General features: G+C 46.4%; 1 protein-coding gene across 2 annotated transcripts; it reads left to right on the top strand.

Annotated features, from left to right (window-relative positions):
* Positions 1-94,683: 94,683 nt before the first annotated feature.
* On the top strand, positions 94,684-521,172 carry EPHB1 (EPH receptor B1; the record flags this gene model as incomplete). Of its 2 annotated transcripts, XM_079922006.1 has the most annotated exons (16): positions 94,684-95,153; positions 230,861-230,925; positions 253,914-254,595; positions 380,485-380,640; positions 405,799-406,134; positions 429,086-429,210; positions 437,149-437,311; positions 441,124-441,232; positions 442,056-442,120; positions 454,231-454,353; positions 467,862-468,109; positions 475,660-475,875; positions 508,803-508,952; positions 515,436-515,629; positions 517,505-517,660; positions 521,064-521,172. In XM_079922006.1, the coding sequence occupies exons 1-16, from the start codon at positions 95,096-95,098 to the stop codon at positions 521,170-521,172; spliced, it is 2,955 nt and encodes a 984-aa protein (XP_079778132.1). In that variant the 5' UTR covers positions 94,684-95,095. The 2 variants fall into 2 exon arrangements, with proteins under 2 accessions (XP_079778132.1, XP_079778133.1); XM_079922007.1 differs by lacking the exon at positions 454,231-454,353.
* Positions 521,173-576,716: the final 55,544 nt, after the last annotated feature.

Here is a 576,716-nt window from a genome sequence, read left to right as displayed (position 1 = left end):
TGCTTGAATGCCTCCAGAGGTGAGGAGCCCTCTCCCTCTGTCCTGCAGCCTCTAATCTGCAGGCAGTTTGTGGAAATCTGTTGGTTTCCCTGACAGACTTCTATTCTCCCTTCTGCAGGGAGCACTCAGGCTATTTTTCCTTTGGAGAACCACCCCTCCTCGAGTTTCAGTCCTTGTGGTTTGGGCAGGACTTAGCCCAGCTCTCAGTGTTAGTGGTGGGCAAATGATCCAAGCCTGGTGAATCATCCTGTTTCACACTATGACCATAATGTTTGTTTCAGAAATGAGCATGTGACCCAAGCTATCCGATGAACGTCAGCCCTGAGAGTTTTGATGGAGCCTTCAGGAAGGAGCTATATTCATTCTCTTGGTTGTTAAACTGATAGGATCTAAGTATGGTGCTTCTAGTGACCAATTTTGCCACCATTGAAAGAGAATATGTCCAAAAATTAAGCCAACATAGAGAAAAACAGTGTGGAATGATGGAGTGCCTGAAACCTATTTCTAGACTTTACGTTACATGAAAAATATACTTTCCATTTGGCTTAAGCCAATTTGTGTTTGGTTTCTGAGTCCTGAATGATATAGAAAGCTTTTAATTACTAGAATTTTATTACTTTTTAAATTTATTGGAGTGACTTCCCTACACTCTTCCTTTCTTAACCTTTGTTCTGCCCTCTGCATTACATAGAAAACATCCATTTCCTCTTTTAAACTAGCTCTTATTTAAAGATACTATAACTTGCCTGAATCTTTACTTCTGGAGTATAAACCTCATCAATCATTTTATCTATTGTCCTTATGACAAGTTTTTTAATCCCCTCGCTATGCAGGTTACCTTTCTCTAGACCAACTATGGCTTTCCAATGATCCTCTTAAATGTGGCTATCACATCTGAACCTGGGATTCCTGAGGTGGTCTGCCCTTTCCCTACTGGGATGGACCCTCTACTTCAATTAATTCAGTTTAAGACTCTGATCAGATTTTCAGTGGCTAGTTGTGGTTATAAAGCCTCTGACGGTATCTTACAACAGTTGGTGAGAAGCTGGGCCTAACCCACTCTTCACTTAACTACTAGTTATGGACTCTGCTCTCACACAAACTTGAATCCTGGCTTTCCCCATTTACTAGCTGTCTAACCCTGAGAAAACTTTTTTAACTACCTTAGGGTCTTGCTCTTCAAGGTGTGTTACAGGAAGCTTTTAGAAACATCGAATCTGAAGCTCTTTTCTAGACCTATGATTCAGAACCTGTATCTTGACAAATCCCCAGGGGAATTACATACACATTAAAGTATAAGAAGCACTTTTCTAGGATACAGATTTTTTTTCACCTGTGCAGTCAATTTTTTCAAAAAGAGCTTTATTGTGATATGTTACATATCACATAATTCACCCATCTGAGTGCACAATTCACTGCTTTTTAGTATATTCACAGGGTTGTGCAACAATTACCACAACATAATTTTAGACAACTTTTGTCCCCCCTTAATAAAAAAAGCCCCACACCTATTAACAGTCAATTTGCATTCCCCTCCTACGCCCAAGCCCTAGACCTGAGCAATGACTAACCTACTTTCTATGTATTTGCTTATTCTGGACATTTCCTATAAGTAGAATCATACAATATGTGGTCTTCTGTGTCTGACTTCTTTCACTTAGTGTAATGTTTTCAAAGTTCATCATGTTTTAGCACGTGTCAGCACTCCGTTCCTTCTTATTGCCAAATAATATTCCATTGTATGGAAGTATCATTCTTGTGTATCCATTCATCAGTTGACAAACATTTGGGTTGTTCTCATTTTTTAGGTATTATGAATAATGCTGCTATGAACATTTGTGTATGTCTTTTACATTTTATATTCTCACCAACAGTGTATGAGAGTTCCACTTTCTTCAGTTCCTCACAAACACAAATTGTCTGTCTTTTTAAATTATACCTTCTTAGTGGGTGTGACGTAGTATCTCACTATAGTTTTGATTTGCATTTTCCTAATGATTAATGATTTTGAACATCTTTTCATGTACCTATTGGCCATGTATCTTCTGTGGAGAAATGTCTATTCAAATCCTTGCCCATGTTTAAATTGGGTTATTTTTACTTATCTTTTTACCATTGAGTTCTAAGAACTCATTATTGATACAAGTCTCATATCAGATATATGATTTGAAAATATTTTCTTCCATTGTGCATTGTATTTTTACTTTATTGATAATATCCTTGAAAGGACAAAAGTTTTTAATTTTGCTAAAATCTGACTTATCTGTTTTCTCTTTTGTTGCTCATGCTTTTGGTATCATAGCTAAGAGTCTGTTGCCAAATCTTAGGTCATGAAGATTTACTCTTATGCTTTATTTTAAGAGTTTTATAGTTTTTGCTCATACATTTAAGCCTATGATCCATTTTTAATTAATTTCTGTCTGTGGAGTGAGGTGAGGTATGGGTATTCGTTGGTCCTAGCACTATTTATTGAAGAGACTCTTCTTTTCCCATTGAATGGACTTGGCACCCTTGTTAAAAATAAAAATCAACTGACCATAACCTAAGAGTTTATTTCTGGACTCTCAATTCTATTCCATTGATCTATATGTCTGTACTTATGCCAGTACCGCACAATATTTATTACTGTAGTATTGTAGTCAGTTTTGAAATTGGGAAGTGTGGGTCTTTCAACTTTGTTCTTTGTTTTTAAGATTGTTTTGACTATTCTGGATCTCTTAAATTTCTACATGATTTTTAGGATCAGTTCTTCAATTTATGCAGAAACTGGCAGCTGGCAATTTAATAGGGATTGCATCGAATCTGTAGATTAATTTGGGGGGTATTGCCATCTTAACAATATTAAGTCTTCCAAAAAATGAACATGATATGTCTTTCCATTTATTTAGCTCTTCTTTACTTTCTTTCAACAAGTTAAGTCTTGTATTTCTTTTGTTAAATTTATAACTATTTATTTTTTGATGCTATTGTAAATGGAATTGTTTTCTTAATTCCAGTTTTAAAATGTTTAATTTTGAATTGCTGGAGTATAAAAATACAGCTGATTTTTTTTTGTGTGTGTGTGGTATGTGGGCCTCTCACTGTTGTGGCCTCTCCCGTTGCGGAGCACAGGCTCTGGACGCACAGGCTCAGCGGCCATGGCTCACGGGCCCAGCTGCTACGCGGCATATGGGATCCTCAGGGACCGGGGCTCGAACACGCGTCCCCTGCATCGGCAGGTGGACCCTCAACCACCGTGCCACCAGGGAAGCCCACAGCTGATTTTTATATATTGATATTGTATCCTGCCACATTGCTGAATTCATTTATTAGTTCTAACAGTATTTTAGTGGATTCTTTAGCATTTCTGTAAACAAGACCATGGCTTCTGAAAATAGACTTTTACTTCTTCCCTTCCAATCTTCATGCCTTTTCTTTCTTCCTCTTATCTAATTGTCTTGACTAGAACCTCCTGTACATGTTTTAAAAAATTGGTGAGAATGGACACCCTTATCTTGTTCTTAATCTTAGGGGAAAGCATTTAGTCTTTCACCCTTTAGTATGATGCTAGTTGTGGGTTTTCCATAGATGCCCTTTAGCAGACAGAAAAAGTTCCCTTCTGTTCCTAGTTTGTTCAGTGCTTTTATCATGAAAGTGTAATGATTTTTGTCAGGTGCTTTTTCTGCATTTGTTGAAATGATCTTATGTTTTCTGTCTATATTCCATTAATATAGTATATTGTATTAATTGATTTTTGAAGGTTAAACCAACTTGGCATTCTTGGGACAATGCATTTTTTAATGGCATGTGCTTCTTTTTATATGTTGCTGGTTTTTGTTTGCTAGTATCTTGAGGATTTTTGTATCTTTAGTCATGAAATTCTGTAGGGATTTTGTGTGTGTGTGAGTGTGATGTCCTTATCTGGTTTTGATATCAGGGTAATACTGGCTTAATAAAATGAGTTGAGAAATATTTCCTCTCTTCTAATTTTCCTAAGAATTTGTGAAGGATTGGTATTAATTCTTTAATGTTTAGTACAATTCACCAGTGAATTCCTCTGGGCCTGATTTGCTTATCTTTACGGGAAAAATTCTTTAAAATATTTATTTATTTATTTGGCTGCGCCGGGTCTTAGTTGTGGCACGTGGGATCTTTTTGTTGTGGCATGCGGGATCTAGTTCCCTCACCAGAGATCAAACCTGGGCCCCCTGCATTGGGGGCTCAGAGTCTTAACCACTGGACCACCAGGGATGTCCCCTGGGAAATTTTTAAATTACTAGTTTGATCTTTTTATTTGTTATAGGCTTATTCAGATTTTCTGTTTCTTCTTGAGACAATTTTAGTAATTTTTGTCTTTCTAGAAATTTGTCCATTTCACCTAAGTTATCTAACTTGTTGATGTAAAGTTGTTTATAGTGTTCCCTTATAATACTTTTTATTTCTGTAAAGTCAGTAGTAATGTCCTCTCATTCATGATTTTAATGACTTAAGTCTTCTCCCTTTTTTCTTTGACCAGCCTAGCTAAACTTTTGTCAGTTTTGTTGATGTTTTAAAGAACCAACTTTGGTTTTGTTGATTTTTCTCTATTGTTTTTCTATTCTCTGTTTTATTAATTTCCATACTACTTTTTATTTCCTTCTTTTTGCTTGATTTGGATGTAGTTTGTTCTTCTTTTTCTAGGATATAGTTTTTTAATCTAAAAAAAAGCATAATATTTGCTTCAAAGTGTTGTTGAAGGATTAAATAAAACATGTGCCTGGCATACAGTAAGTGTTCAATAAATGTTAGTTCCCTTTTTTTAATTCATCCTTCTTGTTTTGGACCCATAAATCCAGCCTGTTAATACAAATTTGAATTTTGAAATTGCCATCAAAACATATTAGTCATGCTACTCAGCTGGATATCACTGGCAAATCTGGTAAAACACGATTCCAATGCCTATATCCAAGATGTAGATGAAAACAGTGGAGCAGGGCAGAAGCTAATGGTATGCCACTGCAAACCTCTTCCAGATGGACATCAATCCATTAGTCAATGCTCTTTGGGCACAGTGGTTCAGCAGTAAATCTACCCAGCTGTCCACGTTGGCCCCTGCCAAATGCCCTGCTAAAGCTGTGTTGCCTGTGGCACTCCCCGATTCTCTCATCTCTGCAGTGGGCTGCTGGCCTTGCCCATCTGTCATCTGTGCTCCTTTCTAGGTGTGGTGGATTGAATTATTGGCCCCAGTTTTCACCCCTCCCTGCATTCACACCCTTGCCTCAGCCTTAGGAGTTGAGTACCCTTTACATCCTGCACTTTGACTTTGACCATAGGATTTGCTTTGGCCAATGGCATGTGGATGAAAGCCACAGTGTGCCAGTTCCAAGCCTAAGTCTTAAGAGGCCTCACATGTTTCTGCTCATCATCTTTTACCTCTGCCATCACCTTGAGAAGAACATGCCTAGGCTAGTCCTCTGGCCCAAGGAGGATAAGAAATGTGTGGGACAAACCGAGGCTCACAATCCTATGGCAGGAAGCAGAGCCTCTCCAGCCAACCCACAGATCTCTGAGAATACATGATGGTTGTTTCAAGGCATAGGGTTTTGAGGTGGATGGTTACACAACATTGGCACAGTACCTGTCCAATACACTAAGAAAAATCCATCCGTGCGTGTAGTGCTTCAGCAGGTGTGACGAGGGATGGTAGAGCTACCTTAAAGCTGAGTCTCAGTGGAAAGAGCTTTGGGCTAAGGATGGTTCTGGAGGCATCTCATCCTAGTCCCAGCACCCTCGGGCAGCTTTTACGTCTGTCTACCTGCAACATAGGCCTCCCACCAGCACAGCAGTCCTCTGCCATTTTTCAGTCCCATTTTTCTATGGTGGGCAAGGCCATCTGTAAGATTTTGATAAAACTCTAAAAGATAGTTTTGGAGAAGTAAGTCACTTCAACGATTGACAAGCATCATGACAACTCATGGGAAGGCAGTAAATGGCACTCACACAAGGTTCTGGCTCAGGTCCCAGGGGCTGTGGGTGAAGCAAAAGTCCAGTGTCTCTACAGGTTACTTAACCTCTTTGTTTTCCATTGAAGAAAGTGGGAGAGTGAGGTTGTTATTATCCACCAGAGACCAATTTGCCTGTAAATGAGTGAAGCTTCGGACTTCAGGGCCCTCACTTTCCAGGCCCCTTTCAAGAATCCTGGGAGGGGCCTTCACAATGTATGTATATGGTTCTACATTTTTGTAAAATTTGCAAAGCTGAAGGGTTTGAACTGCAATAGTGAAACCACTATCACTGTCCATTCTCTCTTCTGCTCTGTTAAGCTTCTCTTTGTATCATTGGTGGCATTGAAGTGGCCAAGGACCTTTCTGGTATCTGTTACAGGGGTTTGAATTGGGATGTATTGAGTTTGGGTTTAGTGGAATGTACTTCTGTGGTTTGCATCAGTCTCATTGTTGACCATGCTGGTACAGGAATGACTTCCAAGAATGTGCCTACTGCCCATTCTGCAAACTCTCTCAGCATCATGACATGAATACACCCCAGGTATCCAGCTCCTAAAATATGTGAGTGATGCAGGAGACATGAGGCTTGAAATGTACAGAGGCTACGGTAGGATAATCTTCTGATTATTAGGCATATAAAATTGTAAGCAATGGATTCAATTCTCATCAATGCCTAGTCAAAACGGAAGTCCACTTATGCAAGAATGTACTCAATGAGGCAGAACAGACAAATATAGTTGTACTATATATCCTTTTTCCTTTTTTCAATGGGAATCATGTAAAATAGAACTGATTAGAATTGCTATGTTACGGGCACAGGCCTATAGCAGTAATTCACACCTCAAGTACAATTGCAGCAGCTCATATGTGAAAGAAATTTGATAAAAGTTTGCTTAAATTTGACAACAATCCTAAAATTTCATGCGACATTACCAATAACAAGTGGTGAAGCTAGAAGAAACTCTTCTAAACCATCAATAACTTAAACCAAATTTCAACAAACTGATCTAAGGGAAAGAGTAAATTTCTACTTATTGTCTCTAGAGAAAAAATTATACAATCATTTTCATATGGAGGCTTAATCAAAGAGTATGCAGCCAAAAACTATATAAAAAAGAGTATTATAGAGGTATGTCATGCTGTGAAGTATTACTTTTTAAAATTATATCATTTTTCTGGATCTTGTGGTGTGTGTGTATTGTCGTCACTGTGTAAGTTGTAATTGTCATCACTGATATTTGTCATCAAATTTGTAATTTGCTATCATTTCTTTTCTCATTCTAAATAAATATTTGTTTTGCATTTAACTTTGTATCTGTAATTTTGTATGTTTTTCTTAAAATACGCCCCCCAAATTTTACATGTTTTGGCCCCCAGGAAACCTGTTTGCACTCCTAGCTTCCAGAGGTCACACCCCAAATGCCTGCAAGGGACCAACAGTACTTTCACTGGGGAAGTGGTGTGCACACTCAGGAACTCACAGTGTCAGTTGAAGAGAGAGCCCTGCCCCCTGCTGAAGGGATGAGGACACTCAGCTCCCATTGAGGGCTGACACCAGCCCTGGGTTTTCCAAGAGAAGCTGATAATATGAATTTTTATGTGAATTCTTTAAAGTTAACACATACATACTATGTGAGCTGCTATTTTTCACCCTCTCCTGAGATAACTTTGCCCTTCTCTAATTTGCTTTTTAAAAAGTAAACCACTTGTAAATGCCAGAGCTTTACTCTTGCAACAATAACTTGCCATGGGCCTTGTGGTGGCACGGGTAGGTCAGGACACTGCAGCGGGCACAGGGCCTAGGGACTCTCTAGGGTCTTGCCGGTTCTGATGCTCCGGCGTCTCCCTCCAGCAGGTTCCCCACTACCTGGCATCGGTGCAGATGAGGAAAGACTGTGAACTGTGGTGGCCAGGATGCTCTCCAAGGCCCGGGCTGGCCAGGGGGCTCAGAGGAGCCAGGGCAGCAGAGACCACATCTACAGAGCTGGGGCTGTGTCCTCTGTGGCCCTGAAGGACAGGAGTTTGTGGAAGGGCAGGGGGAATCTAAGAGTTAATGTGATAATGTCTGTCGATTATTTTAAGCCACATGGAGGAAAAATAAATTATAAATAGCAAGGGCCATAACAGATTCAAAGGGTAAGTGTATTGATAGCTTTTTTCTCTTCCTAAGATTTCTGAGGTTTCAAAACAAGATTATTTTGGGACTGCATCTATTTTAATTCAAAAGATTTTTCTTTAAACACGTTTCAGTGTGAGAGAGCCTGTCTCCTCCCGTTCTCCCCTCGCTTTTTCCACGGAAAGCCAAAGCTCTGGTTTCACACACCTCGTGCCGGCCTCCAGCCTTTAGAAACCTTTCTGGGCACCACCCGGCCACCGTGCATGTTAGCAAAGACCTGGCTTTGGGTCGGGCTTGACATTCTAATCCCCAGAATCTGCCTTGTTTACCACTTGAAAGCAGGCTTCATTTTGAGGGCGGTGCTTTGTAACTTCCAGCTCCTGAAGCAAGAGCAACACACAGGCACACACACACGCACACACACACACACACACACACACACACACACACGCCTGCACACACTCATGCACATGCACAAGCATGTGCATACATACACAAGCACGTGCACACACAGCAAGAATGTTCCCTGATCTTGGGGGCAGGCTCCTCTCCCTACAGCACACCAGGCCAGGAGATGCGAAAGGGCTGGCACAGAACGAAATCTTGAGCCACATGCAAGCGCTGGTTTATAAAGGGCATTTAGACTTCTATGGAGCAGCCTCGGGATCCCGGCCATGGTGGGTCCGGCCTTGACAAGCTGGGATTTCTTCACTCCCACAGCATAACTTCCCCAGATCTACAGTCCCGGCCTCCAGCGCCAGATGCTGAAGTCAGGCTGGCGGCTCAGATTCCAGCGGCTCCTGTTGCTGTCACCGGGATTAGCACAGGGAACGGCAGGCCGGAGCACGGGGGTGAGTGGCCTTCTCCTCTTCCAGCCTGGCTGCAGTTCTGTCTTTGCAAGCACTTATTTTTTAAAAACGACTGTTGCTGTCTTGCAGCCATGCTCTCATGCTCTCTCTCCCTCTCCCCTTCCACCCTGCACACCTATAGTCCTCACATGTGAGGCAGCTTCCTTGGACTCTGATTTCTACAGATTTTTGCAGTTGGATAAAATGCTTCCAACAGAGGAAATAAAGATACTGCCACCATCTTGAGTTCTCCTTAAAACAGGAAGCCCAGTCTGCAGAGGGATTTGTTGCTTCCAGCCTGGCAAAGAAGCCGCCGTTTAGTGGGGAGGGGAGGGGATGAAACCGTGCACCTCAGACTGGGACTTGAACCCACGCAGCTGGGACTTGAACCCGGTCAAAACCCACAGTCTTCCAACCGAGATCACACACATGATTTCAGGACTTTATGAAGCTCAGGTTCTTGAGGTCTCATCGCAGAAAGAATTCGGTGAGAGACAAAGTGATAGGTAAAAAGTGGATTTATTTAGAGAGAAACACACTCCACAGACAGAGTGTGGGCCATCTCAGAAGGTGAGAAAGGCACCAGGGTATGGGGTTGTCAGTTTTTATAGGGGTGGGTAATTTCATAGACTAATGAGTGGGAGGAGTATTCCAGCTATTTCAGGAAGGGGTGGGGATTTCCAGGAATTGGGCCACTGCCCACTTTTTGATCCTTATTGTCGCCTTAGAACTGTCATGGCGCCTGTGGGTGTGTCATTTAGCTTGCCGATGTGTTACAGTGAACACATACTGAGGCTCAGTGTCTAGTGAAAGTCGACTTGTCCACCATCTTGGACCCATTTAGTTCTAATCCATTTATGTCATGTCCTCAGGCTATGTCATTCTTTCAAAGGTTGTGCCCTGCCCACTTCCCTCCTGTTTCAGGGAGAGGAATCAACCCATTTCCCCTCTCAACATGAGCTACTATTTAATGAAGATGAATTAAGATTTAACAGTGTTAATGCTGTTGAATTATGAGTTTGATTAAGGTGGGTGATTAGTTAGCAAACACTGAAGACGAGTTGTTTACATGCTCAGCAAATGCAAATCGATGGTTCTCTTCTCCTGCGGACCTGTGTGACTTTGACCTTGGCCATTCATTTGGCTAAGTGTGTGGCTGCAATATTTCATGATCTCCCATGGAGTACGTGCAGGTAGGCTGAAGAAGGACAAAGGCCATATTTTATGTAAAGAAAGAGTCAGTGAATTTGGAGAAACAACAGAGGGCAGGATTCTGAACTGTTATAAATAAATTCCTTACTGTGGAAGTCAATACGTGTACTTCTGAAATAGAAATACTCATATGGCAGCTTAAAAATGCTTTGGCTATTTATGGGTAAAATGCTGTGATGTCTAGGATTTGTCTAAAATACTCTAGGAAAAAAATGTTTTTCAAATGTCTGTATGTGTGTGTTGGCGAAGAAACATATAAACAGATAAAATTGTCAAAGTATTTAGAATTGTTGAAGTTGGGTGATGGGGACATGGGAGTTTATTGCACTGTTCTCTCTACTGTATGTATGTTGGAAATTTTCCACAATATAAATCTCCCCTAAACCCCTAAAAAATTCCCTGGAAACAATTAGGTAAACTTTGAGGCAAGAGACAAGCAGAGAGATTCACAATTTAAGAAGAGAAGATATAGAAGAAAAACATGAAGGCCCAAGCAGATAGATGGACAAAGTGTATGAGCCGGCAACTGGTTAAAAAAAAATCATGTCTAAGGAAATTTGAAAACCTTTTCAAACTCACTAAAACAATTGAAGAAATTTAAATGCAAGCAATAGGATGCCTTTTCTCTTCCCTTGCAATGAGCAAAGATTTCAGGAGTAGGAGCCTCTAATTTCAGTGAATGTCAGGGCCAGCTGCAGAGAGTGCATACTGGGACAACTCTTTGGAGGCAAATTAGCAGTGTGATTTCAACAACCTTAAGTTTTTCCTATCCATTGAGCCAGTAATTCCATTTCTAGGAATTCTGCCTAAGGAAACAAGTAAAGATATGCACAGTGATCTGTGATTCATGTATGCAGATGACTGTGCTAGCATTATTTAGAGGAGTGAAAACAATTGGTAATGACCCAAACATCCAACAATAAGTGACTCCTTAGATAACTTTGGATAATTAATTTCTGCATTTATTCAACAGATACTTATCAACATCCCTCTACAAGTCACACCGAGGGGACACAAAGATGAATAAGATACAGCCCTTGTCTTCAGGGAGTTGATAGGGCCATGGGAACATGGAAAAGTAAACAGGTGACAAAGGCCATTTATATAATGGACTATACTGCAGGTATTAAAAACAGAAGTTGCAGGCTTCCCTGGTGGCGCAGTGGTTGAGAGTCCGCCTGCCAATGCAGGGGACACGGCTTTGTGCCCCGGTCCGGGAAGGTCACACGTGCCGTGGAGCGGCTGGGCCCGTGAGCCATGGCTGCTGAGCCTGCGCGTCCGGAGCCTGTGCTCCGCAATGGGAGAGACCACAGCAGTGAGAGGCCTGCGTACCGCAAAAAAAAAAAAAAAAAAAAAAAAATTGTACATACTGCCCTATGTAAAAATATTTAAATAACAATATAAATATTGATAAACAATATGCAAAATATTAACAGATTTATCTCTGAGCATTGGGATAATGCATGATTATTTTTTCCTTAGACTTTTCTCTAACTTGCAAAATTTTCTCTATCAAAATACATAAGTCTATAATTAGAAAAAATAACAATAAAAAAGGAAGCATGCTACATTTAATGAATGCCTATTATATGCCATGTAAATTTCTGGGCACTACACACACACACACACATACATGCTACATACATGGTTTCATTTAACTGACAACTTTTAGTGGTAGACTTTATTTTTAATTTTTAAAAATGTTCAACTTCCTGTTTTTATTTTTGAATAAGTTCCAAATACAAATCACATGGTTCCAAAATGCAAAAAATATAAAATGATATATAGTGAAAAAATATCCCTGCCCTGAACCACTGTGTTTTGCACCACCGTTTTCATACCGGATTTAACTGGTGTGAAGATGGGTCTTCACACCGGATTTAACCACTTTTACTAAGTTCTGTGTATTATTTATGTAAAATAAGCAAATACAATAAACATATTTTTATATTCCTCCTTTCTTATACAAAACACAGCACGTTATACATACTATTTCCCATCTTGCTTTTCTCGCTAAAATAAAGTCTACCTGTTATTGTTGTGAGGATTAAAGAACTTCCTCATTTTTAATGCCTGCAAAATATTCCACTGTGTGGATACATTGAAATCTGACTAATTAGTTCTGCTGCAAATGAAGTTTGCATTTTTTCCTATTAATCTGTGTGCTTCTAAAAGGATAAGATCTAGTTCAAATGAGGAGTTTGCAAAATTTTCTTCCCTTATGAGTCTGAATGGTGTCTAATTTTGGGTTGGTCAAAAAGTGCCTTCAGTTTTTAAGTAAAAATAAAAGACACATTTTTCATTTTCACCCAGAACTTTATTGAACAACATATTCACCCTGTTGTTCCACTACCTTCTGCCATTTTTCAGGGAACTTCATAATTCCATCTTTCCAAAACTTTTTTTTTTAAAGATTTAATTTTGTTTTATTTTTGGATCCACTGGGTCTTCATTGCTGCGTGTGGGGTTTCTCTAGTTGTGGCGAGTGAGGGCTACTCTTCATTGAGGTGCATGGGCTTCTCATTGTGGTGGCTTCTCTGCGGGGGCTACTCTTGTTGCAGAGCATGGGCTGTAGGTGTGCAGGCTTCAGTAGTTGTGGCACATGGGCTCAGCAGTTGTGTCACGTGGGCTCTAGAGAGCAGATTCAGTAGTTATGGCACATGCGCTGAGTTGCTCCGAGACATGTGGGATCTTCCTGGACCAGGGATTGAACCTGTGTCCCCTGCACTGGCAGGTGGATTCCCAACCACTGTGCCACCAGGGAAGTCCCTTCCCAAAACTTTTTATCTTTTTGAGCAAAGAACTGTTCCAGGTGCCTTTTACAGTCTTCCAGGGAATTGAAATTTCTTCCATTAAAAGAATTAAAAGAATTTTAAGACCTAAATAAATGGAAATCCAAAGGTGCAATGTCTGGTGAATACGGCAGATGAATCAGAACTTACCAGCCAAGCTGTAACAGTTTTTGCCTGGTCATCAAAGTCTTGCGTTATCTTGATGGAAGATTATGCATTTTCTGTTGACAAATTCTGGATGCTTTTCATTGAGTGCTGCTTTCAGTTGGTCTAATTGGGAGCAGTACTTGTTGGAATTAATTGTTTGGTTTTTCAGAAGGAGCTCATAACAGAGGACTCCCTTCCAGTCTTACCATATACACAACATCACCTTTTTTGGATGAAGACTGACCTTTGGTGTGGTTGGTGGTGGTTCATTTTGCTTGCCCCACGATCTCTTCTGTTCCGCATTATTGTACATTATTCACTTTTCAGCGCCTGTCACAATTTGTTTTAAAAATGGAACGTTTTCATTACGTTTAAGTAGAGAATCGCATGTGGAAATACGGTCAAGAAGGTTTTTTTATCTTAACTTATGTGGAACCCAAGTATCAAAGCGATTAACATAACCAAGCTGGTGCAAATGATTTTCAGTGCTTGATTTGGATATTTTGAGTGTGTCGGCTATCTCCCACGTGGTATAATGTTGATTGTTCTCAATTAATGTCTCAATTTGATCGCTATCAACTTCAACTGTTCTACCCAACTGTGGAGCATCGTCCAGCGAGAAATCTCCAGCATGAAACTTCGCAAACCACTTTTGACACGTTTGATCAGTCACAGCACCTTCTCCTTACACGGCACAAATCTTTTTTTTTTTTTTTTTTGCGTTTTTACCTTTCTTGAAATAATGAAACATAATATGACAAAAATGTTGCTTTTTTCTTGCATCTTCAATAGTAAAATGTCCACACAAAAATTCACCAATTTTGATGTCTTTTTTTTAAATGCACGCTGATAGGACAGCTGTCACATACAATCTAACAGAATTGTTTCAAATGAAGTTAAAGACAACTAAGTGCTACTAGAGCCATCTTACAGAACAAGAAAACAAATGAACATTTTGGCCAACTCAACAGAGTAAGATTTTGTTCAGAGTCACTTGTCCTAGTCCCATTTTATAGATGAGGAATAGAAGCCTCAAAGAGGCTCAGTGAATTGGCCAAAGTTACAAGCTAGTAAATGAGTGATCTAGGCCTCAAACTCAAGCCTGTCAGGGTCAGAGCCCATGCTTTTTCAGTCAGAGCTGGACTGAGAACTAACCATCACAGATTTATTATAAGAATATACAGGGAACTTAGAATTTTGTATAAAAGGTCAATGATTAGCTTATTATAATTATTTAGGCATAGCAGAAGAAAGAGTGGAAACTTCTGAATAATTGTGAGCAGGAAAACTCATGGGTAAGGATTGGGGAGGGGATGATCAAAAGATCCAGGAGGACTTTGCAGTGATTTTGAGGGATCCATACCCATTGGAATCAAGAAATTTGTTGGTTTTCAATAAAGGAAGTTCTGAGTGGGCAATTGGTTAGTAGTCTTTGCTCGAGCTCGGGAGGATGCAGTGCCTGGCCATAATCCTTCAATGTGGGGTTTCCCTGGTCTGTTCTAGCTTCTGAGGTCTGACCTTGGCAAAAAGCTTGTGTGTGTGTATGTGTGTGGTGGGGCGGGTGTTGGAGTTGTTGGCGAGGGGTGAGATGGGAGTTCTAGCAAGCTGAAAACTAATGTTAGTAGTGTCCTTATTCCTTAGATTAAGTGCTAAAGGGGCCCCTGAAAGACTGCTAGCAAATAAGAGACAATGAGTCTGGGTGTCCGAATAGAGAGCAGACATTTCTAACTCTTCTTAGCTCTGTTCAGCAGAGACAGGTCATGGGCTTACAAAGAAGAGCCGTCTCGCTTTCCTCCACTCCCCAGTGTAATACATGGGTGAGGGTGACCCATAGGGTAGGGTTGCCAGATAAAATATAGGACACCTTGTTATATCTGACTATCAGATAAACATTGTGTAAATTTTTAGTATAAGTACATCCCATGTAAGGTTTTTATTTGCTAAATCTGGTAACCCCACCATAGGGGCTCAGCTCACACCTTTCTGACAGCATCCATTCTTTTTCTGCAGGTATTTACTAATCTCAGGTGAGACTATTTAGGGCAGGCAGTGTTGAAGAGATTCTGCCTTCAGATGACTTCCATTTTATGGCTGTTGATAAGTCTACCTGGTTGTAACAACACCATTTCCCTATAAAACAGACAAACAAACAAACAAATATTTTATTTATCTATCCATTTATGTATTAAGCTATACCTAAATAATTTTTGGATTACAAAAACAAGATATATTCATTGTAGGAAAATAGATATAAATAGATATGTGTGTATGTATACATATACACAAGTATGTAACAATACATTTAATTTTACTTGAATTTGACAGAAGAATATGAAGGTGTAAATGATAGAATTACTAAACTCTAGATAAATACGTTTTTTACAGAAAGATAAATCAGTTCCTTATAAAAACTCTAAATTAAAAAAAAAAGTAAAAGCAGGGTAAATATAAAAAATGAAATAACATAGGAAAATTATTTTACATGTCTATAATCATGATATAAATGTACCAGACTCTCTAGTTAAAATATAGAATTATCAGATTAAATTGAAAAATCCAAACATATTCTGCTTGCAAGAGCCACATGAAAGCAAAGGGACATGAAAAGGCTGAAAATAAAGGGATGGAAAATATATATTTGCCAAAACAAAGCTTGCATAGCTATATTAATATCAGATTTTTTAAAAAGATGAAGAGGGCCAGTCAAGGTATGCTGATTAAATCTTCAATTCATTATAAACTTAAATATACTTAATAACATAGTCTCAAAATATATAAAGCAAAATTTGACAGACCAATAAGGATGCATTGATAAGCACACATCACACTGGGAAATTTTTGATATACTTCTCTCAGTAATTAGTAGATCAAGCAGAAAACAAATCTTTCATGGTATTTGAACAATATAATTAACAAAATTGATCCGATGAATATATATATGTATATATATACCCCTATAGAAAGAAATTGGAGCATATACATTGTTCTCAAGAACATAAGGATCATGTATAATAACTAACCCAAAAGTAGGCTGTTAATTAGGTCTCTGTACATTTTAAAGAATTAATAACATAGAGACCACGTATCTAATTCCAGTGCAATTAAGGAAGAAACAAATAGATAAAAATAATTTAAAAATCCATACATTATGAAATTTAAAAACAAACTCTAAATAACTATAGATCAAAAGAGAAATAAAAGCAGACATTTACAATACTTGGAATGGTCTGAAAAATAATGGCAGCTTCCTGCATCTATTTAGTTCTATACATCATTTCCAAAATCAATTAAGTCAAGAGGAAGAGCAATAAAATCACCCCTGATCCACACCTTCACATCACTAGGATACAGAGACCACCACAAACTTTAAACTAACTACAAGTTGAGAAATAAACACCATGTTTCAACAGAGCTTCTGCTGCTGTTGCTGGTAGGAGAGTAGAGGCTTATGAGAATCTGTGAAAAAGGAAATTAGGAGAAGAGGGCATAGACAAAACCCGTACAAAATCACACCCAGTAAAAGAAAGTGCAACAGTAAGCGTCAAAATACTGAACACAGGTCTGGGACGTGGTAGCTCACAGCATCAACCAAAGGGAAAATGGCTTGAAAGTGAACAGGACTGGAATTGGCAGCCTCAGAAAAGCATAGCTTCTAGGAGATAATAAAATAAATAGAGATAAATTATGTCCTTTGTGGACTGACAGTGAAGGGAAAGTTGTAAGTAAGAGAGGAAAAATATTGATTCTGCAGAAATGAAAAAGGGATAAGATATGCCAATGCTTTTCATTCCCCTCATTGTCATCCATAAAAAAACTGCAGAAGAGGGTACTCTTAAACTATGAACTCTGTGCACACAGTGCTCAGGAATAGGAAAAATAAAAAATAAATCAAACCAAGTCCATATAAGACTAGTAGCTAATCAAAACTCTCCCCTAGCAAACATCCCCAAAATGGAAGAAACTGATAACACATGTTGCGATATGAATTGAATACACTTAAAAAAGCATTTGGAGATTAAAAAATTAGAATCAGAAATTAAAAATCTAAAAACAAAAATGAACAAAACATTTTGTTTTGAAATGCAGTGAGAAGAAATGCAATGAGAGTTGACCAAACTCAGGAAGGAAATTGAAGAAAAAGGCAAAACAATTTCAGAAATACAGAATAAATAACAAGCTGTACAAGGAGGAATATATTGAAGTGAAAATTTGAAAAGGAACACTGAAGAAAGACAGAAAACAATGAAACCAACAAAAGTAATAAAAATGAAAGAAGTAAAATGGTTCTGAAAATGGTTGAAATGGAAGATGGGCAAAGAAGGTTCAGCCTACATGTCCTTTTCATGTTGATTCTCTCAGCCCCAATATTCACGGGGGATGTGCAGAGGACTAGACAATATCTGCACCTACAGCGTAACAGGAGAGGTACTCTGAGTTTAGGGAACCTGAGTGTTTCATAATGGGTAGATAACATCCCTTCCTTTTGCTTTATTATGCTGAACACCAAGCATGTCTTCTTTTTGTCCTGGAGGACAAAACTATCTCTATCTTCTATCTCTATCTTCTGAGACTGTTTGCTATATAAGCTCCCTTAAAAATATAGTCTGGAACCAGACAATGAGTGTATATTCTGTATATACTGCATATACTAATATATATATATGTATATACTGTATACATATTCTGTATATATTTGCAATATATACAGAAATATGAGTGACTCAGAGAGTTGTCTCCCAACACATATACTTTGAAAATTGTCCCAGAATGCTCAAATCTGAGATGTAAACTACTAGACTTTAAAGACAAGAAAAATCCTCAGGGATTCCAAGCACAACTATGAAATTACTTAAATGCATAAGAAAATTAAGCTTGCATCAGTCTTCTCCAGAACAACATACAAAGGAAGGTAGCAATGGAATGATTTTTTTGCATGCAGGGGTGGAGAAAGAGTCATTGCAGATATAATTAGTAAAGTTAAGAAGATGTAATACTGGAGTACTATGACCAGTGTCCCTATAAGAAGACACACAGACACAGGAGGGAAGACCATCATGTGACAATGGAGGCAAATATTGAAGTGCTGCAGCTGTCAGCCGAGGAATGTCAAGGATTGTGAGCAAAGCACCAGAAGCTATCAAGAGGCAAGGACGTGTTCTCGCCTACAGGTTTCAGAGGGAGAGTGGCCCTGCTAACAATTTGATTTCAGGCTTCTAGCCTCCAGAACAAATTCTGTTGCTTGAAGCCAGCCAGTTTGTGGTACTTTGTCATAGCAGCCCTAGGAAACTAATACAGATGGATACGTCCTTAACATGACAAAATATATAAACCTCAAATCCTAAAGCCAGAGTCCTACCTGATGGGGAAACACTAGAGCTATTCTGACTAAGGCAAAGATGCTCATTATCTTTAGTATGCTTTAACGTTGCCTTTGAGGTATTAACCAATGCAATTGGATAAGAATAGACATTTAAAGGTATAAGAATTGGAAAAGAGGTAAAACTATCTCTATGTACACTTACCACAAGACTTAGCAATCACACTCCTGGACATTTATCTCAGAGAAATGAAAACTTATGTTCACGCAAAAACCTACATGTGGCTATTCATAGCAGCTTTATTTGTAATAGCCCCAAACTGGGAATGACCAAAACGTCCTTCAACAGGTGAATGATTGGACAATCACACTCAGGAAAATAGATTAAGCATTTAAACAAAATACTAGAAATTTGAATCCAACAGCAAGTAGGGAAAAAAACATATAATCAGGTTGTTGTTACCCTAGGAGTGCATGACTGACTTAATGTTATAAAACTATTTACAAAATCACTACATTAACAGATTAAGGGGGGAGCATATGATCATCATCCTCATATTACAAAAACCTATAAATATCTAATGCTTAGCTCTCCAAGTTACTCTCTAGGGGTCTCTAATCTCTTCGACCTTCTGGGCGCTGAGGGTGCACAGCCCAATGCCCCCTTGCAGAGACCAGTGTTTACCTTGCTTTCCCCTCTCTCCTGTATCTGTTTTCTTGAGAGGTCAGTGTGGATTACGCATTCTTACTCCCCTTTCCTGCCTTACATCTGGACCTTAGATCCTTACTACTCAACATGTGGTGTGTCGACCAGCAGCAGCCTGGAAGCCTGTGAGAAATGCAGAGGCTCAGCTCTACCCCAGAGCTACCAAACCAGAATCTTCCTTTTAACAAGACCCTAGGTAATTCCTTTGCACATGCAAGTTGAGTAACGGTGTCCTAGAGCACAAGCTGACACTTTGTCTCCTTTGTCCTCTGGTCCCTCCAAGCTAGCTCCCCTCAAGAGCTGATGGTTGGCCTTAGGGAAGAGGCCCAGCGGGTAGACCAGAGAACGGAAGGGGTGCATACATAATTTAACATTTGACATCACCTTCGTGGCACTTTTCATACCTTTCACCCAGGTTTTGGAGGACTCTGCTGAGGACCCACACTGGTTCCTATTTGGGTGTTACTCATCAACCGTCTCTGCTGGCTGGGGAAGAATGGTGGGGGGGCGTTGAATTGTGACTGGTTTCTTGAACACATTTTAATTCTGCAACATTGTTTACCTTGGTTCTGTAATCTGAAGTTTACCTTATTCCCCGGAGAAATGAGTGCATGATTACTATTGAATGACTTGTTTGGGAGGGGATGGGATGTTGGCAGAGTGGAGGGGAAACTCATTAAATGAACACCCTCATCACTCCCTTCTTGCTTCCCCACTTAGCCAGCCCTAAGCTCTTTCATCTCTCTGGCTGTTCAGCCACTGTCTCCACCACCAAGCTCACAAACTTTATATGCCTCTCCACCTACTCCTTTGAGAATATCTGTAAGATAAATTTGTGGGATAAAAGGCTGCGTCTGTTGAGAGCATTGGGTACCTGCTGTATACAGGCTACCAGAGCCCGGGTAATACAATGCTTTGCAAAAAAAAAAAAAAAAAAAAGAAAGGAGGTCAGTTCCCAGTTTCAGTTCACATATTGTAACATCAAAGACCTCTCAACTGATGTGTGGTAGCTGTGTGCTCCTGTGTCTCCCCTCAGTTTTAGAGGTCTCCACTTCTGCCCCCTGCCCTCCTTCACCCTCTCTGCCCTGCAGGTCAAGACTTTCTGTATCTCTAACCCAGAGGAAACAGGCCCTCAGTCTGGCCTGAAGATGTGTGCGGACAGTGTGTCCTACACATTGTTTCCTTCCCTCTCTGAAAATATAAAACAGGAGGTTTAATACTCAGTTCTGAGCCTCTGAAGATCTGACAGCTGGGTCCTCCTTTTCTCCCAGCCTCAGTTCACAGTGCTTGGGGAGGCAGGGGTACTCTGTCCCCTTTGGCTGGGACATTATCTCACCCCTTCTCCAGGGTGCTCCCTCACACACCTACACACGGCCCCTTCTCCTGCTTCCCTCCTTGCAGCCTAGCCTGGTGGACACTGGCACTGAGACTCTGATCCAATGGCCTTGGAAGACTTTCATCTCTTAGGAAAATGTGTCTCAGGTGTTGGTGGCTGTCACCATCCACACTTGCTAGTCCTCTGATTTTTTTAGGCCTCAGCTTCTTTGTCTGCAAAATGGGGATTAGAATCACTTTTCACTTAGTCAAATCTGACAATCATTTCCTTTATGGTTTCTGCCTTTGCTTGGAAAGCCTTCATCACCAAATGATTTTTTAAAAACATGTTTATTTTTTCCAGTTGTATCATGGTTTTTGTTTCCACTAAACCCATCTGGATGGGTTTTGGTGTGTCATGTGAGTATCTTTTTTCTAATTGTTTCAAGGCAGTTTATTAAATAGCCTATTATTTCCTCTATTGTTTTGGAACACAAACTTCATCATAAACTAAATACTTATGAGTGTTTGTGTCTATTTCTGGGACTGTTTGCTCCCTTCTGCCATGCATTCCCTAGACCCTTGGGGGCTTGGCCTCGCCTCTCTGAAGGGACCCTCAGGAAATCTGTGCTTCTGCCCAAGCATTTGGCTTGTAATGGGGACAAGCCAAATACTCCCAGGAGGGGTGGGGGACAGTGAGCACGTTGCCCGTGGAGAGTGCGTGTGTATGTGTGCCTGTGTGTGTGTGTATGTGTGCCTATGTGTGTGTTCTGAGGAGCTGTGGCCCATTGGGTTGCAGTTGCAGTTTTAACTTGATTCCATGTCCTACTTAACTTAGATCATGGGGCTTAAGACATGACCTCCTTCAACTTCCATCCTCTCCCTTCTCACCCATGAGCATGTCTCTCTCTGGCCGGTCAGTACCATGCTCTGTCCCCCACCTCCTCACCTCTCATCACCCGCTGGGTCTCCTTCTGTCTGCCATTGTCCCTCTCTCCTGCATCTCCACCTTCTCCCTGTCGCTTTGAATCCTGTCCTCCAAAGAAGATGGAAGGGTCAAGTACATAGGGTGGATGGCTACAAGTCCAGAGTGGCAGACATGTGGGGCTGGGTGGGTGGGAGATACCAGGAGATGCAACCAAGAGGTGGATGGGAGCCAGCAGGGACCAGTGAGCAGAGGGAAATGTGGGCACAATTGTTTTAGAAAATCCTCCCCGGGTAGCGTAGTGGAAAAGGCTGGCTGGGAGGGCCCAGGACTGGAGACAGAAATCTTGCTGCAGGAAACCAAGTGAGAGATGGGGTTGGGCCAGGCCATTGGACAGAGATAAGGGAGATGCTGGAGCTCCTAGAACGATCTGAGTTAGGATTCTCTCCACTGTGAGCACTATATACTGCTGGGCTTACTTCCTTGAGCCCCTGGGGAGGACCTGAGACTTCGCGTCCCACCTGGAGTGTCACAGGATGTGACAGCAGTTGGCAACAGGGTGCCAGCTATGACATTAGACCAGACCTCTTCCTTTACTCGCTCCTGACACACATCTCAAAAGCTGGGCATATCTGCCTCAGTAGGAACCTGGCGAAGGCTGCTTTCCCCATTACAACCTTGTCCTCCCAAACTCTCCTTTCCTCCTGACACACTTGCATCAACAATGCCAGCCGTAACGCAGCACGTTCTCCTTTTCCAGGGTCTAAGACTTTCTAAGATAAGCCCCTGCAGAGTCCTCTTGCAGAGCTTTATGTGGGCCATCCTGGGGGTCCTCGGGGAGTGTGATGGTCACCCCAGCTACCTGGGCTGACTTTACCTGGGCTTAGCATCCCAATGGGAAACAACCAGAGCCCTGTCCACATTGGAGATTCAGTTGCATACAGCTTGATGGCAGGTTGGGTGTGTGGAAGAGGAATGTATTGTGTAGACTGACACCAGGTTGTCAAGAAGGACCACAGGACCGAAGGGAAAAAAAAGATCACATTAATACAGATTGGTCTGGTGCAGTGTCCAGACTTAGCCTCAGGTCCCAAAGAGAAAGGGGAACCCTTTGAATACACCCCAGCATAGTCCCCTGGGGACACCCTTCCATTCTTGGGAGGAGGTGCTTATGAGCTCAAAGTGAAAGCACTGTGTCTTTAAGAACTGAAGCTATTCTGCTAGGGAAATGGGTGGTGAATGGAGAGGGAGGAATCATTCTGCAGGCCCCCTTCTCCTCACCCAGAGCAGAGCAGTGGGAAGGAAGAGGGGTGGGGAGTGGTCAGTGGAGGAGCCAGCAGGTCCAGCCTCCAGCTGGGAGCCTGAGAGGTCTGGAGCCAGACCTCTGAGGATGTGCTCTGAGCAGGATAGTGGGCAAGTGCAGAGGGCATCAAAGGATAGGGCTCTCAAAGGTGGTGACAGTGATCCAGGTGTGTCAGGGAAGCTTCAGGAGGGAGCCACCTGGGGCTTCTCTGGTGGAAGCAGTGGAATGTGGGGGACAAGTTTGAATCCCCCAGAGGAAACAGCCTGGCGTATGGCCTAGTGAACTAGGCATGCCCCTCCCATGACAACTGGCTCTGATCTGGATGGGAGAAGCGACTCATGTGAAATTTAGAAATCTGTTTTCAATCTGTGTTCCTGCTGGACAAAATTCTGAACACCCACTGGAAACTGGATTCAGATTTTAGACAAAGATTATTTGTCAAAAGGCAGAGAGATAAGGATCTTACCAGAAAGATACTGACTACTTATACACACTTTAATGAGTTTCTGCATGTGTTTTCCTAATGTAGATTATTCTCTATTACCTAGCAGAAATACTAGTCCTCTCATTTATTTTTTTTTTAAAAAACAGCTTTATCCAAGTATATAATTACATGCAATAAAATGGCATAAAGTGTACAATTTGTTAGGTTTTGGTATGTTTTCTATACACCTGTGAGATCGTCTCTGCAATCAAGATAGCGAACCTATCATCACCCCAACATACTTTCTCGTGCCCCTTTGTAATCTGTCCCTCCATCCTGTACCCCCCGACCCCTGCTTCCCAAGGCTGCTGGAAACTGTCTCTCAGCATTAAGCTGGGGCAGTCATAGGCTCACCTCATTCATTTCCTGTCTCTCAGGGATGAGCCTTCTCTTTTGCCCCATGCCCAATGTCTTGAGCACCATTGTTTAGTATGTTTTGTCTGGGCCTGTAGTAGTTTCAGGTCAGAGGGTAGACCTGGTCTCTGTTATTCCATCTTGAATAGAAAGGAATTCCAACCCACTCATATTGGATGATTCTCTGCAATTTGGTCAGAAAGCAGTGCATTCTCTCCCTCAGTTCAGAAGTCTGAGCAGTGCCATGGTGGATGGTCCTGAGTACCCATTATGTGAGGGGTGCTTCCGTTCATCCAGTCACTCAACAAATATTACTGAGGATGTGCTCTGTGCAGTGCTCTCACTTTGGCACTGGGGGTACAGTGATGGGCGAGACAGACATCATCCCTGCCCTCCAGGAAACCCTTGTCAAGGGAGGGACACAGACGGCTAAACAGGCCATCTCAGTTCAGAGCAACAGGGCCGCGTGAGAGACAGTCTCTGCAGATGGGGCAGGTGTGTTCACAGACCGGATCGAATGCTCTCAGGGCCCCTTGCGCATCCCCTTGGCCTACCTCTGCCTTCACCGGCAGCCGTGGTAGAAAGTTCCACATGAGCCAGTCCCACCTCTGTGCTTCTCTGCCTCCCGCCTTCCCTCAAGCTTCATAACCCACACAGCTGCAGACAGGATCACCTCAGCAACAGTATGGAAGAGGGAGGGCCTTGTCAGCCCTGAACCGTGGGACATGAGAGCTTTGCTAAATGACCCACTTCCTGTCCTCTGGATGGACTGTTCTGGGGGCACATTCTGTGTGCTCCTCAGAGGTCCCGACAGGATGAAGCCTCTCACCACCTGTGGCAATAGTTACATAGTGTTTCCTCTTTCCTTGCTCTTCCTAAATTTTCAAGCTCACTCTCTGGGATCACTTCCTAAATAAATTCCCTGCATCCAAGGCTTTGTCTCATACTCTGCTTTCACAGGGACTCAGATTTGGACATAGCGTGTCTAATTTTAATACAACAATCCCATTTTACAGATGAGAAGAATGAGTCTTGGAGCTTTTCCTGAGGTCATAGGGCTGGAAAGTGGCAGAGCCAGGGTACAAGCACAGCTTACTAGACCCCAGCTCCCTTGTTCTTCCCACACACTCTAGGTACCTCCAGAAGCTATGTTTCAAGAGCAGGGGGTCTGGGAGAGCTGCAGGGGGCTTGCTGTGCATCCTCCAGGAGCCCACCAACCCCTCTGTAGTTAATAGTAAACTCAATAGTAAATGAAATAACCATGACTCTGTGCCAACGTGTGTCCAGGGATCTTGTGACGACCCAGGGGACAGTACTTAAGTCGTGGCTTTGAATCAGGTGCCACATATGTGCAGGGTGCTGGGGTTCACGTGTGCCAAGGCATGGCCGTGCCCTCCAAGAGTTCCTAGTCTACGGAGGGTGACAGCAACAGGCTGTCAGCTAACGACAAGAGGGACGTAGGCTAGTCAGGGCCAGAGGGGACACCCCAAGAGGGAGTGGCAGTGTGCTCTGAGGGGAGGAGCCTACAGCACAGAGGCCTGGGACAGCGCTGCTCAGGGCACCATTGGCAGGCGAGAGGAGTTGAAGCAGGTGTGTCGGGAGGAGGCTGGACGCGGGAGAGGCAGAGAGCAGGTCCCAGAGGTCCTGCAGGCCGAGCCGAGGAATCCAGGCCCGGCAGCCGGAGCCACGGAGGGCTCTTAAGTAGGTCAGTGGTTTTCAGCTTTAGCAGGCATCATAATCACTTGGAGAGCTTGTTAAAACACAAATATATGAAAAAAAAAAAGGTCATAAAGAACCTAGGGGCAAGACGGGAATAAAGACACAGACCTACTAGAGAATGGACTTGAGGATATGGGGAGGGGGAAGGGTAAGCTGGGACGAAGTGAGAGAGTGGCATGGACATATATACACTACCAAACGTAAAATAGACAGCTAGTGGGAAGCAGCCGCATAGCACAGGGAGATCAGCTCGGTGCTTTGTGACCACCTAGAGGGGTGGGATAGGGAGGGTGGGAGGGAGATGCAAGAGGGAGGGGATATGGGGACATGTGTGTGCATATGGCTGATTCACTTTGTTGTAAAGCAGAAACTAACACACCTTTGTAAAGCAATTATACTCCAATAAAGATGTTAAAAAAAAAAACAACCCACAAAACGTTGGGCCCTGCACCGGAGTTGCTGAATCAGTGGGTCTGGGATGTGTCCTAAGAATTTGCATTTTTATCTAGTTCCCAGGGGATGCTGATGCTGGTGGTCTGGGAGCCACACTTTGAGAAGCACTGAAGTAGGGAAGTGAAGTGCTCAGATTTTCACTGAGATGGACTGCAGAGGGACTAGTTGGGCGAAGTGGGTTAGAAGGCTGTTGGCTGCTGCAGTGATTCAACAGGGAGCTGAAAGGGCCTGAGCCAGGCGTGTGGGGATGGAGACAGCAGGATGGGAAGCAGAAATGTTAAGAAGAATCAACAGAACTTCTGTGGTTTGGGGAAAGGATAATATAAAATCCAAGTGGATCTTATCACCATTTCAAAATCTCCAGACCAGGAGTCAGGGTGTCCAGCTGGGAAACTGTATAGAGAGGCAGACAGACCCTCCGTTCCCTTTATTTCTTCCACCTCCTTCCCCTCCTAGTTAGAAGAGCAACAGAAACTGTACAAAGAAAGGAAAAAAATGCCACAAGGAAGATAAAGTGGGATGATAAAACAAAAGGAGAGATGAGCAGCGAATCGATTGCCAGCTGCAAGCCAGAGACCAGGAGAGCCAGGCAGACGGAGGGGTGGAAGGGAGAGGATGGACAGACAGACCAGAGCTTCCAGCCCTGGGCCCCGCTGGAGGAGGGGTGTGTGCCCCGAGATACTAAGGTCAAGGTGCTCTGTGGCAGGTCCAGTCTCCCAGTGGTTCATTAAGCCCTTGCTCCCATTAGCTGCAGGACGCTAGCTTGGCATTGGAGGGAGGGGACACATAAGCAAGGGCTCCACTCAGCCAGATAACACTTTACTATCTCACCTGCTTTAGCTGGGTTGCTCTCCCCAGATCCTGCAGCTTGCAAGGCTCTGGAGACTAAATCACCATTAGCAGCCCCTGGATAGCAGTCCCACTGTGAGCTCTTCCGGGCACCTTCAAGCACAGCATTCTTATCCAAGACCAGGCCAGATATTGACCAAGGCTGTATGATGTGATGGGGTGGGGCCTCTGCTGTGGTTTTGGACAGAGCCCCTCCCTCTCTGCTAATAAATGTCCCCGCCCGTGTAGGCACCTCCTGGAGGAGTGGCCACACAGAGTCCATCCTTCCTGCTCCTGACCTGGGAACTTCCAGAGCAGGGCTACCCAGCAGTCCGGGTAGATGCTCCTGAGTCCAGGGCAGCAGGATTCCCCTGTTCCTGGCACAGAGCTCCTAAAACTTTTGGAATTTCCTTAGTGATGAGAGTGATAAACGTGTCTTTTGTTATATTAATGAGATGACTTTTGGAAAGCTCCTAGGTTACCTAAGGACCAGGGGACCCAACCACAGGATCAGAAGGTTGGAACTTTCAGTCTCACCCCCACCCCCCCACCTCTGGGGAGGGGAAAGGGACTAGAGGTTGAGTTCAATCACCAATGGCTAATAATTTAATCACTCATGCCTATATAAAGTAGCCTCCATAAAAACCCAAAACGAAGGGGTTCAGAGAGCTTCCAGGCTGGTGAATCAGAACTCTTCCACATGCCACTTTGCAAGACCCCAAACTCCATGGGGACAGAAGCTCCTTTGTTCGGGACCTCACCATATGTATCTCTTCCTCTGGCTATTGATTTTCACCCTTTGGTATCCTTTGGAATAAACTGTTAATCTAGTGAGTAAATTGGTTTCCTGAATTCCATGAGCCACCCTAGCAAATTAATCCAACCCAAGGAGGGAGTCATGGGAACATCTAATTTATAGCCAGTCGGTCAGAAGTACAAGTAACCCCCTGGACTTGCGATTGACATCTGAAGTGGAGGGCAGTCTGGTGGGACTGAGCCTTTAACCTGTGGAATCTGATCCTATCTCTGGGTAGATAGCATTAGAATTGATTTGAATTCTAGGACACCCAGCTGATGTCAGAGTATTGCACAGTGGAACAGGGGGAAAAACCCTCACATGTTGGAACTGAGTTAGAATCAGAGGAATCACACAATATATGACCTTCTGCGTCTGGTTTCTTTTACTTAGCATAGCTATTTCAAGGTTCATCCACATGGATCAGTACTTCTATGTTATGGCTGATTAGTTTTGCATTGTGTGGATATACCACATTTCATTTATCTATTCATCCATCGATGGACTTCTGGGTTGTTACCACATTTTGGCTATTGTGAATAGTGCTGCAACAAATATTTGGGTACAAAGACTTGTTTGAGTACCTGTTTTCAATTATTTGGGTATGTACCTATGAGTTGGATTGACTTATATGGGAATGGGTTATGTGATAATTCGTTGTTTAACTTTTGAGGAGCCGTATTTGTAGTTCAGGGGTTTTCCTACCTCATCTGGACCCATACCTCACAGTTCCTAGGATACTGGGATTGTTGTGGTGTGGGTGGGAGGTGGCTCCCAGGGTCTAGCTCGGGCAACTGGACCAATGGGTGAATGGTGGTGCCATCATTATGGGGAGCGCATTGTTGGAGGAGGTCATCAAGAGAACATGACTATTGCTGGTTGACCAGAGAGCTGGACCCAGACAACAAGAGGCTCCTTCTCCTTCCCCTGTCCTTGGGATGTATGTTCTGTCCACTGTTCCTACACTAGGGTGTGTTTCAAGGACACAACCCTCAGAGAGCAATGTGATGCTGAGACCATCTGGACTGAATACCCTTAGGGCCTCTACATAAACTTTTAAGATTCTGGCTGGAGGGTATGGTGATCTACTTGTCTACTGTCCAAGACAAGCCTCTTATGTGAGTTCCCTTGCTGGTTAAACCTGCTGCCTACAAAACTGGAGTGGCTGCCTCTTTCCTCTGTTTCTCCTTGCACTCCATGTATGGGGGCCAGTTTCAGATTTCACCTGGGGAACTCCTGAGATTGTGAACCAATGGTGGGAGATGAGTTCCACTGAGACCTGTTGGATTTGAACTGCCTGTTGGATGCCCACGTGGACATGCCTGGGGGAAGGGCTAAGTGTTCTCACCTGTATCCACAGGGAAAGGTCTAGGCTAGAGGCTGAAGCAGGCCTCATCAGCGTCTCAGGCCATCACATGCATCTTAACTTAACTTGTCATCTCCCTGGACACTGTTCTGAGCACTTTCCACTATTCCATCATCCCAACAACCCTCTGAGGTTCTATGAAAATCCTCATTATCCATATAAGGAAAAATGTGCTGGGCTCCCTTGACACATCTATATCCCCTAGGCACAAGGCTCCTTGATATTGTTGTTGCTTGTTTCTGGCCACTGTCCTGGAAGACTGGGCTCCTGAGGGCAGCGGTTGCTCTTCCTGCTCTGTTTCCCTGGGCCTGGCACAGGGCTTGGCACACTTGTCCAGTGGGTCCTGAGGGTGACAGACTCTGTGAGTGAGATGAGAAGAGGGCCCAGAGTGGTACCTGGGGAACATGACAATTAAGGGCAGGTGGAAAAATGGTAATCAAGAAAATAGATGAAGAAAATCGCTGAGAGGTAGGGAGGAACCAAAGGGAACCCACAAGGGAGGTATTTTAAGATGAGGCAATTCATCCCAAGAACACCTTGCCTGTGGACATTTGAGCACAAGTCCCTAGGGCAGAGGCCATATCAGATGTAACCATCACTGCAACCAGCCCTATGCTCAAGGTAAGTGCTCAACACATGGGGGGAGCAGAGTCAAGATGGCAGTGTGGAAAGACACAGAGTTCCCATCCCCCCACAACTAGGGCCCCTGCCGGATGCTGGTGGGGGTCCTCGATGCCCAAGGAGATGGGAGGAACCCCCAAGTAAACCGGTAGGACATGGGGGGACTGAGGCAGGAGGAGAAATAGAGGCCAGACAGGACTGGTGCATCTGAGGGGTGGCTTAGAGGGGGGAGGAGTTCCCATGCCTGGAGGGACCCTTGGGGGCTTGGATCAGAGGATAGCTTGCCCAGTGTTTCCCCTGACCAATCGGCTGGGGAAGTCTGCTAGGTCCTACACCCTCAGAGGCCCCCTCTGGGCCATGTTGGTCCTGGGGGCCTAGAAGGGAGGTGGAGGGAGAACAGGAGAGGCAAGCAAGAGGGGCTGTCCAGGACCGGAGGACCAGGAGAAGGAACGGAGAGCATTGGTCCCACCCACTTGGGCCCAGGAAGCCTGCTGAGCTCCCAATGGGGTCCCCTGTCTTCTGAGACCAGAGGCTGGAAGCATGCCTGGACCCCTTCTGTTCCATTGAGCTTAAGTCCCACTCCCCCACACCTCCCAGGGCCTTTTCCAGCCCTGTCCTAAGCATAGGTCCCACCCACCGCCCAAACCGTGCCCCTGCTTAGGGCCCACCCTCCACAGCCAAGGCCTTTTCCACTGTTTTTTTTTTTTCTCCTCCTCTTTTTTACTATTGTGGTTCTGTTTTACCTTCTAGTTGTTGTTTCATCTATATTTTAATTTTTATATTCTTTCTAACATACCTGTTAGTTTCCTAGTCTAATTTTATATTTTACGTTGTTATTGTTCTTTTCTTTTTTCCACCCCACATGGCTTGCAAGATCTTGGTTCATGAGCTGGAGGTCAGGCCACAGCTCCTGTGGTGGGAGCTCTGAGTCTGAACCACTGGACTAACAGAAACCCTCAGACCCCAGGGAATATTCATTGCAGTGAGGTCTCCTGGAAGTCCTCATCTCAGCACCAAGACCCAGGACTACCCAACAGCCTACCGGCTCCAGTATTGGAAGCCTCAGACCAAACAACGAGTAAGACAGGAACACAGTCCCACTCATTAAAATAAAATAAAATATATATATATATATATATATATATATATATATATATATGTCACAGATGAAGGAGAAAGGTAAAATCCTACAAAACCAAATAAATGAAGAGGAAATAGGCAATCTACTTGAAAAAGAATTCAGAGTAATGATAGTAAAGATGATCCAGAATCTCAGAAACAGAATGGAGGAACAGATTGAGAAAATTCAAGGAATGTTTAACAAAGATCTAGAAGAACTAAAGAACAAACAGAGATGAACAACACAATAACTGAAATGAAAAATATACTAGAAAGAATATATAACAGAATAACTGAGGCAGAAGAGTGAATAAGTGAGCTGGAAGACAGAATGGTGGAAATAACTGCTGAGGAGCAGAATAAAGAAAAAAGAATGAATATAATTGAAGACAATCTCAGAGACATCTGAGACAACACTAAATACACCAACATTTGAATTATAGGGGTCCCAGAAGAAGAAGAGAAAAAGAAAGGGTCTGAGAAAATATTTGAAGAGATTAGAGTGGAAAACTTCCCTAACATGGGAAAGGAAATAGTCACCCAAGTCCAGGAAACACAGAGAGTCCCATACACGATAAACCCTAGAAGAAACACACCAAGACACATATTAATGAAACTAACAAAAATTAAATTCAAAGAAAAAATATTAAAAGCAGCAAGGGAAAAAGAAAAAATAACATACAAAGGAATCCCCATAAGGTTATCAGCTGATTTTTCAGTAGAAACTCTTCAGGCCAGAAGGCAATGGCAAGATATACTTAAAGTGATGAAAGAGAAAAACCAGATTGCTCTATCCAGTAAGGATCTCATTCAGATTCGCTAGAGAAATCAAAAGTTTTTCAGACAAACAAAAGCCAAGAGAATTCAGCACCACCAAACCACCTTTGCAACAAATGCGAAAGAAGCTTCTTTAGGCAGGACACACAAGAGAAGAAAATGACCCACAAAAACAATCCCAAAACAATTAAGAAAATGGTAATAGGAACATACATATTGAAAATAACCTTGAATGTAAATGGATTAAATGCCCCAACCAAAAGACACAGACTGGCTGAATGGATTAAAAAACAAGGCCCATATATATGCTGTCTGCAAGAGACCATTTCAGAACAAGGGACACATACAGACTGAAAGTGAAGGGATGGAAAAAGATATTCCATGCAAATGGAAATCTAAAGAACGCTGGAGTAACAATACTCGTATCAGATAAAGTAGACTTTAAAATAAAGAATGTTAAAAGAGATAAGAAAGGACACTACATAATGATCAAGGGATCAATCCAAGAAGAAGATATAACAATTATAAATGTTTATGCACCCAACATAGGAGCACCTCAATACATAAGGCAAATGCTAACAACCATGAAAGGGGAAATCAACAACAACACAATAATAGTAGGGGACTTTAACATCCCACTTACACCAATGGACAGATCATCCAAACAGAAAATAAATAAGGAAACACAAGCTTTAAGTGACACAATAGACCATATAGATTTAACTCATATTTATAGAACATTCTACCTGAAAGTGTCAGCATACATTTTCTTCTCAAGTGCACACAGAACATTCTCCAGAATAGATCACATCTTGGGTCACAAATCAAACCTCAGAAAATTTAAGAAAATTGAAATTGCATCAAGCATCTTTTCTGACCACAATGCTGTGAGATTGGAAATCAATTACAGGAAAAAAAAAACTGAGAAAAACACAAATACATGGAGGCTAAACAGTGTGCTGCTAAATAACCAAGAGATCACTGAAGAAATCAAAGAAGAAATTAAAAAATACATAGAAACAAATGACAACGAAAATACAATGACCCAAATCCTATGGGATGCAGCAAAACCAGTTCTAAGAGGGAAGCCTACAGCAATTCAATTGCACCTCAAGAAACAAGAAAAATCTCAAATAAACAATCTAACCCTACACCTAAAGCAACTAGAGAAAGAAGAGCAAAGAAAACACAAAGTAAGCAGAAGGAAAGAAATCATAAAGATCAGAGCAGAAATAAATGAAATAGAAATGAAGAAATCAATAGCAACCAACTAAAAGCTGGTTCTTTGAGAAGATAAACAAAATTGGTAAACCTTTAACCAGACTCATCAAGAAAAAAAAGGGAGAAGACGCAAATCAATAAATTTAGAAATGAAAAAGGATAAATCACAACTGACACCACAGAAATACAAAGGATTATAAGAGACTACTACAAACAACTATACACCAATAAAATGGACAACCATGAAGAAATGGACAAATTCTTGGGAAGGTACAATTTTCCAAGACTGAATCAGGAAGAATTAGAAAATATAAACAGACCTATCACAAGAAATGAAATTGAAACTGTGATTAAAAATCTTCCAACAGGGCTTCCTTGGTGGCGCAGTAGTTGAGGGTCTGCCTACCAATGCAAGGGACACAGGTTCGTGTCCCGGTCCGGAAAGATCCCACATGCCACAGAGCGGCTGGGCCTGTGAGCATGGCTGCTGAGCCTGCATGTCCAGAGCCTGTGCTCCGCAACGGGAGAGGCCACAACAGTGATAGGCCCGTGTACCATAAAATAAAAATAAATAAAAAAAAAATCTTCCAACAAACAAAGGTCCAGGACCAGATGGCTTCACAGGTGAATTCTACGAAACATTTCGAGACAAGCTAACACCAATGCTTCTCAAACTCTTCCAAAAAACTGCAGAAGGAGGAACACTCCCAAATTCATTCTACAAAGCCACCAAAACCAGAAAAAGATATCACAAAAAAAGAAAATTATAGACCAATATCACTGAAGAACATAGATGCCAAAATCCCAAACAAAATACTAGCAAACAGAATCCAACAACATATTAAAAGGATCATACATCATGATCAAGTGGGATTTATCGCAGGGATGCAAAGATTCTTCAATATACACAAAAAAGTCAATGTGATACACCATATTAACAAACTGAAGGAGAAAAACCATATGATCATCTCAATAGATGCAGAAAAAGCTTTTGACAAAATTCAACACCAACTTATGATAAAAACTCTCCAGAAAATGGGCATAGAGGGAACCTACCCCAACATAATAAAGGTCATATATGACAAACCCACAGCAAACATCATACTCAATGGTGAAAAACTGAAAGCATTTCCTCTAAGATCAGGAACAAGACAAGGATGTCCACTCTTGCCACTCTTATTCAACATAGTTTTGGAAGTCCTAGCCATGACAATCAGACAAGAAAAAGAAATAAAATGAATACAAATTGGAAAAGAAGAAATAAAACAGTTACTGTTTGCAGCTGACATGATACTACATGATACTATACACAGAAGATCTTAAAGATGCCACCAGAAAACTACTAGAACTAATCAGTGAATTTGGTAAGGTTTCATATATGAAATTAATGCACAGAAATCTCTGGCATTCCTATACACTAACAATGAAAAATCAAAAAGAGAAATTAAGGAAACAATCCCATTTACCACAGCAACAAAAAATACCTAGGAATTAACCTACCTAATGAGGTGAAAGACTCAGAAAACTATAAAACACTGATGAAAGAATTCAAAGATGACATAATCAGATGGAGAGATATATCAGGTTCTTGGATTGGAAGAATCAATATTGTGAAAATGACAATACTACTCAAAGCGATCTACAGATTCAGTGCAATCCCTTTCGAACTACCAATGGCATTCTTCACAGAATTAGAACAAAAATTTTGACAATTCATATGGAAACACAAAAGTACCCAAATAGCCAAAGCAATCTTAAGAAAGAAAAACAGAGCTGGAGGAATCAGGCTCCCCAACTTCAAACTGCACTACAAAGCTACAGTAATCAAGACAGTATGGTACTGGAACAAAAACAGAAATATAGATCAATGGTACAGTATAGAAAGCCCAGAAATAGACCCACACACATATGGTCACCTAATTTACGACAAAAGAGGCAAGAACACACAATAGAGAAAAGACAGCCTCTACAATAAGTGGTGCTGGGAAAACTGGACAGCTACATATAAAAGAATGAAATTAGAACACTACATAACACCATACACAGAAACAAACTCCAAATGGATTAATGACCTAAATGTAAGACCAGACACTATAAAACTCTTAGAGGAAAACATAGGAAAACACTCTTTGACATAAACCACAGCAAGATCTTTTTTGACCCACCTCTTGAGGAATGAAAATAAAAACAAAAATAAACAAATGGCCAGTACCATAGTGTCTTGATTATTGTAGCTTTGTAGTATAGTCTGAAGTCAGGGAGCCTGATTCCTCCAGCTCCATTTTTCGTTCTCAAGATTGCTTTGGCTATTCAGGGTCTTTTGTGTTTCCATACAAATTGTGAATTTTTTTATTCTAGTTCGGTGAAAAATGCCAGTGGTAGTTTGATATGGATTGCATTGAATCTGTAGATTGCTTTGGGTAGTAGAGTCATTTTCACAATGTTGATTCTTCCAATCCAAGAACATGGTATATCTCTCCATCTATTTGTATCATCTTTAATTTCTTTCATCAGTGTCTTATAGTTTTCTGCATACAGGTCTTTTGTCTCCTTAGGTAGGTTTATTCCTAGATATTTTATTCTTTTTGTTGCAATGGTAAATGGGAGTGTTTTCTTGATTTCACTTTGATTTTTCATCATTAGTGTATAGGAATGCCAGAGATTTCTGTGCATTAATTTTGTATCCTGCTACTTTACCAAATTCATTGATTAGCTCTAGTAGTTTTCTGGTAGCATCTTTAGGATTCTCTATGTATAGTATCATGTCATCTGCAAACAGTGACAGCTTTACTTCTTCTTTTCTGATTAGGATTTCCTTTATTTCTTTTCCTTCTCTGATTGCTGTGGCTAAAACTTCCAAAACTCTGTTGAATAAGAGTGGTGAGAGTGGGCAACCTTGTCTTGTTCCTGATCTTAGTGGAAATGGTTTCAGCTTTTCACCATTTAAGACGATGTTGGCTGTGGATTTGTCATATATGGCCTTCATTATGTTGAGGAAAGTTCCCTCTATGCCTACTTTCTGCAGGGTTTTTATCATATATGGGTGTTGGATTTTGTCAAAAGCTTTCTCTGCATCTATTGAGATGATCATATGGTTCTTCTCCTTCATTTTGTTAATATGGTGATCTAGAAACACTAAATGCTGGAGAGGGTGTGGAGAAAAGGGAACACTCTTGCACTGTTGGTGGGAATGTAAATTGATACAGCCACTATGGAGAACAGTATGGAGGTTCCTTAAAAAACCAAAAATAGAACTACCATATGACCCAGCAATCCCACTACTGGGTATATACCCTGAGAAAACTGTAATTCAAAAAGAGTTATGTACCAAAATGTTCATTGCAGCTCTATTTACAATAGCCAGGACATGGAAGCAACCTAAGTGTCCATCGACAGGTGAATGGATAAAGAAGATGTGGCACATATATACAATGGAATATTACTCAGCCATAAAAAGAAACGAAATTGAGTTATTTGTAGTGAGGTGGATGGACCTAGAGTCTGTCATACAGAGTGAAGTAAGTCAGAAAGAGAAAAACAAATACCATATGCTGACACATATATATGGAATCTAAGAAAAAAAAAAAGGTCATGAAGTACCTAGGGGTAAGAGGGGAATAACGGGAATAAAGACAGAGACCTACTAGAGCATGGACTTGAGGATATGGGGCGGGGAAAGGGTAAGCTGTGACAAAGTGAGAGAGTGGCATGGATATATATACACTACAAAACGTAAAATAGATAGCTAGTGGGAAGCAGCTGCATAGCACAGGGAAATCAGCTCCATGCTTTGTGACCACCTAGAGGGGTGGGATAGGGAGGGTGGGAGGGAGGCTCAAGAGGGAGGGGATATGGGGACATGTGTATGCATATGGCTGATTCACTTTGTTATACAACAGAAACTAGCACAGTATTGTGAAGCAATTATGCTCCAATGAAGATCTATTACAAAAAACAAAACACATAGGGGCTGTAAGCCTGAGATGTGACCCATGTCCTCCCATCAAGGGGAGGGAAGCCTGAAGAAGGAAGGTGGATCCTGCCCAGCACCCTCTAACCTGGGATCTCCTGCTCTGCCCCGCAGGCATGGCCCGGCCCCTCCCTCCCCCCACATTCCATAGTGGTGGGACAGCAGCCACCTCCCCTTCTGGGCAAACTACTGGAGGGATGACAGATGATTAGGTACATGGACAGCATGTTCATTTATTTCCCTTGGAAAGAATTAATTACAGTCATAAAAAGAAGACAGAATTTCTGCCACACTCCTCCACAGAGTGGGTGAAGCTAGGACAGGGGAGAGGGGCAGCTTCACAGGGCCAGAACACATAGAAGGACGGCACCTTCTCAGGAGAGAAAATTGCAGGAGGTTTCATTAATGCCATTAAAATGCAGGACTGACAGTGAAGGTCCTTGGCGATTGCCTGTGGCTGCAGGAGCTGTTTCCTCCTGCTGCCTGGGCTCACCGGTGACCTGCGCTGCCCCCCTGCCGCCCGCCCCACAGGCTCTACCGCTGCCCAGGCACGACACGGGCCTGGTGGCCAGCGGCCTGGCAGGGACTCAGCTGCTGGGAGGGAAGGGCCTCTGGGGAGTCCAGGCACGAACTGGGCGCCAAGGTCACCAGCAGACAGGGCTCTGTGTTCCATCCTTTGTCCTCAGTCCTCAGCGGTGGGGTCTGGGCATACGTGATTACTGAAGCCTGTGATCCTAGATATCGGTCCTTCTGTCTGTCTGTCCTTCTGTCGGTGGGTCTCTGGCTGGCTGTCTCTGTGTGGTCTTCCTAAGCTGAGCTCTGTATACAGGCCCTCTCTGCTCGTTCCCTTTGCATCTGTCACTGCTCTATTTACAGTTTCTCTTTCTCTATATTTATCCCAGCTCTCTTTCCCCTCATTGTCTCCCTGCGGTCCGAGCTTCCCTCCATGGGGACTTATTAACAGCTGGGTCTTCCAGAAAAGCAGCTAGCAGGCTGAAAGTCCCCAAACTCCACCCCTCCGACAGTCCACAGGCTGTAAGTCTTCTGATGCTGGCTAGGGACCCTCATTCCCCATGGACCACAGGAGATGGAAAACTGCCCTAAAGCCAGTGATACCCGGTGGGCAGGGAGCCAGTCCTCTTGGCTTTGAGAGCACCCACTCAGCACTGTCATCCTGGATTCCCACACACAGCCGGCATCTCAGGGTTACGGGACGGATCTCAGGCCAGGGCTCTGTGGGCCAGTTCCCCATTCTGCCCGCAGAGTGAGCCCTGGGGGCAGATGGTTCTGACACATGTGCTTTTACAAATGAGAAAACAAAGGCTCAGAGAGGTAGGGTAACTGACCTGTGGACACAGAGCTAGACAGCAGCGCTCTTGGCCCAGGGTCCTCTCTCCCAACCACTTTGCAATACTGCCTCGGGGCACTGTGGTGTGAGCCACAAACGTGTGCAAACCTCACACTGGTGTGCACGCTCAGAGCTGAGTATCTGCAAGGTTGTATGTGCACACGTGTGGGGGGTGTTTTTATGTGTGCTGCTCATGCACCCCTTTTAGGCTTAACTGAAAATGTGACAAAATAGCACCTCTGAGCCCAAAGGACTTGCCAGGAGCAAGGCCCCTTCCGGGCTGGATCACACCCCTGCCTGCCTTGGCGTTCCGCACCACACTGCATGGAGACCGGGGCCGGGCCGGGTGGGCAACGTTGTGTCTTAGCCTCAAGGACTCCTCGAGGCCTGGTCCTCTGGTGTCCCGGGGCTGCCCCTGCTGGGCCTGTGACCCTGTGACCGCCACGGGAGAAGCGGGGCTCATGCGCAGAGACCCGGGGCCACCCATTTGGCCCATCGGGAATGTACTCAGAAGGTCAGAGTTTTCTTCCAGGGTTTTGGTGAAGGACACAGCTCATCTTGTCAACGGAAGGGCTGCCCCAGCGTGAGGAGGGTCTCCTCCTGCGTCCTAGCCCTTCCCCTCTATCTGGTCGCTCTCCCAGGTGCACCGACCTGGGGCTTCTGGCCATCCCGAGGCCTCGTGATGCCTAGCTTGGCCATTTTCAAACTGTATCCTCGAGACTTTTAGCCTCTGCATGAGGTGCTTCAGTGACTACTCAACTCGGGGGTGGAGGGTGGGGGATACTCAGGGGATGGGAGTCTGTTTATCCTCCTCTGCAGGGCAGCCCTGGTTTTATGTTCTGCAAACTGGGTTTCCTTCTAAGAGCTTGGCTAGGCAGCACACATTTTTATTTGTCTTCTTAAAAAAGGCTATAGGCCACCCTCCCCCTTGACTCTTAACTAGGGACAGGCAAGCTTTCAGCCCCTCAAATCCTCCCTGCCTGCCCTGTGGGTCTGGGGAAAGCAGACCTCGAGCGGGTTGTATGTGTGACTCTGACACTCCTCCCCAGATCTCCGCTGCACCCTGGCTCCCTCTTCACCGCGGGTATCATGGCCAGGACACACGGGGCCTGTTGGGCAGCTGGGTGTGAGGTCAGCTTATTCTGAGCTCAGAGGAAGGGTACTGGGCCATGTGGCCTGTGAGAGCTGATTTATGGAGGACCCAGCAGGTACAAAGGGGGAGGGGAGGGGAGTGCCTCATCCTCTACCAGCTGGGACCTCTGGTCAGCCCTGAGCCCAGGAGGCCCGACAGCTCCCAGAAAGGGCAGAGTCTAGCCCTCACCCAGGGCTGCCCTCTAGTGGAGAGTCTGTGAATGGAGGCCCTCAGGTGGTCAGCATCTCAGCTCCCAGAGGGCATCTCTAGGAGGCTGGAGACGAAGGGTAGTGTCCTCCGTAGTGTATGCACAGAACAATCTGGCTTGAGGGCAGCTGCAGGGCTGCTCCAAGCTGACTCGGCCTCTAAGCGGAGAGAGATTGCCCCTTTCTTCAGTCTCTGGTGCAGGCTGCTTGGGGCTGGGACCTCTCCACACGGCAGAGTTTCCCCCAGCCCCACTCGAGGTGCCTCTTCGGTGGCTGGGGCCACATCTCAGCTTCTGCCCCCTCCCCTCCTTCATCCTGGCTCCCTTTGTGGAGAAGATCCTGAGAGGAACCCCAGCTTTGGTAACTTCCCCGTACAGCCGATACTTGTGGCTAAGGAGATGTATGTTGAAAGCTCACCTGGCTGTCTGAGTTTTAGATGAGAACGGGGTTGGTGCTTCGCGTGTCCCCAAATGCAACGTTTAGAGAAATAGCACAAAGTGAGTTCCCGCTTTGCCTCTGAGGGACAGTGCAGGGGCAATTGCCCCTGCTCTGGAGGAAGGCTTGCACGTGTAGTCCACGGGTGGCCTGAGCCCCGTGCAGGGGCAGGATGGTCACCGAGCCCTTTGTGCTGGGGCACTTGCCTAGCCCAGTGGGACAGTCTCCACTTGGCAACCCTAGGACAGTTTCAAGTGTTCCTGGTCTGGGTGGCATCTCTTAGCAGTACTTTCTCACTTATACATTCCAGCTTTCCTGAGTTCAGGTTCAGATCAGAGGAGAAGAAGGCCCATTCTTCTGTGTGGAGAGCATTCCCAAGGGGACCATCCATGGACAGCTGGGGAATCCTCATCCCAGCACTGAACATATGGCAAAGTGTCGGGAGGCCCCTTATCAAGAGCCTTGCAAGGGAAGTCAAGTCCAACTGTGTGCAGGATGGAGGGCTGTGATGTCTGGTGCATTTCAGGGACCAGTATGGTGTGGGGTTTAGAAACCAGTCCTGTTCAGTTTCTGTTTATTTCCCAGGTTCTGAGCCTCTAACATAGGCCACTTTATTCCCATGGAGACATCAGCAAGAAGATGCCTTTCCTTTTGCATCTCTTGTATGGAGGACTGATTGCTTACTTGGCTGGTGAAAAGTCTGAGACTGGGAGGACCCCCAGGATGCAGCAGATGTCAGCGTAGGCCAGAACTGGCCACCCACAGAGAAGCTGGGTTTGTGGCCGAACATATCACCACCCAGGACAGGAGAGGTGCCCCTGGAGGGGAGCCGATGCAGTCTGCGGGACACCCGGAGTGGGTGCTGAGGACATGAAGACCCCTGGGGAGGGAAGGGAAGGAGGGAAGCAGGATGGTGACGTGAGCTGCAGGAGGGTCAGGGAAGGACCAGTTTCCAAGGCTGAGGAGAACTCGATAGAACTGTGGGCTTTGGTGGAGGAGTGAGAGGAAGCAGGGATTTGGGGTGCAAAAGTGAGCAGGGGGGGGGGCTTCCCTGGTGACGCAGTGGTTGAGAGTCCGCCTGCTGACACAGGGGATGTGGGTTCGTGCCCCGGTTTGGGAAGATTCCACATGCTGTGGAGCGGCTGGGCCTGTGAGCCATGGCCGCTGAGCCTGCGTGTCCGGAGCCTGTGCTCCACAACGGGAGAGGCCACAGCAGGGAGAGGCCCGCGTACCGCAAAAAAAAAAAAAAAAAAAGTGAGCAGAGGGACTGGGCGGGGGTAGGGGTGGCTCCGGTGGCCCCAACACTGGTGGGGGGAGGAGTTGGTGTGGTGGCTCCAGCCCTGGGCCCAGGTGAGGGGCCAGGAGAGTGGGGACTCAGTGCGCTGGGTCTGGGGGTGAACCTGGTTGTGAGCACCTGTGTGCCCCTCGTGTGTGACCGTGAGCTGGCAGAGGCTAAGCCTAAATGGGGTTGGCCAGGGGCATTGTGCAGAGATGAGATGAGAAATGGAAAAGCAATTCAAATCACACCTTGTTTGAGACAAAGTTTCCCCTGATCACAGCTGTTATGACGATTATCGACCATTTATGGACTGCTATAAAAAGATGTAACCCAAGGGTCAGCTGGGTGAGATGGGCTCAAGCCCACCCCACCTGCAAGGTCTGTGGGAGTCCAAAGGCTCTCCCGTCTGTCTGCAGACGTACGGACATGGGCTGTTCACGCCTTCTCTGCTCCCGACACTGCTGGTCTCTGCAACCACACAAAATAAGCCTCCCCGTGGGGCTCCTCAGAGACACCCCACGCCCCCTTCATCCACCCCCAGGCAGTGCAGGCTTCTCTGAAGGGTCGTAGAGGAGACGGGCTGGGCTGGGCATGCATCAGGGCAGCCAGCGGTCACCTCTTCTCTCACAGCATTCGTTGTCCCCCGAGGGCGTGTCACGCCCACCCGCTCCGTCTCTGGCCCCTCCTCAGCTCCTCCACTGGCCCCTACCTCTCCCCTCTTCCTCCTTTTCTGCCTTTTACAGTCTCCCCAGGCAGGTCCCCCTGCTCTGAAGCCTTGGCTCCGACAGACATGCAGCAAGCAACCTTTCCCCGAAAAGGGCAGCCTGTTCCATCAGAAGGTTACACGGAATACGTTTTTCACCACCCACTTATTATTCACGTTTTAGGTTTGCTTTAGTTTAGGCGGCCCTCCAGCTCTGCACTGAACTCCGATCACGTCTGTTCTCTACCATCACGGGCCTGACAACTCTCTGGGTGGTCACGTGGGCTCGACTCCCCAGACAGGACATAGCCATGCTTTCTAGCTGTCTACACAGAGGAGAGGCACCGGGCCAGGAGCCAAGCCCGGGCTTTAGCTGTGGCTGTACCACTGATCATCACGGGGGAGGTTCCTTTTCCCGGGGCCTTGTTTCCTCGCCTGTAAGGTGAAGCTGGTCCAGGAACCCTGACAGGGTATTTCTCCCCAGTGGCCGATCTGAACAGCAGCTCTAGGGGATGCCGACTGCCCCTTCCTGTCCTCGCTTCCTGGGCCTATCTCTGCCTGACTCTGGCCCCATCTCTGCCTGGCTCTGGCCCCGTTTGTCCCAGTGTAACCACACCCTAGTCCCCTAGGCACGGCCACCCTAGCCTCCCTGGTCGCTGTGAGCCAGCTCCCAAGGCTGGGACACTCCCTCAGCATTATTCTCTTACTGCTTTTTGTCACCCAAACTTTGGGCTGCCCCAGTCAATGGCAGCTCCATTTCCCTTGAATTGTCACCCACACCCAAACCCAGGGCTTTCCATGGTTTGTGTTCTTTTGACAGCGAAGGGATCACCCATTCCTCTGGGAGCTCAGCTTCAACTTTAGGACTGAGCTGGGGATGCCCTGGGGTCCCTCAGGCCCAAGGACCATCCCTGTACATACCTCCCCACAGAATGGGATTCTGGTAATTAAGGATCAGGCAAGTACCCCATTCATTAATTCATTTATCCAACACTTCCTTCCACAGTGGGTTAGTGATCTCCCAAAAGAGAGGGGGTCCTAACCCCCAGTATCTGTGATAGTGACCTTATTTATTAAAAGGGTTTTTGCAGATGTAATTGTTATGAATCTTGAGATGAGATCATTCTGGATTAACCAGGTAGGCCCTAAATCCAACGACAAATGTCCTCCTAAGAGACAGAAGAGGAAAGGACACAGGGAGAAGAAGGGAAGGCCATGTGAAGGTGAGTCAGAGGTTGGAGAGATTCTGCCACAAGCCAAGCAATGCCTGGAGCCACTAGCAGCTGGAAGAGGCAAGGGAAGAGACTCTTTCCTAGAACTTCCAGAAGGAATGCAGCCCTGCTGACACCTTCGTTGTAGACTTCTGACCTGCAGAACCATAAGATATAATCAATTTGTGTGCTTTTAAGCCGCTAAGTTTGTGGCCATTATTTACAGCAGCCATAGCAAACAAATACAGTCTGTGGCCAAATGGGTCTTTCTCCCCCTATATAGGAGCAGCCTGTCATGGCCACGGCCCAGGACTCCTAGGAATCAGGCCTTTACTTGCCTGCTCGTTGTCGTTTCCCACAAACTGGTCCTGTACAGAGGCCACAACTTCGCCTCTGGCATCATCACCCCCTGGATTTTCCTGACAAGGGAAACCTTCCCCTCCTTCCAGGCTGCCTACAGCAGACCATCCAGCAACCCCACAGCAGGAAATCAATCCAAATGAGCCGGAAACAGGTGGGTGCTGACTTTGACTCACAGCACCTGGATTTTAAAACTGGAAACCAGTAAAGCCTGACTTGTAGGGCTGTGGGTGGAAAGAACCTAGTTACAGAGGTGTCTGATAGGAAGAATGGAGACCAAGCCACTTTCCCCATAGGATAATTGGAAGGGTTAACAGTTATTGAGCAATTACTACATGCCTGCCAGGAATGGTGTTAATCCATTATCATGTGCACATTCAATCTCATAATAGTCCCATGAGGTAGAGACCAGAGAGGTTAAGGAACTTGTTTGAGGTCACACAGCTAATAGTCAGTGGTCACACAGCTAATAGCCAGTGGTCAAGCTAGAAACGCTCACATGCTCTTGCTGTGAGGGGAGCTCAGAGTCCAATGCAAACAGCTTCCTCACCATTACTTACAGAACTCGATGGGTCCCGGGTCCCGGGGTCTTTCTCATTGGAGGGCACTTCTGCAAGGTAACAAGGGATCATGCCTGCTTCGTTTCTCAGTGCCCACAGAATGCTTTCTCTGCACCGCTCCACTGAATTCTCGTACCGGGACCCTTCCAGGTATTTGGAGTTTTAATTCTTTGGAATGACTAAGCCCGTTGCTCAGAAGGCTGTTGTAAGATAAGGCTGAGGGGGGCTTTCCTGGTGGCGCAGTGGTTAAGAATCCACCTACCAATGCAGGGGACACTGGTTTGAGCCCTGGCCCGAGCCCTGGTCCGGGAAGATCCCACATGCCGCGGAGCAACTAAGCCCATGAGCCACAACTACTGAGCCTGGATGCCACAACTACTGAAGCCCACGCACCTAGAGCCTGTGCTCCACAACAAGAGAAGCCACCGCAATGAGAAGCCCGTGCACTGCAACAGAGTAACCCCCGCTCGTCGCGACTAGAGAAAGCCCGCACGCAACAAGGAAGATCCAACACAGCCCAAAATAAATAAGTAAAATAAATAAATTAAAAAAAAAAAGGCTGAGGGGTCTTTTTTGCTCTTAAAGTGCTTCAGATTTTTGCTGGGGTGACTCCTCAGCTCATCCACTGAGCTCTTTTGTTTAAATGCTCAGACAGACCCCGCCCAGAGCCTGCCAGCTTCCTTCGGCTGCCCACCAAGCTCTGCCATTCGTTCTCCAAATTGGCCCCCTAATCAAATCTTCAGGACTTTTAATTTCCATAAACGTGAATATGGAAAATGAAGGGGGCCGGGAGAGTTATGGAGAGAGGCCCACTGCTGCCCAGACGGGGAAGGTCAGGGCTCTTCCAGGTGAAAAGTGCCTGCCAGGGGGCCCCTGGACACCCCCTGGGCACCGGGCAGCCCTTGAGCTGAGCCTTCAGAGAGGATGGCTCTGAGGAGGTGTCCCCTGGATTCATTTTAAAGCTGAGCCAAGAAAAATTCATTTTGTCCAAAAAGGCCAAGGGGAAACTTCCTGCTGTGGCTGAGATGGCCTTTGGCGGAAGCAGCGTCTCCACCCTGGGCAGCAAGGTGGTGAGATGCTCGGGGCAGGGATCTGGCAGCCTTCTGGGCGTGCTGTCCACCCGGCCCTGATATTAGTGCTTCAGATTTGCCTAGGAGACTCAGAGCAGAATTTGCAATTCATGACTCTTTAGCTTTCTTATTTTCTCTATGTGTAACCCTTGAACGCACCTGAGCCCCTCACTTCTCCTCCTCTTCTATCCCTCATGTGGAGGGGCTCCCGGGGAGGCTCCTCCGAAGCTTCCAGTCACCCAACCTGAAAGCAAGCGGAAGGAGCCTGGGGATCCTCTCTCCACATTCTACATATGACGCTGAATTTCCTTTACCTCTCCAGCTGCTCCCGATTCCTCCTGCAGGAGGAGAACCTTCCAGCAGTTCTTCTCCTGAGATTTAACGGAGTTGCCACATTTTGTAGCTAGCTGAGCAGGAGGAGCGGTGAGAAACCTTGATACTGACCCCTTGGTTATATAGAGTTTCCCACATGTAAGGCCCGCAGATGCATGGCTGACACTGCAGCGAAGGTCCTTGTCTGAGGATGCCATGAAAATAGGCCTAGCCTATAGGTCCAGACTCTGAAAAGACTGGCAGGCCTACAGGAAGTCAGCCTGAGCCAGGCCCAGTGCACATCTGGCTGGTTACCTACCCCGGGTGGGCTCTGCGGAGGGTGATTATTATCAATACATCGATTTCTCCCCTGCACTGTGGAAACATGTCATGTTCTGGGGAACTGGACCAGGTGACTTTGCACTCACATCCCCCATTTGGCACAAGTGCATGTAAGCGGGGTTGTGGGTTGAACTGTGTCCCCCAACCAAATTCCTATGTTGAGTTTTACCCCCTAGTTCTCCAGAATGTGACCTTATTTGGAGACAGGGATTCATGGAGGTCATCAAGTGAACGTGAAGTGATCAGGGTGGTTCCTGATGCAACAGGACTGGCATCCTGAAAAGAGGAAGACAGCGTGAAAGCGCAGGGAGAAAATGGCCGACGACAGGCCGCGGAGCGAGGCCTGGGCAGATCCTTTCCTCACAGCCCCCAGCTGCATGTGAGATCCCGCCAGCACCTGGATTTCAGAGAACAGTGAGAACACATTCCCATTGATTAAGCACCCGGTTTGCTGTGGGCAGCTCTCGCAGTCTTGTACAGGGGGCTTTCCCAGCCAAAACAAAGCAGACATAAACAAAAAACACCTCTAGCTACAAATGCAGGACTTAGGGAATAAGAGGGTAAAAGAAGTTCCCCCATGGGGTCCCAGAAACTCACTATGCAACTTCTAGGGTCTGTGCTGGCGAATCTTCTCACTGTGAATAAGAAGGGAGAGACAGTTTGCAGAACCAAACGGAGACGGGTGTGCAGAGGTGGGGGGGAGGGGTAGGGCAGCAGCAGCTTCATCATGAATTTTTGAAAGTAATTTACAAGGCTCATTAAAAATCACGGCTTTTCTATAGTTCAGGGCTGTGTTATGGAGTCCCTTATCTGCTTTCCTTTGATGAACCAGGAGTCAGACAGACCAGGACTCCAAAATCTAGAAGTCTGAGATCAGTACCTCTAACATTTATTAGGTGTGTATGAGAGAAACTGTGAGATCTTGTTTTATTCTCCAAACAATCCTGCCTAGTAGATATTTTCATCCCTGTTTTTTTTAATTAAAGTATAGTTGACTTACAATGATTCAGGTGTTCAACAAATTGATTCAGTTCTACATAATATATGTGTGTATATATATATATATATTTTTTTCTTCAGATTCTTTTCCATTATAGATTGTTATAAGATGTTGGATGTAGTTCCCTGTGCTGTACCCCTGTTTTGAGATAACACTAAGAATCAGAAGGACTAAGTTACTTGCTCAAGCTCACACAGTTAGCTGTGTATTGGAGGAGTATTTACCTCCAAAACACATATTCTTTTCAAAACAATCAATTTCTTGTGGATCAAGTGTCTCCCTTAGGTTTTCTGAGATGATGACCTTGGTGTCCTTAGCCCTGAAATAATGCCCCATTCTTAGTAACCCAGTGAATGCTTTTCTAGCTCCATGTGGCAAATCTGGGGTCTCCACCACTCACTCCTCATTTCTTAGGGTCCCATGTCACAGGGTACTAGGTAGAGTGACAAGGGCTGCAGATTGAGAACCCCCCTTTGTATTCTCTGGATCATCAGGGTGGCCCAAGACCAGTTTCATTACTGTGTAGATTATATTCTGCACGCATGTGAAGACCATCTGAGAGCATACTGCACAGAGACGGGCCATCTAGAAGCATATGGTAGGACTTCAGCCTGCCGCAGGCACAGTTCAACAAGCAAGTCAGCTCTATTTCCAGTGACTTCAATGCCAAGTTTAAGTTGGCTTCAATGCATGAGTTCCCACATTCCTAGTCTTTAAAGGAAAATGAGCTCTTTCTGGTGGGCCTTCAGGGACAAGTTCAGGGACCCGAGATCTGGTTCCTCTTTCCAAAGCCTTCTGAGCCACCTTGGTCTGCTCTCCTCTTGAGCACAGCCCTGGCTCCTTTCACTTGCCCTTATAGTGAGTACATGATGATACCTGCATCACTGCATAGTACTAACTTACTTCTTTGGTCCAGGCTCTCTTCACCTCCCTGACCTCTGTTATGATCCCATTCCTGTCCTGGAGCCTCCTCCTGAGCCCCAAGGTGCCCACAGCCACCTGGTTGTCACTTCTGTGGCATTTGCCTTTTGCACCCGGGCTGTGTTTCATTTCTCACAAAGGGGCAGCACGTGGATTTGGAAAGGGCTTCCTCCCTGGAACCTGCCATGAATGGAACACCTCCCCCATCCCAATGCTCCTTACTTCAGCCACGAAATTAGCTTTCAGCTCTCCGGATATTCCTTGTTGTCACTTTTCTATTTAGCCTCCAAATTAGTCACCCGACAGAGAAACGATCTCCCCTCCAAACTCTTTTCATCTGCAGTGACACCTCCAACCCTGGAGTTATTGCTTCATACAGACCAATAACTTGGAGAATAAACTGACCTTGGCTGCTCCAAGGGTATAGCTCTGCTGACTGCAAACCACTCCCAAGCCTTGTGTCCAGCATCCTCTAAGCAGTGTTCACATACGGCTGACTTCATCGTACCTGAGAGTGCTACCACCTTCAGAATACTCTAGTGTTTCTACTCCTTTGAGGACTCATTATGTGATGGCAGTGGCTCTCAAACTTGAGGGAGCCACTTGGAGGCTTATTAAAACCAAATGACTGGGCCCCACCGCCAGATCTTCTGATGAACAGGTCTGGGGTGGGGCCTGAGAATTTATGCTTCTTTTTTTTTTTTTTTACATCTTTATTTGGGTATAATTGCTTTACAATGTTGTGTTAGTTTCTGCAGTACATCAAAGTGAATCAGCTATATATATACATATATCCCCCATCCCCTCCCTCTTGAGCCTCCCTCCCACCCTCCCTATCCCACCCCTCTAGGTCATCACAAAGCACCGAGCTGATCTCCCTGTGCCATGCAGCAGCTTCCCACTAGCTATCTAGTTTACATTTGGTAGTGTATATATGTCAATGCTACTCCCTCACTTCGTCCCAGCTTCCCCTTCCTCCCATGTGTCCTCAAGTCTGATCTCTACCTCTGCATCTTTATTCCTGCCCTGCCACTAGGTTCATCAGTACCACTTTTCTAGATTCCATATATATACATTAGCATACAGTATTTGTTTTTCTCTTTCTGACTTACTTCACTCTAGTTGACAGACCCTAGGTCCATCCACCTCACTACAAATTACTCAATTTTGTTTCTTTTTATGGCTGAGTAGTATTCCACTGTATATATGTGCCACATCTTCTTTATCCATTCATCTGTCGATGGACACTTAGGTTGCTTCCATGTCCTGGCTATTGTATATAGTGCTGCAATGAACATTGTGGTACATGTATTTTTTGAATTATGGTTTTCTCAGGGTATATACCCAGGACTGGGATTGCTGGGTCATACGGTAGTTCTATTTTTAGATTTTTAAGGAACCTCCGTACCATTCTCCATAGGGGCTGTATCAGTTTACATTCCCACTAACAGTGCAGGAGTGTTCCTTTTCTCCACACCCTCTCCAGCATTCTTGTTTCTAGATTTTTTGATGAATGGCCATTCTGACTGGCGTGAGGTGATGTCTCATTGTGGTTTTGATTTGTATTTCTCTAATGATTAGAGATGTTGAGCATATTTTCATGTGTTTGTTGGCAATCTGTATGTCTTCTTTGGAGAAATTACATTTCTTTTTTATTTTTCTTATTAAGGTATAGTTGATGTACAATATCGTATAAGTTTCAGATGTACAACATAGTAATTCACAGTTTTTAAAGGTTGTACCCCATTTATAGTTATTATAAAATACTGGCTGTATTCCTTGTGCTATACAATATATCCTTGTAGCTTATTTATTTTATACATAGTAGTTTATTCCTCTTAATCCCCTGCCCCTACTTGCCCCTCCTCCTTCCCTCTCCCCACTAATAACCACTAGTTTGTTCTCTATGTCTGTGAGTCTGCTTCTTTTTTCACTAGTTTGTTGTAGTTTTTAGATTCCACCTATAAGTAATATCATATGGTATTTGTCTTTCTCCATCTGACTTATTTCACTTACCATAATGCCCTCCAAGACCATCCATGTTGCTGCAAATGGCAAAATTTCATTCTTTGTATGACTGAGTAATATTCCATTGTGTGTGTGTGTGTGTGTGTGTGCGCGTATATATATATATATATATCTATCTATATATATATCTCACATCTTTATCCATTCATCTGTTGATGGACACTGGGGTTGCTTCTATATCTTGGCTGTTATAAATAATGCATCAGAACTGGTGTGTCTCATCCTTTGTGAGGACAGGAGTCAGAGCCATCCTAGTCACCATGTCATCCTCAAGGCCTGGCTAGTGACCAGTAGCCGCTCAGAAAATATTTGCTGAATGAATGAATGAACAACATGAACTTGATCATTGTCTTATTAGGATATTATCCTACATTTAAATCAGGCATGAGTTTAGTACCTTATGCATACACTACCACAGTGGTTCTCAAGGTATGATTCTTGGACTAGTAACACCAGCATCACCTGGGAACATCTTAGAAATGCAAAGTCTCTTTGCAGACCAGCTCTGATGATATGGTGGGCTCAGAATGACAGGAGGGGAGGTACAGGCTTCTCCTGAAGCTCGGAGCAGGAGTCCCAGACCAGTCTGATGTGTGAATGAGAGAATAAGGGAGAAGGGAGAACTCTTGTAAGGCTTCCTGAAAGAAGTGGCATCTAAGCTGGATCTTCAAACAGAAATAGGAGTGAGCCAGAGGAAGTCAGGAATGGGCTGTGTTCCAGGTAAAGGAGAGAGCAGGTATAAAGATCTGGGGAGAGTTATGGCATGGCATGATGTGGAACCTGAAAGTTCAGGTAGCGGGGAGGGTGTCTGTATGTGAGAGGAGGATGGGGAGTAGAGAGAGGGACTGGAGGCTGGAGCTGACCATGGTAACAGGTGATACTGGGGCAGGCGCTCTTCAAGTAGTCCTTGGACCAGCAGCATCTGCATCACTTGGGAACTTCTTGGAAATGCCAGTACTTGGGCCCCATATAGACCTACTGAGTCAGAAACTCTGGGCGTGGGGCCCAGCCATCTATGTTTCCACAAGCCCTCCAGGGAATCTGATGCAGCTCAAGTTTGAGAGTTACTTGACTAGAGAAGTGGGCAGAGGCTGGAGAGAGGCCATGCAGGTCCTAGTAGGGCATCTGGATTTGATCCCACAGCAACCACAGCGCAGAATCATTTCTCAGTAACACATATTTGCTGCTTGATTGAACAAGTGAAAGATTTTAAACAAAATGGTAACGTGGCTTACTTGCATTTTCAAGGGATCTCTTTGGCCAGTGTGGAGATTGTCTACCACATCATTTCTGTGCACACCTTTATTCTCAGGGTTAGTTATCTCTTCACTGAAGTAAGGCCTTGGGGTTATATTCACAGGGGTCAAAAGGTGGAGGTATTGGCTGAGCCTGGCTCCCCACAACTTTCAAATATATTTATTAATGTACCATACATCTACAATAGAATCAACTCAATCATTGTGTGGGAAGAAAGGATGTTCTGGTTTGTGAAATGTTCCTGAGAGCTGAGGTTGGACAGGCTCATACTATGAAAGTCCGTGGGCTCAGGGCCCTGCTCTGTGTGTGTGTGTGTGTGTGTGTGTGTGTGTGGTGTTAGGATCTGCCTCTCCCATGGTTTTCTGCTGTTGACTGCTCTCATGGTGGAGGCTCAGAGATGCAGATCTGAGCAGCCTCCGGGATCCAGCAGTGTCTCTGTGGCTCTGAGCCAGGTGTTGCTCTACCTTGTCCTGTACCCACTTCTGGTGCCTGCCTCCTGATTTGGGGACCCAGATTCTTAGGACCCTGCCTTCTCAGCACAAATGCCAGCCCAGTGCCCCCCTGTGCCCCTTGCCTGTCTGCCTGGATCTTTTACCACCAAGGCTACCCTCCAGGGAATGCTCTAACTAGAAAGGGCCCTTCCCACCTGCCCTGACCACACTCCCCCAGTGGAGGCTAAGTGGGCTAGTTGGAGGCTGTACCACAAGACCTGTAACCAGAGCCTCACCAGCTGGACCAAGGGTGATCGTCTGACCATCATTGCCTGCCTGGTCATCTGAGACTGTGCCTGGGCTAATGTCAGGCCAATTCAGACTCCTCCCTGTAGAATGCGGAAAATAGACCGGATCGAGCCGTGAGCATAGGGGCTAAAGGAGCAGAACCATGGTGCAGGGGGGATAAGACCAGGACAGGCTCGGGGGCTTGAACAGTCCAAGTCACGTGGGGACAGAAACCACCTGTTAACAGGTGCTGGTCGGAGGAGAGGGGAGTCCTGACAGTGCAGGGACGGGAAAGCAGAGGCACCCAGGGAGAAACTCATCCTCACAGCTTCCTTGCTCCCTGCCGCCTTTAAGTTCTAGTTTGTCCATGGCCTGGTGTCCCCCAGTTTCACTCCATGAGATCCAGCAAGAGCTCTGCTCCACGCCACCCAATGGCATTTTAAAAACTGGCTTGAAAGGTCTGTATTCTTTGTGGCTCTTTGACCTTCAGTGGGCCTCCCTGTCCCTGGCGGTGTGCCTGGGACTGACTGGTTCTGTCCAGAGGTTGCCCTCCCACGTGGATGCCCAGCACGCTCACTTACACTGTGCTGTGCTCTGGAGGACCATCTGATCTGCAGCCCAGTCCTCCCATTCGGCTTCAGCTTGCTACCCGGAGCCCTCTGGGCCCAGCGGTGGGAAGAGGCTGGCTGCGGACATGTGTGCATTGGTGTGACTTGGCCTTTGCAACTACTACGTGGAGAAATGGGCTGCAGGGTACTCAGGTCCCAGGCAGAGACACAGCCGTGCTTTATACCACATGGCCAGTGGTATCATGCAGGCGGTATCTCCCTCTTAGACAAAGAGGTCTCAACTGGAGGCTGAACCACAGCCCCCCTTCATAAGGACAAGTTCAGTAGGTTAACTTCATAGACACTTCGACTCAGGCCTGAGGATTTGGGGAAATGGAAGGTGAGTGTTCTGGCCTTGCTGCTTCCACACTTTTAGCCCATGTCAAGATTCCAGACTGGCAGACCTGACTAACAGGCATGTGAACTGTGAAGTCGCACAGGGCTCCATGCTCAGGAACATCCCATGCTCAGTTTAATGCTCTGTCATCTTGAGTTTCTTAATAACTGATTAACAAGGAACCCTGCATTTTCATTTCGCAAAGGGCCCTGTAGGTAAGAAGCAAGTCTGGTGGAATGGGCCCTCTTCTGGCCCTTTCCTGACTCCACACTGATTTTTTCTTCACATGCACAAATCTGGCTCTGATTGCTCTAAGTTCTTGCCACAGGTGTTGGTCTTGTTGCTTGTAAGCAAATATTTTTGAAAGCCCGTGCTGTGCCAGGCACCATGCATTGTTCAGGGAGCTCGCCATTCAGGCAGGAGATAGATGCATAGCTGGAAAATCGACATGCAGGGACAACTAATCTAACCTAGCCATGGAGAGGGAAGAGCCTTCCTGAAAGAGTAGTGAGTGATGGGGGATTAGAGATTAGTCAAACACTCTAGGCAGTTCAGTCTGAGCAAAGATCTGGAGAAGTGAAGGTCACACTATGTTCAGGGAGCTTGAAACACTTAGGGAGGACTCAGTGTGAGGCCAGGAGTGACAGGAGAAGAGGCTGAGGGACAGACAGGAACAAGACCAGAGGGCTTTTTATATACTCAAGGAACTTGGAATCTTTGGCATCAAATGGGGAGCCATGGAAGGATCAGGAACAGGCAGGAACACAATCAGATTTGCATGTGGGACAACCTTCAGGTGGCTGTGCTGTGGCCAGTGGATTAGACGAAGTGAGCCTGGAGGGTGTCTGAAACAAGCTGCCCCATTACCGAAGGTTATCTTTAGCTGGTCAGACTTGAGCTTCCTAGGAACAGGAATTCATTTGGCCCACTGCAGACTTTGCCTACAGATCTGAATTTTGCAAGCCCTGCTTAAAAGTTACTGGAGCTCTAATTAAGGCCATGAAAGGCTTTAACAGTGACCAGAGACATTTTTCCTTCTCTTCCTCTTCACACATGGTGCCAGAAGGAGCTGAGAACCCTTCTCTCTTCTCAGTTGGCACGGGCATCCCTTCCTAACTGTGGGCCAGCCCAGGTGCTGGAAACCCAGGGATTCTGGATGTCCAGGTGCCGACTATTTACATGGCTGAAACTAGGAAGTCATAGCTTCTCCAAGTGCCTGCTCATTGGAAAGCACTGCTAAACAGGTGGGGTGCTGTGGTGGGCAGGAGTCTAAAGATGTCTCTCAAAATCCCTGTCCCGGATTATTCAATCAAACACTAACTTAAGTGCTGCTGTGAGGGAACTTTGAGAGGCATTAAGGTTGCTACTCAGCTGGCTTTACGATGGCGTGGTTATCCCAGGTTATCCAGGCAGGCCCGTGGAATCACATGAGCTTTTAAAAGCAGAAGAGGGTCCCAGGAGAGATTCCCAGCAGGAGAAGGGTTTGATGTGCTGTTTCTGGCTCTAAGATATAGGGGCCAGGAGCAAGGACCAGAGAAGTTACGAGGCACTAGAGGAGCACCAGCTGACAGCCAGCAAAGGCACGGGGAGATCAGTCCTACAGCCTCAAGGAACTGGATTCTGGTAACACCCTGACTAAGCTTAGAAGCAGGTGTCCACCCCCCCACCCCAGCCTCCAATAGGAATGCAGCTGTCTGTGCCTTTCTAATCAAAACAGGCCCTAAAGGCAGGCCAGGGGCTTGGGCTTGGAGATGCACAGGTAGAAGAGTTTTGGGTGGCTCTGTGGTGAGGGAGGTATTACTTTAGGTGGGCTCTGAGGCTGGCTAAGAAACAGGCATGAGAACCTAGTTTCAATTGACTGGAAGTTTCATGCGATGCAGGCACTAAGTACCTCAGTAGCTCTTGAGTGCGGTCCTGGACTGGCAGGATCAGCATTACCTGGGAACTCAGAGAAAAGCAAATTCTTGGGCCCCACCTCAGACTTGCTGAATCAGAAAGTCTTGGGGTGAAGGTGGAAGTCTGTGTTGCACCAAGTGCTCCAGGTGGTCCTGATTCTGGCTCTTGTTTGAGGACCACAGGAGTAATGCTAGTACAGTGAGTCTGAAACTTGGCTGTGCATTAGGAACAGCTGGGATGCTCTCAGACTTACAGCTGCCTAGACCCTATGTCAAACCAATTTACTAAAAATTTCTGGGCTGGACATTTGTAATTAAGTTTCCCCTGCAACTCTAATGTACATTAAGAATTGCTACCCAGATGCCTGGCACATAATTGAAGCCTGGTAAATATTTCCTGACTGGATGGTTGGTTAATAATATACTTTGAAAAATCCTTGGTATTAGTGATTGTTTCACCAGAGAAGTAACCCCAAAGCCGGACTCTAAGTGCCTTGGGAGCTGTGGGGGAGGAAGTGACCAACAAGCCTCGGTCCTGGTTGCCATCTTCACTGAGCACTTTCCTGACTTCTAATCCATCCTACTTAAGTTTATCCAAAAAGAATAGAGATGAGATGCAGGTGTAGGATGTAGGATGAGAGCGTAGTTATTTCTATTCCCTCTTACATCCTCAGTCCTAGGCTGTGGAGTGTAAATGGGCTCATTTCTGAGCCATGGGGGAACCGTATTATGCCAGCTCCTCATAGCTTCCTCCCCGTCCATTCACTGATGTGGAGCCGGCAGATCAAGGCTACTTTTCTTCTCATGGAATTGCTTTCTCCATCAAGGTAAGCAAGTGTGCTTGCTTTTCAGTCCAAATAGTTAGTCTTCTCCAGCAGGTGGATAGCAGAAATACCAGATCATTCTCAAATCTGGTTGCCCATCAACATCTCCTGGAAAGTGATGATTCATACTGCTAGGTCCCATGTAGACCCACTGGATCACAAAGTTCAATAGTTGAGCTTTCATTAGAACCCCCAGGAGAGTCTGATGTTGTCAGGCCATGAGAGTTGGGGAATCACTGCATCCTAACATACTCTTTTCACAAAGCTATGTTCCTTCTATAAGAAGGTCTCAACATTGTTAAATATAAACTAACTTTAGGAAAAACATTGCATCGATAAAAGTATCAATACATTAGAGTAAAATTTTAAGAATTGCCAATATTTTGCAACAGTTACAATTCTTTCTACATATCTTCCTTTTCTTTTTCACCAACCTGATTCTTTTCTTGGGATTTACAGGTACTTCTCATTCTAACCTGATTTCTGAATTTCATCTTCCTCTTGTGATATTTTTTTTTGTTGTGCTATAATTGCTTTACAATGTTGTGTTAGTTTCTGCCACACAGCGAAGTGAATCAGCCATATGCATACACACATCCCCTCCCTCTTGGACCTCCCTCCCTCCCATCCCACCCAACTAGGCCATCACAGAGCTGAGCTCCCCGTGCCATCAAACTAGTTTGTCATCAAACACCATTCAGGATGCTTTTACTTCTCCCCCTTCCCAGCTGCAATCATTGGTTAACTGTATCATAATTGATCAGGGGTGATAGAATTTATCTCCCTAGCCACGGGGTCTTTGCCATTTTCCCTCTTAGCTTCCACCTTATTTTTGTCAAGCAGCAAAGGAAAACTATAAATAGTTAATAGCATCATCAGGCCCACTCCTGAGTTCTCCTCTTGTGTCTGTTTTGTCTTAATCATTAGTACATGGGCTAATTAGCTTCCAAGTCTTTCAAAGTTACAGATTGTATGGATGCTAATTTGGAAAACGGTGATAAGATTTACATACCAAACACTTTTCTCCTGATTCCCTTAGCAACCATCCCCAAACTCGGTGCAAAATTATCAACCCGTGTTGGCCAGAAGTTAACCATAAGAATGCATTGGAGAGATGCTAACAAGGGGAGTCCACATCCTCACTTCCACTCCTGGATGCTGACCCTCACAGAGGTGTCAGGTGCTGAAGTCAGAGTAACCCAGCCTCCCACTTCCACACCATCAACTCTGCCAGCTTCCTGAGTCCAGCCAAGAGAGGCTTTACTGTCCTTTCTCCAGGCTGAGTGAGGCGGGCAGACTGAAGGACCAGCGCAGAGCAATCTATGCCCATTTCCACCCTCAGAAGGCACCAGATCCAGGAGACCTCTTTTCTCTTCTAGTTCTTGTCCACTGACACTTGAGAAATAGCCAGAATGTTCTTAAAGCCATGAGCACTCTGGATCCCTGACTTAGGGGGAAGGATTTCAGGGATGAGGGGTTATTTGCAAAGGTGCTGGTGAGATTGAGTTGCAGATATCTTCACGGGGAAAGTGGATCCAGCCATCCAGGGTGGATGGGGCGGAAGCAGACATGGGGGCACAGTGCAGAGGCATCGCATCCTGACTAGCCCTGTCTGAAACGTCAGTCTTGGCCACCTGTTGCCTTCTCCCCAGAGGTGCTGCGGGCATTGTGCTCTTTTAGTGCCAGGAGAGGAGGTGGATGGGAGAAACCTGACCCTCTGATGCTAAACGCCCGGTGCTGGATCCTCTTGCCAGACTTGGCTAGCCTCCCTCTCTGTTTGAGGCAGCATTAAGAAGATTGATTTCTGTTAGCCAGCCATAATGGGAGACTGTAATGGCTGAGAGGGAGACACTTGGCTTCTGGACATCTTGTATGGATGCCAGTCGCTTCGGGAGAGAGCACTTGACCGAGAGCCAGACAAGGCTCCTCTTCAGCTTCTTGCTGTTCTGTTTTCTCCCCTCCCCCCTCCTCTTTTACCCTCCATTTCTTCCCCCTGTCCATTCCCCATGCTCTCCCTTGTGGTCTGGAAATGTTCCATGTGGGAAGGACTCAGAGCCACTCTTGGCTTTGCTTGCAGGGGGCTCGCCCACCTAGATTCGACAAGGGTACACCTGGGGTGGGGCCCCTGCGTTGTCACAGTGGCGGGCTCCCACCATTGCCCCATGATGTTCCCAGACAGCCCTCGGTCTCATCGGCAGAGTGTAAGCATTGCCTTGTGAAGTCTGACCGCTCCCAAGAGGGAACGGAGAGCTAGACCATCTCAGGCGCTGAAGGGTCATTTCCAGGACCTCAGCTTGCCTGTGACTCAGTTTATGCTCCTTGCAGCCTTCTGGGGTGAGGGGAAGGGAATTTGGCTTCTGGTGGGTGGAGACAGCTATCCAGGCTGGTGCTGCCAAGGCCCTGTGGTCAGTGAACCTCTCCTGGGAAGGGATCTCCAGATTCCAAAGCATGGGTGGCAGCTACTGCCTCCTCTTTCATATACCCTAGGGTCTGCCCAGAGGTGCCCAGAGCCCCTTGGAGTGTGATTACCAGTCCCAGTCTCCCACCAGTACCCATGCACTCGTAGAGACAGCAGGGCTTCAGGAAGCCATGGGCTGGCCGGGTGGAGAGACACTGTGCAGCTTCCTCGCTCTCCTCCCTGGCTGCAAGATCCTGTTCCTGTTTACTGCCACCTACACTCAGCGGTGAGACCAAGGCCTCAGAAAAGACAGGGGACCCAGACATCCCAGACAGATGGGCAGTCCGGGGGGCTCCCTTCCTGCAGGAGACAGTTACTCTTAGAGCAGGCAGAGCCCTCTCTACATGGCGTGGCTGGGAGCGACCTTTGGAGGCCACTTAAGCCACTCCCTTAGCCTAGGCAGCGGCACCCATAGAGTCCAAGTCTATTTTGATCATTAAATTCCAGGTGCTGCTGTTATCAGCCGGTAGGGGTGGGAGAAAAGCCAAGTGCACCCTGGTACCCCTGGTCGCAGGTGTATCCCTCAGCACACATCTCCATGAACGTGATACTTAAAATCGTAACTCAGAACAAACAGGGCTCCACATAAATGAACCCTGCCCATCTTCCCAACCTCATGCCCTACACTTTCAGCTATTGGGTCCTCTCCAGGCTTCAGCCCCACTGCCCTCCCTTGTCCCTGACATTTCTGTTTCCTTCCCCTAATTAAGTGTTATGTGCTCACAGATGCCCTTCCAAATGGCCCTGGGTGAAGCATGGTCCTCATCCCACCAAGAGTCACCCTCTGTCACAAGGTGTTTTACTTTCTACATGGTTCTTGGTTGACACCCTCTGAGATGATCTTATTGTATTTGCTTAGTTTTTTGAGGGGAGGGCCTGTCTCTTTTATAATTCCACACCCATGAGAACAGGGACTTTCTGTCCTGTCATTGTTTCCCCGGCACCCAGCCTGGTGCCCAGGATGCAACAGGTGCTCAGAAAATACATGCTGAGTACATCACTGACTGACAGCAGGAACAGAGAGCCTTGCCCTGCTGCTGCAGAGGCTTCCTGGGTCCAGGCGAGTAAACACTGTCCTCTGGGCACCAGAAGGAAGGAAACAGTTCCCACTGGCATAGCCTGGGGTATCATTTCCTGATTGACACCTCCTCCCTGCCATGTGGGTGTGTTGGTTCACAAACACCGGAGGGTAACACACTGCTGTCTCAAGACTGCATTCTTGAATGGCTGCTAGTGTGGGAACAGTGGGCAGAGCATACATTCCAAGGGCAGGGGATGAGGATGAGTAGCCTCTGACTGCCGGGGTCAGCTCAGGGGTCAGCCGGTGGTCACATCCTCTCGAGGACCTCCTACAACAGGCTGATGTTGTCTTCCTCACCTTTACTCTTGTTCTATTCTGCAGGCTGTCTGGGAGATGCCGGTATATGCGTTCCTGTTTCTTCCCTTGTGCTAGGTCACATAACCAAGAAATGACCGTAACAATTCACTCTCCAGTTTAGCACACAAACTTAAAACTTAATCCTTAACTTGAGGCAGTGTAATAACATGCCACAATACCAATGCAATAGAGAGGAAAATTACTGTATTAATCTACAAATACCTTGTCAGGAGAGTGAGTCCTATAAAATGAATAACTCTTTTGTTCCACTGAATCCCCTAAGAGGCTCTTGTCCACATGGATAGCCTAGAGCCAAGGCAGCAGTGAGGGTCCTGTGGGTGGGGCAGCTGAAGGACTTTGAAGAACAGGAATGTGTAATGTTGTCTGAGTCCATGTGCATTTCTGCAAAGTAAACATCCCCGTCAGTCCTCAGTGAAGTCTACCTCACACACACAAGCTGTGTGAGAGTGGTGAGTGTGTGTTTGAGTCAGTTTGGTGCCTGGTGGAGAGGCTGAGGACGTCCATGCATTGAACTCAGGAAGCAGAGACAAGTTTGGGACTAGTGTTGAAAACTCTTATGCCCAGACCACATTCCCTCAGCCCTAGCACTTCAGTCACAGTGGCCTGACTTCCAGCTACCAGCTTTGGGGCCCAAGGCCTTTCTCTGGAACTTGGAGGGCTGCCTGCCTGTATTGACACAGCTGGAAGCGCTGTGGAGTCGATGCTCTCCACCTTGGCAGCCTGAACAAATGTCTGCTGAGAATTGGTGTATAAATACCCCCACTTCCTTGCCCTTGGGTGGGATAACTCGTAGGCCTGTGTTCTATGCTGGCATCCAGAATTTCCCCACAGGGTTACTCTCCAGGCGCCCACTGGTAGTGCTGGCTTGGTAATACACCGTATGTCTGCTTCTCCTCTGTTATCTCACTTCCCCACTCACCTCTCCATGTTTCCTTCCCCTCGTCTCTAAATGAGGTCCCTAGAAGCAGAGCCTGAAGCAGGACTTAGGAGGAGGTGCTCTCAGGGAAGAGGCAAGAAGGCTGTCATGGGCCAGGGAAAAGAGCTGAGCAAAGCTGTGGTCTTGGCTGGAGACTGGCTTCAGCCTGATCCCTTGGGGAGCTCTGGAGCACAGACTCTACTGCAGAGTTCGTCCCTCCATGGAGTCAAGGGAACTGGCCTTTTGAACCTCCACTTCAGTTAGTTACTTCCTGAAGATCGCCCTGAATGGTGAGGGTGGGTAGGCATATCCTCCTAGCTGAGGCGGTGCCCATTTGGCCAAAGGCAATGCTCCAGAAAAGGGCCCACCCGTGAGCTGTTAGCAGCCAGTGATCACAGCTGGAGGAGGGGTGCACCGGCCAGTGGAGGGGAGCAGCCAGGGCACCTCCGTATAGGCTGGCGTTCTAATCTGTCTCAGGGTCTGATTCTGGGTATGGAATGAGAGACAGATTTACTGTGATCTCCAGAAGGGAGGCATCAAATCTCTTGATAGTGTATTCAAGTACCCATCAGTCCATCTGGTTCTGGAGGATACTTTGGATAATTTGTGGAGTTAATTAGACAGTGACCTCTTCTCTCTCCATCTTCATTCTGTGTGGAATTGTACCTCTCCTCCTGGAGTGACCTGGCCCCTCTTTTTCAGTCTTCTTCCTGTCATTCAGCTGTGAATGTGGGGCTTTCTGACTGCCCAAACCCCTCTTCTCTGCATCAGATCTACACCATGAGCACTAACAGCTGAAATGGCAAAAATACCAGGGATTACGGACGTGGCCAGCTGCTCAGCAAACCACCTCCCTGTCCATTTGTCTGTGGGTAGAGATATCTGTGGGTTGTAGGACTCCTCCCCTGTGTGGTAGCCTAGTCCCTCTGGATGCCCTGTACCACAACCCACCTCTGGGTGGCCTTGACACCCACCTAATCCTTGCTAACCTCTGGCCCTAGAGAGCCAGGTTCCATTTCCCATAGTTCCAGTCATCAGCTGGTTAAGATAGAAATATAATATAAGCTATGCATTTTCTAATAAACACATTAAAATGGTAAAAGGAACAGGTGAAATTCATTTTAATATAATTTAAGACAATATATCAAACAATTATTTCAACATGTAATTGATATAAAATTATGAGACATTTTACATTTTTTTATCCTTAATCCTTGAAAGATGGTATAAATTACAGTATATTTTATGCTGAAAGTACATTCAATTTGGACTAGCCACATACCAAGTGCTCAATAGCCACTTGTGGCTAATGGGTACCATACTGGAGAGACTGATTCTAGAGTGTCTCGTAGTAAGCCTGGCTTTGCTGAAATGGCCAAACTATGGTGTCTAGGCTGGACTAGGGGGCAAGTGAAGCCAGGAGGGCCTGATGCTCTTGATGGTGTGGTGCGGCTGGTTTGGGTTTGAGGTCTGAGATTCACGACGAAGATGAAGGGTAATGATGAGTGGGGGAAGAGGAGAGATGGTTCTGGAAGCCTGGGAAGTCCTGGTCTAAGAGGGGAATTTCCAGAGTTGGAGATGATGGAGGTGGGGCAGTGGCCAATGCTGATGGCTGTAAAGAGGAGGTGGAGATAGGGACCACTTGCTTGAGGTGCTGGAGGAACTTTCAGGCCAATGCTTTTAAGGTCTTTGAAACTATCCATAGCACTGCTAGCAAGAGGAGCAGATGGACAGGCTATGATGTCGATGCTGATGTTATTTGGGGCACCAGGACCACCTCATTCAGATGGGCTGAGGTCAGAGCCAACTGTGTGAATCTGAGGCTCATCTATTTCATGAGAAAAGTCAACTGTTCTTAGTTCTAATTTTTCAAAAGGAAGATTTCCAAAGGCGAGAAGTGACAAACACAAATTTAACCAGCTTGTTTTCTATTGCATTAGTGAGTCCTTGGTGTAGGTGTTAAAAAAGGCACACGTTTCACATTGACCTCCTTGAAAAATATGTGTGGATTTTATCATTAATAAGTTCCCTTTGGTTCTCACTCTCCAATTAATTGTGAGATCACCTAACAGTATTTTGATCTGGACTGTATTTCTTGTTATAATGATTAGCATTTCATACCTTAGACTCTGTGAAGAGCAGGATAAATTGCCTTCATTTCTTCTTCTTGATCAACCACAGAGAATGATCAGATTTTACACTCTCAAGTGTCTTTTAATTGACTTTTGAGCAGGATATATACTCACCTCAGTTTTTAGATGGGTAAACCGAGGCTTTGAACAATTACTGGACTTGTCCAATTGACTCACTTTAAAAAAAAAATTAAACCTGGAGAGTTTGCTTAATGAAAATACATGGAAATGATTAGTAATTGGGGTCTCTAAGTTTTACTTTTGGTGAGATTCAATCCTTCAAATGATTGAATTTTGCAAAGAAGGGACTTTGTAATTCACTGCTGTAGCCCAGATTCTGATGCACTGCGTGCACTCAATAAATATTTTTGAATGAATGGATGAGTTGCATCATCTCTTCACTTAGTTTTGTTTAGATGGTCAAGAATCTTTTATTGGTTTTAAAACATTTTTTAAACTTAATATTTTCAAATAGTTACTCATTCAGGCTTTTTATAAACAGCAAATTCTTTCTGGAGATAATTCAGAACAAATAAAAAATACATATACACACCCTTTTGGGAGATATAATACTGTTTTCTCTCACTTGTTTTGCAACTTGCCTTTTCACAAACACTGGGTCTTGAAGATCTATGTACATTAAGCACAGATAGCTCCACATCACTCTTTTAACTCTGGCATTAGTAGTATGACTGGATCATAGTCTACTTGGTCATTTCCTTAATTAACGGCATTTAGGTTATTCTTAATTTTTTCCTATTTTAAAATTTGATGCATCAAACATTTCAGCACATTGAGTCCTTATGTTCCTCCATGACTATTTCTCTACGTTAGTGTTGAGTAGTGAAACTGGAGTTCATAGAAACGCCCAGTTTAAGGCTTTTAGATACTGCCAAAATGCCCTAAAGAGTAAAACTTCAATTTATACTTTTACTGTCTATCTGCTCACACACCCTTGCCTACATTCAGTATAAACAAACACTGGTTTGTACCAGCCAGTGTTGGTAATATCTAGTTCATTTTGAGGAAGTAACTTTGTTATTATAAATACATACATATATACTTATATGTAATGAGTTATTATAAATACACACATATATACTTACATGTAATGAGTATATGTACATATGTGTGTATATGTGTATGCATACACATACAATTTAAATATTAATGCCTACCACTCAGCTGAATATTAATATTGCCTTTAGGAGCATCTTTTTAATTATGCAGCAGTAATTCATTCCTTTTTGCTCCTGTATATGAGTATACATAACTTTATCTTTCTGTGCTACAATGATGGACATTTGGGCTATTTCCTGATTTTTCCTACAGTGAATTGTGCATCTCTGAGCTTTCTTGCGTATGTCTCCTGGCTTATATGTGCGCCAGCTTTGCTAAGATATACCTAGCTATGAACTTGCTGAGTCCTAGGGTACAGTGGAGACTACCAGTTGTCCACCCAAATCCATTCTCCTCACTTTCACACAAGGTATCCAGCTAGACATCTTTCCCAGCTTCCCTTTTAGTTGGATGTAGCTATATGACTAAGTTTTCATGAATGCACTCTAAGCAACTTTCTATTTTGCTACTTTGGGGTCAAAGATTTAAGGCAATGGGTACACCTCTTCCATGCTCTTATCTCTCTTCCCAGTAGCCAAAATCCAAATGTGGTGATAACCCAACTTCAACTTTGTGGAAAAGGGCAGAATCCTAGAGGATGGAAGAGCAATGACCTGAAAAGGACCAAGGACCTAAATGATCATGAGATTCAGAGTTGTCCCACTGATCAGGACTGTAAACTCCAGGAACTATATGTGTGAGAAATATAAACTTATTTACCTTTAAGCCATTTTACTATTACTATTTTATTGTTAGTGTCTTTATTATGGCAGCCTGTATTTTAATTAATACATAAGGAAGCACATGTTAAACCTCACTGATGCCATACCCCTACCCAAAGGGTTTGAACCAATTGGTACTCCCATTAGCAATGTATGAAAGTTCCTGTTGCTCCACATCAAACCAACCCTGCTATTGTCTGACTGTATTATTTTTGCCTATTGGTGTGTGAGGAGTATTATCTTGGTGTTGTTTCACTTGCAAATGAGGTTGTTCATCTTTTTAGATATTGCTAGCTCATTCATATTTCCTTTTACCTGAAATGTTTATTCGAATTTTTTGCCCTCTTTAATATTGAGGGTTTTAAATATTATGGTCAGATATATATATAATTTGCATTTTAATCATTTTAAGTGTACAATTCAGTGGTGTTAATTACATTCACAATGTTGTGCAACCATCACCACTATTTCCAAAACCCTTTCATCACCTCAAACAGAAACTCTACCCATTAAACAATAACTCCCCACACCTCCTTCCTGTAGCCCCTGTTAGCCTTTAATTTACTTGCTGTCCTTATGAATTTGCCATTCTAGATATTTCATATAAATGGAATCATACAATATTTGCCCTTTTGTGTCTGGCTGAAAAATATGGAACAATTCATGAATTTTTGTTTCAAGGGCTATGCTAATTTCTGTTATCATTCCAATTTTAGTTCCAATATGCTGTCAAAGCAAGCACTTGGGCACTTTTAAATGTTTATTTTTGGTTTGTAGAAGTTCCTTATCTACTCTAGATATGAACACTTTCTTTCTTAATTAAATGGGTTGCAAATATTTTCTTCCAGTGTTGGCTTAACTATGTTTATGATGTCTTTTGCACTAATGTGTCTCATTTTATGTAGTCAAATGCATCTATATTCTCTTCTGTAATTAGTGGATTTTGTGTCTTGTTTATGAAACCCTACTCCACCCACTGTTCCTCATTAAGCTATTCTCCTATATTTTCTTCAAAAACATTTTTAGAGTTTTACCTTTCATATTTATTTATTTATTTTAACATCTTTATTGGAGTATAATTGCTTTACAATGGTGTGTTAGTTTCTGCTTTATAACAAAGTGAATCAGTTATATATATACATATATCCCCATTTCTCCTCCCTCTTGCATCTCCCTCCCATCCTCCCTATCCCACCCCTCTAGGTGGTCACAAAGCACCGAGCTGATCTCCCTGTGCTATGCGGCTGCTTCCCACTAGCTATCTATTTCACATTTGGAAGTGTATATATGTCCATGCCATTCTCTCACTTCGTTCCAGCTTATCCTTCCCCTTCTCCGTGTCCTCAAGTCCATTTTCTACAACTGCATCTTTATTCCTGTTCTGCCCTGAGGTTCTTCACAATGATTTTTTTTAAATTTCCATATATATGTGTTAGCATACGGTATTTATTTTTCTCTTTCTGACTTACTTCACTCTGGTTGACAGACCCTAGGTCCATCCACCTCACTACAAATAACTCAATTTCATTTCTTTTATGGCTGAGTAATATTCCATTGTATATATGTGCCACATCTTCTTTATCCATTCATCTGTCTATGGACACTTAGGTTACTTCCATGTCCTGGCTATTGTAAAGAGTGCTGCAACGAACATTGTGGTAGATGTCTCTTTTTGAATTATGATTTTCTCGGGGTATATGCCCAGTAGTGGGATTGCTGGGTCATATGGTAGTTCTATTTTTAGTTTTTTAAGGAACCTCCATACTGTTCTCCATAGTGGCTGTATCAATTTACATTCCTACCAACAGTGCAAGAGGGTTCCCTTTTCTCCACACCCTCTCCAGCATTTATTGTTTCTAGATTTTTGATGATGGCCATTCTGACTGGTGTGAGGTGATATCTCATTGTACTTTTCATTTGCATTTCTCTAATGATTAGTGATGTTGAGCATCCTTTCATGTGTTTGTTGTCAATCTGAATATCTTCTTTGGAGAAATGTCTATTTAGGTCTTCTGCCAATTTTGGATTGAGTTGTTTGTTTTTCTGATATTGAGCTTCATGAGATGTTTGTAAATTTTGGAGATTAGTCCTTTGTTAGTTGCTTCACTTGCAAATATTTTCTCCCTTTCTGAGGGTTGTATTTCATCTTGTTTATGGTTTCATTTGCTGTGCAAAGGCTTTTAAGTTTCATTAGATCACATTTGTTTACTTTTGTTTATATTACCATTTCTCTAGGAGGTGGGTCAAAAAGGATCCTGCTGTGATTTATGTCATAGAGTGTTCTGTCTATATTTTCCTCCAAGAGTTTTATAGTGTCTGGCCTTACATTTAGGTCTTTAATCCATTTTGAGTTTATTTTTGTGTATGGTGTTAGGGAGTGTTCTAATTTCATTCTTTCATATGTAGCTGTCCAGTTTTCCCAGCACCACTTATTGAAAAGGCTGTCTTTTCTCCATTATATATTCTTGCCTCCTTTATCAAAGATAAGGTGACCATATGTGCATGGGTTTATATCTGGGCTTTCTATCCTGTTCCATTGATCTATATTTCTGTTTTTGTGCCAGTACCATACTGTCTTGATTACTGTAGCTTTGTAATATAGTCTGAAGTTCAGGAACCTGATTCCTCCCACTCCATTTTTCTTTCTCAAGACTGATATGGCTATACAGGGTTTTTTGTGTTTCCATACAAATTGTGAAATTTTTTGTTCTAGTTCTGTGAAAAATGCCATTGGTACTTTGAGAGAGATTGCACCGAATCTGTAGATCGCTTTGGGAAGTATAGTCATTTTCACATTGTTGATTCTTCCAATCCAAGAACATGGTATATCTCTCCATTTGTTGGTATCATCTTTAATTTCTTTCATCAGTGTCTTATAGTTTTCTGCATACAGGTCGTTTGTCTCCTTAGGCAGGTATATTCCTAGGTATTTTATTCTTTTGTTGCAATGTTTAATGGGAGGGTTTCCTTAATTTCTCTTTCAGATTTTTCATCATTAGTGTGTAGGAACGCAAGAGATTTCTGTGCATTAATTTTGTATCCTGCTACTTTACCAAATTCATTGATTCACTCTAGTAGTTTTCTGGTAGCATCTTAAGGATTATCTCTATATAGTATCATATCGTCTGCAAACAGCGACAACTTTACTTCTTCTTTTCTGATTAGGATTCCCTTTATTTCTTTTCCTTCTCTGATTGCTGTGGCTAAAACTTCCAAAACTATGTTGAATAATAGTGGTGAGAGTGGAGACCCTTGTCTTGTTCCTGATCTTAGTGGAAATGGTTTCACTTATTCACCATTGAAAATGATCTTGGCTGTGAGTTTGTCATACATGGCTTTTATTATGTTGAGGTAAGTTCCCTCTATGCCTACTTTCTGAAGGATTATTTTTTTTATCATAAATGGATGTTGAATTGTGTTAAAAACTTTTTCTGCATCTATTGAGATGATCATATGGTTTTTCTCCTTCAATTTGTTAATATGGTTTATCACATTGATTAATTTGCGTATATTGAAGAATCCTTGCATTGCTGGGATAAACCCTACTTGATCATGGTGTATGATCCTTTTAATGTGCTTTTGAATTCCTTTTGCTGGGATTTTGTTGAGGATTTTTGCATCTATGTTCATCAGTGATATTGGTCTGTATTTTTCTTTTTTTGTGGCATCTTTGTCTGGTTTTGGTATCAGGATGATGCTGGCCTCGTAGAATGAGTTTGGGAGTGTTCCTCCCTCTGGTATATTTTGGAAGAGTTTTAGAAGGATAGGTGTTAGCTCTTCTCTAAATGTTTGATAGAAATCTCCTGTGAAGCCATCTGGTCCTGGGCCTTTGCTTGTTGGAAGATTTTTAATCACAGTCTCAGTTTCAGTGCTTGTAATTGGTCTGTTTATATTTTCTATTTCTTCTTGGTTCAGTCTCAGAAGGTTGTGCATTTCTAAGAATTTGTCCATTTCTTCCAGGTTGTCCATTTTATTGGCATAGAGTTGCTTGTAGTAATCCCTCAAGATCCTTTGTATTTCATCAGTGTCAGTTGTTACTTCTCCTTTTTCATTTCTAATTCTATTGATTTGAGTCTTCTCCCTTTTTTCTTAATGAGTCTGGCTAATGGTTTATCAATTTTGTTTATCTTCCCAAAGAACCAGCTTTTAGTTTTGTTGATCTTGCTACTGTTTCCTTCATTTCTTTTTCATTTATTTCTTATCTGATTTTTATGATTTCTTTCCTTCTGCTAACTTTAGGGTTTTGTGGGGTTTTTTTGGTTCTTTTTCTCTAATTGCTTTAGGTGTAAGGTTAGGTTGTTTCTTTGAGATGTTTCTTGTTTCTTGAGGTACAATTGTATTGCTATAAACTTCCCTCTTAGAACTGCTTTTGCTGCATCCCATAGGTTTTGGGACATCGAGTTTTCATTGTCATTTGTTTCTAGGTATTTTTTGATTTCCTCTTTGATTTCTTCAGTGATCTCCTGGTTATTAAGTAGTGTATTGTTTAGCTTCCATGTGTTTGTATTTTTTACAGATTTTTTCCGTAATTGATATCTAGTCTCATCATGTTGTGGTCAGAAAAGATACTTGATATGATTTCAAGGTCCTTAAATTTACCAAGGCTAGATTTGTGACCCAAGATATGATCTATCCTGGAGAATGTTCCATGAGCACTTGAGAAGAAAGTGTATTCTGTTGGCTTTGGATGGAATATCCTACAAATATCAATTAAGTCCATCTTGTTTAATGTATCATTTAAAGCGTGTGTTTCCTTATTTATTTTCATTTTGGATGATCTGTCCATTGGTGAAAATGGGGTGTTAAAGTCCCCTACTCTGGTAGTGTTACTGTCATTTTCCCCTTTTATGGCTGTTAGCATTTGCCTTATGTATTGAGGTGCTCATGTTGGGTGCATAAATATTTACAATTGTTATATCTTCTTCTTGGATTGATTCCTTGATCATTATGTACTGTCCTTCTTTGTCTCTCATAATAGCCTTTATTTTAAAGTCTATTTTGTCTGATGTGAGAATTGCTACTCCAGCTTTCTTTTGGTTTCCATTTGCATGGAATATATTTTTCCATTCCCTCCCTTTCAGTCTGTATGTGTCCCTAGGTCTGAAATTGGTCTCTTGTAGACAGCATATATACAGGTCTTGTTTTTGTATCCATTCAGCCAGTATATGGCTTTTGGTGGGAGCATTTAATCCATTTACATTGAAGGTAATTATCGATATGTATGTTCCTATTCCCATTTTATTAATTGTTTTGGGTTTGTTATTGTAGGTCTTTTCCTTCTCTTGTGTTTCCTGCCTAGAGGAGTTCCTTTAGCATTTGTTGTAAAGCTGGTTTGGTGGTGCTGAATTCTCTTAGCTGTTGCTTGTCTGTAAAGGTTTTAATTTCTCCATCGAATCTGCATAAGATCCTCACGGGGTAGAGTAATCTTGGTGGTAGGTTTTTCCCTTTCATCATTTTAAATATGTCCTGCAACTCCCTTCTGGATGCAGAGTTTCTGCTGAAAGATCAGCTGTTAACATTATGGGGATTCCCTTGTATGTTATTTGCTGTCTTTCCCTTGCTGCTTTTAATATTTTTACATTGTATTTAATTTTTGATAGTTTGATTAATATGTGTCTTGTCATGTTTCTCCTTGGATTTATCCTGTATGGGACTCTCTGTTGTTGCTGGACTTGATTCACTATTTCCTTTCCCTTATTAGGGAAGTTTTCAACTTTAATATCTTCAAATATTTTCTCAGTCCTTTGTTTTTCTCTTCTTCTTCTGGGACCACTATAATTTGAATGTTGGTTCGTTTTTTCTTTTTTAGTTTAATTTTATTGATTTTTTATACAGCAGGTTCTTATTAGTCATCCATTTTATATACATCAGCGTGTACATGTCAATCCCAATCCCTCAATTCATCACAGAACCACCACCACCACCCGCTGTTTTCCCCACTTGGTGTCCACATTTGTTTTCTACATCTGTGTCTCTGTTTCTGCCCTGCAAACCAGTTCATCTGTACAATTTTTCTAGGTTCCACATATACGCGTTAATATACAATATTTGTTTTTCTCTTTCTGACTTTCTTCACTCTGTATTACAGTCTCTAGTTTCATCCACATCTCTACAAATGACCCAGTTTCATTCCTTTTTATGGCTGAGTAATATTCCATTGTATATATGTACCACATCTTCTTTATCCATTGGTCTGTCGATGGGCATTTCGTTTGCTTCCATGACCTGGCTATTGTAAATAGTGCAGCAATGAACATTGGGGTGCATGTGTCTCTTTGAATTATGGTTTTCTCTGGGTATATGCCCAGTAGTGGGATTGCTGAGTCATATGGCAATTCTATTTTTAGTTTTTTAAGGGGCCTCCATACTGTTATCCATAGTGGCTGTATCAATTTACATTCCCACCAACAGTGCAAGAGAGTTCCCTTTTCTCCATACCCTCCCCAGCATTTGTTGTTTGTAGATTTTCTGATGATGCCCATTCTAACTGGTGTGAGGTGATACCTCATTGTAGTTTTGATTTGCTTTTCTCTAATAATTAGTGATGTTGAGCAGCTTTTCATGTGCATCTTGGCCATCTGTATGTCCCCTTTAGAGCAATGTCTATTTAGGTCTTCTGCCCATTTTTTGATTGGGTTCTGTATTCTTCTAATATTGAGCTGAATGAGCTGTTTATATATTTTGGAGATTAATCCTTTGTCCATTGATTCATTTGCAAATATTTTTTCCCATTCTGAGGGTTGTCTTTTCGTCTTGTTTGTAGTTTCCTTTGCTTTGCAAAAGCTTTTAAGTTTCATTCGGTTCCATTTGTTTATTTTTGTTTTTATTTCCATTACTCTAGGAGGTAGATCAAAAAAGATCTTGCTGTGATTTATGTCAAAGAGTGATCTTCCTAAGTTTTCTTCTAAGAGTTTTATAGTGCCCAGTCTTACATTTAGGTCTCTAATCCATTTTGAGTTTATTTTTCTTTATGGTGTTAGGGAGTGTTCTAATTTCATTCTTTTACATGTAGCTATCCAGTTTTCCCAGCACCACTTATTGAAGAGACTGTCTTTTCTCCATTGTATATCCTTGCCTCCTTTGTCATAGATTACTTGACCATATGTGCGTGTGTTTATCTCTGGGCTTTCTATCCTGTTCCATTGATCTATATTTCTGTTTTTGTGCCAGTATCATGTTGTCTTGATTACTGTAGCTTTGTAGTATATCTGAAGTCAGGGAGTATGATTCCTCCAGCTCCATTTTTTCCCTCAAGACTGCTTTGGCTATTCTGAGTCTTTTGTGTTTCCATACAAATTTTAAGACTTTTTTGTTCTAGTTCTGTAAAAAAATGCCATTGGTAATTTGATAGGGATTGCATTGAGTCTGTAGATTGCTTTGGGTAGTATAGTCATTTAAACAATATTGCTTATTCCAATCGAAGAAGATGGTATATCTCTCCATTTGTTGGTAACATCTTTAATTTCTTTCATCAGTGTCTTATAGTTTTCTGCATACAGGTCTTTTGTCTCCTGAGGTAGGTTTATTCCTAGGTATTTTATTCTTTTTGTTGCAATGGTAAATGGGAGTGTTTCCTTAATTTCCCTTTCAGATTTTTCATCATTAGTGTATAGGAATGCAAGAGATTTCTGTGCATTAATTTTGTATCCTGCAACTTTACCAAATTCATTGGTTAGCTCTAGCAGTTTTCTGGTAGTATCTTTAGGATTCTCTATGTATAGTATCATGTCAGCTGCAAACAGTGACAGCTTTAATTCTTCTTTTCCAATTTGTATTCCTTTTATTTCTTTTTCTTCTCTGATTGCCATGGCTAAGACTCCCAAAACTATGTTGAATAACAGTGGTGAGAGTGGACATGCTTTTCTTGTTCCTGATCTTAGAGGAAATGCTTTTAGTTTTTCACCATACAGTATGATGTTTGCTGTGGGTTTGTCATATATGGTGTTTATTATGTTATGGTAGGTTCCCTCTATGCCCACTTTCTGGTGAGTTTTATTATAAATCGGTGTTGAATTTTGTCAAAAGCTGTTTCTGCATCTATTGAGATGGTCATATAGTTTTTATTCTTCAATTTGTTAATATGGTGTATCACATTGATTGATTTGTGTATATTGAAAAATCTTTGCATCCCTGGGATAAATCCCACTTGATCATGGTGTATGATCCTTTTAATGTGTTGTTGGATTCTGTTTGCTAGTATTTTGTTGAGGATTTTTGCATCCATATTCATCAGTGATATTGGTCTGTAATTTTCTTTTCTTGTAGTATCTTTGTCTGGTTTTGGTATTAGTGTGATGGTGGCCCCATAGAATGAGCTTGGAATTGTTCCTTCCTCTGCAACTTTTTGGAAGAGTTTGAGAATGATGAGTGTTAGCTCTTCTTTAAATGTTTCATAGAATTCACCTGTGAAGGCATCTGGTCCTGGACTTTTGTTTCTTGGAAGATTTTTAACCACAGTTTCAATTTCATTACTTGTGAGTGGTCTGTTCATATTTTATATTTCTTCCTGGTTCAGTCTTGGAAGGTTATACCTTTCTGTGAATTTGTCCATTTCTTCCAGGTTGTCCATTTTATTGGCATATTGTTGTTTGTAGTAATGTTTTATAATCCTTTGTATTTCTGCAGTGTCAGTTGTGATTTCTTCTTTTTCACTTTTAATTTTATTGATTTGAGTCCTCTCCCTCTTTTTCTTGATGGGTCTGGCTAATGGTTTATCAATTTTGTTTATCTTCTCAAAGAACCACCTTTTAGTTTTATTGCTCTTTGCTATTGCTTTCTTTGCTACTATTTCATTTATTTCTGCTCTGAAGTTTATCATTTCTTTCCTTCTGCTAACTATAGGTTTTGTTTGTTTTTCTTTCTCTACTTCCCTTAGGTGTAACATTAGATTGTTTATTTGAGATTTTTCTTGTTTGTTGAGGTATGCTTGTATAGCTATAAACTTCCCTCTAAGAACTGCTTTTGCTGCATCCCATAGGTTTTTTTTTTTTTTTTTTTTTTTTTTTTTGCGGTACGCGGGCCTCTCCCTGCCGTGGCCCCTCCCGTCGCGGAGCACAGGCTCCGGACGCGCAGGCCCAGCGGCCATGGCCCACGGGCCCAGCCGCTCCGCGGCATGTGGGATCCTCCCAGACCCGGGCACGATCCCACGTCCCCTGCATTAGCAGGCGGACTCTCAACCACTGCGCCACCAGGGAAGCCCATCCCATAGGTTTTTGATCTTCGTATTTTCATTGTCATTTGTCTCTCAGTATTTTTTGATTTCCTCTTTGATGTCTGCAGTGATCTCTTGGTTATTTAGTAACGTATTGTTTAGCCTCCATATGTTTGTGCTTTTTACGTTTTTTTCCCTGTAATTGATTTCTAATCTCATAGCATTGTGGTCAGAAAAGATGCTTGATATGATTTCAATTTTCTTAAATTTACTGAGGCTTGATTTGTGACCCAGGATGTGCTCTATCCTTGAGTATGTTCTGTGCGCACTTGAGAAGAAAGTGTAATCTGTGGTGTTTGTGTGGAATGTCCCATAAATATCAATTAAATCTACCTGGTCTATTGTGTCATTTAAAGCTTGTGTTTCCTTATTAATTTTCTGGTTGAATGATCTGTCCATTGGTGTGGGTGAGGTGTTAAAGTCCCTCACTATTATTGTGTTACTGTTGATTTCCTCTTTTAGAGCTGTTAGCAGTTGCCTTTTGTATTGAGGTGCTCCTATGTTGGGTGCATATATATTTATAATTGTTATATCTTCTTCTTGGATTGATCCCTTGATCATTATGTAGTGTCTTCCTTGTCTCTTGTAACATTCTTTATTTTAAAGTCTATTTTATCTGATATGAGTATTGCTACTCCAGCTTTCTTTCTATTTCCATTTGCATGGAATATCTTTTTCTATTCTCTCACTTTCAGTCTGAATGATCTGAAGGTCTTAAGTGGTTCTCCTGTAGAGAGCATATATATGAGTCTTGTTTTTGTATCCATTCAGCATGCCTGTGTCTTTTGATTGGAGCATTTAATCCATTCATGTTTAAGGTAATTATGTATATGTATTTTCCTATGACTATTTTATTAATTGTTTTGGGTTTGTTTTTGCAGATCCTTTTCTTCTCTTGTGTTTCCCACTTAGAGAAGTTCCTTTAGCATTTGTTATAGAGCTGGCTTTGTGGAGCTGGTGCTGAATTCTCTTAGCTTTTGCTTGTCTGTAAAGCTTTTGATTTCTCCATTGAATCTGAATGAGATCCTTGCTGGGTAGGGTAGTCTTTGTTGTAGGTTCTTCCTTTTCATCACTTTAAGTATATCATGCCACTCCCTTCTGGCTTGTAGAGTTTCTGCAGAGACATCAGCTGTTAACTTTATGGGAGTTCCCTTGTATGTTATTTGCTGTTTTCCCCTTGCTGCTTTCAATAATTTTTCCTTGTCTTTAATTTTTGCCATTTTGCTTACTATGTGTCTCAGCGTGTTTCTCCTTGAGTTTATCCTTTGAGGGACTCTCTGCCCTTCCCGGACTTGGGTGTCTATTTCCTTTCCCATGTTAGGGAAGTTTTCGATTATAATCTCTTCAAATATTTTCTCTAGGCCTTCCTCTGTCTCTTCTCCTTCTGGGACCCCTATAATGTGAATGTTGCTGAATCTAATGTTGTCCCAGAGGTCTCTTAGGCTGTCTTCATTTCTTTTCATTCTTTTCTCTTTATTCTGTTCCTCAGCAGTGAATTCCACCATTCTGTCTTCCAGGACACTTATCCGTTCTACTGCCTCAGTTATGTGCTATTGATTCCTTCTAGTGTAGTTTTCATTTTAGTTATTTTGTTGTTCATCTCTGTTTGTTTGTTCTTTAATTCTTCTAGGTCTTTGTTAAACATTTCTTGCATCTTCTCAGTCCTTGCCTCCATTCTTTTTCTGAGGTCCTGGATCATCTTCACTATCATTCTGAATTCTTTTTCTGGGAGGTTGCCTATCTCCACTTCATTTAGTTGTTTTTCTGGGGGTTTATCTTGCTCCTTCATCTGGTACATAGATCTCTGCCTTTTCATCTTGTCTCTCTTTCTGTGAATGTGGTTTTTGTTCTACAGGCTGCAGGATTGTAGTTCTTCTTGCTTCTGCTGTCTGCCCTCTGGTGGATGAGGCTATCTAAGAGGCTTGTGCACATTTCCTGATGGAAGGGACTGGTCTGTTGGTGCATTTAATGTTGTCCCAGAGGTCTCTAAGACTGTCCTCAATTGTTTTCATTCTTTTTTCTTTATTCTGCTCTGTAGTAGTTATTTCTACTATTTTATCATCCAGGTCACTTATCCGTTCTTCTGCCTCAGTTATTCTGCTATTGATTCCTTCTAGAGAATTTTTAATTTCATTTATTTTGTTGTTCATCTTTGTTTGTTTGTTCTTTACTTCTTCTAGGTCATTGTTAAACTTTTCTTGTATTTTCTCCATTCTATTTCCAAGATTTGGGATCATGTTTACTATCATTACTCTGAATTCTTTTTCAGGTAGACTGCCTATTTCTTCTTCATTTGTTTGTTCTGGTGGGTTTTTACCTTGCCCCTTCATGTTCTGTGTGTTTCTCTGTCTTCTCATTTTGCTTAACTTACTGTGTTTGGAGTCTCTTTTTCGCAGGCTACAGGTTTGTAGTTTCCGTTGTTTTTGGTGTCTGCCCCCAGTGGCTAAGGTTGGTTCAGTGGGTTGTGTAGGCTTCCTGGTGGAGGGGACTGCTGCCTGTGTTCTGGTGAATGAGGCTAGATCTTGTCTTTCTGGTGGGCAGGACCACGTCTGGTGGTATGTTTTGGGGTGTCTGTGACCTTATTAAGATTTTAGGGACCCTCTCTTCTAATCGGTGGGGTTGTGTTCCTGTCTTGCTATTTGTTTGTCATAGGGTGTCCAGCACTGTATCTTGCTGGATTTTGAGTGAAGCTGGGTCTTGGCTTTGAGATGGAGATCTCTTGGAGAGTTTTTGCTGTTTCATATGTGGAGCTAGGAGGTCTCTGGTGGACCAATGTCCTGAACTCGGCTCTCCCACATCAGAGGCACAGGTCTGACACCTGACCAGAGCACCAAGACCCTGTCAGCCACACAGCCAGGTACATGGGGAGTTTCTTGCCTTTTGAGAGGTCTGAGGTCTCCTGCCAGCTTCCAGTAGGTGTTCTGTAGGAGTTGTTCCATATTTAGATGTATTTCTGATGTATTTGTGGGGAGGAAGGTGATCTCCACGTCTTACTCCTCTGCCATCTTGAAGGTCTCTCTCATATTTATTTTTAATCTACTTGGAATTGATTATATTTGGTGTGAGAAAAATATCTAATTTTATTTTTTTCAAATTGTCTCAGCAACATTTATTGCTTGATTTATCCCTTCCCAGTACTTTGTAATTCTTTTTTTGACATGGATTTTCCATCTATACATTGGTCCTAAACCACTACATCAATTCCATATTGTTTTATTTATGATAGCTTTATAATACGTATGGATAGCTGATCAGGCAAGGTCCTCCATTCTATTTGTTTTAAAAATTGTCTTGGTTGTTTTTGTCTTTGCCTGAATTCGGGGTCAAATTGTCAAATTCTTCAAAAATATTGTGGATACTTTTATTGTGTTTGTATTAAATTTATAGTTAAAATTGGGGATAATTGCCATCACTTTTCTCACCAATTAACGTGGTATATCTCCCCTGTTATTTAGGTTTTCTTTAATAGAGTTTTATACTTTTTTCCATACAGGCCTTTTAAAACTTTCTTTAGATTAGTTCCAAGATACTTCAATATTTGCTGCTATTAAAATGCTATACTATTAAAAATTACTTATTATTTTTTTGTTGATGTTTAGGAAAGCAGTAGAGTTTTATATATTGACTTTGTAACCAGCAAACTTGCTTATCTCGCATGTTTGGTCTAATGACTTGTCTGTACAGTCTCTTGGGTTTTCTGGATAGATAATCTTACTATTTATGACTCAATATGGTTTTCTTTCTTCCTTTCCATTCTTTATAGCTTTTATTTCTTTTTCATGTCTTATGAGTACTGGCTAGGACCTCCAGTAAAATGTCTATTAGAAACAAAGACAGCAGGCATCCTTTTCCCCACCTTCAAAGGGAATGCTTCTGATGTTTGACCATCTGATGTCTTATCGGCTCTGGGGTTTTGGTATATACCATGTCTCAAGCTTAGAAAGTTTCTTCCTATCCTCTTATTAAATACTTTTTAAATTGTGAAAAAGTTATGAATTTTTATCAAATATTTTATGTGTCTATGGAGATGAGTATGTACATTTTTCCTTTAATCAGTTAATGAAGTGAATAGATTTCTCTAAAATTAGACTATCCTTACAATCCTAGTACAATCCCAAATTGGTCCCCTTAAAAAAAAGGAAGGTATACAGTACATTGCTGGGTTCAGTTTGAATATATTTTGTTATATATTTGTGCATTTATTTGGTCCTTTATTTTCTTGTAAAGTTTCTCTCAGGTTTTGATATCAAGGTTAAATTAGCTTTCTAACATGATTTGGGAAACATATCCTTGAATGTTTGGAAGAGAACTCACTGGCAAAACCATCTGGACTTAATGTTGTTTCCTTTTTGGTGCATAGATTGTTAATTACTGATTCAAATTATTTCATGGTAATGAGTCTATTCAAATATTCTAATTTTTTATGAATTAGATTGTTTATGTTATATTTTTCTATTTCATTCAAGTGGTTCATAGTATTCTCTAAACTTTCAGAGTTTTATTCTATACCTATGTCCCTCTTTTCATCCCTAACACTTTGTCTCATTACAGATTTCTTGCAAACCAACTCAATCTTGTTAGAAGCTTTTTCCATTTTATTAGTTTCTTTTTTTCAGACAGTGAGTTTTGAGATGAGGTCTTGTTAATAATTTCTGTATTTTCCATTCCTGTATTTTTATGTATTTATCTTTATATTATATTGCTTTCCTTTGAATTATTCTCAGTTTTATTGCTCTTTTTAACTTAGTGATTTCTTCTATTCTTATAAACTTTCTAATATTCCAGTATAAGACACAAAATTACCTTTAAATATCATTTTAGCTGCATGTCAAAATTCTGAGAGGTTGAGTTTTAATTATTGTTCTATTTGAAATTTTTTTCATTTCCCATTAAGATTTTTTATTTAAAGGTTGTTAAAGTGTGTTTCAAAGTTTCTTTTGTTATTGATTTCTAATTGAATTACTTTGAGGTTAGATGCTGTGATTTGTATGACCAATTATTTGGACTTTGTTGAGACTTACTTTGTGGCCTGGTAAGTAGTCAATTTTTGCAATTGTTCTACATATACTTGAGAATAATAGGCAATCACTAGTGATTGGATAGGGCTCTGCATATACCTCTTAAATTAAGTAGGGTAGTTATGTTGTTACAGTCTTCCAGTACCAATTTTCATCTGCTTGATCTATAATAAACAAATGAGATATGTTAAAATCTCTCTCTATAATGGTAGATTTGTCAACTTCTGTTTGAAATTCTGCCCTTTTTTTTTTTCTTTATACATTTGAGTCCATGCCTTAGGTGCATAGAAATTCAGAATCCATGTGTCTTCCTAAAAACATTATTCATTTTATTATTGTGTATTGATTCTTTCAGTACTAATAATGCCTTTTCCTTAATTTTTTGTGTTAATCTAGCTATAACAGATTTCTAAAATCAATATTTTCCTGGCATTTTCTGGAATATATTTTTCGTGTCCATTTACTTTGAACATTTTTGAATCCTTATTTTTAAGTGTGTTTCTTCCAACAATATATAACTGGATTTTCTTCTTAACCAGTATGATGTTCACCTTTTAAAAAAAAAATATTTCGAAGTGAGGGGGAAGATGCAGGAAGAGTAAGACGCAGAGATCACCTTCCTCCCCACAGATACACCAGAAATACATCTACACGTGGAACAACTCCTACAGAACACCTACTGAATGCTGGCAGAAGACCTCAGACCTCCCAAAAGGCAAGAAACTCCCCACGTACCTGGGTACGGCAAAACAAAAAAGAATAAACAGAGACAAAGTATAAGGATGGGACCTGCACCGGTGGAAGGGAGCCGTGAGGAGGAAAGATTTCCACACACTAGAAGCCCCTTCGCGGGCAGAGACTGCAGGTGGTGGAGGGGGGAGCTTCAGAGCCGTGGAGGAGACCACAGCAAAAGGGGTGTGGAGGGCAAAGCGCACAGAGGATCGGTGCCGACCGGCACTCACCAGACCGAAAGGCTTGTCTGCTCACCCGCTGAGGCGGGCAGAGCTGGGAGCTGAGGCTTGGGCTTCGGTTGGAGCACAGGGAGAGGACTGGGGTTGGCGGTGTGAACACAGCCTGCAGGGGGTTAGTGCACCATGGCTAGCCAGGAGGGAGTCCGGGGAAAAGTTTGGACCTGCCGAAGAGGCAAGAGACTTTTTCTTCCCTCTTTGTTTCCTGGTGTGCGAGGAGAGGGGATTAAGAGCGCTGCTTAAAGGAGCTCCAGAGACGGGTGCGAGCCGTGGCTAACAGCGTGAAACTCAGAGACAGGCATGAGACGCTAAGGCTGCTGCTGTGGCCACCAAGAAGCCTGTGTGCAAGCACAGGTCACTATCCACACCTCCCTTCCGGGGAGCCTGTGCAGCCCACCACTGCCATGGTCCCAGGATCCAGGAACAACTTCCATGGGAGAACGCACGGCGCGTCTCAGGCTGGTGCAACGTCGCGCCGACCTCTGCCACCACAGGCTTGCCCCGAATCTGCACCCCTCCCTCCCCCAGACCTGAGTGAGCCAGAGCCCCCAAAGCAGCTGCTCCTTTAGCCCCGTCCTGTCTGAGCGAAGAGCAGAGACCCTCCGGTGACCTAAACGCAGAGGCGGGGAATCCAAAGCTGAACCCCGGGAGCTGTGCGAGCAAAGAAGAGAAAGGGAAATCTCTCCCAGCAGCCTCAGAAGCAGCGGATTAAAGCTCCACAATCAACTTGATGTACCCTGCATCTGTGGAATACCTGAATATACAACGAATCATCCCAAATTGAGGAGGTGGTCTTTGAGAGCAAGATTTATTATTTTTTCCCCGTTTCCTCTTTTTGTGAGTGTGTATGTGGATGCTTCTGTGAAAGATTTGTCTGTATAGCTTTGATTTCACCATTTGCTCTAGGGTTCTATCTATCCTTTTTTTTTTTTCTTAATAATTATTTTTTATTTTAATAACTTTTAAATAACTTTTATTTTAAGAATTATTTAAAAAATTTAATAATCCTTTTTTTTCTTAAAACAATTTTTTTCTTAATAATTATTTTTTATTTTAATAACTTTTAAATAACTTTTATTTTAATAACTTTTAAATAATTTTAATAATGGTGAAAATCTCACAGAGATCTCCATGTCAGCAGCAGCATCCAGCTTCACTCAACGACCAGCAAGTTTCAGTGGTAGACACCCTATGCCAAACAACTAGCAGAACAGGAACACAACCCCACACATTAACAGAGAGGCTGCCTAAATTTGTAATAAGTCCACAGACACCTCAAAACACACCACCAGACGTGGACCTGCTCACCAGAAAGACAAGATCCAGCCTCATCCACCAGAACACAGGCACTAGTCCCCTCTACCAGGAAGCCTACACAACCCACTGAACCAACTTTAGCCACTGGGGACAGACACCAAAAACAATGGGAACTATGAACCTGAAGCCTGCAAAAAGGAGACCCTGAAAACAGTAAGATAAGCAAAATGAGAAGACAGAAAAACACACAACAGATGAAGGAGCAAGATAAAAACCCACCAGACCTAACAAATGAAGAGGATATAGGCAGTCTACCTGAAAAAGAATTCAGAATAATGATAGTAAAGATGATCCAAAATCTTGGAAATAGAATAGAGAAAATGCAAGAAACATTTAACAAGAACCTAGAAGAACTAAAGATGAAACAAGCAATGATGAACAACACAATAAATGAAATTAAAAATACTCTAGATGGGATCAATAGCAGAATAACTGAGGCAAAAGGACAGATAAGTGACCTGGAAGATAAAATAGTGGAAATAACTACTGCAGAGCAGAATAAAGAAAAAAGAATGAAAAGAACTGAGGACAGTCTCAGACCTCTGGGACAACATTAAATGCACCAACATTTGAATTATAGGGGCTCCAGAAGAAGAAGAGAAAAAGAAAGGGACTGAGAAAATATTTGAAGAGATTATAGTTGAAAACTTCCCTAATATGGGAAAGGAAATAGTTAATCAAGTCCAGGAAGCACAGAGAGTCCCATACAGGATAAAGCCAAGGAGAAACATGCCAAGACACATGTTAATCAAACTGTCAAAAATTAAATACAAAGAAAACATATTAAAAGACGCAACAGGGAAGACATATGGGAACATATGTTTATGTATGACTGATTCACTTTGTTATAAAGCAGAAACTAACACACCATTGTAAAGCAATTATACCCCAATAAAGATGTTTAAAAAAAAAAAAAAAAAGAAGACCTAAAAAAAAAAAAAAAAGCAGCAAGGGAAAAACAACAAATAGCACACAAGGGAATCCTCATAAGGTTAACAGCTGATCTTTCAGCAGAAACTCTGCAAGCCAGAAGGGATTGGCAGGACATATTAAAGTGATGAAGGACAGAAACCTACAACCAAGAGTACTCTACCCAGCAAGGATCTCATTCAGATTTGGTGGAGAACTTAAAACCTTTACAGACAGGCAAAAGCTGAAAGAGTTCAGCACCACCAAACCAGCTTTACAACAAATGCTAAAGGAACTTCTCTAGGCAAGAAACACAAGAGAAGGAAAAGACCTACAATAACAAACCCAAAACAAGAAAATGGGAATAGGAACATACATATCGATAATTACCTTAAATGTAAATGGATTAAATGCTCTCACCAAAAGACACAGACTGGCTGAATGGATACAAAACAAGACACATATATATGCTGTCTACAAGAGACCCACGTCAGACCTAGAGACACATACAGACTGAAAGTAAGGCGATGGAAAAAGATTTTCCATGCAAATGGAAACCAAAAGAAAGCTGGAGTAGCAATTCTCATATCAGATAAAATAGACTTTAAAATAAAGACTATTACAAGAGACAAAGAAGGACACTATAATGATCAAGAGATTGATCCAAGAAGAAGATATAACAATTGTAAATATTTATGCACCCAAAATAGGAGCACCTCAATACATCAGGCAAATACTAACAGCCATAAAAGGGGAAATCGACAGTAACACATTCATAGTAGGGGACTTTAACATCCCACTTTCACCAATGGACAGATTACCCAAAATGAAAATAAATAAGGAAACACAAGCTTTAAATGATACATTAAACAAGATGGACTTAATTGATATTTATAGGACATTCCATCCAAAAACAACAGAATACACATTTTTCTCAAGTTCTCATGGAACATTCTCCAGGAGAGATCATATCTTGGGTCACAGGACAAGCCTTGCTAAATTTAAGAAAATTGAAATCGTATTAAGTATCTTTTCTGACCACAATGCTATGAGACTAGATATTAATTGCAGGAAAAGATCTGTAAAAAATATAAACACTTGGAGGCTAAACAATACAATACTTAATAACAAAGTGATCACTGAAGAAATAAAAGAGGAAATCAAAAAATACCTAGAAACAAATGACAATGGAGACATGACGACCCAAAACCTATGATATGCAGCAAAAGCAGTTCTAAGAGGGAAGTTTATAGCAATACAATCCTACCGTAAGAAACAGGAAACATCTCGAATAAACAACCTAACCTTGCACCTAAACCAATTAGAGAAAGAAGAACAAAAACACCCTAAAGTTAGCAGAAGGAAAGAAATCATAAAGATCAGATCAGAAATAAATGAAAAATAAATGAAGAAAACGATAGCAAAGATCAATAAAACTAAAATCCGGTTCTTTGAGAAGTTAAACAAAATTTATAAACCATTAGCCAGACACATCAAGAAAATAAGAGAGAAGACTCAAATCAATAGAATTAGAAATGAAAAAGGAGAAGTAACAACTGACACTACAGAAATACAAAAGATCATGAGTGATTACTAAAACAACTCTATGCCAATAAAATGGACAACTTGGAAGAAATGGACAAATTCTTAGAAATGCACAACCTGCCAAGACTGAGTCAGGAAGAAATAGAAAATATGAACAGACCAATCACAAGCACTGAAATTGAAAATGTGATTAAAAATCTTCCACCAAACAAAAGCCGAGGACCAGATGGTTTCACAGGTGAATTCTATCAAACATTTAGAGAACATCTAACACCTATCCTTCTCAAACTCTTCCAAAATATAGCAGAGGGAGGAACACTCTCAAACTCATTCTACGAGGCCACCATCACCCCGATACCAAAACCAAACAAGAATGTCACAAAGAAATAAAACTATAGGCCAATATCACTGATGAACATAGATGCAAAAATCCTCAACAAAATGCTAGCAGACAGAATCCACCAGCATATTAAAAGGATCATACATTATGGTTAAGTGGGGTTTATTCCAGGAATACAAGGATTCTTCAATATACGCAAATCAATCAACGTGATACACCATATTAACAAATTGAAGGAGAAAAACCACAGGATCTTCTCAATAGATGCAGAGAAAACTTTCGTAAAAATTCAACACCCATTTATGATAAAAACCCTGCAGAAAGTAGGCATAGAGGGACATTTCCTAAACATAATAAAGGCCATATATGACAAATCCACAGCAAACATCATCCTCAATGATGAAAAACTGAATGCATTTCCACTAAGGTCAGGAACGAGACAAGGTTGCCCACTCTCACCACTCTTATTCAATATAGTTTAGGAAGTTTTAGCCACAGCAATCAGAGAAGAAAAGGGAATAAAAGGAATACAAATCGGAAAAGAAGAAATAAACTGTCACTCTTTGCAGATGATATGATACTATACATAGAGAATCCTAAAGATACTACCAGAAAACTACTAGAGCTAGTCAATGAATTTGGTTAAGTAGCAGGATACAAAATTAATGCACAGAAATCTCTGGCATTCCTATACACTAATGATGAAAAATCTCAAAGTGAAATCAAGAAAACACTCCCATTTACCATTGCAACAAAAAGAATAAAATATCTAGGAATAAACCTACCTAAGGAGACAAAAGACCTGTATGTAGAAAATTATAAGACACTGATGAAAGAAATTAAAGATGATACAAATAGATGGAAAGATATACCATGTTCTTGGAATGGAAGAATCTACATTGTGAAAATGACTCTACAACCCAAAGCAATCTACAGATTCAATGCAATCCCTATCAAACTACCACTGGCATTTTTTACAGAACTAGATCAAAAATTTTCACAATTTGTATGGAAAACACAAAAGACCCTGAAGAAATAAAAGAGGAAATCAAAAAATACCTAAGCAAATAGCCAAAGCAATCTTGAGAACAAAAAGTGGAGCTGGAGGAATCAGGTTCCTGGACTTCAGACTATATTACAAAGCTACAGTAATCAAGACAGTATGGTACTGGCACAAAAACAGAAATATAGATCAATGGAACAGGATAGAAAGCCCAGATATAAACCCATGCACATATGGTCATCTTATCTTTGATAAAGGAGGCAAGAATATATAATGGAGAAAAGACAGCCTTTTCAATAAGTGGTACTGGGAAAACTGGACAGGTACATGCAAAAGTATGAGATTAGATCATGCCCTAACACCATACACCAAAATATGCTCAAAATGGATTAAATACGTAAATGTATGGCCAGAAACTATCAAACTCTTAGAGGAAAACATAGGCAGGACACTCTATGACATAAATCTCAGCAAGATCCTTTTTGACCCACCTCCTAGAGAAATGGAAATAAAAACAAAAATAAACAAATGGGACCTAATGAAACTTCAAAGCTTTTGCACAGCAAAGGAAACCATAAACAAGACCAAAAGACAACCCTCAGAATGGGAGAAAATATTTGCAAATGAAGCAACTGACAAAGGATTAATCTCCAAAATTTATAAGCAGCTCATGCAGCTCAATAACAAAAAGACAAACAACCTAATCGAAAAATGGGCAGAAGACCTAAATAGACATTTGTCCAAAGAAGATAAACAGACTGCCAACAAACACATGAAAGAATGCTCAACATCATTAATCATTAGAGAAATGCAAATCAAAACTACAATGACATATCATCTCACACCAGTCAGAATGGCCATCATCAAAAAACGTAGAAACAATAAATGCTGGAGAGGGTGTGGAGAAAAGGGAACACTCTTGCACTGCTGGTGGGAATGTGAATTGGTACAGCCACTATAGAGAACAGTGAAGGTTCCTTAAAAAACTAAAAATAAAACTACCATATGACCCAGCAATCCCACTACTGGGCATATACCCTGAGAAAGCCATAATCCAAAAAGAGTCATGTACCAAAATGTTAATTGCAGTTCTATTTACAATAGCCAGGACATGGAAGCAAAGTAAGTGTCCATCGACAAATGAGTGGATAACGATGTGGCACATATATACAATGGAATATTACTCAGCCATAAAAGAAATGAAATTGAGTTATTTGTAGTGAGGTGGGTGGACCTAGAGTCTGTCATACAGAGTGAAGTAAGTCAGAAAGAGAAAGACAAATACCATATGCTAACACATATATATGGAATATAAGAAAAGAAAATGTCATGAAGAACCTAGGGGTAAGACGGGAATGAAGACACAGACCTACTAGAGAATGGACTTGAGGATATGGGGATGGGGAAGGGTAAGCTGTGACAAAGTGAGAGAGTGGCATGGACATATATACACTACCAAACATAAAATAGCTAGTGGGAAGCAGCCGCATAGCACAGGGAGATGAGCTCGGTGCTTTGTGACCACCTGGATGGGTGGGATAGGGAGGGTGGGAGGGAGGGAGATGCAAGAGGGAGGAGATATGGGAACATATGTATATGTATAACTGATTCAGTTTGTTATAAAGCAGAAACTAACACACCATTGTAAAGCAATTATACTCCAATAAAGATCTAAGTAAAATAAAATAAAATTAAAAAAAATAATAACTTTATTTCGTTTATATTTACTATGTTGCAGATACATTTATTGTGATATCTAATATACTTGGATTTATTTCCATCGTCTTATTTTGTGCTTTGTGTATGTATGCTGTGCTTTTCTTTTCTTAGTGTTACTCCTTTCCTACTTACCATTGTATTGATAAAGTTTCATTATTCTCCTTTTCCCCCACTGCTTATCTGGGAAGTGGTTACCCTTAACATTTTAAAGCATGACTGACTAGATAGATAAGATCTAAATTTTTTCAATACCTCTGCCTTCCTCCAGAATGGCACCAGCATTTTTAAAAACATTTAGCTTTTTAACTCCTATCTTAGATGCTGTTCATATTCAGTATTTTATTGTTATTTAGTATTTAGTGCTTTTACAAATGCCAAAGATTTGCCCACATTATTGCCTCTTTCATCTTACTTTGTTCTTTTGATTTCATTTCTCTTATTCATGAATGATTTCTCTTAGTAGATCTCAGAGATAGTATCTTGGTGGTAAATGCCCTAAGTCTTCCTTGATAAAGCCTTTATTTTGCACTCAGTCCTGAATACAAATTTAGCTGGATATAGGATTTTAGGTTATACAAAATTTTAGATTCATAGTTATTTTCCTTCTGCACTTAACATTTTGCTGCTGGGAAGACTAATTTTCATTTCTTAAAAGTAACCATCATTTCTTTTCTTTCTATTTTTCTTTTTTTGAGTTTCATAGATTTTTAATATTTAATATTTTCCCCTTTTTACTTTTTATTTTATATTGGAGTATAGCTGATTAACAATGTTGTGATAGTCTCAGGTGCACAGCAAAGGGACTCAGCCATACATACACATGTATCCATTCTCCCCCAAACTCCCCTCCCATCCAGGCTGCCACATAACATTGAGCAGAGTTCCCTGTGCTACTGTCATTTATTTCTGATCACTTTTAAGGTTTTTTCTGTTTTTGGTGTCCTGAAGTTTCATTATGATTTGTCTAGGCATGAATATTTTTTGTTTATTCTGCTCAGGACTTCCTAAATCTGTGCTTCCTAAACCTGAACAATCCATTTCTTCCATCAGTTCTGGAAAACTTTCTGCTATTGTCTCTTAATATTGCTTAACCACCCCCAACTCCAATTACCTCAATTATTTCCTCTTAAGTATTTAAAAAAATTATGATAGCCTTCTCTTTGCATCACCCATATACCTCAATCTCTTTTAATGTTTTACATATCTATACTTTTCTGTGTTGCATTATAGCCAATTTTCTCAGATTTAACGTGAAATTCAGTAAACTTCTCTTTAAGCATATTTAATGTCTTAAGACTATCCATTTAGTTTTTAGTTTCAGTGTCTTTAAGTTTTTTCCTATTTTATGTTGTTCTCTCATAAATATTTAACTTTTTGTAGTGTCTTATTTTAAATATTGATATTTAAGTCTTTCTCTGATAGTTCTATTATAATGTGTCTACTCTGTTTAGTCTGCTGAATTTTGCTTATGGTGGATTTATTCATGTGTTCTGTGATTTTGGATTGTGAGTTCATATTTGGCAGGGCTTTATCTGTGGGAATCTTATGGGGGTGTGTGTCCTTTTTGCATTTCCTTCTACCAACCCATTTACAACAAATTATTTTCAATTGAGTTCTTGGCTTTGGAGATTTGAGATTAGTATAAATCTGAACTCAAGCCCGTGGTAAGTGAAGGCCTATCACAGGAGTTCTTTGGGGAGGTTACTGTCTCTCACACCCAAGTCAAGCCCAGGTTGAGATGCAAGCTTCCTAGTCCTCCTCTCTGACAGTGGGTAAACGTTTTTCTCAGTCCAGTATTTCAATGAAGATGTTGCAGTTTGAGGCCTCAACTTTATGCAGTGGTCTCAGTTCCAACTTTCTGTCTTGCATTCATTCAAAGCCTTGTTTCCAAGTGATATACATTAAAATTCAAGCCATTAGATTTCCGGACCAGGGACTAGTCCCTGCCCACACTGCAGCATAAGCTCCCACATTTATCATTCTGGATTTTAGTACTTTCTTTCTAGACTCTTAGGGATAATTATGGGCCCTGCAATGTATTGAAAAGAAGATACTTTACATATTATTGAGTTTTTCTCTGGATATGTTTAGCAAGAGTTTTGTGGCTTAACCTATAGTATTACCATGAATGAAAGTTATTCTTTTACTATTTATTTTCCCCTTTGTTTTAGGTATGATATGTAAAACGATAATACTTTTTAGCCAAAAAGTCTTCTTTATCAATATTCTGTTTATTCATTTTGTTATTGGAAGTGATTTCTGTCATTTCTTATGCATTCTTTTTGTTTAACAATGATTTATCTTCTGTTTAATAATTTTTCAATTCCTTTTAAAAAAATATACAAGTTATATTTTATTTTTATCTTCTCCAGTGTTTTCAACGGTATATATACTTCTTTAAATTGTATTTGTGGAAAGCTTCAACTATTTAAAACTGTTTTTAAACTAATTTTAACTATTTTAAACCAATTTCAGTATTTGTAAGAAAGAAGCATTTAAGAAAAAAAGCTTCTGAATCCCTCCTATGTGAACAAGGAATTTCACAAAGCTTTGTTCCTCCACCTAACATCCCCCTCCTCTTTGGTCTTAAAATAATTTGAGCTATTAGATTTAGGTTTTTGTAATATGAATTTTAACAACATGTATATTCTTTATTGAGACTACTTTTGATATTTTTATTCAATTTAAAAGTGGTTTACAAACATTTAGACTTCTATTTTAATTGATTTTACTCTTGTCACCAAACTTCATCTCTATCATTTGGATATATTTTCAAGTAACTTTATTTTTAAAACTGCTGCAAATTTTCTGAGACTGGAAAATTTAACTGAAAATGTCTGTTGCTTTTTAGCCTGCTCAAATATATTATTTGTGTCACAAATTTTTCACTCATCAAAGTCTACAGCTTGGGCTCCATTTTCTTTTGGAATTTAGTGTTATGAAGTTAATGATATTTAGTCTAACTGTAGGTAATCTAATATGTTTTTCTATGTGTCTGTTTGTGTGTGCCCTTGGGTAGATGTAAGATTTCTTTAAAATATCTTCAAAAACATCACCAAGATGGGACTATTAGGCCTTTACTCAGCTAAGTAAAGTGTTTTTTTTTTTTTTTTTAATATTGATAGCTTTGCCATTATTTCATGACATTTATACTGCTGCCTCTTTTAGGAACTCTAAACTCTTTCAGGAATGCTTCTGGGAATTCTTTGGAGTCCCCAGCCCCTGGCAAGCATGAACACAATTTTACGTATGTTGGTCCTCCATCTTGTGTCTTCCACATGTTCGTATTCTCTCTCAATGTTTTTCCTTTTCTGTCCATTTTGCATGCATTTTTGGAAAGATTCCCCAGCTTGTCTTCAACACCACTCATTCAATGCTCAGCAGCAACAAATCTGCTCTTTCCTGCCACACCAGTGTAGAGTTTAATTCTGCCCTGCATTTTTATTTCCTTAAAACCCTCTCTCTCTCTCTTTCTCCTCCCTTCTCTCATTCTGTTGCCTTTTCCTCTTAGCCTGTTTTCTTGTCAGCTTCTTCCTTTGTCATGGAATTTGTCTTTATGCATACCAAGAAGCTTGTTGAAAATGTCTCTTGACTGGGCACAGCATCATTTTTAAAGGGATGCTCCCCCTCAGGGTCTTGGAGGTACTGTCCCTGCTCTTTGTCTTGCAGTATTTCCAACAGGTCCCTGGACTCTCTTGACCCCTTTTCACTCCTTCTTGAGAAGGGAGGGACTCCTCATAGTCCTGTTTTATGCTAGGCAGGAGGAGTGGATTGGCCTTGGGCCCCCCATCTCCCTGCTTGCTTGATAGCTGAATCATCTTTTTAGATCTACAGCTGGAGGACCAGCCAGTGTAGCCTTCATCTAGTATATCTGCTCCACTGAGGTGGCGTCTTTCTCCAACTACCATGTTGATTCTCTGGTGCTCTGACCTGATGTGTCACAGGAAAAACTACACTCCGCAGTTGTACTGCTCCCACAATTATTACCATATCTGCTCCAGCCTCTTGACCTTTCTTCCCCTCCAGAATGCATTGTGTCTCCATTAGCCCATCATCTGTCCAGTTGTCTTGCTCATTTTCAGGCTCTTCTGGGTATAAGAAGACCTTGGGGAAGGGAGGAAGTTGACTTGGGGAAACTGTTCTTCATTTGGTTCAGAGTTGAAGCAATAATGGTGATGGATATTTACTCCATTCTCTGGTTAGTAGAGATCCTGGGTGTCTGAGTCAAGTATTGACAGAGTGGGAATTACCATGTATCTTCCTATTTCTTTAAAGCAAGTTCTCTTTATGGAAGAGAACTTGGCATATGTCACACATGTGTTTGATAGGATTTTCTCCATCCAGCTTCATCTGCCTTATAAGGGTTGTTAGTTCCTTCCACATCCTGGCAATTAGGTTGTCTGTCAGTGTTCATTCACCTTGTTACTCTGAGCCTTCATATTTGTCTGTATTTGCTGGGGTGTTTTCCTGAGAAATAGGGAGAGGCTTTGTTAGAAGCCTCTAGCCAGAAACCATTTTGTACAGAAAGTCCCACAATGCATTTCAGTGTCTGTCTTCCCAAGAAGACCTTGAGATCCTTAAAGGGAGGGTTTGGGTCACAGACATCACTGGGTCCCCAGTATTTTGCAGGCAACCAACACTGAATTTCTGATCAATAAACATTGAAAGAACAAAAGAGGGAGAGGAAGCTTTTGTTATTTGTCTATTATCCATTGTTAAAATGTTTTAAATAACTCATAAATGATCCACCTGCCTCTCCAAAAAGAACTGATGAAAATGTGTCTTGCAGCTTAAGAATCTAATTAAAGGTAGCTTGGGCCATGGAGTGTATGACTAAACCTTTCATTTATGCAGTTAAATAATGTTTAGAAAGAAAAAAGATGGGATAAGAGAGCAACTTAATATCTCAGGTACAAGACACCCATATGATCATCCTCAGGGTGGTTACTATTTGTCTATGCTCCCACTACTAAGTAGAATGAAGAAAACAGGCTTACACTACAACAAAAGGGATGCAGGTTAGCGGTGAGCAGGAACTTTCTAATAGAGTAGCTTCATAATGTGTAGAATGGAAGCTGGGCAATTGCTTTCACTAGAAATGCTTTTCAATCTTTTAGACACAAAACTGTTTAGAGGTGGGGGTGACCTGGTTAGCTGCCCCCAAACCTTCCAGCCAGAAGGGCCTCTGAGACCTAGAAAAAGGGTCAAGTCACCCTTGGGTGCCTGAGGGCCCTCAGGTGGTGGCTTGGAGGTAAGCATCTGTCACTTTGAAGGAATGATTTAGTGATATCCAATAGCTGGGTGATTAATCAAGAAAACAAGTGAGCATTTGACTTCAGAGAGAAGAAAAAGCAGCCAAGGAGTTGCTTTGGGGAAAATGGGCACCCAGGCTTGGAATCCCAAACCAATGGTGCTTTCAGGGATCTTTACAGAGCATAGATCATTGCAAGACAGAGATCAATCTGCTGCACGGCTAAATTAATATTTAACTTGCTCAGGATAAGTCAATCCCCTGGGTTATTAGAGAAATTAACAAAAGCCCTAAACTGATGCTATTCTTACCTGAGCCATCAGCATGGGCTAAAAGTCATCAGTGCCGTTCCCTCATACCCTTTCAAGCTGTTGTGCCCCGTCCCCAACCCGATCCAACTCCCTCCTCTAACCCCTCTAATTTTTTCCCTACCTCTTTCTCTTCTTGCCACAGAACACTTCCTTCAAACAAAACCTGATATAGTCAATAGAGTAAAATGAAAAGCTGACGGAACAGAAGTGAGGTCTGCAGCCCCATCCACTGACCACTTCCCTATCTGCATGTCCCCTGAGAGGACCTCAGAGAACAGTTTGAAACTCCTAGGCAGTGGCTCCAGAGCCTCACTGTGCAGCAGAATCCACTGGCGTGAGGACTATAAAACACAACTGTGGCCCTACCACATCCTTACCAACTTAAAATCCTCATGAGCCTTGGGTGAGCCTTGCAGGTCAGAAGATACTAAGTGGCTGATTCTTGTGTAATTTTCCTGGCACAGGTTCAGAGACCCTGGCAGAGCTCTTGGGACCCCTGTAATTGTGGTGTCCCAGGGTCCTCCCAGGAGTGAGGTTTGCAGTTGGATAATGCCTTCAGCCAAGTCTGGAACTGCTGCTCTGTACCCACACAAGGAGCTGTAGCACAAGACTGTGGGTGAGAGGGACCAGTTAAGGGACACCAAGGCTTCCTGGGAGAGATGGGCTATGGGTAGAAGTTGAGGGCAAGAAATTCAATTCATTTCATTTCAGTTTGCATGAAAACATCTGGTGCAGTGCTTGTATGCAGCAGGTGCGCAATAAACAGAAGTCATTCCCCTCGTGTCTCACTACCCACCATCATCCTTTAGCTGTTAACCTTGCTTATTTTCCAGTCCTTCCCATCACCTGACACCTATTTCCTGGTTATTGTCATCCTTCTCCACTACACCGTAAGCTGCCTCAGAGCAGGGTCTGTGTCTGCGTCTCCCCAGCCTCGAGCAAGCCCTGCCTGGCTCATAGTAGGTACCCCATAAATATTTGTGGAATAAATGGGTGAATGCATGGCTAGCCGGGTGCAAGGGAAGGAGAGCCTGGGTTGGGTGTGGGGATGGTGAGGGGATCAAGCTGGTTGAGCAGCCCAGCACAGAGGGAGGCTGGCAAAGTCTGGGTTGAGAAGGCATGTTCCAGGGAGCTTGTAGAGGAATCTGGATGCCACGCTGAAGTGGTTGGTCTTTCTTTAGCACACAATGAGGAGCCATTAGGTTTCTGTGCTGGGAAGAGATAAGATCAAGCTTGGCTTGAGGAGGATTGGTTTGGCAGCAGAGTGCCGAAGGATTGGAGACGGGAGGGGATGGAAGCTGGGTGACCCAAGCAGCGGGCTGGCACTGGGACAGGCTCACGGTCATGGGTCAAGGGCATCAGAAGCAAGCTGTGGCACAGGGGACTCTGCCTAATGTACCTCTCAAACGACTATGATGTTCATACAGTGGATTTTGTGTTTTGTATTCAATATGCATCAAAAACAGGACCACAGTCCTTCCTCCTTGTAAAGTAAGAAAATTTTATTTATGATGTGTGTAGTTTACTTACCCTGCCTCAAAAAAAAAGCAGGTTAAATATTACATTTTTTCCTTTAGGAAATGTAATTTGGGACAATTACCAACACCATTTTTTTGGTCCTTATTCCTATGGAAACTGTATACATTTTCTTCTTGGGTGCTCTTTATGACTTTTAAAAATATTTTAAAAAAGTAATTTAGAAGTAAGTTTTTCAAATAAAGCAATATTTCTTAAAAAAGAAAAAAGACTGTGATATAGCAAAGGACAGAAAGGAGTCTGAGACTCATCCATCTATCCATCCATGGGGGAAGGGCTGGAGGCAGAAGAGCAGGTGAAGCTGCTGAGGAATTGTCCATGGACCCAGTAAGAGTTGAAGAGGGAACAGTAAGAAGTGCTAAGATAGGTAGGAGGAGAGCGGGCACCATGGAAACTGAGGCAAGAGCTCCCTGATGTCAAGGGTGCTGAGGGCTTAGGAGGACTGTGGGTAACTGGGTCATCCCCGGGGTGATGGCTCCAGAGATGTTGGGATGTAGTTGGTGGGGTGAGGCAGGACAGAGGGCAGCTGGCATGCCGTAAAGAAGGAGGATGAGGGAATGAAGGCTGGTGCCGAGGCAGGGTGGGATGGAAGGTAGTGGGGAGGGAGGCAGCCTGAGTCAGAGTGCGGGAAGCAAAACAGTGTCAGGATGGGGAGAGGAGTCTGGCTATGACTGAGGCAAAGGAGAGACTAAACATTCAGGGTGGGAAGCTGATTTGGCAAAGCTGGAAGAGGAGGACGTAGAGCATGGGAGGGGTCATCACATCTGCCCACAGTTAAATCATTGACAAATCTGGGAAAGGCTTGGTGGGGAAGAGGTGACTGTTGGGGGGTTGACCTAACAGGTCCTCCCTGACCCTGTAGGACCAGACCATCATCAGGTCTGGGGTGGGAGTGATGGGATGAGGACATTTCTCCAGCATAGCTTTACAGACTCAAGGCAGATCTTGAATGCTCCGGCTATCCCTAGAGACAGGAAAAGAAAGCAGAGCTGGGGGTGCTGAGCCCGGGAGAATCGCTCCTGCCTCCAATGCCCTGTCCTCCTGTTGCTGTCTCTGCAAGTCCTTCCAGCCCCTCCCCCACAGTTTTGGTGCCTTCCCCCACCTGCCACCTTGCAGAGCTCTCGCTGCCCCTATTGCATTCTGCCCCTCTAAGGGGCTATGTGACCACTGGTCCCTCCCGCCTGACCTGTCCTCTGGGGTTGGGGCCCTCGGTGGATGGTCACAGAACACATGGGGAAGTGAAAATTAAAGGCAGCCAGAGATTTCTGGGGGACAAGAGCAGCAGGGAGCTGGACAGGAAGCATATCCAGTGCCCTGCACCCTGGGGCTACTGCCCCCAGATTCTCTGAACCTCATTCATTCAGTCAGCGGATACATGCCATCACCTTCTACGGGCCAGGCATTGTTCTAGGCACTGGCCATTCCGTAGTGAACAAAACACACACGAATCCCGTTCTGGTAAGGAGAGACCCACAATAAACAAAATTGATTAGTAAAAACCACAGTGTGTTAGGTGAAGTGCTACGGACAGGAGGGATAGGGTGTGCCATGGGGGCTGCACTAAATAGAGTAGTCAGGGTAGTCTCGCTGAGAAGATGAAAGAAGACAAATTTGATTATTTATAGTTCACCTAGTCCTGGTGGGCTGTAAGCGGAAGGGTCTTAGTCAGCCCCTTCCCTAGGCCCCCTAGGTTAGGGCATGGAGAGCTGGGGCTGGCCGGTGCGGTTCTCCGAGAGCACCACCAGGGGGAGCCCGGACCCCTCCTAGCGCCTTCCCAGCCCTCCCGCACAGCCTTGCAAGCAAAAGTTTTTCTTAAACTAACAATGCCAGTGTAAGGAGGTGCTCGCGCCTGATTGGACGGGGGAATTTTGCAGGTTTGATTCCTTGATTGGACAGGAGGTGTTAGGGGTGGGGAGAGAGCTGATGGTGGGGGATCCCGCACCCTCCCCCGTCAGTCTGGCCGGCTCAGTCCTCCAGTAGGCTCGGCTGTAGCTCGCAATGTGACACCAGGACGAACACGCACTCGCGCGCTCTCCCCGGCTCGCACTCCCTCGCCCGCTCTCTCACACACGCACGCACACACCCACCTCTCCCATAAACACACACACACACATGCACACCCACACCCACGCGCGCCCGCACCGCCCCACGCGCGCACAATCCCGCCCACGCCCACGCCGCGCTCCGGGGAGTCCGGTCCCAGCCAGAGCGCGAAAGGATACGGAGAAGCCACCGGCGGGGAGCGCAGCGGCACCCCGAGACGCGGTGCCCTCCCCCCGCGGCCGCCTCGGCTCGGGCTCGGCCTGGGGACCGCCGGCCGGCGATGGCCCTGGACTGCCTGCTGCTGCTCCTCCTGGCATCCGCAGTGGCCGCGATGGAAGGTAACGTACCCACCGCGGAGCAAGTTGGCGGCTGTATCCCCGGGGCTTCCGTGGCTGCTACGCGTCGCCTGCATCCCGCGACCCGAGAGCCAGGTTGTTGGGGAGCATCGGCCGCGGCCGAGCGCGGGGCTGGGGCGGCACCCACCCGCGCGCCCCCGGCTGGCTTTCGGCGCCCGCAGCTGGTTCGCGGAGCCCTCTGGCTTCCGCGCCCGGGCGCTCCTTAGCAGCCCCGGTCTCCCGCAGCTCGGCTCAGAGAGCACGGAGCCCGCTGCATTGCGGTGCAGGCTCCTTAGCTCCGGGGAGACCGGCGTTGGGGAGGAAGGGGCGTCTCGGGCGGTCCGGCCCCTGGAGTACGGGCGTCAGTCTGCTCGCTTCCTATCCCGGGCAAGGATGCTCTTAGGCAGCCGCGCGCCACCTCTCCTTTTCCTTCGCTCGGGATCCGCGGGCTCCAGGACTCGGCCCGGCGGGCTAGCGCTGCGCGCCGGGACCGGAGAAGCTCTGCCCCGGTACCTCGCAAGTGGCTGCCGAATGAGAGGAGCTGAGTTCATTGGCCCGACCCTCGGGGGACAGCTGGTGGTACCGGAGCCTGCGGGCTGCATCTTTCCCGGGTCGGTCGGGGCGGGGTGGACACGTTTGTCGCCTCTTGCTCCTGAAAACGGGGGTGGGGTGGGGTGCGTGATCAGTTCTGACGAAACTCGCCCAGTATCCCTCCGGCCTGGGAAGGTAGCCGACGCGCAGCGACGCTCTCCTTGCTACTTCAGCCTCGGCTGTGCCTCTGCCGCCGTGGCCCGGAAAGCGCGCTCCGCGGGCACAGCGCCTGGCGCAGCAGGGAGACCCGCGCTCGGCGGCGCCCGCGAATCCCTGTGGGAAATCCCTGCCCCTCTCCCGCCTCCCGCCCCCTTCCCCCGCCCCCTTCCCCGAAGCACAGCGGCGGCCGCAGCCCCCTCCCGAAACGCAGCCGGCCTAGAGCGGAGTTTAGTGTCGGGATGGAAGCAATTCTGGGGGGAGATACGCGCCTCAGCCCCGCAGCCCTGGTGTCCGGCGTGGGTGAAACTCCACCGAGGGACTCCGCACGCAGCCCCCGGCACCTGCGCCGCCTTCCGAGCTGGGAGCTCGCTCCGCTGGGCCGCCCAGGTCCTCGTCCAACTGCTACTGGTTGCCCAGTGGAACCCTCCGCCCGGCCCCAAACCCCGTGATTCAGCGCCCCGACCCCTCCGGAAAGTGCTGCCCTTCTCGAAGCGAAGCTGGGGCCTTGTGGCCCCGAGGCGGGGCTGAGATTACCCGGCCTGGTAGCGAAGACCACCATATCCCGCGTTCGTTCTGGTGGCGGCGCGGGGGTGCGGCGATTAATGCCTAGAAAGCTCGCTTTTGCTTTTCTGAAGGTGGCTTTTTGTCTGCCCTCCGCCTGCCGCTGCCCTCTCTGGCTGCTGGGTCTTTGTGCCGAGGGGGTTGCTTTTGGGAACGTACAGGGACTGGAACGTTGGGGAGCGCGATCAACACCCCGCAGAAGGGATGCTTGGATTTGGCTTATTGAGAGACAAGCGCGGGAGCGGTTGAATTAGGACAAGCCAGGCGAGGCACACCTCCAAACCAGTCGGGACGACCTGGGAGAGCGGGCATTTGCAATGGGCGAGGCCACACGGGACTTTCTAACGCTGGGGCGGAGCGTCCTGCCCGCCGATCTTCGCGCCCCTTGGAGAGTCAGCGGCTCGGTCTCGGAGAGCAGATAGGTGCCTACTTGGGAAGCCTGGTCTCGGCGTTGGGTCTCCATCGTTGAAGGAGGGCATATGCATTCGAGCGAAATTGGAGAGCAAATGTGTGGGAACTCACTGGGCGTCTGGCGGCGCGCGGTTTCTACCCTAGATCCCCTCTTGGCTAGCCCTCCCTGTCTTCTGGGCTGGAGAGGCCCCAGGGAGGGTGCCGTGGTGCGGGCGCCCAGCCGCGCGCGTACCGGTCCTGTCACCCAGGTCGTCCGGAGCCCTTCCCTCCTCGCAGCTCGGAAACTTTCCCGTTAGCCTGGCCAGAAGAGCCCGGCTTTCTGGGCTGAACTTCTGTCTCTCCAGTAAGGGTTAAAAGAAATGCCACGTTCAGCAGAATATTAAAGCAGCCCTGGCGTCCCTGCTCAGTGCACAGGGATAGTACACACCATTCACTCCTTCCTCTCCCCGATGAACACAGGCAGGCTCATTTTCTCCTCCTCACACGCGGAGCTGCCTTCCCGCCTGCCTGGCTGGGCTGGGGCCAGCGTCATTCGGTTTGCGATGAGTGAGGAATAATTATCAGAAAAGTGGATCAATGAGCTGCCTACACAGAGAGCAGATCCCTCTTACACTGCCGTGGCCAGGCGGCGCCTTCCCTTGCTGGTTTGGCCACTTTTGTGTCTGTCTGTCTTCTTTCTCTCGTGGGTCTCTGTTGGAATTTCAGAGGGCCCTTGTCACCCAGGGCAAGCAGCTCTAAGAGCAGTCAGGTCCTCAGCCCAGGCCAGGGCAGGGACAGAGGGATAACGGCAGCCGCGGGCCAGGTGGTGGGGACACTTAGCCAGAAGCAGGAGGGGCCCTAGGAGACCCTCTGCCTGGGTGGAAGGAGGGAAGGGGCTGGCTGACCTGGGGAGTGAGAGGCCCACACTGAAGGAGACGGCCCCTTCCCTCCCCGCTTACAGCCCACTCTGCTGTGTGGGGAGAGAGATGGCATGCAGGGCAGAGGCATGGGCTTTTAAAGGCTATTTTCAGAGGGGAGCAGGCAGGCTGGGAGGCAGGGATGCTGACATACTCTGGACTTCTATACACAGAACCAGGGCTCTTTTCTCTGTCTCCAGAAAAACAACTGCCTCTTCAAGTCCATGTCTTTTCACACTGGGCCTGAGAGCTTGTTGAGAACAGGCTGCTGGTGTCTGCGGGCTGCATTCTCTGAGCTGCCCTTTGGCCCATACCCTTTGTGTTGGGGTCTGGAGACCTGGGCTTCTCTTGAGGTGCTTCTCAGGTGTTGGGCTGGCCGCAGACAGTTCTCCCTCAGAGTGGAGTATTCCTGAGCTAAGAGTATTGGTCCTTCTGGGAGGCAGTGCCCTGGAATCACTGGCAGCTCATAGCATCCTTCCAGCCCGAGCACTCATGGGCGTCCACGAATGACCCTAGACATGCAGGTGGCCTCCGTGTTCCGCGCTCGCTGACCAGAGCACTCCCGGGAGAACTGCTCTTTGATGTGGCCCAGAGTGAAATCCTGGGCTTGCCACCCTTGTACGTGCACACGTTTGATTTGGTGGTAGGGCTTAACAAATAGTGAGTTCTCGAAGGAATGGCTGATGTATGAGTACATACACCCCTGAGTTACTGCACCCCTTCGTGGGGTGCCCCACCTGGACATGCAAGGGCACTGAATCTCACCGTTCACAGATTGTGGCGAAAAACCCCAACCTCAGCCTGTGTGCCTACAACAGGCCACCAGGCCAGGGGGTAATTGGCAGTTTCTGCATTTTCTGTTAATATTCGTTTGCTACATGTGCCTCTGTTTTGGGTACCCATGAGCGTGCATGAGCCGGCAAGCGGTAGCAGGCGCCAAAGATTGAAAAAAATGTCTGGGAGAGAAAAGTAAATTTGAGAGAATTCTATCCATTAGTTGATTATATTTTCTGTGTGTTATGAAACAGTTACCATTACTCAGTGTTTGTGGAGGGACCCCGAAGCCAGTGAGTGGAATGCTGGCGAGGAAAGGTAACTCAGCCCTAGGCCATTGCTTGAGAAAAGTCTTGGCAGTGTAGACAGCTACAGAGGTAGGACGCAGGCCTGAACCTTCTGGGTTGGTAAAGCAGAGCTGCCAGTAGCTGGTGATGCCCACCCATCCCAGCCTTAGAAGCTGGACAGGTAACATACGTTATGAGGATATCCCTGTACTGGTTTAAAAATAAAGTTGCTATTAAAGTCAAAGATGCATTCATATTATTAAACTAAAACAATCATCTTAGCTAATCCTCAAGAGTTCTTAGAAACCCTAAGGTTCAGGAGTGTAGGGTTTCCAGCGTGGGCAAAGGGTGGAGGCAGTTTTGGAAGTCAGTCATCTCAGGCAGGGATTTTTAGGCTTTAGGCAGCCTCATGGCACCTGGGCAATTTGCTATAGACTCCTGGACTCTTCCCACAAAAGTTCAGCAGGTCTGGATAGATCCTGAGAGTCTGCCTCCCAGAAAATCCTGTTGTAGGTGCTTCCTGAAATTCTGCCCAGGGGAATGGTTCTAAAATAGGCTGCGGTCACAAATCCTGGGCAGGTCTTGCTCCACTTTGCACTTACTGAAGGGCCTGGGATCTTCATTTTTAATAAAGGACCCCAGTGATTCAGATGCAGGCAGTCTGGCACCGGTATATTTGGGAACTGCTGATAATAGCTAACACTTAACGCTAGGTGCTTTACGTAAATTAATTCATTTAATCTTTAGACAACCCTATCAGGTAGGTATTATTATTAACCCTCCTCTCCCATTTTTCAGATGAGAAGACTGAGGTACAGGGTGGTTCAGTAATTTGATAAGGCCACATAGCTAGTGAGGGGCTTGCACTGGAACCTAGGCAGTCAGGTTCTGGGGTTTGTGTTCTTAACCACTCCACCTCACTGCAGCACTTTTGTAGGCTTTGCATGAAGAAAGGTTCAGATCCACCTGAATCCATGGGCGGGAAGAATTCTAATGCTGATTCAGCCACTGGCCGATGGGTACTCCATTGATTACTGGGGAATCCATGTTTTCTTGGTCATGGGAGAAGAGATGAGTGAAAGTTTCGGGTAATCCCAGCACTTCAGCTGAAGCAGCAGTTTCCTACCCCTTCTTTCCCACCTCCCACTCTAGTCCCATCTTGTGCACAGGCAGACGCAGGGCTAGGGACCTGTACCGTGGTGAGGCTTCTGATAAGGAATCTAGTAGAAAGACTGGGAGCATCTTTGTTCCTCTTCTTGCCCTGGCTGCTCTCCCAAGGAAGAAATGATTGCAGACAAAGGTCCCTAAAGGAGGTGGGCCTGGGCACGCTGTGCATCCTGGGGGCAGTGGAGGGAGCACACTGGATCCTTACCTGTTCCACCCCCCCCTCACCAATAGTCTAGAGCACATCCCTGTACCTGGATTCTAGGAGTCCACATTCCTTGGAAGAACTGCCTTTATGTCTCCCTCTTCGGCATTAACCACTTAAGCAACCTGAATATTTCCATCAGATTTCCATGTCACCACAGGTGGTGGAGAAACAGCATTGGATGCCTGCCCTTCTGAGGAAATTACTATAATAATAAAGTAATGCCCTGGGAGAGATTCCATATTTAAAAGCACAATTTTGCATGAGAAATTTCTCAGCCCCTTCTGTGGATTGCATTTCAATGGCAACAATAGTCAGGGTCCCCAGGTGTGTGTTTGTGCTCAGAAGGGAGGCATTGAGTGGCCAGGTCAGGGCCACCTGCTCCATCAAAGGCCCTCAAGCCTGACGTCTGAGTCACCTCACTGGCTTTTGTTGATCACTCCTCTGGGGGTTAGAGAGATGGGAACACACTGTGCAGGGAGGCCTGGAGGGTGGTGGGCTTCATTCTTCTTTGCTAATGGAACACTGCTTTCCACCTGACCTAAGACACAGGAAGCAACGGATGTACAGTTTGCTCTCTCCCTCCCTGTGCCCCAGGTTCCTCATTGTTGAAAGGCTAACGGAGGGGCCGTTATGATGGAGAGGGTAGCAGGGGCTTGGGCTGGGCGCAAACCCCAGGGTAGAAGCAGTGGTAGAAGTAGGAGGTTTGGGGGTGACAGCTGTGGGTAAAATGCAGTCTGGGGCATGGTGACCCTCTGACTAGTTGTGGGTGAGGTGTGGATCCTCTTCGGCTGGCAGGGGTTCTGCAGCAGCACCTCAGAGGTGAGTGAGGGTGAGCTGGGCCGACGTTAAGAAGGGTCTTAGCCTGGTGCGCTCCACGAGGAGACCTTGCTCCCGGGACCTCTTGTTGCCGACCTGGTCCAGCACTGGGGCCACAGTCTTCCCTGGTCTCACGCAGAATCATCCGCGAGGTGTCTCTCGGTGCAATTGGCTTTTACGTTTGCCACTAACTTTGTGAAAGAGAAGATTTCACTTCCACAGCCTAGGAAGAATATCTTAGCCACCTGCTCCCTCATTCCCCGGGCAGCATGGGAGCCGAACATCTGGGACCCTTCACGACATCATAACGACCCCCTTAATGGGGTCTTCAGGATGCTCATCTGCTAGAGAGGCTGAAAAAGTGATGAAAAAGGCCGTCTCCCACTCTGCCCCCAGCAGAGGTGTTCCTCCAGGGCAGGGAAACCCCAGCGCCTGCAGACAAACCATTAGCAGCTTCTGAAGGAGGCTGCTCTGTCCCCTCATGGAAGGCTCCCAGAACTCTCTGGAGCAGATCTGGGCCAACGTGGAAACATATAGGAAATTTCCTGAGAATTACCAGGACTCATTTCTGCCCACACGTTGCACCTGAGGCCTGGAGTCTCTCCTCTCGTCCCTCCCCGTTTCCTGGCAGCAAGTGACAAAATGACTGATTTGAATTTAACCTCCTTGTTCTGCTTCTCCATCCCCCCAGTGGAGGTGATAATGAACAGAGAAATGGGCAGAGGCAGGTGGCCAGGAGGGGAGGGGCAAGTGAGGGAACAGGGGCCCCAGGCTGCAGCCTAGCACTAGCTTCTGAAGTCCCTGGGACTGATCCTGGGGCCGCTTCAGCTCGTGGGGGCCAACAGGGAGTCAGGCTTGTTCCCGGGGCCCCGACATGTCAGGAGAAGGACTGGAGACAAGTTGTAGGGAAGGGAAGAGACTTTGCAGAGATCTTACAGCCTAGCAGCACTAGAGCCAGGACTAGACTAAGCTTCTCTTGCCCATTTACCATGTGCTGATCCCATGCCCTTAATATCCAAGCATGTGTTCTCCCGTTTTACAGGTGAGGAAGCTGAGGCACTACTGGCACAAGAGCTAAGATTCAAAGCCAAGTCTTGACAAATTGAAGTTGGACAGCTCCTCAGCCTCTGCCTCCCAGTTCAGTGCCTTTTCTATTGAACATTGCTTACTCATGAATGAAATCAGGGAGCACTTATTAAGCACCAGCTGTTTATTCACTGTTCTGCCAGGTGCTGTCAAAGGTACCAGACAATATCCTGGCCTCTGAGCCCAAGTCCCTGTGGCCAGGCTCCTGCTCTCTGGAACTGCCCCACCTGTGCCCCCAGCTGGAGGAAGAGCTTTTTCCTTCTCCGTTTGCATCTTCCTGTTTGCACGTGGCCTTTCCCATGTTGTCCCACCAGTCAGACCCCCACTGTGGTCATTAGTGGTTTTCTTTCTGCCACGTGTCCGTCTGGCTCTTGTCTTTGATGTGTTGCTTAGACGGTGGTGGCTCGGCATCGGGGCCGGGCTCGTGATGGTGGGGGTGTGTGGGGAGCAGGTTGCTGTGGGCCTCCTAGAGCTCCCACCACAGGCCCGCCTTCCAGAGGGAGGGCCAGTTGCCCGTGTTCTCCTTTGGGGACCGCCCTGACTTCTGCCGTGTGCACCCTGCCCTGCCCGGGGCCATGTTACTCCCAGAGCTCTGGCAGCTCCTGTCCGTTGGGACAGGTACAGACCCACAACATCAGGGGAGGACCCGGGGATTTAGCATCAGGTTTGAGTGTGGAAGGGCCCGTAGGAAGAGGGGGGAGAGAACCTCCCCAGCATCCTAGTGTCATTGGACAGTGCCCGGTCCCCCTGGGGCCGTGCCTGTGGACGGTGCTGAGCAGAAGGGCCCGCAATAAGGGCAGGCAGCTTCATCGACAGGGGCGGCAGAGAAAACGCCTTATCTGTGAGAAGCAGATGGGGCCTGCAGTTCATTGTTCTGTTGTTTTCCTCTTGCTATTTTTTCAGTACGTCAAGGTGGGACCTTTGCCCTTGGCTTTCTCATTGATGCTGAGGCTTGAGCTGTGTGGTAAGCTTGGAAGGGGCAAAAGAAGGGAGGACCCTCGCTCAGGAGGGCTGGGAAGGGAGCCCAAAGAGGGATGCTCTCAGGCCCTTCGGCAATGCATCAAAGAGGTCTGGATGCGTTGGGGATGGGGTGGAGTGCAGGTTGTACGCTTCAGGGTAAGGAAGAGGGTCTTAGTATCAGACCATCCACGGAGCTGTAGGTGGGTGCCCAGGGGCCTGTGTTGGGCACTGGTCAGACCATACTTTAGGTGTCAGACCACACTGTGCTACTTAGGTTTATCCTGGCTGGGGCGTGTGTGAATCTCTTCCAGCACCTTCAGGACTGATGCGAGACCCTTCACAATCTGGGTCCCCCTTTCCCCAACTCTGGTCCTGCCAGCAGCACCTTCTGCTGCTCCATCTTCCCCTGCTCCGCACGGGCACGGATGCACACACGCTGCACAGGTACACACCCCCCGGGCATCCCCTTTTCTTTTTCCCCATCTGTGCAGGGGCCCAACTGAGTGTTCTGTTGCCACGTGCCTCCGGGTCTGCACCTGCTTGCTCTGCCTGTGTTGCATTTGTCACTGAGCTTTCCTTGGCTAGCTCTAACTTAGTCTTTAGGATTTGCTATAGTGGTTGCCTCCTCTTGGAAGCCTTCCTCCTAGCCCCAGGCTGGACCAAGTGGCCTGCTGGTCCCCACCACAGCTGCTTCTGCCTCCCTCTGTGGGAGCACAGTCCACACTGGTCTGTAATTGTGTGTTTATTTCACTGGAGACTCCACAGCTCTGTGAGCGCTTGAAGGGTGGGGCTCTGTCTTAATTGTCATGGTATCCCCAGCATGTGACATATAGGTAGCGGCAATGTGTATGTTGTATTAATGAATACAAAGAAAGAAAAGGTCAGTAGAACACACAAAAACCTGAAATCATTTCTTCTGTGGTAGTTTAAAACATGTCTGCAAATTTTTTGATATTCTTTTCATCAAAATATGAAAGCTAGCTCTTCTCCATTTAAATATGGGCTGGCCTTCTGCTCACTCTGATGAATAGAACATGGCAGAAGTGATCTTGCCTAACTTTGGAGGTGAGATCAGAGAAGATACTACAGCTTCTGCCTGGCTCTCTCTCACAAGGGATGTGAGACCTTGTGACCCTGCCACCATATTGTGAGGAAGCCCGAGCAACTTGGAGAGACCACGTGGAGATGTTCTAGCCACAGCCCTAGCTTCAATCCCAGCCCACTGCCAGCACCAAATGCCAGACATCTGAGTGAGCCTTCAGATGGCTGCAGCCTCCATCTTTCCAGCCATGTCTGCTGACTCTAAGTGGGAAGAGACAGGATTTCCTCCCTGAGCCCTGTCCAAATTATAGATTTGTGAACAAAATAAATCTTGTCATAGTTGAAAACCACTAGGTTTTGGATTGGTCTGTTATGTAGCAATTGATAACCAAAATATCCTAGGAGAAGTAGTAGAAGTAAAATGGTTTAGAGAAGATTAGAGAGGACTTAAGGAGAGGCTGGGGAGAGGGAAGAGAAATGGTATCTCATTCATTCAACATCTAACAAATATTTGTCAACCTCCTACTGTGTGCCGGGCAGTATGTGCAAAACAGGGAGTGGTGGAAAGGGAGCTCAGCCTTTGGGAGCATCTTAGTGGTAGGACAGACAGTTATTAAGCAGACAAATAACGTAGAACATAATTTTAGGAAAGTACTATAAACGGAGTAAACAGGGTGATGTGATTGAGGGTGATGGGTGCAGGCTTGGGCACCTGAAAATGAGGGGAGAATGTGGGGAAGGGAACACCTCTCTCTGTGAATACATGAAGGGTCATTTTGCCAAGCAGGCTTAGCTTTACTCAGCATGGGAGATGGATTTTGGCATGATTATTAAATTCTTTCCAGACAAACTGAACCAAGCTGGGATAGGCTGCCTTGAGGGATGATACAGCCCCATTCCGGGGTATCCAAGGAGGGCTGAGTCACTCCCAGAGGTGAGAGCCCAAATTCTACAAAAGGCAAATGGGGAGTGGGAACAGAGGGGCAGAACTGACAGCTTGGCCTGGGAGCCGTCAGGTTCATGAATACTCATACAGAGCACATTTATTGAGCATCTACATGAGAAACTTTGTACTTGAAGCTGAAAACATGAAGGTCAGGAAGACACAGGCTTTCCTTCCAGGAGCTCACCGATTAACAGACTGGTGGGGGAGACAGAGCCATGCAAACTACAAGCTGTAACAGGATGTATGATGGCATATGCTAGCTGTGGGGTATAACAGTTACACATCAGCTGCTAGGAGAAACCAAAGGAGAGGGTCATACTTCCAGTGGGAAGGATTTGAAGCAAGAGTGTGTGTGCAAGAGAGAAAAACAGAGATAGAGACATGGGGAAAGCTCCTTGGAGGGTGGGTAGAAATTTGTCAGACAGAGATAGGAGTGGGTAGGGATGAGAAACCAAGACTGATAGTCATTCCTATTCTCTGTCTTATGAAGGTGGACTTCAGGAGCTCTCCATGAAGGGCTTTACCTATTTTATTAGCCATATCTTTGGTTGTAGGGACAGATGTACAGCTCAAGCTGGAGAAAAGCAAAGTGTAAGGAGTGATTACTGGCCCTTGTTGTTCCTGGACAGTTTGGGCCTTAGGTTGTGATTATATTTGGGGCACCAAGGCTGTCTTAGGACTCTGTCTCCCTTTCTTCATTCCTTAGCTTTATGTCTGTGTCAACCCATGTCCTGGCAGAAAACCTGTGGCATTCTCAAAGGGTTAATAGAGGAGAGTTTAGTGAAGAGACACTTTCCAGAGGTATGAACAGGGTTAAGGGAACCAAAAAGTGTGGGATGCACCCAGGGTCTGGCAATAGTGGGAAGCCATAGCTCCCCAAGGCCAGAAAGGGGAAGGGGAGGAACTGGTGCCACCAGGACCTGGCAAGAGCTGTACTTGGAGAGGGCTCCCTGATGGGAGCTGTAGACGTAGATAGAGGAATGCAGCTGCTGCCCAAACCGTGCATGGGGATGGGGGGAGGGGCATCATATTCTCTGAACTCTTTCTCCTCCACTATTTCATCACCTGCCAGTACCTCCTGTTGGGTGAACCCAACAGGAAGGCGGTGGACGTGGAAACCTGGTCCATGGAAGTCAGTTTCCTGAGGCTCAGAAGAGGGCAAAGATATGGGTCTGGAGGGACAACGGAGAATAATCAGCCCAGTCATTTACGTTGACTTCATCCCCCAGCAGGTTCTCCTGCCAGATCGGTCATGTGGCCAGTGACAGCTCAAACTCACATCCTCTTGAAATTTCATCAGAGAGATGAATTCTCACTCCCAGTGGCTCCAGCAAAAGCCCTGGAAGTTTTGTCTCCTTGGTTCCCTTGGGTTCTAAGCCTCTCCATGAGCCAGGCTCTGTCACCAGCATGTTGAGATGCACTCATTGGCCAGGCTTGGGACGCATGACTACCCATCCCCAGAGCTGGGAGAGGGGGGGTGAGAGTTAGCCCAGACCCACCTGAACCACCAGGCCTGAGATGGGGGATGGCTGACTCTCCACAGAAATATCAGGATGCTGTTACCGGAAGAAGCAGGAGTGGGTGCTGGACAGGGCAACAGTCTTCCACACCCATTCAACCTTCCTGCATCACTGGAACATTACAGAGGGCTAGTGTGCAGGAAAGGAAAGAACATGGACTCTGGGGGCAGCAGTAGGAGGCTGCGGCTGTGATGGTCCTGGATGAAGATGTGGGAAAAGCAGGGGAAAGTGAAGGTGATAGAAAAGTGAAAATCCAGGAAGGGAGACCTAGAGATGGCTGGGCAAACAGCTTCTTTCTTGAGAAAGATATTTTCTATATTCCTGAGCAGCATGATCAAACTCAAAGTGATGAACAGCAAGACAGCAGGGGTGTTTGGCTGAAGGCAAAATGATTTTAAGACTAGGGTATCTCAACTAGACTCTGAAAAAGGGAGGGTTCCTATTTGGGACAAGATGAAAAAACAATGAGTGAGGGGCTATGCTTCTCACTGTAACTCTCTCCAACACAGATACCACAACATCTTAACCTAACCATTGCATTTAAATTGGATGCTCAGAGGAGAGCAAGAATGAAAGAAATGCAAACTCATAGGTACAATGAGATGGCTTATTTCCTCTTATTGTCCCCCATTCTCAATCATGGCTTAGTCTCACCAGGAATTTCCATTGTGTGTCAGCAGAATATTTAGTCAGTTTTCTGTGTACTTTTTGTCTAGGTTTTGAGACTTGTATAAAGATGGCAGGTCTTCAATGTCCTCTGCAGACTTCTTTCTTCACACCTTAGATGTCTCTTTCTCTTTTGAGAGAGAGGCATCTAAAATCTGCTAACGTTCATCAGAGGAAGACTCCATTTGCCCTTTCAAGTTCCCTGCCCTTGGCTCCAACTTTCCTCTACTCCCAGCCAAGCAGAAAAAGAACAATTTTTTTTTTTAACACAGTAACACAATGCTGCCATTCTGCATGAAAACCCGTGGTTTTCTTTTTCCAATCAGAAGAAAGTTATTTTCCTTTCACTCACCTGACTAACTTGTTTAAAGCATCCCCTCCCCACCCTTGTCTGATATCTTGCTGCTAAGTATTTGCCAATTCATTTGCATCTCAATGGTTCCTTAGCAACTATCATACCCTCAGGATTAGGTACAAAGCTGCTCTCTGACACAGACTGCTGGGGCTACATCGCCCTCTTTTATGGTACCTGAGTTGCCAAACCGAGCCCTGCCCAGACACAAGGCACACTCACTGACAACGTCACACAGGTTCTGAATTACAATGCGGTTCCTCCTTACCCTATCTGAGCATGCAGACTTCTCAGAAAACCCTTGTTTTTGAAATGCTCCCAATAGCCTATTGGTGCCTGCAAACTGCCCTCTGATAATACATCTTCAGGAAGAGAATCACAGATCTCAGCATTGGAGGTGAGTCCTGTCTTCAGATGGGCAGTGGATTTGGTCCATTTTATAGATCTGGCAGCTGAGGCTTAGAGAAGTGAAATGGCAAGGTGGGGCCGGTACCATGACATGCCGAGGTAGGATGGGAGCTCAGGGCTCTGCTGTTTCCTAGTGCTTGCTCCACTCACATGCTGCATCCTGTTAAGAGTGACTTCCATCTGCCAACTATTGTGAATTTCAGGAATAAACTTAAAGAAAGGTGTTTTTGTTTTTTTTTTTTTAAACATAGGTATGCTACTCTTCTTCTGAGATCCTAGGAGATTTCTCTTCTCACCTAACCAGAGAGAGTAATTGCCCAAATGAATATGCCAAATATGTACATCACCTCGTTTCTCTGCTCTTGGTGGTTGGTATTCTTTCCATCCTTGGGCTTGTAGCTGTGGGTAGCACTGGAGGAGTGAGGGGAAGCCCGGTGTGTGCGTGTGTCTGTGAGTGTGTGCGCTCGTGTGTGTATTTATGCAGATGGTGAGGATAGACAGTGGCACAGAGACTGGTTAGGAAATTAGAATATTCCGCCCAGGGTAGGTGGTGCTACTTTTGTAGCAGCGCCAGGCCTCCACCACCAAGGCTCACTGACATGCAACAGCTGGCAAAGGGAAGACGCTATTCAGAAAAGGACAATAAGAACAAAGCTCGTTCTACAGTAGGGCTGACCTTCGCGACTCCCACTTCACGTTGTTATTAAATATCCAGAAGGGACTGAAAGAACAATTATAGTATTGTCATAACGTATAAGTGCACGAAGCAAGCCTTGCGCAGGGAGGCTGGGACTCGGCTGAGCTTGACAAAGCAGGGGACTCAGCGACAGCGCTTAATTTCTTCTCACTGGGAGGTTGTTTTCATTATTTCACACGGGCGGAAAACCACCAATGTGCTGCATGCGGTTCTACCATCAGGAGCTCCGGAAGCACAGGCGTCCAGAGGAGAGGGGTGGAAATCCTTGGATTTGTACTTGGCTCCCTGTAGAACTCCATGTGGAGCCCTGATTGTAGCCGTCCTGATGGCCTGGGCTTCAATGGGTGCTGGCCGCTGGGGTTCTAGTGACAGTTTGCTGAGTTGAGTTGGTTTAAAGCCTTTCATAGGATGGAGAGTGAGTGACTGGCTTTGCCATGACGGGGCGTCCTGTAAAGAAGGATCACAGGGGCTCATGTGGTCACTCCCTCCTTCACACATCCTCCGGCTCATGACGCCACCTCACTGTGGTAAGGATGGGGACCCATATCACAGGGAAAACGATCAGGTGGGAGTTGCACACGTGCACTGGGGGCTGGCTCTGCGGTGTCACGTCTCTCTCTGTTCTGCATCTAAACCAGTGTCTCTCAACCTTATTCTCATTGCCCCTCACCCCACCCCCCCACCTCCCAGGAGCCTTTGTAGACATTTTTCCTGACCACCCCCTACCACACCCTATGAAATGTTAATACCTGGATATACTGTACATCTCTTTATGGACTGAGGCCCTTTGGGGCCATAAACCATTGTAATATCTAAGATTTTTCACTCCCCACCTTCCCCCAAGAATCACCTTGCACCCCTGTGCAGAAAGCATGATCTAAATCAAATAAGTCTGGCAGCAAATTAGCACAGCTTGGCATCTTCTGTTTTTCCGTATAAGTTTTGCTAAGAGTGGCACCGGCTGGTTGAAAGGATGTCCACCTTAGCTAGTCCAGGATGTCCCCTGCAGGCTGGTACTAACCTTTAGTTGTCAGGTCCTGGGGTGGTCCAGGGAGTGGTGTCCATTGAAGGCCTGGGGCACAGGGGTGACCAGAAGCCTTGGGCAGCGGTGATTTACCAGTAAGTGCGGAAGGATTTCAGTATTTGAACAGCATGGCTGTGCCAGCCCATACTTAGTCAATGTCAGTCCTGAGTTCCCCAGATTTGGAAATAGTTTCTTGAGTCTGGGTCCATTTTTTAAATAAATAAGCTTTCTTGAGGTATACTTTCCATACAGTAACGTTCACCAAGTTTAACTGTACAATTCCATGAGACTTGACCAACGAATGTGGGTGTGTAGCCCCCATACAACATGATACAGAACGTTTTCATCACTCCCATGTCCCTTTGCTGCCACCCCCTGCCTCTATCCCTCTCCCCTTGACGTTTGGCAACCACTGATCTGATTTCTGCCTCTACAGTTTTGCCTTTTCTAGAAGTTCGTACAAATAGACTCACAGAGCATGTAGTCTTTCTGTTTGGCTCCTTTCACTCAGCACAATGCATTTCAGATTCATCCATGTCGTCCCACAATTGTGGATCCCTCCTTTTATTGCTGAGTAGTGTTCCATTGCATAGGCATACGCACGTGGTTTATCCATTCAACAGTTGATGGCCATTTCCTTCTAGTTTCTAGTTTTGGGCTTTCATGAATAAAGCTACTGTGAACATTTGAGTTATGTTTCTTCGTGAAGACACAGAACGAAAAATAGGTTTTTCTTAGGTACTGGGTAAATACCTAAGCGTGGCGTTGCTGGGTAATACGGTTAGTGTGAAGTTGTCTTTATAAGCAACTGCCAATTTGTTTTTCAAACATTTTGCATTCCCGTCAGCTGTGTGGGAGAGTCCCTGTGGCCCCACATCCTCACCAGCAATTGTTATCTTCAGTCTTTTTAGTTTTAGCCATTCTGGGGTGTGTATAAGGGCATCCCATGGTTTTCATTTGCATTAACAGTGTTGTCCTTATCATGTGCTTCTTAGCCATTCATACATAGTCTTTGATGAAATGGATGTTCAGATCTTTTGTCCAATTTTTTTTTAATTGGATTGTCTGTTCTGGGTCCATTTCCACTTGTACGGTTGTTTGGAGGTAACAGGGAAACCTCACCCCCACTCCTGCCTGTCTGTTGGGGTTGCTGTGTTGTGCTGAGAAGACCATAGGTTGGTACCTGCTGGGTCTCATTCCTGGAGGTGGGGTAGGGATGGGCCATGATCTCCTCAACAAGGATGGTTGTCAGTTATCAGGTAAGAAGTGCATCCCCAGATCGGAGCCAGAACCTTGGAAAGTGGGCTCTTGCTGTGGGAATGTGTGAGCCTCCGCAGGAAGCCATAATTCAGGTGATCCAGCATCGTGTCACCCTGTGTTTACTTCCCATGTGTTATCCCTAAGTTCCAAGCTCGTCTCCACCATACTCCTGGGTATGAAGGGAGGGCCTGTGCCCTGCCCCGGCCCAGCATTATGGGGGGAGCTGGGCCTCCATGGTGGTGGCAACAGAAATCAGGCAGAGATCCCCACATATCCTGCTTCTCCAGGTGGTCTTATTACAGGTATCTTTTGGTTTGGGGTTTCCTTCTTAAGGAGAAAAGTGATTCCTCTTCACAGGCTGCCCTCTGAAGGTTGGTCTGGCACTGCTCGGGATGCCTGGTCTCAGGCTGGGCCCATTTGATAGGGCGCCCAGGTGGCTTATCACCTTCCTGCTGCTCCGACTCCTGAGGGGTTTCCCAGCCCCACCAGTTTCTGCTGCATTGAAGCCGTGGAGAATGACTTTGGCTCATTTCTGAACTTCAGGTGACAGATGCAGGATTCCACAGGCTTCTCAACACCAGGGATGATGTAGGTGCTTCGACCACGTTTGCTGTTATTTGCACGATGATGATCAGTGATCATAGTGATCATGGGGGAGGTGACACATAACAAGCACGTGGAGGCCTGCCATGGTGTCATCAAGGATTGATGGGCTCAGCTGGGCCCTGCGTCACAGCTCACAAGGACTTCTTGTGCCCACAAGCAAAGATGCAGCTGACTCTGCATCACTTCTGGCTCTGGGCAGGGCAGGGCAGACACCCTAGCCAGAATCCACCCTGGCCCTAACCTGGACACAGAGGAGGTACTTGGTAAGTGATGGGTGCCCGGATGGATGGACTGGATCCCTATCACACTGCACAGGGTCACCCAGGGAGAAGCTGGCGCTGGGGCCACCATGGCATAAAACCAGGGACTCATATCAAACAAAACAGCAGCAGCATAGGAAACCCAGATCGAACTGTGAAGACAAGACCAACACACCTGGAGCTGGATGGAGAGACCTGAAGATGGTTCAGACCAGGAGACACCATTGAAAGGACCTGTTTTATGGGGAAGCTTAGGGGTAAACTGTACCTTGAACATGTGGAGATGGAGAGTGGCGGGGCACGTGTCATGGGAGAAGTAGCAGAAGCGGAAGTATGGCAATGGGAAAGGAAAGGCAAGCACGTGGAATAGCAATACAGTCAAGTGAGTGCTCAGTGGCTCAGCCAGGTGGCCGGGGCTGTAGGAGGTCAGAGGACGGAGAGACGGAATGGCCAGGGTATCCAGGATGGCTTCCTGAAGGAGGGGTACCTCTTGCACGAAATAGAGGGTTCTTGCTGGTAGAAGAGGCAGAGCATAGGATTCTCTTCCAGCGAAGCTTGCCCTGCCCTGGGCCAGAATCATCGGGGGTGGAGAACCTGCAGAGAAGCTTGTTTCTGTGACCTCTGCCCCTCTGTCTTGGATCTCCTGGCTCCGGAAAGCCCGGGAGGTGTTCCTGTGGGGCAGGGCTCGGCAGCACTGTTGCATCCTGAGTCCCAGGGTGCAGCTGACACTGCCAACATGGGTTCACCTAGAGGAAAGCAAGATGCTTTTTGCAATGGTCTGGACCAGCTCTCACAGCTGTTTTCTCTGGTCTCACACTCGGGGTGTGGTATGTGAGCCAGGGCCTGGGCTTTACCTGGGAGCTCGCCCAAAATGCAGAATCTCAGGCCCTGCCTCGCAATGACCGGATTCAGATCTGCCTTGATCAGGAGTCCCAGGCTCTAAAACTTTTGCATCAGGGACGTACCCTTTTTAAACAATTTAACAAACGTTTTTTGAGCATTTTTTTTAAAAAAGGAATTGCTCCAGATTAATGAAGACCAAAGAGACATGACAAGTAAATGTAACACATGCTCCTTTACTAGATCTTGTACTGGAAAAAAATTTGTTCTAAAGGACAGTATTTGGACAATTGACAATAAACACCCCCAATTAAGGGAAAGGGTCTCATTAGATGAAAGTATCATCACAATGTTAAAATTTCCAAATTTAACAACTTGTGGTCAAGTAAGAGAATCTCCTTGTTCTCTTAATGTATGCACTCTGTTCTCAGAGGTCTTGGGGAGGAAAAGAAGCGAACAAGTGTGTGCATATCCTATAATAAATGTATACATAATACACAAATGTATATGTATATTCTCTTATACGCTAAAATATACTTGTAGAAAGAGAGAATAAAAAAGCAAATGTGGCAAAATGTGAAAAATTGGTGACTCAGTGTAAGGGTATATGGTGTTTGTTTTGTTCTATTCACGCAACTTTCTTGTGTGATTGCTATTATTTTGAAAATAAAAAGTTTTAAAAAATGCGTCGTGTTTAAAAGTTTGATGGATGTTGTTACCATCCAAAAGTGGTGAACCAATTTATATTCTCACAACACTGTGGGAGGGTTGGTGCAGCTGTTTGATGTAGCTATTTTTATCTGGCTATTTTCATGCCAGGGACTTTTTTTGGATGGGGTCATAGATCAGTTTTGACCTGGGGATATTTTGCTTTTCCCCAATTTATTATGAATATTTCTAAAAGTAAAGAAAAATCATAGTGCCGCGAACATCCATAGCTGACCACCCAGATTCAAGAATTGTTCATATTTCACCCTGTTTATTTATCAGTATGCATTTTTCAGGGAAGGTTGGGAATTGAGGCACAGCAAAATTCAGTAACGGCCAGAGGTAAGTGATGGAGCCCACCACCATATCCTCTGTACCTGGTGCTTTATCTCCTGTCTCCCGGATTTTCCCGAATTGCTTCCTGAACAGATAGAATTGTATTTTTTTTTTTTCTGAAGCACTTTAGGAGAGTGTTGGAGTCAGATAAGCCTGAATTGGAACTCCATCTCTGACCTTGGGCTCCTTAACCTCTCTATGCCTCAGTTTATTCACCTGATAAGTGGGGATGGCACTACTTACCTCTTCAGATTGTAGTAAAAGATAAATGGGATAACCTGCTTAGCCATTATTCTTGTCATTTCTTCTGAATGTCTCTTTTCATTTAGCACAGACCTCCAGGCCATCTCCTCCAGGAAGGCTGATCCCCAAGTCTTTACCCTGCCTACCAAGACCTTGTCCAGACCTTACGTTGCTGGTGTGTGGTTCTGTTTTGTCTGCTCCAGTAGTCTCTGGAAAGTTGATACTCAGGCGTGTGTGCTGGGGTGACGCTTGGTAGCTGGACAGCATGACCAGGAATCCCAGACCGTGGGCCTCCCATGTCACTAACCCCCAGCTGTGCAGGTCAGGGTGAAGTCCCCACAGCCCTAGCAGAGTAAGGAGAGGGCCTGTGGCCCACTGCTCCCTTTCCCACCGTGTCTCCGGATTCTTCTCACTAGTCCAGGATTTAAGTTTGTGGGGACAGGGAAGCACAGGGCTGGGGCTAGGGTCAGAGGACTGAGGCACGCAAAATTTAAGGGGGCACCCCAAAACTCAGTAACCAAGATAAATATTTGAATGGAATATTAAAAAAAAATTCTTCAAACTCTAGCCTGTGGGCTGGCTGCCTGTTTTTGTAAACAGAAAATAGAGTTTTAAAATAAAGTTTGAGGGCCTCCATCTGCCCACACGCCCCTCTGCGGCCCCAGGAACTCTCCTGCACTTGCCGTCCTCAATGTGGAATATCCATCAGACCCATGACTCTGGAGTTTACACAGCTCTGTCATGCCCTAAAGGCCGGACGCCCTGATGCTCTTAGCACCTGTGTCCCCAGGCCCATGGCCAGCGGGGCTCAAGGCTCGGCTGGAGGAAACACTGGGCTGGAGGTGGATGTGTGTGGTGGGTTCACATGGTGCGGGTGGCACTGGTTTCCTTGTCGTGGTGGAGGGGTCCCCATGGGGCCCCTCCTTGGCCTTAAGCGGAAGGAGTGCCTCCATGGCAGAGGTGCAGTGCTGGGGTCAGAAGACTGGCTGCCGTGATCTTGGAAAGTCACCTGTCACCTATGTAATGGAGGTGATGGGGTCCAATCCCCTCCCCTCTGGGCTCTCCAGTAAGAGGTTGTTAAGTAGGAATTAGAGCTGCGGTGTGTGAGATGTCCCAGAGCTGGCCCTTGCTCTGGAGCTGTCAAGCCTCCTCTCCCGTAACGGTGAGTGCAGTTGATTCTGGTGGCTAAGTGGTCATCCCCATAGAGGATCCCCATAGAGGGGATCAAGTCTAAGACCCCACCACCCAGCCCAGAGTGGTGTTCAGCTCTGGGGTAACGAGATCGGAAGTCCCTGGCACCCTAAGAGTCTGACAGGCGACAGCCGGGTGGGGGGTAAGGTGCCTTTGGTTTCCGATATTTGACCTGGCTCTGGTGTGTCCCTACTCCTGGGGACAATAATATGCTCCCCTGGGAGCCTTCTGCACAGCTGGCCTCTCCTCTCACAGGACTGTGTTTTAGGGTGAACAGGTAGCCTGGCTGGCTGTCAGCTAATTGCCGTAACAACAGACTTCAAATCTGTTACCCGACGAGATAAAAGTTTATTTCCTCCTCATATCACAGTCCACGGAGGCCAGTGGCGATGACCCGTGCTGATGGAGAAGGCCGGCACTGCTACCTACCCCACCCTGGAGATGACACCCCACTTCCTCTCCTCTCGCGGTCCCGGCTAGACATGAGCTGGGAAATGGAGTGAGCATCCGTCTGGGAAGAGGGCGCAGGTTTAGAGAGCGGCTGGCAATGTCCCTGCTGCTGCACCACGGCCTCTCTGAGTCTGGGAACGGGGCAAATGCCTCCCTGTGGCCCAGGGAGGCCTGTCCGCCAGGAGGGCTCAGAACATTCCTCCCTCCCTTCCTGCCTTCCCCCCTTCCCCCTTCCTTTCCTTCCCTCCCTCCGTCTTTCCACGTTTACAGAGCAGCCCCTTAGACGAGAAACTGGCTGCCTTCATGCAGTGGAGGAAGAGATGCTTAGGGTAACTTTTCAGTTCATGAGGGCTGGGCTCTCGATCACAGGTAAATAATGATCCAGGTTATTCCACTTACCAAACGCTTCCTCAACAGCAAGTTCTTGGTAGTTGCTTTTTATTTATTTGGGTTTGTCTGACCACCTGCAGTGCGTGCTCCAGCTTCTCTCCCTTCGTGCTCCTGGCACTCCCCACGCTGCTGCCTTGGCTGGGAAAAAGGAGCAAAGGTCACATAAGCTTTAAGAGGGACAACTGCTTTTTAAAATGAAGAAAAAGTATTAGAATTAAGAGGATACGGACATTTAAAAATGCTAATAAAGTCATACAACCAGGGAACTAATTGCTTGAAAGAATTAGTGGAAGTGAAAAAGGTTTGAGTAAAGATAAAAGACAGGGACACAAGTTATGGTGAAAAGAGGGTGAAAGTCCAAAAGGGCAAGATGAAATGTGAAATCCAAACACCTAAAATACTGGAAGGCTAGATTACGTACCCCAAGAAGACTAAATTTGGAAGAAAGCAGACAGTCCCAAACCATAGGTGATGGGCGCACAGCCTGGCTCCGGGACCGTTTCTGTGCCTCTTTCTCTGAGGGTTCTTGGGTGTGAGAAGTTCTAACGTAAGTAGAAAGAAACAATGCTTCTCTTTATGAGAAAGAGGCTGGAGGCGGGGAGGGATGGTGGGGCTGGGGGCCTGGGGCGGCTGGTGCCATTTGTCTTGCCCACTGCCCACAGAAGACACCTCCCTTCTGGGAGCGTCCTCTTGCCCTTTTCTCCCTGTGTTTGGGACAGCTGGAGGCAAGGAGGTTGGGAGGTCAGAATTGGGGGCCACACGCGAAGAGCAGAGCGGCCCTTCCCAGGCAGCAACTCCAGGAGAACATTGGCTAAATGGAAAGGTAAAGACAGTGTTAAAATGGGGCAGGTAGGGGCTTAGAGGGTGTCACCAGGGGCCTTGTGCTGTCTGGGAACTGGTGTAGGAGCTGGGAGGTCTTCTGCTTTGCTGGGGAGTTGGGTCCCGGTATAAAGGATTGCTTCAGCTGGCAGAGACATCCCCTTTCCCTCCCACTGCCCTCCGGCCTAGAACCCAGCCTCTGGGCTCCACAGCTCTTCATCCCCACTGGCCGCATCACCACACAGGCGGCTTCAGGGCTGTCCCCAGACATGGGCAGACCCCACAGACACCCTCTAGCCGAGGCTTCCCAGACCACTGGCATCTCTGACCGCTGATGCTGGCCATCCTTCACTCCCACCTGGTTGCAGGTGAGCTGCGATGTCGCAGGCTGATGGTGTGTGCAGGCCGGTGAGGGTGGGGCGCTAACCAGCATGTGTGTTTTCCTTTCTCATTCCTCTTGCAAAAGAATTGGCCCCCTAAAGTCAGGGCCTTGCCCTGACACTCCAGGAATGCCCATGATTCTTATTTAAAATCGTAGGATATTATCCTGTACTGCCACCCTCTCCCGCCTTGCTCTAGTGAGCCATCCCTTGCCAAAGCACATTCCTTTTCCATTTTGTCTCATTTTGCAAAGGTGACAGGTCTAAGTTACATCAGGGACCCTTCTGCTTTTAAATAGCATACTTTTGCTGTTAAAAGATCTTTTTCCAATCACCTTGGAAGAAATTTGTGTCCTTCTCAGAAGCGTTGGCATAGTTTCTGGGAGTTGGCGTGCTGATAGGAGGGTTGGCTTGGCAAACATGCACCCAGACCGTCCAGCCTGGGATCAGACTCAGCAAGACGTGCACCCTGCACCCTGGCCTCAGATCCAGCCAAGGGGGAAGCAGAAGTGCCCTTGATGGGGTGCCCTGGACCGCCCCTCACCTGCAGCGGGACCACCCAGCTTACCAGTTCCCTGCACCCCCAAGCACCCAGCACTGGGTTGAAAGTCTCCACTGGCTTGCCCCTGGGCCTGTGGCCTCTCAGATAATTGCATTTGCCATTAAATCTCTCAGGAGAAGGTGTGGACTGTTGTAAGTGACTCACCTGCCTTCTGTTTTTTGTTCATGTATGTACTTTTTATTTTTATCCTACCTTATTCTGAAAAAGATTTGTAGAAGAAAAAGGAAAGAAACAGGAAATGTTCATTCTCTTTAGTAATCAAATAATTGAATTAAATTACAATTTTAATCACATTAAATTATAAAAAATCTTTTCTTAAAAAAACCTGGTATGAAGTACATATCCAGTTTGCAATTAATGGATATAATTTACAGTGCTAATGGTATTATAGTTGACAATCTTTTGGAAAGCAATATAATAGATAGCATGAACCATAAACGTAGGCATAACTACTGAATGAGTAGTAATTCTAACCATTATTAATATCATTTTAAAAAAGCAAAATAATATTTGATGGATTTTCATTGCAGTACAATCTTTAATTTCAACGAAGAGAACACTTCTTAATTTCTTATTTCTATTTAACTGTTTTTTAATCCAAAATAGTAGAAATGAGTTGGTAAATTTGAATAAATGAAATAATATTCTGAAGCTCCTCATAAAATAATTATTGAAACTATGGAAAAACATAAAAAATTATGAAACTACATCAAATATAACAGTATAAATTAGGATGTCTGCCTATTGCATTTCTTGAAAAATTATTCATTGCAAACATCACCTGCCTTCTTAATGGAGGAAGTAAATTCAGAGAGAGGCTTCCAGAAAACAACTACAGGCCAAGCTCTCCCAGAAGGGAGGTGTCTTCTGTGGGCAGTGGGTTTGATGAAGGGAGTGGGGCGGAGCTTGCACAGTGGAGAATCAAAAGGGAGCCGGAGGTCACCCTGGACTTGGGGCTTGGAAGGAGCACGGTGTCCTGGGGAAGAGCAAGCCGTTACTGCTGGCGCGCGAAGGAAGCCCCGTGCAAGAGCCTGCACCTCCATTCAGAGCCGCCAGCCGGTGGATTCTTCCCATGGGGCTACCCAGGCTGACAGATGAGTGCCCTGGGATGGTGGGAGGGAGATCTTTCTGGACGAACGGAGGGTCAGATCTTGGATTATGGAGTGTGGGAAGGAAGAAAGTGGGGAGCAAGGAAGAAAGTAGAGAGGAAGGGGAGCAGGTAGGTGGGGCTCAGGTTAAGTTTCTCCTGCTTCACTTGGCCCCTTCTGTGCAGAACCACCTGCAGAACCCAGGGGAAGCGGAGAGTGAGGACAGAGAAAGAACGGAGAGAGAGTGGGAGGGAACAAAGGGGCAGTGGGGTTGGTGGCATCCTGGTCCTCTGAGTAGCTCAGAATTTCCAGCTCCCATGGCCAGCCCCCTACCTCTGCCAGGTTCCCCACTGAATCAGGCTGCACAGGCTCTTTAAGTCAGAACTCTGGGGGTCTTGTTGCCTGTTGAGTGCCTGCCTTCCCGCAGGCTCTGTGACAGGTAACCCCAAAGGCCTTTCCATTTTACAGATAGGGAAACTAAGGCTCAGCTTGGCCCAGGTAACACCAGAGCTGCTTCTGGGCCCCAGACAGGGTTCTTTCTCCTATTCCCCTGAGGGAATCTGATGAATATTCTGGAAGTTGATGAATATTCTGGAAGCTGATGTTTCCCATCGACCATCAAGCTGAGGTCCTCTCAGGAAACTGTAAATACAAAGACATTTTATTGTCGACTCAGAAGTTGGTGATAGCATCAGTTTTCGTGACAACAGGCTATGATGTCACAGACAGTTGCCTGGCACAGCAGAGACACAAGCAGGCAGGAACATGGGGAACCATGGCAGAGAGGGTGTAAGACACAATACATTAGCATAGATGCTGAAAGCCTTCCACCCACCCTGTCCCAGCATCGGCTGCTGCTTTCTCAAAGGGAGACACACTGACATTTCGGAGCAAATACATGGGCTTGATGAACCATTGAATGCTTCTGCTTGCAAACTCACACAATTAATCAAAAACAAATATGATTTCCCTAAAAGTTTTCTTTGACTATTTCCTAAAAGGACAATACTTTTTTCTACTTTTTTCTTTCTTTTCTTTTCTTATTTTTTGTTTTGTTTTTGTACCCCTGGGATCTTGCAGTTGGCTAAGTGGTAGTTGGTTTCTTGTGTGCCCAGCAGGGGAAGCTATTAATTCCTGTCGACATGGCAGAGCAGGATGAGGATGACAGTGAGAAAGGGCCAGTAGGGGGTCAAGTACTGGGAAGCAAGTGAGTTTCTGGAAGGAGACTGGGAGGTTGAGCCCAGATGCTGAATATGCTGGGGCTGAAAGGCACTAGTTCTGGGGTTCTCACCGTGTGACATGGCAGCACTGGGTCCTCTTGCCAGTTGGAATCATTCTCATTGAAGTGCTCCATGTTGTTAAAAGCTGTGACTGATTATGTCGTTCAAAGAGGGCTACAACAACATCTTCCATCCCACACGCTCTTTGGCAAAGGGACTGTGCCAGCGTAGAATTGAATTCCCCTTCCTTGGAGCCTGGACTGGTCTTGGTGAATTGCTCCACCAATAAAATGTGGCAGAAGTGATGGGCCTTCCAAAGTTAGGTAATCAGTATCTCGCAGCTTCCACCTGGATGTCTGGGAACTCAGCTGTTAGGATGCTCATGCTGGGAACCCAGAGGCCATGTTGTAAGATGCCCAGGCCACGTGGAGATGCCACGTGGAGGGGCTCCAGGGACAACCCCTGGTGTGCTCCCAGCCATTTGGGCATCAAGCTTGCTAGAGGTTCCAGTGACTGCAGCCCCTGCCAACATCTGACTGCAGCCTCCTGAGTGACCCTCAGTGAGAACTACCCAGCTGAGCCCAGCCGACCGGCAGAACTGTGACATAAAATGAGACATCATCATCTCAAGCCGCTACATGTCCAGGGCGACTAACGGTAACAGGAACACAAGCAATGACTTGAAGTTGTTGTGTGAAACGAAACCCAGACAGGCCCAAGGTCAGAGACCACAGTCATGGCGGATTACTGACCGTGTGGTGGGCCCTGAGGTCCAAGGCCTCTGACCTTCAGAACCAGGAGACAGTCAGTGGCCTGCCTGTGGGTGAATCCTGCCGTAAGGAGGGCGTGTGGGAAGCGTGGGGATCAGCTGTCTGTCCGCTCCAGGAGCCTGGCTGTTGGTCTGCAGTTTGGCAACATAAATGCCAATCAGGCCAGATCTGCTCCAGCTCTGATGGGGTGGTTTGGAACCTCAGCGTGCAGGACCGTTCATTTTATCTGGTTGGTTTTGGCCGAGTCTCCCAGCAATTGAGATTGGATGAATGTCCCTTTGCAGAGTTTCATCCAAGCGGTTGATAAAAATGCCGGAGAGCGCCGAGCCTGTGAAATCTTACAGAAGATGCTGCTTCCACGGGGCCCTCTTTGGGTACTGTTATTCTGCCAGCTGTGAATCCACCAATTTGTACTTATCTCGGCCTATGCTCTTCCATCTGATCCACCATTTCATGAAGTGCTTTACTGAAATCTAGTACAGAATGATTTAGTGGCCTAGGAAAACTTCCAAGCAGGAAAGGAGTTCGAGTTGGTGGTTATTACTAACCCGTCATCCTCCCGGAGACTTCCGTGTTTCCTCTGTGTGTAAGTATCCTCTGGTCCCCGCCTTCCCCCATGGGTTGGCTCATGGGATACAGTGTTCACCATTTACACTTTTTTCCTTAAAGAAATATTACATTTGCCCTCTCAGCTTTCTCCCACTTTATCCATCCTCTCATTTCCTGAAGATGCCTTTCTTTGACCGTATCTGCATTGTCTTTCTATATTGTATTTCCCACCAGATAGTATTATACCATAAAAGGCAATGAAAACATTTTTAGATGTAGAGCTTAGAACCAGTATACATTTAGGAAGTTCTTCCTGTTGTCATCTTCCAATTTTTTTTTTATTGAAGTATAGTTGATTTACAATGTTGTGTTAATTTCTGCTGTACAGCAAAGCGAATCAGTTATACATACATATATACCTTCTGTTTTTATAGTCTTTTCCATTATGGTTTATCATAGGATACTGAATATAGTTCTCTGTGCTTTACAGTAGGACCTGTTGTTTATCCATTCTCTATATAAAAGCTTACATCTGCTGACCCCAACCTCCCACTCCATCCCTCCCCCAACCCCCTCCCCCTTGACAACCACCAGTCTGTTCTCTATGTCTATGAGTCTGTTTCTATTTCATAGATAAGTTCATTTGCATCATATTTTATTTTACTTATTTAATTTTTTAAAGATTTATTTATTATTTATTTATTTATATTTATTTTTTGGCTGTGTCAGGTCTTTAGTTGCAGCACGCAGGATCTTTGTTGAGGCATGTGGGATCTCATCTGTGGCACACGAGCTTCTCTCTAGTTGTGGCGTGTGAGCTTCAGGGCTCATGGGCTCTGTAGTTTGAGGCATGCGGGCTCTCTAGTTGGGACATGTGAGCTCAGTAGTTGGGGCGCGTGGGCTTAGTTGCCCCGTGGCAGGTGGGGTCTTAGCTCGCTGACCAGGGATTGAACCCGTGTCCCCTGCATTGTAAAGGCAGACTCTTTACCACTGGACCACCAGGGAAGTCCCTGCATCATATTTTAGACCCCACATACAAGCGATATCATATGGCATTTGTCTTTCTCTTTCTGACTTCACTTAGTATGATAATCTCTAGTTGCATCCATGTTTCTGCAAATGGTATTATTTCATTCTTTTTTATGGCTGAGTAGTATTCCACTGTATATATGTGCCACATCTTCTTTATCCATTCATCTGTCGATGGACATTTAGGTTGTTTCCATGTCTTGGCTATTGTGAACAATGCTGCTATGAACATAGGGTACACATATCTTTTTGAATTAAAGTTTTGTCTGGATATATGCCCAGGAGTGGGATTGCTGGATCATATGGTAATTCTAGTTTTAGTTTTCTGAGGAACCTCCATACTGTTCTCCATAGTGGCTGCACCAATATACATTCCCACCAATAGTATAGGAGGATTCCCTTTTCTCCACACCCTCTCAGCCTCCTGTAGTCACCTTGATGTCTAGCCCATGTCAGCTGGGGTGCAGTGCCATCTCTCTTCCCATTTCTTTCCCCCTCATCATGTAAGGGGAAGAATCAGGCCTCTCCTCAGCAGACCTGCTCTCCATATAATTGACGGTTCTTGCTGTGCCCCTCATCTGCCTTCTCTGCTTCTGGATAAATAATCCCCACTTCCTGTGTGTTTCTTCACTACCCCTGTTCTTCAGGGCCCTAATCATTTTTATTTCATTCTCCACTATAAATGATTTTAAAGTCCCTTGGAAATATAAAGGTTCTCTAAATAATGCATCATCATTTTGGCAAATGATACTGAGACATTCAGAGAGAGAAAATTAATCACCCCCTTAGAGCCACAGAGTGGCTTTCCACAGGGCGTACCAAGTAGTTTGTAGAGCTCATCGTTAATCCTCGACCCCTTCCTGGAGAAAGTGGGTAGGGACCATTTATTTTACTGGGAGAAAGGCCATGGAGGTGCAGGCGACTTCTTTGTTGGCACCTCTAGCCAGTGCAGTCCATGTGTAAAGAGGCCTCTGCTCTCAGCATCCGACACTGCACCTGTGGGTTGTGCTGTCTCTGCTCCACCATCACACGGTGGGCTTCCTGGGCCCATTCCCTCTGTACATCAGCCTGTACAGAGCCCAGGATAATGACCATAAAGCACTTTTTCCTTAGAGCAAATTCTCTGTCCAGACTGCTGCAGTGTCTCCCACTGCATCTAGTACAAACACCACAGATTCTACCAATATTCAAGGAGCATGCACTTTCACATACATCAGCTCATGAATTATTATGTCCATTTTGTAGATGAGGAAACTGTGGCTTGTGGACCCTCAGTGGCTTATTCAAACCCACACAGCTAGCATGTGGCAGTGCTGGGATCTGAGGCCAGGTTAATCTAACACCCTAGTCTGGTACTTTCTCCTCTCTAGCCTGAGCTTATGGCTACATCCATTCTAGTTATTTAGGTTTTGAGTGACAGTAAGCAAAATCTATACACGTGAACACACATACATACACCTTATTGGCCCATGTAATCCAAAGTACAGTGTGATGCTGGTTTCAGGCTTGGCTGGATGCAGTATGCTGTCGTGACTCAGTTTCTGTCTTGTGGCCCCACTTCCTGTGAGTTGGTCTGACGCTCTCCCATCATGGTCAGCAGGTCCGTTGTCCTGATACAATACAAACAGGGAGATTCACTTCTTGGCAGTTCCTGCACAAGGCCTGGGAGTCATGCTGGTTGATGCCAACCTAGGTCATGTGCTCATCCCTGAACCAGTCACCACGCCCAGGGGCTGGAATTCGCTGATGGGCCTAGATTACTGTTTCTTTTGGGCAACTGAGGGGGTGGGGGTTTGGGTACTCTAAAGGGTGGGTGAAATTGCAAACCAAGACCGTGGACAGTTATGATAAGGAGGATGAGTGGGCGCCGGCTGGCAGAAAATAGGTGCCTTCCCTGGGCACCCCCCCTGAGACCTCGTGCTCTGGCTGGGCTGCTCCTCAGATGGACATTGCCTGTCCCACCAGCATCTCTTTGCTAATTTTTGTTTCCTGGTCCTATTTTTCACCCTTCCCATGTGAATCCCCCGTACCCTTTGGTCTGTTTCATGCCTCCCTGGACCGAGGAAACCTTCTTGTCTGCTTGGCACCTGAAAGCTTCCTCCCTTGAGGACCTGTGATCTGGATTCCTGCTTTCTTTTCCTTGGTACCCCATTGAGGAAAGACATCTGCTCGCCACCTTGGACGGTTTGCGAGAAATAGATTATGTCCAAGTTGGAATAAATGTGCAAAATTCACATCTCCGTGCTATTTGGGACTTTTGGTGAATAGTTGGTGAAAATCACTACAGCCAAGGATGGAGGCAAAACCAAGTGTGTATGAATGGGAACAAAAAAGATCCTGGGGTCTTAATAGACCGAAGAAGACTCTGACTCTGAATACAGTGCCATAATGAAAAGTCTGGCAGGATCCTCCTGGGCACCAAATGGGATTCAAACAAATGGGGCATTTTGGCCCGGAAGGTCACGTCATCCTCTTGCTCTGTTCCTGGTCAGTTAGAACCTTCTCCGAGCCTCATCCCAAGTCGGGCCCATTATACCTGAAAACGTGTTAATTCCAAGCATCTGACTCAATCTGATCATTTTCTAGATCAGGAATCTGAGATCCTGAGAGGCTGAATTAATTCCCTAGGGTCATGCAGTGGGTTAGGGCATAGCTAGAAGTGGAGATTATTTCTGATGCCCCCTCTAGTGCTGTTTCCAGTCTCTGTGGTTTTCCAGGGTGGCTCAGCAAAGCATTTACGCTGGGGAATGACTCTGTGCGGGAGGCTTGGGGACTGCAGGCTGTGCCCAGACAGAAGGAGGCTGAGGGCCATGGACGGGGTCTGATGGTGCTTCCTGGAGACTGGTCAGCATAGTCCTGGGCACACATGGACACTGAGCCAGTGTGTGGGCACCGAATTGGCCGATTATACTTTTCAGGGTTGGGAAGATTCTGGTTAGGAAGGTACTGCCCCAATATTTTCTATACTGCAGAGGAATGTGCCTGTCAGGGCGACAGAATGCTGGGGTGGGCCACACAGGATGGCCACTGGGTCCCGTCTCTGGAGGTATTAGAGCAGGAGGTCTGAGTGGCTCAGACAGGAGCTGCCTGAGGCTGGCAAGGTGGGACCCTCCATCACCCAGCTTGTACTCTGTTTGGGGAGCACCTACCATCTCCCTTTCCTTCCCACAGTCAGCGAAGTATTGCAGTGGAGATGTGCCTTCTTAGACATGATTTGGATAAATGGAAAACTCTCATATGGGACGGTGCTATTTTTAAGAGATACTAGCTACGGAATAAAATTCTGTGAAACACACAATTATTTAGCTGTCTTCTGTTCAGCAACATTCTTCTAATTAACGGCCACTAGCATCTATTGAGATGTTGGGCAAGCATGCCTGCTATGTGCTTGTTTCGACGGGGAAAAAAATTAGTTTGTATCCTTGACCCCAGTCCTGAATGAGCCTCCCCTCCAAGGACCTGAGACAGTCACCTTGGGGGTGAGTAGTAGGGGGACACTGGGACTTGGGGAGATTGCCTCCCCAGGTGCCTCTTGGCAGTGGCCTCCCTGGGGGGCTGTTAGAACCCTGCGGCTCTGAGAGGGCCACTCAGTAATGCTGCCCTCCCCGGCCACACCCTCCCTTCAGTCCTTCTCAGAGCTCCTTTTCATTTATCTTAAAAAAAAAGAACTTATTTTGAAATGATTTCAGACCTATGGAAAAAATTTTTAGTACAAAGAATTCTATTATACTCTTGTATGGGTTGAACTATGTCCCCCACCCTCGCTGAAATCCTAACCCCCAATACCCCAGAGTGTGACCTTATTTGGAAATGGGTAGTTGCAGATATAATTAGTCAAATTATATATATGATGAGGTCATATTGGAGTAGGGTGGGGCTCTACTCCAATATGACTGGTGTCCTTATCAAGAGGGGAAATTTGTATGATACATGTGCACAGAGAGAGTGTCATGTGAACACAAGGGCAGGGATCAGGGTGACGCATCCATGAACCAAGCAATGCCAAAGATTGCCAGCAAACCACCAGAAGCTAGGAGAAAGGTATGGAAATACATCCTTTCTCCCTACTCACAGAAGTCAGCAAGGACTCAGCAAGAAGGCAGAGGCCGGGGGTGGGGGGGGCAGGGGCATAGATCCTCATAACGTCCATTAGCTCTCCCTGCTTTCTTGAAATGGAGAGTGATTTCCTGCTCTCATGTCAACTGCATGGCATCCCCAACCAGAGTATTGCTCTTAAACCCTTCTAATCGAGAAATTCCAGAGTGGCCTCTGGGGAGGAGACGTGTCATAAGAGGGCTCCTCATTGGGGTAATTGAGATCCAGTGTCCTGTCCAGGCAGATAGCTTTGCAGAGCTCTGAAAACACTGGCCAGCATGGCCTCCAATCTTCCTTGGAGCTTTCAAGAGCAGCTGGGAGGCCAAGAGTGGGCCCGCAGAGTTTTAGGCTCTAATGAGGGAAGCTCTGGCCTGTGGAGCTGGACCCTCGCCCCACAGTTCTAGACCAGCTGCCTGCCCCATAGCTGAGCAGATTCAGGATCCAGCAGACGCTCTGGGACCATGTCTTCCCACCGTGTCACGCCCTCCTTTTCTCCAGTTTTCCTTCCCCAAGTTTACAGACTTGCTCAGGTCCCTCCAAACAAGGAACAGAAGTTTGCTTCTGGCCTATCCTACCCCTCTGATGCTTCCACTTTCCCTTCCAGTGTCTCCAAAGTAGTTCCCACGGGCTGCTTCCACCTCTGTAAAGACTTTTCCCCTGCAGTTGAATTGACTCTTCATTCCTGTGCTTTCCTAAATGTTGCCTTTACACAAATGGAAAATCATCTCCCACCTTCCCCACCTTCAGGCCGCTGTGACTTGGCCCAGCGCTTTTTCACACTTTGTAACATTTATTGGCTTTTCCCCGATTTCAAAAGAAATGCATGCTCTGAGCTCTCCTCATTTTCCAAAGAGGACTTCCTGTAGTCTTCCTTGGTTCAACTGCATTGTGGGAGAACTTACCTCTTTGAATGCTCGTGCGATCTGCTTGGGAGAATTCGGGGCTGTTACTCTGAAAAGGAAAATGTCAAGTGATGCTTTGTGAAATTGTCCAATGTGCCAACATACTGTGAGGGCAGCATGCTGGCTGGGTAGGGTCACCAGATAAAATACAGGATGCCCAGTTAAATTTGGAGTCCAGAGAAACAGTACACCATTTTTAGTAATAATGTGTCCCAAATACTGTGGGACGTGCACTGACATATTGCATGTGACATTGGGGATATACTTAATACTAAAAATGATTTATTATTTATCTGGAATTCACGTTTAACTGGGTATCCTGCTGTTTGTTGGTTTGCTGAGGCTGGAACCCTATATGGACAGGTGGGATGGAGCTAGGCAACCTGTGGACGGCCTTCATCTGAGGTAAACAAGGACATTCGTGAATATAACATAAAACCCAGGCTGGGAGCAAACCAAGACAGAATGAAGCTGAAAGGAAATCTGGGACAGGTCGTGAGACAACTGAACTTCAGACCTTCAAGTGAAGTGTGAGTCATCGTAGCTCCCGAGAATTTGCCCTGTTAATCTGAGGCCCTCTTCTGTCCCCAGCTCCATACCTCTGAGATCACTGCCATGACTCCCCCCTCACGCCCTATGTGCTAGTAGAGACCTAATGTTTTCCCCTAAATCAATTCACTTAAAACTTTGAATGAATGTATTTCAAAAAGGAATACCATCGTTCTCAGGGGAAAAGCAGTCTCACTTTTCACCAAGTGCAGGTGACTTTCAATGTAAGGACAATGACATTGATGTTATTGAACTCTAACCTTTGACTCTGAGTCTGAAGCCTGCTCTTGATTCCTTAAGTGAACTTAGGGCTTCCCTGGTGGCGCAGTGGTTGAGAGTCCACCTGCCGATGCGGGGGACGCAGGTTCGTGGCCTGGTCCGGGAGGATCCCACGTGCTGCAGAGTGGCTGGGCCCGTGAAACGTGGCCGCTGGGCCTGCGTGTCCAGAGCCTGTGCTCTGCAATGGGAGAGGCCACAACAGTGAGAGGCCTGCGTACCACAAAAAAAAAAAAAAAAAATAGTGAACTTAGTAAGTGGTGGAGAGGTGCTAATGACACACCAGTCCCTGCTTGAAATTTTCTTCTTGACATAATCACAAGGGCCAAAGAAGAATTGCAGGGGACACAACTTTCTAACCCTGCAGGCCAGCATATTTAATGGTTAATGTGACTCTTGTTTCTAGAAAGTACTGGTGTTGGGTATGTCTTAGTAATGGCTGGTAATGCTAGTTTGCTTTGTTTTTTTAAAAAGTCCTTTATAAATGAATTTCTTCTTTCTGTGGAGAGAAGTTTGAATTTTTGCAAGTGGGAGTCAAGTTTCCACAGTGCATGCTTGTGGTGACCTGATCCCACATCCTCTGTGCTGGGGCCACCAGCCAACATCCAGCAGAAATCACCTTGGGGTCCTTTGGGGCTCTCATTCCATCGTGAGTGAGGCTACAGAGGTAAACACAACTAGACTCTCCAGCTTTGATCTGAAGAGGTCCCACTCTGCCCCTGTGACCCCCAGGCCCTCTGGTTTGATGGCAAGGCCAGGACAAGATAGAGTGTGCTGAATGGACCGATATCCTTGTCGTTGGGACTGTGAGTGGGCAAGCCTCGTCCCCGACAGGCCAGGCAGGACTTGGAACACAATTTTTCCATGGAAACAATGTACTAAAGGGTGGTTAGGTTTTATGGTATGATTGGTTCAGGATAGTAAATTTTCTTTGAGCTTCTAATATATTCCAGACACTGTGCTGGGACTACAAAATGTAGAAAGCACTGTTTTGGGCTAAATGGAGTTCAGTCCTGTGGGAGAGATGGGCAGAGAACAGACCAACGGGCATTGGCTGCTTGGGGCAATGGGTGCCACAGGACGGATGGAGGCCCAGTGTGCTGTCGGAGTCCAGCAATGGGCCCGGCTAAACCTGAGAGTGTCAGGAGGAGCTGCCCTGAAGCTGAGTCTTGAAGGGGGAGGAGGTATTTGATGGTGACGAGCAGGGATGTGGGGAATGCCCAACAGGGTGGACAGCTAGCAGTGGGGCCAGGGGGCTGACCTGCATGGTGTGTGCTGAGCTTCTCCCATCCGCTCATATTTCTAAAGTAAGTTGAGTTTGGAGGGATAAGCAGAGAGGTTTTATGGAGGCCCCCCCAGAGCCTGATAAGAAGTGTGGACTCTCAGTTTTAGTCAGGGGAGCCACTAAAGGATTTTGGTCAAGTTCACATTTAAGGAAGTTGCTCTGGCGGTTGTGTGGGTGATGGATGAGAGGATGCTAAGACAGAGGGAAAAGACCAATAGAATGCTTCTGTGTCATTCTAGGCAGGGATGAGAAGGCCTGGGCCGGGGGCTCGCTAGGCTCCCTAGAATGCAAGGCCCAGGAAGGCAGGGATCTTAATCTGTTTTGTTCAGACATATCCCAAACGCCTAGACGAGAGCCCGCTACATAGTAAGTGATAAATAAGTATGTGTTGAGTGAGAGGTTCAGAGTGAGGGGAGATTTAGGGGGTCCAGTTTCGTGGAGATGAAATGGGCATTTGATGTTTCAACCTGGATTCCTAAGTGTCCCCTCTAGCAGACCTCCAGAGACAAGGAGGTCTTTTTGTTTTTCTTACACAAAGCAAACTCCTGACCTATGGATGGTCTTTTGGGATGCGAGTTGTTTGGGAATCTCTGGGTGAGGTCATCTCTGGGGTCTTTTCTGCTGGACTCAGTTTGGCCAGCCCAGGCCTCTCTAGCTTGGTCCTTAGTGGAGACGGAATAATGCTTTGCCCTCGTTTTATGTTCAGAACATGTCACCTTCTAGCTTCTTCTTAGGGATAACCCTACCCTTTGAGCCTTTTTACTATGTAAACATCAAGTGGTCTTTCCAAATTCTCCCATTTGGAGGTTGCCTTATAATCTGTGAGCTGAGGACACCAGGGGAAGGTCTCCTGGCCATTGGGACAGTTTGGGATGTCACCTGGTGGAGGGACATGAACAGCCACACCATCAAAATCCGTGATTAATGGACATAATCTCCACCAGAGCATTAATTTGGGGCATAATCAAAGGCCGCTGAATTACTTCAGTGTCAGACCTTGACAGAGAAGTCAGCTTGGGATTAGCATTTTGATTTAAAGTTCAGGGGGTGGTATTTATCTTTATTTCTGTCACATACGACTGATTGACTGTCTGTCCTAGAAAATAAAAACAAATGCTACTTCCTCAGTCAAGTGAGCAGGGGGCAATTTAGAGGTGCTTTCTCACGGTTGGCTGGACACATACGGAATGGGTCGGCAGCCTCCCGTCTTGGCTTCCACAGGGTGTCTGGGCTTCAGGTTCTCGATTCTGTGAGAGGCCAGATGACTGTGGGAGAAGTCGTGCTAACATCTGTGCAGGGGTGTCGCTCCTGATGGCAGTGCCTTGGCAGAGCCCTTGCCTGAGCTGAGAGGAGCTGGCATGTGGTGTTGGGGACCCTGGAGAAACTAGGTCCATCCCCGTGGGACTGGGTTCAGAACATTGGAGACCCCTCCCCTTCCCCGGGCTGAACAGCACTGAATGGTGGTAGATTTCAGATTCCAGGCCCTGTGATTGCCGCTTGCAGCCCTGCAGAGGGGTTGCTCGGAGAACACCTGAATGTGTGCGTGAACTTGACATTATTGATGCAGACAGTGCAGACAGGCACTGGGCTGGTGTCTTTACCTTCATTGCCTTGAATCTTGACCACAACTCTTTATAGATGAGGACCTAGAGGCCCAGAGAGGTGAGACAACATGCCCAAGGTGAGTAGAAATGGCAGGAGCTGAGTCCAGCCCTGGACAGTCTGGCTTCAAAGCCTGGGTTCTTCCTGTCCCTGCACCTGATTCATCTAGCCAGGTGGGGCAGACCACGGGGCCAGAGGTGACGGGCCCCTGAGCCTTGAGCGTGGCTCTGTAAAGGGAAGGGCCCGACTGCGGAAGAAGGACGGCAAAGGTGCATCAGGGTTTCCCGGGCTCCTCAGGGCTCCACCCATTCTTAGCCCCACATCTTCACCCTTCTCATAAGAACCCTGAGGTTCCTGTCGCCTGTCCTGTGGGCTCTTTGGCCGCAAGTTGGAGGCTGTTGCCTGGTAGCTGTTTTGGTCCAAACTCAGAAGTGATCGGCACTCTGCCAAGAGTCAGCAAGCTCCTTTGCAAATAGGGTTTAGTGAAAGGTTGGGTCAGAGTCAGCAGTTTGGAGCTTCTGTGGACGTTTCATCTGAAGGCAGAAGCTGATGCAGAGGCTGTCTGGAGATGGGGAGGGTGCGTCCCCCCTCAGGGAGAGTGGTCCACGAGGCACCTGCCCTGCACAGCCATCCCAGTCCTTCTGGCCACACCAAGCACCCCCTAAAGCACAGACTCCCTTCATTCTCAGGGTTATCTGACAGCAATGGTCAATGCAAAGTATGATTTCGACATCTATTATACTCACTTTTTCAATTAAAAAGTAAATTTTAATAATGGATTTTAGCTCCTTATCTCTCATAACTCAGATGCAGTTTTTTCAAAACATGCATTTAAAGAATTACTTCATTTGTCTATTTTTAATTTTGCATCTGAAAATGTAGTCATCTTTCAGGAATTTCATCGAACACAAATCGAAGCAGATCTTTGTAAATTAAGAGGCAAACCATCTGCAATCTAACAGAGGTATGATATGTATTTGGTGAATTTTTTTAAATTATACTTTATTAGGCAAATAAAGTACAACTGAAATAACAGGCAGTGAAACTATTTTCTTTGATTAAAACTGTATATTTATATATTATGAATATTTATTTACATTCGACAAAAGCACATTTTAACAAAAACATGTACCATGCATTGTTCGTATTTTGGTTATAAATATGAAACATGGACTTTAAAAAAAAACTGTAAATATGAATCAGCCTAAGTTTAATCAAGATAAGAAAGTTAATGTCTTCATTATGCAGCCGCTTACCTTCTTCCTGTTAATTCATTGACCGAAAAAGAAATAGGAGCTCGCCTGCTTTTCCAATTCCCAAGTGACTAATCTCAAATAGATTTGTCTAAAGAAAGAAGACATTGTTTCTTCATCTGTGGAAGACGGTACGGTTATTAAAAGCTTGGTTTATCATTTTAATAGTCTGCTGAATGTAGGTAAACAACTTTATTTGAAATTACTCATCGGCAAATCTCTCTCTTAACGTGTCCACCCTTAGCTCCGTCTCATAAAGCTGATATTGCAAAAGGATGGTAGCTAGTTGTCCATGTGGCTGGATGCCAAGGTGTCCCTGCAAAGAAAGAGTGACCCCAGCCCACCTATGGGAATACTAGCAACCGGTGTGTCAGGGGCACATTGGGATTTATTTGTAAAATGTTTCTTTAAAAGATTAAAATAATCTATTCTCTCAAATACCCCATAACTAAAAGGTACATTATCTATTCCATGATTATGTCTTTGAGCTTTAGTATATCTTTTTGGCTATGGAAAGCAAATGACTGGGGTTAATTTCTTTCAAAAATAGATGTTTTAAACATCTGATTTACTTCTAAAGGATCTCTGATTCTCATCCTTCTTGGTTCACACGGATGCAGATGTTGTTGATAGAAACTCAAGGATGAACACCAAATGGTTCCCATGGCCTCAGGCTGCTTTGCAAAATGACTCCTGCTGTCCTGGGGCATGACAGGGGAGAGGGCAACCAGTCCTCTCCTGCAGACCTTGCCAGAGCTGGGAAGAGGTGGGGCTGGTGGGATGTGATGCCCACAGGGCTGGACCCTCATGGGGAACAGAGAGGGTATTTTGGCCTGGGGTTGCTTTAGGCCTTGCCAGCTTAAATCTATAAAAGCATGACTTTATCAAAGGAACAAAATACCAAAGAAAGCTCTCCTCTGGCCCCCAAAGGTTGAGAATTAGCCAATATGACTTAAGTATTTAGGGGTATTTGGTGGAATTTTTAAGTTTCCATACAAGGAAAATTTAGAAAATGGGGAACATGAGAGTAGCTCATTCACGCAATGGGGAGCACAGAATAGGGGCTTTGATTGACTGGGATTTCCCTTCAGGCTTTAGGGAATCTTTGGTCCTGGACCGTGCTTCTGCTCTGCTCTTTCTCCCAGAATCCTCATGCCTGATGGTCAGGTTTCTTATACCTTGGGAATGCCACTGGCCTCCTGACATTCTGGTCTGAGCTCTGTCTTCAGGTGGTGGGGGAATTGTTATCACCTTGGAGGCCCAGGCTTGGAACAGGGAGATGCTGCACAAAAAGGTGGAAGATTCATGGGGCCTGAGGTCCAGGGAGCCATAGGAGGTCATTTACTTGCTCATTTCCAGAGTTTTGAGAGAGTTAGAAGCAGACCCAAAAGGAAACTGTGGCTTCCTTCCTGCCCCAGCCTTTTTGCCCTCTCACAGTTCTCCTGGGCTTCTTTCAGCTCTGGGGAAGCCTCCTGGATGCCTCCTCCTCAGAGTCTCCTAGAAGTTTATGCTGAAATGTTGTTGCCCTGTTGGTCAATCAGTTCTTCCTAGTGTCTGTCATCTGTGTTGCCCAAAGTTAAAACCTTATCCTCTCATTGCTATACTTGAAATCATAAGAAAATAATTGCTTAGCGCTCTCCTCTAAAAGAAAATTCTTCACTTAATAGAATCTTCTAGGGGGTTGGCGGCGTGAACACAGCCTGCAGGGGGTTAGTGCACCACGGCTAGCCAGGAGGGAGTCCGGGGAAAAGTCTGGACCTGCCGAAGAGGCAAGAGACTTTTTCTTCCCTCTTTGTTTCCTGGTGCGCGAGGAGAGGGGATTAAGAGCGCTGCTTAAAGGAGCTCCAGAGACGGGGGCGAGCCGCGGCTAACAGCGCGGACCCCAGATACGGGCATGAGATGCTAAGGCTGCTGCTGCCGCCACCAAGAAGCCTGTGTGCGAGCACAGGTCACTATCCACATCTCCCCTCCGGGGAGCCTGTGCAGCCCACCACTGCCAGGGTCCCAGGATCCAGGGACAACTTCCCCAGGAGAATGCACGGTGCGCCTCAGGCTGGTGCAACGTCATGCCGGCCTCTGCCGCAGCAGGCTCGCCCCGAACTCCGTGCCCCTCCCTCCCCCCGGCCTGAGGGAGCCAGAGTCCCCGAATCAGCGGCTCCTTTAACCCCGTCCTGTCTGAGCAAAGAACAGACGCCCTCAGGCGACGTACACGCAGAGGCGGGGCCAAATCCAAAGCTGAACCCCTGGGAGCTGTGAGAACAAAGAAGAGAAAGGGAAACCTCTCCCAGCAGCCTCAGAAGCAGCGGATTAAAACTCCACAATCAACTTGATGTACCCTGCATCTGTGGAACACATGAATAGACAACGAATCATCCCAAATTGAGGAGGTGGACTTTGAGAGCAAGATTTATTATTTTTTCCCCTTTTCCTGTTTTTGTGAGTGTGTATGTGTATGTTTCTGTGTGAGATTTTGTCTGTATAGCTTTGCTTTCACCATTTGTCCTAGGGTTCTATCCGTACGTTTTTTTTTTGTTTGTTTTGTTTTTTTTTTCCTTTTTAAAAACATTTTATTCTGAATAATTATTTTTTATTTTAATAACTTTATTTTATTTTTCCTTACTTTATTTTATTTTTTTTTATCCTCTTTCTTTTTTTCTTTCTACTTTTTCTCCCTTTTATTCTGAGCCATGCAGATGAAAGGCTCTTGGTGCTGCAGCCAGGAGTCAGTGCTGTGCCTCTGAGGTGGGAGAGCCAATTTCAGGACACTGGTCCACAAGAGACCTCCAAGCTCCATGGACTATCAAACGGCAAAAATCTCCCAGAGATCTCCATCTCAACACCAACACCCAGCTTCACTCAATGACCAGCAAGCTACAGTGTTGGACACCCTATGCCAAACAACTAGCAAGACAGGAACACAACCCCACCCATTAGCAGAGAGGCTGCCTGAAATCATAAAAAGTCCACAGACACCCCAAAACACACCACCAGACGTGAACCTGCCCACCAGAAAGACAAGATCCAGCCTCATCCACCAGAACACAGGCACTAGTCCCCTCCACCAGGAAGCCTACATAACCCACTGAACCAACTTTAGCCACTGGGGACTGACACCAGAAACAATGGGAACTACGAACCTGAAGCCTGCAAAAACAAGACCCCAAACACAGTAAGATAAGCAAAATGAGAAGACAGAAAAACACACAGCAGATGAAGGAGCAAGATAAAAACCCACCAGACCTAACAAATGAAGAGGAAATAGGCAGTCTACCTGAAAAGAATTCAGAATAATGATAGTAAAGATGATCCAAAATCTTGGAAATAGAATAGAGAAAATGCAAGAAACATTTAACAGGGACCTAGAAGAACTAAAGAGGAAACAAGCAACGATGAACAACACAATAAATGAAATTAAAAATACTCTAGATGGGATCAATAGCAGAATAACTGAGGCAGAAGGACGGATAAGTGACCTGGAAGATAAAAGAGTGGAAATAACTACTGCAGAGCAGAATAAAGAAAAAAGAATGTAAAGAACTGAGGACAGTCTCAGAGACCTCTGGGACAACATTAAACGCACCAACATTCGAATTATAGGGGCTCCAGAAGAAGAAGAGAAAAAGAAAGGGACTGAGAAAATATTTGAAGAGATTATAGTTGAAAACTTCCCTAATATGGGAAAGGAAATAGTTAATCAAGTCCAGGAAGCACAGAGAGTCCCATACAGGATAAATCCAAGGAGAAACATGCCAAGACACATATTAATCAAACTGTCAAAAATTAAATACAAAGAAAACATATTAAAAGCAGCAAGGGAAAAACAACAAATAACACAAGGGAATGCCCATAAGATTAACCGCTGATCTTTCAGCAGAAACTCTGCAAGCCAGAAGGGACTGGCAGGACATATTTAAAGTGATGAAGGAGACAAACCTGCAACCAAGATTACTCTACCCAGCAAGGATCTCATTCAGATTTGATGGAGAAATTAAAACCTTTACAGACAAGCAAAAGCTGAAAGAGTTCAGCACCACCAAACCAGCTTTACAACAAATGCTAAAGGACCTTCTCTAGGCAAGAAACACAAGAGAAGGAAAAGACCTACAATAACAAACCCAAAACAATTAATAAAATGGGAATAGGAACATACATATCGATAATTACCTTAAATGTAAATGGATTAAGTGCTCCCACCAAAAGACACAGACTGGCTGAATGGATACAAAAACAAGACCCGTATATATGCTGTCTACAAGAGACCCACTTCAGACCTAGGGACACATACAGACTGAAAGTGAGGGGATGGAAAAAGATATTCCATGCAAGTGGAAATCAGAAGAAAGCTGGAGTAGCAATTCTCATATCAGACAAAATAGACTTTAAAATAAAGACTATTATAAGAGACAAAGAAGGACACTACATAATGATCAAGGCATCAATCCAAGAAGAAGATATAACAACTGTAAATATTTATGCACCCAACCTAGGAGCACCTCAATACATCAGGCAAATACTAACAGCCATAAAAGGGGAAATCGACAGTAACATATTCATAGCAGGGGACATTAACACCCCACTTTCACCAATGTACAGATCATCCAAAATGAAAATAAATAAGGAAACGCAAGCTTTAAATGATACATTAAACAAGATGGACTTAATTGATATTTATAGGACATTCCATCCAAAAACAACAGAATACACATTTTTCTCAAGTGCTCATGGAACATTCTCCAGGATAGATCATATCTTGGGTCACAAAACAAGCCTTGCTAAATTTAAGAAAATTGAAATTGTATCAAGTATCTTTTCTGACCACAACGCTATGAAACTAGATATCAATTATAGGAAAAGATCTGTAAAAAATACAGACACATGCAGGATAAACAATACACTACTTAATAACGAAGTGATCACTGAACAAATCAAAGAGGAAATAAAAAAAAAAACTAGAAACAAATGACAATGGAGACACGATGACCCAACACCTATGGGATGCAGCAAAAGCAGTTCTAAGAGGGAAGTTTATAGGCATACCATCCTACCTTAAGAAACAGGAAACATCTCAAAGAAACAACCTAACGTTGCACCTAAAGCAATTAGAGAAAGAAGAACAAAAAAACCCCCCAAAGTTAGCAAAACAAAAGAAATAATAAAGATCAGATCAGAAATAAATGAAAAAGAAATAAAGGAAATGATAGCAAAGATCAATAAAACTAAAAGCTGGTTCTTTGAGAAGTTAAACAAAATTGATAAACCATTAGCCAGACTCATCAAGAAAAAAAGGGAGAAGACCCAAATCAATAGAATTAGAAATGTAAAAGGAGAAGTAACAACTGACACTGCAGAAATACAAAAGATCATGAGAGATTACTGCAAGCAACTCTATGGCAATAAAATGGACAACCTGGAAGAAATGGACAAATTCTTAAAAATGCACAACCTGCCAAGACTGAGTCAGGAAGAAATAGAAAATACGAACAGACCAATCACAAGCACTGAAATTGAAACTGTGATTAAAAATCTTCCAACAAACAAAAGCCCAGGAACAGATGGCTGCACAGGAGAATTCTATCAAACATTTAGGGAAGAGCTAACACCTATCCCTCTCAAACTGTTCCAAAATATAGCAGAGGGAGAACACTCCCAAATTCATTCTACGAGGCCACCATCACCCTGATACAAAAACCACACAAGGGTGTCACAAAAAAGAAAACTACAGGCCAATATCACTGATGAACATAGATGCAAAAATCCTCAACAAAATACTAGCAAACAGAATCCAACAGCACATTAAGAGGATGATACACCATGATCAAGTGGGGTTTATTCCAGGCATGCAAGGATTCTTCAACATATGCAAATCAATCAACGTGATACACCATATTAACAAATTGATGGAGAAAAACTATATAGTCATCTCAATAGATGCAGAGAAAGCTTTTGACAAAATTCACCACCCATTTATGATAAAAATCCTGCAGAAAGTAGGCATAGAGGGAACTTTCCTCAACATAATAAAGGCCATATATGAAAAAATCAGCCAACATCGTCCTAATGGTGAAAAACTGAAAACATTTCCACTAAGATCAGGAACGAGACAAGGTTGCCCACTCTCACCACTCTTATTCAACATAGTTTTGGAAATTTTAGCCACAGCAATCAGAGAAGAAAAGGGAATAAAAGGAATCCAAACTGGAAAAGAAGAGGTAAAGCTGTCACTGTTTGCAGATGACATGATACTATGCATAGAGAATCCTAAAGATGCTACCAGAAAACTACTAGAGCTAATCAATGAATTTGATTAGGTAGCAGGATACAAAATTAATGCACAGAAATCTCTGGCATTCCTATACACTAATAATGAAGAATTTGAAAGGGAAATCAAGAAAACACTCCCATTTACCACTGCAGCAAAAAGAATAAAATATCTAGAAATAAACCTACCTAAGGAGACCAAAGACCTGTATGCAGAAAATTATAACACACTGATGAAAGAAATTAAAGATGATACAAATAGATGGAGAGATATACCATGTTCTTGGATTGGAAGATCAACATTATGAAAATGACTCTACTACCCAAAGCAATCTACAGATTCAATGCAATCCCTGTCAAACTACCACTGGCATTTTTCTCCGATCTAGAATAAAAAAATTCACAATTTGTATGGAAACACAAAAGACCCCGAATCACCAAAGCAATCTTGAGAACAAAAAACGGAGCTGGAGGAATCAGGCTCCCTGCCTTCAGACTATACTACAAAGCTACAGTAATCAAGACAGTATGGTACTGGCACAAAAACAGAAATATAGATCAATGGAACAGGATAGAAAGCCCAGAGATAAACCCACGCACATATGGTAACCTTATCTTTGATAAAGGAGGCAGGAATGTATAGTGGAGAAAGGACAGCCTCTTCAATAAGTGGTGCTGGGAAATCTGGACAGGTACATGTAAAAGTATGAGATTAGAACACTCCCTAACACCATACACAAAAATAAGCTCAAAATGGATTAAAGACCTAAATTTAAGGTCAGACACTATCAAACTCTTAGAGGAAAACATAGGCAGAACACTCTATGAGATAAATCACAGCAAGATCCTTTTTGATCCACCTTCTAGAGAAATGGAAATAAAAACAAAAATAAACAAATGAGACCTAATGAAACTTCAAAGATTTTGCACAGCAAAGGAAGCCATAAACAAGACCAAAAGACAACCCTCAGAATGGGAGAAAATATTTGCAAATGAAGCAATAAAAGATTAATCTCCAAATTTTACAAGCAGCTCATGCAGCTCAATAACAAAAAATAAACAACCCAATCCAAAAATGGACAGAAGACCTAAATAGACATTTCTCCAAAGAAGATATACAGACTGCCAACAAACACATGAAAGAATGCTCAACATCATTAAACATTAGAGAAATGCAAATCAAAACTACAATGAGATATCATCTCACACCAGTCAGAATGGCCATCATCAAAAAATCTAGGAACAATAAATGCTGGAGAGGGTGTGGAGAAAAGGGAACCCTCTTGCACTGTTGGTGGGAATGTAAATTGATACAGCCACTATGGAGAACAATATGGAGGTTCCTTAAAAAACTACAAATAGAACTACCATATGACCCAGCAATCCCACTACTGGGCATATACCCTGATAAAGCCATAATTCAAAAAGAGTCATGTAGCAAAATGTTCGTTGCAGCTCTATTTACAATAGCCAGGAGATGGAAACTACCTAAGTGTCCAACATCGGATGAATGGATAAAGAAGATGCAGCACATATATACAATGGAATATTACTCAGCCATAAAAAGAAACGAAATTGAGTTATTTGTAGTGCGGTGGATGGACCTAGAGTCTGTCATACAGAGTGAAGTAAGTCAGAAAGAGAAAGACAAATACCGTATGCTAACACATATATATGGAATCTAAGAAAAATAAAAATGTAATGTAGAACCCAGGGGTAAGACAGAAATAAAGACACAGACCTACTAGAGAATGGACTTGAGGATATGGGGAAGGGGAAGGGTAAGCTGTGACAAAGTGAGAGAGTGGCATGGACATATATACAATACCAAACGTAAAATAGATAGCTAGTGGGAAGCAGCCGCCTGGCATGGGGAGATCAGCTCGGTGCTTTGTGACCACCAGAGGGGTGGGATAGGGAGGGTGTGAGGGAGGGAGATGCGACGGGGAAAGGATATGGGAATATACGTGTGTGTGTGTGGCTGATTCACTTTGTTATGAAGCAGAAACTCGCACACCACTGTAAAGCAATTATACTCCACTAAAGATGTAAAAAAATAGAATCTACTAATCTATCATATGTAGCCTTTCTTGTTCTTTGAAAATTAATATATGGAAAATTCATGGTTGTAGCTGGATCTAAGGCAAATCAGGTGTCTTTCAGCTTGATGAGGAGCTCTGAGCAACCACTGCCACCTGGTGGCAATGTTGCCTAATTACAAGAGAAGTATATAAAAAGAGGGCAGCTTTCTTGTGTGGGACTTTGAAGCTAGAAAAAAAGCGAACATTGTACCCCTAGGCAGGCAGATTCTATTAAAAACAATAAGAGCAAAATAATTAGATGCAGTCTGGAACATGTTCAAGTAAATGAGTTCTTTTTTTTTTTTTTTTTTACTGCATATTCATCCATTAATTCATCAATTAATGTTTGGGTGAAAGAGAAGAAATATTTATGTAGTGCCTACTGTATGCCAGGCACTGTATTAAGTGCTTTACATATGTTACCTCATTTGCTTCTCAATATAAAACCCCAAAATATTATTCTTTTTTAATAGATGCCTTGAAGTTAACAGGCAAATCCACACACTCTGGAACTCACAGGGTTACGATGTGAACTCGATTTTTCAGGCCCAAGACCATACTTGTGTTCCTTGCCTCACTGATTCCTGATTCTGCAGCCTGCTGTGTGCTGATGGCATCAATGCTCAGTGGGCACATTCCTGCCCTCACCGTGTTGCTATTGGCTAGTGACTATTTCCCTGTTGTAGATATAATTACTGATTTGAGTTTCACCTAGCATTCTAGAGTCTGTTCCTTTGTTGTTGGCTGTTCTGGCTGTGTTACCAGCTTCTGCTGCTATGAGGCAGAAGTGGATGGGACTGAGTTCTGGGGATGTGACAGGTTCTAAGTTGTGCTAGGTTACAAGGCAGAGGGGCGGGGCGTGTCGTGAAAACGGCTCAGCCCGTGGACACCCAGGCACAAGTCTCAGGGCGCTTAATCCTGGGCCCCTGACTGAATTGTGACCTTATGCCAGGCTGGCCTGAGTAGGATGACCAATGCAGTGGGCAGCCCCAGAGGGAGAGGCTGTATCCTGGGATGGGGCCTGGCATAGGTGGGATGGTGATGAGTAATGGGATCCATCCGGTATTTTTCCATGTGGCGATGACCAGACACCACCCAAAAAGGGAGCTCAACTCCACCGATGGTGGGGCCTGTTTGCATGGGGGTGAAGAAGCTTCTAGATGAGTCTGCTGTATGTCTTGGGCCACCCTTTGGTGACCAAATAAGTGAAAGGTTGAATGTGCTTCTGCTTTGTTGAGGATTCACTTGGGGTGGGTTTGGACTGACAGCTCATTGGGGACCCCAGGGCATCCCACCAGGAGGTCCTGGGGCAATGGCAAGGAGTTCTATTTCTTTCTTTATTACTCCTCTGTCTCTCCCTAAGAAATCTCTTTATCTCCACTTGGTGCCTCCCTTATTGCTTGAAACTCATTCTTTTCTGTATCAGTTATTTCTGTGCGTCTGTGTGTCTGTCTCCCAGGCAGCATGAGTCACTAGGGCACAGGGACCAGGTCTTACTGTTTCCCCATGGTGCCTGGAACAGGGCTTTGCCTATCGTAGACTATGCCGTGAGTGTTTGTGGTTCATCTAAAATCAGGGACCCCAAATCCAGAAGCCAGCCGGGGACTTGCAGGGTTCAGAGCCAGCTGAGGTTGCCTGGTGGGGGCCATGTGAACAGAGGAGCCACGACCCATCTGACTATATGGCCATTGCCTTGTCTTCTGGATTTTCATGGGATAATCCCCAATTTTTAAATGTTGGCAAAAATGTACTTTTTTCTTTCTACATTGGTGTGCAGGCCAAATAAAATCAGTCTGGCTCTCAGAAGCGTTAAAAACCTCTAAATTAAAGCACCACAAAAAGACCTTGTCCTTTAAAAACTAGTTTCTCAGTGCTCATGCCTAATTAAATGGGCCTTGGCAATTGAACTTCTTTCTTTCAGGTGAGTGTGTAAGGGCATCCACTTCATGAGAAGGAAAAACTTTATGAAGTTGTTTGGGTCAGAACCATAACAATACCAATAAAATGTATTTTATGAAGTTGGTGAGAAAGTTGTAATCTGGATACTCTTTTACAGTGTGTAGAACTGATACACGTTGTAAATACCAGTTCCCTGACCGCCCCCTCGGCCACTCCTTTGGTGACAGATGTGAAGCCCCCTCCCTCCCTTTAAGAGCCCCCCTCAAAACTTCCGGCACAGGTATGGGCTTTAATGGCCCTGGTAGCTTACGGCCCTCAGGCCCACTTCTGATCAACTCATTGTGGTGACAGTCACCAGACTGGTGACTGCAGGTGTTATTAGGAAGACTGGGGGGTGGAGTTCAAACTGCAATGAGCTGCCCCATCTTGGGGCTCCCTCCAGGGCACAGGCCCCCTCCCTGATCTCCCATGCTCTCAGAGCCCCCTCCTCTGGCTGCATCTCCCTTCTCCTGGCCAGGAGAGGACGTGTGTGCCAAGAAGGGGCAGAACTCACCGGTGCTGCGGTGTGACTGGGGTTTCGGCCCCTCCTGGGGCCTTTTCATGGTTTCTGGGAAGATTTCTGATGCGAGCAGGGATCAGGATGTCTCTAAAACCCCATTAGGTGCTCTGCCACCTTGGCTGTGTTCAGATCCAGCCTGGCCACCTTGGAAGAGTGGGCGGCCCATCCCAGCAGCCTTCTCCTACTTGCTCCTATCACTGCTGGTCCCTCGGGCTGCCTTTTGATGGAGGCTGCTTTTTAGGCATATGTCAATGTGTGGGGGTGTGGCTGGGGGCGTGGCTGGGGGCAATGCTGAGCCCAGGTGTTTTACTTCCTAGGGAACCTGGACAGGCTTGCAGGCAGTGGGAGGAGATATTCCTGAAAGGAGGCAGGGGCAACTCTAGCTTAAAGAGCTCTCCTCTCCTTATTTCTCCATTTGATTCATTGAAGAAGCTGACTCTTTGGAGTGGGCACCTCCTCACTGGAAATAGTGACTGCGTCTGGGAGGAGCGTGTGTGGGGTGTTGGGCACTCGTGCATCTGAATCCTGCTCTGCTGCAAGCTTTCTGTGTGGCCTTGGGCCAATGAGTCCTCAGTCTCCTCCTCTATAACATGGGCTTAATAAAATCTTCTTTTTAGGCTTAAATGAGGGAATTTGAGATGCTTATCAGAGTGTCTGGCATTGTGTATGGATTGATTTAAATTCTCTTATTTGCGTATTTATTTGGGCTGTCCACCTCTCAGGGTCTCCTTCATTCTTTATACCTTACTGAGCTTATCTGCAGGGATTTTGAGACCTGGGGCGAGAATAAAATAAGAGGATGTCATGGACATCACCACATACCATTAGGGTGGGCTCCTAAGTGACCTCTGTGATCTGAGCCTCACTCTCCCACACCACACCATCCCGAGCCCACCCCATCATGGCTCACTCCATCCAGGACCCGCGCCACCTCTGTGCCAGAAGACCCTTCTGAAGGCACTGATTGGAAAGATCAGTTATTCTAATTTAAAAACAAAATCTGGGAGTTCCCTGGCAGTCCAGTGGTTAGGAATGGATACTTTTACTGCCGTGGCCTGAGTTCAATCCCCAGTCAGGGAACTAAGATCCCGCAAGCTGCTTGCTTTTCATGGGACTCCTTAGTTGTTACCTGCAGCTGACTCTTCCAACCTCACCCTCTAGGTCCTCCAGTCAGACAGCTGACTCTTCCTTAGACATGGCTTTCCTGGCTGCACACTTTTGGATGTTCAGTTCTCTCTGCCTGTAGGGCCTTCCTCACTGTCTCCACCTTTTACTATCCCACACACCCTTAACAGCCTGCTTGAAGTGGTGCCCTGATCCTCTCCTTTATGCTAATGTTGTATCTGTTATAGCTATAGATGTTATAAACTCAACAACACAGTGTTACAATGATTATATAATCTTATGCTTTTTAAAGATGCTAAGAGAAGACACAAGGAAAATATATTTATAGAGTCTTTTATATTAACCCACATATTTACCATTTCCAGTACTTTCTATGTTTTCTTCTGTTTCCATGTTACTTCTGGTGCCATTTCCTTCAATCCTGAATGACATCCTTTACTATTTTTTTGTGAGTCAGATTTTCCAGCAATGAATTCTCTCTGTCTTTGTCTGGGAATGTCTTTATTTTGCCTTTGATTTTTGTAGGATAGTTTGGCTGGATATAGAATTCTTACTTGACATTTTTTTTTTTTTTTTTTTTGGCCGGAGTGTGGGATCTTAGTTCCCCAACCAGGAATTAAACCCACAACCCCTGTTTTGGAAACACAGAGTCTTAACCCCTGGACCGCCAGGGAAGTCTGACAGTTTTTTTTTTTCCTTTTGACGCTTTGAATATATCATTCCACTGCCTTTGGGACTCCATTGTTTCAGAAAAGAATCAGGAGTTAACCATATCGATGTTCCTCTGTACGTGATAAATAATTTTTCTTTTGCTATATTCAAAATGTTCTTTTTGCCTTTTAAATGTTTGACTATGATGTATCTATATGTGTCTCTTTTTTTTTTTTTTTGCGGTATGCGGGCCTCTCACTGCTGCAGCCTCTCCCGTTGCGGAGCACAGGCTCCGGACATGCAGGCTCTGAAGCCATGGCTCACGGGCCCAGCCACTCCGCGGCATGTGGGATCTTCCCAGACCGGGGCACAAACCCGTGTCCCCTGCATCAGCAGGCGGACTCCCAACCACTGTGCCACCAGGGAAGTCCAATATATGTGAGTCTCTATACTTATCCTACTTTGGGTTCATTGAGCTTCCTGACTGTGTATAGATCGATGTTTTGCTTCAAATTCAAAAAGTTTTAAGCCATTATTTTTCAAATTTTTTCTGTTCTTTTTTCTCCTCTTCCTCTGGAATGCTCATCAAATGCATATTTGTGTGCTTGATGTTATCTAACAGATTTCTGAGGTTTTGTTGCTTTTTTACTTTAATCTTCTTTCTGTGTTCTTCAGATATTATAATTTCCACTGATCTATCTTCAAGTTCACTGATTTTCTTCCTTTTTCCAACTTGAAGAATCTTCTGTCAAGCTCCTCTAGGAAGTTTCTCATTTCAGTTATTACATTTTTCATCTCCAGAATTTCCATTTGATTCATTCTTTATAATTTCTGTCTCCTTAGTGAAAATACCTGTTTGTTGGTTCATTGTTTTCACACTTCTCTAAATGTTTAAACATGATTTCCTTTATTTTTGAACATATTTATAATAACTACTTTGAAGTCTTTGTCTGCTGAAGCCATTGGGGGACTACTTTTTTCTTGACTCTGGGTTACACTTTCCTATTTTTTTGGGATGTGTCATAATTTTTTTATTGAAAACTGGACATTTAAGATAATATATTGTAGTATCTCTGGTTCTTCTTTCTTTTCCCCTAAAGGCTGTTTTTGATTTTGTATTTGTTTTGTAACTTGCCTGGGTTAAATCTGTGAAATCTGTCTCCCCTGGGATGTGTGGCCACTGATGTGTTAGTTTAGTTTTTATTTTTAAATTTTTGTTTTTATGTTTATGTCTTGCTTCCTAGGCATAACCCCTCTGTCTGTGTAGCTTCGTGGTCTTCCAGTGATTAGACAGAAGTTGTGCTCAAATGCGTTGAGCCAGTCCGTCTTCCATTCTCTGCTGACTGATCTGTGTGTGGATAAAAATGCTCAAAGTTCAGGCCATTTTGAAACCTACTCCAGCTTTGAATTTTCAGTGGGACCTTTTGTTTCTCCTCTGAACAAGCACAGTCTTAGGGCTAGTGTGTAGATATCTTGGGTTCTCTCTGATCTCCACTGGACATGTGTGCAACCTAAGCCAGGGGTATGCTTGCCTCAACCATGACCACAGCCTTGCCTGCTGAGATCCTCACTTCTACTGACAATGGTGCTGGACCTGGGCATCACCAATCACCCCAAATCACAAGTCCTCTTTGACCCCACAGCTCTGCTCTTCTCATGTCATTTCCTCCCCTGGCAGAACCTCCTTATGAACCCAGCTGGGGGGAGGGTGGGAGAGGAGGGCGCAGCTCCAGGCAAGAATACCACCAAGTTCTTATCCAAAGTTCAGCCTCTGAGACATAAACACTTCTCAGGTTGTCTTTGGTAAATTTTCAGAGTGCTGAGATTGTTGTTTTTGTCACTTTTGCCCAGCTTTATAGTTTCTTTTTAAAAAAGAGGTTTTGCTGACCTCCTTTCTCTGCTCAGCCATGAGTCTCTACTGGGTTGCATATTTTTTAAAATGTAATCAGCTTTTTCCTGGCTTCAGAGTCACTGGAGAGCTTGGGTCACCTTCCCTGCTTACCCAAGAGCTCCATCTGAATCCACTTTGGATTCGTCTGTGGCTCCTCAATGGGTGGCATCATACCTGGCACACAGCAGGTGCCCGGCACATGTTTGTTGCTCTTACGATCCTAAAGATGGCTGATAGACGGGATGATCCATGTGAACGTTGGATGTGGACTCAGACAGACCTGGCTTTGGTTCTCAAGTAAGAAACTGAGAACTTTACTGCTCCTTAGTTTCTCATCTGTAAAATGTCAAAAATAAAACACTTCTTGTGGTAGTTGTGTGAATTAAATAAGAGAGAGTGTAGAAGTCATCTAGAACAATCCCAGCCTGGAGTAGTGCTTTGTGACTATTAATTTCATTTCTTCTCCTAAGATATGGGGTTGATGAAGATAATATGCCTTCAGTAATCTGGCTTATTCATCTATCCATCCATCCATTCATCCATCCAGCTGTCCATCCATCTTTCTACAGATGCAGAGATAAATGAGACAGGGGATGTGCTCTGGAGAAACACCTCTAATGGAGAAGACAGACACATAAATAGATAATCTACAATCCTGTGGACAAGAGCTAAGGCAGGTATGAGTGAAGAGCTTCAGGTAAAGAGGCCAAAGGAGTGACATTGGGGTGGCAGTCTCGTGTCCATGCCCTTTTGCTGTGGCTTTGAGGCTCTCTGGTTAGGGGCAGGGAGCTGAGGTGGGTAGAGACAAGACCACCTAGCACTTTCTTCATCCCATACCATCCCAAGGGAGATAACCCAGCAGACCTCAGGCTGCAGCAGTCTTATATATGCTCACACTGCCTCTGTAGGAGGTACAATTTTACTTTTCCTGCCAAGACACTCATCATTTCTATCCACTGTTTTACTGCAAACCACTAATGTATCATGGTTTTTCATGGAGTCCAGGAGTGCCTAGCAAGCTCTTACTCTTTTTGTCACAGAGGAGGCACCCTCGCCTCTGTTAGGTGAATGGGACTATTTCCCCCTCCCCCCCCCACCACAAGCATGCCCATACTTAGGAGATGGAGGCTTTTGTGCACAGGTCGGAGAGAAGACTGGTCATTTCACATCTGCAGAGGGTCTTCTGAGGTGGCCACATCCTTGGGGAAGTGGGACTGCCAACCTGTGCCCCAGACTAGCATTTCCTTCTCTGCTTCAGGCATTGCCTCTTCTCGGGGGCCCACAGGCAGGACGGCAAGGAGCAGTGGACAGGTTTTCCCTGGGTCTGTTCGCCAGGCACTGTGGCCCCTGCCATGTTAAGCCAGCAACAGTTTTTCTCTGCAAACACAGACCCGTTTTAGAAGCTCAGTGCTGAGTATTGCGTCTGAATAGAAGGCCATTATGAAGTGGTTCACTGCTTGCATGTCGCGACCTGCCAGGGCAGGGCTCCGGGGCCCCGTTCAGGGGAATGTTAGTGCAGCCCAGCGCTGCTCCGCCTGCCCATCACACTGCCTTTGAGAGCCCTCCCGAGCCCTGCACTGCTGCCTGCACGCACGGCATCGGGAGCATCGCCCCAGCGCTCCTTGCCGGCCCTGGGAACTTTATAGCCCATGTTTACTATTCATTCTTGTTTCCACAGTACATCTTGTGTGATGCGTGTTCAGTGAAAAATGGTTCTTTCCCTGTCTTCTCCATGTAGTTACTTCAAAACCTGCTCCTGGCTGAGGGCAGGGGCTTTCCTGTTTGTGGAGAGGATGCTTACCTTTGCGGGCGGTGTTTGGGGAAGGAAAGGTTAAGGGCAGACAGGGGAGGCAGGCTGAGGGCTCTGGGGGGCCACTCCCCAGTCCGTTTTGGAAGTTGAAACTGAAACCTCTGGGTATTTACCCAGCCAAGTCACCTGGATGAGGAATGGGCCAGGAGGGTCATGTGACGGGAGTTGAGGCGAGCACAAAAGAATCCATTTATTATCCTGGCAGGAAATTTGTTCTTTTGGATTCTGGAGCTGCAGACATAATGATTTCATTTCCTTCAGGGGAGGGAGATTAATGGCCCTTCCCGGGCCCGTGTGGATTGCTGTTTCCTGCATTTCCCCGGGTGTTGTCAGCTCCAGTTTGCTGGGGTCAGGGGGCATGTGCCAGTTCACGCTGATTAAGGGAACGTGGCCTTCCCTGTGGAAGGCTCCAGGATACCCGGAGGTGACCCAGGTTAAAACACACACATCATGGAAAAACACATACCAGACAGAGAGAGGCTGTCCCTGGAGCCTCTGTGAGCTGCCACCAGAAGTGGCAGGAGGCTGGGTCCCGTCCTGCTTTGGATGTAGCCACTCATCCTACGAGCGGGCTAGAGTGGTAACTGCCCAGGAGACAGCTGGGACCAGGACCCCACCAGCGCTGCCACTCGCCCGTTAGCTGTGTGACTGGGAGCAAGGTACCCAACCTCACCGAGCCCGGCTTCCTCATCTGTAAAATGTGGAGATTACACTTACATCACCAGGCCTTGCTTGGGAGGTTAAATGAGAGCTGTGCCAAAGTGCTTTAAAACCAGAGTCCTTTGCGGGAGGGGTGGCCTCCTGGGGCCCCTCTGGACTCCCGATGGCTGCAGGGAGGACCACTCCTGATGCCGAATCTGCCTTATCTAGAGGACGAGATGAGGTGGGTGGACCGAGGCTGGTGGTCTGCCCTGAGACGAGGAGGTTGAGTAGAAGGCAGGACGAGGGAACCAGAAGGACCTCGCCTGGGCGCTCCTCCCAGAGGTGTCCCCGGGTGACCCAGGTGGCCATTGCAACCTGGCCCCAGTGTTTCATATTGTGTGTAGCAGATATCCCATATGGGGAGTCAGATTCTGTGTCTGGATAAGGATCAGTGTTGTGTTTAAAAAAAAACAAACATTTTCCACTGTGGCCTGGAGACATCGTACCACACTGAGCAAAGATTGCTGTCAGGCTCTGACTTGTGAGGCATTGGGGCCCCTCCCACTGAGCTTAGCTGTTTGCTCGTTAAGTACCTTTCATTAAACGAAACTTTTGCTTTCCGGAGAGATGCAGAGGTGATTTATTTGGAGAAATTTGTGTTTTTTCCTTCCCTCAGTTTCCCATCTATGTCTGCACTCAACCCCAGTAGCACACCTGTCATGGAGAATAGTGAGTTTCTTCGTCTCTGCATAAAGAGATGTCAGATTGAATGACATGAAATTAAGCTGAGTTAAATTGACAGAGCTGTTGAACACAAGAATGTGTGACCAGGACGAGGGGTTGTCTGTTCCCAGGGGGCCTTGGGAACAGGATGAGTCTCCCAGCAGCGGGTGGTTCCTGGAAGTCTTCCTGAAGGCAGGGGCGTGTCTCGACAAAGCATTACTAAACGTAAGTTAAATATGGATAACAGAGCAAGTTTAATAAACATTTTCCTTTTTCTTGTAATATGTTTACACTGTTGTTAATTATCTCTCTAAGTGGAGAAAATAGAAACTGTAGCATATTGAACAAAGATTGCTGATTAGGATAATAAAGTGGAAATTTTAATCAAGACAATAACTTTAAGTCAAAGGAGGTTTTCTCCTAGGCTGCTGGAGCTTCCATCTTTATTAAACTCCCCATTTATCATCACCACTCCATTCATCACCAGCATTAGATTAATATTGACAATTTAAAACAGAAATAACTTTTTCTTGCCATTATGATGCTGATACGATAATGGTGCTGGAGACTTTGAGGAAAACGTCACAAGCTGTCATGCTTCCCCTCCCTGCTGCAGTCAGCTGCCACTCTCCAACCCAAACCTCAAGGCACCAGCCACTCGGCAGGGAGGCTTTTCTCGTGGAAAACTCCTCCACGATCCGTGACCCCCCAAGTCTTTTGAGTTCTTCCTTGAGAAAGCAGAAAGCCTTTGGTGGCTTGAGGTTGTCTCTTCATGGTAGAAGCGTGTCCAGGAGTCACAGGCCTCAATTTTTCAATCCAATGCGAGAGGTAGCTGTTGAATATCTATCTGCAAGGTACTGGGCAGAGGCCAAAAGAGGCGAGACTCAGCCCTGCCCTGTGGAGGCCACAACACGCACAAGGCTGGAAACGTGAGTCTCAGATGAACGGTGCAGACAGAAGCACCCAGAGGGTAAACAGAGCTGGCCTGATGACCACACTTGGAGAACCACTGATTTAGACTAAGACTGCTATGAACAAACCAGGAGGGCTTCATGGAGAAGGATCCTTTTGGCTTTTGCTGGAGGCCTAGAACCTCACCAAGCAGAAAGGAAGAGAAGTCCCGGAAGGTGACAGGGCCAGAGTCGGAGGTGGGAAGTTCGAGGGCAGCCGGCCCAGGAAGAAAGCTGTAGAGCCTTTGCAGTTGACATGGAGGTGGACAGCAGGTGCATCTGGGGGTTGGAGATGGAGAACTCTCTCTCTCCATCTCTGCAGAGGGGTAAGTGGTGCAGGGAGAGCTGTGAGAATGCAGGAGGACCATGAGGGCAGAGCTAGGAGATCTGGGGTCAGAAGCCATTCACGCCAGCTGGACAGCTCCCTCCTGCGATGCAGCCCAGCCAGACCACACCAAAGAGACCTGTGGTTCATGGCCCATCACCCCAGGCCTCCTGGTGGAGTTATTATTGCTGCCTTTGCTGGGTGGGGGAGGGGAAAGGGAGGGATGTGCCCCTGGAGCTCTGCTCCACGGAGCCCCTATTGTGGGGAAAAGGACCACCACCTTGGGAAGAGGCTGGCCACCTGCTGCATTAGGTCTGCTGGGCCCGGTTTTGGGCATCGCCCAGCAGCAGGGTGGCCTTGGCCTCTGGGGAGGCTGCTCCTGGTGGACTGTGCCCTGGGGTGCTGGGGAGGGGACAGGGCCGAGGACGCCAGTGTGGAGCCTCCCCTGTGGAACCACTTCATTCTTCCACCTTCCCAATCCTCTAGGGCTTCTTAAATGTGCTACATATTTCTTAAAAGGCCTCTTTCTTTGCCTTGATCGTAAAATTGCCAGGGAACAATGATGCTTATTTAAAACAGCAGCATTAAATCTCCTTCTCCCTAGTTGCCGTTGTCACCTCTGTTCCACATCAAAGTAGCGTGGAGCTCCCGGGAGAGCAGCAACGAGAGCCTGGCTTCCAGGGCCTCGGGGACCAGCTCTCTGGCTGAGACCTTCTTTTTAAGAGGGGTGCCCTCCACTTTGGCCCCTGGGGAGACCACCCCAGTTTGGGGCCTGGAGAAACGAGGCTGGGAGACCTCCAAGGGTGAGGGCTCCTCAATCCTCTTGGGGGTCCTCTGGGCTTGCCCTCACTGACCACTCTCCAGGGGTGGGAAGAGGGGAGTGTGGGGCAGGGAAAGGCTTGTGTCCCAGGCACAGAGGTGAGAAGGGCGATGGGGTCTGGAGGCTGACTGAGGAGTCAAGGAGTTGTGCCTGAGCAGGGAAGGGCCGCCCACATTGCTGTGCTCACACAGCTGGGATTCTTGACTTGTCTAATGGCGTTGGGGGTCATGATCCATCCCACTTCCCATTCCCTAGGTGCTCCCATGGCTGCCCTGTGGGCATGAGGGTGGCGCAGACAGTCTCCCTGTGGATGCAGCAGACCCTCTGGCTGGTTGGTGCAGAGCTAGGAGGGTGTTTGTGCCCTTCCTCCTGGGAAAGCCCAGCAGAAGCAGCTGGGAGGGAAATTGCATCACAGTGGAAGGATGGGCCTTGGCCTGTGCCTGGATCAGGAATCGTCTTTCTCCCTTCTTCCCTGTTGGATCATTGCCCTGTTTCCTCACGGTCAAAGGCCCAAATGTGTTTGTGAAGAAAGGTGCTGGTTCTGTGTCCTTCCACGGTCAGGCTGCGTCCAGCGAAGAGAGAAGTGGGTGCTGGGGCCCCCAGGGCTGGGCAGGCCTTGTCTGGAAGGGAGAATCCAGGCTTCAGGGAGACGGCCCAGCAGGGGCCACACATGGCTTCTTAAAGCAGCTTCTCAACGACAGGTTTCCAAGGGTGGTTAAGGTCTCTGGAGACACTCCCCTCCACTGTCCAGTCCTCACACCTGTTTCCCACAGGTCCCTGGTACCCTGCGTTCCTGCTTCTCCTCCTGGCACCCCCTTTCCTCTCCCTACTGCCCCTTTGCTCCCCTGAGCTTCCTTCTTCCCCCCACATTGGTTATTTCCTCTTCTCTCATTTCCCTTCCCTTTCTCTGCCCCTCCACCTTCTTCAGTCCCTCGGCACCTTCTCCTGTAAACCCCCTTTCTCCTGCCGACCGCATGCTCCCCTCCCTGCTGGAAGAACTCTGTGTACATTTGTTTGCATGGCAAGTTACACACCTGGTGACCCATGGGCACTGTGGTCACTTTTCCCTGCCTGACAAACGGTAGTTTGTTACGAATCTGATGTTTATTTACATGTTAAGCCTTACAAAGGAAGGTATAAATATTGAATCCCTTTGTTACACATTTAATGAATTATGTTGGCTGAAAATCATAAAATAGTGAAAATCTTGACAGTCTGAAAAACAAATTGTCGCCTTGTTTGCCTTTTGGTAGCTATGTCCATGCTCGGAGCTGAGCCATCGTCCTTTGCCAGGCTCTGGAGGCCTGACGTGCTTCTGTGGACCTCAGGATGAGCCTGAATCTTAACCATCTTTCTCTGTCCAATGTTTGTCTTGAAATTCTGCCGCAGGGTGGATTTTCAATAGAACCCCAGGGCTACAAGGGTCTGTCCAAGTTCAGATTATGCGCACGGCCTCCATGCTGCACGGGTGGCTGTGTACTTAACCTGCCTCGGGGGTGTTTTCCTACCCATTTTAAGGGCAGTGCACTGCCGTCTGGTGTCATCCACCTCCCCCCACCTCTTACCACTGTCCGCCTCAGCGGTCCCCTTGTTTTGGTGACCCCACCCCTCTGGCAGTCTGCCTCCACCCTAAATCTGCAGCCGTAGCGTGCACCCTGCCACTCCCACCCTGGCGAGCAGCATTTTCGCAGATGGCTCTGTTAAACCCGGATGGGCTCCGAAGACGTTATTTGACTTCTGCAGCCCTCTTGTGCGAGACCATGTGGGGCTACAGGAGAAGAGGGCAGAGGGTCAGAGGCACTTAATCTCCCACCCCCATCCCCTGTATGTCCTTTGGGCACCTTCTTCATGGCACTTTAGTCAGTCCTTTGTGGTGAAATGGTGGGATTTTGAAGAGGATTTTTGTAGGTACCTCCAAGTGCAACAGAACGCATCAGCCTCATCAGGAGGAGAACTGAAGGCCTGAAAAGCCACAGAGTAACATGTGGGGAGGCGGAAACCAGTCTCCTCGGAGACTGTGGGTGCAGGTGTCAGGATGTGCGGTAAATACGGAGAGAGAGACATACAAAGAGACATACCCAAGCACCCTGGTTATTGTTTTGTGTTGTGCAAAGGATGACCAGCCCTGTCTTTAGCCAGAGTCCTAGGCAAAGGGACAGGGACCAGGGGAATCAGTGAAATAGGGAGTGTGAGTGGGGCAGAGAGCTGGACTGGAGCCAGGACATCCGAGTCCTATAGGGCTGACCCTGTTGCCAGCCGCTCTGAAGATGTGGGCATGTGGCTCTACCATCTGAGCCCCACGTTCCCCCCCCATAAAGTGGGGAGGGCCAGTGAGGTCACTGCCACCTCTGATTTCCTATGACTGTCCCATCTGAAAAGGGGAAGAGAGTAGGGCTGGGGTGGGGTGGAGAGCGAGAGGGATGGAGAAGGAGGAAAGAGGGAGAGAAAGGAAAGAAATAGACAAAGCCAAGGAGTGGACGTGGATGAAGCAGAATCGAAGGTAACAGAGGCAAGAGGAGAGAAGGGGAGAGAAAGAACAGGTGAGCACTTACCTGAAAGCTGGCATTGTCAGAGGAAGAGAGAGGAAGGAAGCACATCACAGACCCCAGAGGCAGTGTGTTCTCGAGTCCCCATGTGACTCATGGCGCCAGCCTGAAAAAAACCGGGGGGGCCATAGTGCCCCTGAAGGACCCCCTGGACCTGTGATGGGCTTGGGCAGTCTCTCACAATGGAGCTAGACAAGAGAAGAAATGGCAGACATGTTTTGGTGATAAAATCACAGATTTTAGTGATGAGTTGGCTGTGGGAATTAGTGGGGGGAGACGTGGCCAAAGGCGGCATCCAGGTTTCTGGCTTTCACAGTCAACGGATGATGGGGCCACTTGTTGAGATGGGAAAGATGGGAAGCCGACCACATTTGGGGGACTTGGCTGTGCTGACTTGGAGATGCCCATAAGAATTCCAAGTGGACGTGGTGAAGGAGATTGGATGGATCTGGAGCTCCAAGGAGAGGTCGGTGGGCTGAGATGGAGGTAGAAAGTTGGTAGCCATGCGTATACAGGTGGTTAATTCCCCACCAGAAGCATCGTGGCCCAGCAGTGTTCTTGGACTCTTTTCGTAGGAGTAGAGAAAGAGAAGGCTTCGGGGAGGAAGAGAAGGCTTTGGACCCATGCCCCGCTCAGAGCTCAAGCAGGGTGGAGAGTATAAGACATGGGTTCCATGGAAAATATGAGACATGGATGGGTTCCTTACAAGAACGACAACACACCTCAGCAAAGCCTGTTCCCCTCGACCAGGACCCAGAACCCATCCATCACAGAGTTCTTCCTATGAGCCCATGCTCAGCCTCAGGATCCTTTCCTCCGGCGGCTCCTACCCGCTCTGAATCCTCTCCATATACAAGCGGGCACACCTGTTCCTCTCCTGCCCTGGAGGTTTACCCAAGGCTCCTGTTCACAGAAATGGTGCTTGTCTTGCTGCAAGCCCGGAGCTGATGTCAGGTGGGGCTGGCTTGGGGCTCCGGGTGTGTGATGGATCTGGGATTATTGGGAGGAATCGTGCAGTAGGAGTGCCCAGTAGGTGCTCAGTGAAGACGTGTGGGATAAACAAACGTCCAGCTGAGTGGGTGCCTGAAGCCTCCTGGGGGCAGAGGCGTAAGGAATCTGTCTGATGACCTCAGGACTGAGCTGAGCTAAGCCGAGTCTGGGAGGTGTTCCATGAACGGTGATCTGTGTACTCACTGTGATCTACTGACGTCTCCCTCCGTTCTCAGACCTACCATGAACCTGGCCTCTTGGTTCCTGCTCCTCGAGGAAGTGCCTTTACTGCAGTGCACTTTGGCGCGATGCTATCCGTCTGCACCGAGAGGCTTTGGAAGAACAGCCCTGGGAAGTCTTGGTGGTGTTTATCACGAGGGTGTCATTGGCAGTGTTCCTTGCGTTACACTGTGTCCTTGTGGGGGCCAGTGGGAGGCATTGGCTTCAGGCTTCCATATCCAAAACAGTGGGCTTTTCTGAGCAATCATTTTGTTTATGTCCTATGAACCCCATGACCCGTGTAACTGGTCAGGTTTTCGTCATCCATCTACTGCTAGAAAATCCAGCTTTAATGTGTGGCTTGGCCAAAGAAAATGAGTTGTTTCAGCCTCACCGTGGGCTCCAATTTATGCCTTTACTCTTGGTTTGGCTTTTTCTTCTCACCTATTTTTCTTTAGAGATTTTCTATTGCTTTTTTCTTAATATAAAACAAATATAGCTGCTCTACAAAAGTTAAGAAAACATAAAAAACTATGAAGAAGGAAACCAAGTCAGTTGTAATCCCAACCCGCTCTTTGTGGCAATCTGTTAAATTTTGTGTTCAGCTTACCTGTCTCTGTTTTATACACACATGAGCACATGACACATAGGTGCACAATATTCAGACAATTTCACCATATTATACCTAGTGTTTGGTAACTTTAAAAATAGTAATACATAATATGTAATACATAATATGTTTTTTACTTGGTTACTTATATATCTTAGAGTATTTTACATAATCCTTGTAAGCCATCTTAAAGCTTCTAAAATAGAGTGCGTTATAAATAAAATAAATGTAAGAGTTAAGGCAGAGACTTCCAGGGAAGCTTAGGCCTGAGGCAAGTCAAGTGCTCGGGGTGGAGGTGCTCCCCAGCAGCCGGAGGCTCTGGATGGGGGTGCGAGAGCTGCCCTGTGGGTGGAATTGCTCTGGGAAGGTTGCCTGAGTTCTTGATAGAATTTTGAACATACTGGAAGAAATTCACGTGTGCCCATTGGATCCCACAGTCAGACTGGAAGAAACTTACCTATGGAACCTGCAGACAGAATACTGGGGCTGCTATGAAGTGTTGGAATGGGGGGAAGGCACACCATCTGAATGCCCTACCACTCATCTGAGCAGAGACAGCAGACCTCACCTTAAAGCAACAGGATGTCTCCTGGTTACAGACTGGGCTGTAACCTGAGTGTACAGACTATGATGGTGCTGATATGTGGAGATAGCTCCTGATACGTTTTTCTGTATCAGCAGGCTGCTTTATTTCCCTGTAGCCTTTCCACCAGTGATGCTGGGGGAAGGAGAGAGGGAATATACCACAGAGTAGGGAAGAAGGAAGCCAGGACCTAGAGATGTTTCTGCTCCACTGGAATAACTCTTATTATTGAGCCCTGACCCGGTACCGGGCACTCTTCTGAGTGTTTTATGTGTGTTCGGCATTGAATCCACAAAGCAACTCGATGAGATGGTAGTAGTAGGATTATACCCATTTTACAGATGATGAAATAAGAGGAAGAGAGGAGTCAAGCAACTTACTCAAGGTCATGTAGCTACTAAGGGGTGGAGCCAGGTCCAAAGTCAAGGGGCCTGACTACGGATGTCACACTTAATGCACGAGGCTCCAGGGTCCACACAGGAATACATATAAGAACACCCTTCTGGTTCCTGGAGGAAGACAGAAAGCAGGAGAGGAAGGTGAGGGTGGAACTGAGAGCTGGTGCCCCAGCGCCCCACTTTGGGGTGAGGGTGCTGGTGGGGGGCACTGTGGGCTTGGAGACCCTTAGGCAGGTTTGGAGGAGGGGTGGATGTGTGGAGAGGACAAGCAGATGGGAGCAGGCCTGGAGAGGGGCTGCAGCACCATGGGAGTGACCCATGCAGGCACCCAGGGCCTCCACGATAAGCCAGGCAGTTCTGCCTTCCATCGGGGGACAGGCCGGGCGCTCGGTGTGGGTGGGGACAGGAGCAGATGGCCACATCTCATGCCCCTGTATGTGAGGATAGCTGAGCTTCCTGGCACCGCACCCCATTGTGGGATGGGGCAGATGAGCCTGAGTATATCTGAAAAGAGATTCTTTTAAGCTGGAAGAAGTGGAGTTTTCTTTAAGTTTACAGTGCATTTTTGTCTGCTGTCATCAGCACTTGGGGCTGATGAGCAAGAGATCAAATTTTAGACCTGTTTTGTTCGGTATGGTAGCTACTAACCACCTGTGGCTACTGAGCAGATGGAATGTGGCCAGTCCTTCCTGAGAGGTGCTATCAATCTCAAAGATACCCTGGATTTTGAAGACTTTGTATGACAGAAAGAATAAACTGTCTCACGAATTTGTGTATTGATAAGTTTAATGGTACTATTTTGGACATATTAGGGATAAGTAAATTATTAAAGTTAATTCTACTTTTATTAATGTGAAATTTAAAATTACATGTGTGACTTATTATATTTCTGCTGGATAGCACTGTTTTAGACAAGGTGGAAAATCGTAAAAAAAAAAAAAGGAAGGAAGTTTGTGATTTTTTGCACATTTTATGACACTGTGTACTTCTGTGGCATAAGATGCATCTGAAGAAGGAATGTACCCTTTCAGAGGTAGCGTTAGGTCAGGTTCCTGGGCAGAGTGCCTTAGTGGGATCTGATGACAGGAAACCAGGGGAAGCCCAGGGAGCCAGCCCTGGGAGGGTGGCAGAGGGGTGGTGAGCTCCAAGAGGGGGGCGGCTCCTGGGAGAGCCAGCAGCGGCTCTGAGTTTCCGGGCACCCGTCCCCTTGTCTGCTCCCTGCCGGCATATGTTCTCCCTCTTCTATCGGTACTTTGCCCTGCTTCCTCCGGGCTTGCCCAGACCTGCCTCCTGTCCGCCTCTCAGCCCCGGCTCCTCCTGATGCAGGCATTCTGGTCAGTGAGATTCACCTTTTCACACCAGGCCATGTCCTGGCCACTGACCACCTGAGGTTGTCAGTCCTGGGCTGGGTGCCGACCTCGATCCACTCAATGACTGCCTCTGTGTGGATGCCAACTTGACGTGTGTCCCTGAGCACAGGGCAGGGAAGTTGGGCCTGACAGGCACTATGACAACGGGGGTCAGTCAGGAGAACAGAAGCAAAGACCGGCAGTGTCCATCCCAGCACCACGCTTAGGGGCAGTGTCGGCCCCAAGCACCTGTCCAGGAGCAATGTCTGTACCTCCCCAGGTGGAGGTGAAGGCAGAGCCTGTGAGCTTGATGCTACTGAGTATTTAAGATCTATTATCAGTTCCTCTGTGCCTGTTGGATCATGTGACTCTCCATGTAGCTTGTCCACAGGCAGGAGTGCACTGGTGAACCATAATAGGTGCCCTGGCTACCTGGAGAGGTACTTATTTCATCTGAAAGCGACACATTGACATCCTGGTTATGCATTCCTCTCTGTGAAGCTGGTTGCATGAGTCAGCCCCCTGTTATCACAGTTATGGGTCTGACCTGGTGTGCCGTGATTTCACGAAAGATGGTACCACTTAGACAAACTTCCTGGAAGCCATCTAGGGGGCCTTAGCTTGTGCCATCCCTCCACCTAACTTTTACAGAATGGCTTCAGGCTGACAACTTTCTCTTGCTCTCAATGGCAAGCATTTGGTCCCATCAAAATTGTCATCATTGTTGGGCTCCCCTGGTGGCGCAGTGGTTGAGAATCTGCCTGCTAATACAGGGGACACGGGTTTGAGCCCTGGTCTGGGAAGATCCCACATGCCACGGAGCAACTAGGCCCGTGAGCCACAACTACTGAGCCTGCGCATCTGGAGCCTGTGCTCCGCAACAAGAGAGGCCGCGATAGTGAGAGGCCCGTGCACCGCGATGAAGAGTGGCCCCCACTCGCCACAACTAGAGAAAGCCCTCGCACAGAAACAAAGACCCAACACAGCCAAAATAAATAAATTAATTAATAATTAAAAAAAAATTGCATCATTGTTGTCATCACCAGGTCTCACTGTAGATGGGGTGACATGTTCTCCTTGCTTGGGACCCCTGAAACCTGTCCTGTTACCTTCCCAAATGCTTATTAGGTCCCCTGATGGGCCAGAATCAAAGACGATGCTTTGAGTGTGTTTATGTGAGCACTTGGGGTGGCATGTGGGAGGGCGACTGGGGCTCTCATAGCCGAGTAATTAAACAGGAGAATGTGTCTGATGTCCAGGTAATTACTGCTGAGCATCTGCTAAATACAGAGTTTCATTGATGGCTGGCGTTGTTAGGCACAAGAGGGCTGGTGTGTTTGCACTCCACATGGCAAAGGGATGATTTAAAATCTGTTCCCATCAGCGGCCCCTGAGCAGGCCCAACATAAATTAAGGAAGCCTGGAGCTTATGTAACCTGACCCAAAAATCACTTCCAGAAAGGGGCACAGGAAAGCTCCTCTGCTCCGGAAAGGCTGCTAGAAATAACAGCATGAAATGATCGACTCTTGACTGAGAAAGGACCCCTGGGAGTTGGTCAAGCTCACGCGTCTGACTGTTGAGGAAACTGAGGCAGCACAGGGAAGGGAAGGGACCACAGGGTCGGTGACAGAGCCAGGACCGGCTGGCCACCCCTTCCGCCCAGGACATCCCCCCATGGGGACCCCAAAGCCCAGCCTGCCCTGACAGATCCCTCGGAGGCACTTAATGGAAACCCTGGGCCCCTGCCCACCGGGCGAGTGGCAATCCTGGGGTGGCCTTCAGCTCATCCTGCCGCCTGGCCACGTAGGGGGCACGCTGCTCACCCCACGTCCTCCCTGCCGAATGGTCACATGGGCTGAGACCCACAGACGAAGGGCAAGAGGAATCTGGGGAGGTCTCCCGTCTGTTTTGGAGGGCTTTTTCTTTTTCCCGTCCACGCCTGAGGGCAGATCACCCTGGATCTCCTGGCTCTGGGGCCTCACTCTTCATTGACCACTAGTTAACTGTTTTAGGCTCTGCCCTGGGATGTGTGGTATAACATCTTCTCTCCACCCTCGCTCCCTAATCGCCCCTCCGTAGGCCTCATCAAACGGTGGGTGGTCGCCAACCAGCAGAGAAAATTCTATTCCAACACAGCCTCGCAGTGGTGGCAACTGGAAGGCGTAGCGGAAGCTCACCTTGGGCTGCACTCTCCACCCAGTCTTCCTGTGGGGAGTTAACTTGGAGGGTGGGAGGAGGTGTCCAGCCCATTCTAGGCCATTCTGGTCAAGGTGTATGGCAGGTCTGGGCCCTGATCTGGTCCAGTGGTCCCAGACTTGGGATCTCTAGAGGACCCATCCCAGGGTGCTGCTCTGGGAAGCCTGGTGCCCCCACCCCCCTGGCGGAGCCCCCACGGAGCCTTCTGCTAGAGGCTGCAGTGGCCATCACAGCTTTTAAAGCATCTTCCTCTGACCGTCAAGACCCTGACTTCGGTCTCCGTGGAGCCTGCCACCATTAGGACTTTAAATTTCTGCTACCCAAATGCAATCATTCATTCAATTAACAAGCATTTATTTGCAAACTTTCCCGTTTTTGAAATAATGCTTTATGTTACCAAAACACTGAGTACATTTTTTTTTTGGTGATACCTCTTCCAATCTGTGTCCAGAAGCATACAAATTTACTGTTTATCTTCCCTGCTTTACATAATCTCTATAATTGTCACTTTTCAATGGCTTTGTAAGAGTCTGTCAAATGGCTGTATAGTGTTTAATCATTCCCCTGCTTTGTGAAACTGGGAATAAGTAAGTCATGTATTTGTATTTTTAAATTTTTATTTTATATGGGAGTATAGTTGATTTACACTGTTGTGTTATTTTCAGGTGTACAGCAAAAGTATATTGTGTGTTTAGCTTTTTTATACTGCTTTTTTTTCCCCTTTGGTAAATTCTGAGGAGGGGATTATTTTGAACACTTTTAGCTGTTTAAAGTGCAGAGTTGAATCATATGCACATTTAAGTGACCAGACTTGAGCTCTAACAAAAGAGAAGGGGTGGAGACACACACACACACACACACACACACACACACACACAGCTCTGCTGACCCCTAAGCCAGCTTCCCTCCCTCAAGCCACCCATTCTGGTAGCCACACCCTCATTAAAGACTCTGATGTTAAAGATGCGTGGCTTTCGTGTTCTCTGGCACCTTAGGGTCCACCAACTGCTTCGTCTGGTACCCAGCCAGAGGAAGGGCCATCTGTTCCCGGGAAAGACGACGTGGCAGCGTCCAGCGTGGTGCCTTCCCTAGGGACTCTCAAGGGCAGTTTTGACTATATAGACTTTCAAACTCACCCTGGTGTAAGAAGCAAGCCCACTTAATACTTTCCAAAAGGTTGCTTGGCAGTGTCACTGTGAGTGACACTAGATCCTCTCACCAGTCATTGCACACCCCATGCATCCCAGCTCATTCCCAGATTAAATAAGTGAAAAGCAGTACTTCAGGGCTCGCTGCCCAATTTGCCTGTGTTTGCTCCGTGTTTCTTTTTACTTTTTGTGTTTCCCCAAGAGGCACTTCCCTGGCTATGGACAGGATGAGTAGGACAGTGCATGGAGGAAATTGGTGGCTTGGAAGGCCATGAGAGGGCCGGGCCAGGTTTGCAGATGTTGGAATTTTGGGGCTACAGGGAGTGAATGCGGTGGGGAATGGGGCAGAAGTGGGGGAGACACATACATGCAGAACCCATTAGGGTCCCAGGAGCAGAGGGAGCCCCTGAGACCAGGAAAAAGAAATAGAACAGAAGGATGATAATGTCATGCTAGACTTGTCGAGGGCCAGGGCGTTTAAGAAGAAAGCAGTCAAGTGGAGTGCGTGGGATGTGGCCAAGACAGCCAGCCAAGGGCATGGATAGAAGAGCAGACCTTGGCAAGCTTGCTTTCTGGCATAGTGGGAGGAACTCACGTGGGGGGGTAAGGAGGGGATGGGAGGTAGTGAGCCTCCAGGTATAGACCACTTACCTGAGAGTTTCAGCAACCAAGATTAGAGAACCTGTAATACCAGCTGGAAGAGGCAAGGAGATTTCAGAGTAAGGAGAGTCATGGCAGCTTCCAGAAAGGGAAGCTGCCCTGGAAAGAAGGTTTGTGAAAGAGTTAGGGAAGGGACGGGGGTGGAGGGAAATAAGAGGAGAAACCATCCTCCCAGAGGTAGGAAAGATGTATGCAAACCCTGTTGGGCTAAAAGAATAGCCCGTGTGTAATATAGTCCCTGGGCTCCTGCCCTGTGTGTAACTTGGGTGTTCGTTTTGGAGGAGTGAAGAAATATGAACTTGGCAGCCTCCCAGCCAGTCCTGGGGTGGGAGCTCCACTCTGCGGGGATTCTTTGGAGCGTCCATCGCGGCCTCACTGCTGCCCCGGCGCAGAGTCCATTCCCAGATTCTCAGCTTCCTCTGAGCAGCCTGGGTGAGGATGAGATGCTGCGGAGAGCAAGGAATCACGGGCCTTGCCCTGGGCCTTCCCTGCCTGCTGGGAGCATGAGGTCTAGTGCAGAAGGTGGTGGGGCTCATGGGCAAAGCCACCCTGGTGTCTAGCTTGGGGCTGATGTCCGGGAGAGGCACCTGGCTCTCTGGGGGAGGAGGGGTTGGTTCTGGATTGCAGGTGGGGGCAGCAGCGGGGGAGGGTTTTAAGTTGGGCCCAAAGAGGTCAGAGGTGTGTACTCCATGGATGTCCTTAGTCTGTCCCCCTGGAACCCTAAAACAGACTTAAACCTGTCTTGACCACAGTTCTTCCCCTGGGGATACTGGCCTGTTTGGTCTTAGATTTATTTTTGTGGACAAGCTCTTATTCTTTCTTTTGTTCAAACCTTGTGAACTCGAAAAAAAGACACCCAATTAGAATAAAACTTAAATTGAAACACCAATGAAAACATATCATCAATTAAAATAGAGCACTAATTAAAGTGCTTCCAACAGGCAGCAGCCAATAATGGCCCTGTGGCCTGGGAGCCCCAGCCTTGGTCATGGGACGGCTGGAGGGTCAGCCAGACATACTGCTGGTTTGGGGAGTAGGAAACGGAAGACTGACTTTGGGCCCTGGGAACAGGACATCCCTCTTGTTGAGTCCTTCTACCTGTGGCACAGTTGGTGACCCTGTTGCTCCTTTTCCTGGAGGCAGAGGGGCTCACAGCTGCTGCTGGCTCCATACGGAGTGGAGCAGAGCCTGTCCCCATGGGGCCCAGAGTAGGAAGGGCTGCAGGTCACACACAGGGCTTCACAGGCCACAACTGGCAGAGCCACCTGGACTCAAAGCCACATGCACATTTGCGGGTGCTCGTTTCCTTCCTCTTGGTAGTGAGGCTCTGAGAACCACTCTGTATGTGTAGCTTTGCTCCACGGGTCCCTGGAGCGCAGGTGGGGTGAACCCTAGGCTCTCCCTGACCTGGCAGGCCTGGCATTCATGGCCGTGTGCCACCTGGGCCCTCAGCCCTGTCTTCCTCATCTCCCACCGTGCCTGTGTGTACAGAGGACCTCTGTTCGGCCACTCTGGTCCCCTGGCTAACTGGCAAGCTGTTGGAAGTAATAAGGTGTTCCTCTAAAACTGTCCCTGGTTACCCTCTCCTCAAGGCCCAGTGAGACACGTCTTCTTGCTTCTCCTCTAAGTCGGTCTGTTGACCTTGACCGGCCTGTCTTGCATCATTATGTGCACATCCACCTCCATCCTTCTGTACAAGTCAGGGTATATGTTAATATATAGTATTAAGCTACATCTTTCTTGTATAGGAGACTGCGTGTTTTTAAGGGTAGCGATTGATCTTTGCTTAACTTTTTATTATCCACTAGTTTTTATAGGCATCAACTCAAACTTTTAGAATTTTATTTTACTCATCTAAGGAAGCATTCTAGTTTGACAGGAACAAAATGTCTGTGGAAAGGCCCCTCTGGTGTCTGGCCAGCCTGCCCCACCTACAGAGGCTGGACCACTGGGCCGTAACGCCACCTACCTGATGTGAGCTCACTTCAAGAGCAGGCGAGTTCTTAGGAGAAAATCAATAACCTCATGTGTGCTTGTCTTTTTTTTTTTTTTTTTTGTGCTTGTCTTTTAAGCCCAATGCTCTTAAGTGGCAGCAAGCTCTACCAGGAACAAAAGAAGGAAGAAATTAGGTAAAGGGAGAATCAATGTTTGTGTTGGGTTTTTAAAGACTTAACAGTCAGCTACTAGGCTTGGTTCCGGGGAACAGTAGCTGTTATTGCAGGGCTTCTGGAGCGAGCCTGGGGAAAGAAACTCCGTGTTTGGAATTTGCTCGTCTACCTCTGAGCCTGGAAATAGAACAGGTGTGGCAACCCCTGCAGAGCCCTGTTCCTTCTTTGTAGCGTTGTATGTTTTTACCCAGCTTCCTGTTTAAGGCAGAGATGAGGAGAAGCAGGCCCAAGTGTTGACAGCCTATCGTGTCCAGTGTCCCGATCCCCAGACCGCATCCCCGGAGAGGGAAAACAGATGATGGAAGTGGGCATCTCTGTTGCCTGCCCTTCTCCAGCCACATATCAGCTTTCATTGGGGAGGCAGCTGGTGGGGAGGTGGGGCTCAGGGACAGTACTGCAGGAGGTCACAGCATCTCTGCTGGGGACAGGATGAAGGCTTCCTCACTGGAGAGATGCTTTCAGGAAAGTGGTGCATCCTGGCCTCTGTTGTCTCAAGAACAGCAGAGAAGATGGGTCAGCTGTGACCTCGCGCCCCAGCCCTGGACCTTTTCGTGTCTATTCACCTCCACCTGGCCCTCTTCCGAGCCCTGCTGCAGCTAGTTGCTTTTGCATAAGGTTCCTTCACCTCCTCTTTTAAACCTCCTGATCTGTGGGTTCTGGACCGGGCTGGGCAGTCCTGGGGTCAGGAGAGGGCTTGCAAAGACCTGGGCCCTCATCCCCAGCTGTCAGTGTGGCTGGAGCTCCCACTTGCTCACCTTTCCTCAGGTTGTTTGGAGACCTGTGCACACATGCTCCTGTCCTGGAATGTCCCCCCCACCACCCTCCTTATTCCGCTGGCCTTTTCTAACCCTTGTCTCAGGCCCCCACTGATGGACCTCTCCTTTGACATAATTTGCCTTCTCGCACTTCTCTTCCCCACTCCCCTCTTCCTCTAATGTTCTATTTCTCTCCCGAGAGCCACAAGCTCAGAGTAAAAAAGAAATCAGTGGACTCAAAGGAGAGAAATCATTATCCTCTCTCTCTGTAACCCTTTCCCTCTCTTTTCATAAAACCAAAACAGCAGGTGAGGGACAGTATCACCATGGCTGAGAAAAAGAGGGAGTGGTGGAAGGCACATGGAGGGGATGTGTCAGGAAGAAGCATGGTTTGTTCATTTCTTCAGGGCAGCATGTGTTTTCAGAATACCTCGCTGCCAGAGGGGCTGCCCACGGGGGTGGGAAGACAACCCACTGGCCTGTTCTTGAGCGGCCCACAGTCATCAGCCCAGTATCTCCAGACCTGGGGTCCCTGCATGGGCCTCTGAGAGGTCAGAGATCAGAGATGTTGCGTGTGCAGGTGCATTTTTCTGGGAAGAGTTTCTACAGTTTTCCTCAGATTCCTGAAAAGGTTCAAGATCTAAGACTTTCAAAATTTTTTTGACCATGACCTGCAGTTAAAAAGACCCGTCTAGACCTTGTCTCACACATCTGTGTATGTGTGTGCGTGTGTCTATGTATGTGTGTGTGTATGAGAGAGAGAGAGAGAAAGAGAGAGTGTGTTAGTTTTGTGGGTGTCTATATCTATTTCTATATCCATGTCTATCTATATCATCTCTGAAACAAAATTTCCCCAAACACTACTTACCCTTCTACATGCAAATCAATGTGGTATTTTCTATTTTACTCTTCTTGATTCTATAATAAACTATTCTATTCTGTTTCATTAAAAAAAATACTGATTATAGCCCACGAAATTGATTTCATAACCCAGTAATGAGTCACAACCTGAACTTTGGAAAACACTGATCTAAAGGAAAGTGTTAAGGATCACTGATCCGGGAACTCCGGCACATTCTTGATGAGGGCGTTTTGGCAATATCAATGTACAAATACATTCACCCATTGACCCTGATGTTCCTACAGGGATGTTCTACTTCTAGGAATTTCTAGAAATCCCATTACTAGGAATTTCTCTTACAGATATACTCATGCACAATGATGTTCAAGATAATTCTTTGCTTTGTTGTTTATAATAGCAAAAGACTGGAGACAACTCAAATGTCCATCATGATGGGACCGGTTGAATAACTAATGGAACATCCACACAATGGAAGAATACTCTGCAGGTGTTAAAGAAGAAAGGGAAGCTCTCAATGACCTAAGTTGGAAAGATTGCCAAGATATATTAATTCAAACAACAAGGTGCAAAACAGCATGTTTAATCTGTTACCTCTGGAGTGAAAAAGGGGGCAATTAGATTCTATATTCATACCTGCTTATATTGGGTTGGACCATATGAAATTCCCCTTTTTTTTTTTTGCTGTACTCAGGCCTCTCACTGTTGTGGCCTCTCCCGTTGCGGAGCACAGGCTCTGGACACACAGGCTCAGGGCCCAGCCACTCCACGGCACGTGGGATCCTCCTGGACCGGGGCACGAACCCGTGTCCCCTGCATTGGCAGGCGGACTCTCAACCACTGCGCCACCAGGGAAGCCCTGAAATTCCAATTTTTTAAAGATCAAAATAATTGAATATTGGCAGTTTCACATGGTTCAATATAATGTGCATAAAGGAAGTATAAGGTAAGAACGTGTGGGAGAATTCTTGCTGGGACCTGTTAAAATAAGGAATCCCATTGGTTAATGGGACAGGAAAGGGGCTCACTCTGAGCTAAGGCAGAACTGAGGGCAGTCCCATGGCCAAGTGGAGAATAAGTAGAGGCCGCTGGTCCCTGTCCTCGTGCCCGAGACCGAGGCAAGACGAGCCCCAGACGGGGCAAGAGGCTGGGATGGAGTGGGCAGCTGGAGAATCCCTCTGTCTCCCTCCTTTATCCCTCCCTCTTTCTAGATATCAAGTGTGAATGGTATGGTGGGAATGAGATAGAAATTTAACTTTCAAAATTTTAAATTTTGAACGCAATTGCATGTGTCAAAAAAAGCATCACCCAAGGAATGTTGATACCTGCAGACCGGACCAAGTAGGACTTTTGACTTCTCAGGGCTGGGCTGGAGAGGGCTGAGGATTCAGGAGAGCTGCCCGCAGGCACAGAACATTTTTCTCATGCCCAGTACCTGCTGCCTGCTGCCCAGCCTGCTGCTCAAGCTCAGTGAGGTTTCTGGGACCCTAGGGTTATCTGGGCAGGTGTCTCGAGGGGTTGGACACTGTTGAGGTGGGGGTGGGGGTACAGTTGAGGATGGAGGTGGGACCTGGTCTGTTTACCTCAAAGCCCATGCTGATTCTGTTCAGGTTTCCGGGGCTAAGGAGGATTGCTGGGCAGCTGGCAAGGTATTCAGCTAGGACCTCGTAGGGCAACATTTACCTGGCACCTCACCACCATGATCTTAGTGCTACAGACTTGGGGGTTTGTTTTCATTAGCATGTGGATGCTGTTCAGGCTCTCAGAGACGCATATGTAGACCCTGCCCTGTGTGTTCATTACCCTGGGAACAGAACCACCAAGGGGAGTGGATACCCAGGCCCTCTGATCAGTATACCTTCTCCTTTAGGCAGCTCCAAAGGGGCAGAAAGCTATCATCAGAAGGCCTTTCGTAGGCAGGAATCTGAGCTATACAGGCCACCCCCGGGCTATGGAGCAGCAGCCCTGATGGACACCTGGGGACTGATCCTTTCCATTGAAAATGTATGAGGTGAATGTGCGTTAGGTACTGGCGTGGGAGGCAATGCTGGCAGGGCCATGGCTTAATCACCTCTTAGAAGTTTCTTTTTATTCTCTGTGTGTGAGGAGTCTCCCTTGTAGGGCACATTCCTTCATCAGCTTTATATACCTTTAATTCAATTATAGTTGATTCTATCTGGACAGATATCTTCGGTCCCCCTTGGAGGACTCCATGCCTGGACGTTTATCCAAGTTATATATGTATGTATGTATTTTGGCAGGAGAGGATCTTACGCTCCCTCTCATTTCCTGCCTACATTTTACCCAAAACGCCAGTGCTCAAATAACAGAAACAGCCTTGGACAGTGTTTAGTAGAGAGAATTGTGGGACCCCCGTGGGGGTCTGTGAAATTAATCAGGAAGTACCAGGCAGACAGAGTGAGCAGGGACTGGGCAGGGCCAGCTAGAAAGCTACTGCAGAAGCTCCAGTGAGCAGCCCAAGGAAGGGCCTGGGCTGGGAGGAGCAGGCAGGTGAAAACAGGAAGGTGAGTGGTACCGGTGGCCTTGGGAAGGCGAAGAAACAGGCTTTGGAAGCTGACTCAGTATCAGAGGTAAGAGGACAGACATGGCATGGCTCCTCTAGATCAAACCTGGGGGTGGGAAGTGTGATGGAGAGGAGTCCTTCGGGAAAGATGCTTAATTAGATGCTTAATTGGACTTTCAGATCTCAGTTGCTGATGGGGATGGAGAGTCCCATCTCCCTTGGCCCCGGTTCCCTGGTAGTTAATTTCAAGCTTGGGACTCAGTTCAAGATTTTGGCCTAAACTACATAGAAGTGAAAGGTGGTGACTCACTCACATGAAGGGATGAATGAAATCATTTAAGAGGGGGTACAGAGGATGTAGGTGACCAAAGACCAGCTCTTGGGGACTGCTCCACTGGGGAGTGCTGTACCATGTTGCTTCTCATTGGGTCCTGGGCTGAGAGTGATGGGGGTGGTGGGGAGAGTTGAATGGAGACGAGGCTGGTCTCCCAGGGCTTCTGAGGGAAATGCTGTGGGCAACACGTGTCGGAGGCCCCTTCCTGTGGGCTTTGTCCCCAACAGTCCCTTCAGCCTGTAGTGGAAATGGAACTGGGGGCACTGGCGCAGAATTGGAACCAGCAGAGGGTATACCCTGAGGACAGTAAGTAAAGACCTCATCTCTAAATGTGAAATTCAGGGAGATTTGAAGGAGGGGTTCTGCTTTAGCCAGGGGAGAAGAGTAGGGTTAGGCGAGTCATTGACTGATGAGTTAAGGTTTAATGAAAAGATATCAAATTGTACTTAAGTGCTTATCTTTCTGTGCCTCTTGTTCTTAAATTATTTATCAGATTTTTAAATGTGGACATGATTAATGCTATTAGGATCTCCGGCTTGGCTGTCTTAACAAAGACTTACATTTTAACTTAAAAACATAACTGAGTGGAGACTCTTACCATTTTTCGTCAATTAATCACCTGCGTGTGAAGCTCAGCTGTTCGGACCCTAAGGCCATATGCAAAGGCAGCCGTGCCCACTGGGTGGGTTCACCCTCATTACGGGGCAGAATATTTTGGAGAAAGTAAACTGACTCCTGAATGTTGCAGCAGTAATGTGAGATGAAGGTCACTAGGAATGCAGAGGTCGTGTGTTGCACCAGGAAGGGAAATGGATGTAGAGGGTGAGAGGGGAAGAGCACAGTGCTGATGCCAGGGCAGGGGCAGTCTCATCTCCAGACACACCAGGCAGAGTCCATGGAGACTTGGTCCTTGAAGGTCCTTGGTCCTTGGTCTACTGTTCAGAGCTTGGGAAGTGAAGTACCCAGGATGGGCCTGACTTGCACAGTTTAGTTCACTAGACATTTATTGACCACCTACTATGTGACAGGTTTTGGGGATACAAATAGGAATAGGATACATTCTTGGCTTTAAATATTTCCCAGGTAGTGAGGAAAATGGACTGCTAAACATTGGATGTGATAAACCTGTGGCTTGTTCAATAATAGACGTTTGTATCAGATCTCCTGGTGAGAAAATAATGAATCTGCGGTGCAGGCCTGCTGTCGTGCTGGACCCTCAGCCATCATGTGCCACTGGGTGGCCACTTGGTTCATTAGAGGCCATGGGCCTCCAGGGTTTGCTAAACTCTCACTGAAGGGATGATTACGTGGGTTCAGGTCTTGCCTCTGCCTCTTACAAGTTGTGTAGCCTTGAGTGAGTCACTTAACAACCCCCTGCCTCAGTTTCCTCACAGTGGTACTTACTTCACAGGGTTTTCAGAAGGATTAGATGTGTTACATAGTGTTAGCTTAATGATGGAGAAGTGGGAGGGGAGGTCTAGGAAGCAGATCTGGAAGGGCATTCTCAGAGGAGCAAAAGCTAAGCAGGTATAGAAATCCCAGCCCAGCTTGGCTTAAGTGAATCAGGAATTTATTGACTTTCTCAGTGGACCAGGAAGGTGAAGCAGTGCTGTGGACCTGGTTTCTCTCTCCCCTCATTGGCCATGCCCTCTGGGCTGATGTCATTCTCACAGGCTCTCAGCACAACCTTATCAAGTTGGTTGCAGGCAGCTGCTGGGATTATAGCCCTCCAGGATGAATTTAGTGGGAAGAAATAGCAAGAGTCTTTGTTCCTGCATTTCTAGCAAGAGCCCTTGGATGGACTCTGAGGGGGTTAAGCCTGTGCCCGACCTTGAACCGCTCGCTGAGATCGGCTGAGTGCTCAGAGACCGTTCCGCTCTCTCCATTTAAGATACACCCTTTGCAATGTCCAATTCTGGCTTCTTGTAACGGAACAAGAACTTTAAGACCCTAAAGCATGTTGAGTGCAGAATCTGCTAGATTGTTAGTGATATTCTGTTTCTGATCTTTTAACTTTGTGTTACCCTGTCCAAAAAATGAACTTTTTTAGCAACTCGTTGTGTCTTTCCAAAGCATTCAACGTAATGCCATAGAAGCGAAGCTCTTCTTCTTCACATTTATACTTCATAGATTTATTAATATTTGATTAAATTAAGTATTTATAACCACAGATACAGCTGGCAAACAGGTATGGGGACAAACACAGACTCTGGGCAAGCATTCTGGTTAACTCATGGGCACAAGTGCACAAGTCTCCTTGAGCTGTCACAGGACTGAGGGCATCGGGTCCATGCAGTTGACAGAGCGCATAGAAAGAGTAGGTAAAGCAGGCAATCACATAAGGTCATTAAAGAGAGTTTCCACTGCCCAGGTTTGCTCTTGGATGACTCCATGGCTGGGCCAGTTGCAGAGGATGTTGAGAAAGTGAGCTGAACCCACATGGGATGGGCAAGAGAGGAAGGGAGCTCTGGCCTCCCTAAGGAAAGCCAACGGTCCAGAGAGAGACATAATGACTTCAGTCACATGCAGACCTGATGTCCAGAGTCTGTGGGCATCCAATCTGAGCAAGGAAGATACCCAGGGCAGGGTTGGTGGGGGCAGGGAGGAGGTGTTAGGAGCATCCTGCCCACTCTAAGTGTATCCCCTCAGGGTGGTCCCAGGTGGCAGAGCAAAGCAGGGCGTAGCCTAGCTCACAGTCGGGAGTGTTCTCCTTGGGTCAGTTGAGGAGTATTCAGAAGGGGCTACCGGCCCAGGACGGCCAGGAGGGCACGGACCCTCTGCCAGGGAGTCACAACAAATTTCGAGTCCCACTGGATTCAGGCTCCTGGGCAGAGATTGGCATCATCTAATGCTGCCCTGGACAGCCTGACATCAGCTGCATTGTGCTAGGACGACCCAGCCTCAGAAAACCCCAGCCACACACAGAGCTGGTCTCGGGAGCCTCATCAATAAGATGGGGACAAGGGGACAGACCTCACAGATGGTGCGAGGATTAAATGAAATGAGAATCGCTGAGTTCCCAGTACAGAATAAGTACATAGTAAGTCTCAGTTACCCCTTAGCCATGTCTCCCTGGTTTTCCACTGTGGAAACTGATCTCACAGAAGTTATGCAACTTGCCTGGCTTATATGGTACAAGAGGGGCCAAGCAGGGGCCACCGAAGCTTCCTCTTTTCCCCCCAAACCATACGTGGTCCATACACCAGGCAGGCTGCTGCCTCTCTAATAGCTTGGACTCCCCGCTCCCGGCCCTGGGCTGGGTGGCCTTTATCATGGATTCCTGCAGAGTGAGAAGGACCTCAGCTTAATAATGTAACAGAGATTAGAAAAGCGTAGGCCAGAGGGAGGCCATAGAAATACCTAGTTACTAAAACAGTATCAGATAACGACCTTTCAAACCAGCTGCAGCTCAGAGAAGGAGCGGAGCAGAGTAATGATTACAGCTCCGGGCCTAAGGGGCCTAACAAGGAGCCCATCACTTATTTATAACACTGCCGCTTTCTGGCTGTTACTGCACGCGTGCCCCTGGGTCTAGGCAGGGGTTACCTTTCATAATCTGAGCAACAAATGAGTCAATTTGGCCAATTCTCTGGGCTGGGGGATTGGCTGGGATGAGGGGTGAGGAATTCAGCAGGTGAGGTCCTCACACACTGGTCCTGAGGTTAGGGGGCAGGGGTGCAAAGCTCTGCAGTTCTCAGAGTCTGTTGTTCAAAGTGGATTCATTTGCTGGGGACAAATCAAGTCGATGTAGGGTTGTTGATCTGCCACTTCGCCGTGTTCATTATTTATGATCATTATTATCATTGCCTTTATCGAGTGCACTGCACTTTGTAATCCAGGGCTCCCTAGGTGAGCTCAACCAAACCTGGGACTTTCAATACCACCTAGATGCTGACGACCCCCAACCTTATTTCCAGCCCAGTCTCTCTACTCACTGCAAACACATGATTCCCTCTGTCCCTGGATCTGTCCACTGGGATGTCTCACAGCCTCCTGAACCATAGCAAGTCCAAAATGGAACTGCTCCTCCACTAGCCTTTACACCCCAGCAAATGGCATTGTGATCTGTCTGGTTGTCATAGCCCCAAAGCATGGGTCCCCTTTAATCCCTCCTTTCCCTCATAGCCCTCAGCCGGTCACCCACATACCCTGCTGGTTCTCCTTCCAAAGTGCCTCCTGGATCTGTCCTCTTCTCTCCACCTGGTCCTAAGCCCCCAGCATCTTTTGCCTCCAGATTGCTTTGCCCCGGTTCTAAGTCTGAGTCAGGTGATCACCCTCTCCACCTCAAACCTCCTGGTGTGTTCCCAGCACACTTAGAATAAGACCCCAACTTGGTGCCATGGCCCTCAGGTCCCCACATGCTCTGACCCTTGCCCACCTCTGCAACCCCACCCCTTACTCGGAAATATTCCTCAGGCTGCAGTGACCTCTCTGGCCCTTTAACAGAGCAGGCTTGTTTCCATCTCGGGGTCTTTGCAGTTGCTGTTCCCTCTGCCTGGCATGGTTTCCCTCAGGGTTTCCTGGACTGGCTCTTTCTCTGGGCAGGTCCCAGAGAGGCCTTCCCAGCCCAGCTTAGTTTAATAATACCCCTCTTATCTTGCCATCTTGCTTCATCATATATGCAGCACTTGTAATTATCTGAAATAAGCTTACTTATTTGTTTACTAATTTACAGTCTGCATGCACTGGAGTCTGCATGCAATGGAGCAGGAAGCTTTGGTTGCGGGTTCTGCTCTGAACAGGGCCTAGTATAGGACGTGGGACATCATAGGCTCTCAATAAATATTTACCGAGTGAATTCACGAACAAGTGTTTTTCTAATTTCAATAATAACCTAGCAAAGTAGGTTTCATTTGCTCAGTTTTATAGGAAGCTGAAGTTCAAAGAAGTCACAAAGCTTGCCTAAGGTCATCCAAGCTTGTACGTGGCAGAGATGAAGTTCATGCCCAGTTTTGTCTGCCTTAACACTCTTCTCCAAAACCATACTACCTTTTGCCAAGGTGCTGCTCCCAAAAGAAAGTGTGAGGATCCCCTGGGAAGATGTTCCTGAGCGGGCTCATGATCGCTCCTACAGAGCTGTTACTGTATCTGGACCCTGGGGTCTTTGCAGTTACCATCCCCATCAGCCTAGAAGCTGCAGGTGAGACAGCAAGTATGAGTGTGTTCGGGGGAACGGGTGGAATGAGCAGTGGCTGCCCTAAAGCTCTGGGTTTTCCTCACAGGAACCACATCGGTGTGTCCCTTTGATGACCAGCAGCTGGCCTGCTGAGGGGAGTTAATACAGTTAATGGCACCAAGCTATTAATGCAGCCAAGGGCAGTATCTGCAAAAGGTCCAGACCAGAGTGGAGCTACGTGGGTGGCCATTGGACAGCAAGCGCTGGATGCTGTGTCACCACGGGGTGACACAGGGGCTGCCAAATTGCCCTTCCACTCAGCTCTGATGGCTGCATCTGCTCCTGTCCCCCATGTGGAGGTGACCCCCCTTCTGCTGCAAAATCCTTGACTTTCTGGTCCTTTCCCACCACTCTGTGTCTCCGTGGGTTCATTCTGTTTGTTCTGAGTCTCACCTGGTCCCATAGAATAAAGGACGACTTCTCACAACACATTGACAAAGGGTGGCTAGATCTGGGGTAACAGCTCTGCCTCCTCCAGGAGGGAACCGATGAATCCCCCACTGAGGGGGCTCTGGGATCCCTCCCAAAGGAGCCTTGACGTGGTTTACCTGGGCCCTTATAAGCACATCGGAAAGGTGATTCCCACTCGAGGGAGAGGCCTTGTGCTCACAGTGTCTTAGTTCTCTCTCCCATCGCCTCTTCTAATCCTTATAATTTGGATCCAGTACGATTAATCAGACTGTAAGAGTCCAGGAACATTAAGCGGAATTTGCCATTTTCATGCAGAGCTGAAAGATGTGGCTATTTCACATGCAGTGATTGGATGTTTTTATGGCCAACCTATCACATTACACACCACAGACTTCCAATAAATAAAGGAAAGCTAGAACAGGGCCTGCCGGTTGTATTACAATCCAGCTAACAATATCGTGGGCAGAGCAGTGCTTTCTTGACATCTAATTTGCTCAGTTACGCGAGTGATCGTGTCGCTCCCCGTTTAAGCTCCTTCAATGTCTTTCCATCAATTAGAGGGACGGTGAGGACCGCACAACTCCCCTCCATCCTGGCACCAGAGCATGATATGAGAATAGTCCATGGGCCTACTCCATCAGACTGGGTGTCCGTGAGGCAGGGACCACACTATTTTCCATATCCCAGCCTCCAGAGAGAGCCCAGCAGAGGTTGGCGGAGTGATGGATGACCGAATGACCCACCCGAGATACTGTGGACCTTGGCTGGTGGGGATGGATGGGGGGACATCTCACAGACCTGACATAGCTCGTGTTCAGCCATAATTCACAAAGTAACATTTCTGGATATTTGACACATCACCTGGAATTTTCTATCTCAGCCTAACCTGAACCATTAAGTTAGAATTCATGAGCCAACTGATGCCCTCTTGGAGAGAGAGGGAGAGGGAGAGAGATGAACGCATGCCCCAGAGTGAGTGGGGGCCAGGCAATGCTTTCTCCTCTCTCCTGGCTCCCTTGTGCTCCTTGTGACCCGACATCTTGCTGCTCTGAGTGTGATAAAGGATTTGGCCTTTAAACCTAATTCACCCCACTCTTACCCCAAGTCAGAGAAAACTGTTCTGGGGTGTATTTGCCACATCTGAGCCACTCAGATGGCTTGGGGATTCATACTGAATGTATCCGTATTCTAATAATCAACCACAGTAACTGTCTTTTCACTTAGTCTGCACTGCATCAATTAAGAGTGTATATATTTATTGAGGAATGGCAGTGGGGACTCATTACCTGCTGTTGTTAGTTCACAAGGTCTGCTCAGAGCTGCCTGTCCTGCACCCAGGAGATGGTCCTGCCCCATCCCCGCCTGCTGCCCTTCTGGAGAAACCGGACTGGCGTGGGGATGGCCGTTAAATGATGACCCTTTCATGCGTCTGGGCCAGCAGGTGGTGACAGACTGTGTCTCTTGACAGCCCTGACGAGGGCTGGTCGGGTGGGTTTAAGGGCACTGGCGGGGCCTCCAGTGTGGGCTGAAGAACAGAAGTAAACAAGAACAAGAAGGCAGTCTCTCAACCTCAGATCCCAGCTTTGGCAGGGTAGCCTTCCTTAGGACATCGGTGGGCAGTGGTTTGGCACTCAGCTTGGCCTGAGAGGTTTCAAGGGGAGACTGAGCAAGGAGAATGGTGCGCCCTCCTCTCCAGAGAAACTTTTCCTTTTTTTAACATCTTTATTGGAGTATAATTACTTTACAATGGTGTGTAGTTTCTGCTGTATAACAAAGTGAATCAGCTGTACATATACATATATCCCCATATCTCCTCCCTCTTGCATCTCCCTTCCACCTTCCCTATCCCACCCTCTAGGTGGTCACAAAGCACCGAGCTGATCTCCCTGTGCTATGAGGCTGCTTCCCACTAGCTACCTGTTTTACATTTGGTAGTGTATATATGTCCATGCCACTCTCTCACTTTGTCACAGCTTACCCTTCCCCCTCCCCATATCCTCAAGTTCATTCTCTAGTAGGTTTGCGTCTTTATTCCCATCCTGCCCCTAGCTTCTTCAGAACCATTTTTTCTTTTTTTTAGATTCCATATATATATGTGTTAGTATACGGTATTTGTCTTTCTCTTTCTGACTTACTTCACTCTGTATGACAGACTCTAGGTCCATACACATCACTACAAATAACTCAATTTTGTTTCTTTTTATGGCTGAGTAATACTCCATTGTATATATGTGCCACCTCTTCTTTATCCATTCACCTGTCGATGGACACTTAGGTTGCTTCCATGTCCTGGCTATTGTAAATAGAGCTGCAATGAACATTGTGGTACATGACTCTTTTTGAATTATGGTTTTCTCAGGGTATATGCCCAGTAGTGGGAATGCTGGGTCATGTGGTAGTTCTATTTGTAGTTTTTTAAGGAATCTCCATGCTGTTCTCCATAGTGGCTGTATCAATTTATATTCCCACCAACAGTGCAAGAGGGTTCCCTTTTCTCCACACGCTCTCCAGCATTTATTGTTTGTAGATTTTTTGATGATGGCCATTCTGACAGGTGTGAGGTGATACATCACTGTCGTCGTTTTTTTTTTGCAGTACGCCGGCCTCTCACTGTTGTGGCCTCTCCCATTGCTGAGCGCAGGCTCAGCGGCCATGGCTCACAGGCCTAGCCGCTCCGCGGCCTGTGGGATCTTCCCGGACCGGGGCACAAACCCATGTCCCCTGCATCAGCAGGTGGACTCTCAACCACTGCGCCACCAGGGAAGCCCGTCATTGTAGTTTTGATTTACATTTCTCAAATGATTAGTGATGTCAAGCATCTTTTCATGTGTTTGTTGACAATCTATATATCTTCATTGGAGAAATGTCTATTTAGGTCTTCTGCTCATTTTTAGATTGGGTTGTTTGTTTCCAGAGACACTTTGATCAGCGCAGAAATTCAGCTGCTTCCACGGGTTGGTTCTGGGTGGAAACCTTAACTCCGTGGGGCCTGGCCGGTGATGCTGGCAGGCACGTGGGCAGCCTGTGATGGCAGGCTCATTGCTCCAGCCCTGCCCTCGCCTGTGGCAGAGCAGGCATGGCCAGATCTTCACATGTTCTTTAATGCAATCCAGAAATTGGCATTTTTGTGTGAAAGTTGCACTTTTTAAACATTACCAACAGATTTTTAAAACACTATACACTGTTCCCCCCTCTCACCTTCCCAGAAGGTCTGTGGCCAGCGTAGTCGTTGGCTTCCGGAGGCAACAGACTGGCCCGGATGGCCTGGCGGCACTTGGTGTTGACTACCTCACGGGCCCGTGTGATTCTCCAAGCCCCATCTGAAAGCACAGACAGAAATACTCCTAATGTGGAGACACGTTCCTCCTTCTTCTTGCTGGAGAGTATCCAGAAGGAGGCCCCCAGCCTGGGGGCTGCGTTCATCATAGTGTTACCTGGTGGCCTATTTATAGAGCGTGGGCCCCCACTCTGCTGTCACCGGAGGCCCTTCCTTGCTCTGTTGCAGAGAGATGAGAATGCATCGATGCGCCCTCCTGAGAGCTTGGGGTCCCTGGAAGGGGGACAGTCCACTTCCCTCCATTTCCTCATTGTTGTCTGATCCGGGCAGCCAGCGGGCCAGGTTTTTGCATCATTTCTGGGGTCCTGCCCAGACCTTGGCTCCTGGCGTCCTTAGGAGCTCATCCCCAAAGGGATCGGCCTCCCATGGGGCTTGTGGCACCTGGACAGAGTTTTCGGGGGTGAAGGCCCTGCCTAGTTACAACAGGCGAGGAAGCAGGGCGGCTCAGCTCATCGGCTGGCAGGTGGCTCCTAGAAAGATGCCGGGCCTTGTCCTGATGCCTTTCAATCTGAATCGGCCGGGAACAGCTGACCTCCCCGCCTGGTCCTTCACCAGGGCTTGTGTTGGCGGGCAGAGGGGAGCAGAAGGCCGGCTGGGAGGGCGAGTTTGGGCAGATGGAGGTGCTGCCGGCAGTGGGGAGGGCGCACATGGGCAGTGTGGAGAGGCCTTGGCCCAGGTCTCACTTGCGGAGCTGCACGGAGTGTGGGGGGCTGGTGGCCTTCAGGGGACCCCGGGAGGCCCGGGTAGCACGGCCCTGCACGCCTGTTCTTCCCTGAGCCTTCAAGCTGCTGCTGCCACAGTCACAGGAAGTTCCTCAGCACCTCTGAGCTCTCGTTTCCACATCTATAAAGTGTGGATAATGACCGTTCTGATGAGCTAATGTTTGCGAGAGGGCTTGAAACACCATAGATCACTACACCTAAGTGAGATGATTATTATGTTTACCTATTTTTATTCCACTTCTCGAGTACTTATTTTTCGTCCAGGTCTTTAAAGCAAAAATTTTAAAGGCATCCAAATGGAACAGATCAGGGAAGTGGCCACAGGGCCTCTTTTGAGCCTTTGTCATCTCCTGCTGCAAAGGAGACTGTTGCCTCCGCCCCCTAACTTGCCTCCCAGCACCCCACCTGGCCTCCTCTGCTTCCTCCTACACACGGCCTGTGGAGGGAGCTTTTGGAAACTGCACCCCTGGTCTTGTCGTCTTCATACTCCACAAACTTCAGTTCATAACTCAGCTCTCACATAAGAGATGTACGCTGAGTTCTGTGCTAGGCAGAGAGCTGGGCGGGAGTGAGCTGCAGCACCGTCCTGTCTCCGGGCTCATGGCCTGGGGCTTCTCTGCCCCTGCTGGGTAAGAGTCCTGGCTCCCAAGGCTTCTGGCACTGTCCCCTGCCCACCTCTCCAACCCATCCTCCTTGCCCCCTCCTCCCAAGCCCCAGGTGAAACAGCCCCAGTGCTGTTCTCCGACACACCCAGGCTGGTGCTGGGCTCCTCGCCCTTTCTTCTTCCTCCTTTCCTCTTCATGTGCCAGTTACCTGCCCAGCCTTCACGACTCAGCCTTTGGAGTGTTGCAAGGGATGGAAATTCCACTCAAAATAGCTTCAAGGAAAAGGAAATTTATTGATTCACGGTGAAGAGTTACATGCTTTCCGGATGCAACATCAGGACCCGATCTCTCCCATCTCCTGGCTCTGCTGTCTTCCCTGGAAGCTTCATGCTTAGGCCCCCAAAGGGGTGGCAGAGATGACCAGCTGCCAGTTTAGGCTTAGAATGTGGGCAGTGTGCATCTCCATGGTGGTGCCAGAGAAGGCCCTGGGCAGAGGCTCACTTGGCTGGTATGGGTCATGTGGCTGGGGTAACGGGCTAAGATGGGGTGGATAGCTGGGGCAGGATGGGGAGTCCATGAATCCCACGGACTGAGAGTGGGAGGGAGTAGTTTACTGGAGCAGAATCAGGGACTCTTAGTAAAGAAGAGGGCGTAAATGCTGGGCGGCAGGCACAGAAGATCCCAGCATAACTCCCGTGACTGTTCCCACCACCCCGGGGGGTGTGTGCTGCCCATGTGCCTTGCTGCTGTCAATAGAGTGGGAGGAATTTTTGCGCCTGTTTCTCCCACTGCACTGTGAGCTGCCTGAGGCCAGGGCGTTTGTCCCCTTCAGCACTGACCCCTCACCATCTGACCCCGGGCCTGAACCCCATGGGGGTTTGGTACCTGTGAGTCCACTGAGGCCCAGCCTCAGGCTCACACACAAATTGGAGAAATCTGGAGTCAGATGGCAGAGCTGGGGTCATGGTCCTTGGTGTGGACCCTTGCCAAGCACACTGGTCCAGATCCTGTGGGTCCTGTGGTCTGATAAGAGCCACCCTTGGGGGCCATTCCTTCGTGAGCTGAGAATGCCCTGTCACGGACAGGATGCCTGGAGAACCTTAGCTTCGGATGGGGATGCTGCCCAGCACGAATGGAGATGAGCGGTGCAGCATCATCAGAGCTGGTCCTCTCCTTGTGGGGGAGGAACCCACCCAGCCGCCAGCACCATAACCCCCAGGGAGCAGTGCTGGCCCCGAAACTGTGCTCCTTCCTCATTGAGAACCTCTCCTAATCCTCCTCTGACCCTCAGGCCTTCACATCCCGCCAGCCCATTTGATGGTGGGCTGAGCACACCCAGGACGTTACCCTCCCAAAGGCACCAACTCCAGAAACAGGGTCGCCATCAGTCAGGAGATAGACCATAAGAAAATTGTAACTGATGACCAAAAACCCAAGTTTGTGAATAATCTGTTTGCTTCTTTAGCAAGTTGTAGGGGTCCAAGGTTCCTCCATGTAACAACATTCCCCTCACTCACGTGTGCTTTCCTGTGTGGAAGGGGAGGGTGGCTCCACTGTAGGGGGTTGGGGGCTGAGTGTCACCTGCAGCCTCTCATACCCATGGTGCAGCCCCCTTACCTGGGGACCCTGGGAAGGCTGTGCCCGGCCTGACAGTGTCTCCCAGCCAGGCAGGGGTTCAGGCAAGACCCACTGCTCTAGGCTTTCCTCCTTCCCTTCAGCAATAGGAGTGCCCCTCCCCCACTGCCTCAGCCCTCAGCACTGCCAGGTCAAGTTGGGGTGCAGTCGCCACGGGGCAGGGTGGCGGCTGAGGGAAGGCCAGCCCCCGCCACGCCCCTGCGTGGAGGTGCCCACCAGCCCTCCCAGCGAAGGTGATGGCGGCACTGAGTGTGTCAGCTCTTCGCATCCCAGCTGAGGTGGCCTGGGGAAGGCTGGGGCTTCCTGGAGAACCTTCTGGCTCTGTCTCCATTGATCTTTCTGAGGGATATTTGTATATCATGAATTAAGAAGGAGTTTCAGGCTGTTCTTCAACCAATTTCTTAAGCAAATGGCCCAGGTGAAATTAACTATTCTGGATAATTCATTTTCCTTCTTCCAAATTTAAATTTGCTCTTCCCTTAATGGTGAATCAGCTAGATGAGGGGCAGGGGTAATTGGTGGTTCGTATTAAAGTTATTAAAGAACAGAGAGAGGCTGGAAACCCTAGGAATTAAAAACCACTGTATCGGTAGAAGGAATTGCCCCTGGGGGTTGGCATGGTTATTCCTGGCCATCATGAGGCGGTCTGCTTGCCATGCACCAGGTGAGTCCACAGAGCTGGGGGGCTGAGCACTGTGGGGACAGGGCTCTCGCTGCTGTGACTTCCTCTGGCTTCCACAGAGCTGGTGGGAGGGGAGGATTTGGTCTCTTTGTGATGACTGTGATTACAGGGATGATTGGTTTCCCCAGTCAGGAGTCCAGATGCACAGGGCAGAAGGGACCCCCAGGGCCATTTGCCCAGCATTTCCTCCATTTCTGTTGTTCACACAATGACCACACTGATGAATTTTTGCCATGAGTTTACTATTGTTGATTCGCTATTGTACCATTGTTGATTCACTTTTCAAAAATCTAAGTGCATTCATTTGTAAAAGAAAGTTTAAATCAATCTAGTACATGGCAAATACGCAACCAATGGAAGACAACTGTCAAAATGAATCGAATGAAAAAAACATTAAGCTTTAGCTAAAACATAAGCCGGTTTTCTTGTTTTTGAGTATCAAGTTTTCAAGAGGTGTTAAAGAAAGGCCACACCCAAACTAAGACTTTCTTCCTTAGGGTAGTCAGAAGGATGGAAAGGAAGTCAGAAGGGGCATGCATTTCTCCCAAAGTCATGCAGTACGATTGAGCGTGGTGTCTGGCGCCACCCTGAAATTGCTTTGAGTGTCACAATGGTGCCTGCCTCTGCCTTCTCACTTAGAAAACCCTGCTCCCCCTCAATCCTCTCGCCCATTTTGCAGAAAGCTTTACTGAGGCTCATAAATAGAGTAATATATCCAAGGTGCCCAGAGCTGGCCAGAGAGCAGAGTCCAGGTCTCAAGACTGTCTGGGGAACTGGAATCTTTGGATCACTGCTAAGGCTGGAAAACCAACATCTGATCCCAGTTCCAAGCCAACAGCATTTACCAAGCACAGATTCCATCAAGAAGTGCAAAGGATGGAGATTCAATGAGGGAAATCGGTCCCATTTCCTGAGCTTTAGAGGAAGGGAATCGAGATTGGACAAAGCTGTGAAAGAGATAAGATAGGTCTGCCGAGTTGACCTAGCCTGATGCCATCATAACAGGCAAGATCAAATCCAAAATGGACATTGGTAGGGTACGATTGATAGGGAAGTGATATAAATGAGGCTGGAAAAAGTCAGCACACCCCAGAGGACGTCTCTGAGCGTCCTGGGCTCCTGTTCCTTTATATCCACCCCAAACACTGGGCCTTCCCTCACACCATGCTTCACTCTGTTCTCAGCATTTTGCAGCTGTGCCTTTTGCTGGAAGAGGCCTTGTGAGAGGAAACACTCTGCCTTGGTCTGAATTCGCCAGTGTGCAGCTGGCGAGAGAGTAAACACTGAAGCAAAGGTGACAAGGACGCTGCTGCCCTCCAGCCATTGAAGGACTAACTGGGAAAAGTGGAGGGGTTGGGTGGACAGACCCGGGCTGCTTTGCTCTGGGGCTTCTGTGGAAGCGTGCTTCTTCAAGACACCTCGGTGGCATTTTAGGATTGTGAACAGTCTCTTAGGCCAACAGGGGGGCTTTGGTAAGGAGGCCTGCAGGGCTGGTTTGTCCACTTGGCAACGGCCGTGGGCTGCGTGCTGCCCATGGGAGGTAAAGGCTGGTTCTGCTCTTTCTTCTTTGTCCATTCCTCTCACCACTGGCTTGAAAGTTTCCTGGGCAGGCCTACTGGTGGTGGCAACATGCGGTCCACCTATTCAGGTGTTCTTCCTGGAGACTGCAGTAGCCCTCCACACAGCCAGGAGATGGTCTCCATCACTTCAGAGGACACGGCATTGAGGGCCCATCACCAGGGACCACAAGGCCAGACAGCTAGCCCCACATCACTGCTCAGCCAAGATTCGTCTCCCTGGCCCCCCCTCAGAGTACCCAGCCAGCGCTTGGCAGGGCGAGGCTACAGGGATGAGCATCTGGGCTGCAGGGCCGAGTGGTGAGGCTCTCAACACTGATGAGAATCCCTGATGTGTGCTCTCAGGAAGGTTAGGCAGCTTGGAATTGGGCTTCTGGGTCCTTCTTTCAAGAAGGAAGAGATGTTATTGCTTTATCTGTGAGAGGAAGGGGTGGTGTGAGAATTACATGGCCAAGGGTTCTGAGAATTGTGGTGCAGTTAAGGGGAGTAAATTTGTTCATCATTGGAACAGCGCCATTTCTACGCTCATGTTGGCAGATCAAGGGTAGCAGAGGGGCCCTGGTCCAAACAGTCTGAGCACTCTGTTCTCGTGGGGGATTCTGGGTAGCCGAGACTTTGCTGGTTGTGGGAGTACCTGTGGTTAGCAGTGGCTCAGAGCCTTTGTACTAACATCCCTAATGCAGGAAATAGCATCTCCCAGGGAGGCAGAGGCCCCAAAGCCTCCATGGGAAGTGACGGGTGGGTGTGTGTTTCACATGTGCATGGGTGTATCGGGTGTGTAGCAAGTATATAGTAGTATGTTACAGTAGTATGTAGAATGTATGCTGTGTATGTTGTGGGATGGGACATATAGGTGTGTGCAGGCAGGTAGGGGCAGGGAATTGTCAGAAAGGAAAGCCCATCAAGAAGCAAAATACAGGGCTTCCCTGGTGGCGCAGTGGTTGAGAGTCCGCCTGCCGATGCAGGGGACACGGGTTCGTGCCCCGGTTGGGGAAGATCCCACATGCCGCGGAGCGGCTGGGCCCATGAGCCATGGCTGCTGAGCCTGCGCATCCGGAGCCTGTGCTCCGCAACGGGAGAGGCCACAACAGTGAGAGGCCCGCGTACCGCAAAAAAAAAAAAAAAAAAAAAGAAAAAAAGAAGCAAAATACAGACCCTAGGCTGACTTGAGATAAAGGTGTTTTGGTGGATGATGGATAAGATGCACCCCCCATTCCAGAGCAGGTTCACCTGGGGTCCCATCTGCCTCAGATCGATTAGGCCACTGGAGAGACCAGCTGGCAGAGACTGAGTGCCAGCCACCTGTGGGGCCAGGTCAGAAGGGACCTCTCTTTATAAACTAGGAAAGATCTACAGGGGCAGGAGGCCTGGTAAAGGACAATGACGGGTTCATGTCCACCAGCAGAGCTGCCTCAACAGACGACAGCACCAGAATGGTAAATAAATGAATAATTGAAATCAGCCCCCCAACACAGGCATAGATTTTATTTTTAATCCCTGGAATTCTGACTTTTTTGAAAAGAGCTTGACTTGGCAGGCAGCAGCAGAGAACGTGGGAGTGACTGCCTTAACGCCTGGCCATAGCCTAGCGCGGCTTCCCATCAAAGATGACTGAGTAAATGAAAAGAAGTGTTCACAGAGGGTTAATAAAGCTTTATTGAAAAAATCAAACAAAGAATTCATGGAATGAAATGATAATGGGGAGCTGTCCAACAATATTCTTTGGGATGTGTCCAAGACTGTAATCAGAGGCAAGCTAATGCAGTACTAATTTCAGGGAAAAAGATGGGGAAAAAATGGATAATTAGAGAAGAAAATGGGAACACTAGAGGAATCCTATAAACATAAATTAGGTCCCCAAATACTAGCACAATAAATTGCAGCCAGGGGAGAATCAAACCTCATCCTATCAAGAAGAACTGAAGATTTCAGTTCTGAAGAAGAACTGAAGAACTGAAAGTATACAGAAAAGGGATGAACCAAGAGGAATATAACCAGCCATAACTAAAACAAACAACCAAAAAAAGAACGCTTGTCAGAAATTAACAAGTGAAATGCAAGAGAGAAATAACATCTTCATTAACCCATGGGGATGAAAAGTAGACTCAGAAAATACAACAAATACTCATATTCCTCAAAGTCCCATCTCTTTCTATTGAAATTACAGGCATAACTTTCCAAAATCTTTCTATTTTTCCTCTCTCAGGAGCAGAATGATTCATTGTATATAAAAAGGAAAAGAGAACATAGGAAATAATTAAAGCTATAAAAAAATTCCCAATTATAATGCATCAGATTCCAGATGGCTGTGACACAGACTCACCATGAAGAATCAACTTGTGTGTGTGTGTGATCGGGGGGCATCTCTAACATGATAGAGTTGGAGACCTGGAGAAGGATGTGCTGTTAGAACTCTTCTTTCCCCCTGAAATTAGGACTTCTTAGGACTGGAAGGGAATATTCCACCATGACGGCTCTTCACTCAGAAGGAGGAGAAACACGCCATGGTCTGCTCTGAGGAGCAGACTCTGGAAATCTGTCGTGAGAAGAACCATCGAAGCAATGAGGACGGGCTGGAGAGGGGAAAATCTCAGAGGTAGATGTGAGAGTTGCTGCAAGGAAAAGGTACCCCTAACACAAAGTTTACACTGAGTGTCTGACTTGGGCCCTAGCTGTCTTAAAAAGAAATATCCTGCTTTGGAGGACAGTGAGCTCTCCATCCCAAGTTGAGGTTGTACAACCTCCTGTCAGAAATGTTGAGAGCGATTCAAGTACTGAGTTTGAAAGGGCCTTTTTATTCTTACGTTGTTTAATTCTGAGATTGCAAGCTGGACCAACTTTAAACTTTCCTAGAAAGGACAAGTGATAGGTTTAAGAGTTTGGGAGGAGGAGAGTGAGTGTTCCTTGGCTAGCTTTTAACAGCTGGCCATGAACCCTGAGTTACCCATGAAAAAATAAAGGGCGTTACTTCTCTCGTGGAGAGGAATTGGGTGGGGTGTGGACAAGGGGATCACTGCCTGTTCTGAGATTGGACCTTCCTGAGAAACCTCTGGTTACCATGGAGCCTCCATAGCAGCTCCCGTCTGGGCTGAGATGCTCATAGGGCAGGTGTTGCCCTGCCTTGGGGGATCAGGGCACGGGTCAGGGAGAGTAGCCCTTACGGACCTTCCCTGTGCTGGGCACTGTGCTAAATGCATTTTGTGCATCATCTCATGGCAACTCTATGAATCACAAACTGTTTCCCCTGGTTTAAGAGGTGGAGAAATGTAGTCTCCATGAATATAAAGGTTACACTGTTGGTAGGTGGTGGGAGGATGGGTTTTGAGCCCAGGTCTATCCATTCTAGAGTTGGGTGCACTGCCCTATGCTGCCTTCCATTTTGGCCTCTATCTGTCAGGCCCTGTGGCCACGGCAGGACTTCTGGGCCATGATATCTGAATGTCTGAGTGGTGTTCCATTGGCTGAACTCCACGCCTCAGAGGCTCTGGTCCCCCCCAGCATGTCGGAGAGCAGTGTTGGTGTTGAGAAGCCGAGAGCTGAAATTTCCTTTTTGGGTAGGGCACAGCTGGAAGAATTCTGAGTTCGTGAGCAATCACAATCCTGAAGCCTTAAAGAAACCTTTTGTATGCATAAGCTTATTATAAATAAATGAGTGTAAGCTTTCTTTCCACTCTAAAATACATGCTTGAAGCCAAAGCTGCTCAGATGTTGTTCCTGGGGATTCAGAAGTTCATTTGATCAGAAGGTGGTCTGTTCTTGCCAGAGCATACAGTGGGTTCTAATTAGCTCAGGTTCAAAGCCTGAGAGAGCACTGGCTACCGTTCTGTTAGTTAAAGACAATATCAAAAATCAGCATAAACAAGCAATAGGATGTGAGTTAATAATACCATTTTCTTTCAAAACACCCGAATGACCCAGACCATATTTCCTTTGGCTAATTTGAATCTTAGCATTTTAAGAGGCCAAGGTACTGGGGCACTGGAATAACATAAGTGAGAAAGCCTCTCAGTTTACTCTGCTGTGTGGGTTGAGCTGTGCGATACCCACAGCTGACATGTGCAGGCACAAGGGAGGCACTGAACCAATGACCAGAAATTGAGCAATCCATCTATTTAGACCTGATCTCTGGAACTGCAGTCAATCAATCAGCATGCATTTATTGAACACATATAAATAAAGGCATGCTGGAATTGACATCAGCCCTTGGAGGAAACACAAGGAGTGGATGCAATGATTCTCATGCTGCAGGTCTGAAAGGGTGACTTTGTTTGGTATTCCCCCAAGTTATTGAAGAAAAAGTTTGGATTCTAATGGTGCAGAGTTATCTCTGCTTTTGGAGGAGGTAGAGGAATACATGAGCATGATACAGAGAGACAAAGAAGATGTAAAAAATGTCCAAGTTGAACATCTAGAGATGAACATCCGAGATGAGAAATACACAGGATGGGATTGAAGGAAGATGAGGCACTGCAAGAAAGATTAGTGAACTTGAAGACAATCCAAGATGAAACACAGAGGGATAAATGATTGAAGAATAATGAACAGAGAATCAGTGAACTGGTATTAAAAAACCAAATGTAGTGCCATGTATAATGTTAGAAGATATAAACAACAGAAAAAGTGCAGAATGAAAGTGATAGCCTCTTGCTCCAATCTGCACTCCCGTGTCATTCTCCAGCAATAATCACTGGTAACAGTTTCTTGTGATTCCTTTCAGAAAAATAAATACACCCATAGCCACCTATTTGTATTTATACATCTGAGAAGCAGTCCCAGGTTTGAGGACAGTTAACTAGCCAGCAACAGGCAGATCATCTTCTCCAGTTCTGTACCTCTAGGACCCCCTAAACACGCTTACTTACATGCCTCCAGGGAATTTTGTGGAACATAATTGATAGTGTGAGAAAGGAGGGTTCCATGGCTTAGAAAGTTTGGGAAACCTTGGGGACAACAAAGTCAAGTGAGCAGGCCTAGCTATTGCTGACCTGGCAGAGCTTCAGACTCCTGGTGAAGGAGAGATTTTTTCTCAGTCTTGGATCCAGGAACTCATTCAGGGAAGGGTGTGTCCTAAGCATGACCTGGGTGCTTCAGGAATCTTTTGGGAGATGCTGCTCTGCCAACAAATGGGAGACGGTGGCTTGACTGGAAACCAACTGAATCTATGGGGTGGTTGTGTGTGGGTGGCATGAGAGAGACAAAAGTCACACAGCTTGGAAGTGATGCTCCTTTCCAAAAAGTGAGCTCACCTGGGAGGAGATTGGGAAATAGGAAAAAAAAAATTAGAGATACAGACTCATGGGGCAACAGACATAGGACAACAGTTATCCATTGTTGCACAGGAAACCACACCCCTCCCTGCCTCCATTCCCCCACATGTAATGGCTTAAGACACTAACAGTGAATGACTTCTCAGAGTTCTCAGGATCAGCTGGGTCCTTTCTCTTCTGGTTTTACCTGGGCTCACTCCTGCAGCTGACTTTGGCTGGAGGGTGGTGGGTTCTAAAGTGGCATCACTCTTGTGTCTGGAAGTTGGTGTAGGCTGTTGGCTGGCGGCCTCGTTCTCCTCCATGTGGCTTCTCATCTGGCTCCAACTGGGCTTCTTTGTGGCACGGTGGGCTTGGGGACAGTAGAGTGGAAGTTGTCAGACCTCCTGAGCTCCTGAACTCACACATCACTTCCACACATGCTGTCGGTCAGAGCAAGCCACGGAGACAACCTGACTTCAAGAAAGTGGAGAAACAGACGCCATCTGTTGAGGGAAGGTGTGGCCAAGTCACATTACAAGAGGCATGAACACAGGGAGGGAGGCAAGATTCACTGGGAACCATTATTATAAGTGTCTGCCACACTGGGTTTGGGACAAAGGGCGCCAGAAACAAGGAATGACATTTGCCTAGGAAAGAATAGGAAGTATTTATTTTTGTTTATGTCTTTTGATGTTAGCTCAAAGGCTACCAAAACAACTCTTTATCAACCTGAATAATGTAAAGAAGTTGTTTGGGGAGTGATGCCAATGGAAAATCAGGTTTTTGTTGTTTTAACTCTGCAGGATGATCCATTTTGTAAGTTAATAAAAAATTGAAGATTAATGAGACCATATCCATGGAGTATTTAGAACTCCTTTTAAGGAGAGTGGAAGATTCATCAAACAGCTGTCCAAAATGCCATTTAAGAGAGGACAGGTCATATTTTCCACCTGTAAGAGTTGGCATCTGACTTTCAGGGGCCTCCCTGCCTGGATTTGTGTTGACTTAGTTCACCTACTCCTCTTGGCAAAGGGTAGGGTGACTACTTTTCTAAGGAGAGGATTTGGGGCCAGGGGAGGACTCGAGCTCCTCTAGCTGGGAGCATTGGGTGGGGGAGGGGTAGTGTGGAAGGGCCCACCTCCAACGTGTCCTGGAGGACAGCCCTTCCCTGTGGACAGCCTGAGCACAGCCCACGGGGCAGCTGCTCAGCATGGGGAATCCTTTCTGGGGAGGGGAAGGAATTTCCTCCCCGTCCCCACAGACGGCATCCATGGTTTCACACAGGGGCAGCCAGCCAGAGCCCCAGGGGCCTTCCCATGACAGGACTGGACTAGGACAGTCTCAGCTCCACACCAACCTGGAAGGAAGGTCTCACCACCGAGCTCCATGCCAGGAGGGAGAGGGATTCTTTAGGGACCCTAAGGCCCTACGGTCAAAGCATTCTATGCTCTGATGTGGCCTATATCCCTAGTCCCTTCTAGGAAAAGATACCTCTTTTCTGGAAATAAAACGTATCTTCTGAGAGTGTCAGTCTTACCCACATGTAATTTGTTTATCCATCAAATATTCTGAGTGGCAGTGCATCCTGGGCAGTGTTCTAGGAAGGGAGACACAGCAATGAGCAAGGCAGACAAAATTGCTGCTCTCCTGGAGCTTCAAAGAATGTTCCAGAAGGGGAAGGAGGACAGTGCAAAGGTTCTGAGGGGAGGAGCCTGGCAGATTCCAGTAGCCGAGAGAAATGTTAGTTGGCAGGGACTGACTGTAGGGCCTGGATGCTCAGAGGTGGGCCAAGGTAGACCCCTTGAAAGCCATTCATAGGTCCTGGTGAGGAATTTAGAATTCTGCTGTTGCAGTGGGGTGCTGTGGAAGGGTTCTACGCAGGAGGGTGAATGGAGGTGGTACATGTTTAAAAGATCCCATGAGCTGTTGAGTAGGGAGGCAAGAGAGGAAACTGCGGGGAGGGGACCAGTGAGGGGCAGGTCCAGGAGGCCAGGCTTGAGGAGATGGTGGCCTGGGCTGGGGAATTATGCATAAGAATGTATTTTTGAGTAGATTGCAATTCTGCCTTTGCTGCAGCAATAAAGATTGAGCCTTCAAAGAAGTTTTGTCCCCATGGTGGGTCACTTTGGGCTGTGGTCCCAGACCCCCAAGTCCCTTGTTCACCACCATCCTATCATGAGGGATTCTTGGGTGAAAAACTGTGCAAAGGGGACTTCCCTGGTGGCGCAGTGGTTAAGAATCCGCCTGCCAATGCAGGAGACATGGGTTCGATCCCTGGTCCGGGAAGATCCCACATGCTGCAGAGCAACTAAGCCCGTGCGCCACAACTACTGAGCCCACGTACCTCAACTACTGAAGCCTGAGAGCCCTAGAGCCCATGCACTGCAACTGCTGAGCCCGCGAGCTGCATCTACAAAAGCCTGCATGCCCAGAGCCCGTGTTCCACAACGAGAGAAGCCACCACAGTGAGAAGCCTGTGCACTACAACGAAGAGTAGCCCCCACTCACCACAACTAGAGGAAGCCCGTGCACAACAATGAAGACCCAACACAGCGAAAAAAAAAAAAAAAAACTGTGCAAAGCATTACCACACAGAAACTATTGTGTTAGAACAAGTAGGTAGCCTTCTGGAAAAGGAAAGGCAGGGATATTTCGAAACTGTATTTTATTCCATTAATCTACCTGTTTTGATGCCAGTACCACACTGTTTTTACGGGCTATGGAATGATAATATGTTTTAATATCTGGTAGGACTGTTGCTTGTTCTTTTTTTTTTAACATCTTTATTGGAGTATAATTGCTTTACAATGGTGTGTTAGTTTCTGCTGTATAACAAAGTGAATCAGCTATACATATACATATATACCCATATCACCTCCCTCTTGCATCTCCCTCCCACCCTCCCTATCCCACCCCTCTAGGTGGTCACAAAGCACCGAGCTGATCTCCTTGTGCTATGTGGCTGCTTTCCACTAGCTATCTATTTTACATTTGGTAGTGTATATATGTCCATGCCACTCTCTCACTTCATCCCAGCTTACCCTTCCCCCACCTCATGTCCTCAAATCCATTCTCTACATCTGTCTGCATCTTTATTCCTATCCTGTGTATAGGTTCATCAGAACCATTTTTCTTAGATTGCATATATATATGTGTTAGCATATGGTATTTGTTTTTCATACTTCACTCTGTATGACAGACTCTAGGTCCATCCACCTCACTACAAATAGCTCAATTCCGTTTCTTTTTATGGCTGAGTAATATTCCACTGTATATATGTGCCACATCTTCTTTATCCATTTATCTGTTGGTGGACACTTAGGTTGCTTCCATGTCCTGGCTATTGTAAATAGAGCTGCAATGAACATTGTGGTACATGACTCTTTTTGAATTATGGTTTTCTCAGGGTATATGCCAAGTAGTGGGATTGCTGGGTCGTATGGTAGTTCAATTTTTAGTTTTTTAAGGAACCTCCAAGCTGTTCTCCATAGTGGCTGTATCAATTTACATTCCCACCAACAGCTGCAGATGACATGATACTATACATAGAGAATCCTAAAGATGCTACCAGAAAACTATTAGAGCTAATCAATGAATTTGGTAAAGTAGTGGGATACAAAATTGATGCACAGAAATGTCTTGCATCCCTATACACTAACAATGAAAAATCTGAAAGAGAAATTAAGGAAACACTCCCATTTACCATTGCAACAAAAAGAATAAAATACCTAGGAATAAACCTACTTAAGGAGACAAAAGACCTGTATGAAGAAAACTATAAGACACTGATGAAAGAAATTAAAGATGATACAAACAGATGGACAGATATACCATGTTCTTGGATTGGAAAAATCAACATTGTGAAAATTACTCTACTACCCAAAGCAATCTACAGATTCATTGCAATCCCTATCAAACTACCAATGGCATTTTTCACAGAACTATAACAAAAAATTTTACAACTTGTATGGAAACACAAAAGACCCCGAATAGCCAAAGCAATCTTGAGAAAGAAAAACGGAGCTGGAGGAATCAGGCTCCCTGACTTCAGCCTATATTACAAAGCTACAGTAATCAAGACAGTATGGTACTGGCAGAAAAGCTGAAATATAGATCAATGGAACAGGATAGAAAGCCCAGAGGTAAACCCACACACTTATGGTCACCTTATCTTTGATAAAGGAGGCAAGAATATACAATGGAGAAAAGACAGCCTCTTCAATAAGTGGTGCTGGGAAAACTGAACAGCCATGTAAAAGAATGAAATTAGAACACTTCTTGTTCTTTTATTAAAGTTTTCCTGGTTTTTCTTGTTTGTTTATCTTGTAGTAAAATGTTTTAAAAATGTTTCACATCTATAAAGAGTAGAAAGAATAATGCAACATTTAAAAAAAAAAAACTAAAAAGAAGAACATGTTCTAGACGCAGGTCTACTTACCACCTAGCTTCTGAAATCTCTTCCAATTTCCTCTACAAATGCAGAGAAACCCCATCCATCCCACCTCGGTCCCTGCCCCTCCTCCCACCAGGGTGGCCAATGAATTTGGTGGATTTTGGTCCCATGAATTTTATTCACTTTTAATGTCTATGTATGTGGGCCTAAATACAACAGTAATCTAGATGTTTCTAAATTTTATATAAACAGTATTATGCTTTGTGTCCTTCTGAATCATGCTTTTTTTCCCCCAACTCGACATTAAGCTTGAGAGACTCTTCCAAATTGAGATGATTTGCTCTAGCCCATTATTACCACAGCTGTGTGCTATTTTGTTGTATGAAAATGCCACAATTTATTCATTTTCCTGTTAATGGGCATTTAGCTTGTATACAATTTTATGCCATTATAAACAGTACTTCTACTGACATTCTTGTGCATTTCTAAGAATTTCCCATGGATCTTTTGCATCTATACTCAGGAATGGAATAACTTGTTCATCAGATATACACTTGTTCAGGCCTCCTAGATAGAGTCAAACTGATCTTTGAAGTGTGTGTACCTGTTGGTTTTCCTGTTTTAACTTTAGAATTAGCTCAACTATCTGCAAATGAGCATATAAATAAATAACAGTTTCAGTGGATTACATTTATAGATTAATTCAGGAATAATTAACATTTTATGATGTTTAGAATTCTTATCCAAGAATATGGAATTCATCTTTTTTCTTATTAAGTATATCTCCAGATATTTTGTCCTTTTTGGTCCTATTATACATGAGAATTTTCTCTCCTATTGTATCTTCCAGTTGGCTCTTGGTAAATATAAAAGCCATGGCTGTCTAGATATTACTTTGTCACCTGCCCTTTTACCATTTAGAGCAGAGTGCAAGTTGATTGTCTTGGGTTTGCCGGGCGTACAATCATAATATCTACTAACGTTGACTGTTTTTGTCTCCTCCTTTCCAATTTATACACCTGATTTCCTAATTAGGTATTAATTGTTTTGCCTACTGCTCCACAACACTGCTCAATAATATGGTAAATCTGGACATTTTGCCTTGCTTCTAATTTTCGTGGGGAAAATCTGTTGTTTTTCCGTTAAACATTTTGTGTTGAGAAAGACATATATCATCGTGGCAGAAAATATCCATCTATCTCTGTTTTCTTATGAGTTTTTTAAAAACCAAGAATGAGTGTTGAGTATTATTTATTGGCTCTTCAGTATCCATTGAGATGCTTAGATAATGTCTGGATCTAGTAAACTGGTTAAATTATTTTATGGATTCTCTAATATTGAATGATTCTTGTTTTGTAGTCAACCCCACTTAGTCCTTCAGGGTTTTGCTGGATTTTCAGCTAATAATTTATTTAGGACTTTTGCACTGCTATTCATAAGCAAGATTGATTTCAAAGGCCTGTCTGGATGGTGGGGAGCTGTGTGGGAAGCACCCTGCGGAATATGGGTGTTGGAGTCCCCCTTACAGCCTCAACATTTATACCATGAGCCAGTTCTCATGATTATTTGGGTCCCCAAATGTCCACGGACCTCCAGCCTTCTAGAGATGATCTCCTTCACAATCTTGTCACAGAGGAGGATGGCCTCTCAGGTAGGAGGGGTCTGTTCAGATTCCCACAGCCTCCTATTTCTGCTCGTATTATTCTCTCTCTAGTCTGGCTTTTTTCCATAGAAATGCATTTTGGGAACGAGGTGTAACTCATTGTCTAAGCAGATCTTCTCCCAGCCTTCTGTCCTCTCTGTTTACTGCTTCAGTAGAAGCACTTCGCAGTTTCCAAGCAGGTTCTTTTCTCAGAGTTGAACTTGTAAGGGAGACATTTAGATCTAGGAGTATACTTTCCCAGAGAAAGGATGTTTTAAGTTGTAGATGAACTACTACTTCTTCCTGGCCTTGAAGCCCACTTACTGCTTCTCGTCCCTACCAGGGGTGTCCCAGCTACAGCTGCTCACCAGTTGTCATATTCTGGGGACAGGAACGTGGGCTGAGTTCTGTGCTGGGACCCTCCCCAGAGGAACATCCTTTCCAACCTTGGCCCAGCAAGAGCATCTCCACCTCCAAAAGGCCAATTGCTTCTGGAGGATGCTTAGACTGGGCTGCCTACTTGCAACAGGAGTACCAGGAACAGGTTAACTCTGTTTTGAGAGAAGGTCCCTCTCTATCTGCATGAGAAAAGAGAACTCAGTACACTTTCTCCAGAGGAAGTAACTGCCCATCAATCACTCCCTAGGTGACCTCTTTGGAGAACAAAGGGCAGTTGGTTTTTTAAGTCAAGTGTTTCTAAGTTAGAGGTAACTAGCAAATGGGATCTCTCTTGGTAGGATGCTTTTACTTTTCTTTTTCTTTTTCTGCTGATGGACAAATTAGGCTCCATTTTTATTTCTTTCAGACTCCCTACATCCCTGTAGGTCTCTGTTCCCTGGTTTTCCCTCTCCCCTTCCTTTTTATACTCACTTTTTCCAATTGGCTACCACTCTACTCTGCCTTCCCTCCCTCCCTCTCTCCATTCTATCTCTTGGTGTATAATTCGTTTGCAGTCAGGTTGTCTCTTTGATTTACTGGGCCTCTTCTCAGCAGAAGTATAATAAATGGATTGCTTTGCTGCGCCCCGGCTGGCTCACCACCCTTGCGCAGCCTGGGTCAAGCCCCTTGCAAACAGAGGATGCTTGCGGCCTGCACAAAGGCACGTGCTCACACATACCATATCAGCCCCCTGTATCTTTTTCTAGCCAGATGTAATGAAAAATCTCAAGTCATCCATCTGAGACCCAATTAAGTTGCAAGACTATAGGAAGAGATGTCCCCGGGGTGGTCCACCTCCGCATAGTGTGGTCCTGGGTGCCGATGGTCTCAGGAGCCTAGAGATTGTCCTGATTACAGACTTAATTAGCTGTGTAATTAGCAAGTGTAGGCCTGTAAAATCTTTGTTGTTTGCATCCAGAATGCATATAAGGAGTGTAAACTTAAACTGTGTTGCCTGAAACGAGGAGCGAGGAAATCCATTCATGGGCTGCTTGGCCTCAAACACACTTCAGCGGTTTCTCCCGGCACTGAGAATACAGTAGAAAAACAAGCAAACAAACCATAAATCCAAACACAGAACATCTTAATGTGGCCTAGGAGGCCCAGCCTGCCCTGTCTCCCCCCAAATCTCTCTAATGCAAGTGCACACTCCCCCCACCCCGGCCACACGCACACCCATGCAGATGCCCACGGGAGCCTTTCACTTGCTCAGAAGTTCTGGACATGCAAGCACTTGCGAGGGCCCTGGACCCGCCCTTGCTCTGCCTGCTGCATCCTACCAGGCCCCAGCCCCGCCTCCTTCATCAGGCCCCTTCTAGCCATCCCTCTGTCTCAGTCTCAAAGCTGCTTCTTCCAGAAAATGTTCACATCCCCCAGCCCCCTATGTTGAGTGAGGTCCCCTTATCTACTCCACCCACTGGTGGCGTCCTCCGTGCCAGTCAGTGCAAAGGCCATGATATCAGTATTTGGGCCATTCCTTGCGGGATGTCTGTCTGTCCCCCTAGACCATAGACTGCCTGAGAGTTGGGCTCCTGCCTGTTACTTTCTGGGCTTTATCCGCAGACCAGGTGCTGCCCCCTAAGTACCTGTGGGTGAACTGAGGAGGGAAGGAAGCAAGCAAGGAAGGAAGAAAGGAAGGGAGGATGGAGGCGGGGAGGGTAGGAAGGAATGCCAAGAGTAACAGCATCTTTCTTCCCTCTACTGTTGGGAGATGTTGGCATTGAAGTGTGCATTTTCTCCTGTATGTGCTTCCTCTGCTTCCCACCCTCAGCCCACCCTCCTTTATTCCTGTTTTTCTCTGAGTTGAGCCCATGCTGGTTTCTCCCCACCAAAGCCAGCGCATTGGGGAGGAAGGGCTAAGCTTCCTCCCTAGTGGTACTCCTGCAGCCAGTGCACATGGGGTTCACTCTGTACTTGTTGAACTGTTTAGTAATTTCATCCAGAGGTGTCCCTTCCCGGGGTCGCCCCTTGTCACTATGTCCGAGATGAGCATGGTGTGGCTGGTGGAAGGAGGGAGGGACTGGCAGCGAGGCCCCAGCTTCAGGAGGACCCGACTCACTGTGCTGCCTTGAGACCACACTCCCGATCTCAGTTTCTTCATCTGAGGACTCTTCTATTTTTCTTTTTTAACACCTTTATTGGAGTATAATTGCTTTACAGTGGTGTGCTAGTTTCTGCTTTATAACAAAGTGAATCAGCTATACCTATACATATATCCCCATATCTCCTCCCTCTTGTGTCTCCCTCCCACCCTCCCTATCCCACCCCTCTAGGTGGTCACAAAGCACCGAGCTGATCTCCCCGTGCCATGCAGCTGCTTCCCACTAGCTATCTATTTTACGTTTGGTAGTGTATATATGTCCATGTCACTCTCTCACTTTGTCACAGCTTACCCATCCCCCTCCCCATGTCCTCAAGTCCATTCTCGAGTAGGTCTGTGTCTTTATTCCTGTCTTACCCCTAGGTTCTTCATGACATTTTTTTTTCCTTAAATTCCATATATATGTTAGCATATGGTATTTGTCTTTCTCTTTCTGACTTACTTCACTCTGTATGACAGACTCTAGGTCCATCCACCTCATTACAAATAGCTCAATTTCATTTCTTTTTATGGCTGAGTAATATTCCATTGTATATATATGTGCCACTTCTTCTTTATCCATTCATCCAATGATGGACACTTAGGTTGTTTCCATGTCCTGGCAATTGTAAATAGATCTGCAATGAATATTGTGGTACATGTCTCGTTTCGAATTATGGTTTTCTCAGGGTATATGACAAGTAGTGGGATTGCTGGGTCATACGATAGTTCTATTTTTAGTTTTTTAAGGAACCTCCATACTGTTTTCCATAGTGGCTGTACCAATTACATTCCCACCAACAGTGCAAGAGGGTTCCCTTTTCTCCACACCCTCTCCAGCATTTATTGTTTGTAGATTTTTGATGATGGCCATTCTGACAGGTGTGAGGTGATATGAGGACACTTCTATTAATACAGTTTGAACGTTTTGAAGCAGAAATGCAAAGACCAAAGCTTCTCAGCCTAGAAGCCTTCCAGGAGGCTGTCTAAGCCACTGCTAGCCTCCAGGAAAGCTAGCATTTCCTCTCTGAGGGTCTGTTTTTCTCTATTGTCCTTCTACCTGTCTACCTACCGTTTGTGAAGCCCAGGATTGTTGGTTTGGGTCTTTCCTTGGGTTTTGGCAAATGAAATAATGTTCTGGAAGAATGATGGAGAGTTCTGTTTGGAACGAGGGCTCTGATGTCAGAACAAGCAGCCTCTGTCCCCAAACCCTCTGCCCTGGGCTCTTGGAGACTCATGCCTTCGTTCAGCATTTGAGGATACACCAGTTGTAGAAGGGACATTTCCTCTTCCTTCTCCTGCGGTCACCTCCCATCTGCAGAGGTATGTTGACAAGCCAAGTGCTTTGTTCTTGGAAGATGTCCCCTTCTGATGGTTTTATTCCCCTAACTGGTATTTTTCTGTCTCGTTTTTTCATTTTCTCTTTGTCTCTGGGAATGAGGAACCGCAAAGGCCTCTCTTTTTCTTGTTCAAATCTCCAGCATCTGAAAGGAGTGACAGCCTCCAGCCTTGGGTTTCTGCAGGGGAAACAGGCTTTTCACTCCTTAACGTATAGCCAGATCTTCTGCGTTAATAATCACTCCCCTTTCTTCTGGGTATTTGCAGCTTAAAAGGTGTCATTTAAAATAAATTAATGCAAAATAGGGGTCTGTGTTGTGAGAGAGCCCTAACGCCCTCTGCTTGCCCTGCTCCCTCCCTGTGGCCCTGTGGGCTGCCTTGCTTTTCCTGCCAAGCTTGGCTCCCAGGAATCGACATCCACAGACATCAAAACTGCCTCTATCTTGCCTTCTCACTCTGCATTTGGTGGCTCGTTGGATGCCCGGTGAATTAAACCTTTTACCCAATGACAGAGAATCAGGGTTCAGATGGACAGAGGTGTGGCCTTGGTGCCCAGCGCAGAAGGGGTGTGTTGGAGAGTGAGGGCCTGTGATCACCCACGGGCAGAGGGGGAGCTTGGAGAGAATAATCTTTGTTACCAATGCATTTTTTTTCCACAAAGAAAATAAGAAAGCCACAGTTTTGAAGTGGAAATTTTCTAGGCTTGGAAGAAGCTGAAAAGTAAAATATGGTGCTCGGACCTTTTGTGTGCAGATACGGAATCCAAAAACACGCACTTTTCCTATCCAACATGCTCAAATATCTTTCTAGTTCTCTTGTAAGGAAACGTGAATTCACCGTTTTAAGCTCTAAGAGGAAAATCCACCGAATGCTAAGAAGGGCAGCTGAAGTTTCTTTTGAAGTTGAAACTGCTAGAGAAGATGGATGATAACAGAAAAGCACGCCACGTTTATCTTCTGCATTGTGAAACAGATGGGCTGGCCTGGGGACCTGGGTGCAGTTCAAACCCCAAATATAAGGCACACGGGTCTGTCCATAAGGTCACCCTCTACCTTTCGATTTTGGTCCCAAATTCTGCAGCCTTTGCCAACCATCTTCAAGAGAGGCAAACAAGGCTTGAAGATGAGGTGGGGTTGAGAACAAACAAGGAACTGGAATCTTCTCTCTGGCTCCTTTGCCAGCTTTCTTCCATGTCGCCAGTAACAGGGAGTTGTAGGCTTTCTGGAATCTTTCTGGGATCACTGGGGAGATGTGGAAAGAGCAGCATTTGAATGGCTCACCAGGTCAGGCACATGGCGTGTTGAGGCCGGGGAAGAAGCTCTGAGATGCCAGGCAGGGTGCCCAAACCTCAAAGGGTCCTCCATACCACCCCCTGCAGAGCTCATCTCAGAGATGCCCAGTCTGGGTTTGCTTGGCATCTGACGGATGCTGAGCTTCTTCCCCAACCAGTTCTCTTTAGTCCTGGCATTCTCCCTCCTGTAACCTGGCCCATTGGATGAGAGTTGTCTGTCAGTAAAGGGAGACAATCATAGAACCTACCTCAAAGTCATCAGGGACCAACAGAGGCGCTGAGACCATACCTGGTGCATCATAAGCACACAATAACAGTTGATGCTGTTGTGGTGGATATTATTATTATTTTTTTTTTTTGCGGTACGCGGGCCTCTCACTGTTGTGGGCTCTCCCATTGCGGAGCACAGGCTCCGGACGCGCAGGCTCAGCGGCCATGGCTCACGGGCCCAGCTGCTCCGCGGCATGTGGGATCTTCCCGGACCGGGGCACGAACCCGTGTCCCCTGCATCGGCAGGCGGACTCTCAACCACTGTGCCACCAGGGAAGTCCTGGATATTATTATTATTATTATTATTATTATAGACATTATTTCCACTCCCATTGCTCACTTTCCTGCCAGTTGACTTGCTGGTTTCCTCCTGTCAAAGCCTGTGCGGGCTGGTCTCCACTGTAGACCTTCGTGGGGTCGACCTCCTCCACCCCACACCCTCTTCCCTCAAGTGTTTTGAGTGCTTTGCTCGCTGGGAGTAATTCCCTGGGGTGTCAGTCTCAGAGGGAAGCCCCACTTGGGAAGACTTGCCAGAAGTAGAAAGCGCCATGGGTTTGGTGTTGACAGAGGGGGCAATCTGAGTGCAGGACCGTGTCCTGAGGGAGGCAGAGCCCCTGCTGTCCTGATTCAAGGGCGTGGAGGTGGGTGAAGGCTTAGCCCTGATGGGAAGCTCCCTCTGGGTGAATGTCACCTTCCTCCCCTGGCACCTCTTCCGTCCCCTGGGACACATCTGGGCTGTGCTAGACGGGACACGAGGAGGCCACCAGGGGGGTGGTGGGAGGAGGGCTCTGGCCCTTCGCTGAGATGGCTGTGCCCCGGAGAGCTTCCCTGAAAGGGTGAGGGCAGAGGTTCTCCCTGATCCTTTCTCACAACCAGGTTTGAGTGGGAGACCCAGGGCACACCCAGCCCCATCACCATATTTATCCCTAAAGAATAGTTTTCTTCTTGGTCAGTTCAGTTCATCAACCTTAGGAGTCTGAAAGGTCCCAACCTCTCTTTGGCCTGGGGAGTGGTGAGGGGCCGCACCGTCTTGAAGGGAAGGTGCCCCAATCCCAGCCACTCCCTAACCGCCTGGGACTCAGTCCAAGGGCAAAGGGAGGCGGGTCAGAGCAGCAGCAGTCCCACGGGAGAGCGTGGCCACCCTGGGAGTGCAGACCAGCAAAGCAGCACTTCCCGAGTGGTCCTCATTCACAGGGGTGCCAATCTTCGGGCACCGTCGGTTTCCTTGCCTGGAATTCCTTCCCCACCAGTCTCTTCAGGGCCACAACTCATCCAGAGCTCAGAGGGGCATTTCCTCTGGGCAGCCTCCCCTGACCACCTGCTCTGAAGTTTCCAGCGCTGATCCTTCTGTTGCACTGTTGACTGATGCACTGAGTGGTCGGCTGTGAAAGCCTGGTGCTGGTGTGGGCCCCAGCGCGAGTATGTGTGTGTCTGCACATCCTCCCTGGGGAGAAGCCTCTTTCTGCTCAGGCAGCTGGGTCTCAGTGCTGTGATGAAGGGAGGGGTTTTAGAGACCCTTCCACTGGCAGCTCCTCTTCTCATAGAGCCCAAACTGCATGTGGACCGTGGCCTGAGGCTGTGGCCCTCCTGTATGTCACCATTAAATGTCCCTCAGGGATTTGTGGCTTGGGGCTTCGCTGATGGATTAATCAGCGAAGGAATTAATTTGCCAAGAACGCAAATCGATGTTATCTCGTGTGCCAGCTGGCATCGAGTGGGGCGACAGCGGGGTGGGTGAGATGGGGGCTGACTTGGCGGATGAACGTGCCTGGGTCGCCGGCCATGCCTATCGTGGGTGAGAGGAGAGGTGTGGCTGCACACAGCCTGCATATTTGTCATCCCAGCTCATCAACTTCATGTCCAGCTCATCTCAGTTACACTTTACAGTCATCACCTCATGACTCCAAGCATCATCCTATAAGTGGGCTTCGTTCACAGCCCCATCTTCAGATGGGAGAAAATGACTTGATCACGTGGCAGCAGTGCTGATGGCAGGGCTGGGGGAGAAGCCGGGCTGGTGGAATTTGTAGCCCCACCTCTGCAGGTCCCCCCTTCCCCCTGGTCGATCTAACCATCAACCCCACTTAATGGCACTGGTTCAGCTCCTCTGTGTAGTTGGTGGGGGGACAGACCCTGATGCTCCGACTCCCAGGAGGCTTCAGACGAGCGACGGCGGAGCCTGCGTGTAGCAGGTGATATGGGGCTTCGGCACAATCTGCAGTTTGGAAGCAACTCTGTGTTTTCCAGGCGCCCATCTGTGGAGGAGAGCGGGGTCTGTGCGGGGTCTGCTTGCTTGTTGAGGAAACAACTGCCGCTCAGGGCTGGACGTGTCCGCCCCCTTATGTGTGCCATTTCGTTTCCAAGCTGAGAAGTCCCGGGCTTCTCTGGGGAGGGGCTCCGGCCCTCGGGAGCTCTGCCTGCAGGCCTGGGAGCACCTTGGTGATTCCCTTCCTTGCTGGAATGAACCTGTGCAGCACTGGGTATGCTGCACGTGGTCTAGGGGCTCAGACCTAGCCGTGCGCAGGATTCTGATTCGGGCCGGCACCCCGAGGGAGTGGGGCGGAGGGAGTACTGTGTGGGGCAGCGGTTTTCTTAATTTCCAGGGTGCTGGTCAGTGGAGTGGAGGACAAGAGGCGGGCCGTGTGTTCTTCACATCACCTGAGATGCATACAGGATGCTTCCCAGGGGTTAGGAGTAGAAAAGGCACTGCAGACCCGTGATGCATGAGTTCCATCACTCATCATCACCTTCTTCATCACCATTGTTACCATCATCCTCAGCCATGGGGGCCTAGGGATTATGGAACTTTAAAAAAATTATAGCATAGTTGATTTACAATGTTGTGTCAGTTTTAGGTGTACAGAAAAGTGATTCAGTTATACACACACACACACACACACACACATTCTTTTTCAGATTCTTTTTATGGAACATTTTTTGCTGGATGTTCTAGGCAGAGAGTAAAACTGCTCCTAACTGAGGTTGGCCTGGGGTGTTCATTCACTCTTGCCAATGTATCTGAGATTCTGTACTAAGCAGGTTGCTAACACTTCCCCCCAACCCCCGCCCAGCATTTCGCTGTTGAATGCTTCAGTGCCTTTGCCCTTGCTCTTCCCTTTTCCTAGAATGCCCTTACATGCTTCTTTGACTAGTATGTTCCTACTCATGCACTAAGCCCCAGCTTAAGCCCCGCTTCTGTCAGGCAGAATAAATATCTTTGCAGGGATAGTGTTGATCACATCCTAAAGTTCATCTCTTCCCTATTTTTCAACCATCCAAAGCACACACTAAGACTTTGAGCTCATTGAGGGGAAGGGCTTTCTAGGGAATGGCACAGCGGGACAATGGACCACACCTGGTGAGTTTGCGAGGTGGTGGGGAGACTGATGGCCCCGGGGCTTGGTGCCTCCAGGCCAGGAGTGGCAGGACCCGGGCTGGGTGGGTGGTGGAGGCGGTTGGTGTCTAAGCTGATGAAACCGTCCGAGGTGAATGGACTTGGGAGTTAGGACCTTGGTTGGAATTAGGTTCTGGGTGCAGTGTATTCTGAGGTTCCATCTCCTTTGAGCCTCAGTTCCTTTTTCTGTGGAAATGTGATGGTAGAGCCTATTGCAGAGGCTGCTGTGAGAATCATGTCGGGTGATGCAGGTAAAGGGCGAAGTAGGTGCTCAGACACGGTGGTCATAACTGAACTCATTCTGACTGAGAAGCTGAGGCCTTTGAGTGCAGGGGTGGTGCCTTTTCCGTCTTTAGATCTGCCAGTGGGCCTCGCACAGTGCAGGTGCTTACTGGCTGCTCACTTTTTAAAGCAGTCTGAGTGAAGATAATGCCCTGAGAAGGATTTTGAACCAGCGAGAGGCAGGGTGAAAGTGGTCGTTAAGGAAGACTTTGGCAGGGGTGTGTGTAGGGTGGGTTATAGGCAGCAGAGGTGTGTGGAGGGGAGCCTGAGAGATCAGGACCTTTCAAGCACACTCTGAAGTGACCTGGACTGAGCGCTTCCAGGAAGTCCTGGAGCCTCTTGAGGAAGAGCTTGGGCTCATGGGGCCCAGTGAGAGGTGGACTTGGGCAGAACATGTGCGAACGTGAGGGCGGGCGTGCTTGTGTGCGAGTAGAGGTGCTTGCCGGTGTGTGTAGGGGGTGGGGGATGTGTGTGCGTGTGTGTGTGTGCACTCACATGTGTCCACCCAACACTAACCAAAAGACACATATCCGCCCTCACAAAGCTTGTGACTGTAGTGACACAGGGAAGAAGGACTGTAATGACTTAATGAAATCATTACTCAAAAGTGTGATGACAGGTCTGATGGGAAATTTCCGGAATTCTTTGAAAGTTCATACAAGTACCTCATTCATAACTGGGGGCTTGGAAGACAATCTGCTTTTTAAAAAGCTTTCATCTTTTCCACTTATTTATCATAATTTTAATAAACATAATTTATATTTTACATAAATACGTGCACGTTTTCCTTGTGTAACATAACCACAGCACCATTATCACATCTGAAAACATCAGCACTGAGTCCTTAGTGATATCAAATAGCCGGTCGGTGTTCAGATTACCCTGCGTGTCTCATGAACGTTTTTACAGCTGGTTTATTCAAATCGGGATCCAAACAAGATCCACACGTTATGTCTGGTTGACTTGTCTCTCAAGCCTCTTCTAGTCCATAGCTTCCCCCACCCTTTTTATTTTCCCATGTAATGTATTTGTTGAGTGAACCAGGTTACATGTCCTGTAGAGTTCTGCAGAGTCTGGATTTTGCTGATCCAACCCCGTGGTGTTGGTTAGTATGTTCCTTGGTCCCCCGGACGTCCTGTAAGCTGAGAGTCAGACCTATTGATCTGAACAGGTTCAGGTTCGATTTGGTTCCCACACAGGCCTTTCCCGGGTAGTTTGGCAGCCACTGGTGGCTGTGGCCTCCCGGGGGAGCACATCTCATTGATTACAGCATCTAAGCTGAAGCCAGCTGGGCGAGAAGAGTCACCAGGAGAAGGGAAGGGAGGGGATCATGAATCGAGGCTTGGGCGTCTGAGAGGACGTGTCAGAATTGAGCAGCTCGGAGGAGCTGGGAGGTGGGCGGCAAGGTCAGCACCGTGGTAAAAGAGGGCTGGGCTGGAAGCAGAGGCAGAGCAGTGCTGTGGGAACTTGGGCGGTCTCTCAGCCTCTTTAAGCATCATCTGTAGAATGGACACAATTCCTGTGATTACCTCCTAAAGGGACTGTGGAGATTAAAAGAGACAGCAGATGAAAAACCTTTAGCACCAGCATCTGGCAAATAGAAAGGAATCAATGGATGCTGTTGGTGACGAGGATGATGAGGGTGACAGCCATGTGAAGAAGGAGGGAAGGGAGCTGGAACTTTTCCCTGAGATCCATGGGAAGTGATTGAAAGCTTCTGGGTCACAGTGATGTGATCAGATTTGCATTTCAGGAAGCCTGACTTGTCTGCAAGATGGAGAATGAATTTGGGAGGTGCAAGAAAAGGAGGGAGACAGCAGTTAGGGGCTGATGTAGTTGTCCAGAAGAGAGGGGGCTGGCCTGGGTGGGGTGATGGCAGTGGGAATGGACGTGAATGGACTTATTGGGAGGTATTCAGAGAATAAACACGGAAACGAGATGACAGACAACACAGGTGAGAGAGGGGAGCCCGGAGGGGGTCGGGGTTTCGGCTTGGGTCTCTAGCAGGAGGCTGATGCCACCCACTGAGACGGTGGGGAATCTCCACACCTTCAGGACCCCAGGCCAAACACCACCCCAGTACTTGTATATTTATGTGTTTAGTGAATGCGTGTGTGCTTATATATTCTGTGCATTTTAATATATTCAATAAAATAAAAATTATTAAAAATCAGATAAAGATGAAATAAGCAATATTTTAACCTATCTTACTATGATGAAAATGGCTTCTTAATCTCATTAGCTGGTACAGCAAGGCAAAATATACACTCAGGGAGAGATTCATCCTTCACAGTAGTAGATGTATATCCATATTTCAAATAGTCTTCCTGATTATTTGATGTTTTTGGCCAATTTCTTGTCAGATCTGATTAGACTGTCACGGCTTTTAGCTCTTCGTGTGGCTGATAAAGAGCTATTAGTAGGGGTGGGGTGAGCGTCAGCTCCCTCAGGCTCGTGGGCTTACGACCGCGTGCAGTGTTGGAATGGTTCAACTTGTGCGTTCTTTGCCAGAATCTTTTAAAACCACTTATTCCACCTTTGTAAGGATCATAGAAGCTCTAAGTGCTCTTTGCCAGTACATCACCCTGGAAATGAACAGAGTTAGGACACCTGGGCTCCCTTCCCTCGTGCTGCCTCCCATTCGGCTCCCAGGACACCTCGGAAGCTGCACCCGACATGGGACCATGACCATGGCCCAAGCGAGAGCATCAGGGTCCATCTGTATGTTCCGTAGGACTAAAGCTTAACTTTTTCTTTCATCTTCTTTTGTGTATTAAAAAAAAAAGAAATAGAAGTTCAGGCACCCCACTTGAGCTCTGGGCTGCTCTTTGCCAAGTTGGGGGAACGATATGCCTTGTGGGAGGTGCTTAAGGCAGGTGAGGCTCTGAGCAGCTGCCCGGGGCTCTAGTCTGGGCTCCTGCATCCCAGGTACACCTGCAGCTCATGGGTCTGGCTGTCGAGGTAGCTCCTATTGGTGCTGGAAGAGCTAGGACGGGTGTGTGGGGGAAGGGAGGGGTGGGGCTCCTTGTACCCCCTCTCTGGCTTCTTCATCCGTCAGGCCAGGGGAGAAGCCGCAGCTCACCCCAGGGCCTGGCGTGTGTCGGCATGCATGTTAATACTGGCACGTTTAGCAGCATCCCTTGCGCTTAAAAATGAATCTGCCTGGGACTATGCTGCCCTTTCTCAGAATCCCCTTCTCAGAAGGTCCTGGGGGCTGGAGGTCGGAGTCCTCCCACCGCTGCCCCTGGGCACTCCCCTCCCACCCAGCCCGGGCTGCACGCACCTGTACCAGGTTTATTTCTAGGGAGGAGGCTGATGAGGCCTCTGCAAGGGGAGGGGCCCGGGCACCCTCCAGAGATGGGAATCAGATAATAGATTAACCAGGTAGAGCTGACAGAAAAGAGATTTGTGGGGTTTTTAAAATTATCCGGTGTTCATGGGGGCTTCCCTGGTGGCGCAGTGGTTGAGAGTCCGCCTGCCGATGCAGGGGACACGGGTTCGTGCCCCGGTCCGGGAGGATCCCACATGCCGCGGAGCGGCTGGGCCCGTGAGCCATGGCCGCTGAGCCTGCGCATCCGGAGCCTGTGCTCCGCAACGGGAGAGGCCACAGAAGTCAGAGGCCCGCGTACAGCAAAAAAAAAAAAAAAAAAAAATTATCCGATGTTCTAAAGCCGGTTATCATTCTGTTGCTGTACATCCCGGGTTCTGAAGAATCCCCAGGAGACTGATGGGCTCACACGTTACACCTGTGCTGAGCAGTTCTGCCTCGACCCCAGGGCGGCCAGATGTGCCTGTGAAGGGAAAGTCCGGAGGACTGTGGGCCCTAATTGGCTGCCGCCGGACCATTTTTGATTGAGTGCAGAGGCAGTGCGAGCAGCTGCTCCTGCTTGAGCGAGGAGCCAGGCCAGTTCTCCAGAGAGGGGCCGCCCCCTGGGCCATTTTCAGGAGGGCGTGTCCACCCGTAGTGGGATGGGCCGCCGCTGGAAGGAGCCTCTGCTACGTCCCAGCGTTCCCCCCGCTACCTCCACGCCCCGTGGAGAGGAAGAATCCCAGCGTGGGAAGAGAGACCGCTGGGCTCTGACCCATTAGGAGACCTACTGCCTGGCGCCTTCATCCTCTGACTATCACTGCCTTCTTCGGCGGGATTCTGCCCTCTGATTGTCGCAGTGCATGGTCTGTTTGGTTTTTCTCGGTTTACCTCCCACAGTTATTTCGTCCATGAATGGGTGCAATGAAACCCGTTTAATTTGCTGTTAATTCTCTGTTCAGAATATTCCCTTCTGTTTCAGGGACGCAGGCAGCTGCGGGGGTGGGGAGGGGGCGGGGAGGGCGGAGTCTTCAGGAAGTGGGTGAGCTCCGCGGGGAAGACATCCTCCTCTCAGAACCTGTGGGGAGGAGGGTCCGGGGTTGTCGGGCCCTTACACTTGCGGAGCTAGGGGTTGGTCGGACTCTCTTTGCAGGGGGTGGGGGGTAGGGGGGAGTTCAGGGTTGGAGAAATTCCTCCAGATGGAGGGGCTGGAGGGGCTTTGGCAGGGAGATTTGAGGGTGCAAACCGAAGCTCGTGTCTGTGGGTCCCCAGCGTGGGAGTGAGGAAATGAATTCTGTGGCTGATCGCCAGTTGTGAGGTAGTCAGGGAAGACATCGGATGTGATTTAGGGAACACAAACTTGAAAAATTGCCTCAAAGCGTCTAAATATAGTGTTTGTACAATTTTCTCGAGCTTAGCTGGTCTGAAGGAGATTTATTTTTGACAGAAAGTTGCTTGTTTTGGTTAACTGAGCCTCTCTTTCGCACCTCTGTGTTTTGACCCGGGCCTTTGGAGGGAGGGAGGGGCTTTGCACCTGGTGGCAGATGCTGGATCCCCAGTCACAGGGCTGCATTTTGAGAGACAGATGATGTCTACAGCAGCTGAATCTGCAAAAGCAATGTCGGGGTGAGGGGGCAGCAGCTGTGTCTCTTGGTCACCAGGCCGTCCCTCAGGCCACGTGGAGGTGGGTGGAGGCGGCTGGGTGGTGGATGGGTGAGGCCGGTCCATCAGAAGGGTCTGCCTCGCCCTCCAATAACTGCAGAAAAACCCCTCCCTCGGCAGCGTACCTTTTCAGATACTCTGGTAAGTTGCAGATGGGAGGTTCAGATGTCGCCCGGGGTCAGCCTCCTCCTTGGAGCCATGCAAAGTGCTGGTGGAAGGGGCCCAGGAGCCTCTCTGGAAGGCAACACTTTTGATCTGTGAGTTTGCACCATCTGCGGGCTTCCCAGACTGACTGTGCCCATGGCAGGCACCGCCCTGCCTCACCTCCACACGGCCATCCAGTCGCCCTCTGTGGTGTCTAACATTCCTGTTGTCACCCTGGGGTTCCTGACTACCCAGCCACTGTGGACCTAGGTAGGAGGGTGAAGTTCTGCTTTGGAAAGCACACAAGCTTTATCCATCAGTTCAGCACATCTGTAGAGACCGCCTGCTGGGTAAAAATGCTAGGTGGGTGCAAAGGGAAGGGAGCAGGACAAAGGCAGAGTGTGGTGGGTGGCTTTACAGGACCAGTCAGTATGGCCTGGGGGCACTCTGCTGTGTACTGCTTGGGGCACTGCCCAGGCTAGGAGCAGGGAGAGAATTCCAGAGACCAGGGATGCTGGGAGGCAGGGATCTTGGGAGCAGGTGCCGCCTGAGAATGGGGTGAAGGGATGAGCTGGGTTGGGCTGGGCTCAGGGGTAGTGAAGGGGCTACCCCAGGCACGAGGCTGCTTCCCACCGTCTCCACTTCCCGCTGCCCCTTCTTGAAATGAGCACCATTTGGGGAACTGGGGCAGGGATTCCTACCCAGGAGTGAGCTGCGAATGAACCAAATCAGGATCGATGTGCTGTTCAGGGGCACTGTAGTTCTACCAAAGTGGAACATTGTCGTTAAGTTCATCATAAAGGATATAAAATGAAGATAAACACAGTCTGTGCCCTTCATCTTGCCTTCTTTTTTAATTAGGAAGTTTTCCTCCTCACTAGAAAAGATGGAGTTGCTTGTGTTCATGTGGGAGGGGACCTTTGCCCACCAGGTTCTTATCAGAGATGCCTCCACCCCAGATGTGGATCCCCCTCACCTCCGGCGTCACGCCCAGCTCCTGACTGATGTGGAAGGATGGCTGAGGGTGGTGAGGATGGTCCAACCAGCTGACACCAGCCTGGCCTGCTATGGCCACACTCCCCCGCCCATTTACCGTCCCTCTTCTTGGCAGCCAGAGAGCTTGTCCAGTGGCAGCTACTGAGAACTGTCTTTTTCCCTGGAGCCCCACTTCTCAGCTCACCCCTTCACCCTCACTCTGAAGAGTCTTGCAGTAACGACACTGGCTTAACTAACTTCCCTAACTGATTTGACCGACTACTTATTTCCCCCTTGAAACACATGTTCTCTTTCCCCAGTTCCACAAATTACCCTTTGGGAAACACTGCTCCAAACCCTCCAACCTCTCATTTCTCTTCTCACACAAATCCTTTGCATAATCCAAGCTATGCCTATTGTCTGCCTCTTGCAGGAAGCCTTCCCTGACCACCCCAGGCTCTTCTCTCCTCCCCCGAGCCCTGGTAGTCTATACCAGTTGGCTCCAAGGATTCTTTTGGACACTGCAGTGATGAGGGCATTCCTCAGGACAGTCTCAAGCCCTGGGGTCATGGCTTGCCAAGAACCCAGCTTCTGCTTCCAGCGGACCCTTGAACCCCTGCCGCACTTCCTCACTCCACTGCCCCAGTGCCCCTGAGCTCAGGACCTCCTGAGCCAAGCCAGAGAAGCCCACAGCCTTCAGGCCAGTGCCTCGGCCAGCTGACCACGCACTTCTTGTCTCACCCTCAGGCCCAGGGACCACCTGTCAGCCAGCTCAGGGCCTCAGGTGGTCCTGACTATCCAAGCCCAGAGCAGGCGGTATATTTACAATGGGCCTGGGGCTGAGGACAGAGGGCAGACAAGACAGACCATGCCCCTGGGATCATGGAAGGGACACGCCATTCCCAGCTGAATTAGCTTCCTAGGGTTGCTGTGAAAGAAAAAACAAACAAACATACAAAAGCCACCACCACACATTGGGGGCTTAAAACAACAGACATTTATTCTCTCGCTGTTCTGGAGACCAGAAGTCTGGAACCAAGGTGTCAGCAGGGTGCTTCCTTCTTCAGGTTCTGAGGGAGAAGCCGTCACGCCCCCAGCTTCTGGTGGTACTGATGCTTGGTGTTCCTTAGTTATAAGTGCAGAAATTCAGTGTCTGCATCTGTCCTCATGCGGCCTTCCCCTCTGTGCATCTCTGTGTGTCAGATCTCTTTCTCTCTTTGCTCTTCTAAGAGCACCTGTCATCGGATATAAGGCCCACCCTAAATCCAGGCTGATCTCAGCTCGAGGTCCTCAAAGGTCCCATTCACAGGTCCGTGGGAAAGGACCCGGGCTCATCTTTCGGGGGACACACAACTCAACTCACCATGCTGGCCCTTGCTTCTCGCCGCTGGAGGTGTGGTGGGTTCCAGCCCCCTCACCCAGGAGCCCCAGCCATCACCCATTACAGCCATGCACGGTAACACGAGCCAGGTCTGGAGAGGGCTCGCCCTCGGCCTCACCATCTCTCTGGCTGTTGTCTGGGCTTCGTGGACCCACCGGTCTCCCCTTCACTGTGGGAGGAGTTTTGGAGACGGCCACGGGAACCTGCCATCACAGCGCTGCTTAGAGCTGTCTCTCATGCTGGAGGCTCCGCGGAGTAACCCTGTTGACCCCAGCCCTCCTTTGCTTGTGAGGTCTGGCCAAACCTGGACTGAGCCTCAGCTACGTTTTCTGCCGGGTGGTGACAGGGGCCTTGGGGTGTCCGTTTCCCCCAGCTGCCCTCTAGGCTGAGGGAGGCGGACAGAGCCCTGCCATCTCCCCATCGTTCCTGGGCAGGTCTTGGCCTGTAACGAGTGAGCCTCTTGCTGTTGGCTTCCCTTCTGGAGCCCTCTTGGCCTGTCTGCTCCCTTCTCTGCTTCTGCCACCTGGTTTGGCTGTGCCGCATTTTCTCCCATCTCCTTCATCATGCCTCTGATTGTGGTCCCAGCAGATCAGAGGGGACTCTTCCCTGAGCCCAGGGCCCTTCTGAGTGACCCTGTGATGACACATTTCCATTATGTGCCAGGTCCACAGACTCCCCGCTGACAAACACCCTAATTGTACATGTTCCTCTGCAAATTCGTTAGTGGTGAATGAGGCTTATGCTCCCCATGATTTTCCTGTTTCCTTTCAGATCCTCTAGGAAGGACTCAAATTCCCTCCCAAATCTGGGAGAAACAAGTTGCCCCAAGAGGACAGCATCACAGGCTAGAATTGGGCCAGTTGTCTTCTGTAGGTACACTTTGTTAAGATTACCTGTGAATATAAACCTTATTTAAGCTTGTTTTCTTTCACAAATATTCCCATGGTTCCCGCTGGTGTCTTTCTGGTGTTCTGCAGGTCACAAAGGCTTCTGCGGAAGTCTGTAGTTATAGTAATGGCTAGAAAGATATGTTAGTATTGTATGCTAAAATAATGAGTTAGTTGATCAAAAATTACAAGAAAACATTGAAATATCGCTGAACAAATTTTGTCAGCACATTTGTCCATGCCAGAACCCTCGCCTGTCTGGACAAGGGATGCTCAAACAGTGGCCTGCAGGCTGTTTTCAGGCTGCAGTGGCAATGGCAAAGTTGAATAGCTGCAACAGAGACCTTATAGCCCACAAATCCTAAAATAATTACTATCTGGACCTTTATAGAAAGTTGGCCAGCTGCCAGCGTAGGTGATTGTAGTGCACATCCTAGCAGCCCAGCTCCTGAGGGCCAGTGGTAAACTAAGACCACCCGGGAGGGTGTACTCCTGGGCTGGGCTGGAGGACTTCCCCTAGAGCTATGTTTCTCCCCAGCCAAGACGGCGTATCACCTGTATAGATCTGGGGGAATGCAAGCTAAGACCCATTCAACTGATGGTATTATGTCCAGTTTGTGTAATAAGATCTCAAGCTGGGGCTCAGAGAGTTTGTGTAGGGCTAATGCTTATGTCATAATGGTCTTCTGAAATGTGATCATGTTTGTGAAGACATTTATAGATTCTAAGGGCTAGAAAAGGACTATTTATAAAAAGCATACGTTGGCACTCCCCAAAATGAAATAGTTATGTATAAATCTAACAAAATATGTACAAGAACTATAGAAGGAAAAACTATAAAACTGATGAATGAAGTCAAAGAAGAACTAAATAAATGGAGAGATGTTCCGTGTTCATGGATAGGAAGACTCAATATTGCCAAGATGTCTGTTCTTCCCAACTTGATCATAGATTCAATGTAATCCCAATCCAAATCCCAGCAAGTACTTTGTGGATATTGACAAACAGATGCTAATATGTATATGGAGAGGCAAAACACCCAGAATAGCCAACACAATGTTGAAGGAGAAGAACAAAATTGGAGGGTTGACATTACCCAACTTCAAGACTTACTATAAAGCTACAGTAATCGAGACAGTGTGATATTGACAAAAAGAATAGAGACATAGATCAATGGAACATAACAGAGAGCCCAGGAATAGACCCACATAAAGATAGTCAACTGATCTTTGATAAAGGAACAAAGGTAATAAAATGGAGCACAGATAGTCTCTTCAAAACATGATGCTGGAAAAACCAGACATCCACATGCCAAAAAAAAAAAAAAATAGTCTAGACATAGACCTACACCCTTCATAAAAAGCATAATTTTTTAATCCAACTGTTTAGAAATAATAATAGATAATATTGATGAGTTGTTATTATGAGCTAGGAATAGTAATAGACACTCTACAAATAGCATTTCATTTGATCTTCATATTTCCTTAAGAAGCAGGTATATTGCACCCATGTTACCTGTGAAAAATCTGGGGCTCAGCGAGTTTGTGTGGGTTGCCCAGGCCACACTGCTCTTATGTACACAGCCTAGTTAGAACCCATGTCTTGCGACTTCAACTCCAGTGCTCTCCTAGCTACAGCATGGCTGACAAGGTCGGGGTCCTCTGAAGGAGGCAGGTGTGTGTTTACCTCTGCGGGTAAGTAAAGCTGGGCATCGTTTTTCTAAAGGAAGGGTAGGCGGGCCCAAGGACCTTAGTGAAACATAAAGAAAACACAGCTCATTGTCTCTGACCATTCCCAAATTTAACACTGAGTTTTGACTGTTGTAGAAGTTCCGTGTCATTTTGCTGAGATGTGAACTTGACCAGGGGACCTGCCGGGAGGGACACAGCTTGCTTTGCTATTTGCCATTTATCATCATTATATTGTGTATGTCCATTAGAGTAACTCTTATGAAGTGGGGAAAAGGTGGCACCCTCCTTCCCAAGAAAGCCAGCCAGTAGTACTAATGAGAAGGTAAAGAGAATAGACATTTTACAAGAAAGATTATACCCTTGGTTGTATTATTCAATTTGAAAATTAATAGAAGTCTTGGAACCTGTCCACATTTCACCAGTTGGGAAAGCGAAGAATGGTCGTCATCCATGCCCACACCTACCTCACCTGTGCTCTCCCCTCCCGTGTGCCAGAATTTGGCCTCCTTCTGCAGGCATCCAACATGTTGCTGCCCTTAAAGTCAGGGTCTCCCCCTCCAGAGTTAGGGACCAGTGTGTTCCAGATAAGCTGAGATGCTGTAGGCCATCTCCCCTGAGATGCTGTAGGCCAGAGCCGGTGGCCCCACTAGGGTCTCGTTCCCTCACTGATTTGGTCGCTGATCCATTCCGCCGTCCTCACAGCGGACACAAAGGGGCCCGTGTGCGGTGTCTGACCCTCCAGGCACATTTCCCACCCTTAGGAAGCCTGGAGTGTCTTCCTGTTGGCAAGCCCTCATCTCTCAGAATCTAAACACAGGATGTGGGGTCTTCTGTATACCCATCCAGAGGCCCCAGTGTGTCAGGGATGGAGGTGCTGATACCCCCAGTGACTGCGTGAGGCGGGGACCACATCAAGCCCCTGGGACTCTGCAGCTCTGTGACCTCCGACCCTTCCCATCGGCTCTCTCAGGCCCAGGGCCCAGGGCTCCAGCCTCTATGCTCAGGACTCCCAGGCCCCCACAGCATCCCATGTGGGCAGCACGCAGGGCAGGGGTTTCTGTGCCTGTCACTCTGCACTACGTGGAGGGCTTTTGTGAGTTCTCAAGTGAATCCACTGACCCATTGTCTGGGCCCAGTTCTCCCTAGACTTCCACCAGCTCCGTGAGGACAAGGGCGGGGCTGGGAAAGGCCAGATGTATTCCCAGCCAGAGCTGAACACAGTATCATCCCAGAGATACCCTGTTAAGCAGGAACAACAGCACAAAGAGGGAGGAGGGGGGACAGGGCAGGGAGGAAGGGGAGCTGACGATGGATTCAGAGCTCTGAGGAGCCTCCTTTCTCCCAGGGAGACCCTGGCATGCTTGGTGGGATTCTTAAGGGGATCTACAGGGAGATGAGGAGAGAAGTAGAATGTGCCCACTGGGGCGGTGACAGCCCCCTTCTCTCTCCTGTGATGCTGGGAAACCGTCAGAGGAGGTAGGGCTGGAAGGACAGCTAATGGAGCCAGGAGTGTGGGACTGGAAGTGCTGCCGTGGAGAAAGGGGAGCAGTTGGTTCTGTGGGGACCCTTTCGGGGCACAGCAAGGGCCAAAGAAGGAAATCCCAGGAGCCAAGCCTCTGACAGTTTGGACTACCTGACAAGAAAACGGCCCATCTGGACAGGTAGTGAGTGCCTCGTCTTGGGTGGTATGCAAGCAGACATTGAATGGCCGATTGGTGAGGGTGCTGGATCAGCGGCTGAAGCTTGGGGAGGAGGAGTGCACCAAGTCTCTGCAGCTTTTTACCCCTTGAGAGGTTCTGAATTGAGAGCAGTGCCCGGATTTGGACCCAGTCCCTGACTGCGTTTGGATAGGCAGGAAGTGGTGTGGGTAGATGAGGTCTGGACTGGTCATCAGGTCCAAGCTGGAGGGCAGGGAACAGAGCTCCAGATCCCGGGCCACTGAACTTAATCTTTTCTCAGTTCAAAAGGAGGAGAAATGCAGGCCTGATTTTTCTAGAAGTCTGTTCTCTTGGCCAGAAAACCACAATGGAGAGTCTTGAGGTTCCAGCCCCTCAAGGAAACTTTTGCCCCACCCCAGCGGGGAGAATGCAAGGCCAGGTCCACGAGCGACCCTTCCCATGAGCTTCTAGCCCCTAACAGGAGGAGGAGATTTCCAGGGGCCCCGACTGCCTGTTGTCAGAGACCGGGAGCTGTGCTTCTGCTTCCTCTCACACAAGAGCCTCTGATAGAGAATCTATTCTCATCACACCCGACCCTCCACCCCACCACATCCCTCCAGCTCTCTGAGGCCCGGCCACAGTCCCTCTCATCCTCTCGGGAAGCCTGCCTGGCCGCACAGCCCTTGCTCTCCTCCTGCACCCGAGGACGTAGGCCACCCCTCACTGGCGCTCCAGCTCTGTAGGGCCTGAGCTCTGGGCTGCTCCTCTGGTGGTTCCCTGGCCGCAGTGGCTTGTAGGCTGTGTGAATGACGTCAGTCTCCTCCGTGGATCCTCTCTGCCTCGCCTGTGGCCACAGACAGATAGGGAACCCACTGATGTGGCCAGCCCTGCTATGTGAATCAGGCTCAGATTCAAAGGCTGCAGGCTGCGAGGCGGAGGCCCCATCACTCCTCCTCCAGGAGCCTGCCTGCTGGTTGAAGCCACCCATTCTATCCCATGCCTCACCTTGTTCCCTCAGGGCAGCCTCAGTCACTCTCTGCCTTTCGTCCTTCCCCCTGTTCTGTGGGGTGGATGTTGAACTGCTTGTGATGGCCTGTCTGTCCTGGCTCTGATCCTGCCCTCCTGTATCCCATGACCGCTGTCATCTGCATGGTGGTAGAGGGAGCGAACAGGCCTCTGGTAGCAGAGCCCATGAGAGGAACCTGCCAGGGGAATGGCTCCCTCCTGTCTGCGAGGTCACAGTTCTGGCCTCCTCTAGCTGAGCGGTGGTGGTGGCCAATGGCGTGATGCCCAAGGCCCCTCCAGTGCAGCTCTTGTAACTCCATGGATGCCTCCTACCCCAGGAATGGACCTTTGGCCATTGTGCCTCTCCTTGTCAGGGCCAGCCTGTCATTCCTGCTCCTGAGAATGCTCCAGCATCACCAAGACACCTGGAGAGCGCCCCGGGAAGACTTCTATTTGTGTTTCCCAATCAGTAGCACTGACTGGCTCCTGGCATCCTGCGTTTCCTAGGACCCCAGACCACCTCGATGCCATTAGTGTCCTCCCCAAGCCTGGCAAACACCTGCAATGCATGCCTTTGTGCAGAAATGTCTCCAGAGATATTGAGGCCCCAAGCAAAGCTCCCTTGTTGGCCTTCGAGGGGTCCTGCTGGGTTTCCACAGCTGGGGGCTGGCAGGCCTGGTGGCCGCAGAGTCCTGCTTCCCTCCCGCCCTGGCCGGGAGTACCTCACCTGCCCTCTGCCACAGAAAGGGAGGGCAGGGGGCCGTCTGGTGCCTAAAAGCCCCCAGGGCTGGAACTGTCACACTCCCAGAGCTGTGAGGCTCTGGGGGCTGGATAAATGCCACATCACAACCCAGAAGCCACCCATCCACACCAAGCCCTAGGACAGCACCCTCAGCTACAGAGGAGACATTTTATGCAATTGTTGCCACTTAACAAGCAGCTAAAGTGAGACGTGGAGAAGGGAGGCTGTCTCCACGTAAGCTTGTCAGAGGGAACAGACCAGGAGACGGCGGACCTGGGGAGTAGGCCTGGCTCTGCCATCAGCATGTGATGTGAGCCTGGACCCTCTCTGCCCGGTCTCCTTGGGTGGACAATGATGGGGTGGCTGGCTGATCACTCTGGGCCTTTCTGGATGGCGCCTGGTTCTCTGGAGGGGGTGGGGGGGCGCTGGGCATGAAGGCTGGATGCCAGGAGAACCTTGCCATGAGACAGCAGCAGCCTCCGCAGGGCCGTGCCGAGGATTGCACACCCCTGGAAGGAGATGTCCGTGCATCTGGTGGGAGGTGCGCTGCGGAGCGGGTCCAAGGGGTCGTTTCAGCTCTGGTGGCCCCTTGGGACTCAGCAGCCCCAGTCTGGTCCAGGATGTGTCCACGAGAAGGCCAGGGCCTGCCTGCTAGCCGCTGCTCCTTCCTGCTCTGGCTGGTTGCCCCGCCCCTTTGCACATCCTCAAGCCCCTACCACAGCCCTCCCCCGGGGGCCCCCTGGCTCTGTGGCTGCTGCTGGTGCCTGCAGGGGCCCTAGGCGCAGAGACATCTGAGAGTCACTGTGCCACAGATCAATCCAGGATGCGGGCGCAGGAGGGCCTGGCGGCGGGGCGCGGGGGGGTGGGGGTGGGCAGGCGGCAGCGTGCTTCCTCTGATTAACGAGCCCGGGTGGCCATCCATCGCCGGCCTTCATTAGGGCTGCAGAGAGTCATTTTGCATGGGCGTGCGGCCTCTCCTCCCCGCTGTTCTCCAGGGTGATTGATGCCCCTTGGGTGCCGGCATCCCCCGGAAAGTGAGAGGCTCTCTCTCCTCGCGCCCATGAGGATCAGAGCGCCGCGCTTACTGTGCATGATTCTTACCTGTGTGCCACTGGCGCCAACTCACAGGTCTGTCAGAGTGGGCGGGGCAAAAGGATTTAATCTCCCTTAGAATTCACGGTGCTGGGAGACGGGAAAATGCCAGACGCCTCAATCTTAACGGGTCTTTGACTCTCTCCACAAAAATGCAAATAGGTGGAGCACGGAGCAGTGGGGTCCCGGCCAGGCCTGCGTCATCAGCGCGCCGGGACGATGATTTAAAGGATGTCCCTGGACCAGAGCACTCCTGTGCGGTTCTCTTTTCTCTCCTTGCTGCTAGATGGTGTTGGGGAAGAAGCTGGGTCAGGAGGAGGTGAGGGCTTTGGGCAAAAGCTCTGCTGCAGGGCTGGTTGAGGGCCCCCCTGATGCCTGATGGCCTGGGCGTAGCCGGTGCTGCCGGAGGTCATGCCTGGGCTGGAGGGCAGCCTCGGAGGCCCGCCTTGCCTGTGCCCACCAACACGATCTGGCCGGTTTGGCTTCTGCCTTCAGGTGTTCGGTGCTGGAGAGGACCGGAGATCCCCAGCCAGGAGTGGTGAGACTCACTTTTCTTCTTGGCTCTCTGGCTGTGTGGTACTTTCAGACGTAAGAGGGGTGCACTTGGATTTGAGAGGGTGTCTGGTCATCTTGAAGGATCAGGGAATACAGGTATCAGAATGGGAAAGGGAGCTGAGGTAGAAGGCAGACGAAGGAATCAGGCAGAAGAAAGACAGGCTGTTTGGCATTTAGGGCCTGAAATGAAGGCTTTCAGTCTCTCGTTTTCCTGGCTCCTGTGTTTAGTCTCACTTGCTCAGGGCTTCTCCTTTGTTGGAGAACAGCTATCAGCCCTTGCACCCCAGGCCCCCTCCTCCATCGAGGAGCCCTATGGAGGCGGGAAGCCGTGCAGGGGCGTGAGGGGGTGGGCGAAGAGTAGTTGAGCTGCTTGCTGGTCTCTTCCCAAAGTTCTCTGGGTGCAAGGAGAGACTCTTGCCTTCAGTTCTTGGTGACCTCCCAAGGTGGCACCTATGACAGTAGGTGGGCAAGAAAACCACTGCCTAGCACCATCATTCTCAAACCAGTGATTCTTCAACCATAGTTTTGAAGAAGGAATCCACGAAGCACCTGACTGAGGGGACCCATGCTCTCTGGAGCCAGGGCTGCTGGAGCTCACTGCCTCACGAACAAGACAGGCCATGGGGCGTGTGTGATGTATAAATCCACTACTCTCTCCCACCCGCCCTCCACAGGCCATGATGGGTCCCTATCCCAATCCAGGGCCCTTACACGGACATTCATCTTTGGTTAATCCAGAATGTTTCTGCGTCCAGCCCAAGAGAGAGGCTGTGGTCCCCCAAGCCTGGCTGCTGGAGGCTGCAGACAACCAGCTGACCTCTGGCTGCAGAGCCCATGCCCCACCTTGGGATGGGGAGCTGTGTGCAGAACAGGGCAGTGTCGGGGGCACTGGGTCTGGAGTGTGGCCCGTTCACCAGAGCAGAACCGTGGATGGAGCCCGCACACTCCAGCCTCGCCAGTTCTGCACGAACACCAGGGCGCTGGGGCCCTGGTCTTCAGAGGCAGCCTGCGGGAGCGGCATTGGGCGCCAGGTCCCCCGTGCCAGGGGTCCGTGGGGTGAAGCAGACTGCAGCAAGTGTCCGTGGGTGGCTGGGTGGGGGCCTGAGGAGGAATTAGAGTGTGGCTGGAGGGCCGAGGCTTTTCAATGAACCAAGGCTGCCACGGTGGGCCGGGGTGAGGGGGGACCAAAACCCACCCTTCAGCGTGGGCCTCAGGGTCCGAGATCCAGTAGCTGGACCATCTCATAGGGCACAGCTAGGGACCTTAGGCCTCTGAGAGAGTCTACTGCCCACACCAGGACCAGACACGGGGCATGACAGTGCCTACTGCTAGCGGACCAACTTCTGCTTGTCAAGCACTTGTGCAGTACGTGTCTGGTGACACTTACTTCCCTGGCTCCGCCGACTGCCTTGTGACGTGCGCATTACTACCCTTGTTTAATGAGGGTAGCTGAGCATGGGGTTTAGGGGTCTAGGTGACTTGCTCAAGGTCGTACAGCTGGAGAGCGTGGGGCTGGGACTCACACCCAGGTCGGTCTGATCCGAGCTCAGTGCGGTCAGGACAGGCCAGGCTGGCGGGTGGCTGCTTCCCGTGTGCGACGCGGGGAGGGCACAGGAGACGAGGTGCTGCCAACCGGGGGCTACGGACCGAGGCCCTGCGTATCCCCAGGGACCTGGAGAAACAGATGTGACGCAGTCCAAAGAGGTGATGGGTGGAGATGAACGAGGGGACTGTTTGCAAAGGTTTGCACAGAGTTAAAGAAAGGCGACAGGATGACAAAACACTTAGGGACTCGCAGCAGTGGGGAGCTTGTACCAGGCTAGGCCTGAAGGATGAGTGGAGGGGCCCTGTGAACAAGATCAGGCAGTAGGAGAGGACCAGCCCCCTCTGCAGCTCAGCAGGGGGCAGCTGGGGATACTGCACCCCCCCGAAGCCTTTCCCTCCCACCCTACCCAGGCTCCATGGCCGGGGGCCCAGTCCATGTGTCTATGAAGGCCTGCCTCCAGGTAAGCAGTGGGGGGTGGGTGAGCGGACCTGGAGCAGCTAATGAAGACCTCCCATCGCCTGCTAGAACGGGATCTTTGAAGGAGGCACCTGGCCTTCTTTGTGTCTGAGTCTCCTAAGCTCCCAGCGCAAGGCCGGGTATTTGCTGGAGGAAACCCGACAGCCGTATTTCCTGGCATCCTACCCTCCTGTTATGGGTTCACTTGTGTCCCCTCAGAAAAAAAGATCTCCTGAGGCCCTAACCCCCAGTGCCTTACCATATGACCTTACATGGAAATAGGGTCATTGTGGATATAATTAGTTAAGATGAGGTCATACATACTGAAGCAGGGTGGACCCCTAACCCCATAGGACGGATGTCTTATAAGATGGCCATGTGAAGACAGAGACACACGGGGGACACCCTGTGACCCTGAAGGCACAGATTGGACTGATGCATCTGCAAGGCAAGGAACGCCAAAGATCGCCATTAGGACCCCAGAAACTAGAAGAGGCAAGGAAGGATTCTCCCCTACAGGCTCCAGAGGGAGCATGGCCCTGCCGACACCCTGATTTTGGACTCAGCCTCCAGACCTGTGAGACAAAACATTTCTGTTTCCGAAGCCACCCAAATTGTGTACTTTTGCTATAGCAGCGCTAGGAAACTAATACACCTCCTGAAGCAATTTTTATATTTTATTAGTGAAAAGCATTTGCAGGGGACAGGTGTATGCACTGCTAAGTCACCAAAAGACCAAGCCAGACCTGGGGATTCAGGAGGCAGAGGGGTCCACCCAGGCTCCAGAGGTTCATTTCGGTTTCTTGCCATGTTTCTTAGAGATCACCCTAGGGACAGGGGGCCAGAAGTGACCCGCTGAGGCCAGAGAGGACAGGAACCCTCCCAAGGCAGGTACCAAGTCTGAGCTGGGCTGGGCAGAGAAAGAAGCCCTTCTGAGGCTTGTCCCCAGCCCCTTCCAGCTCCCTAGCTGAACAGACCGTGTCACGTCTCCATGCTGTAGTCTGCTCCCCGGGAGCCTCGCTCGCCCGAGCCCTGGGAGGGAGAGAAAGCAGGGCTGTGCGTCTGGGCCTTGCAGGCTTGCTCGTGGGCTCTGCCATGTGGGAACTGGAGCCCCTGCCCTCCTGGAAGCATATTTCTGTGCTGTGATCCATCTAAGCTGTGGCTTCTTTCTATTTATGATAATGAACTGCACCTTGGAAAATAAAAGCAACAGAAGGAAAAGGGTGTGGTGGGGAGGACTGGGCTAATGTGTGTTCTTTAAAAGAGCAAATTTCACAGTTTGTATTTATAATTTAAGTGCCTGTTCCTACTCATTCAATCAGTCAGTCATTCAGCAGATGGGCTGGACTGGCTCATTCATTTACTCAGGCTTGTTGCTCTTCCTTGCTGGCCACTATTACACGTGAGTCGATGGAGACTTATGTAATAACAGCTTCTCTTGACCTAGCATTTTACACTTGGCATAGACAGTAAATAAATGTTATTCCAATCAGTGTTCTTAAGAAGATACAGAGCATCTTTCTGGGTCTGGTCTCCCTGGCTCGTGGATGCAGGGGAGACGCCCCTCTCCGTGAAAATCAGACTTTGATGCTCAGAGGTGACTTGATTTGCTTGTCAGTCCTGGAGCTGGGACTTGAACCCAGGTCTCCAGAGCTGATGGAGCATTTCTGCTGTATGAGACATCTGATCAAACTCTGTGGGATATAAGTCACAGCTCTACCTTCTCACGGTACTTACAAAGTACTTGGGGAGGAAAGATGCAAACCAGATTTCAGGTAGAGAAGATTTCCAGGCAGGAGGACCTGCCTGAGCGCAAGTGCAGGGATGAGAGGTGATGGGTCTCCTTTGGGAAATTGAAGATCAATTTGGAAAAGACGGGCTTGGAACAGAAGGTTCATGGAGGCCAGAAGTTTGTGGCATATCTTGGAATAGTGGAGAGATTTTGAAAATCATAAAGGAGGGGAGTGAGGTGGGATGAAAGAGGTATTTTTAGAAGGTGGGTTAAATTTCTATTTCTGAACATGTGTCTTCTAAAACAGCACAGTAGTAGTAAGGATGTAAGTAATAGTAAAACCGACATCCCTGACCCATCAGCCCTTGTACTTTGCTTTCTGGTCTTTGTACTCATGGTGTCATTTTACTCTATTGAAGCACTGTTTCCAGAGTTGCATCTGTGGTGCAGACACAGCTCTGTGTTTAATTGCCGGCATCCTGATGCTGTGACATTATCCTCATAACACTCCAGGAGCATGAATATGAGCACGCCATCCTTCCCTTCCTTCCCCTATGCTGCTTCTAGTGTTCTCATATTCTAAATAATGCTGTAATGAACATCTTCACGAAACAGAACCTTTTGTTTTCTTTTCCTTTGGAATTATTTCCTTTGGACTAATTCTTGGGGGTGACATCACTGGGTGATCAGAGGACCTGAGATTCTCTAGGCCCTTGCTTAGCGTGGCCATATTGCCTTTGAACCATTTACACTGACAGCAAGAGCTGAACTGGGCAGCTGTGTGGAAAGTGGTGCAGCTGGGGGCTTCTGCTGAGACACCAGCTAGGAGGTGGTTGCTGTGGTCCCACTGTGCAGGGCTGATGCCCTAGACTCAGATACGGTGCCGAGACTGGAAAGGAATACACAGTGAAGAAGGTGCAAGAGTCACTGTGGCATGGTGAGTGATTTGATGATGGACTGAGGGAGAACAAGGAATCAAAGCTAAATGCCTCTGAGGTTTCACATATGGGCTCCAGGGAAGGGTAGTGGGAAAGCGTGGAGGGGGGCAAGTGTGAAGAAGCTTTGGATGGGTGGACACATGGGATGGGATGTGAAAGGCTTGCTTGGAATACTTTATCACTTCAGTCTTTCATAGCTGTGCAGGGCCTGGGGCCCAATTGTGCCAGAACATAAGCCCCTGAGGCTAGCTGGTGCCCTTCACACTCAACCAGAATCATCCCCAGACCCAGAGCCAGCAAGGCTTTCCCTCCTCTGGTCCAGGGAGGTGATTTGAGGCCTATTCAGAAGGATGGGGCTGAGATTACAGGGAGGCTGGCCTGAACTGGCAGTAGGAGGTCTGGGCAGGTGTGAAGTTGGGGCTTAGCAGCTATTGGTTCTGGGACCCTGTGTCAGGGGCTGAAGATTGCGGGGGCAGCAGACCACCTGAGGAGTCTGTGCCCAGTGAGCGGGGCGTGTGAAGACAGGACACAGCCCCAGGGAAGGTCTGGGGAAAGAGCCCCACGAGGCCTCTGCAGCAAGGCTGGGCTGGAGTCCTTGGCAGGCTGTGGTGATGGATGGAGCAGGGCCAGGAGTGGGGGCCACTGAGAAGCCTGGGGTGGTAGCTGGAGGATGTGAGCTCCAAGAAATGCTCAGGTTCTCTGTGATGAGTCCAGGTCTAGAGGGCAGCATGGGGATCCCATGGAAAGGCTGAGTACCACACCATGGTCAGGGCTGCTCAGAACATCGTGGGTACCGGCACGCTCTGGATTTGGGGTGGGGGAGACTACCAACTACATGTCCTATTCCTGCAAGTATGAGCTCAATCCTGGGACAGGAGTGTGCATGTGTGCGTGAGCGTGTGTGTGTGTGTGTGTGTGTGTGTGTGTGTGTGTGTACATGCGTGTAAAGCAGGCAGTCCCTGTGCTTCCGTCAGCCGGGGGCTGGGGAAGGAAGGAGGAAGCGCCAGCTGTGTGCCAGGCTCCATACACCTGTCATTTTATTCAGTCTTCACAACTGTCCCTGGGATCACTCTTCCTGCCATTCACCAAGGCTGTAATTGCAGGTTTGGCTGTGTGCTTACTGGATTAATTTCTGTTTTCCCACTTGCCTGCAAGCTCCCTGGGGTGTCTGTCTTTCTCTGCTTTGTCTCTAGTGCCCACACAGTGCCCACCTGGCCTGTGGGAGTGACTTGGACAACCTTTGTTGAATGGGTACCAGCACCCCTTTATGCCACTGCGTTTCAGCCCTCTTCCAATGATCCCGACTGCACTGTGAAGGCGAGGGAGAGGGTGGGCTGCAGGGGGCTGACACCCAACTTCTGGCATTTACCTGATAGGACCTGGACTCATGAAGCAACTCTGTGCTGTGGCTCCTGGGTTTCAGGAGCTCTGTGGGTCACGGAGGGCTGAACAGGGCAATGACAGAACAGCTGCGCTGGTCCTTCCCTGCTTGGAAGGTCCATGGATTTGCCTTATCAAATACACGTGAGGCACTGCTCAGAGAAGGCCTGGAAGCCCCCATTCCATCTGTGTATGTTGTTGTGTATTGTGACCACCATGGAAGGATGTTGTAAATATTTTCAGCTGAATGTCTGATTAATGTCTCTCCAAAAACAGTGACAGAACGGTAAGGAGAGGATTCATTTAGCTCTCTTTCACCGTGATGGACATCTAATTCACCCCAAATGTCAATACATCCCAACGTGCCAATCCACACAGAAACAGGAGCCATCTGAGAGTCGGGCAGCAGCTGCCTCTTCCCCCTAGCAGGGGGCTCAGACCTGCCCCCTCCACCTGGACCCTTGGGCGGCGGCCCCGTGTGGTTGGTTTCCATATTGAGACCCCTGTAGGGAAATCGTTCCCTGGGAAAATGGGGTCTCTCTGCCAGGCTGCTTGTGTGCCCCAGCCTTTCCGGCGTCTTGCCAATCTGGCCGGCTCTTGCCAGAGACCCCCTTCTGTCTCCCCACGGGGCCTCCCCTCCCCTCTGGCTCAGTCTTCCTCACCCCCGCCCCTTAGGCTTGGGACGGCTCCCACTTCGTTCCAATTGACCTGTCTCTGCTCCCTCCTGGTTGCTCTGGCAGTCACTCTGCCATCTCTGCCCAGGCGCCAGGTGGACCTCTCCATTCTTGCCTCCCACCATGGCCCACCCTTATCCAGGAGACCACAGCATTGCTTTTGCCCATACACAGTGTGAGTCTCCCTTTTGGGACGGGTCCACTGACTCCCCACATGGAGAAGAATTGTGTCCATTCTCTTGAGTTTCTCAGTCTTCTTCTCATGGCCTCAGCCAGAATAGGATGTCTAGTGGAAATTTGTTTCTTATCTCTCCCTGAACTGGGCCATGAGTCCCTCTAGGGGATCCACTGCTCTGATTCACTGCTGTATCCTCCACGTGTCACTCCTTGGTCTTTACAAGGAAGGAGGTAGATGAGATATCTGTAGATATCCACGATCGTTGATTCTTCCATATATCTTATACGTATTTTACAGGTAACGATCCTTAGATTCTTTTCATAGCTAAGACACAGAAGCTTGGAGTGATTAAGTTATAACAATAAAAGCATTTGTTTTGCGGTGCTTTGTGTCATGTAGTCCATCCATGGTCCTGAGCACTAACTGGCCCTAGCCCCGTTCTGCAGGTGAGGATGGAGGTAGGAGGAGAGAGAGAGGGAGGGGGAGAGAGAGATGGCCACTAAGTGGTGGAAGTGGGACCCGGACCCTGTCTGTCTGCCCATACCAGCGCCCTCTCTGCCTTCTGTGTGCCCTCCCCAGCTTTCCTCCCGTGGGCAGTGAGCACGCGCTCCCAGAGAGCAGAGGCTGGCGGTGGGTGGGAGTCCCAGAGTCATGTCCCCTGAAGGCATCGGATCTGACAGCAGCACGTGCACCTCCAGCTGGTTTGGTCCCCATGCCACTGTTTGAGAGTAGAAGTGATGGTAAATATTTAATTGTGCTTCCATCATAACTTTCTGCCAGAACCCTCAATATGCTTTATAAATGCAAATGAGTACTCTCTTCTTCTCCAGGGAGATGTAAACCTCCTCAAATCACTTTAATTCAGCCCCACCAGAGTGTAATGCCATAATCAGGAGCGCTCTGTGCCAGAAAGGAAACTGCCCTTAATCACATCAAGTGGATGGTTTACGGTTTTGTGGTCTTTTGTCTCCACGTGGGCAGGATGCAGAGAAATGGATTCCTCTTGCTGCAACTTCTGTCCAAGAGGGTGGATGGAAAACATTATTTAGAAACAGATTCAATTACAGCCCTTGAGCAGGTAACTATGAATATCATGAACTCTTAGATTGTATTCCTGGGGTTAACAGAACAAACCTGTCCTTGGAAGATTGAGGAGTGAAGGAGGATTCTTACTTTTGATTCTGGACTCTAGTTTCCGCCCCGCCCATGTCCTCTGCCTGTTTACTGCACTCCAACATGATCCTGAGTTTGGGGAGTGCCATGATATACATTATTATCGCATTATGCCTTATCCTGGGGGCTTTTGGGGCTTCTTGGCTTTACGAGCAAGGACTTCCATTCCAGGGCCACAGCAGAGCCACTGGACGCCCAGGTCTGCCTGGTGAGCAGCAAGCTGAGATTTGGGGCTGTCGGCATCAGGATGGGAGGCTGTGTGACCCAGCAGGAGGCACTGCACCTTTCTGTGCCCTAGTCCCCAGCCCTGCCAAATGGGTTCAGTGACTCCTGCTTCAGGCCCACCTGGCGAAGACATTTTAATCATGGAGATGAATTTCTACAGGGCATCATGGAGTGCCTTCTGAGAAGTGTATTATGTAAATTTGGTGTGTCATTATGATCATTATTAGTGCTGTGAAGTGGAGAGAGGGAGGGCTGCTCCATGCAGGGATCTGCCTCCCCAGCTGTTGGAAGAATCGGAGGAGAGATCAAACTGGAGAAGTCTGCTACAGTGCTTCCCTTCCTTCAGATATGCACGGGGCATGGCTCTCAATCCAGTTCCAAACTCAAATGGGCAAGAAAATCCAGCTCACTTTATTTGCTTTACCCGCCTCCATTTGCAGTGTGAGACCCCTTTCCACTGGGGTGGCAGAAAAGCTGTCTAGGTTGCAGGCGGGCTGTGCAGCGTCAGGTTGTGCGGGAGGTGCCTCACTGACCTGTTAGCGCCCATCCACCCCGGCATGCATTGGGACACCCTGGACTCCATCTGACCCTTGTGTATAGTCTAGGCAGGTCACCACTGGGTGGTTCTGGGCTCCCTTCATTAGACCCGTTCTGGCTCAAAGGCTTCCTCTGCGCCGTCTGTGTCATGTCAGCCTGGTGGGGTCACTCCAGGCTGGGATGCTGGGTGTCCAAGGCCCTGTCACCTGGACAGACTTCCTCTATCCCTTTTCTGGGATTGGGCACTTGGAGACGAGAGTGTAGGGGACCCTTTTGCTCAGCACAGCTCCTCGTTTATCACTCTATTTTCACCCCTTCCATCCTGCCCATAGGGTGGGTTTCTTCCCAAACCTTTGGTTTATGCCAGGAGTCCTTCTATTTTCCAAGGGGCCCAACCAAGACTCTGCCTTCTGCCTTCGTACCTCCCATCTCCTGCCTGAAGCACTGAGCAGTGAATGGATGTTCACAGCGGGAAGGATGTTCAGGAGAAAAGGAAACAGAAGAGGGAGAAACCAAAACAACCCGTCATGTCTATTTCCTGTGCCTGTGTTTGTTGAGCACCTGTGCAGCTAGGGCGTGCTGTGCCTGGTCCTTTGATACATGCCCTGGGAAATTCAAGTGCATAAGACACCTCCACTAGCCTAAACAGCCCCATTGTGTGATTTTAAAAGGTGCCCCTCTGGAACACTGGATACCCATGTGAAAAGAAAAAAAAAATGTATATTTGACTCAGAGCTCCCACCTTATGCAAAAATTAACTCAAAATAGATCATAGACCTAAGTAGGAGAAAAGTCTTTGTGGTCTTGGGTTAGGCAAAGATTTCTTAGATATGACACCAAACCATAAAAGAGAAAATTGAAAAATTAGACTTCTCCAAAATTGAAAACTTCTGCTTTTTGAAAGACGCTGTTAAAGGGACAAAAAGATAAGCCATAGAGTGGGAGAAAATATTTGCAGAGCGTACATCTGATAAAGGACTTGTATCCAGAAGATATAAAGAAGTTACCAGGCATTCCCTGGTGGTCCAGTGGTTAAGAATCTGCCTTCCAATGCAAGTGACGCGGGTTCGATCCCTGGCCGGGGAACTAAGATCCCACATGCTGCGGGGCAACTAAGACCACGCACCACAACAAAGAGCCCGCCTGCTGCAGTGAGAGATCCTGCATGCTGCAACGAAGATCCCATGTGCCACAACTAAGACTCGAGGTAGCCAAATAAATTAAAAAAAAAAAAAAGTTACCAAACTCAACAATAAGGAAACAAGCAACCCAATTTAAAAATGGAAAGATTAAACAGATGCTTCACTAAGAAAGACATACAGATGACAAAAAAAAATCATGTGAAAAGCTGCTTAATATCATTCTTTATTAAGGAAATGAAAATTAAAACCACAATGAGATACCACTGCACATCTGTTAAAATGGCCAAAATTAAAAATGACTGACACTGCCAAGTGTTGGTGAGGATGTGGAGGAACTGGAACTCTCATGTAATAGCCCTAAACTGGAAATGACAGGTGAACAGTAGACAAAATGCAGTCTCTCCATACAATGGAATATTACTCGGTGATAAAAAAGAATGAACTATTGTTACACACAAACATGATGAATCTTAAAAACAACTGTGCTGAGTGAAAGAAGCCAGGTTAAGAAAACAGTATATACTATATGATTCCATTGATGTAAAATTCTAGAGAACGCCAGTTAACCTATAGTGACAGAAAGCGGATCAGTCATTGCCCGGGCACAGTGACAGGGTGGGGCAGGGGTAGGAGGGAAGGAGGGATTACAGAGGGACAGGAAACTTCTGGGAATGACAGATACATTTATTATCTTGATTGTGGTGATGGTTATAAATATATGTGTCAAAACTTACAAATTGTATGCTTTAGTTATGCGCAGTTTATTGCATGTGATTTCTACCTCGATAAAACTGTTAAAAAAACAAAACAAACAAAACAAAGGGGCTTTTGGATTTGCTGATCAGAGCTCTTATCAGCCTTTGGGGAGGTGTTTCCCTTGAGAGGTAGGGCTGACAGAAGTCAATAATAGATTGAAAAGGAAAGAGAGGAAAAAGAAAAAGCTGCCCCGTTTTCGGGACACTTTACTACTAACTGCCAGAAAACAGGTCTAATAAACACCAGCTCTGTGATCACTACATGGTGCCTGGTGATCTCAGCGTGTGTACTGCAGCCACCCTGGTGGCCCCTGGGAGCTCACAGCCAAGCCAGGGTGTCTGTCTTTCCCTTACTGGCCAGAGGGATTGGTGACCAGGAAGCAGGCCCTTGGGGTCTGAGATGTGCATTTATGTTTGGGGTAAGGGCTTTGCCAAAGCTGTGTGAGCCCGCAGCAGAGTCTTGGGAAAGGCGCTGGCCATGTATCTGGGCCCAGGGGCAAAGGGACCTGCAGGAGGGCTGAGTGTTGGGGCCAGAGGGGTTGAAGGGAAATCGGCCAAGAGTGTCAACACGGAGGCCTGAGGGGAGACGGAGAAGAAGGGTGGGGAGAAAGGAGGGCAGGCAGATGAGGTTGGAGGGTGGGGAAGGAGCACGGAGGAAGAGGGAAGAAGGAGGTGGCCGGGGAAGGCTTGAGGAAGGGATTAGGTTGGCTACTGGGTCAACATGGCCTGGGAAGACCCTGGAGGTAGAGTGCTATGGGAAGAAGCTGCGTCTCAGGGTTAAAGTGATGAGTAGGCAGATGACTTCACCCCACCCAGGTGGCTTGGGGTCATTCAGGTAGAGACTTAGCATCAGGACACCTGAGGTCTGCGCCTAGCTCTGCCACGAGCTGCGTCCTCCTAGCAGACCTCTTCCTTCTCCAAGCCGTGGGCTTGGCAAAGGAGCCCCGGGCTCCTATCACTGATATTTACAGTCATAAGTAACTTCAAGAACATAAGGGCCACTGTCCAGTCACCCTTCTGATTCACCATTTTTTTCTTTTTTTGACCTGCAGAAACTTTAATGGACACCAGGACGGCTACCGCAGAGCTGGGCTGGACCGCCAATCCCGCATCAGGGGTGAGTTTCAGACCATCCATCCTTCAGTCCTGATGAGTAGTCGTGGGAGCAGAGCCTGACTTGCCCGTTTGGGACGTGGAGTATAGGCGTGAATGGCTGTGTCCATGGTCCATCCACAGAGAGGCAGGAGCAGGGCCTTCAGACCTGAGCTGCTCCCTGGTGTGGAGTTGCAGACCATCAGGTGACCAGGGCCTGTGTGGGACTAGGGCCAGTGGCTGCCAATAGCTGGGCTCTCAAGCCAGTGGTGATGGGGCAGACATCCGTGCCACCCATGGGGCTGCAGAAAGGCAAGGGCATGAGGGGGAGCTGGAGTTCAGAAGGGCCGAGGTTCTCTTTCACCTGACATTTCCTTAGAGAGATGTTCTGTATTCATTTGTTCAGTGCTCATGCAGCTGGCCAGACCCTGTAGCTACAAAGATGAAACAGCCTTGAGGAGCTCATGGCCTCCTGTGGGATCCACCATGTTCATGAATGAGCTGAAATGCATGTCTCCTTTGTGGCAGTGGAGAGGTCGACAGGCAGCTGTGGGCACAGCGCTGGGAGTGAGGCACTTCAGAGGGAGACGTGAAGCCTTTATAGAGAAGGTGCACGCGAGCTGGGTTTTGGAGAGGGAGTAGGAGTTCGACAGGTAGTGAATGGGGAACTGGAAAGATATTCTAAGTACGAGGAACAGCTGGTTAAAAGGGATGGGGTCACGAAAAGATGTAAGAGCAAGAGTCTGTGTGTCTGGACCAGGCAGGGTGTGGGCAGTGCTGAGGTTGGGCTGGGATGTGGATTGGCTGGGGCACAGGGTGGGGAACTGGGACTGCCGTGCTGAGCTAGCAGTTTGCATTTATCCTATAGGTAATGGACGGATCTTGTCATGCTTGCTGACAGGATTGTAGGGAACAGTTGAGAGAAAGACCTTTAAGAGGTTCTTTGAGCTGTCTCAGATGGGTTGGAAGCGTCAGATCAAAACGGGATACTTAGGACAGTTGGAGCAAAGCTAAGCAGGAGGTATTGGCAGCGTTTGGCAATGGATGGACTGCGGAGAAGAGAGGCAGAGAGAAGAGTAGGGAGGAGATTCGCATCCCTGGCTTCAGTGATGGGCTCTCTGAGGGGCCTAATCACGAAGGGAGAAGGCAGGAGGAGTGCGTGAACACTTCATCCCAGCAAGGGGGTGAAGCTGGCAGGGGTGGGGTGGGCTAGGCCCCCTTAGCTGCCCCACACCTCCTCTCTCCTCCCTGCCTTTGGTCACCTCCAGCCCAGGGCCTCTCTGCACCCTGGGGTGCACGTCACAGCCAGTCTTAACACACCCACTTCTGCCTTAGGGACACTGGGATTCGGGCCCGAGACAGGCTGTGGCTTCACCCGCACCCTCTCCCCTGGTTTCTCACTTTCACTGCCCTAGGTGCAGGCATCAAGCCTTGGGGCAGGAGGGCAAAGTCTGGCGTGAACTGTGTTTCCCAAAGCAGGGGTGGGAGCAGGGGCACATCTTGCCCACTCTGACGAAGTCCAAATCCTGCTGGGAACACTGTGGGCCACTGGGGAACACTTCCCGCTCCCAGTAGGGACTTTATGCAAAGCCGACGAGGTGGCAGCTCTTCAGGTGGCCTGGACATTAAGAACTTGCCACTCTTTTACAAGTGATGTTGTTGCTTGAAGGTTTGCATGTTTTCTCACGAGGCAATGATGTGATTTATGGTTCATTTTTCCCTTGATTTTTGTACACACCACCTGTCTTCTTTAAACTTCTCATCTCCTTTCCCAAGGAAGATCGTCCTTTAGGGAAACATTCAAAGTCAAGAGATGCCTTGTAGAGACAGCAGCTGGCTGGGCTGCTCTCTGCTTACCCTTCCCTGGTTACCAGCCATGCTCGCCGGCCTTGACCTTATTGCTCTCCTCCCAGGGACACACATCCAGATAGTTCTCCTGGCACCCTGAGCAGCTTCTGAGCCTGTCTGGTTTAGGGCGAGGAGCCGGAGGGTCAGGCAGGCCCTTGGCCTGGGCGAGAGGGTGGATCGAGGGCTACACTTCCACCCAAGCTCTTGCCCTGCCTCCCTGTGTTCTCGTCCCTGGAGAGTTGCCTCTGATTCCGTGAACACACCAGTGACTCCCAAGTTTGTCCCTGGCCCAGCTCACATATCCACCTGCCCTGTCTTTCATTGGCTGCTCAGCGTGGCCCGAGCAGAATTCACCATCCTTTCCTTCCCCCACTGGCACACGCGGGCGCCGTCTTAGCGCAGTGTGAAGGCCAGAAACCAGAGCCATTCTTGACTTTCCTCTTTCATCTTCAGGCCTCAGCTCACTCGGCCCATCCTCGGGATACCTTCCCTGCATCCCCCAGCCATGTTAGGTCCTCCATCACAGGTCGTCTCAGGGCCGGGGAGCTTTACTTCACAGCCCTTTTCACAGCTGCAAATTTTACATCTCTCTGTGTTAGTATTGGACCCATCTCCGCCCTTCCCCCACTTTGGCCATAGTGTGGTCTCCATGGTGGCCTGGACTCTATTCGTTCACCATTGGACACTGGCGCCTAGTTCACTACGTATATTTCAATGTATTATTTGTTGACAGTTCTTGACTTGGGCGAGTGGGGGGCTGATGGTGTCGTTCTTGGAGATGAGGACAAAGGAAGAGGGGCACGCTTGGTGGAAGGAGGCCGAGCTCATGAATCTGAAGTGCCCCTGGGCACCCCTGGGGAGGGGTCCATTAGCATGTGACTCCAGGGCAGGGGAATGAGAATGCAGCCTCACGTGTGGGAGGCTAGCCCAGGGGGTGGCTGCAGTCTCCCAGGGAGAGTGTCTGGAGGGAGAAGAGGTGAGAACTTGGGATGGGTGACCTGACTGAAGTGTGAAATAGAGAAAGAGGAGCCTGAAAAGGGCATGAGAAGGAGTGGCCTGGGAGGCAGGAGAAAACCAAGAGGTGGTCTTCTCACGGGAGGAGGCATCAAGGAGGAAGTGGGGCAAAAGTGCTGCTAGGTGTTGAAAGTTTCCACTGGGCTTGGTTACAGGGACCCTATTGGTGACCTGTGCTGATGGCTTCAGAGGGGACCGGAGTCAGAAGCCAGAAATCAGGGTGTTGAAGGGTCAGGGGGAGGTGAGGATATGGAAGCAGCAGCTCATGAGGAGAGAGAATACAGAGCGTGGGGGGCGGAGGGAACGGGGGGCTGTGGGCGTGGGTGCCTTTCAGGGCCCGGGACTCCTTTGCTGTTGAAATGGCAGTGCAGTGACCGGGTGCCTTCAGAGATGGGCATGCTCAGGATTGGAGACAGAAGCCATCAAAGGGAAAAGTCTTTCAACTTCCTATCTTCTCTCTGAGGTTGGAGGGGAGGTTTGGAGAGTGGAGGTGGGGAGTCTTTTTATTTTCTTTTTCTTCTTTTTTCATTTTTATTATCAACAAGCATTGGCCAGAAATTTTAAACAATGTGTGTGATAAAATACTTTCCCCTGCCCACATGCCACTACCACTACAGAGTGGATTGAGAGCCAGGGAGTCGGAGAAGGGAGAATGCTTAAATCCAGAGTAGGACAGCCAGGCTTGAATCCCAGCTCTGATGTTTACTAGCTGTGTGATGTTGGGTGAGTTACTCCACTTCACTGAACCTTCGTTTTCCCACTTGTGAACTGAGTACCATACAAGTTCAGGCATTGTTGATAGCTTTACGCAAGTTATGAGGCAGGGAGTCTTGAGTAGCAGGTTTTAGGAGGGAGGAAAAGGTGTGAAGTAAGTGCCACTGCTGGTGACTTGGAGAGAGGCTGGCCTTGTCTGGAAGGAAGGTGGCTGGAATAAGGGCCTAGCTGAGGTTGAGGCCGTGTGTCTGTGACGGCCCTGATCAGGTATACCTGGCGGCGGAGTCATCCTGAGTTATGTTTGTGCAAGAATGGTGGGTCCGGGGCTTCCCTGGTGGCGCAGTGGTTGAGACTCCGCCTGCCGATGCAGGGGACACGGGTTCATGCCCCGGTCTGGGAAGATCCCACATGCTGCGGAGCGGCTGGGCCCGTGAGCCATGGCCGCTGAGCCTGCGCGTCCGGAGCCTGTGCTCCGCAATGGGAGAGGCCACAACAGTGAGAGACCCGCGTACCGCAAAAAAAAAAAAAAGAATGGTGGGTCCGGAGGGTCAGGAGCTGAGGACGTTGGCAGCAGGGGGTGGGCTCTTGCAATGTGGCATCGACCCCACGAGAAGAGTGAAGCCAGGACGGACTGACCATGTAACAAAGTATGGGGGGCCCAGTTGAAGGTCTTGGTGAGACTGGAGGAGGACCAGAGGCTGTGGCCTTGAGTCAGGGCTTAGATTTAAGACAAACAGAGTACTTCTGGGTGATGAAGGGGTCCAGAGAGTGGGTCCAGGGCCGGGCATTTGAGAAGCCAGGAGGGTGGGCGGGTGGTCCACATCTTCTTGGGATCCAGTGGGGAAGGAAATCGCCCCCCCCGCAACCCCAGAAAGGGGACAAAGGCCTCAGATGGTCCCTGCAGTCAGGATACCATGCATGCGTAAGATGTTGAAGGGTGGGCGGACATTGTTCTGGTAGCCTGTGGGTCTCCAGGGAACTGGGTTGGCCTCATCCAGAAGAGGCACCATGATTCTGCCAGGGGGCACAGCTAGCATTTCAATGAACCCTATCCACAGTGCACTGTCTGTTAGGTGGGCTCCCCAGAGGGAGACCAAGAGACTTCCTTTTATGGGGTCAGTAGGTATCTTCACCCCTGTACTTGAGGACTGCTAGATGTGGGAAGGAGTTGGACTGCCCACCCACACATAGCCCGCAAATTGTTTTCAGCTATATTGCTGGAAAGTGGATTATAATATTACGTGTCAAAAGCAGAAAGTATTTCTGCTCAAATGGCAAAATGTTGCTTTATAATCTAATTGCAGCTTTAATTTAAAGCCTTTAGTTTTAACCGGAATCAGAGGCCACCTGGTGAGCAGAGGGAGAAAGTAACAAATACATTTCTAAAGTAACAAATGCCAGGGAGGGGCTGAGGTACCATCAAAGGGCATCCTGGGACCCTTACCCATGACCCTGCTGACCTCACCCTCCTCCCTCAGGCTGCCTTCAGTTACCTCTCCCAAACCCTTGTTTCCAGCCCTGCTCCAGAAGGGTCCTGACCTTCAATTTCAGGAGCTCTGGGCAGTGGGGGAGCTCCGAGAGGTCCCGTGGTCAAGCACTCGGTGCTGTGCTCAGCCACCGGCAGAGCTCAGTAAGTGCTAGTCTCCGTGCTTGCATGGTCCATCTTAGCAGTCCGCGCCAGTTCCTAGATGCTGCCTGGCCCTCTCCCCATTTTCCTTTTCCACTGCCCTCCCTCCTTGCATCACTCTCTGTCCCTCAAGTGTCAGCTCCGTTCTCCTCCCCTCAGGGAGCCCTCCTGGACGCCCCTCCCCACCAGGACTCTGTGGTAGGGGCCCTCTTCTTAAAGCAGAGGGCTTGGTGCTGACTTCTAATGTACTGTCCATAAACCTGTGTTGATGTGTGCTTTCTCCCACCGGCCAGAGAATGGAGTGGCTTCATCTCTGTCCCCGGTGCCCAGCACTGGTCCAGCAGAGGACAGACTCCAGTAAATGTCTGTTGGCCAAATAAATGAGGAAGGACTGAAGCATTCATGATACTTCCCTGCATCTTCAACCCAGGGTTCTGAATTTAGGAGATGCTCAATTTAGGTTTATTGTAGCCCAATAAAATGCTTGTTGTAGGCCTCTCAATACCCAATTGATTGTCCATATCTTTTTAAAGACGTTAGTTAGTGATGCAGATGGAGCCACCTCTCCTGAGATGAGCATGAGAGAGGAGACGAGGACACCCACCAGAAGGTCCCAGTTGCTTTCAGACACTGGCTGTGATGGATTAGGAAGGTGAGCCTGGGTCCCTCTGATAGTGAGGCTTCTTCAGCTTGCTTGCTGGAAATCCAAGCAAGCACTTTTACTTTCACAGTTTTGCCAGGGCTCACTGGCTATTTGCATGTGGGCGGCCAGTGGCCTCTGCATGTGTAGGTTTCTGTGTCTGTGGGATGTGTGGCCCCCGTGTGACCATCTACAGATCATGAGTTATCTTCAAACAACACTCCACGGGCTTTCAGAATCCAACTCCATCTGTGCTGCCCTTTGAAACCACCTTCCCGGCCCATGACATGCTCTGTTCTCTACTTTAATATTGGCAAAGGAGGACAGTCAATGGGAAGCGGGGGAGGTTGATAGAAGAAAGATGGAAAAGGAATCTGGAGCCAAGCCTGATGAGCCTTCAGGACGAGCAGGCTGGGTGTGTGCGTGCCTGTGCTCCATGTGTGTGTGCATGTGTGTATAGGTATGTGTCTGTGCATCTGTGTGTATATATATATATATGATATATGTGTTTGCACATGTGTGTATCCAGGTACATGTACGTATATATGTGTGTATGTGTATATATGTGCTTCTGAGTATTTCTATGTGATATACGTGTGTATTTCTATGTGACGTGATGTGTGTGTGTGTGTGTGTGTGTGTGTATGAAGTTAAATGAGCTTATTTCACCTTATGCCTCTGCAAGCAGTTCCCAGAGTTCCAGAAAAATCTTAAATGATGGGAGGATTATTGGACTAAGTAGAGAGCTTCCAGGGAGGCCAGTGTGAAGGGAACAACCTTCATTTGAATGCCTGTGTTTGATAAATTAACTCCCCACACAGGATGCATGCCCATGAGAGCGGTGCATTGGGATCTTCCTCCCTCACAGCCCTCCTTGTTCACGTGGGGACCCTCCTGGCAGCCTCCCGTCTCCTTGTCTGTCAGATCCAGGCACCCTCACCAGCTGCCCACATCCTGGGAATAAGGACAGCACGCACTGGAGAGAAATCCACCCTAATAACATCCCATTCGTTCCAAGGCCAAGCAAAATCAGTTGAAACTTAGCTGGTCTGATGGGTGGGAAGTTTATGGAGCAGCAGTGAAGGCATCAGGCCTTGACATCAAATAATCCGGCTCCCCTTCCCGCTCGGCAGCTCCCTGGCTGTGTGATCTTGGGCCCGTCATGCAGACTCCTTCAGTCCTGGTTTCCTCCTCTGCTCAGCAGAGTGAGGATGGGAAATGTTCCATATATGAAACCATGTCGGTAAAAAGTTTTCCTGGGTAAACACTCAGGAAGTGTTAGCATAGTACGCACCCTCTGGAGGTTTGGATTTTCTCTTTTCTTCCTCTGATGACTCAATCATGCTAATTAAGACAGAAAAGTCTGAGCTAAATTAGGCAAATCCAAGAGACATTTAACTCTGGGCAAAATGATTCTGTGAATGGAGTTGTACGGTTTTTGAATTTCCAGCCATGCCGGTGGCAGGCAGGCAGAGCGGGACAGAGTTGGTCATCCTTTCTCAGACTGGTACCCCTGCCTGGGACTTGGGGGTGTTGGACCTGGTTGCTGACTGCTGAGAGCCACTTTTGTGTCAGTCAGGGCTTCCTGGTGGCCAGGGACAGCAAAGAGTAAGTCAGTCTTAAGGAAGGTATCTTGGCTCATGTAAATGAATGGTCCAGTGGCTGATGTGGCTTCATGGGTGGCTGGTCCACTTCCTTAGATCAATCTCTCTCTCTCTTCCCACCCACTTTTTCCTCTCTCTACTCCCCTGGTGTTGGCTCCATGCTGGGCCTCCTCTTGGTAATAAGAAGTCTGCAGAGGCTCCCGCCCCTACAACCACATCCATCCATGTCCCCTGGGGAAGCGCAAGCACTTCCTCCTGGTCCCCCCAGCAGAAGCCCTGGAATTAGCCCTGAATGGGCCTGACTGGATCAGTTTGACTCCCGTGCCTGCCCTGATCCAGTCCCTTCATTCAGGAAGTACTGAGTGGTACTCCCAGGTCCTGTGTTCCAACCCCGTGTTGTGCTGAGCCCACCGGAAGCCTTGGACTGACAGGCTGGCGGGAGTAATTCCCCAGAAGGAATCGGGATGTGGGTACCCGAGAAGTGGGTAGGTGCTCAGCAGAGAAAGAGGAAACCTAACACTGTATCACAGGCCCCATGCGCTTTACAGCCAGGCGTGCATTAATCGTCACAACATCCCCGTTTTACAGATGAGGAGACTGAGGCACAGAACAGCTGTTAAATTGCCTCTGGTCACATGGCTAGAAAGCGCCAGTGCTAATAACATCCAGCCTGCTCTCCTGCTGACAACCAGGCTGTACCCTCTTTCCCAGTGAAATGCTACAGTGTCTCCAGAGGGTGGCTTCCAAAGGAACTCCCAGCTCGAGTTGCTGGGGGTTCCTTGAATTCAGGTTCAGTATCCAAAAGGTTTTTCTCACAGTTCGGGACATGGGTGGTATCCTTTCCCTGAGCTGTTACCCAGGAATTAGTACTGCTTTCTCCTCTGGGAGGGGCCCTGCCTCCCAGCAGGTGGGCCTCTGCCCTCCCTACTCCCTCTCCCCTTCCCACCCCTCCCCTGCCCTCTTCAGGTAACCCCCTGAGATAAGTCAGAGCTCCCACCCTGGGCCTCCCACCCACTCTTTATCTTTTTCTCTCGCTACCAAAAGGCCTGTAATTAGGAAACATTAGCAGGCTCAAAACAGCTTTCATACCTGAAACGTCCTCTGTAATTGCACTCAGCAGTGCTCTTCTCTGGCTATTAATGTCACTTTTATGAAACAATGAGGAACAAAACACCCCAAGGCACTTAAAACATTTTTTTTTTATATAATATGTGTCTTTTAGGAATGGAAGTTTAAAATCACCTGCTTGACAGAGAGAGTGATAGAAAAGGCCTGGGGGCTCAGGACAGAGCCACGGGGGCGGGACCCTGGGGAGGTGGAAGGTGCTCCACGGGGTTCAGACGCTGCTCTGGGAAGTGTGACAGCCCTGGGGTGGGTTGGCCGAGGCTGGTGGATCCCAGGGGAGGAGAGGTGGGCTGGACAAGGGCACAGTTCTGCTCTGTTTCATCTTGTGTGGTTGCTGTCTGTCACAGGGCTTTTATAGGAGCTCTTTTCTGTGGGCACGTGTGTGCCTTTGACAGAGAGGTGACTAGAATGTTACAGATGACCAGTGTCATTGGTTAGAATATGAATGATTACATTGAGTAGAATATTAATCATTGCAACTGGTTGCAGAAATGCTAGGGAACCGTTGACCGAAACTGCCTGCCTTGGCCAGGCATGATGATAATTTGGGAGGGGCCAAAAGGAGGGAGGAGACGCCAGTCCCTATGTCGTGCTCTAACCTCACAGAATCCTTCGCTTTGGAATCTATCTTGTCTGAGAGATGCGCGCACCAGGGGAAGGACACTGAGTCAGACCAAATATGGGCCAAGCAAGATGCCTGGCCAGAGACAAGCTGGAAACTAACCGCATTACCATAGAACTGGAGACAGCCAGCCACGTGGCAGAGCAGTTCTGGCTTCCCTTACCCTGCTGCTCTCCGCCCAGGCGCCCCTTCCCAATAAAGTCTTTTGCATTGTCAGTACGTGTGTCTCCTTGGACAATTCATTTACGAGTGTTAGACAAGAGCCCACTCTTGGGCCCTGGAAGGGGTCCCCCTTCCTGCAACAGAAATCCATCGGATATGACTGCGTATATGTGTGTGTGGGTGGAGTGGAGAGAGAGACTGACTGAGGGAGAGATGCTTCTCCAACTTGCTGTGTTAAAGAACTTCGGGAGTTGTGGTGGTTTACCAGAACCTTACTGTCTGGCAGATTGATTTTCTTGCTCTTGGAAATGCCTTGCAGACTCATTCACCAGCAGAGCAGGAGATATCTCTGTCCGCAAACTCTGGGAGGGAACCACAGAGGTCACCCAGCCCCCCTCCCCCTCTCAGAGGCAGGCTTAACCCTCATTTGTCCGGACAGATAGGGGTCTTTTCTCTAAAACCTTCCCTAGAACGGCAAATCCCTGGCACACCCCTTGTCCCAACCCTGGAAACCTTTCTCCCACCAACATGTGAGGCTTAGGACCAGCTGCCTGGTGACAGCTTTTCTCAGGTTGAAGGCTGGAGCAGCCCTCAGGGCCCTGGAAGGAAACGGGGCTCCTGACACAGGCACTAGGATGCAGCTGAAGGGGTTCCGCAGGGGCTCATTGCCCTGACAGCCTGAACTCGCAGCTCCTCACTGGTCTCATAGGTGAAGGAAAGAAATATATTACAGGGGAGGATGAAGCATTAGAAGGAAGGTGAGGCAGAGTTAAGAGGCCTGGAGAAGATGGACAGGAGGAAAACGGATGGAGAAGGGACGTCAGGGTGGGCAAAAGACATGGATCTTCTGGCTCTGGAAGGACAAGCCGAGCTTATGCGGGAACAGGGAAGCCCTGGGGGTGCACCCTTGGCCTTACCTCCAGCTACGGCCCGAGGGAGAAGAATCCTTTGGCCTGAATCCCACTGTACTTCCCGTAGCATCAAGGAGCAAACCCAGGATTTGCAATCTAATATTCTGGGTTTATTTCCATTTTCCTCTGAGTTCTTTCACTCCTCTGAGCCCATCTTCCCCCTCTGTCACATGGGTAATGTAAGATCTTATTTACAGAGTGGTTGACAGTATAAATTGGCTTTACCTTCTTTGGAAACACCAAAGCTTAGTCAGTACCACTTGCCCTGACTAGTGCTAGTGGTCTCAGTGATTCTTGTCTGAGGGACTTAACTTGCATGGGATGAGGGTAGGAATTGATGGGTGAGGGGGCCCTGAGATGCAAGATCAGATTTCCAGCCTTTCTGTCAGGTTGTGGCTGTTGTGAGAATACCATCAGAGGGTGCACCCTGTTATTACTCATAGCACTTTTATTAGGAATAGTGATAACTACTGCTACCACTAGTTACTGTGAATTAACTACCAGCTGTGTACCAGGCACTGAACATCACTTGTATCACTTCGCTGAATTCTCACCAGGACCCCGCAAGCCAGGGGGGTATTTCTCCCATTTTACAGAGCAGACACTGAGGCTCGGGGCAATGGTCCAAAGTCACAGGACTGCTTAGGGGTTTTGCCGAGACTGACCCCAGGCCTGTCTGGCCACAGAGCTCACTCCTGTACTTGTACTTCTGCCCCTGGATGAGAGTGAGGAAGGGTGAGTCATACATTGTTGAGAAACCAGAGAACAGGGGGGCAAGGAGAGGAAAAGTTTCCCAGTTTTCTACAAAGGGAAAGGGTAGGTTTGAGAGTGAAACGTACACATGTTAAACACCCATGAATCGCTTTTTAAGGCAAGCTGTTTGGGGAGGGGTGGCGCAAGCGCTGTGTGATGTGTGGGGTTTGGGGGTAGAGTAGCAAGTCCAGGAAGAGCCTTGAGGGAGCAGCCCTGTTCCCAGGGCAGGTGAGGCCTGGCCAGGGAGCCAGAGGAGGACACAGGTGGTCCCTGGGGATGGCTGGTTCCAGATAGTGATGGAGGAGCGTGTGGTCAGCTCCCGCCCCCAGGCCTTGGCAAATGCTCAGGAAGTGAGGACTCCTGGGAAGGGAGAGAGGTGAGGGGTCTCCGTGAGCTGCTGTTTCCCATCCAGTGGCCCCCGTGTCAGTTCAGCTGAACCAGCCCCTCCTGCATTTGAGGTGCTCCTCTGCTAATAGAATGGGGGGGCGTCTAGTCGTGGCACACCGTCATCTCCATACGTACTGTCCTACTCACCACTCTTCCTGGTGGAGAGAGGCATGCCCAACACATTTCCCAGTGTCACAAAGGACAACCACATGAAAGATGTCACAGTCAAGATTCAGCCTTATCTTCTCAGTGAGAGCTCTGTCTTCAAACTGACATGGTCAGTGGTAATGGTCCACACTTGCGTTTAGGTGTAAATGGGCCACTGTGAGAAACAAGCCAGGGGTGACCCAGGTGGGCAGTGCCTCATGTGGTGGGAACTTCCGTGTGGCTGGCCACATATTCATAGGGACTGACTGCAAGACGCGGGTGCAGGAAAGGCAGCTGCAAGTCACAGGTGATGGTGGTCCCATTGTATGCTGTGCCGGCCTGAGGACATCTTCAGAAATGGGCTTATTCTGGGAGCAGAGTTTTGAAAGGGACAATGGACCCGAAGTGGTGCCTAGTCGGGGGTGGTGCCGAGTGGGGGGTGATACCTAGTGGGGGATCCTATTGGGGGTATGGCCTAGAGGAGGGTGGTACCTAGTGGGGGGTGATGCCTAGTGGGGGGTGACCAGTGATCGTGTCATTCAGAGAATGTTGGTGGACCTGGGAACCTCAGCCCAGAAGCAGTCTGAAGCAAAGTCCAGAAGGCAGAAGCACGAGATCAAAGTCCTCCCCAGGCTTCCCAGGACCAAGCTCCAGCAGCCACAGTCCCTCAAAGTGGATCACACACAGTGACCACATTCCCAGAGTTGGGGAGGGGACAGGATGGAGGGGAGTGTGTCCCCTTCCCAGGTCAGATTTGATTTTCCTGCACCCTGAGAATGGGAATGATGCCAGGAGCTCCTCCAGGAAGGCCAGTCTCTTCCTCCCCCGTGGCTTGCTGCCTTGTCTCCAGGACAGCTCCAGCTTGCTATGGCCAGCCTGCCCACACTCAGTCAAAACTCTCTGCACTCATGGAATGAGGAGCCCATCTCCCTGGCCTGTAACCCAGCGTGCTGGCCTTGGCTACGCGTGCTGAGCGGAAATCCCTCCAGGCTGAAGGAAAATGCCATCAGTCTCTCCCAGGGGTAACTGCTCTTCATCAATGGAGCCCAGGCCCGGCAGAGCAGTTCCAGGCCACTAGGGCCTGGGGCCCGCATCTCCCGCCCCTGCCTTGTTCGACAAGGCCTTGTTGGACAGCAGTGGGGACCGCATTCAACCGACAGCTTAAGATAATCACATGTGTGAGGCGCTGGGATAATGACAGCTGAATACCCTGCCACCGTTGCCATAGTGACCAGCCAAGCACTGGTTCCCTCCTTTTTTTTTCTTTCTTATTTTCTGGGCCTCCTTGTTATAGTGCTGGCTGGTGGGCGGGGGGGGGTGAGTTTGGGAAATGGGAAAGAGGAGGAAAGGGGGAGGGGAGACCCAAGAGGGGCAGCCCATTATATGCTCTTTAAATACCCCAGCTGGAGGTGTTTTAAATCTCAACAGAGACAGAGAGAAACAGTGTCTTAATCCCCAGCTCCCTGTGAATTATTTAAAAGGGATCTTGTCAGAAGGATGAATTTGTCACTGTTTCAGTGTCAACAGCAGCAGCAGCTGTCATAATGGCCGAGGACCCCACTCCAGGCAGGGCCTGGTACCAAATGCTGCTTCCTGCTGGAAGTTACAGCGGCCCCGGTGCTGTGGACAGGGAGCCCCCACCCGAGGCACAAGCCTTCAGTGTTTCTCCTGGCGTGCTGACAGAGACTGGGCTGTGAAATGTGTCAGGATGCCGAGATGCAAGCCATCTGGACCTCAGGCCGGCTGGCCTTGCCCTCTGTTAGTGCGGCTCCCATGACCCATAGCCATGGCGTCTCTGTGTAGCGAGGGGCGCTCCCTGCCTGGGAGTGGGCTGACCCACTCACTCACAAATGCTTATACGGCATTTGATGGGTGGGCCTATACCCGAGGGAGGGCACACGGGCCCCACCTGGGCCACAGCCAGCACCCCCAACTACACACACACACACATGCACACCCAGGCATGCATGCACACATGTACATATGCATGCACACATATGCACCCGAGCATATGCCAGAGACGATGCCCAGGTGCAGACAACTAGACAGACAGGAGAGAGTCAGAGTTCATACACATCACGGAGGGAGAGCAAGACTTTCAAGGAAAAATGCCTGGTGCTGAGAGAGGTGCTCCGAGGGCTGACAGCCACGACTCGCAGGGGCCTCTTATTCAGGCTGAAGTATTTCGGGCGCATCACCACGTTTAATTCTCACAGCCATCTGGTGAGGTGGGTACCCTGAGTATCCCTGTGTTAGAGAAGGAAACCGAGGCTCAGGGAGGTTTAAAGACATGTCCATGGTCACGGGGCTGGGTCTGGCTGACTCCAGAGTCTGTGCACTGAACTCCTGAGCTAAAAGCCAGGGGTCACCATGACCTCTGGGGTTCAGGGTTAGGCAGGGTGACAGCAGTGCTTCTTCATCCCAACCCTTTGTTGCTCAGCACAAAAATCTCCTTCCGAGCAACCTGGGTATGTTATGCTTGGGGCCATTTCTCTCACTCCCACCTCGACACCGTATTTCTTGCATTTTTCCACCATCCAAGTTTCCAGAAGGATTTTGTGGAGATTTATAGAGACTGCCTTGGGAAATAATAAGTATGTTTTCCATACTCTAATTCTTTCCATATTCTAATTGCGTCTGCCACCCCTATCCCCTGCTCTTCTGCACCTTACGCACCCTTTGGAAAATGCATCGCTTTGTGCCCTTTCAAGGCTCTGGGCTCTCAGAAGCAGTGGCTGCCCCAAGCCAGGGGCCCAGCTCCTGGGCTTACCGCATAGGGCCATGGTAATGAACAGCGGCCAACGGGTCCTCCCAGCCCAGTCCATCAGGGAGGTAAATGAAGCATGTCGGGAGGTGAGCTGGGGCTCGCGGCCCTCGGGGGAGCCACTGACTACATGGCTGCCTTGCTTGGTTGGTGTACTAAATGGTAGATCCCTCTGGGCTTGTAGGAATTTATGCCCCACGGACCACATTTTACATTTTAATTAGCCCTCAAGCTTGTCTAATATCCAAACTCTTTCAGGCTTAGTTTACTGTCTACACTGGAGCTGTGTTCTTGGGATCCAGGTTGATTGGAGGTGGTGGCTCCAGCCCTGCCTGAGCCATCTGCTGTCCTGAAGAACCTCTGGCTTCCTGTGGGCTCTGTGAAGTCGCGTGTGGCTCAGGCCTCAGTGGGCTTCTCTTCCTGTTCAGAGAGCAGCCATCTCTTACTGGGAGCCTGAAAGCAGGTCTTTGGACTTCCCCTGATTGAGCAGTGCCATGGGAGTCAGGGTCCTAACAGGGTGTGGTGATGGCAACTGTTTGCAGAATAGCAGGTTCCTCCAAACAAAGGTTTGCGCCCAAATGCAAGCTGAATGGGAGCAAAGCCTGTGATGTGTGTCCAATTTTGTCTCCTTGTGGTCTGGTGGCTGACAGTGGCCCAGGGATTGCCTGGCTGAGGGAAGGGGGCCCATGCTGAAACCTGCCCAGAGGCAGCCCTGGAGATTCCGGGAGGCATGGGGAGAAGGCTGCTGGCTGTCCCTCTGGGTCCGTAAAGAGACCGAGTTCAGCCCTTTAGTCCCTGCATTTTCTGCTGACGGAAGGGTAGGATTATTTATCTAAAATGGAGGAGATGATTTCCACACCCTGATGCTCAGGTTAACATAACAGCGATGCTGCTGCGGATAGTAATGATAATAGTTGGTACTTAGTGAATGGTAGTTACTTGCAGGCTCAGTGCTAGGTGATTTCTTACCTAGGTGATGATCTTTGAGTCCTCGTGACACCCTGCAGGGTAAAGAGTGTTTTGCAGATGAGGAAACTGAAGCTCAGAAAGCTGTGTGTGGTTGCAGAGCTGTAACTGGCAAGGGTGGGGTCTGCCTGCGCCCGGCAACCTCTCCTGCCTCCCCTCCTCCCACTTTCCCCCTGCCCTATGCCACTTGACAGCCACCCCGGCACCCTGGCTTTCTCGGCAACATGCCGGCAACACTCTTGCTCCAGAGAAGTCTGTTCTTCTTCCCTGAGCCTGAGGTGCTGCTCCCACATGTGCCCTCCAGGCTGGGGGCCCCTGAGTGTCATTCCCATCTCTACCCAAAAGGAGACCTCTGATGATCCCACTGCCAGCTGTCACTCGCTAACCCCTTACCTGCTCCGCAGTAGTATTTAACACTGTTCAACTTTATGTTATTAATTTGTTTGCTTGTTCATCTACTGGTTTGTTCCCTTAGGTTATCAGGCCCATGGGAGCAGGGCTTTGTCTCTTAGTCACTGCTGTGTCACCAACACCTAAGACCACTACTTGGGGATGTAGTAGGTGCTCAATTCTTTATTTTAAAAATGAGTTAAATAAACTGGGTTGGAAACAAATCAGAATAGCCTCTTGTTAGACTAATAGAGGCCAAAATGCCAATTTTGATGATTTCTGTCCTCATCTTAAATAGCAGTGTCCACAGGAGCACCCCTTCCTGGACGGGCCCTGTAGAGGTGGCTTATTCTCGGCAATTGCTATGATGCAGCACCACAGCAGCCACTGGGCACTCTGGGGGGCGGGGCAGGGCCGGCCCAGGGAGGTGCAGCCGTCCAAGGAAGGGCCAGCGATCATAGATCTTTGCAGAACTCCATGCTTGGAACTGTCTTCAGAGGCATAAGTAGCATCAGCTCCCTCTTCTTAACTTCATTTTATAGTGGTTCTTCATTTTCGACCAAGAACTAGTGTTTCTTAGCTTGCTCATCCATCTGACTCATCAGATTGGGCTCCAGAGGACCTTTGCCTGTTTCTGAAATCCAAACCCACTCTTGGAGGATAAAGAATGTGTTAGTGTTTCTGAAGGTTGTTCTAGAAGGGCAGTGTCGATGGACCAGTGGGTAGAGTTCATGGCAGTGGTTTTGAAGGAGAACAGTGTGTTCTATACACACATATGCACACAATCAGCCAGACAGCAAATGCCAGCAGGCACTCGGGGGCTACTCCGGAGCAACAGACCTGCAGGTTCTGACTCCAACAAGCCAGTCTGAGAAACCGAGATCTTGGAGGAACCTACAGGGGTCTTTATCATACATCAAAGTCCTGATCTGAAAGCCTGAACAAGTACTTTCTAGTGGGTGTCATTGTTTTCTTCATTATGTTTATCTCAAGGACAGGTGGTCCATTGGCATCAATAATAATGCCCTTTCAGAGGTTGTTAATATTCTGCTGGTTGTGCAAGGCTGCTTTGCTTCTTCTTCTCCCAGGGACAAGTTAGCCTGGTGGCACCTGCTATAAGTCCCCAGGCAAGGACCAGGGGCTGAGGAACAGACCAGGAACTTGCTCATTCCCTCAATTTGTCAGTATGTATGGAGGGTTAGGCACTGGGTATATCAGGAGGTCCCTAACACAGTCCAGCCTTCCAGGGGACAAGTCCACATTGGGGAGGGTGGGTGGAGGTTGGATTTTTGAGACTGCAGCAGGACTGCAGAGAGCAAGGAGGTGAGTTCCAGGAGGTTACCAGGAGATATCCAGCAGGCAGCTGGATAAGCAAGTCTGGGCACTGGGAAGAGGTCGGTGATGTAGCGCATGGTGGTTGCGGCCTTGTGTGTGGCTGAGATCACCCAGGATAAAAGGTGAGAGGAGAAGGGAGTAAGGGTAGAGCCCCAAGAAACCTGTGGATTTCACTGGTCCCAGACATCGCTGAATAACAGCGTCATCATGTAATACCAGTGTTGCAAAGCTAACTGCACGGAATTATTTCGCTGTCGACAGAACTAATAACTTAGTCAGAACATAATTCCCTGTCCTCAAGGAGCTCACATCCTGTAGCGGAAACGAAAGCAATTAATGAATCGTGCAAAGCAGTGTATTATCAAATGCTAAATTGTGTGGAATAGCTCAACCATACTCTAAGCATTTGGGAAGATGGTAGCTGAGTATAAGCTGGGTAGGCCTCATGGGAGAAATAAGACTTGAGGCCCCTCAAAGGAAAGGCTGCCGAGAGAGCTAGGCTCTGCCACCCACCAGCTGCCTGACTCCGGGCCACTCTTGTGTCTCTGGGCCTCAGTATGCCCATTTGTCAACAGAAGGTCTCGGTCAACACGACCTAGAGTGGTTTCCAGCCAGGCTGTTATTCTCCGGTTCTGTGTCATGGAGGAGTTGAGATGGGATGAGGATGGGGTAGAAGAAAAGCTTCAGAACATTAGCAACATTATCAGGAGACAAAAATGGGCACCGTCTCTGAGTGATGGGAGAGGATGTGGCCCTAGCTTGAGCCCTGGCTGTCTCTTGCCTGGTCTGCTGTCATTACTCTTTGACCAAACAGCAAGCCAGGGCATGAATCCAGGCGTGAGGTAATGCTAGCCCTCGGGCATGGCCACGGAAAGCAAGAAAGAAGCCAGATAGGAAGAACTTTGTTCTGGAAGAAATGGCAAATTGTGGTGACAAATTGGGCATGAAGTTGCCAGGGGCATACTGTTTGTGGATAATAGAGACCAGGCCAGCATTGTTGGGTGTTGAGGTGTAGGCTGGACCAGAAAACAAAGAGTGTTTTTCAGAAAAAAGCTATGTTAGTTATTAGTTACATGTCATAAAATTTACTCATTTTAAGGGTACAATTCAGTGATTTTCAGTACATTTACAGAATTGTGTAATTATCACCACAATCCCATTTTAGAACATTTCCATCACCCCCAAAAAGATTTTTCATGCCCATTTGCAATCACTCTCCTTTCCCATCCACGGTCTCAGGGAAATACTAACACTTTTCTGTCTATAGATTTGCCTTTTCGGGACATTTCATGTAAATGGGACCCTGCAATATGCGGTCTTTTGTGTCTGGTTTCTTTCACTGGGCATCACGTTTTAGAGGTTGTTGCATGTACCAGTGCTTCCTTCTTTTTTTATTTCCAAATAGTACTCCATCGTATGGCTACATCACATCATTTCTGTCATGCCAATTAAAAATGTATGGAGCTGAATTGATCAATATGTTCATTTATGGCTCCTGAGTTTCATGTCATAATTACTGTGCTTACATTGTCTCCATAGTTTCTTTTAGTATTTTTATGGTTTCATTTTTAATGTTTAAATCTTTGATTCACTGAGAATTCTTTTCTGGAGTAAGGTGGGAAATATGGATGAAAATTATGTGTTCTTTTCCAGATGGCTACCCAGCTATTACAACGATTTTAAAAAATGATTCACCTTTTCCCCACTGATTTGAGTTGTGGCCAACCTTTTAAATGTTGAGAGAAACTATTGATTTGACATCTAAAAAATTCCGCCAGTTACACTGCCACCAATAGGCTTGGGAGTGGCCTTTTCTCTTCATTCTTACGGAGACTTGATATTTTATCTTTTTAATTTTGTGCCAATCTGATAAGCAAATTACTGTGTTTTGTTGTTTTACTGGGAGGAGATAATTATAGAAAGGAACACAGGAGGCAGTGTGTCAAATGCCTAGAAGTGGAGGCTGAGAAGCTGCCACTGAACGGAGACCTTTAGTAGGAAATTAGCTTTGGAGCAGGCGGTGAGAATGCGTCACAGAGACTGGAGCCAGCACAGGTCTTGGGTAGAAGAAATTGGGTCTGAATATCACTGGGGTCATATATCCATTACTGGTGAAACTCCCCCTTTTTAAGGATCTGGGAAGCGGTGTGCCCGGGGACACAGGGTACCTCAAAGCCTGGCTGAGGAGGCAGGCCTGATGCATGAAAGGGTGTTAAGGGAACACACTGCCCGTTGGGTCTGGTTAAAGCAGCCTCTCTCTGTCCCTCCGCCCCCACCCCCACCCTGCCCACCTCGGCTGATGAGAGCCTAGAGCTTCTGCTACACCAAGATATATTTTCAGTGTCCACTGGTCTGGTCTAACCCACCATCATCTCTCACCTGGACTAGGACAGTGATGTACATGTCCCGTCGTACACTCGTCCAACCCAGTCTCTACTTTGCATCAGAGAAATCTTTTAAAAACTCAGCTCTGATCACCTGATTTTCCTCCTTAAAACTCATCAATACCTTCTAGTTACCCTCAGGATGAAATTCGAAGTTCTCTACCAGACTCATCCTCTCCCCAGTCTTCTTCCTGCCACCTCCAGCTTTTTATGACTCTTCATTCCTCAATGGTGCCAGGACACTTTTCCCCACCACAGGGCCTTTGCACTTGCTCTTCCTGGGCCTCGATGCTCTGCCCCTTCTCTGCCCCTCTCTGCCCCCAGCAGATGCACACTTTTCCTGGCTAACTTCTATCCATCCATCCCTCTCAGCTTGGAGGGTCTTCTCTGCCAGACCTCTGTATATCAAGTACACCCCCCCTCACTTGCCATCCTGAAATTTTTCCTCACAGCAGTTAGCACAATTGTAATAATTTAGTTATTTTAATAACCATTTGTCTAATTTCTGTTTCTCTCACTAGATTATAAGCTTCATATTTCTGCATCCCCAGTGGCTAACAGAATGTCTGGCATAAAGTTGGCATTCAGTAATTATTTTTTCATTGATGGATGAATAAGGTAGAACTATAAAGCAATGACACTGATTCTAAGTATCATAAACAAATAATAATGTCTGTCCTCGCTGCTGGGAATGCTATTCTACCCTCATCTCGATTTCCCCAAACCTTCTCTTTCCAGGCCCCCAATCCTAATTGCCACTAACTTGGAGAGCATTTGTGCCTCCTCCACCCCCTCTGATTGCTATATTTCCAACCCCCGTACCACCCGCGGGCAGGAGAAGAATGAAAAAAGGAAAGAAAAAGACTCCGTCATGGCCTTTTCTGGAACAACGAGGAGTTATTTTCCCTTCTCTCAATTTCTCTCTACTCTTTCCCTTTGAATATACAGCTGTATTCCCCCTAATTTGCTTTGATCGCTCCCTTGGGAGTTGTCATGGAATCAATTAGACCCGTAGATTTTTATGACTCCAGGTCACCCAGTATGATTCCTCATTTTACAGATGAGAAAACTGAGGCTCAGAGAGGTTAATGTTTGAAACAGTTACTTCTGTTGGGTCTTAAAATACCAATCAGTGTCATTTTCTAAGACAAATGTTCTCAATATCCCAGCTCCACAGGAGCGTAAATCCTCATTCTGTCTGTTTAAGGGTGTACTGGTGGTGATAGTCTCAGTGCTAAGGTGAGCCCCCAAAGGTGGGCTTCCTGTCCTGCTCCCACACAGCAAAGCTGCATTAGTCTTGGGTGGGTCAAGGTCCCCATCCTAATTGGAGCCTCAAGCTTCACCTGTGCTTTGACAAAGGAGCCCCATGTTTGTGCTGAGACCTCATACAGCCCAATGAAATGATGGATCGTGAGTTTAAACAGTTGCAGAACAGCAAAAGAAAAATCCTTTCCTTCCCTCAGAAGTCATGTAGGGTCAACTGGGAAAATGTAATTTCAAAACAGCCATGGGAGAGAGGCCTGAAAATTTGAACTGAAACAACTGTCAGCAATGACTTCTCCCTAATGTATTTGCTTTCTGGTTCCAAAAAACCAGGCAAGCAGAACATAACTATAATGAACACGTTTAAATAGAACATAACACAATCTAAAGAAGGAATAAAAAGCAGTTCCTCAACATCTAGAGATTCAATAAGAAATGAAGCAAGATCTAGGTGCAGTTGGCTGTGTGCGAGGATTCCCAGAAGGAGCCCACCAGCTAGAGAGGGAATGGGGCCCCCTGAGAGTGTGGAAGGGGCCTGGGGAGAAGGAGTGGCCATGGGGGTCACTGTACAGGCCTGGGTGGGTGGGGCCCGCTCTCCACGTACCCATCTTTCCTCTGCACCATGCCTAGTCATCAGAAGCCCTGGTACAAGTTTAAAGGACAGCCTTGCTTTGCCCTCCTGCTCCTACAGATAATTAATTCTGTGCAAGAAGAAATTCTGGTATATTTCCCATGTACACTTGATTAGCTTTTAGCTCTTTTTTTTTTTTTTTGCTGTACGCGGACCTCTCACTGTTGTGGCCTCTCCCGTTGCGGAGCACAGGCTCCAGACGCGCAGGCCCAGCGTCCATGGCTCACGGTCCCAGCCGCTCCGCGGCACGCGGGATCTTCCCGGACCGGGGCACGAATCTGCATCCCCTGCATCGGCAGGCGGACTCTCAACCACTGCGCCACCAGGGAAGCCCAGCTTTTAGCTCTTTTAATAAAGAATTCTAATTTATATATTTCAAGTCCACACTGTGAATAATAAGCAATTAATACAATATTTAAAGAAATGGCAGTTGTTTGGGTTTTTTTTGTCACCACTGCTAAATAGTCAAGGACCTTGATCTATTTTCTCTTTTCACTTTAGAAGTTGAATTTCTGCTACCCCTTATTTACTTCTTTAGCAAACACATTGGAACCTCCTGGGAAGACCCCCAGTTCTAGAGGTCAGCGTCCTGAGAGCTCCTCAGTATGGGCAGCTGCTTCCTCTCCTGGCATAAGGAAGAAAGAATGACCCAGCGACTCTTCTTTGACCCCTGCCCCAGAGTGGCTCATTAAGGAAGCTGTGTCTTTATGGATCCCCTCCCCTTATTGCCTGTTACTGAAATAAGTTACTAGGTGAATTTCTTTGGCCATTCAAAGCACTTGTTTCTATTTCCTCTCTTTCCCATCTCCTTTATGGCCATGGGACCATGGATGAATTGCATGATGTCTTTTCACCTGTAAATTGAGGATGATAATCTAGTTGTATGGGGAACTGTTGAGACTATTGAGAGACATCACTTACTAAATGCATTTTTCCTCCTCTCCTTCCAATCTACAGGACTGCTAAAAGTGAGAGCTCTCTTTTCCAACATGAATCACAATAGTCTCTCCCTTATTAAGAAGCTTTCCTTATTCCCTAAGTAACCCCCTCCAACATTCTCTTCCATCACATCTTTGTTTGACGTGTGTGCAAATGATGCTTAATTTGCTTCATTAAGTATCTCTCTTAGTATCTCTACTCTTATCCACTTCAGTCTAACTTTTTCAGAGATTGATGTTATAAAACAAAAGTTTATGCGAATCTAAGTTTATTGAACAATTCTGAAAAGCTTTATACTCATATGCTTTTTGGAGATATAAAAGAGTTTCACCACAATAAAGAAATTAGGTTCAGAAATGAGAATTTCCCAGGTGGGGGTGTCATGTGGTCAGACCCGTAATACACAGAGTGACTGCTGAGAGCAGAGGCAGTGGCATTGAAGATGAAAGTGCCTACCATTGCATGGGGCTAAGAGCTGCAGGTGGTCCCTTGGATGTGATGAGTCATTGTCACAATGAGAGCTGTGGGTTAGATGAAGGGAGGCTTTCTAGGGTGAAGTCTGTTATATTTTGGGATGGGCTGCAGAAAAGTCTTCCGAAGTCTGCTTATAAGGAGACCTTTAAAAGCAAGTTCAAATTAGGTGCGTTCATTCCTCAAGTCAAGCAGCCAGACTGGTGAGCTCGTAAGGCCCCCTCCAGTGCCAGGCTTCTCCTCTGCTCTGCCTCTCCTTGTCTTCTTACTCTCTATTTTGTGTTTTTCATGTGTGTGCCTGGCCTGCTTGGTACAGTGGGAAGAAGTCAGTGGCTATGATGAAAACCTGAACACCATCCGAACCTACCAGGTGTGCAATGTCTTCGAGCCCAACCAGAACAACTGGCTGCTCACCACCTTCATCAACCGGCGGGGGGCCCATCGCATCTACACGGAGATGCGCTTCACTGTGAGGGACTGCAGCAGCCTCCCCAACGTTCCAGGCTCCTGCAAGGAGACCTTCAACTTGTACTACTACGAGACTGACTCTGTCATTGCCACCAAGAAGTCGGCCTTCTGGTCCGAAGCCCCTTACCTCAAAGTGGACACCATTGCTGCAGATGAGAGCTTCTCCCAGGTGGACTTTGGGGGAAGGTTGATGAAGGTCAACACAGAAGTCAGGAGCTTTGGGCCTCTTACGCGGAATGGTTTTTATCTTGCTTTCCAGGATTATGGAGCCTGTATGTCTCTCCTTTCTGTCCGTGTCTTCTTCAAAAAGTGTCCTAGCATTGTGCAAAATTTTGCAGTGTTCCCAGAGACCATGACTGGGGCGGAAAGCACATCTTTGGTGATTGCTCGGGGCATATGCATCCCCAATGCAGAGGAAGTGGACGTGCCCATCAAACTCTACTGCAACGGGGACGGGGAGTGGATGGTGCCCATCGGGCGCTGCACCTGTAAGCCTGGCTATGAGCCTGAGAACAGCGTGGCCTGCAAGGGTAAGCCCTGAGGCTCTTGAGGCCTCTACTTCCTGCCCTTCTGGGGCAGGGCCGAGTCAGCAAAGGTCCCTTCCTCCAGCTTGGGATCATAAAGGAACAGAAGAGCCTAATGGCTTCTTCTAAATTTCTGGGGGGAACCTCCATCTCCAGTGCTAGGCCTGATGATTTTCCAGTTGTGTTCAACTGGATATCCGTATTATGGTGGGGGGAAGAGATGGGGAGAATTCCAAACGGTGGATAATAACTTAACAACCACTCAGGTATATTTAGTTTTGGGGACACTGGCACTCATATTCTCCTTCTCTCTCTCTTTCTCCCTCTTTCAGACACACACACACACACAGAGACCCACACACCTGCATCCAGTCCAGCCCCGTGCTCTGAGGTGTGGACTATTTGGGTTGTCATAGACAAGTCACTCAAGGATAACTGAGAAATGACTGAAGTTGGAAAATATTTTTGTTCATTTCAGTCCAGCTCCCACAGCACTCAGCGTGGTACCGAACCCATGTAGCTCATTAACTCAAAACACCCTGGCTTGGCTGTCTTCCTCCAGGGTCTCAGTGCCAGGCCCTGGGGTAGGAATGGGGTCTAGCATTATTAGGTCCTGAAAGGAGGTGAAGCTGTTGGAATCGGGATGGGACAGTACTGTGTGTTCTACTACCTGTGCTTTGGGATGATACAGAGTGATGGTGACTGTGCAGATGGGGGCATCAGGGTACCCTGTGCTCACACTGACCCTCCTCAGTCCAGGAGAGCACGTGTGCAATACATGGCAATAAACGTGCTGAACTGGCTTGAGACTCGATCTTCTCTGGGAGTTAATAGAGGGGTCTAGAGGGTCCATGGCTCATCTGTTGCCTGAGTACATGGAAGCTGAACAGGAGGGAATCCAAAGTTGGGGAAGAGAAGACTGTTTTCCTTTATCTTTTGCTTGTGGCTTTCAAAGTTTCAGATTCTTTCAAGAGCAAGGCTTCCCATATGGACCTCAGAAACCACCTTGACCCTAACTCCTTACTAGGGTTGCCCCAGTCCTTTGGGGACAAGTTGGAGGTGGGGGGGGCGGGCTGTGGTTGCTCCTTTTCTCCATCATGAGCTTCATTCCAGCTGTCCCCCGTCATCATCCCCACCCTGCCTGAGCGTCAGAACATCCCTTGCGTGTCTCCTTCCCCACTTAGCTTGCTCACCAAACACCTGCAGGCAAAGCACCAGGCACAGGATTGCTGATGCCCACCTGCTCTGCGATCCTCTGGACTCAGCTAATTGCCTGGGCTGGGGCACTCACACAGCCTTTCTGAGGCCTGCTGAGAGCAGAGAACTGTGCCTTTGTGTCTTTATTGGGTTTCTTGGTTATGGTACCCGTGATGGATGATGTGGAAACTGGAGGGAGAGAGTGCCAGATCAAGTGATGAATCAACGCAGACAGGTTTAAAACCAACCCAGCCTGGTCCCACAGCGCTCCTCTTTGTCCCATTGTTTGGGGGTGGGAAGGAGGTGCCCTCTTGGGCATGTGTCAGGGTCTGAGTGGAGACCCAGGCCCCAGGCTGAGTTCTTAAAGGCGCAAGTGCGGCAGCTGCCAGGCATGCTTGCAATAGCACGGGTGATTTCTCCAGGCTTCAAAGGGTGGCCACACTGCACTTGCTGGCTGGGGCCCTCTTGTTTCCCATTATTTCCTGAGCAGAACGGCAGGAACCAGAGCAAGCATTGATTGGTTCTGATTTAATTGGGACTCTGGGAACAGGCTCTCATTTCTCTGGGCTAACTGGAAATTTTCTCTTTCGGGGGGTTCTTGTGTCCCTGTTGCTTGTCCGTCACCTCCTGTGGTTGTCCTGGGAGGGCCTATGGAGACAAATATGTAAATCCAAGTGGTTACTTTCCATCCTCCCTACTCAGCCCCACCCTCCTCCTGACTTTTGGTGGATGTTCCTGATCTAGAGCTGTCATGAACCTGACCTGACTTCACAAACTACTTGTTGCAAACTCACTAGAAGCTGGAGGAGATGGGGAGACCAGGACATCATCACTTTGCCATTTCAGAGGCACAGGCAGCCACATTTTGGTGACATTTCTAAGAGCAGAGAGTGACAAGCCAGGTGGCATCATGGGTCCTGCAGCCCAGCGGCCTGGCTGAGCTCAGTGCCCTAGAAAGGCAGAAAAGCACCTATCCTTCTGTCTCAAGAACTTTAAGCTGAATCTTCCAAATTCTTTGACCTTGGCTCTGCTAGTAACCCGGGCTTGATGGCTGAGCCTGACCTCCCTTCCCAGGGCTCATAGCAAGGGGCTGCCCGGGGAGGTGAAGGGGCCTGGGGCATAGATGGTGATCTTAGGAGGATTCTGCACCCTTTGGATAGGGATGGGCAGTGCATGGAAGGGTACTTGTAACTAGTCCTTGGGGTGTTTCTTCAAGAGAAGGTGCTCAATTCATTTTGGATGCTCATGCTGGGGGGGTGTCAGGTGGGCACTGTGGCCCTTCACAGCAGTTCTGGGGTGGCCTGCCTGGTACAGGCAATTCTCCTGAGGCAAGAAGCATGGAGATTGGTGGATGCAATAGAGACCTGTAGGTGAGAAAGTCTTGCGAGTCTCCATCAGCTGTCCCGGTAGGACTGGAGAATGAAGGCAAGCTGCTCTCTCAATACAGCCCTGAGAACTGATGCCTTGGATCCCGGCTGGGAGAAACCTGGATGGTTCTGTGATTCACGGTTATGTTGATCTGATTAACTTTCTCTTCCAGATATTTGAATCTGAGCCTCTGCATGTGTCGAATCTATGGGCTGACAGAAAGAATATCTTTTATATTGTTTTTCTAGCAGTTCAGACTTTCTTCACAGGCAAGAATCTTATTCTGACTTTTGCCTTTGCATCTGCTAAACCCTCTCCTGTCAAAGACATGGTGACCAATTTCTTGGTTTTGCAGAAGCATTTGGGGACCAATTAGGTAGCTCAACCAGCAAAGAGTGGTCCTGGCCTAGAGCTGTTCCTGTTGTGAGGAGGGAGGGTGCTGGAAGGAAGGGGTGGCAAGCAGAGGAAGCCGTGGGAGGAGCTTGCACATCAGGCTGTGCAGCGAGCGGCTCACACACTTTCTAGAGGTCCCCATGGCCCAAGGCCTGTTCCGGACTCATCCTTTCTGCACGCGTAGGTTGGATTGATCAGGCAGAATCACAGCAGCCTGTTGACCCCACCAGTGACTCTGACCCCATCATGCATTTATCTCTGTGAAATTGTTAATTACTAGGAAAATGACCTATATGCCCCACTTTCAAGTTTTATGCTCTTAGTTTAGCAGATTAATGAGAAATCATGGCTTTGTCTTTCCCCACCTGCATGCCTTCCCTGCTCAGGTTGATGGCTAAGTCCATTCTCTTTGTGAGTCCCTGTAGCCTAACTGTCCCTGGGCCAGGGAGGCCAAGAGCTGGTGCTTGGCAAGCTCCCTCTGTGCTGTGACGCCTAAAATGTTGCATCAGCTAAAGTTGGTCTCAGGGGTCAGCTAAGATCATTCCAGCTCTGGACGTTAGCAGGACCTTGGCAGCTCCTGAGGAAGAGCAGAGCTGTTCTCAGCTGTTCTCTGTCCCTCGTTTTGTGTCTCTTCTGCTCCTTAGCATCCATCAAAGGCCTGCCTTGGGCCCTACAACCTCATGGGCACTGTCTGTGCAGCCCTTCGCCCCCGCCCCCCGCCGCCCCGCTCCTCCCCCAGGTCTCTTCTTCCCTCCTTCCCTCCCTCCAAACGGGGACTGTTTTCCTTGGTAATTTTCCACCTACATGTAAATTCCTTCATGCCTGGAAACCCAAGGGACATTTTGAAGCTTTCAACAGTTTCGGCACCTTTGTCAACCTGAGCAGCCGAGATGAGCCAATCTATAAGCCTGGGGGAGTCGAGACAAAAAATCTGCAGGATTCGAAGGGGGAGAAAAATGTGTTTAATTTAGCTCCTCTTGGAAAAAAGAAGTTTCTGGGACCTATTTCCACCTCCCTTCATCCTGGATGTTGAAAGAGAAACTGGGGGCCTGACAGAGCGTGCGTGTTTGTGTGTGTGTGTGTGTATGGTGCTGTGCTGGTGGCTGCATTCAGGGGCACTGAGGAACCTTTTCTGCTCTGCTCTCTGGCCCATCAGCTGTTGGCTGGTGACTGAGAGGAAGGCCACAACCTAGACGCCTCCTCTCAAGCCCCAGGGAGACCTGCTCTGCGGAGGCCAGGGTCATTAACACCGCAGCCTGGTAAGATGAGCTTCATGATAGGATTGCCCAACGGGCTACTTCATTGAGAAACCTCTCGGGCCTCCACGGTGGCCCTGCCCAGCGCCCTCCAGAGAGGCCTCCTATGTAATTGGCTAGATGTAATGGACACCAGCATGAGCAACAGGAAACAGAGCTGGAAGGATGCCCCCTGCCTCACCGACTCCAGCACGCTGGGCAGGGGTGCATGGTCCCAGACTCTGGTGGTGGCAGGGGACAGCAAGGAGAACAGGGGAGAGGGGCAGCTCTGGGTTCCAAACCCCCTTGTGCTCTGCATCGCCCCTTCTGCCTTTGAAGGACAGGGGTAGAAGCACCCAATACAAACAATCATGATTCTTCCAGGTCAGTGCTAGTGTAAAGAGAATGTTCTGGGCATGATAGCTGTCCTGGGTAGAAGTCCATGACTTAGTAAATATTATCAAAGATGATGACGAAGGCACCATACGGTCATTATTGAGTCGGTGTGGGCAGTGGAGACATCATGGGGTGAGCAGTTGAGCTGGGGCTCTGGGCCCACCACTATTGCACCATGAAGAACCATTGAGCCTGAAACAGCCCAAGCGGGTGGGTGGCGGTGAGGGTGGGGGTGGGAGTGGGCAGGATATGGAGAGACCATCTATTCTGACTGCCTCATTTATCCATGGAGAGAGGGCGGCCATAGAGCATCTCTGGATACCAATCCAGGGAGCCCTGTTGGGTAATGTCAGAGCTGGGATCAGGACCCAGGTCTGGGAGGCCACCATCGGCCTCTGCTTCTGAGTCTGGTTTTTGTTGAAATTAACCGTCCTTGGACACACAACATCTGTTTTCAGGAATATCCACCCCCTCTCAGCTGTTTTCCCATGAACACTTTCTCTGTGTCTGTGTTGTCCCTTGTTTTATGTTGGGTCCAGGCGCTCCGTGGAGCTGTGCTCTACAGTCATACATTTCCGCACCACACAGCACAGGGCTCCACGTTGACTACCCCCATCTTCTTTTTAAGCTTTCTGGGAGCAGTACCATCCCTCCAGATGTTCTGACATGTTGACGTGCCTGTGAGCCATCCAGAGGGACATGGCATCTGGGCGGGGGTGGGGTGGGGGGGTGGTGACACCAAGCTCCCTGAAAAAGGTGAGGTCTAAGGCTTTGTGCTTTCAGAAGAGGACAGGGGGAATGGCAGGGCTGTGGGCTGGAGGCCTGATTGTGGCTCTGTAATCGGCATCAAGGAACAGCATGGGCCCCGAGAGCTGAACCCGGGCTCAGGCAGGGCTGGGGTCAGACTTACCCCCTTTGCTTCCTGTCCCCAACTCTCTCTCTGGAGCCGGACAGCCCCTGTATATGCAGAACCTGAGCACACCCATCTGCACAAACTTCCTTGCCTGGAGGGTGAATCACCACTTTTGAGTTTGAAGCATGGAGATGAAAACTCCCACTGGATCTGAGCTTGCCTGGAGCTGGGACCCTCCGTTCTGGACCACAGGAGCTCTGATGATCTGAGCTCTGTTTCCACTGCTTTGGCCCATTGACAAGCTGTGCTGACAGTGCCCTGATGCTTCTGGGCCTCAGTTCTCTCTCAAGGCAGCGGGGTGAAGATCCCGAGAAGAGTCAGCTCAGGGCAGCTGCAAATGGTGAAGGAATGCATCCTGTTTGCACACCGCCAGGAGCAAGCCTTATTTTGCCAACAGGGCCATGGCAGGGACACTGAGAGAGGGACACCCTGGCCTTTCCCTAGGGGTGGGGTCTCTGTCTGCAGATGTCCTGTCTGTACTGTCCTTGCTGGCTAAGAGCTGGAGTACCAGTTACCTGGTCAGGCAGCTGCAGCTGAGCCTTCCACTTTTGTTTTAACGGTCAGTTAATGAGGCAGGGCAGGAAAACCCCAGGGAGATGTGGCTTAGGACAGAGGAGTATGTCTCGATCTGCCTGGGGCCCCGAGAGCTATCCTGTATGACAGAGAGCATCTTGCCTTCTAGTGTGCCCACCCAGCCTGCCGCACGAGGAGTCTGTGCAGCTGCAGGTGTACTGGGTTCACCCTCTCGTGTGTGTTTGTGTGTTTGTGTGTGGGTGCGCGCGGGCACACTCACGGCCCAAGAGGTCGGGAGGAAATCAGCTCGGCTGCGTCAGGCCCTGGAGAGGTTGGTGAGGGTTAGGAGGCACTGTGGGAAACCTCAGGAGGCTTCTTGGAATCACAGGACAGAAATTTAGGGCCAGGCAGGGCCAGGAGCAGCTCTGACAAGGGTTTTTATTGAGGGTGGGACCGGTTCAGGAGGAGGGCTGGACCAGGCCCTTCAGTTTCTAGCTTGTCCCTGGCGTCTGTCTGGAATAGCCCACCAACGCCGTGGGCACATAGTGCCCCTAGTGGGGGCTGGAGTTACTTGGTCTTCAGGTATGACCCTCGGGGCCTGCTCGGGTCACCTCCTTGCAGGCCTTGGCACTTCTGGCCTCCCATTCCTCAGTCTAGCTGGATTCCACTTGTGAGTTCCCGTGGATGGAGTGTCTCTATGCTCATTCTTTCTCTAGGTTCTTATTGGACACCGACTGTTGCCAGGCCCTTTACACTTATACACTCAGATGAAGCGATTATGCTTCTGAGAATCTGCTAGATTCTTAGCTCTTAGAAAGCACTTGCAATAACCAGAGGGCAAGGGAACCACAAGTGGCCTATGGAGGGTGGCCCCTCCCAGCTAGGTAAGGCCTCTAAGCCCACCAGATGACACATACTTTGCTTTCCCACAGTGGTCCCCCAGCCTGCTCTTAGACACCACCAGGGATGGGACACTCTGACTTCCTGAGGCAGCCTGGTTCATCACGGAGCCCTTCTTTCTAGGACTGAAATGAATTAGGGGCCCACTGCTGTTGTTCCTGGGTTGGAACTTTTAAGCAAATCTCCCTTATCCCAAGTTACCTTTTGTTGTTGTTATTTTTTAAATGCTTTGAACAGGTAGGACATATGAAATGAAGTTTCCCTTTGACTCTGGTCCTGATCAGGTCCCTCACTGTTTTTAGTTTCTGGTATTCTCTTGCCAATAGGGTCCATGCATTTGCACACCCAGAATGTAGACAAGCCCTTTCCTCATCTACACAGAGCTTACTGCACAGGGTTTTTCACCTAGTTCCACACCCCCCCGCTTTCTTGCTTAACAAGGAAAGTTAGCAGTAGTTTGGTTGGTTGTGTTACCTAGAAATCTGGCCTTTTTCCTTCCAATGATTGTGTAATATTCCACTGGATGGTTGTACCTTTATTTAATTGGTCCTTCATTTACATACATGTAGGTTGCATCTTGTGTTTTGCTATTTCTAAACAATGTTTCAGCAAACATCCTTGTGCTTCGTCTTTGCACTTAGGAGTGGGCATATCGGTGAGATTAATTAATTAATTTATTTATTCAATGAATATTTATTGAAGACTTTCTGGTGTGCCACGGACTTTTCTAAGAGCTAAGATGTAGCAAGTTCTTAGAAGTAAAATTGCTGAATCAGAATATAAATTTTTAATTTTGATAGATATTCCCAAATAGTCCTCCAAAAAAACGACATTTGCTTCCAACTTTTGCTCCCACCAACAATGTATGAGGGTTCCTCTTCCCCATACCTTTGCCAAGATAATAAAATATCAATTGTTTTTAGCTTTGCCAATCTGATAGATGAAAATTGGCCTCCCACTGTGCTTTCAGTTTCCATTTGTCTTGCCATGAGGGGCACTGAACATGGCAAAGATCCATAAATTGCCCTGTTTGTGGGTCGAGACGCAAGTGTTCCTATGTAACGCATCATTACATTAGGTGGGTTTGCACTTGGCAGTCCGTTTGGAGTGTGCTCACTCCACGATGTAGTCTACCCTTCACTCTCCTCTGGTCCCTTCCCTCCTGCCCTTCATCCCACCCTTCATGCATTCTTCACCCATCTCTAGCCTCAGGACATTTGGGCACGTGCTGTGCACCTATTTCAGTGTTTCCGACTGTGGTAGGGGAAAGGAGAACAGGTGGGACAGGACAAGAGCCGGTGCTGTTGCAAAAGGGCCATGCCACCCTTCTGGCCAGTCTCAGGAAGGCTGGCCAAGCCCGGTTTGGGGGGAAACACACCTCGTTTTTCCCATCCTTCTCCTGCCCAGGGCCTGTTCTGGGCTCCCTGCTCCCCTCCTTGCAGTCCTGCTCTGCCCCACACATCCCTCACCCTTTGCCCAGTGCCTCCACCTGGCATCGCTTCCTTTTACTCTCTCAGCTTACCTCTGGGGCCTTGGGGCTCAGCTCACCCTGGTGACTCCCACTCCACTGCCCCTTCCTAAATCACGAGCCCTCAGCCGGTGCCTCCTCCAGCCTCCTCTACATTTCTTCTGCAGCCTCTCACCCTCACTAAACCTGCCACCCCTTCCGCGGCAGCCCTGAATCTGGCTCAGTCCCATCCCTGACCAGGTGTCCTTGCCCAGCCTGCAGAAGCCCCAGGCCTACTTCTGCCAGTGGGCGTTGTCTTAGCCCTGGCCTGCGGCTCACTGCCTCATTCTCTTGTTGGTTTTGTCTTCAACTCTGCAGCAGTTCTTTCTCTCTGGGGCCATGGACTTCCCACCTCTCTTACTAGCCTCAGCCTCCCTCTCCCCTCTCCTCTCCTCTCCACTCCTCTCCCCTCTCCCCCTCCTTTCCATCTTCCTCCCTCCCTTCCTTCCTCACTACTTTTCTGTTTAAATATATTCAGGTTAAAAGGTGAGTCAGCTTAAAGAAAAATAATAAGTTAAATAATAAATTTTAAAATCTGGCATGTAGATATGGCAAAAAGCAATCAAGATAATATGCAAGTGACTGATGTTTAAAAAACTGCTGACTTGGGCTTCCCTGGTGGCGCAGTGGTTGAGAGTCCGCCTGCCGATGCAGGGGACATGGGTTCGTGCCCCGTTCCGGGAAGATCCCACATGCCACGGAGCGGCTGGGCCTGTGAGCCATAGCCGCTAAGTCTGCGCGTCCGGAGCCTGTGCTCCGCAACGGGAGAGGCCACAACAGTGAGTGGCCCGCCTACCGCAAAAAAACAAAAACGAAAACAACAACAACAAAAAAACTGCTGACTTGCCCCGTTTACCTAGGTTAAGAAAGCAGCCTGTATGCTCTGCAGGGCAGTCCCACACTCCATTGTCAGATCATGCTGACGGCTCTGATTCGGGTACAGAGCAAACTTCTCTGGACTGGCTTTCAGCTTGCATTGAGGCACTAGTGCAGCGTGGCTATCCTTTATAGAGCACTCATATGTACCGGCTGCTCTGCCAAATTCCTCTCCTGCATTATCTCTTAAATCCTCACTGTAGCCCTATGAAGCACATACAATCATCATGCTCGCTTTTCAGTTGAAGATACTGAGGCACAGAGAAGCTAAGTAGCTTTGCCGAGGTCATGCAACGTAGGACTCTGAGGCCTGGCTGATAACTCTTATTCTGTATTCCTCTGACAGCTGGAGAAGGGCAAGATTTGCTTAGGGGCAGACCTGTGTTTTGTGAGGGGAGCTAGGGCTTCAGTGTCCCACGTGGACTGAGATATAAGCCTTCCCTAAGGTACCCAAAGAAAAGCCATCAGAGTTTGATCAGCATTTTCCATTGGCTAGGGATGAACCAGGAGGTTCATGGAGGGACCATGCTCATGGCAAGAATGAATCAAAGACACACCCCTCCGGCTCCATGGTCAGCCCAGCTCTCACCCTTCTCCTCCCCAAGCTCCCTACGGGCAGGGCCACCCCTGATGAGCCTCTGTGTCCCAAATGCCTACACTGTGCCATCTGTGAAATGAGAACCAAACAAAACACATTGAAAACAAAATTGGTGGAAACAGGATGTGAGCTGAGGAGGAAGAAAAGCTTTGCAAGTAAGTCAGACAGAGAAAGACAAATATCATATGATAGCGCTTATATGTGGAATCTAAAAAAAAAAAAGTGATACAAATGAACTTCTTTACAAAACAAAAGCAGACTCACAGACTTAGAAAACAAACGTATGGATACAAAGGGGAAAGATACTGGGCGGAGTGGGCAGAGATAAATTGGGAGTTTGGGATTGACATGTACACACTACTACATTTAAAAGAGATAACCAACAAGGACCTACTGTATAGCACAGGGCTCAATATTGTGTAAGAACCTAAATGGGAAAAGAACTTGAAAAAGAATAGATACATGTATATGTATAACTGAATCACTTTGCTGGACGCTGAAACTAACACAACATTGTTAATCGACTCTACTCCAATATAAAATAAAAATTAAAAAAAAAAAAGATGTTTAAGGAAACATCTCAGCTGAACCAGGCAGTGTAAACTCCGAACAAACCAGGCAGGAATAGAGCGCGAGTCCGATGACAAGGCGTGCACTCGGAGAGGTGACGATGGCAGAACCAGATGGAGGAAGTAACCAGTGATGACAGAGGCCTTGTCTGTTGTCCAATAGAGTGACACGTTGTACACACAGGCACACACAGAAGAAAATCAACAGAGCGGTTGCAAGCCCATACGTCATGAAACCCTTTTGCTAAAAGTTGGTGATAATGTGTCAGTTTGACAGAGGACATAAGGTCAGTGTAACGTGTGTGCTTCAAGCAGAAAATGACAATCTGCTCTTTGCACAAGATGGATACAGCTTCTCATTGAAATTGTATGGAATATGCAAGAACTCTGCCAAATCATGAACTTGGCAAAAATGTACCTGTTCTGCGAATTAGGCAATTGGAGGGTTTCTGTTGGGTTTTTGGGTCTGTCACACACATGCCTGTGTTGATCTGAATGTGGAGGCCCTTGTGGCTTGGGCTTCTCTTCTCTCACTGGTTCTGTTTGTCTTCCCCTCTGCATCTTTGGCCAAATTTGTCTCTCCTCTGTTTTCCTTTTTTTTTTTCCTCCATTTATTCTATTCTTTTGTCTGTCTTCTCTCTGGAGTTGATTCGAAAAGAGAGAAAAGAGAAAACACATTCCACTGGTAGAATTTTAATGAATGGATGGCTAATTCCATTCATTTTATTTTTTTTTCCTCTAGGAAACTGTTTAGATGCAAATTGCAAGGACAAATGCATTTTTTCACATAGGAAAATATAGGAAATCAATGTTCATCAGTGAAATCAATTGCAAATATTACGAGTAACTTTTTTCTCAAAATTATTAATATGTAATCACACGTGTTGATAATAAGGTTATTTTTTAAAAAGAGCATAGCTTTTAAAAAAATGTCTTTGTAGAATGCCCTGCTTCTCCATGCTCATTTCTTTATTTTTCTGGAACATACTCTACTGCTTTCAGCTTCTTCAGCCCCATTCTTGATTATTCCTGGCTTATGAGAATTCTTTCAAACTTCCTTTTTTTCCTAACATCTTTCAAATCTTTCAGTCCAGCTACTAGTTAAGAACCAGTTACCACAGACGTTTGTGTTTTTTTTTTTAACATCTTTATTGGGGTATAATTGCTTTACAATGGTGTGTTAGTTTCTGCTTTACAACAAAATGAATCAGTTATATATATACATATGTTCCCATAACTCTTCCCTCTTGCGTACCCGATCAGAGTGACAGATGCAAACTTTCAGGCTGACAGCTGCCCCTCCCCTCTTGTAGGTAGCTCTAACCCGCTTACCTAGCCCACTTACCTCAGAATTTCCTCATGCAAACTCAGTTATTTGGGAGAGTGTTTCATCTTTGGGGATTGGACTTTCCACTCCCCTTTGCTCTGAACCCCATCAGGGGGCACTTACCGCCCCTCCTTGCGCATTTGTAGAGTCTAAATGTGAACTCACAGTCCCAACGCGGGCAGCAGCCCCCTCCCATCTGAGGACTTGCTGCAGCCTTGGAGGCAATGGACGTCTCCCCAGAGAGCTGACAGCATCAGCACACTAGCCAGTTGGACATCCACACCCCCACGTCTTCCTGACCAGGAGGAGGTAGAGGTGGCCGGACATCCTGACCCCCCGGGTCCTCTCCCTGCCCTGGCTCCCCCTGATGGCCAGGTCTCTTCTGGCCATCACCACCCCCCCCATGCCCCCAGTCTCCTTTCCCGCCCGTAGCTGTGTGCCGGCCCTTCCTTCTGGGCCACAAAAGCTCTCTAGACAGACATTGTGTGCTGTTTGCCAACACGGGGGCCCGGGTACACAGAGGGGGCGAGGGAGAGGCCAGCTGCTCTCTCTTTTCACACAGACCTTTGCTTTCTCCCTTTCAGTCTCCCCCTGGCTCTCTGTCTTTGAACGTGCATACAAAAATAAAAAAAGCAGTTGCTAATTAGAGCCAGAGAATGAGAGCGAGCCTGGAAGAGGGAGGTAGTGGAGGGGCCAGCTCCCGTGCAAATCAACCAGGGAGGAAGGGCAGAGGGGCCCCTGTGGGGCTTGGGAGGGATAGTTGGTCAAAATAAGCAACAATGCTTCTTCGGAATGGCAAAGAGGGATCTTGTCTTAACCTCCTGTCCTAAAAGGGGAGGAAAGCAGAAATGACAGAGTTTCTTGTCAACTCCCACTGCTGGTGTCCATCTACCTTCTCATCTTTGTCCCTCTCTCAGTAGCCCCGTAAACAATAGTATCTATTTGGGGGACACTTAAGTGTATCCTTTTATTGGTCATTTTTGTTCTGGCTGATAGAGAATGCAGGATCACTGGCTGAGAGGGGAGCCCCCTTACGGAGGAGCCGCTGAGGCATCAGGAAGTGCCGCTTGGAAAACATCCTCTGACAAATCAAGGCTCTCCGTCAGGGCTTTTTTCTCACCCAGTCCTATTCTTGGTTCACCAGGCAATTTCTTTTCCCAACCCCATGTCATTAAGTTCGCCAAAAGCAAAAGCAGCCCTGATGCCCGGGGCTGAAGGGCTGGAGGCCCGGTGGATGGCTGGGGAACAGCAGCCAGTGTCAGGACAGGAACCGACTCCGACCGGAGATCTTTGAACCCATTGCAGGCTCACAGAAGGTTCCAGATACCACAGCAGTCAGGGCCTGGGGGCACCTACCTGGCAGTTATGTGGCTTAGAATGACCCCGTGCTTCATGGGGCCAGGATCACTCTGAAGGCTGGGAGGTGCCCGGGGGCACTGGCTTTGGAGAGCTGGCAGTCACAGGGAGGAAGGGTTACCTGGTGACTCGGCCTGTCTAGAGATGCAGTTTCTCCAGGCATATGGTGAATGAACTGATGATGCAGATCTATAAAGGTTTTGACGTCAGTGCCCTGTGTGTTGAAAAAAAATGAGGTAGTTTTCTGAAAAGGAGAACAGTGGAAGCCTCATCGTGATACACATTGGTACTAACTAGTCAGGAAGGAAGAAAGGAAAAGGAAGTAGAACCTGGAAAGCAAAGACTATAACTAGCTCATTTTCTTCCACTGGTGGCTGTTTCAGGTGATGGCTACGTGTGAGAAGAGAGACCCCACTGGAATCTATTGGGAACATCCTCCAGTTCTGGGATGAGGTCTCAAAATGAGCTTTTCCGGAGTCCATACACAGTGGACTGTCTGTAGCACACAGCTCAGTGTAGCTCGTCTTAACCCTGCCCAAGGACTCCTCTGGAAAATAAGGGCTTGAATCCATATCCCGTGCAACTAGCCAGACCACAAAGCTGTTGAGAAAACAGCCATCGATGGATAGTTGTCAAGAGCAGGCGGCAGGAAAGCTTGGGTTGTTCTGTCCTGGCTCTGTGTTTATGGGCAGAATGACCTCTCTGGGCTCAGTATCGTGTTAAGTGGTTTTATAACACTGTGTTAAGTGGTCTTATAACACTGGGCTCGGGCTGGCAGTGAAGACACCATGAGAATCTCTGCCTGGGTAGAGTTCAGCCAAGATCTTGGCATGTTGCAAGGGTTCAGAAACGGATGCTGATTATTATCAACATTTTATTATTAAATAAGCCAGAGGATAATTTTCTATCTATCTGTGGGGTTGGTTCTCTTGAGGGGTATGAGAATTGTGGAAAGGATGTGGTACATTTACAGAGATCTGGTAAATATTAAGAAGGCTTAGATAACATGATCTGGGGTACATAAACGAGTTTAGAGTCTCTGGAGATAGTGGAAGCCACCCATCTAGTCATAAGTGGACATGAGTTTGTCCAGTTTCTCATTGCAAAATTAATTTTTTTAAATTCTTTTTTTCATTTTTCAGTAACTTTAAATTTTATTTAAAAAAATTATCATACAGAAAAGTTAACTTATTTTGGTGGACCGTTTTATGAACTTTAACACATGTTTAGATTTGTGTAACCTCCATAAAAATTAGGTAACAGAAGAGCTGCCTTATGCTTTCCCTTTATCTCCATTGCCTCCTCCCATCCCCCACCCCTGGCAATCAGTGATCTGTTCTTAATCACCATTATTTTGCCTTTTAAAATGGAATGATACACTGTACCAACTTTTTTAGACTGGCGTCTTTCACTCAGCATAACGCCTGTGAGATTCATCTTAGCTGCTGTTTGTGTCGGTAATTTGTTCCTTTTCATTGCTGAGTAATAGCCCATTTTATGGATGCACCATAGTTTTGTGTACCTATTCACCTGCTGAAGAGCATTTGGATTGTTTCCAATTTTTGGTGATTACATATAGTTGCTATAAACGTTCAGGTACACGTTTTTGTGTAGACATACATTTTCATTTCTCTAAGGTTAATACCCAGGAGAGGGATTATTAGGTCATATTAAAATGGGATGTTTTACTGCCAGGCCGATTTTCAGAGTGGCTGTACCATTCTGCATTACCAACAACAATTGCTCTGCATCCTTGTCAGCTCTTGGTATTATCAGTATTTTTTATTTTAGTCATTCTAATTGGTATGTCATGGTTATTTCATGGTGGTTTTAATTTTCATTTCTCTAGTGAATAATGATGTTGAATATCTGTCATGTGCTTATTCGCGATCTCGTTATACTCTTTGGTGAAGTGTCTATTCAACATTTTTGCCCAAGTTTTAATTAGGTTATTTGTTTTCTTACTATTGAGTTTTGAGGTTTCTTTGTATATTTTGGGTACAAGTAGTTCTGTTGAAAGTGCCATTTAAAAATATTTTCTAGTTTGTAACTTGTCTCTTCTTTCTCTTAACAATGTCTTTTACAAAGCAAACATTTTTAATATTGATGAAATCCAATTTATCCATTAAATTTTTTTTATTAAAGATTGTATTTTTAGAGCAATTTTAGTTTCAGAGCAAAATTGAGAGAAAGGTACAGGTTTTTCCCATATACCCCCTGCCCCACATGGGCATAGCCTCCCCCATTATCAACATCCCCCGACAGAGTGGCATATTTGTTACAACTGATGAATCTACACGAACACATCATACTTATTCAAAGTCCATAGTTTACATTAAAATTCACTCTTGGTGTTGTACATTCTGTGGATTTGGACAAATGTATAATGACATGTCCATCATCATAGTATCATACAGAGTACTTTCACTGCCCTAAAAATCATCTGTGCTCTGCCTGTTCATCCCTCCCCACATCCATCCCCTGGCAACCTCTGATCATTTTACTGTCTCCATAATTTCGCCTTTTCCAGAATGTCATACAGTTGTAATCATGCAGTATATAGCCTTTTTTAATTGTCTTCTTTCACTTAGTAATATACATTTAAGTTTTCTCCAGGTCCTTTTCATGGTTTGACAGCTCATTTCTTTTGAGAGCTGAGTGATACTCCATTGTCTGGAGAATTTATCCCTTTTTTTCCAATTTATCCAACCAATTATTTTTTCAATTGTTCCAGGACAAGAATCATATTTTTGGTGTCATGTCCTGTAATTCTTTGCCCAACCCCAATTCACAAAGGTTTTCTCCAAATGTTATCTTCTGAAAGTTTTATAGTTTTGTGTTTTTAGGTCTATGATCTGTTTTGAGTTAGCATTTGTTGGAAGTATTTGTTGGAGGTTCAGGTTGAAGGTCATTTTATTATTACTTTGCCTGTGCTGTCTAGTTGTTCCAGTACCAGAGATGACTCCTTCACCTCCTCCAAGGCTTTACTTGAATATTATCTTCTCAGTGCCCCCCACCCTGACCACCCTACTCACAGTGTAGACCACCCTCAGCAGCCCTTCTGTCTCTCCTACCTCACACTCATCATCTCTAAATAGTGTATAACTTATTGTTTATGTGTATTATCTGTCTCTCCTCAGTAGAACGTGGGCCACATGAGGGCAGGGATACTTTGAGGGTGTGTGAAGGTCTGCTTGTTAACTGATGTGTCCTGAGTGCTTAATAAGAACTGGATGCACGGAGAGGCTGGGCTCCCTCAGGGCACACGGCTGCAGAGGGTGAAGGAGCAGAGGTGGCTGGTGGAAGCTCCCAGGCCAGGTCAGATCTCAAGTGAGCTGTCCGGAGCCCTGCCTCCCATGTTCATCAGGCAAAACAGGTTTGTCAAACACTCCATGCTGAGCTCTCCTCTCACCCACCCGCCCACTGTATTATTTGAGGCCAGCAAGAACTTAAGCAATTAAACCATTTTTTTCTATGTCTTAAAGTATTTGTTCCTTGAAACTTAAGCTTTATCCCTTTTTCACCCTTATACCCCTTGAAAAAAAGAAAGTGCTCTAATGCCCTGGGAAAGTGATCTTAAATTCTAATCAGCCCTCAATCCTGGGGGTTGGAAGCCACTCAGCGATGAGGCGTTGGCAGGGCAGGGGTGCACGGGGAAAGCTATATAGGAGGCAGAGTCGGCTAAGGTGCAGGTTTCACCTGGCCGGACAGTCTTCCGTTCCAGCGAAGAGGCTTAACTTATCAAGGCAGAGGCCCAGGGAATCCGAGAAGCAAACAGTACAAAGATATGGAGATGGCAGAAGAAAAGAGGGCAGCTTAGATGAACTGGGGTGGGGGACTTAATGGGTTCCTGTCCTCCGTAATGGAGCCCCTCTCCATGCTGTCCTCACCTTGAGTCCCAGCATCACTCACTCTCTCCACTGGCAGGTGGAAGGAGTGTATGATGCTGTGTCTCCCTGGGGTCGGCTCTGGAATTTCTATATAGGAGGGGTTTGGGGCCATGGCTTGGTTGGATGGGAGGGGAGGGAGCTGGCTGGGCACTTGAAGGCTGCGTTTGTACAGCAGTCTCACTGTTCTTAAAGGGAATGTTAATTTGGAGTGCAGGATGCTGATGGGAACAGGAAGGGAGGGAGCGTCTGTGGGGACCTGGCTGCAGAAGGAGCTGGTCCTTGCCTCACTGCAGAGGAATCTGCCCCATAGATACCACCCATCTCCCGCCCCAAGGTGGAACCCTGCTCTCTGATGATCTCTGAACAGCTAAGGCTCCTGGCCTGTTTAGAATCTGGTCACATACTATATTTGTTCCCAGAAAAGCAAACCCACGTTGTCTCCTATTTCTGTCTCATTTCCACCACTGGAGACACCAAGTCGGCTAATTTTCCCTTTTGATAAATTTGCTTTAGTTCAGTGGGAGGCGCTGCTGCTTTTGAGTCATCAGACCTATGAGGATGGGGGAACCCTACTTGTAATATTTCTTAAATTACACTTTAATGAGGACGCCCACTAACACTTGTAATAATTCACAGAAAAGAAGCTCAAGCAGATCTGGTTGAAATGTCTTCCTTTGTGGTTTTTGTTTTTAAAGAAGTGTAACCAGCTTAAACAGAGGTCTTAATTACAGATCAGAAACAAAAACTTGCAGTGTCTGAGACTTGCTTCTCGCCTGTTCCCTTGGCCACACCTGTCTCCCGTGGCTCCTCAGGGGGAAGACCCACCCAGGAGAGGCTGCTTCTCCCCCTTGGGCCCCCTTCCCTTCCTCCCCCTTTGAAGCATCCTTGCTGTGAGCCAGCACTGGGTGCAGGGCTTCTTAGCTGTATAGAGAGTGCCTGGATCTTTGGTCTTTCTCTGAGAATCTATGTGTGGTAATGCCAAAACAGGGTTACAAAAATTGTGGTATGATTTAAGTGTTTGCATTCAACAAATAAATGCTTTGAACACAAAAATTGCGATACTTGGTGTTATGCTACAAGAAGATACTTGCAGGGTTTATGAGATGTGTACACGTGCAGCCCCTTAGAGGCAGGCTGGTTGGATAATGTGATGTGTTTGAAGTTGTGATGGACTCCTCATCACAGTCCTGTGACTCTCTCATCAAGTGTGAATTTGAGGCCTTTCCCAAACGGGAGTGAGGCCAGGTGGCCCTCCTACCTTGCTCATGACAGCCCGGCTTGGCCCCTGAGTCTGGGGGATGGGCAGCTCTGACAGAGATGGGTCCCTTGCCCACCTGTGCATCCCAGCCGGTCCTCAGCAGCATCCTCGTCTCTGGGAGTCTGACCCCTATTCTTCCTCCCTCTACAGCCCCGCTGGGGGCTCCATGGACAGAACCATTTGGAGTCTGATTCAGAGGACAGGTAAATCTGACGGCTGACCAAGCTGGGGGTTGCCGGTGCAGTCACTCTCCTTCCTTGGATGTGGGGCACGCATCATCCTGCAGGAGCCCCGCCCTGTGGCTCCCCCTGTGGTCTAGATGTATGTGGGCATCTGTGTGCCCTGACACCCAGGTCTGCAGCCCGTTCCAAGGGCAGGTGCCCAAAGGGACTGCTTCTCTGGCTATCTTGATGGGCCCTCTGTCTTTCCTGGGGAGCCAGGCAGGGGAGCCTGATGGGAATGCTCCCTGCTTCTTTATTCTGGGGGATCCCACTGTAGGTCTGGCAGTAGGGGAAAAGCCAAGAAGAAGCTCTCCTTGTCTGTATTCTGGTCTTTCAAAAGGAATCAACTAAGTAGAATTAAAATGCCCAGGAATGATGGGGTGGGTTGGTGTAGGGGTGGTCAAAGGACCTGGGGAGAAAACATTTGTGGAATGCTTAATCTTAGAGGAAAACACTGAGGCTGGTTCCTGGCTCCAAGGCCTGAGTGGAAGGGTGTGCCTTATCTCTGCAGGGCGACCCTGAGAAGTGTTATCTGACCTGGAACAACACAGAGACACATGTCTGCAGGAGGGATGATCCCAAGGCCAGTGGGAAGTTGGTGATTTGGCTGAGGGGATAGTCTTCAGAGAGTACGGTGGAGTGATTTAGAGCTGCCCCTGGGATGGAGGGTGTATCCCAATCCTCTGCCTTCTTGTTGGAGACCCTGCCTAATGCAATGGCCTCTAACCAAACCCTGCCCCAGTACTCCACGTTCACCCCATCTCCAGATTCATCTTCCTAAATCCCAGACTGGCTGTCATCCATCTGCTCACAAACTCTTACAGCTCCTCATTGCTCTAAGAGCACGTCTCAGGCAAGCGTTCAAGTGCACACATACCCACAAATACTGCAGGCCCCAAAGCCTGGTTAAGAGTGTAGACTCTGGGATCAGACTGCCTGGCTTAACTCTGTCTCCACCACCTACTAGCTGTATGACCTTGGGTAGGTTACTTTACTTCTCCATGCCTTGGTTTTCTCAGCTGTAAAATGGGCATAATAGTAACCTACTTCCTAGGGTGGCTCTCAGAGAGCATTCAGTATATATGAATCATTGTTATTGTTTTCCAACTCTCACAGGTAGCCTGCTGGCACCCCTCCCCATTCAATTCCAAGAGTTCACATTTTAAATCTCATCAACCCCCCCAAGGCCTGACTGAACTTCTGCCTCTTCTTAAACAGTTTTTGATTTCTTGCTCCAATTGTCAGCTGGACATAATAATTGACTTTTCTGTCCATACGTATCTGCCAGCACATTGCCTATTTGCCCCTTTGTCCCCCAAGTGCCAGAGGCAGACTGTAAGCCCCTGAGGGGTCCCGTTTCTTGTCCTCATGTCCCTGTTTCTTGCAGGGGACGGGCTCTCACTGCTTCTTCTGGCTGAGCTGCTTCAGCACTGGCACCTCCTTGCCCGTCTTCCTCCTCTCCCCGGACCCCACCCACCTCCCTCTGTTTCTTTTAGTCCTCCCCTCTTGCCATCTCTTCCTTCTTGATTCTCCTTGTTTCTCTGACCTCCCGCACCTCTCTCTTAATGAGAACTTTCACACGTCATATTGATTTGGAGTTTTAAAAAGCCAGCTTCGATTTTCCTGGGGCACTTTTCATGATCTTACTTTTAAATGTAGGAAGAAAGCTATTTCAAAAGCCATTGACTTTGTTCTGTTGAGTTAGGAGTTGAGGTTGGAAACTCTTTTCTGGAGACTCTGAGAACTCGGGGACCTCAGACGCCACATCTCATGAGCTGGGGCCCGAGTCTGGGGGCAGAGAGCCTTGGGCAGGGAGGCCTTGCACACTGGCCTGGACTTGAGGATAAGGGTAAAGGGCAGGTGTAGAGCTGGATGAAGACCAAGCCGACGGACTGTCGGCCGCTGGGGTGAGGGCGGAGGAGAGGGGGACCGTGGTGGGGATTCGTTGGTGAAGCCCCCGGCTCCCACTGCTTTGGCATCAGAGACAGGCTGGTTTCATCTCTTCCCACACAAAGCATGCAGTGATCCAGCCCCTGTGCTGAGGGCCCCCACCTGCCTCATCCCATCTAATCCTTCAGTAACCTTAGGGGCAGGTCACATTATTTACATCTTGCTTTATGGGTAAGACGACATTACAGGAATAAAGCTAGGGAAGGGCAGTGGGTTCGAAAACACGATCTGTAAAGATGAAGTAATCGAAACAGCTAAGTGGGCTGTGAGGGGGGGAATGGCAGCATCCTACCTCCTGGCGGACGTGTATGTTCACACATGCAGGCTGCAATACATCTTTTTGGGAATGACGCTGTATATATATATATATATATATATATATATATATATATATATACACACACACATATATATATATACATATATATTATATATATACATATATATATATAATATATATGTATATATATATACAAACAGAATCAAGAGAATAGTGAAGATATTGGATGAAGGGAAAATAAAGGCAGGGAAGGAAGATGATCTGTAGCTGAAAGTCCTGATGCCCATGGTCAGAGGTGGGTCCTCTGGATGGACTGCTTGCTTGTCACCAGATTTGCGCTGCTTCTCCCTCCTATCCCCTGGCTTGGGTTCTGCAGCCATGAGCTGTGACCACCCCTCCCCATGTGACTTCAAAGCTCTATGGAAGCAGCCAGAAGAGCAGTAGCCTAACCACATCTCATCTGACCCGGGCTCCTGGGCAGGCGCAGGGAGGAAGGGTCAAGGGCATGGCCGGGTCCATGCAACAGCCCCTCTGGGCACTGCAGCCTGGCAGCCCCTGGCAAACGCAGAACAGCTTCCCCACCTGGCTCAGTAAACATGGCACAGGAACAATTCACAGGGACGTTGAAAGGTGATCAAATCATCCTGAGATGATACAGAATTTTAGCCTGTTTGCCAACTTTTAGATATTGTCTAGATTTCGTTGTGGAACAATTTTGCCCTTTTTTTCACCAGGCTAACTTCTCCCCAGGTTTTGGATTTCAGCTTAGGGGTCACTTTATCCAGAATTCGTGCCATCTCCTCCCGGATGCCTAGGATACTCTCCATGGCCCAGGCATTCTTCTGTAACGCAGCACATAATTCCCTAAATTTGCACCCTACAGTGCCATGGCTTCTGGGGAAAGAAAGGCTGGGGCTTGTCCTTCAACATGTTGGAACTCTGTAGCCAAAGCCCTAAGGAAACAGCAGCCCAGGTAAATCTCTTCCTCCCCATAGGTAGAGGCTTTGTAGCCTTGAAGGCTGGCGCCCTGCCTTCTTCTTGGAAATGTAGGTCCCTGGAGGATGTTCACTTCTAGCTGAGACCCAATTTGTCAAAATTAAAAATCGGAAGCTTCCTTGTGGGTGTTTCAAGACAGACAGCCATGTCTTCGAGGCTGTTGCATCTGCATTCCCACCTTCATGGCTTAACGGAGGGCAGGAGGGGAGGTGCTTGAAGCCACTAAACGGCCACAACTTACACTAAAGGAAGCACGTGTGTAGACTTTCAGCTTGTGCCAAGTGTCACAGGCACTGCCACATAGTGGTCTGGGGTGTGGAGGAGAGAGACTCAGAAAATCCCCAGCTCCTGGACAGGAGGAGGGGCGGGAGCTGCTGGAAATTCATCCTGGGCCCAGCGGATGCCCGGGGTCCGTGTCCTGTCCATCATCCCTCCGGGGCCCATACCATGCTGACACCCCCAAATACCTGTTCCTTCATTTTTAGGCTTTCCTTTCAAGGAAGATAGTGAGGCTCAAAATCTCTCCCTCTGTGACCAGACACCCTCTGGTCCCTTTCCCTCCTATGTCCCCCACCTCAGTTTCTCATCATCACCCTTGGCACATTCAGTCTTCCTAGAGTTAGAGGCCCCCAATTTGCTCTTGGGGTGAGATGCCCTGGTTTGTTTAGAGTCGGGGGTGCTCCCCACCAGAGTCATTCTCTGTGACTCCCCCTGCTCGCTCTACACCCCCCAACTTCACCTCAGCTGCTTCCCCTCCCATCCCCACCATGGGCGGGATGAGTTTTCCACTCTCCCAAGATGCTCCCTGGGTCATCCACAGGAGGTGTAAGGATAGAGGCCTAACCCCAGTGAACACGGGAAATCTTCAGGGCGGGAACCGAGCCTCTGGCCTCCCCAGGGCAGGCTGGTGGGAAGGCTTTACTTGTGGAGAAAGGAATCAAAAGAGACTTTCCCACATCTTCTCCATCCTCCGTTTTACTTTCTGCAGTGTCCAGGCCTGTTTAGACGATCCGCAGACAGTGTGATGGATAATGAAGGAAACTGGTGTCTCTGCCATACTTACACATTGGCCCGTGGCTGACTTAAACCCCCTCTGAGGAGGCAGGGGCTTGCTTCTAGAACTTCAAAAATTGGAGGTCCAAGCTTTTCCCTCCTCCTCCCACAGAATCTTCCCATCTCCCCAAGCCATTGAGTTACCAAGTTCTGTCCATTCTACTACTAAAGCTCTCTGGAACCTTCCCTTTCCGTCTGTTGCTCCTATTCTACTGCATTTGGGCCCTCTCTGCTCATCCTGACTCTTGTCCTGGCCCCTTAGTGCATCTTCCACACAGCTGCCCCAAGGGTCTTCCCAAAAGGTAAAGCTGGTCTTGACCACCTATGCAAAACTCTTTAGATCTCTCCATGACTTCTGTTGGATAAAATCTGATGCACCCCAACCCCTTAGCACCTGGGCATTTAGTAATTTGACCCCTGACTTATCTCCAGACTATCTCCCGTGACCCCACCTCAAGCTTCTGGCCGAACAGTGCTCAGGGGTGCCCAGCATTGAGTCTGGTTTTCAGTGTAACTTACATGCTCTTTCTTCTTCCTGGATTTCCCTTCTCTCTCTTCGATTGGTACAGCTTAAGTCTGCTCAGATGGCTCCTCCTTAGTAAGCCTCCCCTGTCTCCCCCACAAAAGCTTGTCAGCAGCTCTTGCTTCTGTGTCCCCAGTGCGTTGTAAGCATTGACTCTGGTGGCATGCATCACATGGTACCACAGCGTGTGCTCTCTCCTGGTCCTCCCAGGAGATTGTGAGCTCCCTGAGGGCAGGACAACCTCCAGGTCACTTCTGTGGCTCCTCACCTGGCCCAGTTCAGGTATTATAAGGACTCATTGTACATGTGTTGAATGAGTGCATGAATGAATGAATGAGAGAATAGTGTGGGATCTACACAGTGATGTGCCGGTTGGTGGATGCCGCTGCCACCTGGCTTCGGAGGAGTAAAATAGAACCAGCCTTCTTGGGCTTCCTCCCACAATGTGCTGTCCCCATGGAGGGCAGGGCTGTGGGCCTTGGTCATGGGATCTGGAAGCTAGACAAACACTCAGGATTTCTGGCCCCACGATGTAACTTGTTGAAGCCACCAAGGAAACAAAATCAAGATGTTGGAGGATTTTTCCTTAGGGAAATAAATATTCTCAACTTATATTTAGAATGGTACAGTATCTTCTGCATGATGATTTGACTGACAGAAGAAGTGTGTTTAAAGGTATTTTTAACCTGGAATCTGAAGAAGAAATCTAGTGATTAGATCTTTGGAAGCTATTGTATAATTTTAAAACTTTGGTAAAGGAGTATGTTTAAAAAAGAGAGAGAAAAAAAACAAAAAAACAAAAAAACAACCCAACCAGATTGATGTGGTTTAGTTCTCTCCGTAACTTTAGACTTTTGTTTGAAAGGCATCCATTTTCTTCAGAAAGGGGCAACTAGCAGTGTGTGAGTGTGTGTGTGTGTGTGTGTGTGTGTGTGTGTGTGTGTGTGTGTATTCACATCATTCTCCATAAATAGCTTAAGATTACATTCTTCCCTCAAGAAAACATTTTAGAAGGGGCCTTTTTCACTTTGTTAACAGCAACAGTGAGTGCTTGTGAAGAGGTTATTACTGTGATCATTATTATTCCCATTTTGTAGAAGGAAAAAGGTGCAAACAAGGGTGTTTGAATGACCCACACGAGACCATTCTGTCAACACATGGTTATAGATGGTGTTTGAGCCCAGACCCTCTTTCCCTAAATCATGTATTTTTTCACAGTTATTTTGATGTCTGAATGCAGAAGTTATTTGGGTTATCCCCACATTGCATTGCTGGAAACTTAATGTGCAGAATTTTGTTTTGCTTACATCTTACTACATAACTAACCAACCTCAATGGTTGGGTAAAACAGTGACCAATTTTATTATGTTCTCAGATCCTCTGGATCGGAAATGTGGACAGAGCACAACAGGGATGGGTTGCCTCTGCTCCACCATGGCTGGGGCCTCAGCTGGGAGACTTGAGCAGCTGAGAGATGGAATCTTCTAGAGGCTTCTTCACTCACATGTCTGGCACCTGGGCTGGGGTGACTAAAAGGCAGAACTCAGCTTCTAGAACTGGACTGGACCCTTACAGGTGCCCTCTCCATATGGCTTGGGCTTCCTCATAGCATGGCGACCTCAAGGCAATTAGACATTTTACAAGGTGGTTCAAGGTTATTAGAGAGAGTATTTGAGTGAAGAAGGCAGAAGCTCCTTGGCTTTCAGGACCTAGTCTCAGGAGTCACACATCATTGCTTCTGCTCTACCCCACTGGTCAAAGAAGTGGTACGCTCACCCAGATGTAAGAAGAGGCAACATAGATCCCAATGAATGTAGATCTCAGTGGGAGGGTTGTCAAGAATTCACAGCCATGTTTTTAAAACCATAACAGATCATTTCTCTTCTGCCTGAATTGATCTGGATTCAGTGTTATCTGGAAGGAAGGGGAGGAAGAAGGTCGCCTCTAGAGAGACTTGCTAGCAGTGGACCTTTAGTGATACCTTAGATTTCTCCAACCACATGAGAAGACAGGCCTTCCAGATTGTCCCAGTTAGTTCTCCTGGGCAGGACCAGGCCAGAGAAGAGGTGGACCCTGCCACACTCTGCTGGGATAGATGCTCAGTGCATGTCAGGTGGATCACTGGGCACCATGCTAGGCCAGGGGCTTAAGTATTGTGTGGTTTGTGGTTTTTCTGCCTGCTGCTGCTAAGCCATAACCCTGTATCATCTTGGAGGGAAGATATTTCATCTGGCAAAGTCCTCGGGGGTGAAGGGATTGAGAACCTTTCAAAGAGAGGAGCAGACAAAGAGATGGCTTCCTGGAAATTCAAAGCACTTTATCCATGAGCTCCAAGGGTTCCCCCCCTCAACACTGGAGCAAGGAGATAAGCACAGGACCTGCAGGATATGGGACCTCACAGGGTCATCCTTGTCCTGCCGAGGCATGCCCAGCACATTAGGGTTTCCTGGAACACATGTTGACCAACTGCTTCATTCTTGGTAGTCAAAGGTGGGCCCAAGTGAGCCTTCTTACCTTATTTCCCACATGGTGGTCCCCTCACCAGCACTCCAGTCACACCAGATTTTGCATTAAATTTTCAGGAGCCATCATGCCTGTACCAGTCAGCATAGGCTGGGTTATATTGCAGTAACAAATACCACCCCCCCCAAGTCTTAGTGGCTTAAAACAACACCTGTTTATTCCCCCTTCATAGTGTGTGTTCATCATGGGTTTGCAAGGGCTGTGTTTCATGCCATCAAAAGTCATCTGTGAGAGGGAAAGGGGACTCTGGTGGGTCTTGCATTGACAATCATGCCCTGGCTTAGAAGTGACACACGTCACTTCCATTTACAACTCAGTGACCAGAACTACATCCATGGCCTCACCACCACCACTCTGCCCCCAAAAGGGCCAGGAAGCACAATCTTACCATGTACCTGCAACACAGGGAGCTGGAAAACATGGCAAATTGCATTGATTGCAACGTAAATACAACAATGGTCTCCTCAAATCATTATCTTTGCTCTCTCTTCACAATATCCTTTCCCTCTTCTTCACATTTGCATTCATGCCTACATTCCTGCATGCAGCCATCCATCTGCCCATCTAATGTTTAGTGAGCACCTGTCCTGTGCCAGCTATGGCTCTAAGCATATGGAGATGAAAAGGTTCCCTGGAGAAGTTCCTAGTCTTAACTGGGGTTGTTCAAAATCTATCCAACTTTTTCAGGCTGTAGCAGAGTTGAGGTTTAAATCTGGGCCAAGTCCAAATTCTTACTCTTTGATGGCTACATCACACTTATTTTTAATGCTCATGCAATCTTTTTCTCTGAATCAGAGACCTGGAAACAACAAAGATTATTTTCCTGCCGTTGTACTAGGAGCACTTAAAAAGGATCATTTCCAGTGATTTCTGATCATTCGAGTCCTTTTTGATGAACGAATGAAGGAGGGAGAAAGAGAGGGAGGGAAAGAAGAAAGGAAGGGAAGAAGGAAAGAGGGAAGAAAGGAACAAAGGAGGGGGAGGAGGGAGAGGGGTTGATGCTCTTGACATAGAGTGAAAGTCTTGCCTGTGAGGTGGCGTGGCTCTCCAGGCTGCAGGCAGGCGAGGGCAGCACGGACCCTTTCGGAAGGTGTCCTGTAAGTCGGCAGTGCTGCTTTTATAACCGGATCATCACTGATCAACAGCTCTGTCCATCAGCCTCCCAGTTCCGTGCCTTGGCGCGTCTCATTACCGCTGAAGAGGATCATCTGTCTACTACGTCTAAACTGACTACAATTAAATACACAGATGTATCCCTCCTCACTCGGATCCTGAAAAGGAAATATTTTTGAAAAATATGAAACTCAGTATCACAGCTTGGAGAAACTGGAGGAAGGAAGAAAAGGCTACAAAGGAGGCATTAAACAGAATTTTTAAAGGTCACTCTGATTTTGTGTGTTACTTTCCAAAGCGATATTTTGAGATTAAAAAAGAAAAACAAACCTGCGACTATAACAATATGGCTCTCCTCCATCCTCTGCAGTTAAATAATAGTTTACATGGGAATCAACAGCGGTTGGTGAGGCCTGAAAGCATCGGCCTTTCTGCAGCTTGGCACTGTGTGCTAGGTCCAATTTGTTTTCCACGATTGCTCAGGCGTTATCAAAAGAACAATCTGCAGTCCTGGGCTGCTCTCATCTGGTGCCGGAGCCTTAGACTGTGTCCTATATATCGATACAAGGCTTGAGTTAACCTAGATTTTTCTAATGCAGCTTGTTGGCATTTAATAAAAAGGCCCCCCTTAGTGTCTTTCAGACTCCAACCTCGAGGGTCAGATTTCTTTCTTCTGTGTTCACTCCTTCGTGTGTGTGTACCCCTGTGCATGTGGGTGTGCCCCTGTATAAGTGTGTGCACCCCTTTATATACTGTGTGTGTGCACGCACGCCCATGTGTGACCATGCATACACTAGTGACTACTGTGTTGGCAGCTTGTGGCTTGGAGATGATGTGTAGGCACTAATTTCATTTGCTCTTTAGCAATTAACCACTTGCAGGTGCAACTAGTTATGAGCACAGTTCTGTGTGTGTGACTAATTGCAGGTGTCAAGTGCTCACCTCTTGAGTTCCCTTCATGGCTCAGTCGGGCTCAGCGCTAAATCCCCCTCACCATCTGGGTTCAGGCACCTCCTCTGGCCAGAGCATCTCCTTGGGAGAGGGGCCCAAGGGGAGAGGTGGGAGAGCTGCTTCAGAGCAAGAAGGGGAAGGGAGGTGAAGGGCAGAGTTCCTGGGAGCCTCTGCAGGGAGTCGGAAGCTTAGCCGGTGAGCTGCTTCTCTGCCGTGCCACCCATACCACGCAGAGGATTAACTCTGTCTGGATGGCAGAACCTCCACAACCAGGGCCTTGCATCTCCTCTGTGAAGGACTTTGGTTTTCTGAATGGCCTGCAGAGGGTGGCTCCCTCTCCTGGACCCAGGCAGTGACCCAAACCCTCAGGGACAGAGGTGGTGGGTGGAAGTCTGGACAAGTGTTCCGGAAGCTGGGGCCCTTCCACAGTATCACCCCCCGCACTGTGTGACAGCTGCACCCTTGGCCTTAGCAGCTCATCTGCAAAGTGGGAGTGACCCCCTCCCTCACCTTCCTGTTGGGCCCCCAGGGTGTCCTGAGGGTTAGGCGACTGTGATTTCAGTTGTGGACTTGCCTGGTGAAGAATACATTCTGTGCCCTGCAAGGGAGCAGGTGACTCTTGGGTGGCCATGGGCAGTTTCTTACCTGTAATGTGTTCATGGTAAAAATCTCCAAAGGGGTCAAGGGGCTGAAGAAGCAGGAGTGAGAGCAGAACTCTTGGCCCTGAGCTCTCCGCCCTGCATCTGAGCCCCTGTCTCACCACCAGTTGAAAGTGAGGGCCTGAGAGCAGCCTGAGATGACCCTCCTCAGGACATGGGTGGTCCTCCCAGTGGGGGCCCTGTGAGCGCCCTGCAGCTGGGCCTCCTTCCCCTACCCACCGAGGCACACCTACCTTGATGACAGTGGCCCTGACCATGGCCTTCAGAGAGCTCCTCTGCACAGCTCAGGCCTGGGTGGCATGGGGCTTCAGGGAGTGGAGAAATGGGATGAGGCAGAGCCCCAGGGAAGAATGAAGGCCAGGAGGTGGCCAGGACAGTGCCATGTGGCGAGCAAGCACAAGGTGGAGTATTAAGCTCTCCAAGAGGACTCTCTGGAAAGTCTGGGGGGATTGGCTGATTGGATTGGAGAGGGAAGAGCCGTCGCCCTGGGAGCTCCAGAGAGTTCGGAGTGCCCAGCCTAAGGGCGTGCATGGAGCCCCTCTTGCCATGTTAAGGTCCAGACATGCATTCCTGGGGTGAAGGGACTCAGGGAGTCGTGGGGAGAAAGCCTCAGAGAGTGACAGCTCAGTGTCCTACGGGGTGAGATGTGCTAGAAGAGGCCAAAGAGGAGTGTGCAAGGGTGGGGCCTGAGGCCAGGGGAGATGGGGTGGCACAGGGCGAGAACAGTCATGTCATACTCTACCTTGTGGCCAGGGTCGGGGAGCTAGGGTGGCCTCAACGGAAGAGCATGGAGCCTGGCAGAGACCTCGTGGAATTTGTGATTCCCAGAGTTTACTCCACAGGGAAGCTGGACCAGGGGGACCATCACCCTGGTGTCACATTTTCAGTTGAGTCCTTTTTTTTTTTTTTTTTTTTTTTGCGGTATGCGGGCCTCTCACTGTTGTGGCCTCTCCCGTTGCGGAGCACAGGCTCCAGACGCGCAGGCTCAGCGGCCATGGCTCACGGGCCCAGCTGATCCGCGGCATGTGGGATCTTCCTAGACCGGGGCACGAACCCGTGTCCCCTGCATCGGCAGGCGGACTCTTAACCACTGCACCACCAGGGAAGCCCCAGCTGAGTCCTTTTTATTGCAGGATTAAACCTGGCTTCCCAGTCCTGAGCCTTGGGTTTCCACTCTGGGCCACTTTTAGTAACTACCCTACAGGACTTAGCTCGACCCTGCGACCCTCGGCCTGCCCCTTGGAGGGATTCAATGGTGTGCGCTGGAGCAATTAAAGATGGCTTTCAGTTGGGATTGAGTTGACTGGTTCGTTTTGCCTTATTTCTGCAGAGATTCTGATTCCTTGGAACAGAGATGAGGACTTTTCCATCTACTTTACCACTTGCTACTTGTGCCTCAGATTTCTTGTCTATAAAATGTGATAATATATATTTTTTTTAATTTTTATTTTATATTGGAGCATAGTTGATTAACAAGTCATGTTAGTTTCAGGTGTCCAGCAAAGTGATTCAGTTATACATATACATGTATCTATTCTTTTTCAAATTCTTCTCCCATTTAGGTTATTACAGAATATCGAGCAGAGTTCCCTGTGCTATACAGTAGGTCCTTGCTGGTTATCTATTTTAAATATAGTAGTGTGTACATGTCAATCCCAATCTCCTAATTTATCCCTCCCCCCAACTTTCCCCTTCGGTTACCTTAAATTTGTTTTCTATGTCTGTGAGCCTGTTTCTATTTTGTAAATAAGTTCATTTGTTTCATTTTTTTTTCAGATTCCACATATAAGCAGTATCATATGTTATTTGTCTTTCTCTGACTGACTTACTTCACTTAGTATGATCATCTCCAGGTCCATCCATGTTGCTGCAAATGGCACTATTTCATTCTTAAAATGGGATAATATTAGAACCTATTTGTTAGGGTTGTAGGGAGGATTAAATGAGATGAGTAAAATGTTCATTTTAGGTAGAACAGAGCAAACCCACACTAAATGTTAGTACTCAGGTTACTCACGTTGTTATTACTGTTCTTATTTTTACTTTACTGAGACTACTTCCTTCCCAGAACACCTGCCCCTCACCCAGGATGGCTTAGTCAGTGTTGCCTGTTGGCTTTGGCTGCCAAGACCCCATAATTCTGAGATCAGTGTGGTCTGAGCCTGAGTTATTGGCCCAGTCATGAGAGCCAATGGCCGTGTGGTCGCTGGGCAATGTCTGGCTAGGAGTCATGAATGGTTCCAGCCAAGAAGAAGATGTGCTCGCCCAGATCATGGCCCTTGGACAAGGGATTTCGTCTGCAACAACTCGGGGGTGAGGCACAAATAAAGATTTTATTTCACCCATTGCTTTAGATCATAAACTCAAACTTAACACAATCAGTTCAGGATGTGATCATTCAAATGCCGACTCCTCAGCTTCATCCCAAGATCCTGGGGAGTGACCGTATTCTAGATAATTAAAGAATGTGAGTGCTGGGAGGATCCTGCATGATTATTCCACAAATCCATCTTTTTCCTTTGAGAAAAGTGGTGACAGAGTGTTCAGTAAATTTAGCCAGAGTTCAGCTGACTTGGGGTGCTTTATCTTTCAGTTGGTTCCTTTTAACTCATTCCTGTCAGATGCAGTGCAGCTTAAATGAGGCTTTCTTAATTGCCAGTACTCACCAAGAAGCATGTGCATTGATAAGTGTCTGTGTGCCTGGCAGTTATCATCCTGGCCAATGTGGGGCTGATTCTGGACGTTAGCCTGAGGGGCCGGCTGAGGTTCAGCATCAGCCAGGGCACTTGGAAACCAAGTGAGGTCATGATCCAACTTATCCATCTGGAAAGTGGGGGCCTGGGACAGAGAGCTCTGATTTTTCAGTTCATGTTGTACCACAGTCCAGTCCATGGATTCCAGACTTTTGGACCAAAAATGATCCCCAAAATACAGGTTACTAATATAAGCTCCCCATTAAGGATATTAAAACACACACGCGCACACACACACACACACACACACACTGCCTGAACAAAAGCAAGAGAGCCACTTTCCATCACAGGAGCATCATTTCTTAAAGAAGGTCAGTTTAACACCAGAAAAGGGATAAAAAGGGATCCCTTTCTTTTCAGCATAATGTGTTTGTCATCACAGTCCTGGAACAGTGTAATTATATGTTTTCCAAAAAGGGGAGGGGGACATAATCTCAGAATTTAAACACTTAAGAATTTAATCTTTATGAAAATTTCATCTTTGTGAAAATCTCACTACATTACATTTATCTCTCTCATGTTCACACAGCTCTTTCACCTTTGCCTGATCCAGGTGTGGGAATAACTGATCTAATCTGCTCTAAAGGTGAAGGACATTCCCCTTCTTATCTTGTACAACTCATCAAGACACTCACCTAGAGAGAACTGTGAAAGATTGGACACTCACTATTTTTCAAACATTAGTCTATGATGACTCAATCTTTTGATAACTATATCAATAATAATTGCTAACATTTATTAAGCATGTAGTACATACAGGCACTGTCCTACCTAAGTGCTTCACATGCATTAACTCATCTAATCATCCCCACAACTGTTAGGGACTGGATTGTATCCCCACAAAATTCTAGTGTTGAAGCTCTAACCTCCATTGTGACAGTATTTGGAGGAAGGGCCTTTAACAAGGTGAGGAAGGTTAAATAAGTCATAAGGGTGGGGCTCTCAAAAGAAGAGGAAGGAACACCAGAGCTCTCGCTCCACATATGCACAGAGAAAAGGCCGCCTGAGGACACAGTACGAAGGTGCCATTGGCAAGCTGAGCTCTCACCAGAAACCAGCCCTGCTGGCACCTTAACTTAGACTTCCAGCCTCCAGAACTGTGAGAGATCAAATGTTTGATGTTTAGGTGACCAGTCTGTGGTATTCTGTTATGTCAGCCCAGGCACACGAATACAACAGCAACCCTTTGGGGTATGTACTTTTGTCAGCTCCTTTTTGCCAAGGAAGACCTTAAATCCCGGAATTGTGACCAGCTTGTCCAAGGTGGAGCAGAAATTGTGGCGCTTGGCCTTGTTCCAGAGTCCAAGCTGGTATCCATTAAGGCACCTGTCTTACACTGAGAATGGAGGGAGGCCCAAGTCGCTGCTCTTCAATCTAAACCAGTCAGTCTGTCCCTCTGAGCCAGGGCACAAGGGTCTGTGTTGAGAAATGCCCGACAGCCCAGTGGGGCTGTTATGGTAGAAAGAGAATGAATATAAAGTCCTGGGCTCAGCTCTGGGCACAAAGTAGGCAAGAGCTCAAGAGATGCTAATGGGATCTGATGAACAAACACACAAAGAGTACATTGGCATCTCTTTGTCTTCAGCTTAATGTGTGTAACCATGTTCCTAGAACAGCTTAAGTATATTTTTTTTCAAAGAGGAGCAGTTAGCCTAATCAAATGAGTAAACATGAGCAGAATGAATCACTGTGAGTTTCTATAAATTGTGTCTTGAAGTGCTAACAGCCCTAACAAGAGCAACCACAGTAAATGAATGTGCCATTAGGCTGAAAACAGAACTGTTCATACCAGAAGACGCCTGCCCCCACCCCCCTTATTGCTAATGGATACTGGCTGGGGTGACCATGACAGATATGTGGTACAAGGGGTCAGGTGTCCAGATTCATGTGATTTGTACTTTACAGGGTTTTGTGTGTACAATAATCCCTCCCCAAACACAGATTCTCTTTTTATGGAATTCTGGTATCCCTGGATTTACTTCTGTATACTTTGAGAATTTCTGTTCCAGGCTACTCAGGTTTTGAGTCACTGCTGTTGGGAATACTTTAGAAATAGAGGAATTGGCGGTAGGAGAAAAGAGGCTGAGTGCAAGGCAGAGCAGTGGGCAGTGCTCACAAAGCTGTCTTGGAGGCAGACCTGGGTGCCCTCCTATGTCCCAGTCTGCTCTGGGAAGGGTATTGTGATGTGCCTTCCCTTGGATCAGAGTTTGAGGCCGGGGGCTGAGGAGCTCTGGCTGTCTCTCCCACCATGTTTGCAGGCAGGCTGAGGAATTAGACACCTACGGAGGTCTTCTGAGTCAGGGTCCAAGTAGCAGGTGACATAAATCACATAAATCAGAAAGGCTCTGAATATTTGATTAGAGGACAAGATAGGGCCATAAAAGTGAATCAGTGTGTGCATTTACTGCCCCAGAGTGAGAAAATTACAAATGCCTTTTCAAAACTGTGGAGAGGGAGATTCTGAAAGTGTTTTTAGCAAATGGGAGCTAGTAAATGGGAATTACTAACATGGAAATCATAAATTATTACTTTAATTTATACAGCAGGTTATTGATATTCTTTCTGTGTCTGACATTTTTATTTTAAGAAAAGTGACTTTTTGTTTTTATTAAAGGTACACATTTCTACTAACATTTCACAGAAGAAAAAAAAGTATAATGAGGAAAGAAAAAATGACTCAAAAAAGTCAGAAACTATAATTGCTAACGTTAGGTCAACAGCACTTTAGACATACCTCTATAATCTATCTTCACTATAGCTAGAAAGATAGATGAAGAGTCAGAACTAATTTTAGAAAAATGTGATAATGGTAATCTTGAAAACATTAATTTTGTTTAAATGTAACTGAAGAAAAAGAAACTCATGTAAAATGGAGGAAATTGCTACATTTGATAAATGTTTCTTCACCAGAAAATATATTTCCTGAAATATTCTCTTAAGATCAAGAAAGAATATTATCAAAAAAATGTGATTTGACTCATTATTCTAAACTTCATATTTCAATTTTAAATAGTAACTATTAACCTCGTTCTGTTATAAGGTTGGTATATATATTGTATATATAGTATTTCTTTCCCTTTCCCTACCTCCTAATTTTCATTAATTAATTTTTTTTTTAATATTAGGGTTTATAACAACTTCAGAATGTTTTCATTTTATTTCTATATTTAAAAGACTATAACAACTCCCAGTTGCTTCATCACAATTACTCTGTACTGAATTTATCATTTTGGTTTATCTCTTGGTTGATCGAATTTCATTATCAAGTAGCTTTTCCCCCTAGAAGGACTCTCTGTTACCTGAGGTTCTACATCTCTGAGAACATCTGCCTGCAAATGGAAGGTCGCTATAGACAGGCCTGGGGCTCACCTAGGCCTCCCCTGAGAGGTGACCTGCTGAGCATTTCCTTCCCTTTGAAGTTCAGCAACTTCACCAGACTATGCCTTTGACTCTGCTGATAATTCCTTCACTTTTAGGAAATTTCTTTCTGTTGGGTCTCTGAACACTGAATACCTTTTTCTTTTTTTCTTTTTTTTTGTCTCAGGCTTCTAATTTAGGAATACCAATTATCCTCCATAGATTATTTTGAGCCTTTTTTTTGCTCAGCACTTATTTTTTATGTATTTACTCTGTCAGTAGTTCAGTCTTAAACTATATCAGTTCTGTAGCCTTTTCTGCTTTATTTATTTGCTTTATAATGTTACTTTCATCCATAACTTGTGTCTTTCATTCTGCCATCTCCCTTTCTAATTGTTTTCAGTTGTTTTATCGTCTGGTTTTGAGCTTTGTGTTACTGAGTTCTTCTGGAAATGAATCCTTATGGATACTTTTCTTCTAGTTCTTGGACTGTATTTTCTTCCATATTGAGTTCTATTCCTGTTTTCTTTTCATGCTGTGTTTCTATATTTATTTCGTATTTTTTATACAGTTGGTAATGAGTTTGCATATTTGCCTTGCCCTTCATTTCTTTTCATATTGTTCACAGTCCCCAAGGGCAGCTCTGGGCGGACCTCCTGTTTCTCTTCCCCACTTGACTTTCTGCGCCCTTGGCCTTAGGCCTGTTTGTCTTCACACCTGAGCCACAGTTTAAGTGCCTGGTTATTCCTCCCTCCACCTTTCTGTCCCTGTGGGAGGAGGAAAGCTCAGCCAGGTCTGTGCACCATCTTTGATAGAGGCACAATATCTACTCTCTATCAGTGCTTCTAACTAGGGTTGGTCTTCCTCAGCTTTGGGGTGGTGGGTAGAGCCTTGGCACCCTGTTTCAGGGTGGAGCCCTGAAGTTTCTCCTTCTGTAAGGGTATAAGCCCTGAAAAGAAAAAAAAAATTAAATACCCTTTTAGACTGTTCCTTTCCAACTCTACACATGAGGAGGTCTGGAGAGAATTCTCAGAACTCTGACTCACCAGTTGTACTGAACTGGCCCCAGAGACCTGCGTGGTCTGCCTGACTCACCCCTCACCCCTGTGCAAACCAACTTCACCCTTGCCGACCACCCCTCCTGCTGGCCTGCTTTTGTTCCTTGCCCTGCCTCATTCTCTAAGTCAGACCTCAGCTCAGATGTCCCAACCTCAAGGAGCCCTCAGGGACCTCTCACACAGGCCATGCTCCTGCTGTTCACACAGCTCTCCATTCCCATTGGTGAGAATCCCTCTTCTTCTCTGAGTCAAGATGTGAGGTTAAACTCCCTCAGGACTTCTACTGGTGGGTAAGTCTGGAAGCTGGCCCCTTTCCAGGGCTGTTTATCTTAGTTATCCATTTCTCCCCATGATTCCCTCAGCCTCCACTTTTTCTAGCTGCATTTTGGAAACTTTAATCTCAGGTCACCTGTGAGAGAAAACCGCCTGTCCTTTTTCATTTGTTTTTTTTAAAGGTCACACAATAAATGAGCTCAATGTTGGGACCTCACATGAGATACTGTGGCTTTAGAAGCCTGTGATTTATGGTGCCGGGACATTAGCGCAGCACCAGAGGGCTGGTCTGGGGGATGAGGGGCGGCCCCGCAGTGAAAATGAAGGTTGGAAGCTGCTCTCGGGCCCGGGCTCCACGGAATCTCTCTTTTTGAGCTGTAAGCTTGTGGGAGCTTGGTAATGCCTTTGAGAGAGGCAGCCCCATGAAGCACGCTGGGCTCCAAACTTCCCTCTGGTTCCAGGACTACGTTGCCCAAACTTCTGACCAGTGTTCTGGATGAAAGTTTGTTTGTGTTCTTAGTTAAATCAAGACAGACATCCCTCAAGTGTTGACTGAGCATCTACTTGGTGCCAGGCAGTGTCTGAGGCTTTGAGCACAAGCACAGAATGGTCCTGCCCCAGTGGAGGGATCTTTAGTCGCACTAGGGCTGCCAAGTAAATGCCCTCCGCAGTCGCTTCCTATAGGAAACAGTGTCTAGGGTCAGGTGGGGACAACGTGGAGCCTTGTCCCTCCCTGTCTGCACTGGGAGCTCCTGGAGGAAAGACCTGTCTTTTCACCCCCACCTGCAAGGAGACAGCGGATGGAAGGGAATCTCACAGAGCTTCTTCTTCCCTTCTCTTCCCCGAACACTCCAATCCCATCCCTCCTCACCTACATCACCCTGGCCCTGCTGTTGTGGCCCCTGAGTACCACTGTTGAGAGGTGTGCTTCCGGCCCTATCTGGGGATTTCTGCCTCTTGTTTCTCACCCGGATTTGGAGCTGACCGGTGGGGTCCCCCCTCCCTTGTTCCCCTAGCCCTTGGCCCCATGTCCTTTCCTGAAAGCCTTTCCCCAGATTGTACTTGTTCCTGACAGGCATCTCGAGGTCCAGAACGATGCCTGCCTGGCCAGAAGGGTGCTGTCCCCTGCCCTCCACAGCCAGGGTGCCTATCTGCAGTTCTTGCTCTGACTCTTTGGAAGCTACAGCAGCATAGGCTACTGGCTGCCCTTGCTGCCAAAGCACTTGCTGGAAAGCCATCCAGCCTCATCCGGATGCCCGAGTAAGACCTGAGGAAACAGATAGATCTAATCCTGGCCTGGGAGGGGACAGCTAAATTGTCAAGCAGCACACTAATGGGGACTGCTGACTGCACAGGTATCTCTGGGTTATAAATGCCCATCACCAGAGAGCCTCCTAAGTCACACAGAGGACAACTTTATGATCCAGAAAATAAAGAACTAGGACAAGATCAGCTCGTGACAGGGAGCAATTGATTGGGAATGGGAGAGAGCTTGGCCTGGGAGCTTGGAACTCCATAAACCACGGAGCTCAGTGCTTCCCGAGGGGACGTGCACTGACCACAGCACAGGGGGCCTGGGGAGCTGTGAGAGGGCTCTGAAGGGCTGTGTGGTGGGAACCTAGAGCACAGATGGGGCTGGGTTCCCTGCATCGCCCCAGTTGATTTCCCTCATTGCTCACAGCGTGATCTCCCTCCAGCTAAGTTCTGATCATGAGACTGTCCTGTAAAATAAAAGACTTCAGGGACTCCTCCACACCCCGCCGTTCAGGGTGCTGTGAGATCCTGGGTTTGATTAGCTTTCCAGCCACATTTGATGTCTTGGGTCCTCCCAGCTGTGACACACATTTTCATCTCTGGGCCTTTGTACAAGCCATTGATTCCTTTTACCTTGAAGGCCATCCTTCCCCACCTTCTGCTCATTTGGATTTCTGTCACTGATGCTTCAGGTTTTAGTCCAGATGCCACCTCTTCCATGAAGCCCTCCAGGTTTAGGTGGCCCTTCCATATGCAGTCTGTGCATACTCTGTCATAGGACTTTTCAAAGAATAACGTTTTTGCATTTTTCTCTGTTTGCTTGTCCATATCCCCACCAAAACCTTGGCTGGGGGTGGGGGGGTTGGACAAGGATAGTTTCTTATTTATCATTTTATCCCTAGGGCATGGTGCAGTGTCTAGCACATGGAGGATATTTGTTGAACAAATGAATGAATTAATAAATAAATGAAAGATATACAAATAAATGAAATAACATGACAAAGGGGGGAAAAATGTTGGCCCTCCTGGGACATCCTCTCTCCCTGTCTGCCCTGCTTCTTACGCCTCTACAGCAGGCTTCTGAGGCTTCAGAGATACGGTCATCACAGGATCTTAAGCTGCATCTTCAACTACTGTTGTTTCATGCCTGGGAATGTGCTTGCTGCTTACAGTCCTTTCAGACTTCTCAGTCACCTTCCTCCAGGAAGGCCTCGCTGAATCTCTCGTGGGCCTCCCCCAACCTCTGGTGTTCACATTGCTCTTTGCATAGTTCTGTCTTAGCCTGTATCTTGTTGCATTTTCATATATTTTTTGTCCCATATTTAATTTTTTTTTAATTTTGAGATAATTACAGATTCTTATGCACTTGTAAGAAATGATACAGAGAGACCCATGTGCCCTTCATCCAGTTCCGCCAAGTGGTATAGTCATCGTATAGTTATATGGTATAGTTATGGTATAGTTATATGTTATAGTTATGGTATAGTTATATGCATAACTATAGTGCAATATCACAATGAGGAGGTCGACACTGATACAGTCCATTGACCTTATTCAGATTTCACCAGTTTTACACGCACTCACTGTGTGTGTGTGTGTGTGTGTGTGTGTGTGTGTGTGTGTGTGTGATTAGATCTATTCATTTTAATCACACGTATAGAATTGTATGACCATCACCATAGTCAATATGTGGATAGTTTATCACAGGCGTCCCTAGAGATATCCTTTTGGAACCGTAGCCAACTCCTTTTCTCTTCTTCCTGCATCATTGGCAACCAACCTGTTCTCCATCCTTATAATTTTGTCTTTTCAAGAATGCCATATAAATGGAATTATGTAGTATGTAACCTTTAGAGACTGGCTTTTTTTTCACTCAGCATTATTCCATTGAGATTCATCCAAGTTTTGTGTATCAGATATTTCTTTTTATTGCTGATTAGTGTTCCATGGTGTTGATGTACAGTCAGCTCTCCGTATCTATGGATTCCACATATGCAGGTTCAACCAATTATGGATCAAAAATATTTGGAAAAAAATTCCAGGAAGTTCCCAAAAGAAAAACTTGAATTTTCCATGTACCAGAAACTATTTACATAACATTTACATCGTATTAGGTATTATAAGTAACTAGAGATAATTTAAAGTATATAAGAGGATGTATGTAGGTTATATGCAAATACTAGGCCATTTTATATAAGGGACTTGAGCATCCACACATTTTTCTATCCTTGGGGGTCCTGGAACCAATCCTCTGAGGGTTGACCACACTGTAGTTTGTTTAACCATTCACCCATTGAGAGAGATCTGGGTTTTTTCCAGTTTGGGGCAATTATGAATAAAGCTGCTGTGAACATTCATGTACAGGTTTTTGTGTAACCATAAGTTTTCATTTTTCTACAGATGGCTGACAAGCACATGAAAAGGTGTTTGACATCATTAGCCATTAGGGACGTACCAATAAAAACCACAATGAGATACCACTATACACCTCTCAAAATGGCTAAAATAAAAAAATAGTGACAACACCAAATGCTGGCAAGGACGTGGAGAAACTGCATCATACATTGCCAGTGGGAATGTAAAATGGTACAGTCACTCTGGCAAAGAATATCACAGGTTCTTACAAAACTGTGCATGTGCTTATCATATGACCCAGCAATTGCACTCTTGGGCATTTTAACTGTATATTAAAGCAAGTTTGAAAAAATACATAATTCATATCCATAATAAAAAAAGTAGAAATATGAATAAACATAAAGGAAATAATCTCCTGTAATCTTGCCGTAACTACTTGACATATCTACTGATAATATTTTGATGTACTCTGTGTATGTGTGTAGTTCTTTCATCAAAAATGGTGGTGTACACTTTTCTGACTTCGTTTTTTTTTTTTTTTTAACAATATAGTGTTTCCCCCCCCGCATATCAATGGATGCCTATGTTATCATGTTAACACTTGCCTTATATTAAGTTTGGTGACTTATTTCACTAAACTGAGACATCTAGGTTATTTTAATTTTTTTCTCCTGCTGTTATAAACAATACCTAATGAAATTCCTTATTCACATATTTTTGATAACTTAATAGATGATATTCTCAAGATAAGTTTCAATATGTAGAATTTTTGGATCAAACTTTTTCCCATTTTTAAGTGTTTTTTTTTTTTTTTGAGGTATGCGGGTCTCTCACTGTTGTGGCCTCTCCCGCTGTGGAGCACAGACTTCAGACGCGCAGGCTCAGCGGTCATGGCTCACGGGCTCAGCCGCTCTGTGGCATGTAGGATCTTCCCAGACGGGTGCACGAACCCGTGTCCCCTGCATCAGCAGGCGGACTCTCAACCACTGAGCCACCAGGGAAGCCCTAAGGTTTTTGATAAAATTCCCAACTGCCATTCAGGCAGGTTGCACTGATGCACCCTTCATATCCTAGCTGCTCATGAGTGAGCCCTGACTGTCTCCAGCAACGGCCATTGTAATTTTTCTTATTCTATGTTAGTCTGACAGCTGAAAATGATGTCTTAGCTATTTTATTTTAGATTTTTAAATTTGACTGCCAGAAGGACTAAATTTTTGTTTAGATTTCTTCTATTGTGAATCGCCCGCTTTTATTTTTTATCCATTTATCTATTGATTGGAAGGATATGACCTTGGTCATCTGTATTTCATTTTTCCTAAATTTGTAATTAGATTTAGAACAGTATTTTTTCAGCAAACCTTAAAAATTTTATGTAGTTCAGTCTATCAGTTTTTCTTCTAAGTGCTTTTCCCTTCGGTTCCTTCTTTGAAAGTTCTTCCTCACTCTAAAGTTATATAAATATTCATCTGTGCTTTACCAAATCACTTTTATGGCTCATTTTTTTTTTTTTTTTTTTCAGTACGTGGGCCTCTCACTGTTGTGGCTTCTTCCGTTGCAGAGCACAGGCTCCGGATGCGTAGGCTCAGTGGCCATGGCTCATGGGCCCAGCCGCTCCACGGCACGTGGGATCTTCCCAGACCGTGGCACGAACCCGTGTCCCCTGCATCAGCAGGTGGACTCTCAACCACTGCGCCACCAGGGAAGCCCTATGGCTCAATTTTTCATTTAAATATTGAATCCAGCAGGGATTCATTTGGAGGATTTGGTATAAAGTAGGGATTTAACTTGTTTTCCTGTAGCTAACTTGTGTCTCTGCCTGGTTCCCTGAGTAATTCACTCTTTCCCCCAACTGAAAAGGTCATCTTCATCATGGCCCACATCCTTCTCTGCCCTCAGGTCTGTTCTGTGTCACCAAGATGTCTGAAGCCACCTTATTCAACCTGCGAGCAACCTCTCTTCAACATTATCTTTATTATTTTCCATGATGCATCTAGGGTCTCTTTTTGCTGACTTTACCTGTTGAGCCCATCGGTCTGTACACACAGGTCTTTATCTTCAGCTTGGTAACATTTTATTGCATTATATCTTTCATTTCTCTTCTGCGTCATTTGTTGTGGATTCTATTTTAAGAATCCTCATTATCTACATGTGTTCTTCATTTTCTATTTGCCAAATCTTTCACCTTCGGCCATATTGTCTGAATTTCTTTCACATTTGTTTTCTGTGTTATTGACTTGATATCCTGAAGCTTGACTGCTACTCTTCCCTGCCTACAAAGTGGCTGTGTTTCCGCTATTGCATTTTCAGTTTCCTTGCTATCCTCTCATTTTGAATGCATCCTCCTTTTCATCTCATCGTGCTGATAGCCCCGTCTTGTGACTTTCTGTTCCTCTGTCTTAGAAGCCAAGCTTCTTGTACACTCCTGAAAAAAGTAAACAGTTTCCTGAACTTTTCTTCTGAATTCTGCAGTATCTCACTTTTAGAGGCATGCTCTTCCTCTGGCTGCACAGAATGATATTCCCATTCTTGTGGTATGTGGTGTTTTCCCTTGTAATTGAAAGCATGATAGACTTTGGTGAAACTTGGTGAGGTTCCACAAACTGGGTGAGAGGCCTGTCCTGAAAACCTATATCCATTCGATTCTGGGGGAGGCCTGCTCTGGGACTCCATGTCTGCCCACTTCCAGGGTGACTTCATTCCCCTCTCAGCACCAGCTGGGGAGATGGATGTGTCCACTTTCTCACATCTAAAATGCTTCCATGATGCATTTCCCCCCTGCTCAGCTGGCACATTCCTTTGGCCTGCAGCATCTGGTTCTTTGGTTGTTCTAGTCTGATGTGATAGGTGAAAAGTATGATTTCCTGCCTGCATCGCTTCTGGGCATTACTCTCCTTACCCTTTCCCCAAAGTGCTCTTCCCCTCAGACCACAGCACTCAGATGCATGATGTTACTTGTAGACCTTGGATAGGTATGTTGTATCTGGCTGTTTTCTGGGAAGGGAAGAGTGTGGGGAGCAGGGTGGTGAAATGGAAACTTCCTTGACTCCCAGCATAGCCCAGTTCCTCACCGGTAGTAAGTAGCCTTGGATCTCTGGGGCAGGGACAGCGTGTGGATCTTATTACTTTTTTTCTCAGGCAGTCCTCTGTTTCAAGCAGCAGAGTCAGGGTGTGCCTGTCCCAAGCCCCAGCGCATTTTCTCAACCCAGCCCTGATGCAGAGCCTCCCTTCCCCCATCCTGACACCGGATTATCTGATTATCTGTCAGTATTAGAATGAAGAAAGGTTGTTGTGAGCTTTCAACATTCCTCTGACATGATAATAATTTTACTGAAAAATTGGGCATGCCTTGGGCTGCTCTCCCCATTTTGAACCAGAACGTCTTCTTAATATAGTGTGTTCAATCATTTATTTATCTGTCTACACCTTCCTCCCCTCATTTGTCTGTCAGCTTTTGGTAAGAATTATAATTCACCACTACATCAACAGTATCTAACAGAGTCTTGTGCGTAGTGTTTAATAGAATTTTTTTTTGAATTAAACTGGGATATGATTGCCAAGGAAGAGACTGGGGAGAGAGACAACACTGGCCTTTGAGAGACAAGGCAGCAGCAGGGGGAAGATACACCAGCAAGGGAGACAGCAGAGCAGGCAGGAGTGTGGGTGGGAGGGGGCTGGGCAGGTGGACTGGTCAGGGCTGACGGGGTCGGCTGTGTGGCTGAGAAGGGCGATGAGTGAAGAGGTGATGCCCGGTCAGTCTCTGGTGACCTTTAGTTTCAGAAACGTGATGGAGACAATCCCTTCCCTAGTTGAAAGGCTGTGTAGGTTGAGGAAGGAGTTCAGAACAGATTTTAAAAGAAAAAGTGAAACAGAGAAAAAAGAGGTCTTGAGGGGAAATCGGCATGCCAGAAGGGATTTTTGTTTTGGTTACTGCTGTTGCTGTTGTTGGAATGGGGAAGATCTGATCAGCTTAATATCCAGAGGGAAGGAGATTGTGACTAGAAAGAGCAATTTGCAAGACAGAGGAGGAATATGGGCCAAAGACAGTCTGAGTCTGATCTGAGGAGGAAGGAATCAAAGGAGTGAACGAGTGGAGGGAAGGCTGGTCTGAGAACTGGATGATGAGGGCTGAGCTCCCTGTGCAGGAGGTCCCTGGGCGAGGGAGGTGCGGGGCTTGTTGGGTGGGGAAGGCAGCCCAGGGTGGTGGTGGAGATACCTTAGGTGGCAAGGACAGAGGGGAGGGGCGCCTTCTTCTCCCTGCTCCTAGTACAAGGGTAGGGGTTGGGCGGGGGAGGGGAGGACGAGAGACACAGAAGGCCTGGTGTAGCAAAATGCGGAAAGATGAAAGGGTTACCCGGCAGCCTGCAGGCCCAGCCTAGGGGCAGAAGAAGCCTCTAGATCTGATGTTGGGTGGCACCACAAGAGACCTGAAAGCCTCTCGCTGCAGGTGGCCTTGTGCACTGTGCTAACATTGATTGCCTTTCTAGGAGGTTTGAGGAAAGGTTTTAGGAAGTGGCTTCAAGCCAGCAGGGAGGCACTCCCTGGACTACAGCCCTTTTTTCCTCACCTTTCAGATGTTTTGGGGGATTGCTTCATACTTGTCTCCAGAGATATGAAATACATGGGCTGAGGACACACAGTAAACCTCTGTAGAGATGTCCCTGTCCTGGATCCTCTGATCTCCAGACACCGGCAGTGGCTCCCCTCACACCCTCTGTGCCCCTGCCCACCCCCTCTCTGCTAATTTACCTCTCCGAGGACTAACCTGAGCCCCTCAAGTGGTCTGGCTTAGCACTGTCAGCTGGGCCAGAAAGCTGGTTGTGAAATACGCAGCTCTGAACTTATGCTTAAGATAGCCTTCTTGGGTTGAAAAACAAGATCTCAATTAACGAATTAATCAATTAATAAATAAAACATGTCCAAGAACCTTGTGTACATCTGATACCCTAGAGGCAATCAGGCCATCATCCATGCCCATGAGAGTGTACACGTACCTCAATGAAAGAAAGTCACAGAAATAAAAGCCTTTAAACTAAGGGGGACAATTCATCTGAGGTCTGAGGGGTAGACAGTCCATTTAAAGGAGAGGCAGAGGGGTGGATGAAGTGAGTCTGGAGTCCTGTCTCAACCAAACCGTTTCATTTTAAAGCAGGACTTGCAAATTAACTTTTCCTTTTGGTATTCTTCAACACCCTTTGAAACAAATAATTAGCCATGCAAAAATTCTAGAACTCAATTCCTAGTACTACTCTCCAGAGCACTTGAACCGTGCCCCAAAGCTGGCATTGTTACAAGGAACTCTTGATGAGAATAATGCCTGATACTGTGCAATTGTGTGCGGCTGGCCTTCCTTGCGTGGTTCTGTGTACGCACATCAATTACATGCATTCAGGATAATTTGTCTTTTTAAAATCACACCTTCTATTTCACCCCAAGAAGATAAATGGATCCTGCCTCAGTCCCAGTTCCATTGATTTTCCTGTGGTCCTATGGTGAGGCTATTACCAACACTAATCTCAAACCCTGCTAGGAGCCAGGAAGGCCTTAGAATTCAGAGCGCCAATTTCGGCAACTTTCACCTTAATTTTCTTTTCACGGGCTTTTGTTCTGACTCCCCTCCTCACATCTCATTTTCAAGTATGATTTGATTATTATCCTGTGAGGTGTGTTCCGCTGGCTCTGAGCAGACACCTTTTCGCCATATGCAGCTTGCAGGAGGGGGACAGGGACCTCTCTTGGTGAGGGTGACCCTCCTCAGGGCAGGGTGTCCCTGCAGCTTTGAAGCCTCACCCCATGGCCTCCCCTTCTGGCCGGGTGAGCCCACAACCTTCACCTTGTAGCTCTCAAAGTTACTTTTCTAGGGAGAGGAGGAAGAAAAGAAGAAACGGGGAGTGGAATTGAGAGGCTACAGGCACTGGGGAGGGTTTTGATAGTGAGCTCAGTGTTGGAAGTTAGGGCAGCTGCCGCCCATGTTCCCAGGGTTTGAAGTGATAGATGTCAGGTGGCCCTTTCCTTCCATTTCCCAGGGCTGTTCTGCAGCCTCCCGGCTGTCACACATCCCCACCTTCTGCTGGACCCAGGACCACACTCAGGATCTGAAGAGATCACACACCAATTAAAAAACGTACTGATTAATTTTCAGAAGGCAAACCATTCAGTTCATTAAGATATTTCTAACAGGACCGAGGGCATATAAGAAAGAGTAAGTCTTCCTTCACTGTTAACCCTGGGCCCAGTGGCCTCCCAGAGTACTGCTCTTAGTGGCTCCGTGGAACCTTCCAGGGACAGTCTATAAATAAGGCATGCCCTCAATTCCTCCTGCCACGTCACTGTCCACGCTTCTGCTGTCCTTTTCTGCTTCATTTCCCTTCCTCCTCTTCCTCTCTCTCCTCCCTCTCCTTCCCCCCCACTTCTTTTCCTTCTTTGATATAGTAATTTATCTTGTAGATGGTTCCATACCAAGACTCATAAACCTGCCTCATTCTAAAGGGTTGCATAGTATTCTACCATGTGGAAATATAATAAGTTATTTATCTAATCCCCTAGTAATAGTTATTTTGGTTGTTTCCACTCATTTTTTTTTAACCATTAAAAAGAATGCTGCACAAAAGAATTGAAAGCAGGGACTCAAAGTGATATTTTTATGAAGATGTTTATAGCAGTATTGTTCACGGCCACAGTAGCTAAAAAGCAGAAACAACCCAACTGTCCATCAGGAGACGAATGGATAAACAAAATGTGGTATATCCATACAATAGACTATTATCCAGGCACAGAAAGGAATGAAATGCTGATCTATAGGACAACATGAAAACAGTATGCCAAGTGAAAGGAGTAGCACACAGAAGGACAAATGTTTATGATTCTACTTATATGTATGAGGTACATAGAATAGGCAAATTCATGGAGATAAAAGTAAATGGAGGTTTTGAGGTGGAGGTGAAGGGGAATGGGGAGTTATTGTTTAATGGATACAAAGTTTTATGTTGGGGATGATGAAAATGTTTTAGGTATAGATAGTAGTGATGGTTGTGCAATATTGCAAAGGTATTTGTTTTCTTTTTGTGCGTGTGAATGTATTTAATGTCACTGAATTATAAACTTGCAAATAGTTAAAAGTGAAAATTATCATGCCGTGTACATTTTATCACAATATAAAGAAATGACGATAGAAAGATAGGAAAGATAATAATATGCTGCTGAAGCCTTAGAAAGAAAAGAATGCTGCAGGGAACATCCTTGTACAATAGGGCGCTCTGTAGGAACACAAGTGTATCTGTATGATGCATTCCCAGAAATGGAGAAGGAGTGTGTACATTTTAAATTTTGATATACAATGCCAAATTTTCTTCAGAATATTGGATTAGGTAATGCTCTGACTCATGAGATATGAGGTTGGTTTGATACCAACCACAGTCTGACATCAAACAGTTTGATCTTTGCCACCCTGACAGCTGAAACATGGACCCCTTGTCGATTTAATTCACATTTCTCTGAGGGGGTTAAGCCATATATGTGGTGAGTGTCACAGACTTCCCTGATCAGGAGTCACCTTGGGGCCAGGTCAAGATGGAAATAGGTCAGGAGCAGCCTGGAGGCACAAGGGCGGGCTGGCTGGCTGGGCGTGAAAGAAGAATTTCTGGCTCCTTTACCCCCTCTGCAGCCTCCCTCTACTTGCTGCCTCAGCTTTATTATGTGGTTCATGGAACCGCAGAATGGCACCTTGGAAGAGGACCTAACAGGTCCAGATGCCCAGCACAGCGAGTCCTTGGTGTGCTCCCTTCCCAGCTTTGAGAGTCTCTGCGCACTGCTCGTGACAGCAACCTCACTTCTTCCTGATTCCTAGGAAGGTTATTCTCCATCAAATGTACCTCCTCCTGGTTTTCCACCCCATGATCGTAGACTCTCTGAAGAACCAGAACAAGTGTAGTCCTTCTCTGAGCAGCTCTTGGGCCAGTCACTTGCAAAGATAAAGCCTGAAATAAATGATGGTGAATGGATCCCTGAATACATGCATTATCTGCAAATTTCAATCACTAATATTATTATCCTGCAGCTTCCATAACAGTATAGAGTTCTTAGAAAGGAACTTCCTCAATTCAGAGGACAGTGGGCTGGCCCTGTCTGGGGTACAGCCTGCGCTGAGTCAATGCAGGAAGCATGTAGCCACCTGGCATGCTTTGGCCTTCTTCACATAGTGAGCTACAGAGCCAAGGCACCTTGATTTATAATGTACATGTCTCCTGTCTAAGGACCACCTTCTCTTGGCTTCAATCCAGAATTCCAAACCCCCATGATCAGTCTGAGTGAATCTTAACTCACTCACCAGCATTTTAGTAATTTCTTCCAGCTTTTTGTCACTTCCTGATTTGATATATATTCCGTTAAATATTCTTCTTCCACTCTATGGATTACAATGTTGATTAGGTCAGGACCAAGGGCAGTGTCAGGTAACGACATCCCATTTCTCAAGCCTGACGGGATACAGTTATTTAACAGAACTATTCCTAATGGGATGGCTGAGGTCTCAGCCAACTATCACGTTTATGGTGAAATCATGAGGGGCTCAGACGCTCTGCTGATATCAGGATGCTGGGGACAGTGGGAAGAGGTGGGAGACAAAACAGGAAAGTTACTGTTAGTGCTTGAGTTCTGACTACCAAGGAACAAGCAGGTTGTGCTGTGGAAGCGAGGGTGGGGTGGGGGCAGGGAACTTGGACCAGATCATTGGCTTGGTATGTGGACCTGCGGGAGGAGAGTAGGGTGCTTGCATTCAGACGCATAGGTATAATTCGGGCCTCGGAATAACAAATCTATACGTAGGGCTTACTGTGTGTCAGACGCTGTCCTATGCACATACGAACTCATTTCATTCTTACACATCCTAGGAGGCAGGTGCAGTCATTATCTCCATTTTACAGATGAGGACACGGAAGCACAGAGAATGGTTAAATAATTTACCCTGAATCATACCTGCAGGGTTTAAAGCCAAGCCTGCTGGCTCCAGGGTGTGTGCTCTTAACCACTTCACTCTATGGCCTTGGAAAGCTCAGCCTCCATCATATTACTGATGGATTTCAGAGTCTGCTGGCATGTTCAGCTTCTAGAAAGAGGATGTGGCTAACCCCAGGGACTCCAGACCTCAGGGCAGTCTCTCCAGGGCCAGCAGTCCCTGAGGAATCTTCTCTCAACCAAGTGGGAGAGGTGAAAGTGACTGCTGTGAGGAGTTGTTAAATAATCTGCCTCAAAAGATGTCTTATCATCTTCTGAATGTGCGGTGGCATTTCCTAGCTGAGTGGGAATGGTACAGGGCCAGTGGGAGAAGGTCTGGGTCAAGGTAGGGCTTTGCCATCACCTGACTCCTTGGTCCCCAGTTGTCTCTTCTGTGAATAAACAAAGCTGAGCTAAAAGATAACTTTAGTGTAGTTACTTTCTTATGTAAAAGTTTAGTATGTCTTAAGATGGGGGAACTTTAGTTATATACCTGGATGAGTGCATTCAGTGCAGGCAGCCTCTTCACTGGACAGGTGTGGTCAACACAGGGATAGACTTGCCTTCTGTCACGCTCGGAAGTGACAGAGTCCTGTGTTGCCTGGGGAAGGGAAGCAGAATAAACCCACATCCTTCATTAGATCCCAGAACAGATGTGAGGGCAGTGGTTCTCAGCCCTGGCTGCCGTTGGATCACCTACAGAGATGCTGAAGCACACATGGGAGCCGTGAGGGAGGATAGAGCCCAGGCTGTTACATTTTTACCAAGTTTTCCTGGACGGATTCTGATCATCATCAAAATTTGAGAACTAGTGGTCTGGGGTGTGGCTCACAGTCATTGCTTAAAGTCCTGGGTGTTCTATTGTGCAGGTAAGGTGATACAGTCTGTGGGATCTCCTGTATTTGGCTGTGAGAGGTGCAGAGAGCAGCAGAGGACAGGAAAGCAAAGGCAGGCCTCAGTGAGCTCAATCAGGGACTGGTGACACCAGGACAGGCCACAGCTGAAGCTGCAGGCACCGGCGTGGCATGGAGGGACAGAGCCCTGGAGAGGGACAGAGCCCTGGAGAGATCCAGTGCATTTGCAAACTGCCGGAGAAGCTTCTTAAAACAGAAAGCACTGCAAGGTTTTTCTAACGTCCTGGAACATAATGGAAAAACAGTGTTTAGTGGACCTAGGGTAATTAAATTTTTAGCCAGCTTATCTCCCAATTTGACTTCTTTTAGCCTCATTTTGATTATTTTCCCTTAGGATTTATACAAGTTCTAATTAGAACATCACATAAATCTGTTATTTAAAACAAAGACAGATCTTTCTGATCATGTTTTTTAAGAATTTTTTTTTTGTGAAATTGATACAAACCCATTATTTGTTTTTTCAATCAACTAATATACAAAAGTACCCAAAAAGAGAAACAGAAGAAATTACTTCAAATTCTGCCATGGAGAAGAAATTAACATTTGGTGAACATTATCACAGCTCTCTCTCTCTGATAGAGTGATAGCTAATTAGGTAAATTGAAACACTTTTACAAAAATAGAATCTTACTGTACACATTTTTAAATTAAAAGCATTATGTTTAGTTTGATTCAAATTTAATAGCCAAATAAATTAAAATGAAACTTCAAAAATTGCTGAAGTTCCTTCCAAGTTATTTCAATTTCGGAAAGAATTTTCTGAAGTTATTTATTTTGGGGAAGGAAGAAGAGTTTTAGTCCCAGTTTTAAAATGGCAGTGACTCCTGCCACTTTCCACCATCCCTCCAACTCTGGATTTCTCTTGCTACTATTTTTACATCAACAAGGTTTGCAGCATTTGCATTCTGTTGTCTGCTGTCACGCCCAGGTGTTTACCGTACTCCCCTCTGCTCACCTGCTGTTTGCCTGACCTTCACCAGCACTTCTGTATTCCAGGGCAATGATTCTCAAACTTTAAAGTGTATATGAATCACTCGGGGATCTGGTTAAAATGCGGATTTTGGTGCCCTAGGTCTGAGGTGGGGGTCTGTATTTCTTACAGGCTCCCTTACGATACTCACGTTGCTGCTGCAAGAACCACACTTTGATGACAGGTTCTAAAATGTTTTACTTCTTAGATGATCAGACTCTATCCTCTGACCCCTACCCACCCACCCCTCTCCCCATAGCTCATTGGTGCTGTGTTCCCTGAAATGTGGCATTCTTTAGAATGCTTGGATCTTCTTGCCTGTTTGTATGCATGGGGTGGGGAGCAACCTGCCTGGCTTTAAAATACCTGGGTGACATACATTCCTTTGCTCAGAATTGTGGACATTTTTCAGTGTCTTCTGGCATTGAACATTGCTGTGGTCAGTTTAGGACAAGCCTGATTTTTACCTTTTTAAGATGATTTGCCTTTTTCCACTTGGATAGCCAGAGGATTCCTTCTTTATCCTTGAGGTTTGGTAATTCACAAGGATGTGTCTTGATTTGATCTTGGGATGTATTTTGACTTTTTCAGAGGGCAGTGTCAAGCCTTTAATTCAGGAAGCCTTTGCCCCATCTGCCCTCGAACCGTCTGCACTGTGCTTCTGGAGTCTTACGCAGAACACTGATGAAGCACTGTCGGTGGATGCACCAGGGTGTGCCGTTTGTCACTGGGGCTGTGGGCTGGGACCCACTGAGGCTGTTTCCCTGCCTCCTCCACACTCTCTCTGGAAGCTGCTCTCGGCCAGGAATCCTTGTCCTGGTAGCGCTGGAGATGGGGACAGGAAGAGGCAGAGACACAGGAGAGAGAGAGGAACACCCTCAGGCTATTTCACAGATTCCCACACCTCCCCTGCACCTTGGCTCTCATATCGCTGGAGGGCCTTTCAGGATGCAACATTTCCTTTGGAGAAATACAAATCTTGCCCAAAGTCTGAGGAGATTTGGGCCAGCTTTCAATATTCTTCCAAATTTCTCTGCATTTTCTACTATGCAGTTTGTAGTAGTGGCTGTTTCTTTTAGTAAAGGTTGGTCTTTCTTCCCTTCCTACAAGAAAAAACCCTTTTCCTTTGTGCATTTAGCTAGAGATACATGGGAGGAGATAGAAGGCTTCAGCTTTCCAACTTTGCTTTCCTCCACCTTTCTAAGCCAAGGCCAGGATGAGGTTCAACCTGTTTCACATTTAACTGGGTTTTTTCTTCTCCTTTTTTTGTTTTTTGCTTTTTTTGCAATTGGATCTTGCAATGGCTAATGGCGGGACACCTGACCAACAGGGGCCTGGCCCTCTGTCCCTGCTGCCTGGGTTCCTGCCTCTGAAGCTGCTCAGTGCTGGGGCAGCCCCAAGCCAACTCCCTCTCAAGGGGAATAAACTTCAGCCCAGGTGTATCCTCAACTCTTTTCTCTGCAAGGCCTGTTTTTTTTTTGTTTTTTTGTTTTTTTTGGTACGTGGGCCTCTCACTGCTGTGGCCTCTCCCGTTGCGGAGCACAGGCTCTGGACGCGCAGGCTCAGCGTCCATGGCTCACAGGCCCAGCCGCTCCGTGGCATGTGGGATCTTCCCGGACCGGGTCACGAACCCGTGTCCCCTGCATCGGCAGGCGGAATCTCAACCACTGAGCCACCAGGGAAGCCCTGCAAGGCCTGTTTTATTGGCAAATGGTGAACCAGGAGAAAGTCTGAAACCACCGAACCCACTGACCCAGCTCCTTGGTTGAAAGACACTTGCACCATCATTACTTGTGCTATTATTTGCATATCTAGGCTTTACTGGGAAACAGGGAAGGCTGACTGGAGGTACTTCAGGGTGACCAAAACCTAGTAGATGTGGCACCTGACCACTTCAGAGTGAAGGCCATGCAGTCTCTCAAATCATCCCCACCTTTACCCATTTAGGATGGTGCCAAGCAGGAGGGCCATCATCTCCACTTTCGAGAAAGGAAAGTTGAGGGAACAGAAGTGGGAGTCACAGACCCAACCTTGTTTCTACCTAAAACAATGAAACAGATGACGATAGCCCCCCACCTCAGGACCTTAGTGACAGTTATTAGGGAATTGAGGAAGGTGCAAAAGTTTACCCCTGATGCAAATTCACGTGTGGTCCATTCCTGTGGTTCCCCCACTGCTCCCACACCTAGGGATGCTCACCCTCCTTATTGGGACAGCTGAGAAGTCAGCTGCCTTCGGGGAGGATGGACAACGAAGCAGATTGCAGGCACTGGGAGGGGCAGCCCGACCCGCTGCCTCACCACAGCATGCCATGTGTCAGAGGACACATCTGGGAGAGCTGGCAGCGGATGGAGAGATGCTTTTAGGGTAAGATCGGGCAGGGGAAAAGGAGGAGGTGTCAGCCGTCAGGCTGAAAATCCTGGGGCTAAGCTCCACTAAGAGAGAAAAGTAGTTTTGTTCAGACCTCTGCTTCCTGCCAAGGTTGCGACCCCTCCTCCCCCCCAGCCCCAGCCCATAGCTTGAAAACAACCTAGTTCTCTAAGGGAACATTATCTTCTTCCCAAGTGTCTACCCCAGACAGTGTTCCGAGCCTCCTTTTGTAACCAGAGGCTAAAGTTACAACTGCCACCTTTTCCCCGTGGCTGTGGCTTAAGCGTGTTGTAAACACTAGATTGTAAAACTGAGTCCATTACACATCAAGCAAGAGAGCTGCTTCAATTCAGCTAGTTTTAAAAGTCTGCTGGAATGAAGTCATTCTGGAAATTGAAGATGGGATTCCATGTTGTAGTGGACACATGTCTGGTGGGCTAGGGGCACCACTTAGAACACTCCTTCCTGCTTGAACGGGGTTGGGGGCGTCTACCTGGAAAGCCTCAGGAGCTCTGGGGGGCCCAGATGGTATTCCTCCCACCTCAGGGAGCTAGGGCCTGGGCACTGGGCCTCGGCTCAGACACCTGGATGCGCCTCACTAAGGCTTTGACTTTTTTGTTTGTTTGTTTTTGCGGTACGTGGACCTCTCACTGTTGTGGCCTCTCCCGTTGCGGAGCACAGGCCCTGGATGCACAGGCTCAGCGGCCATGGCTCACGGGCCTAGCCACTCCGCGGCATGTGGGATCTTCCCGGACCAGGGCACGAACCCGTGTCCCCTGCATCGGCAGGTGGACTCTCAACCACTGCGCCACCAGGGAAGCCCAGGCTTTGACTTTTGAGGGAGCGACTCGAAGGTTTAGGAGACTTGGGACATTTGCAGCAGCATTAAGTCCCAGCAGCTGCATCTGCATTGGGTGTTTGGAGGGTGGGCAGGGCGGAGGGGCCATCAGGAGTGTCTAGGCAGGTCCAGACCCTCTAGGGTCTAGGTGCAGCCCAGGCTGCTTTGTCTGCTACCCAGCTTCTCCAATGATTCTGAGCACTGCTCCATTGCTTTCCAAAAGGCTGCCTCCCTTTTCTGTTTCTTTCGTTTAACCACAGTCAATTTCCATTGCTTGAAACCAGGAATCCTCACTGATACAAGAGTGGTGCCGAGTTTTGAGTTTGCCAGTTATTTCTTAGAGGAAGGCTGCGCCTAGCAGGAAGACCGTACCTGTGGAGGAGGTGCAGGAATGCCCATTCCTAATTTAGTAAAGGGCTATCGAGTGGGTGCCGGTGGCAGGCACTGTGCTCAACAGTAGGAAGCATGCCTTCATGGAGCTTTCGCATGAGTGGAGGAGACGTGCCTGTCCAGCTTCCGGATCACGGCCCCAGGTGGGCCCCGTCTGGAAGGCTGCCTGCCTGGTGGGAGGCTGTGCCATCCACTCGCACAGCAGGTGCCCAGCAGGCCTGTGTGGAGGGTCAGGTAAGGTCCTGGCGTTCATCCGTGGCAAGTCGCCTAGAGCCCAGTGTTCATGCACGCACAAATCGCCCAGTCTTTCATGGGTTGTTATAGCTATTTCTTCTAGTTTTTCTTTCTGGTTTTATTTTTCTTTCTTCTTATTTAGACTTCAAGAGGGAGAGAATTACTGGTCACAACCAATCCAGATTTACCCTCTGTCTTTAGGGTTGAAGGGACACTGGACTACCAGGTGCTTATATGTTTGGGGGTGTTAGGAGCTCCCATGCGGCACCCCAGGCTCCGGTCCTGACTCTTCCTTTGCACAGCCATCCCATTTGGGCCCAGAGCCTGACTGCAGCCTTCTGCAAGCAGGGCCGTGGCTCCCGTCCGCCAGTTTCTATGCTGTTCTTGCTGCTGCCCTCTGCCTGCTTCCTCATTCCTGGAGTCACTGGGCATCTCAGTGCCCATCAGCTGGAGCCTTGGACTTCTGGCTGCTCACCACTGACCCAGTGGCCTTTGCATACCTCCAAGGGCAGGTAGCACACCTCCCTAAGCGCTGATCCAGGGCTTCTTAACCTGGCTGAACTTAAGAAAGGCCTGGGGAACTTTTAAAGCAACACTGATACCAGCCCCTGCCCCTCCCCTACCATCTGAGCCCCCATGGGGATGGGCTGTAGTATCTTTAAAATCTTCCCAGGTGATTCCATGTGGTGCCAGTGTTTAAAAGCACTGTTCGAGGTCTTTTGTTCTGGGATAAGCCTTCAAGGGGGAACCAAGCCCAGTCCTGCCCTGCCCAGGGTCTGGCAGCCAGGCGGGGGCCCTGCCCTCCCGCTCAGGCCCAGACCCAGAATCCTGGGGGGGCAGTGTCCTCCCTTCCAGGAAAACTAAGAGATTTTCTCCTCTTCTCTCAAGATTAGAATAGGAACTTCACCAGAGAAGCATGGCCGTCATCCCATCCACTTGATGTGTTTCCCTTCAGAATGTCTGCCGTGCTTACTTCTCAGGACGCTGGCCAGGAGTGTGTTCTCACTGCAGAGATGCCCAGACGGCCCTCCCCGGCCTGGGCTGTGGCCAGCACACGACTCTCTTCCCTCCTCTCCAAGCGGCGGCCGAAGGCCTGGAGCCTGAGGGGGCAGAGGATGCAGAATTGGCAGACATTTTCCTCAGGCAGGCTGGGAAAGATTGTTTAAATTTAGGCCCTCTCCTCCCAGAATGAAAATAAGTTATTTTTATGTGAGTAAGTATTTGTTATTGAATTAAATATAAGTCCAGGGCACTTCTCCTAATTTACGGCTGTGGGTACAGAGCTGAGGTGGCCTGCGTCACTGGGTGCCCCCTTTATGGCCACGCTGCCTTCACAGCATCTTTCCCACCCCCTACCATTGCTCATCCGTTTCGGTGTCTCTCCCAACTTTGTCAAATGTAACGTGAAAGTAAAAGGAAACAAAAGAGAGGTTTTCCAAGAGGAGAAATCAGATTTATCCTGAGGTAATTAAATGTGTAGAAAACCCAGAACAAAGGATTGCAAATAGTGTGCACGTGTGTCTGTGTGTAAGAGTAAGAGAACGAATCATTATTTCCCAGACAGCCAGAGCCTTCTGATTCATCTTAGGTTCAGGCGCCTCTGAGGTGGCGTCAGCCAGAGAGGCCACCCGCTCAGGTGTCCCAGCACCTGCACAGACGCCGTCAGCGCCCCGGGGCACCCCACAGCACCTCAGGTGGAAAACCAGCCACTGCCTTTCCTGGCAGCCTTCTGCTCTCACTGTCCTGCAGAACTGACCTTCCCTGCCTGAGCTCAGGGACCTTGGACTTTTCTCTTGTCTGTGTCATCTACTAGAAGCTGAATAGTTTGGGGTCAAAGACTGAGTCTTTCATGGTCTTTTATTTGTGGCATTCCCAGGAGTCCACTGCAGGGCCTGGCTTACTGTGGTCAGTCTGTATGTGTTTGTTGAATGAATAAATGAATGAATGGATGACTGGGCACAGAAGGGACCTGCAGACATTTCAGACACATTGAGGTCATCTCGCTGCCATCTTTGACAGGTGCATCCACCGTGCCTGAGCTGTGAGGTGGGGTGTGACGGGACTCCCGGGGGGGACAGAGGAGGGAGGAGAAGCTATGAGGTAGGAGGTGGTGCTTAAACTGGGCCTGGACAGATGGACAGGTTCTGTGAAGCCCCCATCATAAGGGATGCTGGTACTTCCAGGCAAGCAGCAGTCTCCCTCATCCTCCCCACACTCTGCTCAACTTAGACCCGTGGACATGGGTCCTCTGAGAAACAGTGCTGGTGAGTGGCCAGCAAGGCCTTTCAGCTGCTTTGATGGAATGCTGAGCAAGGACCAACCTCCTGGGGAGGCTCACTGGGGGTGTAGTCTACATAGGCCATCTGACACGCCTCCCACCTAGGGGACCTTGCTGATGCTGTGAGTTCCCTCTGTTGTGGCCTTCTTCCCCTTCTTCAATGAGCAGCTCAGGTGTCACCTTCTTCCCCTCAGTAGATTCTTGAAACCTCTGCTTACACTGTGACCACTGTCAGCCCTGTGTCTTGGCTGCTGCCGCGCTATCTTTTCCTATGACGTGCCCGTCCACGCACTGCACAGGACACGAATCGCATCCCGTTCAGTTGGCTTGGTAGCTGCTGAATAAATGCAGGGCTTGTTTCCTTGACGGACCAATTTCCTAATGCGTTTTGAGTGACACTGTATGACAGGGATTATCCATGGGCTTTGGTGATGCTCTCATTTCCTCCTCAACACTGAGCAGGAGTGAGTCTTGCCAGCTGACGGGGACCGAGGGATAGAAATTCCGGGCTGGGGCTGTGCCTTGGAGAGGACTATGGGGACAGGGGGACCGAGACCGTTTGGGGTAAAGTCTGCCTGAGAACCTGTGTGTTCAGAGTGCTCTTGCCTTTCTACCAAGGTTTAACCACAACAGACGGCCCAGCCGAGCTCTGTGTGCCATGCTGCAAAATACCTAGAGGCCCCATCTGGCGTGCCCCGTGCTCCAGCCTTCGGCTCCAGCATGGGAGGGGCTGCCCACAGCTACAGCCTTGGGGGCTGAGTGGAGACTCTTCCTCATCTCTTCCACAGGCCCGAGTTTCCACCATGAGACATCCTTTGGATAAACTGTGGTAAAATATTGAAACACATCTTACTGTCTAAACCATTTTGAAGTATAAAGTTCATTGGTACTAAGTTCATTCATATTGTGGTGCAGCCATCACCACCCTCCATCTCCAGGACTCTTTTCATTTTGCACAGTTAACATCTTGCCGGTTGAGCAATAGCTCCCCATGAACCCCTGCCCCCAGCTGCTGGCAACTGCCATCTTACTTTTATCTTTTATCTCCCTATTTCCCCCATACCTCAGCCTCTGGTGACTACCATTCTACTCTCTGTTACTATGAGTTTGGCTTTTAATCTATATTCCACTTATATGTAAGTGAGATTATTCACCCTTTGTCTTTCTGTGTCTGGCTTACTTCACTTAGCACAATGTCCTCCAGGTTCATCCATGTTGTCCCAAATGGCAGAATTTCCTTCTTTTTTAAGGCTGAATAATATTCCATTATATGATAGAATATATATATACACACACACACACACACACACACACACACACACACACACACTCATGTATACACACATATCACAGTACACAATGGAATATATACATATATATGAGTACATATATACCACATTTTATTCACTCATGAGACATACTTTTCACTGAGTTTTAAAGGTTCTTTAGCCTTTAATATGTTCTTTGTTAGAATAAATACTACTTTGGGGGAAAAGACCTTTAGATGCATCAATATTGCCAGCTTTATTATTCTCTGAGGTTCTCAGCTCCCAGAGATAAGAGCCTAGGTGAGCTGGAGCATAGGAGTGCTTCACAGTCAGTGCTGTGGTCTGAATGTTTGTGTCCCCCCCACCCCAACCAAGTTCATATGTTGAAATCCTAACCCCTAAGGGGATGGAATTAGGAGGTGGGGCCTTTGGGAGGTGATTAGATCACAAGGGTGGGACCCTCACCAATGGGATTAGTGGCTTTATAAAAGTGGGTCCAGAAAGTTCCTTTGCCCTTTTGGCCATGTGAGCATACACTGAGAAGTCTGCAACCTGGAAGAGGGCTTTTACCCGACCATGCTGGCACCCTAATCTCAGAATTCTAGGCTCCAGAACTGTGACAAATAAATTTCTGTTGTTTATAAGCCACTCAGTGTGTGGCATTTTGTTATAGCAGCCTGTATAGTCTAAGACGGCCAGGCAGGTCTAGCAGGATGGAGCTGCCCCCAGGAGAGTAGGTGGGCCTTTAAAACGGACTCCACCCCAGGACTCTGGGAGGAGGGAGGGCAGCCGGGGGCGGGGGGCATGCAAAGCAGGTACCAGATTTCAAAGAAATTGGTTTTTCATACTTCTGGCCAAATACTTGTCTGTAGATGAATATTCCAGAAAAATATCAATTTTTTGTTTTTGAATTACAGTAATAAAATATGCCTATTGTAGGAAATGTGGCAGATATGGGAAATAAAAAGAAAAATGAAAATCACCCAGAATACCATCTAGAGATCATTTCTGCAGCCTTTTGGTGTATTTCATCCCAGCATTTTGTGTGTATGGGGTCATATTGTAAGCAATTTTATATCTTTCATCCACTGAACATTACACTGTGATCATTTTCCCTGTCATTAAATTTATTTGAAAACATTATTTTTAATGGCTGCATAATATTCAGTCTTGTGGCTGATACATAATTTATTTAACCATTTCTCCCTTTTTTTTCCTGAACACTTATGCTCATTCTAATTTGTGGATATTATGAATACCCACAAAATAATGATGCTGTGAACATCCTCATACATGAATCCTTGGACACTCTGTGCTTAAGGACGGAGGACAGAATTCTAGACATGGAATAAAAGGTGTGTGATTTGGTGATGGGTCTGGGTGCTTACTTACAAGTTGCTTTCCAGCAAGGTCTCCAGATGAAGGCTTTGCCACAATAGATGAGAATGTCCTTGCTCTGGCACCTTCTTCTGCATTGAGCATTACTGTTCCTCAAATCTCTGCTAACTTGATGGAATAGATGCATTGGTTTCTTAGTCATTTACCATCATTGATTTTGCCCAGTTTTCCAATAGGGTGTCAGTCTTTTACTTATTAAAGAGTCCCCCATATATTATCTCAAGATTATTAATCTTTTCTCAAATATATTACAAATCTTTCTCCCAGTTGGTTATTTGCCATTACATTTTTCATAACATCTTTACTGAGATACAATTCACATACCACATAATTCACCCCATTAAAGTGTACAATTCACTGGTCTTTAGAATATTCATAGAATTGTGCAACCATCACCACGATCAATTTTAGAACATTTTTAACATCCTAAAAAGAAACCCTATACCCACCAGCAGTCACTCCCTATTTCACCTCCCCTCCCCTTGCCCCCAGCTCCTGGCGACCACTAATCTACTTTCTGTTTCTATGGATTTGCCTATTTTGGACATTCCATATAATGGGAAGCATACAATACATGGGCTTTTGTAACCAGCTTCTTTCATTTAACAGGATGTTTTCAAGGTTGCATCATGTCTCAGTACCTCAATGTGCCATTAAATTTTGCTTATGATTTTTAATAGTAGAAGTTCTAAATTTTTATGTAGTGAATGTTTTGAGCTTTCTTTCTGTGATCTACCTTCTCTCTCTCAAGGCTTTTATGCTTAAAATGTCCTTCAGTTAAATTTACAACTGTATTTTCTGTTAGTTTTTTTTTTTTTTTTAACTGCTTCATTAAAACATTAGAATGAGGGCTTCCCTGGTGGCACGGTGGTTGAGAGTCCACCTGCCGATGCAGGGGACACTGGTTTGTGCCCCGGTCCGGGAAGATCTCACATGCTGCAGGGCGCTGGGCCCGTGAGCCATGGCCGCTGAGCCTGCGCGTCCAGAGCCTGTGCTCCGCAACGGGAGAGGCCACAATGGTGAGAGGCCTGCGTACCGCAAAAACAAACAAACAAAAAAAAAACACATTAGAATGATTAATCTCAACGTAATACACGGATATAGCCCTGTTTTAAATGGCTTTAATTTTTATATGCACTCTTCAATCCACCTGGCATGTATTTTAGTAAATAGTAATAGGGTGAGAGTCTAATTTAATTTTTTTTTCCAATAGTCAATTGTCCCAGTGCATTTCTACCCCATTTACTTGTGCTGCTTCCTTTGTAATTTATTAAGTTCTCAAATGTACTTTGGTTTATTTTAGTACTGTGGCAGTGCTCTGTTTATCCACCACTGCACCAGAGCTGGGCTTTCTAATTCTAACAGTTGTAAAATAAAGTACAGTCTGGTTAGACTTGTACACCTCTCTTTATTCTTCTTTTTACGGACTTTCTTAATTCCTTTGCCCATTCATTTCACCCAAAGATCTGAGAATTTTTTTGGTCAAATTTCCTTCCCTTCTCTGGAACAATGCCTTCTCCCCACCAAACAGCTGCTGGTAATTTCATTGGTCATGCTTTAAACTTCCATGTTATTTTGAGAATTGATTATATTCAGTCTTTTATCCAGGAGCATGTCTCCCCATTTTGTCGAATCTTATTTTATATATTTTAGTAATGCTTTTAATTTTCCTCATTTTGGTGTCACAATTTAGGGCTATTCTGATCTCTTTGATTGCTTTTGATATTTTTTATTGCTCTTGTGAGTGGATTTTTAAAACTGGTTATTTCTTTTATTAAAGGAGGCTCTTTTTTCCCCCTGTTTGTAATGGTCTACTTTTCTGAACTCTCTTTTCTAATTATAGGATATTTTCCAGTTGTTTCTTTTGCAATTTCTCTGTCTCTAATCATACTGTCCAAAGCCACGATGGTTTCTTTCTTCCTTTCTAATAGTTACATCTCTATTTCTGTTTCATTTCTTATTGTCTTGGCTTGATCTTCCAGAAAAGTGTAAAGCATTAGTGAGAGGGAACAAGCTCATTTTCTTTACTGGAACTGACTTTAGTTGTTTCATTATTAAAATAGTGTAGGTTTAAAGTAGAAAGCTAGGGAGAAAAATAGAGTACATTTATTTGAAAAAATAATAAAGAATATAGTCAGTATGTTTTGAGATAAGCATATTGTTTTCTCTCTTGCTCAGTTGACATGAGGTTTTGATTAATATTAATAAAAATATATAAAACTATATTTTCATTTTTTAAAATAAAACTTAGTTGACCATGGTGAATGTTGTATTTGATTTATAGTGCTTTTATTTGGATGCTCGCATCTGTATTCATAAGTGAATTATTCTTTATTTTTTTTAGTTATATTGGCACATTTGGATACAAGGTTTTACTAACTTCATAAAATGAGCTAGATAGAGCTTTATATATTTTTAATGCATGGGGCAGGTAATACAGCATGCAGTTATCTTTTTCTTAAAAGTTTGAAAGAACCCCCCCCTTGTAAAAGTATTTAGTCTTGGAATATTTCTCTGATGTAAACATTGGTAGTTTTTTCATTCTACCCTGATAACTAACCGATCGCTTAAGGTTTTTATTTTTTCCTGTATCATATTTTGATAATTAACATTTTTCAGGAAAATTATTCAATTCGTTGAGATTTTTCAATTCATTAGCACAGTGCTATACACAGATTTTTTTGAACTACAAGAAACCACTGTGTCTGTCCCTTATTAGTTATGCTATTTGTTTCCTCTCATTCTCATTTACAATAATAATATACAGAAGTTTACATTTGAATGGGTTTATCGCTTACTTCCAGCTTTCCCATTCTTGAATTCTTCATTTTGATTCATCACTCAGTCGGGTGAAGTGTATTTTCAAGTAATATTTTCTTTTCTACACAATACATGTTAAAATTTCAGAGTTCATGCTTTATCTTGAAATGTCTGTTGCTCCACATTTAGACAATGTATTGGTTGAGTATAAAATTTCATGGTCACAACCATTTTCTGCAAAACTCAATGGGTGTTGTTGTCTGAAGTCTTCTGTTCTTGCCTTTGTGATATTGCAGAGGTGATCTGAGGCTAGTCCTTTATTGTTATTTCATTTTTGTTTTGTTTTGTTTTGCTTTTTCTCCTGCCTGAATACTTGTATATTTTTAAAAAGTCCTTTTAGATAACAATATTAGGGGCTTCAAGCCTAATGTATTATGGTGTATTGTGAGAGAGAGAGAGAGAGAGAGAGAGAGAGTGTGAGCATGTGTGTGTGTGTGTGTGTATGTGTGTGTGTGTGTGTGTGTGTGTTATGATGGGAAAATAGATATTCTCATTGCCTTAAAATATATACCCCACATGGGTATTCCCTGGTGGTACAGTGGTTAAGACTTGTTGCTTTCACTGCCGTGGGCCCGGGTTCCATCCCTGGTCGGGGAACTAAGATCCCACAAGCCGTGTGGTGCTACCAAAAACATATATATATATATATATATATATATATATACACTCCACAAGGTACAGCAGTTTTTCTCATCATTGAAACTACTGACATTGTGGTTCAGATCATTGTTTGGGGAGCCATCTGTAAGATGTTGAGCAGCCTTCTTGGCCTCTGCCCACTAGAGGCCAGGAGCATCCCCTCTCTTCAAGTTGCAACAGCTCCAAATGTCCCCAAACGTTGTGAAATGTTTCCTAGGGGGCAAAGTCACCCCTGTGGAGAATCTCTGGAGAGAGGGTGGCATGAACTTGTGTTTTGAACTTGGGTTCAGGAACAGAACGTCTTCCCCATCTTACTTTAATTGGTCTGTAAGTCAAGCAAATATATATATATTGTGTTTGTGTTTTTCAGTCCTGCTCCCATGGCTTTATAATTGGTGGAAATCCCTCAAGGTTTTAGCACCAGATCAAATGTAGTTTATGTAGTGGCTTTTGAGTTTTTACTTGTCTAGTTTTTACCGGTGTTTTAGTGGGAATTTGAGAGAAACTGTCAGGCATTTCTGGCCAGTGACTATTTAACACCATTCTCCCTTGTGAATTTTCTCACTCTGCATTTTTATACTCAGACTTCAAAAAATAATTTTTGTTTCTTAGAGGAATTGTTTTGAATACATATGTTGGTGTTTCGGGTGACTATGCCACTGGTTCAGGTTGTAATTTGGGATGCCCAGTGAAGTCGTTTATTCTGGGCCACACTGAAAAACAGCCCCTCTGCAAGCTTCAGACCTCGATCAGCGATTCCAGACCCGCAGACAGCTTGGTTCAGACCACACGTGCTGGCTGGGATTGCTGGGCTGAGCTATCAGCTTGCGGTCTACACCTAGTCGGTTCTGAAACCAGGCAGTGATGAAAATCCCCTCTAAATGCAAAGATGTGTGAGACTCAGTCGAGGCTTGGTGTGAAAATAGTTTGGCTGCGCCCCCTCTGCCCAGCTTCATCTCAAGAGACTCGGGAGAAACACAGAAGCACCTCCTTTCCAGGATTGTTTATTTTCATGTCACACACTGTGCGGTGGAATGAAAACAGTGCCCTAGTGTGGCTCTAGTTGTGAAAATTCGAGTTTTACTTCTATTTTAATCCCGCAAAGGGAAAATTCCAACTAATCTGCTAAAGCCACCTTCTTTGAAACCTTTCAACTCATGGTTTAGAAACAAAGCTGGATGTCACCAGAATTTAAGAAGAGTGTCAGTCCCATTCAGAGTGGAACACGTGTTTCGGGGACTCCCTTGTCATTTGCCCCCTCCCTACCCCACACCAGGGGGGGGACCAGCACCTTCTCCCCCTCGTTGTAGTGGGCCCACCTGTGGAAAAAGCAGCTTTTCATTTTTTCAATTAATTTTAATTTTTATCAAAGTAAATGGATTAAAAAGTTCAATTAGTACCAAAGCGAAAAAATATCAGTTTCCTGACCATCTACCTCCCCCGCACCCCATCCTGTTCCCTAACACTTTGATCTGTTTCTTATATTTACTTCCATTTTTTGAATTATATACTCCTAATGCTATTTATTGATATCAGTTTAGACATTGTCTTTTGACTCCTCCCCATGGTTGCTGAGGATTTACCTCTCCTATTTCGTCCTTCTCCACAGCCCTCCTCTTCCCTCAGTTTGTTAATATCCATCACTTTTATCGCTTATATATAATTATATAATGTTTTGGTTATATATATCTGACTTTGGGATACCCACCTGTGTGTAATGCAGAATATGTTTATATATTTTGTTAATTTATACTGATAACTTTTTGGTTAAATCCATATCACGTTTACATTATTATATCTATGCAACCATTTTTCAGTGCTGAGTCGAGTTACATGGTTATTTTCTTTCTTGTATTCTTTTTATAAAATTTGGAATTAATAAAAGTTAATAATTTTTCACTTATTTAATTTTCTATATAGTATCTATGTTTTTCACAAAATCAAATCGATCCAATAATAATCAATATTATTTTCCCAAAGCTCAGAAAATTCAAATGATCTCCCAAGTCCTTCCTGAAATCCTCTATCAACCTGCTTAAACCTTGCTCTCCAGTCCTGCTGCCCACTTGGCATTTTAGGACTTTTCTTTGCTACTTTCATACATTGCTTCTTGTGTTTCCTGAGTCTTATGTCTTCACCTGTATTGGTTTACTCTCTTGTTTCGCTTGAGCGCATCTTTCGTAAATTTTGTTAAAAAAAAAGTGTGCTTGGGAGATAAATGTTTTGTATTCTCACCATGTCTGAGAAGATTATTTTACTCTTGTACTTGATTGATTGGCTGGGTATGAATTCTAGGTTAAAAAATCATTTGAAGACACTTAATTGGCTTCTTCTACATGTCAGTGCTGCTGTTGGGATGTCCAGTGACATTCTGATTTTCCTTATTTTATATTTGGTATTTTGTTTGCTTTTCTTCATTGGAAGTTTTTAATATCTTCTTGTATCCTTGGGATTCTGACATTTCAACCTTTTTTTTTTTATTTTGTAAACACTCATTGCCGGGCACTCCATGAATATTTTAATCTGGAGTCTGCTGCTTTTTGTTCTGGTAAAATTTATGCTACTATTTTTTAAAAATCATTTCTTTCTGTCCATTTTATCAGTTATCTTTTTCCTAAACTCTCATTAGTCAGATATGAATGAGACCTCCTAGCTTGATTTTTTTTTCTAAATCTTTTTCCTATTTTTCATCTCTAATTTTTTTGTTCTCCTGTGTAGGTGATTTCCTTAATTTCATCATGCCATCATTTTACTGATTTTTTTCTTTTACTTTTATTTTCTAAGACCTGTTTCTTTTCATAGCATCCTATTCTTTTTTCATGAGTGTAATACCTTTCCATCTCTCTGAGGATATTTACATTAATCTTAGGCATTTTCTTCAATTCTCTGCTTTCCTTCTTTTTCTTCTGGATGCACTTTCTGTTTGTAGGTTTTGCTTTCTCATGTTGCAGGCTTAAAAATCATATCTGAGTATTCAGGCAATCTGTTCGTATTTTAATGTATGGCACTGAAAGATGGTCAGACATTCCACATGAGTGGCTGGGGCTTGTTGGTGGATGGATAAAACTGTCAGGTAGTCAGATGGCAAAGGTGACCAATTCACTGGGGTCAGTATCCAGAGATCTTTTCCCAGATGCCCTCCAATTTCTCAAGAGATGGTTTCTCCAGTACCCTGATCTGTTATTTATCTGTTTGTTTGCAGCAGAGACATCTCTGTCTGCATGTCCCACTCCTACCCTCTGAGGCCTGTGCCTCTGAGGAGTTCCAATGACCCAATAGCTCATATGGCCCCACTCGAGGCCTGGACACTGTGGCCATTCCTCAAAGTCAGTGTCAACTCCTCTCTTCAAAAATATACACAGTCCTGGACTTCCCTGGTGGCGCAGTGGTTGAGAGTCCGCCTGCCGATGCAGGGGACACGGGTTCGTGCCCTGGTCTGGGAAGATCCCACATGCCGCGGAGTGGCTGGGCCTGTAAACCATGGCCGCTGAGCCTGCGTGTCCTGAGCCTGTGCTCTGCAAAACCAGAGGCCACAACAGTGAGAGGCCCGCGTACTGCAAAAAATTAAAAAAAAATTAAAATTAAAAAAAGAAATACACAGACCTTTGTGTGCTGAGTCTCCCTGTTCTTTGGGAGTTTACACATTTTCTACTGTTTATTGTCATTTCCCGGATTGCAAGAGGTAGCAAAGAGAAGCATGTGTTTAAATTAGAGGTTTGACTGTGGATGACATTAGTAGTAAAGTCCATGTGACTGTCTAGCACAATGGGGCAGGGAAGAAGAACCTGAAGAGATCACCAGGCGGGAATAAGAGCCCCTGGGCTTTGATACAGGATTCAGTCTGTGTTGGGATAGGGTATTGCAGGGGAATTCCTTTCCTGCAATGTGACAATCAGGGTAGATTCTGGAATTGTTTACTGTTGATTTAGCTTAAATCGTTTACTGTCTTTAGCTTAAAGACAGAGGGATAGACTCAGAGAACTCAAGGCCAAAGCTCATCTTGAGGACAAGGCAGCATGTGTCCTGCAGGGAAGGTCAGCTCCCCTTGGGACCTTCCATTGTTACAGCCACTGGAGTCCCTAAAATCAAGGCCAACCTAAGCCTGCAGGAATCACACAGGACAGCTGCTCTCTCTGTTACATTGACTCACTAGGCCTCCTCCCTCCTGACTCTAAAGTGAGGAGATTGTTTCTAACCTCCTGGGGCATGTGGCTGTGAAATCACAATCTACACAAGGGTCTGGAGGCTCTAGGAAGGGAACCACCATTGATTGAGAGCTTGCTTTACACCAGAGCCAGCATTAGGGATTTCACACACGTCCTCCTAGGAAGATGGAAGATAGCTAGAGTCGGGGTAGTATCCTTAAAAAAACAAGAAATCGCTGTTTCTGAATAAATTGTTTGCAAATATGTTGAGAATGGGAATCAGGATATGAAGGTGAATAAATCACCAACCCTCTCCTGTTGCATCAGGAAGGTTCTATCCAAGTCCAGTGTGCTCTGCCTTGGCCCCCTGAGTGCGCTCAATAATGTGTCACAGATTCAGAGAGTTAAGTTGCTGGAAGGGGCCTGAAAGGTTCTAGCAAAACGCTTCCCTTTTGTAGATCCTGCTGCGGCAAAGCTGTTGTGCTGCACGCTCTCCCTCACACCATTAGTGTCAAACCCTCGTCAATATTTAAACATTCATTATTCAGAATTTCATTTCTCTGCTCCTCATTTTTTTTTTTTAATTTGGAGAAGGAAAGAAAAACAAGGTTAGCAGCTATATCCTGTATTTCTGCAGGAAAGAAATGAGCCACTTCAAAGCTGAGTTGATTTACTGGATAAATATATATTTAGGCATTTGGGAACTTTAAATGTATATGCTTTACCAGAGAAATAGGGGGCATCTTTCAGAATCCATTATGCAAAGACATACTGACACAATTTCCACTGTATGGTTATGTCTTTGATAAATCAGCCTGCCACCTGCAGACCTTCATGGTCCACTGGACATAAAATATGCACCTCCTGTCTGGGGAGGGGCAGGGGGCAGGCAGGCTGGGAAGTACGGCCACGTCTGCCTGGAAGGGTCTCACACAGCAGGCTCCTGTGTGTCCCAGAAGCTCAGCCTGGGAATCCTGTGTGTGTGGTGGTTGGGGGGCTGGTGTTGGCCGCAGGCTCCTGACTGTGCGTTTGCAGCCAGGTCGGGGGCCGTGAGAGGCAGGCACTGTCTGCTTAGGGGAGAGCTGGAGGCTGGAACCCCATGTGGGACCCTGGTGGAGGTGGGCTGTGCTGAAGTGATAGCTCTACTGCCTGGACAAGGCTCGGCCCCAGTCACAGCCACGGAGGCCCTGGGCAGGTCCTGCCAGGTGGCTTTCCCCAGAAAATCCCTGCATGTGAGCTCAGGTGATCCTGTCAAAGCAGCTGTCGGAGGTCCTGACAGCGGGCGCTTTTGAAGGTCACTAGAGGGGGCTGGTGACTATTTAAGCAGGTGGGGGACCCCAGCCCTGTAGCTGGTGTGTAAGTGCAACCTCTCGTCGCCTGGGAGCCTTCGGAACCCCTCCTGCAGGGAGCCCTGCAGGATGGACCCTGCCTGGAGGACCTGAGTAGGACGTAGAGCCAGAAGGAAGGGGGACAACGGACGGGGAGGCTGCCGAGTGGAGCTGAGGAGGGACAGAGAGGCCCCCTGCATATCGGAGGCTGAGGAGGCCAAGCGCTCACACACTCTTCAGGCTGGAGCAATCTTCCGCGGGCACACGCCCGCCTGCTGCCGGCTCACAACCATTGCCATGGCCACGTTCGGAGCTCATTCTTCTAATCCCACTGGGGTTTGGAGCCACGTGGCCTGAGCCCTAGGCTTCTGCTGCTCACATGGAGTGGGCATGCGCTGTGCCAACAGCCCCGATTGCATCTAGTCCCTGCCCTCCTGCATCCATCTCCCCTCGGGGAGGCTGCAGAGATACCCGCCGTCATCCTTGGCAGGGGTCTCTTATCCACAGGCCTTGTCTGCTGCCCTTTCCCACTGACAGGGCCTGGCTTCTTACCCACCAAGTGGGAATTTTGCCACCCAGTTCCACAGGTGCTGAAGCTAGAATCGCACAGGGAAAAACTAACTTTCTTATTCCAGGCTACTATTTACAATAATTACACGCAGTGATAAATGGAATTGGGAAAAGTGAATTAGCTTTAATTAGAGGGTCTTTTATTCTTAAAGTGCATCCTAGAGAGCACTTCCTTGGGTAATTAGAGAAGGAGGTTGAAATCCAGCAGGTTCTGTGTTTGGGGCATGGCCTCACCGCTCAGGACAACCCCGCCACTCACCAGCACAACCCCTCTCACACCATTTGCATGGATCTGGTTCCTATTGCTGGGGGAAGCTGGGCTGGCTGGAGACCTGGAGTCTGTTGGCCTTGAGTCACTATTTCAGCGTCTCCTGCCACCACAGACATCCTTGCCTGATGCATGAGGCATAGGCCCATCCAAAGCTTTTGAGCCTGTGGCAGGTGTCAGATGACTGGCCCATTGGACGCCTGTGTGTAATATGCCAGCCGTCTGCTGTACCACCAAGAAGAGAAGATTGGTCCCTAGGGAGGTCGGCTCATGGGACTTGTCAAAGTTTCTGTTCTGGGCAGGTCCACAGGTATGAGTAAAGGAGGGGCATGAGGGCTTGGGAATCCCTTTAGGTGCTAACGTTCATTTACTTCTCCCTCCATCCATCCTCCCTTCCATCCACCCATGTCTCCACCCATTCACTGATGCCACGTACACCCACAGAGTGGCTGCCAGGCTCTGGGCTAAAGGCTGAGGACAGGTGAGAAGCTACTTCTGATCCCTGGGAGTCCATGGTTTTGTGGGGAAGGCTGACAAGGTCAACAGCATAAACAGCACGGCAAGGCTGATGCAGCACGGCCTCTGGAGGACCAGAGCCTCAGACTCACATCATACCTAAAGGGGACAGGTAGTTCAAGGGAGGGCTGGGGCCAGTCTGACCAAGATGCTAGACTGTGCTTGAATTGGACAGGGAGAGACTTCATCAAGGCAGTGGTGGAATTGGCACACACCTGTCCAAACTGGCCAGGATGCAGGGGGCAGGCCTCGATGGGTCAGAAGGCCCGTCACTACTTTACTGTTCTGTGCTGTCTCTACCACATGGGGACCCTGCAGTGCACAGATTACCACATCCTGAGATGGAGAGAGGTGTGTGCCCTACAGCCTTTCACAGCGCTATCTTCACCATTCTTTTCACCTTCAGACCTATGTGGGGTCCTTTCAGCTCAGCCACCGTGACAGTGTAACTGGGGGGGTGTCCCAGCCCTCACCTTACCCTGAAGAGCTGTCTGAACTTGGGATTGGTGCCTTCACCTCTCTGGTCAGTAGGGTCCTTGTGCCTATTTAGGAAACTTCTAAAATAGCAGGTTGTGTAGACGACAAGCAGCCAGGTTAGGAAACCAAAATTTGGAAGCCACAGTTAGGATCTACCCAGCAATGGGCTGGAGTGGCCAGGATCCAGGGCTGTAGAGGTTTACAGGGTGAGCATTGGGGCTTGACAAGCAGTAACCATAAGGACAGCGTTCTGCTGCCCTGGTTGATTTGGGGAGTGGAACGTCAGGTGAAGTGGGCGGGACCAGGGCTCTGGGTTGGTAACTGGACCACGGAGAAATGAATGGGTTGCTATTCTGGAATCAGACTTTCTGAGACGTGGGCAGCATCCTGACCTAGGATGCTGCTACCGTCACACCAGGCCTGGTAACAAGAGAATTAGCGTGTGCCGAGGACCCCAAGTCGCTGCTCAGGTCCGGAAGCGAGATGAGGGTTTTCAGTGCAGGGAATCACTCCGAACTCAATCAATCTCCTCACCCCAGATGCACACTGCAAATGAAAAGTCTACTCTTTGTTTCAAATCTCCATGAGACAGAAGTCCTAATGGGATGAGTCTCTGGCCTCTGGGAAGGATTTGATAGAATTTTCTGTGGTCTTGGCCTTGAAAACTGGAGAGAGTTCAAACCCTCAGGGTGGTGTCCCTTGAGGATAAATGTTCTGTGAAGAAAAGCACTCGTTAGGTATGTGAGGGAGAAAATGACTAGTTTTGCGTGGATTTGGCTTTTAAAAGTCATTGGCAGTAGTTCCCGACATAAAAATATTGGAAGAGATTTAGAAATCAAGTAGACCAAGTCCCTTTTACATAAGGGGAGACTGAGGTTCAGAGAGCTTAGGTGACTTGCCTGTGGCCAGGGACAGCATCTATTTCTATTCTATCCCCAACCCCCATCTAAAATAGCAGGGGGCGAGGGGGTGGGTGTTGCAAAAAGAGTGAATGAACAAGCTAAAAATTTGCATTGTACCTCAGGTCCATTTGGGATAACAGTCTCATTACAGAGCAAGCCAAGAGGTACAAAGTTGCAGTGTGGATTTCATATGTCCTGGAGGTTCCACCATGTCTGCCTGGAGTGGGTACTAATTCATCTGTGTTGCTTGAATGGTGGATTTCATCAGGCCACATGTGCTCTGCCTCCTTGGCCTTTGACTATTGCAGTGATTTATGAAGAAAAGTTACAGGAATTCTGCAGTTAGTGTTAGAATACTTTTCTGGTATGCCCTTTGTCAGTCCCTATCCTTCTTTTTTTTTTTTAAATTATGATCATTGTTTACACCCAGCAGCCTAAGATCCCCCAGCCTACAAGCCCCAGAACCGTTGCTCCTGCCACAGGGCTCTGGTGTCCCCCTGGCTGCAAGCATGCTACTCCCAACACCTTTAGCAGAATAAGGTGTGAGGGGCAAGTTGGCCATGTGTAGCTCCAGTGGGGCAGCCTGGCCAAGTCTATCTGTGGGTTTACTTATCCCCTGCGGGGGAATAGAGATGACAGCAAATTCTTTGACACTCATCCCATGGAGAGATGGGATCCATTTACTCTCCCCCGAATCTGCTCTGGCCTGTGATTACTTTGACAAACAGAGTGTGGTAAGAGTGACACTTTGCCACTTCCAGGCCTTGCCTATAAGCATGTGTGCTGCTCTTTCCCTGGTCTCTTGGTGCCCTGCTAGAGAGAGGACACTGCAGGGTGAGGGTGAGGGAGATGGGCCCAGCTCAGCCCCGCTGGCCCTGCCATGGTTCCAGGCAGGTAAGTGAGGCCATCTTGGACCCTCTTGCCCAGTTCAGCCACCAACTGAGGGACACAGCTTAATGCCACTTGGAGCCCGAGAATTACCCCATCAACCTCTGATTGAATTCCTGACCCACACAAACTCTACAGATAATAAAAATATGAGTTTGGAGTCTGACTTCCTAGGCTTGAATCCCAGTTCTGCCAGTTTCTGGCTGTGTGACTAGAAGCAAATACTGATCCTCTCTGAAACCTTAGTTCCAGTACCTATAAAATTGGATAACACTACTTTCCTTTCAGAGGAATAGTATACACCATAGTATGGTGTGAAGGGCTTGGCATATAGTAGGTGTACAATAAGTCCAAGCTATCCTTTGAACATTTTGTCAGCAAATCAGAATTCCCTCAGGCAGTGGGATCTTGGGAATAGCTCCCCACATGCAGTGTGATGTCCCAAGAGCTTCCCTGCTTGTCCTCTTGGGGACCTGAGGTATTGATAGGGAAGGGCCACCCAAAGATGCTGAGCCCTGGGTCTGGGGCCATTTGGTGAGCTGGAGGCCCATGTCCCAACTTGCCAGGAATGCAGGAGTTGGGTTTATGGTTGAGACACACCTGTATCTACAAGGCATGTCTATGTGCCTGTGCACACATGTGCGTGTGTCAAAGGGGAGAAGGAACTGAGGTTGAAGGTTTTCAGTCCAGTAAGCGTGGCCGTGAGAACCGCTGAAGCAGGAGCTGCGAAGGCTCAGAGCAAATGTCCCAGCCCGGGAGGGTCACCGGTCTGCTTGGCTCAAAGACAATGCACGGAAAGCTCTTCCTAAACTGTAAAGCGCTGTCTGTGCACAAGGCACTATTCTTAATAACATGACAAGGAGGAAGAGAAGTTAGAAGAAGTGGACAAGTAGAAATCCACCTGTGTCCTCCTGATAACAATTTTACATTGGAATTTTATGGGATTAGTGAGCATCCAGCTGAAGAAGGGCCGAAGCCTCTTAGGAAAGGCTCAGCTAGGACTTTATTTAATGAATCCCCTCAGAAGAGATTTTCTATTGTGTAGATATATTCCCTGCTGGTAAGGGATGTTTTCCACAGCCTGGGGCCCGTTCCTTGGGTCTCTGTAATCCAGGAGGGCAGGGATGAGCCCACTCTCCAGGATGTAGTGGTGGGTGCGTTGGTTGAACTACTTAGAACTCCATAGCCATTCTAATTTCCTCCCTCCTTGTCTCTGCCCTGGAGAGAATAGCTCCCAGACCTATCATTCCTCATTCCCCACACACCATAATGTGGTCCCCCTGGAGTTTACTTGTGTGGGCCAGAACTGCTGGCTTGTTCCCACGAAATGCCTGGGGAGACTTCTGTGGCTGCAGAAGTGCTAGCTGTGATGCTGGGGTTCTTGGCCTTCCTGTAGAGCTACTTCCTCAAGTGGGGTTTCTCAAATGCATTCCAACTAGTCTTTCATAAGGAATCCTATGGTCTTATCCCCCCCACCATGATAGCCCGAGCAGGCCTATGACCTGAAAAGATAAAGAAAGGTCCACAGTCCCTGGGCAAGGAGGTGAAAATGTGAAGCCCAAGATTTGAGACCATGAGGATGGGGTGGCCAGATAAAATATAGAAGGCCCAGTTAAGTTGGAATTTCAGAGAAACAGTAAATAACTTTTTAGTATGCCCCAAATGGACTTCTCACAAAGAATGAATTTTCAGTATAAGTATATCCCATGCAATATTTGGGACCCACTTATGCTAAAAGAAAATGACTTGTTGTTTGTCTGAAATTCAGAGCCAGCTGGGTGGGCATCTTGCGTTTCATTTGCTAAATCCCCCGAGCCTGCCTCAGGAGGCTGCTCTCCTGCGGTGGTGGTTGGGTCTTGCGTACTGAGCTGAGTCTTTGCTGAGTTCGCTGAGTTTGCAAGGCAGCCTCAGCTGATTATTTCCTCTCAAGGAATTCACTTGCTCCGAGGTCGGTGGCCCCAAGTAGGCAAGATGCTGCCTTGTTATCTGGTCTGTCCAAACAGCAAGTACATCCTTCAGCTGATCTAGAGAGACCTCATGACTCATCCCCTCATGCCCCTTCTTTAAGCATATGACCATCTCCCCACGCCAAACAGCAAATGGTAGACCATTGAATTAAAGAGGGTAACTGCTAGGAATTTACATTCTTGTTTACCTCCTATTCTCGTATCAAAAATAACGTGGAGTATCTGAGCCCCTAAACTTTTCTCTCTAATCTTTTAACTGTTAGTCAACCAGGTTCAGGCTTAATCAAGGTGAGAACGGGGCTGTCTTGTGCCCAAATATCCATCTCAGAATGTAAACCCCTCCATGAGGCCAAAGCTGGGAGTAAAGACTCTCCCCAGCAACAGTTCTCCCATCGTCCCTCCCCTCCGCCTCCCCCTCCCCCTCCACACCAGTTCCCCTGACTTGCCTGTTAGGAGAGGGTCTCGCTGACCTCCCCGTCAGGGGAGGCATCTTTTCCATGTCCCGTGTCCGCCTCCCTGCCCTCTCCCATGTAAGGTCCTGCTCCTGCTCCCTACTAGGAATTCCCAAGATGCATTCCTTGGGTGGAAGCCTTTTGCATCCATAGAGATACAGCTACTTCCGGCGCCCATGGTGCCTTGAGGCTGATTGGTCCCTAATACCTCAGATTGTGCTACACAGGTCCTTTCCTGAGTTAGTGCCTGGGGAAGAAGAAGTGGGAGAAGCTGACCTGCATAAGTCCCCAAAGCCGGTGGTGGGAGGGGGCCAGTGAGGAGGGAGCATCGAGGACGTGGCTTGTCGGCTGGCCGCCTGATGATACCACTCCACCTCTGCTCTGGAGTCTCCCCAGCACTCCACTCTTCCCAGGCTGACTGTCAGGGCTGGGCTTGTCCTAGAGCAGGTAGGACAGTCACAGATTCACAAGGTAGATTGTAAAATGAATGTCCTGAGTAGTGAATTTATCAGGAAATGGATTCTAATTAAAACGGAATCTATCTCACTTTCAAACCACTAATTTTTTTTTAAAAAAGGGTGTTCTGCCTATAGTTATGGCCGCTCCCCAGGATGTCGGGGAGGGGGTGGATGTTTCTGTATATGTCACAAGTATGTGTGGGCAGTTTGGTGCTGCCATGGCCACTGTAATGAAGACGATGGAAATGATGGGAAGGCAAGACCACACCTCTTGAAGGTTTGCAAATGTGGCAGAGACACGCTCTCCTGGAGGACAGCAGCTGTGCCTGCATCTGCCCTGAGGGACAAGTCCCCATGGATGCAGGTCAGCATCGAGCCCTCGGCAAGCAGCAGAGTAACGTCAGTCCAGCCTATGGGCAGCCATGCTCAAGGTGCTGCAGAGCAGAGAGGCTGAGACCACCAGCTTCCTGGTCAGACGGAACCAAGTTTGTGATCACAGTTCTGCTTACTTCTTTACTGTTCTTTAATATGGGGCACATTACTTCACCTCTCTGAGTCTTAGTTTCCTGGCCTGTAGATGGAGGTAATTATATTTGTTATATAGGTTGTTGGAAAGAGCAAACAAGATAACATAGGCAAAAGTCTCAGCACAATGTCTATCCCTTAGTAAATGGTACTGATTATTATTAGAAAACATATTAATTAGGTCTGTAGTATCTTAACACATTTGGTTGTTTTTAAAGTGATGCCTTTTAAGCTAAATTAAGCTGCCTGCTTAATTCAACTATATTAGCTCATGCACTGCAGTAGAGACTATTAACTTTCCTGAAATGTTTCCTCCTTACATTTTCACCTTTTGTGTTTTCTTTTCTTGATGTGTCTAATCTCTTAAGCCATCTCAGAAGCAAGGCTGAGTATGAACTGGATAGGTAGTTGTTCAGGAGGTGCCTCAGAAATGGAATTTAGTGCTACTGTAGCACAGGGGTCCTTAATGTGTGCTCCATGGACCCCTGAGTGTTCCTTTTATGGGGTCTTCAAGGTCAGAACTGTTTTCATAATAAAACTTATATGCCATTTGCCTATTTCCCTGTGTTGATATTTGCACAGATGGTGGGTAAAACTTGGATCTACCTGACTTTGAAGCTGGTATTCTTAATTCTTACCTTATCTAAGATTAAAGCAGTAGCACCAAAGTGTACTAGTTGTCATTCTGTCCTTTACTAAGAGTCAAAAAAACAAACAGAATATGTCATTTTCACTTAAGAATGTCCTTGATGAAGCAGCACAAGTTAACAATATTTTTAAAAGTCTTGATCCTTGAGTACATGTCCTTTTAACATGTGATGAAATGCCAGGTTCAGATAAAAAACTTCTGCTGCACGCTGACGTGTCATGGTTGTCTCAAGGAAAAGCACGCTTGTGATTGTTTGAGTTGCAAGCTGAACTAGCCATTTTTTAAATGGAACATCATTTTTTACTTGAAAGAACAGCAGACATACAAATTATGGCTACTCAGACTTGGATATTTGGCCGATGTTTTCTTGAAAATACAAGGAGTGAGCTTATCATTTGAAGGAAAACACCTGAAAATTTTGGTTGCTAATGATGATGATAAAATGTGAGGTTTCAAGTGAAAATTAGAGCTTTGGGACACTTGAAAGTTTCCCATTATTTTAGAGATTATATTTTAATGAATATTGGGTTTTTTTGCTACTGTATGATGTGCCAACATCTGGAAGTCCTGCCTAACTCATTTTATTGATATTTGCCACACGACCTCTGCATGATGTGACTAAATCAAACATAAGTAAAAGTTCCATGAAAAATTCAAAATAGATGAATACATTTGTAAAGCAACATGAATGCAAAATTTTCATTGTTTAGGTTTAAGTTTCCACGTTGCAACCAAGTCTACTGAGTTTTGGTGTAGTATTAGAGAAGAATAGCCTCAGTCATCTGAAAAGGCTACTACAATGCCTTTCTCTTTTCCAACTACATATCTGCGTGAGATGGCTTTTCTTCGTATACTTCAACCAAAGTAACACATAGCATCTGGTTGAATGCAGAAGCACAAGTGTGGGTCCATTTGTCTTGTATTGAACCAAATATAAAGAGATTTGAAAAACTGTAAAGCAATGCTAATATCGCTTTTGTTGAACGTATAGTTATTTTTCATAAAATATGGTATTTGTGTTTACAATGTAACGATTCTATTATTGGCGTTCTCAATAATTTTTAAGATTATAAACGGACACCAAGACCAAAAAATTTAAGGACTGCTGCTCTAGCAAATGCTTTGTACTTTCTGAACCATAGCTCTACTGGCATTTTATTGTAATTATTGGTGTGTGTGCCTCTCTCTCCCTCAATGGAGGTATAAGCTCACGGAGAACAACTTACTATTTTTGTTTGCATCCCCAGCAACTAGCGCATGGCAGATGTTTGGTAAATATTTAAAGAGTGGGATAATGGCTGTTGGATTGTCTCTCCATCTATAAAAATGGGATCTGTTGGTCCACAGAGTTACCTGAAGTGATGTCAAGTTATGACTTCAGACTCTACTATCCAAGAGACCTGGTTCCCATCCATACCTGCCGCCTCGGCACCTGTGTAGTAACTTGAGTAAGTTACTTGGTTTCTAGTCTAAGGCATTCATACTCTAGTTGAGAAATACAAATTCCCTGGCCCCAGTCCAGACCTACTGAATAGAAACTCTGGAAATAGGGCCCAGCCATCTGGGTTTTAACAGGCCCTCCAGGTGATTCTGATGTACCTTAAAATTTGAGGACTTCTAAACACCTTTTATTTTCCTGTAAAATGGAGACAAGGAGTCTCACTCCTGGGGGTTGCTGACAGAGTCCATGAGGTGATAGTCATAAGACTCTTAGCAGCAATGCCTAGATACTCGATAAGCAGGACCTAGTCTCATTTTTTTTTAATCATCCTGGGATTCCTTTTTATTGTATTCCTGGGCTATATCCACTTTTTCGTGCATCCATGTCTTCCATTTCCATGGACTTTATTATTATTATTGTTAAACTTTTTATTTTAAGATAATTATAGATTTATATGCAGTTATAAGAAATAAGCCAGAGAGATCCCAGGTAACTTTTACCCCAATGGTAACATCTTGCAAAACTGCAATGCAATATCACAACCAGCATATTGACATTGAAACAATTAAGATACAAAACATTTCCATCATCACAAGGAACCCTTATGCTGCCCTTTATAGCCACATTCACTTCTCTCCCACCTTAACCCCTAACAACCAATAATCTGTTCTCTATTTCAATAATCTTGTCATTTCAATCATGTTCAACAAATGGAACATGGGACTGGCTTTCTACCAAATATATAAAGAAGAATCCTAAACAATCTCTTCCAAGAGATATAGGATGTAACACTTCTCAATTTACTTTATGAAGCTAGTGTTACACTGACACAAAAACCAAAAACAGTACAAAAATAAACTAGAGATCAATATCCATAATGAATATACATGCAGAAATCCCTAACAAAATTTAACACATAAATTCAGCAGTCTATAAGAAGAATGATCACTACAATAAAAATTAATTAAAAAAAAGAGTGACCACATAGGGTTTATTCCAGGAATGCATCAAAAAGGAACAAACTGTATTATATATTCTATCTATCTGTCTATCTATCTATCATCTATCTTTAGAGAGAGACTTGGATGAATCTTCAGAGAATTACAGTGAGTGAAAAAAAGGACTTATTCTCATTTTAAAGGCCAAAGATGGGGCTTCCCTGGTGGCGCAGTGGTTAAGAATCTGCCTGCCAATGGAGGGGACACGGGTTCAATCCCTGGCCCGGGAAGATCCCACATGCTGCGGATCAACTAAGCCCGTGCGCCACAACCACTGAGCCTGTGCTCTAGAGCCCGTGCTCCGCAACAAGAGAAGCCATGACAATGAGAGACCTGTGCACCGCATGAAGAGTAGCCACTGCTTGCCTCAACTAGAGAAAGCCCATGCACAGCAATGAAGACCCAACACAGCCAAAAAAAAAAGAATAAATAAATGTATTAAAAAAACAAAGGGCTTCCCTGGTGGCGCAGTGGTTGAGAGTCCACCTGCCGATGCAGGGGACACGGGTTCGTGCCCTGGTCCGGGAAGATCCCACATGCCGTGGAGCGGCTGGGCCCGTGAGCCATGGCTGCTGAGCCTGCGCGTCCGGAGCCTGTGCTCCACAATGGCAGAGGCCACAACAGTGAGAGGCCCGTGTAACGCAAAAAAAAAAACAAAACAAAAAAACCAAAAAAAACCCAAAAAAGGCCAAGGATGCCTAGACTATTTTATACCCTACTGGACTGTTTCCTTGCCCACAGCCCAGCCCTCGCTCACATTCTGGGGCCCCGAGCTCGGGGTAAGGATAAGGAGGGTGGCTGAGTTGGAGAGCGAGAAGAGAGGCCCAGGAGGCTGAGGAAGGATGGCATGCAGCCCGGCCCCTGAGCCCTCTGTCTCCTTCTCCTTCCTGATGAAAGTGTGCCGACTTTTAACCCTGCAATGAGGGACAGCACACAGCAGTCCAGGGAACCGCAAAAGAGGCCCTGATGGAGGGAGAGAAGTGACAGCTCAGAGAGAGGTTAAGGGAGGAGAAATGCCAGGCAAATTAGAGCAGGTAACCTTTGCAGATGGCAGTTGGGGAAGCAGAAGGTGAGAAGCTGTCATTCCAAACTACAGCTTGACAAAGGGATGAATCAGCTCCTCGGCAGACAGGTACCTGAGCTTCCCGTGTCACTCTCTGAATTCAGCCTGGCTTATCAGAGGCCCCATTCCTGTGGCCCTATTAAAGCCATTGGCATCTGCAAGTCTTCTCGTTAATTGAAAACGCATTGAACTGCATAGCCAGCAAAAGCCCATTGAGGATGCAGGGCCTCAGTAGGACCCGCTGACTCTTTAACTCTTCTCTGCCTACAGCTCTCAGCTTTCTGTACCCAGGACTCTCCAGGGGCAGAATGCTTCCTCTCCAGTACACTGATTCACTAACTCATTCATTCATTCATTCATTTCTCTTGTTCCTTCCCTTAACAAACATTTATTCACACCCTTCTGCCAGCCCCTCTTTACTCTAGACTCAGGGGTTCTTAAACAGAAGAGGCATTTTTTCCCCCTCTTCCCTTCTGTAGAATATTTGGCTTTTGACTTTCAAAGCTGGAGGGTGTATTGGACAAACAGTAGGTAAAGATGATGCTGTAATGCACAGGGCAGCTCCCCGCACAAAAAAGAATTATTTGGCACCCCATGTCCATAGTGCTGAGATGGAGAACCCTGTGCTAGATGGAAGATGAATATTTGAGGGTTATCCAGGGAGTGAACAGGCAATGGAGAGAGCAGATAGCAACCACGTTGTCAAGGTGAAGAATGAGACTGTGGAGTGATGGCTTGAAGAGGGAGCCTGGGGAAGCTGAAGATTTTTCTCTCTAAATGGGTCAGTAGAGGACAAGGGCAAGGGTGCTGGGCAGAGTGGCATGACTATAGATTGAGGTCTCAGGGAGGGAGGGAAAGAAGCCTCCTTTAGTCTGTCCTCTGAGTCTCAGCAAGTCTCTCCTCTTGCCAAGGGCCCATGACCTTAGGTTTGAAGCTGGTGTCATGGAACATAGGGGAGCAGAGTAGCTAAGCTGTCACCGCATCCAACACTCCCTGCACACAGAGGAGGCTAGTCACACCTGCTGGACAGCAAACACTGTGTTTCTGCACACCTGGGCCTCCACACCAGGACTGCAGGGCTCTTGAACATGAGGCCACTGTTGCTTCTGCTCCTTCCAACTTTGTGTCTCCTCACATGAGTGTCTGTCTCAGGAGATGGTAGAATAGCTCAAATGCCCAACCAATAGCCAGTTCATTCCTGCTTCCTTCCTCTGTGGGCTTGGTTGCTAAGCACACATTTCTAGAAGGTGTGGGGACCAGTCAAGCTAGAGTTCCAGCCCTGTGGATGCATCCTTACAGGCTCGGAAGTGGGCCATCTTCTACTACTCTGGAGAAGGTGCCTCTGGCCATCGTGGTCCACTGGCTCTTCTGGCATCTAAATGGAGCAGTCTGATCTCTAAGCACCACCTTCTGGCTCCTCCTGCTCCACCACTGGACTGCACTCAGCTTTCAGCAGCTGAGCGAGAGAGGATCCTCCTCACTGATATCTTTGCATATCTTGAAAAGTATCTCCTTGCTTAAGTATTTGGCTCAGACTACATCTTTAAGCCACTTAATGTGGTTTTGTCTATTGTGTAACAAATGTATTGGCTAAAAACAACAACAACCATTTTACTACCATTTCTCACAGTTCTAAGACTTTGCTGGGCTTAGCTGGGCACATCTTCCTCATCTTCTCTTGTGCATTTGCAATCAGATGATGCTGGGCTGGGATCATTGAAAAGGCTTCTGCTCTTACAGGTTTGATGGTTGATGGTAGCTGTCACTGAGAACTCATCTGCAGCTGTGGTCCAGAAAACATCTTTCCTCCTCATGTGCCTTGGGCTTCCACACAGCATGGTGGCTGGGTTCTAAGAGGGAGTGTCCCAAGAGATAGGAATTGAAAGCTGCCAGGAGTTTCTTAATGTCTCTGCATGGAAACTGGCAGAGCTTCCATCATTGTCAACTCCTCAAACAGTCACAAGAGTCCAGATTTAAGGGTGGAGACATAGACCCCACCTCTGAATCAGAGGAGTGTCAGGTACTTTGGGGACCATGTTTTAAAACCCTTCACAGCGTGTGATTAGAGAGGAGTGAATAGGCTCTTCATGCATTCATTCACTGACCAAATGGTCCTGAGCGCCAGCTTTGTGCCAAGTTCTCTGTGGGGAAAGAGGCAAGCCATGCCTCCTGCCTGTGAGGAATTCAGGGCTCTCGGGCTTAACTTCTGGACCTTTGAACTCTGTGCTCTGAGTGTTCTTCCTGCTTGGTAACCTGAGATGGGACAAAAGCTGGCTGGTCCCTGAGTTCACAATGTCTTTCTTCTGTGAGCTTCCATTGGTCTCCCAGGAGAAGCACTCCAAGGAGACTCACCTCGGGGAGTGAAGCCTGCTTCCCTCTTCCATTTTAACCTTCACAGCCAGTGTGTTCCCTTTGGAGTTTAAGCTCATGTGCAATGGGTATTCTGTTACTTGCATTCAAACTGATATAGAGCATTGACTAAGAATGAATTAGGGGGAATGATACAGGGATGCATGCATGCCATCAAGTATGTATGACTGCCATGCAAGGCTAATGGAGAGGCTTTTTGGGGATTAGACTTTAAGGCTTTTGTCTTATGTGCTGACTTTATAGCCTAACCTTTGAGTTGGTATGCGCTTCTTCTGTGAAACCACCGAAAATGTAATGACCACCTACAGCCATTGTTAATTCTGTAAAAGAGAAGACACCTTAAGCCAACCCCCAAAGTAGCAAACACATAATAATAAAGGGCAGTGCTTTCAATTAAATTGAATTTATCTTTATGAAAGCATATTGCATTTTTCATATTTTTGTCATCATACTGCAGATTAATAATCAATGTTGTGGGCGCTGTCTTCCTGGGGCCCATCCTTTCTGCATGGGAAAGTGAGTGACTTTTGATTACTAGGCATGGTTTCTGCTTCTTGTAGCTTTGGGCCTCACCTCATTCATGAGTATTTGCCTCAGAAGCTCTGATCCACTTGCAGTTGCTGATGGAATAACTCCAACCTCCAACCACCAGTCATAGTTGGGCCTTTTTATCCTTGATTTTCTGGGCCTTTGTTAACTTTGAGAATGGACAAAAGGACAGGAAATAAGAAATCCAACAAACTAGAGTGTGTATGTGGAAGTTTATTTTATTCTAGCCCACCCTTACTCTGGGCTTGGATACTAACCACCTTTACTTCTTCCCAAAGTTAATTTATTTTGCTTTGAAAACTAAGATAGACAAAGGCACCGAGGTGGTTATTCTCTAACAATAACTGCCCACCTCCACCACCAGCCTCTTTTCTATCATTCCATTAATGACTTAGTCCCTTGGAGGATTCCTCTTGGAAATTTAGGAATGGCTCGAGCAAAAGCCTTCATCTTTCTAAATCATTTCTGATCAGAGCTTCAAGATTGATTAGCACCTGCTCTCCTATTTCTCCCCACCTGCAGGCATTTTTGAGAGCAACACACTGAAAAGACAACAACGGTAGGGACCTACGTAATTCATAAATGGCTTTGACTGCGTGGGTTTTGATGAGGCAATATGGAAAATGATTGCATTAAGCACTGCTATTTATTTACTTGACTTTGTACAGGACAATCAATTTGTTCACATTCTGTGCCTCCTGTCAGGAAGTTAAACAGCAGAGAAGGCAGGCTGGATGCATTACCTCATTGCTCTAAGAGATGCTGTCACTTCGTAAATCACTTTAGATTGTTTTTAATAACAGCATCTTTCATTCCGGTCCATGGAGGGAGTGGAGATTCTCTCTTCACAGAGAACAGGATGCTGAGGAAGGTGAGGTCCGACCAGGAAAAAATGAGCTCATTTTTCCTTGAACTCCATGAAAATGCTGTTTCCTAGGTCAAATATCAGCAATTTCCTAAGGATCGACCTAATAGTTTAACACATGCCTTTGCCAGGATAGAGTTCATCTGTACTGGGAAGGGAAGAATAGGTTTTATGTGAGCATTTAGGAAAAAATTCCCAATCCTTGCCGAGAGAGCTGATCAGTATTTAGCCCTGGTCACAGCAGACATCAAATTGAGGTTATGTAAAAAGATGGTAGGTCAGAGGCTGAATTGGACCCACGGGATGAGCCCAATTGGACAGTGCATGCATCTCTGGTGTGTGCTGATTGAATATTTTTGGAAGTTCTGGAAAATTGATCAGAATGATAGTACCTTTAAGATGGCCTCTGAGTTTGAATAAGCTCTGGAAATCAGGCTTCTGGGTTTAAGGAAAAGGCTGAATAGAAAATAGCAAAGGAAAAAAAATATGTTTGCTATTGATTTAAGAGGTGTAGAGTGGAGGAGGGAAGTTGCATAGACACCAGATTGACTATGAGTTTAAGCTCTGTCAGCTCTGTGGCCAAGTCATGGTGTCTCCAAGGATTGGCTTTTTTCTCATCTATAAAACTATAAGATTAGTGTGATGGCTAATTTACTATGTCAACTTGGCTGGGCCATGGTATCCAGATAGTTGGTCAAACAGTATTCGAGATGTCTCTGTGAAGATTTGTTTTAGATGAGATTAACATGTAAATCGGTAGACTTTGAGTACGGCAGATTACTCTCCACACATGGGTAGGCCTCATCTAATCAGCTGAAGGCCTACATTAAAAAAAAGAAAAAAAAAAGATGGACATCCCCCAAGAAAGAGGGAATTTTGCCAGTAGACTCCCTTGGACTTGAACTGTAGCTCCTCCCTGGGTGCTCAGACAGCTGGCCTAAAATATGACCTGCATAATTTGGACTTGCCAGATCCTGTAGTTGTGTCAGCCAATTCCTTAAAATCTCTGTCTTTCTCTCTCTCTCTCCAAACACACACACACACACACACACACACACACACACCTCTTATTTGTTCTGTTTCTCTGGACAACTCTGACTAGTACAGTGGATAAAATTATTTTTAAGTTATCCCACTTACTCATTCAAGGCTTGAGGCATCTACTCTGGGTCTGACCCAGCACAAGGTACCTTGACAATAATTGAACCTCTAGGAGACCACAACTGACTCATTCACCTCTAGGCTCCAAGTTCCCTGCACAGCACTTAGCACACAATGTATTCCTATCAAATGATCATTCTTTTTCTTTTTGGGCCCTTAAATTTGGGGTCTGTTCCAGAGGAGTGGGGCTTGGCTTGGAACTGGAGCAGAAGAAAGTGGATTGAAAGATGGGATACAACGTCTTCAGAGCCCTGGGAAGCCAGGTGCAGAGAGGAAAATTCAGGGAGCTCCGGGTAGATGCTAGAAAGGGTCTGGACGGGCGTGCTATATGCTGCACGTCTTGCTTTACCCTGTCCTGGAGGGCATCAGATGGCATCCCACACAGGTGAGGGAGGGCGACGGCCTCAGAGCATAGCCAGCTAAACCCACCATTGTTGTACCAAGGCCCCCAGTCGTCTGTGGGGAGCCTGAGACTTCTCACAGTGCTAGCTGGCATGGACATTAGCTCAACGGATCTTCACAGATTTATTATAAAAGATTTACATTATATACATATTTATTGTTCTTTTTTCCAACCACAACACAATTTCCACAAACACTGCATGTTTATTCCTTATAAACTCGAATTTATGATAGATTCAATTTTCTTTTTCTCGGCATGGGTTTCATCCTTCCCTTTCTGGGTGTTTTCCTGATTTTAGAGCTGCTTCTTCCAAAAGCGTCCATTTGTCCTGATGCATCTCATTCCCTTATGCCTCTTGATGCCTTACATCCTACATTATATTCCTCTGGCTCTCATTTTTCATTTTTGTTCAAGTAAATTAAATATTTTAATACACAGTTGGCCCTTTGTATCTGCAGGTTCCGCATCCATGGATTCAATCAACCATGGATCAAAAATATCCAGAAAAAAAAATTCCAGAAAGTTTCAAAAGGCAAAACTTGAATTTGCCACGCACTGGCAGATATTTACATAGCATTTACATTGTATTTACAACTATTTACATAGAATTTGCATTGTATTTACATAGCATTTACATTGTACTAAGTGTTACATGTAATCTGGAGATGATTTAAACTGTATGGGAAGATGTGCGTTGGTTATATGTGAATACTACATCATTTTATATAAGGAACTTGAAAATCTGAAGATTTTAGATTCTGCAGGGGGAACCAATCCCTTGCAGATACTGAAGGATGACTATATAATTAACAGATGCCTACTGTCAAAAAGTGGAGAAGTTGAACATAATAAAGAAGTAGGCAACACAGTACCCATAATTCTATTAATATTTTGGTATGTTTACTTTAACTTGTAGCCTCATTACCTGCTTTATTATCATTTGGTACCTAACAGTCTAGTCCAAATATTTGATATAAAACATCATGAACCTCCTTTTTAATGGCTGTCCATTTGGCTGTCTACCTTTAGGTATAATATCATCTAGAAAACAATTCCTATAATGTTGGATATTTGGTTTGTATCTGCTTTTCATAAAATGATGATGCATAACACTTCAAAGAACATATTGTACCTAGCTCTCTGTCTTTGGGGGTACATATTTAGGGAAGATCCCATCATACTGCTGGCTCCCACCTACCGTGCACTCCTGCGGGTGCTGCCTGGTTGCTTGTGAAGCAGCCTTATGGAATTGCTACCACTACTCCCATTTTTTAAGGAGGAGAACACCAAAGTATAAGGAGATGAGGTGACTGGGACTTGTCCACGATCACTGCTCAGTCAGCAAGCGGCAGAGCCCCCTTTGAAGGTGAATGGGGTCATGCAGCCAAGGCCTGGCACCAGCCCACACTTGGTCGGTGCCCAGAGGGATGGCTGCGTCATCTCTATGGCGAGACCTCCACAGCATAGGTCTATGAATGGGCCCTTCTTCCCCACCTGTGGGGAGGCTCCTACTCTCTCCATCCATGCATCTTCCTGACCTGTGGCCTAAAAGACAGGGAAGCAGGAAACACAGCATTCCCCCAGAGCTCTTCCACCCGGGGTCTCCCTGGACAGCACTCTTCCCTGTGTCCTGTGTCCTAGCACTGATAGCCCACCCGTCAGATGCTCATTCCCTGGAGAAAGAGTGCTCTTCACATCCAAGCCCTGGCCTGGTGGCCGTGGTACCCGGAAACCTGCACATCACTGTGGAGCATTGGTCTGGAGCCTTCTGCCTCTAAAGCTCATACAGGGCACACTGAACACAGTAGGGGCAAGGCTCTGTCCTGCAGGGATGCTCACCCCCAGGCTGCAGAGACTCCGCAGACATTTCACACACCCCTCCTTCTCTTTAGATGGAGCAGCCCTGCTAGGAGCCCTGCTCTTCCCAGAATGTACCGCGTCAGCAGGCTTATGGACTCCCTGGAGTCTCTGGAAGGGCCTGTCATAGGCAGAGCCAATTTGATACTCTGTGTTCTACCCCAGAAGCAGCAGATTTCCCCAGAAGGGCCAGAGCTGTCATGGAGACTAACTCAGGTGTGCTGATGGTATCCCAGGGCGCTTCTGAACAAAGGCAGGGCCACATCCAGGGACACATGAGATGACAACATCAAATCCAGGACTGGAAGAGAGAAGTTAAATTCTGTTTTTCTATTATCCTCTGGTCTCATTAGTTTCCCAACAGATTTCATGCTTCCAAATGCATTTGCCACACAGAGGTGCTTGAGGTTTCTCGGAGGCTTTGCAGACAGGCAGGTGGGGAGGGAGGAAGCTCGGCCCCAGGGGCAGGGCTGCTGACAAGCAGGGGGCCTGAGGAGTATGGGCGGGGCTAGAGGACATGAGCCCCAAGAGCTGTGACCAGGGTGGGAGAAGATTCCTGCCAAAGTCACTCAGGGTGACCTACCCCTCCTGCATGGGCTGAGAGGACATCCATGTATGCAGAGCGCTGAGATTGGGAGTCCCCTCTGGGACGGCTCAGTGACCCCCAGGATAGCAGTTACTGGGTACCCTGGAGAAACCATCAGACCCCACGCACATCACAGCCACATCCCTCCTGCTGCCTCTGATCCAGGAGCAGGTGAGGCAGGGGTGGGGGAACGATCAGACACAGGCTCAGAGGTGTCCTGCCTACACAGACGGGCTCCAGGGACCACATGCCACCCAGGTTATCTTGGGAGAGCCCTTCCCGGCAGGAGTCCCTGGATAAGGAAGGCTTATATGAGAGGGGGGCCAAAAAGCAAGAAGTCACAGGCTGGAGGGCTTTGGGGGCAGATGAAAGGGATGGAGAACAGGAAACGTAGGGGCTGCCTGTGAACCCCTAGCGTCCAGTGCTGAGGCCACTGGGCTCATTCCCATCCTGCCCCGGGGACAGTACCACTTGTCTCTCCCGTCCTCTTCCTCTGTTCCTTCTCTTCCCGCTCTATTATTCTCTTCCCCTTTGGGCAGGTTCTTGTATGGCCTACTAATGGGGTTATCAATTCCTCCAGACCCCAAATCCCCCAAACCCCAGCCCCACGCGTTCCTTAAACCACCCTCCTGGACCCACGGAGGACTGCGGTCCTTGCTGTGTCATTCCATCCGTGATGCTTACCAGCGCCCCCTGTCCTGCCTTCTGTCCACAGGACTGGGCAGTCTGGGCATGGGCTGGATCCCTTGTCCAGCTCTTCAGAGGTGTTCTGCTCCCAACTTCCCAAGGCTTTGGTCACTCTTTCTTCCTTGCAGGTTTTCTGAGTGTAGTGACCACATTTTCCAATCTAATCAGACTCCTTGACATATGTACACCATGTCATACGTATGCGTGTGTCTGTACACACACACATACTGTATTTGTCAGTATACACATGTCGGTAGGGATGCTCCAAATCCTGTGCTTTTCTGCCTTTACTGAAAGCCCGGGACAGGCTTGGCTGTGGTGCTGAGCCCCTACCTGCTCGGGCGTTGTGCTCGGGCTTTGTCTTTCAGGTTGCTTCACTTATAGCTCCCTTGCTTTAGTGGGTTTATTTTTCTCTCTCAACTGGAAAATCACATCCAATCAGCTGTAGAGAGCAATCAGATACCGAAACATTGGGATTTTGCCCAGGAGGTGGCTCCTCCAAAGCTGGTATGCATTCTCTGGGGTGAGACGGGACTCATGGGAAATACACCCAAGCTTCAGGAACAGGGAGTCAGGCAGACGGCGGATGGGTGCAGACTGGGAGAGACAGAAATGAAGCAGCCAAAAAGCTATACTGTGCTGAGCTCTGGAGCCCCAAGCTTCTGAGTTTGGGCTGGTGCCTTCTGTCAGCCTCGCTCTCGCTCTCATGCTCTGCTCTTAATCTCACTTGATGAACGTGACAAAAGGTGAATGAAGTGACTTCGTGGCAGCACCTATGTCCACTCCTCTGCTGCTGGGACATTCCGTGCATGGGAATGGTGGGGTGGCCACCTGGCAAGACAGTGGGCTCAGCCCTCCTCTGCTCCCCACCCCTTCCCCCGCTGCCTGTGGCCACTCCATGCCCCGGAGAGGAAGAGGGCCAGCCACAATAGGGGCTTCCTTGCAGGCCTGTCTTCACCGCTGTTCCAGATCTCGTGGGCAAAGCTCTCCTGCTGATGTATAAACATAGTCCGAGCAGCATCTCTGGGCATCTGCCCGCATAAAGCTTCTGGAGGAATCCATCAGTCCATAGTCCTCACACCAACCCACTCATCCCATCCTTAGTATCAACCCAGGCTCCAAAACACCTTACTTGCTTCTGCTGCTCGCCCATTCCCAGCATCGGAAGCTCAACCTGCTCCTTCAGCCCTGGCTGTCCTGCAGCATCCTTGGCTCAGCCATGACATCTCCTACCTACGTCCACAGAGCTCCTGTTCCTTCAGCTAACATGGGGGTCTGTGGAAAAGGGTCCACGGTCAGAAGGATGCGGGGCACATGGGAGGGCTCTTTTCTGCAGACCCCCTAGATCTTTCATATTCTGGGGTGCTTCTTAAGACTCCACAGGGAGATATAGTATGAATCTTCTACTAAACTTATTTGAGCACAGGAAACTTCTCTTCTCAGAACACCTCATGATACCTCCCAGAATACAGTTTGGGAGAAGCAATTTATTTTTAAAGTTGACTCCTCGTTCAAGTTCCTGAAGTGATCCTTAATGGATAGTATCAAAAAATCATATCAACAAAGATTTTTCATGCCCCTTCTACGTGCATGTATCAAGTTGGTCCCTACAGCAGCAGATTCTTCTGTCCAAATTCCATTCTGTGATAAAACTGGGGGGCTTAGGCTCAGCTTCTCTACAAGGTTTACTTCTGAAGCAGGAAAAATTGTATTACAGAAGGAGCCCTCTCGGAGCGAACACAATCATTTTCTGCTTCACAGCTCCTAATTTGACATTTAGAATTCAGGTGTCACCCGAGAGTGTCTGAACTAGCAGGTTATCTAGATGTTATGACATGGGTCACTCTTCCTCTATAGGCTGATCCTTGACAGCTCACCCCATTACAGGGAGGTCTTCCAATTTGCCATTACTTGAGGCGCGAACTCCCACCTGCTTGAAACGACTCGAAAAGGGGGGCGGAGAGGGGAGGAAAGGTGGAGGTTTGTGGCAGAGAAGGAGGTGAGGCCCAGCCAGTGGGGGTTTTGGGGGAGCAAAAGTTGCCGAGCCTCCCGGATTCACTGTCAGTGTCTGTTATGTGAGAGGCATGGGGTTTTCATCTGTTTTAGGTGTGATGGATATTTGCTTCCTAATGGGAGTGGATGGGGGTGGTGATAACATAGACATAAAAAAGCAAAGCATATATTTTACTCCAAATAGCATCCCACAAGGCCTCCAATTCCTAGGGCAGCTGAGTAGGTCCTTAGAGGCTCTGAGGTATGGGGACATGGGCTCTGGTTCCAGCTCCGCCACTGCTAACATGTGACCTTGGACAGGTCCCTGTGGCCTAAGTATGCTCATGCATAAGATGAGAATCATTTTGGGCCACAGTTCCCAGAGGCAGTGTCTAGAAGGGCCAATCCAGGGACAAGGCCACAGGCAGGGACGGGAGCGCCAGTGTGTTCTCTCTCTCTCTTTCAATATTGAGATAGTTCCCGTATCATAAAATTCACCCTTTAAAATGGCTTTTAGTATATTCACAAAGTTGTGCAACCATCACCACTATCTTATTCCATAGGATTTTCATCACCCTAGAAATAAGTCCATCAGGAGTGAGGCAACCACTCATCTACTTGCTATCTCTGTGGGTTTGCCTATTCTGGACATTTCATGTGAATGGAATCATGTAATATGTGGTCTTTTGTAACTGGCTTATTTCACTCAGCTTAATGTTTTCAAAGTTCTCCAGCTTGTATCTTCCCTCTTTATGACTGAATAATATACCATTGTATAGATATCCCACATTTTTTTTCTCTATTCATCAGTTGATGAACATTGGATTGTTTCTACTTTTAGCTATTATGAATAATAATAAGATTTGTGTACAAGCTTTTGCATGGACATATGTTTTCGATTCTCCTGGGTTTGGGATTAGAAATTCTGGATCATATGCTAACTCTATGTTTAACTTTTTGAAGAACTGCAGAACTGTTTTACAAAGTAGCTGCACCATTTTACGTTCCCACCAACAACGTGTGAGCATTCCAACTTCCCCGCGTCCTCGCCAATACTTGTTATTGCCCATCTTTTTGACTATAGCCATCCTAGAGGGTATGAAGTGGTACCTCATTGTAGTTTTAATTTGCATTTCCCTAATGACTAGTGTTGTTGAGTACCTTTTCATATGCTCATTGGGGCCATTGGTACATTTTCAGACAAATGTCTGTTCAACCCATTTGCCCATTTTTAAATTGAGTTATTTGCCTTTTTATTGTTGAGTCGTAAGAGTTTTTATATATTCTGGATACTAGTCCCTTCTCAGATATATGATTTGCAAATACTTCCTCCCATTCTGTTGGTTGTCCTTTACTTTTCTAATAGTATCCTTTGAAGCACAAAAGTTTAATTTTGGTGAAATTCAGTTTCCCTATTATTTCTTTTTTGCTGCTTGTGTGTTTGGTGTCACAGTTAAGAAACCATTACCTAAATTCAAGATCATAAAGATTTATATCTATGCTTTCTTCTAAGAATTTTATAGTTTTAGCTCTTAATTTAGGTCTTTTATTCATTTGAGTTAATTTTTGTAGCACCCTCTTTTAAGACAATCTATGCAATTGAAAACAAACAAAACCTTCTTGTGTTTTGTTGGGCCAAGCCAAGCCTTCCTGTGGGTCACTAGTTTTGCAAGTTCTGAGCAAGGGTTTTCTAAGGGATCTCTGCTACTTCTCTGTCAGGCTGCCCTCCTTTAATGAGTTACTGGGGAAGAACCTAGAACCCCAGGGAAGACAGTTTAGAGCAGGATCTCCAGCAACAGTAGAGGCCAATGGGGCCGTCCTGGGACAGGGAAGTGTATAGGGTCTTCTGACGAGGAAGGCCAGATGGACACAGATGTGCTGGTCAGCGGGCCCCAGAGCTGGGTAAGGCCTTGCCAGGTTAGATTGAGGCTGACCCAATGTCCGTTGGCTTAGGCCTGGTGTGCTTGCTTATACGTGTCCTCACAGAGCTCAAGCACTGGCCTGGTTTCTGGAGCTCTGGGTCCCCTTACTATTTCTCCTACAACCTGCTGCATGTTCCTAGGCCACTCACTGAACCACTCTGAGCCTCCAGTTTTTGCTTGAAACATGATATTGGCGACCTTGTATTAAAGATTCTGATGGCTGCTTGAGTCCCACTGACATATGATGTTTTCAAAACAGAAAGGTTTGATCGTGTAGATGCTGAGTAGCGTTTCCTGAAGGGCATACCATAGAAATGTGAGAGACAATGGCTGTGTGCACAAATGACTGAGAAACACTAACTTAAACACAAATAAGTCTCTTTACTATGGCACTTTCCAGAGTTTTTCTGGGAACATCGAGCCTGAATCTGTAGGAGGGAGGTGTGCCATGCAGGATTTCCCAAATTAGTTTAACTATGAAAAGGCTATTGAAAAAAAGTGAACGCTGCCTGTTTCACATCATGTAAATGAAACGACAGTCATGGAGCTGGACGTCTGCCTGTATGTGATGCTGTTGGGTCAGGTGCCACTCTGTCCAACCTAGCACAGCGTATTTTTGCCACCCAGAGTACGCTTTCCCCTCTGGGGTACCGAAAACAATCCATCAAGCTGGACTGGTTATGGAAAGGGACTCTGGGTAGCCTGTAAAGGCTGGTCTTCACTCCCAGCTGGTCTGACATTCAGGGCTGCCTGCATTCCTCTTGGAATTGGCAGCCAAGGAACCCCATAATTCACCTGAGCTGTCCTGGACCAGTGAGGCTTTGACCTTTGATCGTGTCCGAGATGGAAAGCCAGGTGTCTTGGGCTCATCCACAAACATTACTGGCAGTAGAACTGGCCAGGCCACCAAGACGCTGAGCCCTAGAATTTGGGAAAGAGTCCCAGGCCCAGGGAGGAGAAGAAGGGTCTGACAAGGCCAATGTCCCAGGTGACTTCCCTCTTTTCATCAGCCCAGGTCATTTGCTTATTATTACTGTGAGGAGTTTGGGGTGGGGTGGGTGGAGATAGTAATGAAGGAAAAACTCTATACAGGAATGTAATTGATTAATTTATTCAATAATAATTTGATGTTAGATCCTTTTTGTATTCAATTTAACTCCATGGTTTTGCAGTTTTAGACAAATGTTTGCATTATTTTGCACACCTAAAGTACACATTGAGAGTTGCAGGATGGATGGCAGGGTGGGAGGTGGGATTGGGACATGGGAGAGGGAGTTCTACACCTGAGACAGGTAGACAGGGACACCAGGCTGTAAGCTCTGATTCTGCACGTAATCAAAAATGACACACGTGGCCAGGTGTTCATTGTATCCCAGCAGAAGTGTGGCCTGTAGGGTCAGAGGGTGGTGTGTCTGGTCCATGTGTTCTTTCCTTCCACACAGCTGGGAGCTTGGGGAGTGAGCAAGGCCACTTCCTTGTATATAGTCCTCCTCAAGGGCCAAGGAGACCTGCTCCCAGCTGCACTTCCTCTGTTGACCTGACCTGGCTCTGCCTTGGCACAAGATTTTGTAAACCTTCAACAATAGATGATCCTTCACTGAAAGAACCACTAAGGAGACCCTGGTTCCAAACATCCATCCACTTTGTGCTGGATGCATAGGTGAGGCTGACACAGCCTCTGCTCCTGGGGACATCACAGTCTGTCTGAGGCTGACTGTGCCCACATATTCACAGTACTAGGCTGACAGCAGGCAATCTCAGAGAAAGGCAGATGCAGGTCAATGGGAGTCAGAGAAAGAAAGATCATTTCCACCCAGCCTGAGGGACAGGAAGCCTTCATGAGAATAACATGACTTTTTAAGAGTCCTCAAAGAGGGTTGGAGTTGCATATGCCGAGTCAGAGGAAGGGTTTTTGTGGCTTCCTCCAAGAGTTCATGCAGAGGAACTACACGGATACGAAGAGAGAATGTGCTGGACCAGAATGTGTGGAGTCTTACATGCTGGGCTCTGGAGGTTGACAATTTAAAGCTGTTTGACCCCTCTTTCTCTTCCAGCACCATTTCATTTGAAGTTAGAGATGTCTTGGGAAATGAAGTGGGGCCTCCCCTTAGTGTTTTATTTTGGTAATGAGTGCAAAAGCTCATAGCTCTAAATACCATCTATATGCTAATGACTCCAAAATTTACATCTCCAGCCAGACCTGAGCTCCAGAGTCATATATTCACCTGCTGACTTGACATCTCCCCCTGGATGGCTAATAGGCATTTCAAACTCAATGCCACCCACACAGAACTCCCGTGTTTCTCTTTCACATCAGTTGCTCCCCACTTTTCAACATCTCAATAAATGGCATGAGCACAGATCCAGCTGTTGAATTGAATAAGTTAGGACATTCTTGATTCTGCTTCTCAGAATCTTTCCCAACCCTGCTTGCAGTCCACCAGTAAGTTCTATCAGCTCTACCTCGAGGATATGTTCCAGCCTTTGCTTCATCTCAGCTGTAGAGTCCAGCCCAGACTGCCATTGTCTTTCCTTTAATAAAACCATCATTGTCTTTCTCAATAAAACTAAATTCCTTACCAGTCTTCTGTGACCTGACCCCTCTCTACTCTCTGACATGTCTCCTTCCGCCCCACCCAGGTCCACTGAGATGCAGCCACGTCAGACCCAAACAGCCCATGGTCATTCTGAGGCTTTTGGTACTTGCCACTTCTGCCTAGAAAGTTACTTCCCTGATCTTGTGTGTGGCTGACTCTGACCTTCCCTGACTTTAAAGTCTAAGAGATCCTTCATGCCCCATCCCTATCACTCACATTTTCCCTGTTCTATTGTCTTCAAGGCATTTATCATTGTATGACCTTGTCTTATGCATTAGTTTATTTATTATCTGTCTCTTCCTCCTGCTCTACCCTCAGTAGAATGGAAGCCCCATGAGTGCCATGAGAATGTTTATATTTCCCGTCTAATTCACTGTTGCATCCTCTGCACTGTCACCTAGAAGCTCAAAGATATATTTTTAACTTATTTATAATGAAAAGTTTCCTACATGCACAAAAGTAGAGAGAATAGGATAATGAACCCACTTCTCATCACTCAGCTTCAACAATTATCAGCCCAAGGCCAATCTGTTTTCATCTATCCCCCTATATTGAAGCAAATCCAAGATATCATGTAAGTTCATCTATAAATATTTCAGTGCATATCTCCAAAAGATAAGGGTTCTTCAGAAAAAAAAATGCCATTATCATATCTACACAAATTTACAATAATCCCTTAATATCATCAAATATCCAGTGAATTTTCAAAGTTCTCTGAATGTCTCACTTTTTTTTTTTACAGGTTGTTGTTGTTTGAATTAGGCTCTAAAGAAGGTCTTTAAATTGCAATTGTTTATAATGTCTTTCAGTCTGTTTTAATCCCTCCAACTCTCTTGCTTTGTTCTTGCAATCTATTTATTGAAGAAACTAGATAATTTGTCCAGCAGAGTATCCCATAATCTAGGTTTGCTAATTGCATTCCAGTGATGTTGTTTAACACGGTTCCTCTGTTCCCTGCATTTTCTGTAAATTGGACTTAAGAGGCTTGATAAGATTCAGGTTTGTTTCTTTGGAAAGAATGCTTCTGCCTCATATTCTTCCATCAGGAGGCACATCATGTCTGCTTGTCTCCCGGTGATGTCAGAGGGGTTGGTTATCATTGCCCAGATCCAGTATTTCATTAGACTTGACAAAATGTTAATATTCTTCTGTCTTTCCTTCTACATATATTAGCTGAAATACTTTTATAAGGAGAAACTTACCCTGATTATGATTTGGTTACCTTGAGATATAGTTTATATAGGAAAGGCAGATAAATGCTTGATTCTCTCTCTTTGTCCATTTCCAAAATAATGAGTTGGTCCCTACACCCTCCAAAGTTTACCAGTGAGGATTTTCATTTTAAGTATCATCATGAGTTCATAAACTTAAACAAAAGTGATGCATTTCAATCAATAGATATTTGTTGAATTGATGCATGAATAATTGAGCAAATGCAAGTTTAGAACTTTCTATAGGCTTTCAGTTCTTTCTTTCCAGACTTTATAGTCCCAGATTTTACATGCAAAGCCACTGGGTGATTTTCCTTTAGGGTTAATTCTGTTCCTTAACTATTTACTTAGTCCTCTAGGGTTTAATTGAGTAGGTACCACACAGTCCCTGTTTTTAGAAATATGTTGATCCATCTGCTACTAGACAAAATGCCTTCAGTTAGATCCTGAATCAGTTCATTATCAAGACTCACTGATATGCTTCCCACTTGGGAAAGTACTGGTCACTGACCCAGAGGCAGTGGCACTGATCAGGCCTGGTCCAGGCTCCTCTGCTGTGGGCTTGGACCAATCACCTCCCCTTTGGGTCTCAGCTTCTGCATCAGAACATGTAGGGAAGGTACCAAGTCATTACCAAGGCCCCTCCTCCTCAGTGTGTGTGACCTCTTGGTAGAGGCCATGTGAATGGCGTCAGATGGGGTGAGCGAGGCAGCAGTGGAGTGGGGGTGGGGAGGGAGGAATGGGACCCACCGGCCAGGAGGGAGAGCCTCCCACACACAATTCAACCAGCGGCTTAGAAGGCGCCATGGCTGAAATACATGTGCAATTCTGCGTGCTGTCTTTAAAAGCTTTCTGGCATGTGGTGGGAGCAGCAGGTGCCTACCAGGTTAGGAAAGATTTCTGGAAGTGTTTGGTGGCCTCTGGAGGAAGAGAAGCTAGGTGCTGGATGCAGAAAGCTGTTTTCATAGTATGGTCCCTGGAGCACGGGATCTGAGGCCTGAGCCATCCCCCTGCTCCGCCCCACATTTCCTGCTGGAGCTGCTCCAAACCCTCAGCCCATCTCCCGCTGTCCCTGCCGCCCTCCTGGAGGCAGAGGCAGCCTTGCCAGCTGCCCTGGCAGCTCTGCCCGTCTGGGAATTCAGACATTTGGAGTGCCAGAGGGTCTGCTGGCATTTTCCTTTTGTCTGCCACAGGTTTGCGTTGCGTGGGCCTCGATAGCCTGCATTCTGGGAGCTTTCTGAGGAGCAGGCCTGCTGCTCAGTTGTTGTCTGTGTCCCCACCCTCCAATCACAGGGCCCACATTTCCCCATCTCCATCAGCGATGTGCAACACAGGCCCCCATAGAGATCAGTTTATCTGATGCTCACATGGACCCGACAAGGTATCTAGAGATGATGGACTGTCTCTCTCTCCTGCTTCCTGACACTAGCTGCAATAGCCAGGGGCTGGTGAGGGTTTTTTTTATTAACCAAGGACAAACATTTGGCTGATAAGGGCATATGGTGGCTTCCTGCCCTCTGTGGTAGGAAGGCTGCTATCCTGCCCCCGCCCCCATCACCTTCACAGTTCTCCTCCATCACTGCCATCAGCCTGAGTGTAAACAGTGGGCAGGTCACCCTAACAGGGGAGAGGTAAGCTCTGCACTCTGCAAGGATGAGCCCCTGGGCCTTTCTCCTCAGCACCTTGTAGGCAGTGTTACTTTCCATTTGAGGCATCTGGGGATGACTGGATGGTCAGAGTCACATTGGTGGCTGGAAAGCATCCCAAGAGGTGGGTTCCTGGTGTTCGTTTAGAAAGAAGGCACAGTGGTTGGGACAGTTGGGTATCCATACTCAAGAGAAACAAACACAGACTCTTAAATCACCCCATACACAAACATCAACTCAAAATGCATCATAGACCTAAATGGATAAACCAAAAGTATAAAACTTCTAGGAAAATATTTTGTGACCTTAGGGCAAATATTTCTTTGATATGATTCTAAAAACACAATCCATAGGAGAGAAAATCGATAAATTGGATTTCATCAAAATTCAAACTTTTGCTCTTCAGAAGATACCATTAAGAAAATTAGGAGACATGGCACAGACTGGGAGAAAATATATGTATATCATATGTCTGATAAGGGACTTATATTCAGAATATATAGAACTCTTAAAACTCAATAGTAAAGAGTAAAGCAACTCAGTTAAAAATGAGCAGAAGATTTGAATAGGCATTTCAGCAAAAAAAGATATAAAAATGACTAATATGTACATGAAAATATGCCCAACGTCATCAGTCAGCAGGGAAATACAAATCAAAACCACAGTGAGGGGCTTCCCTGGTGACGCAGTGGTTGAGAGTCCGCCTGCCTATGCAGGGGACACGGGTTCGTGCCCCGGTCCGGGAGGATCCCACGTGCCATGGAGCGCCTGGGCCCGTGAGCCATGGCCGCTGAGCCTGCGCGTGCGGAGCCTGTGCTCCGCAACGGGAGAGGCCACAACAGTGAGAGGCCCACGTACCGCAAAAAAAAAAACAAAAAACCCACAATGGGCTACCACTTCACGCCCACTAGCATGGCTATAATTCTAAAATTTAAATTTAAAGAATGTGTCCCTTGTACATTACAGATGGTGGAAATACAAATTACACAGCCCCTTTGGAGAACAATTTCATCATTCTCTTAAGTTAAACGTAAATTTACCATACGACCCCAAAATTCCATTCCTAGGTTTCTACCCAAGAGAATGGAAACATATGTCCACACAATGACTTGTATATACATGTTCACAGCAGCATTATTTATAACAGCCAAAAAGTGGAAATTATACAAATATCTATTAACTGGTGAGTGGGTAAACAAAATGTGATATATCCATACAGTGGAATATTATTCATCAATAAAAGGGAATGAAGTACTCACATATGCTACAATATGGATGAAATTCAAAACCATTATGCTAAGTGAAAGAAGCCAGATCCAAAGAAAATATAGAACAAGTCCATGAAGTATCTGGAAAAGGGAATCTGTAGACAGAAAGTAGATCAGTGGTTGCCTGGGATTGGGGGGTGACAGCAGTTATTGACTATAGGGCATGAGGGAACTTTCAGGGGGTGATGGACATGTTGTAAAATTGGATTGGGGTAATTGTTGCACAACTCTATAAATTCACTAAAAATCATTGAAATGTACACTTACAATTAATTTTTTATGTTATGTTAATTATACCTCCATAAAATTGCTTAAGGAAAAAAAAAGGAAGAAGGGAGAGAGGTAGACTCCAAAATGTGCTTTGCCAAAGGGACCACCTCATCCAGGAAGAGAAGGGGAGAGTGGGTGCAGGACCTCATAAACAAGCCCCAGCCTCCAGGTAGGGTGCAGACCCCACCCGGTCCAGCCCACTGAGCTGAGTCCTGAGGACCTTCTACTGCCCCCTGCAGGAGGGGCAGCCATTGGCGGCTCTGCAGCTCAACCGTGAGGCCTCAGCTCACCACCCCGTCTCCCAAGCTTGTTCTCCCTTCCTCCAGCAGACAGCATGGGTGCCTTCCTGCTCTCTGCACCCGCTCAGCCATCACGGCCTGCCCCGTCCCACTTCTGGAGTCTGCCATTCCTCCCACCTTCTCCATTGTCCTGCAAAAAGTTTCCTCTAACGGGCATGCTTGTTTTCTAGTGTACGTCACTGGGTCATGAGATGGCTGGGTGTAGACTTGCTGGGAAATGGTCCCAAATCTAGGGAAGGGGAAGACATAGTAGAAGAAGCAGACTGGATTGAGAGGGAGCTGAAGGAACATCGCATGGGATGTGGGCAAACATAAAGAGCATCGGATGTCTGCACACAGGAGGGGCGGGACAACTCGAGGTAGGATGCTTTGGAGCAGCTAAGGCCTTCTGGGGTTGACTTTGCTGAATTTCAAGAATTGAGGCCCCCCCTGGAAGGTCAGCCCTTGCCACTGGTTTAGTCACTTACTTCAGAGTATGAACCAGCCCCTCAGAACTTTGAGCCCAGTTTTGGAGCCCTTAATACCTGGTAGATTCTACTGAAAGTATGTAGTCAGCATCAATTTATTTAATCCTCACAAACCTCTTTGAAGTAGGTGCTATTATTATCACTCCATTTTGCAGATGAATGGAACTGAGGTCCAAGCTTTGGAAAGCAATGAGCAGCAGAGCCTGGATTGGAGCCCAAACAATGGGTCTTTAATTCCTGCATCCCACCAGGTTCCTGCCAAGAGTGGGTTTGATGGGGTAAGAAGCCAGACTCTTAAAGGCCCAGTATGAGAAGGCTGGAGGCCTTCAGGACAAGTTCATCTACTGGGCCCAGCAAGACAGGGAAGAAGGAAAGAAGTAAGAGAAGAAGCTGACATACTCTGGGTTGGAGGATAGCATGGGTCCCCCCAGGGAGGTGTCCTGGGAACCCAAGGGGTCTGAGGCTGCCTGTCTCCTGGGGGAAGAGGAGCTGGTTGGGCAAGGCACCCTAAGCCCAGCTCCCTGGCTCAAGGTGGCAGGAAAGACCAGCCACACACAAGACCAGCTCTTACATCTGTAAGGTACAGAAAAGTAGAACCCTGTGGCCTGGGCACCGCAAAACCAGCACCTTCTCTGGCCACAGCCAGCTGAGGTCTTCCAAAAGAGCAGCCCATAAGGCCAGTGTGGGCAGAGATGGCACTGCCTGCACGAGAGGAAGGCAGAGGGAAGCAGAGGGAGTTTGGGGAGCTGGGATGTGTTGTGCCAAGAGAAACCTGATCTTGCATCTTTCTTAGGGAGAGTAGGGGCTCATAGCAGCAAGGGGCTAAGCCTCGAAGAACCCAGTGACAGAAGAGTCTTGAAATTCAAGAGAATTTTTACCTTCTCCTAGCGTGGCTTCTAGGAGATTCAACCTAGATTGAATCTAAGTACATGTTGAATCGTGGCTTCTAGATTCAACCTGTACTTTCTGAGCACTTACTATGTGCTTGGCTTCTAGGATAGAGGCCTTCTCATAGATCTGGGCAGGCTCATTCCCTTCTTTGCATCCTTTTTCCTTTTCTTTGACTTCTGTACTCACAGAGAAGGTCCTTGGGGTAACAGTATTTGTGAGCAGGTGCCACAGATATCCAGCATCCAACACCACAATGCTGAGCCCAAAACAGTGCCTGGGTTAGGAAGTGGGTGGGGAGCTATAGACATAAATTTAAAAACTAACCAACCAACCAACCACTAAAGACTTACCCTCCACAACATCTTCTTAGAAAATCGATGCCTCTCTTGGGCTTGGGCTCAGAAGGCTAGAATGAGTTGATCATAGAGCTCTCAGCCTACAGAACAATGGTAACCTGCATATGGGCCCATGCCTCCAACCAGCTGGGACCTTTCCCTCCATCCAACTGGGACTCATGCCTCCATTCAAATGAAACTCATGCCCTCCATCCAACTGGGACCCATACTTCCATGGGACCCAGGCCTCCATCCATTTGCGACCCATGCTTCCATCCAATCGGAACCCATGCCTCTGTCCAAATGAAACTCATGCCCCTCCAACCAGTTGGGACCCATGCCTCCATCCACTTGGGATCCATGCCTCCATCCAAATGAAACTCATGCTCCTCCGTTCAGTTGGCACCCAAACTTCCATCCCAAAGCCTATGCCTCTCTCCAAAGGGCACCCATGTGTCCATCATAATGGGCCTGGGCCTCCAATTAATCGGTGCTAGGTGAGACTTCTGTCTGCTGCTGCTGCTGCTGCCACAAATTCCCTGATTCCATTAGAGCAAGTACTCCACAAAGCCCATGAGAGAGAGCAGGCCTCAATCTGCTTCTCGACTCCTGGAGCCCAGCCATTCATTTAGATAGTAATGCTGGGGAGCTGGGCAGGGAGGCCCTTGGCAGAGCAGTCCTGAGCTCCCTCAGGGCGGTTCTTCTTCCCTTTCCCTTCACTTTGATTGTTATCCAAAGGCCTCGTTACAGAAATTACAAAATAATGGTTCTGCAATTTGTGCCTGTGTGGCTATGTGCACAGTAATTGCCATCCCTGTGTACCCTCTCTAGGAGGCACTGCAGCGGCAACCGACGCGAATCACTCTTCACTACAGCTTTGCCTCCCACTCCTGTCATCTGTCACCCCAGCTATCTCCTTTCTCCAGGGTGCCGGGATAAAGTGAGTGTCTGGGTAGAAATGGCCGCCCCAAGCCCACCTACATATATCTAAAGGGGTCCAGGGCACACAAGGGTTGTAGAGATGCCTCCTGGCTTCAAGATCTATGAAGTATGCCCACTGTTTTAACAGAGATCCTGTTGATTTGGGGGTGACTCTGGGGGGCTGGTAGAGATAATGAGGCACACTGTCCCTTGGCACTGTCACTGTAGCAGCCCCGCCTCCTGGTTTGCACGATCCTTGCAGGTTGGGAAGTTACTTGCAGGGTTGGGAAAGGGAAGGGTGGGAGAGAGGAAGCTCATGGCAGATGGGGGTGTTACTGCAAATCCTGGTCCAGGCGTGGTGCCCTGAGCAGGAGAGATCTTGGGCTCAGAGGAGGCTTCATGGAGGAGGAGTGGCCCTCAGTTGGATTTCAGAAGGGCAAGCTAGGGCCAAGGAAGAGAGCAGAGAGGGCGGCAGGGCGAGAGGTGAGCAGAAACAACCTGCCCCAAACCCCAAGCTCCTGTTGCTTGTACTTACAAGCTTAATCAGATTCTTTCTAAAGGAAATTCTCTCTTTGCAAGAAAAGGTAAATTGCTTTCATCAAATTACCCCTGGGAACACTTGGCCTGGGGCAGAGCCTTCAGAACACCCACCCTGCTTGAACTGTTTGAGGAGAGTGTGGTTCTGGGGAAGGGGAAGGGGCAGCAAGTGTGAGAAGGACTCAAAGAGGTGAGCACTGGCAGGACAACTTGGCATCTCTAGGATTCGAGGGCCAGTGAAAATGGCTGTAGGTCGTGGTCTGAAGCTTCAAATTTCACCTTGCCTCAACTTCAATCAGGTGCAGGAGTGACACAGACCTGGGTTGAATTTTGATTCTGTCTCTTGCAGCTGTAGGACCTGGGTGGAGCTACTTAATCTCTCTGTACCTTGGTTTCCACATCTATTAAAAGGTGTAATGACAGCACCTCTTTTGTGAGCTGGGGGGAGAAGTGAACATGACAAGGTAGCTGAGCCCTGAGTGCAACACTCTCCCAGAGGGAGTCCTTGCCTGCAATGGCCATTTGCTGTTGTTATTGTGCATGGTGGTTGTGCTGTTTTGAGGATTAACTGTCATAATTATGTAATTTCTGTACAGCATCAGCACAGTGCCTGGTACGTAACCACTGTTTATTGTGTTGACTATTGCCTTTACATCCAACCTCTTTCAGTTCAGTCAGACATCTCCCGCTCCAAATCTCCATCCTCTCTCCCTCCAGAGAAGTGAGGGGAAGTATCAGGTGGAGGGGAGAGGGGCGGGGGAGTGCCCAGGGTTCCGCCCCACCCCCTCCTCCATCATCAGCAAAGCACACGAAGTCCTTGAGGAATTTCATATTCCTGGTACCTTTGAATACCTTCTCACAAGTTCTCAGAGTGTGTAGCATAAAACTAGGGCTTTGGGAAGAATTATTTCAGCATATTTTAGAAAAAAAAGCTGTGTATGGAGAGGAGAAGGGAGTTGATATAGAAATATCCCAGTATTTCAAGTGGAATCAGATTAGGTATATTCCTATACTAGATATAGGAACTTAGATGCCTACAAAACCCTTGAAAGAGACAGGAGACAGAGGTCAGTCAGGCCCCTGAGCGCTCTCAGATTGGACACTAATATCCAGGGGCTCAGTAGCCGGAAGGTGGTGTTCCAATGGTCATAGCTGCCCCCAGCACAGAGGCAAATGCAGGGACAACACGTGGAGGTCACTGTGACGCTTCACATCTGCCTAAACAAAGGGTGGCTGCTTCCCACGCCTGCCCAAGAGGCATCCCAGCTGCTGCCTCCTGTCCCCCTCCCCCTCTGGTGGGAGGGCCTCTCCTTGGTGGGCTCTAGGCCAGACCCCACAGGACAGCATTCTGGGAAATGTAGTTCTCCTGCTTCCAGCCCCTGAGGGGAGCCTGAGGGGAGCAGAAAAGGTAGGAGGTGGATGGGGGCTGATTGTCTAACAGACAATGCGTTGAGAAGGCAGCGGTCACATGTGCAGAGGTGGGACCCACATCGGGGAGGCAGGAGAGCACAGAAGGCACCAACAGGGTGGGTGTGCGCAGAGAGCTCAGAGCTGCACAACTTCTGGGGGAGGGAGGGGAAGGAGAGGTGAGGCCTGGGCGCCTCCCCGTGAGGCAGATGAAGCAGCAGCAGGAGTGGGGTGATCGGAGCAGGATGCCCAGTCTAGGAGGTGCTAAATTAAGGCTCTCCCTAGCACAGGTGATGGGCAGTGTAGGAGGGATAAACTCAGAGCTACAGCAAATCCTGTATCGCCCCAGAGGCCCCCTAAAACTGGGTCAGGGCCAAGACAAGAGCTTGGGGAAAGCCAGGGGTTTCCGTGGAAAGACTGCAGGACCACCGTGGACAAACACGAGAGCACAAGAGCCAATGGGGATATAAGGACAGTATTGTAGTGAATTTAATTCAACAAGTACCTGAAGCCACCGTCTGGGCTTTACAGGACTTTGACATAGAAGGGTACAAACGTGACCTGGATACAGCCTCAGCAATGTACTGTTTCGTGAAAGAGGCCGAACGATGATGGTGACGGTGGTGGTGAAGATTCTGGTGAGGTTGATGGTGATGAGCTAACTAACTAACTACCTGTTGACTGCTTAGTATACAAACAGTTGTTTTACATGGATTGTCACATCTACTCTCCAACAGTACAGGTAGGCACTATTAATGTTACGCACTGTCCTTATGTACTATTATTCTTCTAGCAGGTAGGAACTACTGTATTCCTAGTTTACAGGTGGGGAGCCTCAGGCTTCGAGAAGCTAGTGACTCTGGTCACACAGCTTATAGGAGGTGGGGCCACTTTCCCTCCCTGGGCCCCCTGACTCCATAGGCTGCACTGTAACGCAGGCAGACAGGACACAAATGCATGGGCAGTGTGCTAAGGGGGAATTCAGGGAGGAGACATTCTCACCAGCCGGGAAGTGAGGGGCACTGGCATGGGTAGGGTGGCATGAGCTAAGCTGGAGGGAATGGGCACATTTCAGGTGCAGAGCTGGGTGAGAAGGGCCTGCAGAGAGTGGGATTCATGTTAGCGACGTCTTGGAAGGTGACAAGTCATATAGTACGGAAAAGTAAACAAGAGGTCTGAGCTCTTCAATGTTTATCTGGCTTGTACCCATTCTTTTGCCCATTCAACATGAGTACGTGAGTGCTGGCAGAGGCGCACAGGGTACTGGGAGCAGCTTAGGGGGGAGGCAGGCCGGTAAACAGTCACACCCGGTGTGGGCACACAGAAGTCTAGAACAGGTACAGAAGCCGCAGTGCCTCCAGGATGAGGGGGCCCTGAGCGGTTCTGACACATGGATGGAGCGCCTCAGGCAGCCGGGCATGGGTGTTTAGGGGCAGGGAGAGGCTGATGAAGAGGCTGGAAGGGTGAGTAGGACCACTGATCCCAAGGGGCTTGGAAAAGACACAAACCAGGCATAGGACTTCATTGCCAAGTCAGAGGCGCCTTCGGAGCCTTTAGACAGGAAAGTGGCATCGATTCAGATCCCTGTTATTGGAAGATTTCTCTGGCAGGTGTACAGGGGAGGCAAGAAGCAGTCAGGGAAATCAGGGAGCTGGTGACAAGACAAGGGCCTGAACCAAGGTAGAGACAGAAATCAGGAGATTTGACAACAGCGCGGACAGATGACAGGATGTGGAGACAAGTGGATGCGGGGAGTGGGGGGGAGGTTAGGGAAGTAACAGATGTTGGACATCTGCTGGTGGACCATCCACAGGATGCGTCCTAGAGGCAGAGGCCGAAAATACAGAAGAGAGGATGAGACCATTAGGACAAGGCTCCAATCCCAGCAGAAATGGGGCTGAGAGTGAGTGGGGGTGGCGTGGGGTTCATCTCCATCACAAGGAACATCTTCTCTGGAGCCTGGGGAGGGGCAGGGGGGAGGTGGTGAGCCTCTCTCCTGCTGTTCTCCTGTGTCTCTAACTGGAGATTTTTTTTTACATCTTTATTGGAGTATAATTGCTTTACAGTGGTGTTAGTTTCTGCTTTATAACAAAGTGAATCAGTTAAACATATACATATGTTCCCATATCTCTTCCCTCTTGTGTCTCCCTCCCTCCCACCCTCCCTATCACACCCCTCTAGGCGGTCACAAAGCACAGAGCTGATCTCCCTGTGCTATGCAGCTTCTTCCCACTAGCTATCTATTTTATGTTTGGTAGTGTATATATGTCCATGCCACTCTCTCACTTTGTCACAGCTTACCCTTCCCCCTCCCCATATCCTCAAGTCCATTCTCTAGTAGGTCTGTGTCTTTTTCCCTGTCTTACCCCTAGGTTCTTCATGACATTTTTTTTCTTTAATTCCATATATATGTGTTAGCATATGGTATTTGTCTTTCTCTCGCTGACTTACTTCACTCTGTATGACAGACTCTAGGTCCATCCACCTCATTGCAAATAGCTCAATTTCGTTTCTTTTTATGGCTGAGTAATATTCCATTGTATATATGTGCCAAAAAAAAAAAAAAGAGAGAAGGAATCTAACTGGAGCTTTTAATTGTGTGTAGTAGGCAAGTTAGTGCTGTGTGGGTCAACTTAATTAAAGCCTGCACATTGAAAAATGAGAAATGATAATAAAGGCCAAGTGCGTTCATCACATCTGTCCCGCTGGCTCCATCCCCAGCTTCCTGGGAAGCCTGGAGTAGCCCGTGTAGACCTGGTCTCCATGGTCCCCAGTCCCATCCTGGGGCCCCTCACCTCTGAAGAGCAGGTGATGATAGCAGTTCAATGAGCACCTGCACAGGGCACGTTTGTGGCAGCAGAACCGTGAAATAGTGAATCTAGGAGGTGAGTAAAATCTTTGCTGGATTTTACTCTCTCCTTTTCAGGACAGATTTTTCCCTTTCTTTCTTTCTTTCTTTCTTCCTTCCTTCCTCCCTTCCTTCCTCCCTTCTTCCTTCCTTCCTTCCTTCCTTCCTTCCTTCCTCCCTCCCTCCCTCTCTCTCTCTCTCTTTCTTTCTTTCTTTCTTTCTTTTTTAGCTCAGAGATATGCCAAGAAAATGAAATAAAGTAAAGGAGGGAGAGAGAGACCAAAGTGCTTTCAATTTGAATAGCTTTTTCCCATGTGAAAAAGCAACAGTTCATTGCAAAATATTTATCTTCATCACGGCTGGTATCGTTATTGATGGAGAAGCCCTACAGACTAGTGGGGAAATCTCTGTAGGAGGCCTGAATCCAGATGAGCTGAGTCTTCACCTTGCCTTCAACATTCTGGCTGAGCACGACCTTTAATTTCTGGGTGCCCCCAGCTGACCCACGGGTACAGCCGGAAAGGACAGTGCTCGTGGTTGGGTTAGCCGCATGGAAGTGGGAGAGGTCCTCCATATCAGGGAGTGAGCTCCTTGTGGCTGGGACTGCTTCTTGCTTGCCTTTGTATTATGCGGGGCCCCTGCTTAGTAAAGGTGTGTACTGAATGGCTGGAGGATGGATGGATGACCGTGAGAGCGAGCGTGTGCTAAAGGGATAGGCGGGTCACTGAATCCAGTTCAACCATTCATTTCACCAAAGGGGTCAGCGTGGTCCAGAGAGGGGGCTCACACCCATCAGCGGCACAGCTGAACTGAGGTTGAGCCCCTTCCTTCCCAGGGACTTCTCTGTCCCTGTCCCTTCTGCTGAGAGATGTTGTAAGATATAAATGAGAACGTGCTCTTGCAGCTATTTTTGCTACTCAGAATAAAAGGAGTTTACAACAATCAAAGTGTCATTTACCATGACGGATGTCTCAGAGGCTCAGGTTAGCAACTGTGGGAGCTGTAATTCACATGAAAATCAAGCCTTGTGTGCGTCCACCAGTCAACAGCAAAGGTGCAGAACTGGTCTTACTCCCCCCATTCCCATCTCACAGATGAGCCCACTATGGCTCAGAGAGGCGACAATGGGTCTTACCCAGGACCTCACAGGCAGCAAAGGTTTAGGAACTGGTTCTGGAGCCCCGGCGTTTGGAATCAACACTCAGGGTGAATTTTGCTCGCCCGTTGCCACGTCCTGTGACACCCTGGGCCACGTGTTGAATGTGCAGCCATGAGCAGTCGGGGCCAGGGCTCAGCTGGGTTTTCTGGCGGCTGAGCCGGTTGATTAGCACAGGAGGTGCTGAGAACAGCCCTGACTTTGAGGAATTCCTCGAGGGGAGCTGACTGCATCTTCCCAAGCTTATTACCTGGTCTCAGAACTTTACAGCCACACCTCATAAATTGCTACAGTGTAACATGTGGCTGTTTCCAGGGAAGAGATGGCAGGGTGATTTAGAGCTCCTGCATGCGGGTTTCTATGCTGTGTCAGCGCACGGAAAGCTTCTGGAGGACGGAGGCCTTTATGAATTGTTTTTTGCCTTCACGCTCAGCCACTTTCAGGCCCAGGTTTACTGCTCTGAGGTTGTAAAGATGCCGAGGAAGGGAGCCTGGGCCTGATTTTGCCCGCGACTGCCTCAGAAGGCACCTGCTGGCCTGGACAAAGATAGCATCACGGATGCCTGACAGGGGACAGGGCTCGCCCTGTCCTGAGGGCGTGGGTCAGAGGTCCCCAGTACATCCCTCCCAGCAGCAGAAACAAGGCATCCAGGCACTGCCTTCCTGCATCCGTCTCCCCCAGGCAACCGGCCTCCCCTCTCACGCGTCCATCTCTGTGCTTTACCGACACCTCCTCTGCCTCATGCCGCTTCCCTTCCCCCAGGGAGTGCTATGGGTTTGAAATGATGGTCTTTAATCATTTCTTAAGTGACCAGCCCAGAAATCATTTCTTAGTGCCATACACACAAATTAAATCATAAATCCACACGGGGCCCTGCCTGAGAAGGACAGAAGTACAGCCTGATTTGGAGCAGGGAGGAGGCCTCCGTAGGAGACAGGAATCAGCCTGCGCCTGGAGGGAAGGCCAGGGCCTGGGAGAAAAGGAAGACACGTCCTACCATCTGAGCGGGAACTGCTCTAACAAAATACCCCAGACTGAGGGAACTGCTCTAACAAAATACCCCAGACTGAGGGGTTTAAACAACACACATGTATTTCTCTCAGTTCTGGAGGCTGGGAAGTCCAAGATCAAGGCGCCAGCAGATTCGGTGTCTGGTGAGGGCCCGCTTCCTGGCTTGTAGGCCGTTTTCCCATTAAATCCTCACATGCCCTTTCTTTGTTGCTTGTGGGGGTGGGGTGGGAGGTGGGTCTCATGTCTCTTTTTTTTAAAATAAGGGCATGAATCCCATCATGGGGGCCCCACTCTCATGATGTAGTCTAACCCCCATTACCTCTGAAAGGCACCACCTCCAAATACCTATCACATTGGCGGTTAGGACTTCAACATATGAATTTGATGGGGTAGGTGAGGGACAAACATTCAGTCCATTGCCCTGTCCTGAGGGCGTGGGTCTACCTACTAACTCTCCTTCTTCAGAAGGGCCCTTTTGTACTTCTGTTATTCTGCTCTGGACAAAAGAGGTCTGAGAGAATGCAGACAAGTGGGTTCAGGGCATTAGAAATGTGCTTATCTCAGGGTTAGGAAGGCTGGGCAGCCCCATCCAGGGCTGAGACACCCATATCCTGCTATTCGGAATCAGCCAGGTCCAAGAGTTTCTTTAATTAGCTCTGGGAGGTTGGAAGGAGGTGGGAGAGTGAGGCAGGCGCTCATCAAGAGAGACTCAGCCTTGGGGGATGCAAGTGTGTGTTCCTGAAACATCCATGATTCCTACTTATTTCAAGACTCAGTGCAACATTCTGCCTCCATTCAAGACTAATTCCAGCCTATTTGAAACAGCTGATATCTCTCCCCATGAAGACAAAGTCTTCTCCTTGATTAGGTTGGTGATGGGCTTACAGCAAGGACACTAGCAAACTACTAAACATCCTTGACTCTTTCCCAATCACCATGCCTTTGCACATGCCATTTTCTTTGCCTGAATGCCTTCCTTCATTTTATCTACTTAGTAAACTCCTATTCATGCTTCAAAACCCAGATCAGCTGTCTTCTCCAAGAGACTTCTCCTCTCTCCCAACTAATACAGAGAGGGGATTGCCTCTTTTCTCCCCACTCTTATACATGCTTCTCTTTTCCCATAAATCATGCTATTTTATAATTACTGTTAGTATTTTGTTCTTTCATGAGGCCTGTGTTCCTTGAGAATGGGGACCTTAGCTTACTCTGCTCTGTATCTCCGGCTGCCTGCCTAGCGCCTGGATCCAAGGAATGATATTTCTTAAGCTGTGATGTCAAGTGATTGGAGCCCCAAATTGAAAGAGCTGCTGCCTATCTTTCCTTTGCCTCCAATATGCTTTGTTTATGTAAGTCACTCAGCTTCTGAGTTGAAAATCCAAGTTTCTTTCTCTGCAAAATGGGAGGAATAAAACCAGTGCCTTCACTATTTCAGAAGTCTGCAAAGAAGATGAATCTGAGAGCGGGTTGGTGGGGAATGTGTCGAAACCCTTTAGCTTGAAAAAATCCATTAAGAAGTCAAGGTGTTCGTATTGCAATTATTATTTGATTCCCAAATGGTGAGAGTGCTTCCAGAGATGTGCTTTGCTTGATGAACCAATACATTCTCAGCCCCCACTGATGAATTTGGGAATCGAATACCTGTCATCTTGAAATAATTGACACATCTTGGTGAAGCGCTTATATTCCTCTGATGAAATTCTGGAATCTTATTGAGAGCAAGGAGAAAGACATGTTACACGGGAGCAATATTGTTTTATGGACCTTTATCTTGGTTATTAACAAATGAGTGTTACGTGTAGAAATGGTGAAGGGGGAATTCAGTAATGAAGTTTCATAGGATTATAATGATTATTAGTCTGATGACGAGGAAATCCAGACTTCAATGCACGTGGTTTCCTTGGCCCTCACTGCTCTGTGCCCCCGATGCTGGAGGACAGCAGGCTGTCCTCTGTTCCATTCTGAAGTTATCTGGGAAGTTGGCATAAAGGTAATAGCCTCTTTTGGCATATTTGGACTGAGATGTAGTAAACAATAATAATTCAAGTGCCCATATGTCATGTCTATAGCAAACATCTTATGTTCTAGGAAGCTGGCACCCACTGGAGGTGGGAGCAGTGACTGCCAGTGAATACTCAGCCCCCACCTGCTGCTGGGCTGCCCACGTGTCCTCTGGAAAATCAGCCTGTCTCACCATTGACGCTGCCTTCCTTTCCCTCTGCCCACCGGAAGCCACAGGGAGGATGAATTTGCCTTTCAGAGCAGGCCTCTGCAGAATGCCCAGCAACCAGACATCACCTTTTTACACGTGGTCAGGAGTCCAGGCAGGCAGGGGGACTCAGAGGGCTCAGAGCCAGTATATGACATAGACCATAGCTGGTTTTCCTCCCTCCCCTTGGAAGCAGGGAAAGTAGGGCAAGATGACTTCAGTGAGCAGGAAAGCAATACATCTTGTCCCTTTCCCAAGCCTCTCATCCAAACTCATGTGCATTTGAACACGTCACTCTCAAGCCTAAGTGCACAGGCCCATAAATACAGAATGCTGCCACCCCCATGAATAAGTTATCTTAGTAAATATAACCGGGAAGGGTATCAGCTTTGAAGCCAAGCAGATCTGGTTTTGAATTCTGCCTCTGCCACAGATTAGCTGTGAAATACCAGGCAAGTTGTTTTACCTCTCTGAGCCTTAATGTCATTGCCAGTGAAATGGGAATGATACTATCTTTCTTACAAAGTTTCATTGAAAAGAAATGGTATGTTAGGATTACAGTTGTCTATGAGAAAGGGAAAACATGTAAGATAATTCGGTTTTTAAAATATAGAGATTTGTTTTCTGTCATGGAAAATATATACAGGCTGGTAGAGCACTCCATAGCCTGGTGTTAGAGACCCAAGTATATTCAAACTTGTTGCTCTGATATCTTCACAGCCCAAGATGGCTGCCTGAGTGTCAGCCATCATGTCTACTTTCCAGCTAGCTTTCTCTCTTGACAGTCACTGCCCAGAAGTCACATATGCTTCTGTTTACATCCCTAAATCTTAGCAATTCAAGCCGAGGCTCATGCATTATTAAACCTTGATGAGAATGTTCCATGTCGTGGGACAAATGTTGACTATAAAAAATGTAGAACATTAGCAAGGTGATAACACACTGCCTATAGTGAACACATTACAATTTTATAACAGAATAATATTAACAGCTACTTTTAATTGAGTAGTTAATACATGCCAGGAACTGCACCCAACATTTTATATTTATTATCTCATTCAATGATCAAAACAACTCTTATTAGATAGGGACAGTTATTCCATTTTTACAGATGAGGAAACCAAGGCTCAAAAAGATGACAGAACTTGCTTCCTATGGCTCTGGAGTAGTGGAGTCTGTAACTCAGAAGCTGGTATTCCTTCCCCATGAAGTTATGTTGGCATAGTTTGCATTTAACATGATATACACTAGTTTTTATTGGTTGCAAGGAAATTTATTTGATTTTAAAACATTCCAACCAATGAGTCAGGCAGGCTGTGTTCAATTCCTGGCTCCACCACTGGCTGTGGAGCCTCAGACAAGCTGCTGATCTTGTTTGAGCCTCAGTTTCCTGATGTGCAAAATGGGAATAATTGTAGCATATGCCTCTTAGGGCTGTTATGAGTATGAAGTGAGGTCATGCTGAGCACACGAGTACCTGGCCCTTGATAAGTGCTATTTAAATACTGATTGTTATTATTAATAATATTGACACAATTTTGTAACCAATTTTAGCCAGTGGAGGTCAGCTTGGCAACCCACAGACCTTGCCTTCGAAGGCTCCTGAGGGTGGGAGGAGAGGGCCCAGCATTACGCCCCAACTGTGCTCTGCAGGAAAGGCTAGTCTCTCATTTAATAAGAGGCCTCTGCTGGCCTGACCCAAAGGCTGGCGGGGAGTGGGTGGGCAAGGAAAAGCAGGCCCCTTCCTCTGCAGTGGAGGGTTAGGGTAGTAGGCTCCTGTGAGCCCTTCAGCCCCAGACTTGTTTTGTTTGGGGAGGTACTCTCCCAAGCTGCCCAGGAGGGCCTGTGCCCGCTCTCCCCACTCCTTCCTCCTGGCTCTCCCGGAGGTCGGCACCTGCCACTCCTTCCTTAGGCCCTCCTGCATGTGGTGTCTTCAGAGGGATGGTTCTCTCGGCCTCCCCTAGGTATGCACCAAGATCTAAGTGCTAAGTGCACCCTTCACACCTCTGATCTTTGCTGGAAGCTTCCCCCTTAATCATGTTTAACTGACAAATCTGAAGGCAGCCGGTGATGCTAATGTATATCCAGGAACTGCAAATAGGGAGGACACAGAGCACTTTGGAAATTACCTCTCAGCACCTGGGAATAAATGGTCACTCGAGAGAATACAACTGTTCAACCCTTTTCTGCCCTTCCTGCAGCAGGAGCCCTCTCCCAACTGCTCTGATTTACAGCTGCTGGGCCACTCACACGGCCTCCAGGGGTCCAGTGCCTTGGGCGGCCCTGCTCAGCTGCGCCCAAGGATGGCATCCTCTCTATTCCAGAATCCATGAGCCCTGTTTCCCTGTTCAGATTTGGTGAGGTTCCTAAGCAAAGTCATGGGTCAGACAAAACATATTCCTCCAACTTTGTCGTCCTTCAGCCTTTTGGATAAATGTCATGTTCACTCCTACTTGGAGAATCTTTTGGGATGAGTATAACCTTATTATTTCAATACTGATTATTACTCACAGCTATTTCCTGTTTTTTGGAGTTGACACTGGGACTTGCTGAGTGGTACACCCACTGCCACTGCAGTTTAGGAGCTGAGACAGGGCCCAACACACCCTCCTGGCAAGGAACCCAACTGATTCCTCTGTGACCTTGGACAGGCCCCTTTTCTCTGACACTCTGCAGGAGGGCCCATGCCACACTCTTTGTGCCCCCAGGCCAGGCCAGGGCAGCATGAGGGAAGGATTCCTGTCCTTTATCTGTCAAGACAGCTCTGGTAATCCAGCTTGAGAATCTCAGCCTCAATGCTTTTGCTTTGTCATTACCAAAAAATAAAAATCATCTATTTTGCTCACTTATCCCACTTGAATGGTGTGTAACAGTGCCATAGATTGATGGTGTTTATGACTTTGTGACCTAGGGAGAAGCTGGAAATTCCACTGTGCCCATTTCTACTCCTGGGTTTCTGTAAAGGTCACAGTGAAATTATTTTATCAAGTACACCGCAGAAGGGGAAAATCTTAATCTTATATTATACATATGCAACACTTGACCTTCTCTTGAGATGTGGCACCTCTTAGCTACACTTACTTAAACATAATGCAGCTCTTCCCCGGATGCACACAGAGAGAATAATTAGGTGCCGTGGCATTCCGGCTGGAGAGGAGTCTGTACTGTGGGGCTGACCTCAAAGACGAAAAGGAAAAGGAGTCGAGGTAGGTAGGGACAGGGATGAAGAGAGCACCCCAGGGCTGCAGCGGGCTTGTCCTGATGAGGCAAGTGGAGCGGACTCTGTGGCTTCTTCTGGTTCCCCCACTGACTGCATCTCTGGCCAAGATATTCATTGCCTTCTCTGGTCGTTAGTTTCCCCATCATAGATCTGGGATGTGCCAACTTTGATCTGTGGGTAGTGGCTGCCTGGGACATTGTGTTAAAAGTTCTAAGCTCTGGTCTGGGTTGAGTGGGAATGAGTGCCATGATTGATTAGTGATGTCAGTCATGGGCAGCGTTGGGGCTTGGTGATCATATCTACATGGGCTAACCCTGTTCTAGCGTGTTTCTAAGGTCTTTTTGCAGCCTGACTGCATGTGATTTGTGGACTCACCAAAGCCCTGGGGTGAGGAAGCTTAGAAAAGGGGAAACAATAACAACCTTCCCTGAGAGAAGAGTACTATTTGCCTTGTCAGGTTTTGGAGCGGAAATGATATTTGTGTGATACATCCAAACACGGTTCTTTTTTTAGTATTTTTCACATCGGCTCTGTGAGAAGCGGAGAGACTAGGGGACAGCAGTGCTTTCTCTGGGTGTGATGACTCCCCAGACCTGGCTGTCTATGTGCGTGCAGGTGGCCGGCCCTGCCCCGGCCACAGGAAAGAGCGAGGAGCCCTGGGTGGCTTTTCATCATTGTCTAGCCTTGAGAAATGCAGTAAGAAGTCACCTTCGTTTATCTTAAAGACTTGCTATAAACTATATTTTAAAGGGAATCCATCAAGGTCTGTGTCAGGGGAATACTTAAAAATAAGGCTTTTCTCAAAGGGTAAAATAAGCACTTCAGTTCGAAAATGTGGGAAGCAGCCTGACTGCCAGCATATGTCCCCTTGCCTGCTGCCCAGAGCTACCAGATTGACGGCGCTTTTAGAACGCTGGCAGCCGGGCTCTGACGTGGGTGGAGACAGGGCCTGGGGAGGGGACATGTGGGGATTCCCTGCCCTCCCCTTCCCCTGGCATAGCAGCAGGGGGTCTAGGCCCGGCAGCCCTGTGGCCTAATGGATCGGATCAAGATAGAGAACCTTGGGGCCCTTTGGAGTAGCCAAAGCGATCTGACCCTCACTTCCTCTTTGCTGAGTCCCAGGGTCCCCGGGAAGCATCTTTCTGGTGGTGGAGAAGAAAACGGGAAGCCCATATTCCCTTAAAGGAATCTGTCCTGCTGCTGGCAGGGTGCTTCTGCTCTCTTCTCAAGGACAGACCCCCTCCCGCCCTGTCCCCCCAGCATGGGTTCACCCACCTCCTTCACCACCTGGCTGTGACATCAGCTCTTCTCCAGGAGGCTTTCCTCTGCCCCTGGAGCCCCACATCTAAAGAATTCCACCCTCCCTGGCCAACTGCTCCCTCTGGATTGAGGGCTCCTCCAGGCCCCCTTCCACTTCTGATTCCCTGCACATCTGCCCTCACTCCTCAACAATAGCCTTCTTCTTTCCCAAGGTAAAGAAAGTGACTGTCTTATATCGAACTCAGGGCACGTAGGAAATGCTCCCCAAATAAGACAAGTGTATAAAAGGAAAAGGGCTCTCCTGGGCTAAAGGTTAGGAAGCGGCTCCAAGGCTGTCCAGGTGGCCCGCTGGGAAGGCGCCCTGGTAGCACTGCACCTCCAAGGTCCAGTGACCTCAAGCAGATGTCGGGGGTGGGTCTCAGCTAGAGGCCCCTCCCCTACCAAAGTCCCGAAGGGTTCCTGAGTCTGAAGGACCCTCCTCGGTGGGTGGGCTCCTCCAGCCCCATTTGCAGGCTGGTGGGGAGGGGGCAGACTTGGGGAGCAGACCTAGCCATTTCCCAGAGGAGCCGCCCCCCACCTTCCCTACTCTCCCCTCTCCTAATGTCACTCTCAACCCCCTCAAAGTCATCGGGACAGTGAACCCACTGCCAGGGTATAGGATTTTTAAAAGAGAGCTCCAGGAAGTGGAAAATGCCTGGCCCAAGTGGTTGAAGTGTGGAGGGAGGGATTTCTGGCATTGGTAGGAAAGTAGGGGTACAAGCCAGACAAGGGGTCACCTGGCCCAGTGCCTGGCACCCAGTAGGGGCTCTGCTGAATGAATGAGTGATCCCCAGTAATCACCAGATCCTCTTCTTCTAAATGACTCTGGACTGTTCCCACTACCCTGGTGATTATCACTCTTTCTGGACTCCTGTGTCTCCCCCTAGCTGTCCCCACTCCTCTGCTCCCTTGTCTTCCCAGAAGCCAGTGTGATCTTTCAGACACAAAAATCTGATGCGTGTGTTTTCCCCATGTTAAACCCAACTGTGGCTTTCATGACCTAAGGATAAAGTCCAGGGGCTGCCATGAGCTCAGGTTACCTCTCCAGACTCAGCCTCCCCCTTGCCAACTGACCCCTGCCCAGCCCACGAACAACTGTCTGCCTGAGCCCGTGGCACTCACACTACACATTGATCGATCATGGAAACGCTGCTCTCAGTTTATTGACTGAGTCGTACTTTTTCTCCAGGGCCTTTGCACATGCTTCTCTCTCCACGTGGAGGGTTCTCTGTTTCCCCTCACTCACCCACCTTACCTCTGCCAACCCATGTGGCCCCTATTCATTCTGTATGACTTGACTTAGACCTCACTTGCCCAAGACGCTCCCAGACTCAGAGAGGTCCCTGAGCCGGCCTCCTACACTGATTACCTCTGTTGGAATTTCCAGTTTAGAGTCTGTCTTCCTCCACTAGGATGTCAGCTCCATGGGGGAGAGCTCTTTGCGTGTTTCATCCATTGGTGGATCCCAGTGCCGAGCACAGCTCCAAGTTGACATTAAGTGGCCAATTTAAATACTTTAAAATGAATAATTGATGAAAACATTCAGCCTGGCTCCTTGCGGGAAACGCCCAGCTGCTATTTACTGAGGAGATGCTACATTCCAGAAAGTTTGCACTGACCTTCACAAAGCAATAAGAAGGAAGTTACCCTAGTACCCCTTTTTACAGAGGAGGTGGCTGAGGTTGAGGGTTAAGTAACTTTCATAAGATCACATAACCAGTAAGTGGCAGTTTTCACGGACACCAAGGCCAGGGTGTTTCCTCTCTACCTGGAGGTCTAGAGCAGCGGTTCTCAAACTGGAGCTGCATCAGAATCCCCTGGAGGGCTTGCAGACACTCAGATTTCTGGGCCTCACCCCAGAGTTTCTGGTTCAGTAGGTTTGGAGTGGGGTCTCAGATTCTGAGTTTCTACAACTTCCCAGGTGATGCTGCTTCTGCTGTCGGTCTGGAGACCACAGTTTGAGAATCTCTGGCGTAGGTCACAGAAAACCTCTGGGTTTGCTTTATGCTACCCCACTACCCAACCACACTGACCTTGGGCCAGGATTGCAGGATGCAGCCCTGAATTCCCTGCTGAGAGGCTCTGATGCCCAGCCCAGCCTCCCTCCCTGAACCTGGCCTTGGCTGTGCTGTGCCCGGCTGTTCCCTAGGGACAGGCGCCATCAGGACTTAAGGGCCTGCCCCTCCCCCTTGGGACACTGCCCTTCTGTTTGTCGTGTTTCAGTCCTGACCAGTGATCTCCCCATTCCACCAAGGCTAAGTGCCCCTGACCCTGACCCCACGTCTTTAACAACTTCCATGCTGATTGATGCATGCTAGGCTCACTGCTGCTGCTGCCGGAGCAGCTTAATAGCACGGGAAGTTACAGTCTCGTCTGTGTCAAGGTGCCTGCAGCATTCGTCAATTTCAGCAAGCGTCACCGAGAGTGATACGAGTGTATGACACAGCTAAGTGTTCCCTCTGCGCAGGCCATTACAGCTGGAGGTGGGCCCATGGAGACAGGGACTGGAGACCAATTTGGCCTCGTGTGTGCAGGCTGACATAGACACGAGCGCCGCAGGTCACCTCCTGCTGTGGCCCCTTGAATGCTGTGTGTGCCTGGCAGTCTCTACTGCCAGGTTCCCTCTCCCTACAGGTTCCCTCTCCCTACGGGCAAGTGCGGGTCCTGTTCTCTCTGATGCTTGGGGCACTCTTTTCCCTTGGCCTCACCCTCTCATTTCTGCATCAACTTTTACCTGTCCTTCAAGGCCTGTGCATGTGCCACCATCTCCAGGCAGCTTTCCCAGCTCTCCTTTACTTTCCCCTTCCTCCAAAGACCTCTGGCACAGGGCAGCTCCGCCTCTGGTGTAGAGCTTTCCTCGGTAAGTAGCCCACTCTGACCTGCCCTGCTCATCGCAGCTCCTTGGGGTTGGAGGTTGCTGTCCATACTTTTGTGTCCTCGGGCAAATTTAAAAATGTAGTGATTGAGATTTTCTTTGATTACTCGAGTCCTGTGTATACAATGCAAAACACTGGGAAATTATGGAAAAGCACAAAATCATCACCATTGCTACCACTCCCAGTTTTTATTTTACTGCTTATGGTTTATATATATATATGTTTGCATATATATGTATATGCTTGTGTGTGTATGTATAACGATGTTCATACTCTATAGTTTAAAATGACTTAAAAAATTTTTCCATGACATCATTTTAATGACTGTGTAGTATCACACTATACAGATGTTCCATAATTTATTTAGTGAATACCCTATTATTTGACTTTTAAGTTCTTTTTTTTTCCCTTCCTTCCTTTCTTCTGCATTATAAATAGCAGTGATGTAAGCATCCGTTAACATAAATCTTTTTCCACATCTCCTTGCTTTTTCTTCAGAAGTAGAATTGTTGGATCAAAACTCTGGACATTTTGAAGGTCTTAATGGAGAAAAGTTTTAAGAATCCACACTTTGTAGGAGAGTGCCAGTCACCTCTTACCCTGTAATGTTAAGATCTTGTCATTATTGTTGTTGTTATTATTTTTTTAATCGCAGCTTTTATCTTTGGGTCTTATCACAGCAGGCCTTCAGTGAACTTACAATTCACCCAGGCGCAGAATGCATGTGCCTACATGTAAGGCCTGTGCTCAGTACCAGGGAGAGGACAATACAAAGATGGCGACACCTAGCATCAGCCTTCAGAGAACTTTCAATCTAGTGCAGTAGTTGGAGTGCTGGCTGGCTGGCTGGCTGGATGCCTGGGAACTACTTCTGTGCTAGTGGTTTTCTCAACACATTGCCCTGACTATAAGGGGAAATGGGGGTTTCACCAGATCCTGGGTCCCACTGGGATGGCCTGGGGTTCTTCAGGGAGACCCATTTCTGGGAAACGCAAAGACTGTTTATAAGCATAGACAAGGAACCCCGGCACACATCCTTCCCTGGAGTTTCACACCTGGAGTTCCAGAGTCAAGAACCCCTGGGGTCAGCCCCCATAATGTGAAGATGAGGGAGGCATTGAGCTGCAGGTGTGATTCTAAATACTGTACGGGGCTCAATGAGAGGCCACAAGACCTGTGAGTAGAGCCGTGCAGAGCTGTGCGCATGCTCTGCAGGAAGCTCTTGTCCCCATCCCCTGCCCCACCTGCCACGCCCATCCCAGGGATCTCAGCGTCTGCCCAGAGCGGCTGGCTCTTTGCTTGTCTTCCAGAGCAGCAGCAGAGCCTGGAGACCAAGGGGAGCTTGAGAGGCAGTGAGCCCAGGGCTGTTTACCTCTTTCTTCCCCACCAGGAACACGAGCCTTGCCCCTCTCACTGTCACCTCTCGAGGCAGGCACGCCGCCCGAGCCAGCTGCTAGGCTGCACCTGCCTTGAGAAAAAGGCACCCGGTTCTTAAGCAGGGGATGAATATTCATTGGCATGAACCTTTGCAAACTCATTTGGGGAAAAAAAATTAGATCAGGAGCAGTAATCAGATTATTAAAAAGAAAAAGCAAGGACAGAAGACAGCGGTGGAGGGAAGCATCACATTTAAAATGCAAGGAGAGACTTCCTTCCTGCAGAGAAGCTGGGACCCACCCCTGGACCATGCACCGGGAATAGTTAAGCGCTCCCACATTCCTGCTGCATAAAAATGTTTTGCGAGGCTTCTGTGGAGGGGGCAGGGGCAGAGGCAGTGTGCACCCTCCACGTACAAAAATTATAAAATAATGTTATGAGGTTTTCATTTTATCTTCCTTGGATATCAGGAAAAATTGTGAGAGCTAAAGAGGCTCTGGCGAGTGCTGAGTGACAGGTTAAAGGGCTCCAATAAAGATTAGATGGTCCACTATCTCCTGAGGAAATTGCATAAAAGTGGTTATTCCCTCTTGCTTCTATTAATTTCCTCTTCCTGGCTGCTTGGAAATGCTTCATAACCTGATGTTGCAGATGGGGACGAGAGGTGCTTTCCATTATCTCAATCACTGCACTGTTTATGAGACACTTAATCTGTTTCTTTATAAAGTAATAGTACTGTAGGTGATGGATTTAGTGTCACTGGAAGGCTGTGTGCAGGGATGGCAGGGGACGGGGTTCTCAAGAGCACCGTAAACACTAGGTAATTTGTTACATCTCGAGACTCTGAGAAGTTGGGTGGGCGTTTCAAGGTGATCTTCTGGATATCAGCTGGAGGTCACGCATACCAGTCCCTTCTTGCTTGAAGGGGGAGGGAAGTGCTGCATGTTTTGCTTGGGGAATGGAAAATGCACACATGCTTAGGGACCTCACGTCTTATCTCTTCCTCTCTGCCAAAGTCAGAGGCGGGGAAAGAGGTGTGTATGTGGGGTGCCACTTAAAAGCTGCATCTATCACCTTGTCAGAACTGTGATCCCCTACAATGGAGGGAAGTCAACCCCCTTTTCTTAAGGAAACGAAGCCATCCGGGCTGCGCTGGTGTCAGAAATGTACAGCCCTCCACCTCACAGGTGTTCCATGGACAAAGGTCTTGTGGGAATACACAGCGACTCTTCCTTTCCCACCCACCTCCTGGAACAGTGATGAAACCCTCCTGGCTGAGATGGAGCTGAGCACTGTCTGACCTAATTCCCCTTCCTACCTCTCCTGTTCTTCCACCTCTTTCTTTCTAGCTTTGTCTTTGCCTCTCTTGAATCTCACCTCGTAGTCCCCACAAGAAAATGCTTTTTCTGGTCCTCGTCTCATAGCGATGGATCCTCCAAGTCAGCCACTTCCTGCCTGACGGGTCCCCCACCCCAGCCCTGTGCACACATAAGCATAACACAGACGACGCTGTGTGGGAATCAGCCAGCGTTCCATCGTCTGCCTCCTTCCTCACCCCCCAAGGAAGGCGGGCACTTCCCAGGGTCTGTCCCCCACCCTCTGTGCTCTGCTCTTTTCCTCTAGCAAGGTGCCAAGCTCACCTAGATCTTCTGTAAAATTTAGTTGAATGAGAGGTTCATGACTGTAGTGACAATGCTGACCATAATTTTAAATCAAGAGAAAGGCAACCCCTGAGTTTGGAAATGATATTAAAGCAAGTAGCTGTGCTATCCACTTCGAAATTTCTTGACAGTGTGGATACGTGCCTGATTAGATGATCACAGTATTTAATTGTTATTTTTTGAGCCTGCAGGCAGATGTGAGGTCTGCAGGCTGCTGGGGTCCCCACCATTCTCCGCTGTGTTACTCCCAACCACTTTATATATTCAGGTGATTTCTCTGGGCTGAGGTGATTGCTTTTACCTCCCTTGGTCTAAATATTCTTTGTTACACTCTACCCAGCAGCTCCACGTATCACCTCTAATTAAAGCTGCTTTTCCTCAAGGAGCAGCACAATTTTCTTATTTATTTTTCTATGTAAATTTGTAGTAAAATAACAATCTTATTCACTTCTATTTCTCATTAGTGGCGTCTGGTACAAGGTGAGTTAAAAAAGGCTTTGTGGACTTGCCTGGCACTTTAAGCATTATTTAAAGCATTAATTCTATGAGAAAATATAGTCCAGGTGTGCTTACAACTTACAGTCCACTTTGTCACTCTCTCACTTTGTCACAGCTTCCCCTTCCCCCTCCCCACATCCTCAAGTCCATTCTCTAGTCGGGTCTGTGTCTTTATTCCCATCTTGCCCCTATGTTTTTCATGACCTTTTTTTTTTTCCCTTAAATTCCATATATATGTGTGAGCATACGGTATTTGTTTTTCTCTTTCTGACTTACTTCACTCTGTATGACAGACTCTGGGTACATCCACCTCACTACAAATAACTCAATTTCATTTCTTTTTATGGCTGAGTAATATTCCATTGTATATATGTGCCACAAAGCGAGAGAGTGGCATGGACATATATACACTACCAAACGTAAAATAGATAGCTAGTGGGAAGCAGCCGCATAGCACAGGGAGATCAGCTCGGTGCTTTGTGACCACCTAGAGGGGTGGGAAAGGGAGGGTGGGAGGGAGGGAGACGCAAGAGGGAGGAGATATGGGAACATATGTATGTGTATAACTGATTCACTTTATTATAAAGCAGAAATTAAAACACCATTGTAAAGCAATTATACTCCAATAAAGATGTTAAAAAAAAGTTATAGGCCAAATGTTCAATAAATGAACCTAGGCATACTGTTTCTTTATAAATTAGGGAATGCCTACACATAGATTTTAATAAAATATTAACTTATGAAATGTGAATATTAATGAGTTTCATCCATTTTTTAATTATCGATCAAATATATTTTACAGATATAATGATCCTCCCATTATACAAAACAAAAATAATCTGTGCAGAAACACATTCTTCCATTTGGTTCCAGGATTTATTTGCTGACTTTGGGACTCTAAGTTTATATTCTAACCCTCAATTCTAAAAGTTTGTTGAAAGAAAACTTGTTTTTCAAAAGGGACTGGATAAATGGAGGTAAAGAGGAATTAGCACTATTTAACACTTACTGCGCATAGGTAAATTTTCATATTTGAGTTTAATAAATTCTAATGACCTGTGGGAGTTGTTGTGAGAAGTGTTAAATTTCTTTTTTATGGATACTTTATACAGATGAGGAAGTGAGGATTACATAGCTTGCCAGTGATCACCCAGCTAGGATCCAGCAGAGCCAGGAATTGGACCCGGGACTGTTTGATCACTACCTGGTGCTCACTGCCCTGGGGAAGATGGAGTCATACCCCCTCCCAGGGCCTTTCACCCTAACCCTTCTCTGAGCTTCTCTCTCTTAAAGCTCAGCTTGGCCTCCCTCTCCTTCATTTCCTCCCTCTGTGGCTGTCAGAGTCTAGAGCCACCCAGTTCTGCCTTCCTTCATCAGAAATCTCAGAGGAAGACACTTTCTAAATCCCTCTGCTACTTGTGGACATCAGGATGGTTGTTTATGCTGTTAACTTATTAAATGTAAAGCAAGGAGGCTTTTAAATGTTGGAAAGAAAGTGAAAACACCTTGTGTCTCTTGGATTGATACATTAAGAAAATTACATGTGGCAGGGCTCCAGTGAATGCATGAGTCTCCACATTCCTCTCCCCCACTTTCCAGGGAAAGAGCTTCCACTGGGTTTGGGCAGCACAGGCCTGGGCTTTCTCTGTGTTCTCCAGCTCCAGAACTGAATGGGGTGCAGAAACGCTGGGAGATTTACAATAGAAAGGGCCAAGTGCTTCTCATGGGTGATAAGGAAGAGATGTGGAAAGAAGAAAGGGAGAGAGGAGGAAAGAAATAGGGGGAGAGACTTCACTGAGTGGGCTTGGAAAGATAGATCAGCAAGCCAAATTCTAGGATACTAGGTGTACCATTCAGAGTTTTCCTTTTGGTGTTTTATTTGTTGAGCCTTTCGTAGAGATTGAATTTTTTTTCTTTCTACTAAGAAGTTTATTTGAATGTACTGAGATGGGTAGCAAGTGGCCCATTTTTACATGGGTTACAACAGAAATCCTTAAGAACCTTATTGTAGCACCTAGACAACATTTACCTCAGTACGTTCCGTGGAACTTGAATCCCAGGAGATGCTCTACAGTATAGGGCTTCTTGGTGAGAAAACACAGCATTCTGTATCCCATTTGGGGAAATTCTGAAAAATTCTGTAATAAAAGATGAGATGAACTTTTTAAATCCACAGATTCAAAATATCTGACCACAGACCCCTTTTGTAAGTAACAGGTGTTAACAATCCTAAGGACATGGACTCCGTTGAACACTCTTGGGTTATGCCATTCCAGAACATTCCATTTCAGAAATTCCCTCCCATTCAAGATGAGCTTCTGCCCCGGGGCACTTCCAGAGTGACTGAAACCCGATACCTCACGTCAAGTGAGCAAAGGAGTGAGAAAACTTACCCAGCATAGGAAACGGTTCTTCTTTCTTGTCTTGGTAGAAAAGCTGTGGATATTATTCACATAGTTTATATGTATATCATCGCTATTACTTCTCCCACTGTGTGATTCTGGGCAACTCTTTTAACCTTTCAGTGTCCCAAAATGGAGCTAATCATAGCTACCCCATAGAGGAATGCATGCAAAGCACTTAACAAGAATGTTAACAGATGGTGGCTACTGCTCCTGTTAAAGAATACTCTGCACTTTCCAGGAGGGAACAGTATATTTGGGAAGATGAGCTTTGTATAAGTAGAAACCTTTATAATGGTACATCTACTATGGCAACGATCACATTGTATTGCAACTGTATGACCTCATTGGATCAAGAACTCCTTGAGGGCAGGCTCTGTTCTCAAAATTCCCTGGATCAGGTTCTCAGCAGGGTCACAGTAAATGTCTGTTGAATGAATTAGTGAAGTATGTAAGAAAGCCAAATGAGTTGACCATGAAATTAGTTTTACCTGGTCTCAAAGGAGGATAAGCCAGAGCAGGTTTCTTGGAAGAAAAGAGTCAGGAGAGTCAGGAGCTGAGATAGCGAGGAAGGGCCTCAGGGAAGCAGGGCAGGCAGGGGCAATTTTCTGTGGAATCAGCAAGGCAGAGACCAGATGTCTGGAGTCAAAGGTCTCTGTAGATGAGGCATGGTAAAAGCTTGAGGGATGGCCTAGAGCCAGACATTTTGGGGCATGGCTTTTCACAGGCTGACCCATGGAGCAAGGAGAATAAGTGCCTCATATCTGAGCAAAGCTCCAGTGGGCATCAGGCTATACCAGGTGTTCCCAATCTTCCCCACTGACATGCACATGATAGATGACACCAAGTGCATGACACATTCCCTGGTGCACTGCCTACAAAGGCATCCTGCTTTGCCCCCCCCCCCAAAGCATTTCAAAATGCAATTAAGGGAGAATGTTGTTGTTAAGCCAGTAACCTTGAAATCACTTTCAAGGTTTTTCAAGGAATTTCAAGGAATTTCAGCCCTTTACCACCATTCATAATAAGTGTTAACACAACTCACAGTTTCCCTCATGTGTGTTGAAACATGGGATTTAAGAACCATGGGTCCAGTTCATTGTAAACCAGGACCTCTTTCCATCCGAGGCCCAGGTGAAATTTCTTCACTGAGTGAATCAGGGTAAGGACATGACTGTTAACAGGTGGAAGAGGGAGGGAATAACCATTTATAGAGCACTTATGCCTCAGACACTACGCTACACATTAAATCATTTTCTCAATTAAATCTCTTGACGCACCTGAAAGGGAAGAATCATTATTCATATTGTTCAAGTGAGAGAAGCCATTGGTACCAGGAAGGTATATTTCACTAAGGATGTTTGAAGACTTGGAAGTGTTAAGTAGGGGTTGCCTCAATCCGAAATGCTCACTTTTTTTTTTTTTTTTTTTGGCGGTACGCGGGCCTCTCGCTGCCGTGGCCTCTCCCGCTGCGGAGCACAGGCTCCGGACGCGCAGGCTCAGCGGCCATGGCCCATGGGCGCAGCCGCTCCACGGCATGTGGGATCCTCCCGGACCGGGGCACGAACCCGTGTCCCCTGCATCGGCAGGCAGACTCCCAACCACTGCGCCACCAGGGAAGCCCAATGTCCTTTTTAAGGTGACAGAATGTTTCATTTTCAAGTTCCAGGGAAGGGCCTCTGACTGCCACTCTTCCATTAATTCTAAGATGGTCTCTTTGTGTTACAGCCTGCCCTGCCGGGATGTTCAAGGCCAACCAGGAAGCTGAGGGCTGCTCCCACTGTCCCTCCAACAGCAGATCCCCTTCAGAGGCATCTCCCATCTGCACCTGCCGGACTGGCTATTACCGGGCAGATTTTGACCCCCCAGAAGTGGCATGCACTAGTAAGTATCTAGCAGGGGCTCTGGGGTGGGGAGTTTGGTTGTCTGATAGTGCAAGTGGTGGGCCTAGGGCAGGGAAGACTTAAGACAGCATCCTCCAATTGCATAGTACAAAGCGGAGACGTTGGCTGTGGTGCTGAAACGGACAGCTCCTCGCTGGGCAAGCAGCGCCCCTCTTTCAGTAGTACCGGGTCAAGACTTTTTTCTTGGCCCCCTCCTCTCAGATGGGAGGGCCTTCCTCCCACCCAAAGAAGACAACTTATGCCCACCAGATGGTTAAAAAATGTCAACTGGAGAGTTCTTTGAGTGCAAAATCAAGATGCACCAGGATGTTGCAACAATTCCTAGTAACTCTTCCAGTCACCTCCTCCAAGAATCCCCCTTGGTCTTGACAGATGAGAATATCCTCTCTTTTCACTGGGCTTCCTGTATCCCTGTGACCAGGCTCCCTCAAAACTCTCCTGATTTCATTACTTGTCCAATCATTCTGCACTTGCCTTCTTGGTTACCCAATGAAGGTCCTTGTGTGCCAGCTCCATGTATTCATCTCCCTGTGTCCCTTCCAGTGCCTAGTGTGGTGCATCCATGCCTCTGCCAAATGACAAGACCAGAGTCCTGGCCTGTGTGCACTGAGGCAGAACTTCTAGGGGCTGGGTCCAGAGCGTGAGCTCCACCACTCTCCCACTCTCTGCTGTAGAGGGAAGGGCAGTCATCCTGCCCAAAGTGGAGGCAGCAACTCCACTCCCCGAGGAGGGATGGATGAGGGGAGAATTTCCTCACAATCTTCTCCCGTATGATCCACAATCGTGGGGAGTCAGGAAGCACTACTCTCCCTGCACAACACTTTCAAGAACTTGTTCCTCCTCTCCTAAGTGTAGCAGCCCTGAAATAGGGACACTTCTTCTTCTCAGTATTCCTGTTGCATTCAGAAGTCAGTGCTCCAGGTTAATCTCTAATTATGCTAGAACTTTCTTCTGGGTTGGATGCTGTTGCCTGGATCCCTCTGAGCAAGAATCTTCCCTTCGCCTCCTCTGACCAAACTCCTTCCACCCATCCCCAGCATAGAAAGACACAGACAGAGCATTTCATGCCTATTTGCAGTTTGATGAACAGAAAAGATATGACTGAGCTCCAAGTAGAATAATTTCTTAATTCTGGCCTTGCAGTTTACATAATCTTGGCTGGATAAAAAAGAAGAATGAAAGTGTCTTCTAGATCAAGGTCCTAAGGTCAATCAATGCTTAGAGATTTGAACTGAGGAAAAGTGCATCATCTTATAAACTGATTTTTCCCCAGACCTCCCTGGGTTGGTATGAACAAAAATGATTCCATTTCTGCTGACTGGAGTCCCTGTCTTTCTGCTGTGTTATCCCATCTACTGATTTCGGAGGGTCCCCTGTGTGTCTCTGTAGGCTTGAGAAGCATTGTTTAATGTACTTCTTTAGAAGCCACTTAAGGATGCTGAATCTCTGCTGCCTGGATGTCCAGACCAAGGACCAGTCCCCATGATTGCCAAAGCCCAGGTCTCACAGCTTCCCTTCTGGAAACATTCCCCTCCACTCTGCTCATGGACCCTCTCTGATTGGCCAGGCTCCTTCTGCAGATAAATTCATGCAAATAAAATTCTGGGTCCCCAGCTTCCCACCTAGGGAAGTTCAGCAGACACACCCTGTAAACGCATCCAGCCCCTGGACAAGGTCACCTAGAGAGAAGGTAGACCAATAACCAGAGGCAGAATACTGACGTGGAGCTCCTTGCTATACAACGCCTCTCCCATCTACCTCTCACCTGACATCTCCCATCTACCTTCTATCACCTGACTTGATGTGCTTGAACCAACAGGACTTATTCCTGGTATAAACAGGAACATCCCAGAGCCTTCACTCTGCACATTGCAGACCCTTACTCTGTGCTGCTTACCCATATTCTGAGTCCAGCTCATTAAAATCAGACCTCCCAGGCTTTTCTCTCCTGTCCTGGCCCAGCCAACTCTGAGTTAGGGACACCTTCCCACCCACTATGTCCCACCAAAATCTCCGCATCTTTCCCAGAGTGGGGGTGAATGCTGGACATGCCTGGGGGTGTCACCACATGCTGTACACAGCCCTGTGCTCTTTTCCCCCCAAAGGAGAGCTCTAGGGTCAGACCAGAAATCACCAAATCAGAGCCACACTTGCCTGTGAAGGTCAGGCCAAGAGCTGCTCAGGGACACATTGTCTGGCTCCCTGCCCTGGCCAGCAGGGGCCAGTACTGGGTGAGAGGACACAGAGGCCAGGCTGGGCAGCAGCACAATGCTAGGCAAAACAAGTGTAAACAAACCTATTACTTTATTGAGACTCATTATATATTTGATTTATTGTGTGCCAGGGAAGTACTGTATGAAAAAGTCAATTTGTTGGCTTTTATAATCTCATTAGGCTTTCCTTTTAAAGCATTCTATTTGGAGGTGCCATCTGTTCTCTTAAAAAGGCATCACACATCACCACAGTAAATAATTTTTCAGATACAAGGAGCATATCTGGAGCTGTGGAGGTCAGGCACAGCCCTGCACCATGGCCTGGGGCCCAGTTGGTTCTGCAGGTGGAGCAAGGTGGCCAGCATGGGCCTAGCCATCTGACAGAGGGTGGGAGGGGGGGCAGAAAGGGCCCAGGTGCTTGCTCACATTGCAAGTGCATCCCTCTCTCCATCCAAGCAGGAGACGGTGATGGGCCGGTCGGACACTGGGAGGACCCAGACAAAGGTCTGTTCTAAAATGTACAGGACAGCGGGCATCTACAGTGTTCAGGTCCCATGGGTGTCAGGAAAAGGGGACACAGTGTCAGAAGCTTCCGAGATCCTAGGCCTCAGGTGTCACCTGTTGCCACCATCTTTAAATGAGGTTGTATCAAGAGTCATTCACTGACAATATTGAAAAGGTTACAGAGAATCCTACGATTTAAAATGTACTCTTTTAGAAGGCTAAAAATATCTATAGTGTGCTAAAAATGAATGTTTTTAATGAATCATGTTAATCTCATGAAATGAGCACATATATATTCATTGTATTTTTTTATTGTGTTCAAAGTGTTAATTTATTCTAAATTAATCTAAACATTTAGAATGCATGACAACTTTTGTAGCCCTGTGTGGACATTTCTTCATTTTCTTTTTAATCTCCTGGGAGAGCCTGTCATTTCCTTGACCTCTGAGAGGCTCTGGCATCCCTGTGTGTCCAGCCTTATCCTTGACAATGTTCATAGATTCAGCAGGGATTTGAGCACACCCCAAGCTAAGGTGTCAAAAGGGCTGTTGTGGGCTTCAAATGAAGTGAGACGAGGGGCCTTAGGGAACACGGAGAATGAGTCTGTGATGATGTATTTCTGCTGGTCTTGGACCCCCAGCTCCCTTCTTCTTCCTTCCTCATCCTCCTTGCACCTCTGCCAGGCCTGGCATTCTGGATCTGTTGCATCAGTATCTGGCCGACTGCCTCCTGGTACAGCCATGGCCCCATGTGCTCATGTTCAGGAGGAGGCCTTGTCTCTGACAGGCTCTGGAGGGAGGGAAGGTAGTACCGGGAGGCTGATGTCAGGGTTTAGGGTGCACGCTGCATCATGTCAGGGCTGCCCTCAGAGACAGAGGGACAACCTAAGCCATGGATGGGATGAGATGGGAGCTTGGGGGATGGCTAGAGGCAGGTCACAGGTGACCTCACCCCTCCCCGCTAGCAAAACCCTCTGAAAGAAGCCAGGCTACGCAGAGTGGACAGTGGGGACCAGGTTTAATGAGGAGTTACCAAAGGGCCACTTACAGCAGGGGGCAGGGGGAGACGTCAAGGGGAAGGTGCAGCCCCACCCGCCAGAGGGGTTGCAGAGGTTGTAGGCTGGGGAGCTGAGACCCTGAAGGTTTTCTGAGCTTCAGCTGAGGAAGTTGCAGCTTTCTTCCTCCTGCTGTCTCCCTGGGCCACTGTGCAAGAGGCCCTGAGGTCCCCTGGGGAGTCCTGGCACCCCAAACAGCCCCAACTTTGAGTGGGTCCTAGGAAAGCGTATTGAATCATCGATTTGCACATAGCACTGGGAAGGTAGGCTTGGCACTTCACAGACAAAAGTTTGAATCCTGACTCTGTCTCTTACCATCTCTGTGACCTTGAGCTAATGTCTTAACTTTTTTACATTCTGTCATTTTCTTCTCATGACCTCATAATAATGTATGCCTTTCTGGTTGTTATGAGGATTAAGCAAAATCATATTATGGAGTCTTTGGCGCAGTGCCTGGTGCATAGTAAACTCTCAGTCAGTGGTAGAACTTGCTTTGGTTATATCCCTGGAAAGTGTGAAGATTGCAGCAGATATGGAAGCTTCCAGCATGATAGGAGATCTAAAAATAAAAGTGACGTCCTTAGGGAGAGTACAGGTTTGACGCCAGCCCCACGTGTCACAGCAGAATCCATCGTGTGGCTCAGATCACAGTCACTATTCACCTTAGCCTGGAGATCCTGATGAAAACCAGCCAGAAGGTGACAGCCACTGGGAGCTGACGGGCTGTAGGAGGGGGGGAGGTGCAGATAGAGCATCAGAGAACTGCAGACACTGCTGAGCCCTCTCCTCCACGACTGAGATGTGCTGAGAAGCTGGGCAGGAGTGGCCACTGAGGAGATGGGCTCTCAGTTCTCAGGGAGCAGGGGCTCAGTGACTCCTCAGGCTTAGACCCGCTTCTTTCACAGGAGGGTCTGATGGCCCTGGAAGCGTGACGGGCGGGACATCAGGAGAGAGGTGGCAGCCAGGAACATATGAGGAAGTGCATGACAATGTGAAACCAAGCACTGAAATGCATGTCTTCAGTTTTAAGTAATTTCTATTTACGGGAGGAAGAAATGGAAAGGAGGAATTTATGAAGCAGGTGAAAATAGATAATTATGCCTTATAAAATTGCTGTCTGTGAAAAACTATGCAAAAGGACTGGTGTAAAAATAATTACCTTGTTATGTTTCCGACCACAGAAACCCTTTTTTCTGCATCCACATGGGAGAAACTTTGACGATCACAGAGACAAGCTAGTGCTTGTCTTGTTTCTTTATTTCTTCTTCAAATACAATGGGTTTCCCTCTGCAGTTTTGATTATAGAGGTGGAGTGAAAAGGGGCTCCAGAGATCATTGTCTTGTCCCCTGGCCCCGCCTGCCATCCCCTCCCATGGGGGGCACATTGGCGGCCAGCCCTCCAGGGTCCCCCAGAGACCACCCCTGACCTCCCTGCTGACTCAGAGAAGTGGCTGGGAAGCTAAGCAGCAAGGCAGGCACTTTGGGTGTGGATCCCAAAGGTGTGTGACCTGGGGCATGGGACGGCCTCTGTGAGCAGGGGCTTCTCATCGGCAGAATTGGGCATGATGGAACTCAAATTAGGAGGTCGTGGGAATTAAATGACAGGATGTCAGGCAAGCCCCAGGATGGAAACTCAGGTCTGTCTGCTTCCAATGCCACGACCTCATACACAGTTAGAGCTACAGTTTGGTAGCTCTTAGGAGCATGTTGTAGATGGTCATGGCAGGGATAGGGATTTGCTGTTACTCTCACTCTTGAATCTGTACCTCCAACAGAGAAGGATAAGAATCCAAGCTTCCCTCCCCCATCTCTGCCTACTCCCGTTTCTCTCTTTTAAGCTCATGTTTCATCCTTTATGGGGCTGGCAGCTGTTTCCCTATTTCATCCCAACTGCCCCAGGGCAGCAGGGTGGTCCCTATGATGCAGGGAACATACTCCTTGGATGGACTGCCCAGGAGTGTGGCACTGCCCAGACCCTGGTCTTTGCAGGCAGGGTGGGTGGAATGGAGAAGAGGGTACTGGGGCCCAGAAGATGGAAAGAAACTTGGGATGACAGAAAAAGAAGGGAGTCCTCTGCAGCCACGTCTCATGGCCTTCGTGATGTTGTGAAAAGTCTGTAAGGACATCAGATCATAACCTCCTCCTGCCAGTCCTGGGTCCTGATGGCTTATGCTTGACAAGTTGGCCAGTGATGGTTTCCTTTGCAGCAGTGGTTTTTAGATGCAGTGCTTGGACGAACAGCCTCAGTGTCACCAGGGAACTTGGTGGGAATACAAATTCTCAGCCCCTCCCTAGACCTCCTGGATGACGTACTCTGGGGATGGGGAGTGGGGAGGGGAGGGGGCAGAGATCTGAGTTTTAACAAAACCTCCAGATGATTCTGAAGCTCGCTAAAGTTTGAGAACGTTGCTTTAGAATTAGGTCATATTTCTCTGTCCTTTGCCTTATGACTCCTGGGGAGAAAGGCCATTGAGTGAATTCCTGCAGACTGGGACCACAGGCCTGCCCCTCCCCATCAATGTCTTGTGTAGCAGGCTGGAGAGACAGAGAGAGAGAGACAGAGAGGGAGAGAGGGAGAGAGAGAGAGAGAGAGAGGATATGAATACATGCCTGAGGACGAAGAGAAGAGGGGTATGTTGTGATGTGAGTGTGTGTCTGTGTTTGAGTGTTTCAGGGAGGCTCTCACTAGTTCTCAGAACCACCCATCTTCTCTGGCCCAGTTTCCATTTCATTCTCAGTCTTGGGTGGTGGGAGCAGTGGTGGGAGAGAGAGTGGAGACCATGGAGCACGACCTGGCTGGAGTGGGCTCAGGGAGAGCTGAGGGGGAAACTAAAGCAGAAGCAAAGTGACTGGTGGGGACCGTTGTCCTGAGCTCAGATGGAGGATCAGGTGGGCAGGGTGATGGGTGATGGGCCTCACCCCTCAGGTGACCTCTGGGGGCCACTGCTTCAGGGAGGGGCCCTTCAGTCCAGTAGGGCAGGAAGGTCCCCCAAGGCGACAAACACTCCAAAGGACACAGGAATCCAGTGTTATAAATTGAGGACTGTTTGCTCGTTAGTCTACATGCCTTCACATTAGGGATGATTTTAAATACTTTTCAAAACCCAGCCTTTTCAAAAGCACTTACCTCCTCATCTAGGAGTTGCAACCTATTAAAAGAGGTCTGCTTTAGTCAAGGTTAGTTTCACTCATTCATTGCTGATCAGGGTTTTAGTAAAACGTCCACCATGTGCCCCTTTCTATAGGCAAAGGTGCTGCTTGATTTTACCCTGGTTTGTGATCCACACTGCATATAAAAATACATCATTTGTGTTTTTGAGGGGGGAGGTAATCTGTGTGTTCCTTGAGATGAAATTCCAACAGGGGTCACAGATAAGCAAGAGTCGTAGGGTAAGCTGCTTCTTGGAGCGCCTGGATCTGGGTAGTGTATACATGTAGATGCAGAATTGAGGGAGCGTGACAGCAATCTGAAAGCTATTTATAACTGTCAGTGCTGTTTCAAGAAGGGTCAGCATTACCTGTGTACCTGGACTTTCACACTTCTATCATCTACAATTTCTTTTCACAGTTGTTGGACCCAAGTGGGTATAACTCTTAGGAGGCATCCTATAGCTCTAAGTTTTAAGCTAATAGCCGGGCACAGGCTCTGCTGTTTCTGCTTCAGCTCTTCCTCTTAAGAGCATTTCATCTAATGGGCATTTGGAGTCACAGATTATTAACACTCTGAGCAGCCTTCTAGGTCTTGCCACCCAAACTCCTCCCGAGTGCCAGCCTTGTCTCTCCAACAACCCTGAGAGGTAGTCGTTCCAGTTTTAGTTTTCTGAATATTTGTGATGACGGACAGCTGATATATTTTGCAGGGCAGCTCCACTCCACTGTTAGGCACCCATCACCCATCACTGTAAGAGAGGTTTTCTGGACCTTGGATCAGGCACTGCCTTCCTCCCAGCCTCACCATTGGTCCACCATTGAGGACCAAAGTCCTGCAGGTGGAGCCAGTGGTTCCAGTGCTTACGAAGAATTTCCCTATCCTTCCTTAATCACCTACTGTAGGCAAAGCATTGGTTAAGTTATCTACTCCCCAACACGTATGATCTCCTGAACCCCAGTGTCCTGGCAGCCTTTTCTGAATCTCACATTTATCAATACAACTCTGAAAACATGGCAGCCAGATTGAAACATATGACCCTCGCTCCCGAAAATGCAGTGGAAACTTGGTGGATTTTCTCCTGTGACTGGGATACTGGTGATTGTTCACTTTGGTTGCAGCCTCTCGCATCGTGGGCTCCGACCGTACTTTTTGACCACTGAACATTCAAAGTTTTTGTTTGTCCCTTTAGGAAATGCTGCCCATTTGGGTCTCCCCTTTTCTGCACTTACACATGTAACTTCAGACATTTTGCCTTGTGGATTTGGGCACCATGCTCTTTCAAGTGTAGACCATTTTGAAAACTGATTTCAATGGACAAGTATTAACATAATTGTTAGGAGTGTGCGCTCTGGTGTCTGGGTTCAAACACTGCTCTGACGTTTGCCAGCTGTGTGATGAGGGGCAAGTGACAGGGCTATGTGTCTCTACCTTCTCATTCAAAAAGTGGGTATAGTATTAATGTCTGCCTCACTGTGTCGTCAAGGGTCTAAATGGAGTAATGCTATTTAGAACAGTGTTTGGCATTGTTCAAACAGGAAGCATTCAATGAAAGTAAGATATTTTATTTTACTACTATTATTGGAGTTGCTTACCCTACTTTTGTGCTATTTTCAAAGCAGCTAAAATCCAAGCGCTGGAATTAACATTTTGCTAACATTTCTTCCTTCAGTACACAAGTATCTGTGTACTTTTTTCAGTTTCCATTCTTAAAACCTAGGTATACTCTTTATATTCTTTTTCTCTAAAAGCTCATACATTTTAAAAAGAAACAGTGTCATGTGGCCATATTTAGAGACCCATGCTGGTTTTTGTCATTGTTTCCTTGAGGCTCACCATGCACTGATTTAACTATGAAGTTTCAGAAGTAGGAGGGGATTGAGGTAAAATTTATTTATTTAATCTACTTTCTTCTCTATTTTGAAAATCGGAACAAAACTGTCTACCCCATGGCTCTAGGACCCTCTGTTGTCCTGAATGTTCCTTGCTGGCCTTCAGGCAATGGCTCTGATGTCTAATTTGCAGGCTCTGATCCCAGGTGGGGCTGGTCTCGGAGGGATGCTGGAATTTGATGGCAGCTGTAGCTCAGGGTCCTTAAATCTTCTCTGCTCCAATTCTCCTCCTCAAAGGAGGAGACAGTCGGAGGCAGGTGGCTGTGCAACCTCTGTGTTCTGCCAGCATCTTACCTCATCCCCAGGAAAGGAGATGCACGCTCTGAATATTCTATTCAGATCTATTCAGGTGTAGGGCTTTCTCTGTCCACTGGACTGGAAGCTGTTGACACACTGATTTGATTTTTTATCCCCTCTGTGGCCTTACGTGGTAGGTGCCCAACATAGCCAGGTGGTAAGAGCCCTGCTCTTGGACCAGACTGGATTCTTGGCTCCTTTGCCATGGTTACTTAACCTCTCTGAACCTCTGTTCTTTTCCATAAAATGAGGATACTGTTTATTATTGTGCCAAGTTGTGATGATGTGTATACCTAACTCACTGTCAGACGTATGGTAAGGGCTCAAAAATTGTCTTTGTTTTGGTTGTTATGAATAAGGTTTGAGTCATATCTGAATTGCACGGTCCAAAATAAGAACAGAAAAAAAAGTGTGGGGAAAATGGGCATTTTAGGGCAGTTGCTTCTGGAGAGTCATCCTAGGTTGGCGGGAATCTTACACCATCACCCCTATCTCCACCCCATCACGATGTGATCACTAATCTGTGTGTTACGTGTGCAGACCACCTTGGTCCCCAGCTCCTCATAGGTGGTCCCCAGCTGTGACTAAGGTCTTGGTTCCCCAAGTCCGCCTTCTTCCATCCATGTAACCCAGAATCAGATCCTGATCCAGTTCTGACACCAGAGGCCAAGCCCAAGTCCCATGGGGAGGGGGTCAGGTCTGGGACTCCCTCCTAGACCTCCAACCAGTTTCTTCTTTGCAATCACCTTTCAAAGTCACCACTGCCAATCAGTCCTGGAACAAATATGGACCCACTGCACCCCTCTGTTACGGATCATTGACCTTGTCCAGGGACTGAGTTCAGAACCTACCCTCCAACTACATTACACTGGGTGGAATCACTGGCTCCACCCCTGTTTTCATTCTCTGGACCTCCAGCTGCCATATTGGAAACGTGGCACTAGCCAACCCTTTCCCAGACCAGGACTGTGATCTTCTGTATGCCCCAGTTGGCTAAAACATGTGAATGCAGCAAGGCAGTTAGAGCCAGAGACCCACAGATGTCCCTGATGGCTTCACTTGGGTGTGACAAAGACCAAGAGCCCCAGGTATCTTTGACTCTCATCAGAGATTTAGAAGGAAGCCACTTTCAACTTAGTCTAAGGGTAGATTCTGAACACCGTCCAAGAGAGTGAAGCCCCCTGAGTGATTAGTGATCTACTCCCAACTGGAAGTATACAAAGAGGTACTGGTGATGCCTTCTGAATTGTGCGGGAGGTTGGGTGAAGTGGAAAGAAATGAGTCTCATAGTCAGTGTTGGGCATGTCCATGCTGTCTGAATTATGTGTGGCATCGGACCAGGACAATAACATTTTATTTAATTAATTAATTAATTTATTTTTCCGGTACGCGGGGCTCCCGCTGCTGTGGCCTCTCCCGTTGCGGAGCACAGGCTCCAGACGCGCAGGCTCAGTGGCCATGGCTCACGGGCCCAGCCGCTCTGCGGCATGTGTGTTCTTCCCAGACCGGGGCACGAACCCGTGTCCCCTGCATCGGCAGGCGGACTCTCAACCACTGCGCCACCAGGGAAGCCCCAGGACAATAGCATTTTAGAGTAATTTATTTTGAAACTCTGTGTTGGTCTTCTGAGAAACTTTCCACACAATTGACTGTAAAGTGTCCAGCTGGAGCCAGACAACTGAGAACTGTTATGACAGGGGGTTGGCTGTGGGCTTAAAGTCTGGACTCCCCAATGGGTAAAAGATCACGGATGACTTTGCAGAGAGAGAGCAGGCTGCAGTCTGAAGTCAACTGTGGAAGGACCAGGATTCCCTCCAGCTTGTGCCAGAGACCACCTCTGCCCCACTCAATCAAGGTGCTCTGACTCTGAAACCACATTAAGAAGGGGGGCTTGTCTCAGGGGTTGATGGGTAGAGGGCCAGAAGCCACTTGGACACAGAGGTGGCTCTGTCCTCCATCCCCATTCTGTGGAGAGAAGGTTGGGGCAATGGTAGTCTTGGTGTGTGTCTTCCCACCCACCTCTCGTGACTGTGGGCTTAGACTTGCCAAGAGATGCCCAAGGTGGCCTTTTGAGCAGCCCCTCTGGGGCTCATCTCACAAGCTCTGTTCATCTTGGAAATGGCAATAAAGGAAGCTCCACATTGCAGCGTGAAGTGAGGCCAGCATGACAGCTGTGCAGTGAGATGCGCCTTGGTGCAGGCTGTCTCTGTTGGTGGGTGATTGGGGGCCGGGGGGGCAGGTGGGCCATGGAAAGCCATGATCACCACCAAGCCCTACCAGTGCTCAGTGAGCAGAGATGGAGAGCAACTCTGTTACTCCAGAGAGGGTGCTGTTTGCTGGCCAGCACAGGGGAACTTGCTTATGAGGTGAGAATTCACTCTCCCTGTGAGCAAAGGGCAGGCTTTGTGCCAGTGCCTGTCAACTGTGGAAGGACAAGGGCTTCCTGGTCCTTCCAGGGCTGTAGGCAGCTCTGATGAAGTTAGCCATGCCCGTACCTGTACCCCTGCATGGGGAAGGCTGTGCACCACCACGGCCTAGGGCAGAGGCCTCTTCCGAGTGAACCCCAAGTGCTGTGTGCCTGGTGCTCCCCGACACAGCCCACAACCGACTGGAACAGGAACATAAGCGCCTAACATAATAGCTGATGCTGATTAAGCCCCTGACATGGAGTTTCTCAATTAACCTCACAGAATATAAGATAGCTACCTCTGTTATTCCTAATTTATAGATGAGAGAACTGAGGCCTGGCAGGGCTAGTACCCTAGCTCACACATTCGAGAGTGTCAGGGCCCGATTTCTGCCCAGAACTGACGGGTTCAGGGCTCCCTACCCGCAGTGCTGGACTGTATCCCTCAGGAAGGAGTACGGTTGCCTCTGAGCTGGCCCGACAGCACAGTAATGCTGATGTCTGCTTGAGACAGTGAAGGATTGCATTTCATTGGTCAAGATTCCTCATGTGATCTCTGTGGAAGTGGTTGGGAAATGTGTCTTCAGTGAGACTGGGGAAGAGATGAGAGTTGGTGTGGTGGTGGAGGGGAGATGGCAGAGGGGGGGAGCAGGGGGATGGGGGGAGGGAGGGGAAGAGCAACCTCTGCTGTGTTATACAGTTCCCCATAGGTGGGCATTTGGGCCAACACAGTGTTTCACTAATACGAACAATACTGCCATGAAAACGCTCAGACATACCTTGGGGGCACATAAGCCTGTATTTGTGGAGGAAATTCACCTAGAAATAGAGTTGCTGGGTTACTGGGCACATACACTCAGAAAGCCAATCAATACCACCAAAGTGCTTCCCCAGAAGACTGGACCAAGTGACACGCCTACCAGTGGTGTACATCTTGCTTCCCCACTGGCAGGCCAAGCTGGATGTTATCAAGACTTCTGGCTTTTGCCAATTTGACTGACCTCCTAGTAATTTTGATGGTATTTCCCTCATTATAAATTAGTGTTTTTCATATATTGACCAATTTATTTTGTCTTCTGGGAATTGACTGTTCATAACATTTGCCCTTTTTCTATTTTTAAAAATTGATTTCTAGATGCCTATTAATTATATGTGACATCTTGCCCCCCGGCCCTGTACTTATTTTTAACTCTATTTATAAGTGTATTTGTTGGCATTATCGAGGTTTTTAATTTTTGAGCTCATACCTGACCATCTTTCTCTTTCTGGTTTTGAGGATTTGTGTCTTGACTTTTTGCCTGGGTTTTGTATATGTCTTCCCCACTCTAAGGTATAAAAACACTCTCATATTTTATTTTAAATCTTTATATAGAGTTTATTTTTAGCCCCTTCCTCCATCTAAAATTTATTTTTGTGTAAGATGTGATATTGGTATTCTTATTTCTCTTATTAAAAATAACATCCCGGGGCTTCCCTGGTGGTGCAGTGGTTAAGAATCTGCCTGCCAATGCAGGGGACATGGGTTTGAGCCCTGGTCTGGGAAGATCCCACATGCCATGGAGTAACTAAGCCCATGCACCACAACTACTGAGCCTGTGCTCTAGAGCCTGTGAGCCACAACTACTGACCCCACGTGCGTCAACTACTGAAGCCTGTGTGCCTAGGGCCTGTGTTCCGCAACAAGAGAAGCCACCGCAATGAGAAGCCTGCACACAACGAAGAGTAGCCCCCACTCACCACAACTAGAGAAAGTCCACACACAGCAATGAAGACCCAGTGCAGCCAAAAATAAATAAATAAATTTATTAAAAAATTAACATCCTGTGAGCTCCATCTGAATTGTCCAAAATGTTAGTGAGATAACTCTTTTATTACCTACTAAGTGACTGTACAGACTTATCTTTATTCTTTCCCATTGATTGTTTAGTCTTTCCTGGCACCAGTTCTAAGCTGTTCTAAAGATAGTAGCTTTATTGTATGTTTCAATAACTGGTAAACCAAGTCTGTACATATTATTCATTGTCAAAATATCTTGCCAATTCTGAAACATTTTTATCTTCAAGATGAGCTTTGAAATCAGCTTGGCACAGCTCATTAATCAATCCTACTACATTGGGATTGGGATAGCATTGACTAGAGAGATTACTTTGGAGATGACTATCATATTTATGATGTGCATCTCTTCATCCAGGAGCATGTGTTCGAGTCTTCTTTTGTGCCCTTAAGTAAAGTTTTATAGTTGTCTCCATACAAGTGTTATGCAGGTCTGGTGAGATTTAATTCTACATATTTTATGGGTTTTGTGGTATTGAGAATAGGTAACTTTTTTCATTGTATTTTCAAAGAGGTTATGATTATTGTTAGCAGATGACTTCCTGGTGGTGGGAGTAGTGAGCTTCCCATCACTGGAGGAATCAAACAGAGGCTGGCCAACCAGGTAGGGACTGTAGAGGGCATTCACCACCAGGGACACACTCTGACCTCCAAGGTTCCTTCCCATGCCAAGAATGAGTGTGTCTATGAAGTGTCAGAATCAGGACTTGCTTTTGATGACCCAAACCTTTCTGGGAGGTATACCTGCCTTTTCAATTTCTCTTTTTGTTCCCTTAACCTTAAATTGTTATCTTTGTATTCTGGGCCTTTTCTGTACACCTGGAAAAAGACAGTACAAGTCTCTTTTAGAACCACATACAGCAGTGCTGGGAGACTCTTCTGTGTATTCCCAGGGAAAATTAAATGAATAATCCATGACTATGTAACCCATAGTCTCTTCCCAGCTGTTTTCTTGATGCCATTCTGTTATACAGCCTCTAAAAAAGATGGAGAATTATAACAACTGGAAAAATTCTGCCACACGGTGAGGGGCTTTTTGTCATTTGTGAAGAACTGTGGAGATGCAGGAGTCCTTTATGGGCACCACACGCTCTCTGTGGATGGTGGAGAGAGCTACTGCTTATCCTGCAGTAGCCTTGAGGCCTTATCCCAGCTACCACCCCTGCATGCTGTAGGGGCTTCTCCAGTCTGGCCCAGATGGTTATTTTCTTTTAAAAACTACCTTGGAAGATCCTTGCCCTTCTCTCTTTAGTACCTAGTATCTGAGAGTTCAGAGTAGGCTCTGTGCCGAGAGGAGTTCAGAGGAGTTGAGATGCTTTACCTGCAAAGCTTCCATCAAGTGTGTGACCCTCATCCTTGACAGGCCTTGGCCTAGTGACTGCCAACTGTACCTCAAGACACATAGGATCAGTTTCCTTGTTCTAGATTTCTTTCCTGATTTCAGTCTCCACACTGGCACCAGCCTGGGGGAAATTACCAAGCTCTGGGTTGAGTCAGGACATGCTAAATCAAATGAGTTGTTTGGGGTGATTCAGCGTTTGAGTTTGCATCAAGTAAGAATGATATTCCAAAACAAGGTGCTCTGTGGGAGACCCTGCCCAAGAACGGTCTATCCTTCTGTTGTGCCAAAGACTGAAGTGTGTCCCAAAGTCCTTTGACTTCAAGAAGAATCTGACTGGCTTATACTGTTGCCTCTGGTGGCAGCAAACACCTTACAGCCTTCCTGGCAGGTTGTGACCTAGTGTATGGATCTTTCAGCAGGATGATCTATGGGGATTCTTTCTCTCAGGGACTACCTGAATCCCGCAGAGAAAGAATCCCAGTCTGGGGTGGGAGCCCTGTGTAGAAGCCTGGTAGATCCCATAGAGAAGATCTGCCTGGGGCCTCAAAAGCCTTAGGCAGGAAGATGTGGTCAGAGGGCCTTCAGGTCAAATGTTCTGGACAGCGTCTTTTATTCACTGTACAGGTGTGCACGTGGTCACTCTTTCTCTGCTGGAAGGTGCATGGATGGGCAGGGATTCCTGGGTAACTATACTGAATAGTCTTTAATGCATGTGGAGCATACTAAGATACACTATGGCTTCAACGTATATTCTGCCATTTGATTCTCCCATAAGTAGGAAGAAGGCAGGGACCCTGCATGTCCCTGCAGCATGGTGCCTGGCCTGCTCAGGGCCTGGGGATGCGTCTCTACCAGTCTTGTCAGTCAGTGGCTTGTGTGACAGCTGTGCAGGTGCCCACCTCCCCTGCAGACTTTGAGCTCCTCAGGGTAGACGCCAGGGAATTTTTCATACCATAATCTTACATACGGGGCTTAGCACACTGTAGGGTCTCAGCAACACAGATGGATTGATCAGTCAAGAATCCATGAAAGATTAGGCTCAGAGAGCATGAGTGACCTGCCTAAAGTCACAAAGCTGGCACTCAGCCCGATTTTCTTTGTGAGTCCAGTGGATCTTTCACCACTTCTGAAAGCCCTGGAGGCCACATTTCAGGGCCAGGAAGGAGGTCTTGATGGGCAGGTCTTTAAGAGGACATGACCTCTAGCTTTCCTTGACTTGGAGTGTCCCCAAGGAATCTGCAGGGGGTGTCATGTCCAAGCTCCCCTCTCTCTGGCCTCACTTTGGGCCACAAATAGAAGATTCCACCTTCTATCCCTCCCTCACACAGACAGTGATGCAAGATGGCTGTCAGCCATTCCTGCTGAGATACACTGCCTCTTGGGGTGCAGGGCCCTCAGCCATCCTCCAAGGGCTCCTGCAGCCCTGGGGAAACCTACATGCTCAGGCTTTGGCTTAGGCCAGGTGGAGGGGCTGTCTCTTTTCCCACAAAGTGAAACTCACCCCCTTCTCTCCCAGGCAATTAGCTCCATAGAAGCAGGAGAAACAAGAATTATTTTCTACAAACATTGGTGTTTGGTGAAATGTGTAACACTGGGTTCTTTGATGCTCCTGAAATCCCTCTCAGCGGGGTCTCTCCTTGTTTTGACTAGTCATTTCTTCTTATTACTAACTCTTATAATTAGGAGAATTGCCTGAGTACAGGACCAGTGTTTCCAAGACCCTAAAGAGCAACAGACTCAGACGTGCTCAGCAAGGCCCTGGAACCACGGTTGCCCTGTTCCTATAGGGAAACTACTGAAACGGTTCAGGAACAAGAGCTTCCTGCCTCCACAAGGGACCTACCCCCTACCCCCCAGCACCTGGCTACATTTGCATTACACTTGCACCTTGCACCCTTAGGTGCCTCCACCCTAGGGGGAAGAGTAATTAAGAGTGCACTTTGGAACCATTCAAGCCTGTACTCAAGTCTTGATTCCAGCATTCACCCACCACATGATTTAGGCAAGTTATTTAATGGCTCTGAGCTACAGTTTCCTTATATGTAAAATGGGGATAATAGTTCCTACACCATGGGATATTGGGAAAATGGGATTTCATTAAGTTATGTAACAAAATGCCTATGATAGTACTTTGCATAGAGGGTTTGTTGTTAAAATGAAATTCACAATTCCATGTAGAACTCCACTGAAAAGGAAACCACAGCCATCTCTCCGATCTTTTAGATGATCTTTGTAGAAATCTATTCTAGGCAAACTACCAAAATTACTCACTCACTCAGTGGCATGAAGCAAATGAGTTCCACCCAATCAAAGCCTTGTCCTCCTGACATCCATGCAGATGGCACAGGTGTCTACCCCCAGGAAGACTATGTCCCTGGGGTTCATTTTAAACTGGTTCAAAAGGTGACATAAAGTTGTCTCTGGGAACATTGAGATCTGAGGGCAGTTAGGAAAAGTAAAGCAACATGACTGCTCCAGGTTTCAATGTCCTCTCTTCCTTTCTCCAGCGGGGACAGCCTACATTTTGAGAGGAGTAACCGGCGTACCTGAGCTTACAAAGGGACAGACATGACTCAGTTTTCCGGTCCTGTGCCTCAGGCCCCCAGCACAGCTCCTTCTTTGGAAAAGACACCTCAGGACTTCAGACACTACCATTTTCACATTGAGCAAAACAGTGTTCTAATTGTCTGGTGCTCATCCCTCACAAATTATAGATAATCCTTGATCAGTTTTTCCCAAAGATCCCAAGCCCCTCTCAGCTTCCACTATTGAATGGAGGGTGCCTCAGCGGTCTGTTCATTTGATGCCGCTGCTCTCCACCAGGTCCCTAATAACTTACTCTTTGTTTCCTGATATGGCAAGTAGTCATACACCCCACCCCCTTAATGACAAAACTTTACAACCCCTGTTGTCAAAGACCCTTGTTATTGTGGTGTTATTGGTGCCTGACAGAGAAGCTTTGGGAACTGCCCACTGCCATCCAGGGAACCCCAGTGAAAGTGGGGGTGCTCAGGCTCATATGCTCCTCTCCAAGGTGCTGAACCTGCACGACACACCACGTCACAAACCTTTCCTCTAGCATAGCGGTCACTCTTGTCCAATCTCTCCCAGGAAGTCTACAGCAAGTGAAGGAATGGTGGAAGAGGAATTGGTGTCTCAGGAGGGAAAGAGAAATGGAGAGAGAGAGAGAGAGAGAGAGAGAGAGAGAGAGCTGAACTTAGTCTGAAGAGTGTCAAAGCTACACGTGGCAGCCAGAGAGAATAAAGAGATGTTCTTTGTTTTGACATTGTTTTCAATAAACAAGTTACCAAAGAAGGAACCACAGCTGAACATGAAGTTGACCTCATGTTTATTTGGTAACTCTACAGCCTTTCTGACATTCACAAACTTTCCCCTTTTTGGCTTATGTTACCCTCCAACCCATCCTGCTTTCAGCCCTGTATGCTGTATTGAGGGCAAAGGCGTAACCACCAGCCTGACTTAGTTTCCTGCATACTTTGCCTATATATAAAACCTCTTCAGACCTTCATAGCCCCCATTTCCATGTCTGCCTCTTCTCCCTGATTCCTATCTATTTCTCTATAAAATCTCAAAGACCTTTATTCTTCCCTAGGAAGACTTCCAATCACTCAGACATGGTTCCTTAAAGTAGCTATGTCACAGTGAGCAGTGAGTAAAGAGATGTCCTGATAGTACTATCACTTTTGATAACCAGTCCTGGACCACTCCTCACATGTCTTCCTTGCCCCTCACAACACACTTTTTTTTGCCATATCTATCCCTGATATTATTTTCTGATCTCCCTTTCTCTCCTTTCTTAATCCTCAGCCCACATTAAAATATGCAAACCACATATTTCCAAACTAAAACCTTGACTCTTCTCAGCCATGAGAACACTGTTTCTGCATTCAAGAGTCTTGAGTATCAAATGTCCTTTTTGGCTCATTCACAAATCCTATCTCAACCCTTTCTCCTAAAGGAAGATTGCGTAGAGAACACAGTTTGCTGTAGGAGTATAAAGGTGGGGTTTCCCTGCCAGGAGGAAGGAGAATAAGCAAGACCAGATACTGGTCAAAGCCAGACAGCCTCTCAGAAGGCCAGAAAGCAGGTGTATAGATGTACACAGAGGTTCTGAGCCCAGGAGGTAAAAAGAGCTGGAACCATTCTGGAGACACAGCCCTATACTCAAGACTAGGGCTCTACCTAGGATGTGCTTGCAAGGGTTAGGTGTCCCAGAGGGTATAGACTAGAGCAGAAAGCCTTCAGGGTGTTTCTCCCCAAGTACAACTCCAATCTTGTAGGCAGGATGCCCAGATACCATCTCTAAAAATTTTTTTCTTCATTGATCTTGTCATTCCTCAAACATCCGTTTGTAACTCTTTGTGTCTGTATCACTTGCTTTGACACTTAACTGTATGTGCCCACAATTCCCAGTACTCTGTAGGTAAGGGTTCTTGCCTCATTAATAAACATATGGGTTCCCCTTATCTTCATGGATGTCAGCATAGGTCTGGGCAGCAGGGTTTCTGCTCAAGGAACAAGTGGTTGAATTAGATTAATCTTAGTTCAACGAGTGGGTCAACCAGATCATCCAATAATGACAATACTAATAATAATAGCAGCTGACATTAACTGAGTTTTTCTGGGTACCAACCATATAGCTAAACTCCTTGGACTTACTATCTCATTAAATCCTCAAAACTACCATTTTTCAGATGAGAAAATTAAGGCTTAGAAGTTCACATCCCTAAGTTTTGCCAACAAGAGAATATTTTTTTAACTTTGTTGCTGTGAACACTTAGGAGGTTTGTTGGTTGGTTTCAGAGACCTCTCAGAGTCTCTGGAAACAAGTATATGTTCAAGTACATGTTCATTTTTCTCAGGAAAATCTTCGTTGCTCTCATCAGATTCTTCAATGGGTCATGCACACAAAAGGGATGGCCTCATCTGTGGCCTTATGCAGAGCAGTTCAATTCCAGCCTGCACGAGGAGCCTCCCAGGAGAGCATTGCCTTGCTGTGATTGTCACCCTCACCTGCTCCCCATGGGGAGGGGTACAAGGACACAGACCCTGGCAGCAGCAATGCACAGTTAGCTGGACACTGCCTGCTCTATACCTCGGACCAGCCAGAAATTCACATCTAAATTCTCAAACCAGGATGTTGGCTTTATTAAGATTCCTAATAAAGAAATTGGCTTCCGGGGCTTCCCTGTCTTCAGCAGATTTTCCCTTTGATTACTCAAGAGTGCTCTTATTTCCAGCTTTATGCCTACAAATAAACTCAACTACTCTCTCCCACCCACCCTGTCTCTCGATTCTTTAAAAAAAATCATCTGGCCCAAAGCACATTAAGAAGCAGGAGATTCTATCTCAATGTGACAACACTTGGGCTAGCCCTATGGCTCTAGAAGGATCATTTCTGCTTAACTCTTTGAAGTCCCAACGCCATCCATGCTCCATGCAGTCTGAGCCAACCTCTCAGGCACATCCTGGAAGACCCTGGAGACCCATCCCTACAACCCAGAATCCACCCTGTTCCTTCCACCCAGACAGAGGATCACAGCTCAGCAGTTTTCCCATCCTTTAAAAGGACTGAGTTTTCCTAGCCCTTTCATCAGGAAGCTTTCATCAGTAGTAACCGTGGCAACAGATCAGAGAGGCTTCAAAAAGCCTGTCTGTATGTAATTAAGAAAAACGAGGACACGGACGAGAGAGCAGGGAGTTTAGACAAGGAGACCCTGGCTCTGAGCCCTGCCAGTGTACTTCCCGAGGGCTTCTGAGGACGGAGAAAGCAGATTTTCTTCTCCCTCTGGCCTCCCTCTCCACTCCCCCTTTAAAGTTTTGGTTTGCTGGTCTCAATTGGCCTCCTTCCTGAGGATGTTGCTGGGGACCCCAGTGCTGGCCAAACACTCTCTGCAGAGGGAGGGCCCCAAACCCAGGGGATGCAGCCTAGATGGGTAGGAAATGGCCCTAGCACTTCCTCTAGGGGGATTTATTTGGAGGCCAGATCTGCTCTCTGGTTAGACTCTTTGTTCAGGCACAGGAGAGACTAGGCTGCCTACTTGCAGCAATGCATCCTTGTCATCAGGACAATGGAGCACAAACTTGAGGACAATCATTGTTTTAGCTGCCCAGACACTGGGCCTGGCTTGCCTGGCCTGGAAGAAGCCTCGTGGGAAAAGGGACAGGAGCAAGCATTGTGGGGAGGCAATCTGAGCCTGGGGATGGCTTTATTTCCTGACACTTATTCTCATCTGGAACCATCTCCTTTATCTCTGTGTTTCCTTTTTTCCTGTCAGTTTTTTCTCTCCATGTAAGCTCCATGGGAGTAGGAGCTTGTCTGGCTTGCTTTTTCCTATTTCCCAAGTGCCCAGAACAGTGCAAGAGTATTTATTAAAAGAGTGAGTGAGTGAACAAATGAATAATGAATTGGGTTCTAGCCATCGTTTGTGGCCCAGACTTGGGTCACTTCCACAAGTATGTGCTGGGAGCCCAGGCACCGTGCAGGTTCTCCGAGCTCTCTGAGTCTGCTCTCCAGGGAAGGCTCTTAATGTCTGTTCCTGCTCCTTGGAAGGAAAGGATTCAGATTTATGCAGCCTTGGACTCGGCAACCACGGCTCCCACAGAGCCCTGTTCATGCCCCACAGATGCATTTGCTCTGGAGTGCAGCCATGAATGAGGGGTGGTTGCTTCATATGAAGGCTGTTTTTAAATAAACTTGAAAAATTCTTCTTGGAAACCCACTGCTTTTCTTCTTGAGTGGGAAGCAAATGAACAGACATGGAGAAAGTATTGACCAGGGTTGTTCTCACCCAGCTGCCATGGGCACCAATGGATCAGGGACGGGGCAGCTCCTTACCTGCCACTTTATCTCACCAAAGCCTTTACCATTCAGGGGCACAAGCGGGGTCCTCCCTGCTGCTGCTGCTGCATCCTGTCTCAGCCCCACCACAGGGCATCATGTCTCATGCTGGAGAGGGGTGCACACGTGTGACCTGAAGCCTTGCACACTGCGTAGAGGTTGAAAACTGGTGGAATGGGGCCTCTTCCAGGCAAAATGCTGAGCGTAAGAATCATGGAGACTAACCAGCCACAAGCCCCTGCTCACCAGGAGGCCACAGCATGGTGAGGACATATAAGAAGAGCCCATCACAGTGCAATGGTGGATTCTGAGTTAGGCATCCAGAAATGGGCTTATGGAAGCCCAGCGCGGAGATGCATGACTCCTGGTGGAATGTGCTGGATCTGGAGGGTGAGCAGGAGTTCTTCAAGTAGATAGAAGGAAAAGAATTCCAGACAGAGGAGAAAGCACAGTGCAAAGGCTTGGCAGAAGTAAAGAGAGCTTAGTGTGCACAGGACATCACAGGAATCTTCCTGTTCGTTACAATATGAGGGTTAAGGTCCAAGGGGCCAGAGATGAGATCAAAAGCAGCAAGACCACATGGCGACCTGAAGGACTTGGAAAGGAGGGTGAACTTTTGAATAATTGGGGTTTGAGTAGAAAACAGTATGAGCGCATGTACGTTTGGAACTTACACCCTGGCAGGAGAGAATGGATAGGAGAGATGGAAAGTGATGTTAGAGAATTGTTAGGAGTCTTTGCAATAGGGCAGGAAAATTGACGAGGCCCATCACTGTGAGGCAGTGGAGATACAGAGGAAGGGAAAGCTCAGAGGAAAAGAGATAAGCGGACAGACTGTGTGTTGGGCTCCCACATGTGGTGACCACACAGGGAGTTGTCAGGAAGGTAAGGACTGAATTGTGTTCCCTGGATTTTTCAAGTAGGGGCCCCCCTGCCAAAAAAGGCAGGCATGGTGGTGGGGTGGGAGAGCAACCAGGCTGCAGCTGGCTGAGCAGGGAGAGAGGGAGGCCCAAAAGGGTGACTCCGCTTTGGGAAAGATTGGCTGGAGAGTAGATAGAGGACATGTAATATAGAGAAAGAAACGCCAGGTGACCATATTTTGGTTTTAAAATGGCAATGACTGGGCTTCCCTGGTGGCGCAGTGGTTGAGAGTCTGCCTGCCAGTGCAGGGGACGTGGGTTCGTGCCCCGGTCCGGGAAGATCCCACATGCCGCAGAGTGGCTGGGCCCGTGAGCCATGGCCGCTGGGCCTGCGCGTCCGGAGCCTGTGCTCCGCAACGGGAGAGGCCACAACAGTGAGAGGCCCGCGTACCACAAAAAAAAAAAAAAATGGCAATGACTTATTCACATTTAAGGGGATAAGGTGGAGTTAGGGGAGAGGGTGAAGTTGAAGTTCAAGGGAGAGAGGAGGTAACTGAAGTGGGGAGGTCTCCAAAGGGTGGCAGGGGTGGGTGGTCACTCTCCCTGTCGGTACCTGTCTCTGCTCCTCCGCCCAAGGCTGCTTTCTGAGTGATAGCCTCAAGATATCCTAAGGATGCAGCAAGATAACATGGTTAAAGGATTTACCCCATGCCTGGCATAGAGCATGCGCTTGGTGAACGTAATTATTATGATCATGAGAAACAGCGGCCTGTGGCTGAAGCTAGGCTGTCTGCTGTAACAATGAGACAGGCAGGGATGGCACTGACCACTGGGAGCTTGTGGTCTGAGTGTCATCAGTGTAAGCAAACAGACACGTCTAAGACAGGCACCCGCCGATATGACCATTTAGTGACTAGTGCAGTATGAGGTGAGGCTGGCCACGACCTGTAGAAGCCCACCTAGCGTGGTCCCAACTGCCCGCCCAGTACTAGTTGTGTGCTGATTCCCAAAGAGGTGGATGTTCATCCCTGGGCACATGGGTGGGGAATTCTTGGACACTATTTGCAAGACTTTAGTAAAAATGCTTCATGAATCCTGCCCTGTCACAAGCATGCATGACAGTCGTGCTTTAGCTCAGGCCTAATGGGCTTTATATAGTACAGTACTGATTTTCTTTCATGTTTTCATACAATCCGATTTAATATTTGCTTTCTGCTCTAGCTGCTTGCTGTTGACTGATTCAACACAGAATCCTTCCCTGGTGCCCCCCGACCTTGTTGTTATTCCCTCATTCTGTGTGTTGGCATTTGATTCCTGTCTCCAGCATGAATTGCCCTACACGTCTTCGTTCAGCTGGCGACAGTCACGTGCGTGAATTCTGAAAGCATTACTATCCAGAGCGGTGGCTCCAGCCGGCCCACCATTCGGGGGGGGCGGTGCTTCCAGGAGGGATCCATTTCCATCAGGTGGATACTGAAGATAAGAAGAGCTCAACCTGGGAGCCAGAGGCTGTGATCTGCTCTGTTCTTGGGCAGGAGGTTCTCCAACTTAATCTCCAAATGCTCAGGACTGCGGCCGGCCATTAATTCGGCAGCATTTTTGCCCTCCTACTAGGGACCAGGCTTTCTAGAGTTTTGCAACAAGGCATTTCAGCCTTTGCCAGAGTGTGACCAGCAGCCATGGGCAGAACTTTCCAGAGGGAAGAGGCTGCCCTCCTTGAGTCCCTGTGAGCCAGGCTGATTTGTAGGAGAGGCAGTCTGTTCAAATGTCCTGTTGTCCGTTCATAGATTTGACTGCCAACTCTTGGAGTGTCATATCAGAGTAAGGCCAGCTCTTCCCTTAGTAGGAAAAGATAGTTTCACTAACAGGCAGCACAGGGCTATAGCTAAGAACGTGAGCTTTGGAATCAGGCAAATGTGGTGTCCATGCCAATTTTAGTTCTCATAGACAAAATGATCTATAGCCAGTCCCCATTCTCAGCATCAGTTTCCCTTTCAATAAAATTGAATTAATTATTGTACCTTCCCAATAGCGTTCTTGGGGTGGGGGGGGGGAGGCGTGTTAAATGCATGCAAAGTAGCTAGCAGAGTGTCTGGGACAAACCCCTGTGTTCTTCTAGTGTCATGGGGTCAAAAATGGTGGCTGCGTGAATTTCCTGACTTCATGCACCTAAACTTGTGCAATGTGAATATTCATCTCTCCAGGTCTTCTGGCAGCCCATCCTACAGAAAAACACTCCCAATGCCATGCACACACCACATAGATCCCAGATTGTATGAGATTTTATGCAGGATGCCTGGATATGTTGGGTCTTATGAGGGGTCACTCCTATCCCTCAACCCTTGAGCTCTACACCAATTAAGAAAAGACAAGGAATCCAATAAGAGTCCAATATACATACATGTTATTGATACTAAAGTTGCCTGGAGGATGCAGCTTGGTCTTTCGAACAGAAGGGCTTGTACCCAAGTCCTCCATCCTCCTCTCCCTTGGCACACATGATTCAAAGAAGGAAAACCCCAGTGGGGATGACTAAAAGGGGAGTGGGAGACAGGTTGTCATCTCTGTCATTTTTTCTCAGAATGGATTGAGGCATGGAGATTTGGGGCTGAGGGAGGAGAAGGGATGTGTGTATGTGATGAGAGTAGGAACACACCAAAGACAAATGGAGAGATGCTGGGGAAACTTCTATCCAACCTCACTGTCCTTTCGTTGTCTCCCTATAGGTGTGCCATCAGGTCCCCGCAATGTCATATCCATCGTCAATGAGACATCCATCATTTTGGAGTGGCACCCTCCTCGGGAGACGGGTGGGCGGGATGATGTCACCTACAACATCATCTGTAAGAAGTGCCGGGCAGACCGCCGGAGCTGCTCCCGCTGCGATGACAACGTAGAGTTCGTGCCCAGGCAGCTGGGCCTGACTGAGTGCCGTGTCTCCATCAGCAGCCTGTGGGCCCACACCCCCTACACCTTTGACATCCAGGCCGTCAATGGGGTCTCCAGCAAAAGTCCCTTCCCCCCACAGCACGTCTCCGTCAACATCACCACAAACCAAGCTGGTAAGTCTGGAGGCATCTGTGCTCCTGTCTGTCTGTCTGCGGGGCTGGCTCTTTGCCACTTCTGTGCAGGAACAAAGCTTCGGCCACACATATCCCGTTTGTCTGCCCTCAGGCCTCCTCCCAGGAGTGAAAGTATTAGGCGATGGGCATTTGTGGCCATGGAGGAAAAGGCTGTAGTGTTTCACCTCTGAGAATGAACTGCATTCTGAGGGGTTTTCTTGTGCCCAGTTCAAAAGCAAAGATGTACATCCAAGCCAGAGTACGACCCAGTGCTCTGCAACCAGCTGGGGCTCAACGAATGTCCTTGGAAGGGTGGATGGACAGATGGATGGTTGGGTAGGTGGGTGGATGGGCAGAAACACTGCACGATCTTGAGAACACCAGTGCGGCTTTATTAGCCAGCCCAGCGAAAGAAACTTCCCAGAAATCATGTGATAGTCAGTGCTGCCTTCATAGATTATTTTTCAATTAAACCCATGTAATTCAGCAGTACGTTCTCCTTTACAACTTGGTCAGATGAATGCTAAACTGTTATACAGACTTCAGATAGTTGGCAGTAGATCACTCCTGATGGCTGGTACATCCCTGTGGCATGCATAGCTCAGAACACATTTTCTTCTCTTCTCTTTATTTCTGTATCTTTTGCTCTTCTGACCTTTTCCTTTTATTACTTTTCACACCCCTTGCAACAATCCATTTCTTTTTATATCCATTTAACCAGTCCATTCATGCACTCACTCATTTGTTTATTTATTCACTCAATTATTGAGACAGTTATTCAGCATTTACTGTGTGCCAAGCTATGGATTAGACACTGTGAGGGATACAATGATACTCGGACACCATCGTTCCTCCCGTGAAACTCAATCACTGAAGAATTTCCAGGACATAGACACAAAGTACAGAGCTAAGTATTGTGTGCTGTAAACATGCAGTAAATACCAAAGGAGCTAGAGAGAAATGAGCAATCTCCCCCTTGAAGGGAAGGTGCAAGGCTGCAGAGGGGACATGAAGATCACGTCTACAGGCAACGATGGGGGTCGTGGGCAGTGGACCATGATCTTCCTTGGAATTATGGATTTTTCTCAATCAACAAATTCTAAAAGGACAGCTTGTTAGCGGAATAGCAGGACCCGAGCATTTCTTTTTGCTCCCTCTCCCTCCACATAGCCCCCAATTCTTGACCTCTTCTATTCTTCTCCATCTTTTCCTACTCCTCCTCTCCCCATCTCGAGACTCATTCTACCTCTTTTAACACCAGGCATCTTTGATGACAGATGATTCTTGGGTTTAAGCTGTCAGAACTGAGAAGAAAAAAAGGTGTCGTCAGAGAGCATGGCTATCCAGATGGCTGCGTTGTTGCTGTGAGCGTGTGTGTGTTCGTGTGTGCGTGTTTGTATGTATGCGTATGGTCACGTGTTTACATGCATACGTGTGTAGTGAGAAAATAAGAGTGGAAGTGTGGAAGCCTCCAGCTGGTGACCACAGCCCCAGTGCCATGGAGACAAAGGTTGTGACAGCCCGTCTTACTCAAAGAGAAGAGAACGGTAATTTCTGCATCATGATGAGCACATAACATGAGCAGCCTTTGTTAGCAGTATTTCCCTTGGAGAGTTTAAGGCAGAAAACTGGCTGAAATATTTTAGTGTCCCAGCTTCTGGGAATAATAATCCTTCCAGTCTGTCATGTTACGCTGGGCTTGGCTGTCTTTTCCCTCTCTCTAAGCATGTGTGAACAAACCTGCCACTTATATTGGTTTGCTTTGATTTCTGCCCCTCCCTTCCCTTCCCCTGCTATTCCCGAACCTGCCCATCTGCTTGTCTTGCCATCTGCACCTTCTCAGGCTGCCGTGGAGCTGAGGGACCAGGGCTTCTACAAGGGACCCTGCGTTACCAATATTCAAAATATTTATTTCTGTCGTTACCCGTTGGCCCCTCCAGGAACATTTCTCATGCCCTTTGTTCGCCCTCTCATGGGCCCTTTATTTTTAACCTTCCCTGATTTTGTAGTCCCAGCCCCATTGTCACTGTCCAATCTATGATTTCTCTTTGGAAATTCTGGAATTTGGGTGTCAGAAAAGTTTACAATCAACAAGGTAAGGTTGCAAGTGCTTCTTGGTGGCATATGGTTATTATAAAATAAAGGTCAAGTTAACCAGTGGTTTCTCATCCGTGGGCTGTGGGGCTCTGAGGAGCACGGTGCTGTTTGGTGAGTCCACATGTGAATGCAAGTTACTTTCCACAAACAGATATTTGTTTAAAAAGATGAGAAGTTTCAAAATAAACACTTGAGCCTGTACCTCTGCAAGAAGAGTTTAGAAACATGAATGGAAGCCCCAGATTTTATAAGGGATGAAAGAGAGACTAAATAACAGGCATCATAAAATCCCTAGTGACTCACTCAGATCCATTAAGAGACAAGGTGAATGAACCCCTGTATCACCAAGAAGTCATGATATGCCTGTCCCCTTTCCAGAGCAGCCCTGGGGTCTTCCACTCTGGGCAAGATCCAGGTCAGCCTTCCCCCTTGGACCTCCAGGTATGGTGCGACCCTTGTCAGTACCTGTGGCCACATTTGTCCTACTGTTTGGGTCATGAGTAGGTAGACGGCAGGTAAAGAAGTTGACCAAGAGCCGTCCTGGAATCAATCATTAAATCAACTGTTAAGTGTTTACTGCGTATATATTCCCTGCCTGGAACAGCCCAAACTGAAATGGTGGGGGGACTATTGAGTGGGTCCTGATTGAGTAATAGTTATTATTCATAGTTTGTGTCTCTTTTGAGTTGACAAACAATTTTGGAATATACAGACTCATTTGATCTTCATAATTACCCTGTGACTTGTACATTATTGTTCCCATTTTTCCTATAAGGAAGCAGAGACTTGAAGGGCTTGGGAAATCTGGGATTAGAAGGAGGGTCGGCAGGGCATCCATTCTTTTTCTCTCTTCTGTTTCCTGCCCTAAAAGGTGGGCAGTCCCTCTGGGCTCCCCATATCATAGCCTCCAAGCACAGAGGGGTTCTTCAGAGACAGCCAGTGCCATCCGGCTGAGTGGATAGCATCTCAGTGTGCAGGCTGATTACCCTTCCACAATTTTCTCTGTGACGCTGAGCCATGAAAGGCTTCCCCCTGCCTCTGGGTGGAAATGGGAGATAGCCGTGTGTTTGTTGAGGGGTACAAGTTGTTCCAAGGTGAACTGGATCCTGACAATGGATATCAGGGTCACATGAGAGAAGGGTTTGGACAAGTTGTCTGCCAAGGGTTTGGGGCTTGATCTGAATGTGAGAATCTATTTTGGGAGGCTGCTCACTGCTCTGGGCTGGTTCCTCCTTTGTTTAGGAGGTATGGACAGCATCTGTGGCTGGGTGTGCCATTCTTACTGTCCAGTAGAGGCAGGATTGTCATGCTCTCCTTCCTTGGGGCTGCCCAGATGTGCCACGTTGGTGCTGCATCGTGTTGCTCTCATGAGCCCTGCCCAGCGGAGGCAGGCAGCTCATCTTAGCTGATTTAGCTACCTGACAAAAAGAGTCATGGTTGGTATCAGTCTATCAGAGAAAGTCACAAGTAGGCTTCTCTTTCTTTTTTTTTTTTAACATCTTTATTGGGGTACAATTGCTCCACAATGGTGTGTTATTTTCTGCTTTATAACAAAGTGAATCAGCTATACATATACATATATCCCCATATCCCCTCCCTCTTGCATTTCCCTCCCACCCTCCCTGTCCCAGACCTCTAGGTGGTCACAAAGCCAGTAGGCTTCTCTTGACCCTAGGGTTTTGATCTAAGGAGATTTTGTAGTCATCTTTTGGTCCATTGGATACATATTAGGTACAGTTCTTCCCTCGGAACCAGCATGACTGGGGGACACCACAGGGTCTATGGCATCCTGAGATCCAACAAGCCTTCATTTCCTTCTGTGATGACCCCAGTCAAGTATATATACTCAAGGATCTTGTATCGCTCGGAGAGTATCAGGATGGGATTCTCATGCAGCCCATAGGCTGAGGCAGAGGACTACCATTTTTGAGCACCTCCAGTGTGCCAAGCCCCTACCAAGTTCTTTACAAAACTGATGTGGGTCATATGAAGAAACTGAGGTCAGAATGCTTTTGGAATTTGCTCAGCATCTCACAGCCAGCAAATGATGTTTCTGGGTTTCATACTCAGGTTTGTGGCCATTTTATCCTCAGACTGATCAAAAGTTGCATTATGGTGAGCTGTGTAGCTTGTAAGCTCCCTCTAAGCTATGACCACGTAGCTGGGCCACTTTAGGTGTCAAAAAAATGTCCATCACCTTTGGTCAGGGTTGGTCATGAATTATGCAAGCTCAGATTTACGTGAGGTCTTTAGGGATGCAGCCTGGAGCTGAATACAGCTGCCTTGAGTTTAAACTAGGCCAGATCAGGTGGAACTCTCTCTGTTCCAGTGGCCAAGCGATCTGCAGAGAGGTTGTTATCACCAGTAACTTCTGCGATCACTCTCCGGCACCTGGCCCCAGGTTCAGACTGATGGCCGGATCACCTGGCTGTCAGAGAGAATTAAAGTGAATGACAAACTTGACTTCTCCTTTCTGCCAACTAGACTCTGACTGTCAGAGCTGGGGAAGACAACCTCAGAGGAAATCTTGGAAAAAATACATAAGTCAAATCAGACCAGCACATCTATAAAATCAACTTGTAGTGTGGTCAAATGAAGTCAGTAAATTTGGGAGCATCTGAGCCAGAGAGAACACACTCAAAGACCCATGAGGCCAGACAGGTAATGGCAGGAGCGACACGGAGCCAGGAGTCACACGAGAGGGTGCGGTGGGGACTATATAGGGAGTTGAAGAGAAGAACAGGGGCAGCCCCTACTCAGCTCCAGCAAGTGGCATCATACCCAGCGCTGCCAGATGTTATAAGCTGAAAATCCAGATTAAAAATGTTGACAACTAATTAGAAAATTTTAAAACACTTGAGAGGCAAACAAATCCAATTCTGGATTTGGCCTTTTGGCTGTGGCTTGCAGCCTCTGATTCAGAGGGCTAATCTGACTTACCCAGGCTTGAAGGGTGAGTGTGCTGTGTGGTACCACCTCATCCCCCCTCGGGGCAGTCACCTTCCCTGACTCCTGGGCTCATGGTGGCAGCCGTGCAGTGGGGAGGGGAGACGTGGGGTTGGCCCCTCTCTCTGCTCCTCACATGACTCATGCAAGTTCATTGAATTGCCGTGATCCCTCCTTTCTCCACAGTAAGATGGGAGGACTGGCACCTGCTTCCTAGTGCTGTGTGACAAGCAAATGAGACAGAGGAGAGAAAATCACTTTGCAAACCGTGTGATGGACTGGGAGATGAGCATAATTTCTGAGAATATGTCCTGAGCCAGACAGAAATTTGCTGGGCTTTTTTTTTCCCCCCTAGGCTGTTTCCTTCCAAGGCCCCTGGTCCCTTTGTTTGGGACTGATGTCATCTAGATCAGATAAATGACAGATATTGGTTTGGCCACTCTTCAAGGAAGGAGTAGGCACCAGAAAGGGGAGCAGTGAAATCTGTGTTCCAGGGGGTTAATGAAGACGGCAGGGAAGGAACAGAACCTGTATACCCGAAATAGGCTCAACCTGCCGCTCAGAGGAGCCTGACTGTCTTTCCTCATCATGTGTTTGGAGATGCAGCACTTTTCCCTTCCCTGTATGATGCATCAGCAGCATTTATATTGCGCACAGTTCATGTATGGCCTGTGGTGCCAACTGCATGTGAAACACTAACATATACACTGTGCCCACAACACAGACACAAGCCGTTACTTAATTTTATTTAAAAAATACTACACTACTCTGTCAGTCATCACAAGCCCCTATAGTTTGCCCATTTTTAAGGCATTTTCAAAGTTCCTAGACAATTAAACTCACTCAGAGATGCTACTTTTCCCACACATGAATTACGCAGCCCACCAATTCCTCTGAACACATCACCTAATTTGCATTATTCCTTGGTTAAGTATAGTATTTGCATGCATAAAGAATAATCTTTGAATATGAAAAGGACTTTTATGATATTGCAATATATTGAGCTCTTTGGAGGGAAGATATTATGTAAATCTCAAAATTAAATATTAAAACAATATTACACTGCTGCCTGTAAAAATTTAGAGTGTTAAGGTCCATATGCTGAATCTAGTCCATTTTTAAGGGCTGGTTTCACTGGAAATTAACAGGTGAAATTTGTTCCAGAGCAGAGAAAAAGATTGAGTCAGAACATCAAAAAGATGGGAATGACTTTAAGGAAAACTTTCACTGAACTTAATAAGGAAAAGTTAAAAACAAACTTAAGTCAATGACAATTTCACTGTTCTTAATTCAATTTCGTAGTTCATTTTATTGCTTTCTTCTCATTGTTAATCTCCAAAAGGCTGTTTTTATTGTTTCTTAAGTCCTGGCATTGAGGAGGAACTTCCAAGTGGCCTCAGAAAGGTCCTGCCATCTGCAAACAGGGGTTGTTGTCTCTTGAGTGGAACAGGTCACCACATAGCATTGCCCTTGACCAAAGTCATGGCCTTCCACTCCCAGCAGGCTTGGGTTCTCCGCTAGGTGGTGAGGTCTGCAGAGAATCAGACTTTCCAACCTACCCCACTGTCATGAGGGAGGGACCCACAGCACTAGGCATAGAACCTTGATAAATATTTGCCAGGCTCCTTTAATCCCTACATATAAGCTTTGGTATATAAATGTTTGGTTGATGTGTAGTGATCAGAATATATCCTGGTGGTCCACGGGTGGGCAGGTGCTCCCTCCATGTCAGCCAGGGGACAAGGTATCTTCCTCTCCTTTGGCTCTTAGAAGGAAAACTTAAGGGGATGACCTTAGGATGTTACCAGAAGCCCTGATGTACTCAGAGGAAAACAGTGAGATTCAAAGGGGGGTTTGTTTAAGCGCATTAACTTTGGAAATGCATTCATTCATTCACCACAATCTTTGTGACTGCCTTCCACATGCTGACTCCTTGGCTTCTGCTTCTAGGGGCTCCCATTCACTTACTCAACGGATATTTATTGATGTCTTCTGTGTGTCATTCACGGCTCCAGGCCTGAGGAACACAGGAGCAAACAGCACAGACAAGCGTCTGTGCCTTGGGGAGCTCCCATTCTGATCCCCAGCACTCATTGAGACTGGGCTCAGATGCCTAGAAAGTCACCAAGGGGGATCTCAGCCAGGCTATGGGTACCACAGCCCACTGAGGTGCTAGCTCTCACTTTGCAAAAGTTAGGATATGATCACATGCCATTGCTAGAAAGCATTTCAATCCGAGGAGGTTGTTGCTATACAGTGACAGTACAGGGTGGGATATCTTATTACTTACTATCTGACCAATTTGAACTTCTTGCGGACAGATTTCACATGCTGGGCCACGCGGTGGTTGGGCGTAGGAAAGCTCCCTGTTCCAGGTCCTGAGCAGTGCCTAAGATGCTGCTAAAAGCTGGAGAACCGCTGTGTGGCTCTGAGGATGACTAGAGGGCCCCACGGGCCCCAGGGACCTATTTGCTCATTTTACTACCTCTTGGGCACTCTAAATACACGGCTTGTTCAGTGAAAATGGGACTGCCAGGCAGTGAGATGTAGTAAGTTCCTTCCCCTGTTCAAAGTCCAAATGAGATTGTCATCACCTCATTACAGAGGGAGCCTCTAGTTGGATTACGAGATAGTTTCTGTTCGCCTTGTGGCCAAGGCACAGGGGGCAGGAGGGAGGAGGAGACTGGTGATGAGTCTGTCCTCGCTCCTCTGGCAAATGTCAGTTCCAGGAGAGCATGCCCTCTATCCACCTGAGTGGCTACTGTTCCCCAGTGTCTAGCTAGGTGCTATTATTCCTCTAATGACAGCATTTGAGAAATGTTCATTGAATGATTTAATAAATTATCAAATAAATGTATGAATGGATGCCTCGATCCTTCTTAAACTCATCTCAGACATCAGCAAATGGTGTGGCTTTAGCTTTCTCTGTGATCTTTCCTTCCTCCGGCATCTCTGTGCGGGCACTGTGATTGCAGTTAAGACCCCACATTCTCCCAGATGTTGGTGAGACCTGGACTTCCCGGGTGCACTGTCCTCCCAAGACACGGCCCTGCGGGAGACACTCTGCTATGCCCAGGCTGGGCTGCCCCCTCCCGCATAGGCAGGGCCCCAGCTGCTCCAGCAGGCACCAGTGGGGGTGTCGGGTTGGCAATTCCGACGCTGCTGTCCATCCACCTGCATGCCAACTCTGCGCCTATCATTTTCACAGCACCATCCATGTTAAACAGGCAGGAGCACCAGGGGTTTTTGAATGCAGCAATTAACAAAACAGTAATCAAGCTAAGTGTTTAATTTCAGAAAATTAACATCTTCTCTGAGCGGATGTGAAAGATGAGGAAAAAAGGCACATTAAATGTTCTGGGTAAATAAATGCAAAGCCGGACTACAAATATTTTCCAGTGCAAGAGGGACTTTTTGCCAACCCTCCAGGCCCTGGGATCAGTTTCCTTCTGAAAGCCGAGCTGCAGCACAACCTCAGCTATAGAAATGAGCCCTGGGAATTTGAAGCGTGTGTGTCTCTCTTTTGCTTCCTTTCTTTTTCTTTTCTTTTCTTTTCTTTTCTTTTCTTTTCTTTCCTTTTCTTTCTTCTCTTTTCTTTCCTTTTCTTTTCTTTCTTCCTTTCCTTCCTTCCTTCCTTCCTTCCTTCCTTCCTTCCTTCTTTCTTTCTTTCTTTCTTTCTTTCTTTCTTTCTGGACAGAACAAATGCTTTATGTATCCAGAAGACCTCAGGGGAAGAAGCATGCCTCTGTGAGCCCGTCTGCCCCATAGAAACCCCTGATGTGTTTCTTGTCCTTCTCTGAGTGGTACTAGTTATAAGGATGGTGCATGAGTTCTTGAATGTGTAGGAGTTTTTTGTGTGCATGGGCCACATGTCTCCTGATAGACTGAGGGCTCCCGAGGGAAAACACCAGGTCTCACTGCTCCAGTAACCCTTGCACCTCAGTGCGGTGTCCTATGTGTCCCAGGAAGTCCTGTTAGGCCTGACATAATGTTCACAGTCTGGTGGCACCTCATAACCCAGTGGGCTGGCATTTGTTCGCAGGAACGGGTTTGCATGTGGGTAGGGAAGCTTGTGAGGAGGTGTGTATGTGGAGGGCTGGTTGGAAACAGGGCCTCCTGGTGTCTGTTGTCTCACCTGATGCCCTAGAAGGAGTGAGGACGAGGGCAAGGAAGGAGGCTTTGCAGGAGGGTCGTCGAGGTTTGAGGCCCAAATAGGCAGCCCCAAGGCTCCTGAGGAGGAGCTGCAGCTCAGCGGGGAGGTGGGCTCGGGAGGCTGAGTGGGTGCTGCCTCAGGGAGCACAGGGGAACCGTGTCCCCACAGGCCCACAGCTCCCCAGGGAGGGCCCTGGAAGTCTGGCTCAGGGAGCAGGTTTCCCAGGGGGCTCTTGCAGGCAGCCGACATGGAAAACAAAGAAACCAAAGCAGGAGAATAAGCGGATGGTTTGCAGATACGTGGGAGATGTGCCGCGGGCTCCCAGAAGTGCGCAGGGACCGTGGGTTCGGTTTTGCGCGTGCGCAATTTGAGGAGACTTTGAGTACCCGAGCCGTGATATTATTGATGCAGTTGGACGTTCAGGCATCTATTTTCTCTGTAGGTGGGTGGTAAGCTTGGTTGCTGAGAGTGAAAGAGGAGACACTGGGGTTGAAGGGTTAAGGAGAATGTAAAAAGTTAGGCAGTCCACTCCAGAGAATGGGAGATGGAATTGACCAGAGAAATTCAGCATTTCCAGAAAGTGTTTTGAAGGCTTATTTGAAGTTGGTGATCCTTTATTTACAAAGCTGCCCATTTGTCCTGTTTTGTGGCTTTCTCAGCAGTGCCTGGCTGCTCAGAGCAGACCCTACAGGAAGAGGATGGTGGGTCTCTCGCGGGTTGAGTTTTGCTGCTTGTATCCTATGGAAAGATAAAGGCAACTCACACCTGAGGCTTAGGGGAGTATCGTCAATTACACTATTGCAAAATGGAACCCAAGCCGGATGATGCGGGATATGAATTGGGAGAGGGCTACGCAGAGACAAAGGCGGAGAGAGCCAGATGAGGCTGCAGCGGCTGGGGGCAGTTATCAGAGGTTGCCCCAGGCAGGATGCTTGCATTCAAGAATACTTGAACGTGTGGCTTTGAAACTGGAGCACCTTCAGATGAGGCCAAGTCCAACTGTCCGGTGGGGAGGGTCAGACATGGAGGAGTAGTGGGGCCGTGAGCGTGTGCTGTTCAGGTGGGTGTCAGAGTCACCCACAGGAGGGTGAGGCTGGGATTGAGAAGAAGATAGAGATGGAAGCCCAAGGCTTCAGTGAGTCAGTGAGTGATGTGGGAAGGAGTGCCCCGCGGTCCCAGGCTCAGGGAGCAGCGGCCCGGCCGGCATGTGGACAGAGGGGGAGGTGGTGAGCAACAGTGGAGAACACAGCCCGCCTCCTGACCCTGAGATGTGCCGGGCGTAAAGTCATACACTGCCACACTGGAGAGAGCTGCAGGGCGGAGAGCGTGGAGGGAGTGTTCTGGGAAGAGCCAGGTGGAGGCCATGGGGGAGTTTTGGGCTCCTGAGCAGCCGTTTTGGAGGGTCTGGGGCAGCGGTGTGTGGAGTGGTGGAGGAGGAAGGAGGCCCCGGACATAGTGGGGACGGGGGTTCAGGGAGGGCTCCAGCTGGGCAGTGCCCTGCAGGAGGCGGGCTCTCGTCCCTGAGGCCAGAAGACTTTGACCTCCGGGCCCAGGGAGGACAGTCACAGTGGCTGCAGGCGCGGCTCCCCTGCCTGGTGGCAGTGGCAGTGATGTCAGGCTTTAGGTGGTGGTGGGTGCCCTACTGAACCCCTGTGGGTGAGAGCCAGGAGTAATGGGGCACACAGGGTGTCCTCTCCTCACTCCTGTGGCTTCCCCAGTACTGCCTTCTGTGCTCAAACACTCAATAAACCAGAGCTGCCATTGCTCTGGTCCCACACAAGGAAGTCTGACGGGCCTGCCCCAGGCACCCTCAAAGCCACTCTGGGGTGCCTGCCTAGGACTGGCATCACCTGACAAGAATTCCTGTCTCTCACACACCCCTGCATAGCCTCCTGCTGCCACAGGGCACAGCATTCAGGTTTGCTCCCTCTAATTGGCGCACCTTCTGGTTTCCCCAGGAAGAAGAAGGAACAGAGGAAAAGTGCCAGGCAGGGGTGACCCGGGGGCAGAGCGGCCCTAAGAACACACTACTGAGGATGCCTCATCCTCCTGGCACAGGGCTCTGCTCACATCCACCTCTGCTGGGACCCCTGATCTCTCCAAGGGATCAAGGGTCCCAGAGGGCAGCACCCACCTGTGAACGATGTGACCCTGACCACACCCCTCCACATGCTGGGCATCCTCCAGGAGCTCTGAAAATGCGGGGTGCTTGAGTGTAGGGGGAAGGGAGAGAGAGCCAGCGTCTGTCTCAGGGACAGGAGCCCGGTTGATTTGGGCTCTGCTCTAGCCTGCTGGGGACATAGGGAAACAGCTTCTCTCTCTTACCCTCAGTACTGTAATCCATAGATGGTAAGAACTGAATAACAGAATAAAGAAAACTGAATAACATCAGATGTCCTTTTAAAATGTAACATTCTGGACTTCCCTGGTGGCGCAGTGGTTAAGAATCCACCTGCCAATGCAGGGGACACGGGTTCGAGCCTTGGTCTGGGAAGATCCCACATGCCGCAGAGCGACTAAGCCCACGAGCCACAACGACTGAACCCGCATACCACAACTACTGAAGCCCACGCGCCTAGAACCTGTGCTCCGCAACAAGAGAAGCCACCGCAGTGAGAAGCCCACGCACCACTATGAAGAGTAGCCCCCAATCACCGCACCTAGAGAAAGCCTGCATGCAGCAACGAAATTAAAAAGAAATAAAAATTTATAAAAAAAGAAATAAAATTAATTAAATAAAATTAAATTAAAAAATAAAATGTAACATTCTGATTTCTAGATTTCTAGACAAAGTTTTCAAACTTGAACTTGCCTCAGAATCCCCTGGAGGGCTTGTTAAAACTCAGATGGTTGGGCCACACCTCCAGGGTTTCTGATTCAGTAGATCTGAGATGGGGCTCAAGGTAGTGGGAAGGTTCTGCATTTCTTATCAGTTCTCAGGTGATGTGTATCTGGGAGTATGTTTTAAGAACTAGCAGCGTCAGATAGATGATCCCAAGAAAGAACCCACCCCCAATCAGAGGCAATATCAAAAACAAGGGCCTCTGCTGTAAACCCACAAATCCAGAGCAGCCCCCAGCCCCCAACACCCAATGTCACAGGCTCCCTTGGCTTTTAGAACAAAACCCTTAGTGGATGGACCAGTGAGGGAGGAGCCCCTCTGGGGGGGTGGGGTTGACTCAACCACCCAGGCTGGAAGCCCTCACTTTCTCTCCCACTCACACTTGGTTGAGCCCGTGACGAGACTCAGCCAATATTCTACAACAGCATCGAACTGATGCCGCCCACCCAGAGCAGTCCTCTGTCCCCAGGGGACTCAAGGTAGAGAAGGAGATTGGAAAGGGTTGTCAGGGCCATCTCAAGGCACAGCCCAGAGCAAAAGCAAAGAAGCCAATGTCCACACTAGGGGAAAACAATTAGAAAAATAATGAATTCTGCTTTTGTAGTCATACCCAGTCTCCAAACTAATTACTTATTTGTTTAATCTACTTTGACCAGAAGTGTTACTGCACCAAAAATATTTAATGAGTCAGGCTTCCTGATGTAAAATTCAAGCGTATTTGTGCAATGAAATGAGTTTCCATCAACAGAGGCGGAACCTGTTATCTAAGCAGTACCTTCTCAACAAAGTTCTCTCCTAGAATACGGATGTCAGAAGAGACAAGATTCTTCTATGCACAGTTCATCATTTGCACAATTCATCTGTGTGCAAATTATTCTTCTTTGTCATCAGTACTATTGGGCCTGATGTCTTTACCTGACATTTAAATACAGATTTTAGTTTTTTCCTAAGGGTGTATTTCATATAAGGAAAAAGATAACCCACAACCCTTAACTTCTCATATCCAACCTCGAGACCCATGCCTTTTAGGAACTCATGTAATTTAATCTGAGGTCTCAAGGGGACTTTTGGAGGCTGCCTAGCGGTTTTGGATTTTTCCATGAAACCTTCAGAGTCTGGGCTGGGGAGATAGGAAATGGACCAGCCTCGGGGCTCTGGGACCCCTGCTTCTGATTCACCCAGAGCAACATTGCATTGTTCTGCTTCACACTTTATACTTCAGGGAATCTTTTCTTGGTAGAAAGGATTTTACGGCTTAAAAAGAAAAGTTAGAAAACCACTCACGTTAAGGTAACCTTTCAGTTGAAACATCTCAGTGAGATGGGAATGGCCCCAGCCTCCCCAGTTTCTGTCTCTGCTATGTAGAAGCACTCCTGTCTCCACTGCCCTGGGACCGCTGTGTTCAGACCCACTCCATGTTCCTTCCCAGGTACAGGCTGCAGAATCACAACCCTGCCTCCCCTCCCCCAACATCCTTCTCCTTTAAAGGCCTATGTCCATGTTTGGTGCAACTGTGTAATTTTCCGACCCCTCTTACTTCCAGCGCCTTTGGGGACGAGCCCACAGCCATTCCAGTAAAGGCAAATTTTTACTGAACATCGATTAGGGGCTAACGCAGTGTGAAGAAGCTAAAAATAGGACTTGTGCCCTAAAGAGTTTATTCCAGTGATGGAGACCAGAGATGATCACCTGGAAAGTTAGATCCCAGGGCGCTGTGTCCCAAGGTGGTAAATACAGCCCCATGAGAGTTATTAAAAGTAAGGACTTTGAGTTGGGAGGAGAGAAGGGACACTTCGGTGGGCATGGTCTGGCGTGGCTAAACCAGGGAAGTGTGTGGACTGATCAGGACCTTTGAAGGCTGGTGGGGTTATGAAGAGAGGTGGCCGTAGTGGGAGATCCCTGAAGCTGAGTTCTGCTGAGACTCAATGAGTGGAACAGTGAGATGAGAGCAGCGGGCTCCTTAGAGGGAACCGTGGGAGGCACCTGGACTGGCCAGCAGCTGCCACATTGTAAAATGTTAGGGAAGGAGTTGAGATTTTTTTTCCAATGGGGATGCCATTTTTGAGCATCAGAGGAAGTGAGTAAAATGAGCTTTGGGACAGTTAATCTGGCTGCATTATACTTTAAACTGAAGAAGCCCAGAGGTGGACAAGGGATCTGGGACAGGATATTAGGTGTAAGGCAATGCCAGTGACCAGACCAAGAGAAAGGTGGGCACAGAGCCGAGGGAACATTGTGACTCCTGGACCTGAGTCACACCATGGGATGGGTGGGCCATGCCTCAGCCCCTCCCCACAGTCACAAGCTTTCCTTGTCCTCAAGGACAAGGCACCCCATTGTTTACTTCCTAGATTACGTCCCAGAGAAACTTCAGGTCATCTCCAGATGTTACAGGCAACCATCTTCCTTCTGGAGCATTTATCACACCCACCTCCGGGGAACCCGCTGTGAGCCTTCCCTTTCTCCAAGCCCATTCTTATTCATCACTCCACTCTGACTGGGTTGACATGTTTATTTATCTCCTCAAAGCTATTTATCATACGAATACCCAAGGCTTGTCACTGGATTGTGCTCCTCACATTTACCTGGGGGAACGATGCCCAGGGATTGATTTGCATCTGTGAACACTGGTGGACCCAGAAGGAGACTTTGGGCTGGTTGCCAAGTCCCCTGGGCTAGCAGACTGGATCTAGTTGGAAGAAACAATGGACCACACAGGGCATATCCTCAGAACATTTGAAAACCTCATGACATCAGGGTTAATATTCTTGTTTTACAGTTGAAGAATTTGAGGCCCAAAGTAGTTAAGTAACCTTAACCCAAGATCACAGAGTAAGCAGACAGCAGAGCCAGAATAGGAGCCCTCCTCTCTCTGCAACATCTCTAGAGCCCTGAGCACAGTCCGTCTATTTTTGCTAATTTCTACTTCCCTAGACTGGGGCCCTTGGCTCCTTACTATTCCTTACCACCCCCCTTGTTTTCCTCACAGCTGGGATCTATGGTGTAGATTGCAGGTGGTTAGTCCAAGGATGATTTAGCTGGGAAATGCTATTCTAGAAAGAGTAGGAGAGGTTAGCATTACCATATGATCCAGCAATTCCACTCCTCAGTATATACCCAAGAGAAATGCAAATATAGGTCCATGCAGAAACTTGTACATGAATGTTCTTAGCCGCATTATTCACAATAGTCAAAATGTGGAAACATCCCAAATGTTCATCAAATGATGGATGTTTGCCCGAGAAACAGCAATGCCCCAGATGGCTGAAGTGACGATAACACTCAGATGCTCACTGTTCTGGCTGGGGCAGCTGTATCACTCTGAGGGGTCACTGTGGGGACCTCCCCCCACCCCACAAACCTTTCCCCATGGAAGGACAGGGGAAAGCTCCCCAACCCGACCCAGCATGAATTATTGTGAGGGAGGCAGTGGGCTGCCCTTTCCATGGACCTCCTTGGGAAGTTCAGACAGGAAAGCTTCCTAAGTGGAGACACCGTTTGTCTTCCAGGACACTTGCTAGGCTTGTTACCTGAGCCCAGGCAGAGGGGACTCAGCTGTGACCCTCACCCCTGCTCTAGGTCAGGTAAGGGGTAGCCTCACAGCAAGACTGTCCCTGGCATGATTTCCACCTGCAGAAGCAACACTCTTTTCCCCTTTAGATGAGATTTACTGAACTCTGAAAATCCAAGTTCCATATTTTTATAGCCTCTTCAAACTTTTTTCTCCAATAGGTCAACTTAAGTTTGAATGTATGTGTGTTTTGCTATTATTTTTCTTCAAAACTACTGATAATACTTTTGACGTCTTAAATAAAATATTTTAACATCATTTATTATATCCCAAAATGGATTATGGTGATAACTGTTGAAAGAATTCTTTTGACACAAAAATCAACGAAGACATTAGGAAGTAATTTTTAATAAGCAAAGATAATGCTTTAGAACTTAGTAATTGTCCTAGGAAAAAAGCATCAGTTCGTTCTCACATTTTGGAATCTGAGATGCTTAATCATTGGGGGAAAATGCCCCTATCAGATAAGGAAAACAAAATGAGTAAGAGAAAACTTTGAATATGCCTGAGTCAGTAACTAAATTAAAGGGTCAAGGAATGTCATAAACATAAACTGTATGGTCCAGGAGAACCTGAGATAGGAAATCAAGGCTCCACACATTAAGAGCCAGGGTCCAGATTTGGGGTTATTAACTTGCAGACAGATTCATGCCACCCTCCCAAGACCCAGCCTGACTCTGACAGGAGTGCAGACCCTATGATCTCTTTTGGAGCCCTTCTTACAGAGGGCTGGTGGTGGTCCACCAGGCTGCATCCGTGATGCCACTGGCAGTGACCTGTGACTAGTTTGGGCTGATACTTGTCCCATGTCACCGGTGAGTTGTTTCATAACTTACAGCTGGGGCCATCCCGTCCCTGCAATTTATCCACATCTCCCTTGTCAGTTCAGACAAGAACGTTCTGTACACTCTCGCTGCTGTATGTGATATACTATCTTAGATCTGTCTGCTTCAAAACAATGGACTTGAGGATATGGGGAGGGGGAAGGGTAAGATGGGACAAAGTGAGAGAGTGGCATGGACATATATACACTACCAAACGTAAGGTAGATCGTTAGTGGGAAGCAGCCGCATAGCACAGGGAGATCAGCTCGGTGCTTTGTGACCACCTAGAGGGGTGGGATAGGGAAGGTGGGAGGGAGGGAGACGCAAGAGGGAAGAGATATGGGAACATATGTATATATATAACTGATTCACTTTGTTATAAAGCAGAAGTTAACACACCATTGTAAAGCAATTATACTCCAATAAAGATGTTAAAAAAAAAAAAAAAAAAGCACTTTGGGAGGAAGTTCTCCCCAAAGTCTTCCTTGGTAAAAACAGAGACAAAGGACTCACTCCACCTGCATTTGCAGTTTCTTCATCCCTAAGCCCTTTGACCAATGGCGTTTAAGTCTCTTTCTGCTTCTGACACATTTAAAGGGCTTCTTATTATTGGCTGTGAACAATACAGGTGTGTGACTTTTACACACTCCTGGTTTTGATTCTGGTTGAACGCTCAAACAGATTTTCCTCAGTGCCTGACAGGACACTTGTCATTGCTTCTCCACTGTCCTCTTTGGATTCTGGCTTCCTGTTGGGCCAGCCTCTTTATTTTGCTGAAAAGAAGTGCAGGGCAATTTTGATTATGTTTGGATTTTTTGAGCACCGCCTCTTTAGGCCAAACAAATCTTTCTTTCTTTCATTTTAAAAAGTTTTTGAAGTACAGTTGATTTACAATGTTGCGTTAATTTCTGCTGTACAGCAAAGTGACTCAGTTATACATATATATATTATTTTCATATATATTCTTTCATATTCATATATATATTTCTTACATATTCTTTTCATATATATATTCTTTTTCATATTCTTTTCCATTATGGTTTATCAAAGGATATTAAATATAGTTGCCCTGTGCTATACAGTAGAACCTCGTTGTTTATCCATCCTATGTGAATACTTTGCTAATCCCAAACTCCCAGTCCAACCCTCCCCTCCCCTCCCTCCCCCTTGGCAACCACCAGTGTGGTCTCTATGTCTGCAAACACATCTTTCTTGATCCTTCAGTACCTTCTTTCCAAATAGCCCCTAAACTAATCCTTTGTCCGTACTTTTTCTAAAGAAAGGTCTATATTTGCTTATTTGCTAAAGTTTAATAATTTTCATTTCCTTCTCTCTGTAAAATGTTTAATTTAGTCAAAAACATTCTGTGTGCTTGTGAGGGAGAGACTCTTTCAAGCATTCAGTGAAACTGTCCCTTCATCTTAGGACGCAAGTTGGTTTATGGAGAAAAGACAGCTGGCCAGGACATACTGTTCAAACTACTGTATTCAGGGGTCCCAGGGGCTGCTGCTTTGAATTAATTTTCCCTTCCTGTCTTAGTCTGCCTTAGTTTTGCTAAAAGAAGTTGGTGTTTGAGTGGATACCTGAGCTCTTTTTTATTTTGTTTTGTCTGAAGGTTTTATTGCATGTGAAACACCAGATTTAGAGGTGGCATTTGCACTTGGAGAAGGAAAAAAGCATTTGTCACCGTAGGTGATCACTGATGGCAGAGTACCAAATGTAAGCTGTTCTGATCTTCAGGGAGGAGGCGTGATACTTTCTTACTTTCTCCCCTGTGCAAAATCCCATCTCAGTTAAAAGCTAAGACATTTAGAGTGACCTGTATGAGAATAGATGGCCTGCCAGGGGGCCCGTGACGGTGGTATCATCACCATAAATCTGAGAAATGCTGGCGGAGGTGACTGTCACCCTCCGGCAGCTTCTCCTGTATCTGTGTGCTGCTGCTGGCCTGCTGGGAGGTCCTTGCCACCTGTATAACAGGGACACTCCTCTCAGTGGATTTGACTATCCATTGCGTCTGGATCACCTTACCTCTTTGCCATTTGACCCCAAATGGGACCTTCAAGCAGGGCTGTGCCTTTCTTACTTGTCCTTCTGTCTTGAGTGATTAGATCAGGGGCATGACACAATGGTTGGCATATATGCTGAGTTTTGAATGATGGCTTTCCAGGGATTAGAAGGAAAATAAAGAACCAAGCCCATCAAAAATCCTCAGGCCATTGGGATTCAATTTTCTAATTTTTAATACATGATGCTTCAGCTTTTGAGGCAGAAGGATCCTGAAAACCTATATGACACTGACATGATAAAAAACATGTCAACTGAATCGTGTTTCCACAGAGGCCTGAAAGGGCAGCCCTTTCAGTGTGGTGGGCGGTGGCCGGGGATAGTGTAGAGAGGGGAAGATTAATAGGGGCCGCTCCCATCCATCCTGGTGGGCCCAGCAGGATCCCAAACCATCCAGACTGACTCCAGAACACTGTCTCACTTTCCTGAAGCTCCTTCATCCTCTCTTGGGGCTCTGCACAGTGCACACAGGCCTTGGGAAGAAAAATTCCAAGCACCCCGTTAACCATTCACCCTGAACTAAATCCACACTCGCTGCCTAGTTTCACTATGGTGACTCGGCAGTGGCATCTCACACATGCTGTCCTCCGGGGAAGGCTGACTGCCACTTGATTTCTAGGTGATCACACTCTCTGGTTCTCCTTCCACATCACTGGTCTTCTTTCTCAGGCCCCTTGGTGGCTCTCCCATCACCTCCTGAATCTTAGACTATATATCCTCTTCTGCTCCTTCTCTTGGTGATTTCTGTCAATTCCAGTGCTTTCAATATCTTTGAAATATGATGACTTCACATTTATAACTTCAGTCTGGACCTCTTCGACATGCATTTGCCTACTCAGCATCTCCTCTGGGACATCCTGGATGTCTTAAAGCCAGCAGGTCCGAAGTGGATCACCTGTGCTTTCCTCCCAAACTGTTTGTACCCATGTCGTCCCTGATCTCAGTCGATGACTACCCCACTTTTCCAGCTGCTCAGACCAGAAACACAGCCATTGAGATATATTCTAAATATATTCAGAATCTGACCATCTCCTCTCTCACCACCTCCACCACTCCAAGCCTGGTCCAAGTCACCATGATCTTCCAGCTGGATTATTCTTTCAGCTTTCACATGGCCCCTGCACTCCATTAGCAATAGAGCACAGGGTGATACTGGTAACATGTAACTCACATGATGTCATTCCCCTGTTTGCGACCCTCCCATGGGTCCCCATGTCTCTCAGTAGAAGCCAACATCCGCTTTTAGTGTCTCTGGGGGCCCTACCATCTGTAACCTCATTTCTGCATCAGTCTTTTCTGTTTCCCTGAAACACCAGGATGCTCCCAGATCAGAAACTTTGCCCTGGCCTCTCCCTCTCACATGCTCTTCTCCCAGGCATCCGCCTGGCTCCCTCTTTGTCCTCTTTCATCTCTGTGCTCCTGCGTCTACTTCTCAGACAAGGCCTGGCCGAACACAAGATTCAGAATTGCAGTCTTCCCCTGGCCGACCTCCTATATTTTGGCATTCTGTATCCCTTCTCCTCTGCTCCATTTTTTCCCATTGTACTTAATATTTTTAACATACCTTGTAATGTATTTATTTATTATGTCTAGTCTCTGAATCCCTCCACTAGAAAAGAAGCTCTATGAAGGCAAGAAATGTTAATTTGTTCACTAGGGAATCTCTACAACCTAGAACGATTACTGGCACAAGACAGATGCTCAATAAATATGTGTTTAAATAGCTGATTAATGTATCTGGGCCATGATCCTAAGTTGGAAGAGAAGATGCATTTGATGGTTGAGTCAGGATCAAAAATTATTTCAACTTACCAGACTCATAGGCCAAATTAGCACCATAAAGGCACATGTAAATCCCTGTAGTCAAAGCTAAAAGCCAACTCTACAGACAAAAGGTGAGGAGCATACCATGGGAAAACCTAAAGGTTATACTGCCTGTGGTTTCAAAATCAAGTAGCAGGGGCCTCCCTGGTGGCGCAGTGGTTGAGAGTCCGCCTGCCGATGCAGGGGACGTGGGTTCGTGCCCCGGTCTGGGAAGATTCCACATGCCGCGGAGCGGCTGGACCCATGAGCCATGGCCGCTGAGGCTGCGCGTCCGGAGCCTGTGCTCTGCAGTGGGAGAGGCCACGGCAGTGAGAGGCCCGCATACAGCAAAAAAAAAAAAAAATCAAATAGCAGGAACATGTTTTTGAAGCAAAGGCTAATGGTAATATTAATAGATGTATACAGATCATGGTGGATATTAGTTTTACTCTAATCTTTGCTGCTCAAACAGCAGTGAGAGAACTGGGTTCACCTCTGGGCCTTATGCCTAAAGAGATTTCGGTAACATGAGCCCCGTGTGGAAAAAAGCCACCTCAGGTGCCGGCATATCATGGGAGAAATGTTCATAGCATCTGGCCATTCTTTTCAGCAGGGAAAACTCAGGGGAGACCTCAATAGTTTCTTTCGCTATTTAACAAGCCATTCTGTGGAAGAGGGAACATTCTATATTACTTCACTTGGCAGAACTGAGACCGGTAGGAAGAAGACATATTTCAGATAAGAATAAGGAAGATATGCAAATTGGTGAGAGGTATCCAGGTATGGAGTGGCAGCTTCTGGAGTCAGTGAGCTTCCCATCCCTGGGAACGCAGCAGGGCGGGGCAGGGAATACTTGATAGGGGGATTCAGGACTGCATCAACTCAGGTCCTCCACGAAGCAGACACCAAAATGGGATCGGATGGGATCAGATTTACTAGGGAAATGGGGTGGAGGCCAGAGGAGGCTGGGAGAGCTATCAGACCACAATGAAGGTCTGATCCCTCTGAAGGAGAGAGAGAAGGAAGGAGGATTGAGTGGGAAGAGTCTTAGACTGCCGCGAGTTACAGGGAAGTGTTGGGATATCCAGTGGGCAGTATTTGCCCATCAGAAGAGGGCAGAAGAGGGCATATCCAGTGGGCAGAAGTTGCCCATCAGAAGAGTCAGGAACGGACCTGCCTTAGCATCCCCGCCATTCTCAGTCATTGGCTGGGAGCAGCATGTGGGAAGTGGGCTCTGCGTGGATGCAGTGATGGATCGCAGAATGCAGCAGCTGGGGTCATTAGGCAATTATGCTCCCAGGGGTAGGAGCTCTGAGCGGCACATTTTCACGGCCATGATGAGGTCTCTAATGGGAACTGGGCAAAGTCCCAGGCAGACACTGCAATTCTAAGGGCTCATCACAGCACCTCTCACTCTGTGCTCTCCTTACGGCTCCCCTGGACCGTGGGTATCTTCACAGCTCTGCGTCTCCACCCCGGCCCAGGGGCCTCACGCAATAGGTTCTCACTGAGAGTCCGTGGATCTTGGAGAATGAGGAACCGCCTGTGACCCAGTACCCGTGCTCTGTAATTTCAGGTCTTGCAGGGGAATCTGTTAACTTAAATCCAGGATAGTAAATGTCACTCAGCCATGGTCCCCAGAGAAAGCCTTGTAAAGTGGAGTTCGTGTGAGGAAGCGACCTTCATCACTGCAGAAGTGCCAGGACTAAATGGAACAGCCCCTGAGCAGAGCACAGACCGCAGCCTCATCCATCACCTGCCTCTTCTCCTAGACAGACGACCCTCATTTATTATCTCCAGACTGTTTTCATTTTACTTACACTGTGTGAAAAATGTTGAATTGGGAAATAAATATTATTCTTTTTAAAGAGAGATTTTGGAAGCACTTCACAGATTTTGGAATTATTATTCTGTTTCCAAATGTTTGGTTTGTGTATCATTTCTTCATTTATATTTGTGAGCTCTCAACAGCAAATGTCCTCATTTGGAAAACTCTGACAGAAGTCTACAAGAACTCTGTTTTTGGTCTGTGTTCATGTCTTCTTGAGAGATGCCACCTCTCTTCCTTTGGAAATGCAGCAAAATCTTCCATGCAGTCTCAGAAGGAGATGTTTGCTAGAATGTTCCTTTTCACTGCACAGCAATTCTGTACTGATCAGCTCGACTCTCTCTCTGTCAGTTCTTGCCTCTAGATCCTCTTCTCTGTGATGGCTCAGCCCATTCCTGCAAGACTGAGGTTCCTTCAACACCATCTGCTCAAAGACATTCCATCGCGCCTCTTGTCCCACTGCCTGAAGCCTGGACTTGTCCTGCTGGTCACATCCTCCATGCCTGTCTCCAACTTTCACCACCCACACTGTTTTCCTGTGATTTCTCCAGCCATCTCTTGTTTTGGTCAAACCTTTTTTCTTCCTGTCCACTCTGTTCCCTACCCTCACACATGTTCTCCTGTCCTAAATTGTCACCTGTTCTCTCCTTTGGTACCCAAACTCCATTTGTTCTGCAAAACCCACAGAAAGTTCTATAGATCCAGCTTAGTTGAAGAGAAATGTCCAATGACATTTCTCTGCCTCTTTGTCTCTGAAAGACAGCACTTCTCGTATAATCGAGGGTCTGTTCATCTGCCCTGTCTCTTCCTCTCTCTGCAGCCCCTTCCACTGTCCCCATCATGCACCAGGTCAGTGCCACCATGAGGAGCATCACCTTGTCATGGCCGCAGCCGGAGCAGCCCAATGGCATCATCCTGGACTATGAGATCCGGTACTATGAGAAGGTGAGCCAGCCCTGCCTGCAGGCTTGCAAGACCCAGGGCCAGCCACTTTTCCATGGGTGGTGGTCAGCTGAGGTCCCAGGGAGACAGGCTGGAGGGAGTCCTGAGTGGGGGAGGAATCTGGTGACGCAGATCAGAGGCTCCCTGAGAGTGCTCCCAGCTCTGCCCCAGAAAAGGCCTCCAAAGCCCAGGCACTTTCTATACTAACTCAGGAGAGAACCTTCCAACCCCACTGTCTGCACCACTCACTGGGCTGTCATGGATGGGCAGGACCAATCCCATTCTCCCAGTCACATGCTTGCTATACTAATGCAGATGCTACACACCCACCAGGTGTCCCTTGAACTTTCTGAAGATTCTGTGGTTTTGAAAACTAGTCTTTTTCTTTTTCTTTTATGGCCGTGCCACACGGCTTGCAGGATCTTAGTTCCCCAACCAGGGATTGAACCTGGGCCCATGGCAGTGAAAGCACGGAGTCCTAACCAATGTACCACCAGGAAATTACCTAAACTGGTGTTTTTTAAAGTTTTTCATCATATACCTCCAATATAAGATTATTTATTTATAAATTATGTGCAGATACTACTGTGCTGAGCTATGTATGGAGGTTTCAAATATTTAAATGGAAATGTAAAAGGATAGATAGAAATTTCAAATAAATTTTGAATAATATGTTATTTCCCTTGACTGCTCTCTCACAGCTGCTGCTGGGGGCTACAGCAGGGCCTGCCCTGCCAAGAGGGAAATGGTGCCTTGTGGAGTTGACCCCTGGCCTATCTGTGGGGGAAGCAGGGCTTTCCTTCCACCATGGTGATCTATAGCATTTGCAAAATCCCAGGAAAATAAAGTGCTTTCTATACTGACCCAACACAATATTTTTGCAAATACCAGATTTATTCCTTTATTATTCGGCAAGTATTTATTGAATGCCTGCTATTTGGCAGTTACTATTCTAAGATACATTCGTGATCAAAACAAGGATTCCTGCCCTCAAGAAGCTTACTTTCCAACAGAAAGAGAGAGACAATGAATAATGAATATAACAAATAAAGATCTCATATAGTGTGTTAGAAAATGAGTGTAAATTGGGGGGGAAGCAGATCAAGGTAAATGGGGTCAGGAGGGTCAGGTTTGGAGGAGGAGTAGGTTGCAGAAATAAACAGAATGGTAAAGGTGGACCTCTTGGAGAAGGTAAGTTCTAAGTAAAGACCTGCAGGAGATAAGGGTGTTGTGAAGCAGGCATCTGGGGAATAGAGAGCCTGTGCAAAGCCCCTGAGGTGAGAACATGACTGTTGGTTCAAGGAGCAGGAAGGAGACTGGCATGACTGGAGTCATACGAGCAATGGGAAAATGGTAGTCAGGGGAGAGGTAATTAGAGGAGGTGCTCATGTTAGGCCTTAAGAACTTGAGCCTTTCCGCTGAATAAGATGGGAATCCATAGCAGGGTTTGGTGCAGAGGAGAAACAAAATCTGACTTACATTTTAAAAGGGTCATTCAGGCTTTTCCACTGAAAATAGACCTGTTAGATTACAATCATCTAAGACAAGGATGATGGTGGCTTGAATCAAAGTGAAAGCAGATGGCTGATGAAACATAGTTGATTTCCAGGGATATAAACTAAAGACAAACCAATGGGATTTCCAACAGGTTGGGTTTGGGATGTGGGAGGGTTTGGGTCTGAGTCACTAGAAAAATGACAACACCAGTGGCTGAGAAGAGGATCACTGTAGGCAGAGCCTGTCTGGGGTGAGGGAAGGGACCAAAGTTCAGCTCCGTGTCTAAAATTCCCCTGAGATAGCCAAGTGTAGATGTGGAGCAGGCAGCTAGATGTGCACATCTGGAGTTCAGGGGAGAGGACGGGCTGGAGATGACCATTTGGAAGTTGCCAGTGTGTGGATGGTATGGGTGAGATCATCCAGTGCGTCAGTGGGGATACGAAGAGGAACAGGGATGAAGACCTGCAGCCTCCAACATGGAGGCAGTGTTGAAAGTGGAGCATGACTGCACTGGGAAGGGAGCCCTGGATTCCAGGGCCGTCCATAACTGACAGACACACAGCCATGGTCCCATTACTGAACCATTTACTCTAGGTCAGTTTTCACACTTGTAAAATGGTACCAATTTACCTCCCTGAAAGCAGAAGCTCAGGTGGATCACCAGTCTAGCCTGCAAGGAGGTGTGCCCTTCAGCCATTACAGCCGAACTTGCAAGCAAGGTGAGGGTTAGGCGGCTTTCTACTCATTTAGAGGAAACTGGGTTTTGTAGACAGTTGATTCTGATAATTCAGGGAATTGGGGGTAACTCAAATGGTATGGATTCATAAGCAGCCATTATATCCATTCAACTTTGAATTGGGGACCCTTATTTACTATATATTTTTTATCATTTAGTAAAGTAAATGTTGGACCAATCCAAAAATGTTTTGGACCTATTTGGACCTATTGATTACATGGCCTCGTTTCATCACCAAAGTTGACCTAGACCTAGTTCTATTGACCAAGTCCAGTAGGATATTATGCTTGGCCATATATGGTGTGATGTCAGAGTCACCAGTAAGGTCCCACCCAGCCCCCCTTCCCACACACACATGAACTTGAGCCTTATGGCTCATCTCAGATAAATAATAATACTTTCTCCCTAACATGCCCCTGTTGGGTGTCAGTGGCTTTCTAAACATCATCTCCTCTCCCCTTTCACAACTCAGTGTAGTAAATCTTAGTATCGTTGTTTTGGGTAAAAGAAACAAATGCACAAAGAAGTTGAAAAAAAAAAAGCCCAGTTGCTCAGGTCACCCAGCTAGAAAGGGAGTCTATAGCCTGAGTTCTTTGCCCTGCAGCCCGGGGCGGTGCTGGGAAGGGGCTGGACGCATGGGAAACCACCGGCCCTTCTCCTCACCTGCCGTGTCAAGGGCATTCACCCTGGGACGGGGGTGAAAGGCGCAGAACCGAAACCATGAAGCTCATGCCTGTGTCCCCTGACTCCTCATTCCCCAGCCCACACCCGAGTCCTCCATGGCCTTTCCCTGTACAAACTGTAGTTGACCTCAACTTCTTGCTGGACAAACTGTAGTTGACCTCAACTTCTGACACTATGAAGGAAGATTATTCTCCCATCTTAGGCCCTGTCCCTACTTCTCAGTAATTTATACCAATTATTAACAGAACACATGCACAGTAGCTCAAGACCTGAGGAGGCTTCCACACCTCAGTGAAGGATGTCATTGTCCCAGAAGATAGAATGCTTTTTTTAGGAACGCAGAAGATTCTTCACCTAAGCACTGGTTGCCATTTGGTATATTATGATAGAACTCTTCCTCACTTATAAAGTGCTTGACTATAAAATACATTACATGCCTTGACCATTTCTAATATGTCTAAAGGAAGGACATTGCCTTGTGAGGGTATTTTGAAATAATAGCCCCAATGTTAATAATTCATCATATGTTGAGTGCCTATTATATGCCAAATATATTACTTCTGATCCTTAAAAGAAATAAAAGAAAGATACTTGAAAGCCAGGTATAACCAATTTATGGATGATGGAACTAAGTCACAGAAAGGTTAAATGACTCACCCATGACCTCACAGGTCGCAGCTAGAGAACCACAGAACTAGAACTATAGATATTTTTACTATATTTCAGTATATTTCTGAGCTCAGTGTAGGACTGGATGCAATTGTGCTGTTGCTGAGGATCTGAAAATTAGCATGGCCCCCTGAAATAAGAGATTGTATCTTAATTTTCAATCCAAATGCTTGTAGCCAGAATGGTCTCCCTCCCTGCTCCACAAGGCTGTGGAATCCTGGTCTTAAGAAGATGCAAACACAAGTAGAACTCAGCCCAGTACATGTCCTGGGTTCAGTCCAAAGAAACTGAACTCATCATTCCTCCAACCTGCACTACTTCTTCTAAACCAGGAATCAGCACCATTTTTCTGTGAGAACCAGGTAGTAAATATTTTAGGCTTGTGGGCCATAGAGTCTCTAGCCCGACTACTCAACTCTGCCTTTGTAACAGGAAAGCAGCCATGGGCAATAGATGTCAATAGATGGGCATGGCTGGGATCCAATAAAACTTTATTTACAAAAACAGGTAGCTGGCCATAGGCTGTAGTTCTCCAAGCCCAGATCTCCTGCTCCATATCACACTCATGGTTTGTGCTTGGTACACCTTTCAATCTCAGTGCTGTGAGTAGAATCAATGAGGTTTTTATCTCCTGCAACAGCTTGTTAATAGAGAGCTCAGATGCCATCGAGCTGATGACACTTCCAGGGTCTCTCCCATGTTCATCTTCTTCCCCATTTTAATACGTTTCCATTCATCATTCCCTCTTGTTTACTGTCTTGTAGCACTTTTCACTCCTGGCATCAGCATTTGTAGGCAAACCAAGGGAGGAGCATCTACAGCTGCCCTCGGCTGTCTTAATGACTAAGTGTGTAGACATGTACTCGCCCTTCATATTAACTGTCTAGGTGAGAAGGGGCTGCTTTAGGCCTTGGGAATTTCTACCCTTCAAATTTAGGATCATTTTCTCATAGGAACTCTTTCAGACTCTGGCAATGTCTTGTGCTCCATCGACAGGTTAAAATGACTGGTCCAAAGTGTGCTGTTTATTCCTTCATTTAGCACTGAGGTGTTGGGCACCCAGGCAGGGCAAGCCCTGTGCTATGCATTGGGGATGGAGAAAGATGTGGTCTCTGCCCTCAACAGCTGCAGCCTCTGTCTCCCATACACTTGTGAAATCAGTCATAAGCAACCAAAAAAAAAAAAAAAAGAAAGAAAAACAACAACAAAAAGCAACCCTGCTCTTCACTCTCACTTGTTTGCCTGAGGTTGATTAATGGTTCTGAGAGAACAAGGACTGATACTCATTTTAATCATTGAACTTCTTGAAGGATGCATAGACGATAAAGTGATTATGGGTTAGTGTTTGGTCCTCACAATCCAAATGCCAATATACCAGAATAACATTTTTCAGTAAAAGAGTTGCCCAGCCAATGCTTCACTTATTTTCAGCAGTGCACACTTGCATCTGCTTCCAGTAAAACCAGAGAATTCAGGCAGTCACCTGGATTTTGTAGCTATGGGATTTTGTCCTAATTCGTAAGGTGAACTAAGATTTTCATAGTTTCAGATCTCCAGCGTGTCAAGATAGTAATGACCAAAGTTCTAGATGGCATCCCTTCTAGAGTGGATGACCTTCTTTCTGCTGAATCCCTGATTGGTGGGGGCTGGATTGGGGGGGGCATCCACCTACTTTTTAAGTAGATCAAATGATGGACAGGTGGTCCCTCCCCATGCTGTCTCTCCCAGAGGCCAATGGATATCACCTCACTTAGTGTGAGCGTGGGCCTCTTTGTAACGTTCACATGTCTCTTTGCTCTGGCCTCTAACCTGGAGTCCCTTACAACTGCTCCCAAGCCACTCAGCACCACCCCCATGCCACTTATGCTCCAGAGATGCCCACTCACTTGCAGGCTCCTGAAGCCCTTTAGGGCTTTTTTTTTCAATCCTGTTTTATCCTGTTCTCAGGGGATATTCTACTCAGTTCTCACTCTCCTCACTCATCCATGGGGCTAATTTCTTTCCTCTTCCATGACTCACTCATGTCACCCTTTCTCGGAGCCCCTCTCAACCGCCTTGTCACTCTAGGCTGGGGGACCTCCTGAGCTGCCCTCTGCCAAGTCACTCACTCAGCACTGCTGTCGTCTCCTGTTTGCTTTTGGCCCCACACCACACGATGTCGCATACCCAAGGGCAGGGACCATGCCTTGGTTCCTGCAGCCCTTGTATTGTGCCCAGCACATGGTAGTGTGTCCTCAATATGACCGCCTGGCCAAATGAATGAATGATTACACATCCAGTCATCTCTGCCTCTGCAAAGTAGAATTTCTTCATATTTTAAGACCACGGTAATTTCTTATCATGGGGCTGTATTCTTTTGTCCTGGTTCAACTCTCCATGTTTCTTCTGTCCTTTGACTAAGGATGTGGCTTACAGACCTCTGGTCATCAGCTTTCCTCTCATTTGTCATCATGCCTCTTGGACTGCTGTGCCTAGAACTCGTCACAGTGCCCTACATCTGTATGTGGGACTCGGGACCTCCTTCTCAGTGACCCAAGATCTTCATTTTCACTAATGTTGCCATTTTGCTCTAAGATTCATGGTGCAAAACAGGGGCAGACCCAGACTCTAGACTTCTGTGCCTGCACACTGGAGGATAAGCCACCATCTTCACAATGCTCACGTGGGAATGATTAGAGACCAGGAATGGTGTTCACGAAAGTGCTGAGGGTTAGGTGGAAGGATGAAGGGCAGCAGTGAAGAGAGTCCATGGGCTGGAATAGTGAAGGGTGCTTTCCTAGGAGAGGAGGACTTGAGGGGTGTAGGCGTAAGGAACCTGGAGACTGCAGAGGAGGCCTGGAGAGAGGCATTTCAAACTGGGAAAACAGCCTAAGCGAAGGCCTCGGGGCCAGGGCTGTGGTACCTGGAGGGGCAGCAAGGCGGCGATTTAGGGGGATGTGAGAGATTGGAATTGACTTTGTTATGAAAGGCCCGTGGACTGAGATTGAGGAGTTTTGTCTTTATCTGATAATAGCTTTAGGGAGTCAGAGATCTTTTTTTCTTTTTTTGTTTTTTTAATTAATGTGTATCCCTTAGAGTTTTTTTTTTAGATGTTGGGGGTAGGAGTTTATTAATTAATTAATTTATTTTTGCTGTGTTGGGTCTTTGTTTCTGTGTGAGGGCTTTCTCCAGTTGTGGCAAGCGGGGGCCACTCTTCATCGCCGTGAGTGGGCCTCTCACTATTGCGGCCTCCCTTGTTGCGGAGCACAGGCTCCAGATGCGCAGGCTCAGTAGTTGTGGCTCACGGGCCTAGTTGCTCTGAGGCATGTGGGATCCTCCCAGACCAGGGCTCGAACCCATGTCCCCTGCATTGGCAGGCAAATTCTCAACCACTGTGCCACCAGGGAAGCCCCCAGAGATCTTTTTTACAAACGAAGTTTAGTTTGGGTAGGGAGGGAGTGGCAGAAAAGATGGGAGGCTACAAAAGTCCAGGTGCAAACCATATATTACACAAGATCAGCAGCAAGGAGAACAAAAGCAAGGACCCTTTAAGGGCACTCACGGTGGATGGGAGGGTCAGAAGGAAGAGACCCAAGCAAGGTCTGTGCATGCCAGAGGACACACGTGTGCAGGTAACAGGGACTGCAGAGGGCAGGGCAGAAGGTGCTGGAGACAGTGACACACAGGAGGATGGGGCTGACCCCCTGGATAGTGGGAGAGGTGAGGACACAGGCCCTGCTCTCCAGGAGAAGGGGCATGTCCTCCCTAGATGCTGGTGGAGAGGAACTCAGACTATGGGGACCCAGACGGACACACACCAAAGCGAAGGCAGAAGCAGGTAGTCCAGAACGGCCTCAAGTTTTCAGTGGAGTGAGTGGACACAAAGCCATTTGTCTAAGGACTTGAGGGCCCTTACGGAGTGATCTAGAATAGCCACTGTGCAGGGTGACCGAGAAGATCTTGAGTGAGGAGAGGAAAGACCAGGACTCAGCAGAAGCAACACAGAGAGAGGCAGGTAGGGTGTGAACGTGACTCAGTTTGCTTTGGCTGAGGTCAGAGACCAGAGTGGGTTTGCAAACCTGGATGTGCTTTGTGATTCTGTCTCTGAACCCCAGAGGGGAAGGAGTAGAAAATGACTGTGTCCCCCTTGCCAGTCCATGAGAGTTCAGCCATTTGCTCAGACCCCTCTCTTCAGAGCATCACCACCACATGGTCCAGAGCTGATTTGGCATTCTTTAGGTCCAGGCCAGCCTGTCCCTGTTTCGAGGGATGGCTTGGGGCTGGGGACAACTTCTAGCAGGTCTGCAGGACCAAGAACTGAGGGGCCTGCATGCTTAGGAGCAGGCTGCCCACCTCTTCCCCTTGCTTTTCTGCAGGAACACAACGAGTTCAACTCCTCCATGGCCAGGAGCCAGACCAACACTGCACGGATCGATGGCCTGCGGCCCGGCATGGTGTACGTGGTCCAGGTGCGCGCCCGCACCGTGGCCGGCTATGGCAAGTTCAGCGGCAAGATGTGCTTCCAGACTCTGACGGATGGTAAGAAGCAGGCCGGTGACCTGGGTACAGGGCAGGCCGCTGGAGGAGGGAAGAGCCCCCCGCAAGGCTGTACTCGCAGCCAAAATGCCAACTGCTAACCGGATTCCAGTGGAATTCCCAAGGAAGTGTTTGTCCCCAGTAGGGCCGTGTAGACTCCTCGATTCACTAGGCAGGGCAGCTGTCTGAAGTCTGGCCCGTTTCTCAGTATCTAGTGGATTTGCCTTGGAAATGTCTATGTACCCCACATGCGCAGAGGCCCCCACGTGTTGGCTTGTGTTTGCACAGCAGTGAGACACACACAGAACTCAAAAATATGCCTCTGTTGGTGCCTGTGTTGTTTCACCCTCACTCCCACTTCACTCCTCTGTTCTGGAGGCTGGGAGCTGAACGCGCAGCCCCATTGTATGAGGTGAGGACTCCAGAAAGAAAACAGAGGGACACAATTTGGGAAGTGGCTGTCCCACGTGTCTCAGAACATTTGAAGCAGCTTCATGTGTGACCCTCAGTAGGTCCTGCTGAGGCGTCTCCAGAGAGCATGGCCACTGGTTTCCGAAATGTCCCCAAGGCCACACAATCTGTCACCAAAAATACTTTCACCTTTGAGCTTTATTAGTTCTCTGTTTTAACAATCGCCCCTAGTCCTCTGAGATGTCCTCATTTAATTGTTATGAAAATCCAATTCCCTGTAACCTCAGCCTTGTGTATGGGTGTCTGTCTCTACATTAGCCACTTACTGTAGTGTATGTATTCATTTATCTATCTACTATCTCTCCACCTATCTCTCTATATTTATTTATTCACTGATGAGCTGTTTCCTGATAGTTTCCCAGGTGTCACTCTATTCCCAGCGTCACAAATTGAAAGCCTTTAATTTTTCCTTCATTACTTAAATTATATAGAAAACACTCTGCCCTTACATAACATTTTATTTTAGGCCAGCACTCTCTGATGAGGCCCTTAAGAGGGCTTGAGGTTTTCTACTGACCCATATTATATTTTGAAACAATTTAAAGAGTCATCAGAAATATTTAAAAATCAAATGATTTTATATAAAAATTATACTATCCATTTTCTTATGAAAAATTGTAAGAGAAGCCAATGCTGGTGGGCATCCTAGTGTGAGGACTCTGCCTTGAGCTGGGGGCTTTCCCCCCCACTTCCCAGTGATCTGTACTTGGATGCTTTGATGTGAGCTGTCTGGCCTTTGTAGGATGAGAGTTTGCAGCCAGCTCTGAGTTTATTTTAGGTGAGTTTTGGTTCATATTTTGAGGATAGTGAGCTAGGGTAGAAAGGTGAGCCACTTTATCCAGATGAATAATACTGCTGGTATGAAAGAACACAGGCTGTCTTCAGTTCCTTAAGGATTCTGTTCCCCTCTTTGCACCTCACTTACCATCTAGATTTATGGGCACTTTGGCATCAGGAGGTACACAGGATTAAAAGCCCAAACTCAAAATGCTCTGAGTACTGGTCTCTTGGCAGTTCTGCTAGACAAATCAAGAAGTAAAAATTTCTCCCAAGAAGGCTATTCCTTTTACATTTGGCAGTTAAGTTTTGTAAACCCAACAGAGGTTGGATGTAGGAGAGTTCTGGTAAGTGGCCAAATTCGAGAGTATTTATCGTAATGACTGAGGTTCACACATCGGTAGTAATTATGTTCACTGAGGCTTCAGGCCTCCCTGCAGCACAAAGGTGAGTCTGAAGGTTGTCAGTGATAGGGTCACTGGGGCGGGCAGGACCTGTGGGATCCCGGCCAGGGTCAGTGACCCTGCTTTGGGCAGGTGATGTCCACGTGGGGCAGAGCCGCTGTGGTCCTGGCTGCTCTTAGCTACAGCCTGCTAACTTTTTACTTGCTCACCTCATTTTTTTTTTTAAACCCATTTATACAACAGGGTATCTACATGTTTACCACGTATTCTGGGTGATTCTTATGCACCCCAGTGTTTGAGAACCATCCTTCAACTCTGTGAGTGGCGAAGGAGACTTCTAAACCCAAGGATATTGGTTCTCGAAGCCTCTGACTCTCTAGAAATTAGTGGGAAAGGGTGAAGGTCACATGGCTTAGGAATTTTTTAATTAACATGAATTTTATTTTATTTTTTGCCAAATTATTTTTTCTTTAAACACACATATTACAAAAAGCTCGCAGCAGAGGGAAACTGAAACTCTACCTTCAGTCTTTTAAATTGATTTCTAGAGAGTGGGAGACTTCAAGAACAACATCCTTGTCTTTTTTTTTTTTTTTTTTTTAGGGTACGCAGGCCTCTCACTGTTATGGCCTCTCCCATTGTGGAGCACAGGCTCCAGACGCGCAGGCCCAGTGGCCATGGCTCACGGGCCCAGCCGCTCCGCGGCATGTGGGATCTTCCCAGACCAGGGCACGAACCCGTGTCCCCTGCATCGGCAGGCGGACTCTCAACCACTGAGCCACCAGGGAAGCCCCATCCTTGTCTTTTGAAATCTCATCCTCCACCCGCAGAGTTGAAGCATGGTTCCCAAACGTCAGGGTTCATAAGAACCACCAGGAGTGCTTGGTAAACACGCAGATACCCTGCCTTTCACTCACAGGTTCTGATTCAGTAGGTCTGAGGGGCCTGGAAATAGGTCTAACAGTCGGGCTCGGGTGATTCTGATGCAGGGCCTGAGAACCTCACTTCAAGAGGAATTATTGTTAGGGGGGCCAGATAAAATACAGGATGGTCAGTTAAATGTTGTGAATTTCAGATAAACAACAAATAATGTTTTAGTCTAAGTATCTCCCATGTAATATTTGGGTCATACTTAGACTAAAACATTATTTGTTGTTTATCTGAAATTCACATTTAACCGGCCAGCGCATACTTTTATTCACTATATCCGCCTACCCTACTTGTAATAGCACATACTTAGCTTGACCTCCGTCTGCCTCAGTCCCGAACATTCGATAATGGTTCCTTGACACCAAGTGAGAGAATAACCACAATAATAATAACAGCCCACTGGGCTAAGTGGTCTATATGGATTAAGGAAAAGAGAATTCGTATTAAGGACATCTGTGATAGATCACACACTGTGAAATATGTCACATGATCTGATTAAAAAATTTATTTTAACAGATAAGAAGTCTGAGGGTCAGAGAGGCTAAATGCTTTGTCCGAGATCACCAAGCTTCCCCGTGGTAAAGCCAGGGTTTGGGCGAGCTCTGTCTGTCTCTGTGACTGGCAGGCAACCGCTCCCCCGCGTGATACAGCCTGGTTCTAACACCAGCGGAAGCCTGGACCCATTCTCTTGAGTGTGAGCTTGAGAGTGTTGGGCTGTTTTCTTGGCATTTCCTCCATCCTCTGCAGTACTGGGTGCGGTGCTGGCTGGCTGCAGATACTCTTAAATCTCTGCTCAGCGAAGCTGTTGACTGGGCTGCATCTCAGCGACTTTGTGTTTTAGAAGGTGCTTCAGCAGTGCTTCCCATTCCCCCCATTAGACGTACCCTTAAGGTGGCTGACAGACCTTTGAGAGACCTTCCGAATGAGGGCATGTAGATCGGAGTCACCTCTGCTCTGGGACCAGTGTCATCAATTTAGTTCTGAGGTCCTCTGTCACTGCTGTTTTGCCTTTATTGTTGCCACTGTGATTTGGTTTTCGTTGTTTTTGTTTATTTGGGATAAAGATTACTCTTGGTTTGGGTCAGGCTTACAGCTCTGAAGCATAGAACCTATCATCTATCTATCTATCTATCTATCTATCTATCTATCATCTAATGTCTTTGTTGTCATCACTGAGTACCAGCCCTATGCAAAGGGCATACAGGAAGCTTCTAATGCCTCTTTCTCACCTAGACGACTACAAGTCTGAGCTGCGTGAGCAGCTGCCCCTGATCGCTGGCTCGGCGGCAGCTGGGGTCGTGTTCGTCGTGTCCTTGGTGGCCATCTCCATCGTCTGCAGCAGGTAGGCCCCCCGCTCCTGCCCCCACCTGCTCTCCTTAGACCCAGGAAGCCCCGCTTGTGGACCCCTCCCATGCCATGCAGACTGGACAGGGCCAAACTCACCACAGTCATCATCCCATCTCCATCCACAGGCAGCCTAGAATTCTCCAGATTATTTATTTTCTCTGTGCCTGGGATAAAATCTTCTGTTAAGAGCTGGGCCAGCCTCTGAGCATTCATCCTCAAACCTCATTTTAGCCAAGACGCTTAGCCCACCTACACACACGGTTTTCCTGGAGTGACAGTTACAAAATCGCACTTGACCCACTGGAGCATCACACCGTGTGCAGCAGCCCATCCTCTGGCTACAGAGCTATAGGGCCCTCGGCACAGGGCACAGTGGGGCAGTAGGGGAGCCAAGGAGGAAACGAGGAGCTCTGTGTCCTTCAGGAGGGCAGGCCCTGAAGCCCTTGTGAATTTTTAATACTGTTGCTGCTGCCTTGGGTGGTTAGCCCAGCCAGATTCAGCTGGCCCCTCCCGAGAAGTTCTGCAGTGCGGCCAGAGTGCTAATAGGCGTCATCCAGAGCCTCTGCTCCAAGCTCTGATAGAGACGCACAGCCCTGCCCGGCCTCTGACAGACGTTGACTTGAAAGACCTCCACCCAGCTGCCCAAGGTGGTGGTCAAGCCAGAATGCTGGCCACGACAGGAGCTCCACTTAAAGTGAGAGTTGCAGTACCCAATCCCACGAGATGGCTGGGTGAGCCCCCATCAGGACAGGAGGCCCGGGAGCAGGGTGGTCGGGGTGCACCCCAGCTGAGAGCGCTCCTCTCCCTTGTGTCCACAGGAAACGGGCTTACAGCAAAGAAGCTGTGTACAGTGATAAGCTCCAGCATTACAGCACAGGCCGAGGTGAGTAGAAAGTAGACACTTACCACCTGAGCCCCGGAAAACCACTGAGTCGAACAGGCGAGTGCTTGGAGGGCTCCTTATAGCCAGACTGGCCGGTCCCAATCACAAGCCCCCTCCCGGCCCCCAGCGCCCAGCGGCTGGGTCCCCAGGGACTGAGGCTGCCCACCCCATCTGTGTCCACCCTTTGTGGGCACTCATTGGATGCCTGGTGGGTAGATTATCTTCTGCATTGATAAGCCCATGGAGGACATGGGATGCAGGGAGAAGATTGGGTTTAGCAAGCCAGTGAATCCTGAAATCAGACCCAGTGGGAAAAGACAGAGGGTTCTCTATTAACATCTTCTGCCTTATCTTATCCAATGGAGCGGCTGGGGAATGTGTTAACCAAATTCACAGATAAGTCAGAGAACACGAATGTAGGGAATTAAAAAGATAGCAGAGCCCAAGAGGCCAAAGTGTTGGGATATCTCCCAAGTGTTTTCTTTTAAGCAGTGCCTTTAAAAGTTTTTCTCACTCATTATCTACTCTCTTTTTTTTCAAAACCTAAATGTAATATTTTATAACTAAAATTTCCCCTCGCCAGCGTGCAACGTAAAGGCCTGTGTCAGGATTATTCTTTGATCTGTGTAATGACAACGTTGCAGGATCTGCACAGGTCCCACTCAGTCCAGAAAGCAGAACACTTAGATCTTTACAGCAGACAAGCTCTGATTCTAAATAACTCCTTTTGAATTCCACGGACGCCCTCAGAAACCTGCCCCAGCACTGTGTGCTGTGCACTCTCTGTCCCAGGCTTCCGCCGTGAGCTGCATCTCACCTGAGTGCTGCTGGGCAGTGAGCATGCAAAACAGGCTCCGTCTACACACATCCTAAGCTGGCTTTCACTGGGCGGTTCTGGGAGTGGAAATGGGCTCCAAGGCAAAAGTTTTCACCTGAGGTCACCCAAGGCAGGAGAGTGATGCCAGGTTGCTCCCATGGCAGCTTCACTGCCGAGGGGCTCGTGTTCGGGTGTGGCCAAGGTTGATGCTGGCTGGAGCTGCACAAAGGCCACTCTGGAGATATGGCTTTGTTTCCCAGGGGGCTTTCAATCCAAGAACAAGAACCTGCCAAGGGTCTGTAGAGGACCAAACCCCTGGCAGCTGGGCTGCTGTTCCACAGTCATGGCTGGGAGAGGTCTGTGGGCTGGGCACCGGCTGAGGCTCCCACGGTGGTCCAGGCAGCCCCCATGATCAGGAGCACAAATGGGGAGTGAGGGCTTGGGAGAGCAGCCCCCTTCTAAGGCGATAGGCACAGCTCCTGCAACACTCAGAGTCCCATTTACTCCTCTTTCTTTCCCCCAGCAGGCCAGTTGGGCCTCCATTTTAACCAGACATCACTGGTTTTAGAGGGGAAACTAGAATGTGTTCTCTCTCCTTTCCTCACATCCTGACTCTGCACCTCACGGCAAAATCTACAGATGATTTTTCTTATAGTAACCGGGGCATTTCCCTTCCAAGAAGGGCCTTACCTTCCTAAGAACAGAGACTTTGACTTATCTGTGATTCTTAAGTGAAGGTGCCCCCTTCCAGGGTGCCTCAGAATTACCTGGAGGGCTTTCTCCACTGCCCTGCCTCCCTGCCTCTGCCTCTCGGGATTCTGACATTGCCCCGCCTCCCTGCTCTGGGCTGACTCCTGGCCATGTTGAGAGCCACTATAAAGTCTATTTCAGATTTGGCATCCTTTGAACTCTGGATGAAACATTTAAAGATGGCCATGTGGGCTTGAAAGCAGAGGACACAAAATTGGGTTCAAAAGGAAGAGTGCCATTTTGAAGACTAGAGACGCCCAAAGGTGAGAATGTCCCTTTTTAAAGGCATGTAAGTTAAGCCTTGTCACCACCCCTTAGTCGGGGTACAGAAAGTCCCTAAGCATCAAGCTGGGGTGCATCTTGCTGCCTTTTTGGGCACTTCAACCTCAGACCTGACCATTCTGCTCTGAAGTGGCCGGCCTGGCTGGGCCGCCACATGGCACCCACATGCACAGAGGTCTGCTCCCAAAGTGCTCACAGCCCGCTTCTGGGGAACTCTGTCCCCTCTAAGACCAACAGAAGGAGGCTTCCCTGGTTCTCAGGGTCCACATAAAACCCACCACCCAGTCTGCAGTAGCAGAGGCCTTGCTGCAACCCGTGAGGGTGGGACCCGGGAACGCAGAGTTCTTCACGGACCAGAGTTCGCTCCCTCCTTGGCCTTAGAAGTCTGTCTTCTTTTAAAATCCATTCTCCTTTTTATAAATGCTCTTTCCTCCTATTCATAACTGTTCTCTTTTTACCCAGTCCCTGACACCTGGCTCCTCTTTGCACTCTGGTTCTCTAAACTCATAGCCTCATGCTTTGAGCTGCATTAGTGCATTTTCTCCCACGGACATCCATCATTCTGACTAAAGCTATTACTGTTGGATAATGACAGTCTAAGAGCTGTGGAGCTGGGAGAAAACTCAGCACACATATAGCAGAAGAGGAAACTCAAGGCTCTGGTGGAGAATAGGCCTGGCCCGAGACGGGGGAGGGTAGGAGTAATTAGTTATGGAAAGCCTACTCGGTGCATTGGGAACTTTATGCTGGAGGCTCGTGTCCATCCCTCTGACTCTGACAACCACTCTAGGTGGCAGACATTAATGACATGACTTTGCCTGGTCTCACCACTCATGGGTGGCCAAGGTGGACTGCACACCCTCTAAACCTGGCTGCAGAGCCCATGATCTTATCATATTGCAGAGGCGCAAGGCGGCTGGAGGTCAGAAGCAAGTCAAAATGGGGTGAGGACTAATCTCAGAAGCCCTGGTTGGTGGTTTGTTGGTCCTCTCTGTGGGTCCCACTGCAGGAGGCAGAAAGGTGGACACACCTGATGTGAATGTGTGCACATAACCATTCCTGGGCCATCCACATGCATGTACCTCACTGTGGGACGTGGATGGTAACCCGGACATCTAAGTGCTTCCTGCCCTGAGAGGGACAGAAAACCTGCAGCAGTTCCCCAGCCTCACTCATCAGTACCCGAGATGGCCCCTGCCTCTCTTCCCCACAGGCAGGGAGGGCATAGGGCCACATACAGAGGTCAGCGGCCCCTGCCCTCCCAGACCTACCTTTCAAGCTGATGCAAAGGCTGAAGGAGACATAACAGAAATGTTGGCAAACATAATACCTTCTCTAGTCCGTGAAGCCCTGGCAGATCTGGTCAATTTGAGAATGCCAAGTGCTCCCTAAGGCACTGGCTTATATCCCCGCTCTGAGCCTGCAGCACAGAGAACAGACTTGTAAGGGGGGATTTGATTTGGGTGAAAGAGACTAGAGGGAAGGCAGGTAGGGAAGTGAAAGTGCATGGATGCTGGACTGAAGAGCCTGGGAACCTGTGGTTCATGTTCAAGGGTGGGTGGGAGTGTGGGTTTCCCATGTCGGGGAAGAGGCAGACAGACGGAGTGTTCTCGTGGTTTCCGTGGGCCAGTCCGCAGAAGGTGCTGGCTGCCTAAAAGTTGCCTGGATGGGATGATCCAAGTGGGCTAGGGTAGGCTGGGTAATCTATCTTTAGAAAACTTCCAGCTGATGCTACATTTTGGAAGTGTTACCAGGTACTTATGGGGCTTGGATGGACAACTATACACTCGATGGTGATTGACACTGCACTGATTTCTGAGATGGATGGAGTGTGCAGGGGTGGGGAGAGAAGAAGGTAAGGGCTTTGTAAGGGGTCAAGGGCTTTCAGAAAGCAACCCTAACAGAATCATCTCCTTGTTACAGGCAACTGCAGATATAATCACCGAGCTACTTTTGTTAAGCTTTGAGAAAAGCAAAAACAGATAAGATATGTGTCTAAAGACCATAAGACTGGCAAACACACTAATTTTCACACAGGACAAGAGGACAGAACACAGGGACCACAGAACAGGAGGGTGAGCTTGATCCCTGCCAAATGCTCCAGAGACTGGGAAGCAGATGGGTTCTAAAACTAAATCATTGGGAACGAACACAGGATTGTTAAGAAAAGTTAAGGGGACCTCATCTCATTTACTAGGGTTACACATTTAGTAAATTCAAGAGGAATGGTATTCATAGTGGATTTTTATTTTGGCAAAAATATCTTATGATCTCCCATGGGAAAGCATTGTAAAGTGGGTACAGAGCTGGTCATCATACGAAAAGATAGTGGGTTAGTGAGTCTGTCAGCCAGGAAGGAAGTCACCAGTTTTATTCTAGTTCTCGTCCAATTCAATCTCTTGTTCGTTTGATTGTTTTTTAAATTCATGAGTCAGGTGCAAGCCTAGGGATGCTTATCAAGTCTGTAGGTAACAGTCGGGTGGCTCAAGGAACTCCACAGAAGACAGAATCAAAATTCAGAACTATACAACAGCTTTGAACGCTAATTTGAAATCTGCAAGACAAAATGTTAGAGGGATAAATCTAGAAGCTAGTGTTGGTTAAAACAAAAATAAAGCACTACAAAAAGGAGGAGACCTGACTTGCTATCTGTTTGTATGGAAAAGTTTCAGTACTTAGTTGATCACATGCCTAATAGGAGTGAGAAAAAGCTAATAAAAAAGGCTAAGCACTGTTACTAATGCAGAATACTACTACTAAAAGCCTCCAATTTGAGCACTTACTATGTTGAGCACAGTAACTTTAAATTAACTAATTTCAGCCTCATAACCGTCCCATGAGGTAGATTTGGCATGTGAAGAAACAGAGCCTCAGAGAAGTCAAGTAGCCTGTCCAGAGTTTTATGCCTCTGTGGTCACAATTAAAGTTGGGATCAGAGGAGGTGATACACAGAAATGCTGTCCTCTGTGCTGGTGAGAACACATCTAGAAGGACGTTCTTGGTTCTGGGGGCCCCATGTGTCAAGAAGGACTTTGTCAACAAAGCAGCTGACCCATGGAGGGTGCCAAGTCCTGACCTGTCACCTCAGAGACACCAACCGATTTGGTGCTGGAGAAGTGCAGGCAGGAACCTGGGGGTCAAAAGCATGACACTATCACAGCAAAAGAAAGGTGATACTGTTGTGCTCTGTTGTCTTAAATGGAACCATCGGTGAGAGATCCAAGTAGGCAGACTTTGATTCAATATATGAACAGCCCCCCAAACTGGAAGTGTACACACAGAGCCAGGCTGCTTTGTGGGGAGGGAGGTAAGCTCTCTGGTCTTGCAGAGACAGATATCAGTAAAGGCTGCTGTAGAGGATGTTGTAGAGAGGATTCCTGCTTTAGGTAGGACACTGGACTTGATTCGACCCAAGATTCTGCACCCAGCTTTCTTGACTCTGGGTGGGAGGGACGTATCTGAACCGTTCAGGACCCAGCATCCAGCGCACTGGAAATCACCTTTGGACACCAGGGTGAAGGTCAGGTGTAGCTGGAGGAGGGACACAGACCGTGGATATTTTGGCTGCCTCTCTTGAAGCTAACAGGAGCATTAGCACCTGAACATGAGTAAATGAGGGCCTATGGGAAGAGGAGGAAAGGCCCCCAGGTGCAAAAGGTGGCTGAGTGTTCAGTGAGTGTTTATTAAATGTCAAATAAATTTAACGAGCTAGCTTCACCCATTTGTCTGCTGCTGGCTCAAAGCCAGAGCCTCTAGAAACCAGGGTAACCCTTTGAGTCCCCAGCTCCTGGGCTGTTGCCCTCAGGTTCCTGGCAGGACTTCAGTGGCCCAGAGACAGTGGGCCTTGCCTGGAAGGACCTGCCTGTCCTGGTCATTGATACCCAAGAAGCAGGGAGATGTTTTTTTCCTGAAACTATTTTTCCTGAAATACCTTCCTCAATAGCAAGTAGCCTGTGGTCCACTTTCCTTCTCTTGGAGACACATATTAGGCAATAACTGTGGTTTTAAGAACAAATCTTGAAATGTGGTGAAACCCCCAAACAGAAGGTGGAAGGAAGAGCTTCCTCAGATTCGGTGCTTTTCCACCAGCCTTGTTGCCCACCCTGGGGCTCCCTCTCTTGGATTCTCCCTCTAGCCTTGGGTGGACACCCATGACCTCCACTCTTTCAGGGAAAAAGACAACCACCCATCATCCTGGTCTTGACCCCAAGCAGGCGGAGCAAAGTGTTTCTAGTGTCCATCAACCTTTCCTGGTAGATTTGCTCTGAGAAACTACCCGTTCTCAGCCTTTCACATCAACAGCTTCCACTGTGTGAAGCTCTGGGTAACTCATGTGTCCACCACATCCACCACTCCACATCTAGCCTTTCAGCTCTGTTTCCATTCTGAGTTTTCTGACTGACTTCTAGGCCTTGCATATTTCATCCATGCATTCAAAGTCTAAAGCCACGTGTGCAAACTTCCCTAACAATAGGGTTTCCTTCCCAAAGTCCATCACCTGGTTAATAGGACCACTTGATTCTGGAAGCCTTGGCATTGATTCGCATTCTTCTGGTCCTTCCTTCCTTCCTCATCTTTAATTGCTCACCAAGTGCTGTCAGTTATTCCTTTGAAATTTCTTTTGCCTCTTCTGCTGTTGTCATTGCGATGCTCTGCTTAAAAACTGTTATCTTGTACCGTAATTATAGCAGCAACCTCAGAGCTGTTTTCTCAGCCTCCAGCCCCTTCCCTGCAACAATGCAAGGGAATGCTGCGGGCTGTCAGCAAAGTGAACTCCCTGATGCCTTGCTCTCAGTACATCCCTTCCCTGCTGCTGGTACAGTTGTCAGCTCTGTGTGTCCAATGGCAGCAATCCAGATGCCTTTGATGGTAGTCAAGGCCCTCCCACTAGTGCATTAACACTGTTCCGCCTCCGACACCCCCTTCCTTCCACACTCAAGCTGACCACACTGTCCCTGCTCACGCAATGGCAGGTCTCTCTCTGAGCTGTGCCTCATGACACTTCAAGCTTCTCCCTCTTCAGTGAAGGACCACATGACCTGTCCTTCTAGAACTCTGACCTTGAAGGCTAGCATCCACAGTCCTCCACCTTCTCTGGTTTCTGCAGCACTTACAGCTTGTTTCCGGGTGTGGGATCCTGATTTTAGACTCTCTGGCACTGCTCCCCAGTTTGTTCACATCTCAGTGACCTGAGAACTCCACGAGCTCTGTTTTCCCTGTAGATCCCACAGTCCCTGGCACAGGGCTAGTTGCGTGTCTGGTCAGCATTGAGAAAAAGAGGGGTGATCAACGTTCTGAGGCAGAGGACTGGACGAGGTCCCTCCCAGGAACCGGAGTTTACGTGCAGATCCCTAAACAGCTTCCCTCTTGTGCTTAGATATCTGGACCAAATTTAGGTGAGTCATGAATATGACAAAAGTCTGCCTTGGATCCAGAATGGGGAATGAGGAGGCAGATGTTCCCCTTTCCTATGGCTCCATCAAACCTGCTGGAACACAAGATATCAACGACTGAAAACAACCTAATTTATGCACTAGCTTTCCGGACTCTACTGTGGGATTCTAGGAATCCTCCACTAGCAGGAGGGCACTGGGCTCTTCCTGGCACCCTGAAGCCTCCCTCATGGGACCCGCAAGCTGTCCGTGGTACTGATTTTGTCCTTTCTGAATGCGCAAGAGGGCTGAATGGCAGTATTCCATCTTCTTCTTCCACTTTTAATACCTAAATGTCACTTACTGTTTAGAACTGGCCCTTTACCAGCCCACGCTATCCTGCCCTGAGACCCTGGCAGTTGTAAACACGTCGAGCTGACTTTTTAGCTACACCCCACAATCTGCCAGCATCCCCCAAATTTATCCCAGCCTCTTCCCTTTTGAGAGCACACTAATCTCCTGCTACAGGATCTCCAACAATACTCAGGAGTTTCTTGTGCTTCAAGGACTGCTCCCTGCCATGCAGGAAGGCTCTGGATAATGGCAAAATCATTTCTCCCCAAAGTTAATATCTTTAAAGCCTTGGTTTATGTTTGAGATTTTGCAGATCTCCTGGGACTATGGTCCTTTAAAGCTTTAACAGTCCAGGCTGTGACCCCACTCATAGCATAAATGGGTTTTGAGATCAAAGAATAAACATATCTGCAAATCAGATCTTTAATAGAGATTAGTAAACTAGAAGATCATAAAATTGAAGTTTTTCTTTTCTCTCTCTCGGCACCATCAACCAGTTTAGGTCTGTACATACCACTTTTGTGCCAAAGGTATGTAACCTATGTTAAAAATGATGAAAATAATCAGAAACTATAAGATATTATAAATATTAACACTAACAATAATATGAAGCATTGGACAGAGCATTCTAAAATGTCTTACATTATAGAGCTATATTACATCTGATATTATTATAACTGCCATTAATAATATTTCCTCAACAGTCACCATCTGAGAATATTTTCTGAGCCCTGTCTCTAAACGTTTGGCCGTGCCCGACTCCACAGCTGACTCGAATTCCTTGTTCACTGTCTGGTGATTCATTGCACTAAATACCATTTCCCTGATAATTAAAAACTGCTCACTGGCAAGTGGGAGCAGAAACAGGCTGATGCAGGATTTATGCAGAAACACAGAATGAGCCAAAAGACAAATGACCGGTTCTGCCTAGCTGAAGACATTTTACTTTTCCTCATCATCTTCTGGGACTAGAAAAATGTTAGCTGTGATGCGGGAACGAGGTCTGGAGAGATGTGTCATCCCGAGACGAGGTGGATGCCGGGAGAGCCATTAGTGCACGTGTTCCGCCAAAGCACTCTTCAGACTTAGGACCTAGGGACCCTGCCCACAGCCATTCCTAGACTGGCCCTATCTGACCCTCATCAGAGGAAAAGCACTGAGTTTGAACCATTTGTTAGACTTCTGATTTCAGTTTTCCTTCTTCAGTCTAACAAAGGTATCCTCAATTGCAGGGAAAACAAGAACTGATTCCTACCCTGCATAGGTGCAGGATGCTGTAAATTGACATTGCATCACCAGGTCTAGGCTCCGTGCCACCTCCTCGGCTTCTTGTGAAAAGCTTCAATGATGACCAAAACCTCTGCCTGGCCCAGAGCAGCAGCTGAGACATAGTGTGTGCTCACACACGCACATACTCATACACACGCACATTTGTACACTCACACACACTCACATACACACATACGCACTCACACACACACACTCCTTAATTCCACAAGCCCGTGCGGTAGCACAGCTGCCTGTGAATAAACCACACAGTGATTAGAATGTGAACTTTCTCCCATGCAGATGCCCTTGCTTGGACGCCACTGGCCTAAATGAATCCTGGCACCATCAAGAGATGAGCTCTACCTTCTGGGAATAGCTCCTTCCCAGAACTGATTGGGGCCAGTATCTGTGGAGCTCATTAACTCATAACCCTCTCTCATTCATCCTTACATATGTCTTTACTTGCAAACCATTCATTACAGCACATTCTAGATTATTTAATTAGTTTCCATGGAAGAGTTCCTGTAGGACAGCTTAGCATACATCGTTTAAAAGCCCTTGATCCAAAATAACAAGGTGGTATTTTTAAAGTAACTAATATAACCCTAAGAGGTTTACAGCCCCCCAATGCTCAGCTCCCATGCCTGCCCCCACCCCCGCTTCCTCTTCCTACCGCCCCAAACACTTCCTAGAACAATTTACTGATAATAATCACGAGCATATCAGCTTGTGAGCCCTCCCTGTACATCAGGCACCGTGTTAGGCATATCACTTGCAACATGGTCCTTAATATCACAGCAGCCCCAGGAGGAAGGTGTTCCCTCCTCCGTCAGCAGAGGAAAACGACGTTATAAGAGATGTATGTGGTCTTGGCTCAGAATGCCCAGCTAGTGAGAGGCTTTGGTGTTGTGACCTCACCTCTAGATCCCAGCTTCTGGGCTCTGAGCCTTCTCTCATTTCAGCCCAGAACTGGGAAGAAGTCACAGGTTGTTGACACTGGCCTGCTGCCCCTGTGGCATTTTGAGTGGGTCTTTTGTGGTGACCTCGTCTCCTGAGCTCACCCCTCCAGCGCACACTAGCCAGCTTCCACCTGAAGCATCTGTGTTTCTTCACCTAAGCGCCTCTCAGGCCCTGGAGTCTCCCCGCCCACCTGCCCAGCAGGGCAGCCAGCCCTCAACCAATGACTGATGGGAGTCCTGTGGAGCTTCGCCAGCTCCCTCCACCCTAGGGTGGGCCAACTCTGAAGCATATGGTCTCAGAGATTCCTAGGGGCTGGGGAGTTAAGCCTGTGTCAGTTACTCACAGTCCCAAAGTAGTAAGTGCCTTGAGAGCACACCTTTCATAGGCTGCCTTCCTTTCCTACCTACCTGTCACACTTGCCTGCGGCTACTTCTTCGGATCACCTCCCAGATGAGCCACTTGCTTTCAAAACCTTGTCTCAAGTTGTTGCTTCTGGAGAAACCCAAAGTGAGACTGCCTGTAGATACTGGTCTCGGTTGTTAGACTTTCTATGTGGTTTCAATCCTTCCTGCACTTCACTTGTTCTCCACACCAAAGGAGAAAGGGATGAACCTCCAATTCTGTTTTCCCCTTTGTCCACTGTTATTAAAGTAAACTCTCCCTCTCTCTCTCTCTCTCTCTCTCTCTCTCTCTCCCCCTCTCTCCCTCCCTCCATCCCCCCAGGGATCAGAACATTCTATTATAAAGATGAGGATTTGCTTTGTCCAAAGTTCAATCAGCAGATTCCAAAGTCAATGTTGTCATCCCCAAGTTTTCAAAGAGCATTCTAGAGTGACGTCGACCACCCTAAAGCAAGCCACCTAGCGTGCTTGGAGTGCTTTCATTTCATGACTGGGAATAACCCAGCTTTCAAAAGAAGCAATTCCTCTGGTCAGAGCACCTGGTTCTCTTTGGCTTTCAAAACATATCCCCCTTTAATTGTTTGCTGCATCTTCCTCCTCCCTCTGGATTGTATTCTGGCCTGAACTGGTGATCAGGGCAACATTAATCTGGGGGATCTGTAGAGTCACCAGAAGTTTTTTGGATGAAAGATGTCAAAATTAGACCACGCGCTCAGGGCTGGGACTCACTGAGAAGAAGCCACGGTGGCCGGGTGGGAAGTGTGCGCTGAGAGGAGCTCAGCTCGGGGAACCTGAGATCCAGCCTCCACCGCGGGCACAGCACTTGGGCTTTTGCACACCTGCCTGCCCTGCTGACCTGACTCTTCCACGAACCAGACAGCAGCGACGGGCAGGGAAAATGGCTGCTCTTCCCAAGAATGCGATGCCAGACCGTGCTGAGCAGCTTTCGAAGCTCAGCTCCCACTACATCACCGCCAGGAAAACCATCTCCATTCTTGCCTAATGACACATCCAACACGGTGAAAAACGACATTGTGATGAATCCATTTGTTTTTGGATTCCATTTCCTTTCTTTTGTCCCCTCTCCTCCACTTTTTGAATGTATATTTTCTGCAATGACGATTCTCTATTTTGTCCCCGTGCACACCTATTTATCTTGCCACTGTAAACATCAGTGACAAAGTCCATATTCCTTTATGTATTTCTCATTCACCATTTTATTCACTTTTCATACTTCACTGTGTCTGACGGCATGGGGGTTCAATCACCATTTTTCTTTCATTCTACCTCATTTTTTTTCTATGTAGACTTTGCTCTTTCCTCTCCCAGTGTTTTCTATGCTTTTCTCTTCCCATTTTCTCTTCTGGTATACTGGCTTAGCACTCCTATCTTGAGGTTTTTCTAATAGCAATTTCTTTCTTTTTTTTTTTTTAAATCCATCCTCATCCCTCTTCCAGCCCTGGACACAGCCGTCAGTTATAACCTTAATGGTGGCCTCCACTCAGGAAAGTTGTCAAGTTGATAATATTGATATCTGCCCTACCATTTTACCACCACTTTTCTGCTAATGCATTTGGTTGGCATCCATCAGCTTCTTTGCCTTCTGTGAGTGCCCGGTGTGGGAACTGGTCCCAATCTGTCATTTATAAGTAATCTGCTCCACATTTCATCAAGAGCTCAAAAACAGAAGAAAATACAGAGGAGAAGTAGAGGACAGAGAACCAGGCTAGCATGGCCCAGAGGGAAGGGAGATGGGGAGGCCCAGCAAGGAAAAGAGAGGCAGCCCTATATGTAGGAGAGACACCCCTGCCCCGGTCATACCCTTACAGCTGGGGACATCAGCCAGTGCTTAATGACCACCATGTCCTCTTTGGGATGTTAACCCTGCTTATCTCCTCTAAAAAGGCTCCCCAGGGATGAAGATCTACATTGACCCCTTCACTTATGAGGACCCCAACGAAGCTGTTCGGGAGTTTGCCAAGGAGATTGATGTCTCTTTTGTGAAAATCGAAGAGGTCATCGGAGCAGGTATGGCTCTCCCCTCCCCTCCTTTCTGTTCTCTTGGTGTCCAAACAACCTCTTCCCACCGCTCTGGGTGTTCTCTACCATCTTTTTCCCCAGAAGATACGTCTAAGCCATCTACAATGTGAGTCTAAGAATCGTTTGGGGAGCTTGTTCGTGGTGTCCAAGCTTATTTGGTATTGCAGAGAAGTCAACTCTAGTCTAAAAAGGTTCAGAAATAGCTTTGGAAATGGACCACCAAATGCAGATAAAGAGAGAGAAATAGGATAACCAACTGAGAAATATACATTTCTAGAAGCTGGACCTAGTATCCCCTTCACTGACTCTCATATCTCCATGGCTTTGGGCCAAGATTTCTTCCCACACTTTCAGTTCTCCTTTTCTGATGTACATGGATTTGGAGGCAGACCATGATAAACTGAAGAGGGACCACTATTTCCAGAAGAACGCTCACCCATGTCCATATTTTTAAACAAAAGATCTATGATATGGATGGTAATACAAGACACATTTCTGTCCCCAAAACGTGTGCTCTCATCCATCTCCCTGCATTGGAATAGAAACCCAGCCCAGCAGAGAACTAACTGCCTGAGATGCTCTTAGGAAATTCTACCTAAAGACTGATCTAAAATTTTCATCTTCCTTTAATGGATCAGTAGTTGAGTCAGTTGGGCAATGGATACAGCCTTATTGATGTAAATGAGTAAAATATCCCAAAATATCATTCCTTTGGAAGTAATTTCTTTACTGCCCCCTCTGCTATCTTTTCTGAATCTTCTCAAAGATGTGTTTGCTTTGTGTCCTCTTTCCTACTTTTGTTTCTACAACATTCTTTGTCTTCTCTTCTTCTTTAAATTGTATTAGCCACTATTCAATCTCTCTTCACTCATATGTTGTATTCTTCTTTGTAGTTCATATGTATGGAAGTGCTTTTTTTCACGTCAGTATTTGGAGAGCCATGGGGTTGTCTCTCCGAATAATATTTTAAACTCCATAAAATATGTTTAGTCAAAGTCTTCCAGACAGCCACTCCATATATTGTCTTTAGGGGGAAAGTCACACTCTTTCCATTCATTGCCTCTCTTAATGCACTGAGGGTTCAAAAATCCATCTGTGAAATTGAAAGTCACATTTGAAAGCTTGCCCCATTAAGCCACCATCCTCATGCTCTGATTTCCCTCTTAAAGAGCTCCAAACTCATGGCATCCCTGTGGTGGGTGCTGGGACTCTCCCTATCAGGACACACAACTCTCTTCCTACCAACCCCTCACATGTTCCAGCCAGCTGACCATAATCTGATCCACATGAGTCTGTACATATTTCCCATTGACTTTCATTAAATACTGAACCACGACATTCACTTCTGTGCAGATAATTTTCTGTTCCCCCTTAGACACTGACAGACCTAAGGATCATGCCTTGGAAGGCTGGATCCCAGCTAAATTTGATGACTCATAGGGGCTCAGACTTCTCCAGTAAACTTGAAAGAGCGTTGGGCAGGGTGGGAGGGCGTTCAGTCTGGCATGCTATTCCTCCACGTTGTTCATTGTTGTTATGTCATGTGGCAATGGTGATAGCAATTTTAATGTTGTTATTTATGTCATGTGCTTAGAGCAATGTGTTCTGGACTGCATTTCATCCCAGAGAGCACACGTCAGCCCCCCTCCCGACTTTGTCAGGGGAGGAGTAAAGAGCCTTCTTACTTTATGACCCTGCTGGGGAGTGGCAACTTGGAGTGAGCCCACCAACTGCTGGATGCTGGGTAGCATTTGCTGATGCTGCCGTTTTTGTGCATTCTGCTCAAAGAAGGCTCAGTCCCCACCATGGCTCACCTGATCCCAGGGAGGGTTGATACATGCAGCAATTTATAAGATGGCCAGCAGCTTGGGATAAAGACTTCCACCCAGGTGCTGCTGACCGCCCTGTACCTGACACCCATCTGCTCACGATTCAGAAATCACAGAGCTAATCCCTGCGGATATGAATTCACTATGTGTAACTTGATGCAGTTTCAACAGGAGACACTCCTGGCTGGTGTCAACCTCTCTCCACTCTCCGGTTCTTTCTCTCTGTCACCACCCCTGCTTCTCCCACGCCCTGCCTTACTGAGACTGACTTCACATTGTGCTAAAAGAGCTGGTGTGAAAGTTGAGTTTAAAAAAAAAAATTGTAAGGTAACATTTATGCAGTGTAATTGGCAATATTTCCCTTAGCCACCTGGCAGATTCGGCTCGGGGGACCAAATCTGGGATGCAAAATGGTAACACAACATGAGAAGAAGAATCAGAAATCATTTCTCCTTCCTTCCTTCTATTCCTTCCCACCTTCCCTCAATAAGCTCTTATTGAATAATTTTTGCATGTGGGTGTGGAGAAGAACAGACACTCTCCTCTTCAGAGGTCTGACAGTCTTGGGGAGAAACAGGCCAGTAACATGCTCACTATTTCACACAACCCACAACACAGGTATGTGCAAAGGTTGTGACCAACATAGAGCAGTGTTTAGCTCCCTGTTCTGGGAGTGAGTTGGGGCATCAGGAAGACTTCACAAAGGAGATCACCTGTGGCCTGAGCTTTCAAGCATGGAAGCTAGTAGAGAAAGTAAGTTTCTGTGAAACTCATGAGAGGATGAGACAGAAGAGGTAAATTAAATGGCAAAAGGAGGGGAATGACCATGACTTTCCAGCAGTGGTGTGCTGGAGCCAGCTTGCACTACTTCGCAGGAGCCAATTGTGTGCATCCTTTTCCAGCCCTTTGTTCGGTGGCATCATGTTGGTAGTTTGACATTAGCCATGGGAGGAGTATTTACACCGTGAGAATTAGTAAATGCTACAAATCAGGGGTCTTTGTTTCTTCGTTTTCTGGAGAGCTGGTAGTTGAATGCTTACCAGCACACTCCGGCCTTCCAGAAGGTGCAAGATAATTTCAAAGAGGTTGCAGAAAAACTGGCCCATTCCTGCTGAGAACAGATCCAGAGGAGAGGGCTATGTTTGTTGCAGGAGGGATTAGGTTGAGAATTCAAAAGATCACAGCCTGTGACTGTGGTGGATTCTGGAAAACACACTCAGTGCCTAATAATCCCAGCTGATATGTTAGTGTCTAACACAGTCCCACTCCACGAGAGGAGGGGAGGAGACTGAGAGCTAAGACAAGGGACCAGAGAACACGCAGCCCCGGAGGTGGGAGGAGGAGAGGCTTGATGGCCGGAGAGGACTCAGGGAAGAGTCCCCCGAGGGCTTGGAGGCTGTGGATGGGCTGACACTCTGTGCGGCACATTCTGAGAACAAGGCTGAGAGGAGGCTGCTAGGGAGGGGGTTCCTGAAGGTAGGAATCAAGCATTAAGTCTGGAATCAGGCTGAGGCTTAGCAATCCAGAGACTGCAGTATGGATTTTATCCTGTAGAAAATGGCGAGTGGGCTGCTTTCTGAGCAGGGTGGGTGGTAGGAGTGAGGGGGGAGAAGAACCTGATGAACCTGTGTTTCGATTGGACTGGAAGGGGTGCTGAGAAATGGTAGGTAAGGACTCAGAGGCATGCAGACCAGTTATGGGGCTTGGAAACGTGGAGAAGTTTTGAGATGGCCGATGCTGGGATCAAGGGTGGTAAGGAAGGCTGCTTTGCAGTGAGTAAACTCATCTAAACCGGAATGTACCCACACATGGCAAACGGAGTGACCAGTGGGCTTGGTGGCATGGAGGTTGTGACCAGAAGCGAGGGCCATCAGGTTAAACACCTTGAAGGAGAGGGGGGCTGCCTGGCCTCCAGGGTGTGGGACTGGAGGTTGTGCTTGTGAGTAAAGGCCAATAGAGTAAAATCTAAAAACTATAAGGTTGAAGAATGGCACCAACCTCCAAAGTTTCTTCTACAGTTGTTGAGGATATTGAACAAAGGAATAAATAACAAATCACTGTGAGCCAGGTGTGACACCAATCAAGAGGACTGAATTACATTTGACCCTAGAACAACACAGAGGTTAGGTGCATCGACCCCCATGAGCTGTTGAAAATCTGCGTGTATAACTTGACAGGCAGCCCTCTGTATCCATGGGTCCACATCCCTGGAATCAACCAGCTGTGGATAGCGTAGTACTGTAGTACCTATTGAAAAGAATTCTGCGTATAAGTGGACCTGTGCAGTTCAAACCCATGTTGCTCAAGGGCCAACTGTATAATTAGCTCATTAATCATTATGTAATTATTTGTTTAGTGACCCTCTTTTATCACCGTGCTTAAAGTTCCATGGGAGTGATGAAACTTAAGTACTTCTGTGAGTCCCATGCTTGGCCTGGTGTGGCACTCAGGTACTCAGTTAAATATTTGTTGTGTAGGGTTCAATGTCTTTGGGGGAAAACCATAACAGGGATAAGAATTTGGAGAACTGGGTGGAGTTTGGGAGAATGCAGAGAGACTAGAGAGAGGTTGAGTGAGGTTATGAGTCGTTCAGTGCTCTGAAAGAAGCCTACTGGAATGAGGAAGGCTGATCCTTCCTCCTTTCCCTGCAGATGATGGGAATGATTGAAGTCCCTTTAGAGAGGGCAGACGGCCATCTGATATCTTTGGAGAATGTCAGCTTTTTATAACCATGAATCTGACTCATAGGAGTCACTCACAGGTCAGCTTCAATTGACCTGTGGAGTTCTGATCCAATGCTTAATTCATTTTGTTTGTTTGTTTTTTTGCGGTACGCAAGCCTCTCACTGTTGTGGCCTCTCCCGTTGCACAGGCTCCGGACGTGCAGGCTCAGCGGCCATGGCTCATGGGCCCAGCCGCGGGTGGGATCCTCCCGGACCGGGGCACGAACCCGCGTCCCCTGAATCGGCAGGCGGACTCCCAACCACTGCACCACCAGGGAAGCCCCAATGCTTAATTCTGATCGGTTTGATCTGCAGACATGCCCAGAGCGTAAAGCAGAGCTGCCATGTCTAATTGGGCTCTACAGCATGAATGGTGCTCCTGGGTCATGCCGTGTGCAACCTACATAACTGTATGTAGCAGCCCTGAGCATGACAAATGCATGAAAATAGAGGTGTCACCATAAGGGGTCATCCAAGGGGAGACATGCCAGTTGTATTTTAATTAATAAACACATCCTCCCCTGATGCAGCAGCTGCTGATCCAGCATGTCCATGGATGGCTTACTGTGAAGGAGAAAGAGGCTTGAGGTGAGAGGGCTGGGTAAGGAGAGCTGGGGAGAGGGAATTTGTGATGTATATGGGTGGAATGGGGCCAGCAAGGCCCACCATTTCTCTTTGAAGAAGAGGATGTGTTTCTTGAGGATGATTTGATAGAAAGTCACCTGCCAGCCTGACTCTCTTGGGCTCACTCAGACCGAGGATGGGCAGGATGAGGGTAGCCTCATACTGGATAAGAATCACAGCAGGAAGGGTTTCCAGAGGAGCAGATCAAATAGATATTGCCTGTAAGTATGATTAATATAACTGGCATGCACTCAACATGTACATACTTTACAAGCATTGTCTCATTCAACTCTCATAATGGCCCTGTTAGCCCTGTGTGTTAGTTTGTGTGTGTGTGTGTGTGTGTGTGTGTGTGCGTGCGTGCACATCTGTGTGCGTGCGTGCATTTGTAGGCTGGTAAGGATATCCACATTCAGTAAACAGCTTGCCAAAGGCCATGCTACTGGTTGGACTGAGTTAACGGTAGAGCAAAAACTGAAACCCAGATAAGGTTGATCTTAGTCTGGTGAACGTAACTCCCACACTACCTGCTACTTTTGTCACTGTTCTGGAAAATGGCAGCTAAGTATAGAGACATTGTTTCTGATGGCAAACTCTAGCTAGCAGTTTGGAATACCCAAGCCTCTTGGATGGAAATGACGGGACTCTCCTAGAATTCAGTATTCCCATATGGTGGTGCCACAAAGATGCCCTGGGGAGAGCATGTTCTTCCTAGAATACCCTTGTCCCATCCTCTGGTCCTCCTATTCTAGTATGATCAGTTATTTCCTTAAGAAGGATAACAATGAGGGCCAAGATATTTACCATTTTTAATTATGTGTGCTTGCTTATATTAAGAAAATAAGTAATATCTAGGTATGTGGTTGTCAAATGAATACAAGAAGCTATGAGAAAAGAGAAAGCTAGGTTTACTCTCGCCATCTACATATTAGGTATTGTGGGCACCGTGGCTATTAATTAGATTCCATCTCATTTGCCAACCCCAGTAGCCTGGCAATGGGTACCTGGGGAACTCTGCTGAGGAGAAATAGGGTTGTGATCAATTAGTAATGTCTGTCCTGGGTGCAAGGACAGGAGGTGGTGGAATGCCTGTCATGGTTTTACTATCCCTGGTTTAGCATAACCTATCTTGCACAGGACAGTGTGAAAACTTGCTGGAAATCATACTTTAAAAACCTAGTTTAAATTAATTCTTCAAAAGTTTCTTTTCCGGTGGAAGCTTGAACTTGTAGTGAGAAGCTCTGCTTTCCTTTTTCCCTCCCTAAGGCAGTGTGACTTCACAATGCTGCTAAAAAAAAAAAAAAAGACTGAAATTGTGTGTGGATCCACGCGGCACATAGCCAACAGCTAGTGCTTGAAATGTCTGCTGGCAGGTTGGATGTTTCATTTTCAAAAATTGAAAATTCTTTCCTTCTGATTTTACATATAATAGTTGAGGCATTTAACGCTGCTGAGCCACTTTTTCTCTCTTCCTCACTTTGTCAAGGAGCTGAAACTTGTAGGGAATAATTTCAGCAGCTGTCTGGGAGGGCAGTGACAGGAACTGGCAAAATGACACTCAGCTGACAGCCCTGAGGGCCACGGTTCTCAAACCGGAGCCAGGCATCAGAATCACCTGGAGGCAAGTTGAAACCCAAGTCACAGGGCCCTGTACTGAACTTTTGATCCCGTTGGATATAAATGGGGCTTGAAAATCTGCATTTCCTAACAGGTTTCCAGGTGATGCTGATGCTGTTGGACAGGAGCCACACTTTGAGAACAACTGCTAAGAATCACTGGCACGAAGCTGGAGCTAGTTTAGTGCCAGTCCTAGCCAAGAGGTTGTTTGGCTGTGGGAGAGGGTCCAAGGTCAGCTGCAAAGATGTGTGCCAATCAGAGTCCAGCCAGACCAAAGTTAGGTTGGCTGCAATTACTATCAGTCAGCAAGCTGTACAGAAAGAACTAACCATAACCACTACCCAGTCATTTCCTGTAAGTATCTATTTTAAATATAATGCTGGGGCGTTCTCTAGTGGTCCAGTCGTTAGGACTCAGTGCTTTTACTGTCGTGGCCCCGGGTTCAATCCCCGGTTGGGGAACTAAGATCCCACAAGCCTCACAGTGCGGCCAAAATAAAAATAAATAAATATAATACTAATGCTTCATTTGTTGAAAATATTTTTTAGGCATTAAGAATTTTTCTTGAAAAGATGGAAAATGGATGGCCATGTTTTGGAGCTCATATGAAAGCAAGCTCTATAGAGTTCAGATCATGGCAAATCGAAGCACCACAGACCTCAAGTTCTGGCCCTAATGACAGGAAAGGTGTCCCAAAAGCAAAAATAGTTCCCTGAGCAAAGTGTGTGAACCTGAAGTCAAAGATCACAGGTGACAGCAGTCAGATTGCAAGTGACACAAGGTCTTGGTTTTCTGTTTGCTACTAAAAAGGGCCCGTCGACTCCCACTCCCTAGGAGTCTGTGGCGGTGCTAGGGGGCCAGAGACCCCAGACTTTAACGCCCCGGGCTTACCTGAAGACACCCTCCATGCCCAGATACCTGGCAGGGGGACTTCCCAGCACCCCTGGCAAGATGCTCTGCTGTGTCTTGGATCAGCCTCCTTCAAGTTCCGCTAGGCTACAGAAACCTATGTTTGCTACCTTTTCTCTTCCACTACCCATCCCCACTCCCTACCCCATGACCCTACCCTCACTTCCCACCCCACTCTCTACCCCTGGATTGTCTTTTCCTGTGTCTCCAACAGTGTGTAGTTTACAAAGCACTTTTTCAGAGCCCCCACGCCCTGTTAGGAAGGCCCCACAGTTGATCAGGTCCTTTTGTCCAACAGAGCTGAGAAAGCTGAGGCTGAACAAGGGAAGCACCCTGCCCCAGGTCCAGTGGGCGGGGAAGGAAGGGAGGATGGTGTAGACTCAAGCTTCTTCCCCCAGAGTTTCTTCTTCTGGCCAGAGTTTGCCCCAGCTGCAATGAGGGCCACTTAATTACAGGGTGGAGCACAGCCTCTGCGTAAGGACTGTGGATTAAGTGACTTCCTTTGCAGTTGGTGGTTGGAAAACCTCCGGGCTTGGGGAATATGAAGTCATTTCTTTGTCAGACACAGAAAAAGAGCTATTTTTACAGAATCACCATCCTTTAAGCCGCTGCTTTCCAGTGATTATAGAGCAGATTTCCAAGAGCAGTAACGATACAGAACCCATCTCTCCCAACCCAAGGAGAGCACTTTCTTTTTTTAAAAAGACTTTATGGGCTTCCCTGGTGGCGCAGTGGTTGAGAGTTCGCCTGCCGATGCAGGGGACACGGGTTCGTGCCCCGGTCCGGGAAGATCCCACATGCCACGGAGCGGCTGGGCCCGTGAGCCATGGCTGCTGAGCCTGCGCGTCCGGAGCCTGTGCTCCACAATGGGAGAGGCCACAACAGTGAGAGGCCCGTGTACCGCAAAAAAAAAAAAAAAGACTTTATTTTCTGGAGCAGTTTTAGGTTCACAGCAAAATTGAGTGGAAGGTACAGAGATTTCCCATATATGCCCTGCCCCACACATGCATAGCCTCTTACATTATCAACATCTCCCCGCAGAGTGGTACATTGGTTACAATTGATAAACCTACACTGATACATCATTATCACCCAAGGTCCACAGTGAAGGTTCACTCTTTTTTTGTTTTTTTTTTTTTTTTTTTGCGGTATGCGGGCCTCTCACTGTTGTGGCCTCTCCCGTTGTGGAGCACAGGCTCCGGACGCGCAGGCTTAGCGGCCATGGCTCACGGGCCCAGCCGCTCCGTGGCATGTGGGATCTTCCCGGACCGGGGCACGAACCCGTGTCCCCTGCATCGGCAGGCGGACTCTCAACCGCTGCGCCACCAGGGAAGCCCAAGGTTCACTCTTGATGTTGTACATTCTATGGATTTAAACAAATGTATAATGACGTGTATCCACCATTTAATTTCATATAGAGTAATTTCACTGCCCTAAAAATCCTCTCAGGAGAGCACGTTTTTATTTTATAATTTCAAAAATCTATATGATGAGACCCCTACAGAGGATATAATTTGGAGCTAAAGTATTAGGAACACTGAACCTGAAGACCAGTCAGCCACAAAGATTAAACAATGACATGACATTTGTCAATTAGGAAACGAATATACGTAGCCCATACTGCTCTATACAGATAGGACTTTGCAAAGCCACACCTTCATTGATTTCTTGCTTCCTTCTCTTCTTTCTCTCCGCTCACAGCTACAAAGCCCACACTATGTGTCAGGCCTTGTGCAGTGAAAGGCAGCTTGTAGGCAAGCACTGCTTTCAAATGAATTCAAAGGTGTAGGGATGAATTCCAGGTACTCCAGGGCCTTTAGCAGTTCCCTAATCCGTTTGAAACACGCTTGGGTGGTTTAGACCCCTGGCTCTCAACGTTGGCTGTTCTTCAGAACCACCTGGGCAGCTAGGCCTGGTTTCATGGGACCTGTGTGGTCGCACGGAGTCCCATGCTCAGCAGGGCCCACACTTAGTTTAATGCTCTGCTGTCACCGTGTTGAACTTCTTAATAAATTTTGAACAGGGAGTCCTGCATTTTCATTTTGTACCAGGCCCTGCAAATTACGTAGCTGCTCCTGCGAGCAGCTTTTAACTATGTCCGTGCCCAGGCTGCACCCAGACCAACTAAACAGAATTCCTGGAGGTGGGACCCAGGCCTCTGTGCTTTGTAAGCTTCCCAGGGGATTGCAGTGGGCAGCCAACTTTGGGAACGCTGGTATATAACAGAAGTCCTCAACTGGGGAGTTTATGTGTATGTTGTGGGGAATAGCAGATTCACCTGGGGCACTTTTACACACTCCCCAGACTGATGTGTAGAAATTCATAAATATTCTGATTCCTAAATATTCTGATCTCATCTGACTAGCCGGGCAGGAACTTTCCATGAATATGATATTTGTCTATAAGGTAGTCCTGATGCCAACCAGGGTTCTTGGCCTTCCCCAATCAATAAAAATTGACTAGAGGCCAGACGAGAAATTCAGGCAAGGCTTTACTGTGACCCTTGCTACAGCAGAGGGGAGTGGGAACAAACAACAGTTTCCCTGCTTGCTAGCTCCCTCAGGAGGGGCGAGCTTGCTCCTTATACGGTGTGTGTGCAGGGGTCAGTCTGGAGGGGTGGCTTTGGTGTTTTGCCCACCCCTTAGGAGGTGTGGTGTGCAGGGGGCATGCGCAGTGCCCTGTTTTTGCTCCCGACTCCTTGCTCTTGCTCCGGGCTCTGCAAAAGTGGCAGTTGGGTTTCTTGGTCTCTTTGTATCTTTTGTCCATAATTTTGCCCAAACTGCGCATGCATGCAGTTATTTTTAGTCCCATACAGTTTCTTTGTATTTTGTTGCTTGAGGAGAGGTGTGTCCAGGTGCAAGCACTGCAGCACTGCAGCAAAGGGTCCCAGATCCCAGCCTGTCTCAGTCACACTGTGTTTGCTGTTCCCTGGTTACTGAGTCACTATAACAGTAACTGCATATGAATGGTTAGGACTTGCACAGTTGGAGCACAGTGGGCCCTGCATTGTGACTTCACATCCACCCAGCTCTCTTCCCTGTGGCACTGCTAACCGAACACACCTTCTGAGAGGCGGTATGGCAGGAAAAGGGATAGGCCCAGGGAGTATCCCTGGCTCTGCCTCACAGATGTGGGGTTTGAGGCATGTTTTCGTCATGCCTCAGTTTCCTTATTAGTAAAATGGGCATAATAATACCCAGCTCATGAAGGTGCTGTGAGGATTAAGACATGCAAAGAGCCCAGCACGGTACCTGGCACAGAGCAGGTAGTCAAGACATTTTGGTGTACTATCTCCCCCAAGAAGAAATATTAGCATACTTTCCCCTCACTCTCAACCGTGTCTTTTTACTAAAAGAAAATAGAAGTCATTAGTATGACAACAGGGAAGAAATACTGATATTCTTCAATTAGTATGCTTATTAAATATGCAAGCTGTATTCATTCAGCTCATAGTTATTGAATAACTACTAGGTGCAGGTGTCAGAGAGATGGATTCCATATATCTCTATACACAGACACATATATATACATACAAAAATATATAGAGACACATCCATATATACAATATATGCACAAATGCATACAGACACATACATATATGCACATATATACACAAGTTTGTATACATACATACATATACATACTCTACACAAATATATATACATAGAGAAGCACACATATATGACAGGTGGTTGTTATTCAGTACTCTTCTTCAAATTTTACTCATTTGAACTGCAAAGACAATGCTTATTGTAACAATTTAAACGAAAAAGTAACTGAAGTTTACTAACCCATACTTCCCCACTCCTATTCCCACCATTCTAGTGTAACCAATTTTTAAAATAATTTGAAGTTGAAAGTAAATTTGCTATGAATTTTTTCCATAATGTTTTTTTTGGCATTCACCACCCCCCTACAGGCATATTCTACAGACCACATTCTATTAATATAACTTTCTCTTCTTTTCTGCTTCACTTAGCAATGTAATGCAGATATTTTTGAAGCCAATACATCTCACTCCTCTATTAGTTTTCAGAAGCTCATAGCATTCTGCAGGATGGCTGTCCCTTTCCAGCCATCCCCCTGGTTATGGTCATATGGTATTTGGCTGTTGAAGGAGATGCTGCCATAAACAGCCTTTTGTAAAAATGTAAATACTGGTACCTCCACTTCTTTTGGAGCCTCCAGCAGTTTGTAACCCAAGAATGGGCAAAGCCAAACAAATAATAATAAATAAGATACCCCAACTTTTATTGGCATACCTACCACGTACCAGACACCTCAGTGGTGTGTACAAGTTACGGACATGAATGAGACTTGGTCTGACCTCAAACAGTTGTGATCTCATGTCAAAACCAGTATTACACATGCTGTCTATCTTAGGTCCATGCTGAAACCTTCCTAATGGTGCTTAAGCCAACCTCTACTCCAGCCTTAGATTCTAACAAGTTCCATAGACTCTGGAGCAGTTCTGCATCCACAGGTCTTTCATGCAGCTTCCTTCCAACCTATGCAGCAGAAAATATAAGAAGTTCCCAACTAAATCACAGATGTTAACTTGCTTTTCTAATTCGGCCAGTAACGTATCTGATTGCTCACAGTTTGCTCCATCATCGCCTTGCAGAAGCTGAAAGTGAGAAAGAAAGTTTTCCCAGCAGAAATCCATGTTTCTCCTATCAGGCCTTTGACACCCGTTTCTGCAATGCACTTACAAGTAGATTCTAAATTGCTTCACATGAAAGAACTGAAGTTACAAAACCAAGTTAAATCATAAGATAACTTTTGAAAGCACGTTGAATGGGATTCAACAGATTTTTTAAGCAGCTGTGAAATAGTGTCACCAGAATTGTTTTTACTCTTGGTGATTTTACTGCAAAAATGTTTAAATGCTGTGGCACCCATGGAGGTGTGCAGCTCGTGTCTGCTTGAAAAAGCCACTGTTCAGCTGCCAGGAGTGCAGGTAGCTGCCAGCCTCCTGCTGCAGCGCCTTCAAGATCTGCCTCGGCTTTCTCGCAGGGACCCAGTTCTTTCTGGCAGCCCCAGTCAGTGACTGAGCACAGTGGGATGCTAGGGCCTGGGCCTTTCTGGAATGGGCACTCTTTATTCTGAAGCTCCTCATTGGGTTAGATGAGACTGTCAGGTCTGCATCAACCAGGTCTGTGCTGCAATCTGGGCCTCTCTTTGCCCACTCCCGCTTCCCCCTTCTTTTCATAAAGTCAGGTCTGCACCATGATCTGGGACTCTGGCAATCCTACTTCTCTCCCCTTTATCCTGCAGTGTCTGCTAACTTACCTTCCTTACTCCTCAGTTTCTGTTTTCCGAGGGACCCAATAGACACAAACACTTTCAGGGCAATGTAGGAACATAAACGCTATACATCTCATTCAGAGGACTAAAGTACTTGAACGTATCCCATAACCCCTGGACATTCTTGCACTAGGCTCTGCTAAAAATGAATTATGATTCTGCCACAGTGAAACTGACCATTTCATTTCAATTGTTCATCTGGGATGCAAATGAAAAAACAAATGAGGAAAAACAAACCCATATAGAGTCTGAAATTTCACTTTAGTTACCCAAGAGATCCGAGGTAAAGAACATATTTGGGTATTCCTTCTGTGTTTGCCGTGAACTGCATAGTGCTGGGACGTCACAATTACAGTGAGAGGACACTATTTCCTTTCTGCCACCTTAATCACCGTTCCACCTGGAGCACCATTGTTCTTGATAAGCTGCCTCCCCTCATGGTTCCACAGACAGAAGGAAGTGAGTAATAATTGCATTCTTGTTGCAGGAGAGTTTGGAGAGGTGTACAAGGGGCGTTTGAAACTTCCAGGCAAGAGGGAAATCAATGTGGCCATCAAGACACTGAAGGCTGGGTACTCGGAGAAGCAGCGACGGGACTTTCTGAGCGAGGCGAGCATCATGGGCCAGTTCGACCATCCCAACATCATTCGCCTGGAGGGCGTGGTCACCAAGAGTCGGCCGGTCATGATCATCACGGAGTTCATGGAGAATGGCGCTTTGGATTCTTTCCTCAGGGTAAGAGCAGCTCAGCTCACCTTTACTCCTCAGGGCAAAAGCATGGATGATGCTGGCGCTGGTGGACGCTGGCAGACCGTCGTGGGCTGGGGAGAAGTGTCCGTGTGAGGACAGCCTGTCGCTCAGGAATCCCTGATGAAATGCGGGTGGGCGTTGAAGATGTTAGCGAGGTTAACAGATTTGCTGCTGAAAGGAAAGAACAAAGCAGAGCATGTGGACCCCTCTGTAGGAGGACAGCATCGAGCCAGGCCTGGATAAGTGCTTGCTGGATGAGTAAGAGTGAATAGAGGAGGACGGAGAATGGCCGTCGGTGTCACTGAAGAGACTGAAGAGACTTCCAGCCGCTATGCTGTCCTGCGTGATTCACGCAGATGCCAGTGGCTATCTCTGCCTCTTCCCCAGCATAGCCGCCCTCCCAGACAGCTCCCTTTGTTCACAGTTCAGAGATAAAACAGGTTGCCCTTTTCTGATGCCTGGGCATCCCGGCCTCTGAGGAGGCGCTTCTGGGCAGGTCAGGGGAAGAGTGTGTTGCAGGCGTCCACAAGTCTTTCCTGGAGTTGATGGAGAACTGTGGCTCCCAACCACCTGCAGCAGAGGTGCGGGTCCCTGAAGGCCTATGGCCAGGAGATCTGCAAAGGACCGTTGTCAGAGCATGCCCATGCAGCCACAAAAGAAGCATTTTCACTACTGTGGGGTATTCCAGAGCTATTCAGAGAAGGGGCGAGTGAGCATGGCCGAGGTGCTCATGTCTGGAGGGTAGAAGCTGTCTGACCACAGGCCACGGAGCAAGGCCTGCCTCGGACCAAAGGGACAGCTGGGCAGCCTGGGAGCAAGAGAGTGCAGGGAGTGGCATCAAAGAATGGGGCAGGACCTTCTGAGCAAGGGCTTCAGAGTAATACTAAGTAGCCAGCTATGCATGTCACCAAAGCTACCAAACAGTAGCTATGGCTGAAGATCAAAGAACCATTCGTAGAGTCTCATTGAAACAGTCATGAGGTGCCCTGTGCTGGGATGAGAGAGACATTGCTCTAATGCTGTGGAACAAATCACCCCAAGATTTTAGTGACTTAGCCCAACAACAATTTGGTTTGCTCACAAATCTGCAATTTGGGTAGGCCTCGGTGGAGACCTCTCTGTTTCATGTGTTGTCAGCAGGAGAAGCTCAGGGTTAAGGCCTGGAATCGTCAGAAGCCTCATTCATTCATCTGTCCCAGGGTTGATGCTGGGTATCAGCTGGCATCTCTCCACCTGGCTGACTAGGGCTTCCTCACAGCAAGCTGGGTCCCAAGAACAAGCAACCCAAGAGTAGAAGGCAGAGGCTGTATCAGTTTTGAAACCTAGCCTGAAATGTCACAAAGCATCCTTCAACCACATTGATGGACCCACCCAGATTCAAGGGGAAGAAACATGTCCCACATCTTGATGGGGGACAGCAGCCTTCTTACACATAAGGGATGGGAGGTCCTGTTATATCCATTTTAGAGAATACAACCTGCGTAAATGCCTCTGACCCCCCAGGACCTTAGTGCCCAAAGCTTCCAGCAATCATCTGCCTGGATTATACTTTTTGTTTCTGTACATGAAGTACAGGGGTATCACATAAAGAAGAACTGAAACCTTCCTGAGGAAGCCAGGGAAGGCTTCAAGGAAGAGAGAGAATTTCTCTGATATGGGAGAAGGAGGAATTTGCCAGACAGGTCAGGAATGGGCAGGTAGGCTCACAGAACAGTGGAGCTGTGTGTTCATAGGTCAAAGTCAGCGTGGCCTATTTGGTAATCTGTCATCAGCGGCCTGGTGGTTCCAAAGCTCAGAAGCAGAGCTTAGGGGCTGCAGTGTGGAAAGGGAGCTGAGGACTTGTCTAGAAGCTGCATTTGTACATACTGAACCTACCTTTGCAGGGGGAGCACACACTTTATGCCTTGTCTGAGTCATTAGGCAGTAGTGGCTTTTGTTTGGTGGGGTGGGGGACAGCTGATGTAGGTGATGGGCCCCACGTACTTTGCCTGGTACAGCCTCCTTGAGGGTGTGGGTTATGCTTTGTATTTTGAAACCCCAGCGCCTAGCACACTGAGCACCGGGTCGAGGCTAGTTGAATGAAGAACAGTTTCTGGAGCAAAAGAGTTTGGTCAGGAGAGATGGAGCTTGCTGAGTGTACACGGTCTCTTGTCCTTGTAGCCAGACCTCTCGTGTCAGCCAAAGAAACGTGAATAGGAGGTAATGTTAGGAGAAAAAGTATTTTCCGGAACCAGCCTCTGGACCTATCAGGAGTCATTTACTTCCTGCAAGTCACCTGTCTGTGCTTCACAGAGACTCTCAACGCGATCTGGAGACTGTGATGAGACTCTTTCCCTGGAACGCACAGGCGAACAGGAAGATTCCTTCTCAGGAGCCTGCGGAAAATCAGAACCCTGCACCACTGCTCTGCACACACCTGTTCCATTTTGGGGGCGCAGGACATGGGGGCAGGTTGGATGCCAGTTATTTTTCATGACAATGTGGCCCAGGCAGTGGGAGAAAAGCTAGGGGCGAGAGAGGAGCACAGGGAAAAAGAGGGGAAAGGATGGCCAGAAGGGAGCGGCCAGAGCAGGCGGTGCTGGGAGCTGCGGGAAATGAAGCATGTCCAACTCCCCACCCGGCACAGAGACAGGTAATCTATAAATCTAATTTCAGCCTCACTACCAAACCCTGGAGCATAGCAGCATTAATTGATGTATTTGCTGCTTGATAAAATTGAATAGTGGGTCATCAGTTCCGTCCTGCAGGGTCCATCTTCTGGGAGGTAGTATACTTTTAAGATCACCATTCAGAGAAGAAAGGAAAAGGGTTAGTCTTCAATTTGTGCACCTGCTTCCTCCCCAACCCCCCACTGGTCCTTTCATACCAGACGTGGTGGCTTTGGAGAGTGACCACAACTCCAGCTCTGGATGGGTGTCTCAGAGGCTCTGGGCATCGAGGGTCCAGGGAGCACATCGGAAAGGGCTTCTCACAGTCTGCTCACTGCTCCCCACTCATTTCAGGACTCAGGATTCTTCACATTCTGGAGGGATTAGAAACACCATTATTCTTTAACCACACATTCTGTAGGTTCATAATTATCCATTTTTAAAAAAAATGTCTGTGCCATGGGTTAGGTAGACTGCAAATCCATAATTAAATATTTCCTTCTTGGCACTCAGATTCAGGGGATTCAACCTGGTAGCTCTTCCATAATCTTAGGCACAAGCCCTGAAGCCCTCCTCAATGCCTCATGCCTCAGCCAAGAGGGTCGACCTGCTCCATACGGCCTTCGTGGCTAAAGCTTGGCCTTGTGGTTACTGCTGGTTCATTCACAGATGGTTGTAACTGGAAGACTCTTGGAAGTCACTGAGCAATGTCAAATGGGGACATTTATCATTCATGGGGTGCTCATTCATGGCCTGGAGCTAGAGGACAGCAAGCCAGTTGTCAGAAAGGGAACACCAGGTTGCAAGTTCTGAGACTGAGGTCCAGCTTTGGGCTCTGCTATGAGTCACCCTGTGGCCTTGAGCAAATCTGTTAACTCAATTTCCCAATCTATAAACTAAAGGCATTGAGCTGGATGATCTTGAAAGGGCTCTTTCAGGTTAAAAAAAAAAAATCTATGATTCATTTTCTTCAAACAAATCAAATAAAGGTTTCATTTCCTGAAGTGGGTTTGTCAATGTAAGTTGAAATACCTAAATCCTTCCTGGCTAATAAAAGGGCCAGCAAGTGGCTTCAGTGAATTTGCAGAAAAGCAATTTCAGCAGAAAGCACTTCATGAAAGGAAGAAAGTTTAAATCACTTCACCCAGCCTGTATTTCTATTACAAACTGTGTTTTTACCATGTGCTCAGCACAGAATCACATCTTTCCCAAAGTTCTAAGAAATCTGTTTTTCTTTTTCTGTGTTGTTTATCTTTGTATGCTGATGCTCATATCTCTGAAAGTTCTTTTTTGGGAGTTTATATCAATGAAGTGAACATAAAACAGCTGGACATGTCAGAAAATCTTAATATGTTTATGTCTCTAAGTTTCCAAGATTATGGACACAACAGGTATGACTGTCTTATCATGATACCTGATTCTCCTGCAGATTCTAAAGAAAATGTGTGTAGAGTCAGCATTTTCCAGTGGAAAAGGCACTGGACGGGAATTGTAAAAGATTCAGATAAAGTAGCATATTTGTGGTACATGTTTCTACTTTCTCTTTCTATGGCCACGGCAGACATCATTAATCAATCACAGATCTTCTTCCTACAAAGCTTATACACAGACTTCTCCACACAACATTGGAGGCAGCCATTACCAACTGATAAAAGATGAAATGTAAATGGAGAAGCAATTTGCTGTTTGGACTTAGATTCTTGTTATAAGTCAAAATCACACAGAGTGATTTAAGGCTGATCACTTAAACTTTCTGGACTTCCTTTATCTTCTCTATAAAAACAGTGTAATATTGCCTGCCTTGCCTACTCCACAGGACTGGAGTTAAGGATGAAAACATATTCCATGAAGTATGACTTGCCATTCAAAGGCCAAGAAGGGAAGAAATCAGAGTTTGTAGATTAATTGATCCTAATTTCAGGCCTACATTATTAGTTCCTACTACAGTTAGGGTGGGGATGATTATTACAGATGCCAAACTGCTGAGCTCAGAATGCGCTGTGAACTAGGCTCTCTGAGGGCACTGATCCTAGGATGTCTGCCCCACACGCCCAGGAAGCCAGAAGGAACCTGCAGTCCTCATCCAAGGTGTCCTCAGTCTCTCTCACCAGGCATCTGGGGGTCATGGGAGAGAGGATTTGTGAGATATTATGGCCTTGCTGATAATTCCAGCAGTCATTGCTGCTGTCTTAGTATTCATGGGGCACTGAGCTGAGCCCTCCACATGTATTGTCTCATTTAACCTTGAATCTCAAATCTCAGGAAGAATGGGCACTCTGTTCTTATTTTACAGATGTGGGAATCACTGCTCTGGAGGTTAAATAACTTGCCCAAGAGCATGCAGCCAGTGAGAGAGAGAGCCCGGACCCACCATGGTCTGTCTGGCTCCAAAGCCTGAACTTTTAATCACTTTTTGCCCTTTGTCAACACCAGAATCTATAAGATGACTGATCTAAACATTTAAACAAATCAGAAAATGAAGCAGCTCAGTGAAGTCTTTAATGACTTAAAGTAGAAACATAGACACAAATCTGCAAAAGATTTCAACACTGCTCTTGGCAAAGCTGCTTCCAACCAGCACCGGTGCCCTTCCCAACATCTGTCTACAAGTGGGCTTCTGTAGGGAGACATTTATTTTTAACCACATTGTTGTCTCCACTTACAGAGGAGAAGAAACAAACTGAATTGAAAAAATCTGACCCTTGGGACTTGTGGCTGAAATATATTTTCTAATATGCGGAAGTCGCATGACAACTTTCTGGAGAGGCAGATCCCCAGAGACCTACTTAGAGAAATGATGGTGCTGGGGAAATCTGGGCTAGCTTCTCAAGGAAGTGTGGAGTGAAGTTCATTAGTGAGCAAGATTTGCATCACTCACGGCACATCCAGCTCTGGCAGATGGGCACCATGTGCTGAAAACCAATCAGTTTCCAAAAAGCAGCTCTGCACTTTATTTTGGAGTTGGTTAGAAGCAAATATTGCAGAGGAAGCATTCTGGGCAGATTGGGAGGTGGTTAAGGTTTGAGTGAGAACTTGGAACTTGGAGTATGTCAAACTCAGTGTGTTTGGGGGGTCCTCCTTCTGGTGGGGGTTGGGGGCTCAGGAAGGAGTGCAAGGAGTGCCAGTTTGCTCCAGTCCTTCAACTGAGCGAGGGGTATAACCAACCCTCGGGCTTGCAATCTCTCATGAGGAACAAAGTCTTCAACAATTCATGCTACCGTTGTTAGACTTTTCAATTGTTGGAATATTTTCCCTAATAAATAGTGTATTTTTACAACAGCTCTTTTATTTTTCTTTACTTATTTTTGCATAGAAAATTACTTTTGCAGGAGCTCATGCATAAATGATGTGTCCATACATATTAGTGAGATAATGCATGTGAGTGCATTGGGCACCGTCTCACAGACAGTAGGTGCTCAATAAATGGGAACTCCTCACACTCTTTATGCTTCCTGCCTTTCACAGGAGGATCCTGGGGCAGAGGGAGGGACTGCCTTGCCCAAGGTCTGTGTTCAGCAGTAACTGGACTAGCCCAGGGTGCCCCGCCTCCTCCTCCCTCTCCCCCACTCAGAGCATCTCAATGCCTGGGCCATGCTCTGCTTACACAATACAACTCATAACCCTTTAGGGAGCAGCTGGGGCTGGACTAGTTGGGAAAATGTGTTCTTGGCAGCATGGCCCAAGGTCCACTGATGTAACCAGTGTGTGCAGAGCCCAGACTCAGGGGCTTTGGGGAGGTGGAGGAAGGCATACATTCACTCACAGAAGAGCCTGTCCTCTAACCATGGAGGAGGGAGGCCACCCAGGTAAGAAACTGTGATTGGAGAGAAGGCAGCACTTCAGGTTGGCAGGAGGAGGGGCAGCAACAGTTCCCATTCACTGGGAGAGTCCACGAGCCAGACACGGTGTGTGTGCTCCTCCTGACCATCCAGCCCTCTGAGGCAGGTGTGTTATCCACTGTCGACCAAGACACCATAAACATTTAATTCTGGAGACAAGAAGAGATGTACCAGCCATTCATTCAGCATATGTTTATCGAGCTACATCTGTCTACTCAAACGTTCTCAGCACTGGGAATGCTATGGTGACTGCAAGAGGGAGGGTTCTTGTCTCAAAGAGCTTAGAGTCAAGTAGCAGAGACAGACAGACAGGCACACACACACACACACACAACTAAACCTTGTGATACATGCTAAGAAGGAAAATAAGAGCATACACTGAAGGATAGTAGTAAGAAAGTGCTACTTATGTGTGGGGGAGGGGACTGGCTAGAGAGACATCCTCTCTGAGGGAGTGACATTTAAGTGGAGACCTGAAGCAAGTAGGTGTTGATTGTGGGGAAAAGACAGAGGGAACAGCATGTGTAAGGGCCCTGAGGCAGGAAGGGCTTGGCCAGGGAGAGGATTGAAAAGTCACCAGTCACTCTGTCTTTAGCACAGGAGTGCAGGACAAAGTGACATAAGGTGAGGCAGTAGCTGATCCCATGGGGCCCCGTGGGCCACGCTGAAGAGTTTGGCACTTTCCCTTAACACAGTGGGAGACCATTAGAGCGCTTCGGTGACGTGACCTGATTTCTGTCTTACGAGGATGGCTCTAGCTGCCCTTAGAGAATGGATTGGGACGGGGGAAGGTGTAGGGAGGCTGTTACAGGTGATGGATGATGATGAGTTGGTTAGAATGGTGTCAGTGAAGGTGGAGAGGACTGGATGGCTCTGAGATGTAATTTGAAGATGAAATCCGCAAGACGGCAAGGAGAAGGCAGAGTGTTCAAGGAGAGGGAGGAGAATGGGAGTCGGAAGGGAGAAGGCAGTGGGGCCCTGGCACCTCAGCTTCTGCTTGACCACTGAAGCCCATCTTGATCTGGTTGCCCTTGGTGTCTTATTACAGCAAAATGATGGACAGTTCACCGTGATCCAGCTGGTGGGGATGCTGAGGGGCATTGCCGCCGGCATGAAGTACCTGGCCGAGATGAACTACGTGCACCGGGATCTGGCTGCGAGGAACATTCTGGTCAACAGTAACCTGGTGTGCAAGGTGTCTGACTTTGGCCTTTCCCGCTACCTCCAGGACGACACCTCAGACCCCACCTACACCAGCTCCTTGGTGAGTCCTTCTGTGTCTTCTCAGGTCAAAGTACGACAGGGGTGAAAGGTGGCTGCTCATGGCAGGGACCCATGACGGACCATACTGGGAGGGACTGGGACCAGAACTCATCTATCCACTGAGGGGAGCCAGGTGCTGGGCGAACCATTCAACCAGGAGAAATTACAGTAGCTGTTTGTCCAGGCAAGCATTGGGGCATAGGCTGTGAGAAAGGGTCGGTGTCTCCTCTGAAGCCATGCTGTTCCTGGCCCATGAAGAGGACATTTTGGAAAGGACGATTTGAGGGAATCCAAACATTTGGACAGTGGCATTGGAGACAGCTGTCAGCAGGGAGTGGGCTGCAGTTGTGTTGAGCACTGTGATACCAGGTAGACTCCTGGCCCTCTTCTCTTTCCCTATCACTTCCAGAAAGCCTTAAGTACCATCTACATGACGAGTACTCTCAAATTTGTATTTCTTGCTCAGCCTCCCTCTCTACAGCCCAAGCAGCTTAATCATCTGTGTCCAGCTGCCTAGTTCACACAATTCCCTTTAGAACTTTCACAGGTCCAAAATAGAGCTCTTGATTTACTCTCTAATTTCCCCTCCCCCATCTCTTCAACTCAGTGGTTGCACCATTCAACTAATGACTGAAACCTAGGAATCAGTCTTGAGTTCTCTCTGTGCCTTCCCATCCGTGTCCAATCCCTCAGCTACTCCTATAGGTTTCTATAAAGTCTGTCCCTTTCTTCCCACCTTTGCTGTGTACCCACCCTGTTTCTAAGCACCATTCTCTTTCACCTGGACTGTTACACTGGCTTCCTAGTTAGTCTCCCTGGTTTCCTTTTGTCTTCTTACATCTATTCCCAACAACATCCAAAGTGATAGATCTTCCTACTTAACTACCTACCTATATTCCTTAAGCTTGCAGAAGCAATACATAATTATCATAAAAATCAAAACAAGACAGAGGAGAGGAAAGACTAACTCAGAACCTACAATTTCCTTGAAGCAAGAGTTGGTAAATTTTTCCTAAAGGGCCATATAGTAAATATTTTAGACTTTGCTGGCCAAGAGGCCAAATGAGTATATTATGCACACGATTATATAACCATTTAAAATGTAACCCTTTAAAAATGTATGAACACCACCTTTAGCCCATGGGCTGTAAGAAACCGGGTGACCTGCCAGATTTGGTACTTAGGCCATAGTTTACCAAGCCCTGTCCTGAAGCATCAGTTCCAACAATTAGGTGTGCCTGCTTTCACACTTTTCTCTTTGTTCAAAAATTTGAAAATTTTTATTTTATAAAAATGGGATCATACTATGCCTATTTCTCTGTGTCTTGTTTGTCTCTTGGGGATTCTTACAACAGGTTGCTGCTTTGAAAGTCTGTAAACATTCACACTCCATTAGGGATATACAGTGCCCCTCTTCCAACATCCTCACCAGCATTGAAAGTAATCAATATTTTAAAATTTGCTAATCCAAAGGTGAAAAATCATACCTCATTTTGTTTTAATTTGCATTTTCAACTGACTGCTGGAGATATTACTGTCTTTTTGCACAGTTACTGGGATTCATGTTTCTTCTTTTGTTAATTATCTGTACATGTATTTACCTATTTTTTTATTGGGTTATTTTCTTGTTTCTTAGAAATTTATAGGAATTCTTTTTATGTAAGAGATGTTAACCCTTTTTCTGCCATATATGATACAATTAGTTCCTTCACCTTCTTCTGTACAAAAAAATACAATTCTTTTTTTTTTATTCAAAAGAATACAATTGTCCTTTTGATAGTGTTTATGATATCCTTTGGCTTGCAAAAGTGGTTCATATTCATTTAGTCAAAAATTTCGATCTTTTCCTCTACTAATTGGATTTTCTGGTTTATTCTTAAAGTTCTCAGGGTTATAAAATGCCTTTTGAAGTGGGTTGTCCTATATCTAAATAGTTAGTACACCTGAAATGTATTTATTTTTCCCAAGTTTTTAGTTTGAAAAATTTCAAGTGTACAGAGAACTTGATAGAATTTTGCAAAAGACAGCCATATTCTCACCACATAGATTCTAGAATTATTATCTTGCTATGTTTGCTTTATCATATAACTATTTAATCCATCCCTCTGTCTATTCATCACTCCATCCTATTTTGTTGATGTATTTCCAGATAAGTTGCAGATATTAGTACACATCACCCCTAAATGCTTCAGCATACACATCTTTAATAAGATTTAAATATTTGTTTATAGTTCTTTCCTTAATTAGGGTAAAATCTGCATATAAAGAAGTGCACAAATCGTAAGTGTACACTTACAGAGTTTTAACAAATGCATGCAACTGTGTGACCCCAAATCCTATCAAGATAAAGAACATTGTCATCATACCAGGAAGTTCCCTCATGTCCCTCCCCTGCCCCACACCCAGAGGCACCCACTGTTCTGATTTTTTTTCTACCATAGGTTTGTTTTGCCTGTTCTTGAACTTCACATAAGTGGAATCAGGATGTTCTTTGTGTCTGGCTGCTTTCTCTTAGCATTCTGTGTGTACGATTCATTCCTATTGTTGTGTGCAGAAGTAGTTTGTTCTTATTTACTGTAGCATTCCACTGTTTATTTATCCATTCTCTTGTTGATAGACACCAGGGCTATTCTCAAATATGTTTCTGAATATGTGTTAGGACGTATATTCTTACCCTGTTTTCATACAGGTGAATAGATAATTATACCAACACCATTTATTGAAGATATTTTCCATATTTTATTGAATCACATGTCATCCTTGTCATATGTTAAGTTCCTTACATAAACTATGTTTTGATTCTCAAATCTGCTCCATTAATCAACTTAAATTCTTATTCCCAACCATATTGTTCTAATTATAGTAACTTTATCAGAAGTTTTACTATATGATTACAAGAATTTTAGCAAGAGTTTTACTGTTTGGATAAAGTAAGTTATTCTTCATTCTTCTTTTAATAAAAATTCTTGGCTCTTTTCAAATATCTTTTTTTTTTTTCAATTTAAGATCACTCTGTCTGGTTCCAAAACATGCAGTGATACATATACACTCACATATGGATTTTGAATGCAATTCTACTCTACATTTGGAAGGACTAACATTTTAATGACCCTGAGTCACCTAAATTATAATGTGAGTCAAACATACAATCTCTATATGTCTTACATTGAAAGTTTCTTAAGTGAAATATTCTCCACATTACTTTCCTACACACATTATTTAGATCATTTGCTGTGATTTTGTGTTTCTTCTAAATGATGAAGCTTATAAACTAAACCTAACAGCTTTCAGGATCCTTCACATTTTATCATATTATTCTTCCATGTTTTGCCTTTTATTCAAAATAGAGAAAATTATCATGTTTGCTGATTAAACTATTGATATTTCTAAAATTTCTAAATATGCAATTTATTCACATGAAAAATATTTATTGATCATCTGCTATGTGCCAATCCTGGGCTACAAGCTAGAGGCACAATTAGGATTGAAAAGAGGCAGCATTACTACTCTCACATTCGAATGAGGAAAAGGAAGATTAATCAGACACATACACAAATAAGTGCATAATTGCCAGTTGAGATAAGAGCCACTGTGTTCTGTGAGAGCATGAAGAAAATAATAAATAAGAAAAATACCCTGACTAGATCTAGGGGAATTAAGGGCTTCCAGAGGAGGAGATGGTGCTCCAGCAGAGATTTGAAGAATAAGTCACCCAAATGAACGGGGCAGGTTAGAGCACTGAGAAACATAAGCAGCACATACAAAGGCTCTGTGTCAAGAGGGAAGGTGGAATTTTAGAGGAGCTGAGAGAGGAGTCCTGTGCTTGGCATTTGGAGAAAGAAGGGAAAGTGACCAAGGAGGTCAGCAGTAGTTACATAGGACAGGACCTCCTAGATGCTTTTGATGGAATTTACCTCCTTAGAGCAATGAGAATTCATTCAAGGGCTCTGTGTGGGGTGGGGGTGGGTGGTAGGAGGGGTGTACACAGATGCACACACATGACCCAAAGGTGATGAATTTGCATTTTAGAAAAATAACCTGGTTTTTCTCTTGCTTTTCCTTTCCAATATTTTCCCTCCCTTCTTTATAAACAAAACAAACAAAAAAACTTTCTTGGCTTTCTTCCTTCTTTCTTTCATCCAAAAGTCATTTAGCAAGCCCAGTCAAGGTAGATGTCCTGATCTAGAGAGGCAAGCCCTAGCAGGGATCAGGACCCACGGGTGAGGGGGCTGGAAGGCCAGCACTATTGGAAGATTAGCTATAGACAGGGATATTGAGAAATATATTGGAGACAATGGGACCTTTTGGTAAAGGAGGTACAAATATGGAAAGCATGAAAGCTAGAATGAATTATGTGATGTTGAATTGGAATTGGAGGTATCTGTGAGAACTTGTGGTTTTCAATATATAAGGAGATAGAGAAATAAATAAGAGCTGAGAGTGCCTGTACACAATGGTACCTGTGTAGCAAAAAGTACACCTGGCACTCATATCTTGGATTCTGTATTCTCTTCTATACTAAAAGCACCAAGGACTCATTAGAGAAATGGCCCCTTCCAATGGCCTGGGTAGGAGTATTAGATGAGCCCAGTACATATTTATGTGCCAGAAAGTAAGAAAGTACTCAAAGAATGATGGGAATATGTCAAAAGTACACAATACCATACCCAGCTTAAAGGGCTTCAATGTCCAAATATAGTATAAAATGAACTTCAAAATATATACTGATGGTAACAGATTATAACCTATTGAATAAGATAGTAACTATGGAGTCCACACTGATATGAATATGAATGAGTAAATAAGAGAAGATAAAGCTTTTCCCAATAGTGGAAAGAATGGTGTTATTAGAAAAATCACTATTTGGTGACCATAAGATTAATAGTTAAGAAACATGTTGATACATGGAGTGAAACAAGAGAGAATGGGGACTTTACATAGCCTCAAAGTATTTCCCCCCAAATATTAATAACATAAAGGGAGAAAGTAAGTTTACAGAGAAGTCTGGTAATACCATCTGAATCAAAGATTAGAGTTCACACCTCCAATAACAGACATTGTGTGCCACTGAGAGTATGCAGTGAAAGAACATAGCATTTCAGATACTCTGTTCAAAATGTATAACTTGGATCTTATCATGAGGAAAACTCAGACTAATTAAAATTGAGATACATTCTATTAAATGCCTAACCTATGATCTTAAAATTTCAAGGTCATGAAAGTTAAGCAGACTACCAACTGTTCCAGATTGAAGGGCATTAGAGAGGCATGATAAGCAGGTAATATTTACATATGATCCCTAAGAGGGCATTTCTGTGACAGTTGTTAAGAATTTGAATGGAGTATCTGGATGAGGAGTGTATAGGCATTCTTTGTAGTATTCTTGAAACTTTTCTAGACATTGAAACTGTCTCAGAATAAAATATTTTTTAAAAACATTTACCCTGGCTGAAGTGTAGAGGACAGATGGGGGAGGCAACAGTAGAAGCAAGATGGTCAGTGGAGTGAATGAAGCCCAGGGAGATCAGGGGAGAAACATGGAAAAGGCTTGAGAGTGGGTGATGCTTAGGGGTGAGGGTAACAGAGGTCCAAGGATGACACCTGGTATCTGGACTGTGTCTTTGGATGGATGATGGTGCCATTCCCTGAGAATGGGGATTCTGGAAAGGAACTGGTTGGAGGAATAGAAGGATTGAGAGTAAATTGAGGGTTTAGTTTAAAGCAGAGTCTCTCAAATTTTGGTGAGTATCAGGTTTACCTGGAGAGCTAATAAGGAAAACAGAGGAACAGACTCATGAAGTTGAATAGAGTCTGGGCCTTGGCATTTTCACCAATATTTCCCACATGATTCTGTTACAAAATTTGTAAGACACTTGTTTAGAATATTTTGACTTTTATGTGCTGGTAGGATATCTAAGTAGAGTTGCTGAACAGGCAGCTGGAAATCTGTGTCTGGAGCATGGAGGAGAAGTCCAAATGACGATGTGCATTTAGGAGTCATCAGCATAAAGACAAGAATCAAAACAGGGGGTGTAAATGCACTTGACTTGGAAGAGATAGAGTGGGCAAAGGACCTCATTCTGAGCATGAAGAAGCCCAACATTGACCAATACAGATGTCTGTAAAGCAGGAAGCATGGATGTCTAACTGTCCCTTTCCTCCAGAGAGGCAATTACTAAGAATTTGCTGTAAATCCTACCCTCTCACTTTGCAGAGGAGAAATTGAGGCCCAGAGTGGTCAAATGAGTTACTCAGTCACATAGGTTGTCAGTGCAGCTTTGGCCCTTCAGTTCAGGTTTCTGGACTCTGAATCCAGTGCTTGGGACACCATGGCTTCCTCTCTGGCCCCACAGTGTGCCAGACTCCCTGCTCAACTTGGGTCATTTGTGATATCCCAGAAAGCCTATTTCTCTTTCTTTCTTTCCCCTTTTCTTCCCAAAAATCCAGCAAAGGATTGTCATCTTTGCCAAATGGCTCTGCTGGCCTTTGGGCAATACACACAGAGGTCAGGCCATATTGCATTGCCCCCACCCCACCTTCAGGCAGAGGTGGGCGTCTGTTAACTTTCATTTACCTATTGATTTCTTTTCAGCTCTACTTCTTTACATTTTTTTATGGTTACTCTAGGATTTATATATATAAACACAAATATAAATATAAATAGTGACTTTTTCTATGTTTGCTTTCAAGATTTTCTCATTATCTTTGGTTTTTAGCTTGACTATGGTCAAGCTGGTCATACTTTTCTCCCCTAATTTATCTTGTTTGAGATCCTATCAGCTTCTTAAATCTGTAAATTTATGTCTTTTACTATTATTGGGGAATTTTTCAGCCACAATTCTTCAAATATTATTTCCTGTCCCCTTTTCCCTCCTTCTAGGACTACAATTACTTATGTGTAAAACTTGTGAAATTGTCCCACAGGTTCCTGAGGCTCTGTTCATTACTTTCCCCATTTTTTCTTCTCCCTTTCTCAGATCTATCTTTAAATTAATTGATTCTTTCATTTGCTATCTCCATTCTTCTAAGAAAAGTCCCTCAAGAGACTTTTTTTTTGATATTGTATTTTTTAGCTCTATACTTTCTTATGAATCTTTCTTTTATACTTTCCAATTCTCAGCTGAGATGTCTTATTTTTTTTATTCATCATAAGCATATTTTTCTTTACCCCGTTGATCATAGCCATAATAGCTGCTCTTGTAAGTCTGGGTCATCCTGGGATTGGCATCTTTTTTTCCAATGAAAATGGATCACATTTCTCTGGCTCTTTGTATGTCTAGTAGTTTTGGATTACATGTGTTGTGAGTGTTGTATATGTGATGTAGAGACTCTGAGTTCTATTACACTGATCCAAAGAGTGTTGCTCTCTTTGATTTAGCAGGAAATTAACATGTTATACTCAACCTGCAGACTCTGTCATGTCTGCAGTGGGCAACAGCTCAGATTTCAGTTCCTGTGGTTTTCAATCTGTATTATACTTGCATGGTTTAGGAGTCAGCCAGAGAACTGGCAAAAGTTTATACCCAGAATTTGGAATCCCATTTCCCTGGTTCTCTTGTGTCCAGGGATTCTTTCCCAACTCTCTAACATCCCTGATTATCCAGGACTCCTTCACTTGGTTTCTCCAGCCAGAAAGATGGTAGGTTTTTCCACTAGAGTTTTAGCCATTGGGTGGACAGCTGCCCCCAGGGCAAAACTGCAAAAAGTAAAACTCACCTCATGCTGCTCAGTTTCTGGAACCTTCAGGTAGCTTTTCCTTTCTTTTCTTTCTTCTTTCCTTTTCTCTTCTCTTGTACTTTGTTGTTATTTGCTGGAGAGTCTGTTTGTTAGAAGAATACTCCTCCACATCAAAAGTGGAACCTTCAGCTTATTACCATAATCAGCAGGTCTGTAAGACAGCCCTTAAGCCTGCTTTACTCTATCTTAAGTTCCTTATTCATACAGTTCTTTCAAGATCTTTTAAACATCGTCACCTTCTAATACATCTTGTTTTACTTTATAGGTGGAGACCTCAGTCGTAGCTATTAAAGTTTTCTAGTTTTTCCTACTAGACCCTCAGTTTTCATCTCTTATTCTGTCTTAATTCTCCAACATGCTTCCCCCAGGTCTTCCTTCTCTATTTTAAATTGCTATTTCTAGCCCCAAGAGCATTTCCTTTCCATCAGGCTCCTGGAATAATGAACAGATAGAATTTGCTCCTTTGTGCTTTTCTATGACTGGAATAAACCCACTAAAATAAGGAGGAGTTCTGTACTGCTCCTAACATTCCAGAGAGACAGATCAGTGAGCTGGGCTGGGCTCTAATACCTGTACAATTTATATAACTTTCTTTTTGGCAGGTGTATTTCTGAATACTGTTATGGGTGTTCAAAATAACATTTCTACGTGTCTTAGTCTGCTCAGGCTGCTCTAACAAAATATCATAGGCTACGTGGCTTAAGTAACAGACATTTCTTTCTCACAGTTCTGGAGAAACTGGAGGCTGGGAGTCCAAGATCAATGTGCTGGCAAATTTAGTTCCTGGTTGGAGCCCTCTTACTGGCTTGCAGATGGTCGCCTTCTTGTTGGGTGCTCACATGGCAGAGAGAGTTAGAGACAGAGAGAGAGGCAGAGACAGAAACAGAGAGAGCAACAGCTCTGGTCTCTTTTCCTCTTCCTGTAAAGACACTAATCCCATCACGGGGGCCCCACCCTCATGACCTCCTCTAAACCCAATTACCTCCCAAAAGGCCCAACCTCCAAACTGGGGGTTAGGGCTTCAAAATATGAATTTTGAAAGGACACACTCATTCAATCCATAACACCGTGCTTGTGTTAAAGACCAATGCTCAGTGTTTGACTTCACAGGTAACATTCTGGTTATTACTGGTCCTGTCTCCTGTTACCAAGGGAAAAAAAGGCACGCATATCAGGGAAAGTGCCACATCTTTGTTTAACTCTGCATTTGGGGCTCACATACACATTCACAAAACTGACCTTAGCCCTTTCTCAGCTCACACTGGTGGAGAGAGCCCCAACAGGGTCCCACAAACCCTCTCTGCATGGCAGCTTTCTGCTGGTTAAGTCAAATGCTCTGCTCCAGCATGCCTTGCTTTCTTTTCTGATCAGTAGGAAGAGGCCCCATCCGGTCCCTTTGTGAGCAAAATCTTTGCTTCTTCGTATTCAGCCAGGTTCCTTCTGCTAAAGTAGTGTTAACTTTCCCGTCCTTCAAAGCCCCAGGCTGTCTCTCTGAGAAGTCTCTGGCCTTGCCCATGCCTTCCCTCAACGCTGCTCCCGGCAGACCTCTGTATTTTATCCTGAAGTGCACTCTGTCTTCAAGGCGCCTCTGATCTCCCCCAGCCCCTTCCCCTTTGCTCCTCCTGACTCTCAGCCCTCCTTTCTCAGTCCCCGGCTCCTCCCACACCCGGTGTTTTTGCACTTCTGAGGCTCCCTTCCTTCCAAGCCTGCCAGTGCCTCCCTCCTCTTTGCTTTCTCTGTTCTAATGTCTGCTGATGTTCCCTGCCCCCTCTGTCCCCCTCTGGGGAACCTCAAATAGAGCTGCTTCTTGGGCATCTGCCCCTCCTGGTGGGAAGCAGAAGCCATTTTCTCAGGCGATTCGCCAGCCGCTCCTTGTCCTGCCTTGATCTCCGTGCCTGCCCAGCTCTCCCTCACATACTGCCCTCACTTCCCTCAATGACTGCCTGGACTGGCTCCAGGAGAGCTCAGCTGGTCTTTCCTCTAGAAGCTGCCCCATCTGCATTAGACTCATTTCTTGAGCTGCCCCAGGGGCACTGGACACGGAGGGTCCACCCTCCCCATGGGACAAGGGTCAGACTGTCCCGCAGGGACATCTCTGCGAGCACCTGTCCCACTGGCTCGTCCTGAACCTGCCGGGGAAACCAGGCCTGCCCCACACGTGCTCTACAGAGGTTCTTGTTCCCCTGTGATGAATTTCAGTCACCCTGTCACCATGGAGGCAGGACCCTGTCTCATCCTCCCCCATTATTCCCATGAATTATTGTCTCAGCTGCAGCCTCCAATTTCACCATGTTTCTGGGAGGGAGCATCCATTCTAGCCACAATCCATTTCCTGCTGAAGTCTCCAGGGCCTTTCCTTTCACAAAAAAATTGACCTTTATTCCATGATATTATGCTGCCCATGTCTTCAACAATGTGGGCTGGGAAGGTGGCAAAAGATCCCTTCTAGAAGTCTCTCCCACTCTGGGGTAGCAAAATAGTTCTATGGTAGGAAGATGCAGGATTTAGTTTCAAACTATGCTCTATAAATTTGGCCTTTGGTCTCCTCATCCATAAGATGGGATTTGGAAAAATTGTCAGATTCATATGACCCCCTGTGATAAACTGGCCACCACCCCTAATGTAGGTCCTGCCCTGGTTGCAGCGTCTGTGATTATTGTGGGTGCTGCCACCAGTGCATCCCGGGCTCTCAGAATCCATACCCCATGGCGACAGACACCCAGGTATACATTTTCACGGCTAACTGATAAAAAAGATTGTGACTTTCCCTCTTCCTACTCACTCCAAAACAGAAAACAATAAAGCAGAGAGCTTCCAGAAGCCCAGGATATTTTGTGAATATTTTGATATTCACAAAGGAGAACAGGGCCCTCGTGACAGGATCCCCATGGAAGAATTTTGAGGAAGACTTCTCAGGAGAGAAGAGGGGAAAAGGCAGTTAAGATTATTGTGTCTAGGGAATTCCCTGGTGGTCCAGTGGTTAAGATTCAGTGCTTTCACTGCAGTGGGTCGGGTTCGATCCCTGGACCAGGGAACTAAGATCCCACAAGCTGCAAGGCGCAGACAAAAAAATAAAATAAAAGATTATTGTGTCCACTGAAACCCGTGGTTCTCACACTTCCCTGTGCCCCAGGATCCCCTGGAGCGCTAGGAAAGTGGAGGTTTCTGGGCCCTGCCCTCAGAGTTTCTGATCAGTAGGTCTAAGGTGGGGCCCAGGAATATGCATTTCATACAAGAACCCAGATAATGCTGATAGCACTAGTGCTGGACTGCACTTTTAGCATGACTGCATTGAAACTATTTTAGGGAGCATAAATTCACTCACAAACCTGCATTGCAAGAAAGGTCAGTTATTTTTCAAAAATCAAAGTAAATCTGACACTGAGTCCCCATCCTGTCAGACTAGAAAGGAAAATGGATTTTCAGGCATCCTGGAGCGTTTCCTCTCTCCCCAAGCCCGAGGGATTATGCAGGTCCTGGGGCCACACTGGGGCACCATGTCTTTGCAGGGACTAGAGCCCCTCCGCCTCTGGCCCAGCATCACCTGTGTCTGATGAGGCGGGGAGGGCACAGCGCCCATAGGTGTCCCCACCACAGAGCCCCAAACCAGCATCTGTCTCCAGGTCTTGGAACCTCCATCTGACCCTGCCACTTAACTCCCCCAATAACCCATTTCTCAGAATCTGAATCCCCGTCCTGCCCCATTCATCAGCTCTTTTGGAAAAAGAAAAAAAAAAAAAAAAAAGCAAAGTTGATTAAATCAGCCCTGAAGATCCCGGGGTTGTTTTTTGAGGAGCTGGGGACGTATTGATGATCATCCTCAGTCTTGAGGTCCTTCAGTGCCATAGCACCAAACACACATGAATTAACACCTCAGTCATTTTCATTGACATGGTTACCAGTGAAGTGGCTGCCCAGTAAACTGGAGTTCAACTCAGAGAGGGTATCTGGCATTGTGTTTGTCTACCCTCCATCTTCTATACGTAAATAAGGGCTTAAGGAAGGAAGGTCGTCCAGGGTGCCGGAGGGGCTCACCCATGTTTGGGATGGAGAATCTTTTTTCTCCAGGAACTTTTACTTGGGTGACTCAAAGAGGGGATCCACCGAGAAAAGACCAAGAGAGTCAAAGCCTCAGCCTTAGGGGCCCTCCCCCTTCCCCGTGCCAGGTCCTGAGCCCGACCTGCACAGGAGAAGTGGGTGCCCCAGTCTGAGAACCCCTTTGCTTTGACACGTCTCGGAGGAGTGGCCGACCTGCATCCCTGTTCTCTGAACCAGCTGGGGACCGAGGGCAGAGCAGGGAGCGTAACAATCTCCCCGTCCAGGCTGCCCAGACTTTCTGTTCCACCAGGAGCCAGCAATGCTGTCCCTAGCCCTTGTGGGTGACAGATGGTTAGGGGGACTCTGTGATGAAGGTAGGAAGCCTCTGTGAACTTCCTTTAAAGCCTGTGGTGAGTGGCTCCCACCAGCATCACACACGTGGCATGCACGGGCATACACACAGGTACAGTGCAGTACACACACGTGGATACCCAAGCACAGAGACAGACAGAGAAACACACAGGCACCCGGGACTACCTTGAGACAGGCATGTGCCTTTCCAGTTGCTGTGGGGCAAGGGCTAGGCTTTTCCCTTCCTTACCACTGAGAAGTGAGTTCGACTGCTAGAGCTCTGTTTTTTTGTTTTGTTTTGTTTTGTTTTTCTTATAATGTACTTAATGCTTAAAAGGTGCAAAGAAAGCAGAACATTATCTGAGATAATCCTTCCTGCAAGCCTTTGGGAAAAAGCCCCCTCTGTCTGCACTTTGCAGAAGTCGCTGCTGAGAAGGTTCATCCCTCTGCTTGATGGTTTGGGCTCAGGCTCGGAACTTGGTCCTTCCAAATGAGAAAGGTTTGCTGGCTTTCTGTCCAGTGACCCCAGGCCCAGTTTCACTTCTCCCCACCATTCTTGGCGGTTTTTACGTTTAAAGCATACTTCTCCTCCCGGTCTGATTCCTGGCTTCCCTCAGGAGGCCGTTTTCAAATTGTGATTTCTCACTCTTCTTTCAGTCACTGAGCTAGGGTGACAGGTTCTCTCTTGGGTGGATGGGAAAGTTTAGAGGGGTGAAGACAAGCAAAGAAAAGAGGGGAGCCCCTTTAACTGCAGCTGGAATAAAACCGAGGCCCAGTCCCCCGGACATTCTCCCCCAGCATTAATTAAGCTGAGGGCAGAATCACTCAAATTCCACTCCAGTCACCCCACTCTGCCACTCACATCACTCTTCTTCAGGCAGCCCTGCCCTCCCCTTCCACCGATATCTCTCCCTGGATCACTTTGTCACCAGATGCTCAGTTAGGGATATCAAGCCCTGACTGAAACGCCCTTTTGAAAAAGACTCAGCATAATTATGATTAGTGAGGCCAGTGTATTATTAGCATGAATAGGATCGGATGGGATTTCAGAGCCTGAGCTAGCTCGTACCCTGGTGACTGGCACAAGATCAGGGTCAGTTTTCCCGGCCAGCTCATCTCTCTGCTCTGAGTGTGGTGTGTGGGGTCAGCCAGGCAAAGCCCTCCTCCGTGTGTGCCTGTCATCATGCAGGAGGGACCAGCCACCTGCAGGAGCATGCAGGTGCATGCAATGCCTCTACCAGCCATTCTCAGCCAATGCATATTTATTAAGCACCTACTGTGTGCAAAGCCCACCTACTGTGTGCAAAGCCCAGCCCAAAAACAAAACAGATGTTTCCTGAGCTCTTTGAAGTTCCTTCCTAGCAAAAAAGATGGACATTAAACAGCTGATGCAATTAACTATGTAATTACAGTTGTTAGGTGCTATAATTACAATTGTTAGATGCCATGGAGAAGCATATATCAAGCAGGTATTGCATACCCTGAGGAAGGAACATCTGGGCCGAAACTCAGAGGTGTTCATTAGGGCAAGAGTACAGCCAGGAATCCATGGGAAGAGTCCCAGAGCTGGAGGCAGACTCTGCTTCCTCAGCAAGGACAGGGCGTGGAGGAGAGGAGGGTGCTGGGGACACTTGTGCACAAGCACAGATTGGGGAGAAGCAGCTGCCCAGTGGAAAAGGCTTTCAAAAGAGATGTTGCAGGAAATGGCGAGTAGAGATGAGTCAGGATCATGGGGTAGGACTGTGTGAGCAGCCCACGTGGGCTCACAGTAGCTTTGCTCCAAGCTGTGAGCTTCGAGGGCGGGGCGGGAGGGGGCTGTTGGCCAGGGGAGGTAGGAAAAGAGGAAGAACCGGAAATGAGACCCTGACCCAGGTCCTCAGGGAGTAGGCCTGGGAGCCCTGTGCAGACATGGAGGCTTGAACTGTGAGGGCACCTGGATTGAAGCACACCCAGCAGATGGTGGAGAGATTTTACCTTCTCAGCTGAGGTCCCAAAGAGTCAGTCAAGAAGTCAGTGAACCAATCAATCAAGGATCATTGATTCCTTGCAAGACCTCTGCTAGAGAAGGTCGTTATTTAATATGTTGATTGGCAGTAGTATCTGTAAATCACTCACTAAGATTTAAGCTCACTTTCCTGATTGGGTGCTTAGTAAATAAAAGTTTGGAGCCATGGCTTAGAGAAAAGAGAGATGGCTTTCAGCTGAGATGAGAGAAGGGGGTGGAGTAGATTCCCAGATGAATTGGAGGTGAACTAGGCAGTAAAACTGGGCACAGTAAAGGTACTCAGTAACGTTTATAGGATGGATGGGTAAATGAATAAGGTTATAAGGGCTCAGAGGTTGAGGGTTTTCCGGAAAGAGGTAACATCAGGATGGAACAGGTCAGGAGGTCAGAAAGTAGTGTGCTTGCTGCTGCACTCCCAGCTTGTAAACAGGCTCATCTGGCTGGTTTTGGGAAGAGGGTGTGCAGGCTGATAAAATCAAGGTGTGCTAGCCCTTGAAGGGCCCTGTTATCGGCTGCATCGTGTTCCCCCCAAAAAAGTTACTTGAAGTTCTAACCCCTGTATCTGTGAGTGTGTCCTCATTTGGAAATAGGGTCTTTGCAGATATAATTCAGGTTAAGATGAGGTGGATTAAGGTGGGCCCTAAATCCAATGACTGGTGTCCTTTTAAGAAGGAGATCCTGGAGTCTTTGCAAATCTCCCTCTAGTTCTGCGGGCCTCCTCTGCATCATTAGAGAAGTTGGTACCAGAGGGTGGAGGTGCTCATCCCCTGCACCTAGCTTAATAGGGCCTTAAAGACCTGATAGGGCTTGACCTGTGAGCCCTGCACAGGGCTGAGCCTCTTCACGAAAAGAGGCCTCTGGGTCTAGCAAATCTCTAGAAGGCAAGGTGTTTATCCAAGGAAGCGACGCCAGGCCCTTCTATCCAGTCCTCCGAGAGCACACGGAAACAAAAGCGACTTTTTAAAGACCCCAGTAGCTCAAAACCGGCCCTATTGAGGCTGAGCATATTACACCTCCTCTGGGAAAGCTGAATTTAAAAATGTGAAGGCAGCCAAGAAAGTCTCTTCCAGTGTAGTTTACAGATCCAGAGGTAAAAGAAAGAGTCAGAGTGTAAGCAAGAGAGAAAGAGAGAGCAGAGTGAGGCAGGGGGAGAGCTGATCAAAGGCCACTCTGCTCCCACTCGTTCTGCAGATACTCTAGCTGCTTGGGGCGGGGGGGATATGTGGGGAGGACTTTAGAGGGGAAGGTTTTATTTTAATCCTCCCACAAAAGCATTCAAGTAAACCCTTTCCCTGTGAGAAAGCGAGAGAGTATAAAACAGGAAGAGAAGATTCTCAGTGAAAAGATCCATGTAGACTTCTACTAATACTGCTCACTTAGAGAACACATGCCATCTGGGTGCTTGATAAAAAGAAAAAAAAAGGCATAAAGAAAAGTTCAAAGCCCATGGATTCAGCTTGTGAGTTGCAAGCTGCTCGCCTCTCCTCCTGGCAGATACTTTTTTGTCTTGGTCAGCAATGACTAGCTTTTCAAAGTGACCTGTCAGATCTTCGTTCCTTTCTTCTCTTGTCGGCCAAGGAGCTGAGCAGTGGGGAGAAGCGAGAGGAGGTGACCCAGGTGACAAGAGCAAGGCTGACCTTCTATTCATTAACCTTCTGAGAATTTTCTATTGAAATACAAAGCCTCAGCCCACTTGTGCCTGGGCCTGACCCAGCAGCTTCACATCTTGCTACTCCATGCCAGATGGGACAAGACACCTGCCTCGATCCATGCACAATTTTTTACTTCTTGTCTGTTAGAGGTGTATATTTTGGGAACATGCCCCAGGGCTCTGGTCCATGACTTAGCCAGGAGTGGCCATGGGACCTTGATTTTAGGCCCCATCATTTTTTAAAACTTCTCCTTTGGAAGGGAATTTGGCATCCTCCAGGGATCGCAGAGGATGACAGAAAATCCGGGGAGGCTCCGTCTCCAGTTACCAAGCAATGTAAGTTCATACGCTTTTAAACCAACATCACTGATAAAACGGTATGAAGCAGCTTTGTAGTTAGATATTCTACCTGGAGAAATTAGAAGGGCAAAGGTTTTGTCAGGAAATGCTGTGGCAGGAGGGGGTAGAATGGGGTGAAAGTTTGGGGGCAAAAGCCTGGACAAGGAGAGGGGCTGGTTCCTTAGCATCACCTTAAGATAGTTTATGTTCCTCCTAAATTACTTTTCTTCCTATTACACAAGCTATAGCTCTATTATTCTAAAATAATGATTAGTATTCTACAATAGCTGTCTATTAGAAAATTATTTTAGTTAATAAGACATCATTTAGGGCTTCCCTGGTGGTGCAGTGATTGGGAGTCCGCCTGCCGATGCAGGGGACGCGGGTTCGTGCCCCGATGCGGGGGGGGATCCCGCATGCCGCGGGGCGGCTGGGCCCGTGGGCCATGGCCGCTGGGCCTGCGTGTCCGGGACCTGTGCTCCACGGCGGGAGAGGCCACAGCAGTGAGAGGCCCACATACCGCAAAAAAAAAAAAAAAAAAAAAAAAAAAAAAAAGACATCATTTAAAACCCATTATTCAATTTGTTGTTGTTTATTTGTATTGGCTTTTGATATGCATTATTCTACCAGTAATCATTATCTTCAATGACAAACACACTAAACTCATTCTTTCCTTCCTTTATTTTTCAATGTTTTCATCATATTTCAAAAAATGTAGCAAACTCGGTCCAATAGCTCTAATGACAAACAATTCAATGCATAGAACTTCACAGTAGATAATTCTGAAGGGTGGTCCCCTCAGCATTTATAAGGACAAGGCTGGATTTTCAGCCAGAAAACATGACTTGAGTCCTGGCCAATTATTAACTTAGGGTGAAAGTCACTTTACCTCTCTGAGGCTCCATTCCATTATTCGTCAAATGGGAATAGGATATTATACTCGGTCTGTATCACATGACTATTGTAGAGATCAAAGGAAAAATATTGTCTTGAAAGTGCTTTAATAAATTTCTGAAGTCCTGTAAAATGTAACAAAATAAAAGTTACTATAAAAACTGATGCAATAGAATAAATTATTCTGGATCTTAGTGAAATACTTTTACCTGATTTGGGGGGAAAGATCTGTTCCAATACAGTTCCATTCAGTTAATAATGCAAGTGGTAGGATCTTGCTTTAAACTCTAACCAATGTAATATAAAGAGTACAAACTTGGATGGCAATGAGACTGAACTACAAACCCTGGCTCTGCTACTAATACATTATGTAAACCGGGTGAGGTCTTTACTTTGTGAGCCTCACTTTTCTAACCTGTAAAACAGGGATAAGAACCTACCTCTTAGTATGACTGTGAAAATTAGGTGATATTAAATATGTCAAGTGCCCAGCAGAGCAGCTGGCACCCAGTGATCCTTGATAAATGTCCATTTGCTCTAGCCTTCTCTGAGATTCCTCATAAAAATGGGAATGGAAATAGAGCCTGTTCTCTTACAGTGCCTACTTCTTCAAGGTGAACTCACTCAATATGTGGTTGATAAATTGGGGAATGACATTGGTATAATGGTTCTCATATAACATTTTTCTGGGATATTTATGTCCTAAAGCAATAAGGGGCAAGATTTCTTACAATTAAAGAGAAAGTCTTAGCATCATAAGAAGACCTTAAGGAAAAAGTTGGAATTGACAGAAAAGCCTTTCTTTAGTGCATGCAAGTAGTGGCTAGTTTAGTGGTTTCCAGAACCACTATATTTTTCCACTCTGTCACCTGGTAAAGCTGAGATAAAAAATAGAGGAGACTATGAAAGCATGTCCTTTATGTTAAATTATAATTTTTTGGACAAAGAAGTCTATACTCTGCGTCAGATTTTTAATTTTAATGAATCTGATCTCTGTGAGATGGGAATGCCGCCCCCTCTGACCCCCACCCAGGACCTATTTCTCCAAGGAGGAAGCACAAAATCCAGGGTTTTGGTTGCAAAGGATTGACTGACTTACGTAAAGGCAGGTTTTAATTTACCTGTGTTGCTATTTTTATTAGGATTGTTGTGTTTTTGTTACATTTTGAGTGGTCTTCTCCAAAAGCAATTTTGTCCCTTAGTCTCTGTTATTTTATTGTGCAATTTTGCAGAATGTGAGGTTTTAAAAATATATAGCATTATAGCAGAAAGCCTGTATTAGGAAATTAGAGTCCATTCAGTCACCTACAGGAAGCATATGCTCCATTTAGGTATAATAAATAGTTGAACCATCACTAGGCCTAACCATTTGAGACAGGGAATATTTTTAGAATTTTTAATAAGATCAAAATGAAAGCAATTATGTTAGAATATATATGTGAGTCAAAGGAAAGGAAAAAATGTGAGTCACTAGAATGCCTTTCAACTCATGTGATTGATAACGTCAGCTTCACATCCCAGAGTTTATAGGAGCTGGGTCAGGGCCCTGCTGGGGTGATGGGGAAACCCAGCCAGGCTCCAGACCACCACCCAGCTTCAATCACAGAAGCTCCTCTCTTCTCTGTTTTAGATTGAACTTACACTGAGATTTCCTTTCAGACAAGGGTTTTTGAAGACTATAAGTCATTAAATGTGATGACAATGGGTCATTTGCGGTCAATATTTCTGTCCCACCAATGGTCCTTTATCCAGGCCTAGAAGAGACTCTACAGATCATGACCAATGTTGGTCTTTAAGGAAGATTCAGAAAAATTTTATTACATTTCAAGAACTTCAAAGCTAGGATATTGTCCATATTGCACTTTCTTCACTGCCTGCATTTGAAGTTATGGTAAAAATGCTTTCCAAAAAAAAAAAAAAAAATGCTTGGGGCACTCCTCTCCTCACTGGCTTCTCTGTAAGAACAGCTTCAAAAGGAAATGCCATTGCTTGGTCAGAGAATTCCTTTAGATACCTGACCATTTGAAAAGGAGATTTTTAAGAACTTTTTATTTGGATAAAATTTCCCCCCCAAATTTTAATGAAGACATTTACACTATGGTAAGATTTTTAATTTTGTCCAAACCAATCTATAGGAGGAGTGACTGCCTTCCAGGACCTGCGGTCCAGGGTCTAGTCTTAATCCTCATGTCTCTTCAGTCTCCTTCAGTCTGGAATATTTCCACTGTCTTTCTTTGTCTTTGATGACATTCACATTTTTTTTTTTAAGAGTACATTTTTTTTTCATTAATAGAACATTCTTCCTTTGAGGTTTTCTGGTATTCTTCATAATTAGATTCAGGTTCTACATTCTTGGCCACAGTCTTTCGTTAAATGATATGTGTCCTTCCTAAGGTATCATATCTCAAGACACAGGATGTCCAAATGCCCCCTCAATGGACGTACTGATCTTGATCACCCAATCAAGGTTTGCTCCAACTTCTCCAATGTATATTTACACGTAATATATATTACATCTTGTTTTCTCTTGTAACTGATAAGCAGTCTCTGAGAAGACAGTTAGGCTATGTAAATATCCTGTTCTTCATCAAAATCCCTCCTCCCCCTTCCCCAGTTTTAGCATCCACTGATGATTCTTATCTGAACCAGTCAGTACTACCATGGCTGCCAAATGACCTTTTCTAACTCCAGCCAGCAGGCCAGCACTTGTCATTGACAAGAGAATATTTTGGATGGTAGTTCCATAACCCAATAAAATGGTTTTTTGTCTTGCTTGGAAATTCAACCTAATAACATTCTGAAGATCACACTCTCTATGATTTTTATCTGAGAACTTTTGGAATGACCTTTGGCTAAAAACATTAAGATTCTCATCTGTCCCCAGGTTGCCAATTCCTGTTTTAGGTTATGACCTTTCAGACTGGTCTTGTCCCATCACTGTGCCCACACCTTTGATCTAAATAGTCTGATTTACTTGAAGGGAGGTCAGATGAGGAAGTTAGGCAGACAAGCTCCAATCTGTCGCACAGATATGCTGGCTCATTAATTCCTGGTTCTCTGCCTCGTGGCTGCTCTGCTCCAGAGCTAGGATGCCCTGCCCTCTACCTCCTCGTGTCCTAACCTCACCCATCCTTTGCCACAGGTAGTAAAATACAGACCTGGAGGGCTCAGAAACGTGAAAGTCTGAGAGGCCTCAAGAGATACTGAAATGTTCCTACAGGATATAGAGCCCCTGGGAGGCTCTCCAGCAAGCCCAGATGAGCAGTCTCTGCTTACCATGTGCAGAGGCCACAGATCTTGGGAAGTTGTGAGAGCTTCTCTTGACTTGTGGTTGAGGATTATCACCCGAAACTTTTAGGCTCCTATAAAACACTGGGTTCCCAGGCCTTGGGAGACCATGGATCTGGTGGAAATGGGAATTATTTTGGAGGGGCTCACAGTTCACCAGCCCCAGATAAAATGGGTTCTGAACTCTCTGAAGAGAGAGTCTTAGACTTCAGCAGGGGATGCTTCCATGACTCTCACAATTCCAGAAAATTCTGGAACAGAGGCCTGGCAGTTCTAGACAGAGCTTCAAGGCTATGGTGAGATTAGGAAGGCCCTAGTGAGCGGGGCTGGTGATAACAGCCACTAAGTGCCACAGCAAAAAAGTCACGTTCAGGGTTGGAGGAGCAGACACTGATGGGTCTCTCCTTCCCACTGTGAAGAACCCAGCTGCCTTTGGGACCGCCATATGGTCAGCCCATCTCTGGGCTCCCATGGGCCCAAGCAGGTCAGGCAGGGAGGCAGACCAGGGGTTTAGACCCACCAAGTTGGGAGAAAGCTAAGTCTGGGAATGCAGGGGGATCTCCAGGAGTTGGTTTTTCTAAAGAATGGGAAAACAGCATAAATTCTAAAGTAGATCAGAAAATAGATTAGTCAAGAGAAGGAACAGATAAGATGCAAGCAGCATTGGCTAAAGTCTAAATCAAGCTGGGGTCCCAGTACACCCCAAGCAAGTTCTGTAGTGCAGGCCGAGGTAGGACAACAGAATCCGAGGCCAAAAGAATGAGAGTTTGGGAACAACCTTGGGCAGCTCAGCCCACGGTCCAGCCCCCGCCGTGCTCTCAATGCTACTCGTACAGCCTGTACCAGCTTTCACATCAGTGCCCTTGTCCAGGCTGTTCAGTGGCTCTTCAAAGCCTCTGCCACATGCCTCGTGGTGTCACCCAGCCCTGCATCCTTCTCTCCCAGCAGCTGGTTTGGCTTCCTCTTTCATCACAGCATCCCCGAGCTTTCGTGTGCTGCTCAGTAAGTGTTCGTGGAGTGAATTAAGAAATTAATTAATGAGTGACACACATATGCCTGGAGATCTGAGATACCAAGCAGGAGACTGGTCAGTGTTGACTAGAGCAGAAGCCTGTGTACCCAGGGAGAGAGATGGCTGTCCCAAGACAGCTGGGCTCTACACAGCGGGAAGAAGATACCCTTCAGTTCCTGCTCTTCGAGGCTGGACTTGACGCTTCCCCAGAGGCTCTTAGTGGCTGTTATCACTGGCCCCCCTCACCAGACTTACGCCTGTCATAACCCCCACTCCCTCTCCCCACATCTGGGGAGGACTGATCCCAGACCAGGCAGGGAGAAGGGACTCATTGGTCCAACTTGAAACGTCAGCCCATCTGAAGAAAGGGACCCAAAGAAGTCTCTAGAATGCTGTATTTTAAAATATTATGGTTTTATTTTTAAAAGCAATGCTTAAAAACATCAAAAGAAAAAGTATATTTAAAGTAAAAAGTGAAAAAGACTTTCCCTTCCCAATCCCCAGAAGTCAGTCATGAATAGTTTGGTGTGTTTCCTTCCCAGCTTGTGTGTGTGTGTGTGTGTGTGTGTGTGTGTGTGTGTGTGTGTGTGTGTGTGTACTTATATTTTTAATGGTCTCAAAAATGGTCTCAATATACATACCAATCCATTCATCACCTTGCTTTGTCACTTAACAATGCATCATGAACATGAACTTTTCCCCTCTTAGTACCTTACTTCCCACCTTTGGAAACATTTTGCTGCTGCTCCTGTAGGTTTCTTAGATTCTTTCTCAGGCATCCTTTTTATGAATGAGCTGTAGAAACTATTTAACAAGCTCTCTTTTTAAACAAGCTCTCTTTGACAGCCATCTAGGTAGCTTCTGATGTATTATTTCAAACAATACTTCAGTGAATATTCTTAAGGAGATGCCTCTGCACACTTATATAGATAGTTCTATAAAATTAATTTCAAGAAAAAAATTACTGGGCCAAAGAATTTGCACATTTAAAAGAATTTAAAGTAACGTCAAACTTAAAGAAAAGTTCCAAGAATAATACAAACAATACCCACATAACCTTTGCCCAGATTCTTTACCTATTCTTATCATTTCACACCATTTCTTTGTTATTTGCCTGCTCCTGACCAATTTTTTTTTTCCTAAACTCTTGGAAGACACGCTACATGCATCATGGCTTTTATCCCCATAAGGTAACACATACTTCAGTGTGTATTTCTGTACTTCCTAAGAAAAAGGATATTCTCTTAATAACTGTAATAGTACAGTTGTCAACTTAATTTAATTTAACATGGATAAAATACTTTTTATCAAATCTACTGTCTGTATTCTAATACTGTTAACTGACCCCCAAAAGTCCTTTTTAGCACTTTTTCCTCCTAGTACAAGATCCAGTCCAGGATCAGATATTGCATTTCGTTGTCATGTTGTTAAAGCCTCTTTTAATCTGGAACATTTTCACAGCCTTGCTTTATTTTTTATGATATTGACATTGTTAAAGAATACTGCCCCTATTTGTAATAGTAGCTTCCTCTTTGGGGGTTTGTCTGATCTCTCCTCAGGATTAGACCCAGGCTCTGCATCATGCATTACATAAATGATGGTGTGTGCTTCTCAGGGTACCACATCTAAGCACGTGATGTTCATTGGCTCCTCATGGTGATGTTAAGAACTGCATATTTTAAATTCTGGTAGGAAAAAAGTTCATTTCCCAAAACGTTTTTCCCCGTGTATACTCCTGCCACAGTTTGTGAGATTTCTGCACAACCCTATCCCTTTCCTTACGCAGGCACCACCACCAGTCTTCTCAACATATGCCCGGTCAGTACACTGTGCTTGTTAATGCTTTATTTTAAAAAGAAAGCAATACATTTTTTTTTCTCATTTCATTTTGAGATACTCTTTAGTATTCTTATGCCTCAACAAAGGTTCCCCAAACATCAGAAATGCAGTAGACTCCCATGGTCTTTTGTAGCCCCAAACTCACTGGGACTTGGACAGTGTGAGTGTGATGACGGCACAGGCGGGATGGGACCCTTGGCTGAGAGTTTGGGGCTCCACACTCTGTAAAAGCAAAACAGAAACGAGTCTTTTTATCCCCCACTTTGGGAGAGAAAAGATGCCCCTGCCCTCCATATGCAGGGACATTTATCTCCATTTATGCTTCCATCTTCTTTCCTATTATCTGCTATGAGGAAAAGGAAGCATGGGATTGGGAGTTGAAGGATCGGTTTCAAGTGTCCCCTCCACTTTCTATCAGGTGTGGACTCATGGCCACCCTCCTCGCCTCCCCCGGTTCACATACCTGATGAGTAAGGGACTCAGGAGGAGCTGGCCTCCCCGAATGGTCTTTGGGGCTGGCCCTGCCCTCCCTGGCCTCCCTCACTGCCACCAGAGAGGACAGGCAGCCCGGGGAACAGGGCTCCTGCCGGGAGACAGGCGGAGCAGCCTCACTCACGCATCTCACACGCTGCCAGCATCAGCCAGCAGCACCTCGTATGCCCCTCTGAGATAATTAAGCATTATTATCCCTATTGGCAGGTGGAGACAGTGAGACAGTGGTTCAGTGACTTGGTTATAACTGCCGGGATTGTTTGAGGGAGAAGCCGTGCCAAGAAGGGAGTGCAGTTCAGGAAGCTAGAAGAACTTAAGCTATTTAATGTGACTGATGATTTTAAAATAGCTGCTGGAGGGTGGGGGCCGGAAGAGGGGCTAGAGGCATGGCCAGTGGACGTCGGGGAGGCACCAGAAATTACCCTGCGGACGAGGAATAGACCTAGTATACCTGAGAAAATGGGTTGCCACAGTCTGTCAGATGCTTACAGAAGAGGAGGGAAAACACTGAAGGCTTAGTCAGCTCTGTGAGGACAAGGAATAAACCCCTCAGCTTCCCACAGAGCTGGACAGAGGTCCCCAGGATGGGCGTGTAGACAGAGCATCCACCCTACCAGCGCCCTCCCCTCACGGCTCAGCGTCTGGAGCGCTGCCGCGTTGCCCTAGGAGGTATAGCACTACCTCAGAGTGGCAGGAAGCCCCGAGTGTCTCCATACACAGAGGTGGGAATAGAATGGGAGAAGAGTGGGTGCCTGCCTGAGGGTCACAGGGGAGACACTTGGGACAAAGGTGGGGAAGCCATCACGGCCTGTTGACAGAGACAGGAGCCACAGAGACCTGGTGCCAGGTGTCACTAGTGAGGCAAACAGATGCACTAGAAAAGGAGAGGAGAACTGTGGTCTCTAAGGGCGAGGCAGACAGGCAGCAGTGAAGCTGTGGCGATGGCAGCTCCAGGGAAAAGCACAATTCCTTCCATGTTCAGAAAAGCAGCCAATACACCCTGGACCAGCCCGGGTGGGGAAGGGTAGAGAGCACGGTGACTGGCCACCCTCGTCCTCAAGCCTGACCATCCCGTTTGCTGGCCCTCCCCGCCAACCTGGCCATTCCGAGGTCACATAGAGGTTCACCCTCCCACCCCACCCTCTTGGGGCCCAGGCTTGGGGGTTGCACCAGGGGAGACTAAGCCCCATCATCCCTGCCAGTTACCACTGTGGAATTCCCCACACAGTGCCCTCCTCAGGGCAGAAGTGGTTTTGTTCTCTTTCCCTCTACTGACCCTGACCTTGCCCGGAGAGGCTTGTGGAATGAATGAAGGCAGCATGTGAATTTTTAGCCCTTGTCTCTCCACCCTTTCTTTTTAATTATAACCTCGAGAAATGCTGTGTGATAAAAAAAATATATAGTGAAATGCCCACATCTCAGCCATCGGGGGCTATTTTGGGGGTGGATAGTAAGAGACAGCTGTTTGCCCTGACAGTATAGTACAGAGAAACAACGTCTGTTTGGTTGAAGAACAGGGTTTTTTTATTATTTTTTTTTTCCAGCTGGGAAACGTCACCAAGTGGCCTTTCTGTTCTTCACACATGAAACACACACTATCATCCGCATATTTTTAGTTAATTTATGTCCAAATAGGCCTTTCTCTCGCTGCTGGAAAATGATGTTTGGGCTGCAATTACCTTTCCAGCATCTCACAGAAGGGTTTCAGCGCTCACAAAGCTCAGCGGAGAGGCAGCACGTACCCCACCGACTGTAAATCTCTCCATTTGTAGCTATTCAAATCACATATTTTATTACGAGTACAAAATACGTTGTGTCATTCATTTTGGAGGAGCAGCTAATGCTTCAAGAAAAGCTTTGAAAAACATTCTATTTAGAAACAATTTTGTCTGCAGCCAATGCATTGTGTCTTTTGGGGTTGTCTTTTCTCCCAGCCCTTTTCTCTGTTCTGTGTGCCACTTGCATGACAAATGAGATCATCTTCTCTCCAAAAGCTCACCTGTCCATGCAGCCGGTTTCCCACCTAAAGTTCTAATTCTCTGTATGTTGCATCATAATCCTTAGCATGGTAATAAATTACAGTGTCACCATCAAGATCGTGGCTTCTGGAAAGAAATAAGCAGTGGGGCCAGATGAACTCTCTCAGAAGACTGAGAGACTGTTTTCATGCAAATTCCTGGCATCCTGGGGAACTAGAAACAGCCTCTTTATTATATAGACTCAGTTGCAATCCAGCAGCCAGAAGCCATTTCCACTGGCTCTTAGAAGCCGGTAATGCTAGAGAAAGATAACCTTTTTGGCAGAAACTTCTTTTTCTTCTTGGCTGATACGGGTCTTATCTGGAAACATCACTTTGCTCATTAGGTTGGGCATAATGGGTCAGTGTACTTTCCAGAGTGCTTTTAAATAGAGACGTTCATTCTAAAATACCTTCTTAATTTAACACTTAGAATCACGTTAGATCTCTGGGTCCAAAGCAGTGGACGGTGACTGGGGAGCAGCGCACAGTGACTGCAGGGCAGGAGGAGTGCGTGTCCCATGGATGCACCCTAGGGCAGGGCCATCTGTGTCTGAACTGTCTACAGAGGGCTGCACAGAGCCAAGGCTGATCAGCCACATGGTCAGGATGGTCACCGCTTCAAGGGGGAGTGTTCAACCTGCCACTCCAGAGGGCCACTTGCTCTATGTGATGTGAACTTCACCCCAGTTCACCCTCCATTCCCCTTGAGTCATAGATACACTGGACAGAAACTTTGAGGAAGCCAGCTCATTGCCTTTTTCCCCATCATTTTAAGATCTTTTGCAGTTCAGTGCAGTAAGGCAAATACTTGCCAAATATAGGCTACTTATTCTCTCACCTGTAGCAGGCATCACTCATTAGTCATGGCAGCATTCCATGCTGAGCCCAGATGAAGCCTCAGAATCCTTCTCAACCCAGCCATTAACAACGACCAGAGTTGGTATATGAGATGAGACTTCACTCAGTCCATGACTTATGCTGGATTGATCTATGCCAGTGGTTCTTAAAGTATAGGAACCACACTGAGAATTTGTTAGAAATGTAAATTCTCAAAGCCAATCCCAGGACTAGTACATTTGAAAGTCCAGGTTAGGGCCCTTGTGATGTGTGTTTTAACAAGGCTTCCAGGAGAGTCTGATGCACACTCAAGTTTGAGAACCACTGCTGCAGGCCAGTGCTTGTGACTAATGACTGCTCATTAGAATCACCTGGAGCATGTTACAACTTACCAACGCTTGAGCACCACTCCCAGAGATTCTGAAGAAATTAGAACACCCACTGGCATTAAATAATAATAATAATAATAACCTTCCCCAGAGTGATTCCCAATGGGTAACCAAGCTTGAGAAGCACACGCTAGTATTTATGGGTATGTCAGGAAAAGGGATATTGACATGGCCTTCAGCTACTGTTGTGCAATTAAGATAAAGCTCCCCAGGCCTGGAGTGGCCACCTGGGTCTGTGGACACTGCTGGTGGAGTGAGGGTGGTTCTCCCTCAGGCATGTCACGCCTCTCCAGTGAGTAGGGGTAGTGATGTGGCTCCAGCACTGCCTTCTGACTGTTGTCCCCATTTCCACATCAGTGGAGATGCCAAGGATCTGTCCCTTGAAGCCCTCACCCCACAGCACTCACATTGCTCAGCAAAGGGCAGTCCTTCAAGGAGTAGACTGGCCGGGTCTGAGCAACAGCGCTGAGGAAGTATTACAGAGGACCCTGTGGTCCTCTGGGCTTCCACCTAAATGTTAGAGGTTTCCCTCACCCCCAATAGTAGCCCATGGTGGATCTGCCACCTGGGAATTTAACAACAGTATTTTTAAACTAGTGCCTGGTAAAATGGTGTATACTCAATGTATTCATTCCTAGGGCTGCTGTAACAAAGTACCACAAATTGGGTGACTTTAAGCAGCAGGATTTTTTTTTTCTCTCCCAGTTCTGGAGCCTAGAAGTCCAAAATCAAGGTGTTGCCTGGGTCGTATTCCCTCCAAAGTCTCCAGGGAGGAGTCTGGTCCCTGCCTCTCTCTCCTCGTTTCTGGTGGTTGCTGTTACTATCAATCTTTGCAGTTGCTTGGCTTGTAGTTGCATCACTCCCACCACTGCCTCCATCTTCACTTGGTATTCTCTCCTACATCTCTGTGTTTTCACATGGCCTCCTTATAAGGACACCACTGGCTGGATTTAGGGACCACTCGAATCTGGTATGACCTCATCTTTTACTTTATGTTACCGATCAAAGGGCTTGCTGCCTGACACGCATAGAAGCCAATACCATGGAACCAGCCTTTGAGAAAAGAAAAGGCTTTATTGTGAGGTTGATCAGCAAGGAGACAGGAGGCAAGGCTCTCAAATCTGTCTCCCTGATCCAGGGTTGGGTCACAGTTCTTCAAATTAGGGGAGAATGGTTGGTAAACGGAAGCACTGGTGGGGCAGGTTTTGATTGGAGGGCTTTTGAACTTGGCCATTTATGGTAAGGTATGGTAAAGGGCCTTCAGCACCGGTCTTCATGGACAGCGCACCCTTAGTATCTGAAAGGGTTCCAGCATTCAGGTTCCAGTCATGTCCCAGTTCTTTGGTTCTGTGGGGTGGAGAAACTTCGGTTCCGGGTGTTATTTGAGATCGAAAATTTCTCCTCTGTGTATGCTTCAGCTGCACAAGTTGCAGTTTTGTTCTGTTGTCTCTGAAAAACAACTCAGTATATTGCTAGAAACAGAATGGGGCCAGTTTGGGGCTGGTTCTTTGGTTACAGTTACATCCCCAAAGACCAGATTTCCAAATAAAGTCAGGAGTTTAAAAGTTGAACGTATCTTTGTTAGGGGTGGTGCATAAATCTACTCACAACACTCAATAAATTCTTGTTTAATGGTAACAATAATATACTGGGTGATTTACGTATATATAATGTTGGATCTTCACAACAACCCTAATATGTTTTATATATTACAAACCTATTCAAGAGTGAGCATTGTGAAATTCAGGACCATTGTGTGATGATCTCGGTCATAAACCTATCACTCCAAGGGGATTCCTCATGAGACACGATTCCAATGATTCCATGATCATGATACTCAATATGCATGAGTGTCTGGATTCCTGTTATATCCCTGCTGAGACTTCCTCTCACACATGATGGGGGAGAAAAGTACTGTAGCAACGCCCAGACACACAGAAGCATTACCCTTATGGGCATCTCTAGGATAAGTAACTAGCAAGGGAAATCAGTCCTATGCTCAGACTTTAGCCTGGAAAACTCCACAATTAGGTGGGTTCTAGAAACGAAAGCTACGAGCTGTGCCTAATGTCACTGTGGCAAGGCAGCGAGCTGTCTGGGTGGCACTGGAGATATCCTTCACTCCTTGAGAGTAGGGTTGAGTCTCGTCACTGCCAGGTTCCCAGCTGGGTGCCAGGCAGAGTGGGTGCTGCATAGATGCTTGTTGCAGGCTGGCTGAGGCTGAGGGACTAAAGTACCTCTATGCTGGAACCTTCTACCTGTTGGCGTCACTCCTGGTGGCAGGTGTAGATGTAAGTTATCAGCAGGTGCCCCTGCAGATGGCTAGGTTAAAATTCATCTGCTGTCAGACATCATCTCCTACTTTATCAAATCACACACACACAAAACACACACAAAACACACACACGATCTTTATAGTTTGTCTCATACCTGAATTAAGGCATGATTATCCTGAAGCAAACTTTTAGAGATGTTAAACTTTTGAAGAATTTCTGGGCAGCACAACCATTCAATGCCAAGCTTTACCTGGAAGGTCAGTGTAGGAAGTACACTGATAGCGGTGAGATGCCTCTCCCTCCACGCCTCTTCTCCCTCCCCCACATGCCAACAGTGCCCCCCTGATGCAGCTCTGGGGGAACCAGGTCCCTGCCGAATGCACACCTGCGACTTCAGCATCCCTGGGGGCATCGAGTCATCTGGTGCTTTGAGGAACCTCTGCAGGGGACAATGCTCTCTGCAAGCTCGGTGTTGTCCCCTCTTGCCCACGTGGGCACAGATTCCTTCCAGAGAGTCTCGCCTGTTCTCCATCCCCTGAGAATTCTTCCCTCATGCTTCTTCCCATCCAACAGAGCAAACCACTCCTTCCTCATGCTCCTTCCTCATGCCTGCATTGGTAATAACTGGGACCCTCAGAGAACTTTGCAGTCACAGGAATGCCTTGGCCTTGGACTTTCCAGTCCAGACTCCTCTTCAGGCAAGAAGACTTCCCTCACTAACAGAAGACCTGGTGGCTGCAACACTATTCCACTTCCTTTTCTCCTAGTCCCCTGCATGGAGCTGGTCACCATCATCTACATTAATAGATTTCCTTTCATGTCATTGAAGATAGGTTAAATAATCATCACCATAATTACCTCTGAGCATCAGAAGGCAACGCTGATGACATGATGTTTGAAAGGCTGAGAGGAAATCGAAAACTCCCAGAAGGAAAACACCCATCCCCATGCTCCCCTGGCTGCCTTGGAGGTCAGCGCCCCCTGCTCTCGTGGCAGAGGGCCGGGGTGACAAGCTGTCACCTGCCTGTCCGGCCACTCTTCTCAAAGCCTCTGCCACCTGCTGGGATGGGGGCGGGGTAGTGACAGGCCAAACTCCGTGTTCAGTGAGGCCCAACAGCGCAAGATGGCAGGAGGGCTGAGGCGCGTCAGTGGGCCTGGCACTGCTACTTGACATGCAGGAGGGAGGGCTCAACAGCTGTCACTGGTGGCCCCTGGGGTCTGCTCCAGACTCGGGAGAGAGGATACCTTCAGACTCCCACATTTCCTCTTTGAAGTTCAGAAGAATCACACTTTCGTCTCCCCTCCCTCCTCTCTCTGACACAAACAGATGCATAAAAGATAAGCCCTAACTCTCTTTTACCCACAGACCTACACGGCCAAGTTTTCTCTCTGTCTCTCTGTCACACACACTGGTAAGTTCTCACTCACAGAGTCTCATTCCCTCTCTCTCCCTCTCTCTCTCTCTCTCTCTCTCTCTCACACACACACACACACACACACACACTCACACTCACACTGCTCTCTCCTACCTCAAGTAACCCAGGTGTATTGAGAGACCAGAAACTGCTCCCCTCTGGGGGAGCCCCAGGCGCCCTCCAGGTGTGGCAATACCACCTCCCCTAATGGGGACACACAGCATGGGGTCCCTGCGCTGTCAGACACCTGCCTCAGGTGTCTGACAACTCCCTGTTCGCTGGCTGAGTTTTCTACCTCTCTTCCCAGCCATGGTACCGAGGAGATAAAGCCAGTAAATTCATTCATGTTTTGGGGAATGGTGAGAACAGAGCCTCCTGTTGCCTCGCAGCCCAAGCCTGCCCTCCAGGCATTTGTCACGTTGCTGGCATTTGAGCTGAGAATGTCTCCCACCACAAAAGCCTGCCATCTCCTGGGGGAAATCACGGCTGTCTTCTTGGCAGAAAGCTGGATGTGTGCCTGGGGAGGTCGGGGCCAGACAGCCTTTATTCCTCCCAGACCCCGGGTAGGAAACCAGGTAAAAATATACTTTGCAGTTTGCTCCTTTTTCTCTCACTTGTGCTCAGATTAACCACTTATACATTTTTTTTTTTTTTTTTTTTTTTGCGGTATGCGGGCCTCTCACTGTTGTGGCCTCTCCTGTTGCGGAGCACAGGCTCCGGACGCGCAGGCTCAGCGGCCATGGCTCAGGGACCCAGCCGCTCCGCGGCATGTGGGATCTTCCCAGACTGGGGCACGAACCCGTGTCCCCTGCATTGGCAGGCAGACTCTCAACCACTGCGCCACCAGGGAAGCCCTCCACTTATACATTTTTAAGGTATTTTTGCTAAAGTCCAACACATGTTTCTGGTGATTTGAACAGATCGTGGGAATGGTCAGTATAAAAATAACCTCCTTCAGCCGAGGCAGGAGGCAGATGAGAAGGGGGAGGAGATAGGGAGCTTCAGGTCTCATAGCCCAGGCATCGCAACGGGGCCGTGGGAGTGAAGTCCAATATTTGGCCTGGAGAATTGAAAATGAGGACCATTTGCTCTAGAGAATGATGAACTCCACCCTCGTAAGTGGTATCAGTGCCCTACAGAGCTGCTCTGCTCTCTGCTCCCCTCTATTTCCCCCGTGAGAGTTCCGTGCTCTAGCCATCCTGCATTGCTGGCAGTTACCATCTTCTCTGTTACCCCAGCATCTGCACAGGCTGCTCTCTGCCTGGACTTCCCTCCTCCCCACACTCTGCCTGATTAACTAGTTACCACGTGTATAGCGTGGACCCTCTATGCCAGGCCCTGCCCCAGCACTAGATGGAGCGTAATCCACTTATCCTCACGATGACCTGACTGTGTAAGTGTGATCACTACCCCCATTTTGGCAATGAGATACAGAGGCACAGAGAGGTTAGGTAACTTGCCCTAGGTGACACAGGTAGAAAGGGACAATACTGGTATCCACACCTGGCCAAAGGCTTCAGGAAACTGCCCTTCTGACTGCTCCTGTCCACCTTCCCTGACCCCTTCCTATGTTAGGGAGTTTCCTCTGGTTCTCAGAACACCCCGTATCTGCCTCGGCCTCACCCTCATCACTTTCCACCTTGTTAACAATATGTATTAAGTTTCTGTTTTCTTGTCTGCCTCCCCATGCTTGCCCAGCTTGAGGGCAGGGCCCCTGGCTGGCTCAGCCCTGGGACACCAGCTCCTCAGAAAGGGCCTGGCACAAAGCAGTGCTTCTTGCCTATTTGTTGACGGGGTGCATGGATGGATGGATAGCAACGCCTTAGGTAAACAAAACAGGCCAAGTTCTGGCGGACAAACCAAGGGCCAAGCAGAGAGCCGAAGTGGAAACTCCCAGGGTGGGATCGGAGGGTAAAATGGAGAAACAAACCTAAGGGTGGCCCTTTAGAACAATGTGTCTGCAGCTCTGCATGTCGACCTGCACAGAAGGGCAGGGAGGAGAGCCAGCATCTATCCGCTCTGGGCCTGGTAAACCCAGTGCAGCTGGGGCTGCCTGCAGGCTGCAGAGTGAGGAAAACCTGTCCCCCAGGGCTGGAGCACAAGGCAAGTGGGGCAGAGGGGCGGCGCAGCGTGATCTTGTAGTCAGGGGTGTCCCAGGAGGTATTACCAATCACTGCCTTCGTGTTTGCTTGTTTTGCTTCCTTCTGGCCCAAGTGTTGTGACTCATACATGCTGCGGGACAGCAGAGCATCACCTGCCTGTCACGGCACGGTGCCCACTTTATTCTCACGCACCTTCAGCTAGGAACCCTATGGTTGGGCTGACCAGGTTTCTCCTTCCCACAGGGAGGCAAGATCCCCGTGAGATGGACGGCTCCAGAGGCCATCGCCTACCGCAAGTTCACGTCTGCCAGCGACGTCTGGAGCTACGGGATTGTCATGTGGGAAGTCATGTCGTTTGGAGAGAGACCCTATTGGGATATGTCCAACCAAGATGTGAGTGTCAGTGGCACCTGGCTGCTACAACCCTTACCCCAGGGGTCCCACAGGCCATGGCATGCCAAGCCCACCTATCTGTTTTCTGCTTGGGGCCTCAGAACGTGAACGTGAGGTGTCCAGGGCAGGGGATATTGGATCCCCTTGGCACCAATATTTGAACTAATCAAAGAGCCCAGCATGACCCCAAAGTCTGTAAAGATGCCCAGGGCAATGCAGGAGACAATGGGCTGGTTCCGAATGGCCAGGAACCATGAATAGATCAGGCCCAAAGTGAATCAGGAAATTCTACCCCACTTCAGACCTCCATCATCACGTGTAAAGGAAGGGAAGCCGTGCTGGTGGCAGGGCGGGCCTGGCTTCCAGGCTGCTCTGCTCTGACAGATGTGCTGTGTTGAGCCAGCTGCAGCTTCTGTCTGGGACTCACACCTCTCCGCTTTAAAGAGAGGAATTAATCGTAAAAGCCCTTCTTTCCTGAGAATCCGCTCTTCTGGGAGTCTGTGTCACCTGTCAGTGAAGGAGGTGCTGAGTGAGAGTCCCAAGGCTGGTCAGCTTCAGATGGGCCTCAGGAGGGGACCTGTCTGAGTGGAGGTCAGCAACAACCTTCCAGGCCACTCACAAGGGACAGGGGGAAAGGAAAGGGCCATCTGAGATGCTTTAAGCAGAGGCATTTTGGGGAGGTGTTCCAGAGGGGACCCTTTGCTACATAATTACTAAAAGGTAGGAAGACTTTGAGGATGATTTGCTTTGGTAAGGTCCCAGTCAAAATCCTACCTGGATTCCCCCACTGCCTTGGACCCTGAGCTGTTCCCCAGGACCACTCCTCCTTTGTGTTCTGAATACATGCCCTCCCCTTGGAGAGTCTGCAGTGTCAGTGTTACCTCTGTTCTCTGCTTGCTCTTCCCATCACCTCGGGGGACAGTTATTATCTTTCCCAACTTCCAAGCAAGAAGAGGCAGAGCTGGCCCAGTCCAGATGGGGAAACCAGCCACCCCATAAGCACCTACAGAGTGGGTAGGCTCTTCGTTACTCGTAAACTGGAGAAGTCTGCCCCCAGCCAGCCCTCTATCCAGACAGACGTTCCGAGCCATGGCTGTCGCTCATAAGGTTGAGAAAGGTGGCCATCTGGGAGTCCAGGAAACACTTTCCAATGAGCCAAAATGGGAGCTGGGTGCTGCCGTGACAGTGGGTAGAGTGGCTTCAGCCCAGAGCAGGTGAAATGGCTGCGTCCTTAACCAGGTCCTGCTGCCGACCATGTGTGGCATCTAGGTCCTCTATTATCTCTGATTATCCATGCTTTGTCTCTGCTCCTGTAGCATGTCAAATCGGTAAGTGTTGGAATTGATGCCAAGGCTGCTTTCATGAAATCAAGTGCACCCTGGTTTTGTCCATACTGTCAGCTAGATGAGTAATAAACGTTAGCCGGAAAACGCAGACCCATTTTGTCCTGCCCGGAGACTGTAATCCGATTAAGCTCAATTCAGCACGCATGGAACGGATTATGAAACTCTGACAGGCAAGATTTGACATTCAAGATATTCTCAGCAAATGCATTCACCTCTGCTGAAAACAAGTGAAGTTTCTGATATTAGACTTCCAGAATTCCCAAATCATTCATTCAACGAACACTCAGGGTATGCTAACTGTGACTAAGCATTGTGCTTGTCGGCTCTGTTCTTGGGGGGGTTTATAGCCCAGTGGCACATACACAGGGCTGTGGGAACATTTTGGGGGGAGGTAAGGAAGGTTTCCAGATATTTGACACTTGAGCTGGGCCTCAAAGGGAATAAGGACATCTGCAAAGTAGCTGTTTATTCTAATTTTATTGTATTTCTCCAAAATAAAGCCTCTCAGCATTGTTCCAAGTACCATTCCACTCTCTGTGGAAGGCGGAGGGTGACTTTTGCCCATTCAGAAGGTATCTTCTGACCCAGCCTGGGAGAGAGGCAGGAGGGGCTCCCAGCAGCTCGGGCTGCAGCCCGACTCATCAGAAACCACTGAGGTGGTGGCAATAAAGGATTTTACAGATGACAATTGAAAGGCTTTACGAAAGAGAATTGCAGAGGCAAGTCAGAGTGCTGGTAATTGGGCTTCCGGAGCCCAGGAAGGTCTTTGAACATGTACAGAGTTTGTCAGCCAGAGAGAGAACTTGGAAGTTCTACGGCTTGGATCTGATTGACAGAGATAATGAGAGTGGCAGTGTCTGTGGGGAGAAGCTGTGGTTTTACTGAAACATCAGAGCTCATCTTAACCCCCTCTGCCCTGGATCCTCCACTGCTCTGAGCTCCTCCACTTTTCTCCCTCCGCATGGAAGGTCGAGGAAGCCCGCCCACCGCCCAACTTCACTAATGAAAAGTGCACGTCTGGGGGCAGCCAGGAGCCCCTCTGGGGACAGGAGAGCAAGGGGAGGGGCCCTGCTCCTTTCCCAGAGGAGCTCCAGCCCTGGTCCCCAGTCCAGACCACCTGTCCCTGGTCCCCACCTAATACCCGCACCTGCCATCTCGGGGTACAGGTGAGCAAAGGCAGCCCTTGCCCCATCCCGTTGCTGCAGACCATTCAAAGCAAGTCAGCCCTGCTCCGTGACAGCTGCCGAGACTGGTTCTCGCTGCCACACTCGCCATCACCTTCTGTCTGGAGACGCCATCTGATCTCATTTCAATCTCCAGTCTTTTCAGCATCCATTTATCTCATCCTGTTGTGGACCAAGGAAAGGGGCCCAGGACTCGCTCTGATTTTTCTATTCTGCTCAGCAGGACCCCCTCTGCCCCCAAGCTTGGGCCATATCTTTCTTCACAATGCAGACGCAGTCACTGGCGTTTGGACTGAAAGTGGTTCTCCTGCCTCCTACCTGTTTTCTCCATACCTGCCAGTGAAGCAGGCATGACAGGGAGTGATCCCAAAGCCCCATTAGAGGACTACAATTCCTTTTTCAAAATAACGATGTTTTAATTCGATTGTAAGTTATATGTATTTGGAAAATTTAGAAAACACCCAGATCCTTAAAAAGAACAAAAATCTCCAAAGGCATAGTGCTTCAGAGAAAGACTTGACTAGATAAATATTACCCATACAGCAATTAATGACGTAGTACTTTTTCTTTGGAGTGGAGGGTAAAGCTTTTATTTTTTTCATATGTGCAAGAAGCGTCAATGCTCCCAGAGCATCTATTCGAGTAATAACAACAAAGTTATCTAGAAGAAATAGCAAATAGGAATTCCCTGGTGGTCCAGTGGTTAGGACTCTGTGCTTTCCGATTTTTCACTCCCAAGGGCATGGGTTCGATCCCTGGTCAGGAACTAACATCCCTCAAGCTGCGAGGCGGGGCCAAACATTAAAAAAAAAAAAAAAAAGCAAATGGAATAAAGTCCCATTTGTAAACAAGAGCATGGGAAGGGGGCTCCTCTATCCTCTGTCCTGAAAGGTGAGATACAGAGAGGGAGGTGGCATTTACCAAGTCCCCACTACATGCTTGGTGCTTCCCAAACACCATCTTCCTGGACCTCCAGTTGGCCGGCAGCAGAACAGCAACCCTCTTTGAAGAGAAGACCTCCACTGTAATAGACGTGGCTGCAGTGACAGCCTCCATGTGATGATGGGATTCTTTCTACTCATATGTGTGGTGCTCAATGCTTATCACCTCACTGTGTCATTTAATCCTTCTCACACCCCCATCTGTGCAGTTTCAGGAAGTCAACTGACTCTCCCAAGTTTCTGGAGCTAATAAGAAATGGAACTAGGATCTGAACCCAGACCTCCAAGGTCTATGCCCCTGATGGCAATGCCACACCATCACTAACACAGTGCGTGGGGCTACACTCCTGTGGACCTGCAGGGAGAAGGAATCAGTGACTCTCTGATGTCCTCTTAAAAGGAAAGTCAGCACATCAAACAAACAGAGGAAGTACAGAAACACACGCCAGGATGGTGTTCCAAAAATTCCAACGAGGTGGCCTGCAGAAGAGCTGGGGGAAAAGCAGCTTAGTGGTGTCCAGTCGAAAGCTCACAGACGGAAGAGTCAGCACGTGCCTGGGTCCCCAGTCTCTCGATGCTCTGCCAGGAGTGCTCGGGTCAGCTGGTCACACCCCTGAGTTGCGCCCCCTTAGAGGGCTCCTTCCTCTTACGGGCAGATGGGAGAGTAATCTTGTTGGGGGGAACATTTGTGTTTGGGAATCTGGTCATCAAATAATTTGGGCAGCAATGCCAGTGGTTTAAGGGGAACAGGAGCTGCCCTACACTGGAAGACTTTGGGGGCCCCTAACCCCCAAAAGAAGTTGAATTTGGACCAGCCCCTCCTGCTGGTCCCACCTAGCTTGTCCTTAGGCAGCCCAGAAAGAGCTCGTGGGGCCATTCAGTGGGTAATCCCACTTGTCCCCTTGGTGAGTGGGGACTCTGTGACAGGGCCCCTTAATCTGGCTGCTTGGAAGGAGCTGGAAAGGATGCCAGTTTTAAGCAAGGCTATTCATCCTCATGGATTACTTGGTTTAGCTCCATACCCCTGTTTCCTACCGTGAAGACATCAAATAGCTCCAAGGACTGTTTTCCAGGCTGAGATTCCTGTGGCATCCCCACAGAGCCTAGGAAGAGTGGGTTTCAAGGTATTCAGAACTTAAACTCAGGGACTTCCCTGGTGGTCCAGTGGGTAAGACTCCACGCTCCCAATGCAAGGGGCCCAGGTTCGATCCCTGGTCGGGGAACTAGATCCCACATGCATACTGCAACTAAGACTCGGCACAGATAAATAAATAAATAAATATTAAAAAAAAAATTAAACTCAGATACCCCTGTGATTTTTTCCCAACCCTATCCCTTAGTAGCTTCGTGCCCTCAGGCAAATGACTTCCCTGTTTGTGCATTCATTTCCTCATGGGGAAAATAGGGCTAAAATGCCCTCCTCAGAGGATAACAGGTAATTTGACTGACAACAGTCTGGCTAAGATAAACATTTGTTAGTGGTATAAAATATTATTCAAAAGTGCATATTCCCAGTTGCTGTTTTTTTATAAAGTGGTCACATTGGTGTGGCTTGTATGCTTGTTTGTTTTTCTGTCACATCGAATAGAAGGAATAATACACCTTGATTATCTCTAATGACTTCAGGTTATTATATTATCTCATGCCCCATCTCATGCCCTGTATCCTGTGCATAGAATTTGTAAAACTATAAACTGATTGAGAATGTTCACTTTCTGACCAATTTACAAAGTAAAAAAAAAAGAATAATCAGTTGAAATGAATCTGACATTTTTTAAAGTAGAGGCAAAAATACCTGAAAATCCCTGAACTCCAAATTATTCCCTATGTTGTTAAAGGTGCTTTAACTGTTTATATTAATGTAAAGTCAATGCCTAATTATTATAGAAAATAAACGTACAAAGAAACAAAAAGAAAAACACAAAGGGCATTCATGTTTCTGCCTGCCCAGAGGCAACCACCGTTAGTTCCATGATACAGATCCTTCCAAGGACTTTTCTATGCATGTGTGTAATTATTAGTTTTTGTTTTGTTTTGATTCTTGCTTTTTTACAAAAGCAAGCTTATACCATACCTGCTTTATACCATACCTGCACTTACGCAGCCTGCTGTTTTGCCTAATATTACAATGTGAGTATATTTCCATTTCAATAGGCACATTTTTGTAACATCTTAAGGCCTGCATTGTATTCCTGGCCTTCCATTGTGTTATAATAAATTACAGAGCAGGCATAATTGTTTTAAATGAATTAGAAATTAAGAAGTAAAGGGTGAAAAACACAACAATCTGAAGAACAGAAAAAGGACTTAAAGATCCTAAAATCTTTGCAAAACTGTCCCCTGGAGTCTGCGAAAATTAACAAAACCTGATTGGAGATATTCATGTTGGATCACCTTGTTATTTCCACTGTTGTCATTGTACCGAACCAATTTGTTTAACTAGATTATCTTCTACCCAATTCCTGTCGCTGCCTCATGAAGGTTAAGGCAGAAGGTGCCTAGGAAGCATCTAGAGGGTCCCTGGCATGGAGTAGGCCCTCCATCAAATTGTGATCCCTTCTCCCACTTTCTTTTCCCGTAGCAGTGAAAGGATGAGGTCACGATGGGCTTTGGTGGGTGTCCTTTGCAAATAGTTGGCACGTTTCCCATGTGCCATTGTTTCATCTGCCCTGGTGCCACCAGCTGCCAATAAGGCAGAATTGGGCCTGACGTCCTCTCAGGGAGAAGCTCAAACCATTCTTCAGTAAACATTTACAGCCATCTAGTGCGTGTCAGGCCCTGTGCCAGGTGCTGGGGACACAAAGGCACAAGAAGAGGTGGGCCCTGCTTTCTGGGAACTCACAGTGTAGGGGGAAAAGCCAAGTACATGTAAAATCTCTTACTGCGGGAGGTATAGGAGCACAGAAGGCGGGGCACCTGGGGTAAGGAGGCTCCATCCTCGGAAGCTAATTTGTGAATGACTGGCTGGTGGCTCATCCCCAATCACACCTGTTCCCATGTGTGTCACTGCAGGTCATCAATGCCATTGAGCAGGACTACAGGCTGCCCCCACCCATGGACTGCCCAGCTGCTCTACACCAGCTCATGCTGGACTGCTGGCAAAAAGACCGTAACAGCCGGCCCCGATTTGCAGAGATTGTCAACACCCTGGACAAGATGATCCGGAACCCAGCAAGTCTCAAGACTGTGGCAACCATCACCGCCGTGTGAGTCTAGTGGAGCCGGGTGGCTCCTAGGGGTGAGTGGTCTCACAGTCAGGCAGGGCCCAGAGCGAGGCTCCTAGCCTTCAGTCTACTGAGAGCAAGGGGGAGACAGCTGAGCTTATCCACGGATGGAAGAAGTTCCAACACTCTTCCCTTCCTTTTTCTCTTCCATCTCTCTGAAATATCCCCTGCCTCCAGCATGGGCTGTAGACAGATGAAAAGATAACATATCTGTATCTCTACCTTCCATTGGCCTCAGATGGGCTGGGCACTGGGCTCTGTAGTAGTTGAGTGTATCTGGTCTGACTGGTATGAGACCCCACTTGTGGGCAATCCTGTTTCAGGAAGGCACCCTTTCTGTTAACCACACCAGCGCATGAGGCAGGTGGAGCTGCAGACTTGGAACCTTGGCCAACCTATTAACAGGTAAAGGCCCTGACTGATGTGGGACAAAGAAATTCAGAGCAGTTGGATTTGTTATAAGCAAATGCACAGAACTGTCAGCTGTCAGCCACAGTCAGCTGTACATCACTCCTTTACATTTGCAGAGTGAACTCATTTGTTAATTCATCCTTTCGACCAGAGTTTATTGGGTGCTTATGTGCTAAGCACTGTGCCCTTGCTGACTGTATAGAATAAGCAAGATAGACATGCCCTCATGGAGCTTAGAATCATTTAGGAGCAGCGAACATTAATCAGATGATTGCCCAAAGAAATACAAACTGAGACTTCACTGGCCAGTGCGGCAGGGAAGTGCCTGATGCTTGGAGAGCATACACCTTGGTCTGGCGTCAGGGAGGCGACCCTGATGCCTGTTATTTTGGTTGCGAGCTGAGGAGGGAGGGTGCGTTAACTGAATGAAAGGAAGATGGGAGTAGAGAGTCAGGGTTCCAGATCAAGGGTACAGCATGTGCAGAGGCCCGAGTGTGCGAAGGACAGGGCCAGCGTGTTGGGAGTGCAGTTTGTGGGGGGACCAGGTGGGGACTGGGGCTGGTGAGGTGGGCGAGAGACAGACACTCAGAGCCTTTAGGCCCTGCTAAGACTTCGGAGCTTGGTTTTCAGAGCAATGATCACCCACTGAAGGGTTTGACATGAATCAGGTCAGGAGTTGGGTTATTGTCAGGATCACATCTCCATATTTTAAAGAGCACCAGGCTATAACATGGACCTGTTGTTGAGGGGACCATGAAGACAGAGTTGGTAGGAGGTCATGGCAGTAGTAACCATGGTAGAGAAGAGAGCATCTTAAGTCAGGCTAATGGTGTGGAAAGAAACGTTGAGTTTGAGAGATTTTGAAGGTCAAATCTTTATGACTTGGTGAAGGGTTGGGCACGGGTGCTGAAAGTGAGGGCGATGTGAAGATGGTACCCTGATTTCTGGACTGGGTACCTGGGGTGGGGGGTTCTGCTTTGAGAACATGCCCGAGAAGATCAGTGGTGGGCTGCTCTGTTCCATTTCTTTCTGTTAGCTGAGGACGGAACCCGGAGGAAAAAATGTTACCGATAGATTTGGAGAGGTTGCAGTGAACTTTATATATTTGTTAAAGGAGCATATCTTTGGTTGGTGAAGCTCTTAGATTTCAGTTTACAAAGGAGTTGTGGTCCTTCTCTTCCTTTCAGACTGCCTGCTGTGCCAGTCTGCCCGTCTGGGCTGACCGGCTGGGACAGAGCCCAGAGCCAGGGGGACTGGCCACCTGGCCTTGAGAAACCATGCAAGCTCAGGATTGTGTAGGGAAGGAAGGGTCAGCCTGGGTTTCCTGCATAATCCTCATCCCACCAGGGGTGCTGAACCTCCATGAAGTCTGCCGTCCGCCCAGAGTGTGCCTCTGCCCATGCGCCCCTGCAGCTGTGGGGTCACCTACTCCCCTCTGTCTTCCAGGCCTTCCCAGCCCCTGCTCGACCGTTCCATCCCAGACTTCACTGCCTTTACCACCGTGGATGACTGGCTCAGTGCCATCAAAATGGTCCAGTACAGGGACAGCTTCCTCACCGCCGGCTTCACCTCCCTCCAGCTGGTCACCCAGATGACGTCGGAGTGAGTGACGGGAATCACCTCTGTCCGGCCCATGGGTGGGGTCAAGGCTCCCTGCCTGCAATCACCCGTGGTGCAAGTCATGCCTTCTGGCCTCATCCTCAGGGCTCCACCTCAGCGCAGAATCGGACCTGGTGGGGAAGCGCCTTGGGAAGACGGAGGGCTGGGGTGGGGAGGCCCAGATCTATTCTGGGTCCCAAATGAGAGTTCTTCAAAGTCACAGCCATATGTCATTTGCCTAATCACTGAGAGTCTCTCCTCTGTTTAAGTTTTTAAACTCAGCCCATCAAAGAGAGCATCCAGCTGGAAAGAACACAGCCAGCCAGCACTTTAAACAGCATAGCAGGAAGAGGCAGAGCCTGATTCAGCAGCAATCTCCGATGTACTGGGAGCCTGTCTTCGTGCTTAGACAGCGCTTGTAAATAAGCCGACGTTTCCATCCCCCACTAGTTATTTTCTAGGCTGCAACCCCCATAAGAGTGTGGAAGAATACAAAAACTAAAATTATTCAAATCAGATGATAGCCAGAAAGGGTCTTAAAGGCCCACGTAGTCCATCATTTCCCCAAGAATGTTCTGAGCGGTACCCGCTCTGGGAAATGTTAATAGGTTCTCCTTGGAAAAAAGGTCCCATGGTCAAATAAATTTGGGAAATACTGAGCACTTTAGCACTCTCTTGGAGAGTCACTCCACATATTAGCATTGTAAAGGCCGTAAGAAATCCCGAAGTAAAGAAACCCACATAAAATTATTAAATACCATGGAAGCGTATTTCAGAGGGGTGGGGTTTTCTGGGCCTGCATTTTGGGAAATCTCTATTTAGTTCCACCCCTTCTATTCAGCGATTCAGAAAGGAGGTGATGTTAGTGCCTGAAGACTCGGCCATCAGGAGTGACAAAGCGGGAACAGAAGCCTGCTTTCCTGACTGCCGGGTCCATATGTTCCAGCCTGTCCATCCAGGGCCACATGGGGCCATACTTGGCTATACACACCCTGGAGTCGCCTGGGCGTCTTTAACTACTGACGTCTGATTCCTACACCCAATGTAGATCTTCTGATTCATTTGGTACATGGTGAGACCTGGGCATCAGGATGTTAAAACTCCCCAGGTGATTCTAATGTGCAGCAAAGCTTGGGAACCACTGGATAGAGTGGGCAAGTCGAATTTTGAATACATACACACACACGCACACGCACACGCACACGCACACACACACACACACACACAGAGCAGGGACCTTACCAGCTGCCCAGCTGTGACGTGTACTAACGGCACCAGGGTTGGTAGCCTATGACACACATTTTCCCTGACAGAGGATAAATCAGTCCGCCAGGCAGTTGACAAACACTTATTGATCACCTGTTCTGTGTCAGGTTCAGTGCTGGGTGCTGGGATTCCCTGCTGGGGCAGGCCAGTTGCTGAGTCCCAGGGGAGAGGCAGGGGTCATCCATCCTGAGTAGTTGAGCCCCAGGGGGATGGCTTATTGAAAGTCAGCCTTCCAACCCAGATTCTGGCTCTGCAGTCAGTCTTCATAGAGTCCAGCTTCATGTCTCTCAAGTTTATTCTTGCCTGAAATGATGGAACCTCCAGTTTCTCCCAGGAAATGACTTGGATGTGCCTCTAGCCTTGGATCCACTCAACACCAGAATTCACTTTTTCAAACCTGAGTTCATTTCCTGGTGATGCCTAAAAACGTCCTTACCATTATGAGTTATCGTCAGACACCAAAAATAAACACTAACCCCTTCCCAGTGGAGAACCAGCTTTCCCAGCCCACAGAGCTGAAAAGCATGCCGGGGCTCAGGGGCAGAGTGGGCGTCCATGAAGGCAGGGCTGCGCCTGCTTTCCCACTGTCATGGGGCTGCGTACGGGGACCATCATCACCCGATCCCCCACAAACTGAAGGAGTCAAATGGAGTAATTCCCTCAGTCTGGGAATAGCCACATGAAAAAAGAGCTAGAGGAAAAATAAAAGGAAAGTGAAACTGAAAAGTAAGGGATTTACTTCAAAGTAAAAAATGTCCACACACTATTGGAGCACTCTCGTTTGCTACTTGAGAGAAAAAAGGCAGGAAAAGAATATGTGTACGTAAATAAAGTAGATTGAGGGACCATTTGTGAATTCAAAATCCAAGCATACCTCTCAAACTTGTGTGCTGAAAAGACGTGGGCAATTTGACAATCTAGACCAGTGACAGCCCTCGGGGGACTGAGAGCCAGCTGAAAGGAGGGGTCAGGAGAGCGCAGGCATTGTGGACAGGGGCCCAGCACAGGGGCCTCCTCATACACCTTGTGCACAGTGCACAGAGCGATCTGCTCGGCTGCGGCAGGGGGGGTCCTCAGGGAATACAGTCAGGACGTTAGAAGAATTCTGAGAGCAGCCCTGCAGGGTGGCTGAGAGCCAGGCCATCCTGAATTTGAAGCCCAGCTCCTCCACTGCTTACCTGCTGTGTGATCTTGAGCATGTTACTTAACTTCTCTGAGCCCTACTCTAGAAAGGGGCAAATAATAATAGTGCCCACCTCTTGGTTTGTGCTAAGAGGTAAGTGGAATAGTACATACAAGGCAACTGGCCTATTGTCTGCCTGCAGGACACACATGAGAAATGATGGCTGGTAAATTATTATCATTGACTCTGAGTGGTTTGACAGTTTTTATGAAATGCTTCCATAGGTATAAATAAGTTAGTACATGGCACATGGGAAGCACTCAAGTACTGTAATATTATTAACTAAAAAAAGATGTATGGGTCTCCCCAAAGACAAGTATAAGCCATGAACTTGTTCATATTAAGATTCACAGTTCAGAGATGAATCCAGTGCAAATCCCTACCCTAAACATCTTCCTTGGATTCCTGCTCGGGCAGATATTTGAAAGTTATTTTGAGATCACCCTTCTTAAAAATTCATGACGTTAAAATTCAAACAGAGGCAGAAAATGGAAACTCAGGGGAAAACATCAGAAAACCAGGCAAGCCTCACATCTTTTCAATCACAGTGGGTGATCACTAATTTAGGCAGAAACCTCACAGAATAACTGAAGCCCCATACAGTGTGTGCTTGCATTGTTAAAAAAAAAATAGCAGAGGAAAGTTCTAGCCCACCTAGGGTCATGGACACAAGGAAGGGCTGCTCCAGAACCCGCAGGCAAGCAACAAGGCACAGCACTTCCAGGGTCATCTAAGTTGGAGGGGGCATTGGAGGTGGGGGCCACTGCTTGGAGGAAGTGAGATAGAGCAAGAGAATATCTAGTTAGGTGTTTTTCAGACTCGGGTAAACTTGGGCTCATTAGAGTTTAAACACTTTTATTTGCCTACCCCACTATTATCAGGAGCTTGCCTTCTGTGACGAGTTTTGATCTGTGAAAAGCACTAACGTGCCTTCTTTTGTGGCTTTTTCCCACCTAGAGACCTCCTGAGAATAGGCGTCACCTTGGCAGGTCATCAGAAGAAGATCCTGAACAGCATCCTGTCTATGAGGGTCCAGATGAGTCAATCACCAACGGCAATGGCATGAGAACTCTCGTTTTCTGCGGGGAGGAGAGGAAGGAAAAGGACCAGGCTCGGGGGGGAACCAGAGGTTGACCACTGTGGAATGTCCTGGAGAGACTGGCTTTTCAGCTGAGAAATGCATTCTCATCAACGAAGAATAAACTGGACCTATTCCTAATAGGCAACCTTCATTTCTCAGTGACAGACGCAGGTTTAAGATGACGTGGGAAACCAAATATGTAAGAATAAAAATACACAAAGGTGATGTTTGACGGAAGTGAAGACAAAACAATATGTGTCTGGGGCACCAAGCGTGAACACAGCTCCCACCCTGGGTGGGCTGGAGTCATCCATCTACAAGAAGAAAGGGAAGGAGGTAGAGGGAAGAAACAGAAGCAATTTCCCATTTTCTTCCTCACCAATGACATTCTTTTCTTTTCTCCTTTTGTCCTCCTCCCTGAGTCCTCACCCTCCCCCCACATCCATCTCCCTTTGCTCATGACTCGTGTAGGGAAGTTTCTTCAAACAAACCCCAGCTCCTGAGTCTCCAGATGTTCTGTCAGTTGCCAAAGGACCTTGCTGACCACTGCATGGGGAATCCAACCAATTCAATTAATGTCTTCATATTGAAGAAGAGATGTACCTTCAATTGAAACCTTGTTTTTCTTTTGTTTGCATTTTCTGCAAAAAGGAAAAAAGAAACCACAAATTGGAAAAAGAAAAAAAAAAAGAAAAACCTGTTTCCGTGTTCAAGGGCACGCCTATGTATGTCTGTGTTATAAAATGACCACTTGTTCGTAACAGATGCAAACAAGAAAGAACTGGGAAGTCTTCGACCCTGGAAGATCCAAAGGGGCCAGGGCATGCTGTTGGTCTGGTTTTCTGATTGGCTCCATTGGCCTATTGGCTCAATGAGGAGACAGGGTAGGGAGAAAAATAAAATGAAAAGCGGGAAAAAAACTCCAGAGGGCTTGCAAATTCAGACAGGAAACAGGTGAGTGGGTTTGAATTGGATGCAGTGTGGGACATTTGAGAATGAGACTGACTGATTCACTATTCTTGGTGACATCTGAAGAGAAGGAGAAGGAAGGTGTTTCTGGAGAACGTTCTTCCACATCCCTGGAATCTACAATTCAAGATGGCGAGGGCAAGTCCTTCTTCTCTCGTCTGGGGACTGGCTTAAGCTGTGTGACATCCGAGGAATGTTTCAGATGTGTCTGTGTTTCTCTGTATTCCTTCCTGTACCACAGTGTTCAATTCACTTTTGTAAATTCCACCTAACATTTAAATATTTTTAATTTCTCCTTCTACCTTAATCTCCTTGCTAATTTTATCTGTCTAATTAAAATGAGCAGAAGCATGTCTGGGTTTACATAGAATGGTGTCGGAGTGTGTGTTCCCAGACGCCACGTTGTAGGAGAATCCTTTATAACTGCCCTTCTTCCCCTAATAGGGGAGGGAGGGAGGGAAACACAGACTGGACCCAGGGACTCCCGAGAAACAGAGTTTGTGAGAATCACTCTCACGGGAGTGACCCAAAGGAAGAACTAAATAAATAGGAGGCTCTGAAGCCTCAAATATGCAGCGTGAGAAGTCACTGGCAAATAAACATAAACAATCACCGATAACGCACGATCTGCCCTGAGCTCGGTTTACACACTGCATTTGAGAAGTTCACATCCAGGCCAAATCTGTAAAAGCCACTGAAGACTATTCCAGACTGCTTCCTTGTGGGGTCCGTGAATGTACAGTTACGGGGGGTGGGGGAATGCGGCAGCGAAAGAAACTAGGTTTCCCACGTAGCTTGTTTCAAACATATTTAAGGTGAGATGAGCCTTTTTCCCTATTCCGAGGTAACTTTGTACTTGGAGAGATCCTTACCTTCTGAGGCCCTTTCAAAGAGGCTCTTAGGCCTGGGGGTACAGCTCTGATGCAGAGAAGCCCCATCTTAAAGCTCCACCCTTTGCTTAGTGGGCTGGGAGAAGATGGAGAGAACTGTCTCAGCAGATTGGCATATGGCTGCAAGGGGCCCCCATCCAGCCATATAGCCAGTAGAAGAGAAAACTTTCCTTATTAATAGCTTACCAATTCCATGCACAATTTGCTAATTACCCCCACGACCTCAGTCCATGCCATGTTTTACAAGCCTAAGCAATTCAGCTAATCTACTCTCAGTTCTCCACAGGAATGAATTCTAATTTGTCACCAAATTCCTCAGGCAGCCTCCTGAGCCTGAAATCCTCACTGTGCTTCCACCAAGGCCAGCCCATCTCCTGGCTGTGGACAAAGCAAGGTCAAGGTGAAGGTCATGTCATGCCCTTTAGTAAGTTTTGTCTGTAAGATTCCACAAAAAGAGAAAGAGAAAGAACCCAACATACACAAGGGGAAAGCATGAGGGGTCAGCAGAGCCAAGGCCTGGGCACCTCAAGGCATAGTTCCCAGTGGCAAGAATGTCACCAAGTCTGGACACGGCCCCTCCCTGTAGATGCCCAGCACGGCTTCACAGGCCAAGATCGCCCCCTCCATAGCCCGAAAGGCAGTGTCTCTCCGGAAAGTGAAACCCTGTGTACTCCCTCTGGGCAAGGGCAGGTCTCTAACCTCTCTGACATCAGTTTCGTCAGGTGCATAGTCAGCTGGTGATAACTACCTTGGAGGAAGCCTAGCTAACACTCCGGGGCAGGCCCTCCGTGCCAGGCATGTTTCTAAGGACTTTACATGTATTAACTCTCAGCAGATGCTTTATTGTTCCCCATTTTCAGGTGAGGACACTGAAATACAAAGACCTATCTTATATCACACAATAGTGGAGCCAGGATGTGGCTCAGGCTGTCTGACTCCGTGCTCTTACTCTCCATCCCAGCAGGGTTTACCCCTAAGTCTGCATCAGCGTCACCTGGAGGGTGTGTTAAATAAAACACAAGTCACTGGGCCCCACCTCCGAGTTTTCTGATTCGGTAGATCTCAGAAGGGAAACCCAAGAATGTGCATTTCTCACAAGTTGTCAGGTGGTACTGATGCTGCTGGTCCAGGGATCACACTTGGAGAAGCACTGCACTGCACAAACCTACCTTCCTAACAATTAGTAATAATAGACATAAAGCCCTTGACTCAGGCAATGATAGGCATCGAGGTTCTTGGGCTGCCCAGGAAGAGGGAAATGAACCCTCACACTCTTGGGCGTGAGGGATGGGAGAGGCTGGTCTCCTGCACCAGATGTCAGTGCCCACCTGCACTTTAGCACCAAGGGACTTTACTCACACCATGAAAAGAATTCCCTGGGGAGAAGGCTAGTGGCAGCAAGACCCCAGTCCTCTGAATTTCAGTTAGACAGGCTGCCTCACCATGTGGTAGAGAATTAATTCTAATTCAGATCCTTTCTTAAAAACACACTTTGCACAGTGGTCAGTGGCCTGTGGCCCTGAGAGCCAGGTTAGAAATGGAACCTACAGCCATGCAGTGCTGCCCAGGGTATGGCTCCCAGGGGAACCACCTGCAGCCACCAGGAGTCACAGGGGCAGGGATGACATAGGAGGCAGGTGGGAGATGCTTAATTAATGTTCCTGGGTCAGGAGTTACGGGAATGGAGGCGATTTGTGGGAAAGCCTTGGAGATTATGACTCACCTCCTTGTGGCCCCTCCCTGCCCCTCTCTAACACTCGAAGATAGGAATGAAGAATAGAGTAGATAAATCTACAGACACGTGTTTATTGCATCATCTGAAAAGCATTGAAGTTCTTAGATGTTGAATAGGTATACGTACTTCTAAGATCATATGTCTCCTTCCACCTCCCTGTAACCCCCTCCCCAAGTTATGTGTAGAACCAGGTCACTGGGCTCACACCGAGGACCCCTAGGATAATTTAAATCCAATGAGGATTAGAAGTTACCCTTGACCATCCATTTGTGAAGAGGAACAGAAACCAGTGAGGACTGAAGCCTATAGGACTCCAAGAACACTGGAGGGCAGGAAGGATGAGACAGGAAGGAAGGTGAGAATCTTCAATGCATCAGTTAACAAAGATGCCACCAGCTATGTTTCATTCCAGGAAAGCCTTTGTGGGCTGGCCTGGAAATTTCATTATCATTTCTGAAACAATAGTGGCTCTGGCACCAACTGATTAAGCATGATGAGTTCCTCCCCCAGAAAGTGAAGCAAGGGAGAAGCACAGCGTGATGGGGTACCAGCAGCAGACAGGCACCATCCAGGGTTCACTGCCACCAGGAAGGCTCAAAGGACACTTAAGATCCCTCAGAGTGAGCTCCGTGTTCATGGCCACACCTTGCAGTTCATATAGAAGTCACAGGGTCATTTTCAAAAGTAGCCAGAGGTTTTGTATTGTCCAAATTATCAATGGGCCTGAGGGCTGCGGGCTGTACAGGGCAGTCACTGAGGTCACAGAAAGGTTATCAAATGGAGGAAGGTCATTCAAGCTGATTGGGGTCAAAAGGTGAATTATTCACCACTGGGAGTCTTTTGAGATCAGCAATTTCCAATTGAGAATAGAACAGGAGCACAGAGGTCTGAGAACAAACTCTCTGTCCCTCTCAGAGAGCAACAGTCCTGGGGGTGGGGGTAAGGATGGGGGACAATGCACTCTGCAGACCCCACTTCAGGGTGGATGGGCTGGACAGACCCACGGGCAGTGGTAGATGGACCTGTATCACCCACCTGAGAGAAAAGAAGAGCCCTCCACGCCTTTCCCTCCATGCTTGCATCCCTCCTGGGCTGACCATGTTATCACAGGCCCTTGATGGGTCTCATGTTGCTGGGAGTCATGATTGGCACACAGCGTTCCCAGACATAACCTTCTGGTGATCCCCAGAGTGAGAGTGGACACAGGGCACATCCTATTCACTTCTGTACCTGGCATACCGCCTCCCACAAGGAAGGTGCTCCATACATATTTGGTGGCTTAAACAAGTTTGAGTTGAGAGAGTCTAACATGTCCTACAACACCTGCATTGGTCCATGACCTTAACAACAGGCTTTTAAAGAAGTGAATCCCTAGGTATTTGGTTGGAATCTTTCTCATTACTCTTAACTACAATCAATTGTAGGCTATTCTAATTTTAGTTTTGTGAAGTTAAACACACTCCTTTTCAACCCTGCATCTTTGATACAATGTCATGAACTTCCCCAGAGCACCAGCCTGGGAAAGCAGCCTCCCACTGAGTGTCAGTCACTGTGCAAAGTTCCTGAGAGGCAGAAATGAAATCGGCACCATCCCTGGGACAATAGAGGCAAACTGGAAGGGCAATTAAGCACAGTGAGTGGCCCAGCCTTCTGAAAGCAGAACCAGGCCCTTGTCCCTCCAGGAAGATGTCCAGCTGGGCAAAGAGGATAGGCAGGACTTTCCTGGCCAGGGAAACTTTATTTGCATCTTTGCCACTCCCTGTCCAGTAAGACTTTCTTCTAAGAGTTGTTTTACCTTTCTAAAGACACCCTTACTCCTGTAGATTTCCTGTAGCCACACATTCACCAGAAGAAGTTAAAATAAGCAAACAAAATGATGGGCAAATAAGCCACTTCTAAGCTACTGAGATGCTGAGCCCATGCTATGCTGTTCTCCTAAAAGAGAGAGGTTCTCTTCACTCCAATAAGACTTCAATTTCCTTTTCTGATCTTTAAATTCATATTGGCAAGTACATTATGAACAAATGTAGCTCTGGAAATGGCTTTCAGACACAGAATACGATGGCAAGTCTCAGCTACCTTCTTTATTGCACAACTCAACTTCGTAAATAACTTCAATGGGGAAATAAACATGTCCATAGGAGCCAGAGAAGGGCACTGTCATTGTCCTAGGGGGTCAAAGAAGGCATTCTGGAGGGAGTTCACTGAGGAGTGAAAGGACTTATCAAATTGGGACGAGGGAGATGTTAGTGATGGAACTTGTATTGTAGGAGGAGGACGCAGCAGCATGGATAAAAGTTCAAAAGCCATAGAGTAGGTGGCATGTGTGTGGGATCATGGGCTGTTCAGCAAGGCTGTAAAATAAGATTCTGGATATGGGTACCTGGAGGGGGAGGCAGTGGCTAGATCATGAAGGGTCTTATATGGCATAAGTAATCTGGATACTATTCTGAATGCAACTGGTGGAAAGTGGGTTGAAGCAAGGGAATTATATTTTCTATAAATCACTCTGGCCGCAAAATTGAAAATGGAGCGGAGGAACTAGACTCAAGTCTGGGAGCCTGGTTAAAAGGCTAGTAGGCCATAAAGTAGGCAAGAGATGATGGTGGCCTGGGTGGGGGTGTGAAGTAACATTGGGAATGGAGAAAAGTGGACCCATTCAAGAAACATGAAGGAGGTAAGACCAGCAGAAGGCAGAGGTGGATTAGCTGACAGGGGTGAGGGAGGGAGGAGTTGAGGATGACACTCCATTTCTGGCTTGGGCAACTGAGTGGGTTTTGATACCATTCACTGAAAAAAAGGGATACAAAAGGAGGAAGAAATGGCGGAGGGGGGTAACAATATGAATTTGATTTGCCCATGGCCCATTGGACACAGAAGTTCATAATTCAGCAAAAAGATTTGGGCTGATGATATAGATTTGGGAGCCATCTTTTTCGTCATGACACTCTTCCACTTCCGTGGTCATCAAAGCCACGGGAGTGGAAGAGTGTCCTGCATGAGAATGTGAGGGTGGAGAGAGGACCCAGAATCCTGAGAACAGCCATATTTAAAAGATGCCCCAGCAAAGGGAGGCCCACAGAAGAGTGGGGATGGGGCCACTGCAGGGAACAAGGAAAAGCCAGAGTGTGCTGTGTCTGTGGAGCCAAAGGAAAGCCTTTCAGGGAGAGAGCAGCAGCACCAGGGTTCAGTGCCACCAAGCAGGGCTAATACGAGGCAAGGGTTGAAAACTGCCCATGGGCTTGGCCATAGGAGGCCATGGGTGACCTTGGTAAGGGCAGTTTCAGCAGAACTGGTAGCAGAAGACACTGGCTGGATTGACGACAGGGAGGCCATCACAATCTTTCAAGAAGCTCGACTTCGAAGGGAAGAAGAAAAAGAAGGAAGTAGCTGGATGAGTCTTCCTTTGGTTGTTATTTTTTAGTGGGAAAGACTTGAGCATGTTAAAAGCCGATGAAAAGGAATCGGGACTTCCCTGGCGGTCCAGTGGTTAAGACTCCCCGCTTCCACTGCAGGGGGCATGGGTTTGATCCCTGGTCAGAGAACTAAGATCTCACATCTTAGTTCAGTGTTGCCAGAAAAAAAAAAAAGGCCAGTGTAAAGGAGTCCATGGGGAGAGAAGTAGAGAAGGAGGCTCATGGAGAGGGTCAAGCCCTGAGAAGGCAGGGGGTGTGGCCGGATGGGTTCTATGGCTGAAAATGCAATCACTGTAATTTGGTTTGGAGGGTGAAACGAAGAATGACAGGAGTTCCTAGCAGAACCCTTGAGCTCACCTTCCCACCTCCTCCCAACTTAATCACATGGCTCCCGCAGCCCCTTGTGCAGACCTCCAGAGCCGTGACTGAACCCATGGGCCTCGCCACTGCAATGCTAGAGCAACAGGTAAGCAGGCCCGTTTGTGATGAAATGGATAAGCGGACAGTGAGAGGATGGTGAGGAATGCATGTGGAGCCTCCCAGGCCCCTCTCCCACTCCGATTCAGTGGCCACTCACCACCAAAGGTATAAAGTCCAAACTTCCCACCACAGCACCTGCTGCCTGCCTTGCCCTTTCCACCTCTGTTTCTGTACTCATGGCTGTCCTTGTGCTAGGATCCCTTCCACTTCCTTGCCTGTAAGCCCACCAGGCCCCAGCTCAAACATCACAGGTCTTGTGAGGGTGGCCCCATCTTCCTGGTCACTAGCCTCCTTCTCATCTCCTATGGCTCACCTTCTAGTCTGTGATCTCCCTGAGGGCAGGGAATGGACTGTATTCATCTGTGTGTCTCCAGCATCCTGCCCAGGGACCACGTATAATAAATACTTATGGGAGGAGAGGCATGGCCAGGCTCAGGGAAACTAAGCCCAGAAGGAAGGGGCTGTCTGGGTGCCCTGGGGTGAAGAAATAGATAACCTCTGGGCATTGGACAAGAGAGCATCAGACACAGAGAATGGAAGGGGAACAGGCCTAGGGGAACAGGGGAACTGTCCAGGGGAACAGGCTCAGCTAGGATGGTAGTAAGAGGCCACAGGTGGTCACTCTGGCACATCGGGGTCAGGACTCGGAAGTCCAGGAGAAGTTCATGGACATCCTAATGAGTGGAAGGGCTGAACAACAGGCAGGCAGTGGGGTTGGGCTATCTATGCTTCAGGGTTAGACGGTCTTCACCAGAGGGCAGAGTCCAGGGTCAGGACCCCAGACTTCCAGGAACTAGGGTGGGGGGGGTTGGAGAGTAGAACCTGGTAATAGCAAAGCAAGGATTCTGCTCATTTATTCAACCAACATGCATGAGACTGCTGCTGGACTCTGGGGGCTTTGCAGAGTGGTGGGTGGATACCATGAAGTCATAAAGTTAGCATAGCCTTGTGAGCTATGTAAAGGGAAAACTATAGCTCAGGGCAAGGAGAAGCCTGCTTGGGGACCAAGGCTTCAGCCACAGGGAGAGCCAGGCAGCCAGCAGCCAAGGGAAGGTAGGAGACAGCACTGCCCATCCACAGACAGGCCAGGACCTCAGGTCAGACGGATCGGGGAGGACCCTTGGCTTTTTCGCTTAAGCTTGGTGTGTGTTTGGGCAGGTCACCAGCCTCAACTGTGGCTTCCCCAGCGCTCACACAGGAGGAACACAACAAAACTGGGGGGGCGGGGTGGGGCGGGGCTGTTCTCCCAGGAGCTTTACTGCTGCCGAACACAATCATGAGTGTGCACAGTGATGTCTCCCTGTCCAGGTGCTGTGGTTTCTGTTGAATGAACAGGTGGGCGGTGACGTGTGAGCTCAGGGCTCTATCTGCCCATGTCAGGGGCGGGGGCAGGAAATGAAGACCTGTCCAGTGTCTAAGCTGTACAAATAGAAGATGCTGCTTCCAAGTCCAACCGAGCACTTAGCCCACCTTTGCTGGATTGCTGTGGTTCTGTGTTGACAGAGTCCCCTCCATGCTGCTGGGGCAATAGGACTTGGTGACAGCCAAGTCCTATTAGGAGAGGCATTAGGAGAGGTCTGGGAGTAGAGTGTACAGCATTTAAGGCTGGTGGGGTTTGGCGCACCAACTGGGCTTTCTGTGTGACCACAGACGTCTCCAGGACCTCTGATCACAGCCAAGAGATTTTCCAAGGCAGATAAGCTAATTAGGGCTCCTATACCAGGTTTCGGTCTGAATAAGATCTAGGAGTATGCTACATTTAGAATTTAAAGTGAGTCTTTCTATCAGCTAATTAGAGGAGGTATTCCTGGGGTGAGGCCGGAATTATGGCCACTTGAGAAGTTCTCAAAAATAATAATCACAAATTCAATTATATAATTGGTAATAGCAATTCCTACTTTTTTTTTTTTTGAGCACTTGCTATGAGCCAGGCACGCCGAGTATTTATACAGCTGGTATTAGTATACCCATTTCACAAATGAATTAACTAGCGAGGCTCAAGTTCAAGAAGCTTGTTCTAGATCAAGTGAAGAGTGAGGATTTGAACCCAGCTTGTTTGTCTGAAGTGTGTTCCCTGAATCACCAAGTATACTGTCACTAGAACGAGGAATCTCGCAGGAATTTCTGCTGGCCATCCCAGTCCTGTCACTCAGCACTGGTGACATTATTAACACTCCAAGGCTTTGTGTCTGTAAAATGGGGATAATACTATCTACCCCACGAGGTTTTCGTGAGGGGAAAAGAGGGGCCCTTATATATCACCCAGGCTAGTTTCTGTTTTATAGGGAGTGCTCCATAAATGTTGCCTGGTATCAGTTAGTTTATTTTGCTTCTAGAGATTTGGAAACATGACCTAAAAATAGAAGGCTAATCAGTGCCCGGGGTTTGCTGTAAAAAGCCTTCTTGCATCTGATAAGGTCAATCCTTAACATCTGTGGATGTGGGGTTTGTGTGAACTTCACAGTTGCGTGTTATCTGTCATCTTGATCATTTCTGCCTTCACCTTGCCTGTTTGCCGAGGTTGGAACTGAGCTTTGCCTTGCTCCAGAGTGGGTTCCCAGGCTGCCTGTCATCCTGGACCAAGGGTTGGATTCTGGAAACGTCTTCAATATGCTGCCTAGGCATGCTGCCTGCTCTCGTCCTTTCTGGTGCTAAACCAAACCTCTTCATTGGATTAAAACCCAATTTCTGGGCCTATTGGTCCATATGAGGGGCTTTCTTCAGCTAATAACTATTCCGAGATTTTCTTGTGACTGAAATGCCGTCCTTGGGGTCAACCTGCTGGGTTTCCAAGAATGCATCAATTGGCAAGAGGGTTTTAGGATGTACATGTCCAAATTCTTTAAAGCCATAAGTTATACATTTATCTTAATGTATAATAGAGAAAAAAATATATAGTGCATAAAATACATACTACAGGGAGTTGAGGAAGATGGCGGAAGAGTAAGACGCGGAGATCACCTTCCTCCCTGCAGATACACCAGAAATACATCTACACATGGATCTGCTCCTATAGAACACCCACTGAACGCTGGCATAAGACCTCAGACCTCCCAAAAGGCAAGAAACTCCCCACGTACCTGGGTAGAGCAAAAGAAAAACAATAAACAGAGACAAAAGGATAGGGACGGGACCTACACCAGTGGGAGGCAGCTGTGAAGGAGGAAAGGTTTCCACACACTAGGAAGCCCCTTGGCAGGCGGAGACTGCGGGTGGTGGAGGGGAAAAGCTTCAGAGCTGTGGAGGAGAGCACAGCAACAGGGGTGCGGAAGGCAAAGCAGAGAGATTCCCGCACAGAGGATCGGTGCTGACCGGCACTCACCAGCCCAAGAGGCTTGTCTGCTCACCCGCCGGGGCAGGCAGGGCTGGGAGCTGAGGCTTGGGTTTCGGTCGGAGCGCAGGGAGAGGACTGGGGTTGGCGGCATGAACACAGCCTGCAGAGGGTGAGTGCACCAAGGCTAGCCGGGAGGGAGTCCGGGAAAAAGTCTGGAGCTGCCGAAGAGGCAAGAGACTTTTTCTTGCCTCCTTGTTTCCTGGTGCGCGAGGAGAGGGGGTTAAGAGCGCACCGCTTAAAGGAGCTCCAGAGACGGCGCGAGCCGCGGCTAAAAGCACAGACCCCAGAGAAGGGCGTGAGACGCTAAGGCTGCTGCTGCCGCCACCAAGAAGCCTGTGTGCGAGCACAGGTCACTATCCACACCCCCCTTCCAGGAAGCCTGTGCAGCCCGCCACTGCCAGGGTCACGGGATCCAGGGACAACTTCCCCGGGAGAACGCACGACACGCCTAGGGCTGGTGCAATGTCATGCCGGCCTCTGCCGCCACAGGCTCACCCCGCACGCCGTGCCCCTCCCTACCCCCAGGCTGAGTGAGCCAGAGCCCCTGAATCAGCTGCTCCTTTAACCCCATCCTGAGCGAAGAACAGACGCCCTCAGGAGACCTATATGCAGAGGCGGGGCCAAATCCAAAGCTGAACCCCAGGAGCTGTGCGAACAAAGAGGAGAAAGGGAAATCTCTCCCAGCAACCTCAGGAGCAGTGGATTAAATCTCCACAATCAACTTGATGTACCCTGCATCTGTGGAATACATGAATAGACAACGAATGATCCCAAATTGAGGACGTGGACTTTGAGAGCAAGACATATTATTTTTTCCCCTTTTCCTCTTTTTGTGAGTGTGTATGTGTATGCTTCTGTGTGAGATTCTGTCTGTATAGCTTTGCTTTCACCATTTGTCCTAGGGTTCTGTCCGTCCGTTTTCTTTGTTTGTTTTTTACTTTTTAAAAAGCTTTTTCTTAATAATTATTTTTTATTTTAACTTTATTATATTTTATCTTACTTTATCTTATTTTAGCCTCTTTCTTTCTTTCCTTCCTTCCTTCCTTCTTTCTTTCTTTCTCTTCCTTCCTTCCTTCCTCTCTCTCTCTCTCTCTTTCTTTCTTTCTTTCTTTCTTTCTTTCTTTCTTTCTTTCTTTCTTTCTTTCTTTCTTTCTTTCTTTCTTTCTTTCTTGTTTTTCTCCCTTTAATTCTGAGCCATGTGGATGAAAGGCTCTTGGTGCTCCAGCCAGAGTCAGTGCTGTGCCTCTGAGGTAGGAGAGCCAACTTCAGGACACTGGTGCACAAGAGACCTCCCAACTCCATGTAATATCAAATGGCAAAAATCTCCCACAGATCTCCATCTCAACAACAACATCTTCACTCAATGACCAGCAAGCTACAGTGCTCGACACCCTATGCCAAACAGCTAGCAAGACAGGAACACAACACCACCCACTAGAAGAGAGGCTGCCTAAAATCATAATAAGGCCACAGACACCCCAAAACACACCACCAGACGTGGACCTGCCCAACAGAGAGACAAGCTCCAGCCTCATCCACCAGAACACAGGCACTAGTCCCCTCCACCAGGAAGCCTACACAACCCACGGAACCAACTTTAGCCACTGGGGACAGACACCAAAAACAACAGGAACTACGAACCTGCAGCCTGCAAAAAGGAGACCCCAAACACAGTAAGATAAGCAAAATTAGAAGACAGAAAAACACACAGCAGATGAAGGAGCAAGGTAAAAACCCAGCAGACCTAGGACAGACAAAGGAGGAGGAAATAGGCATCTACCTGAAAAATAATTCAGAATAATGATAGTAAAGATGATCCAAAATCTTGGAAATAGAATAGAGAAAATGCAAGAAACATTTAACAAGGAACTAGAAGAACTAAAGGGGAAATAAGCAACGAGGAACAACACAATAAATGAAATTAAAAATACTCTAGAAAGGATCAATAGCAGAATAATTGAGGCAGAAGAATGGATAAGTGGCCTGGAAGATAAAATAGTGGAAATAACTACTGGAGAGCAGAATAAAGAAAAAAGAATGAAAAGAACTGAGGACAGTCTCAGAGACCTCTGGGACAACATTAAATGCACCAACATTCGAATTATAGGGGTCCCAGAAGAAGAAGAGGAAAGAAAGGGACTGAGAAAATATTTGAAGAGATTATAGTTGAAAAATTCCCTAATATGGGAAAGGAAATATCTAATCAAGTCCAGGAAGCACAGAGAGTCCCATACAGGATAAATCCAAGGAGAAACATGCCAAAACACATATTAATCAAACTATCAAAAATTAAATACGAAGAAAACATATTAAAAGCAGCAAGGGAAAAACAACAAAAAACACACAAGGGAATCCCCATAAGGTTAACAGGTGATCTTTCAGCAGAAACTCTGCAAGCCAGAAGGGACTGGCAAGACATATTTAAAATGATGAAGGAGAAAAACCTACAACCAAGATTACTCTACCCAGCAAGGATCTCATTCAGATTTGATGGAGAAATTAAAACCTTCACAGACAAGCAAAAGCAGAGAGAGTTGAGCACCACCAAACCAGCTTTACAACAAATGCTAAAGGAACTTCTCTAGGCAAGAAACACAAGAGAAGGAAAAGACCTACAATAACAAACCCAAAACAATTAAGAAAATGGGAATAGGAACATACATATCAATAGTTACCTTAAATGTAAATGGATTAAATGCTCCCACCAAAAGACACAGACTGACTGAGTGGATACAAAAACAAGACCCATATATATGCTGTCTACAAGAGACCCATTACAGACCTAGGGACACATACAGACTGAAAGTGAGGGGATGCAAAAAGATATTCCATGCAAATGGAAATCAAAAGAAAGCTGGAGTAGCAATCCACATATCAGACAAAATAGACTTTAAAATAAAGACTATTACAAGAGACAAAGAAGGACGCTACATAATGATCAAGGGATTGATCCAAGAAGAAGATATAACAATTGTAAATATTTATGCACCCAACATAGGAGCACCTCAATACATAAGGCAAATACTAACAACCATAAAAGGGGAAATTGACAGTAATACAATCATAGTAGGGGACTTTAACACCCCACTTTAGCCAATGGACAGATCATCTAAAATGAAAATAAATAAGGAACACAAGCTTTAAATGACCCATTAAACAAGATGGACTTAATTGATATTTATAGGACATTCCATCCAAAAACAACAGAATATATATTTTTCTCAAGTGCTCATGGAACATTCTCCAGGATAGATCATATCTTGGGTCACAAATAAAGCCTTGATAAATTTAAGAAAATTGAAATTGTACCAAGTATCTTTTCCGACCACAACGCTATGAGACTAGATATCAATTACAGGAAAAGACCTGTAAAAAATACAAACACATGGAGGCTAAAAAATACACTATTTAATAATGAAGTGATCACTGAAGAAATCAAAGAAGAAATAAAAAAATACCTAGAAACGAATGACAATGGAGACCGATGACCCAAAACCTACGGGATGCAGCAAAAGCAGCTCTAAGAGGGAAGTTTATAGCAATACAATCCTGCTTAAGAAACAGGAAACATCTCGAATAAACAACCTAGCATTGCACCTAATGCAATTAAGAAGAACAAAGAAACCCCAAAGTTAGCAGAAGGAAAGAAATCATAAACATCAGATCAGAAATAAATGAAAAAGGAATGAAGGAAATGATAGCAAAGATCAATAAAACTAAAAGCTGGTTCTTTGAGAAGATAAACAAAATTGATAAACATTAGCCAGACTCATCAAGAAAAAAAGAGAGAAGGCTCAAATCAATAGATTTAGAAATGAAAAAGGAGAAGTAACAACTGACACTGCAGAAATACAAAGGATCATGAGACATTACTACAAGCAACTCTATGCCAATAAAATGGACAACCCGGAAGAAATGAATAAATTTTTAGAAATGCACAACCTGCTGAGACTGAGTCAGGAAGAAATAAAAAATATGAACAGACCAATCACAAGCACTGAAATTAAAATTGTGATTATAAATCTTGCAACAAACAAAAGCCCAGGACCAGGTGGCTTCACAGGCGAATTCTATCAAACATTTAGAGAAGAGCTAACACCTATCCTTCTCAAACTCTTCCAAAATATAACAGAGGGAGGAACACTCCCAAACTCATTCTACAAAGCCACCATCACCCTGATTCCAAAACCAGACAAAGATGTCACAAAGGAAGAAAACTACAGACCAATATCACTGATGAACATAGATGCAAAAATCCTCAACAAAATACTAGCAAAGAGAAGCCAACAGCACATTAAAAGGATCATACACCATGATCAAGTGGGTTTTTTTTCCAGGAATGCAAGGATTCTTCAATATACGCAAACAATCATCGTGATAGACCATATTAACAGACTGAAGGAGAAAAACCATATGATCATCTCAATAGATGCAGAGAAAGCTTTCGACAAAATTCAACACCCATTTATGATAAAAACCCTGCAGAAAGTAGGCATAGAGGGAACTTTCCTCAACATAATAAAAACTATATATGACAAACCCACAGCCAACATCATCCTCAATGGTGAAAAACTGAAACCATTTCCACTAAGATCAGGAAGAATACAAGGTTGCCCACTCTCACCACTCTTATTCAACATAGTTTTGGAAGTTTTAGCCACAGCAATCAGAGAAGAAAAAGAAATAAAAGGAATCCAAACTGGAAAAGAAGAAGTAAAGCTGTCACTGTTTGCAGATGACATGATACTATACATAGAGCATCCCAAAGATGCTACCAGAAAACTACTAGAGCTAATCAATGAATTTGGTAAAGTAGCAGGATACAAAATTAATGCACAGAAATCTCTGGCATTCCTCTACACTAATGATGAAAAATCTGAAAATGAAATTAAGAAAACACTCCCATTTACCATTGCAATGAAAAGAATAAAATATCTAGGAATAAACCTACCTAAGTAGACAAAAGACCTGTATGCAGGAAATTATGACACTGATGAAAGAAATTAAAGATGATACAAATAGATGGAGAGATATATCATGTTCTTTGAGTGGAAGAATCAACATTCTGAAAATGACTCTACTACCAAAGCAAACTACAGATTCAATGCAATCCCTATCAAACTACCGCTGGCATTTTTCACAGAACTAGAACAAAAAATTTCACAATTTGTATGGAAACGCAAAAGACCCCGAATAGCCAAAACAATCTTGAGTACGAAAAATGGAGCTGGAGGAATCAGGCTCCCGGTCTTCAGACTATACTACAAAGCTACAGTAATAAAGACAGTATGGCACTGGCACAAAAACAGAAATATAGATCAATGGAACATGATAGAAAGCCCAGAGATAAACCCATGCACATATGGTCATCTTATCTTTGATAAAGGAGGCAAGAATATACAGTGGAGAAAAGACAGACTCTGCAATAAGTGGTGCTGGGAAAACTGGACAGGTACATGTAAGAGTATGAGATTAGAACTCTCCCTAACATCATACAGAAAAATAAGCTCAAAATGGATTAAAGACATAAATGTAAGGCCAGACACTATAAAACTCTTAGAGAAAAACATAGGCAGAACACTCTATGACATAAATCATAGCAAGATCCTTTTTGACCCACCTCCTAGAGGAATGGAAACAAAAACAAAAATAAACAATGGGACCTAATGAAACTTAAAAGCTTTTGCACAGCAAAGGAATCCATAAACAAGACAAAAAGACAACCCTCAGAATGGGAAAAAATATTTGCAAATGAAGAAACTGACAAAGGATTAATCTCCAAAATTTACAAGCAGCTCATGCAGCTCAATAACAAAATAACAAACAACCCAATCCAAAAATGGGCAGAAGTCCTAAATAGACATTTCTTGAAAGAAGATATACAGATTGCCAGCAAACACATGAAAGAATGCTCAACATCATTAATCATTAGACAAATGCAAATCAAAACTACAATGAGATATCATCTCACACCAGTCAGAATGGCCATCATCAAAAAATCTACAAACAGTAAATGCTGGAGAGGTTGTGGAGAAAAGGGAACCCTCTTGCACTGCTGGTGGGAATGTAAATTCATACAGTCACTATGGAAAACAGTATGGAGGTTCGTTAAAAAACTACAAATAGAACTACCATATGACCCAACAATCCCACTACTGGGCATATACCCTGAGAAAACCATAATTCAAAAAGAGTCATGTACCATTATGTTCATTGCAGCTCTATTTACAATAGCCAGGAGATGGAAGCAACCTAAGTGTCCATCAACAGATGAGTGGATAAAGAAGATGTGGTACATATATACAATGGAATATTTTTCAGCCATAAAAAGAAACGAAATTGAGTTATTTGTGATGAGGTGGATGGACCTAGAGTCTGTCATACAGAGTGAAGTAAGTCAGAAAGAGAAAGACAAATACCTTATGCTATCACATATATAAGGAATCTAAGGAAAAGAAAAGAAAAAAAAAGGGTCACAAAGAACCTAGGGGTAAGATGGGAATAAAGACACAGACCTACTAGAGAATGGACTTGAGGATATGGGGAGGGGGAAGGGTAAGCTGGGATGAAGTGAGAGAGAGGCATGGACATATATACACTACCAAACGTAAAATAGATAGCTAGTGCGAAGCAGCCGCATAGCACAGGGAGATCAGCTCTGTGCTTTGTGACCATCTAGAGGGGTGGGATAGGGAATGGGGGCGGGAGGGAGATGCAAGAGGGAAGAGATATGGGAACATATGTATATGTATAACTGATTCACTTTGTTATAAAGCAGAAACTAACACACCATTGTAAAGCAATTATACTCCAATAAAGATGTTAAAAAAATACATACTACATTGTTTCACAGATATCATGAAGTTTCCTTCTAAAATAATTTTATTCAAGGAAAACAGGGCCTTGGTTTGAAGAAGAAAGAGTAACTAAATGATAGTATAGTTAATATGTGGATATGGCAAAAAACTTAATGGAGGGAATTGAAAAATGGAAGTTCTGAAACCTATGAATCCTCCTCACTTTTTTGTGTTTTCCAACCCCCGCTCTGGCACCTCCCATGACATTCACTTTCCCTGATACCCATGGCCTTGCCTTCTGTCCTGGGATTCCAAGCTGGAGCAATGCCCTGGCCCACCTCTTCTCACCAGAAGGCTGCTTCCCGGCTCTGCCATGAGCCTCAACTCCACTTGAAGGCATCCCGGAGCCCTCCCATCCGGTCAACTGCTTCTCCTCTGGGGCCCCTCAGCTCCCTGTGCTTCTCACCATCATAATGCTCATTCTCTGTATTATAATGATCTGTATCCAACCCTCCCAGACTGGGAGCTTAGCCAAACTGGGGAGCATGTCTTATTCATGGCTGAATCTGCAGGCCTGGGGCACAGTCATCACACAGTAAATCTGCTGAATAAATGAACTAGTAATTGAATCCATGTACCTCTGACAACAGTTGCTTCCAACCGAGGAAACCAAAGGACCAACAATACTCATTGATTACACTGATTCTTCTTGAAGTTACTTCACTACAGGCTCAAGACTGGGCCACGTTTACTATAACTCTTTAGAACCGTGTTTACACCGCCTTGCTCACATGGTTTTATTTGTGCTTTCTCTAAAGGAAAATGCAGCAGCTGAGCAGGGCACCTGGTGATGGGTCTCTCTGCAGAACAGAGCAGGTGGCACCAAGCCTCGCATCCACTTTGCCCAGTGGGGGAAGGGCTCCTTTGTCTTACTGGCTACCTCCAGCCTTATTCACAATCATACTTTCCAAAGGCAAACTGCCTACTGCAACTTGGAAAGATATTCTCTCTGACAACCAATTTAACAATTAACGATGTTTTTATTGCTTTTTTTTTTCCACCATGGGGCTTAACTCCTGCTGGGATGTTTCACAGAGAGGGCAGTTTGCCAAGCATTAAGTTGTCTGGCCCAGAGGGCATAACTGTAAGGTGGATTTCATCTGAGTGAACATCATTCCTTTGGTCTTATTTGAAAACTGTCATATAGTGCTGAGATTTAGTTAACCACTTGTGGTTCTGAGTCTTGCAGATAGCCAGAGAGCAAGACTATCCAGCATCTCTTCTAGAATCTAGAGCAGCAGATGTAATCCAGGGGACGATAGAACTTTTCTGTTAAGTGCCTGAGAATAAATATTTGAGACTCATGAGCCATATGGTGTCTGCCACAACTATTCAACTCTGCTGTTGTAGCATGAAAGCAGACAGGAGTGATATTTAGATGAGTGGGCATGGCTGTGTTCCAATAAAACTTTATTTACAAAAACAGGTAGAGGGCTACATAAAGTACACAGGTATTACCTTGCCGAGCCTGGTCTAACTAGTGGTTAAGAGTTCCCTGCTCTGGAGTCAGGCCAACCTGGATACAACCTGCCTCAGATGGATGAATGGGCAGTGCCTAGAATCAGGGAGACTGTGGCATAGTTCAGAAATCCAAAACACTTATAAAAGCCTCCCCAACTAAATCCCGATCCTGGGATGGTCTCATCAGTGGTCTCTCACAGTCATCCTTGAAAGCCCATTTTAGAAGAATCTTACTGGACTCTAACCCTGCTTATTACCACCCATCATACAGAAAGGTGGAAACAAAGCACTTTTCTCAGAATATTGCTGTGAGTGGTGAAAAGTAGATGCTCATGGTCAGTGTTAAAATGATCATGGTCCTGAACTAAAGCACCAGGAAAGGGAACAGTCAGCCCCATGGACTCTGTCTCCTTAGGGATTAGGGCGAATGATGAGATCTTCTCCAGGCAACCAGCAGGGGTCAGGGGAAAGTAGAGACTCAGGAGACTCCAAGCAGGTGACTCAGGAGGGAGTGGTAGCAGTCAAGATCAAAGAGAGTGGGCTTCCCTGGTGGAGCAGTGGTTGAGAGTCTGCCTGCCGATTCAGGGGACACGGGTTCGTGCCCCGGTCCGGGAAGATCCCGCATGCCACGGAGCAGCTGGGCCCGTGAGCCATGGCTGCTGAGCCTGCGCATCCGGAGCCTGTGCTCCACAACGGGAGAGGCCACAACAGTGAGGGGCCCGCGTACTGCAAAAAATAAATAAATAAAAAGATCAAACATAGTCTCTAGGAGGTAAAACATAAATTTATTTATGTACTCATGCAGTCATTGACTCACACCTCTTTACTGAATCCCTATAAATGCCAGGCACACTCTTTGCTCTAATGGCACTCAACAGTCAAATCAGGGAGTAGAGAAAAATGATATGAGAGGCGCTGCCATAAGGGCAGGAGTCCTGAAGGAGGCAAAGGAGGCCGATTTCTGAAGGTCTGGCCTCCTGGCTGAGAGATCTGTTAGAAGACATTGTGGCCATTTCCATACACGAAGGGAGCAGCAGACATGCTCCAGAGAGAGGCCGGCTCGAGAAGCTTAGCCCCCAGCTGCGTGCCCCTCCCCCTGGCTCTCAGAGCCATCAGCGCACCTCTGCGGTCTCTGGGGCCCCTGAGAGCGCTCCGGAGGCCTCGCTAAGACTTGCACTCTCCAGACGCCACACGGAAATTGTCCCTTTCCCAGCCCCCGCAGAGCAGCAAGCATAACCAGCTGCCTCACACGTGTAATTAGGAGAAATAAGAGCAATGAGCGAAAATTGGTTAAATAAGCTCAAAATGACTTTTTTTTTTAAAAAAATGAAGGAATAAACCTCAGGGAAAAGAAGCGAAATTAAGGCAGTGTGTTCCCTTTTGCCACACCTCAGTTCTTTAGAAGGAATCCCAAGGTCCCCTGGCCGACACCGGGCTCTGCCTCACCCACACCAGAAGGCTAGTGGGCGGTCCCACTGCTGGCTGAGGGCGGAGAGCATCCGGACGGTCCCTGTGGCATGGCTACATTTCTGCAGACCCTGTGTTGTTTGTGTCTCTTGCTCTAGGACTACATTCTGATGTCAGCCCTGCCCTCTGGCAGGATCTGCGCTCCTAGGCGGGGACCTCTCTCCATATCTTCTTTCCTCCAAACACATATTATACAACTGCCTATCGATCAGCTGCTCCTCTCGCCCCATTCATCACCCTCCCCTCCTTCTCCTTTGCACTGCAGAAGCTTCTCAGTTGTCAGTTCCATTTCTATGGCAACCACAACCCCCAGCCTCATTGCCTTTCCCCCCCTCCTGCTTTTCTCCCCATCCCCTCCTCCTTTTGTAAGTAGGATTTGCAGGGAAGCTGCTGACAGGCTGGTCTAGTAATTTCCCTCATAAAACAAACAGCTGAGGAGAGGGAGTTGGGAGGCGGGGCTGCAGGGTGGGCAGGGGGGAACAAGCTCCTCGGAAGACAGAAGGGGACAGAGAAACACGAGAGAGTGGTGTGCACGCAAAGAAAGAGTCCGGGGCACAGTGAGTGACAGCAGTATGAAGTCGGGGCCACCCCATCCTGGGGGGCTGAGCGAGATGTGGAAGACTCCCTCCAGACGTGCAGGGATGATGGGCCAAGTGCCAGCCTGACTGTTGGCCATCCCACCGGCCCCCAGGGGAGGCATGCCTGCCTGACTGCTGTGATACAGACCAGGGCGAGTGAGGACACAAGCTGCAGCCCACAGGGGACATTATCCCAAATATCCTCATTATCGAGGCAAGTGTCTCTGAACCCATCAGTGTTTAACAGCCGCAAGTGCCCTCACCCTGGAAGACAGGGCCATTTCACCAACTCTAATGGCAATTTTCCTCCATCCCAGTCGTTTGCGAGTCACAGGCTCCTCTGGGTGCTGGAGGCCACCAGGCAGGTGTCAGGCACAGAGCAGGTGTGTGGATGCAAAGTCCACCAGGGGGCACGTTGCTGGGGGCCAAGGTGAGGCAGGAGGTTTAAGTTGGAGTGAGTCAGCAGGCCAGAGCTTGGGAGGAGAGTAAATATTAATAGCTTTATTACATGTCTTTTTTATAAATAAAAGAAAAATATTTTTGGCTGCTAATGACCTTCAAATTAGCAGCTCTTTCAAAAAGCACTTATGTATTTTTAATTCCAAATGTAGCTGAGTGTCAGTTGCAGCAGCAATGGAAGCAGTAGGGCAGCTGGGTAGTTTTAAATAAGAGGAAATCCAGATCATTATTTTTGAAACTGTCAGCTTTTACGCCTTTTAATGGATTCACTTTCTCTCATCTCTTCCCCCACTTCTGTGCTTTTTGAAGATTCCCAGGCATTCTCCGTGGGAGAAAGGAACAGAGGCACAGGTCTGCCATATGGAAGGACCTGGGCTTTAGTTCCTACCTGGGCATGCAGGGTGTCACAGTCCCCGGCAGGGAGGCTTTGGCACAAGGGCTTGTGAAGAGCATCAGAGAGAAGAGGAGAGAGAGAGTTTCAGCCTGGGATGCAGGGTGCTGGGTAATGGGACCTGGGGCTTCCTTCTTGACCCCGCTCCTGATTCTAAGTAACCAAAAGAGAAATCAGTGACCTCAGAGCAGCAGACAGAGAGATTAGCAGGGACGTAGAAGATAAACCAATACAATGAGAGAGAGGACACGGAGGCAGAAGTAGATAGAGAATCAGTGAGAAGCTGAGTAGGGAGGAAACTAGTAATAGAGCAGGGCTTCTCGGCGTGTGGACCCCAGACCGGAAGCTGCAGCATCGCCTGGGAACTTGTTAGAATTGCAAGCTCTCGGGCTCCAGCCCAGAAGCAATGGATCAGAAGCTCTAAGGGATGGGCCCCACCACCTGTGTTTTCATAAGTCTTCCAAGTAGTTCTGATGCTCACTAATGTGTGAGGACCACTGATCTAGAGCAGAGGAACCCAGGCAGAGGAAGGAAGGCAGGAGGGCAGTGAAGGGAGGCGAGAAGGTAGGAAGAGGTCTTGATGGTGGCAAAGGAGGAGGAAGAGGCACCTAAGAGAGAAGAGAAATGCGGGTGTGAGTCTATCCCTCCACTCATACACTCCTTGTCATTTTCGAATAGCCCACAGATGACTGTTCCACGGATGCCACAGACACCTGCGCTCACACCTGGGACCTCTCTTTCCCAGTGGGTTTCTTAGTTGAGCTGACCTCCAAGTCGCCAGTAACCTGCAGCTGTACCAGGCTTCTTCCGACACTGGGGAGGATGCTGTGTCATTTCGCTGATCTGAAAAATGGGGGTGGTGTTCCTCCTTTGCTCTTGTGGGCTCCTGACAATCCTTTCCAATGGGCACTCCATTTTCATCTCAGCTTCCAGAAGGACCAGCTTCCAGGCTGAATTTTACATAAAACTGAGCTTTTCTCCAAGTGTCAGGCTGATGGACAACGGGCAAGGATATTTCTCGTTTGGTCATGGAGATCTTGGTGCTTAAGGCATAAATGTCCGCATGTTCAAAGTTAGCAAACGCATGCCGTCTCCAAATCCAGCCAATAGACATTTATTAAATGCCTACTCCATACAAAGGTGACTCTGCCTAGCTAAACCCCCACCCCCAAGGACCTCTGATCTCCTAGATAGTGATTGATAATAAGGACCCCGACCCCACACAGACCTCAGCCTGGTGTTTGTCTTCTCCAAAGACTTACTTTCTCAAGCATTCATTCTGGCACTGTGAAAAATGGGGCTCTCAGGACTACTCTGATTTTAGCAGTGCTAAGTGTAACTATTAATTCAACAAATGTTTATTTAGTAGGGACTTCAAGCCATCTGGAAACAGGCACTCTTTCCAAGTGCTTAGGATCCATCAGTAGACAAAACACAGATCTGGGTCTTCAACAGGATCTAGGAAGGGGAGACAGAGAAGTAACAATAAACATAAACATAAATAAAATTTCTAACATCTTTGAAGGTAAAAGTGCTGTGGAAAAAGGAAAAGTTGGAGAGTAGGAGAGTAGTTTGCAATTTTAATTATGGTGATGGGGCAGAACTCATTGAGAAGGTGGGACTTGGGCAAATACTTGAAGGAGGTAAGGGAGTGAGCCAGGATGGGAGTCCTGCAGGCAAACGCCACTGGAGCTATGGTCTGGTATGTTTAAACAACAGCCTGACATCTTCAAAGAACAGTAAACAGACTTTCCATATGCTATCTCACTATGCCTTAATGCACCAGCTATTGCTATTAGCATTTCACTGATGTAAAAACTTAGATGTAAAAACAGAGGTTTAGGAAGTCTGCATGGTTTGGCTAAGGTACTGGGTTTCAGAGCAGAGATTCCAATCCTGATTGAAATGATCCTAAAACACACATTGTTTTCTACAACTTACCTTGCTTCCCTGTGTGTAAAAGTGGATGTGGGGATGTGGATCACAAATTGACACAGAGCCAAGCCATGAAGACAAGGGAACTGCCACAAAGTATGGCCCATCTTCCAAACAGGGCACATGCATCTTTGTGTAAGACACAAAGGAAAATGGTCTTACACTAGAAAAGGGAAAACTCAGGGCCAACAGAAGATGCAAGTCCTCAACAGTAACAGAAGAGTCAAGATCAGCCATTTTAAGTGATTTCAAATCTCCCAGCTGGTTGACTGATGTCACAGGACTCTACCAGGAGTTGTCTGATGGTAAGAAGTCAAGGCAATCTGGGTGCCCATTGCTGAGGAAGTCAATAGTCAAAATGTGCTGGATGCACACCAGGAGTGCTTGTGTTCCAGGTAATGGACTGTTAGATTTTTTTCACATTAACAGTTGCATAGAGTTTAAGATAGGGCTCAATAGGCAAAGCAAGAATTAGGTTGGATATGTAATATAACACCTATTCTACAAGAACATACATAACCAAATTATCTGCATTGAACACAGTAGAATGGTTGCCTATGGTTGGGGATAATGGAGATAAGCTACCATTTCCCATTTATTTCTCTTGCTGCCTTTAAACTAGATCAATACACTTATGTGTGTGTATATATATATATGTATGTGTATATATATATATGTATACATACATATCTGTTTCTGGACATATGAGATGCTTCATGAATCTGCCAACTCTTATTCTAAGACAGCACTATCTTAATTATCACAGCCTCATTACACATTTTAATGTTGTGTAACATGGGTCATCCATCCTTATTCACTTTCATAATTCTCATGACTATTTTCACCTGTATATTTTTCCAATTGAATTATGAGATAATTTTGTAAAGTTCCAAAATACTGGTATTTTTATTGATATAGCTCTAACTATTAAATTAATATGGGAGAATGGAAATCTTTATACCAGATATATCTTCTAATTTACAAATATGGACATTTCTCTCTGTTTCATCAAGTAGTCTTTTGTACTCCTCAGCAAAGTGTTGTACTTTTCTTACGGATGCTGTGTATTTTTTGCTAAAAATGCTTATAATTCAAGTTTGGCTGTAGTCAAGGGAATCTTCTTTTTCATTACACTTTCTAATGATTTTTTCAGTGATAATGAGTGCTTTATTTATTTTTAACATCTTTATTGGAGTATAATTGCTTTACATTGTTGTGTTAGTTTCTGGTGTATAACAAAGTGAATCAGTTATACATATACATATATCCCCATATCTCCTCCCTCTTGCATCTCCCTCCCTCCCACCCTCCCTATCCCACCCGTCTAGGTGGTCACAAAGCACCGAGCTGATCTCCCTGTGCTATGCGGCTGCTTCCCACTAGCTAGCTATTTTACATTTGATAGTGTATATATGTCCATGCCGCTCTCTCACTTCGTCCCAGCTTACTTTTCCCGCTACCCGTGTCCTCAGTTCCATTCTCTACGTCTGCGTCTTTATTCCTGTCCTGCCCCTAGGTTCTTCAGAACCTTTTTTTTTAGATTCCATATATATGTGTTAGCATACGGTATTTGTTTCTCTCTTTCTGACTTACTTCACTCTGTATGACAGACTCTAGGTCCATCCACCTCACTACAAATAACTCAATTTCATTTCTTTTTATGGCTGAGTAATATTCCATAGTATATATGTGCCACATCTTCTTTATCCATTCATCTGTCGATGGACACTTAGGTTGCTTCCATGTCCTGGCTATTGTATATAGTGCTTCAATGAACATTGTGTTACATGACTCTGTGTGTGTGTGTGTGTGTGTGTGTGTGTGCACGTGTGTGTGAGACATCAAAAGCTGGGACACACCCAAGGAAAGAGATGAAGTTACTGATCTGAAATTATTTTTCTTTTTCAAGTGTAAATATTTACTGTTATAAATTTCCTTCTAAGCATTGCTTTTTATGCTTTCTGTTGTTCAGTGGAGTGTCCTACAAGTATCAATAAGATAAACTGGTTGATAGTGTTGTACAGGTCAGCTATATTCCTGCTGATTTCTGACTACTTATTTATTAAGGATTAAGCTCTGGAAGTGTTGCTGTAGATTTGTCTACTTTTGCTTTCAGATTTTTTTCTTTAATGTTTATTATTTATTTATTTATTTTTCTTATTAGTCATCCATTTTATGCACATCAGTGTATACATGTCAATCCCAATTGCCCAATTCATCACACCGCCACCCCCACCCCCTGCCATTTTCCCCCCTTGGTGTCCATACGTTAGTTCTCTACATCTGTGTCTCAATTTCTTCTCGGCAAACTGGTTCATCTGTACAGTTTTCTAGGTTCCACATATATGTGTTAATATACGATATTTGTTTTTCTCTTTCTGACTTACCTCAGTCTGTATGACAGTCTCTAGATCCAACCACATCTCTACAAATGACCCAATATCGTTCCTTTTTCTGGCTGAGTAATATTCCATTGTATATATGTACCACATCTTCCATATCCATTCGTCTGTCGATGGGCATTTAGGTTGCTTCCATGACCTGGCTATTGTAAATACAGCTGCAATGAACATTGGGGGTGCATGTGTCTTTTTGATATGGTTTTCTCTGGGTATATGCCCAGTAGTGGGATAACTGGGTCATATGGTAATTCTATTTTTAGTTCTTTAAGGAACCCCCATACTGTTCTCCATAGTGGCTGTATCAATTTACATTCCCACCAACAGTGCAAGAGGGTTCCCTTTTCTCCACACCCTCTCCAGCATTTGTTGTTTGTAGATTTTCTGATGATGTCCATTTTGTCTTGTGTGAGGTGATACCACATTGTAGTTTCGACTTGCATTTCTCTAATGATTAGTGATGTTGAGCAGCTTTTCATATGCTTCTTGGCCATCTGTATGTTTTCTTTGGGGAAATGTCTATTTAGGTCTTCTGCCCATTTTGGAATTGGGTTGTTTGTTTTTATAATATTGAGCTACATGAGCTGCTTGTAAATTTTGGAGATTAATCCTATGTCAGTTGCTTCATTTGCAAATATCTTCTCCCATTCTGAGGGTTGTCTTTTCGTCTTGTTTATGGTTTCCTTTGCTGTGCAAAAGCTTTTAAGTTTCGTTAGGTCCCATTTGTTTATTTTTGTTTTTATTTCCATTACTCTACGAGGTGGGTCAAAAAAGATCATGCTGTGATTTATGTCATAGAGTGTTCTGCCTATGTTTTCCTCTAAGAGTTTGATAGTGTTCAGTCTTACATTTAGGTCTTTAATCCATTTTGAGTTTATTTTTGTGTATGGTGTTAGGGAGTGTTCAATTTCATTCTTTTACATGTAGCTGTCCAGTTTTCCCAGCACCACTTATTGAAGAGACTGTCTTTTCTCCATTGTATATCCTTGCCTCCTTTGTCATAGATTAGTTGACCATATGTGTGTGGGTTTATCTCTGGGCTTTCTATCCTGTTCCATTGATCTATATTTCTGTTTTTTGTGCCAGTACCATATTGTCTTGATTACTGTAGCTTTGTAGTATAGTCTGAAGTCAGGGAGTCTGATTCTTCCAGCTCCATTTTTTTCCCTCAAGACTGATTTGGCTATTCGGGGTCTTTTGTGTTTCCATACAAATTGTGATTTTTTTTGTTCTAGTTCTGTGAAAAATGCCATTGGTAATTTGATAGGGATTGCATTGAATCTGTAGATTGCTTTGGGTAGTATAGTCATTTTCACAATATTGATTCTTCCAATCCAAGAACATGGTATATCTCTCCATCTGTTTGTATCATCTTTAATTTCTTTCATCAGTGTCTTATAGTTTTCTGCATACAGATCTTTTGTCTCCTGAGGTAGGTTTATTCCTAGGTATTTTATTCTTTTTGTTGGAGTAGTAAATGCGAGTGTTTCCTTAATTTCTCTTTCAGATTTTTCATCATTAGTGTATAGGAATGCAAAAGATTTTTGTGCATTAATTTTGTATCCTGCAGCATTACCAAATTAATTGATTAGCTCTTGTAGTTTTCTGGTGTCATCTTTAGGATTCTCTATGTATAGTATCATGTCATCTGCAAACACTGACAGTTTTACTTCTTCTTTTCCCATTTGTATTCCTTTTATTTCCTTTTCCTCTCTGAATGCCATGGCTAGGACTCCCAAAACTACGTTGAATAATAGTGGTGAGAGTGGACCTCCTTGTCTTGTTCCTGATCTTAGAGGAAATGCTTTCAGTTTTTCACCATTGAGAATGATGTTTGCTGTGGGTTTGTTGTATATGGCCTTTATTATGTTGAAGTAGGTTCCCTCTATGCCCACTTTCTGGAGAGTTTTTATCATAAATGGCTGTTGAATTTTCTCAAAAGCTTGTTCTGCAACTATTGAGATGACCATATGGTTTTTCTTCTTCAATTTTTAATATGGTGTATCACATTGATTGATTTATGTATGTTGAAGAATCCTTGCATCCCTGGGATAAATCCCACTTGATCATGGTGTATGATCCTTTTAATGTGTTGTTGGATTGAGTTTGCTAGTATTTTGTTGAGGATTTTTCTATCTATATTCATCAGTGATATTGGTCTGTAATTTTCTTTTTTTGTAGTATCTTTGTCTGGTTTTGGTATCAGGGTGATAGTGACCTCATAGAATAAGTTTGGGAGTGTTCCTTCCTCTGCAATTTTTTGGAAGAGTTTCAGAAGGATGGGTGTTATCTCTTCTCTAAATGTTTGATAGAATTCACCTGTGAAGTCTTCTGGTCCCAGACTTTTGTTTGCTGGAAGATTTTTAATGACAGCTTCAAATTCATTATTTTTTATTTGTCTGTTCATATTTTCTATTTCTTCCTGTTCAGACTTGGAAGGTTTTATCTTTCTAAGAATTTGTCCATTTCTTCCAGGTTGTCCATTTTATTGGCATAGAGTCTCTTAGGCTGCTTTGTATTTCTGTGATGTCGTTTGTAACTTCTCATTTTTTTAAATTTCTAATTTTATTGATTTGAGTCCTCTCCCTCTTTTGCTTCATGAGCCTGGTTAAAGGTTATCAACTTAGTTTATCTTCTCAAAGAACAAGATTTTACTTTCAGTGATTTTTGCTAATGTTTTCTTCATCCCTGTTTCATTTATTCCTCTCTGGTCTTTAAGATTTCTTTCCTTCTGCTAACTTTGGGTTTTGCTTTTTCTTCTTTCTCTACTTCCTTTAGGTGTAAGGTTAGATTATTTATTTGAGATTTTTCTTGTTTCTTGAGGTAGGCTTGTATAGCTATAAACTTCCCTCTTAGAACTGCTTTTGCTGCATCCCATAGGCTTTGGATCATCGTGTTTTCATTGTCATTTGTCTTTAGGTATTTTTTGATTTCCTCTTTGAATTCTTCAGTGATCTCTTGTTTATTTAGTAACATATTGTTTAGTCTCCATGTCTTTGTGTATTTTAAGTTTTTTTTTCTCTGTAATTGATTTCTAATCTCATACCATTGTGATCAGAAAAGATGCTTGATATGATTTCAATGTTCTTAAATTTACTGAGGCTTGATTTGTGACCTAGGATGTGATCTATCCTGGAGAATGTTCCATGCACACTTGAGAGGAAAATGTAATTGGATGGAATGTCCTATAAATATCAATTAAATCTATCTGGTCTATTGTGTCATTTAAAACTTGTGTTTCCTTATTAATTTTCTATTTGGATGATCTGTCCTTTGGTGTAAGTAAGGTGTTAAAGTCCCCCACTACTATTGTGTTACTGTCGATTTCCTCTTTTAGAGCTGTTAGCAGTTGCCTTATGTATTGAAGTGCTCCTATGTTGGGTGTATATATATTTATAATTGTTATATTTTCTTCTTGGATTGATCCCTTGATCATTACGTAGTGTCTTTCCTTGTCTCCTGTAATATTCTTTATTTTAAAGTCTATTTTATCTGATATGAGTATTGCTACTCCAGCTTTCTTTTGATTTCCATTTGCATGGAATATCTTTTTCCATCCCTCTCTTTCAGTCTGTATGTGTCCCTATGTGTGAAATGAGTCTCTTGCAGACAGCAAGAAAAGTGGGTGTTGTTTTTGTATCCATTCAGCAAGCCTGTGTCTTTTGGTTGGAGCATTTAATCCATACACGTTTAAGGTGATTATCGATATGTGTGTTCCTATGACCATTTTCTTAATTGTTTTGGGTTTGTTTTTGTAGGTCCTTTTCTTCTATTGTGTTTCCCACTTAGAGAAGTTCCTTTAGCACTTGTTGTAGAGCTTGTTTGGTGGTGCTGAATTTTCTTAGCTTTTCCTTGCCTGTAAAACTTTTGATTTCTCTATCGAATGTGAATAAGATCCTTGCCGGCTAGAGTAATCTTGGTTGTAGGTTCTTCCCTTTCAACACTTTAAGTATATCATGACACTCCCTTCTGGCTTGTAGAGTTTCTGCTGAGAAATCAGCTGTTAACCTTATGGGAGTTCCCTTGTAGGTTATTTGTCATTTTTCCCTTGCTGCTTTCAATAATTTTTCTTTGTCTTTAGTTTTTGCCAGTTTGATTACTATGTGTCTCAGTGTGTTTCTCCTCAGGACTCTCTGCTCTTCCTTGACTTGCATGGCTATTTCCTTTCCCATGTTAGGGAAGTTTTCCACTATAATCTCTTCAAATATTTACTTGGGTCCTTTATCTCTTTTCTCCTTTTGGGACCCCTGTAATGCAAATGTTGTTGCTTTTAGTGTTGTCCCAGTGGTCTCTTAGGCTGTCTTCATTTCTTTTCATTCTTTTTTCTTCATTCTGTTCCACAGCAGTGAACTCCACCATTCTGTCTTCCAGGTCACTTATCCGTTCTTCTGCCACAGATATTCTGCTATTGATTCCTTCTAGTGTATTTTTCATTTAAATTATAGTATTGTTCATCTCTGTTTGTTTGTTCTTTAATTCTCCTAGATCTTTGTTAAACATTTCTTGCATCTTCTCGATCTTTGCCTCCATTCTTTTTCCGAGGTCCTGGATCATTTTCACTACCATTATTCTGAATTCTTTTTCTGGATTGTTGCCTATCTCCATTTCATTTAGTTGTTTTCCTGGGGTTTTATCTTGTTCCTTCATCTGGTACATAGCCCTCTGCCTTTTCATCTTGTTTATCTTTCTGTGAATGTGGTTTTTGTTCCACAGGCTGCAGGATTATAGTTCTTCATGCTTCTGCTCTGTGGTGCATGACTCTTTTTGAATTATGGTTTTCTCAGGGTACATGCCCAGTAGTCAGGTTGATGGGTCAAATGGTAGTTCTATTTTTAAGGAAACTCCACACTATTCTCCATAATGGCTGTATCAGTTTACATTCCCACCAACAGTGCAAGAGGGTTTCCTTTTCTCCACACCCTCTCCAGCATTTATTGTTTGTAGATTTTTCGATGATGGCCCTTCTGACCAGTGTGAGGTGATACCTCATTGTAGTTTTGATTTGCATTTCTCTAATGATTAGTGATGTTAAGCATCCCTTCATGTGTTTGTTGGCCATCTGTATGTCTTCTTTGGAGAACTGTCGATTTAGGTCTTCTGCCCATTTTTAGATTGGGTTGTTTGTTTTTTTGATATTGAACTGCATGAGCTGCTTGTGTATTTTGGAGATTAATCCTTTGTCAGTTGCTTCGTTTGCAAATATTTTCTCCCATTCTGAGGGTTGTCTTTTTGTTTTGTTTATGGTTTCCTTTTCTGTGCAAAAGCTTTAAAGTTTCGTTAGGTCCCATTTATTTACTTTTGTTTTTATTTCCATTTCTCTAGGAGGTGGGTTAAAAACGATCTTGCTGTGATTTATGTCATAGAGCGTCCTGCCTATGTTTTCCTCTAAGAGTTTTATAAAGTCTGGCCTTACATTTAGGTCTTTAATCCATTTTGAGTTTATTTTTGTGTGTGGTGTTTGGGACTGTTTTCTGCATAAAGATTTTTTTCTCCTTAGGTAGGTTTATTCCTAGGTATTTTATTCTTTTGGTTGCAATGGTAAATAGTAGTGTTTCCTTAATTTCTCTTTCAGATTTTTCATTGTTAGTGTATAGGACTGCAAGAGATTTCTGTGCATTAATTTTATAACCTGCTACTTTACCAGATTCATTGATTAGTTCTAGTAGTTTTCTGGTAGCATCTTTAGGATTCTCTATGTATAGTATCATGTCATCTGCAAACAATGACAGTTTTACTTCTTTTCTGATTTGGATTGTTTTTATTTCTTTTCTGTCTCTGGTTGATGTGGCTAAAACTTTGAAAACTCTGTTGAATAATAGTGGTGAGAGTGGGCAACCTTGTCTTTTTCCTGATCTTACTGGAAATGGTTTCAGTTTTTCACCATTGAGGATGATGTTGGCTGTGGGTTTGTCATATATGGCCGTTATTATGTTGAGGTAAGTTCCCTCTAGGCCTACTTTTTGGAGAGTTTTTATCATAAATTGGTGTTGAATTTTCTCAGAAGTTTTTTCTGCATCTATTGAGATGATCATATGGTTTTTCTCTTTCAATTTGTTAATATGGTGTATCACATTGATTGATTTGCATATACTGAAGAATTCTTGCTTTCCTGGGTTAAACCCCACTTGATCATGGTGTGTGATCCTTTTAATATGCTGTTGGATTCTGTTTGCTAGTATTTTGTTCAGGTTTTTCGCATTTATGTTCATCAGTGATATTGGCCTGTAGTTTTCTTTTTGGGAGCCATTTTTGTCTGGTTTTGGTATCAGGATGATGGTGGCCTCATACAATGAGTTTGGGCGTGTTCCTCCCTCTGCTATATTTTGGAAGAGTTTGAGAAGGATAGATATTAGCTCTTCTCTAAATGTTTGATAGAATTCGCCTGTGAAACCATCTGGTCCTGGGCTTTTGGAAGATTTTTAATCACAATTTCAATTTCAGTGCTTGCGATTAGTCTGTTTATATTTTCTATTTTTTCCTGGTTCAGTTGCAGAAGATTGGGCTTTTCTAAGAATTTATCCATTTCTTCCAGGTTGTCCATTTTATTGGCATATAGTAGCTTGTAGTAACCTCTTGTGATCCTTTGTATTTCAGTAGTATCAGTTGTTGCTTCTTTTTTTTCTTTTTTAATTCTGTTGATTTGAGTCTCCTCCCTTTTTTTCTTGATGAGTCTGGCTAATGATTTATCAATTTTGTTTATCTTCTTAAAGAACCAGCTTTTAGTTTTATTGATCTTTGCCATTGTTTCCTTCATTTCCTTTTCATTTATTTCTGATCTGATCTTTATGATTTCTTTCCTTCTGGTAACTTTGGGTTTTTTTTTTTTTTTGGTTCTTCTTTCTCTAATTGCTTTAGGTGTAAGTTTAGGTTGTTTATTTGAGATTTTTCTTGTTACTTGAGGTAGGATTGTATTGCTATAAACCTCCCTCTTAGAACTGCTTTTGCTACATCCCATAGGTTTTGCATCGTCATGTTTTCATTGTCATTTGTTTCTAGGTATTTTTTTATTTCCTCTTTGATTTCTTCAGTGATCTCTTTGTTTTTTAGTAGTGTATTGTTTAGCCCCAAGTGTTCATATTTTTTACAGATTTTTTCCTCTAATTGATATCTAGTCTCATAGCATTGTGGTTGGAAAAGATACTTGATACGATTTCAATTTTCTTAAATTTACCAAGGCTTGATTTGTGACCAAAGATATGATCTATCCTGGAGAATGTTCCAGGAGCACTTGAGAAGAAAGTGTATTCTGTTGTTTTTGGATAGAATGTCCTATAAATATCAATTAAGTCCATCTTTTTAATGTGTCAATTAAACCTTGTGTTTCCTTATTTGTTTTCATTTTGGTTGATCTGTCCATTGGTGAAATTGGGATATTAAAGTCCCCTACTATGATTGTGTTACTGTTGATTTCCCCTTTTATGGCTGTTAGCATCTGCCTTATGTAGTGAGGTGTTCCTAGGTTGGGTGCATAAATATTTAAAATTGTTATATCTTCTTCTTGGATTGATCCCTTGATCATTATGTAGTGTCCTTCTTTGTCTCTTGTAATAGTCTTTATTTTAAAGTCTCTTTTGTCTGATATGAGAATTGCTGCTCCAGCTTTCTTTTGATTTCAATTTACATGGAATATCTTTTTCCATCCCCTCACTTTCAGTCTGTATGTGTCCCCAGGTCTGAAGTGGGTCTCTTGTAGACAGCATATATACGGTCTTGTTTTTGGATCCATTCAGCTAGTCTATGTATTTTGTTGGAGCATTTAATCCATTTCCATTTAAGGTAATTATTGATATGTATGTTCCTATTACTATTTTCTTAATTGTGTTGGGTTTGTTTTTGTAGGACTTTTCCTTCTGTTGTGTTTCCTGCCTTGAGAATTTCTTGTAGCATTTGTTGTAAAGGTGGTTTTAGTGGTGCTGAATTCTCTTAGCTTTTGCTTGTCTGTAAAGCTTTTAATTTCTCTGTCAAATATGAATGAGATCCTTGCTTTGTAGTGTAATATTTTTTTTTTCGATACATGTGCCTCTCACTGTTGTGGCCTCTCGCATTGTGGAGCACAGGCTCCAGACACACGGGCTCAGCGACCATGGCTCACAGGCCTAGCCACTCCACAGCATGTGGGATCTTCCCGGAACAGGGCACCAACCCATGTTCCCTGCATCGGCAGGTGGACTCTCAACCACTATGCCACCAGGGAAGCCCATAGCATAATCTTGGTTGTAGGTTTTTCCCTTTCATGACTTTAAATATGTCCTGCCACTCCCCTCTAGCTTGCAGAGTTTCTGCTGAAAGATCAGCTGTTAACCTTATGGGAATTCCCTTGTATATTATTTGTTGCTGATTTTAATATTTTTTTCTTTGTGTTTAATTTTTAATAGTTTTATTAATATGTGTCTTGGCATGTTTCTCCTAGGATTTATCCTGTATGGGATTCTCTGCACTTCCTGGATTTGATTGATTATTTCCTTTCCCCTATTAGGGAAGTTTTCAACTATAATCCTTCAAATATTTTCTCAGTCCATTATTTTTCTCTTCTTCTTCTGGGACCCATATAATTTGAATGTTTTTGCATTTAATGTTGTCCCAGAGGTCTCTGAGACTGTCCTCAATTCTTTTCATTCTTTTTCTCTATTCTGCTCTGTGGTAGTTATATGCACTATTTTATTTTCCAGGACACTTATCTGTTCTTCTGCCTAGTTATTCTGTTATTGATTCCTTCTAGAGATTTTTTAATATCACTTATCTTGTTGTTCATCATTGTTTGGTTGCTCTTTAGTTCTTCTAGGTCCTTGTTAACAGTTTCTTGTATTTTCTCCATTCTATATCCAAGATTTTGGATATATTTATTCTCATTACTTTGAATTCTTTTTCAGGTAGACTACCTCTTTCCTCTTCATTTGTTTGGTCTGGTGGGTTTTTACCTTGCTCCTTCATCTGCAGCATATTTCTCTGTCTTTTTGTTTTTCTTAACTTACTGTGTTTGGGGTCTCCTTTTTGCAGGCTGCAGGTTTATAGTTCCCCTTGTTTTTGGTGTCTGCCCCCAGTGGCTAAGGTTGGTTCAGGGGGTTGTGTAGGCTTTCTGGTGGAGGGGACTAGTGCCTGTGTTCTGGTGGATGAGGCTGCATCTTGTCTTTCTGGTGGGCAGGTCCATGTCTGGTGGTGTGTTTTGGGGTTTCTGTAGACTTATTATGATTTTAGGCAGCCTCTCTGGTAATGGGTGGGATTGTGTTCCTCTCTTGCTAGTTGTTTGCTATGGGGTGTCCAGCACTGGAACTTGCTGGTCATTGAGTGGTGCTGGGTCTTAGCATTGAGATGGATATCTCTGGGAGAGCTCTTGCCGATTGATATTACGTGGGGCTGGGAGGTCTCTGGTGGTCCAGTGTCCTAAACTTGGATCTCCCACCTCCGAGACCCAGGCCCAACACCCCTCCGGAGAGCTAAGACCCAGTCAGCCACACAGCTCAGAAGAAAAGGGAGAGGGAAAAAAAGAAATAAAATAAAATAAAATAAAAATTATTATAATAAAATTTTTTAATATTATTAAAGTTAAAAATAATAGAAAAAAAAAGAGCACAATAAAACCAATAAACAAATCCACCTATTATAAGAAGTGCTAAAACTTAAACTAAGATAAACATATAAATCAGAAACTAGTCAGTCACATACAGCAAACCCCAAGCCTACTGTTTCTCACAAAATCCACCACCTCAATTTTGGAATGATTCATTGTCTATTCAGGTATTCCACATATGCAAGGTACATCAAGTTGATTGTGTAGATTTAACCCACTGTTCCTGAGGCTGCTGGAGTAATTTCCCTTTCTCTTCTTTTTTCGCACAGCTCCTGGGGTTCAGCTTTGGGTTTGACACTGCCTCTGCATATAGGTTGCCCTCTGGCATCTGTTCTCCACCCAGATAGAAGGGAGTTAAAGGAGCAGCAGATTAGGTGGCTCTGGCTCACTCAGGCCGGGGAGAGGGAGGGGTATGGAATGCGGGGTGAGCCTGTGGTGACAGAGGCCAGCGTGATGTCACAACAGCCTGAGCCATGTCATATGTTCTCCTGGGGAAGTTGTCCCTGGATCACAGGACCCTGGCACTGGTGGATCACACAGCCTCCCAGGAGGGAAGGTATGGATGGTGACCTGTGCTTGCACACAGGATCCTTGGTTGCTGCAGCAGCAGCGTTAGCATTTCATAACCGTCTCTGCAGTCCACGTTGATAGCCATGGCTCACGCCCATTTCTGAAGCTCAATTAGGTGGTGCTCTGAATCTCCTCTCCTCACACACCCCGAAGCAATGGTTTCTTCTTTCTTAGGCAGGTCCAGAGTTTTTCCCAGACTCCCTCCCAGCTAGCTGTGGTGTACTAGCCTGCTTCAGGCTGTGTTCACACAACCAAGCTCAGTCCTCTCTCTGGGATCTGACCTCCGAAGCCTGAGCCTCAGCTCCCAACTCCCACCCACCCCAGCGGGTGAGCAGACAAGCTTCTCAGGCTGGTGAGTGCTGGTCGGCACTGAATCTCTGTGCAGAAATCTCTCTGCTTTGCCCTCTGCACCCCTGTTGCTGCGCTCTCCTCTGTGGCTCCAAGCTTCCCCAACCCGCAGACCCCCCATCTCTGCCAGTGAAGAAGATTCGTAGTGTGTGGAAACTTTTCCTCCTTCACGTCTCCCTCCAAAAGGTGCAGGTCCTGTCCCTATTCTTTTGCCTCTGTTTGTTCTTTTTTCTTTTGCCTTACCCAGGTACATGAGGAGTTTCTTGCCTTTTTGGAAGTCTGAGGTCTTCTGCCAGCATTCAGTAGGTGTTCTGTAAGAGTTGTTCCACATGTAGATGTATTTTTGATGTATTTGTTGGGAGGAAGGTGATCTCCATGTCTAACTCCTCCATCATCTTGAAGGTCCTCTACACTTTCTAATTTTTAATGTATATTTTATAAATATCAAACACGCTGAGCATTATTATTTAAATTTTCTTCAACGGAATTTATTATTTCATTTGTTCGTCTTTTATTCAGGCACATAATATCACAGTCTATAATACAAGAAAATATTAATTTCAAGTTATCCATATTTTTAATTTGTTTTCCTACCTTACTGCATTGTCTGGAACTTCTAGAAAAATATTCAATAATATATTGGCAGAAGTATTTCTCTTTCTTCTCATTTAGGTGGAAATGCCTTTATTTTTTCACAATGAAGTGTGCTATTCATTGTTGCTGTTATATGAATATTCAAATAAGGGAGTTCCTATCCTTGTTTTACTAAGAATTATTATTTTAAATAGATACTTTATTTTTTTCAAATGCATTTTAACATCTACAGATAAGAGAATATATTGAACCAGACTTGAATTCCTGAAGTAAACTCTACTTCATCATGGCATGTTTTGTTTTTAATTTACTGGTGGATCTGATATGCTATAATTTTACTTAGGATTCTTGCTTCCATATTAATAAATATGATTAGGGTGTAGTTTTCTTGTTTGCATATTTGTTAGCATTTTATTTTCAATGGCCCTGAGTATTTAATTTTCACTTTTATGAAAGTATAATATAGAAGAAAAACTGTCCAAATTATATCAACAGCCTGATGAATTTTCATAAAGCAAACTTACCCATGTAACCACCACCTACATCAGGAAATAAGAAAGCCACTAGCATCAAGTTCCCTCCCAGTCACTATTCCCCCAGCTTTGCAAAAGTAAACAGGTAGCCATCTCCTGACTTCTAAAACCAAAGACTGTTTTGCATTATTTTGGACTTTATATAAATGGAATAATAGTGTTTATTATTCTGTGTCTGATTTGTTTTGCTCAAATCATATTTGTGAAATTCATGTCCTTATAATTTAATTCATTCATCTGAGTAGCTGTATGATATTCATTTGTATGAATATACCACAATTTGCTTATTTACTCCATTGTCATACATTTGAGCTATTTCCAGTTTTTGATTGTTATAATTGTACTATGAATATTCTCACACATGTCTTTTGATGTACATGTCTTTCAATAAACACATGTCTGCATTTCTGTTAGTATATATCTAGAAGTGAAATTGCTGGGTCCTGGAATATCTATAGGTACTGTTTTAATAGGTACTTTCAAGTAGTTTTCTAAAGTCATAGAATAGGAGATGAAGTTTCTCCCAAAGAGATAGCTTCCACTTTTTCATGAAAAACCAAGGTGCTGTTGGGCCAACTTGGCTAAGGACTTGAATATAAAATTTCCATTTGACAGGTGAGGCTCATTGGACACTCCCCAATTTGTTAAATCATTGATCCTGGGTCACAAGGACTTCATGATCAGGCATTTACTTTCCACAAGAGAAAACTAATAGATGCTTTTCAGAAGGGATGTACTTGAACACTGTGAATCCATCCACATAGTCCCATAGACTCAGAAAGCAGGATTTGAATTTTATCAGAGTTTATCGGCCACCCCAGAGGCATGATCACATTACAGTCAGAAACACAGAGACCCAAGCTTCTGACTTGCCAACCAACAGGACATCATTTATGTAGGAAAGCATTGGACATCAGGAAGTAGAAACACTCTTGCTAAAATCTGATTCATTCACCACTGGCAAATCACAGTACAGTTTAAGCACCCATGGGGAAATGTTAAGCATTCAGTGAGCACTTCTCTTCTGATCAAGAGACCCTCCTTTGCACTTTATGAGCATTCACAATGCATGCATGTAAAACATCAATATCAATTACACATTCAGCTGTGAAAGCCACAACCATAGTACATTTAATTGTCCTGAAGGGTCCCAACCACAAAATTACATTAACTCCCTTCCCCTTCTCTGAACCTTGTCTAAACACCCATTAACTACATCTGCTTTTTTATTTCCTGATCTGGGTGGTGGTTACATGGGTGAGTTTGTTTTATGAAAATTCATCAGGCTTTTGACTTATCATTTGGACAATTTTTATTTTATATTATAGTTTCATAATGGTGAATATTAAATTATCAGGCAATGGGCACAATGGTGACTTGGGCAACTGTGTCCAACAGAGCCACAAAATTTGAATCTCTTCCCTCCCTGAAGTTCCCTAGCACACACAGACAGGTGCATATTGCCTTCAGTACTTCTGAACAGGAGGAGATCTCAGCCCCAAGTCTAATCATCTTTCTCCTTAAAGAAACTGAGAGAGTGAGGGAAAGATGAATCGAGGGGACTGGAGAGAAAGTAGCTTCATACCGTAAGTAAGGCACATTTACCTTCCATTTCGAGCAGTGCAGCAACTACTCTCAGCTCAAACAAACAAAATTCCATTGTTTCAGCCTATCTAATACTATATGGAATGGTGATGTCCTCATGGCTAACACCCTCTGTTTCATCCTTGGGAATCTCTTGACTCAGCAATCACAGCCACATTGATTTCCAGCTGGGGTCACGGGGTGTGTGCCATCTGGCTGGCTTGGGCTTGGCTCCCACAGCAGTAACTTTCTTTGAGGAACCCATATTAATCTGGGCCCTCATTTCCCATTAAGAAGATAACATTTCCTAAGTTCTTACTTGATCTCCACATAAGCGCTAGGGGAATTTTCCAGGGTGTCAGGGTTGACAGCAAGCATTTATCTAGATTTCTTTGGGTCAGTTTCTCATTCTACAGTGGGTCACTTTCATCATTATAGTAAACCCAGTTCAGAGCAGTAAGACCCTGAATACTAGTCAACACCTCATTTATGGTTTCCCAGAGGAGTTTGTCTGTTTTAGGGAAAACTCCTTTATTGCAGCCAGTACCTACTGCAAAAAAAAAAATCTCTAAACCTATTATTGTCAGCTCCAAATGGACCTGCAGTTGTCATGACAGACTGACAGAACACTAAGATGAACCAGCTGTTCCCATTCATCCTTAACAAGCATCATGCATCCCACCCCCTTCATCTCCCAAGTGAATCGGCCAAAGGTCTATAGATTCTCCTGTTTTCTGCACATTGTGGTAACAAATTTCCCTCCTTTCATTATCTGTGTATGTGAGTGTTTTTGTAACTGTTATTTCACAGAGACAGAACCTTTAACCAGCTACCCTCAAGAGAAATCTTCATATCAGTTATAGGGTCAACTTGAAGTTGACCACTGGACTGGCGAAGTGGAGAGTTACAATATCCAAGGCCCAGTTCAGGCAGCTGTTTTTGAACCTATTTCCTGGTATTTGATCTACAATTTCTCCCCAATTCCTTGTCATTAACAGGCAATGAAGTAGAGGACAATTTATTGCCTGGTTGAACATATATTTTGGTCAACATGTTTGCTGAAAGTGTCAAAACTGTGAAGGGTCAGAGATTTTACCCTACTTTCAAGCTAACAAGTTACCCTGCCATTGTTTCATGAATGCTGTTCTACCAGACTCCTGGGTCAGAGATGAAGGACAGTTTATTACCACAGAAATAATAGTAACCAGAATATCATAACTTTTGGACCGTTCCCTGAGTCCCAGTTCCCACAGGGTGTCATGACATGGGCCAAAGGACACCTGCACGTGCAGTGTGTTGCATTGCAGAAGAGGAACCCTGAACTTACTCAACAGTAAGTTTTCTTTTTGACCCAGAGAGAGAGACTTTGTTTACTATACTTGACTAAGTATGCCTGTGCTTTGCTCCAGACAGTGTCTCCCAAGGCTATTTGCTATGCAAACATTCTTGAAAAAATAGTCCAGAACAAAGGGTAAGCATTGCCTTACCCACAGGACATGCAAGATATCTAATTTACATAAAGTTCACCCTTTTGAGGTGTACAGTCCTCTGAGTTTTGAAAAACATATACAGTCATGTAATCACTAGCACAATCAATATAGAATATTTTATCATCCCCAAGAGTTCACTTGTGTTCCTTTGTTGTCAGTTTCTTCCCTCCACCCACAATCCCTGGCAACCACTGATCAGATTTTGAGCTCTATTGTTTTCCTTTTCCAGAGTGTTATATAAATGGAATCATAAAAAATATAACCATTTATGTCTGGCTTCTTTCACTTAGTGCAATGCTTTTGAGATTTGTCCATGTATTTTTAATGCTGAGTAGTATTCCATTGTATGTACAACGATTTCTTTATCAATTCACCAGTTGATGGAAATTTGGATTGTTTCCAGTTTTTTACTATTATGAATAAATATGCTATAAACATCCACATACAGGCTTTTGGGTGAACCTATGTTTTCATTTCTTTTGAATAATTAGTTTGAAATAGATGCTTGGGCCATATAGTAAGTTCATGTTTAACTTTTTAAAAAAACTGACTGCGGTTTTCCTAAGTGATTTGTATCGTTCACTTGTAGCAGCAATGGATGAAAACGTTACTTCACATCCTCGCACTTGACATGGAATTGTTTTTAATTCCAACCATTCTAATAAGTGTTTAGTTATACTTTTCATTTACATTTCTCTAATGATTAATGATGCCAAGCACCTTTTCATGTCCTTATTGTTTTGTATGTCTTATTTGGTGAAGCAGCTATTCAAGTCTTCTTTCCATTTTTTAATTTTTTTTTTTCTTATTGAGTTTGGAGAATTCTTTACATATTCTGGATAGACATTTTTTTTTATCAGACTTTCTTTTTTTTTTTACCCCAGATTTTTTCTTCCAGTCTATGGCTTTTTATTTTCTTAACGTTCAAAGAACCTAAGTTTTACATTTTAATTAAATTCAATTTATCTTTTTTTTAATCTCATGGTTTGTATTTTTGTGTCTTCTCTGATAAATCTTTGCTTAACTGAAAGTAAAAAACATTCTCCTTTATGTTTTCTTTGTTATGCTTTACAGTTTTCTGTTTTCTTTTCATTTTTTTTTTTTTTTTTTTTTTTTTTTTTTTTACTTTTTAAATTTTTTTGGCCACTCTGAAAAGATTGTGAGATCTTAGTTCCCCAACCACGGATTGAACTGGGGACCCTGCAGTAGAAGCACAGAGTCCTAACCGCTAGAACACCAGGGAATCCCCAGTTTTTCATATTATATTTAGGTTTGTGGTCCGTTTTCAGTTGTTTTTGTTGAAGTTTTGTTTTGTTTTGTTTTTCTTTTTACATGTGGGTATCCAACTCTTCCATCAATATTTGCTGAAAAGACTGTCTTTCATCTATTAAATTACATTGGGAACTTTAGTGAAAATCAATTGATTACATAGGTTTGAACCTATTTCTGCTATCTTTATTCTGTTCCATTTATCAGTATGTCTAAACTTTCACAAATATTACAGTGTTAATTATTGTATTTTATGGTAAGTGTGTAAATGATGTGGTCATGTCCTCTGTGGTCTTTAAAAAATTGTTTTAGCTATTCTAAATAATTTCTTAACTTTTCCATGTAGATTTTAGAATCAGCTTTCTGATTTATACAAAAAGGTCTGCTGGTATTTTGAATGGAGTTGCAATGAATTTATAGTATAACTCTCCATTTATTTAGTCCTTCTTTGATAGCTTTCATTAATATTTTGTAGTTTCAGGATGCAAATACTGGAATATATTTTGTTAATATTTTGTGTTTATGATGCTATTATAAGTGAAACTAGTTTATATTTTAAATAAATGAACTATTTATTTTATTTTATATTTAAGTGATCATCTCTACTATGTAGAAATGCAATTATTTTTTAATCTTGACCTTGTTAAATTTACTTATTAATTCTAGGAGCTTGTTTGTACATCCTTTAGGATTTTCTACATAGACACTCATGTTATCAGCAAATAAATACAGCTTTATTCCTTCCTTTCTAAACTAGATGTCTTTCTTTCTTTTTTGTCTTCCTTGTTGGCCTGGCTAGAAACTCCAGTAAAATGTTGGATAAAAGTGATATATATATATATATATATATATATATATATATATATATATATATATATATATATATATATATATATATATATAAATGAGAGCAGACAAACCTGCCTTATTCCTTAGGGGGAAAGTTTTCAGTCTTTCACACTAAATATGGTGTTAAATGTAGGTTTTTCTAGATGCCCCTTTTTAGACTGAGGGAGTTCACTTCTTTTCCTAGTTTGATAAACATATTTCATCATGAATAGATACAGAATTTTGTCAAATGCTTTTTCTGCATCTATTGAGATGATCATGTTTTTCTCTTTTTTAGCTTGTAATATGGCTAATTGAATCAATTAATATGCTAGTGTTAACCCAGCCTCACATTCCTGACATAAGCCCAGTTTGGTCATGGTGTATTATCCTTTTTATGCATTCAGGTTGCTAAAGTTTGGTTAAAGATTTTTTTTTTTTTTCAGTATGTGGGCCTTTCACTGTTGTGGCCTCTCCCGTTGCATAGCACAGGCTCCGGACGCACAGGCCCAGCGGCCATGGCTCATGGGCCCAGCCGCTCCGCGACATGTGGGATCCTCCTGGACTGGGGCACGAACCTGTGTCCCCTGCATCAGCAGGCGGACTCTGAACCACTGCGCCACCAAGGAAGCCCTGGTTAAAGATTTTTGCATCGATGTTCATGAGGGATATTAGTCTACTGTTTACTTTTCTTGTAATGTCTTTGTCTGGTTTGGTATCAGTGTAATGCTGGCCACATAGAATTCCTTGGGAAGTTTTCCTTCCTCTTAAATTTTCAGAAAGAGTTTGTGCAGAGTTGGTATTTTTCCTCCTTGTATGTTTGGTGGAACTCCACACTGATGTGAACTATTCCTGGGGTTCTTTGTGAGAAGGGATTTAGTTACATATTCAATTTCTTTAATAATAAAGGGCTATTTAAATTATCTGCTTCTTAAGAAAGCTTTGACGGTTTGTGCATTTCAAGGAAATATACCATTTCATCTAAGATTTTAAAATTCTATTGCTATAAAATTCTCTATGTTTTCTTAAAATTTTTTATAGCTATAGAATCTGTTTTGCTGCATATTTCTTTCTTTTAATTAATTTTTTATTGAAATATAGTTGAATTACAATGTTGTGTTAATAACTGCTGTACAATAAAGTGCCTCAGTTTTATATATATATATGTATATATATATATATATACATATATATATATATATATACATTCTTTTTCATATTCTTTTTCATTATGGTTTATCACAGGATATTGAATATAATTCCCAGTGCTATAGAGTTGGACCTTGTTGTTTACCCTTTCTATATATACCAGCTTGCATCTCTTAATCCCAAGCTCCCAATCCAACCCCCTCCTCCTTGGCAACCACCAGTCTGTTCTCTATGTCCCTGAGTCTGTTTCTGTTTCATAGATAGGTTCATTTGTGTCACATTTTATATTCTACATATAAGTGATATCATATGGTATTTGTCTTTCTCTTCCTGACTTACTTCACTTAGTATGATAATCTCTAGTTGCATCCATGTTGCTGCAAATGGCATTATTTCATTCTTTTTTATGGCTGAGTAGTATTCCATTGTATATATGTATACAATATTTACACATCTCCTTTACCCATCCATCTGTCTTGCTGCGTATTTCATTGCTGACATTGATAACTAGTGTCTTCTCTCTCTTTCTCATAATCTGTCTGGCTAAAGTCTATCAATTTTTTGATCTTCTGAAAAAACTTTTGTTTTTATTGACTTTGTTTTCCTGTTTTCTCTTTCATTGTCTTCCACTTTGATCTTTATTGTTTTCTTTTTTTCTACTTACTTGAACTTATTTTACACTTCTTTATCTAGTTTCTAGAGATGGAAGCTGATTTGGGATATTTTTTTTTCTTTTTTTGTTTTTTAGTTCCAAATATTTTCTAACTTCCCTTTTGATTTTTCTCTTTGATGCATGAGTTATTTGAAAGCATGTTATTTACTTTCAAGTATTTAGGAATTTTCTAGATATTGTTTTTTTACTGATTTCTGATGTAATTTTGGTTTTGGTCAAAGGGTAAACTTTTAATCATTTCAATTCTTTCAAATTTATTGAGCTTTATTTTATGGTCCATAATATGGTCTATCCTTGTAAACAGTTCATGTGCATTTGAAAAAAGCTGTATTACACTGCTGTTGGGTGAGTGTACTATGCATGTCATGTAGCCCAGGTTGGTTGACAGTGTTGTGCAAGTCTTCCATATCTAGTTTTCTGTCTTCTCATTCTGTCAATTATTAAGAGAACAGTATTGACATTTCTAAAAATGATTGTTTGATTTATCTATTTCTTTTTGTAGTTTGTCAGTTTTTGTGTATTTTCAAACTCTGTTGTTTAAAGCATAAACATTTAGGGTTGTTACATTCTCCTGATACATTGATATCTTTATTATCATGATATGCCCTTCTTTATCCCTGGTAATATTTTTTACTCTGATTAATGTTAGCATGCTGTATCATTTTCCATCCTTTCATTTTTAATCTACTTATGTCTTTATATTTAAAGTGCATTTCTTCTAGGCAGCAAGCACTTGGGCCTTATTTCTTATCCAATCTACAATCCCACTGTGCAGTTAGAGTGGTGACACCATTTTCATTTAATGTAATTACTGAATAACATTGTTATAAGGGTAACTTTTAAAATACTATTGAGAGACACAAAATAAGTTTTTAATAATGGAAAGGCTATTGTATTATTGGATAGAAAAAATCAGTATTATAAAGAGTTCACTTGGTCTTAACTTAATATCTACATTTAATTTTGATCCCTATAAAATCAATAGGTTATTTTTGAAGCAGAATAAATTGAATCATATATTGTTAGAAAACTAACCACATATGTATCTCTAAGAAAATTCTGAAAAATAAAAATAATGAGGAAAAAATCAGTCTTACAAATACTAAAATATTTTATAAATATAGAGTAAATAGTGTACTGTTGACATTACTGGAATATCTATGAGTGGAACAGAAAAGGGAATGGAGAAATAGACACAACATTCATGTAAAAATTTTGTATATGAGGAATCTGGATCAAGATGGTAGAGTAGGAAGATCCTGAACTCACCTCACATGGACACAACAAAACTACAACTATATATAGAACAAACATCTGAGAATGACCTGAAGACAAGCAGAACAGATATTTTGCAACTAAGAATACAAAGTAAAGGTCACTTTGAGACAGGTATGTAGGGGCAGAGATGTAGTCTTATCAGAACTTTCACCCCGGTATGGGGGCCCACAGGCAGGAGGGTTATAACGATTGCAGAATTTCCCCCTGAGGAGCCAGGATTCCAAGCCCCACATAATGGTCCCCAGCCTGGGGGACCTGCAGCAGGAAGAGAGTCCCCATAACATCTAGCTTTGAAAACCTGTGGGACTTACATCTGGGAGAACCAGAAGGCTGTGGGAAAACCAAGACTCCACTCTTGAAGGGTTCACACACAAGTACTCTCTCCAAGTCCCAGCACAGAAACAGAGAATTGAAAAGCACCTGGATCATATGGGAAGGAGATTCATTGACTAATTTTAAGGTATATGCCAGAGGGGGCAAGGGATTAGGTGGAAGTTTCACCAGGGACAGAAGTGCTGGAAGCCCCCCTTTTTTTTTTTTATCTTTTTCTTTGGTGAAATTATTGTGTATGATACTGTGTTGTATACTGGCTTGACTTGATTTCAAATCCACTTGTTTATTATTTAAAAACATAGTTTTAATCCATTTGTTTATGAGAAAGACAAAAAAAGTTGTTTTTAGCAATAAAGTTGTTTTGATATAAAAATAAAATAAATTGTGTCAAGATTTCATCATGTCATCTGTTGTCATTGATAAGCACTTAGTAGCTTTACTGCTGAGGGCTCCCACTGGGGGTTTATCAATAAAACAGATAAAGAAACAACTATGGAATGGGGACACTTAAATGATAAATATTGAGAGTATGTAAGGAATACCCTAGAGTTTCGATCAGAGGAAAGTTACCCTTTGCTGACCTGCTCTCTCAAGATCTTGAGACACTTGCTCCTGCCATAGCCAAGCGACTCTTTTTCAGTCGGCAGTGGTGTTAAATAGTGCAGCAGTCTCAGGAAGAGAAGGGACATTTGCCTCCACCCTAATAAAGGAGACTGCTTTATTGGCAGTGGTGGCAAACTTTGCAACAGCCTGAAAAGATCAGGCAGCCAGTCAACACCATTGTTCCCTAGCAATGCGCTCTAGCAACAAGGGACTTTTATTTTTGTGCTGGCAGCTGAACTTCAGCAAAGCCTCTCTCCAGAGAAACTCTACAAAAGGTAAACCTCCACTTAATTTGAACTTTATTCCTTTCATTTTACCTTGCTTGGAACAATAGAGTAATAAAGCTATCATTTGTTTGGAGTATGTTATTTATTGGCTTATTAAGAAACATTATTCTGTATGCTATTGGCTTGCAAAATTATTATAATTCCCACTGTGAATCTGTGTTAAATAAAATATTGGCAAAGACAATTTCAGTCTCTGAGCATAATTTGCCACCCCCCAAAACAAAACACACTGTAATTGTAGCTGTATGACACTATACAATTGCCAACCCTGTAGAACTTTAAAGCACAAAGAGTAAACCTTAACATCTGCAAATTTTAAAAACTCATTTAGGAAATTGTGAGAGCACCCTAGGATGGAAAGTAGAATGTGACAGAAGAATCTAACTGTATTACAAATGTATGGAACAACCTCACTGAAGAGGATGAGGGAAAAATTGCTAATCTAAGTACTTTGGAAGTGAGTAGAATCTGTAAGACTAAAAGCAAAGGGACATGTACTTCAACGCTGTACTCTAATTGATAAAGTTGTTTTCCAAGGAGTACAGGTTAACAATTCTGAAAACACTATACATGTATACTGGAATTGAGCAATTAAGTAAGTGCATGACAGATGGTAGGAGCCAGGGTTCTCAATGTTAGAGTAGGATTTTACTGATAGGCAAGGAAGGAAGCTAGAAAGAACATGTGGTGCTGGATTATAGTTGAAGACATCGATAAGAACTCGTGTTTAGCTTAGTATACGTTCAGATGGTTGTATAGAAATATTTATAGATATGTGTATATACACGGGCTATTATACACACATATATTCCTTGTTCTGTCAGCTGAGAGGGCCTAGAAGCAATGACATTCCAATTAAAATGAGCACACCTAGCACCCATACCTTGGTTTGTAATATCATTCTCCAGTGAAAGGAATAGGGCTCCTTAGAGAAATGGTTGATTCTAGGACTGGGACAGGAAATATAAAGATGAGCCTGGAGCATCTTGCAGTAAGGAAGTACTTAAGAAGACACACATTCACAGTGATGGGAGTATGCCAAAGGGACACAGGGTCCAGCTAAAGACCTCCCAATGGCCAAAGCAAAACAATTGGAGCAACAAAATAAATAAAGTGGTATTGGATTATAAACCAAATTATAAAATAAATATTCATGAGTCCATACTGACATAAATAAATCATTGACTAAATAAATAAACAAATATGTACATACCTACATAACTTATAAATAGTGGGAGAACAGACAAATCTGCCATGCAGAATTCTCAATAATTCATGAAGATACTCTGCTTCAAGAAAGTGGAGCATAAGTCCCCACTCCTTAGATGTGAGCTGCACATAGCAACTTCCTTCCAAAGAGTAAAGTGTAGAAAGGGGGAAAAACAGAGTGACTTTATAGTGGAGAAACCTGACTACCTCAGCCAGGTAATCAAGGTTAACATCAACAGTAATTTAGTCATGTGTATAGTATGTTTGTTTTACATGATGTGATGAGAATGGTACTTTACCTTTGTGGTCTTCCTCCCAGTCTAATCATGAGAAAAACATCAGACAAAGCCTAACTGAAGGACACTATACAAAGTACCCAACCAGTGCTCCTCAAAATTGTCAAGGTCATCAGAAACAAGGGAAATCTGAAAAACTGACTAAGAGGAATCTAAGGAGATGTGATGACTAAATGTGATGTGATAAGATCCTGGAACAGGAAAAGGACATTAGATAAAAACTAAGGAAAATCTGAACAATAAAGTATGGACTTTAGTTAATAATAATGTGTTAATATTGATTTATTAATTGCTTCTGTTGAATCATACTAATCTAAGATGTTAATAATAGGAGAATCTGGGATGGGGTATATAGAAACTGTACTTCGCAATTTAAAAGAAAAATTTGAAACTATTCTAAATTTTTTTTCAATAAAAAGTTTGTTGGAAATTTAAGATGGAAAAAACTCCATAAATAGTATCTAAATAAATGTTTTTAACTCACATGATAGCAAAATACTAATTTCTGTAACCCATAAAGAATTCCCATAAAACTTTAAAAATAGCAATAACTTAATAGATATGTGGTCCAGGTTTAACTAAATAGTTAACAGAAATTAAATTGCAAAAGACTTTTGAACGTATAAAAATTTGATTTATAGCACTCATAAAAAGAAAAATGCAAATTAAACTATACTAAAATACCATTTTTCACTGATGAAGGTGGTCAAGTCTGACAGCATACTTTGTTGAAGAAGGGGTAGGACACAGAACTCTCTTCACTCTGTGGGATTGTAAATAGTGACTCAGTGGATGAAGATTTGACAATACCTATCAAAATGAGCAGTGCATATACACTTCAACTTAGCACTTTTTGTTTATTTATTTAGTGTGCTGTTTAGGTGCCAACTCTTTTTTTTTAATTGAAATATAACTGACATAACATTATATTCATTTCTGGTGTACAATGTAATGATTTGATATTCGTATATATTGCAAAATGATCATCACATTAAATCCAGTTATCATCCATCACCGCACATAGTTACAACAATTTTTTTTCTTGTGATGAGAAGATCTTGTGATTTCAAGATCCACTCTCCCAGCTACTTTCAAATATGCAATATAAATTATTAACTATAATCATCATGCTGTACATGCTATACTTCAGCACTTTTTACAACTATGAATTTATTCCACTGAAATAATAACCTATATGCACAAAGATATTCATACAAGGAGAATAATTGCAAAATTGTGAGTGTAATATCATTTCTATATTTTAAAGCCAGATATCATTAAGACACTTGTTAAAGAGTTACACATATGTAAAATATAAAATGAGATACAATGTTGCTATTAAGAATTGAAATAACCTCATGGGTGCTGACATACAATTGCCAAAATAAACTGTCAGGTGAAAAAAAGCAAAGTTCAGAATATTGTGTTCCTAATAATAATTCATATTAGTATACATAACAACAATTTAAGAGAAAATATATCCCTAGAAGAAGAATTAGATCATTTAAAAAGTATCATCAGAAAAAAAAAGTGTTCTAAGTAATAAAATATGATTGCAAAAATAAAAAAATTAAATTGCATTCTGAATAATAAGTGCACAGCTGAAGACAAAGTTGATCCTTGGCAAATAAAGTTATGTTAATGTCTCAAAACAGAATAAAGTGAAAACTATAATTGAAAGCTCGGGCACTGTAAGACAGGTGTAGCCATTCTAATATTCATACAGAAGAGATTTAAAAGAGAAAACTGAGGGGGAAAAATGATAATAACAAATTATCAAGGAAGTATTAAAAGAAAATGTCCTGAAGCTAAAGAAGAGATTCTTCCAATGGAAAGATGTGACCAAATTCCAACCAGGATTAACACAAAAAAAGCTCACATTGAGAGAAATCTTACTGACATTTCTGAACTCCAAACAGAGAGATAAATCCTAAAACTTCCTAGAGAGAAACAAAGAGATGACCTCAAAAGAAGAAAAATCAAACTGATCCAGACTTCTTATATGCAACAATGGGTTCTAGAAGACAAAGGAGAAATGCCTTCAAAATTCTGAGGGAAATCATTTGAATCCAGAATTCCATGTCAGTCTGAATGGTCAATCAAGTGTGAGGCTAATTGAAGACATTTCAGGCATTCCAAAATTCTTAAAGTTTAAATTCCATTCACATATATTGATATTTTCTGAACAAAAACTCAAGGATGTATCCCAGATACCTGAATAAAAGAGGAAAACATGGACTTCCAAAATAACATTAAGTGCTGTATAGCCGTCCTAGAACAGAACTGGTCACATAAAAACAGCATAGAGGATTTCTGTGAAGACTGTTAGGGTAAAAAAAGGGGGATTTCATTCAATCAGCAGCATGATTAGGCACTTAAAGATCTTCAAATGTGAAAAGGATCTCAGTTACAATGTCTAGGAGGCTACCCAAGAAAAACACTGTTCTTTATTTAAAAGCAAGTTAGAAATGAGGCATGGTTATGTGCTAAAAGGGGTGTAAGGAAAGAGAAAAAGCACTTGGCTTTTACATTCTTACCAATCTTCCTTAATAATGAAGGAGAATATACATTTTTGAGAGGAAAAATCTCAGTATTGGAAATGGCATTGAACAAGTGTTACATATTCATAATATTTTAAGAGATATTTATTTACTTTTGGAATTAACTTATGGATAAGTGCTTAGAGGACTAAATTAAGTTTACAGAATAAAAATAAATGTTACAAACTTTGACCATGTAAAAGGTACAGGGGAGAAATGAATGTCAATTTCTTCTCCATACATTGTAGGGAGTAGATAATGTCTAAAGTTGAAAATAAAAAAATAGAACCTAACATTAATGCTGTCTGAAGTTTGAACAATTACAAGAGGATGGCAGGTTATTTAGCAACACAGTGATAAATGACCATCAGACATGCTAAGTACAGGAGAGGTGATGAGTGGTTAACCCAGGGGAGTGGGACTTGTGTGTTTGGGCTGAAGGAAGACAATGAGGGTTATCAGTTTCCATAGCAGGCTCTACTGTACAATTTGAAATTGTTTAGCAATGTGCATGTTTGCTTCCATGATAAAAAGTGTGAAATAAATTATTAAACCAATGATCAGGGAAAATTAGAAAGTAAAACTGTAATCAGTTAGAGCCTTCATAGATATATTTATTATTATTATTTTTTAATCTCCTTGATGCGGTCTTATGAAAACCATAGTGGAAAACCAGTATTCTAGTCCTGGGTTTGCTGAGAACTCATTCCTTCTGAGTCGTTTCCTCTTTCAGGCCTCAGGTTCCTCCAATAAAATGGAGGCTTGAGCTTGACAATGTCTAGGTTCTTTTCAGCTCTAAATTTCTAACATTCTAATATGAACTTTATTTCACATTTGATAAGCTCACTAGCTTGGCCGATTAAGGGCATCCCACAGATCCTTGTATTTTGAGTCTGTCAGGTTTGGGCTGTCTGGTTGATCTATTCATGATGAGCCATGTGGTTGATGAAGTGCTGGGATGGAAGGCAGGCCAGCTTGTGGTACAACAGTCGCTTCTAATGAGTAGGGTTCTGGGCTTATGGCTACTTGGAAGGCAGGCAGGGTACATAGCCCTGTCTTTATTGACAAGGTTATCAATGCATCCACATGGGACCTGCAGAGTGGTACTTAGGGTTCATTTTGCAGAAAGACAGTCACCACAAGCACAATGGAAGAGTTTGCGGCAATAGATGCTAGAGTCCGGCATTGAGTCCATGAGTGGAAGGAGTGGGGTGTGGGGTGAGGGTGGCTTTGGCACGGCATCACGTGTTCAGAAAGGACTGGTTCTGAAGGAGGAGGAGAGGGGAGAGAACATCTCACCTGCTCACTCACACTCAAGGTCAGCCGGCCCCAGCTGCTGCGGGCAGGGAGCAGTAGTGCAGAGTTGTACCTCCAGAGGCACTGAAAGGACAGAAAAACCTTGGCTGTGATGTGATATTGTGATTTATAATAAGAAATATATATTTGGTCATTATTCCCATTCCTGGCACAGAGCTCCTAAACTCTTGTAATTTCCAGTGATAAGAGCACTAAATGTATCTTTTGCTATGTTAATGAGGTGACTTTCAGAAAACACCTAAGGATGGGGGCTGGTTGCCAGGAGAACCAACCATGGGATTAGAGGGTTGGAACTTTCAGTCCCATCTCCCTGACCTCTGGGAAGGGGAGAGAGGCTGGAGGTTGAATCAATCACCAATGGCCAATGATTAAGTCAATCATGTCTGTGTAATGGAGCCTCCATAAAAACCAAAAAGATGGGGTTTGGAGAGCTTCCATGTTGGTGAACACATGGATGTGCTGGGAGAGTTGCAAGCTTTGAAAGAACATGGAAGCTCCAAGCTCTTTCCCCACACATTGCTCTATGCGTCTCGTTCATCTGGCTGTTCCTAAGATGTATCCTTTTATAATAAACTACTAATCTAGTAAGTAAAATGTTTCTCTGAGTTCTGTGAGCTGCTCTAGCAAATTAAGAGAATGCAAGGAGGGGGCTATTGATACCTCCCATCTATGGTCTGTCCTTCAGAAGCACAGTTGACAACCTGGGCTTGAGATTACCATCTGAAGTTGGGGGAAGCAGTCTTGTAAGGTGAGCCCTTAACCTGTGGAATCTGACACTATCTCCAGTAGGTAGTGTCAGAGCTGAGTTGAACTGTAGGACACCCAGCTGGTGTCAGAGAATTGCTTAGTGTAGGGAAAACACCCACACATTGTAATTGCAGAACCTGAGGTGGCCTCAGCTATTAGTTTCCTGGCACTGCCATAAGAAAGTACTCCTCAAACTGGGTGGCTTAAACAATAGAAATGTATTGTTTCAAACTGCTGGAGGCTGGGAGTCTGAGATCACGGCGTCTGCGGGGCTGCTTCCTTCGGAGGCTGTGAGGAAGAATCTGTTTCATGCTTCCCTCCTAGCTCCTGATGGTCTGCTGGCAATGTTTGTCATTCCTTAGCTTTTAGAAGCATCACCCTGATCTCTGCCTTCAGGTTCACGTGGGTGTTCTCCCTGTGTGTGTGTCTGTCTCCGTGTCCAAATTCTCTTTCTTTAATGGACACTACTCACAATGGATCAGGGGCCTGCCCTACTCCACTATGACCTCATCTTAACTAATCACATCTGCAATGACCCTATTTTCAAATAAGGTCACATTCTGAGGTGCTGGGGGTTAGGACTTCAGCAAGTGAATTTGGAAGGGACACAATTCAACTCACAACAACTCATAATTAAGCTGTAGACCAGAGCCCTTTCTACTGCACAGAACAGGAATGTTTGGGGAAAAGAATGTTAGGACTAGCCAGGAAGTGTGGCTTCCACTCCCTTACCTGCCATGTAGGTGATGGTGGGAAGCAAGTGACTCAAGGGCAGGAGTCAGTGAGCGTAACTGCAGTGGCTGGGGGTGAAGCACAAAGCAAGGAGAGGGTAACTACAATAGCTGGAGAAGGGTGGGTGACTATTGTCAGGACACACTGGTCAGCATGGGAGGAGCTGACTCTCCCTTCTAGTCAGTTATTACTGTAATTATGCTACTATTTTAAAAACTCCCCTGATTACGTTTATTTTTCTCAATCAGGTTTCCGTGGGTTGATGGGGGAATGGGGATTTCTGCCTTGGGCTATGGACCAGGGTGACATCTGCTCGAAGGGCTCTCAATTCTGGGACCAACGGCTACCTGGGGCACACCTTTCTCTTGGTGGATGGTGGGCTGAAGAAGCACAAGGGGCCAATCAGACCACACAAACAAGCTGATGCCTCTGCTCACATCACACCAGGTAATATCATACTGTCCATAGCAAGTCACATGGTCAAACCCTAAACCCAAAGTCAATAGATCAGGCACGAACACAGTGCTTACTCTACTGGGAGCCAGTACAAAGTGTCCCAGCAAAAGGAATGGGTGTATCATCTCTTTCAGGAAGACAATGAAGAGGTGGAAACAATATCCAATCAGTAAAATTCCTGCTTTTATTTCTTTTTTAAAAATGACAAAATTAACCCATGCTCATCGTTAAGCATTTGGAAAATATAGAAAAATACCCATCATCTGGAAATAGCCACTGCTGACATTTGGTGCATTTTTGGTATATTTCATTGTTAATACACTGACCCTCATAAACCATCCCTATACCCTCTTCACGCCAGCCCTGCAGTTGCCCCTTTAGGCCTTGGAAAATAAGGGTATACTTATTAGACTTATGAAGGAGAAAGCTTCTAGGCTTTCGATTCAGAAGTAAAAAAAGATTTAATTCGCTGGAATGCTAGAACACAACCAGCTACATGAAACTCAGTAAGAAGATATAAAATATCCTACATTTAGGTGACAAAAAAAACTATACAAGATGGAGAGATGAAAACTTAATAACACTTCATGTGCGAAAGATATGGTTGTTCCAATTCATCATAAATAAAACAGGAGCCAATCGCAAGACTGTTTAACAGATGTAGCCAAGCTAAGAGTGGATCGTGTGTGTGTTATATATGTACCTATGTGTGTATATGTGTGTGTGTTCATTACTTTAAATGAAGAACACATTT

The sequence above is a fragment of the Stenella coeruleoalba genome (genome assembly GCF_951394435.1).
Source record: "Stenella coeruleoalba genome assembly, chromosome: 5".
Taxonomy (NCBI): Eukaryota; Metazoa; Chordata; class Mammalia; order Artiodactyla; family Delphinidae; genus Stenella; species Stenella coeruleoalba.
This window is presented reverse-complemented; position numbering and strand designations above follow the sequence as displayed.